Source organism: Capricornis sumatraensis, chromosome 11 (genome assembly GCF_032405125.1).
Source record: "Capricornis sumatraensis isolate serow.1 chromosome 11, serow.2, whole genome shotgun sequence".
Taxonomy (NCBI): Eukaryota; Metazoa; Chordata; class Mammalia; order Artiodactyla; family Bovidae; genus Capricornis; species Capricornis sumatraensis.
In genome coordinates, this window is record NC_091079.1 from 52,862,719 (window position 1) to 53,366,487 (window position 503,769).

Below are 503,769 nucleotides of genomic sequence, written 5' to 3' on the forward strand. Positions count from 1 at the left end.
GTTTTCTGATTAAAATGGGAGTGCTAGTAATTATGGGACTAAAAACAGGATTGAGGCGGTGGGTTCAAAATATTTCACACATGCTTCTGTAATATATGAGCTTTGTTTGATGAGCATACAGTACTTCTGTAACTATATAAACCAAGAATTTTTAAATTAAAAAAATTTTTTTGGACAAAATGTTGGCCTTCACCATTTCTTTTGAGAGAGCAAATGGAAAGTATGCAGGGTGCAGGTTCTCTTTGTAGCTACTATTTGTCCCTTTCAAAATTTCTCTGAAGTACGCCTTCCCGGGTATCTCATTTTTCCAACTTCTTCTCTCCAGACTCCTCCAAATGTTGTGCTTGTCAGAAGTATCCTTTCTGAGTTTTTTTTGTTTTGTTTTGTTTTTTTACTGTACAATGTACAAAGCTGAATGTTAACACTCTCATCTCTCCTCAATGGATAAAAACCAAGTCTGTAAAACTTTAAAGGAGACATAAAGGAGAAGTAGTTCTGAAAATAGAACGGTGACTTGATTACATTATTTTTTTTCTGATTGCCTGTGTCTAGTTACTTGTGACTTTAATTTACATCTAATTTCCTGTTTTGACTATTACATCATATTTACACAGAGGCTTTAGAAAGTATGGAAAACACCACTCAATGTGTACCATCAATTAAGATGAATCTCCAATACTTATTTTCCCCTCTATGAAATGAATTTGAATTTTCCTGCCTAAAGAAAAGATCCTGAAAAGAATACTGGTCTTTTCCTTTGGGCTAAACTTTTTTCTTCATGTTACATGTGCACACTTCATACCGTGAAAAAATAATTCATTTTCACAAATGCTCCTTCCTGTATCAGACCTGTCAGCCTGACCCGGCTCTTCGTGAGTGTGTGGGAACAAGCGGAAATGTTTGTCCATAAATGCATACTAGGTTCCCATCCATGCTCTTGCTGATGGTTATATTCCAAGAAGCCAGATATAAAAAGTAGCAATGGGGTGGGATGAATTAGGATATTGAGATTGACATATATACACAATTGATTGATATTATATGTAAAATAGATAACTAATGAGAAACTACTGTATAGCAGAGGGAACTCTACTCAGTGCTCTGCAGTGACTAAAATGGGAAGGAAATCCGAAAAAGAAGATCCCCATGTACGTATAGCTGACTCACTTTGCTGTATAGCAGAAAACTAAACATCATTGTAAAGCGATTATGTTGTTGTTTAGTTGCTAAGTCCAGTCACACTCTTTTCAACCCCATGGACTCGGCCAGACTCCTCCGCCCGTGGAATTTTCCAGGCAAGAATACTAGAGTAGGTTGACATTTCCTTCTCCAGGAGATCTTCCCCACCCAGAGATCAAACCCACATCTCCTGCATTGGCAGGTTGCGTCTTTACCACTGAGTCACCAGGGAAGCCCAAAGCAATTATACCCCAACAAAAATTTTTAAAAAGCATCATTGTCATAATAGACTGAAACTGTAGGATCTCATAAACAAACTGCTAATAAACGTTCGTAAACAGTTTGTTTCATTCTGCATTTCTCTCCATGAATTTTTTTAAAAGCACGCACACACACACACACACAGTACTGTGTTAAAGTAAGTGAGCATTTTGTCCCTTGCCAGGAAGAAGCTAAGATGCTACGACGTAATGAGTTTTATTAACGCTCATAATGTCTGCAAAGCAGCCCAGCCTAAGTATCGTATCCCTTTTTAGTCTCTCCCCAAAGACCTACTTACAGGAGCACGCGCGTCGGTGCCTAATTGATCTGCAAAATGCCGGCTGCTGCAACCTCTTCCAGGCACTCGGGTGGTTCCTGTACCATCTCTACCGCCTGCTACGAACCTACGGAGACAGGCTCAGCGCTGTACTGGAATCAGCCAAACCAGACCCGTTCTCCCAGCGTACAGAGAGCTCATCTGTCTCGAATTGGGATATCCTGCCCCCCGCCCCAACACACACACACACACACACACACACACACACTAGATTAGAATAGCTGTGAGGTTCTCTGGCTGGGACACAAAAACACCTTAAGTCATTCTGATTATGTGATGGGGAAAAAAAGAACTGAAAGCAAAAATGCAATGAAACAAAACTTCGAAAACTAAGAAATTGGCTTATTTTTTCGGTAATTCCGGTGCTTAAGAAAAAGCGGAATTAAGAGACATTTCGGGGATTCAGGTCTGGGGTTGGGGCCGCTGTTGGCTCTCTAGTAAGTGATTCTCAGTTAGAACGTTTAATTGTGAAGTCTGGGTTTCTTTTTTGGTACAGATGTGGCTCCATCCTTAGCTTATCAATCGTGACGGCTAATCCCTTCACGTGTAGTGAATACAGTTTCCAAGAAGCCACTGGAACTAGAATCAGAGGTTGTCAGGGTGGGAGTTCTCAGCCCAAGTCGCTGGCAGCTTCTGGGATCCGATTAAAAATGCAAATAATCAGGCTCCACCCAAGATTTGCTGAAACTTGAACTCTGGGGAGTGGTCTCAGCCACCCATGGTTTAACAAACCCTCCCACGAGAGTCTGAGGCAGGCTCAAGTTTGAGAAGCCCTGGATTCCCTGTCTGTTTCCCAAACTGTGTGTGCCCTGTGCTTAATCATTCAGCCCTGTCTGACTCTTTGCCACCTCATGGACTGTGGCCCATCAGGCTCCTCTGTCCATCGGATTTTTCAGGCAAGAATACTGGAGTGGGTTGCCATTCCCTCCTCCAGGGGATCTTCCCGACCCAGGGATTGAACCCGCATCTCCTGTGTCTCCTGCGTGGCAGGTGAATTCTTTACCCACTGAGCCATCAAGGAAGCCCTTCCCAAACTATCCTGGTTTAAAAAAAAAAATCACCCAGGGCCTTGATTAAACTAAAGATTTCTGGAACCTTCCCTGCAGGTTCATCCAGGGGAGATTCATTCTGCTCTGGGGTCTGAGCATCTGTTGTAATCAGCAGATGGGGTTTATTTTTTCTCCTGCAGCAAGTCTGGGAGCACTGGGTTGAGCTTAGTCTCTAAGTTACCTTCCAGGACTGGTTTTTCCTGTGTTGCTTGAGTGGAACAGTATTTTGAAATAAGGACAGAGAACAGAAGTGAGATTGCAGTGGAAAGGGTAAGGATTAGAACCTGAACTGGAGATGGAGGAAGCTAAAGAGAGTATATATATATGCCATCAGTAAGGAAACCCTTGGAGAAGGCAATGGCAACCCACTCCAGTACTGTTGCCTGGAAAATCCCACGGACGGAGGAGCCTAGTGGGCTGCAGTCCATGGGGTCGCTAACAGTCGGACACGACTGAGCAACTTCATTTTCACTTTTCACTTTCATGCATTGGAGAAGGAAATGGCAACCCACTCCAGTGTTCTTGCCTGGAGAATCCCAGGGACAGAGGAGCCTAGTGGGCTGCTGTCTATGGGGTCGCGCAGAGTCAGACACGACTGAAGTGACTTAGCAGAAGGAAAACCATACCAGGAGAGCATGTCCACCTGGGCAAATGGCCTCAGGTGAGGCGGTAAAGCAAACATGGAAATCAGACATTGGTTAGACTTTGGCTAGGAAGTGAAATGTCTTCCAGGCAAGGAGACAAGGGAAGTAGTGTGTAATTGACCACTTCCTCAGTAGGATTTTCTTAAATCAGGATCCATAATTTGGAGGACTGGGGGCAAGCAGCCTTGTGCATTTAGTTGTATATTCGCTCTGTGTGTCTACATTAGACTGTTTTCCACGTGGACGCTGGGAACCATGCCAGTGAGCATGGAGCAGGTTGGGGGAAACAACCCTGGGAATTCTCTGGTGGTTCAATGGTTATGACTTGTCCATCCTTGAACAGGGAACTAAGATCCCACAATCCACATAACAGGGTCAAAAAAAAAAAAAAAATCAGCCCAGGAAGACCCCAGTCCTCTGCTGACAATTATACCCCTCAGTTTCTTTCAGTAACTTTTTAGTCTTAAATATGCAAGAATTAAGTCTTTTCTATCTCAAGAATTCTGCTCCTTCATAGATTAGCTAAGGGCACAGACAGGACCTAGGGCCAATGCCCAAGTAGAAGAGTGCATATATTTTAGGCTGTCTAAGAGAACCCTTAGGGCTGTCTTGTTTGTTTAAATTGGATAGGGAACCAGGTTAGAGGGTATGAAGATAAATAATAAATGAGTGACAGCTCAAGACCACAATTAGGCCAAGGTTAATAAGCCTCAATCCCAGTGAGTAAAGAATCTCTCTTTGGAAGGAGTCACTACATAAATGTGTCTCACTGATGCACTTATTGGTATTTCTTTCATTAAAAAAAAAGATTATTTTCTAGAGGAGAGGGAAGGATGGAGGGACAAATTAGTGACATTGGATTAATGGACAAAAACAACTACATATAAAATAGATAAGCATCAAGGATACACTGTATAGCACAGGAAATTATACCCATTATCTTGTAGTAACCTTGGAAGACATCACTGACTCAATGGACATGAGTCTGAGCAAACTCCAGGAGATAGTGAAGGACAAGGAAGCCTGGCGTGCTGCAGTCCACGGGACTGCAGAGTCGGACATGACTTAGCAATTGAACAACAACAATTAAATATAATTTCTAAAATAAAAATACAAGCATTTTAGAAAATTCCTTGGCAGTCCAGTGGTTGCGACTTGGTACTCTCACTGCCAGAGCCCAGGTTCAACCCCTGGTCAGGTAACTATATATATGCATAAACATTTTAATGGTGCTTGTCAAAAAGCTTTTACTGATTAGGTTGTATAATTCAAAAAATTGGAAATCACTAAGTTCATTGGAAGGAATGATGCTGAAGCTGAAGCACCAATATTCTGGCTACTTCATTGGAAGTCGCCAAGAGCCAACTCATTGGAAAAGACCCTGATGCAGGGAAAGATTGAGGGCAGGAAAAGAAGGGGGCGACAGAGAATGAGATGGTTGGATGGCATTATTGACTCAGTGGACATGAGTTTGAGCAAACTCTGGGAGATAATGAAGGACAGAGAAGACTGGCATGAAGCAGTACCTGAGATCACAAAGAGTCAGACATGGCTGAGCTACTGAACAACAACAGACCCTGGTTTATAGACTTGGAAGTTAGTTAATTCAGGAGGGCTTTGCCCCTTAGATGCACTGCCTGCCTAAATCACATGTTCAGTGGGTACTTTTTCTATACTTTCTGTAATAGGCACAGGAGGTGTTAAAACATCCAGCTTAAAATTTTCCAGGCTAAAATTATCTGATCTTTCTTTACATCATAGAATCATGAAGCTAAATTCTCCCACTGGCTGTAGCAGATCCAGAATGTTTTCCATGAGAAAAATGCAGCTTTGGCCCCACTGGCTCTCTCTGCATCCTCTCAGGAGAGGGAGTGATCTTCCCTCCAGGACTGGGTCTGCATCGCCATGAAATGAGAAGCTGTGAGTTCCTTCAACTGCTTGAATGACCTTAAACCCAATGGCTCTGATGCTGATCACACCCACTCATGAGGTCTGCTCTCCTGGCACTTGTTAGGGACCCAAACTCCAACTCAATGCCCCTAACAAATAGCCAGAGGCTGGTTCAGAGAAATAGGATCCATTTAGAGAATTTTCCGAAATATTCGGAGACTCCCAGTTCTGATCTGACTGTCTGACATTTTCTTCATTGCCAGAGCTTCTGAAAATAGCGAATGGAGACCATAACCTTTTGGGCCTCGTGCTGGTGATCTTGGGCTTCCCAGGTGGTTCAGTGGCAAAGAATCTGCCTGCCAATGCAAGAGATGCAGGAGACATGGGTTTGATCCCTGGGTCAGAAAGAGTCTTTGGAGTAGGAAATGGCAGCCCACTCAAGTATTCTTGCCTGAAAAATTCCAGGGACAGAGAAGCCTGGCGGGCTACAGTCCATGGGGTCACAGAATCCAACACAACTGAGCATACATACACTAATACTAGCGTTTTTGCTGTCAACCGATGTAAAGGGATGTTCTGAGAAGGAGCTCTAAAAATCTAATTATTTCATTTTTATGCAAATATCCTTGGGGATGCCAGAGGAAGGACATTCAGGTGAAGGTCAGAGCAGCATATGCAGGCTTGGGGAGGGGCTGTCTGGATGCTTAAGGAATAATAGCCAGAAGTCAGGGTGACCCAGGGTGAGAGTGGGAGAAACTGGGAGGCATAAGGTCAGAGCACATGGGGCAGGTTTTGTAAAAATAGCAAAACAAAGAACAAGTTATATACAGACACCCGGGAAAGTTGTAAGAATTGGTGCTATGCTGGAAAGTCATTAAAAAGTCTTTTTAGTGCTTTCCTTTTGTGGTCATCGCTGAAGCACTAGTGGCTAAAGTGAGTTTGAATCCCTTCATTGCTTCTGAGAAACCAAGAACGTTAAACAGGCATTTTAAAGAAGATTGCCTTTCCATCCTTCCAAAGAGCTGAGACAGGCATAATGTTTGACCCACACCCAATGGGAAGGAGATGAAGTTCAGGTTGGGCAAAGGCTCTACAGAGGGCCCCAAATTGGCAGAGTAGTCCAGGGTCACAGAAATAAATCATCTGCACAGAACAAGTGCTGCAGGAAATGCTACAGGCACAGCTGTCCATGGATGGGGGGGAGTGCTTTCACGCAGCAGGTGGTTAGCATCACTCCACTACACCTGGGCAAAGACCTCCAAAAGCTCCTTGAACATAAAGCCACATCAAGCCAAGAAAAGTAGATGGCACCGCCAAGGAAGAAACAATTGAAAAGATGCAGGAATAGAGTAATCTTATACACAACTCTCTCACAGATGCTTTTGAACTGTGGTATTGGAGAAGATTCTTCAGAGTCCCTTGGACTGCAAGGAGATCCAACCAGTCCATTCTAAAGGAAATCAGTCCTGAATATTCATTGGAAGGATTGATGCTGAAGCTGAAACTCCAATACTTTGGCCACCTGATGGAATGAACTGACTCATTTGAAAAGACTCTGATGCTAGGAAAGATTGAAGGCAGGAGAAGGGGATGACAGAGAATGAGATGGTTGGATGGCATCACCGACTCGATGGACTTGAGTTTGAGCAAGCTCTGGGAGTTGGTGATGGACGGGGGGCCTGGCGTGCTGCGGTCCATGGGGTCACAAAGAGTCCGACACAACTGAGTGACTGAACTGATACACAACTGTCATTGAAAACTGTTAAAACAGGGACTTCCCTGGTGGTCCAGTGGTTAAGACTCCATGCTTTCAATGGAACCCTACTCAATGTTACGTGGCAGCCTGGATGGGAGGGGAATTTGGGGAAGAAGAGATACATGTATGTGTGTGGCTGAGTCCCTTCTATGTTCACCTAAAACTTACAACATTGTTATTCGGCTGTACCTCAATACAAAAAGTTAAAACCAATAACAAGAAAACTCTGCATGCTTCCACTACAGGGGGCATAGGTTCAATCTCTGCTCAGGGAACAAAGATCCCACATGCTGCACACACACAAAAAAAGCAGGAGGGTGTCCTGAAACAGGTTTTGAACTGTTTCCTACGGTTCCAAAGCAATCCTTCCTGATGAACCTGCTCCATGAGACAGCGTGATGAGAAATGCATGTGTATATTGAACAGAAAAAAGAGTAGAGGAAAGAGCTATAGATCAGTCATCCATGAAGCAATGGGAGTGAATCTGAAGTCATTAAACATACTATGCAATAGCTTGAAGCTGTCAAGGGATTTGTGAGTTCACTCTTAACTGAAAAGTGGCTTGTTAAGTGAGTTTCCCATCGATGTAACAAGAGGGAGTCACTAGTGATCTTTTGGAAAAATAAAAGAAAATGTAAAAGAAATCTGAGTCCCACTATGATCTTTCCTCAGTGCTCTTTTCCTAAATGTATTCATTTTCCAGCTTGTTGCTATGTCAACCAGAAGAAAGAAATCATAAGCTCACCTGCAACAATTTGCTTTTTGTGGTTATGAAGTCATCCAAATGATCTACTATATTATGGGATTATTAAAAATTATATTTTTTGTAATCTGTGTAATTTCTTTTTCTTTCTTTCTTTTTTTCTTTGATCATGCTGCAGAGATTATGAGATCTTAGTTTCCTGACCAGGAATTGAACCCAGCTCCAGCAGTGGAGGCTGAGAGTCCTAACCATTGGACTGCCAGGGAATTCCCTGTAATTATATTTCTTAATCCAAAGACAAAAAAATCAGTTTAGGGATTTTCACTGAACTGAATATATAATATAATGGAGCATCATTCTTCTAGAAAAACTAGAGCCCAGTAGGATATGCACGGTGATGGTTTCACTGTTCTAGATTCTGAAGAAACTGAAAAGAAAAAAAAAAAAGCAAGCCTGTAGGTTTTTTCTGATCTCTTGGGGCCCTAAAGCTTTAGGATGGAGTCACTTAAATTTAAAACAGCCTTGTTCATGTCACTAACCATAACTGTCACCAGCACCACCTCTGGATATTCACAAAGACCTTGCCTGATGAAACTCTGGACCTCCTTCTCAAAGTAATCTTGTTAAGGATATAAAGTACAGAATATTACCCCACAAAACCAATGATATTAAAGAAAACACTATTCAAGTACAGTCTGTGGACAGAATCAGGGGATCCATGAAGTTGGGTAGGACAATAAATACATTTTTGGTTTCACCAATCTCTAATTGAAATTTATCACTCTCTCAAATGACAAGTGTAGGAAAAGACAGTAGTATAATCATCCCCACAGACTGTTACTAAGGGAAACCACAGTTTTTAAAAATATCATATTGTCATTATTGTATTCATCTTGACATGTAATTTATATATAAATTATATATAACTAAGTAGATGTGTGCATAATACCTTGAAATTTCTGCAATTAGATCTGCTGCTAAATCTTGTTAAGAATTAAATAGAAGGACTTTTCTGGTGGTTCAGTGGCTAAGACTCTGCACTCCCTATGCAAGGGACCCAGGACTGATCCCTGGTCTGGGAACTAGATCCCACATATCACAGCTAAGTCTCAGTGTGGCCACATAAATAATTATAAAAAAAATTTTTTTTAATGGGTGGATCTTAAACTTTAAAAATAATTACATAGAAATGACAATGACTATTTCTTAAAAAATAAATATATTTAGGTAATCCTACCAGTTAACAATTTAGAGGATAAGTTCTTTAACATAGATGTAGGTTTTATAACATTTATCATATGAAATGCAAGATATTTTAAAAGCTAGTATTCATGCATCTAGCTGTGTTATTTTAGAATGTAACTGAAAGTTACAATTTTTAAAAAATCAATGAAAGATTCTTTTTCTTCTGAGGCTGTCACGAAACGTCACTTAACTTCCCACATGGGTGATGTGATTGCAGGCTCTAAGCTTCAAATCCACTTTTAGTGGAATTATGTAGCATTTCTCAATAATCCACATAAATTTATAAATCAAATGGGGAAAAACTGCAATGAGAGAACTTTAAAACTTCTAAAAAGTATCAATTAGGCAAATAGTTGTTGTGTTTTTTTTTTTTGGTAAAGTGCTTTTGATTTCGAATTGCTTTCTCTTCTCTCTGAGAAGTAAAGGAGGAATATAGACTAAAGATAAAGTTACATCTGTAACTTACTTGAAAGTAAATTGTGTTAATAAACCAATCAGAACAGATCAGCGGGTTATTCCTTGGAACTGCTCAAAAATGGTTTCCTTTCAATCGGAGGAGAAATTGTCTCATTAGATAAAGGTATCATGTAGAGAATGAGATGCAATCAGAAAGAGAAATGTCCTGTAAGAGACTTAAGCAGTCACCTTCAGGATTCTGATAACAAAGACGCTACCCTAGGTAAATCAGAGCATTGTCTCAAGTGAAAACACTAGTAAGGAAAATGAATGATTTGCTCTAAAGATGCTCAGCTCTCATAGATTCTTCTTTAAAAAAGAACAGAGAATTTCATTGCTTAAGTAGTGAGCTTTTTTTTTTTTAAGTTTAAAGGAAAATATAAAAGCAAACTGGCTCATAGCATTAGGAGAAAGTATATTTTCTTCTCTTAACCAGCTCCAAGCCTGGGTGGTGCTCTGTTAATAGAAGATATTACGAAGAGGTGGCAAGAATACACAGAAGAACTATACAAAAATAATCTTCATGATCCGGATAACCATGATGCTGTGATCACTAACCAAGAGCCAGACATCCTGGAAGGTAAAGTCAAGTGGGCCTTAGGAAGCATCACTACAAACAAAGCTAGTGGAGGTGATGGAATTCCAGTGGAGCTATTTCAGATCTTACAAGATGATGCTGTGAAAGTGCTGCATTCAGTATGCCAGCAAATCTGGAAAACTCAGCAGTGGCCACAGGACTGGAAAAGGTCAGTTTTTATTCCAATCCCAAAGAAAGGAAATGCCAAAGAATGCTCAAACTACCACACAATTGTAATCATCTCACACGCTAGTAAAGTAATGGCCCAAATTCTCCAAACCAGGCTTCAATAGTATGTGAACCCAGAACTTTCAGATGTTCAAGCTGGATTTAGAAAAGGCAGAGGAACCAGAGATCAAATTGCCAACAACTGTTGGATCATCAAAAAAGCAAGAGAGTTCCAGAAAAACATCTACACACCTGCTTTATTTAGTGCACCAAAGCCTTTGACTGTGTGGATCACAACAAATTGTGGAAAATTCTTCAAGAGATGGGAATACCAGAATACCTGATCTGCCTCCTGAGAAATCTGTATGCGGGTCAAGAAGCAACAGTTAGAACTGGACATGGAACAACAGACTGGTTCCAAATCGAGAAAGGAGTATGTCAAGTCTGTATATTATCACCCTGCTTATTTAACTTATATGCAGAGTACATCGTTTGGAATGCTGGGCTGGATGAAGCACAAGCTGGAATCAAGATTGCCAGGAGAAATAGCAATAATCTTAGATATGCAGATGACACCACCCTTATGGCAGAAAGCGAAGAAGAACTAAAGAGCCTCTTAAAAAAATAAAAATAAAGAGCTTCTTGATGAAAGTGAAAGAGGAGAGTGAAAAAGTTGGCTTAAAACTCAACATTCAGAAAACTAAGATCATGGCATCTGGTCCCATCACTTCATGGCATATAGGTGGGGGTTAAACAATGGAAACAGTGAGAGACTTTGTTTTTGGGGGCTCCAAAATCACTGCAGATGGTGACTGCAGCCATGAAATTAAAGGACACTTACTCCTTGGAAGAAAAGCTATGACCAACCTAGACAGCATATTAAAAAGCAGAGATATTCCTTTGCCAACAAAGGTCGATCTAGTCAAAGCTATGGTTTTTCCAGTGGTCATGTATGGATGTGAGAGTTGGACTATAAAGAAAGCTGAGCACCAAAGAATTGATGCTTTTGAACTGTGGTGTTGGAGAAAACTCTTGAGAGTCCCTTGAACTGCAAGGAGATCCAACCAGTCCATCCTAAAGGAAATCAGCCCTGGACTGATGCTGAAGCTGAAGTTCCAATGTTTTGGCCACCTGATGCAAAGAACTGACCCATTGCAAAAGACCCTGATGCTGGGAAAGATTGAAGGTGGGAGGAGAAGGGGACAACAGAGATTGAGATGGTTGGAAGGCATCACCAACTCAATGGACGTGAGTTTGAATAAGCTCTGGGAGTTGGTGATGGACAGGGAAGCTTGGCGTGCTGCAGTCCATGGGGTCACAAAGAGTTGGACACAACTGAGCGACTGAACTGAACCGAATAACTTGAGGAAACAGTGTGTAGTACTTCACCCCAAAATCACTGTGATAATTACCTTCCTGATGTAATTAAGACCATTTACCATCCTTCATTTGGGTAAAAATTATCCTTCATTAGATTTATGTTTTCAGATGTTGGAATACTAAGTTAGACAGTTGTCTTACTAATAAGCCACTTTGGGTATTACCTGTGCCTACCTTACTCAGACCAGTGGTTCAGAAAAAATGGCTAATGGGGGAGGTGTTTGTGGGTGTTTGATAATATCGGTGGTAAGATCAAGGATCCAGGACAGTTCAGGACAGGACAGTTCTGGAAGATGCAATTAAAATGTCACTTTCATAAAAAACAAAGTGAAAAAGTCTTCCTAACAAGAACTTCTGAACACTGAAGTTCAGCTTCCCTATGCTCTGGGAGATGACTATGTTGGTTTCCCAGGACGCAGTAACAAAGTCCTACAAAGCGGCAGGCCTAAAGCAAAAGAAATGCATTCTCTCACAAATCTAGGGGCTAAAAGTTTCAAATCAAGGGGCTTGCACTCTTTCAGAAGCATCTAGGGGGGAATCCCAGTCTCTCCTAGCATCTCATGGCTCCAGACATCACTCTAGTCTTTGCCTCTTCTTCATCTGACCTTCTTTGCCTTCTCCTGTCTCTTAGAAGATACTTGCCACTGGATTTAGACCTCACCTGGATAGTCCAGGATGATCTCATTATGAGATCCTTAGCTTATTTACATGTGCAAAGACCCGTTTTCCAAATAAGGTCACAGTCACAGGTTCTGGAAGTTAGAACAGGGCAGATCTTTTGTGGGGTCTTCCCATAACCCACTATAACTACTGAGTCAACATTTACTCCTTTGGATGATAATAGCTTATCCTCTCAAGAAAGTGATGACAAATCACAGCAAAAAAACAAAGGCATCAGGGAGACATGAGGGCAAATGTCTCATGTACACACTGACTTTGAGATTCTGGATAGATCTCTCTTGGGTATCTGTTAGAAAGCCAGCTTCTACAGGGTAACAATAATTGGAGCAAGCCACGATAACTATAAGTTAATATATTTCTTTCCTTTCTCTTTTCCTTCCAGTTGACTTTTATTTACTGAAATTTTTATTTTTAGTTGGAGGATACTTGCTTCACCATGTTGTGTTGGTTTCTGCAGAAGAACAACATGAATCAGCCACAAGTATACATATATCTCCTCCCTCTTACCAAATGTTAATTTAAATGAAGAATCTTTGATAAAATCTCTTTCTTCGGCTTATCCTTTGTAGCACCTTTTTAGACTCCTGTCCTTTTGTGAGTCTCTGCCCAAAGTACCTAAATGCCCACCACTCTCTGAGCACTGGGTTGCATTTCAACTGATCATCAGGTTCTCGTGCTGAATAGACATAATATTTGATCAGTTTCACTCTCTAAATCCAACCCTATAACTGCCACTCAGCCTCTGAACATGCTGCCTTCCATCACTTCAAACCTTCTGATTGTGTCTCTGTTCAGTAATGGTTCCATTCGCCCACAACCTTGTGTTCATTAAGCCAAAGTGACAGCTGCTTAGCCAGGCGATGTCCGTATTCAAAGTTCAAGCTTAAGTCAATACTATTTGCATGTGTGCTCAAGTCACTCAGTTGTGCTTGACTCTGTGACCCCATGGACTGTAGCTCACCAGGCTCCTCTGGCCATGGGATTCTCCAGGCAAGAATACTGGAGTGGGTTGCCATTTCCTTCTCCAGGGAATCTTCTTGACCCAGGGATGGAACCCGGGTCTCCCTCATTGCAGGCAGATGCTTTACCTTCTGAACCACCAGGGAAGCCCCAACAGTGATACATAAGTAAAAGTGCATTTAAAATTGCAAAAAAATTATTTGGGGCTCTAATTTTATAGATAGTAAATAATTCCTTATGAATGTGATATTTTGACGGATCATAAGATTTTTCTGGCTCACTTTTCTGTAAGTAAAGGCTGATTTCAAAATGTAGACTCTTTCATTTTCAATTGGTGTAACTGAAAGTCACTCTTCGCATATGCAAAATCACAAGCAATTTTTTATAATTTTTCTTTTTAGAAGGACTTTTCTTCTGATGTGATGCTGAAATATCACATGGAAAGTGTTCATTCCCATCAAATGACAATCTTTGAATTTAATTTCTATGTCTAAGCCTGAAGACATTGGCTTTGCACTGATATAGCAATTTTCAAAAGCAGACACCCTAAATTCACTGAAGAATTCAGGGAACCCCTGATATGCTTTACTGTAACGTCCATGTGTATGATTTTGTTTTGTAATAATTTACTAACGAAGTTTGCAGGCCAGTGAGGTGCCGCAGGAATGGGCTCTGCAGACAGTACCGGACACCCCCTTCCTCCAGCTTCTGCTGTTGACGCCACAGTCACAGCCACTAATCAGGGCTGAAGGCCACGCCATTGTGACCCTCGCCTCCAGGGTCTGCCCCTCATCCCCAGGCTGGCCCCACCTTGGCGCATGCGCACTGGCTGCCAGCCCAACCGCTCAGGGACCCGCTCTTGCCCGCTGGCGGGAGTCCCCACCCAGCTGCTGGGTTTATCGCCCCGGTTGCACCATCAGCCTCTAACAAAACACAAGTTCCAAGATAAAATTACTGAGAATTTCAAGACTGTAACAGCCTCAAAGCATTAAACCAAGCTCGAGTGCCCTTCTGAGAGGGGGGCGCGAGGTCTCACCATGACCATGAAATGTCTTGGTTGCATCCATGATATCAGCAGGACAATGTGATGCTTGCACGCAGCCTTCACTCTAGAAACGCGTTTTAATATAAGGTGGATTTCAGACGAAACCAAGGGAACTGGGTACTTGTGTCCTTAAAGGTGATGGGATTATACCATTGTTGGGCTGTGTGCTCTTGGGTAAGTGGTTCAACCTCTCTGGGCCTCCGTTTCTTCATTTGTAAAAGCATATAGCATCCTACCATTGTACCTGTTGGCTCAGACGGTAAAAGAATCTGCCTGCAATGCAAGAGACCCAGGTTTGATGTGGGAAAGATCACCTGGAGTAGGAAATGGCAACCCACTCCAGCATTCTTGGCTGGAGCATTCCCTGGACAGAGGAACCTGGCAGGCTACAGTCCAAGGGGTGGCAAAGAATCGGATAAGACTGAATTACACTTCAAAAGCATTGTACCAGTGTTAATTTCCTGGCTTTTCTCATTGTGCCTTGGTTAGTTAAGAGATGAACATTAGGGAAAGCTACCTGCATGGTTGATGGGAATTATCAACATTATTTTTGCAGCTTTTCTGGAAATAGAAAATTATCTCAGCAGTTTATGATGTGGAAGGCAAGGAGCCCCTCTCACCCCGTGGTAGAATCAGAATGCACAGGCCCTGACAGGGCCTGACTTCTACTCAAGATTTGATTGTGAACTAGTTGTATTCTGTCCTGAACACATTGCTTAACTTTTTCTTTTTTTTTTTTATTGGAGTGTAGTTGATTAACAGTGCTGTGATACTTTCAGGTATACAGACACTTCTTAACTTCTAATCCCTTACCTTCCTGGGTAAGGAATGTAGAATGTGGTATTGAATTAGATTCTTTTTTTAAGTTTTGCCCCTCTGTCCATGGAATTCTCTAGGCAAGAATACTGGGATGGGTAGCCATTCCCTTCTCCCGGGGATCTTCCCAACCCAGGGATCGAATTGGGTCTCCTATATTGCAGGCAGATTCTTTGCTGTCTAAGCAACCAGGGAAGCCCACTGAATTAGATTATTTAATTTTTTTTTTTCTTTTTAATTTCAACCCCAAGGCATGTTGAACCTTAGTTCCCAATCAGGGATAGAATCCATGTCCCCTTCATTGGAAGGCAGTGTTAACCACTAGACCAGCGGGAAAGTCCCTTGAATTTGATTCTTAATATCCTTTTTAGTGTAAGAGCGGAGAAGGCAATGGCAACCCACTCCAGTACTCCTGCCTGGAAAATCCCATGAACAGAGGAGCCCCTTAGGCTACAGTCCCTGGGGTCGCTGCGAGTCAGACACGACTGAGTGGCTTCGTTTTCACTTTTCACTTTCATGCATTAGAGAAGGAAATGGCAACCCACTCCAGTGTTCTTGCATGGAGAATCCCAAGGACGGCGGAGCCTGGTGGGCTGCCGTCTATGGGGTCGCACAGAGTCGGACACAATTGAAGAGACACAGCAGCAGCAGCAGCAGTGTAAGAACAATTGAAGGGCCTCTTAGGTCTCATTTACCTCTTTAGTTCTTCCTTATCTTGATTTTTTTTTTTTTTTAATTCATGCTTCCAAGCCTTCCTCATGGGAGGAGGCAACCTGCTCCAGTATTCTTGCCTGAAAAATTCCATGGACAGAGAAGCTGATGGGCTATATAGTTCATTGGGTCGCAAAGAGTTGGAGACGACTGAGTGACTGAGCATACACAATAAGCTTCCCTAGTTATGTTTTCCTTTTATTTTTGTTCCACTCGGTATATCTGGAGAGCATTTAAAGTTAGCACTTAGGGAGTTCCCTGGTGGTCCAGTGGCTAAGACTCGAGCTCCCAGTGCAAGGGGGCCTCAGGTTCAATCCCTGGTTGGGGAACTAGATCCCACGTGCTTCAACTAAGAGTTTGTGTGCCGAAACTGAAGATCCTGTGTGCCGCAACTAAGACCTGATACAGCCAAATAAATAAAATGAGATAAATAAACTTAGTACTTAAAAATATCCAGGAGTACATTTACAGAAGCAAAGCAAACTTTACTGTAGGAGGAAGCGCATTTCCAGCATATCCTGTTGAAAGGTGATTGTCACCCAGCCATTTCAGCTCAGTTCCTATCCCTCATCCTTGGTGACACACTGAAGGCCCCTGGGAATCTTTTAAAGCTACTAGTGCTCCAGTGCGAACTCCAGGAGGTTCCGATTTAATAGATTTGTGTGTGACTAGACCAGATTCCACTTTTTATATTTGGTGCATTTGTCATTTCAAAACCATGGCATCATTGACATTATCATCAATCCTATTGAAGCATAATTCAGTCTCTTCAAAAAACACAAAATGCTCATGTCGTATGACCCCCTATAGTGCCAATTTTATTTGGTATGATGTGCACATTATTGCATGATTCAAGAACATGCAATAATGTATACAATGCACCAACTGAAAATTGGTGTCCTTAGCGATACTTTTGTTCATATAATATGTGCATAAACACATTTGAGATTATAAACTACAGTGTGACAGGAAGCTAAATTTTTTTGTTACAGCTTTAAGTTGATAAATATTTTTTTCATATGCCATGCAATTCATCCATTTAAGATATACAATTCAGTGGTTTTTAGTATATTGGCTGAGTTGTCAGGGACATAAAACTTAACCCTTGTTATACAAGACAGTAGATGTGAAAGACCCAATAATTTCCACTTGATCATGGTAAGATTTTTAGCTTTTTTTTTTTTCTTTTGCTGTATTATTCTATAAAGCCTGCTTAAAGGAAAGAAGCTAATCACTGGTGATAAACTCATCTTTAATGAAAAGAAGTGTCATTAAGGAGGAAAAAAAAAATGCTAGTTTTCTCTCAGTACTCATTCATCCTCCCTGAAAGGACAGAGAACACTCCAAACTGTGATGATTAGATCCAAAATTTATATGCTCTGCTTTATATACTCTTTGATTAATCCATAACAACCAATTACCATTGCTTACCTTTATTATTAGATTTTCCCAGCACCATTACACTCCTGACTAATGAAAATGCTAAGTCTATTAAGAGCACGCACAGTATCATTCTAGCTAATGCCAAATGGTTAATTGTCTTCAAAATTTGAAGGCATGGTCTTACGATATGTGATTAGACTATATATGAGTCTATATAATGTACTTAGAAGAACACTGAACACAAAGTATGTGTTCAGTGAGGAGACCATCTAGAAACCAAGACACTTTTGAGAGTGAAAGGGGCTGTGCAATTTAATTAGCTCTGATTATTATATATTGTTTATCTATTTTGCATAATTCAAATGGTAATACAAACAAATGGCTGTTCTTCATAATATTAATTTATATTTAAATTTGGAAAGAAATAGCACATAGACTTTTTAAGATTTCCCATTAAAATGAAGGTGTGTATATATGTGTGTTCAGTCACTCAGTTGTGTCTGAGTCTTTGCAACCCAATGAACTGCAGCCCACCAGGCTCCTCTGTCCATGGAATTTCCCAGGTAAGAATACTGGAGTGGGTTGCCATTTCCTCCTCCAGGGGATTTTCCCCACCTAGGGATCAAACCCGAGTCTCCTGCATTCACAGGCAGATTCTCTACCACTGAGCCACCTAGGAAGCCAGAATGAAGGTACATATAGATAAGCAAAACAAACTGGCCTCTTTGGCTGCCGCTTTTGAAACACACTGTTCCCCACATCGAGTCCACATTGGTCACAGTACACATTAGTTATCAAACAGCCAATGGATATATGTGTAGGAGCCTCATCAGTTCACCTTGAGCCAAACGTGCAGATCACTTGGTCTGCAGATGCCAGGCTCTCACACATTTGGATTTCTGGGGCAATTAATCTGTCACTTTTCGACATGTGATCAATTTTCTAATAATTGAACTTTGAGAGAAATGGGTAGACAATGGCTCTTTGTACTCGAGCTGTAAGGAAGCAAAAAGCAAATGAATTTTCCAGGTCATGGGAGCTTCCACCATCAGCACTTCTAGTCATTTTAGGTCGAAATCATACCAGATGTGTGAGACTCTTAATAATGGTTTCCAAGACAGCCCAGGTCCTTCTTTTAGGAAATCTCATTTCATGACCAGAAAACATACAGCTACTAGTCAGCCCAGTGCTTTGTACGTTCAGGGAAGAAAGAACATGAATGCTGTGTTTACTCTCCATGCCAAGAATAAGCATCAGCCAGAATCACCTCCTTATGTATCCTTGACCTGGCTGCCTCTGTATAGTCAGGGAAGGAGCCTCTGGAGTTAACATCTCACAAGTTCCTTCTCTATGATTTTCTAACCTAGAAGTTATGTCCTTTTTACCTGCCGTGACTCCTAATAGAAGCTGTTCATCTTCACAGCACGTGTCCAAGAAACCCCAGAGTGAGGCACCCATCTTGGCTGGCCACTTATAATTTCACCCTTCTTCCTCACACTCAAGAAAGCATATGAGAGGGACTTCCCTGGCAGTCCAGTGGCTAATAATTCACCTTCCAATGCCAGGGACGTGGTTTGATCCCTATTCAGGGAACTAGGATCGCATGTGCCAAGGGACAACTGAGCCCATGAGCTGCAAGTAGAGAGCCTGCACATCACAACTAGAGAAAGCCAGTGTACCACAGTGAAGATCCAGCACAGCCCCCCCGCCAAAAAAACATACTGGAAACCAAAAGAGTAAGAGTATTTAGCACTTCCCTGGTAGCTCAGAAACGCTGGGCTGGATGAAGCATAAGCTGGAATCAAGATTGCTGGGAGAAATATCAATAACCTCAGATATGCAAATGATACCACCTTTATGGCAGAAAGTGAAGAAGAACTAAAGAGTCTCTTGATCAAAGTGAAAGAGGAGATTCAAAAAGCTGGCTTAAAACTGAACATTCAGAAAACTAAGATCATGGCATCCGGTCCCATCACTTCATGGCAATTAGATGGGAAAATAGTGGAAACTGGCAGACTTTATTTTTTGGGGCTCCAAAATCACTGCAGATGGTGACTGCAGCCATGAAATTAAAAGATGCTTACTCCTTGGAAGAAAAATTATGACCAACCTAGACAGCATATTAAAAACCAGAGACATTCCTTTGCCAACAAAGGTCGATCTAGTCAAAGCTATGGTTTTTCCAGTAGTCATGTATGGATGTGAGAGTTGGACTATAAAGAAAGCTGAGCACCAAAGAATTTATGCTTTTGAACTGTAGTGTTGGAGAAGACTCTTGAGAGTCCCTTGGATTGCAAGGAGATCCAACCAGTCCATCCTAAAGGAGATCAGTTCTGAGAGTTCACTGGAAGGACTGATGTTGAAGCTAAAACTCCAATAGTTTGGCAAGAACTGACTCATAGAAAAAGACCCTGATGCTGGGAAAGATTGAAGGTGGGAGGAGAAGGGGATGACAGAGGATGAGATGGCTGGATGGCATCACCGACTCAATAGACATGAGTTTGAGTAAACTCTGGGAGTTGGTGATGGACATGGAGGCCTGGTGTGCTGCAGTTTATGGGGTCACAAAGAGTTGAAAACGACTGAGCGACTGAACTGAACTGAACTGGTAGCTCAGATGGTAAAGAATCTGCCTGCAATCCGGGAGACCCAGGTTCTATTCTTAGGTCAGGAAGATACCCTGGAGAAGGGAATGGCTACCCACTCCAGTATTCTTGCCTTGAGAATCCCCATGGACAGAGGAGCCTGGGGGGTTACAATCCATGGGATCTCAAAGAGGGACTAAAGCTTTCACTCTTCTTTTTTCTTTCAAGAGAGATATTATCATATAGATAATCTCAAATCTCTGATTTTCTTTTTAGGCTCAACAACTTGGGTATATTTGCAAACTCTGATAAGTTGTTGAAGAAAGACAAATATTTGTGAATTACCTTACAACTTATTATGACCCATTAGTGTGTGTGCTCTCTTTTTGCCTTGATGGGTCTGCAGTGAGGCCACTTTTCTCCTTTCTTTCTAAAATAGTCATTCATTATTTATTGATTCATTTGTTGTTCTTTCCACAAGCATTTAGTGAATATTTACTGTGCTACATGTCAGGCTTCCCAGGTTGCGCTAGTGGTAAAGAATCTGCCTGCCAATGCAAGCGATGTAAGAGACATGGGTTTGATCCCTCGGTCAGGAAGATACCCTGGAGGAGGGCACAGCAACCCACTCCAGTGTGCTTGCCTGGAGAAACTCATGGACGGAGGAGCCTGGTGGGCTACAACAGTCCGTGGAGTTGCAAAGAGTTGGACACGACTGAAGCGACTTAGCACCCATACTGAGGAACATGATGTATAAGACCAAAAATCCTCTGCTGCCAATGAGCTCATATCTAACAAGAGAAATTAGATATGTCAGCAAAAGAAATGAAAGTATGAACACACAGACTTGGGTACCGTATCTGAAGATGGACAGATGGCTGACAGCTGAGGATAACTGCTAGGCAGAGATACATATGAGACATCCAAAGGGTCTCTGACTCCCCTGCAGTAGAAAGGTGGTCAGGGAAGCTGAGTGTAGGTGAAATGGACCACTCTGCCAGCCAGACAAGGGCAGGAAGGCCTTCTAGGCAGCACCACAGCCGTGCTCTGTAACCAGCACACGGGCCTGGAGCTGCAGTGTCAGAAAATTGACTTACACCTCAGTGTAGTCTGAAGAGGTAAGAAAGTTTTGATAAATCTGGTGGGATAAGGGTTATAAATTGGATTTTTTTTTTTTTTTAAGAGTGAAGCCAGGAGACTGTGATAATCTAGAGGAGTGGGATGGGCTGGGAGGTGGGAGGGAGATTCAAGAGGAAAAGGACATATATATACCTGTGGCTGATTCATGTTAATGTGTGGCAGAATCCAACACAATACTATAAAGCAATTATCCTTCAATTAAAAATAAAAAAAATTTTTTTAAAGAAGAAAAAAAAGGAATAATAAAGGTATCTGAAGAGATGTGGGAAAAAAAGAGTGAAGCCAAGAGAAAATAGAGACCTGGGAGGATTATGAGGGAAAGTGGAAGGGTGTTAGAGATTAGACGTCCCCCTACCCTGAGCCCTCTCTGTCTCATTCCCTGTTCACTTATATACTTTTTCTCCCAGCCCCCTCAGCTGCTGGAAGCAGCCAGCTTAATTAAATCTTACTAGTTTTGATCTATGGAGAAGGCAATGGCACCCAACTCCAGTATTTTCTTGCCTGGAAAATCCCATGGACGGAGGAGCCTGGTGGGCTGCAGTCCACGGGGTCTCTAAGAGTTGGACACGACTGAGCGACTTCACTTTCACTTTTCACTTCCATACAATGGCGAAGGAAATGGCAACCCACTCCAGTGTTCTTGCCTGGAGAATCCCAGGGACTGAGGAGCCTGGTAGGAGGCTGTCTATGGGGTCCCACAGAGTCGGACACAACTGAAGCGACTTAGCAGCAGCAGTTTTGATCTAAAACCATGGTGATTATTGAATTCCCTAAAATTTCAGGGTTGCAGAAGTGCTTCCTTTGCCTGTATGTGAATGTTCTGACTAGCATTGTTCATGATACCCAAAAACCTAACTCGTGGTATATTTATACCATGGAATATTCTCCATCATAAAAAGGAAAAAACCACTGATACTTGCAATAATATGGATGAACCTCAAAAACATTTACTCAGGAAATGAAATCAGATACCTATTGTATGATATATGCATCTACCTATTTTTTTTTTGTATCTACCTATTTTTATGGAATTTCTAAAAAAAGGAAAATCTATAGAGAAAGAAAGCATATTAGTGATCATCTGTGTCTGAAAGTAAGAGTGAGGATTGATTCCAGATGAGTAAGTGGGGACTTTTGGGGTGATGGGAATATTCTAAAACTGAATTATGGGATTAGGTGCACAAATCTAAATTTATTAGAAATAATTTAACTATGCACTTACCTACTTACTACAGGTAAATTTTATAGTAGGTAATAAATTATACCTCATTTTAAAAATGTACTACCCACTTCCCTGTTCTTTTTTTTCTTTTTTTTTTCCCTGTTCTTTTAAGAAAATATATTGAGCATTATTAAACTCTTTTCTTCAGAGTCATCGCATAAATATATTGTTATCGGTATAGTGGAATGGTTAGGTGCTAAACTGTGTGATCCCTAGCAAGTTACAAAATCTCCAAAGCCCTCAGATTCTTCATGTATAAAATGAGAACAGGGAGTTTCCTGATGGTCCAGTGGCTAAGACTCCAAGTTCCCAGTGCAGGGGGCCTGAGTTTGGTCCCTAGTAAGGGTACTAGATTCCACATGCTGAAACTAAGACCTGGCACAGCCAAATAAATTAATTAATTTAAAAAAAATGAGGAATCACTTCACATCAGTTTGAATGGCTATCACCAAAAGGTGCACAAATAAGAAAGGCTGGTGAGGATGTAGAAAAAAGGGAACCGTGATACACTGTTGGTGGGAACATAAATTGGTGCCAATAGTATGGAGGTTTCTCAAAAACCTAAAAATAGAACTACCATATGATCCAGAAATTCCACTCCTGGGCATATATCTGAAAAAAATAAGAACACTAATTCCAAAAGAAACAGGCACCCCATCGTTCACACCAGCATTATTTACAATTGCCAAGATATGGAAGCAACCTAAGAGGCTATCAACAAATGAATGAATAAAGAAAATGTGATATTTATATACAATGGTAACTACTCAGCCATAAAAAAGAAGGAAATTTTGCCAGTTACAGCAATATGGATGGATTTGGAGGGCAGTATGCTAAGTGAAATAAGTGAGACAGAGAAAGGTAACTACTGACATGACTTACACGTGGAATCTAAAAAATACAACAATATAACATAAAAGGAGCAGACTCACCTATGCAGAGAACAAAGTAGGGATTACCAGTGGGGAGGGGAGAGTATTACAGGGCTGGGGAAGTGGATGGTACCCACTACTGGGCATCAAGAAACGTTACAAGGATACATTACACAACACTGGGAATATAGCCAATCATTTGTAATAACTATAAATGGACTGTAACCTTTAAAAATTGTCTAAAAATGTAAACATAAAAAATTAACATTAAAAAGTTTAAAATAATCACCATATAATTTTATTTTTTGATTATCAATTCAAAACAGACTTAAATTAGGTTGAATCTAAATGGGAACCATTTCAATAAAACTTGGAAATTAGGAAAGCTCTCCACAAGGCAAGAGACCAGAATATGAAAGAAAGACTTGTATTTAATGTTACAACCCAGCCATTTTCTCCTACATAAGAGCTTTCAACATAGTGGACTCATGACTTCTTGGCTACACCAGCCCAACCAACTTACCTGCACAGAGAATTGCTTAGGGAGAAAAATAAAATGGAGGCTACAGAGCTAATTATTGTTTATTCTTATGCTATAAAACCAGCTCAAGTTTGGGCCAGTGAGATACAAGAAGTTTGCTAAGAAAACTCCCACAGAAATTCAGCCAACCGTTTAGTCAGTAGTATTGATTTGTGGTGCCATCTACATAATAGTGTCGTGGTTAAGAACATGGGTTTGGGAAGCAGGCAGAACAGGGTAAGATCCTGGCCCTGCCTTGTTCACTCTGCAGCCGTCATGAGCAAATGACTTCCCTTTGTTTCCTCACCTATAAAATGGGACAACTGCAGTGGCTATCTTGTGATGACATAGGAGTTTGCAGTGCTTAGAAAGCGGCTCAGTTAGTGTTATGCTGAGCTAAGTATAATAGGTAAATAGTGAACAAGATAGACATGGCCCCAGCCTAGAAGAAACCTATGCCCTCACAGCATGGAACTAAGATCCTACATGCTGAGTGGCAGGGCCAAGAACACAGTAAAATAACACACACACATGCACGCAAAACAAAAAATCCATGTGATTGTGAAAAGGAGGGCAGAGTTGGTGTTGATAGGCAGAGAAGGGAGAGATTTGTGGTGTAGAGGGAGGGTTTAGAGTTGTTGATGGTGAGGAGGTTAATGATAAAAATGGTGATAATTTTATTGTCTTTGTTGTTGTTTGAGATAGGGAGACTAGAAAATGTTTTAAGTGAAGAAGGAGGGAGAAGCCCCTGATTCCGAGGAGGGATGAGTACACAGAGAATTCTAACCCAAAGCATGAGACTCACTCTGATAGAACAAAGGGCAAATATTCCCTTTTCCTTGAGGGCAGGAGGACTGATGAGAACAGAGTGTAATTTAAGCGCGGAATGGGCAAGAACGAGAAGGTCTTTTCTTCTTTTTTTCTTGCAGTTTTATATTCTATTTTATTTAATGTTACTTTTTGAGAATATTGCAATTTTTTCATCATGATAATTTTGATGACTGAAGGATAGTCTGTAGCATGAATATATCATAGTCTTGTAAAGACTGCAGTATAGTTGATTTACAATGTTCTTAGTTTCAAGTGTACAGAAAACAGATTCACTTATACATATATATATTAATATATACATATCCTTTTTCATATTCTTTCCCATTATAGGCTATCTCAAGATATTGAGTAGAGTTCCCTGTGCTATACAGTAGGTCCTCGTTGTTGAACTAGTTTATATATAGCAGTGAAAGTGAAAAAGTTAATTGATCAGTCATGTCTGACTCTTTGCAACCCCATGGACTATAGCCCACCACGCAACTCTGTCCATGGAATTCTCCAAGTAAGAATACTGGAATGGGTTGCCATTCCCTCCTCCTGGGGAATCTTCCCCACTCAGGGATTGAACCTGGGTCTCCTGTACTACAGGCAGATTCTTTACCGTCTGAGCCACCAGGGAAGCCCAATGTATCAGTTCAGTTCAGTTCAGTTCAGTTGCTCAGTCGTGTCCGACTCTGCGACTCCATGAATCGCAGCATGCCAGGCCTCCCTGTCCATCACCAACTCCCGGAGTTCACTCAGACTCATGGCCATCAAGTCAGTGATGCCATCCAGCCATCTCATCCTGGGTCGTCCCCTTCTCCTCCTCCCAATCCCTCCCAGCATCAGAGTCTTTTCCAATGAGTCAACTCTTTGCATGAGGTGGCCAAAGTACTGGAGTTTCAGCTTTAGCATCATTCTTTCCAAGGAAATCCCAGGGTTGATCTCCTTCAGAATGGACTGGCTGAATCTCCTTGCAGTCCAAGGGACTCTCAAGAGTCTTCTCCAACACCACAGTTCAAAAGCATCAATTCTTTGGCGCTCAGCCTTCTTCACAGTCCAACTCTCACATCCATACATGACCACAGGAAAAACCATAGCCTTGACTAGACGGACCTTGGTCAGCAAAGTAATGTGTCTGCTTTTGAATATGCTATCTAGGTTGGTCATAACTTTTCTTCCAAGGAGTAAGCGTCTTTTAATTTCATGGCTGCAGTCACCATCTGCAGTGATTTTGGAGCCCCCAAAAATAAAGCCTGACACTGTTTCCACTGCTTCCCCATCTATTTCTACAGGCAGATTCTTTACCATCTGAGCCACCAGGGAAGCCCAATGTATAGTAGCCTGTATATGTTAATCAAAAACTCCAAATTGATGCCCCCCACAACTCCACCCCTCAAGGCACTCTCTTCTGATGGCTCTATTTTCTCTGTGAAATTGTAGATCAGGCAAAATTGCTGATGGCATTAGAAAGATCAGAAGGCTCTTCAGAAGCTTGCAGGTTTGAAATAATCCTTGTGATGCATGGGAAAGCAAGCTCCCCAGGACTGGGAAGAGGTGGCCAGGCAGAGCTGAAGGTTCACGAGAGGCTGGACACAGCAAACTCAGTATTCAAGAACTTTCTCTCCATTAGTCCAGGGAGAAGTTGTAGAAGGCAGAATTGGAAGGACACAGTGTTTGGGTTTTTCCTGGTGAATGTGACAACAGGACAAAGGGGAAAGTGATCTGGCAGCAGAGTGGTTAGAGTGTTTAGAGGAGATTCAAACCAGATCAGGGAAAAGCAAAAACAGAAGTAGAGAGATTGAAAGTGACTGGGGGAGGGTCTAGAGACTCTGGTATTTTACTTTCTGATTTCCGAGGGTAAAGTTCACAACCTATCAGCAAGAACTCTCTGAAATTGGATCCAGAGGGTGGTAGGCCCCTGAGATAAAGAGTTATTTGAAATGGAGGGAATTTGCTCTTAAATCAGCATATATTAAATGTCAGGCATTATGCTATGAATTGTACACATGGCCATAGGAAGGAAGGTATTTGGCCTTCAAAATAAACCTAAAAGGGATTATTACTCCCATTAAACAAAAATTGTGCTCGGGAAGGCTATTTGCCCATAAGCTACATAGTTTGTCAAAGATTCCCTTGGATTCAAACTCTGTTCTTACCCTCACCCTCAAATCTTAGCATTATTCCCAAACTGCTCCAGAAGTCATTTGTTAGAAATAATTCAACTCCTTCACATATGTTTTAAACTAGCTTTAAAAAAATTATCTAAACATTCAAGCTCTACAAATGGGTATGTGTAAAGAAAAGTAAATCTCCACCACTCTAAGTTTCTTAAATTATCCTTCTAGAAATTTCCCTGAACATAGGCATATGTGTGTTGTGTATACATATATTTACATAAGATGTGCCAGATACAGTTCTTCACCCTCTTTTTCAAATGTAGCAATATTTTTTGGTAATATTTGCTATAGCACACCTTTTCCCTTTCAGGCAAGCCTAATATTCCTGAAAAAGTGAGTGTTAGTTGCTCAGTCGCGACCTACTCTTTGCGATGCTGTGAACTGTAGTCAGCCAGGCTCCTCTGTCCAGGGAATTCTCTTGCAACAATACTGGAGTGGGTAACCATTCCCTTCTCCAGAGGATCTTCCTGACCCAGGGATCAAATCTGGGTCTCCCACATTGCAGGCAGATTCTTTTCACCGTCCGAGCCACCAGGGAAGCCCAATATTCCTAAGGAACCATAAATTATTTAACCCTACAACAGATTTTAGGTTACCTCCCATATTTTTCAATTACAAGTGAAGTAGCAATGATAACTTCCTATATATGCTTTTCTCCATCTGGAATTGAATTTGGAAGTAAGAATGCTAACTACCTCAACATTATTATTAATATTGCCATTATTTTTGAACTTGACAATGCCACATGACATGTGGGATCTTAGTTTCCCAACCAGGGATAGAACCTACAGCCCCTGCATTAGAAGCCTGGAGACTTAAACCACCGACTGCCCGGGAAGTACCTCTTCAACATTATTTAACGACTAAATTGTAGTCTACCTCAGTGATTTGAAATGCCCCCTTTTCTCCTATACTGTTCTAAATTCTGAAATGAATTTTGCTCTATTTCTGTATGCCCTGTTCTCTTTGCTTGATGTACATATTCACGCATCATTACTACATAAGCTGTTACACCTTGTGGTTTTATAAAACATTTTGATATCTGTTATGTCTAGGACTCCCTCATTCCTTTATTCATTTTCAAAATTTCCCCAGGGAAATTCCATTTCATTGAATAGATGGACTAATTTAGAGATAGGTCTCATTCACATCTTACCAAGACGGTAAGAACTAGAGGGACTCAAGGAATCAGAGATTTGAGAGAGCGAGAGGGGTGGGGCGCAGGAAAAAGAGGGAACATTCAGATGTTAATTAGCTCAATGAGCCCACACAGATGCTAGAGGTCCTGAAAGAAAGGAGAGGGAAGAGTTTCAAGAGAGAAAGAGGAAGACAGGAAAGAAGATCTCTGTCCCTGAGATCTGGCTTCTGTTCTCCCCGTTCCCCTGTCTGGGTCTTGACAAAGACATTGGAATTCTGGTTCCTAAACACAATGGACTTTCAGGGCCCTGGGCTAGTCCCCAACAGGTACAATAGCAGTGTTTTCGTTGATACCCTCATTAAGTTGTAAGATCAGAACCAGTTTGAATGACTGCAAACCTCAGCTCCTTTTTGAGTTTAGTTCATCTCCCCAGGCCAAAAGAGTCCATCTGGTCTGCAGGTGGGTGATGTCTAGATCACACATGAGAATCTCTGCCTTGGCCTTCAAGCATCCTCCACTCCTTCACATGTTCTCCCTCTTCCTAACATCCTCTCCACATTGTCATTCTTCCTTTTCCATTTGAGTTTCAGAATGGTACAATGAAGTATTGGGGGGAAGGAGGTGTGTGGGGGACAGGCTGAGGGGGACCCAGAGGGAAGAAAAGATTCCCCGAGAATCACCAAGTTGCCATACTACATAACCTCCCTGAGTAAATAGCTCTCTACACTTTGTAAGGTCCACAGTACAGAGGTTCACGGCACGCAATGTCTGGAAGCAGAGGTCTCAGTACCTGATGGATGATCAACTACTGAATGGTTTGTTGCTTCTAAATCAAAACTGTGGTAGCCATTAATGACAGCCGTAAGTTACCCTAAGGAATTCATTTCTGCAGAACTTGGCAAAGACAAAGTTTGCTATAAATAAGTATAGTTTCATCGACATTTGGTCTAGGGCAAGTAAATTACCCAATGAGGTGATTTATACATTCATTCAACTTAACTCTCTGATAGGAAGCTGAGCAGCAGTGCTCTGATCATTGGGTCTGATTTATGTCAAGAAAGTGTACAAAAGAAAATGGAGGTTCTCTATCTCACTCTTGCTCTCTCCTGATCTCCTGTTACTATATAACAGGCATCCTTTTCCTTTAATTACCTTCTTCATGGCTTGAGAGCTTTGATGACTTGATTAAGCCTTGCAGTGCAGTTCCAGTCCCTACCCAGCTGATTAATTAGCCCAAACCTTATTAACTTCCTAATTCTGATCAATAAGGCACTGATGCTAAACTGTGCAAGGGCAAACTAAGGAGGCAATTTTATTGCAAGACACAGAGTCCCTATTGGTTTTTTTAATCATCTTTTTTGTTTAATCTTACTTTTTAATGCCAACCAGGTTGGAATATGGTAATTCAATAATAGTCCTATGCAGACTACCCACTTTCCAATCACAACCACTTTGCTTGCTGCACCAGCACTATTTGATGGCACGACTGGGGGGACTTTGCTTAAAAATGCAGGATATTGGATAAGAGTTGCTTACAGCCAGAGAAAGAATAGGATGATAACAATGCTGCAGTCATTTCTTCTCTGCGGGAAAATGACGAAATATGTAGCAAATCTTCCAATATCCTACACCAACACTATTGAATAGAAATATTTTGAATTTTCTAGAAGGCATATTGAAAAAATTAAAAATTAACTAGTGAAATGAACTTCCCTCCCCTGCTACTGCCCCTGTTAACCACTATTCTATTGTTTCTTTGAGTTCAGCTTATTACATTACACGTATAAGTAAGATCATACAACATTTGTCTTTTTCTGTCTGATTTATTTCACTTAACATAATGTGTCCTCAAGGTCTATCCGTGCTGTTACAAATGGCACAATTTCCTTCTTATTATGGCCAAATGATATCCCATTGTATGTATGGATATATGGTTGGTTGATTGGTTGGTTTAGTCGCTAAGTTGTGTCTGGCCCTTGTGACCCCATAGACTGTCGCCTGCCAGACTCCTCTGTCTTTCTGATTCTCCAGGCAAGAATACTGGAGTGGGTTGCCATTTCCTTCTCCAGGGGATCTTACCAACCCAGAGATCGAACCCGGGTCTCCTGAATTGCAGGCAGATTCTTTAGCAACTGAGTTACAAGGGAAGCCCGTATGTGTATATATATCACATTTTTAAAACCCATTGATTCATTGGTGGGAGATATAGGTCAAAGGGGACAAGCTTCCAGTTATAAGATGAATAAATTCAGGGGTTCTAAAATGTACAGCATGATGACAAGGGAACTGATCCTGGGAACCCCACTCTGAGGACCACTGTGGAACTTGAACGGATTTCAATCCTTCTCCCTCAGGATATAGAGGTCTGTGCAGATGTGACACCCCCTGCCACCAAGACAGGCTTGTGACTTTGCATCAGTTCTATTTCCCTCAGTCACTTTTAGAGCCCGGTCTATCTTCAACCTTCCAATTGTCCCCCAAATCCCATGAAATTCGGAAGTTTAAAGAAAAGACTAGGGACTTCCCTGGTAATCCAGTGCTAAAGAATCCACCTTCCAATCTGATCCCTGGTCAGGGAACTAAGATCCCACATGCCACTGGGCAACTAAGCCTGCATGCCACAACTGGAGAAGACTTTCAACCACAATGAAGACCCAGCATAGCTGAAAAATTTTTAAAGGAACTAATAAAGAGTAAAATACATTTTACTTTGAACTTTGAAATCATTTCAGCTCTTTGCATGAGCTGATACGTTGAACTACTTAGCTTGATGGTGGTCTTTCTCCACTTCGAAGGGCAGGGCTACAAACTACTGAAGCCTCTGAGAAAGGCGTCACTCACTCCCCTGCTCTGATCCCTCCTCTACCATCTCAGGTGACTGTTTCCTCTTTCCCCCACACCCTGCCTCACCTTCCCCTCCCCCCCATCCCCCACCCCCTCACAGCAGTTTTCTCAGGGTTATTTGAGATGCTGTATCTCAGGGCTTGAAGTCCTAAAACTTTCCACTGCATAAAACAACTGTCAGGACTTGCTTCGTAGTCCAGTGGCTGAGACTCCACACTCCCAACGCAGGGGGCCAAGGTTTCATCCCTGGTCAGGGAACTAAGATCCTACATCCAACAACTAAGTCTTCACATGGGTCAACTAAAGATTCTGCATGCTGCAATTAAGACTCAGTGAAATCAAATAAATAAATATAAATATGTACAAAGACATAACTCTCAATTTTTAAGTTGTGACTATTTTTTAAGTCAACAGGCCCTTCCTTCCTATTCTGAAGATTGAAAAAAAGAAGATATATTAAAAACATAATCTTTCTGGGATTTCCCTGGCAGTCCAGTGGTTAAGACTTCACCTTCCAGTTCAGGGGATGTGGGTTCAAATCCTGATCAGGGAGCTAAGATTCCATATACATTGTGGCCAAAAAAAGCAAAACATGAAACAGAAGCACTATTGTAACAAATTCAATAAAGACTTTTAAAATGGTCCACATCAAAAAAACAACACAAAAACCCCATAATCCTTCCACTTTGAAAAAGCAACAGAAAAGTTCTTCATAAAATACCGGTGATGCTGAGATAGGTCATTAGGGTTTATCAACAGCTATGCATTGCTCTCTCCCAGGTGCAAAGTACTAGGCACAACTGCTTCAGGTGAAGATGACCATCCTTAGAATAACTCAGAAATACGATCGGCCCACCAGCTCCCACCCTCCTTCCAAATATTCTCCCCACCTTGCAGCCTGATAGTCACCTCAGGACCTTTGTCAATAAGGCCAGAGGTGCAATCAAAAGTGCCACTCCGGAGTCATGCTTTAAAACTCTTCACTGGCCTTCACAGCTTACAAACCCTTGTCTAATTCTTTTTTTACATTTAATTTATTTTTAAATGCTTATTTTTTATTTATTTGGTTGCACCCAGCTCTTTGTTGCAGTATGTGGGATCTAGTTCCCTGACCAGGGATCAAAGCCCTGTCCCCTGTATTGGGAGCTCAGAGTCTTAGCCACTGGACCACTAGGGAAGACCCTCCCCTGCTTAATTCCTGTTTTTTATGTCTTTCCCATTCCCAACCATCTATTTTTGGAACTGCTTATACTTTTAGACTTGATCAAGGCAATCCCAAACTCTGTCATTAGCAAATGTGTGACCTTAGGCAGGTTTCAAAACTCTCAGCACCTTGGTTGTTAACAGCTTTAAAATGAGAGTCAGCATCTTTCTGGGTGGCACCCAAGCAAATGGAGATGAACATTCCCAGAGGTGTTGAAAATTCTCCCTCTCATGGACATGTCCCACAGCCGTCTTCACACTGGAGTGTAACCACCCCTGCAGTACACAAAGACTTTTCAGACATCCTGTGACCTTGGATGGTCTTAAAGGAATTAAGTTCCACATCCTTTATTTACTCCCATCGTTACGGAGCTTCCCAATAGCCTGACAAAGGAAAATGCCACTCTTAACTCAAACCAAACTAAATTCTGATCATTGCTCCAGGAAATAAAGCCTTCCTAGGGCCACAGAAAGGGAGCCTTTTTAATGACTATTCCAGTCACCTATCTTGCATTTCCTTATATTTTCCTATCTAGTCACACCTCTATTAAAAGAGAAGCATATCCTTAGGGCATCCCTGGTAGTTCAGACAGTAAAGAATCTGCCTGCAACACGGGAGACCCTGGTTTGATTCTTGGGTCAAGAAGATCCCCTGTAGAAGGGATAGGCTACCCACTCCGGTATTCTTCCCTGCAGAATTCTATGCACAGAGGAGCCTGGCAGGCTGCAGTCCATGGGATCACAGAGTCAGTGAGAGACTTTCACTTCACTTCATAGCCTTAGAAATATGGTGTTTTGGTCTGCTTTGGGTAAATTTGATTTTAAATCTAGGTAGACTAAACGGTGGGATAAAGACAATTTTTGTTTGACTTTGCTTCTTCCAGATTATTTGTCACAGAATGCTTCACTCCTGATAGACAGTCCAAGAGAGTAAGGAAAGGAAGCATTAAAAGGGATGTTAAATGCTAAAACAGACCTCCGATCATTTAAATACAAGCAATTCTTAGTGCCTATGTGCTCAGTTGCTCAGTCATGTCCTACTCTTTGTGACCCCATGGACTGTAGCCTGCCAGGCTCCTCTGTCCATGGAATTTTCCAGGCATGAATACTGGAGTGGGTTTCCTTCTCCAGGAGATCTTCCCCGCCCAGGGGTCGAATCGGCGTCTCCTGCAGACAGGTTCTTTACCGCTGAGCCAACAGGGAAGCCCTCTTAGATACTGTGCTGCTGCTGCTGCTGCTAAGTCGCTTCAGTCGTGTCTGACTCTGCGCGACCCTAGTTCTCCAGAAACTGACAAGATAAGTACATCCAGACTTACGGTAAAAAATGAAAACCCTAACTACTACACAGTTACGTGCAGCATGATCCAATACGTTTTTTAATGACTCCACAAAATAAAAGGATATGTTGCCAACAGGGTCTCTATATGCACGTAATGCATTGACAAATTTCTTGAGAAAACACACTAACCTGTTAAGGAGGAGGGAGCTGGTAACGAAGTAAGAAGGACAAAGGAGACTACTGCTTTACCTGTATTGAGTAATTCTCAGTGAGAATGTATGCAAGAATTATTTGTGTAAATAAAGCAATATTTAGAACAGAAAAATAAATACAAGCAATTCTTTTTCAGTTATTCTCCATACTCAGTCCTGGACTCAACACTGTGGGAACACATTTAGATATCAAATTTAAAATGTGAACATCCTAGAGAAGGAAATGGCAACCCACTCGTGTTTTCTTGCCTGAAAAATTCCATGGACAGAGGAACCTGGTAGGTTGCAGTCCATGGGGTCGGAGTCGGACACAACGGAAGTGACTGAGCAAAGCACTTCAAGAAACATATATTGGGCTTGGTCAATGTGGATATGAAATACTAGGGATATAAAACAAAACACTGTCATACCTCGGGAAAAAAAAGATGTGAACAGAATACCCATGGTTTTCCAAGATTAATTTATGGAAAGCGTTAGTCTCCTAGTCCTCAGTCATACCTGACTCTTTGTGACCCTATGGACCATCGCCTGCCAGGCTCCTTTGTCCATGGGATTCTGCAGGCAAGAATACTGGAGTGTGTTGTCATGCCTTCCTCCAGGGAATCTTCCCAACTCAGGGATCGAACCCAAGACTCCTGCATCTCCTGCACGGCAGGCAGATTCTTTACCCACTGAGTCACCTGGGATTTCAAAACAGCAAATCTCCATAAATTGGGTAATAAGCTTGGCAGGGCTGTGAGGGAAAGGGTACCCTCTTACATTGCTGAGGGGAGTGTAAACTGGCACAGCCCTCTTTGGACCACAATTTGGCAATATCTGTCAGTGTTATACATATTTAACGACATCTGGCATGCATCCAGCTGTCTTTGCACACAAGCAAACGGAGGATGGGCAAGACTATTCACTTGTCTTTTGCTGCCTTAATTACGTTAGCAAACACCGGAAAAAAACAGTCCATTGCTTGGAGATAAAAGAAATAAACTATGGCATATCCATGCAATGGAGTACTATGTAGTTCCAAAAAAGAATGAGAAAGCTCCGTGTTCTGATTGGAAAAGGTTTTGAAGACATGTTGATAAATAAGAAAATTTCACATAGAAGAAAAGGCAGAAGAAGTAAGACATACATCTGTATTTTAAAAAGAAACTCTGGAAAGACATCTCAGAAGCTGGTAAAAATGGTTGCTCATGAGAAGAGAAGATACTTCATCATATATACTCACCATATATGTACTTTGTTTTATTTTTAAGTTATGTGAATGTCTTACCTAGTCAAAAAATTTAAAAATTAAAAGGACTCTGCAGGGGGATGCCTGTGTGGAGTTGCAGCTCTAACTTGAGCAGATTACTCTTCTCTCTGTGTTTCAGTTTCCTCATCTGTACAAGGGGTTGAGATGATAACAAAAGCCACCATAAAGTATTTAGAACTGGGCCTGGCACATCAAATTTTTTGAAGGCAAAATTTTAGTCAGGGTGTTTCAAGTTTTAGAAATAAAATATAATCCTATTTTCAGAAAGGACTTGATATCCACCATACAATGAGTGAAAAAAAATACTACTGTATTTGAACTAGTAGTGTTCTAAGTATTTAGAAAATACTGAATTCACACTAAAAGCCTGTGTGATAGGAATTGTTATCTCAGAAGTTTGTTGCCCCAAATCATACAATTAGTTACATCTGTTTCTAACATCCAGACTCTTAATTACTACACCGCATGCCTGTCAGAAAAGAAGAGGTAGGTTCTTCAACTTGTAAAAGCAAGTAAAATTTCAAATACAACAGCTTAAAAATCTCCAAGCCTAATTACCATATTGGGCAGCATTGTAAGGCTAATACTCTGCTTACAAAGCAATTATGACTGAATGGGGGTGGGGTGGGGTGGGAAGTAGAAAACGTGGGCTTTGCTTTTCATGTAGTGAGTACTGTCTTTAAAACAGCAGAGCAACTGTCAACAGCAAGGAAAAAACTGACATGGAAAATAACAGAAAAACTATTAAATAACTTAAAGAGAATCTCAGCCAGAAAAATACTCTCAAACTCCAAATGAACTCCTAGTAGGAAATGTAAAATGAAAATGTTATACTGTTCCTGCTTTGATAATCAGGTACCCTCAAGTCGAAGATAGAAAATTCCAGTTCTTCTGTTTTAAAATTTGCAGCTACAAGAACTCACAAGAATGGTATTAACAGTTTCACTTACAGGATGCTTTTAGCGAAAAGGCATTGTCCTCTTTTCTTCAACTACTCTGCATGAAGTGTGATCTGAAATTAAAGATTTCACAATGAGAGCTTCCTGAAGACTGAGCTCTTGCTTAGACTATGTTCATGTTCCTCTTGATTGCTCTACGTGGCCTAGTCAAATAAACCAAAAAAATCTCATGTGACAATATCTGAAATTAAGGCAGTGATTTTTTTATCCGAAGGATATGCAGCCCTCATCCTATCCAGTTGCTCGGGCTTTCACCTCCTTTGGTCTGGCACAGAAATTAAGTTCATTTTACAGCTCATCACACTCAGCATATGCTCCAACAAATGGATTCCTGTGTCCAGAGACCAGTAAAATCCCTGTCTCCCTTGGGGATTCTGCTATAGCACTTGTTCGAGGACATTAATGGATATCCTAACCAGTCCATGGTTTCTAAAGCAATGACAACTCAAGGTCATACTCTCAAAATGAGACATGTTCAATATAATGGCTACAAAACGATTGTATGTGAGTAGCACACACAAGACATTCTTGGTGATGTCAATCATACATATTGGTTCTTTTTCCAATATGGAATTTAATGGGAATTCTTATTTTAAGAAGCATTTTAAAAATCAACAAATCAATCTCTCGTAAGAAGCCTTTTGCATAAGAACCCAATGTTTGCTCAGAGGCATTGCAGGGAAACGTAACTAGAAATGTGTACCAGCTGATTGATGAAAAAATGGCCAAGAAGATAAGCTCTCTCAAAACTTATGCCCTAAGCTCCCCAAAAGGTTCCATTATGATCTCCATCAAATTACTTCAAATGGAAGTTCAGCAACTCTGTCTTTTAGGCAAAATATTTTTAATAACCTGGAGTTTATTGTTCCATAAACTAAACTGCTCAGTAAGACAGAAGAATGGATGTATTTCAGTACAGGAGTTGTGATTTTAAAATGGAAAATGTTTAGAATAAAGGGACACTTCCCAAGGCAAATGGGAAAGAAAAATACAACTTGGAATTTGAAACAGTGAGCCAAAAAATCTGCATGGCAAATCATATAACATATTACAAAATCAAAACACCACACTCATCTCGTGGAAAGGCAGGCCAGCCAGTGGATTAAGGCAATGCTGAGTATGAAAGATACACTAACAGAAATAGACCAAAAGTAAAAAGACATTTTCATTTGACTGAACTGGAAGGAAGTAGATTTTATCCTATTTATAGGTTGAGCTAATAGGTATGAATAGAATTTTTTTACCCAGTTTATGGACACACTTCTAATCAACTTTATTATTATTGTCTAGATTTCACTCAATGTCCATATTGTATATTATAAAACCATAAAAGGGCACCCAAGTGTGGATTTTTCATGTACAATTTTCAATTACTACAAATCAAACCAGCATGGGATTCAAAATTAAAAATAGTTACAAATACAGGACTGTCCTTGTGGTCCAGTGGCTAAGAGTCAGTGCTTCCAACTCAGGAGGCCTGGGTTCAATTCCTGGTCAGGGAACTCGGTCCCACATGCCGCAACTAAGACCTGACACAACCAAATAAATTAAGGAAAAAAAGTAACAAACATGTAAAAGTGAGCTTATCAAAACAGCATTGCTCAGTCCAGTTGAACTGTCTTAGATTTCTGGGTGTCCAAGCTCTCCCATCCTCTGCAGAAACAACAGCAGCCACCAGTACATTGTCTGGCATCTCAGACCCCCTCACTATCCCCTCCCTTGGTGGATGGAGGTTCCTAGTAAAATTCAGAACAGGGTTATCTGAACAGAAAGGGACAAAAACTGTATATAGAGAGAGACACACACACACATAATTTGGGAAATACCAAAACGGCAAAAATTATTATCAGACTCACTGTTTTCTCCATCTCTCTTTAAGAGTGTAATAAAAGACAAAAAAAAAAAAAAAAGGAAAGGAGAGAATAGAAAAAAGTAGATCTATCAGGTAAATGCTAATAAAAAGAAAGTAGATATAATAAATATTATCAGACAAATTAGAACAATCAAGGCTTAAAGTACTAAAAGGGCCAAGAGGAATATTCTATATTCATAAAAGGTATGATCCACCAAGAATAAATAGCAGCCAGGCAACTGTACGTACCTAGTAACATATATTTAAAATAAGTAAAGTAAAACCTGACAGCAAGACAAAGTTGTTGACAAACCCACAACCAACAGAATGGGAGATTTTAACACAGAACTAAGAAATCAACAGATCAAATGCATACAAAAAATATGCATGCAGATGATTAAGTAACACAATCCAATTAACAGACTTGAATTCGTAAAGAAGCATTTTTTTACCCAACAAAAGATTACACATCCTTTTCAGACACTCATGGCATATTTTGCAACTATTAGCCATGTATTAATTAGGCAAGTAAAAATTTAAATGAATTCCTCAAATTAGAAGTTTATATAGGCCACAGTCATTGACTATAATATACTGAAATTTGAAATTAGAAGTCAACCAAAAAGAGCACCCCTTCCAGAAAACTTTTTTAGTATGTCTTGGGAGGTCTGAGATTTCTGTGAAGTTTTCCTCTGCCCCACGCCTTGTTTCCTCCCAGGTTTTGTTTGTTTGTTTGTTTACTATTTTCTTATTTTGAACTCTGGCACACTGAAGGCTTTGTTCAGGGCGCTGGATAACTTCCTGTGCTGAGAAGTCACTGCTGCCAAAGCCCCCATTTCTGTGGGACACTGAACTATGAGGCACGTGGGATGAGACAGTTCCTGAGTTGAGAGGGGGGCGAAAACTCTGAGCACACCCACGTGTCCAGGAGCCAGTGGCTGAAACGAGTCGCAGCGACCTCACCCTAAGAAGAGGCGAATGCTCGGACCACACAGCCCAGTGGAACCAGAACCAACCCGGAGATTCCAGCATCCACGGAAGTGGACAGAGATGCCATCAGATCGCTGCCGGCGGTCCCCGTAAGATGCTGGAAACTCAGGCCTCTAACAAGATGGAACCCGGGAAAGAAAGAAAGAAAACCGGAGCCTTACACACGGCCCGGCCCACAACGCCCTTTTGACGATGTCCTGGCCTAGAGCCCCAAACACCCCAGGAGGACCCTCATTCATCCTGTGCAGACTTCTCCCAGGGTCGGCCCTGCACCGGGATGAGCCTGGAGTCCCTGCGGTGCTCACATTTCTTATTGTTCTTCCTTTCCTGAATTACAATTACATCATTCGATCAATCATAGCATAAGGAACGTTCCTTCTAGATCTGCTTGGAATTGTCCTGGTTATCTCACTCGAACTGTACACTATGGTTAAAAAAGAAAAAAAGAAACCGGTCGCCTCATCTCAGTGTGCAAGTAGAGAGCCCCGAGTTAGACCTTTCCTCAAAGGGAGGGTCTCTAGCTGCCGCCTGGGTGGCTCCCCAAAGTTAGGAGAGAGCCGGCCCAGCCTGCAGGGTTAGGGCGGTGAGCGGAGTTGGGGGCGGGCCGGGGTGGAGCCTGGATGCGGGTGTAGGAGCTCGGATGCTCCGGGCTGCGCGTGGAGCAGGGAGAGGATCCGCGCTCCGCCTCGCCTCCCGGGTTCTCCCTGCAGGATGCGCGCTGACCCCAGCCTCGTTTGCTCGCCCGCCCCCTCTCTGGCCCCTGGCGGGCGGCTGGGCTTCCCACTCACCGGGGCTTGGGGGCTCCGGCAGTCGCGGGTGGAGGGGAGGGGGAAGGAAGTCCGGTGCGGGGTTGGGGAGGGAGAGGAGAAAGGAAGAAGGGGGAGACTGAGGCTCCCCATGACCAGAGGCTCAGTTGAGGGCCACCTGTCGTCAAGGCCATTGTCACGACCCCCCGCCGCCCGCCGCCACGCCCAAACAGGGGATGGGGAGGGGCCTGTCACCTGGGACGGACATCCATCCATAAACTGGGTCTGGAGCCCCGCCTGTCCCTGTTCCCTTCCGGAACTCCCAGCCTCACTCTAGATGCCTGGTCTCTTGGCCACGTCCGTCCTCCCTGATAGGGAGACCTCTGGTAGTCCAGGTGAAACCAGGGCCACGCTTTACCCAGGAGGGCTCGGAATAATAATTATTGGTGGAGGAGAAGGGGGAAGGGAGGGGCAGCTAGAGAGAAAAATTAGGAAAGTATTAACAATAGCTGCTGTTGCACGCTCCATCGCTGCAGCACACTTGTGCCCACCTGAACCTTACCATTTTCTTGCCTGTGTTTGGTCCATTTGTTCCTCTCTAGGAACTGATTCGAATGTAAAACAATCCGGCATGTAGGCAAATACCTACACTGATGCTCAGCGCAGCTATTTTTAATATTGAGAAATTAGAAGCTACTTAAACGATCAACATTGATTCTAAATCATGGCTCACCCTTTCAGTGGGATTTAATGTGCCCGTTTAAAGTCATTTTTACGGACGGATACTTTTGGTAAACAGTGTTCATTATACAGTAAGTGGAGAAGGCGCAGTTTACAAAACAGTTTCTGTTGAATAACGACATACAGACAAAACCTGGATGGATGGAGACTGGAAATCGGTTACCTGTAGGTGGCTGGATGCAGAGTATCAGTTTCCTCCAAAGATAAGAGAAAACAATTACTTCAAAAATCTGGATTCTGCTCTTCAGATTCTCTCCTGGTCTTCCTCGCTCGAGGTTGTGGAGTTCTAAGATATGGTGGCGGCTAGGGCGGCTGCAGAACATCTCCAGCGCTCCTTCACAGCCCTTTCCAGCCCCTGCCACCGGCAGGGAACTTAGGGTTCCAAAATATGCCCCTGGAAGGACCCCGGGAGGGGTGGAGCCGGCTGGCCAGGGGTCCTGGTGCCTCCCCTCCCTTCTTGCCCCTGGCCCCTTTCCTCCCAGTTTGCTGAATTTGGGACGCGATGGGAAATGACAAGGCCAACGAAACGTCCTCCAATTTGTTGTTTCGGTAGAGCCCGAGAACAAATTTTCCCCCATTCCCTTGGAGCTCTCCACCTTATTGATCTCTGGTGTTTCCACACCCAGAAATCACCCCGAGGTGATCATTTGCACCATTTGCTGGTGCGAGGGACCACTGCAGGCAGGAAAGAAGGGTCTCTGAGATCCAGAGCAACTCCCACCCAAGTCCAGAAAACCAGGGAGAGGTGGAACCCGGGGTAGCTACTGGCTCCCTGGAGACCCAGCCAGGAGACGGTGTCCTGGCCATCTGTCCTCAGGTCCCTGGGAACAGTGATGTGTTCCTCAGAATCTACCACGTGCCCCAACCCCCCCAAATAAATAGTTAGCCTCTTTCCACTGGAGGCTGCTACCTGTTTCTTGAGTTTTCAAATTCTTACCAGCTTTGCACAGCAATTTGGCCTCTTCAAAAGGGCCCAGAAAAGAAGGGCTGACAATAGCAAACATTAAGGGAGACTGCACCTTCCTTGCATGTTTGTTTATCTTATCCATGATAAAAAATAGTTGAACCGCTTCATTTAACAGACAAGGAAACTGAAGCCCAGTGGACTGACAAGCCAGTCCTGGGGGTCAGGATAGCTTCAGCACATAAAGACAGCCCTGAAAGAATTTAAATAAAGCCTGCTAGGAGGGCTTCCGGGCTAATCCCCCCTGCCTAGTTACTAACTTCTGGAAAATGGTAGTTTCTATCCATCTGTAAGCTCTGTACAGATGCTTACCTGCTATACAGAGTTTGGGCTCTTTTTTGGCTTCACATTAACACTGTGAGCTTTGCCCAATGTCATGCAGTAGGTTTATAGAAAGAATGTCAAACATCCTTTGAAAAAAGCTCAATTAAAAAAAAGGAAAAAAGCTCCATTTTATTGAACCCCCCTACACTCCGTTGTATCACAGGCCACCAGCTCTGTCACTGGACATTTATGTTATCATGTTTTTCATTGTCAAAAACAGTGCCGCAAAGAACATGCTGGTTCATAAATCTTTGCATTTCTAACTCTCTACAGAATGGATTCCTAGAATTACATACATTTTTTAAAAGGCTTGAGACTTCCCTGGTGGTCCAGTGGTTAAAACTCTGCACTCCCAATGTAGGCGGTGCAAGTTTGATTCCTGGTCAGGGAATTAAAATCTCACATCCTTCAAGGTGTGGACAATTAAAATAAAAAAACTCTCAGTGCCCAGTGCCTAACTGTCTTCTAAGAATGGTGCCAGCTTATACACTGTATATATATAGCAGAATGAATGTGTCTTGGCTCTGATCACTGGCAAACATCTGAATTTGCTGTGAGTGTATAAAAGTGACAAGGTGTAGAAGCAGCCTGCTGGTGGCCATATGAGATCTTGCAGAAGCATCCCAGGATAGTGTAACTTCTTCAAGCTTACCTTGAACACATCCCATGTTCCCACCAGGACTCCCACCCTACACCCAAACCCCTCCCCTCCTTCATAGATTTCACCTGGCAGATCTGGGCTCTCACCTCTCCACCTTCCATCACAGGGTGAAAGTTCATCATGACTTTTCCCTCCTTGTGTTCACACCTGCTGTGCTTTCCCACTTGTTTTTTGGTTCTGTGTACTTGTCCTCCCCTCTCCATTCGGTCACGTATCCTGGGTGGCTGCTCTCACTCTTTGGTTCCACGTGCACGGGTTAAGTCAGTTCAGTCTTTGCAACCCTATGGACGGTAGCCCACCAGGCTCCTCTGTCCATGGGATTCACCAGGCAAGAATACTGGATTAGGTTGCCATACCCTCCTCCAGGGGATCTTCCCCACCCAGGAATCAAACCTGTGCATTTTAACATCTCCTGCATTGGCAGGCAGATTCTTTACCACTAGCACCACCTGGAAAGCCACAGTAATGACAATAAAGGGATGGCCAGATCTCACCTTTCCTGTGCTCATTCATTCATTCAATAAATATCAAACCACCCTGTCATAAATATAGGGTACTATGTTTATCGGAAACACAGAAGAAAATATCAGTGATGCTTATCTCTAGCATTTATTGAACACATACTAACTGCCTTAGACATTAAGGATAAGATTCAGTTCAGTTCAGTCGCTCAGTCGTGTCCGACTCTGCGACCTCATGAGCCGCAGCACGCCAAGCCTCCTTGTCCATCACCAACTCCTGGAGTTTACCCAAACTCAAGTCCATCCAGTCGGTGATGCCATCCAACCATCTCACCTTCTGTTGTTCCCTTCTCCTCCTGCCTTCAATCTTTCCCAGCATCAGGGTCTTTTCCAATGAGTTAATTCTTCGCATCAGCTGGCCAAAGTATTGGAGCTTCAGCATCAGTCCTTCCAATGAATACTCAGGACTGATCTCCTTTAGGATTGACAGGTTGGATCTCCTTGCAGTCCCAGGGACTCTCAAGAGTCTTCTCCAACACCACAGTTCAAAAGCATCAATTCTCTGGCACTCAGCTTTCTTTATAGTCCAACTCTCACATCCATATATGACTACTAGAAAGGATAAGATTAGGTACATGATTTTACTTAATCCTTATATAACTCAATCAGGTAAGTGCTATTATTTCCTGTATTTCACAGATAGTCTACAGAAACTAAAGGTCACATAACTGGTTAAATGGTGGCATTTAGATCCAAATCTAGGTGGTCAGCACTCAAAGCTAGATTCAAGAAGGGTGGAGAGTGCTCCAGGCAGAAGGCAGACAATCAGTGAAGGCCCTGAGGCAGAATGTAATCTGACTTGTTAAAGAGACTTTCAGAAAGCTAGTGGCTGAAACAGAGTCCTAAGGGAGATTGTTTCAAAATGAGGCTGAAGACTTTATAGGTTAAGGTTAAAATTTTTGGACTATAATCTTGGAAGCTATTAAAAGGCCTCGAGTAAAGAAGTGATTTGTATTTTGAAAAGATGCCTCTGGCTAGGAAGGAAGGGATCTGGAGGGGTAGAAATAGATGTTAGCGCTATTGTGTCTGTTGGGGTGGAGATGATGGGCCTCAGGCTTCTGAGATGAAATGTATGAACTGGAGGTGAGGTGTGACTGCCAGGTAGGAACCTGGATAGGAGGTAGTGGGGCCATTCCTAAGGTAGGGATCTGGTGGGCTGTCAGACTTGTAGGAAAGATCTTTAGTTTAGTTGGACACTTCACAAAATCAGTTGCCTCCGGGGCACATGGCACACAGTAGCAGGAAGTCAGGTCAAAATGTAGGATGGAGATGGCGATTTAAGAATCTGCATGCCAGTGCAGGGGCCACCAGAGATAAGGGTTCAATCTCTGGGTCGAGAAGGTCCCCTGGAAGAGGAAATGGCAACCCACTCCAGTATTCTTGGGTGGGAAATCCCAGAGACAGAGGAGCCTAGCAAGCTACAGTCCATGGGGTCACAAGAGTTGGACACAACTTACCAATTAAACAACTGCTGGGAGTTCGGGACAGTGCAGAGACAGTGTGCGGTAGGAAGAGAAGGCAGGTCTCAGAGGAAACAGGAGTGTCCAGGATCAGGAGAGGGACCTGGGTTTCACATGCAGACTCACATCCAATGGAGGTTAGAATAGCCCTGGGGGTCAGGCTTGTAAATTGGGAATGGAAGTAACTTTACCCCTCTCTTGGCTCCCCCGATTTGTGGGCTGACTGGCCATCCACCTCTTGTCCCTGTTTAGTTTCAGCAGAACACAATTCTGAAGTGACTTTAAGGGCTCTCTTTGTCGTTTCTTTCAAATTTTTACATTTATGTCTCACGTAACAAAAGAAAAGGGAGGAGGGCAGAATTGAATGAAAGGACACTTACATGTCATTGTATCCCCTTTCATTACTCCTATTTCTCTCCGTGTGCACAGAATAGCCGTGCAACTGAACGTTTAAAAGCATCTCTCAGGGACTTCCCTGGTGGTCCAGTGGTTAAGACTTCACCTTCTAACGTAGAGGGTGCAGGTTTGGTCTCTGGTCAGGGAGCTAAGGCCCCACATGCCTCAGGTCCAGAAAGAAAACCAAAAACGTAAAACAGAAGCAATGTTGTAACAAATTCAATAAAGACTTTAAAAAAGATCCACATCAAGAAAAATCTTTAAAAAAAATTCATCGAACTGCACTAATAGAAACAGTAAATCCAGTTATGGGTCCTGATCTTCCAAAACACCAGTGTGCGAAGTCCCAGCTCTTTCCCAAGATCCCTCAAAGATGAGTCTCATTGGGGCAGTACTTTTTCTCCAAAAAAACTGTCGCCAACCATCAGTCCCTGCTGGGCAAGACACACAGGTGCTGAGATATCTAAATTCAGTGCTGAGTATTTATTTCATGAAGGAAGGACTGGAAGAAGGAAAGGAACGTGAGAAAGAGGGACAGTCTTGCCATAAAAGAGCTCACAGTTGGGTGGTGAAGATCTTTCAATGACTGAAGGATATTTGGTTAAGGGTGGTGATGTACTTATTTCCTACAAACATGGTTGAAAATGGATCTTTATGAGCTTTGATCACATAGGTGTACAAATATGAAATGTTTGATATGAAGCGAATAACATAGACTATAAGGGCAGGGGGTTTGTGTTTGAAATGAAAACACACAGTTATCCTGTACACTATCAAAATAGAGTGCACTGCATGATAGAAATTCAAGGCAATTTCAGCATGTCTGGTTTTTAGCAGGCTTATCAACCAATTAATAAGGGAATGAACGTTATTTCACGGGAATGCTGATGGCATCATTAGCTATAAATAAATAAGCTAGCCATTAATAGATAAGCTAATATGTATAATACCTAAATGAATAGACTTTTCCTCCATTGTTTCATGGCCTGAAAAGAGCGCAGCTTTTCATTAGAGGAATCATTTTAAAATGTAGAAACTGATACTGCTGCAGCTCAGCGCTCTCTGCCCATTGATAATGGCCTCTGGATAAGCAGTGGGGGTGGGAGACCGATGTCCATTTACTTTTGCCAAGATTGTTATTGAATGAAACCTTTAATGGGGACATTTATGAGCCCACTCAGCTAAGAGCTCAGGGCAGCCTTAGAATAGTCTTTCCCTCCACCTTGACGGCTCTTAGAGAATCAATATAGGTAATATGTCAGTCGGTGGTCAGCTGTCCCGTAAATAGGTAGAGCTGAAATGGAAACTGACAGGTAGCCACTTAAAGAGAGGGTCTGGGTAAACACTCCAAAAGTGAAGCTCCTCTCGGTAGTAGGGGAGTGTCCAGCCCCCTATCAGAGTCAAGCCTGTGATCAGATAGGCAGAGATTAGGAACAAAGGCTTAGCTAGCAAGAAAAAAGCCACTTAGAGCTTAGGAAAGGCCTTCTATCAGGGTAGTCCTTTTAGAGCCCCAGAACTCGTGTTGGGTTGTCTATTTGTAGTAGCTATACTTGGTCTCATTAAAAAAAAAAAAAAAAAAATTGTGGTAAAATATACAGAACAAAATTTCCCATTGTAAACTTGTTTTGTTTTGTTTTGCTTTTTTGGCCAGGCCACTCATTCTGTGAGATGTTAGTTCCCCAGCCAGGGATGGAAACTGCCCTCTGCAGTGGAATTGCAAAGTCCTAACCACTGGACTGCCAGGTAATTTCCCATCATAACCATTTTTAACTGTACAGTTCAGGGACATTAAGTACATTCACACTGTTTTACAGCCCTTACCACCATCCACTTCTAAAGCACTTCATCTGGCAAAACTGAAACTCTGTACCCATGACTCATTCATTCTGTTTTCCTTATCACCCCCAAACCACGATTCTACTTTCAGCTTGTTTTATTCAGCATCATGTCCTCAAGATTCATCCACGTTGTAGCAAGTAGGAATTTTTTCCTTTTTAAGGTGGAATCTTGTTCCATTAGATATTAGATATACAGACCAACTTTGTTTATCTATGCATCTGTTCACAGACACAGGTTGCTTCCACCTTTTGGCTACTGTGTGGTCTCACTTGTGACCCAAATTCACACAGTCATCTTCTTTGCTGAAGTGAAGTGAAAGTCGCTCAGTTGCATCTGACTCTTTGCAACCCCATGGACTGTACAGTCCATGGAATTCTCCAGGCCAGAATATGGAAGTGGGTAGCCATTCCCTTCTCCAGGGTATCTGCCCAACCCAGGGAGCAAACCCAGGTCTCCCACATTGCAGGCAGATTCTTTACCAGCTGAGCCACCAGGGAAGCCCAAGAATACTGGAGTGGATAGCCTATCCCTTCTCCATCGGATCTTCTGAACCCAGGAGTTGAACTGGGGTCTCCTGCGTTGCAGGAGGACTCTACCAGCTGAGCTACCAGGTAGGCCCATCTTCTTTCCTAAACACCAATTTAAAAGCCAAAACAGGGCACTTCTCTGGTGATCCAGTGGTTAAGACTCCCTGCTATCTATGCATGGGGCATGGGTTTGCTCCCTGGTCAAGGAACTAAGAACCTTGTAGTATGGACAAAATGTTAAAAAGAAACAAAAAAACTCAGAAAACCTTCCTGGAATTCGTATAAAAAATAATGCTTAGTTTGGAGTACCCCAAGCCTCCTCTCCCTCCAGCCTGAGGGTACATAGGCAAGAGGGTGATTCTTATCTTCAGGCAGGTTTGAGAGACTTGGACTTCCACTTGATAGGAACCCCTTTGCTACTGATCAGCCCCTTTTATTTGGGAGTTAGAACGCTGCAAACTCAATAAATGGATGGCTGGTTGTATTAATATTTCTTTCAAAATATGAATTCTCAGTCTTGCAGTCTGTCATCTATTATGAGAAACTTAGAGGTCAGGCACTATCTCAGATTGAATTAAGTAAACAGCTGTAACCACAAACCTGCTCTCATCTGACATTTGAAATCAGTTCGGAAACCTGGACTGATAGACCAATTGATGGATGACAGATGGGTTGTAGGATTAGGTGTCCCAGAGAAAACTTCTCATTTTGCATTTAAGTGTGCCTATAATTAAGATAATTCACATGTAGACTTCCAATTTTTAATGTCTCTTGATATTGTGTATTTGCTATTTGTAATGTGCTGCAGTCCATGGAGTCACAAAGAGTCAGACATGATTTAGCAAGTGAACAACAACATAGATTAAACACACCCAGTTCTTCCTTTTTATTTCCTCTCCTGAGCTCAAATCCTGCCACTCCTTGAAAACAGCAATGGCATACACATTCCCGGGTAACTAACTAGTGGAGGACTTTTCAATTTGTAAGTGGACCAAAGTTGCCAAATTTGGCAATTTATAAGTTGACAAAGTTCCTGACTAGCCCTGTACAAGGTTCTCTCTGGAAATGCCCCTGGGCATTTGTGAGTCATCAGACTCAGGACCCCCAGGGTGCCCAGACCCGTGAACAGCCTAAGGGGCCTATATTCCAGCACTAGCCTTTCCAGGTCCTTCAGTCTTCCCTTTTGGCAAATGGGGATTCCAAAAGACTGGAATCCTAAATCATGCCTGCTCTGCAGACTACCCAGCCCAGGGCTTCTAGTCACCACTGAAGATTTCAGGCCCTCCAATTATAGGAATGGGCTTTCCCACTGGTGCTGTGGTAAAGAACTGGGAGGATCCCCTGGGAAGGAAATGGCAACCCACTCCAGGATTCTTGCATGGGTAACCCCATGGATGGAGGAGCCTGGTGGCTTAACGTTCTCAGAACTGCAAATAGTCAAACACGACTAAACCCACACACACACAGTTACAGGAATAGACTGCCCTGGGCTTGCCCCCAGGGGGCTTTGGGACTGAAGAGATTTGATGTTTAAGGGAAACAGAGCAGCTTCCTTCTAAGGAAGAACCTTGGAAGACACCCTGCCCATTTTTAGTGGATAATGTAATACATAGCTTGCTGTTGTTTAGTTGCTAAGTCGTGTCCAACTCTTTTGCAGCTCCATGGGCTATAGCCCTCCAGGCTCCTCCGTTCATGGGATTTCCCAGGCAAGGGTACAGGAGTGGGTTGCCATTTCCTTCTCCAGGGATCTTTCTGACCCAGCAACTGAACCTGCATCTCCTTCCTTGCAGACGGATTCTTTACCAGTAAGCCACCTGGGCTCCCCTAGTGGAAGAGAATTTTTAATGGAAGGAGTTTGCAAATCAAATGGAAGAGAATTTGGCTCCAGCATCTTTAAATCAGGTAACTAGGGAGAAGGGAATTCACCAGCATGGCTCGGCTTCCCTTCCCTGGTTCAGGCCTTCACAGTCCTGTGGCCAAATGGAGGTTGAGAAAATCTTTCCAAAAGAAAACAGAAGAAAAATCCTTCTGTCATGAAAAACAAGCTGTCTTCTGTCTCAGTCATCTTGCTTCGTCAAATTGGTTAAGAGTGGGGGAAAAAATCACATATTTGGCCATAAAATCGTACCTGGTATTTTTACTAGCATTTAAATAACAATCGATAGATGTCAAATAAAACACACCGTGGAAGCAGATGGAAAAACACTGGTGTTTTAAAACAGTTTGTAAAATCGAGAATGGAATTCCAGTCCCTTTGGTATATTGTCAGCAAACAGATTTCAACACAAACCGCGGTGCTGTGCTTAGTTGCTCAGTTGTGTCTGACTCTTGCAAACCCATAGACTGTAGCCTGCCAGGCTCCCGTCTATGGGATTCTCCAGGCAAGAATACTGGAATGGGTTGCCATTCCCTTCTCCATTCAATGAAATTAGTATGCTATAAATAAATCCAGAACAAAGTACACAAATTGATGGATAGAATTTACATAATGTTATAACAATTTATCCCACATTTTGAGATAATGAAAAAGATGAAAAAGAATGATGGTGAAAGAATACTTTATCCTGAGATAATCTTCTTTCTCCATAGACATTCTTCACTCTAGTTGTAATTAGAGCTAAATATCATTTCAAAACATTATAATTCAAGGAGTTCCCTGGCAGTCCAGTGTTTAAAACTCTGCATTTCTACTGCAGGGGGCCGAGGTGTGAACCCTGATCAGGGAACTAAGATCTCACATGCTGAGTGGCATGGCCACACACATACACACAAATTATAATTATTTTTTGTTAAAGTTACTTTGAGCCCACAAAGCAATAAAGTTTAAATTCTTTTCAGCAACAAAAGGAAGCATCATGTACTTTATATTTCCTGAATATAGAACTTCTTTTAAAAATGGAGAAGACTATTTGTTTCTGAGATTCCCATACTTTATGCACAGATTATCAATGAGGAAGAAGTTTATTTCTATTTTATACTATTATAACGCTTTTTCTTTTAAAATAAATTTGGCCATTCCATTTTGATACACATTTGATGTACGGCTGTGAGAGTTGGACTATACTATGAAGAAAGCTGAGCAACGAAGAATTGGTGCTTTTGAACTGTGGTGTTGGAGAAGACTCTTGAGAGTCCCTTGGACTGCAAGGAGATCCAGCCAGTCCATCCTAAAGGAAATCATTCCTGAATATTCATTGGAAGGACTGATGCTGAAACTCCAATACTTTGGCCACCTGATGAAGCACTGACTTATTGGCAAAGACCCTGATGCTGGGAGAGAATGAAGATGGGAGGAGAAGGGGATGACAGAGGATGAGATGGTTGGATGGCATCACTGACTCGATGGACATGAGTTTGAGTAAGCTTCAGGAGTTGGTGATGGACAGGGAAGCCTAGTGTGCTGAAGTCCATGGGGTTGCAAAGAGTTGGACACAACTGAGTGACTGAACTGAACTGATTTTGATACAGTCAATCAACAAAAAAGAGCAGTGATATATTTGAGTTACATGTTTCTATGGAAAGAATTCAATATATGAATTTCTTCTGCTTAGTTTTGGATATAGTCCATAAAGTAGCAGCATAAGGCATTCTGAAAATACATAGAACTACTGGGTCTTAGTTGCTGTATGTAGGATCTAGTTCCCCAACCAGGGTTCTCACCCAGGCCCCCTGCATTGGGAGTGCCTGGAGTCTTAGCCACTAGACCACTAGGAAAGTCCCAGTATTTGTGATTTTATCTCTATAATACTGTGAATGGTAGTTTCTTGAGACCCCAATCTGCCTTGTCCTCCGTGGGTACAAACCAAGCTATGACTTTACGGCCGTAACCCTGTGAGCCTACCTACTGCAGGCCCCATAGAGGCCCAAACATCTGTCCACTTTGATAGCACTGTGCATTGCAGCCACCAACTTCTCAAGTCCTAGAAGAGCACCCCGAGGGCCCATTAAGAGCTCCATCAATATCACGGATACCACTTTGAGCCTTGTTGTTTTCCCGGGTTCACATGTCCCTTTTTATACATTTTTTCCTTTAATAAATTAACAGATATTTATCATCAAATATAGACTCAGATAGGAAAAGGAATATAAGCACAGAGATTATCTCATAAGAAGGTCTCTGAATTCCATCAATCAGGTTTATAGCTGTAGAGAGGGTTCCATGTTTCCAGCAGTAAAATGACAACTGTGTCCTATGGGTTTCCATTATTCTCAGGAAGAGCACCATTTTGCCTGCCATCTGCATTCTAATTGTTCCTCTTAATGAACCACTTTGTGATTTTACCAAGTCACTGAGCTACTCAGTTTTACCCATTGCTATGTTGCAGGGACTGTGAAGATAATCACATAAAGCAATGGTTTCTGAACTTTGATATGATAATTGTGTGCCACCTTCAGAATTTCTGATTTAGTAGATACTCAGCAGGGATACAGAATTTGCTTTTCTAACAAATTTCCAGGCAATTCTGATGCAGCTGGTCCATGAACCACTGAAAGAAAGTATATTTATCTATAATAGAATTTGAATAGTTGTCTCCCTTTTGCTTTCATTGACAGGTTAAGAAAAAAGAAATAGCTTTAATAAGTATTACACAGAAGGCAAGTTGTTTCATTTTACTTAATTCTCACAACACCCTACAACATAATTATTACCTTATTTTATGGATAAGCCTGTTAAACCTTAAAGATTAAGTGGCCTGCCCAGGATTATACAGTGGGGACATGGTGCACAAATATAAGTTTGGCCAGCTCCAAAATATAGCCTATGCTTTGTGTTCCAACAATGTTTGGCCAACACAATTATGTAGGCTGAAAGGTTTAATACTTTCTATAGAGTGGTTTCCAGTGTTCTTGCCTGGAGAATCCCAGGGACGGCAGAGCCTGGTGGGCTGCCGTCTATGGGGTGGCACAGAGTCGGACACGACTGAAGTGACTTGGCAGCAGGATGGAGTGGTTTGTCTTCTACTTTTAATTCTTGGTCCATTAAAAAAAATTCTTATTTCTCTAAGCTAATCTAAATTGTCTTTAGAAATCTGAGATGTACTTTTAAACACAAGACAGCTTAAGGTAATTACTAACAGGGAGATGTTATGAATTTACTGTATTTTCCAAACCAAAAAGTGATACAGGTAATGTGATCAATATGACCAAAACTTTGTAGAAAAAAGCTTGGATTAATTTAAAAAGGTCCAAAGCATTCCAGTTAGTGTAGGCAGGCATGATCTGTATACTAACGTATTACTTGACATGCATGCATTTTGGAATTAGTGCTAGAAAAGAGGAATTTTTTTTTTAAACCTTTCTCTGCTACTCTTCCAGTTCAAAGAACAGAGTAGTTAATTTGAATTATTCAACTAGTGAAAATATTGGCATCACACCCTGATGTCTTGCTTTACTACTTGGTTTTAAAATAATGTTCAAATCCATACGGACCGAGAAATATATTTTGAACTAGCAGGCAAAGAAAGGCTGCCTAATTACAGGTCTGAGCCCCCTGATCTTTTCAAATGATCATTGTTCTGACTTAATTAACACGAACTAAAACAGTCCTGAAACAACAGGGCACACTCCCATTAGGATAAATTACTCAGTCCTACTCACCGCAGCCAAGCGTTCCCCAGAGAAAAATCTGTCACTGCTTTTTCCACGTGCACTACATCTCTTTTCAAAGGATTCTGCTGCAGCTGGGAGCCCCCTCTGAAGGGACATCTGCTCTGTATTGAAATCTCTTAAGTTTGAAGGAGATGAGGACCATGAATAAAGCGTGGAGGAAAACCCATGGTCGATAGAGCCATGACCTAGTGGCTTAGCAGCATGCTTGCCTACAATACAGTTTTATTCTGGTCTCCCATTTTCCACTGAGTATTTAAAACTTTGCTGTTGCTGGCCCCAAAAGAGGGAAGAATGGGCGTAGTCAATAGAAAAATACTATTTCCTTAGCAAGGTTCATAAGCTGAGCATCACTAGTTCATTAAAAGCCTGGCTTTTGGAGTCAGGCCAACCTAGTTTTGCCCCTTAAGAGGCAAATGCTGGACCACTTCCTTCTTCCTTCAGCCTTGATTTCCTTATCCGTCCGGTGGTAAACTCAGCACTGCCATGTCATAGGATTCATGATCTATAGATGTTGGCCATTTTGACCCATGTGAGTCAATAAATAAAATAAAAGATTATTCTCAGGACTTCCCTGGTGGTCCAGTGGTTAAGAATCCATCTTGCAATGCAGGAGACACAGGTTTGATTCCCTGGTCAGGGAAGTAAAAGCCCACATGCCACAGAGCAACTCAGCCTGCACACAACTGAGACCTGACACAGCCAAGTAAACAAATAACTATTTAAAAAGAAAGCAAGAAAAGATCATTCTCCACAAGCTTGCGTTCGTCTTGTGACAATGTCTGCAAAAGCGCTATAGTTGTCTCTTCATCAGGAATGAAATCACATTTAAACCTAGGGCAATATAAATACACTTATTTATTTATTAGCCTATTGCAATTTTTAGCCATTCTTCACTTGGTAATAACATTTCTCTTGAAAGTCGCTTGGATAGCAAGATCAAACCAGTCAATCCTAAAAGAAATCAACCCTAAATATTCACAGGAAGGACTGATGCTGAAGCTCCAATACTTTGGCCACCTGATGCAAAGAGCAGACTCATTGGAAAAGACTGTGATGCTGGGAAAGATTGAGGGTGGGAGGAGAAGGGGGTGACAGAGGATGAGATGGTTGGATGCCATCTCCGACTCAATGGACATGAGTTTGAGCAGACTGCGGGAGATAGTGAAGGACAGGGAAGCCTGGTGTGCTGCAGTCCATGGGGTTGCAGAGTGGGACGTGACTTAGCAACTGAACAGCAACAATAACTTTTCTTCCCCAATTGTTAAAGGTCACAGATGGTGAATGAGTACCTTCTGTGTCCTCCAAGAAATTCTGTTTGGTGCTAAACAAACTATTAACAGGCATTTGTCAGTTGACAAGGTAGAGGCAGAAACTAAGGGTTTAAAGAATGAATTCAGGGGACTTTCCTGCTGGTTCAGTGGTTAAGAATCCACCTTCCAATGCAGGGGACATGAGTTCCATACTTGGTGGAGGAACATACCACGGGGCAACTAAGTCCAAGAGCTGCAATGAAGACTCAGTGCAGCCAAAAAAGGAGTTGAAATAAAATGGGACCTTAGTTCATGTCTGAACACTTAGTTACGATACTAATGAAGCTCCGGCTTGAATGGATTTTTAAAGAATTTATTCTGTTAAGAAATATAACAGGGGATGGCCACAGATATATTACAATCAGGAGCGAGGCAAATAGTAAACAAAAATCCTCCTTTTTTTTTTTCCAATTAAGAAATCAAAGACTCTGCTTCCTAGTCCCTGAAATGAAACAGTCCCTTTCAGGGCTGATGTGTTTCCAGACCTTTAAGCACTGTAAACCATCTGCCTTTCACTCCTTCTAGGTGAATGCACCCAAACTCCATTCTTGTGAGAAACTGTGATAAATCATTCCTGCAAAAGCTGTTAAAACTACAGACTTAATAAATCTGGTAAATTCTACTGCTCGGTCAGTTCCATTATTCTGTTCCTCATCTCAATATAACTACCACTGGTTTGTGAGATATACCCATGAACACAAGAAACATCAAGACACATCTAGAGGCCTTGTCTTCAGACTCTCGGAGGGCTAGCAGTCTTCATGAGACTTCATGTGGGAGTGGAAGGCTTCTTGATCCGAGAAGGTTTTTCCACAGGGGTTACAGGGAGAGCCGTCATCCTCCCTGTGCGAGCGCCGGACATGGCTGTCGTGAGCAGCGTGCGATGCAAAAGATTTACCACAGTACTTGCATTTGAAGGGCTTCTCCCCCGAGTGCTGCCTGATATGCGTGCGGAGTATACTGGAGGCAGTGAATTTCTGCAGAGGACAGAAAGCAGAGGAAAAAATAAAACGCCATCCATCAATGAAACAAAAGAGTTAATTTCATTGTGACTGATCCTTGGTGTTGTTTAGCTGCAAAGTTGTGTCCGACTCTTTTGTGACCCCATGGACTGTAGCCCACCAGCCTTTTCTGTCCCTGGGATTCTCCAGGCAAGAATACTAGAATGGGCTGCCATTTCCTCTTCCAGGGGATCTTCATGACCCAGGGATTGAACCCATATTTCCTACACTGGCAGGCGGATCCTTTACCCCTGAGCCACCTTAGAAGCCCCCACTGGTCCTGATATTGCCGTTTAGTTCTCCAGTCAACAAATCCTAGGCTTTAATGCTATAGGGCATTCTTGGTCACCAGGAGTAGCCTTAGTAAAAAAAGGACATGATGGACATGCCACTGGTTACAACAGTGGCCCTTCAATGGCTAAGATCACCTGGGTGTCTAGTCAAATATGCAGGTTGACCTGATGAGTAAACTCTTTTGGGTAAGAAGTCAGCTGCATTTAAGCAGATGGTACTGAGATCACCCTCCAGGATGATTTGCATTGTGGAAGGAATTGCTAACACTGGCCACTGTCTTTGCATACATGGGTACCTTATCGGTTTCTTCTTTTTTTTTTTTAGCTAAACTTTTAGAGTAATAGTGATTCATGTGCAGTTAGAAGAAACAATAGAGATTCTGGGTACCCTTTACCCAGTTTCTCCAATGGTTGTATCTTACAACTATAGGACAATATCACAATCAGGATGTTGACATTGAAAGAGTCAAGAAAATTAGAGACACCAAGGGAATATTTCATGCAAAGTTGGGCACAATAAAGGACAGAAATGGTATAGATCTAGCAGAAGCAGAAGATATTAAGAAGAGGTGGCAGGAATACACAGAAGAACTAAACAAAAAAGATCTTCATGACCCAGATAATCACGATGGTGTGATCACTCATCTAGAGCCAGACATCCAGGAATGCAAAGTCAAGGGGGCCTTAGAAAGCATCGCTACAAACAAAGCTAGTGGAGGTGATAGAATTCCAGTTAGTTATTTCATATCCTAAAAGATGATGCTGTGAAAGTGCTGCACACAATATACCAGCAAATTTGGAAAACTCAGCAGTGGCCACAGGACTGGAAAAGGTCAGTTTTCATTCCAATCCCCAAGAAAGGAAATGCCAAATAATGCTCAAACTACTGCACAATTGCACTCATCTCACACGCTAGGAAAGTAATGCTCAAAATTCTCCAAGCCAGACTTCAGCAATACGTGAACCGTGAACTTCCAGATGTTCAAGCTGGTTTTAGAAAAGGCAGAGGAACCAGAGATCAAATTGCCAACATCCATTGGATCATCAAAAAAGCAAGAGAGTTCCAGAAAAACATCTATTTCTGCTTTATTTTATGCCAAAGCCTTTGACTATGTGGATCACAAGAAACTGTGGAAAATTCTGAGAGAGATGGGAATATCAGACCACCTGACCTGCCTCTTGAGAAATCTGTATGTGGGTCAAGAAGCAACAGTTAGAACCAGACATGGAACAACAGACTGGTTCCAAATTGGGAAAGGAGTATATCAAGGCTGTATATTGTCACCCTGCTTATACAACTTCTATACAGAGTACATCATGTGAAATGCTGGGCTCGATGAAGCACAAGCTGGAATCAAGATTGCCAGGAGAAAATATCAATAACCTCATATATGCAGAGGATGCCACCCTTATGGCAGAAAGTGAAGAGGAACTAAAGAGCCTCTTGATCAAAGTGAAAGAGGAGAGTGAAAAAGCTGGCTTAAAACTCAACATTCAGAAAACTAAGATCATGGCATCTGGTCCCATCACTTTATGGCAAACAGATGGGGAAACAATGGAAACAGTGAGAGACTTTATTTTGGGGGCCTCCAAGATCACTGCAGATGGTGACTGCAGCCATGAAATTAAAAGACCCTTGCTCCTTGGAAGAAAAGTTATGACCAACCTAGACAGCATATTAAAAAGCAGAGATATTACTTTGCCAACAAAGGTCCATCTAGTCAAAGCTGTGGTTTTTCCAGTTGTCTTGTATGGATGTGAGAGTTGGACTATACTATAAAGAAAGCTGAGCACCGAAGAATTGATGCTTTTGAACTGTGGTATTGGAGAAGACTCTTGAGAGTCCCTTGGACTGCAAGGAGATCCAGCCATTCCACCCTAAAGTTAAATCATTCCTGAATATTCATTGGAAGGACTGATGCTGAAGCTGAAACTCCAATACTTTGGCCACCTGATGCGAAGCAGTGACTCATTGGCAAAGACCCTGATGCTGGGAAAGATTGAAGGTGGGAGGAGAAGGGGACGACAGAGGATGAGATGGTTGGATGGCATCACCGACTCAATGGACATGAGTTTGAGTAAGTTGCAGGAGTTCGTGATGGACAGGGAAGCATGGCATGCTGCAGTCCACGAGGTTGCAAAGGGTCACACGTGACTGAGCGACTGGACTGAACTGAACAGAACATTTCCATCACAAGGACCCTCATGTCACCCTGTGACAGGCACACATAGTTCCCTCCCACGCCTACTTTTAAGCCATTGCAATCACTAATCTGTTCTCCATTTCTGTAATTTTATTATTTTGAGAATGTTTGTACATGGAAGCATACAATATGTAACCTTTGGGGACTGGCAGTTCCCCGCAGAATTTTTTTTTGCAGACTCACACAAGTTCTTTCATGTACAACAGCTCATCCTTTGTTTTAAAAAATTATTTATTTATTCTGGCTGTGCTGTTCTTTGTTGCTGCGAGGCCCTTTTGTGGCACGTAGGCTCACTAGTTGCGGCTTTTCAGCTATATAGCACAGGCTCAACGTTTCGGGCACACAGGCTTAGTTGCTCCGCAACATATGGGATCTTCCTCGATCAGGGATCGTTCCCGTGTCTCCTACCCTGGCAGGTGGATTCTTTCCCACTGGACCACCAGAGAAGTCCCAGCTCGCCCATTTTGATTGCTGAGAAGAACTCCATGGTGTGGATGTTCCAGTCTGTTTAATCACCTACCCGTGGAACGGTATCTGAGTTATTTCCAGTTTGAGGTTTCTATGACTAAAGCTGCTGTTAATATTTGTGTACAGGTTTTAGCATGAACACATAAACTTTCATTGCTCTGGGATAAATGCCCAGGAGAGCAATTGCTGGGCTGAATGGTTGTTACAAGTTTAGCTCTTAAACTGCCAAACAGCTTTCCAGAGTAGTTCTACTATTTTAGGTTCACAAGTGCTTTGCTGTTTTTACATGGCCATTTCTTTTCTTTCCCTTACTTACACCCTTTCCCCTAATTCATTTCAATACTCTGCTCTGACCTTTGTCACTTTCAAGTATGTATTAGAGATGTAATGACGCCAATCTGGGAGTCTGCTGACAGTGATACAAAACACCAGGTTAAACCAGTGACCCTGGAGTTTCAGGCCTGGGTCCATGTGGGGCTGCACCACTGCTCACTAAGGAGCACAAGGTGTACGTGCCTAGGACACCCAGATGAGGACAGCCTCCACCTCAGGTGACAGGAGTCTAACTAGAAGTCAGAACCTCAGGGCTTCCCTATGGCTCAGTGGTAAAGAGTTCTGTCTGCCAAATGCAGGAGACGTAGGTTTGATTGCTGGTCTGGGAAGATGCCACATGCCTAGGAGTAACTAAGCCTGTGCGCCACACTACTGAGCCTGTTCCCTAGAGCCTGGAAGTTGCAATTATTGAGCCCATGGGCTGCAACTACTGAAGCTTGTGAGCCCTAGAGCCTGTGCCCTGCAACAAGAGAAGCCACTGCAAGGAGAAGCCTGTGAACTTCTAGAGAGTAGGCCCTGCTTGCCACAACTAGAGAAAAGCCTGTGCAGCCACGAAGACCCAGCAGAGCCAAAACCAACTACCTAACTAGCTAAAAAAAAAAATCAGAACACCAAACAGCTCATTTATGACCCAAGTGCATTGAGACACCCCTCTGGGCATCTCTCATTCCCAGATTAGCCAGCAATTCAAGGTGAGGATCAGAATTAGAACGCCAGGAAGAGGTGGGATATTTTGAGCCTGCTCTGGAAATCTGGCAGATCATTGATCTCTCAGGATAGAGTCCCCGTCCAGACAAATTCAGAGCCACCCTCCTTAGGTCTGTGCTAGCTGCACACTGTCTAGTTATGTCTTAGCCCCAATTTGCTACACTGATTATTTCCATTCTATTGACACAGTTTCTTTGGTGGTGTCTGTTTCCCTAAGCCAGGTAGTTTTATTCCTCTTTTGGAAGTTTAAAAGTCACCCTAATAGAGACTATATTTCATGGCTACATTATTTTTTAAAAATAAATGGCTTGATGATAGAAATAGCAGATTCCAGCGTATCCAATAAGATTTTCTAAAATGATGGAAATGTTATATCCGTGCCAGTGTGGTGGTTGCCAGCCATCAATGGTGGGACTGTTGAGCACCTGAAATGTGGCCAGTGCCACCATGTTACTAAATTTTCAATTTTATTTCATTTTTAGTAAATTAAATAGCCACATATGGCTAATGGATAACATTGGACAGCCCAGATGTACCTTATCAAAATAGGACATGAGATGTTTTGGTATAGTATTTTTAAAGCTAACCCAGCAACTTTTGTTCCCAACCCCAGCAACCCCTAACCACGATATATTTGTCTCTTCATTTTTATAAATTAATATTCTGTTTAACAAGATTAGATGCTACTTCAGCAAAAGTGCTCTGGAAACCAAGATGAGCAAAACTTAAGAGTGTGTATCTTAAAAAAAAAAAAGGCAGTCTGTACTTCATGTCTGTTTATCATTGGAATATTATAAATTTAGGGTCCATTTCATAACAAATGCCTTAAGTGCCAATTTGGCGATAGTAGGTTGTATCTGATCATTGTAAGCAAACATGAATATAATCTGGGGTGGAAACTAATGATGAATTAATTTACCAGGGACTCATTATAAGCCAGGGTTTATTCTGTAAGTTCTTATCCATGGACACCCAAACAGGGCTCAAGGCAGATTCCTTAAAAGAAGATTCCACTGAGACTTCCCCGGCAGTTTAGTGGTTAAGACTCTGCCCTTCCACTGCAGGAACATGAGATTGATCCCTGGTCGGCAAACTAAGATCCCACATGCTGTGTGCGGTGCACTGCGTGGGGTGGGGCAAAAAAAAAGGAAGGTTCCATTTACCTTAGTACAATACACACAGTGGTAGGGTCTGTCTCCAGAGTGGACTCTCATGTGTTTGTTTAGACTGGAAGATTGAGAGAAACACTTCCCGCATGTAGAACACTAGGACAGAAAAGAGAAATAGAGCTGAATCCACATTTTCCCCCTAAGGAGTTAACTTCACCGTTATGTTGATCTCGGGCGGTGGTGACTGGGGGAGGACTGCTGTATTCATTCTGTGCTCATCTGTGGGCAGAGGATCGAGCAGCCGCAGGCTGAGGGTCTAGCTGAGACAGGTGAGGGCATCACAGGACTCTGGGGAAGAATCCGACACCACATTCTGGTCCACAGCCTACTCAGCGCTGTGGCTCCAAGCCTTTCCTCGAAAGTCTTTGGACGTTAGCTGCCTAGATATATGACCCTGGTGGGTAACAGAGGCCTGACTCTGTCCTGCTCTGTCAACAGGTAGCTGTGTGACCAGAACAAATCAGTTAAACTCGGAGTCTTTGCTCAGTTTTCCTCATGGGTAAAATACTTGCCCTGCCTTTCTCACAAGGCTGGGAGGAAATTGCAAGCCCTCAGCAATGAATTCACCAAGTATTTAAGAGAACCTCTCAACACTCTGCTAGAGACAAGGGGTAAAAACCTCATGGGAGTGGGGACAGATATGTAGATCCAAGTGGCAATACAGGTGGCAGATGACGCAAAACATGCACCTACAAAGAAAAGGGCAATGGGGGGGTGGTCAGTGAGAGCAAGCAGTACAGCCACCTGCTGCAGGAACGGCAGGCATGACCTGCTGCAGGAACGGCAGGCATGACCTGCTGCAGGAACGGCAGGCATGAACTGCTGCAGGAATGACAGGCATGCATCATTTCTCTGTGTCCTGGACTCTGATGACTCCTGTCTGATCTCAGGAATTCTGAACCAGGTAAAAGAAACTGTGTTTCTGGACTCTCTTCCACAGGTGTCCTTATGGGCACACATGGTAGCCTGGCTATTTTTATTATTTTTATTTACTTAACTTATTTATTTTAACAATTTATATTGGAGTAGAGTTGCTTTGCACTGTTTTGTTAGTTTCTGCTGTACAGCAATATGAATCAGTCACACGTGTCTATGTGCACACATATATATATATACATCCTCTTGTTTGGATTTCTTTCCCATTTAGGTCACCCCAGAGCACTGAGTTCCCTGTGCTACACAATAGGTTTTCATGAGTATCTATTTTATACATAGTAGTGTATAATGTCAATCCCAATCTCCCAGTCCACCCCCCCTTCCCCCTTTGGTATGCATGTCTGCTTTGCAAAAATAGGTTTATTTGAACCATTTTTCTAGATTCCACACATAAGCGATATTATGTCTGTTTTTCTCTTTCCGACTTACTTCACTCTATTCGACAGTCTCTAGGTCTATCCACGTCTCTGCAAATGAACCTAGGTATTTTTAGATGGTGGGATTTCGGGGTGGATTTTAAAAATCTTCTCTAATTTTTCTTTACTACTTGAAGTTTGAATAAGGAGCATGTATTGACATTGAAAATGAAGGTCACTCAGTCATGTCCAAATCTGTGACCCCGTGAACTACACAGTCCAAGGAATTCTCCAAGACTATAGTACCAGAGTGGGTAGCCTTTCTCTTCTCCAGGAGATCTTCCCAACCCAGGGACGGAACCCAGATCTCCTGCATTGCAGGTGGATTCTTTACCAGCTGAGCCACAAGGGAAGCCCATATTGTCATTACTAAAGCAAAAATAGTCAGATGTTGAAGTTAACATTGCAAAAAGAACAGATCAGTTTTAAATGAAAGGGAAGCGATTAGAACATGAACCTGTTCTTGGAAATTAAAAATAACCAATGAAAATGCACAGAATGAAATGCTGTATTCAATAGGCTCAGTTGACTGCTAAAGACTGAAGCATGACATAAAAATGAAGGCTGAGAACTCTCAGAGAATGCTGATGAAAAAGAATTAAGGTTTAATAAGTACAGAGAAGTGGATTCAACCTAACATTTGGCTAAAGGAAGAGAACAAAAATGGAAGATAGATAATGGCCAAGGAAAGTACGAGAGGGCCTTCCCTGGTGGTACAGTGGTGAGGACTCCAAGCTTCCACAGCAGGGGTAGAGGTTCAGTCCCTATTTGGGGAACTAAGATTCTGCAGGCTGAAAAAGAAAGCCCGAAAGTGCAGGAGAACTCCTCTGAGCTTAGGATCTGTGCCTTCAGATAGAAAGAATACTTTGTCTCTTACTGACTACAAAGCAGGCAGGGGTGAAAAAAAAGGAAGGAAAGAAGAAAGAAATATTTAATACATTCTGTCAAAATTTCAGACATAAATTGACAAACCACAAGACAAATACAAACTAGCCAAGAAAATATATCTTATTTTATTTTTTAGATTACTGTTGATCTTAATCACTGAACCACCAGGGGAGGTCTCAGAAAATATATTTTAAAATGTAAACCTCATAAATAACAAAGATGCAAAGCCAAGCAAGATACCATTTTCCATCTAAAAAAATGTGAACATAAGAAGGATAATATTATTGTGGGAGACCTGGGGTTACTGAGTACATACACTGCAAACCCAGCTGGTTGGACTGTCTGGGAAGGTGTGTGGTACCTTAAATCAAGTGCCTTAAAATTGTACCTTTGACTCAATCTTTCTACTTCTAGGACCGTACCCCAAAGAAATAATCAGAAATGAAAAACAGAGTGATTTATATATAATATTGTTCACTGCAGCCATACTGGGGGGAAATGCACAAAACAATGGATTTGTTAAGTATATAACATCAGTATGACCCCAAGTGTATTAAAAATATATACACATATAGAAAAAAATTATACGTAAAATAACTTAAGGCCATAGCATATCTAGTGGTCTCAAGTCCCTATTGATTTACATGTAGAATACTGGACAGTATAACTTTTTACTCTGCCAATCTATAGCTGAGAATAAAGAAGGCTGAGCACCAAAGAACTGATGCTTTTGAATTGTGGTGCTGGAGAAGACTCTTGAGAGTTCCTTGGACTGCAAGGAGATCAAACCAGTCAATCCTAATGGAAATCAACCCTGAATATTCACTGGACGGACTGATGCTAAAGGTGAAGCTCCAATACTTTGGCCACCTGATGCAAAAAGCAGACTCATTGGAAAAGACCCTGATGCTGATGCCAGGAAAGATTGAGGGCAGCAGGAGGAGAAGGGGGCAACAGAGGATGAGATGGTTGGATGCTATCATTGACTCAATGGACATGAGTTTGAGCAAACTCTGGGAGATAGCGGAGGACAGGGAAGCCTGGTGTGCCGCAGTCTATGGGGTTGCAAAGAGTTGGCCATGACTGAGCAACCGAACAACAAAAGGTGAGAAATGATTTCACTGTCTTAATAATTTAAAATATTCTTAGATTTACAAAAACAATTTGAGATAATTGTAAAAATACTCAGATTTTACAGTTGTATATAACACAGTGATTGTGATATTTCCAGGAGCTTTGCTGTGAACAGAAGGGGAGAGACAAGAGCCGTTTTATTTCTTCAAATGAAGAAAAGTGGGGCTGGCTGACAGCACTGAAGTCTAATTTGAATCTGTCGGTCTGTACCCAAGCCGCATCCTCTTTACCCTAATTAAGACCAGTGGTAGTCAGCACTGTCTTGCACCAAGTCTGGCAGAGCCACCACATATCCAGAATGGTAGACAATGGCTCCCCAATGCACGGTTTCTTTCTTCCTTACAAAGTCCCTGACATGGCACAAAAGCCATCCAGCCTTTCGACCATGCCCGTAACTATCAATATGCCTGTACATTGGACCTAGAGATTATCATACTAAGCAAAGAAAGTCAGAAGCGGAAGACAAATGTCATATGATATCACTACTATGTGGAATCTAAAATATGACACAAATGAAGTTATCTACAAAACAGAAACAGGCTCACAGACACCGAGGTCCTTACGGTTGCCAACGGAGAAGAGGGTGGGGGAGGGAAGGACTGGGAGTTTGGGAATAGCAGATGCAACCTAGTATATATAGGATGGATGGACAACACAGTCCTACTGTATGGGAAGGGGAACTATATTTAATATCCTATGATAAACCATAATGGAAAATGATATGAAAACAAATGTATATATGCATATAACTGAGTCACTGCTGTATAGCAGAAATTAATACAACATTGTAAATCAACTATGCTTCAATAAAACATTAAAAAAAAATGCTTGAACACATTATGGAACAAGGTGTAGTTACATAAAACCACAGGCCAAGGTCTTTCCCAGCTGGGATGTCTCAACCCTCCCCCCAACCCCCAATCAACCCCACCTCCAAATAAACCAGACACTTCCACAGTCCTAGGTTCTGCTCACGGCCACCTGTCTATGAGGCCTTTCATGGTCCACATGTAGAAAGACACCACCTTCTGCCCCTGTCTGCCATGCATCCGCCAGCTTCAACACTCAGGCATCGTATCTTGGTCCATGGACCATCACATTCAGTCCATGTCTGCCCTTTCACAGTACTGTCACTTCCTTCAGAGACCCGGTCCCATCCTCCCGTTCCAGTAATTTGCGCCCAGGAGGCCCTCAGGGTGCACCCAGGGGTTTGGGGAATAAGCATGAAAGCAGAGTGCTGGAGAGAGATGGGTCGCTGCCCTAAGTCTTACCTTGTGAGGCCGATGCTTCTCATGAACGTGAAGGATGTGGATCCGGAGCCGGTCTCTCTTCTCAAAGGATCGTTTGCATAAAGAACAGGGAAATTTCCTGTCACCCTTGTCCACACAAGGCGTGTACTTCAGATGCTTGTCCCTGTAGTATTTGTAGGTGAACACCTTGCCACATCTTTCACACCTGTACCCTTCCGCAGACTCTGTCAAACACAGGGGGAAAGGTGGCTTGGTCAGCTACCTTCCCTCATTCTTACTTTCATCAGGACGGTCTGTTACAACCTTTTATTACAAAGTTTTAAACAAATACCAAAGTCAAAATAATAGAATAAACACTCTTGGGCCCAAACACCAGGCTTTGACAGTGACTGACTCACATCACCTCCCCCAGTGGATTACTTTTAATACCGATTTCTCATTTGTTTCATAAACACCTTAGCCCACAATCTTTAATGGATAATGACTTTCTTGGGGGGGGCAGGGCGGCATGTGGGATCTTAGTTCCCCAACCAGGGATCGAACTCGTGTCCCCTGCTGTGGAAGTGCAGTCTTAACCACTGGACTGCCAGGCAAGTCCCTGATAACAACTTTTTGAAAAGCATAACCATAAAGCCACTGTCATACCTAATTGTCAAACCCTTATTCCTTAATAGATAGAAACACATATATATTTGTTTATAATACACATGCATGCACTTATGTTTGTTTATTTTTCAGTCAGTTGGTTCAGTTTAGGATTCAAAGTCTACATGTTGTCCACAGTTACTACGTCTCTTCAATGTCTTAATCTATAGGTTCCTTTTCCTTTTTGTTCCTGAAATATATTTATTGAAGACGCCCTTCCTCCAGCCCTATTTATGAGCAGGTCTGTCCTATAGTTACTTCCTAACTGGCCTGTGTTACAAGGTTCATGTACCAAACAGCTGTTGTATTTGTGCTTTTCAGAACAGACTGAGCTACAAGTTCAAGCAGTTCACCCTTTGGGGGCCTTGATGGGCACCCAGAGCTTCTTCCCAGGCTTCATTAAGTGCTGCTCCACTGGATCCCACGTACAAAGACTTAGGTACCCTTTTAGCTAACAATTCATTTCTCTGAGCTTTTGGGGAAGATTCCAGAACTAAAACATGGGATTATTATGATGACTAATTTAACCCTAACACTGAGTTCAAACCAACAAGTGGCACTATCACTGAGTGACAGACAAGACTGAGAAAGGTAAATCCGTTTTCATCAGAGGAGGAGAGAGGTGGGGGAGAGGTTAGAGAAGGTGCAGCCAAAGCTAGCAAAGGAGATGGCAGGCTCAGGGGTGTCTATGTGTTGGGGTGAGAAAGGGAAGGACCCGGGCCACCTACAAAAGCGTTCCTGCTGAGGACACTTTGGATTCCAGAGGATCAAGTGGTTTTGACTATGAATGCATCAATGAAACCTCATTGCCTCTGCCCCAGGGAGGCAGAGAGTAGCCAGGACTGAGTATATGCAAGCCTGTAGGTGGAAATTTTTTAGTTAGCTTGGGGACAGCAGGAAAGCTATCCACTGGGGGCTTTGTTAGTCAACAACCGCATCCTGGGCACATTTAACAGGTGGCTAAGGAAAGAAATCATCTTATTTATTAAGTAAGTAAGCAGGAAGGCAGCCACCAGCCCCAGGACGATCCATTGCTCAAGTCTCGTCTATCGCTTTCATTGAGGTGCTAATACTCTCAGAACCTCCCCGCTGGGACGGTTTTTGCTCGAAGCTAGAATTTTCATTGGTTAGAAATACCTGGCCTTCCAGCTTCCGGGGTGGGAAGGGGGTTGTCTAGAAGACAGGGTCAGCGGGTCTTTACAAATTAAAGCCCGAAGGCACACAAAATTCAGAATAGGGGCACAATAGTCAATTTGCATAAGAACCACCACTTAGGCAGAAATGACACAGCACCCTTACTAATTAGGCTTCAGCCGCCTACGTTTTCGGCTCAGGTTCTTGGAAATTTTATCTTAACCTAATTTTGTCCTGTTTCCTTTCCTTCCTCCTCCCTCCCATCTCAATTTTTTTTAGCCAAATGGTTTCCTAAAACTGAAAATGATGCTTTCTGCCCCACCTAGACAACTCTTTAGATAGAGTTTGGTAGTGATTAAGAACTATCTACACATTCCCCACCCCCCACCCCCCCGCCCAAAACACACACTCTGCGGGTTTGCAAACTCTAGATAACCCGCCCACATAGGGCCCTTCCCTCCCACTCAAGACCTTAAAGGGGAAGCTCCTACCAAGTCTCAAGAAAAGGCTTGGATAAAACGCAAAAACAAAAACTTTTTTTTGAGAGGACAGAAGAATGTTGACTTTTCTTACCTTTTAATTCTATTCTCAACCATTCTTATTAACAGAAAACCATGAATTTATCCAGATATAATTTGGTTCCGAAGTGTAATACAGGGGCTTCCCTGGTGGTCCAGTGGCTAGGACTCTGTGCTTCCAATGCCAGGGACTTGAGTTCGGTCCCTAGGTGAAGGCACTAGATCCCAAGTTCTGCTAAAGAACCTGCATGCCCCAACTATGATCCAGTGAAGCCAAATAAATATTTTAAAAAAGAAAGAAATGTAGTACAGATGGGGTACTACACCAGGTACTACACCTGCTGGGGTTTCTCCCCACCCTACTGACCATTGTAAGCCCTTATCCCTGTTGCTTATGATTTACTTAAAAATTATTCTACTGTTGGGCATTTGTTTGTGACTTTTCACAAATAGGAATGATGCTGTATTAAAACTCCCTGTGGACAAAGCTTTTCCTAATGGAGTATTTCCTAAAGATAAATTTCCAGAAGAGTATTAGTGATATATCAAAGGTGATGAACATTTTAATAGCTCTGATACATAGTGCTGAATAACTTTTCAAAAGGATAATGATTCTATTTTGTGAGTTGTCAAGCATGTATCTTTCTCAAATCCATTTGGCACTTCTATTTCAGCAGTGCTTGGTATCTCTTGGGAAGTGACTAAAAAGGCTTGGTTTGGTGCCAACTATGGGGCAACTATGAAGTCCAGACCCCAGAGAATTCTGCCATCTCACCCCTCACCCTCATCCCCACACCATCCATAAGCTGGGGTACCGAGGAGATAGTTCAACAGCCCCTCATTATTTGACCCCTAGAAAGAGACTGTTCATTGTTCACCTCTTAATCCCTGGTGAACACATTCTTGCCCTTGGCTTCACTATTCCCCAAGCCTGGATTGTCTTGCCTCTCTCTGCCTAAACTGTGGTGAGCGTGCATGCATGCTTAATCGTGTCTCTCTGCTAGCCCAAGGACTGTAGCCCTCCAGGATCCTCTCTCCCTGCAATTTTCCAGGCAGGAATACTAGAGTGGGTTGCCATTTCCTACTCCAGGGGATCTTCCTGACCTGGGGATGGAACTTGAGTCTCCTGCATTGGCAGGAAGATTCTTTACCACTGTGCCACCTGGGAAGCCCAAAACTTATCCCTTATTTCACCACATCCCTAAGCAGTTTTCCCCAGTCTAGTCTACTCTTCCACCTTCCTTCAAAACACGTGGGAATTCAGAGCAGGAGCTATTAAGGTGTTTACAGTTGTCTCCTGCCCTGAAGGGTCTCAGTCTAGTAGGGGGACACGCATGCAGACCATCACTGCAGTGTGATGAATGCAATTCACATGCTCTTTTACCTGCTACTTACGACATCTATCCTAACAGAACAGGATGGTCTTCTACCTGGTAACACATACTAATTTGCATCTGTCTGGTCCCACGTATGAGATGACTGGTTCCCAGGCTTTTGTGGTTATAAAAATCAACCGCCCAGAGAGCTTTTTCAAAATGCAAATCCCCAGCGAGTGGGTTTGTGGTCCTCCAGCTCCCTGTTACTGAAATCTGGTCCAGGGAACAGCAGCAGCAGCATCCCCTAGTAGCTTGATAGAAATGCAAAATCTCCCAGCCTGGAATGAGAATCTGCATCTTACGAAAGGGCCCCACATGTTAACACAACACTAAAACTGGAGAGCAAGAGTCTAGCTCCATTATCCTCTAAGTGGACTGAGACCCAGTAAGAAAAACATTTTCTACTTGAGACCCGGTTCACACACATCCAGGTGAAACAAAAGCCTCACCAAACAATGCTTAAGTGAGAGTCGTATCAATATTTTCTGTTCTATTTTATTCTTATTCTTTTTTCTTCTTTAATGCTGATCTCTACCACCAAATTGATTTCCCACCCTATTAACATATTGCAAGTCACCATTTGAAAAGCAGTGCTCTGCGTATGGCTGAGACCCTTTGCTGTCCACCTGAGACTATCACAACATTGTTCATCGGCCATGCTGTTGCTGTTAAGTCACTGAGTTGTGTCCAGCTCTTTTCAACCCCATGGACTGTGAAGGGGACTCTTCAGGCAAGAATACTGGAGCAGGTTGCCATTTCCTTCTCTTGGGAATCTTCCCGACTCAGGGATTGAACCTGTGTCTCCTGCACTGCAGGCAGATTCTTTACCACGGAGCTACCAGGGAAGATCTAATCGATCATACTCCAATACAAAATAAAAAGCTTAATTAAAAAAAATTTAATGAAAAAACAGTGACTTCCTGAGTTGCGTGAGCCTCTGCAGAGATGAATCAGAAGCTGGCTCATCTAAGGCAGAGGCTGCATCCATTTATCTCAGTTTTATTTTATTCTCTGGGAGCGGGTGAAACGGTAGAAGAAAAGGTATCCTGGTGACCAGCAGTAGCATCAGCAGCTTTGGGAAGAGGAGGGCATCGTCCTTCAGCTGAGCAAGACTCATGTGGCTAGAGATGCCCTTGAGTTCGGGGTTCTACATTAGAGCTTGGAGGCAGAAGTTCCACAAGCAAGTGGAGAAGCTACAGGAAGGTGCTGGTCTGAGCAAAGAGCCCAGTCCTTCAACTAAGAGGAGCTCACTGGGTGAGGGACAGGTGCGCACTCACCTTCAGAGGACCCAGACGCCTGCTTCCCCTGCTTGAGGAGGCTCACGGGAATGTCCAGAAATTTCTCATAGCAATCTCCGTACCACACGAGGAGCTCCTGGTTCTGGTAGATCTCCTTGCAGCTCTCGTAGAAGATCTGCCCTTGACATTGTACTGCCACCAGGTTCTGCTCCGACGGGAAACGGGCACAGTTGACATAGGACATCCAGTTCCCTGCACCTCCTTTTCCATCAATAAAGTGGCTCAACTGACCATCTTCAAAGATCTAAATGGAATCAAACAAACTTTAGAAATGTACCTTTTATTTTTCTTTTGGTTTGACATAGAAAATAAATTTACTTATTAAAAATGTACAATTCAAATCTCACACTTGATCTCTTTGAATATATTTATTTATCAATATTATTAAGCCTAAATGGATTTATTAGCTGAAAGATATCTGTCTAGGTGGTGTGACATTTTTAAAAGGTTTCTACTTTTATCACATCATTTTTCTAATGGGGATTTTTAAAAACAGCTACTCTTAACTATGTATGAAGCATGATGGTCGGATTGCAGTTTGTCAGACTGTATCAGATTATCCTCCCTTGCCCTGAATTTTGAGGAATATACTTTAAGGAAAATTATCTGAAATCCAGACTTGATTCCCAAGTTTCTAGGGTGAACATATATTAATTTCATAAACAGAAGCAAAGGGAACAGGAGGTTACATTTAATTCTATCAGTTCAAGACAACCAATTCGTTTGTTAGTTTATCTCAAATGAGTTTTCGTGTGTATTGATGGAGATATAATTTAATTCTTTCTCTCCAGTGGGTAATTCTGCAGTCTTTGATGCTTTGGTGTTACAAACAGATCCTGGGAAGTCTGGATTTCAGATAATTTCCCTAAAGTATATTCCTCAAAATTCAGGGCAAGGGAGGATAATCTGATAGTCTGACAAACTGCAATCCTACCATCATGCCTCATACAGAGTTAAGAGTAGCTGTTTTTAAAAATCCCCATGAGACAAATGATGTCAAAAATTTTAAATCTGGTCTTTGTCCTTTTGGACATATTCTTAGCATCACGCGGTAATATTTAAAGTATTTGTTTTGTCTGTAAATATAACCCAGGGTATTGGCTCTTTGTATTCTGGGGCTAATCTTCAGATGAAATGCCTTAAGGCACTGAAAAGATACACAGACTCCATGTGGAGGTGCTATCCCTAGCAGCTCTGCAGTTGCCTTTTTTTCTCTTTATGTTGCAAAACAGACAGCACAAGACAGCTGATTACTGGGAGAGGGTGTCCTCTCCCAGAGGGCCGGAGGCCAGGCTTTATCCCCAGTGACCCTCCTCCCCACTTTCTGACAATCCATCAGAAACAAATTTACCTCCCACATCAGGGAATTGTCTCCGTGTGTCTTGACTTCGCTGGTGTTGACCACTTTACCCTGAAAGGGCCCAAACCTGACTCCTTTGGCCACAAGACTACTGCAGAACACCCCAAAATGTGCGACTTCACCAAACTTCGTCTGCTGGAGGCAGAGACCTAGCGGGAGATCCAGGGTAGGAAGGAAAGCCAGTGAAGAAACCTACTGTTTTTGCTGCTGTTAAAAAAAAAAAAATCCAAGCCAGGAGCCCTGCCCACCTTCTGGTAGCTGAAGGGAGTCGTTATCCAGAGTCTGAGGAAGAGAATCAGCCCCTAGAAAAAGACAGGATTAAATTCTTATTTTTTAGATAAAAGGTATTATAAAAGCCGTCTTCCTCCTCATTCTCTAGAGCTTACCATTTGACCCTTAGAGGCTTCCGGCTCCTTTTACATATGCAGTGTCTCATTTTAGACTCAAAAGGACCCTAGTTGGTTAGGTGGTAATTAACCCCCGTTAGCAAATTCAAGGAGAAGGAAATGGCAACCCACTCCAGTGTTCTTGCCTGGAGAATCCCAGGGACGGGGGAGCCTGGTGAGCTGCCCTCTCTGGGGTCGCACAGAGTCGGACACGACTGAAGCTACTTAGCTTAGCAGCAGCAAATTCAAGGAACTTGAGAATCAGAGGTAATGCTGATTTTGACTAAGGTCAGATGACTGGAGGGAGACTCTCAGAGTGAATGGCAGCTGGCTCTCACTGAGACGCCTTGGGCATCCCGGTAGAACTTGAGCCCACTAGATCAGCCCACACACAGCATAAGCCATTTCTCTTAAGACAACCTTGTTGTTTAATCGTTAAGTCGTGTCTGACTCTGTGACCCTATGGACTGCAGCCCGCCAGGCTCCTCCGTCCATGGGATTCTCCAGGCAAGAACACTGGAGTGGGTTGTCATTGCCTTTTCCAGGGATTCTTCCCCATTCAGGGATGGAACCGCGTCTCCTGCATTGGCACCGGGGAAGCAAAACAAAATTACGAGTCATGCGGGTAGGGTTTCGGAGGTGAGCCTGGCCTCCCCACCTCTATCTTCTGATGGAAGCACACACCTTCCCCTTCAGCACTCCCACTGCCTGGGATCCACCTGGAAGCGCCCGTTCTGCCTCCTGCTCCCACCTCTCTTCCAGTTGCCCCCGGCTCCCGCGTCTTGGGGCCCACCTTTACCGGCGCTGTCGGTGGGGATCAGGAGGCCCGAGATCGCGTGGTGCAGGCGGGCTGAGTGCTGCGGGCTGGGGATGACCCCGTACAGAACCAAGTGCAGGTCTTCCTGGGTGAAGTGGTAGCGGCGAGAAGCCTTCCCCTCTCGGTTCACGAGTTTGGCGCCATCCTCAGAGGGCTCGCTAGGGGACCCCGATAACAGCTGCGAGGGCTTCGGCCTCTCAGGTAACAACGAAGCATCCACGGGGGGCGGCGGAACGAAAATCTCAGGTCCCCAACACTGGCCACTGTCGCTCCGGCCGGCGGTGTGTGCCAAGTCCTCGCTGGCGGCGCCGGTAAACTCGCGACTGCTGTTTTGGAAGTGTGGCACCTCCCTGGGGAGGTGGGGAACAGGGTACCAGGTCGGCAGCTTGCTGTACCAGGGCAGGTCGCACAGCGGCTCCCTCGGCAGGGCCAGGCCCGGGCTCAGCAAGGGAGGCGCGGTCCGGAAGCCGAAGGGGGGCAGAGCCGGGGAGGCTCCCAAGGCTTCCAGAGGCCGGAAAGGTTGGAAGCCCTCCTCCGCCGCGGTCAGGGTGTTCCCGTAGTGGCCGTAGGGCGGGAAAGGCGTGTAGTAGGCGGCCAGGTGTTGGGGGCTGCCCTGGAGCCAGTCGGCCGGGTAGCATCCCTTGTCCTGGGGTCCGGCCTCCCCCGGCGGCCGCAGGGCCATCCCCGGGCCACGACGCTCGGCGGGTCTACAGAAAAGTAAGGGCGGCCGGGTGAGGGGCGCGGGGCGCTGCAAGCCGGATCCTGCGCGCCCAGCCTCCCCTGCCCGAGTCCAAAGAAACTGGATAAACTTCCCACTTCGATTCCTCAAGACCAACCCGGCAAACGAAACAAAAACAGCAATTAAAAATACCGCCCCCCTCCCAAACGAAATAAAAACGAAAATCTGCCGGGATTCTGTCCGACACCGAGTTCCGGGTAACTGTCGCCTTCGCGCTCCCTCTACAGACACCTGGACCTGGCAGCGCTCCTTTCCAACACCCACGCTCGACGCCCGCCCCAAACCCGGCTCCGGCAAAATCCGCTTCAAGTTCCCTCCTCCGCTCTCTTCTCTGTCCTCCACACCCTCTTTTCCAGGGTGGGTCGGAGCTGCAGGACCTCCCCTCTCACCGGGGCGGGGGCCGAGTGCTAGGCCGCGCCTGGGGGCAGGCGGCAGCTCCGGGCGCTCCTGGGTCTCTAGCAGAAAGGGCAAGGCCGAAAGCCCGATCGGATCGCGTGGGAGTCGCGCTCCCCTAGCCCGGCTGCAGGTCCCGGGAGGCCGCTCCTCTGCGAGGCCCGGGTCTGACCCCAAGGACCCCGGCGGTCCCCGCTGCGAAGAGGAGGAGGTGGAGAAAGTGAGTGCCACTTTCGGCTCCCCTCTCAACTCCGGAGCCAGAACGGGCTCCCTACGTGCGCCGAGTCCCGCCACATTCCCCAGGTCCCTCGGGAAACTCGCCACCTCGCCTGGGGACTTAGGGATCCCGGGGTGGCCTCTCGGGAGCAGGCGACGACGAGCCCCAGGTCAGGTGGGAGAGAACTGGCTCACGCCCCAGCGCCGCTGCCGCCCCCACCCGAAATGGACAGCGTTTCAATGGACAGAAGTTCACCAAGCCTGGAGGCTGGAGCCCCTTCAGGGCAGGCGGGTCTCGAGGGCATGATCAATGAGCCCGTAAGGAAACCAAGCGGGGTCGTGACTCAGAAATTAAAGAACACGGGGTCAGGAGAAGAGGTCAGCCACGACGAAGGCATCTACGCGTCCCCTTCTGAGACTCCCCAAAGGCGCTCGGCTCACCCCGAGGACCTGCGACTTGGGGTTGAAAGCCGCTTAAGCGAGTTAAAAAAACAAAACAAAACAACAACTCAGAGAGGGCAAAACGACCCCTCAGAACGAACTGCGCCAGAGACTACTGCCTTCCCGACCATCCCGGCAGGCGACAGCCCCGGGCCACAGCTGCACGCGGGGCTCCGCACCCACCTTGGAGAGCGCGCAGCCCGGCGAGAGGGCGCCCCGGGTCCACGGAAGGGCGGCGCGGGTTCAGGATCCGAAGGCTTCGGGCGGGCCCGCAGGGCTGAGTCGGGCTTAAGAGGGCGGCGGGCGGGCGGGGCAGCGGGACCCGGAGAGCGCTAGGGTGGGGAAGGGACGCGGTCCACGCGGGTCCCCGGGGCGCGGCTCCTCCCCGCCCACCGCGACCATTGGCCGGCGCTGGGCGCGCCCCGCTCCCAGGGGGTCGCGCGCTTAACTCTTCGCTTCTCCAAACCTCCCCTAGACCCCGGCGGAGAGCTCTCGCGGCCCGCTTTCTGGGGCGGGCACCGGTGCAGCTCCTGGCTGACAGTTGTTCAGTCGCTTAGTCGTGTCCGACTCTGCGACTCCATGGACTGCACGCCAGGCTTCCTTGTCCATCACTATCTCCTGGAGTTTGCTCAAACTCAAGTCCATTGAGTAGGTTATACCATCCAACCATCTATTCCTCTGTTGCCTCCTTCTCCTGCCCTCAATCTTTCTCAGCATCAGGGCCTTTTCCAATAAGTCGGCTCTTCACATCAGGTGGAAATATTGGAGTTTCAGCTTCAGCATCAGTCCTTCCAGTGACTGTTCAGGGTTGATTTCCTTTAGGATTGACTGATTTGATCTCCCTGCAATCCAAGGGACCCTAAAAAGTCTTCTCCTAGGAGCAATAACCGTGGGCAAGTGTGGCCGGGGTCCCCAGACAGGCCCCTCTGCGCTCACATCCACCTGCACCCGCGCCCTTACAGGCTGGGACTCGAGTCCCGGGGTCTCGCCCATGCCTCTCCGCTTCCAGTTTCCATGAGCCGAGCCTGGCCGAAAGCGGCGTCCAACCCCTAGGACCCGATGGACATTTGTCCCTGACACCTCGTGGGGAGCAGGTATCACCCCCTCAGAGCTCAGATCCGGGTGGGCTCGGCGCCCGTGCCGCTCCCAAGGCTTGGGGGACGGGGGAGATTGTTGAACCCTCTAGGGGGCTTTTTACTTCTCCAGCATCTTTCACTGTCGGAGAACCGGCCCGCGCGCCGCCCGGCGGTCTCTACCCCCGGGGAAGGCACGCCACCTCCGACGCGCGGGGCTTTTCAGACCCAAACCCGGCGCTCAAAGGCCGCATTTTTATTCTTCTCGCCGGCTATTGAGGGAAAGAAAGGAACACTTAGACCCATTGACATTCACACGAGGAAGCATCTAGGGTGGGGGAAACCTTGGTCAGTCCCGGTGACCTTGGGTCAGGTTCCTCTCTGCCCCAGCCGCGGCTTCCTCTTGCCAAAATGGAGCGAACCTCTGAGCGCAGCGGTGCGGGCTGGAAGGAGAGACGCAGACCCTGATGCCCGGCTTGGCCTCGACTGTGTCACTAAACCTGGAGGGAAGGAAAGGAAGCGGCATCCATCCGGCCGAGAGGCCACCAGAGGTCCTAAAGTCGGTGGAGAGAGAGGAGGCCTGCGGCGGAGCAGGGCTTCCTCCGTGACCCACCCCACTTACCAGAGCAGCCGCGATGCGGCTGGCGCCCTCTCCTCGAGCCCCGGGGACCTGACCTTGTAGACTTCACTGCCCGCGAGGCAGTGCGGGGGGCGGGGGGCGGGGGGATGGGGAGGAAGGCTAGCTCAGGGCCCCGGGTCTTCCAGGGCGCGGGCGGCGCGCGCCCGGCTGCTTCTCCAAGCCGCCTGCCACGCCCACATGCGGGGCCAGGTCACCTCGCCAGCGCGACGCGGTTGGTGTCGGCCGCGCAGCCCTGGGTCCAGACCCGTTTCCCAGTCGCCAGGATGATCGGAGAGGCGGGCGGCGTGTGGTTTTCTCAACAGGGCTTGGGGTGACAAGGAGCCCAGGATTTCCTTCTGCTCCTGGTTCTAGACTCTCTGCCTCACCTGGGTTCTTAAGATCTTGGCTGATAGGTCAAAGATATCCGTCGGATCTTGTCCGAGGAGCCTCTGGGGAGGATATTGTACTTGGAAATGCAGAATAAATTCTGCCGTCTTCCTTCCGGAGGCAAGCACATCCCAGGACCCCCACGACCTCCCTCATTTACTGTGTCTTCCTTCCTCCCAGACCTCACCCGAGGATTTAAAGACTGATGAGCCTGTATTTGGGTGGTCCCTGAGTGTTAGGTCCTCAAGGGACCATTGTTTAGTGCAGTTGCTCACTGGTAGCTTTAATTTAACCTTCTCAAGGTGAACCCTACCTTGTAAGTGAACCTTATAAGTCTTGTCCTGCAAAGATTCTAGATTTTAAAATATTTTTAGATGTATTTTAAATTATAAGCTTGCCTGTTTACATAGTTTAGAGATATTGATAAAAGTGAAAATTCCCACCCACCCCTCATCCCTACTCTGCAGAGGTGAAACTGACCAACGGTTTGGTTTATTCTCTACCTCCATTATTTTTTTAAAAAACACCAAACTTTTATTTGTGTTTATATATGGAGAATTAAAAAAAAAAAAACCTGGGCTTAACTTTTCTCATTAACCATTAGTTTTGTTACTAACAGTATATTTGTGTTGTTAGTCCCTAAATCATGTCTGACTCTTTTGCAACCTCATAGAATAGCCGGCTAGGCTCCTCTGTCCTTGGGATTTCCCAGGCAAGGATACTGGAGCGAGTTGTCATTTCTTCCTCCAGGGGATCTTCCTGACCCACGGATCAAATCAAGTCTCCTACATTAGCAGGCAAATTCTTTATCACTGAGCCCCCAGAGAACCTTATAATAGTTGCATGGTGCAGAAATTAATTTTATGAGTGTACCCTTAATTTTTAAGTATCCTCTTACAAAGGTACTTAAGTTGTGACCAGTTTTTCGAGCTGTTACTTCCGGGAACATTGTTATAGAGATACGTATTTGTGCTACTGTGCTTGCAGAATAAATACTCAGGTGCTAAATCCCTGGATCAACAGGTATCAACAGTGAACATTTTTATAGGTACATGAAGCCATTACCAATTAATGCCTCCATCAACAATGGGTGTGAGTGCCCTGTGTCTCCACACCCTCACCTAACACTGAATATGGCCAGTCCATTAAAACAGGGGTCCCCGACCTCTGGGATCTAATGCCTGATGATCTGAGGTGGACCTGATGTAATAATAACAGAAATAAAGTGCACAATAAATGTAATGTGTTTCATTACATTTCCTGAACCATTTCCCCCCACTCCCAGTGGAAAGATTGTCTTTCAGAGAACTGGTCCGTGGTGCCAAAAAGGTTGGGGACCACTGTGTTTAAAGCTATTATCTCTCACATGAAAAGTGTATCTTATTCTAATTTGCTTTTTAGTCATTTACCCAACAGAATCCCTGAACACCTTGCTGTCGATGTGCTGGTCACAGAGAATACAGTTGTGAGCAAACCAGCTCTGTCCAGCCCTGGTCCCTAAAGCGGTCTTATGAGAATGATACATTTTTGTGTGAATACTTGATGAATGTGTAACTATGAGCTGCGATCCAGTGAGAGCAAAGAAGAAAGAATAAAGAAGAAATGTAAGGGAAGAGAAGCATGTCCTGACTTGGGCTGAGAGGACAGGGTTGGTTCCCCTGCTCCAGAAAGTGTGAAAGATCTGAAATTAACTAAGTGATGAGAGCAAGTGATCATCACTTGTGATTCCAGATCAGTGGGATACTTGGTGCCAAGGCTCTGACACCTGGAAGGCATGTGACTCATAATAGTTCATGCTAATCCTGAGAGTTTAAGGCAAGAATTCAAGTTGGCTGCTGCCTCCTCCTTGGAATTCCTCTTATCTGTTAGAGCTTTTCCCTGCCCACAGTGGGGCAGTTGGTCTTCCAGCATCTCTTTTGTTCATAATGACAGCAAGTATTCCTTCTAGGGGGATCCTTTTTATGTAAAGGCATAGAGAACATCTGGGGCTATCTAGGTGTTTAATTTGAAAAATCACTAGCTTGATTAGAGTCTAACTCTGTTTTTCTTCTCTAACCTTCTCCAACGCTATACATCTATCCCACTCTAGCCATGAAGTATTAATTCTCTGACTTCTGGCTTAAGGCTGTTCATTAAAAAATGAGGATGATGTGACAAGAGCGTCTTTCTATTGATCTACTCCAGATTGTTGCCTGGAGGCAATTTTTAAAATCCTCACTGAATTTGTTTAAAAAAAAATTTGAATTGCTATCCAGTCAGTCTTCACTCAAAATAAACCAAGTATTGCCTTCAGTAAGGACTGTACCATGTTTTGTGCTTTCTTTAGTCCCTGTTCTGTTTGACCGACCCCAGGAATACATAGACTGATTTCAAGGTCCTTTCAATCAACTCTTCCTATTCAGCCGTGTGCATCTGAAGGAACTGTTAATACATATGCTAGATGACAGAGTGCCTGAAGAACTATGGACAGAGATTCAGGACATTGTACAGGAGACAGGGATCAAGACCATCCTCAAGAAAAAGAAATGCAAAACAGCAAAATGGCTGTCTGAGGAAGCCTTACAAATAGCTATGAAAATAAGAGAAACGACAAGCAAAGGAGACAAGGAAAGATATGCCCATTTGAATGTACAGTTCCAAAGAATATCAAGGAGAGATAAGAAAGACTTCCTCAGTGATCAGTGCAAAGAAATAGAGGGAAAAAATAGAATGGGAATGACTAGAGATCTCTTCAAGAAAATTAGAGATACCAAGGGAACATTTCATGCTAAGATGTGCACAATAAAGGACAGAAATGGTATGGACCTTACAGAAGCAGAAGATATTAAGAAGAGGTGGCAAGAATAAACAGAAGAATTATACAAAAAATATCTTCATGACCCAGATAATCACAGTGGTATGATCACTCACCTAGAGCCAGACATCCTGGAATGTGAAGTCAAGTGGGCCTTAGGAAGCATCACTACGAACAAAGCTAGTGGAGGTGATGGCATTCCAGTTGAGCTATTTCAAATCCTGAAAGATGATGCTGTGAAAGTGTTGCACTCAATATGCCAGCAAATTTGGAAAACTCAGCAGTGACCACAGGACTGGAAAAGGTCAGTTTTCATTCCAATCCCTAAGAAAGGCAATGCCAAAGAATGCTCAAACTACCGCACAATTGCACGCATCTCACACACTAGTAAAGTAATGCCCCAAATTCTCCAAACCAGGCTTGGAACCCAGAACTTCCAGATGTTCAAGCTGAATTTAGAAAAAGGCAGAGGAACCAGAGATCAAATTGCCAAAATCAGTTGGATCATCAAAAAAGCAAGAGAGTTCCAGAAAAAAATATCTATTTCTGCTGTATTGACTATGCCAAAGCCTTTGAATGTGTGGATCACAACCATCTGTGGAAAATTCTGAAAGAGATGGGAATACCAGTCTACCTGACCTGCCTCTTGAGAAACCTATATGCAGGTCAGGAAGCAAGAGTTAGAATTGCACATGGAACCACAGACTGGTTCCAAATAGGAAATGGAGTACATCAAGGCTGTATATTGTCACCCTGCTTATTTAACTTATATGCAAAGTACAACATGAAAAATGCCTTGCTGGCTAAAGCACAAGCTGGAATCAAGATTGCTGGGAGAACTATCAATAACCTCAGATGTGCAGATGACACCACCCTTATAGCAGAAAGTGAAGAAGAAATAAAGAGCCTCTTGATGAAAGTGAAAGAGGAAAGTGAAAAAGCTAGCTTAAAACTCAGCATTCAGAAAACTAAGATCATGGCATCTGGTCCCATTACTTTATGGCAAATAGATGGGGAAACAGTTGAAAGTGACAGACTTTATTTTTGGGGGGCTCCAAAATCACTGCAGATGGTGACTGCAGCCATGAAATTAAAAGACACGTACTCCTTGGAAGAAAAGTAATGACCAACCTAGACAACGTATTAAAAAGCAGAGACATTACATTGTCAACAAAGGTCCATCTAGTCAAAGCTATGGTTTTTCCAGTAGTCTTGTATGGATGTGAGAGTTGGACTATAAAGAAAGCTGAGCGACAAAGAACTGATGCTTTTGAACTATGGTGTTGGAGAAGACTCTTGATTCCCTTGGACTGCAAGGAGACCCATCCAGTCCACCCTAAAGGAGATCAATCCTGAATATTCATTGGAAGGACTGATGCTGAAGCTGAAACTCCAATACTTTGGCCAGCTGATGAGAAGAACTGACTCACTGGAAAAGACCCTGATGCTGAGAAAGATTGAAAGCCAGAGGAGAAGGGGACAACAGAGGATAAGATGGTTGGATGGCATCACCGACTCAATGGACAAGAGTTTGAGTAAACTCCAGGAGTTGATGATGGGCAGGTAGGCCTGGCGTGCTATAGTCCATGGTGTCGCAAAGAGTTGGACATGACTAAGTGACTGAACTGACTGACTGAGATGATGGAAGTCAAGGACACTGGGATCATGGCTTCCTTGTACCAGCTTAAATTCTGGAGTTCTTCATATTAGTCATAAAAGACTGACCACTGAATATGAAATTAAAGATTTAATTGCATTTGCTGCCTCCTCCCGCTTTCCCCCTTTGTTTTTTTCTTTTTTTAAATTTTGACCACATCCCAAGGCGTGTTGGATTTTAGTTCCCTGATCAGGAATGAAATCCATGTCCCCTGCCTTGGAAGGCAGAGTCTTAACCACTGGATCACCAGGGAATTCGAATTGCTCTTTTGTTTTAAGTTGCTTCAAGGATGGATCATTTTGGTCCTATTGGGAACTCCTCAAAGAGGTCACTTGGTAAACTGTGTCACTTTTGTAAGATATGCACAAGAATTTAGATTGCACCGAGAATATATTGGTACCTAAGAAACAGGTTTTGAGCCTGCTGGAGCTGTGGGTTTGGACCCATCAAGACAACCCCATGCAAATTGATAATGATCTGCCAAAAGTTTTGCTTGTGCACAGCCCCATGCTGTCTCTGATCACAGACCTAACAACTGCAGCCCTGAAGACTGAAGCACTGGAGATTTTTTTTTCCCCTCATAAACCAATTCTCAGGGACATAAAGCTGGGTTGAAAGGATAACAGACTTCATAGGGTCTTTAGATGATTAGCCAAGGCAAATTTCATCTACTGAGGGACATTGGCAGGACAAGACTTAAAACTTGCCAGTCCTTTGGACCTGGTGGGCTTCTGTTCATTGTCTGTTCTTTGCCCTTTACTCCCTTTTAGTTAATGACACCTTGTAAAATGGGAAAAGCTGTTTAGATCAAGAGTATCATTTCACCAAGAGTTTTTAGATCTAATCAGAAAATGAAAATTTCAGTGGGTGATACCTAATTTTCCTGATAGAGTTAGGAACATCAATGACATTGGCGCTCAGACCTACTGTGTGACTTGTCTTTCTTTTTTTGGGGCTAGGAACCTCAGGTGGAGAGACGCAGGGTGAGTCATTAGGTCCCCAAATTCAGGGTCCGGGTACATAGTCGGGAGTTGCAGCTAAATCTCCATAGGGCTTCCAAATTGTGGAAGGCTTCCCCCTCAAATAAAGCAACTTGTGAGAATGCCCCACATGTAACCCTAAAATAGCTTCTCATTAGGGGAAATAATGGAGAAGGTGATGGCATCCCACTCCAGTACTCTTGCCTGGAAAATCCCATGGACAGAGGAGCCTGGTAGGCTGCTGTCCAAGGGGTCGCGAAGAGTCGGACATGACTGAAGCGACTTAGCAGCAGCAGCAGCAGCGGCAGGCAGTCTAATTGGAGAAGGTGATGGCACCCCACTCCAGTACTCTTGCCTGGAGAATCCCAGGGACAGGGGAGCCTGGTGGGCTGACATCTACGGGGTCGCAAAGAGTCGGACACGACGGAAGCGACTTAGCAGCAGCAGCAGCAGCGGCAGGCAGTCTAATTGGAGAAGGAAATGGCAACCCACTCCAGTGTCCTTGCCTGGAGAATCCCAGGAATGGGGGAGCCTGGTGGGCTGCCGTCTATGGGGTTGCACAGAGTCGGACACGACTGAAGTGACAGCAGCAGCAGCAATAGGGGAAATAAGTGTACTTTTTTTTTTTTTTTGTATTTTGGATTCAGAAGTTTGTAGGATGGGATATCAGAAGTGGAATGACTTTAATTAATTGATTTCTCAAGGCCATGGTTAATATAAGTGAGGTTCTGACTGAAGAAAGAAGTGATACTCAAAACACAAAACTTTGCACAGTTGTAAGCAAGTAACTGATAGGGTTGTTCTGACTCAGTCTTGTACGACTAATGAGGGTTGGGATTCACTATCACAGTAGTCAAAGCTATAAGTCAAAAAAGTGATAGTCATACATGCTTTATATATATATACATAAACTTGAGGCCATTTAAAAAATATTTGTGTATTTCTGGCTGTGCTGGGTCTTCATTCCTTTCAGTGGGCTTTCTCGAGTTTCAGCGAGCTGGGTCTCCTCTCTAGATGCGATGCTGGGGCTTCTCATTGCATTGGCTGCTTTTGTTGTGGATCACAGGCTCTAGGTGCTTGGGCTCAGTAGTTGCAGCTCGTGGGCTCTAGAGCACAAGCTCAGTAGTTGTGGCTCACAAGCTTAGTTGCTCCGGGGCATGTGGAATCTTCTTGGACCAGGGATTGAACTCGAGTCCCCTGCACTGGCAGGAGGATTCTTATTCACTGCACCACCAGGGAAGTCCATAAATGCTTTTAATATTTAAATAGAAGAGAAAATAAACAAAATGAGAATTCAAGATAAGAATCTAGAAAAAGAACAACTAAATACCCTTAATGAAATCTGGAAGAAGGAATTCATAAAAAATAAAAACCAACTTCACAGGTTGAAAGACTAAAAATAATTGAATTGATGTATACATCCGAGAACTGCTTCTTTGAAAAGATCATTAGAATAGACAAGTATATAAGGAACCCGCAGTTAAAGCCATTTCTCTGGTTTTCATTAGTTTTAGAGTTAGTTTGGTTATAATATGTGACAATTTGTTACATATACAACAGGTTTCTCCGTTGTACAAAATGCTTACCTTCAAAGTGCAGGATTTCTCCTGCTGTATTACAGCCACAAAAGGGAGCCAGCTTTGTTTAAAATTCTGTATCAGTCTGGGACGCATCGGAAGAGAAAAATCGAACAGTAATTTGAATAGGGAAAGCTTAATATAAAGAATTATTATCAACACCAAGGGAGTGGAGTGATCCTCCACTAGGGATTTGCTGGGAAGAAGTTGAGAGAACTCTGAAGAATGTAGGAATAGTAAATACAATCTACAACAGCAGATATAATTTTATTTCATACTGGATCTAATACGGCTTCTCAGGTCGTGATAGTGGTAAAGAACCCGCCAGCCGGCAGTAGTGCGCCTCGCCGCCATGGTCCCCGGTTCCGTGCAGTCAGCCGCCGGTGGTGGCGGCGACTTCCCTCAGGAAGTCCGGTCTCCGCCTCCTCCTCCTCCTCTTACTCCGCCTGTTCGGCTGCGGCGGAGGCGGCGGTGCGGCCGCGGTTGTCCCTGCCTCTCCGCCGCCTCCACCTCGGCCTATCCCCGGGCTGGCGGTGCTGGCGGGGAGGGGGACGGTAGTTGTAGACGCTGCCCCTGCCTCAGAGAAGATACCACGTTGAGTGAGCAAAGACTGAACATTTTACAGATACCTTTTGTAAAAGCCTTATAAGAACTAGTGCCATAATTTGAATCATAATGGATTTCACATTATGAGCTCCTCGTTGTTGCACAGTCTCGCTATTTGGAGAAAGTTCATGCTAAAAAACGGAAGCAATTAATGAGTGAATATGATCAGATTTCTCCACCAAGGTCTCAATCTGATAAGCAGAATCCCTCGTCAAGCTAATGAAGCATTCAAAGACATTTGACTCTTTTCAAGATGAACTTGAAGATTATATCAAAGTGCAGAAGGCCAGAAGCTTAGAGCCAAAGACTTGTTTCAGGAAGATGAGAGGATTATTTGGAAACCTATGGGTACAAAGAGAAGGCGATGGCACCCCCCTCCAGTACTCTTGCCTGGAAAATCCCATGGATGGAGGAGCCTGGTGGGCTGCAGTCCATGGGGGCGCTAAGAGTCGGACACGACTGAGCGACTTCCCTTTCACTTTTCACTTTCATGCATTGGAGAAGGAAATGGCAACCCACTCCAGTGTTCTTGCCTGGAGAATCCCAGGGACGGAGGAGCCTGGTGGGCTGCCCTCTATGGGGTCGCACAGAGTCAGACACGACTGAAGTGGCTTAGCAGTATGGGTACAAAGAAGAGGTCGACTCTAGACCCAGGTGTAGAATGTTTGAGCAAAGACTCCCATGTGGAACCGTCCAAACCTACCCAAGATCATGCAGTATTTCACTGAGTGGATAAGCAGTTAACTCAGGGGCTACCAGCTCATGACAGCAGGCTGGGACTAGACTCCCTGAGCTACTCTCAGTTCACCAGGGACTGTTTCTCAGGAAAACCTGTACCCCCGAACCTTAGTCAGCACGAGTCTAACCTGGCGTGCTGCGACTCATGGGGTCGCAAAGAGTCGGACACGACTGAGCAACTGAACTGAACTGAACTGACTCCTCAGAAAATAGTAGCAGTGCCCATCAGGCTAGTTATAAACACGTACATCAGAAGAGGAAAAGGCACACAGAGGAATGCAGAGAAAAGCCAGGGGAGGAGCGGCCCAAGCATAACGGGGAAAAAGCTTGTGAGGAAATAGATTTAGACAAATACAAGAGCATCCAAACAAGCAAAACGGAGGCAGAAACAGTCAGAGTCAGTACGGAAAAGCTTAAGCACCGGAAGGAGGAAAAAAGCCGAGATGTAGCCTCTAAGAAAGAGCAACGTAAGCGCAGAAAAGAGAAAAAGGAACAAGGCCAAGAAAGGACAGAGAAGGAAATGCTTTGGGACCAGTCTATCCTTGGATTTTGAAGCTCTTGCATTGGTTCCCCCAGGGTTAAACTAATAGTTGAGAAGCTTGGTTTTACAGTGTTCATATTCAAATCCCTCTTCTCGCATGAGCAGGTACAAAGGCTAAGAGAACAGGAAACAGGGTACGCTTGCCATCCAACATGGAAATATTTTTCCTCATTTTCTAAAATCATTACTACACTTTTCTTATCCATAATGTAATTTCCCTTAACAGGAGTGGCTCTGCTTTTATTCATCCGGTTGCTGTGATGGTGGAAGTATTTTTTCCCTTGGGAGGTCATTTATATTTGAGTAGGATTAATAGGCTTAACAGAATCTATTTCTTGATTGAGTTTTAGTTTGGGGTGGGTATTTTTATAATCATTAGTTTTCTCTGTGAAGCAATTTAGATAGATATTTTTCGTGTTAGATCTAACTTGCAGTATATTTTCTAGATTGAAAAGTGGAAAATGACATACATTATAATAAGCTTAAGTTACAGTTTTTAAAAAGTCGATACAAAATCAGTTTATATTCTGGAAATGTTTATAATATAATAAAGTTCTAATTTCTTAAAAAAAAAAGAAAGAAAAAAAAAAAAAGAACCCGCCAGCCAATGCAGGAGGCATGAGATGTGGGTTCCATCCCTGGGTCTGGAAGACTCCCTGGTGGAGGAAATGGCACACACTCCAGTGTTCTTGCCTGGAGAATCCCATGGACAGAGGAGCCTGGCGGGCTAATAGGATCTAATAAACACCCCTCACTCCATGAACTGAGATGCAGACCTTGTTGGAAAAGGCTTAGCCATTGCTACTGAAAGGAAGACATGTTGCTGTGGTTCACGCCTTGGAGGTCGCTGGACACCTGCCCTCTGGAGCTGATTGTAAATCCGCCCCATAGCGTGCTGGGGAAGGTTGTTCACAGAGATGTCTCATTGCAGGCACTCTGCTACAAGACCACCCGAGGGAGTTGCTAGGAGGAGCTGCCGGCTACCGAGGGTTGCTGGCTGCTGTGTAGGGATAGGTGGGCACTGGGGAAGCCAAACAACTGGTCCGCCCAGATGGCCTCAGAATTAGAAAATGAAGCTGTTTCTTTGGGCAATGCCTCTCCAGCGCCCTCTGCTGACAAAACTTCAGTGCCTGCGGCAACTTATTTAAAGGGCTCAGATTCCTTTTCATTAAAGCACTCAAGTAGGGTGAGTTTTGGGGCTGAGAGGAAATTACGGGGGAAAAAAGTAGAATACAGACGTTTAATGGGCTATAAATTCAATGTTTAAAAACCATTCATTTATCTTATTATTTATTTGCTTGCTGTTCTGGGTCTTCATTGCTGCTTGGGTTTTTCCCTAGCTGTGGCGGGCAGCGGTTACTCTCTAGTTGCAGAACTCTGGCTGCTCCTTGCGGGGGCTTCTCTTGTTGCTGAACACCGGCGCTAGAGCTTCAGTAGCTGCCACTCCCCGGGTCTAGAGCACAGCCTCAGCAGTGCACGGGCTTAGTTTCCCCGTGGCTTGTGGAATCGTCCTGGACCAGGGATTAAACCCGAGTCTCCTGCATTGGCAGGTGGATTCTCCACCACTGAGTCACCAGGGAAGCCCTGTTTTGTTTTTACTTTTTATCTTATTTATTTTTTAATTTTTAAAATATTTATTTATTTGGCTGCACGTAGTTGAGACACCTGGGATCTTTGATCTTCATTGCAGCATGTGGGATCTAGTTCCCTGACCAGGGACCAAACCAGGCCACCTGCATTGGGATCACAGAGTCCCAGCCACTGGGCCACCAGGGAAGTCCCTTAGTTTTCTTTTTAAATTGCACACGTGGGGAAGAACTAGTCATGACAAGAGCAAGGAAGTTGCTGAGAGGTAGCTCTGCTTGCCAGCGAGCAGTTTGGGGTTAGACTGTCACTGGTTGGACTGGAGAGCCCGAGAGCGAGGCTCTCTGTGTCTGTCCTCCTCCAAGCCTGCATATCTGCTGGAGGAGGTGGAAGGAGGGCCTTCTAGCTTAGCAGGATATTCACATGTCTCTACAAACTTGGTCCCAGAGGGGTTTCCTTCTGGTTGGGAGGCTGGTAGCTCTTGATTCCTTCCCCAGGATGTACCTTCTTCAACTCCGTAAGTCTCCGTAAGTCCTTTAAAGTCTCTGTAACCACCTTGAAACATTAAATGCCACCGCTTCCATGAAATTTCTAATGGAAATTAATTACTCTGATTTCCTCTAACTTTAAAAATTTGCTTCCTTTGAGGAGCACTATGCCTTTGAACCCTACTTTAATTGCTGTTTATAGACTATAAGCGGCTTCCCTGGTGGGCTCAGACAGTAAAGAATCCTGCAATGCGAGGGATCTGAGTTGGATCCCTGGGTCGGGAAGATCCCCTGAAGGAGGGCATGGCAACCCACTCCAGTATTCTTGCCTGGAGAATCCCCGTGGACAGAGGAGCCTGGCAACGGTGCACGTGGTCGCAAACAGACACGACTGAGCGACTAAGCACAGCACAGACCACAGAGACTATGAGCAGGGCTTCCCAGGTGGTAAACAATCTGTCTGCCAGTGCAGGAGACTCGGGTTCAATCCCTGATCCAGGAAGACCCCCTTGAGAAGGGAATGGTAGCTGGCTCCAGTATTCTTGCCTGGGAAATCCCATAGACAGAAGAGCCTGGTGGGCTATAGTCCGTGGGGTCACAAAGAGTTGGCCACGACTTAGTGATTCAACAGCAGACTGTGAGCACATTCATTTTGGTGTCTACCTGCTAAGTGACTTGGTAAATACTTCTGTGACTCAATGAAGGAATGAGTTACACTGGTTCCTGTCATGTCTTCCCTTTCATCATCCTCTGCACCGCCCCCTTGCCCTTTCTTCCTTCCACCTCTCAGCCAGAAAGGCTCCTGCTCTATCCTGGCTACTGGCTGTAGCCAAGCTGCCCAGCTAGACAGAAATGCCACTTTCACTGTTATGCCCACAGAGTTCCGTTTTCTTAAGCCGTGTCCCCAGCTGCCTGGGATGGAGCGACACACATAGCTGTCAGAAGCAGAAACAGAAGAAAGGGCTTTAAGTCACTGACTTGCACAGAATGCCACACTGGATGCCCAGTAACGTGCAGATGCACACACCTGTGAGGGGCGCAGACACAACTCTACAGAACTCGCAGTGCACGGGGGGCCTGTCCACGCGAGGAGCAGCTCCCTGGGGCCAGGCCACATGGCAGAGTGCTTTGTGACAGAGTGACAGGCTACAAGCTGGCAAACCTGGGTGGATGTTTAGACTCCCATCACTCACCAGTTGTGAGTCTTGGGGGCTTCTGGAAGAATCAAGGGAGCCAGTGAAGGAGGATAAACAGAGGCTGACTCTCTGTTCAGCACAGCAGATTGTAACAATAGAACCGAGCATGATAGGGGGTCTCTAGGCTGTCAGCTGGGAGGTCTGGGCTTGTCCCATCTCCGGGCCCCCATCCCACATTGGTAGATCCTGTTACACTGTGTGTGTGTTGTTTAGTCGCTAAGTTGTATCTGACTCTTTGTGACCCCATGGACTGTAGCCCACCAGGCTTCTCTGTCCGTGGGACTCTCCAGGCAAGAATACTGGAGCCGGTTGCCATTTCCTCCTCCAGTGGATCTTCCCGACCCAGGGATTGAATTCGCATCTCTTGCATTGGCAGGAAGATTTTTTTTTTTGTTTTTAAACCACTGAGGCACCAGGGAAGCCTGTTACACTGCATACACTTTGTAAATATACATGCTCGAAGTGAAATGAGTAATCTGTGGGGCAATTTGGAGAAGGATGAAATCAGAGAAAATGCTTACTTTTTCATTAGTATCCTTTTCTGTTTCTGTGTTTTGTTTTTAAATTCTTCTTGAGTTGTTCAGACAAGAGAGAGCCCAAGAGAGCTTCCCTCTCCTGGAGAAATGAGTGGCAAGAGGATGTCAGTCTGAGGGTGGAGGCAGGGGTGTCTCTTTGGAAAAAGCAAATAAATAGTTCAGATCAGGACGGGAAAAAATGGCCCGATTCTGGGAATGAAAATAAGGGATTGGGAATTCCCTGGCGGTCCAGTGGTTGGGACTGTGCCCTTTCACTGCTGAGAGGGGATTGAAGCGCTAACGCTGATAAAAATCTGTGATCTGTAGACATGCTCCCAGAGGTCATAAATGACTGCAGTATCTCCTCCCTCTTCTGGGTGCCACGTCAGACAGTTGGCTTAGGGTTTGGGGCCCCCCAGTGGGGAAGCTTTGTTCTTTCTCTGCACAAGGCTTGTGTGTGTGCTTTTCTGAGTATAAGCAGTTCATCGCCACTACAAAGTATTTACAAAGGATGGAAACGAGTTGAAGGAAAAAAGTAACATAATCTTACCTGCTCTTTTAAAATATCTATCACTTTAGAAGAAATAGAAAAGTTTCGTAGCAACATTGGTAGTGAAAGAACCAGAGAATACCTCCATTCCAGCTTATTCTTTTTCTGTGTGAATAACTCCAGACATCCCTTGTAAACTAGTTTCCTTATTCAGCTTATTCCTTATTCAGTTCACATCCAAGCTGGTAGCACTCCATTTTATCCCAGATATTGTCATGGCAGCTTCTCGTTATTTTAGGATCAAAATTTCAGACTTTCACTATTTGAAGATATAACCAAGATGCTTGTTTGCCATTTTCTTCATTTAGCCCTCTTTTCATCTGATATGTGAAACATAATATAGCTGTTTTATGCATCTGAAAAAAACTTTACTACTATCCAAATAACTGATTAGCACCGATTCACAAATGAATGGCTTCCCAGGTAGCTCCAAGGTAAAGCATCTGCCTGCTGATGGAGGAGACGCAGGAGATGTGGGTTCAATCCCTGGTCAGGAGGCAGCCCACTCCAGTATTCTTGCCTGGAGAATCCCATGGACAGAGGAGCTTGGCAGGCTACAGTCCATGAGGTTGCAAAGAGTCAGACAGGCCACTGAGCACGCACACTACCTTAAATTGGTTAAGGTATTCTTGTACTCTTTATAGTAGAATAAATGATAGTATGTGCTTTCCAAAAATAAAATTTGGCAATATGTATTGGGAACCTTTTCATTCCATTTGGAGATGCTTTCCTAAGGCAAATAATCTGAAATACAGAAATCCATAAGCACACAACTATTTTTGTGCTATTTATGTTATCGAAAATTTGGAAATTACTTAAGTCAATGGGATATTACATGGGATATTAACATTAGTAAACTCAGTTTTCACTAATAAAAGAACAAGCTTAATCAAAATAAGAAAAAAAAGTAGACTGCAGAAGTTTAATGAACTATAAACTCAGTTTTGTTTTTAAATTGCATATGTGAATTAGAGGTAAATACGTCCAAAAAAGTGATGACTCAAAGTCTATTAGAAGTAACACCCCCTTACCTTTTAAGTTATTATCCCCCCCTTTTTTTTCCTGGGCCTTGTGGCTGTGGGATCCTACCTCCCCGACCAGGGATAGAACCCAAGGCCCTAGGTGGTGAAAGCATGGAGTTCTAACTACTCACCACCAGAGAATTCCCATAACACCCCACACTTTTAATTCCTCTTCTTTTACAAACATTTTACTATAGATATTTGGAGAGAACAGAATACCTAGCAGGAAGAAAAAAAATCATCCCTTTTCTCTCTCTGCAGAGAAACTACTGTTCTTATTCAGGGCTATTTCATATTTATGTATTTAAATTAAATCTCATTGGTTTCTAGCTATTTGAAAACTTTTTTTGCATCTGTTTCTTCTTGTGGATAAAATTTAGATAATTTTAGCAAAAATTTAAAAATCCCATTAAAATATGAATTGAAATTAAGCCTGTAAATTAGCTGTGAAAATCCAGCATTCTTGGGTTCATCTACTTACATCTTCTTTTTTGTTACTCTTTTATAGATTTTCTATGCAATTATCCTTAGGAACTTTATAATTTAATAAAACTGATATTGTGAATGGGAATGTTATTTGCAATTATTCACCTTACTTATTTGTCGTGTTGATGATAGTGATCATTTTGAGCTGTTATGAATTCTCATCTGTTTCTGTTGGTTCTGTGGGATTTTCTCAAATGATCTGCATGATGGTAAAGTCATCCCTCCTTTTCATGAACTGTGCAGTCCCACGGTCCTCACTTCTGATCTATCACTTGGTGAAACTGCATCAGAGGTTTTGGGCTGACCAATCATGCCCCGATGATTCAGGCAACACCCCCGTTTGTGCTAAGTGATCCTGCTCTTTAACCATCACTCTTAGAGAGCTGATCTAAGGTAGTTCCATCATATTGAATATTTTTCTTCCTGGGACAAGGAATTCAGAATCTGGGACACTGCAGCTCAAGCACCATAATTGCAGCTCTAGAGAGAAAGTCATTGGCTTCTTGTTAGGGTAGCCCCAGTAGCACTGGCTTCTTCTCCTCGGCTTCTTTTTGCTTGTTTTGTTTTGTTGGTAGAAGGAAAGTTGTTTAAAAAAGTTTCCTTTTATTGCAGTATAGTTGCTTTACCATGTTGTGTAAGTTTCAGGCGTACAGCAAAGTGTCTGTTATACATATACATGTATCCACTCTTTTTTAGATTCTTTTCTCATATAGGTCATTACAGAGTATTGGGAGAATTCCCTGTGTTATGCAGTAGTCCTTATTATCTATTATCTCCTCAACGTCTATATCCTTTTATGAAAACTCTTTGCTCTTTCTCTTCCCTGTGTGTGTCTCTCTTATGTTAAGCTGGAATCAATTCCAACAGGTTGCCACCAGAAGAAGCTCTAATGTTAAAGTCACCTGAAATGTCGTGGGTTTTCATGTAGTGTAAACATCTCACTTTCAGTATTCCTTTCCCGCAGAGCCCAGAATTCTGAGGCACTGTTCCAGCCCCATCACTGAGAACGTGCACAGCCCCAGGCTCCACACTGCTCTCTTCTCAGCGTAGCCCCCACCCTATGTTCAACCAGAGCCCCACCTGCCCAGATACTTTGCCTTGCCCAAACTTCAGTTTGTCCCAGTGCCCGTCCAGGGCAGGGTAAATTTCCTCCAGTGGTCTTTGATCTTTTAAATGTCCATTTGACTCAGGCAAGGATCTACAGGCTTTATCCACAGGTGACACATGTAGGGCTGAAACCATTCAACATCCTCACGCTTACGGTAATTCTGTTACCCTTTACACTATGGTCCTTTTTCTTTTTTAATTGGAGTGTAAGTGCTTTACAATGCTGTGTTAGTCTCTGGAGCAGAACAACATGGATCAGCTATATGTACGCACATGCCTCCCTCCCACTCCCCCAGCCCATCCCTCTAGGTCATCAGGGAGCACTGAGCTGAGCTCCCTGTGTTATACAGCTGCTTCTCACTTGCTTTTTATTTCATGCGATACTGTTTACGTCAGTGTCACTCTCCCAGTTCGTCCTATTCTCTCCTCCTCCCCTTCCCTGTGTCCGCGAGTCTGCCCTCGACATTTGCATCCCACTCCTGTCCTGCAAATAGGCTCTTCAGAGCAACTAAGCCCGTATACCACACCATCTTTCTGGATTCCATATAGATGCATTATATACGATATTTGTTTTTCTCTTTCTGACTTACTTCACTCTGTATGAGAGACTCTGGGTGCATCCACATCACTACAGATGACCCAATTTCGTTCCTTTTTGTGGCTGAGTAATATTCCATTGTATGTATGCACCACATCTTCTTTATCCACTCATCTGTCAGTGGACATCTAGGTTGCTTCCATGTCCTGGCTGTTGTAAATAGTGCTGCAATGAACATTGGGAAACATGTGTCTTTAAAACAAAAAGTGTATATGTATTTACTTGGCTGTGTGGGGTCTTAGTCGTGGCCCATGAGCTCCAGAGCACATGGGCTCAGTAGTTGCAGTGTCTGGGCTTAACTGCTCCATGGCACGTGGGATCTTAATTCTCTAACCAGGAATCAAACCCACATCCCCTGCATTGCAAGGATTCTTAAACACTGGACCACCAGGGAAGTCCCTGTCTTTTTGAATTATGTTTTTCTCAGGGTATATACCCAGTAGTCGGAGAAGGCAATGGCACCCCCCTCCAGTACTCTTGCCTGGAAAATCCCATGGACGGAGGGAGCCTGGTGGGCTGCAGTCCATGGGGGCGCTAAGAGTCGGACACAACCGAGCGACTTCAATTTCACTTTTCACTTTCATGCATTGGAGAAGGAAATGGCAACCCACTCCAGTGTTCTTGCCTGGAGAATCCCAGGGACAGGGGAGCCTGGTGGGCTTCCATCTATGGGGTCGCACAGAGTCGGACACGACTGAAGCAACTTAGCAGCAGCAGCGGCATGCCCAGTAGTGGGATTACTGGGTCATATGGTAGATTCATTTTTCGTTTTTTAAGGAACCTTCATACTGCTCTCTGTACTGCATTCCCACCAACAGCACAAGAGCATTCCCTTTCCTCCACATCATCTCCAGCATGTATTATTCGTAGATTTTTTGGTGTTGGCCATTCTGACCTGTGTGAGGTGATACCACATTAATTTTTATTGAACCATCATTGATTTTGGGCTTCCCAGGTGACTCAGTGGTAAAAAAATTCACCTCCCAGCACTAGAGAAACAAGAAACGTGGGTTCAGTCCTTGAATGGGGAAGATCCCCTGGAGTAGGAAATGGCAACCTGCTCCAGTATTCTTGCTTGAGAAATTCCATGGACAGAGGAGCCTGGAGGGGCAAGTATACTGAGCACAGCATGTAGTTGATTTACAATGTTGTGTTAGTTTCAAGTGTATAGCAAAATGACGCATATATATATATATATATATATATATATGTATGTATATTCTTTTCAGATCCTTTTCCATCTAGATTATCATGAGATATTGAGTAGAGTCCCCTGTGCTATACAGTAGGTCCTGTTGGTTATGCTCTGCTCCTTGAAAGACTGCTTCCATGAACTCCAAACTCAACAAGGGTCCTGAGTTTCTAAGTTCTCTCCTCTAAGGCGTTCTATTCTCTCCAGCCACGTCAGTAATTTCATCTAAGCCCTAGCAGATCCCCTACACCTGTGCATAACTGTTTTCACCATTAAACTCTTAGCTTACATGAAGAATTCAGCGAATTTCTACTTCCACATAAAGAAAACTGGAAAGGGTATTGCTCTCACTGTAATGACAAGAAAAGGCTAGTTAATTATTAATACAAACTCATAACTTGCCGTGAATCCCTCAGAGAGTTGAGGTGGCAGGGCAGCCAAGTAGCCTGAAATCTAGTGACGATGGGTCTCCTACCTGGGGAGCACAGGAGGAAGAAACACCAAGATGTGAGCTGAACTTTTTTTTAGGAATTTCCATATTTTAATTTTTTAACTTTATGTTCAGCTAGAGCATAGTTGCTTTACAATGTTGTGGTAGTCTCTGCTATACAATTAAGTGAATCAGCTATATGTGTACATATAGCCCCTCCTCTCTCATGGACCTACCTCCTAACCCCCCCATCCCACTCCTCTAAGTCGAGAAGATCCCCTGGAGAAGGGCTGGCGACCCACTCCAGTATTTTTTGCCTGGAGAATCCCATGGACAGAGGAGCCTGGTGGACTATAGTTCGTGGGGTTGAAAACAGTTGGACACGACTGAGTGACTAACATTTAAGGTCATCACAGAGCATCCAGCTGTGCTATACAGCAGCTTCTCACTAGCTAGCTGTTTTACACATAGTAGTGTATATATGTGAACTCTACTCTCTCAATTCATCCCACCTTCTCTGAGCTAAACTTTTGAACAAATTGCTGTAGGCTGGTGTAAAAGAATAAGGCTCTTGGGAACCAAGGCTAAAGGCAGGCTTCAGCTTCACCCCACTTGAAGGCTCTTCTCCAAGGATCTCTGCTGGGCTCTCTGAGAAAGCTTTACTTGGGGTGCAGATCTGGAAGAAAGAAGCAGATGGTGCTATAGAAAAGATGCGACACCCTGCCTGCATCTTCTCCCTGGCAGACAAACACAGAAGGGAGGAGGGCAGCAAATGCTTTTGCCCCCATGGCAGAGGCCAAGACCCACCAGGGCTGGGGGAAGGGTCAGAGGAAAACCTTTGTGTCCTGCGATGGAGTCAAGAAACAGTCCCAGGGTCAAGTCAATAGAAGTTTCCAACTGCTGGGGGAAGGGCAGGAATCTCTTCCCCAGGAGACCTGCTTAAAAATTAAGGCAAAGTTCAGCTGTGATTGAGGGAAAGATCACTGAGAACAGCTTGTCTTCAAGTCCCAGGGCCACAGGGCTTTGCCTAAGACTGAGCTGGCAAACGCCATGTATCAGGAATAATCCATCTACCATGGAAAGAGGGTAAGAGGGTGGGCAGGGACCCCCTCTGCAGTTGGTGCAGGGAAACAAGGCCCGATGTAACCCGAGGGTGCAGGCCCTAACCACAGACAGAGCCACACCCAAACCCAGCTCCATACCCGATGAGACTGCTTCAAACTCTGACATAAGTGGCCTGACAGAAGAGTTATGTCCACTTCTCATATACAAGTGGGTCTTCCCTGATGGCTCAGGTGGTAAAGAAATGCCTGCAATGTGGGAGACCTGGGTTAGATCCCTGGGTCGGGAAGATACCCTGGAGAAGGAAATGGCAACCCACTCCAGTATTCTTGCTTGGAGAATCCCATGGACAGAGGAGCCTTGTGGGCTACAGTCCATGGGGTCACAAAGAGTCAGACACAATTGAGCAATTAAATCACACACTGGTATAAATACAGATATCCCTTAATTTTTGCTTTAGGGCACCTTGCTTCACCGCCAGGTACTAAGTATCTGTTTTTGCTAACTGAAATAAAAATGAGCAGTATTTTTGCTTTTACGAAAAAATGTTAAGGTGACAATAGTATGCAGTGTCTGTTTTGCTCTTATAGAGGCAAGACACCCCTCCCCGCCCAGCAATGAGAGTGGCGCCACCAAGCGCCTACCCCTGGAATTGCATTCAGCTTTTTGGCATCTGGCCACCAGAGCTTGGAACTGTGTCTGCAAGCATGTGTGTTATGTCTGGATTTATTTTGTGCATCCCTTAGCAAGATGTGTCCTGTGGGGTCAGGCCACTCAAGATGGCTGTTCTCTTGCTCTCTGTCTATTGGTTGCCCAAACAGGGCCTGTGCCACCCACACCCTACTCACAGGACTGACCTTTCTGTTGCTTACCCCCGGAAATCAGCTGGTGATTGTTTTTATCAAAGGAGCCGTGAGGGCCTGTGCCCCTCTACTGGTTTCCCTGGTAACTAATGAATACATCTGACATCAATTCCCTAAAACTGGTAATCCCTTCTCCTCCCCGCCCCGGAAGTGAAGAAAGCCCCCGTGTCCTGCCTGCAGTCAGCTGCCCATGCTTGGTGGTGTTCCCGGCCCTTGCTTCAGACAGGTAAGCTCCCCTATCTGTTAAACCACTGAGGTCTCTATCACTGGCTCTGGGCTCTTTCTTTGGTCTTTTCTAAAAAGTCTTTAATTATTTGGCTGTGATGGATCTTAGTTTTGGACATGCAGGATCTTGGGTCTTAGTAGTGGCACGTGGGATCTAGTCCTCTGACCAGGGATTGAACCCAGGTCCCTTACATTGGGAGCAGGGAATCCCAGCCACTGGACAACCAGGGAAGTCCTTCAATATTGTTTTTGATTTACCATCTTGACTGGAGTTCTGTTTTAAAGTTTCTGCTTCAACACTTGAGGACTAGGGAAGTGCCCTCAGGATGTCCAGGAAACCAGCGGGCCCACATGAGTGGGACTTCGGCCAGGGCTCCATTGCTTACCTGGCCTCCTGGGCCCCCACTCCAACAGCGGTTCAGGACAATGCTTCTTTTCCTGTGGCAGTGTCAACTCAGACTTGTGTCCATGATCCTCCAAGTGTTTGTTTCTTCCCCTTCCCCAGCATACAGTTACCCAAAGGAATGATTGTAGCTCCCTTAGAGGAAGGCTGGGGAATGCTTAGATGCTGTAGATACCTGTCATGGTACGGCAGGGTTCTTACTCCTAAGGACCAGGCCACCTCTTCAGTCAATGGGTTTTAATTTGAAAATCATCTCAGGCCTGAGAGCTGAACAAGGAACTGAGACTTCTTAAGGAGAAGGCTGCCTTCAGCGTACTGCTCTCCTTTCTGTCCTGTTTGTTCGTCTTGTCCCCTTAATTATTATTACTTATAATAATAAATCACACCAACATGAATAGTGCTGATAACAAATGATAGATCAAATCCTTCTTTTCTTTTCAATGACAGATGTTAAGTCGAGAGCTCTTAGTAGAGAAGGGTGGGCCACCTCTATAAGCTCAGAGGTTTTGTAGGCTTCAAAATCAGCAGCAACCATCTATTAATAGATTGACATTCCCCAACCTTTTTGGCACCAGGGACTGGTTTCATGGAAAACAATGTTTTCACAGACATTGAGCGGGGGATGGTTTCAGGATGATTTGTGCATGTTACATTTATTGTGCAGTTTATTTCTAATCTAATGCTACCTCTGACCTGATAGGAGGTACTAGTGCAAGGCCCAGAGGTGGGGGACCCATAATCTTGATGTCTCTACCCAGGATTCACCCACTTCAGTATTCTTGCCTGGAGAATCCCATGGGCAGAAGACTCTGGTGGGCTACAGTTCACAGGGTTGCAAAGAGTTGGACACAACTGAAGCAACCTAGCATGCATGCACCCACATTTCAGGGGCCCAGGTTTTCCCTATCAGGACCCTGCCTTTTGCATAACAAACCTGCCTCCCTTGAGCATTCTAAAACTGTATTGAGGAGTGCTTCAGCCTGCTGCTCAGCAGTGTCTGCTCTTCCACTGCAGGAGAGTCTTGGGTGCTGGCTCTGCTCTGTTGTCTTATTTATGTGGGTGCATGCTCGGTTGCTTCAGTCGTGTCCAACTCTTTGTGACTCTACGGACCATAGCCCGCCAGGCTCGTCTGTCTGTGGGATTTTCCAGGCAAGAACACTGGAGTGGGTTGCCATGCCCTCCTCTAGGGGATCTTCCTGACCCAGGGATCAAACCAATGTTTTTAATGTCTCCTGCATTGGCAGTCAGGTTCTTTACCACTAGCACCACCTGGGAAGCCCATTATTTAGTGTTAATTGTCCCTTAATGGTCCTCACCAGCATTATCCCTCTCAGTTCAGTTCAGTCACTCAGTCGTGTCCAACTCTGCGGTCCCATGGACTGTAGCATGCCAGGCCTCCCTGTCCATCACCAGCTCCCAGAGTTTATTCAAACTCATGTCTATTCAGTCGGTAAGGCCATCCAACCATCTCATCCTCTGTTGTCCCCTTCTCCTCCCACTTTTCATCTTTCCCAGCATCAAGGACTTTTCAGATGAATCAGTTCTTCCCATCAGGTGGCCAAAGTATTGGAGTTTCAACTTTAGTATCCCTCTGCCTTGCAGCAGTTCAACTAGGCAGTAACCAGCCTTCTCCACAGTGGCATCCTTTTGCCCCCCAATTTTTTTCTCTCAATTATTGAGAGAGAGCTATTGCCATTTCAGACTAACTATAGATTTAAAAATTATTTATTTATTTGACCGCACTGGGTCTTAGTCGTGGCATGTGGGGTCTAGTTCCCTGACCAGGGATTGAACCTGGGCCCCCTGCATTGGGAGCGTGGAGTCTGGACCCCCAGGGAAATCCACCCCCAGATCTTCTGAATGCCTTGCTTTGCCCCATCTCCCGTAGCCTTCCCCTCCACTGGTGTACTTTCTGGGGTTCCCACCAGTCAAATCTTCAGGATTTGAGCCACCACCTTATACCAAGGACTGTCTGTCACACTGGCTGACCACAATGAAATCTCTTCAGCTGGCCTTAAGTGAGCCTGTCCCAAGTCCCGTTCTTACTGCCTACTTCCTTAAAAAAAAAAAAATTATTTGGCTGTGCCAAGTCTTAGTTGTGGCATGCGGGATCTAGTTTTCTGACCAGGGATTGAACCTGGGCCCCCTGCACTGGAAGCTGAGAGTCACAGCCCCTGGATCCCACTGCCTACTTTCTTAGATCACTTAATGTTAGTCTGCACCATCCAAGAAGCAGTCATCGAGATGGCATTAGAAGTGCAAGCGATTTATTAGGTGCAGTACTTATGAGGGAAAGTAAGGAGGAATCCAGGACAAATCAGAGGAAGGAAGATCCCTTAGGGTGCAGCATGCATCTAAGAAAGCTTGGCAAGTCTGCTTAGAGTCTTTGAGGCAAGGCTGTTCATGGGAGCAGTTCCATCTCCTGAGAGCGCCTCTGCCTGCTATTCCTGCTGCACCCAGTCATGAGCTCGGGGCTGCCGGTGGGAAGCATGTTGTAGCTGGGCACTGGGTTGACCACATTCCCCCTGCACAGTACATCTCGGGGTGTGCGTTCATGGCTGCTGTAGTGTCTTTCATTTCCAGGCTTTTCTTGAAACTGTGGTTGAATCTCTTATCTTGTGTTTTAGACAAAGGCACTGAAAGATGTTTGGAAGCTCAGTGTACATGGGGCGGATCATCAGTTGTGGGCTTCACTGTAATGTGACGTGGGTTTTGTCATGAGCAACCAGAATGTTCTTCTCTGTGCGTCCTGCATTTGCAGCTGCTCAGGTTCCCTTGGGAAGACATTTAGGCAACCAGGCAGGAAAGTATGTCTGGGTAGCTAATCTCATGAAGAGGGATCAACATTCAGACTGTAGAATTCATCTTGGTCAGTATGGTACCATCTCCTGGGCTTCCCTGGTGGCTCAGATGGTAAAGAATATGCCTGCAATGCTCAGTCCCTGGGTTGGGAAGATCCCTTGGAGGAGGCAATGGCTACCCACTGTAGTATTCTAGCCTGGAGAATCTCACGGACAGAGGAGCCTGGTGGACTATCAGTCCATGGAGTGGCAAGGAGTCAGACACAGCTGAGCTATTTTCACCATCCCCTGATCGCTGTTAAACTTTTCTGGAGAATACACTTCTATTCTGCTGCCCAGGAGGAAGGTTGCTTGCTTGGAGCCGCTCGGCCAGCTTCTTATCTAGGCTTCTCATGCCCACATCCAGAGGCACCTGCTCTTTGAGAAATTCCAGGGTGAAACTTTTGTTTGCTTCTTGCCATTTCTCTCTCACTTCTGGCTCAGCGTTCAGCTTTGTCAGCTCTACAGAGTAAGTGACCACTCTTCGATCTGCTTTCAACTGCCAAACTTTGTTGGTTTCTATTCCCATGACCTTTGTCCTTGTGGGTTTATGGTTTTGTAAAAACGACTTTACTGTTTTAGTGGGATGTGGGAGGGACCTGGATTGAAGTCATGGGTCCAGTCCTCCATTTTTTTTTCTTTCCACGATACACAGCATGCAAGATCGTAGTTCTCCAATCAGGGATGGAACCCTTGCCCCCTGCAGTATAACCAATGGACCATCAGGGAACTCACAATCCTTTTTTTTTTTTAATTATTTTTTAATAATTGGTGTCTTCAAGTAGCCTATTAGCTGGGTTCCATAGAGATGCTTCTCCACAGAGTAGTCAGTCTTTAAAAACACAAATTAGATCATATTACTTTCTTGCTGAAAACTCTTTGCTGAAGGTTTCTCATTACACAGAATAAAACCTAAGTTGCTTGCCTTTGGGGCTGGCCTATATGACCTCATGTGATCTGGCCCTGGCTGCTTCTTGGCCCTCATCTCCTACATCTCACCCCGTCGGTTATCTTCTCCAGTCACACTGGCTTTCTTGCTGTCTTCCAGACAAAATGTTCTTAATGTTAGTTTGACTTCCCAGGTGGTGCAGAAGTAAAGAATCTGCCTGCAATGCAGGAGACTCATGTTTGATCTCTGGGTTGGGAAGAACCCCTGGAAAAGGGTATGACAACCCACTCCAGTATTCTTGCCTGGGAAATCCCATGGACAGAGGAGCCTGGCAGGCTACAGTCCATGGGGGTCCCAAAGAGTCAGACATGACTGAGTATGCATGCGCACGTTAGATTATGTAACATTAGTTTGTGTTCTATTACATTTGCTATGTACTGACTTTTTTTGACAGAATATTAATTTTTATAAATTTAAATAATTTTTGTATTTTGTCCTTAAGAATGACTTCACTTTTCCAACAATGTAAACATGTACTTTTCTAGTTTTATGTTTCATTATGTTTACACCCTGGTTCCATGTTAATATTGTGAGGAAGGGGTTTAACTTGGTATTTTCTCCAAATGTGGCCAACTGTCTCAACACCAATTTTTTTTTGGAACAGATTCCTACTGATTAGAAATGGCATCTCTATCGTATACTTACCGACATACAGTGACCTGTCTCTGGGCTCTATAATCTTCTGAGTCATTTAGCCAGTTCAGTGTAAGTACTCTGCAATACTCACTTCTGGCTCAGCGTTCAGCTTTGTCAGGTCTAAAGCTGTTTCTTTTAAAATCATTTTACTCATTTACTTACCCACTTTTGGTTGTGCCAGGTCTTTGCTGCTGTGCAGGCCCTTCTCCAGTTGTGGCGAGTGGTGGAGGGGAGGGTGGCTGCTCTCTAGCTGCGGCGCGAGGCTTCTCCTTACATTGGCTTCTCCGGTTTCGGGGCGCGGGCCTCAGTAGCTGCGGTGGAGGCGAGGGTGGCTGCTCTCTAGCTGTGGCGCGAGGCTTCTCCTTACACTGGCTTCTCCGGTTTCGGGGCGCGGGCCTCAGTAGCTGCGGTGGAGGGGAGGGCTTCTCCTTACACTGGCTTCTCCGGTTGCGGGGCGCGGGCCTCAGTAGCTGTGGTTCGTGGGCTCAGCAGTTGCAGCTCCGACTCTAGAGCACCGGCTCCGTCGCTGTGGTGCACTGGCTTCGTTGCTTCTCAGCATGTGGGATCTTCCTGGACAAGGGATCGAACCCGTATCTCCTGCATTGGTAGGCAGATTCTTTACCACTGAGCCACCAGGGAAGCCCCTCACCAGTGTTTTAAAATGTTTCTGGAAGTTTTTCTAACATTTCCATTATTGTCCATCTTATCTTTCGAATGTACACTACTTTTCTGATGTGCACTCGAATTGTAATGATGTAGGGGCAGGAATATATATATATATATATATATATATTTTATCCTGGGCTTTCCTTTTCTTGCCTGGAAAATCCCATGGATGGAGGAGCCTGGTGGGCTGCAGTCCATGGGGTCGCAGAGTCGGACATGACTGAGCGCCTTCACTCCCTTTTCTAGGTTCACGGCATGCCTCCCTCGTTCAGGTCTTTTGCACCTTTCAGTAGAACTTTAGTTTTCTTCATAAAGGTCTTTCACGGTTTATGTTAGGCGGGATATAATCCTATTTTATAATGTTTGTTATTGTAAATGGGGGTTTAAGAAACTAGTTATTACTGTGAGTGGAAGTTAGTGATTTTTGTATGTTCCAGACATCTGACTGAAATTTTTCACTCGTTCTAAGAGCTAGTGCTCAGCCGCTCAGTCATGTCCAACTCTTAATGGGCCCATGGACTGTAGACGTGGCACCTCTGTCCATGGAATTTTCCAGGCAAGAATGCTGGAGTGGCCTTTAATTCCCTACTCCAGGGGATCTTCTGGACCCAGGGGTCGAACCTGCATCTTCTGCAAGTCTCCTGTGCATGGCAGGATTCTTTACCATTAATGCCACCTGGGTACCCCTAGAGTGGGTAGGTAGATTTATTTTGGCTTTCCCGTAGACGGTTAGAAGGCAATGGCAATTCACTCCAGTACCCTTGCCTGGAAAATCCCATGGATGGAGGAGCCTGGTAGGCTGCAGTCCAAGGGGTTACGAAGAGTTGGACATGACTGAGCAACTTCACTTTCACTTTTCACTTTCATGCATTGGAGAAGGAAATGGCAACCCACTCCAGTGTTCTTGCCTGGAGAATCCGAGACGGGGGAACCTGGTGGGCTGCCGTCTATGGGGTTGCACAGAGTCGGACACGACTGAAGTGACTTAGCAGCAGTGGCATAGATGATTAAATGTGCTGAAAATGTTTTTCCTCTTCTATTCCACCAGTGATACCCATTTCTTTTAAATATTTATTTTATTTGACTTTACTGGGTCTTAGTTGTTGTGGCACACAGGATATTCGATTTTGTCATGCCATGCAAGATCTTTAATTAAGGCATGTGGAATCTAGTTCCCTGCCAGGGATCAAACCTGGGCCTTCTGCATTGGGAGCTCAGAGTCTTAGCCACTGGACCACCAGGGAAGTCCTGAAAACCTAATTTCTTAGCACAAGTAGTGGGCTACTTATTTTGTTCTGATATCTTTTAATATTTCAACATGAAGTCACAGTGGGATTGTATCAAATAACTTTAAACAACTTTAGGACATTCACTTTGCTGAGAAGCTTTACTTTTCCTTGAGATTTTCTCATGTATGGGGGCTGAAATTTATCCTGTGCAAATCTATCCAACAGTGTTATTAAGTTAATCATGTTTTTTTAATTCTTCTTTTACTTTGCTAATATGGTGACTAGCATAGATTTTTCTCATCATTCATTTCAGTTTTGGTATATTTTAAAAAATACTATTTCAGATTTACTATTTCGATCTGGGTTTTAAGTATTGTACTTGCATTGCTTATTGACTACTAATAAGCCAATCTATTAAAACCATCATGATTATTCTAATGTGTAAAGTATAACCTTAATAAACCAGTAAGAAGCCCGCATTATTCTCATAAATGTTTTTTGAGAAACGGGAATGAGAGGTGATAGCATCATTTAGGATTCATTTAGATTCCACCTCTATTTGCCATTAAGTTGTCAGATAATCTTAAGCAAGACACACCCCTCTTGGCTTCAGACTGAAAATCTAGAAAATGGGACACTGAAAAAATAAATGTTAACATGCTGAGAACAGTGCCAACTACTGTATAAGTCTAAATTATTAAATGGCAAGTCAGGTAATTTTATATTTAACTGCAATTGTGAATGAGGATACAATATAAACTCAAGAAAATCTTCAAAGCCATGTAAAACCCGAAGGCATTAAAATTTATTAAATGATGCAATAACAACAGAATTCTTTATTTACAATAGCATTATTTAACATCAAATAAGCAAATAGCATCAGCAAAGCAATATTAACTTGCATAAATGTATTTAAAATTTCTCTTGAATATATCTACCTTTTGCATAAACTGCTCACACTAGAAATACAAACATCAATGCAGGTGAACAAAGTGATGTTTGGAGTCAACTCCATTTTGAAAATAAATCACAACCTGAAACACTGTAAGCTTTCTCCTGAAGAACCATAGTTAATATATTGCTTAATTTTACCCTTGTATAATCTTTTCATATACACACATCTCAGATGCAACTTCATGAGGAACTGTACAAATAAAACCACAAATGGCATAAGAAAAAAAAAGACAGTTAAATGTTTGAAGAAATGTATCATCATCACCATTCAACAACATAAAGTTTAAGTGATGATGCACTTATTCAAAAAATTGTACACAGTTCACTATACAAATATAATACATCGGACAGCTATGTAGGAATATACAAGACTTAAAAACAGATCTAAGGCATTATGCTAGATTTTAGCATTTTGAGGTTCTTGCACATAGCTTTTACCTGTAGTAAGAAACTTAAAAGGTTTCGTTTTAGTCTATAAAGAAACACCAGGGAGAAAATTCTAATTAAAATTGAAGCCACTACAGTAATTTCCTTTTGTGCAGAGAATGCTTTGCTCGGAGGCAGCATACTACCATACAAATACTAGAAAATTTTAAATTCACACCAACAATTAATGGCTTAAGTTGCATTTCAAAATTGATTGTGTATCTTTGGGTTCTGCAAGGGGATCTGTGCCACCCATTTCATGTGTTAAGCCCATAGGAACTCCGTTTTTAAACACAGATTAAAAACTGCATTATATAAACTGCAAAAACATTGCTTTCAATGGTTACAGGCCATGAGAGATACACGTGGGAGGGGGCATCTTCATCTTTTGAGTCCAACGAATTCATTGCAGGAAAACAGCTCACTTCACTTTTTCAACTTACCACGTTACATGAACACGTAGATGAGCTTCACAACCAAGTTAATGTATGTATACTTTTCACATTATGTGTTTTTCACATTTAGTAATATAAGTAAAACACTGATTATTTGTTCTATTAAATGAAAACCGAGGACTCGGTCTAACAAGTTTATTGTGTACACCATGAGAAATACTGATCATGGAGGGACTGATTTGGCCTTTGCTTCTATCATGATCAATGTGATCAGAGGATTCCTTCACTGACTTTTCTTAATTAGATGTAAAAAACCCATGACCTGATCTAAGCCGTAAGAGAACGGATCACCTCTCTTCCTTCAAAATGGCAATGATTATGAGTTATTCCCAATGACCAGAATGGCAGGTTTGCAGATCAGATCTGTCTGAACTGGAGAACACAGTGGGCAGAGAGTTAAGCAAGAGAAGGTACACAGGGGTTTCTGGACAGTGTCCAGTGGAAAGGGACTCCAACTCAGACAAGCAACTCCAGCTTACACTCCATTTTCTCTTCTGTGCTGTGTGACGTTCAAGGCATTCTAATTCACGTTTCTAAACGTCAACTGGAAACTGGTCACATGACACCAACTGGGACGTAAGCCTCGGGGTGCCACTGAGGGTGCTGAGCTCTGGTCGAGGTCTGCCCGAGTTGTTTCTCCACCACAGTTGGGCGACCCAATGGTTTGGTTGAGAAAAGCAGAGCCTTTTGAGGGGGGGACTGTGAATTGGTGGCCCCCAAGAAGTGCTGTTCCTGGGCCACCTTTCTGTAGTGAGACCCCCTAAGTGGAAAAGAAAGTAGCGAAATGCAGATTTCCCAGGACATTTCTTTAGCACGGAGCCACGCTTTCAGACTGTCTACTTAACCATTTATCTTTGAGCTCTATCTCTTTCTATACTTCTGTAATCTGTCCATAGAGAGAGACACGTATAAGTAGGGGTAGTTTGTCTATTTTTCACCCTTCCACAAAAAAACAAGCAAATTTCAAGGAAAAAAGACTTCTCTGTTCCTAAAAGGCCTGGCTAATGAGATATAAAATGCTTTGCTTTTTAGACATCAAAAAGACATCATTCTGAAATTTAGGTAAGAAAGTAGGTATCTTAGGAGTTGGGGAGAAATAGCTCAAAAAGGTCACCAGTTTCTTGGTATTACAGTTGTCTGAAACTGATGCCAATTAAGAAAAGATTATTCCCCTACCAGAGTGGGCAAGAAAAACAACCAGAAAAGTGGCGGGCTTAGTAACACGTAGTCTTCCTAAGGTTAAGAATATAAACATATAAAAATCAAGAACTGGTTTCTACAGCGGCTGCATATCAGATAGATTAGATAAATGACTTATGAGCAGAATCACAAGATTTAGAAAATAAAAAGTCTTAAGTCTACAAATCAGGTCTAATCGAGGCCTTGAGAGCCTTTACAAAACACTTTCAGGAGACACTGCTATGAAGATATCTAATTGTAACACTGAAGTACCTCATTTTGGATTCGATTCCACAATATGTATACCTCACAAAAAATTACACAATTAAAACACTTAAGTCCTCAACTTAAATTATTGCTTGTTTACATATAAATTGGATTTTATGTACCTTACAAAACTTCGGCTTATTAAGTCAGCACTGCTAAAAAAAAAACAAAATAAAAGACACATGGCGGAGGTGAACTCTGTCCTGATGCCTGCGGTCAATTTTAAGCACACTGTGGTTTTCTCCTGTGTGGAGGGCCAGTGTCGCGGGGAACAGAATGAACACACTTCCCGGGCAGGTGTCCAAAGTCTGATGGGTTTCGAGTACTAACTTTGTTCCTCTCCTTCCAGTAAATGCATTTTTTTCTGGAATTTCAGAGTTAGCGGCTGGTAAGTGGCTGGCAAAACATGGAAGGAAATAATAAAGGGCTTACCTGGTTTCTGTTGCTTTTATTAAAACAAAAAAAAAAAGTGGGGAGAATGGGGAAGGCAGAGGGGGAAGGGAAGGATCAGATGGAAGAAGAGGCGCTGATTCAAGCTTCTGATGGATCTAAAGCCAATTGAATTTGGAAATCAATTTCTTTTTGATTCATGATTTGGGCGAACTAGTTTGGTTTGAATCAAATAAATTGAAAAAAAAAAGAGGAAGAAGGACTTGTTACTGTTAACAGCCCTTCCACAGGCTCTTTTTCATCTGTTCAGGAACTGGAAATGATTTCCAACACTGTCTTGAGAACTTTCTACAAAGATACAACTACGATGTCTTGGTCTTCACCTCTTGGGCATGTCTGTACATACGGCATGGTCCATGGTGTCTGTCCTGCTTATCCCAGAGGCAGGCTTAGCTTAAAACATCTTTAGTTTGATTTTTTTTTAAAATCTTTTCTTTCCCCCAGATGAAATCTTAATCGTTTGGACTGGTTAGCCAGGGAAAACAAAGCAAGAAACCAGTGTCTGGAGCCAGACAGGAAGAGAACAAGAGCATGGGTTGTTTTCCTTAAATACATACATTTAGATACATTCAATCTGACAAGGGTGTGAAGTCTGCCTGTCAACATTTACTCTGCAGGAGAGATCTAAGTTGCACTAAGGTGAATGCAGTGAACAGACTGACAACTGTCCGGACGCGAGCTGCAGGCCACCTGTCAACATGACAGGCGGCTCCTCCAGGAGGAGGAGCCGAGGGACTCGGCCCGTCAGCCCATCTTGCTCGGGCAGGGCTGGATGGCAGGTCGGTTGGGTCGAAACGAAGAGACGCAACTCTCCAGATTGGTAAGTGTCTTGAGCAAGTGAGCCCAGTCAGCTGAAGAAAGAAGCAACCAGCTACCTTCAGTGTCAGCAGTATTTCTGCAGGAAAATAAAGAGAAAGTTGTGATGCCTCAGAATTTTTGGTAAAACCATCATGAGGCCCAGCATGAAAACATCAGACTACTCGGCCATTTTAAATAACGCCAATCACAAAGGTTACATTCACTTTTGTTTGTTTGTTTTGTAGGAAATTCAACATCAATTCTACATTTTCTCACTTAAGAGAGAACTTGAAAATAGTTATCTATGGCTAGGGACAACGTTTTCTACCATAAGAGGCCCCCTCACCTGTGCCAAACTGTTCAGAGTCCTTCCTCTTGTTAACAGGCCTGTCACCAGGCTCCCAACTCAGGTGGGTTCTCAGTACTAACTGTTCTACTGTTTCAAGATCTAGTTGGACACAGTAATATCACTCTTCTTAGAAAAAGTGTTTAAGGTGATAAAGAAATAATGTAGATCAGATTTTAAGACTGTTGCTTAAATAAAAAGAAATCTAGAACACTTAGAATAAACAGGCTTAATGCAGGGAGAGTGGGGTCTTAGCCACTGAACCACCAGGGAAGGTCCACCCCTAGATCTTCTGAATGCCCTGCACCATCTGACCTGCAGTAGGCTTCCCCTTAGAATAAACTTAGATTAATTAAGGAAGAAAGAACAATCAGAAGCTAGTTCCTCTTCATCCTTCTGAAAATCAAACATTACAATTCACAAACAAAAAAATCAAAGTTTGTGCTAACATGATAAATTCTTTGGTATTTCATTTTTTGCTTTGCTATAATCATTCCATTCTGGGGCAAAATGAGTGTTTTGCCACCATCAGCTCAATTAAAATGAGCTTAAATAAAAAATTACACAAACATCACTGTATATCCAATAAAATTAGATTTTTTTTTCTTCTTTTTTTGGTTGCATTGCACAGCATGTGGCTCCTGCATTGGAAGGGCAGGGTCTTAGCCACTGGACCACTGGGGAAGTCCATATTACACAATTCTCCTCAGTCTACTGGCTGACAACATGCCTGTGCCAATTCTAGTCTATGGAATATTCACAGCCACGGGTTTATTTCTCTGTTGTTTCTTACCCGTGATGCATCTCCCTCCTGCTTAATCATGTCCATTCCAGGCAGCTGGCTAGGGAAAAGGCCACCTCCCCTCAGAGCAGGGTCATTCACCTGAGTGCGACAGGACAGGATGTGGCTTTATCTGGAGAGACATACATACGCCTACGGGGGAGCAGCCACCCACCAAGCTTCTGCTTTGTTTCTAGGAGCAGAATTACCAGGACTGAAGGCCACTTCCCTTATCTAGTCTCCCACATGCAAGTTCTGGAGGGAGTGTGGAGGAACGTGAAAATGTGCTGTGCTCAGACTCTCATTTGTGTCCGACTCTCTGCGACCTCATGGACTGTAGCCTGACAGGCTCCTCTGTCCATGGGATTCTCCAGGCAAGAATACTAGAGTGGGTTACCATTTTCTTCTCTAGAGGATTTTCTCAACCCAAGGATCAAACCCACATCTCTCAGGTGTCCTGAACGGGCAGGTGGGTTCTTTACCACTAGCATCACCTGAGAAGCCCCTATAAATACACAGGCTACCTTCACAATTAATTTTTATTTGCATTCTATATAGAAATTCAACAGAGATAATCATATTAGAAACATTCTTGTCTTTCAGTTCAGTTCAGTCACTCAGTCTTGCCCGACTCTTTGCGACACCATGGACTGCAGCAAGCCAGGCTTCCCTGTCCATCACCAACTCCGGGAGCTTGCTGAAACTCATGTTCATTGTGTCGGTGATGCCATCCAACCATCTCATCCTCTGTTGTCCACTTCTCCTCCTGTCTTCAATCTTTCCCAGCATTAGGGTTTTTCCAGTGAGTCGGTTCTTTGCATCAGGTGGCCAAAGTATTGGAGTTTCAGCTTCAGCATCAGTCCTTCCAATGAATATTCAGGACTGATTTCCTTTAGGATGGAGTGGCTGGATCTCCCTGCAGTCCAAGGCACTCTCTCAAGTCTTCTCCAACACCACAGTTTAAAACCATCAATTCTTCAACACTCAGCTTTCTTTACAGTCCAACTCTCACATCCATACATGACTACTGGAAAAACCACAGCTTTGACTAGATGGACCTTTGTTGGTAAAGTAATATCTCTGCTTTTTAATATGCAGTCTAGGTTGGTCATAGTTTTTCTTCCAAGGAGTAAGCGTCTTCATGGCTGCAGTCACCATCTGCAATGATTTTGCAGCCCCCCAGAATAAAGTCTGTCACTGTTTCCACTGTTTCCCCATCTATTTGCCATGAAATGATGGGACTGGATCCCGTGATCTTAGTTTTTTGAATGTTGAGTCTTAAGCCAACTTTTCACTCTCCTCTCACTTTCATCAAGAGGCTCTTTAGTTCTTTGCTTTCTGCTATAGGTTAGTGTCATCTGAGAATCTGAGGTTATTGATATTTCTCCTAGTCAATCCTGATTCCAGCTTGTGTTTCATTCAGCCTGGCATTTCAAATGATGTACTCTTCATTTAAGTTAAATAAGCAAGGTGACAATATACAGCCTTGACGTACTCCTTTTCTGATTTTTCTAACTGTTGCCTCTTGACCTGCATATAGATTTCTCTGAAGGCAGGTCAGGTGGTCTGGTATTCCCATCTCTTTCAGAATTTTCCAGTTTGTTGTGATCCACACAGTCAAAGGCTTTGGCATAGTCAGCACAGCAGAAGTAGACATTTTTCTGGAATTCGCCTGCTTTTTTGATGATTCAAAGGATGTTGGCAATTTGATCTCTGGTTCCTCTGCCTTTTCTAAATCCAGCTAGAACATCTGGAAGTTCACGGTTCATATACTGTTGAAGCCTGGCTTGGAGAATTTTGAGCATTACTTAACTAGCGTGTGAGATGAGTGCAATTGTGTGGTAGTTTGAACATCCTTTGGCATTGCCTTTCTTTGGGATTGGAATGAAAACTGACCTTTTCCAGTCCTGCAGCCACTGCTGAGTTTTCCAAATTGGCTGGCATATTGAGTGTAGCACTTTCACAGCATCATCTTTTAGGATTTGAAGTAGCTCAACTGGAATTCCATCACCTCCACTAGCTTTGTTTGTAGTGACGCTTCCTAAGGCCCACTTGACTTCACATTCCAGGATGTCTGGCTCTAGGTGAGCGATCACAGCATTGTGGTTATCTGTGTCATGAAGATCTTTTTTGTTTAGTTCTTCTGTGTATTCTTGCCACTTCTTAGTATCTTCTGCTTCTGTTAGGTCCATACCATTTCTGTCCTTTATTGTGTCCACCTTTGCATGAAATGTTCCCTTGGTATCTCTAATTTTCTTGAAGAGATCTCTAGTCTTTCCCATTCTATTATTTTCTTCTATTTTTTTGCATTGATTGCTGAAGAAGGCTTTCTCATCTCTCCTTGCTATTCTCTGGAACTCTGCATTCAAATATTATATTTTTCCTTTTTTCCACTGCCTTTAGCTTTTCTTCTTTTCTCAGCTATTTGTAAGGCCTTGTCAGACAATCATTTTGCCTTTTTGCATTTCTTTTTCTTCGAGATGGTCTTGAATACTGCCTCCTGTACAATGTTCCTCTGTCCATAGTTCTTCAGGCACTGCCTATCAGATCTAATCCCTTGAATCCATTTGTCACTTCCACTGTATAATCGCAAGGGATTTGATTTAGGTCATAGCTGAATGGTCTAGTGGTTTTCCCTACTTTCTCAATTTAAGTCTGAATTTGGCAATAAGGAGTTCATGACCTGAGCCACAGTCAGCTCCCGGTTTTGTTTTTGCTGACTGTATAAAGCTACTCCATCTTTTGCTGCCAAGCATATAATCAATCTGATTTCAGTGTTGGCCATCTGGTGATGTCCATGTGTCGAGTCTTCTCTTGTGTTGTTGGAAAAGGGTGTTTGCTATGACCAGTGCGTTCTCTTGGCAAAACTCTGTTAGCCTTTGATCTGCTGCGCTTTGTACTCCAAGGCCAAATCTGCCTGTTATTCCAGGTAGCTCCTGACTTCCTACTACTGTATTCCTGTCTCCTATAAGGAAGAGGACATTGTTTTTGGGTGTTAGTTCTAGAAGGTCTTGTAGGTCTTCACAGAACCGTTCAGCTTCTTTAGCATTACTAGTCAGGGAATAGACTTGGAATACTGTGATACTGGTTAGACTTGGAAATGAACAGAGATCAATCATTCTGTTGTTTTTGAGACTGTATCCAAGTACTGCATTTTGGACTCTTTTGTTGACTGTGACGGCTACTCCATTTCTTACAAACAAGAGCAATATTGTCTAGGAACCTGGAATGTTAGGTCCATCCATGAATCAAGGCAAATCATAAGTGGTTAAACAGGAGATGGCAAGAGTGAACATCGACATTTTAGTAATCAGTGAACTAAAATGGACTGGAATAGGTGAATTTAACTCAGATGACCGTTATATCTTATGTCTTTACATGTTTACTTTTCTGAGTGCAAATTAGACCAATGATCCTTTCCCACACACTGTCCTTCTTTGGCCATGCTGCGCGACTTGTGGAATCTTAGTTCCCTAACCAGGGACTGAACCTGCACCCTCAGCAGTGAAAGCAATGTCCTAACCACTGGATTGCCAGGGAGCTCCCTTCACCTGGTTTTATGTTTAGGAGAAAAAAACATCAGTTCTTGAAAATCCCCAAATATAATTATTTAAGAAAGTGCATTTCATCACTCCATTTTTTGACGCTCATTTTTTGATACTGCAAAATCCTTCAAATAAGATAAAAATTTAGAAGACAAGAAAGTTAAGAAATATTTTAAAAGATCTTTGAGCTGTCAGGGATCCTTTTGTATTTCATCATCAAGTATTTCTGTTAATTGCACTAACACTAGTGATGCTAAGGTGAAAAAACACTCTTCAAAATAAATGTGGGAGTTGATGGCAGATGTTAAGCACATGGAAAGACTCATTCAATTGCAGAAACAGTCAAAAAGTTGCAATCAGGAAACTGAGGGTGGTTTCTCCTTGAGGTGCTCACCTGCTCGGGACCCATGGAGGACAGCCCTGACGTAGGCACGGAGGTCACTGAGGTCATGCTGATCTGTCCAGTCATCTGGTTCATGTTGCTCATCCCGCCTGTGTTGGTTGCCATGGATACATTGATGTTCATGTTGTTGTTGTACATGCTGGTGTTTGCCTGCTGTGCGAAGTGTGGAGGGGACTGTTGCGAGAACATGCTAGAAACACAGTGAAAAATTAAAATGTTAGAGCCCTTGGGCAAACAGGGAGGCAGGATGAATAAACCTAGGCTGAGAGGACCCGGGGAGTGGGGCATAGGGTGATGGCCAGGAGATGGTGAGATCAGAGACAGCAGGGGAAGGGCTCAGCCAAGCTGCAGGGGTCACTGCGTTCTGGCCTGTCCCCATCATCACCTTTTTGGGGTGGTGGACAAAGTCTGCAGGGACACTTTGCACTCTCATGTCTGCACCAGACAAGGATTCTGTTTGCTTTTATTACCTGCACCGATGGGGGGTGGGCTTCCCAGGTGGCGTTAGTGATAAAGAACGTGCCTGCGATGCGGGTTCAGTCCCTGGGTTGGGAAGATCCCCTGGAGGACAGCATGGCAGCCCACTCCAGTATTCTTGCCTGGAGAATCCCATGGACAGAGGAGCCTGCTGTGCTATAGTGTTGCAAAGAGCTGGACATGAATGAAGCAACTGAATATGTACACATGGTAAGAAGGTGGCTTCCAGGCCACTGCCTTCCACACCACTTGCTCTCATACATTGGGGGTGCTACCTTCTTGCGGTGGGGGTGGGGCGGGGTTCCTTTTACTCCCAAGGCAAAAATATTAAGCTAGGGTTTGGTAAATTCTGCTAACTTCTGCCCTAGGAAAGGCAGATTGGCTTATTACTCAGAGGTTTACTTGGTATTGTTTGCTTGAACAAAGAAGAACTATCCAGAAGAGAGACAGGTGGGCTATAGAAAGACTGCCTGGTGATTGTTTCAAAAAGACACAGCCATGTGGCATACCTGTTTGCACCCATGCTCCCCTGCGCCCACCCGTTCATGTCCGAGGAGGCCTGGTAGGCTGGGTTTGCCTGGGACTGCTGCAGCATGGGGCTCTGGGTGTGCGCCAGCCGGGGTGATATCAGAGGGCTCTGGGGTGCGGCGGCTCCAGTGAAGCCAGGGTCAGGCTGCTGACTTATTCCTTAAAAGACAGAATAGAAATCCCATGGAGACTGTTAGTTTTATCATAGGGGCAGGGGACAAAAGAGAACATTCAAATCAACTATACAAAGAAAATTACTTTCATGAGGGAGGTTCAAGAGGGAGGGGACATATGTACATCTATCGCTAACTCATGTTGAGGTATGGCAGAAATCAAAACAATGTTGCAAAGCACTTATCCTTCAAATAAAAACAAATTTCTTAAAAAAAGAAAATTACTTTCAAATACCCTATCCTGTGCTGGTAAGTTATACACATTTAAAAAAGATTCCAAGTTGGGATAAAATGCATTAAGAAAAAGTCTCCATACCTTGGTTCTCTATGGTAATTAGAGGTGTGCCCAGGAGACATATTAACCATTGAGACTAAAGATAAAGAAAATACCATTCTTGCCCCATATCCCTTGCAAATCAAGAATGGGTCAAATGTATGTATTTCTCTTTGACTGGAAACAGTCTTCCAATGTTTATGTGTCACTACAATTGGATTAAACTGGGTTAAAGTTTGGCTTTCTATAAAAAGTCAACACACTTGAATATTTTTTTATTAAGTTATTGTATGATGAGATAGCTATGTTTTTAAAAATAAGTGACCATGAGAATTCCCTGGCAGTCCAGTGGCTAGGAGTCTCCACTTTTACTGTCAAGGGCCTGGGTTCAATCCCCAGTGAGGGAACTGGGATTCTACAAGTCACATGGTATGGCTAAAAAATACAAAATTTAAAAAAGTAAGTGCATTCATGATTAGCTTGTGGTGTATTCATAAAGGATACTTTTATAGATTATAGATTAAGATTACTTGTACACTATATAAAATTACTTGTACACTATACAAGTATCTGGGATACTTTTGCACTATATAAGATTAACAAGAAAAAGAAAAACAAACTCCATGTAAGCTGCTTGTTCAGTTTAGAGGCAAATGGTGTTTACATTAAAAGGAAAGAAAGAACTTCAAGCAGACTTTCTTAAATCATCAAAAAAAGAAAGAGAGGAAGAGTTGGGAAACAAAGGAGGCAGCTTTTTAGAAAATTTCAGGGATGACATTAAGGTAATCCCATTTTTGCCTAGAAGATCTGTAAAACATGCATATTTAATGACTACTTTAATAAGCTATGAAAGAAAAACTTAAGATCACACAGGAAAAAAGCTGCACGTTATCCTTCTGTGTCTTTAAAGAAATAGGAGATGTGAGGTTCAAGCACCACAAAGACTGGGTAGTTGTTTTTAGAGAACTCTGGTAGGAGATGGGGAGAGTCACTTCGAATGTGAACCTTGATGTAAGCACTTAACTTTTATCAATAATTCAATTATTAACTGAGTATGACATGCACACAAATATTAATGTTTATGACACAGCATGCTTGTTTCTTAAGACTGACATTAAACAATAAATCAATACAAGGAAAATGAAGAGCTAGTCCACTGTGGTTTCTGTAAGGCACTTATGAAGAATTATCAATTCATTAAAGATTTGGTGTAATATTGAAAGTGGAAGTGTTAGTCGCTTAGTTGTATCCAACTCTCTGTGACCCCATGGACTGTAGCCTGCCAGGCTCCTCTGTCCATGTGATTTCCCAGGCAAGAATACTGGAGTATCCTTTCTCCAGGGGATCTTCCCTATCCTGGCATCAAACCTGGGTCCTCCTGTATTGCAGGCAGATTCTTTGTCATCTGAGCAACCAGGGAAGCCTTTATTTTTATAAAGTCATAGAAGTTCTGTAACACTTAAAGGATATACGTCTTTCAACATTTTGTATCTATCAGTTTGTCTAAGCAGACTCAGAGCTTTTCAAGGACAAGTATATGCACACGCACCTGTGTTTACAGACATGGACGTAAACACAGACATGCGTACATGCTTATGCACACGACTGGCACTCTAGGCATGCCCACCTAGTCTGGTTATTCTTAAAGTAAGACCTGTGCTCGGAGACAGGGTAGTGGCTGAGCTGAGAGATGGGAAGACACTGCACTGGACCCGGGGACTCCTGATGAGCCCCAGCTACCCTTGCGGGTTTCCTAGCATCCCCTGGTTAGCCAGGTTCATCTGGGATCCACACAAAGAGCTGTGACCCCGGACGGTGAGGGGACCCTGGGAAGAAAGGACTGGTGAAAGGTGGTGGGGGTCTAGGTCCCATACCGTAGTTTGGAGGGAATGGAAACTGCTGCGCATTTGCCTGAGGGAGCCGGGGGTTGCTCATGGTTGCTGGCACGCCACTGGGAGCCACCACGCTGGGCGTCATGTTCAGCCCCTGCCCTCGCATCATCAGGGTTCGCTGCTGAACCTGCTGCTGCTGATGATGCATCTGTCTTTGCCGAAGATGTTGGTTCAGGATTTCCCTCTGTCTCTGGGCCAGCATCTGGGCGTTAATAGGTGCCTGGAATGGGGGCGGGCAATACACGGAGGAAGATGTGGGGGTGGGCACAGATCAAAAAAGAAACCGCATGTTAGAAACAGGATAACAGAGGGTACAGGCTCATGCAACATTATTTGGAAAATAAAGAGAGAACATTTTAGAGCTGAACAACTGGGTGGAGAATGTGAGCCCTGAGTTCTGTACACACAGTGAGGATTCGGAACCCTCGCAATGACTGATGTGGGTCAGTTCAGTGTGACTATCAATAAACTGGAGACTCACTGTGAGAGGACACCATTAATTGCAGGACCCCAAGATAACATCAGCCCTGTCTGTAAGAAGACTCTGTACAGAAACCTTGAAGATGGCAGTTTAGAGGCTCATTAAGGGACATTCAAGTCTAAAGGGACACCAAGTCACTTTGCCGAAAGGTGGCTTTCAAGCACTTGAGAAAAGGGTGAATGGAGGCAGAAAGAAAGGGAGTTGCGTAAGGAGAGGAGGGTGACAGAGGCCAGGATGGAGGGTGGATGGGAAGGATGGATGAGGGAAGGGGTACTGTGTTTGCTGTCAGTGAGGGGGACAGGCTGGTTATGGATCTTGGCTGTACACAGCTGACTTCATTATTCATGGATTCGGTACTGGAGGCTGGCCTACCCGCTAACATGTACTTGTCACCCCAGAACTAATACTCACAGCACCATCGTCATTTATGGATACGTGTGGAACAGCAAAAAATGTGAGAAGCCCAACATGCACATTCCTACCCACGGCTGAAACGAGGTGACATCAGTTCTCGTTTCAGCTCTCACACTGCAGACAAGTGTCCTTCTTGTGGACTCCTTAGCTCCATGTTTTTCACACTGCTGTGCTTTTCATCAGTGACTCTGCTGTTTAAAATGGTTCCTGAGACTAGTGCTGAAGGGCTATCTAGTGTCCTAAACAAGTCCAGGAGGCTGATGTGCCTTGTGGGGGAAACTGTAAGTTAGATGAGCTTCATTCAGGCGTGAGTTATGGCTTTGAGTTTGATGTTAATGAATCAACAATATATACTACAAAAGGCGTCCTCAAACAGAAACACACATGGACTGACTGATGAAAATGTGACAAGAGGCTCAAAGAAACCGAACACTTTATTTCTCCTAGAAGCAACGGTTCACTATTTGCCAATTCAGTGTTGGTAGTAACTTTGCTTGCTTGCTTAGTCAGTCCAACTCTTTGTGACCCTGTGGATTGTATCCCAGGTTCCTCTGTCCATGTGATTCTCCAGGCAAGAATACTGGAGTATCTTGCCATTTCCTCCTCCAGGGGATCTTCCTGACTCAGGGACTGAACCCGCATCCCCTGTGGTCTCCTGCATTGCAGGCAGGTTCTTTACATACTCAGCCATCAGGGAAACCCAGTACTGAACACACAGTGTGAATAATGGTAGCTGACCGTATGGGCAATAAAAATGGCAGTGATGGGGAGGGAATCACAAAGGCCACAGACGAGACCAATAAGCAAATGGCATGACCTCCATCGTGTGGCTCTAGATCTATGTACGGCCTTCTAAGTTACTTTACGTAGGATATCAAGGAGGAAGACATGATGAGACAGGTTAAGTGGATACAGTGAAAGCTGACAGCTTGTCTGCCCCTTACCTGTGTGGGTACTCCAGGCCTCAGAGTCAAGTTCACATTTGAAACATTGCTGATTTGATTCATAAGTGGCTGGCGATTCTAAATGCATATACATGGGAATCAGTACACTTTTAAACAGAATATATTTTACTTCAAATTCCCACCTCAAGAAACCTTCCCCAGCCCCCAAACCCAACATCCACATGCTGCTGGATATTGAAACCACATGGTGTGTAGCTGGATACCCTTGTAAAGCTAGTTATCAAGTGATGCTTCCCATTGCTTGTAGCTGAGAAGTTATTTTGGACAGTTTGGAAAGTACACTGTTTGCAAGGGAGAAAAAGAGTAGAATGATCAGAAGAGGAGGCCAAGAGGAAGACTAAGGAAAAAAGCAGAGGGAAAAAAATGAGGGGAGATTTTTAAAGTCCACAATACTATTATTTACTGTATGACAGAAATCTGTCCAGGCTTGTTTCAGTGAGAACATACTTTCTGGAGCAAAAGAGCTACTCTTTAACGTACCACTCCTCTCCACCAGTCTGCTAAAAGCTATGATTCTGACCACAATATAGGACTCATGGCAGGGGCTCCTGGTGTCCTGGGTACTCACTTGGGGCCAGAAACTCTGCTGGGTCCTGTCAACCCATACATAGAGCCCTAGACTGTTAACAGCCCCATTTTATAGATGTAAACACTGAGGCTTGGAGAACTCAAGGTTAGCCCATCAGTAAATCACCAAGCTAGGAAATCAGAGGAGAGCTGCTCTGGCTGGAGTGGAGTCAGCAGAGGAGCAAGAAAGAAGGGAAGGAAGAAAGCAGAAATCAGCAGGAAAGCTGTACGATCATGGCAACATCTTCACTGTCTTAGGACAGAATGAGACTTAAGCCCCCAAAAGGACCCCCCATTCTTGTGCCATCTCACATCCACCTTCACTATGTCCCCCCACCCCGACTTTCTGGGTAGTAGCCAGGAACACACCTGCTGTGCTTGGAGGCGATGCTGCAGTTGAAGCCTCAGCTGGTTGGGCTGGCTCTGCACAAGGCCCGTGGGCCTGAGGCCAGGCCGGGGCTGCATGCGGAGGGTGGCGTAACTGGGCCGCTGTCCCATGGTGTGGAAGCTTGGATCCTGCATGGGCGTGTAGCTGCCCTGGGCCACCTGCGCCTGAGACGCATACTGCTGTGGGAACACGGGGGTCTTCTGCTCTAGCATGAGGCTGGAATCCTGACTGGAGAACTGCTCCGGGTCCACACCTTGGCTCTGAAGAGAAAGCCCCCAGGTGACCAACACATAAATAAAACCAGCAGAAACCGCAGAGTGAACATAAGACCTTCCTCTCACTGCCCTGTCTCTGAAGCTTCTGCTGTTGTACTTATGGCACAAAGGTACTTCTACCCTGCCTCCACTTGTCTTCGTAGAAAACGCCTCTTTGTTCAAAAGATCCAGTTACTTGAGGCAGGAAGCAGGGTTCAGGCCTGACTCCCAGTAACCCTTCTTCCCAGGGAAGGGGGAAGTGGTCGTAAGTATAGAAAGCCTCCTACTCACACCACCAATCTGACTAAGCTGAACCTGAAAATGCACATGTCCCCCAGGTGTGTTCAGTGTTCTGACTGCTTATTCACTTCAAGTAGACAACTGCCTTGAAACCTGGCTGGGGTCAGCAGTGTCGGGGTGCCCACCACTATTATTCCCATTTTGCAGATAGTTAAACTGAGACTTGGAGATGTGCGGAAAACCAGTCGAGTCTGTGATTTAAGACCTGAGCTGCTCACCAATGTGACACACTGCCTGTATCTGACTGTTCTCTGTGGTCATCAGAATTCCCTACATGGTCCACATTCGGCCACCATCTTCTTCCCTTTTTTTTGGCTGTGTTGGGTCTTTGTTGTAGTGCAGGGGCTTCTCTAGGTGTGGCACAAAGGGTTAGATGCCCTGTGGCTGTGAGATCTTAGGTTCCTGACCTGGGATCAAACCCACGTCCCCCTGCATTGGAAGGTGGATTCTTAACTGCTGGACCCCCAGGGAAGTCCCACCATCTTATTTCCAACTAGATGTATCTAATGTGTTTGTCCTTCTTGACTTCTTAGAGCTACTCCATCTATCTGGCTCAGAATGGAGTGGGTACAGAAAAATCCAGAATTTCCCAGGGGCGACACCTTCAGCCCAGGTGGCCCTAAAATGACTGCAAATCCGGAGGGTGCACTTGGCTCATTCTTTCTTCCTTCTGCTATGAACCTCCCAACATAGAGGAGGGAAGGACCCAACTGCAAAATCATCTCTCAGGTATGCTTTAACCACAGTAACATCCTTGGTTTTCCTTAAGCTAGTCTATCCACGTGAGAGCTGGCCTGGGGCCACCCAGAATCCTGCCCTCTTAGATCAAGTTTAACCGTGAGAACTGGGCCCATCCTCTTGTGCATAATAGTTTAAAAAATGTGGAGCCCACTCATGGGAACCATTCACTGTTGATTATTGCTCTAAGTATATCCACGAAACTATCTCAGATCTTGAAGTACTCGCCCATCTTTAAAAGAGAAAAAGTTTAAGTAATTTCCATTTTTAAAGAAAACACACAACTCTGATGACTACAAATAAAGCCCATTTGTGTTCTACATTTCCCCAACTTTACCTAGTAATCATTATTTCTATAATTCAGGTAATATGCATTGTAAGGATGGATTTGATGAGACAACATAGAAACACAAATTAAAAAAAAAAGAAGACTGGAGATATTAAATGATGAAATGATACCAGTTTTGACAAAAACAATGCTTGAGTCATGCAGCAACCCCAAGAATCACATCTTTAAATGTCACTTAGACAAAACTCAGGGATAACAATGCTGAATGCTAAATTCTCACCAGCACTAAAGGCAAAGCAAACCAGCCACACAGGAAATATTTCAACTCCATTTTCCTCTCTTGATTTATTCAGGTTATGTCATGCAACCTCAAGTCATCTCTTTCCATTCTGCTGTTCTCAGTATGAATTGACAAGTCTTAACTCCCACTTCTGTCTGCTGAATGTGGGGATTATGACAAGACTAGTTTTAATGCTTCAGAGAAAGTCTCCCATGACTCGGCACCACCCTTCTCACAGACCCTCACAACACCTCATACGTCCAGGAAGCAGATCAAACCCTGGAAGGTGCTTCTTAGCAGTAAGAAATAAAGATGATTCATGATGAGAAAAGAAGACAACGGCAGGGAGCCTGTGATCTTTCTACGGGAAAACAGGATGCCTGCTTCACATCAATTGGGCTGCATAGCCAGACTGAGAAAAGTCCTCCAAGTTATTTCATGAGACTCTGTTAGGTTATTGTATTGTTGCTATAAAGTACTCTTAAATGACTTTATGTCACCAACTAAATCAACTATACAGGCTTCCCTGGTGGCTCAGACGATAAAGAATCTGCCTGTAATGCGGGAGATCTGGGTTCGATCCCTGGGTTGGGAAGATCCCCTGGAGAAGGGAACGGGGGCATGGGGAGTGGGGGAAGCAATATAAGCCCATGAAGATCGGCTAACTTCACCTTTAAAGTGACTTCTGCTAACTTATATGCAACTTGTTTTAGCACAAGTAGCTTCCTATCACTAGCTCACAGATATAAGATGAAGGATACTGGTTTTGAGATGGAAGGTTCTAGATCTGAGACAGCAGTGGTCTGTTCCTGGCCTCTCTGCTCCTTGTGTGTTCCTCTCTGCCATAGTCAAGTGAACTGGACTTGAGTTTATGCCTTTTGGCCCAATAAATTCAAATTACAGGTAAAATTAATTCTTGGTCATTTCCATTCTGGGGCAAAAGTTGATTTGGGAGTAACAAGGAGAGGGGTGACAGGAGACAGGGCTCCTGGTTATGAGGGAAGGGCACGTTCTAAAAAGCTGACTGCCATTTATGTGCAAGCAGGAGAGAACAGACATCTGTGTGTCCCTGTGAGCTTGGCCTCCACCAGCCTTGCGGTGCACCCACCTGGCTGACGAGCTCGGGTATCCCCAGGGCTCTGTCGATCTCCTCCAGGCCATCAAAGTTTCTCAAGGCCAGGTACAGCTGGTCCAGGAGGGCGCCTTCATCACTCGGAGACTCTGCTGCAGGATGTGGACACAGCAAGTCGTCAGGAGAGCTGCCGAATGGCTGCCTGTAAAGAGACAAACTTCGTCTCATGCCCACAGAACAGTGAGTTGATTAGAGAACATTTTTTTCCCTCCTTAATAACAAAAGTAGTAAAATACAGTACCAGTCAGACACAAACAACAACCCCCACATAACAGATACGTGTTATTTAGTGCCTAACAGAGATAGCTGCGATTCATGGGGTCACAAAGAGTCGGACACGACTGAGCGACTAAACTGAACTGAACTGAACAGAGTTAGGGGGCTTCCCTGGTGGCTCAGTGGTTAAGAATCCACCCGGCAATGCAGGAGGAGATGTGGGTTTGATCCCTAGGTGGGGGAGATCCCCTGGAGAGGAAATGGCAATCCACTCCAGTTTTCTCTTGCTTGGAGAATCCCTAGGGACATAACTCAGCAGGAGCCTGGTGAGTTAAAGCCCATGGGGTTGCAAGAGAGTCAGATACAACTGAGTGACTAAACAACAACAACAACAACAACAGAGACAGGTGAGACACACATTAAGGCACTGGATGTTATGATCGTTGTTTTTATTGCTCCTGCTCTAAAACTGGCAAAGCTGAGGCTTGGAGGGCTGGTCAGACTCTGTGGTGGAGAACAGACAGGCAACACTACAAAGTGGGGATTCACCACCGGCCGGGGTGACCACTGTGTTCCCACGAATCCACGATGACGCTTCAAGCGTATGTACTCATATATTTGCCTTGCCCTGAAGCAGTCCAAGGAGTTTCTGGGATTTTAGCAGGAAAGACTAACTGATTACATAGTTTCATTTCTCACAAGGCTTGAATGACCCATCTGAGGGACACAGTGAGCATGAAAGCTCCATTAATTTTTTTGAACTCAGCTGCCATTAGACTGCACTTGGCTGGACTAATAGGATATTTCTCCGTCATGCATAAGTGGGATTTGTAAACATTTATGAAAACCCTCAAGAAGTGTGGCTGTCAGGCTACCAACTTAGTCACAAAAAGTCGACCATGAACTTGCAGATTACGTCTGTTGTATATTTTAGGCGATAAAACTGTAACACTACAGTCCAAATTCAACGGTATAATAAAGTCCTGTGATTTAAATTAACTGACAACCTTGGGGAGTTAAAAAGAGTTTCTGAGTTACTCAAATATTGAAAGGGGAAATGATCCTCTAATTTGTCCTCTTAGAGATACTAAGATGGTACTGATGTTTTGTAGAGAATGAAGTTTACAAGTAAGCACCCTTATTCTTAGGGCTTCCCTGGTAGCTCAGCTGGTAAAGAATCTGCCTGCAAGGCAGGAGACCCCAGTTTGATTCCTGGGTAGGGAAGATCCCCTGGAGAAGGAATAGGCTACCCACTCCAGTATTCATGGCCTTCCCTGGTGGCTCAGATGGTAAAGATTCCACTTGCAATATGGAAGACCTGGGTTCGATCCCTGGGTTGGGAAGATCCCCTCGAGGAAGGAATGGCTACCACTCCAGTATTCTTGCTTTGAGAATCCCCATGGACAGGGGAGCCTGGCGGGCTACAGTCCATTGGGTTGCAGAGTGGGAAACGACTGAATGACTAAGCACAGCACCCTCATTCTTAAGTGATGATAGATTCACATAGGGATGACACGCCATGTTTTCTAAAGCTAGTTCTGTGCCATTTTGGCCTAGAATCCTGAAATGCTGAGGATTTACGCCAATAGTTAGTTTCAAACAGTTCTAACCCAGTGCACTTAGAAATGATCTTCCCTCTTCATTAGCCCCAGTCATTTGTGAAGAAAATCACCCAGTAAGTGTGCCCTTCACGAAACTGTGTGCTTGTAGTCCTTGGCTCTCCGAGCTCACGTCCCATGACCTGAGAGGTTCCATAAGAGGCCTTGCAGCCAGGGCCTCACTTCTCAGGAAGACGTCAAGCACCTGAATAGACTGGGCCCTTCCTGCTTCCACATGCTCCCAGAACTAACTTTCTAAACACAACTGTGGTCAGATTACACTTAGGGAGTAGGAGGAAGGAGCAGATCAGAACAGTGGCGACAAGGAGGAGAAAAACCACAGCGCTGCATGTCACGGAAGCAAAGAGCAGAGGAAATTCCCCAGAGAGGAATGACCAACATTCAGATGTGGTACATTTCATGAAAAAAGAGCTCAAGTCAGCCAAGGGTGGATGCTATTTACCACCTTCTCTTAGGCCTGAGACCCATTCCCCAAAGATGCTCGTTAATATTTTCTTTCTCGAGCTTTAATTCATAATTTTCAACTTCTGTTTCTTCACAAGCTTTAAATCCCCACACAGCCAGAGCCCCCACCTCAGGTCTCTACTATGAAATCGAGTCCCTCTTAAGTGGAGTGAGGCTGCAGGAGCTCTGTGGGAAGGCAGGTGCCCTTTATGCATCTGCCGGCGTCAGCTGGAAGAGGAGACCCTGTCCGGTACTACGGGAGACAACTCCACCCCAGGGAGGGCACATCCCGATGCTTCCAGAGGAAAAAAGAAAAAAAAAAACCTACTGCAAACATTTATTGGCATCTAAGTGATTTCCTACATAATAAAATAACCTATTTTTTGGTTTCATGATTTCCTTTTCTTTTTCTAATTAAGAAAGTTAAGCTAATGCATGACCTAGATTCCTACTTTGGTCAAAGCCCTCTTTAACTTGAGCTGGGGCCTTGGGGATACTGTCCTGCTCAGTCTCTCTCTGATTCTCCTGATACGATGTTGCTAGGTTCCTTTTCCCATTACTGAGCTGACTCACAAAATCCCAGGCCCTGGGACAGGGTGCTGGTGGTGGTGGACACACACACTTCAGTAAAGCCTAACCTGTCCCAGTGTGGAGTAGAGCCCATGGCTCCCCTGTGGGTCCCCGCTGCCCTGGGCAACCGGCCTTTTCCCGGAAGATGCTGTACACCCACCATAATGCCAAGGCTTCCCATTCTATGTTTCCCACCCTCTTCTCCATCTGTGATCCTTCCCCTCCAGGCTCAGCGTGTCTCCTCCAGTCACCCCTGGCCATGCCCACTCTGCTCTCGACTCCAGGACCACTCACGGTGCTCTGTTGACTTGATGCCAGCATTTACTTACAAACCTCAACTGTGCCTGGTGAGCATCTTTAGTCTCTTTGTTGGCTTGGTATCCAAACTGTGTAAGTTCAGCAAGTTCTCAGTTGGTGAAAATAAAAGGTTCTTGATCTAGCCAGGTTATCATACCTTATGCTCAGAAAAATACATTTTTATGTTCATAAAAATATATTGCATTGTGGCTTGGTATCATAAATTTGGGCATACCATGAGTTACAACACTTCTTTGAGAAACATCATAATATGTTTGGCTTATAGAAAAAATAGTGATCTGGACTTTCAATTTCACCTTTATAAATGACTGCCAATATGATGGAGAAAATTTTTTCTTACATTTTGGGCAATTATAAATATAGTTACAATCTCGATGGTGGCTGACAAATATAGTATTAAGACAAGGATGAAATTCAGAGGAATAAACGGAAGAACACACAGAAGCCCCAGGTTGGCAAAGTAGTAAGGAATTAGCTGGCAGAAGACAGGTCCATCATCAATAAAAATCTTTCTTTTTTTTTAAAAAAAAACTTATGTTCTATTTGAGTATAGCCTATTAATGATGTTTTGATAGTTTCAGGTGGACAGCAAAGAGACTCAGCCATACATATTTATCTCCCTCAACCCCCTCTCCCATCTAGGGTGCCAAATAACATTGAGCAGAGTTCCCTGTATAGGTACTTGTTGGTTATCCATTTTAAATATATACATGTCCATCCCAAACTCCCTAACTATCCTCCACGCCCCAACAACCATAAGTTTGTTCTCTAAGTCTGTGAGTTACAACACTTTCTGTTTTGTAAATAAATTCATTTGTATCATGTCTTTTTAGATTCTACATACATGGGATGTCATATGATAAAAAACCTTATTTCTTGAAATCTATACTTTTATTTATTTATAGACTACCAGGACATTAAAGATGGTGATAAGGGGAAAAAGACAAATTCTGAGCTATTGTTTGAGAAATTGGAACATTATCATCACTTTTTACTTGTATTTTCAAAATTTTGCAAAAAAGTAGCAGCTACTATATGATGAGAAATTAATAGTCAACCACGAAAACTTTACTCTTAGACACATTACAAACAAAAGAACACCAAATTAACTCAGAAATTCTGAACTTAATGTGAAATAAAGTCTTTCATGAAAGGCAGCTACTGTTCACTTTTACATACATCCAACAGAAATTATAAAAAAATCATCTACACATTTGGGGCTATATTTTAAACATCTTTTACCTGCCAGATGAATAAAAGGAAAAAAAAACCACAATGAAATGACAGCCAATGGAAATAAAATTATAAATAAATGAGGGTGTGAATATGTTAGAAATTTAAGGGGTAAACTACTCTCTTTTTGTGTATATATAAACTAATGCTGGGTTCATGAAACATTAAAAAATCTATTCCTAAAAAGGTAGGCAGTAAAAATATAAAATATTAACGGTGATATTAATGCTTACAAGGGGGATTAAAAAAAAAACTGCTTTTCTTTTATTTAAAAAGAAGAGATGTGGTTGGAACCCTTGTTGTCCATCATCTCTGGATTTCTATGACAATAAGACTACCATAAATTTGGTCATAAATTTCTTCTAACTGAATTATTTAAAATAAAAGGAGTAAAGTGGCTAGAAAAGCTGAAATAACTTTAAAAATGGTAAAAATGTTCTGTTCTGTCCACAGAGTTCTTATACAAAGAAAACTGACAGTAACACCAACAATATGAGAACAGGGTCAGAGCAGAGTCACAGAAATGCCCCCAGCACACCAAACAGCTGACTCTGTAATTGGCTTCAGCATGTACTCTGGATTTCTCCTCTTTTGCTTTTTAGTTGTTGCTGTTGTTTGGCCTCCCTGCATGGCTTGTGGGATCTTAGTTCCCTGTTCAGGGATTGATCCCATGCCCCCCTGCCATGGAAACGCAGAGTCCTAACCACTTGCCTGCCAGGAAGTCCCCATTTTTGTTTTAACAGAACCCTCCTCGACTTGGGCAACAGTGAAAATCCTAACTTTGGGCCTAGTTTTCCCCTAGAAACTAATCTTAGATATTTCATCCAAAACCAGTTCTCAGGGGTTGGGTTTACTTTTACTATGTGCAAGTTTCCATGGACATGGGTATGTTTTTAACAAACCAAATAAACATATTTAGAAAATGCACATACTCACTGATACCATGAAATCAGACTTAAAGAGCTGGAAGGACCCTCAGAAAGTACCGCCTCTAAGGATGACTACAGTGGTTATTTATTTATTTATTTATTTATTTTTTGGTTTTAATTTTAAAATCTTTAATTCTTACATGTGTTCCCAAACATGAAACCCCCTCCCACCTCCTTCCCCATAACATCTCTGTGGGTCATCCCCATGCACCAGCCCCAAGCATGCTGTATCCTGCGTCAGACATAGACTGGCGATTCAATTCTTACATGATAGTATACATGATAGAATGCCATTCTCCCAAATCATCCCACCCTCTCCCTCTCCCTCTGAGTCCAAAAGTCCGTTATACACTGCTGTGTCTTTTTTCCTGTCTTGCATACAGGGTCGTCATTGCCATCTTTCTAAATTCCATATATATGTGTTAGTATACTGTATTGGTGTTTTTCTTTCTGGCTTACTTCACTCTGTATAATCGGCTCCAGTTTCATCCATCTTATCAGAACTGATTCAAATGAATTCTTTTTAACGGCTGAGTAATACTCCATTGTGTACATGTACCACAGCTTTCTTATCCATTCATCTGCTGATGGACATCTAGGTTGTTTCCATGTCCTGGCTATTATAAACAGTGCTGCGATGAACATTGGGGTACATGTGTCTCTTTCAATTCTGGTTTCCTCGGTGTGTATGCCCAGCAGTGGGATTGCTGGGTCATAAGGTAGGTCTATTTGCAATTTTTTAAGGAATCTCCACACTGTTCTCCATAGTGGCTGTACTAGTTTGCATTCCCACCAACAGTGTAGGAGGGTTCCCTTTTCTCCACACCCTCTCCAGCATTTATTGCTTGCAGATTTTTGGATCGCAGCCATTCTGACTGGTGTGAAGTGGTACCTCATTGTGGTTTTGATTTGCATTTCTCTGATAATGAGTGATGTTGAGCATCTTTTCATGTGTTTGTTAGCCATCCGTATGTCTTCTTTGGAGAAATGTCTATTTAGTTCTTTGGCCCATTTTTTGATTGGGTCGTTTATTTTTCTGGAATTGAGCTGCATAAGTTGCTTGTATATTTTTCAGATTAGTTGTTTGTCAGTTGCTTCATTTGCTATTATTTTCTCCCATTCAGAAGGCTGTCTTTTCACCTTGCTTATATTTTCCTTTGTTGTGCAGAAGCTTTTAATTTTAATTAGATCCCATTTGTTTATTTTTGCTTTTATTTCCAGAATTCTGGGAGGTGGATCATAGAGGATCCTGCTGTGATTTATGTCTGAGAGTGTTTTGCCTATATTCTCCTCTAGGAGTTTTATAGTTTCTGGTCTTACATTTAGATCTTTAATCCATTTTGAGTTTATTTTTGTGTGCGGTGTTAGAAAGTGATCTAGTTTCATTCTTTTACAAGTGGTTGACCAGTTTTCCCAGCACCACTTGTTAAAGAGATTGTCTTTACTCCATTGTATATTCTTGCCTCCTTTGTCAAAGATAAGGTGTCCATATGTGTGTGGATTTATCTCTGGGCTTTCTATTTTGTTCCATTGATCTATATGTCTGTCTTTGTGCCAGTACCATACTGTTTTAATGACTGTGGCTTTGTAGTAGAGCCTGAAGTCAGGCAAGTTGATTCCTCCAGTTCCATTCTTCTTTCTCAAGATTGCTTTGGCTATTCGAGGTTTTTTGTATTTCCATACAAATCTTGAAATTATTTGTTCTAGTTCTGTGAAAAATATGGCTGGTAGCTTGATAGGGATTGCGTTGAATTTGTAAATTGCTTTGGGTAGTATACTCATTTTCACTATATTGATTCTTCCAACCCATGAACATGGTATATTTCTCCATTTATTAGTGTCCTCTTTGATTTCTTTCATCAGTGTTTTATAGTTTTCTATATATAGGTCTTTAGTTTCTTTGGGTAGATATATTCCTAAGTATTTTATTCTTTTTGTTGCAATGGTGAATGGAATTGTTTCCTTAATTTCTTTTTCTACTTTCTCATTATTAGTGTATAGGAATGCAAGGGATTTCTGTGTGTTGATTTTATATCCTGCAACTTTACTATATTCATTGATGAGCTCTAGTAATTTTCTGGTGGAGTCTTTAGGGTTTTCCATGTAGAGGATCATGTTATTTATATGATGCTCTATTCCCAAGCAAACCCAGTGATGCAGGCCACACATCGCCCTTGGTACCCAGTCCAGTAAGAGCCACTCTGACTGTGGTTCTTCTGATGTTCTCCCCTGCGAAGTATAGTGGAGGACCAGCGGTGCTAGCATCATTTGGGGCTTGTCAGAGACGTAGAATCCTGGACTTCACTCAGAACTGCTGTCCAATGAGACCCCGGAAGTGGTGCACAGGCACCGGGGGTCTGAATACACTAGTTTCTCCTACTAAGTGAATGGAATATAGCTGGTGAGCACCTTCTCTTATCTCCCTAAACAGCTGTTAAGCAGTTGCCCTGGTCTTTTCTTTCAGTGAAATAACTAGTTCCCAGCTTTTTCTCACCCAGCCTATTGCTAAGCTCATATTCATCTTATGCTATTTTTATTTTTTAAACTTCACTGAGTGCCCTGAATCCTGCATCATTCTCTTAAGATACAGAACAAAAACAGTCTCCACAACACAATTCTGAGCTAGGCAAAAGCATTTCATCCCAGGGTAGGGGTCATTTTAAAACCTGTTTGTTTTTTTAAAAACAAGAACCTCTGGAAATATTCTGCCCTTATGAAATTTCAGAAACTCTGCTTTTATTATTAGTGAATTTGATAAAAGTACTTTATAATTTTAGATTTGAACAACCTCCAAAGGACAAAATAGTTCAGTCTGCAGCAAGGTCCTCGCTAGCCTCCAACCTGAACTCTTTACATGCAAGCCTCAAAACCAAATTCCTCCAGTTTGTTTCCTAATGTTTACTTCCCAGAACACACTGCCTGCATCCTTTATGTGCCCATGCTGACTCCTGCTTAGTATGCGAATTATCTCCCTGCCTTGGGGCTCTGTGCCCACCCAACTGGGTGAGCAGCACAATCACACAGGCCTCAGGGTCACCTGCGAGACACTTGCTTCCAGTGCTTTGCTAACCCTGAGATTAGCATATAACACAACTGTGATGTCTTTCCAGGGAATAATGGAACAACCACCTTCGAACTAAAACTTGAGCAACACCTAAGCCCCCAGGGACAGGTGGATTTTATCCTGAAGAGTCGGGGCTTGCTGCACCACGGCCACAAGAGCGAGCTGATTGTGTGTGTGTGTGTGGGGGGGGCGGGTGTGGTGGTGGTGGTGCTGGGCTGCTCTGAGCAGACCTGTGAGTGGAAACCCTCATCCCTTCAGAGACCAATGTAAATTCTCTCCTAAGAAAAAGTATCCTCAGTTTTAACCTCAGATGTTTCATTGACCAAGAGTAACTAGAACTCCCATAACTAGAAAGTAACTAGAAAAACTGGGGAATGGGCCACCAGAAGCAAGAGTCAGTCACTGATTTACAACTGCAAAGAATCCAGATACTGGAACTCCCAAATCAAGAAATGTCGAAACAAAGGATGAATGTCATGTTTAAAGACATAAAGGTAGAATCAAAAATAAGCAAACCATAAGAGACCATGAAAAATAATAAGGCAAACAGAACTTCTGGAATGAAGAGTGTAATTGGATCAAATATAGCTAAAGAGATAATTAATGAAATATACATATGAATAAATTATCCTCAGTGTAGTACAGAGAGACAAGCAGATGGAAAATGGAAGATGGATAAAGAAATAAGGAGGGTATGAGTTCTAAAAAAATCTAACGTAGAAAGTTAACGTGTCTTGCCAGAATCCCAGAAAGAAAGAATAAAGAAAATGGAGGTGTGGCAGTATAGAAAGATAATGGCTAAAATTTCTAGAACTGATCAAACACATGTACTGACAGATTTAAAAAAACAAGCACAAGATATACCAAACACCAAGTAGTATAAATAAATCAATTCACACCTAGACACACTACAGTAAAACTACCGTATAGCAGTTACAGAAATATTTCAAAAGCAATTAGAAAAGATTGCCTACACAGAAACAAAAATGATTAGACTAACAATCAGAATCAAAAAACTCAATCAAACTTGATCATATATACCACTTTCTTTTTCAAAAAACTTCAACAGCTTAAAGAAAAAAGGCCAAATGCTTCAGAGTCTAGAATTTATGACCCTCTACAAATCTGTTCCATTATTAATCTACTCTTCCAGTCAAATCTTCTGATACTGTTTTTTTAATGTGGTAACGTATATGAAACATAAACTAGACTATTCTGTTACCCTAAACACATTGTGTTGCTTCTGTAACCTCTAGGCCTCTGATTATACTGCTTTTGCCAGATGAACTGGCTTCCGGCCATCTCTGCCTACTGAAATGATACCTTTGTTTTACATTTTTTAAAATCTCTTGGTCACACTGCGTGGCATGTGGGATCTTAGTTCCCTGACCAGGGATTGGACTTGTGCCCTCTGCATTGGAAGTATGGAGTCTTAACCACTGGACCCCCAGGGAAGTCCCAACGATACCACTTCTCATCAACTCTGAAGCTTTCCCCATCACCCCAATTGAATGATCACCCCATTTACAGTACATGCTAGCTCATATTAGTTATTAGTCTACATATTTTATTTTCCAACTAAACTGCAGCATCTCTGAAGGCATATCCTCAGTCAAACTGATTTTTGGATTCCACTCCTTCTCTTACCTCCTGCACTCCCAGACCAGTAAGTGATATAGTTTGAATACATGAAAATGTGTCAGGCACCAAGTGTTTAAAAGGATAAGATTGACTTCTGGCCTAGGGCGGAGATAACTCCTGGAACTCATGAACTCTGCTCTCTGGGACCTCCTGAGTGCTCACCTGTTCTGGCTGGCAAACGGTGCCTGGTCTATTGGCAGAATGCTCTCAGGCCAGGGGGCGGTCTGATTTGGAGGTGCTTGTTGTTGGCTATACTGAGGGCCCCCCATGTTCATCTCCAGTTCAGATGGCCCTGAAAAGGGAGAAGAAAACAACCCCTGAATCTTACAACTTGTAATTAGCGAAATGTCTGTTTTGGAATAGAAAGAGAAATACCTGGCTGATAGAAAAGACAGAAATAATAATAATTAGGTAGAAATAATAAGACAGAATTTTTGTTCTGAAATGGAACAAAAGGGCAATAAACAGCAAGGCTAATCACCCACTTTGAGACTCTAGATGAGCAGTTCCAAACCCCTTGTACTCAGGAATTTTTACGCTAAGTCACTTCAGTTGTGTCCGACTCTGTGCAACCCCATGGACTGTAGCCTGCCAGGCTCCTCTGTCCATGGGATTCTCCAGGCAAGAATACTGGAGTGGGTTGCCACGGCCTTCTCCAAGGAGTTTTTATACTCTTATTAATGTACAGGCTTTTGTGTAAGTGGGATGTATCTTACTGCTATTTACTGTATTGAAAATTAAAACTGGAAAATAGAAAAAAATGATTCTTAATTCATTTAAAAATCATCATAATAAATCTACTATGTTATAAACAAAACTTTTCTTCCAGTAGTATTGAGACATAATTGACATACAGCATTATGTGAATTTAAGGTGTACAGCACCATGATCTGACTTACATACATCATGAAATAATTATCACATTAAATTTAGTGAACATCCATCATCTCAAGTAGATACAAATGAAAAAAAAGAAAAAAAATTCTTTTCCTTGTGATGAGAACTCTCAAGAGGATTTACTCTAACAACTTTCATATATGACATACAGCAGTGTTAGTTATATTGATCATGTTATACATCACATCCCTAGAACTTATCTTACAATGGAAGTTTGTGCCTTTAAACCAGCTTGCCTTTCTCTGCTCTCCCCTACCTCTGGTAACCACAAATCTGACCTATTTTTCTATGAGTTGTTCATTTGCAACACAGATAAGATTTTTTTTTTTAAGCCAACTTTATTATGTATCCATGAGAGAATAATAATATCTTTATATTATTATGAGAATAGTTTTGGTCTTGCAGATTCCCTAAAAGGGCATCAAGGTCCCGGACATAATTTTGCGAAGTGCTGGTCTTAGTAAGACAGGAGTAGAAAGAGGGCTCAGACAACTCAGACATGCTCTTTCTTAGAAACTCTTTGTAGAGGTTTAAAGCTAATGCATGATATGAGCTCTTTAATGATTTTATTATCACTGTCTATGGACTTGTCTTCCATTACTATAGGTTTTCTGTTGAGTTCACAGCTTTTATGAGTTTATTAAAAATCAGAGCAATTCAGCTACACAATGAAGCTCATAGAGCCATTTTTCAAGCTCAAAAGCTATATGTCATTCACGAAGAAGGATGAGGATAAATGAAATTTCTGGACAGAAAGGATTTACTATGATGATTTTTAAATGAATGAATTAAGTATTTTAGAAATTTCCCAGTGTATTTCTGCATGGAAATCTGGCCATTTTTAGTATTTTTCATGCAAGTCTCAAATTACGTGAATTTACCCTTGGGAATCATGCATTATTAATTGGAAGTACACTCTCCACAGAAAGGCAACATGAATGTCACCTCAGAAACAATAAGCTAAAATGTGCTGAGCAATTAAACAACTAGAAGAGAAAACCGATGCCAGGGTGGGATGACCATTCTGCATTATTATGTCAAAACCATCCTGGCATCTTTCTGGTAATGACTTAGCGCTTACTCATCCTGCACTGGGCTTCCCCAGTTGCTCAGTGGTAAATCTGCCTGCCAGTAATGCAGGAGACGCAGGTTCCATCCCTGGGTCAGGAACATCCCCTGGAGGAGGGAGTGGCACCCACTCCAGTAGGCTTGCCTGGGAAATCCCATGAATGAGGAGTCTGGCTGGCTACAGTCCATGGGGTGGCAAAGAGTTGGACACAACTTAGTGACTAAATAATAACAACATTCTGCACTATCTAAGTATATGAAAAAGTACATAAACATGACCTTATCTGAATTATGGCAACGGGCAAGTGGAAGGTTAGTATGTCAATATTAAGAAACAAGAATGAGCTACATTAAGTTTAAAAAAAATCGTTTACTGAGATATAATTGACATACTATATACTTAGCTCACTTATAGTGTATGATTCAGTGTCTATTAGTGTAGTTGCAGAGCTGTACAACCATCCCAATGATCAATTTTAGGACGTTTTCATCCTCCCACCCCCAAAAAACCTCATGATGTAATTAGGAGTTACTCTCCATTCTCCCCACAAAGCCCCAGCCCTAGGAACCCACTAATCTTCTTTATCTACAGATTTGCTTGTTTTGGACATTTCATATAAATAGTATCAAACAATGTGTCTGATCATTGATTTTAATAACATGTGAACTGTATCCAACAGAATTCTAGTGATCCTTATATTTTCTGAGTTGCTCTATAAGACCTTGCTCTTTCAGTGAAGACCTGGGAGAGTCTTGTTTAACAGTCTAGGGTGAAATGTGCTGTGCTTAGTCGTGTCTGACTCTTTGTGACCCCATGGATTATAGCCCGCCAGGCTCCTCTGTCTGTGGGATTTTCCAGGCAAGAATACTGGAGTGGACAGCCATTTCCTTCTCCAGGGAATCTTCCTGACCCAGGGATTGAACTCGCGTATCTTACATCTCCTGCCTTGGCAGTGGATTCTTTACCACTGTGCCCCACCTAGTCTAGGGTGGTGCCCAAAAATCTGCATTTTTAGGTCCTGATGACCATGCAGAGTTAGGGACACTGCTGTACCGTTGAAATGCTTTTTTAAAATATCATCTGTATGATATTTCTAGTGTTACAGTGTAATCCACTCCCTGCAAAAGTTGAAATCGGATAGTTTCAAACAAAAACGAAACATCATAAAGGTAGTGAGTTATCTTATCTTACTGGAAAACCTGTAATTCTATGGGCCTGTGCAGAGATCTTCAGCAAAGTCCCACATATGATAGCCTGACATGGGGCAGTGGGGAGCAGTGGCGGGGGGTATTCTCTAAACCGCAAATGACAAGCCTGACAGAACTTAAGGAGCTGTTCCTCTCTCCTTCTAAGAATACATCAAATTGAAGAGCAGAGTACAGGAACCACCTTACCCATATTCATGACCTGAGGTTGAAGCATCTGTCTTTGGCCAGGCTGGCTGTTGGGTCTCATGGGGATGCTGGCTGTTGGGTTCCGAATCATACCTCCTTGGATCGGCCGGCTCATGGCATTGCTGGTAGCAGCACAGGTGACCCTCACGGCAGGACTCTGGGGCGCCCACTCCCCAGACGGCATGGTGGGCCGGGCAGCATTGCTGCCAAGCATGCCTACAGGCGCAGCAGAGAAGACAGAGGTGTGGTGACTGGAAACATAGTCAACACGCAGGAACACGAGACGCTGTTATTCTACACGAGACAGACAGTTGTTCTTAATACACAGTTAACCCAACAGCTCACGCCCTCGCCGGGCCAGATGCGAGCCTTGGGTAAGAAACACAAGCCGGCAATTACTATGAAGTTTTTCACAACACAGACTTGCCACTCTTTACAGTTCGGAAAAGCTGTTAAAGTTGTTCCCATATGTACTTAGAGACAGGTGCTGTGGCGTGTGGATAACCCCAACTTCCTTCCTCAGGAAGTGAATCACATTAGCTGATATACACGTCATTGCTTTACTTTCCAAAAGGGAGGTGAGGCCAAGAGAAACAAGGTAAAAACTGATAATCAATCTTCTAATTCTAAACCCAAATCACAGAGAATATCCCGTGAAGCCTTGGCCAGACTTTAAATCACAAATCCCTTTCTGAGCATTACAATTTGTTAAGCTTCAAAGCTGATTGAGACAGCCTTGGGAGCCGGGAGAATGAGAGCATCTTTCCCCTCTGGTTCTTTGTGGTCACGCCAAGGAAGCGCCGGCCGCCTCGGCGTGCCTGGACCACCTTGTTTCTGGTGATGCAGATCTAGAGTGGGTAGGGACAGATTTGTAAAAATCCTCTTACGCTTGAGATAGTAACAGCTGCGCGACCACACACACCAGCGAGAGGAGCGCACACTGCCGGCAGATCACGTGCTTGCTCTCTCTGGCCCCAGGATGCTGGCGATGGCCAGACACGGGCTAAAACTTGGTATCCTAAAGGGGAAGAACCCCAAGTGAGGACCCTTCATTCTGAAGTGTTTAATAAAGGATGTGCAACAGTTCTGCTTTCAAAGATGTGACTTGCATTGACTTTAATTATGATAAATAACTGAAAACAGGGTATATTTCCGAAATGGGGAGAGCATGTATTGTGGGTGGTTTTTCACTGGTGAAATGAGAATGTACCTCATCAGGACAGTGAAGAGTTAAGTGTAATTAGACTGAACAAGTTAGGACAATATTATATTAGTACATATTTTAAAAACCATTTGAAGACTAGACTTGAATGATATAAAGATATAGGAGAAAAGATATTTTCTTTTTCAAAAAATCTATTATCTAATCAATATAACAAGAATATATAAAGTCTAGAAAGCAGAAGGGAAAATAATCCATAATTTGAAATATTAATGTAATTATAACCAGGGTAGTCTCTTTCTTTTCTTTTCTTTTTTTTTTTTTAAAGCAAAGCACAGATATTGCTTGATCTTCATAGTCTGGATGCCAGTCATCCCCAGGCTGCCTAGATTTGAATATAGGTATGTCCCCAAATTCTTAATGTTTCTCCAAGAACCCAGACGTTGCATTTCACTGATAAGGAGCCACTTTTAATAAACTATTGGCTCCTTTTCTCTGATAGAATTTCATGTCAGTCAACATTTTATGTATAAAATCAATACTTTATCTTAAAAATAATATAAGATTAATATGGCATTGTTTCTGCAAATAAATAAATTAGTGATGTAGTCAGTGTCTGGCACATTTAGTAGGCACCCAGTAAATATTTGTTGAACGAATAAACTATTTTAACACAATATAGCTCACATTTCCCATGTGAACTGCTTACCAACAACAGAAAGTTAAAAGAAAAAAAAAATCCATCTTTTTTCTTTCAACTGAACTCTTATTTTCACTTATCTGAATGGAAATCTGATTACAGGGATGACACACTAAGCTAAAAAAATGCCAAGAATTAAAACCTATGAATATAAGTTCTTCTTATAACATGTTTCTTTCAATGCCTTTGTCTGCAGTTATAAATGGTGAGCAGGACTTCATTAGAACGCTCAGCATCCTAAGGGTGCAAGATACCCAGAGGGTACAGAACACGGTGGTTATAGCCATCAGTGCTGCTGCAACGATTCCTAGCCTGAACCGGAAGGAGGTTTGGGAATATGGCAGCTGCTATGGGGATGACTACCACTTAGGAATATGCATGGGAAACTTGGCAGACACCTTAAGCCACAGCAGGTCAAGGGTCAAACTAGATCACAGGCAACCTTATACATTTTAAAAAATGGAGTTCTTGGATCAGCTACTATTAGGTTAAGCACACTACCACTTAAAATTCATTTTCTTAATTACTATTTTTCAGAATGAGAACTGCTATTGTTACAAGTATAAAAAGGTTGGTGGAATTTTATACTTACATTCTGAAATTCATGAAACACAAATCATCAATTAATAGGAAGTTTTGGGGTTATCCTGGGTTGGAAAGATCTAGAGAAGGGAATAGCTACCCTCTCCAGCATTCTTGTCTGGAGAATTCCATGGACAGAGGAGCCTGGAAGGCTATAGACCATGGGGTCACAAATCGGACACGACTGAGCGATTAACACTAACACACTTTTGGGGTTATCAGCAGATTATCACAATATTCTCCATAAACCACTACAAGGTCTAAAATAGTAACTGGAACAGTAGTGAAATAAGCCTTTACTGTAGGATTAGCGAGCAACTAGAACCCTTGTGAAAACAATGATCACAGCATAAAAAGGTCAGCCTACCGGGAGGCTTTCCAATTCTTCACATACCATGCTCATAGTGAAAATCTGCAGAATTTTCTTACATTCAAATGTGTTTCTAGCATAAAAAATTTCACACGAAAAATTCTATTACTTGGATGTGGAGGAATACATCATTAAGTTGAATAACCCACCGATAAAAAGTTAACAGCGCATTTGAGCCCTTACCTGTGCTACTGTTCCCTAAATTTCCTTGGTTTCCTATCATCCCTTGATTACCCATCATTCCTGGCTGAGGTATCACTGAGTAGGGACTACTGTTTCTGATTGGTGGGAAAGGTCCAGCACCCGTTGGGCTTTGCAATGTGATGTCAAGTGGGAAATTCTGGTTTGGCAATAACCTGCCCAGTTGCCCTGGTCGTGGGTTATTAAAAGCTAAGGAGAAAACAAATGAAAATTGAAGGTTAATAGAGGATAATGGAAAATAGTAACAGAAGCAGTGTTCAGGGGAAATGTCGTTTGTAAAATCACAAAGGTATGCATGTCTGGGACCAGCTGCTTATTAGGTAAAGACAAATTCACAGGCAAAAAAAAACATGGGGCGTCCAAACACAGACTTGCAATCTAATCAACACGTCTCTAATTTACTTCTTGACAACCTCACAGAGCAATAAAGCAAAGGAAAAAAAAATAGGAGAACATGTCTATTATTTACTGTATATTTTTCTCCCCAATATCAACTTCTAATATTCAATTGTATTTGCTAAGTAAACTACAAATATGTTTTTCATACATTATTTGAATTTAGAAATACTGTTTTGTCACAGCTGTGAAGCCATAAATATCTCCAAATGCACCAAACTTGGACACATGTGGTTTGGACTGAGACTGTCATATTTTAACTGGATTTTCCTAGGAAGAGAATTAGGCTAAAAATGTCTATTCTCATTGAAAGTTAGAAGTCTTTAAGTGTGAACTCTGGTACCAAAAGTCAGTATTAAAGCTCTCAGGCCCTGTCAGGTCCTGTTAAATCTTCTAAAGGCCTGTTAATTCTTCTAAATACATATTCTTTGAATTCCAGATTTATTTATATTTGAAATGGGTTCTATGATTAGTTTATAAGAGTTTATTGTGTAGTAAGCGCTACATCAATGCACTATACTACCAGACAGACAGTTATTTGGTGTTTTTACAAGAACAAAGATATTGTGGATTACAATTCATAGAGCAAATTTACAAAATAATATCAAGCAGTTTATTTTCTCTGAATGATATAAACACAGCATGAAACAGAACATTTAAAACATACTAACATCCTTAACAATCAGTAAGAGAAATAAAATATTTAGAAGAATTATCATTTGGAATGAAAATAATGGATATGCTTAATCTGACTTTCTCAGGTTTAGCTACCTGGATGCTATTCAATAGTCTGAACAACACCAGGAGGTACAGAAAGGGGAGAACTTTCAGTAACTCCTCTGGGTCTTAAGCATAAGCTCGGTAGAGCATTTGTTATTCACGTCTCAACTCTCTGACTTTGTGATCTCTCATGGGCCATAAGCAACATTCCATTCCCAAACAAACTGGCAGGTCTGACACATAAGCAGCATAAACTCTATTTTGTTTTACCCTTTTCAGAAAGATCAGGAATCACTTTAAGAAAAGGTCTGTTAATCAAAGATATGTTGTAATTTGGTTGATGGTTGCCATTTCTGATTTGAGAACAGATGCTAAGCTTTGTGGAGAAGGCAATGGCAACCCACTCCAGTTCTCTTGCCTGGAAAATCCCATGGACGGAGGAGTCTGGTAGGCTGCAGTCCATGAGGCTGCGAAGAGTCAGACACGACTGAGCGACTTCACTTTCACTTTTCACTTTCATGCATTGGAAAAGGAAATGGGAACCCACTCCAGTGTTCTTGCCTGGAGAATCCCAGGGACGGGGGAGCCTGGTAGGCTCCCGTCTATGGGGTCGCACAGAGTCGGACACGACTGAAGCGACTTAGCAGCAGCTAAGCTTTGGGTCAAACTGTATCAGAAGAGGGAAAAATCATTATGTTCATCATCTGAGCACTAAAGAAGTTCTCTATCTTTCTACAAGATATATCCCTCGTTCAGGAAAGATATTTTCTTCTCCTAAAAGCTACTGGATAACTTTAGGGAACTACGAAGTTTGTAAACCAAGTAAGTGTTCACACACTTCACTAAGTAAAGAAAGACTTCATCTTAAACCTACAAAAACATAAAATAAAAGGGAATTCCCTGGTGGCCTGGTGTTTAGGAAAAGGGGCTTTCACTGCTATGGCCCAGATTCATCCTCTGGTTGGGGAACTGAGATCCTGCAAGCTGTGAAGGATGAAAAAAAAAAAAAGCAATACAAACTGTATCTTATAAAATAGTCTAAGGTCTTCTAGCTTTATATCACACTAATTAAACTCAAGATGCATTTGGAAACCATTTCTGTGATAAATTTCCATGTAAAACTGATATTTATATGAGGATTCCAAAGAGATAGGACAAGATGTTTTTAATGTGTATAGCCCTTTCATGTATAAAGATTTACAATTCTGGTTAAGAAATTTTTACTACTGAGTGTATTATTCCTAAAAAGTCAGCATAACTTTCTAAGTTTTTATCTTTTAAGTGTTTAGTCTTGTATTAAGACACATAAAATCTATTTTAAACTCCATTTCTGAAGACAGTAACTGAAATGAAGAGAACTTTTATCCAAAGAAACTTTTCCAACATCCAAAGAACTTTTATCTACGCAGATCAGTCTCACTGTGTTAACTCAACCACAAGTGCCTGCAGAAAGGCCACGTTGACTAGAATCCACTGACTACTGTTTTGAAGGGGCGGGACAGTAGATGGTGCTATTTGACCATAGAAACTGTGAAGTGACTAAGCTGTTTGCATCAGATTTCAGTAATCCGTTTCTGATGGTGATTACATGGGAATTTCTTGGCATAACCGTCAACACCCCATACTCACTGCTCTGTGGGATTCGCATCGCTGTTTTCTGGCCTCCGACAGGTGTCACGGGACTGCTTTCAGCCGTGAGTTGCATGAGGTCATTGATGATGGCTTGCTTGTCAACTGATCCAGCAGGGGCGCCTGGCCTCGTGTCCGGGAAAAGCTGCGGTAATTGACTATTCTGCAAATCATCCAAAATCTCCTCCAAGTTGTCCAGCTCACTGCCAGGCTGCAGTTAACAAACAGAAGAGTTTATCCAGTCCTACACTAAGAGTGGGCACCGCAGGCCCATGTGCAATTACAGCCCTGATGGATACAAGGAACCAGAGCCAAATGAGATGCGGACACATGCGAACCTCAGGCCTCACTGTTTATTGATCATCTTTAACAACAACAAAAAATTAAATTGACAAAGGACAAATAATTTAATCTCCTGCTCCTTAATTTCCTCCTTGGTAAAAAGAGATGACTGAATTAGAAAGAAAGCTCTCTTCCAGCACTGGGATTCATTGGCGATTTATAAATTCCCCTTTATTTTATGCTAATAATTCAATTAATCATGAGTATGAGTATTTCTAATTAACCATGGGTGTACTAGGATTTATAGTCTAGGCTCAGGTTTAGTTGTTAACTCGCTTGAAGAAATAACAACAACAAAAAACGGGTGGAAAATATGATCCAAGTTTACACGAAATCAGTATTTAGTAAATGGTCATTTCCCTTTAGAACTTTGTTTTTCTTTTCTTTTTCTTTTTTTTTTTAAGACCAAGAGGTAAAATGCACAATGAGCTTGAAGCAGCCCTGAACCGCTCAGCCCCGTCTTTTCCATTTGAGTGGTGTTATTTTTTTTACTGCTTACACTTTCAGTTTCAAATGACACTGGTTTTCTCAGTCCTCATCAGCTTAGGGGACAAATGCAGGGAGACAGGAGGTCATTTCCAATCACTGCATCTATTAATTTGACTTTACAGAAGCTGTAAACATGTTTCTTACGGCTTTTCCCTTTACTGAAATACCTTCCTTTCAATTATCAACATTAAAATAATACAGTATGCAGCACCACTATTTCATAGCTAGCGCTTTTCTTCCCGAGACCTCAACTGAATTTATGTTCTTTCAAGTAGAACCTATCTGGGTGCCAAGTATTTAAAATCAGATGGTGCCAACCATGCAAGAAAATGGCTAAGTTAAACCCCAAGATTATTTCCTAGTGAAGAGAGTGGTAAGAATGATTTTCCTGATGTGTAGGTGGAAAAACACAAGTTAGGTAACTTCCCCAAAGTCACTGATGGACTTTCAATCCTCGACCATGACTAACCCTTTTGTCTACACTAGCAATTCAAATGATATAATTTACTTAAAGTGGAATGGCTTATAGTTTTATTCTACACACAAGAAGCTGGACTAAGTGTTCTGCAATTTATGGCAAATGTAATATCTACTAGGAAGTCTTTTTACTGGACACAATTTCTCAAGTAAGAAAGGATACAATGAAGTGATATTTTATTGGACTCTTTCAGTCAACTAGCTTAGCAAGAACTTGGCGATCCATTTTCCAGGAAATTCCTAATGTACTGTTAGAGCAATTATAAGACCATTTTCTAGTTAGTTTGGCCATGTGTTTCTTACAAAAGAGGCAGGGATCAAATATGGGAGAGCTACATCTTAGGTCAGGGTTAGATTCTAAAGTTAGAATGCTATAGTATGGGCAGACACAGACAAAGTGATCCTCAGAACTGCTCAGGAAGGAAACATATTTTATGTCCCCCACCCATGGCAGCACGGCCAGTGAGTGAAAGCACACCACTGCCTCTCTGGCTTTACTCCGAACTGATGAAGTCCCTGAGGGAACTACTCTGCGCTGGAAAAGCCTGCAGCTACATTTTCACACCATCGGCGCTTCAAGGGAACCAAAACCAAACCAAACCAAAACAGAGTCAAGTCTGTTGAACGGTGGGCAAAACTGCTCACACAACTTAACCATTTAATAGATACCTATTCTTTTTTTTTTCCTGAATCTGTATAGACAATTTTGTGAAAGTTAAATATATGTGTAAAGTGACTCTGTTGGAAAGCCATCTTTATCATGTTTTGCTGAACACGTAAGGTACAAACAGGAGTACAGTATCAACACCTAACGCCCTCTGAGGACAGTGTCTGGAACACAGCAATGGACACTCAGCCAACATGGTTCCTTCAGCCACTTAAACCTGTAATTAAAAAAACTTCCCAGAATTAACTCAATTTCTAGCAAAATTCCCATAATTTCTCAGAAAAAAAGTTTTATAAAAACTGACAAATATCCTTATAGTTGGGTCTTGAAAATAGCTATGGACGTAAGAAAGAGGTTCTAATAAACTGAAGTTTATTAGCGAGTTTCCCTTCTACAGTCGGATTTGTGTGGAGTATTTTAAAATTGTGTGTGGAACAGTGAGAGGGTGGGTCATTAGAAGTAATAAGTAATTTCTTGAGAAAGCTTTGCAGATGCCTTGAATGAGAACCACTCAATACAGATTTACACAAATGATGATAAAAATACTATATTAATTTCCTCAATGAATGCCCTTATATTTGCTCCCAATCCCAGATGTGTGTAAAAGAAAGCTTTTACAGTACAGGTTGATAGTCTGGATCTAGACTCCTACATTTCTTTTTTACCTTTACTCTTTTCTCTCAAATAAAATGACACTTGAAACCATCTTGAATAGAAAAATAACCATCATAGTTTCAAAGAGTTCTAATGACAGGACTTGTGGTTTTTCATCGTGATTTATTCTAATGAGTTCAAAATAAGGCTAAAATTAATCTCTTTCTCTACATACACACACACACATTAAAATACATTTGGATGGTTTCAACCAAGTTTTTGGTTCTTTATTTCAAATCATCTGCTAATTTTCATTCAGCTCACCATTAGAAAAATGCATTATGAAAATTTCCCCACTAGAGTTAATACTGCTTTGCTTGTGTTTATTTCTTGTCTGTTTTTGGAGTACACATTTAAATTAATCTGTTTTAAATTTACTTCAAGAAATTATCTTCTTCAAGGAGAGTATCTACATGCCTTTGGCTGCCTAGCAATAAACTTTGACAACTACAGGCATTTTCTTCTGCAGTCACGGAAGTTCTAGAAGGGGTAGATTTGATCATGCTAAGTTTCTGATCAAACATTTCTTCCCTCAAGTTTTTGTTAGCTTTAATTCTCATCAGAAGTTCTTCTAGCTCCTTTCTTAGGCATGATTTCTTCACAAGACAAAAAGATTAATGCCTTCCTTTAAAACGCTTTGCCAAGATACTTCAAAGTTTTGCTTAGGCATCTCTTCGAACGCTCAAATTAGCCACATCAATTTGAAGAGCTAGTTTAAACTATTTCAGGCAGAAAATGAGTCAGAAAGATTTTTGTAAAAGTTCTACAAAATGAAATTGGACTTGATTTCTATAATTTTTCATTTTCCTGGTTTTATGAATTTTTCATGTGTCAAATCAACTTGTTCCCTGAAGGAAATATAAAGAACATATGTATTTTAATGATGTGTATTCTAATAAACTGCAAAACACTGTTTCAAAAAAAATTTTTTAAACTAGTAATTTTACGTTTGCCTGACAGAAAATTGCTTTTAAAAATGGTAACACAGTTCTACCAAGTTTGGAGGGAAATTTTCAGGCCACTACCAGTTTAAAATACGGTTTGCTCTTCTAATAGAGCCAAATAGCAAGGAGAAATTCTCTACGGACTATTTCTAAACCCTCATCATAAGTCACCCAGTAGCATTAAGAAAGCCTAAGAGTACCATTTAGTTAGTATTCTTTACACATGCTCCCTTGTGTAAATAAGTATATAACTTAAGTCAGTGAACATATTGGAAATTTTTCTGTCATTGTTTCCTGTTGGTTATGAAACACGGTAGAAACAAACGTTGTTTAAATACTCTACCCAGTGAAGAATGCTATTTTCAGTGTAACAGCGCCATTGAAGTACTTCCTGCCCTTAATAAGTTAGTGATAGGTTAAACACACACTCGATAATAGTTCTTTTCTGAGTCAAAATAACAAGAAAGTTAACTGTGCAGTTCAGGCTCGCTAGCAGTTTATCTTACTAAATAAAAATGTGTTGTGTTCCCTTGAAATGAAAGAAAAGTCTTAGAGAAATGTGCCTAGAAATCAACAGGAGATAGAATCAATCTATGTGGGAAAAGTGAAGGAGGGAGAGGAGTGAAAGAATCCTTGTTTTTTTTTTTTTTCCCTTAAAGTAAGTCATTCTAACTTTGATCTAAATTTAGGTAATGCATACTTCCTGTGGTAACCTTTCTTTTCAAGCTGCAATGTTTTTGATGTTAAAATTGCTCTGAAGCAGTATTTTTGGAGTGGAGTTTTAAATGGGAATGGATAGAAGGTAAAACCATGAACTGGGTTTCATTAAGAAAACAATACTGTATGTCTGTGTGTATGCCTGTATGTGTCCATTCAAAATGACAGATTTGTGCAGATAATACTCTGTGCTTTAAGTTCTCAAAATGAGACAGTTTTGATTTTAAAAATGTTCTTATAAATACCAATTAGAAACTGCAAGTGACTCAAGGACTTAAAAAAACCCTCCTTTGTTAGCTTCTTGTATGAAGCTAATGTAATCATATAGCTAAATATAAAAATGCCAAACAGCGCCCCCCCTTTCCAGACCCTTTACATCCCTAGGGCCTCAGTCTAGGGATAGAAATAAATTCTGTTCCTGGAGGGAGGGACCAACCACTTAGCCACTCAGCCAAGGTGGACCTCGTGAGTCACCATCTTGCCCTCTAGCGTGTGTCAAGAAACCTGAGTGACAGTATCTGTGCCTGCCACTCTGAACTGCCACTAGCCCTGTGTATTCTAATCTAGTAAACCTCAGAAGATTAAAACGTCTGCAGCTGTCAGTGTGGTTTTACACGACACTGTATTCAAGATACGGTTATTAGGTTTCTGCTGAGTCCCCATGTAATGATCTCACAGCATCACAGAGTAGCCGTTGTTGAGAACTCCGCACCAACAGCTAAGTTTAAGGATTCATCACCAAAGGGGTTTACACGACGACGCTGTTTCCCTCCTGAAGGGCACAAAGCCCTCACAGAATGGTAGTAGTGGAAGATGGACAGAAAACTCCGTGCTCCGGACGCAGGAGGAGCCCGGCTGTCAGAGGATGTGTGGCCTCAGTCCCGCGCCAGGGCCCATCAGGCATCTCCACCCTAGCGCCGCCCCCAGGCTCACCTCCACCTAGGAGGTCCCTGGGTGGTCAGGGGTGCTAACTGCTCCTCTTCCCATGCACACCTGAAACAGCGACACCTAAAATATCCACTTAAGTCAGTGAACCATTTTAATAAGTAAAGAGGTTTGGGCAGCTTCTTCACTTCAAACCCACCATGACTGAAGGCAGTGCTCCTGACATCGTTAACGCAGCCAGTTGCTGATTCCCCAGAAAGCCCCTTATACCCAGCCATTATTGCCAGTAATGACTCATTTTTTTAACATAAACAAAAATATTAGACTGTCAGCATTTTCTCTGTGATGTCACTACCTCAGCGTGTCATCAAGGATGAATTAGAATATTATTTTAGCTATCCTGGGTTTTTTTTTTCAGGGAATTCGTTTCTCACGTAAGAACAACAGAGAGTAGCACCTATTATTTCAGTTTTGCACTTATGTTTGATATTTGGTGGCTCAATTATAAGACCCAGGCCAATTCTACTTCTCCTCTCCTCTTTATTTCCCCTTAAATAAGTTTTTACTGACGGCCTAAGAAAGTCTTCAGCATCAAGCATAAGTCCTGGCCGAGAATAAAGATAGTAGAATGATTTTCATTAAGTTTGAAAACCAGACAGATTCTGATCTTAAAAAGAGAGAAAAGTAAGTAAGAAATCATTTACTTAAGTCTACTCTGACAAAACCCACTTTTGAGGAAGTGACTGTTTCCAAGTGAGGTGTCTTCTGATACCAGGGGTTGGTAAACCCTAGCTCCCCTGTGCGCAAAAAGCTACTCGTTTCTGTATGGCCCATGAGCTAAGAAGGGATTGACAGCTATTCACAATTGAAAAAAATTTCAAAAGAAGAATATCTTGTGACACATGAAAATTGTGTAAAATTCAAGCATCAGTGCCTGTAGATAAAGTTCGACTGAAACACAGCACGGTCAGTTGTTCCCCTAGCATCTAGGATTGCTTTTGTAGCCCTCCAGTGGCAGAGCTGAACAGCTGTGATACAGAGTGTGTGGCCAGAAATATTACCATTTGGCCCTTCACAAAATAAAAGTCAGCATCTGCTCTATTCTCTGCCAGCAAAGGTCCATATAGTCAAAGCTATGGGTTTTCCAGTAGTCACGTATGGATGTCAGAGGTGGACCACAGAGAGGAACCACCAAAGAACTGATGCTTTTGAATTATGGTGCTGGAGAAGACTCTTGAAGAGTCTCTTGGACTGCAAGGAGATCAAACCAGTCAATCCTAAGGGAAATCAACCCCAAATATTCACTGGAAGGACTGATGCTGAAGCTAAAGCTCCAAGACTTTGGCTACCCGATGCAAACAGCTGACTCACTGGAGAGACTCAGATGCTGGGAAAGATTAAGGGCAGGAGGAGAAGGGGGCAGAAGAGGATGAGATGGTTGGATGGCATCATGACTCAATGGACATAAGTTTGAGCAAACTCTGGGAGATAGTGAAGGACAGGGAAGCCTGGCGTGCTGCAGTCTGTGGGGTCTCAAAGCACTGGACACGACTTTTAGTGACTGAACGACGACTCCATTCTTTGTTAGGTAAGAGTGCTTGGAACTCACGACCTCAGTGAGAATTATTACCTCTGTCTCAAAGCAAGAACCACCAAGGAGAAGGCTTATTTTCATCCAGTCCCCTGAGGCCTCAGCAGGCCCCTTGTGGAGAAATCCTTGATGGTTGTGAATTAGTACCCTCGGGAGAACACTCGACAAACCTTACCTGGTCACTGGGCTCGAAGCTCATCTCCTCCTTCTCAGTTTTCATAGCTATTAATTTCGTGTTGCTGGCAGGGTCCGTCTTACTGTCCAGTCGCTCAAGTTTGGGGGTGATTTCTGGTAAACCGATATCTTTAGTATCGTCCTTATCGAGCAGATAGCGAAGTAGTGCATTCTCTTTCTTCTTGGGGCTCACTGGCTCCTGCTTGATGGTTGCCTCGGACCCAGGAGCTGTGCTGCTGGCCTCCTGGCTCAGCTCCTTGCCCGTGGCTTCCGCTGTCAGCTTTGCCAAGTCCACAGGGGAGCTGCTGTCCTGCAGGAGTCTGTGCAAAATCTTATGCTTCTCCTTGAGCGAAGTCCCATGTGTTGACCCGGGGCCGGGCAAGCTGCCTGTGGAGTCCTTGTTGGTGTCTGACAGAGAGCTGGGCAGCGGCGAGGGCTCTATCTGGTCGGATTTGGTGGTCAGAAGCTGCAGGAGTTTGGTCTGCCCCTTGTTGTCGAGGAGTCGGCTCTGCCCGTCAGGTCTCTCATTGCTCCCAGCAGCAGGCAGGCCAGCCTCACTGGGATCCTTCGGCTCCCCAGGGTGGCAGCTGCTCTCTGCTGGCCCGGTTGGCCCTTCTGGGGGCTCCCCGTAAAGTCCAAAACAGTCTTTGGAGTCTAAGCTCCCCATCTTGCTGAGCTGGGGGGGATTCATATTCACTGGGGAGTTTTGCAGATTGCCCATTTTGAGGTCCGGGGAGGCCAACGACGACCCTAGCGAGACCCCGTGCCCCTCGCTGAGGGCCTGCAGCGCGTTGAGGGAACTGTTGGTGTAGCTATGGCTATTTCCTGTGCTGCTGCAAACTCCCACAGGGGAATGCAAGCTTCCTGCGGGGGAGAACTGACTGGGAGGGATTCGAGGGCTTCCGGCCACCCCGGGGCTCATGCGATGCCTTGGCGAGAGCATGGAGCTGGGCTGTCCTGGATTCAGGCCCGGGCTGCTTTGAGAGGGGCTGTTCATTTTGAGTGCATAGTTACTACCCTGAGGAGTGGTTGCTTGCATGCTCGACACGTGGTTCATTCCCCCGGAACCACCGAACCTGCCCATGGGCATGCCCATCTGTTCTTTTGGGCCGTTCATGGGGAAGTTTATATTGCTACTGAGGGTCATATCCTGACCAGGGTTCCCACTGCACATGGCCGGGTGGGCAGGACTGCTAGAGCTAATTGGATTCAGTGGCTTCCCCATCGCTTGTCCAGTCAGATCCGGATTCATTACACATACATTCTGCTCTCTGTAAGATGAGGAAAGACATATAAGATAAAAGGGAAGATACTGAGCAAGTTGTTATTAATTTTCAAAGATGAGATTGCTTCATTTCTTTAAAAGAACGGACGACATGGAAGGAAAAGAAAGATAATACTTTGATGAAACCATCTGCAATTACGGGCAAGACTGAACATGCAGCATTTAGGACCAAGAGGGATGTTTTCTAGTCCATTCATTAAGATGTCTGTGGTTTTACAGAGGGAGTTTGTGTTTAAATTTGACTACTACCATATTGACATTGTATTTGCTAGACAAGACATTAGCAGGGTTCCAATTACATACTATACCTTGCTCATTAACTGGTATGTTATCATGAATAACTGAGAGCTTGTACTGTCTGAAAGAAATGACCCAAGCAAGCATAGCTGTCTTCAATTATTTGCCAGAGATTACAATTCGTAACAAGAGACCCATCTGTGAGCCTGGAGCTTGATGTGGGCTACTTGGCTCAAGATGAATAGTAAACCTTAAGAGGGAAAAAAAACCCCGCCCCAACTATTCGAAACTCTCCAAGTTTTCGAGCCAACAAAGTTACCCAAAGTGTTGGGAATTCGGTTACCTGTCTAACAGGTTCCCTGCCTGGGTTCCCCTAGAAGGCCAAGTGAGCACCTCTCAGATCATATGCGAGGAGCTGCAGATCATTTACTCTCACAGGCCACCCCACTCCACTCCTGCACTCAGGGCAGCTTTCTAAGCTGGACGATTGTCCAAGCCGTCTGAGCTTTAATTTACAGCTTGGCAGTCACTTGTGAGTTACCAAATGCGTTCACAAATCCAAACAAAACAGGTTTCACAAATTGTCAAACATCAGCTTTCGGTTGGGGGGGGGCAATCTGGCCCATCTGTAATCACTTTCAGATTGTTTCAGTTCGAGGTCGGATTTATTAAGAGTTGGCAAACAGGGCTGCTTGATTTTAATTTCTAAATAACAAAGTACATAATTGAGAAGTGTAATAAAAGGGAACTCTAGAGCAACTTTATATATCTGCTGATAGTACCTCATAAAGTTTTATACAGCACACACATAAATATTTACATAACTTGAAATCCAATCATTTCCCTAAATTTGTGCTCTAAAACAAGATGGTTTATGATATTTACTTTAAAAATCAACATTCAATTTTCCTCACTTATTTTTTGGGGAAATGTTTACTACCTTTCAATTCAAAGTCTAATGCAAAAGGTTAATTTAAAACTGAGAATAACAATCTAAAATACTCTTTTCTAAGTATATGTATATTTGAAAGTTTCAAATCTGAACACATGGGAGCAGAAGTCATTCTGTATTCCTGCCCTGGGAAGTGATCTGTTTTCCTCCTCTGATGTGACAGGCAGTCATTTCAAAATTAGTGTGAATTTGTGTCCTTCTAGTTAGGTTTTAAAATGCACTAGTATTGGGAATTCCCTAGTGGTCCAGTCGTTAGGACTCCCAGGTTTTCACTGGTGAGGGCCTAGGTTCGATCCCTGGTCAGGGAACTAAGATCCCACAAGCTGCATGGCTTGGCCAAGAAAATTAAAAAAAAAAAAAAAGTATTAGTCTTAAGGCTAAAGTTCAAAGTGTAGCCTTAATTTGAATTTCAGTATCCGAAGTCGTCTTTTAGCCAACAGTTTACTTATTTTTCTCTGGTTATTTTTTTTTTTTGATGTGAACTGTTTTAAAAGTCTTTATTGGATTTGCTACAACATTACTTCTGTTTTGGTTTTTCAGCCATGAGGCATGTGGGATCTTAGTTTCCTAAACAGGGACTGAATGAACCCTACCCCTTGCACTGGAAGTCTTAAACCACTGGACTGCCAGGGAAGTCCCAATAACAAATCAATTTATATTTACATCACTGGGGTTGGTCAACAGAAATGTCTACCCAAGCTGACAAGCTCTGGGATAAAATTTGCTTTGGGAACTTGGCTTCCTGAGCTGGGCAGGGGAGATCGTGTGTCAGAACGAGGCTTACCTGTGCAGCACATGCAAAGATATCACAAGCTGAGGTTCGTTAGTAGTCTGAGATCGGATGAGCTTGCTCTTCGTTTGGGCGGCCACGAGGGTGCCGTCAGACAAGGAGAAGCGGTAGATCTGACTGAATGCCAACCCCTGTCTCAGCACTGCAGGCGAGCAAGGAAGCAGAATGCATGGTTAGAAACGAAACTGGGGGCGGGGGTGGGGCCAGACATAACAACAGTAATCAACTTGGTTAAGTTTAATATTTTCCTCCCAGCAGGTTGAAGAGAGTTGTAAGTAATACTTTATGACAGAACATTATCCATGATCCATTTTTAAATGCATATTTATTTTTCTCTCAAGATGCCAATAATTTCAGTATACTGGGTTTTCTTCCCCCCAAATGAAGTTTTGATCCCCCAACCATGTTCTTTTAAAAATCTTCAGGATCATGGTAAGATAGAGTATAAACAATTTATTAGCTCAAAATAAGTTTTGCAACGATTTGTCTGAAACGTTAGGAAGTAATATGGTGTTATAAACAGGATTACCTCTAAAGGGTACAATGTGCCTTTAATTTCTCTTTAAACTAATACAATAGTAAATATTATATAAAATGTATGACACTGAATATATCCTCTGAATATTCATCTTGAAGTTACAAACTATTTAATCTATTATATCCTAGTACCATTCCCCAATTTTGTTTCTCAGTGTGTAAGACATATTATTTCTGTGGTCAGGACAACAGGAAGTAAAACATAAACAACCAGAGGGATCTTTTCAGAGAAAAAAGAAGGCTAAATAGAAAACGGAAATAATAAAAGCACAACTCTGAGTGACACGGAATTGGTTCAACATCTGGATAATGACATCAGTTATTTCCATTTTCAGGACTACAGCAGAAAACATAACACTAGGCTAAAATAATTTCTCTAGAAATTTCAGATTCATCTTTAAAACAACTGCATTTTAAAGCTGTGAAATACTGCATATTAAAAAAAAGAACATTTGATTCGGCCACATGGTTTAGTTACCTTACCTCCTAAGCCATTTTAAGATGACTGCCATTTTTTACCACATAATCCTCAGCACAAATTTTGTGGTGGACTAGTCAGTCCCAAAGTGACCAGGTACATTCATCATTCCACAAAATTACCGAAAGACACACACACACACACACGCAGGTACTGACATACAATGAGGATTCAGACTTTTTGGTAAAATTTCACTTTGACCAATTTCCCTGGTAAACCGGCCCCCCTGCTCCCCCACACAGTTCCAGGTAGGGACACAGTATTTAGGTATCACTTTCTGCTACCAACTGTTGCATGATTCCTCTGAAGTGGCAGTACTGGAAACAAATTACTGTACATATGTGCATCTGGGTTTCCATGTTCAGTATGCCAGCCAACGGCAGCAGGAATACCATTTTTATAATAGGACTCGTATTTCCAGTGGCTTATAATTTCAGAATTTTATCCGACCTTGGCAGTGATCCTTGGAGATTTTCCATTACCGTCTGTCTACATCAAGAACTTCCACCAAGTAGATTTGTGTCAGCAAGCCCCTGAATGCATTCAGGAAGCTCCTCCATGTAAACAAAGTCTTCCGGTAGATTTTTATTCAATACTAATGATTACCTGCAATCCGACTTATTTCATACACTTGGATGAAATGTATTTTATACATGGTAGAGTTTCCTTTCAGTGGGTCCCCTCTGTTTAAACCTAGCACTGTGCCTAGTACGTATTTGTAAACCCTTGTGTAAGGAATCAGGAAGCCATAGGATTAAACATGGGGCATTGCTACTCAGAGCCCAAGGACACTGAACAAGGTTGCTGGGGGATTTCTTATTCTTTGTTACTGTTCTTTTTATTTTAAACCAGATCTAGTGAAATGGCAGGTAAGTTATTTATTTCTGTCAAATGTGGCATCTTTATTCCCTCTTTTTCTTTCCCACTTAAAAAATGCTGGAAGACACAAATGGTTGGATTCAGTGCTTATTTCTAAGAAATGTGGATGAAGAAGAGAAAAAGGATAAACAGGATGAAAAAAAAATAAAGGTTATTTACCATGACTTGTATTTTTTCATAAGCAATCTTAAAAGCATAAACTTTTTAACATACAAACACTATTGATAAATGCCAGAGTTTCAAACTGTGGTGCTGGAGAAGACTCTCAGGAGTCCCTTGGACTGCAAGGAGAGTCAACCAGTCGATCCTAAAGGAAATCAGTCCTGAATATTCACTGGAAGGACTGATGCTGAAGCTGAAGCTCCAAAAGTTTTTGGCCACCTGATGCATAGAGCCGACTCATTCGAAAAGACCCTGATGCTGGGAAAGATTGAGGGCAGGAGGAGAAAGCGGGGACAGAGGATGAGATGGCTGGATGGCATCACTGACTCAACAGACAAGAGTTTGAGCCAACTCCAGGAGATAGTGTAGGACAGGGAAGGCTAGTATACTGTTGTTCGTGAGGTCTCAAAGAGTCGGATACGACTTAGCAACTGAACAGCAACAACAGAGTCATGGATGCACCTTAAATGGAAGATGACAAACTAAAATTGCATTGTCAATACTGAGTTATAAACTTTTCTGCAAATGTGGAGACAATTTGCCAAACCCAGTTACAAAGCACAGGGCCCTGTACCTCAAAGGCAGCGTGGCTCTGATGGAATCCATGCTGGTAACCAAGTGCCCCAACCAGGACATGCGGGGCCCACGAGAGAAGGGTCAGAAGACTGGAAGTGAAAAGTATCTCCCTCCACGATGGAGTCCTTAATAAGCACTAGAGAAAGGATTTCTTTTTCTTTGTTCTCACCAACTTAGCAAAAGACCAGAATGCACCTGAGAAAAACTGATGCTGCAGAACAGCAGTGGATGCAGTGAGCGCAGTGAGGCGGAGCGATGGCCAGGATGACCCTCAGGTCCCTCCAGGGCTCACACTTCTAATCGAAGGCTCCCGGGTCCGTGTCACCTGCGTCAGCTCCCCACTGACAGCATGGGAGGCAAACACCCACGTCCCTGGGTGGACCGTGGGGATTGAGCGGCCCACAGGAAGGGGGCCAATGCCAGGCAGAGGCCTGGTGCTCAGAGAGGGCTGCTATCATTACTGAAAGACGACTCTGACATTGTGGGCTTAGCTCCAGGTGTCCTATTAACCAACTGTACGACCCCAGACAAGTCATTTCATCTCTTTCTAGAAGTGATGTCTCTTTCTAGACTTCATCTGGAAGGTGGTGATGGTGGTGGCGGGCCTCAGGATCCCATTGTCACCTCTACCAGGAATTCACCTGTTCTTGCAAATTTCCTTTCATTCTTATTTTCACAGTATCCTTATGATTCAGGTGTTTTTTTTTTTTTTTTTTTGCTATTAGAGGGGACCTGAGAGCACCGTCTTACATGTCTAGAAGCCGGAGCATTGAAGAAAATGATCTCGTTCCCTTTCATCTGCCTTTGTGAGAGGTTATCATCTTCAATTTGACTTCCCTCATCACGCTCTTAGCCCTACAGTTCCTCCTATTCCATTTCCCTTCAGATGGCGACGGTCCTGGGCAAGAGTCACCAGATTTAAGCCCCCAGAGTGGGTTCAGGAATCACTGTTGCAGAGAGAGTGCTCATCAGAAGGGGTAAGTCAGCAAGATGGACTTCAAGAAGGGTGTCACTGAGAGACCGTTACCTTCATGGTGATGCCTCTTTGCGTAAGACACAGACTCCCCCTCGTGCTGTGTGTGGAACTTCTGGATGCACCTCCTCACCAGGTCCTCCCAGCCTGGCTTCATGGCTGCCCGCATGGTGCTAGTGTCCAGGGACGTGATCTTGCCTAGTAAACAACAGTGAGCATTTGACCTACACACTGATCCATTTTTTAGAGAAATAGTTAAATCTTAAAGGGATAAAAATTGATTTCTTTAGGAATAGGTAGCATAAGTGCGTGGAGCAGGAGGGTAGAAGGTGAGAAGTGTCCCCCCCACCCCACCTCCAGCTTCTGCCCCAGCAGCAGCTGCTATGCTCAGCTTCTTCATCAGCTTCTAGACCCATTCCTTGCGTTGACAAACATGTAAGTATTCTAGAATGATTTCTTTGCCCTTCTCTGCTGAGAAAATTTACCTTGGAGATCTTGGCGAGTAGTGAAACTTTCTGATGAGGGAAGAGCCGGTCTCTCCTTCATGGGAACTCTTCTAGCCACACAAATCAAGCAGGACTGCAAATCTTCAATCACATACATTGATGGTTATCATAGGAGCCTTTTGCAGTGTTTCAAACAAAATCAAATGCACTTATGACAGCACAACCTTGTAGGTCAGTAAGGGAGAGAGCAACGAGACACTATGTACCTCTGGTCCTCACCTGGAGTGGGAAGCAGCTGGGGGAGGTTGAGATATGGGGAGCTGAGGATAAACTGCTGAAGACACATGACATGTGATGAAAGCGCATCTGCCATACTATAGTTGACCATCCAAAAGCATCTCCCCAGTGGTGGAAATGAATGGAACCCTTTCTTATTAACTGGCTGATATTAACAACCAGCTAAATTCTTAATAAAGCCTACGAATGATGACAACCGAAACCATCAAGGGTTTTCTCTTTGAGTTTTAGGTTCATTAAGATACAGGAAAACTAGATATACCTTCTCCTGAACCATGTTGAAGCTCCTACAATGGCAACATGCAATTTAAAGCAAAGTATATAAACAGAGTCTAGACTCAGATTCAGAGAACAAATCCTAGAAAATGCAGTGTGTCTCAAGTTTAGTTTCTTGGCCATGGCTAGGATCTCACACAAATGATGCTAAGCATTTATTCCTTACCCTACTTCAACTGTTTTGTGTTTCTGTGTTCACTTCTGGAGATCAGGGAGGATGTGTTTTATCTTGTAACATGCAGAGCACACTGCAAGCCCTTTCAATTTCAAAAGTGCTGGATAAAGGTTGATTAAAAAGAAGTCTCTTCATATCTTATGTCACTGATTTTAAATTTGGGAAAGAATGTCTTTAAACATATCCATTAATAGTGGGTATCACAAACATAAATGTAATCCTCATCTTCAACATAATAAAAGCTAAATTTTTGAGCACTTACTATGAGATAGACATCTTTCTAGCTGCTTTATAGGTTACTGATTCATTTAATCCTTTTAACAACTATATGAGGCAGGCCCTAGCATTATCTCCACTTAACAGAGGAGAAGCCAAAGCATGGAGTTTCAGTAACTTACCCAACATCACATGAAATTTTGGGGAAGCAAGGATTTGAACATGAATGCACCATGGCTCAGAAACCCTACTGTTATGCTATACTACGTAAACATTCAGAATCAGATTTTAAATGGACAAACATGTTGACATATACAGCACAAAACCATAAATTAGCTCAGCTATAGAATATGGCTTTAGAATATTACAGATGAATTAGCAGCACTTACTCTGTTGCATACAGGAGAATAAAATAGCTTGACATTCCATCTCTACGTAAAAATTTAATTTTGAAAACTATGTATCATCTGTGACAGCTCAATTACTTCCTTTCCAATAAAATTTAAATTAAAAATTACTTACATATTTTTTGAAAAGAGGATTAAATATCTATGCCAAGCATGGTACAGGCATGCTCATTTAATCCTTATTACACTGAGATACTGGAACTGTTGATTTCACTGGTTAAGAGAATACGTGGGTGTTCAGAGAGGTTGAGAAGCTTGCCCATAGTCAGCGCTGATACGCAGCTGATGTAGGAGCTGGCCTGTCTGATTATAAAGCCTGCAAAGTTTCTGACTGATGGGCCTCGGCTCTTTCCCTTCTGCTACACACACAGGAGACCGTATTCAGCACTGTCCCATATCATAGACAGCGACAGTCTCAGAGGTGTAGAGCAATCTCCTCAGAAGGCATAGGGCTGGACACTGTATCAGTATCTCTTTAAAGGGAAGCACCTAAGAGCTTACAGTTTGGAACTGTTCTCCCAGTCCCGCTCCTATCTCCATCCTCTCTTATTCTGGATGCAGCATCCATAGACAAACCACATAAAATTCATTAATCCCTTGGAAGTATACAAAAGATGTTCTTTGTACCATGGGTGTTTTCCAAGGTGTGGCTTGGACCTTGCTGCAGATGTTCAGAGATGCCTAGGATCCCTGAGAGGTTCAATACTAGTGGAACTGCTCTGGCAGGGTAGCTACTAGCCACACGGTGGGTATTTAAATGAAGACTTAATGAAATAGACAATTTGGTCCCCAGTTGCATTACTGACATTTCAGATTCTCAACAACTACCTGTGGCTAGCAGTGGCTGTGCTGGACGTTGAAGATACAGAACACTGCCATTGTCACAGCAAATTCTATTGGATAGTGCTGTTTTAAAGACTTGATAATTAAACTGATCACAAGAATCATTAAGTAGGTGAAAAGAATGAAGGAACTGCCTCTAAATTTTCCTTTGTGTGGCCTCTAGTTTCAGATTATTAAGTGTGAAAGTAGCAGCACAGGAATACATGACACTAACGTATCTTAGAAGTGGCCCCTACCTTCTCCTTCTTCTTTGATGGACTTTGGTTGAGAGACAGCAAAGCACTGCATAGTTTCATATTTCTGATGTGCTTCCTGGTTGTCATGACCTTCCTCTTCTGATTCAGGTAAAGGTTTTACCAGCATCCGACAATTGAAAGTATGGCTGTTCCGCCTGGGAGGTTCGCCAGACCAAGCTCCCCCGTTCACTGAGCAAAAGGCAGAAGCAACCCAACAGGGTAAAGAAACTAGTGTCAGACTGGCTTCTGCCAAGTTATCAAAACGGTGTAGGAAACATGCAGTGATTTTACTTTCATATAGTGTTTACACTTTTCTAAGTAACTTCAAAATCTATAGGGGGAGGAATGACTGGGTGAATTCTTGGGAAACTTCGTGGGAATCTCAAATGTCTTTCACACTGGTTACTCTTCACCCGGACTCTTTCCCTTCAAGCTCAGGCCCTGATTTCTCACCAGCCCCCTCTTACCCATCCAACTGGATCTTTCATGTTGCTGAGCACAAGATCTGTCCCCGTCACTATCCACACCTGGTCCCACATGGACATCTCTGTACCTGCTACCTCATCTAAAAGGTCAGGACTTCTCCATGTCCCCTACCTACATGACTCCTGCCCCAAGGCTTGAGGCCCTCTAGTTATGTAACCAGCAACTCTAGGCATCCCACACTGCTGCTTTTTACTGACCCCTCTTCCCTAAAACTTCACCAAAATTTGAAGTGTATAATCTGAGATTGGGCTGTATTTTTTTTTCTTCATGTATATTTCTTCATTAAGACTGAAATAATCTTGAGAATATACTGCTAATGTCATTTATTCCTTTTCAATGAAATACTACTATACTATGTCTTCTATTTTCTTATCAATACTTAGGAATCTAATACCAATATATTAAACATATATATTAATGCAAGAAAAAGGTGATGTAAGAGAAGACATTTTTTTTTTGAGATGCATTAGAGAAACCAAAAAGAAAAATAAAAAAGGGCCAGTCATAAGATAAGCAAAGCACTTTCAAAAGTCACTAGCTAGAAAACATTTGAAAGACCAGTTAGATCCCACAATGCTAACCCCACAGACACTGGGCTGCAGAGGCGGAAAGAAAGAAACAAATCCTAGAGAGAAAAAGGAAATATCAAGTTAACTGCAAGAAACTGTTTTACTGAAGGAACCACAGCTAGCTTTATATAGACATCTGAAAAGTTTATTTTACCATCAATATTCTTAAAAGCTTATTTACATAAAGGAGACTACATAGAGTAATCAAAGAAAAAAGACCTCTTATTAACTCAGGTTAATAAGTAATTTGAAAGTATAAAAAAATACAATATAACGTAAGGCAGAGAGCTCTTTAGACAAGTGAATAAATAATAATAGTGAATTAACAAGTACAGGTCCTTTGAGGAAGTCATAAAATTACTGAAGAGATTTGAAAATACTAGTTATTTGAAATAAGAAATCCCATTTTCTTGTTCATTTACTAGAGAATATAATAAAAGGATCTCACATTTTGTATTACTGTTGCAGTCACTTTAAACAAAGGGTTATCCTATTAAAAGAAAAGCTAGCCATAATGGAATGTGAAAGGACCTTTTCCTATTTACTGTGGTGACAATGAAACCAGCTAGTATAAACAGTTTTAAGAAAAGGAACAAAAATTTTTGCTAACTCAGGACTTGACTTTATTCTCCACTAAAATATGTACTTCTTTTTAGCCATGAAGATGTTCTTAGCATCATCAGCTTAAGTGAGAATATTAAAAAAGAGCACTTAGTGAGTGGGAACAGTTATGCTCCCCAAGCAGCCATTGAGGTGGGCCCATGCAGTGAATCACCCACTTTAAAATATGGCCCTTTATAATCATGGACACTTTTGGTCAAGATGAGGAGGGCAGGAAGGGGCAGCAGTGGGTGGGGAAGGAGGCAGCAGACCGCCATGCCACCTGCAGAGCCACTGAAGAGTCTGTGAAGCCAAAGAGCCCATTTCGGGCTCCCAGGCTAAGAGCATCCGAACCGCGACACACCACTTGTTCCTTCACATTTTATTTTTAGAACGTCGTATACACCCACATCATACTCTTCACAAGCCGGGACTCAAAATAAACTCAATCTCAAGCTTCTCGTGACCTTCTACTTCTTAAGTGGTCATGGAGAAAAAGGACAAAACAGAGTTGGCTGGCACTGGATAGGGTGGGAGGCAATTGGGCACTGTCTTGAAAAAAAAAAAAAACCACCAAACAAACCCCATGAAAATAGTTGCCATATGACTGCTTTCAATCTGAAGCCCTTTCACTTACTTTAAATATAGGGTCAAGACGATCATTCATAGACCAATATCTACAGATGGCCTTTTCTCCATGACTTCTAAGCTTAAAACATTTAACACAAGCATCTCTTAAAACACTCCCCAGCTACTGTTATCCCCGACTGACATGAAAGACTTCTGTTTCACCTCCCGCTGGCCAAGATGATGTGTGTGGGGGTGGGGTGGCGTGGGGTGGCAAGCAGAGACCCAGACGACATTCATTTACCTATGGACTTTGGCAGCAGGTTTTTGACGAATTCAGTGTGGTCCCCAACGTGCAGAACGCTATAGACGCTTTTGTTCATCAGCTCTTCCTGGTTATACCTTAGGTACTGTGTCACATTCTCTGAAACAAACACAACGTTGCCTTCCAGGTTCACTACAAAGAAGAACCCATCAAGGGCCTATGGGAAGAGGCACAAACTGTGTTAGAAAGACTGCAGTGGAAGGTCACGTGCAACTGTTACGAAGGGAACGGTCCTTTTAAGGGAAACATGATTCACTCATGGAGAAGAAAAGAGATCACTCTCCCACCTCTCCTCGCATTCAGAAACAACGAACACATTTTTCTTGGTGAGATGGTTCCACCTTAGAAAGCAGGACAGAGCCTACATCAGGGTTTCTTGTCATAAACTAAATGACAAACACTCATCCTGTTACTTCATCAGGAGATAATTACTGCCACGTTAAGAGTATGAAGGCATTTATCTGTATTTTCCAAATGAGACGGATGTACTCCGCAAGGCGGAGAACAACTCGTATGCTACTGATCCAGTTCAGAGCGATTACTTTTCCTTGGTATAGTTCCTCATGGAATACAATGCGAGGGAGAAGGCACTGATAATTTCCCACAGTTTAAGGATAAATGCCAAAGAAAAAAAAATCAGAAAATTTTGCTAAGCTGCCAAGTCTTAAATGAAAAGAGCTGAAAATGATCTCAGGCCTTTTCAAGCAACGTCAGTCCTTTACTGTCTGGTGTCAGTGGGGGAAGGTGCTGGGAAGTGTGTGTCTGATGTGGCAAACCCGCCTTCCTGGGGACCTCAGGCTGAGACTACACAGGGCCTTGAGGTTCAGGTTTCCAACCCCAAGGGAAAGAAAGTAACCGATTGTGCCTGGCTGTATTTCTTTATTCTCTAGGTTGTTAAGATGCAGGTTCCTAAATCACCCAGAGAGCAGGAGCATTTTTCCTGTGACGGGTGCATGGTTCACTTTGCTTTCATCCCGAAACAGATTAGGGAAGGAGATGAAGGGCTGAGGATCATTTCAGGAAATAACAGTAGATATCGACACATTTACTGAGCCTTAAACACACTGTGACTTTTTATTTTTACTTATTCATTTTTTTGGCCGTGCTGTGCAGCTTGTGGGATTTCAGTTCCCTGACCAAGGATCGAACCCGGGGCCCTCGGCAGTGAGCGCGCAGCGTCCTAACCATTGGATTGTGAGGGAATTTCCTACTGTGTCATTTTAACATTTACAATTCTGGAAGGAATGTTTTCCCTTTGCCAATTTACAGAAGAAGGAAAAATTGAGACTCAAAGAGGGTAAGTGATTTGCCGAAGCTCTTGCAACCAGAGCTGGGGTGCAAATCTGGGTGGACTGCCTCCAAAGCTTGTGCTTTGATTCCCAGGTGGCACAGAGTTCTCCCCAGTGTTGACCCAGAGCGCCTTCTTGTCACGGTTGCCTGGACAATGCAAAGTCTGGGTGCTCAGTGAGTTTCTCTTAGTTCTGCCTCCTTTCCCTTTTTGATCCTTATTTGCCAGAGCTGTTTTAGAGATCAGGGAGTGATTAGGACTGGATGAGTCTTGATAGTGACCAGGCATTCCTTGGATCAGGGCCAAGGGGTCCACCCAGTTCATGCCAGTTTCTTCAGGCTGTGTATTTACTGGTTTTTCACATGGATGTTTCATGGACACACCAATATAACAATGTGCATGACTGGGGCATAGTGTTTTACTTTTTCCTCTAGTTTGCTTTTTCCTTAAGTTATTATTTAACAGGCTCCTATGCTGTGAGCTTTCTTTGAAATAGTTCATCTTTAATTCTATTTTCATGACAAAACTACACACTCTCTCAAATTAGAACTGACCACAAGGCACCAATGAAAAGCTCTTAAAATATATACACATATGTGTGTATGTATATGTGTATATATACATATATGTATGTATATATACACATATATGTATGTATGTACACATACACACATACATGTATGTATATATACATATATGTATGTATATATATGTATACACACACATACACACACACCATTTTAAGTTCTTCTTAAATGTTCATTGTGGTGTTCCCACTGGTGTAAACCATGTGCAAGCCAAAGCAAGACTGTGTAAATAGCTTTCCATGATAGGTTGGCATCAACTGTTGGAAACCTTATGTGAGTGTGTGCTCATGTGTATATGGGTATGTGGGAAGGGAGGTCAGGAAGTTAGTCAGTTGATTAGTTATGTACTAAGTGTTCTTTTAAACTCACAGCTTTAAATATACCTTCAACAGGGATTGTCATGATAGTATTACCTACGGGTCACTTTTGGAAGTGCATGTGGCTTCCTACTGCTTTATACAATGGTAAAGATATAGTGGAAAGATGAAATTCTTTCACCTTATAAAACTATTTGTTTTCTTAAAGCTCACTATGATATGTTCTCATGAAAAAAACCTGACATTTAGTTTTGTTGCCTAGCAACTACTATGCTATGATGTAAGCATGAGTGTGCATCTATGCCTAGAATGGCTCAATGAGAGCAAGTTTTCTCTGTTTAAATTGTTACACGTTAACAGGAAAAAGATGCAAATGCAAACCTTAAGTCTCTAGATTCAAAGCATTACCTCTCACATGTTTAGCACTGAAGTCCTGCTACACAGGTGTTTGCTCAATGCACTGAATTCTCAGAAGACTATTTTGCAACAGTGAAAATGTGGATTTGATCTTATGAGATAAGATCCGTTGACATCTAGCAATCTGATTTCTGCAATTAATGAGCTTGCTCTCAAAGAGCTTGAGTCATAGCCTTGTGGTTACTGCCAGCATCTCTTTTCAGAAGCCTTGAAAATCTTCCCAAAAGTTTCCACCCTACTTTAAGTCACCCCAATGTAAGTAATAAACACAGGTATATGGGATTTTCTTAACTGCAATATTTAAAATTCCCCATCATTTCCAAATGAGTTTTGTTTCCAGTTCTTTCATCGAATTCTAAGAGTCCACCTAGTTAAGGGTTTTCTCAGCTGCTTCTAAGAACCAAGTAGGAAGCAGCACTCTCTGGCCTTCCAGCGCCTTGTCAGCTCTGGAAAATCAGGTTAAGTGTGTTTTCACTTTTTCTCTAAAAATTGTCATCACGTGTTTTCAAGCCGGTGATGAAAGGGAAACAAGCAGGGCCCAACATAGGGTCCTTTAAAGTCTTTTGGTCAGTAGGGGAGCCCCAAGGGTTGAATTTTGTCATCTCTAAAAATAAAGACTGGGTCAGACAATCTTTACATTTTCTTCTGTGTCTCCCTAGCCCCATTATACAGTAGATTTTCACAGAATTAGACTTTCTAAAAATAAAAATCATCTTACGCGCCAACTGGTTATCTTTGCTTTAAAAATCCTAATTTCTTCTATATGTGCGACGGCTGCCAGTGAAGCAATTCTACAATAGCAATGCTGCAGACCTTCTGGCCATGTGATAATTTTCAATCTCATCATATCATCAGCAGAGTAAATTATCCTGAGAACTGACATAATTTATGTCTCAGGGCTTCTCTGCTTCTTGTTATATATTCACTGACATTTTTTCCCCCTCATCTTACCATAGCCTACCTCCTGAATTTTAATTTTGGAATAGGTATAGCAAAGAATCTGATGCTTAACACTGTACTGGTTAATAAAATAAGAAAGGGGGACTTAACAAATTCTAGATAGTAGTCTGATCATGAAAACTCCTAAAGTTAATAAAGAAATGGCAGTTAATTAAGAAGAAGGAGATATATGTATACTCACAGCTGATTCACACTGTTGTACACCAGAAACTAATACAACATTGTAAAACAATTACATATGATACTCCAATTAAAAAAAAGTTGGACCCCCCCAAAAAGAATGGTGGTTAAGATCACCCATTGCAGTGATGCTTATCTTAAAATTTCTGAATATTACTTCAATTTTTGTCTTTATGAAATCAACAATCTAGATTTATGTAGCATAAATAAAAAGTATAAACCTCCATTTGGTCCTCAAATTTTAGCCTGTATACATAATTATCTGTACTTGTACAGGTGAATATCTAAGAATTCTGGCAACATTTCAAAACACAATATATCATAGAATTTAACAGGATGTGTGAACGTGAGTGCTTGTGAAATGAATGCTCAACTAGCACTTAAAGTTGGTCAAATTTATATTCTAATCTGGTTAATTTAATTCTACATTATCCATCTGAAAGGTATGTAAGCTGGAACCAGGAGTAAATTTTAGATACATATTAGTAAGCTCAGGAGGTCAGCAGTACTTCCATTTTAAGAGTCAAAAGTAAATGTGGATTAGCCTTAAATTATATTCACTTAAAAATGAATTTTTTTTTTTAAACTTTTTATTTCAGATTGGAGTTTAGCTAATTAACAATGCTGTGATAGTTTCAGGTGGACAGCCAAGGGACTGAGCCACACATATACATGTATCCATTCTCTCCCTCAAGCTCCCCTCCCTTCCAGGCTGTCACATAACATTGGGTAGAGTTCCCTGCGCTATATATAGTAGGACCTTCTTGGTGGTCCATTTTAAACACAGCAGCATTCACTGAAAGATTAAACGGAATACTGGGAAGATCAACAGCAGGGTGAAATACCTCCAGCATCATCGGCCCCAGTGCATCCTTGTCAATGACCCCCTGCCCGGTAGACGATACGTCTGACTTCTGCACTTCATCGATGTTGGCAGCTGCTGCTTTCTCTGCAACAAACACGAGTGTGAATTAACTGGTGTGCTATTTCAAGGACAGAGTGACACAAGAACATTTTTATTGTTATGACTTCAAAAAAAAATCTTCAGCAGGATCAGATCAGACTGTAAAAGAGTTAGAGAACATCCCCGCTGCCATGGCACGGGAGAAACTGCTGGAAGCGGGAGCCAGAACATTAACTTTTCACCTCCAAGACCTGTGGCTCAGAGCCCCTTTCAGGCTGCTGATAAAATGAGTTTAGAGGTTTCATGCCAGTCCCCAACAAGCTTTTTTTTTTTAAAAGACTGCAAAACTGTTATATATTGCAGCACAATTTGGGCTTTCTGCAGACTCCCTAAGCAGGGATGACTGACCGGGAGTCTGTAGTTCAGGCTTCGGGAGAGAAGTCAGAGATGCGTCTGAAGGAATAAAGAGTCCTGACCACTGTTGCTGCTTCCACGGGACACTCCTGTGGCTTTTGGACTGTCCCACCTCTCGTCACCTTCACATTTAGAATAACCAAAAAGACTGGCCCCTGCCTGGAGGAAGGTGATTAACAACATGAGGCAGAGAGCGAGACACCCTATCAGGCACTCGGAGAATTTCGATGGCAGCCCTTTCATCTAGTTCAGAGATGCCTGGTCTCGGCTCCTGGACTCAAATGGGCGAAGCAACTTCCCACCAGGCCTGGGAAGACATTCCGTCATGGAAAAGGCTCGTGGAGGAAACAGATGCACAGTCATCAATGTTTATGCAAATAGGTTATTTCGAGAACACCAAGAAAAGTTTAAAGCATAACAAGATAAATTGCAACAATTTGTTAGAAAACAACACAACACGATGTACCAATTATTTGTCCTGGAATAAATTATAGCCTTTTTACACTGCATGTTATCACTGTAATTAAATGCAAGTTAAGAAAACTGTGAGGATGAGATGGTTGGATGGCATCATCGACTCAACGGACATGACTTTGAGCAGACTCTGGGAGATAGTGAAGGAGGATAGTGAAGGACAGGGAAGCCTGGTGTGCTGCAGTTCATGGGGTCACAAAGAGTCAGACACGACTGAGACTGAACCACAGAGAAAACCGTAAATCAATTCAGTACTCAGAATCAACTTGATTTCATGAACTTAGCAGACTCTGCTTCTTTTTTTTTTTGGTAACAGAAGATTTTACACAGTATTTGTGAAAACCTGTAAAGCTTAATTTGTACCTGGGAGCTTACAGAAAATAATTAGGAATTATGCAGGCCCTCCAAATCTTGATGGAAATTGTCCACATGCATACGTATCAGTGGAAAAGGGAAGAGGGCCTGTGTAGTTCAAGTCTCAGCTCAGCCACTTAGTACAAGTCAGAGCATGTCACTTCAACTTTTGGAGGCCTTAGTTCCTGCCTTCTTGCTTCATGGGCTGTGACAGGAGTAAATGGGATATGTAAAACACACTTTAAAAACCAGCAAGTAAGGACCTTCCCTAGCATTCCAGTGTTTAAGACTCTGAGCCTTCCATTCAGGGGGTATGGGTTCAATCCCTGGCTGGGGAATTAAGATCCCACGTGTTGTGCAGCACAGCTAAAAACAAGGAAAAACAAAACAAAATCCATAAAGTAACTTACAAATTTAACTTACTACTAGCATATCTGTCTTTATTAGCTCTTCCTGACTGAGTTCCAAAGGCAGAGGTCAGAAGCAGGGAGTATGTGTTTTCTCAGTGACTCTGCGACATTCCTGATTCACCTGCTTAGATCTGAATAATTGTGACTGGCTATAAATAGAGCTGTGGCTTGTCCAGTAGCCTTTATAACTCAGCATGTGAGGATGTGCTAGTCCTCACTTCATCTTTCCTTGCTGCCCTCCCCAGCTCTCGACTGTAGGTCCCTCGCCCTAGCTGCTGGCTGGATCTCAGCCCAGCTCTTCATGTCATTCTCATGTGGGGCAGGTGGGATCTCAGGCACTCCTCTTCCCCCCTCCCCATTTTTCCGAGAAATTTTTTCATTGCCAAATAACTCCCAAATAAATACATATTGGGACCTACTCCCCCCACCCCCAGTTCACTCTTTGAAGCTGTATATTTCTCTTCAGTTTCTGCTCCCTTCCCCACGTCAGTCCAGAGACAGGACAGGCACCGTCAGTGGCTGCCTCATCTACTTTTCCTCTAATTTAACAGCCCTGCCCTGTGAGGTCTCTGCAGGTTTAGGCCTAAAGGATCCCTGAGTTTCATGACTACTGAATCGCAAAAGTCATGTAATAGATATTATAAATGTCCCTGCATTCCCTTTTATTTACTTTTTGTTTTCAGTGTGGTGGCATTCAGGGTGTAGGAGTGTTAAAACTGCAGACTGAGTAATCCTCAGCCTCATTTTAGGGCAAAATAATACAAAATGACAAAGTTTCTGATAATCCATTTCCAAGTCCTTTGGTAAAAAAAACCTGAAGGACAGTTGATATGCAGTATTTAATCAGTTTCTGGTGTGCAATAAAGTGATTCAACATTTTTATACATCACAGTCCACTTCAAGTTGTTATAAAACATTGCCAATAATCCTTGAATTATATGTTACCTCCATGTATCTTATTTCCCAAGTCTTTCAGAGACAATCAATATATTCTGTGAGATATTTATATTTTGAGGATCTGATCATCATGCTGAAGACCCCAAAGTTTCCTCAATCCATTCAATATTTTGTGGAATTAAAAAATTCAAACTTGGAAAAACTCAATCATGCAGGTTCCTAAACAGTGACAGACTTTCAGACTGGGGTATTCCAAAAGTTCTAGCAATGTGTTCTGGTGCTGAATTTTTGATGCTTATCAGAAAATACAGAGCATGAGATTATCATTTTCTTTCATTTTTAGGAATCTACAGGTTGTAATTTAGGTTAAGGGCCTAAAATTTAATGTAAGAGATGATTCAGAGGGGGCAAAACATTTTTTTTGGCTCTACTGGAAAGCCTGGATAAAAATAATTACCATCCTGAAAAACTGCAATGATCAACCATGTCATTTTCCCCCTCTTTCTAACATTCAACTGATAAATTTTTGAAAGGAAAAAAGCAGCAGCTAACAGGCACTCACAGAGAATGCAGGGCTGGTATAAGGAAACTGGCCAGGAATACTGTCCATGCGTCTTGGTGTTCTGCTATGCGTTCCAGTCATGCTTGTGGTACAGGTGGAGTGAAGGATCCTTGTGGGATGAGAGGATATATCTTGCTGGGGGCACGGGGTAGGGGCCGTCTACTGAGTCAAATGAGAACTTAGGGCTGTACAGTGAGGAACTAACTTTAAATTCAAAGAAGAGGTGTTTTTTTTTTTAAAGGCTGGGCAGAGCTGAAAATACTTCATATCCCCTGTAGTTGTGTTTTCTGTGGGACACGTGAGTGCATGGCAAAAGCAACGGTTGTGTGGCATCTGTTCCTGGGGAAATCTCAGCCTAGCCTCTGAAACCACTGTTGAGGAATAATGGCCAACAATTTGTCTAAGCTGGAATTTTAGGAATCCCGGACTCAGAATGAAAACAACAAAAATTTTCCCAAGATCAATCTGAAATAATATTAGTGTGCTGGCAAAGAAAATTCCAAATGAGGCCACTGAGTATCTGCAAGAGAACTTTTAAAATGTTCAATGTTCACACAATGCTATTCATATATTTACTCAGAGAATGGGAACTGTTCACTACTCATAGGATAAATAAATAAGAAAAAAGGGTAAAGAATTTAGGGACCTTTATGCCTGTCCTCACTGAAGATCTATACATATTTATTTATATTTATTTTTTGTTAACTTGTCATCTATTCAATTCTGCATTGGATTTGTGCTTTGGCTACTTCTCAATATTAAAATCTCAATAGGATGAAGTGATAGAAAATACATAGAAATATGGCTTTACCAAGGTAATCTGAATCTAAATTAAACTGGCCATGAATTTATATTATTTGGGTACTGTACAAAGTTCATTTGGGCTTTACAGTCAAATAGGAGGAAGAAAAAAACTCCTTTGAGATATCTTGTCATGTTACCCGGACATACATTGGTATTTTGTGGGAGCATTTCAAGAATGAGTATGCTATTTTTATGTCCCAGATATAAATAAGCTTAAATCCTTAGATATATTTATACTTCTGTAAGAACAGCCATTACTATACTAAAACATACTATTTAATATTTTTAAATTAGGCAGTTTTCTCAGTGGTCACAAATTATTTTTACTTTTCTATATTTCGCATCAATTAACCATAAAAATATAGTTACAAAAATATCCTTCAGTAAACTCCACAGTTTACTGAAAGATCATCCCAGATCTTTTCAAATGATCAAAACCTTATAAAATCTCATTATTACAGGCGGAACTCTTACGCTGAAAAAAGGGATGATAAACCTGAATTTTCAGAGCCTACAAAAAGCTTTCTCCTCCGTGCCCTGCTTTCCAGTTCTTTTGTACTTTGACTATTAAGGTTGTTCTTTTTAGGTAAAGAATATGACCTGAAAGAGTGACAATGAAAACAGTAAGTCTGTCCTTTCCTTCCTCACCCCTCTAAAGACAAAAATGCCATGAAATCGCTCTACGTCTTTGTAATAGCCCAGCGTTACAAATGCAAAGCTCTGATTAAAGAGACTGTCCAAGGATGCGGCCGTCATCTTTCTGCTACTGACCCTCCCTCTTGGGTGGCTGCTCTAAGAGCAAGCCCATCCTTCCTCCATTCACCGGCACTCTAGAAATCCAATACCAATTAATTAGATTTCCAGTTTCAAAGCAAAGAACAAACCCCATCTCTTTAGGGACTGTGTTAAGATGAGTCATACCACAAACTGGGAGAAAATCATTAATATGATATTCCATATGCTTTTCTTCATAAGTAATTATTACTTGCACTTTCTCTCAGAACAAAAGGAAAGGTGAGTAGGGAAGCATTTAATCTCTAGATATTTAAGTGATTTACAAATACAAAGTAAAATTTAAATTTCCTGGTGAGAACAGAAACACACAGTAACTGTGATTCTAGCAAAAAAAATTATATATCCTTGGAAAAAAAAGCATATATAGCTGCATATATAGCTATTTTTAAAGTATGAAGTGATGTGTGTATGTTTCTTAAAGACCTTTACATATTCTTAGGGAACATCATTCATTGATTTTTGGTAACCTAGTGAATCTTATAATATTAGAAGGTCTCATCTACTTGTTAATTAGGCAACTGAACTGAGAACATGCACTCCCAGGGCCTTTCTGAAAAATATGGCCAGAACAGATTCCTGCCTCTCACAGGGACGGCAGCATGGCCCAGGGGACAGCCACATAATTGCTCTAATTCCAGCAGCAGCAGCGGCGACAACCAACGATGACTTAGAAACCTAAGTGCTATTTAATGTCTGCCCATTAGAGGGACATGGTGATATGGTTATTATTTAAGAGGTTTATGCTTTTGCTTTTTCTCTCTCAAAAAAAATCATCTGAATATGGGACTTCCCTGGTGGTCCAGTGGTTAAGACTCCATGATTCCAATGCAGGGTATGTGGGTTCTATCCCTGGTCAGGGAACTAAGATTCCACACGTCATAAAGACATAAAAAATAAAAAAAAAAAATCATCTGAAGAAGCCATGGAAAACTTGCGGAAATTATCTTTAAAAACTGGAACAGAAACAAGTATCAGTGACTCACTCTGAAAAATATATAACCTGAAAACTAACCCATGGTTTATTTTTACATCTAGAGAATATTTGAACATTGCCCATGTTTGGATGCCCTGACATATAACAAGTAAGAGTTGAAAAGTTGTTCCCAAGTTTGGTCAAGTATGAGGAGAGCTGCTTTTACGGAAGTGGTATTATTTAAGGTATTAGCACCTTCAACTAAAAGGGAACCTGATACTTTATGCAGGTTTTATAATTAATTCCACTGCTCCAAAATGAGTGCAATCGCTCACCCAGATACCTATCAATTTTTCAACAGACTGACGTCAAAGACGAGTCTAGTTACCTCCACAACAAATTTTAACACTCGCGTAGGAATACATCCACAATTTCCACCTTTTCCTGCATTGAGGATTTCAGGTGAAGTGACAGTCCAAGCCAGCAGTGCTGGGACCCACGCTGAGAGTGAGCAGAGAAGTCATTGAGACGATGACAGGCAGTTTCTGGCCAAGCACTACAGATAAAATATTACAGGGAAAGTGATGTAGCATCTCAAAGGTTCTAGAAGGTAAAACCAGAGAATTATGCATCTGCACCCAACTAAAATTAGAAAAGCTGCCATCTGGCTCCGTGAAGCCAGCAGCACATTCTTATTCATTAGGAAGCATTCTGCTAACATAAAAACACAAGGCCCTTCCTGTGCTCTCCAAATGTGTTTATCTTTTCAACATTAATGCACTATATATTATCGGGCTGCTGAAATCTCCTGCCGTGCATATTAAAAACGCACAGCTGCACTTTCTTTGGGAGTGGGAGGAGCTTCGGCTCCAAGTCACCTCCCCCTCTTCCTGACTCGGGAGCTTGGTTCACTGCATCATGGTTTCCCCTGGGCACGAAGAAACGGTAAAGTGAACCATCTGAAGGCTACCTCCCCCAGCCTCCGGCAAAGCCCCCCGGCTCTCTCGCTTCAAGAGAAAGCAATAAGCTTGGTTTCATTGCCATCAATGGGAAGGTGTGACTGCTGACACGGTACCAACCATTGTGCCATGAGTTTGAAATATGCACGTCCTACTTTGAAAACGAATGTACCACACGGATCAGGAAGAGAAAATGGTAGCCAGAAAAGATTCTGCGTATAACTGGCTAGAAAACACTTTTGCTTACAAGAACTATCACTGAATCTGCTATCACCAATGTACCATTTTATTTAGCACCCTACTTCAATATTACCTATCAATATTGAATGTACTGATAGGTAAAATTGACAGTGGATAACCTTTCGTAGTACACCATGCATGTATATAACTATTTGTCCAGAATCTTTCTTTTACATAATCTATATATGTCTATGAGGAAGGACCTAAAATTTAAAGACAGATCCTGGAAGGCAAAGAACAACAACAACAAAATCAGACACAAAATCAACCACATCGACAGAGAAAAGAAAATTGTTTAACTCTGTGGCAACATGGCTTCAGGAGCACTGCAGGTAGATCAACTCAAAGGCAACAAGCACACGTCATTAAACCCAGGCTGTCAGGATTCATTCATTCTCCACTGTGAGAACGTCGGTCTCTGCCTGCATCTTCTCCAGCAATGGAGTATTAAGAGCTGAGGGCAAAATAAAATCTGAGAACTGCTTGGTTCCAGTTAAGTCTAATTTATAGGGTGCCAACAGCTAAGGCTTTAGGAGTTATCTGAATAAGGAACGGAAGAATCAGAATTTGCTTAGAAGGCTGAAAGGTGAGAATAAGATTACACAAAGGGAAAAAAAATATCAGTAGGTATGAAAGAAGTGAGAAGTCAGGTGAAGTCTGAATTCAGCACTCATTCAGGATATTTAACAGCAGTCTCTCAAAGGACAAAACTATTAAAAGAAAAAGTTTTACTTTTCTCAAACGCATATGTTAACTCAAGCAATGCCAATAAAATGATACCACAGGAGCATGCAAAGCTTCTCATAAATGGGTTAAAATATGGAAATTACATGAAAAGTTGTTTCTAAAATCCTTAAGAGGACTTTAGCCTCAGCAGTAGAAATATTCTATCATTATTCTGTTAACTAGCACAGCATAATTCATCTAACTGTCCTACCTTGAATGCGTGTGTCCTCAGTCACTTCAGTCATGTCCAACTCTTTGCAATTCCATGGACTGTTCTCCAGGCAAGAATACTGGACAGGGTTGCCATGCTCTTCTCCAGGGGATCTTCCCAACCCAGGGATCGAACCTATGTCTCTTACGTCTCCTTGTATTGCAGGCAGGTTCTTTTCCCACTAAGCCACCTGGGAAGCCCCAGTCCTACCTTACACCCTAGCAGTATTTATTGTCTCTCTCCCTAGTGGCATGATCCTGTTTGAAGGTTTCAGATACTTTCTGACTCTTCCATCAGCACCAGATGCCCTTCCACCTGTTCTCTTGGAAGACCAATCATTGTTTCAGAAGCTCACAACAATCAAGCTAACCCCTTCCTCTGCTCCTGCAAGGCCTGGTGCCTAACCAGCCCCTGACCCTGGGGCTGTGAGATGACAGATCTGTTCCCACAGCTGTCCCTTTAGCAGCATTGCTGGCTGCTTGACAACAGGAGAAGTCTTTTTACTCTCTGGCTGGCACACAGTGGGTGCTCAATCATGTGTTAACATTGAACAGTTTTACCGCTGGAACTAAAATTCAGGATATGGAGAATCTAAAACTCACAAGTACCTCTTTAGAAAGAGCTGTTCTGAAGGGCTTCACTGCGTACTTAACATAGTGGGGGGTCCAAGGTTCTGATTTTTGTAGTCCAAGTATGAAGTAGAAATAGGATGAGACAGAAGTGAGACTGTTGGTGTTAAGGGCATCAGGACTATCCTGGTGGAGAATGGGGCAGCATTAGGTGGGGTGCTGTATATTTCTTTCCAGACTTCGGGGATTTTATTAACAAAAACAATAATATAGCACCTTCTCACTGACCAAAGCACCATCTCTTTCCACACTTTAGAGATGAAGAAAAATAAAAGACCAACTTTATTCATCTATCTAGGTAATCTATCATTTAGGAAGTTGCAAATTGCTCCATAAAAAAAGGGTAGCTTAGGTATCATGGGAGTTTTTAATCTGACTTGGGGATTTTCCTAGCCATGCTTAGCTCTTAAGAAATTATGAGTCAAGCCAGGTTGATGTCTACAAACCACACGTTTGCTGGGGACCCAGGATGGAAGAGAGCTTCATCAGATTCCTTGGGCTTCCTACACGGTGGGCTGGGAGAAGCCCTGGCCTCCAAGGAGAAGTTCCCTGTCTGAGTTACACAAGTCATCTGGAAGGTGAGGCTGGGCAGAGGAGGGCTGACATCCCTGGAGAGGCTGGCAAGGATCTTGTCTTATTTAACTTTGGATACTCAATGACTAACATGAAACTTACCACCTCAATGGTGTCCAATAAAAGCACAGGGTAGAAGGGGAGGGGGTGGAGGGGGAGAGGCTAGGAAACAAAGAAGGATTGGTCTCTTGAGGTCCGCTTACCCTTCTCACCAATTCCACCAAAAGTTCCCACTTCGTTCAGGGTTCACAGGGCTCCGATCGCAAGACTCCCTTTCCCTTAGCAGTGGATGTTCAGAGGAATGCCTCTTGTGAGACTGAACACCCGCCTAGGACTCGACCTTCCTTTTCCCTGGGGCCATTCTTCCATGCCCACCCCTGTGCTCCCACTCGCCTGCCACTGACATGCCTCCTGCTCTGATTCACTTTAGGTTCCGCCTGTCAGACCAGCTAGCCTGCCCTCTCCTCACGATTCTCTCCCCTCTGGATATTTTTTCCTTCCAGTTTTTCTCTGCAGACACAGGACCTGATGCCTGTCTCCTGAAGAGACTGGTACAGTGAGTTGTGCAGACCTGCCTCTCCTTTGCCCACTGAGACCCCAACAATCTCACAGGGAGGCACCCACTTCAGCGGGGGTCTGTCCTGCCTGCCACCCCTGGAACCCCGGGCGCTCACTTGTGCCTTAGCTTGAGTAGTCATGGCGGAACCTTTCGAGCAGGCTTTTTAAAAAGCAAGTGTTCCCAATTTCAAGCACCTAATGCAGGAAGCTGATAATAGAACATAGAATCATCCAATTTGGAATCCTGAAACATTAAATTATGTTAAATCATATCACCCTAGTAGAGAAAGCACAGCATTGATAACAATTTGGGAACCTTGCATAAATACATGGAGCAGCATGCCTCTGGTTAATCACAGAAGGCAGGCCCGAGAAGGGCATACTAGCAAGGGGTTGAGGCAACTGGATTTCAAAGTGACTGTAAGGTGAGGGCAGTGTCCCTGGTGAGAGGTCTCCATGGTCAGGGACCAGAGCTAGGGCCAGGGCCCCCAGCATCTACTCCCTGGGTCACAGGGCACATACAGGGCCCATTGTCAGAGATGGGCTCCAGAAAATCACACTGTCTGCAACCACCAAAAATCTCCTGTGGATGAAAAATCTCTAAAAACTGAAGTTTCATTTAGATCAGTTCAGCAGATTAATGACTAAGACATAATCAAATCCCAGGTAATTCCCATGTGAATGTTTAGGGAGGAGAAGAAACAACTATTAAGACAACAGATCTAGTCAAGTCTATTTTAGGCACTTCAAACAATTACTACAAGCAAAGTGAATCATTTCTGGTGACAGTGAAGCCATCATTCTTGGTTGTTTCTTGTTAGTCCACAAAAATAGAACTTTTGTGATTTTTTTTTTAATCACAAAAATGATACAGCAAGTATCATTTTTATATCATACAGAAACAGAAGTTTAATCTATTCAAATGTTGAAATAGCGTTTTGATTTGAACTCATATTTTTACATGCCAAAATGTTGGTACCCCTTGCCCCCGCAACTATTCTGCAAGAGGTCCTGGACTTTATGAACCTGGGCTCTGGGGAGAGAGCACAGTGATTCGTGCTGACCATGCAGAGCGACAGACAGAGTTGTTATGAATGGTTCGTCTCCTGAATGAAAAACTGTCACCTTAGGATGGCATCTGAACCGTCCAGACCAAATGTGAAGTAAAGCCAGGTAAAAGAAAGGCTGTGACTTGTCTTGAAGGCCAAATATATGCCATTACAGAATAACCAATACAATATTGTAAAGTAATTAACCTCCAATTAAAATAAATAAACATATTAAAAAAAAAATTTTACAGCAAAGTTTGCCCACACAACAAAAAGAAAGTGGACTTGAATTTGCAGATTCCAACACACGTATGCAAAACTTTGATTGTGGAGAACAATCACTGTACCCTCAGTAAGAGATTGAAAGTAAAAGTGCTAGTTGCTAAGTCGTGTCTAACTCTTTGCGATCCCATGGACTGTAGCCCTCCAGGCCCCTCTGTCCATGGGATTCTGCAGGCGAGAATACTAGAGTGGGTTGCCATTCCCTTCTCCAGGGGATCTTCTGAACCCAGGGATTGAACCCAGGTATCTTGCACTGCAGGCAGACTCTTAACCATCTGAGCTACCAGAGAAGCCCAGTAAGAGATTAGGTGGAAAGAAAAGGACTGGGATGAATTTGGGAAGTAAGCAGACCTTCCTAATTTTCTAAAATAGGAGGTTTCCTTATTATCACTGTATCCTAAGTTCAAAAGACATCCTAGAAAACCAATATTTGCTGTTTCATAATGACAATAGCAAAAGATTTCAATTTGTCTTTAAAGTGACCCTTTAAATGCTGTGTGGCTTAAAATCTCTCCAATTTAAGCAGGGGCGGCACTGAGTTGTCAACCAGCCTTCCACAACTATTTACAGCAGCAGGCAATTAAAGAGAAGACAGGGGTCAGCTTCACATAGAAACTCATAGGCCTCACCAGGCAGCCGGTGCACAGTGAGGGGCTTAGAAACTGTGGTACCTGCACGTCTGAAAGCCCAGCAAAAGTATGGACAAGAGGTGACCACAGTTTGCACGATGAGGTTAAAGTGAAATGAACAAAGGTTGACATTTACAGAGATTTCTAAATTTGGTATCCTGACTACCTTTCCCACAGTGAAATTCTCTCCTTTCTTTGTATATGGTCTTATGATTCTCCAGTAAATTTTGTATGCTACAGAAAAAAGTTTTGTGATGCTGCTGGTAACTGAGGAATTCTCTTGGATATTATATGTTATGTCCTCTCAAATACAAAGACTATTTAAAGCAGTCAAATCTACTTGCAAGACATTTTAAAGGCATCTGAAGTCTGACAGGGATTCCTTGGCAGTCCAATGGTTAAGACTTGGCACTTTCACTGCAGGGGGGCCCAGGTTCAATCCTCGGTTGGGGAACTAAGACCCTGCAAGCCACATGTGACGTGGTGCCCCACCCCCTCACCCCCCCCCCAAAGTCTGACAATTTCTTTGGAAGGAATGATGCTAAAGCTGAAGCTCCAGTACTTTGGCCACCTCATGCGAACAGTTGACTCATTGGAAAAGACTCTGATGTTGGGAGGGATTGGGGGCAGGAGGAGAAGGGGACGACAGAGGATGAGATGGCTGGATGGCATCACGGACTTGATGGACGTTGAGTCTGAGTGAACTCCGGGAGACAGTGATGGACAGGGAGGCCTGGTGTGCTGCGATTCATGGGGTCGCAAAGAGTCGGACACGACTGAGCGACTGAACTGAACTGAACTGAACAAAGTTTATGGAAAAGTTTGAGCTACAACTGAAAGATATACACACAGCGAGTGCCATGGCTATTCCCATGGGGAGTCCATGATCGTCTGTGCAGGCCATGGCATATATAAAAGTTAACTAATTATAAATATGAAGAAGACATAACAGGAATTAACTTACTCCCTATCAAATTTACTGGTTTAAATTAGCTTCAAATTAATTTTTGTTTTACATGTATTAGCTGTGAGAAAGAACTTTTCCTTACCACTCTACAACCCTTCAAATGATGAAATAAAACCTTCATTAGATGTACTCTTCCTATTTTCACTTTTAATTACCCTGCTTACACTTTCACATGCTGCATGATTTAGTATGATACTGTCATCAAGACTTCAGTGAAGTTTTACCCAATGGCATTTGGAAATAGGTTTTACTGTCAACACAGATGAGCAGTTTGAATTCCAGAAACCTGGTTTCGGAAATCTTGCCTGCCAGGTGACAGCTAACAGTGAGGCCGACAGAGTGGCTGATAATGACACACGTGACAACTGGGCAGGCCCAGTGTTGAGAGCTGCAGCAAGAGCAGACCCAGCCTTGCTTCTGGAGACTGAGAGCCTGGACCAGAAGGTGAGCTGTTCTCATGCCAACTGTAATTCACCTGCCTCTGAACTAGCAGAGGCAATATACTGTCTTTGATGTGCATTTAAAAAAAAATTTTTTTAAACAGCATCAATGGACAGTGGGTTTCCTAGAGACTCGAATGGTGGCAGTTATTAGGGCTGTATTGCCAAGGAAAATATTTGGCTGCATGTGGGGTTTCCTGAGAACAAGTTAGTACATGACCTCAATCTTTTTCCCAGCTTATCATAATGCTGTGAGGCGGTGCTGATTCAGCAAAGCAATCCATAATCGCTTGCAAAACGCCCCTGCCTCCCAGGGATGTTATGAAGCTTAATAAGATAATGTATGTGAAGCATTCTAAGCGCCACAGAAGAAAGGCGCTAAGTAATAATATTATTCTGCATTTATAATTACAAGCAGTCTTACAAAAGCAGGAATCCAATAAACCTGTTTACACATTACAAATAAAGATGTTAAATAACAAAATATAAAGGACTGTATAACAAAGAAAAATGTGAAACAGGCATGTCTAAGAAAGGGAACGGACAGACTTTATCAGGCTAAGTCAAGTGAAAAGGAACAGGAATAGACAAGTTTGTACTAAAAGAAAATTACACCCCTTTGTGATAAAATAGAAATTGAATCAGAAACTTACAAGAAGGTATTTTATTGAAGTTATCTTGAGACATGGCTTGTTAATGAATTAAATTTAGTATCATTTCTATAGCTTTTCTACCAATAAATTTAAATTAAAAAAAATCAATGTCAGTATTAAGAGTAATAAAATATCTTCAGTTATCTATGGTAACACCAAAACATAAATTTTCACTCTCACTGGGAGAAAACATGAGTACTCTACCAAATGTAAATTTCCTTCCTTTTCAAATATTAAAATAAGACGCCTTCTCCACCCCTCCCCCACCCCAACAGCATTAGTCTCTAAGAATGAAAACATTTGTTTTCTGTCTTTCTGGACCAGCCCAAGCAAGGGAACATGACACATGAAAATCCACTTTGAGGCCTTCTTGATCCCGGATCCCAGTTGTCATTTACTCCAAGTAATCTTCCTGGAATCTCAGGGGAGCCAATTTTTGTTTTTACACTCTGTTCCTCCAAAACACAGCCGTAATATCACTTACTATTCCATATGGAAATCATCTGACTTGATGTGAATCGCCTCATAATTCTCCTGAAGCTGTGGAGTCCTTGAGCCGGGGGCTGTATTTTACATTTTTGTATCCCCATCACTTTGCACAGTCCATGCTAACCCAGTGGAGGCACTCAGTGAGAGTTTACCTGATTCACGCTCTGGAGAAAGCAATGCAAGAAGAGCTCAGGTGGTCTGGGCAGGTTTGAGGGGTCAGCTCCAAGCACACAGATGGTATAAGGCATTTCGGTTTTTAATTTTTCTTTGTAATTTTCTTTTCAAGAAAGCGGTATTTCATGTTTTTAAGGGAAACATACACATGGTATTAGATGGTGAGGATGCAAAGGTAAAGAAGACAAGTGTTGTGCTGCTATGCATGCTGGAGGCACTGCCATGTAGCAGAGTGCTGAGATGGGGCGAGCAGACTGTCTTTCTAAAGTGTTGTGGACTTAGGCAACAAAAGAAAACTGAAATTTATAAATCTGTCACTATGAGGAGGTTTTCTTATTTACTTAGCTAGAAGACTAAGCTTATTTGGAGAGTAAAGTATAGGATACAGCATTGATCCAGATGCTGAATGAAGAGAAACTAATTATCGAAGATGTTACTAAGAATGCCTTCATCACAGACTGAGCATGGCAAGAGCTGATATACTTAACTCAAAATAAACATTCATCAACATACCAGAACAATGCGCACACCTCAGGATGCTAACAGGGCCTAATTAGTTCTCTGAAGTGTAGCAACCCAAAAGAATTTTGGAAAATAAAAATATGAACATTAATGATCTTTTATATTATCCTCCCAGGATAAACCCAATTGCCAAGGAAATTACACTTACAGGTCTCAAAAATACAAGCTGAGAGCATACGCCACAGGAATAAAAATAAAGCTTTCAAAATTTCCAAGTAAACCTAATGGATGAACTTGAGAGAAAAACCTACAATCACCTGATTACAAAGTGAAGTCCATCTATAAGATGGGTTATGTATCGGTCCTTTTTAAGAAAAGCACGGGTCACTGAATTAGAAGTGTAGCTAAAACACACGAATGTCTGGATCTTTCCTCTTACTTACCCTAATATGAAAACCAGGAGCTCAATTTGAAAACCTCAATTCCCAAAGAGGAGGATTCAGTATAGTACATGGAAAGAACCAAAGGGGCTCCTCAGATCAGTAAATGAAAGAGAAGCAATGTTAAAGAAATTAGCATAATCAACTTACGTATATAGTATTGTGACTCCGCACGAGAATATCTAATATCAGGTCTTTATAGATTCTGACATTGGATTCATGATCTTTCAGGATCATGATGATCACCTCCCCCTTCCCTACCCTGAGGGTCAATTAAAAGAAAATTAACTGCTCATAATTTGTAATTTTTAAAAATATGAAAACAGCTTCATTGTGTCCTGTAGGCAACAAATAGGCAGTGAGTGTAATCTTACAGTTCTAAGTAAGTACAGTATTGAGAGCAGCTTCCCAGGTGGCTCTCTTGTGGTTTCCCACGTGGCTCAACAGGTAAAGAATCCGCCTGTAATATGGGAGACCTGGGTTTGATCCCGGGGGCTGGGAAGATCCCTTGGAGAAGAAAATGGCAACCCATTCCAGTATTTTTGCTAGGGAGATCTCATAAACAGAGGAGCCTGGCAGGCTACAGTCCATGGGGTTGCAAAGAGTTGGGACATGACTTAGAGACTAAATAACAACTGTATTGAGAAGATGCTTATTGAAGATAAAACTGTTATGGCTTTGAAGCCACTAAGTAGAGACTAAAACTGCAGCTGTCTACATGTTTAGCTGGGTAATGTCAATCTATCAATAATACTTCAGTACACACCTCTGCAAGCGCACATGGGGCTTCATCCCCATTTCTTAGCACCTCCATTTAGAATATTTCCTCTGAAATACTGACGAGCCATACTTCAATTCTTCGTGTAACTTAAGATTCACTATGTATCTATGAGGTCTCTGTCGCGTTAAATAGAATTTAAGAGAAGGGAAAGAAGAGAGAAGAACAGATACAAGTGGAATGGTATGGAAGTTCGGGGGACCCACAAGTACCTACTGTGAGATTGAAAGAGATAAATTTAGGGTTTTTCTAAAGATAAGATGAAATTGGGAAGAGAGACAAAGCTTGAAATAGAGCTTCATGTATATTTCAGAGAACATCTGGAGCACAATTTATTATGAGTTTTAAAGACTTTCTGAAAGTTTGTGACTTTTCCTTTGCTATTTTCACTTTATCTGTTTCGCTAGCTAAATAATTCCAGAACTGAACATTTGCTTCAAAGACAGGAATTGCACATAAAGACCTGAATTTTGTGCTGCAGTAGATCAAGGGAGAAGGAAAAAAAAAAAAAAATCCCAGGAGAAATAAAGAGAGTGGTTCAAAGAAGACAATGGAATGGGAAGCAGGTGAAAAGAAGGGAAGAAAGATAACCTTGGCCAGAGCCTCTGGTTTATGCTGCCAGCGTGAGCTCCTGGCTTTCAGGCTTACACACCCTCATGTCACTCTCCCCATCATCATGGTTTTGCCCTTCTGGAACTTGCTCCTCTCACATAGTCTTGGCATGTGGAAGCCTGGAAGGGGAGGGGTCTGGGAGACCCTACCAGGGCAAAAAGGAAGGAAGGGGCAACCCTGCTCCAGGCCTCTGGAAATCTAGGATCCTCCCAGGAAATACATGCATGTGTTGACTGACCTGACACTTAGCACCCTTCAGTTTGTAAAAAACACTGGGCTTACCAGGTGGCACAGTAGTAAAGACTCTGCCTGCCAATGCAGGAGACAAAGGAGACATGGTTTTGACCCCCTGGAATAGGAAATGGCAACCCACTCCAATATTCTTGCCTGGAAAATGCCATGGACTCCTCAGAGGAGCCTGGCGGGCTACAGTCCCTGGGGTCGCAAAGAGTGGGACATGACTGAGCAACCAAGTGTGTGCGCGTGTGCGCGCGCGCACACACACACACACACACACACACACACACACACACACACACACAGAGTGGTTCCCACCTTTTGGGGTAAGAGGGGGTCATTTTTCTTAAATCAACAGTAATGTCCATGGAGTCTCACTGGACGATTATCTATACTTGAAATGATATAACAGAAAGAAAAGGTTACGATAAATTTAGTAATACTTCTAGAAGAAACTGCATCCCATTTATCACTACAACATCCCTATAAACCTCATCTACGGAAACACGGCTCTCTGTATTAAGAACTATCCTAGGTTATAATTGGCTTTATGGAACTGGTCCATGAGTCTCTTCACCAAAACTGTATTGTTTTGATGGAAAAATATCCTCCATTCCAAGCAATTAACTTACAAATAAACCTTGGGTAGGGAGGAAGGTTTTTAAAGTTGAAAATTCTCTGTCTTTCCTAAGAAACCATGGCAAGAAGGAAAAAAAAAAGGACTCATTCAATCACAAGGTAAATACGTTCATATAATAAAAGACAAACGTTATTTCTTTCACTTCTGACAATTTTGGTTCTCTAACAATATTCCAAATAAAATGTACTGTATGTTATTTTTTTCTCTAGTCTGACATAAAGGATCTATAAATCGAAGATAGTCTAGCTAAAGGAAAAGAGTTCTTAAGAGAAGGTGAACTTGATCTTGGGGGTGGCAGAGAACACTCATGTCTAGTCCAGTAGGGTTTGGTTTTCTGTTTTCCCTTTTCTCCTTCTATCACTGTAATAAGAATATAAAAACTTTGAATCTGACAAAATGGTGGAATGCATATACCTGTCTGATGTATACAGTCTTAAATAAAAAGGATCATCAGTCTACTGAGAAGTACTTCAGGTCTCAAGAAATAGAAGCTACAGATTTCCCCAGACAACTCAGGAATTCTGCCCTGTCCTCCACCTGGTTCTAATGGGAGTGAAAAGTATCTGTTATGAACTTAGGTGAAGAAGCACCACGCTGAATGCTGATGTTATTCATTTCACTTTTCTTCCAAAAGATAAGATGTCTTATTTCCAAGACTTGACAGGCCCAAAAGGAACCTAACTCTATTACAAGTGATCATAGTTCTAACATTCTTAACAGCAGGATGCAAGTCCATTTTAATGAACACTTTTTGTCTTCTGGGTATAATTTTCTGTGTGATCATGTTTGAAATGGGGGTTTCTTTTGCTCAAAATGACAGGAATGAGAAATATAAGGCAAAAGTATCCTTTTAAACAGCTCTGGATATCTAAAATGCTGTCTAAATATCAGGAATCTAATAAAACCCATTTTCCAGGGGAAAGTTGGCACTGCACATTCTTCCTTTTAAGAACCCAAGTTAAAACACCTCTATGTAGTCTTGTATACAGCGAGGTTCCCAGATGAAACGCAGCCTTCATAGCCAGTTCTTTCATGTTACTTCCGGTCAGTAATGAGGTGAGTATGGGGGTGGTCTCAGTGACTGTCAGTAAAATCTGTTTTGTTCCCAATATACTCCCTGAAATGGGAGCGGATAGCTGAACAGGTCAAAAGTGCTGTTTCTCTAGAGATTTTTTCTTGTTTACTTGCTGAGTTGTGTCCAACTCTTTTGTGACCCCGTGGACTGTAGCCCACCAGGCTCCTCTGTCCAAGGCCTTCTCCATGCAAGAATACTGGAGTGGATTGCCATGCCCTCCCTCGAGGGGATCTTCCCAACCCAGGGATTGAACCTGCATCTCCTGCGGTTCCTGCATTGGAGGCAGATCTCTAGAGGTTACACTGTACAAACAAGATAAACAGAGAAAACAAAGAACATTCTCTCTGACACAATAATTCCTTGTCTGCTCACATCAGGGTACAAAATGAATGCTTAAAAAAAAAAAAGTTTGATATCCAATTTTCTGGCTAAATACCAAGAAGTCTTTTTTGGCCTAGACAGCAATTTTCTATTTTCTTGGGATCTTTCATCAACTTTTTTTTTTTTCCTGACAAGAAAAGCAGAGCTGCCCTGAATGTGTATATCGTCTTCTGAAATAGGAATCTACAAAAAATATTCTTCCTAGGAGTTAAGCCCCAGTGTCTCAGTATATCTTAAGTTCAACGGATAACATGCATACCCAATTCTCTCATAACAACTCTTTCCAAACAGCAGAAGAAAGCGAGTAAACAGTGGGGCAACAAGTCTATTCTATTTGGCTCCACTGGGGATACTGCGTGTGAAGCTCGGTAGAGATCTGGATTTCAGTTCGAGTCAAATACTTTGCATTTAAACCCTAGGTTCCCCTTCTATAAAATGGAGTTAATGATAAACCTACCCTACAGGGTGCTGCATGGATGAACTGGGATGATAATGTGAGTAAACGACTGCCTAGCACAGTGAGCACCCCACATGACATGTGTAAGCTCTCATTTTCACTATGGACACTGACCCTTTTGCTTTTGACCTAGTAGAGATTATAAACTTTGCTAGTATCCAGAGAAAGATCTGTTTTGTAGGGCCTGAAGCTGATACAATTAGAGGGAAGGGACTCTCTTTAAGAATACAAAATTAGGGGACTTCCTTGGTGGCTCAGAGGATAGGAATTGGCCTGCCAATGGAGGAGACATGGGTTTGATCCCTGGTCTGAGAAGATTCCACATGGCATGGAGCAACTAAGCCCGTGCGCCACAACTACTGAAGTCCGCACGCCCTAGAGCCTAGAATCACAACAAGAGAAGTGACTGGAGTGAGAAGCCTGTGTACCACAACCAAGGGTAGCCCCCGAAAACCTGCACAGCAATGAAGACCCAGCACAGCCAAAAATAAAATAAAGTCAAAGAATACAAAATTAAGTATGATTCTCATTCTTTATAGAGAATGAGAAGAGAAACAGCACATGCTAGAGCTCTGCAAAAAATTCAGACTTCTTTGGACATCTCTTTAGGTGTTTATCTGAAGTACTTAGGAAAAAGCTCTTCCTTAAGCAAACGCAGTTTCCCCATCGAGAACGTCACCTCACGGGGATCAGGGCAGGAAGAGGCTCTGAACCTTAAGCTTCATTAGCTTAGTGGTAATTTTGCCTTTGAAAGTAAACAGTGTAAATTCACAACATATTTCCTATATATAAAATTTAAAATGTATTAATTTTGTTGCTTTGTGCAGTATGCGGGATCCTAGCTCTTGGACCAGGGATTGAACCTGTGCTGCCTTTAGTGGAAACATAGAGTCTTAATCACTGGACCACCGGCGAAATTCCAATATTTCCTACAATTTTTATGTCATTCATCTGCCTCTTGGAAAAATGTGAATTCTCTGAATACAGAGCAATAGTATTCAGAAGGTTTTCATGCCTATGCAAAATTCTTTGCAGGGGTCAACAACACTTTAGCATCTTTTTCTTTGCATCCTTTTACATTACATCCTTCTATATTACAATATAGAAGTAAGTTATTTATCAGTAATTAAAGAAGCCTGGTTAGAAACACACAATGTTCAAAACATATAGGAACCTGGACTGGAGGCACTTACAACCTAGAATGGCTGTTTGTTGTTACAGTTCCTCAGTTTACAATGTCTCATAGCCCTTGACTGCAGTCCCCATAAGATTTAAGATATTTAACAAAATCACATCTAATCCCCAATCATCAAAATTTCTTCTGTGAATAATTCATGATAAAACTGCCCTGAAAGATCCAGCAGCATCTATTATAAATCTTCATTTTGGCTTTGAGAGTGTTGCTTTTGGAGTTTCTCTGTAGATCAATATTTCCTCTCATAATAAACAAAGGCAAAGTTGAAGACCTGACCACCATCCTCAGAGGGAGGTATGGGACACAGTATGTATGGATATATTTATACAACATGCTTTTAACATTGCTAAGAAAAAAATAGAGTAGCTTTTTATTATTTCCTGCATGACAGATGTCAATATACTCTTGGAGTTCAAAAGAAGTTTTATTTCTTACCTTCTCTGTTTATCCCAGTCTCTCTTATATCTATATTCACCTATCTATCACAGCGCTCACTGACTTCCTATAATCATTTTTTCTTTTTTTTGATAATCACTTCTTCTTTTGCTTAGAGCCAAATGCCAGCATTATCATGTAACAAATGTAGGTACCGCTCTCACTCTAGGCTGAATTCCCAAATCAGGGAGAAGGAGTACATTTGCTGAGGACAAGGTACTCTAAAAAGGCCGGGATGATTTCTTACTCTGAACGAGTCCCTAGATGGCAGGAACAGTGTCGTGCTTCTCTTTCTACCTCTGATGACTTGCACAGCATGCGGCATGTAGAAGGCATCCAGATATAATTCTTGAGTTAGTAAGAGTTCATCAGGTTTAAATACAACTGTGGCATGGTCCCCGGTCATCTCCAGACTACACCACTGGAATTTATTTCATGTGATGCTATTTCAAACAGTCACAGTAGTTTAATGATGAAGAGCCTGACTTGCCTTCTTTTCTTCTCTCTACTAGTCTACTCATACTTTCTTGAAGCATATGAAGAAAATCTGAATTTCTTGTTGCTTTCACATATTCTCTAAACCCTAGTTTTTGTCAATTATTAATATAAACACTTATTAAATATCCTTACTTGCAAGAATATAAAAATGAACAAGCTAAGAATTCCCTGGTGGTCCAGTGGTTAGGCCTTGGTGCTTTCGCTGTTGAGGACCTGGGTTTGATCTTTGGTTGGAGAACTAAGATCCCACAAGCTGTGCTACCAGGCCAAAAAAAAAGAAAAAAAAAAGACTTCCCCCACCCTCACCAAAACAATAACAAAAACTTCAACAAGCTCTGGTTCTTCCATCAAAAAGTTTACATGGTCATAGGGACTTTTTTTTAAGTTTCAATGATTGTATTACATGCCAAAATGAAATAAATATTTGCAGGAAATCAGTATTGGTAGCAATGGGGATGGAATCATGGAAGACAGAGAGACAGAGATGAGTTAAAGAGAAAGATAAATGAGTTGCTCTAATAAATTTATTAGAATAAAAATGGGGAAACTGAGGGGTAGAGGTGTCACAGGCCATGGTGAGGACCTGACAGAGACGACGGGCTGCATGTGGTGAACAGGGAGAGGGAAAGGCCAATAGGACCAGGACCCAGGCGTCTAGCCTAGGGTGAGCACAAAACAGGTGATGAGGACATGCCCCGAGACCGAGCACAGATCAGACACACCATTCTTAGAAGGAGGCACCGGGGAAAAGCAGTTGTTTGAAATCTGGGGCGCCCAGGGGTGATGCCTGGCAGGAAGCTGAAAATCTGGATGGGGGGGGACTGAATGGCAAACTGTGGGGAGTGGGGACTGGCCAAGGCCCTCATTGGGCATCTGTGCAATGACAGGTGTGGCAAGGCCCAAGAAGGACAGCTGACAGGATGTAGCAGAGACGCGAGGCTGAAGAATGGAAGTAGGTAAAACTGATGAAGGAAGGGGTTTAGTTGGGAACAGAAAGAAGGCCAAGGGTTAGATGAGGAAGAAAAGCCAGGGAATGAGCATGAATAGAGTACAGACCCAAGCAGAAGTGTTTTCAGGACAGCTGGTCAACAGTGAGACAGCTACTGAGGAGCACACTTAAAAGTAAAAATTTTATGTTATGTATGAAAGTGTTAGTTGCTCAGTCGTGTCTGACTGTTTGCAACCTCATGGACTGTAGCCATCAGGCTCTTCTGTCCATGGGATTTCTCAGGGAGGAATACTGGAGCAGGTTGTCATTTCCTTCTCTAGGGGATCTTCCTGATTCAGGGATCAAACCCACATCTCTTGCATCTTCTGCATTGGAAGGAAGGCAGATTCTTTACCACTGTGCCACCTGAGAAGCCATTAATTATCAGGGAAATGTGGTTCAAAATCACAGTGAGATGTTACCTCACACCCCGTAGCATGGCCACTATCAAGAAACCAGAAAACAGCAACTCTTGGTGAGGATGTGGAGAAATTGGAATGCTTCTTCACTGTTGGGATGATTATAAAGTGGTGCAGACACTATGGAAAAGACTATTAGGGGTCCTCAGAAAATTAAAAACAGAAATACTGTAGGACACAGTAACCCCACTGCTGGATATATGTTCAAAAGTATCAAGAATAAGGTCTTGAAGAGTTAGTTGCATACCCATGTTCACAGCAGCATTATTCACAATGGCCAAGATGTGGAAGGAAACAATGTTCACTGATGGATGAATGGGTAAAAAAATGTGGTAAATACACACAGTGGAGTATAATTTGGCCTTTTCAAAGAAGATCTTATCATATGCTACAGCATGGATGAACCTTGAGGGTATTATGCTAGGTTCCACAAGTCAATCACAAAGAGACCATGATTCCACTTATATGCGGTATCTAACCAAAGTTAGAGAAACAGAAAGTGGAAGGTGGTTGCCAGAAGTTGCAGGGAGGGGAAATGGTGAGCAGATCAATGGGAAAAGCATTTCCATCACGCAAGATGAAAAATGTCTAGGTCTGTTGTACAACAGTGTGCATACAATTTAAAATACAATAATGTACACCTGAACTGTTAAGAGGGTAAAATTATAATGTATATATAGTTTTTGCCACAGTTAAAAACTCACCAAACCAGAAAATAAGTCTTCTTGGGAGGACCAATTAAAATAGTTGCCTGTAGAATAATTTATTACCGGATAATTCATCTCAGTCTGAAAACTAGCTGAACCTGCAGTACACAAAGACAGTCACATCTCCCTCTTTCTTGTTCTACCAGTACAACAGGCTGGGAAAACAAACCAAAACCAAAACACAAAAAAACCTCAAAAAATCTTTAAAGCCTAAACCAACCAGAGAATGACAACAATAAAAAGAACAGCCAAACAGTGGCATTTATGCTATTTTTAATCTATTCCTATATATTTTTTATATCCCTATATTAAAATCATTTTTAATTTAACTTGTATGCAGAGTACATCATGAAAAATGCCAGGCTGGATGAAGCACAAGCTGGAATCAAGACTGCTGAGAGAAATATCAATAACCTCAGATATGCAGATGATACCATCTTCATAGCAGAAAGCAAAGAACTAAAGAGCCTCTTGATGAAAGTGAAAGAGGAGAGTGAAAAAGCTGGCTTTAAACTCAACATTCAGAAAACAAAGATCATGGCATCCGGTTCCATCACTTCATGGCAAAAAAACGGAGAAACAATGAAAACAGTGAGAGACTATTTTCTTGGGCTTCAAAATCATTGCAGATGGTGACTGCAGCCATGAAACGACACTTGCTCCTTTGAAGAAAAGCTATGACCAACCCAGACAGCATATTAAAAAGCAGAGACATTATTTTGGCAACAAAGGTTGGTCTAGTCAAAGCTATGGTTTTTCCAGTGGTCATGCATGGATGTGAGAGTTGGACATAAAGAAAGCTGAGCGCCGAAGAACTGATGCTTTTGAACTGTGGTGTTGGAGAAGGCTCTTGAGAGTCCCTTGGATTGCAAGGAGATCCAACCAGTTGATCCTAAAGGAAATCAGTCCTGAATATTCACTGGAAGGACTGATGCTGAAGCTGAAACTCCAATACTTTGGCCACCTGATGCAAAGAAAAGACTCTGATGCTAGGAAAGATCAAAGGCCAGAGGAGAAGGGGATAACAGAGGATGAGATGGTTGGATGGCATCACTCGATGGATATGAGTTTGAGCAAGCTCCAGGAGTTGGTGATGGACAGGGAAGCTTGGTGTGGTGCAGTCCCCGTGGGATCGCTAAGAGTCGGACACGACTGAGCAACTGAACTGAAAATCACTAAACATAAATTCAATTGGGGAAGAAAAAGAAAGGCCCACATGAAGCCTCATCGGAATAAGATGAGATAGAACAAGAGACAATATGAGATTCAAATCTATACTGGCTGGGAATTAAGAAGTTCTTCGTAAGACATGGGCCCTGAAGAATGAAAACAGTAGGATTCTAATGGGAGTAGACACAAACAGGGAAGAGGAGGCAGTCCAGAAAGGGAGGAGAGTCTGAATGATACAAATGCAAAAAAAACAACAACAAAAAACCAACAAAAAAACCCCACCACGGATGTGCTAGCACAGTCAGCACTCTAGGGTAGGCATCTCAGGGAGGACTCATTGATGACAGGGAAGGCAGGAATGTGGCACTGGACAAGAGCAGTCAGACGTGGGTACTGGTCAAGGGGCCACTGGTGTCCTCTCGCTCCTCCTTGCTGTGCCTATCAAGGTGGGCAGGGGGCAACTGGCTGACAAGGAAGAGGGGGAGGAGCGTTCCAGGCAGGAGGCAGAGGCCACGGAACACGTGCATGGGCGGAGCCAGCACACGTCTTCTAGAAGGGGATGCAGGTTCAGGCGGTTGTGGGATAGAGCACAGAAGCGTACAGCCTGGTGCGGACAGGTCACGGGGTGGGGACGGGGGGATGGGACCTGGGTGTGGTGGTAAGGGCCTTCCTTTGGACTCTGTCATAGTCTCCTGGCAGCTGTTAAAGTCGCGACAGAAGGATCAAGCTGGAGTCCCTTCAGGGGGGTGGGGGTTCAGCGAGTATCTTTAGCTGATTCTCGAAAGGCTGGGTACCAGGGCTAGGGATGATGCTGGCTGTGGTACCAGGGCTAGGGACGATGGTGTGCTGATGCACTTCCTATGGGCCAGTCAGGGGAGGGCTGACATGGGCGGGGTCAGGGGCTGATGCTCAGCCCAAGGGTCCTTACCTATGTGCCCACAGCTTCTGAATGACGCTGTGCCTTTAGGCCATCAAGGGCAATACGATAAGAAACTATAAAATTTTATATTTAAAAATGTCTCGGACTTCCCTGGTGGCTCAGCGGTGAAGAATCCAATGCAGGGGACTTTGATCCTATGCAATGCAATGACTTTGATCCTATCCAAACCCAATGCAGTGGGTTTGATCCCCGGTCCAGGAAGATCCCTCATGCTGTCGGGCAACTAAGCCCGTTGCCACAAGTACTGGGCCAGCACTCTAAAACCTGTGCTGCACAACCAGAGAAACCAGAGCAATGAGAAGCCCGTGCTCCGCAACTAGAGGAGCCCTGCTTCCTGCAACGACAGAATGGCCACATGCAGCAACAAAGACCCAGTACAGCTGTCAACAAATTCTAAAAAAAAAAAGTCTCCACCTTTGTGTCCGAACTTGCACATCTGAGTTTCTGATTGCATTTACTATCGTGCTCTGTCAGCCAGGCTCTCTGCTGGTGTTTGTGGGTCTCTCTTGCTGCCTTTCTATCTGTTGGTTTCTGCCTGTCACTTCCTCCTGGCTCCTTCTAGGTCCCCTCCACAACTTATAAAAATATATGAAAGAGGGACTTCCCTGGCAGTCCAGTGGCTAAACCTCTCCACTCCCAATGCAGGGAGCCTGGGTTCAATCCCTGGTCAGGGAACTGGATCCCACATGCTGCAACTAAGACTCGATGCAGTCAAATAAAATAAATTAAAATAAATAAACAATAAAGATAAAATTACTTAAAAAAAAAAGAAAGGCCTTTTTAAAAATATTGTTTCTTGTTACACATGAATGAGACATTTTATAGTTCTCATGTTTTCACTTAATTTTTATTCTTGTTGTTTTATTAATTATGAGCTTTCTACACCCCACACACTGGAATCAGCAGCATTAAAAAAAAAAAAAGGGACTTCCTTGAGAGTCCAGTGGTTAAGACTTTGCTTTCCAATGCAGGGGGTGCGAGTTCGATCACTGGTCAGGGAACTAGAGTCTACATGCCTCAAGACCAAAAAACCAAAACATAAAGCAGAAGCAATCTTGTAACAAATTTAACAAAAACTTTAAAAATATGTTTAACCACGTTAAAAAAAAAAGCTCTTCCTAGAACAGGGTATCTCTAGTGTCTGAAGACCACGGTAGGTGACATCGACAGAATTCTACTGGAGTTGGTTAGGAATTTCTCATTTTATGTTACTTTCTCCAAATTACAAAATTGCTTCTGGTCCTGTGCTAACTGTTCCGTTTGGCCCTGACCTGCCCTTTTCAGCCTCAAATCCAATCAAATGCTTTAATCCATCTTTCTGTAGGCAAACAGTCCAACACTGGACACACCCGGTGCCACAGAGGGCTCCGAGCATGTCTCTGCTCTGCTCCCTGTTGGAAAGCTGCTCTCCTTTCCTCGATTCCCACTCTCTCGTCTATTAGATCTTACACTTACAGAGAGGCCCATGTCTACTTTGCTGTCCTCCTCGAAGCCTCCACCCATGTCAGTGCACACAACTAGCTCCTGCTGTCCCTTTGTGGCCCACAGTGGCTTGTGTACAAGCTGATTCCCCTCCAAACGAGTGAAAGATCCAAGGAAAAGAACCAAGTACTTATCGACTGTGGGATTCCCCACTAATGATAAACATTATATCCTGCATATAGTACTTACTCAGTAAAAATTTTATGGAATAGATGTTTGTTCTGGAATGAAATCAACATACACAGGATAGTGTCAGAATTTCTCTTCCTAACAGTGCAAGGTGAGCAAGAAAACAAGAGATGCCTGTCTTCTATTAGTGTGTGGAAGCCAGTTTAAGTCTTGAAATGAGAGCTCATGTCATAAATTGTTAAAATCCTAAAGCATTAGGGCACACTGAATTATTTAAATCCTTTTCATCTGAAAGCTGTTAAATATAAAAAAAACTTCCATATACTTAGGGGGGAGAAAAAAAAAAAAACCCAAACCAAGGAGCTCCTATGAGGAATGAAAGCAAGAATTTCAGTCAGCTCACTAATTTTAAGGATTTCACTCATAGTATGAGCCATTAATCTACATGAAATTCTGAAAGTGAATTATATGCAGATCAGTGGAAAAATCCCTGGAGGAGGAAATGGCAACTCACTCCAGTATTTGCCCAGAGAATCCCAGGGATGGAGGAGTCTGGCGGGCTACAGTCCACAGGGTCGAAAAAGTCAGACACGACTGAAGCGACTTAGCACGCATGCACAGTGGAAAAATATTTTATCTTCATTAAGAAACTGTAATATCAAGGATATATTGTTAATCCTAGGGGTATTCTCAAACAAGGAAATAAAATTCCTTCATTTCTGGATGCATGGAGACCTGTAACAGTTTCAAGTCTTCAAGAGTAAGTTGGGGCTGGATTTGTTCCTGTGTTGAAGTAAATAAGGAGGAAATGAACACTGCTAAGACTCTTGCCCTCTTTAATTCTCCTTAAAGCAAGATGCTTGAAACTGCCACTCAGCTAACAGGGATCTGGGGCGGGATGGGGGGGAGCCCACATGCTGCAGCAGGGGCAACAGAGCCTGGGAAGGGGTGCAGACAGGGACATAGCAAGCACTAGATTTTGTTTTGCTTTTTTTCGGCCAGGTTGCAGAGCTTGTGGGATCTTAACAAGGCATGGAACCTGGGCCCTGGCAGTGAGAGCACCGAATCGTCACCACTAGACCACCAGGGAATCCCCAAATATCATATCTCTGAGCTTTGTCTCTGAATAGATAGCTTCAAAAGGTCTGTTTAAAATATCTGTGTTAAAACAAAAAGCACCAACACTGTCAGTAATAGTATGAAGGCTTAAATCTGTAATAGAGAAAACATCCCAAAACAACTTGTGTCCTTATCAATACCGAGTCCTTAGCAAGAAAGCCAAGATTCATTTGGATGAGGATGCCAAGTCCAGTCCTGGAATTCTCTAGGCCAGAATACTGAGTGGGCAGCCTTTTCCTTTTCCAGGTAACTACTCCAGTAGTTACTACTGTTGAGGAAGTCTCTCTATCTGCCAAGCACGAGATTAGATCCTTTATAAACACACTGAACAGACTTCATAAGACTGATGTACAGTGGACGTTATCATCCCTTTTTTACAGATCAGGAAGTAAAGGCCCAGGGATGTTAGGGAATTTAGACACAGTCCTACAGTAGTAAAGAGGGAGACTGGGTTCATCTGATTTTAAATACACCTCAAGCTCTTAATGAGCTTATTATATTGATGAACTTATTCTGCCAGCTGGATTTGGTGCTTGCCCTGCACTATTACACAGTCTACTCTTTTGGCTCACTTTTATGTCTGGCTAGCTGGCTTTGGCCATTTAATCATTAGCAGCATTTTTAGAAAAAATAGGATATTAAAAAAATGACAATTGAAATTTAAACTATATATAGTATATAAGGGGCCACCATTTTTTTTAAAACTTAGAAGATACATGTTTTTTAAGTCTAGGTCTCATATTCATTCTCTAACTGATCAAAGATTAGCACCATCATCAATCCTTGCCACGACACTGATTTCAGCAGGATGGTATATATGAGGGCACGCCCGAGAGATGCAGAGTTCACTCACCTATCTTTCCAGGGCAACGGATGACTCTACTGTCACCCTAGGGTTTCATCACAGGGAACATAAGCAATGCCTGGGAGCACCACCCCAAAGTCTGATTCACCGATATCCCAGCCCTGGAAGGGATCTTATATCAGAGCTCTTCTGCTTACTCTGCCTGGTGACAGCTATTAGTTCACACCTAGGTGTCAGCTCTGAATAATTTAATTTCCATCACAAGGTCTTCATGTATTTAACATGGGGAAAAAGAAGACTGAAAGGAAAAATATAACCTCAATAGGCTCTACATTTTACTTTTACATGCTAGAATTAGGCTGTTTCCATTACTATTTCCTTGAATTTTTATATAATCAGCTTATGAATTTGACTCACCCACATTTAGAATACAACCTGCACACCCCTACACCCACCAGAGGTACACTGGGAAATGCTTAAAAACCAGCTCCTTGTGGGGAAAATAGTAAGTATCAAAATGTTTATTATGAATTTTACTAGTAAAAGGATGTGGAGTATATAATTTACAAGTGATAATAAAATATATGACACCCTCTGTTGCAAATTCCATAGAGCCAAATGATTCTAACAGAATGTTTGTTGACTTTTGCCAAACTCTTGTCTTTATAGCTATCTTATGATTACAACTGATGAATGGATAGAGTTCTGACACAAATGTTGCTTGAAATTTTCACTTAGGTTAATAAGACAAAAGTAAAATCATGAAAATACATGGGTAAGATACACAGAAATCCAATTGTTTGTCAGTTTGTGACTCTTCTGATGAGTTGGACAATATTTTTATGTATATTTAATGTTAAATATTGGATGTTAATTAGAGATTTGCAGTGACTACCACTGTCTAGTATTATATTTGTTTCTATCATGTGTCTTATCACATAAGACAAGGGCCTCTAGAGAAGAGGTAATAGTAAAATGCAGTACAATAATTAGGAAATGAGGAGTTTTAATCTTCCTTACCTTTTTTTAAAATATGTAATTTAATTGTTAAGTCTAAACAATTTTCAATAATGGTTGTGCTTATTAACTGATAAAATTCTTAAAAATTTAACAACTGGCTCTTGATGGTTGACACCAGTTGACTTCAGCACACCACTGCCCCTCACCCTCTCTTAAAATACTCATTTTTTTATGCTATGCTCAATTGTAGGGGAAATTTACATGTATGAAGCAATCCATAATCCCAATGCTCTGACTACAATCAAAATTAAATCATTAGAATAATCACAGTGAGAAACCAGAATGATCTTTTAACATGTTGTTTGATTCAACAAGGAATTTGCCCCCCAAACTGAGCCTGTACAAATGCAAGTTTCTGAAATATACTTTTTCATTTTTATTGCTATCTACATTCAGAAAAACAATAAAAGGATAAAACAAGTTTCTCCATTGACAGATAAATGTATCGCAACCTATATTCAAATATATGCACTAAAATGGCTTTAAATAAAAGGACAAATGTCTCCAAATAATACAATTCAATTTAGATTATTATTTTAGAAAAATAAGAAAAAGTGTGGCTTTGTTGGAGTAATAGAGGAGATATTACCTTAAAAGCCCTTTCCTGATGGCTCAGACTGCAATGTAGAATCTGCCTGCAATGCAGGACACCCAGGTTTGATCCCTGGCTCAGGAAGATTCCCTGGAGGAGGGAACGGCTACCCACTTCAGTATTCTTGCCTGGAGAATTCCATGGACAGAGGAGCCCAGCAGGCTAGAATCCATGAGGTCACAAAGAGTTGGACTCAACTGAGTGATGTTCACTTCACTTAAAGAGGGCAGTGGAAATGTATCAATTATTTGAACTCCCCTCCTGTTTTGGTCACTTTATACTTCAATTCTACTTTTTTAAGAGTACATGAGCCACCGAGTATTTTCCATAGGAAAATTTAAATTTAAATTTCTAGCTAAGGAGTGTGAAATTGGACCCAGTCATCCAAAATTAAATCACTTGTATTTTTCTGTGAAACAGAAGCAGTTATTAGTCTTCCCAGTTGGAAAAGAAGATAACTTACTACTTATGACTATTCTTTGTAGGTTATGGATGCCACAGATTTTCACCATTGGTATGCCACATAGGAAGAAATATCTCGCTTCAGTATTCAAAAGCAGGGGTCATGGTTCAAGTGCAGACTCTGGGTGTGCTTGGTCTGCTGCTACGAGGTCCACAGCTGCACGATGCCTTGTAGAGCATCTACCAAACCTGGGGCTCAGAAAGTGCTTCAGACAAGGGAGGATAACTTATTTAGGTAGCTGGTAACCTCCCTTCCAAATCCCCATCCTTTGGGCCATTCAAAATCATCTTTCATTCTCTGCCTTTATTCCCAAGCCTATGGAATGGGGAGGAGCAGCTGATGGCTGAGCAGACTTGAGTGAAAGACCCCACCCGGCCGGGCCGAGCTGCCTAAGCTTTGGACCGGGGTGGGTTCCTTTTATGGGAGCCCATCTTCCAGACTGTGTAGCCTTGAGTATGGGTCTCATGCAACCCGGCTTAACCCCTCAGAACAGCGAGGGTTTTATTCACGCTACCACCTGTGACAGGAATACAAATGAAGTCTGGATGATGCGGAAAAGATGACGGTTGGATTCTATTCACATTGACTGGTAGCTGGGCGGGTGGAAGTGCACAGAGAGAAGGAAGGGTTCCATTCTGTCCTTCGTGCTGCTTTTGAACATTCGCTGGTTGCCAGCTCCTGAGAAAAATCAAGGTGGGGGCACAGAGCCACACAGAGTGTCCACCTCTGGTCAGCGGAGGCTATGCTGAGTCCTCTGGCCCCAGAAAAATGTGACTTTCTTCAAATGACCCTGTAGGGGAGAGTAGGCACAACCATGTCCCCACCTCTTTCCCCCTCCTTCCATCTAAAAACGAAGAGCTCACTGTATGAGATCTGAGCATAGATGAAGGAAAAAAGGGGTTTCCCAGGTGAAGCTAGTGGTAAAGAACCTGCCTGCTAATGCAGAAGACGTAAGAGATGTGGGTTCAACCCCTGGGTTGGGAAGATTCTCTGGAGAAAGAAATGGCTACCCACTCCAGTATTCATGCCTAAAGAATCCCATGGACAGAGAAGCCTGATGGGCTACAGTCCAGGGTCGTAAAGAGTTGGACACAGCTGAGCGACTTGGCACGCAGCACACACGAAGGAAAAAAGATGCCTTTCTTCTGAATGTGAGAAAGATGTCTCCTGAATATGCACTAAATACTGTGACAAGTACTTGCTGGGAATGTTTACATAGCTCCTTATTTCTTCAACAACCGTGCAACCTAGAGGCTGTGATTCCTGAATTCTGTATGAGGAAACCAAGTCATAGGGAGCGAAAATAATTTGCTCAGGTTCAAAAAGTTTGTAAGAAACAGAACCAGGATTCATGCCTAGCTTCCACCTGGTTTGATTCTAAGGTTCCTGCTCTTTCTAAAAAACAATTTATTAAACTAGTAATAGTCTTAAAATATCAGACTGGTCGAGAAGTGAGAAGTATGCTTGGACTTTTCGTTAGGGTTTTAACTTCTGCTTTTTCTTTTCAAAACACGTTACTTTTCAAATTAATGGGAACATTATTATAAGAGGGAGACGTGACAGGGCGTTTATTGTTGCTGCTTCTTGGGTGGTTGTGGTATGTGGCCTCATGATTACACCCACAGTGAAAGTATGGCAGAGTCCCAGCGTGACACATCTTAACGTGTTTTATGGTTTGAAGGGGGGAATACCAAGGTTTTGCAAAACTGTAAAACCTTGTGCAAGACCTTGATAGTAAAACACATACATATGTAACTGTTTTAAAGTGTGGAAGTTTTACCTAAAAATCTGATGTTCGCAAAAATGAACCATTCAAAATCTCCAGAAACACAAAGCAAGAAGCTTAGTGATTTCGCCACTGCGATGATATCAGCACCTAGAAATGTGGCAACTTCAGAGCACTGCAACCTTGAACCGGTTATTTCTTCTAGAAAATTTTGGGACTATGATTTCATCCATTTGCTGGTACCAAATTGAGATGAAACTGAGTTGTTGATAACTAGTGAATCTTAAAAGAAAAAGAAGAGGAAAGAGATTAAGGCAACTAAGGCAGGCATTGAATAGACTCTCTGTGAAAGCTGAACATTATGAAGATATAATTTTGATGAGAAACCAGGAAATATTCATTTTTAGAGTGGGCTGGTTTCAGAATCTGTCTTGTAGATGCTGTGTGTGTGTGTTTCAGTTCTTAGAAGACAGAACTATATTTGTAAAATTATATCTATAATTTATATATATATAACTTAGCTCAATATTATCTATATGAAAATGGAAAATGTTATGATGAAAATATGCAAACAGGATTTTATGATGGAGGGCAGCAGGCAAAGCTGCAAGCTCACGTATAGAAACAAGACATTATTTTTCTAAAATCTGCCTCTTTTAAATGTTATATAAAAAGCAGATAAAAAACACAACCCAATATGAACTCTAAGAGGATGCATTCAAAAACAGATGACAGGAGGTAACAGTCTGCCCTAAAGGAAAGCAGTGTATGAACACTTCATGAGCATATATTGGCCCTGGGTGCTAAGATGCTGTTCGTACTTGCCTAATACAATTTTTTTTGGCACTACAAAGTCCGATGTGATTTTTAAAATACTATCTTCTTGAATTTTTTTCTACAGGCAAAAATATCAAAGGAAAGAGGCAGAAAATGAGCTTAGGGGAAAAAAAGAAGAAAGACAAGAAAAGCACAGGAAGAAAGCTGTCATGTTTTGTGTTTCAGCTCCACAAAAGAGTTCTGTCTCGAGGTTGAGCCTTTCAAATCTCTTGTCATTCGGGATATGAAACTCTAATTTAGTGGCGTGGCCAGCTGAGGCTCAGACTTAAACATGCTGACGAGCTGAAACAAGAGGTGGCTCACTTTCTTACTTCTGGTTTCCATCCTTGCCTGGCTCCTCACTTGCAAATTCTGACAGTCACTCGCTCTGTGAGCTATGAAAATACCAAGGTGGCGTGGGATCAGTGGGCACCTAATTGAGTTTTACTAGATGAAAAGTTCCATCACCCTGCCTCACCTTGGCCCCCTCCATCTTTACGGGATTGTTGAATTTTATACAGAGCCTATTTATAAACCACTGCAAGTGATACCTGCATTTATCTTGCACTGTGACATCATCTTCTCATCAATAATTTAAGCCTGAAATGGATTAAAGGAACTCTGAAGGGATTTCTCACACATGGAGAAACAGAAAGCAACTCAACTCTCCAAAGGATTTATTTGGTGCTCTTACCTTGTTCTTTAATCTGACGAATTTGCTTCACAGTTTCTTTTAAGATTGCACATTTGTCAGGTTTGAAGTTAAAGTTGTCTATGTCGTTAAAATTAGCAAAAATCAGCTCTGCAAGTTCTTCGATATATTTATTTTCCTGTTCACGGTTACGTTTCTCGGTGCTCCTTTTGGGGCTATTATGAAAGAGATAAGAATGTTAACTACATCCTAATACAGAGAGCAAACAAAAGTTACATGTGGAAACATGGAGGTACTTTGGGGGAAAAAATCCTGAATTTCCCCCAAATGTTGCATTTTTCTTTGTTTTTAAATCAACCTTGTCCCAATTAGTAATTACAAATTCACTTATGCAATCATTTGGTCAATGTGTTTAATGTCTTCCACTCGACTGTATGTTTCATAACGACAAGGATGATCTGCCCAGCATTGTGCTTAAAGCGACACTTGGTACAACAGGCATCTAATTTATTATTAAATAAATAAGAGTTTTAGAAATGGAAAGGAGCTCATGCTTATAAAAATTTAAGATTAAGAAAGGGAAATTAAACTAGTTATAACAGGAATAAATAAACTTCACGGCAAAATAATGAAAATAAATCTTCATCATTTCATACACTTCTTTAGGATGTTAATAATTAAACCCAACGGTCTTTTAAGATAATGTTAAAAAACCACAGTGCAGCTAGAAACAAAAGTGAAACTAACCCAGGGTCTCTGTTAACTGTTCAGCTGAATGGCATGCAAAAAGTAAACAAACAGTCCAAATTCAACTTGAGTTTTAAAACATTAATGGAAAGGAGGGAAAAATAAAAACTGGCAAGATCTTCTCATCTGAATTTGATGAAAGAGCAAACTTAGAAGTTCCCTTTGATAATTGCAGGGTGTCATTTTTTTTTCTCAAATACAGCACAGAGTCCACTGGATGACATTCAAACAATATAATAAATAAGAAAAGTACACTATTCAGAGTACAAGCTTGCTATGTTCTTAATATATAATTATTTGTATGTAATACCAATTTATAAAACTTTGTAATTTGTAATAGACAGTCATATGCTTGCATTTACATATTAGCATTATTTTCATGAACTAATAAACCTAAGACAGAACACAGTTTCTCTATTTTATAGTGACTGCATGATTCATCCAAGATCACTCAGTGACCAGAACTGGGTTTTGCAAAGTCTCATTTTCACTCCTGGCTTCTACTTTCTTAAGTCTGGAGAAAGGAAGGCAATGGCTGCCACGCACTAAAGAGCCGAATTCCAATTCTGGATCCTTCTACCCCTTCCACCTCCCTCTATTACCCCAGACCCCGAAGATACCAACTAAATGACACACGTGTGAGAAGGGGGAGCGGGGGTGGGGGTGGGAGCCGTGCACACCCCCAGAGCCAGCAGAACACTGGAAGAGAAGAGGCTCTATTTACCACCCGCCTCCGTGGCCAGGACTATGGGCTGTAAAGGCAGTTTGACAGACAGGCTGAGGCTGGCTAGGGAGGACCACGGAATCCAGAGGGTGCACATACGAGCGGGGGTCTGGGGCTGTAGTGTGGTCAGTGGCCATTCAATCTGGCAACTAGATGGGGAAAAGGCTTTCTGCTCTTTCTCCTGCTCCCAGCGCTCTTCCCTAGTATTCCTCACCCAGTCTTTCTATTGGCCACTGAAATACAAGTGGCTGTTTAAATGTTAAAAGCATTTACATGATTTAAATCATCAAAAGAGTGATGTCTCTCTTCTACCTCTGTTCCCTAGTCCTCGTTCCCCCCAACAGGTAACAATTCTTGTGTCTCCTAATTACCCTAAAACGATACGGATTCTTATTTTCTTTTTCTATAGAAATGGTAGGACACCATACACATTTTCTGAACCTTGCTTTTCCTCTGTAACAATATTCTTAAGAAACTGCTAAGTATCAACCCACAAAGAGTGTCCTCACTCTTTTTCAGAGCTATATTGTGTGTGGATGTGTCACAGCTGTTTACATAGCTTCCTACAAATGTTTAGGGTTTCCTACTCTTTCGTGTTTATGAACTGCGCTGCAGTGAGCAACCTCATACATAAGTCATTTTGCATGTGTCAACATATATCATTGGAAAATTCCTAGAAATGGAACTGCTAATTCAGAGAGGATATGCATTTATAATTTTAACAGATACTGCTGTATTACCCCATATAGAGGTCATAAAAACCCATACTCCCACCCATAATATATAACATGAAACTTGTTTTAAAAAATATTTGTTTTATTCACTGAAGAGCCTCAGTCTTTGTAATCAACTCAAAAGCAACAGGATTTAACATTTCATTTCTTGCTCTTAGAAGGAAAGTAAGAGAAAAGGAAGAAAAAATAAAAGCGGATACTTCTTAGCAGCAAACCTTTTTACTATGGGATCTCTTGTCTTTTTGACATTCTAAAAGCAAAAAGGAGTAAAAATGTGAATTCAAGATTATGTAGAATAAACAGGTTTTAAGAGTCAGAGTACAGAGAGAACCTAGAGGAAGTATGGAGCCTGCCTCTACTTGTAAGAATAAAATCTGCAACTGATCAGCATATCTAAAATACAAGTTAAATAATATGCATCCAAAGGCTTGACAGTTAAGGAGAAAAACCAAAGAGAGCATGTGAATCAAGTGTGAAACAGATACGATAAAACTTCAAATCCGAGGATCAGGTGTGCGTGGTGAGAGTCTCACCTGGGTCCGAGCTGGTCAGGACATTCCTTGCGCTTCCGCGTCTCTGCCCTGGATGGGTCAGGGGTGTTTTCTCCCATCCCACTCATCTTGAACACATATCAGCAACTGAAACAGAAAACAGAGAGAGCAAATGAGCAGAGTCGATGGTCAATTCCTAATGAGAAGACTTTTTTTTTTTAGTAACCTGCTTAAGTTAAACAAATGTCAAGGTGAACAGTTAGAAAACAAACAAGCCTACCTCAGTGGGCCCACTGTTGCAACAGGAGCTGTATGTCAACAGCACCTGAACTACGATCTGCTATCCCGGTGTTTCTGCTGCCAGCCTCCAGTTTCAGGAGGAATGGTGCCCCACGTGAGAACTACAGGTGCTGTCAGGGGCTCCTCCCAGTCTCTGTTTGGGGTTGGCCAACGTTACATCTGTACTGCAATCACTCACTCGTGACAAACAGCCCCGGGAAGAGGCAGTGCCTCGCCACAAAGCTGTGCTTCCAAATCTGACCAGGTTGCTCTGACACCCCTGTCCTGGCGAGCAATGTCCCTCAAACAGGATCTCCCCCGCCCCACACCAGGCCCTCCTCTCCCAGTGGCTCCCCCCCTTAGTAGTGACTTCTTCTCACATCCTGCCACTCAGACTCTATCTCCTTCCCTGATTCTAGCTGCTATCACCGAAGGTCTTAAGATGCACTCAAAAGATTAGGAACATTATTGACCTTAGTGGGGGAGGCCACTTATTGGCCCATTTGCTGAATTCCTTTCCCTAAGAAAAGAAGAAAATGAGAAGGAAATGACAACCCACTCCAGTGTTCTTGCCTGGAGAATCCCAGGGACGGGGGAGCCTGGTGGGGTGCCGTCTATGGGGTCGCACAGAGTCGGACACGACTGAAGTGACTTAGCAGCAGTAGCAGCAAGAAAATAAAAGGATATACAGTAAGAGAATCAGTGTGTTCACATGGGTCATCACGAACACCATCAAAATAACATTTATATCTGCAAATAACAAAAGCGACAGAGATTTACGTTTCTAAAGAACTGTGCAAAAGGACTGGCAAAGATTTTGAGGAAATGGAAGATGGTTGTTACTCAAGGTGTTTAATAACTGCTCAGCAGAGAAAAAACCGCAGCCCCAAAAGTTTAAGTCACCATTTAGCAATCTCTCCTTGGGTTCCAATTTTATGCCACTTCCTTCTGCCTTTTGTCCCCTAGGCTTTGAAAACCACTTTCGCCCTCCTTCACTTCCTGCAGTGGCTTCTCAGCCTATCTAGCCTGGAAAAATCAGAGGGAAGGGCGAGTTGGGAGGTCAGAGGCTTAAAGACGATGCTGGAAGAGTGACAGGTCCATTGAGAGCAAGGACAAGGAGGCAGGTGGGCTAGGAGGGCCAGGCAGGCCCGAGGGTGAGAGCACCGTCACACACCCATCAACTGCCCGGCTGTGCCCAGGCTAGGATCTGGGTGCTCCAGCCAGCACTCTCATGTCTTCTGGCCTCAACTCTGATCCAAGAGGGGAGGGGAATTTTATATATATGTGTATATATATATATATATATATATATATATATATATATATTTTGAGGAATCACATGTAAGGAGAACCAACAGACACTGGATCAGTTGAGGGAGGTGGCACCAATTATATTCTATTCCACAGGCTGCATCAGGAGGGGACAATTCTGGAAGCTAGTATGGGAGTTTCCTGTTGCTGGGAGTGACATAACTAAGTGTCAAGGCCCCGTGGTGCACTCACAGGTTTGGGCTGATAAGTATAATCTGTATTTAGTTACTGTTCATTTAGCATTTATCCTGCACCAAGCAATTGCCAGATATAATTTAATCAGCAAAAACAGACTATGAGAAGCTGGAGAGCAGAGGCAGGAACTATACCCAAGTTTCACCATGTTAGTTATGGGACCTTAAGAAGTTATTTCTCGTGCCTCGATTACCTTTTCTGTAAAATGGGGATAATCATTATCATCCATAGCACAAGGCCATGGAGTGGCCCAGAAAAGGGTGGAAGTGGGGCTGATACACAGGTTTACATCCTACTCTTCACTACAAAGCTATGGTAAGGGAGTGCCTCATCAAAATAGCCGTTCTTTCTCGAATCACGGGTCACAGGCCAGGTGCGAGAAGCAGCAAGATCTGGACTGCCTGGCTCCCATGCTCCAGTCCCTACCCCTGCCCTAAATATCATTCATTCATTCCTTCAAAGACTGCCTGCCCGCTGCTGTGACTCAGGCTTGGCGTGTGAGGGACATGAGGAGGGATGTGTCTCTCGAGAAGAAGATGGGGGAGAGGAGAGAAATTTATGTAGGAGATTTATATAGGAAAAGCTCCACTAAAGAGAAGCAGGTGTCCTTTGTACTGTGGGACACTCTGCTGGTGGGGAGGAAGCAGGGTCTGAGCTGGGCTGTGAGCAGGCGTGGCAGTTGCTAAGGCATCGCAGGAGGTATAAAAGATGGGGGGCTTCCCTCGTAGTCCAGTGGTTAAGAATCCACCTTGCAATGCAGGGGACACCAGTTCGATCCCTGATCTGAGAAGATCCCACATCTGTGGGGCAACTAGACCCATGTGCCACAACTATCGAGCCTGCACTCCAGAGCCCGGGAACTACAACCAGTGGGTCCACCAGCAGCAAATACTGAAGCCTACCTGTCCGAGAGCTGGTGCTCTGTAGCAAGAGAAGCCGCCTCAACGAGAAGCCTGCACGCTGCAGCTAGAGAAAGCCCATCCACAGCAACAAAGACCAAGCACAGCCCCAAATAAAAATAAATAAATCAATATTTAAAAGGACAGATGGGGGAGCAAAAACACCAGAACCCAGCTCTGATGACACCTTCCAAACATTCTCTTTCAGTATTTCTCCTAGAACCACAATTCCCATGGCTTCACTCACGAGCATGTAAAAAAAAACAACCCCAAACCATTATGCATCCAATCTGAGTGAGCTCTCAACAAGCGACCCAGGGGATTTCCACTCTGGAAATAGCTTTCTATCAATCAAAAAACATTTTTATCATCAAAATAGAATCCCCAATCTGTAACAAAATACCCCATATAGAAGGTATATGTGATAAGTTTGTTGATAAAATGGCCACCACCCCCCAAAAGTATTTAATAGTAATACTATCGGAATGATCAGAAAGATTCTCAACATTTAGCTAAATTAAGAGACTGATTTACTTAAAAGTTGTATATACTCAGTTTGGGGATTTAACATTAGCGTCAGCATCATCTACTTTTACTTTTCCCCAAACATATGTTAAATAATTGTAACTCTGCATGAAGGGGCAGCACTGATGCATTTCAACAAAGCACTGGACAGAAGGAGGTGTGAAGCCAGGAGCACAGGGTTCTGGTCTAAGTACAATAAAACCATTTGAGCCGAGTTGTAAAGAACCTGCCTGCCAATGCAGGAGACATAAGAGACTCGAGTTCTCCCTGGGCTGGGAAGATCACCTGGAGGAGGGCATGTCAACCCACTCCAGCATTCTTCCTGGAGAATCCCATGGACAGAGGAGCTTAGCGGGCTACAGTCCTTGGGGTTGCAAAGAGTCGAACATGACTGAAAGGACCTGGAGTGCACGCATGTTTATTTCACTTGAGCCACCAGGGCTTCCCTGGTAGCTCAGACGGTAAAGTGTCTGCCTGCAGTGTGGGAGACCTCAGTTTGATCCCTGGGTCAGGAAGATCCCCTGGAGAAGGAAATGGCAACCCACTCCAGTACTCTTGCATGGAAAATTCCATAGATGGAGGAGCCTGGGAGGCTGCAGTCCATGGGACTGCAAAGAGTTGGACACGACTGAGCAACTTCACTGGTTCACTGGTACCTACCCAAGGCTGGCTCACAAACCACTCTATTTGTAGCTTTAAAACGTCACTCATTTTCTCTTTAAGTTATTTAAATGCCAACTTTCCCTTTTTATTATTATGTGATGGCACCTTAACCCAGCTCCCCTGGAGGCTCAGATGGTGAAGAATCCACCTGCCAATGCAGGAGATGGTTCGATCCCTGGGTCAGGAAGATCACCTGGAGAGGGGAACGACCACCCACTCTAGTGTTCTTGCCTGGGAAATCCACGGAAAGAGGCCTGGTGGGCTACAGACCTTGGGGTCGCAAACAGCCAGACACAACTTAGCAACTAAACAACTTCAGCACATTTCTTCAAAACCTAAAGATTTCAGCTTTTCAAATTTCTTGTTTTTCTGTGTCTGCCCCATATGTGGTCTTTTTCGAGCAACTTCCCTGGGCTATGTGTCCAGGACACATTGCCTGCCAACCTTTAAACCACCAGAGGGAAGGAAAAGGACAGGGGTGTGTGTAGTCACTGGCCAAGTTGGGGACAGGCGGATGCACTCTGCCAGCTACAATTATCAGGCTGAGATGCCCCGACTGAATCACTCCTCATCTACAGGGAAAAAACTCTCAGATAGGAAAAAAAGGAAAGAGTGAATTGAGTACTGGAGCAGGGGGAGGAGGAGGGTGGGGAAGGTGGTGACAGGAGCGGACGGCTCCTGCTTGCCTCTCTCCTGCCTGCCACAGGGCCAGAAGCGGCCGGAACCCCACAGCAGACGCGCGGATTTACACCCTGCTCCTCAGCCGGTGAAACTACCAATGACAGGACCCTCACCACAGAGAAGAACCAAAGGGTTCTAACCTTTCTAACTGATGTTCTGAACCGCCCTGTCAAGCCTCAGCTGGCAGCAAGTGGTAGTACTTCATGACAGAACACAGGTGTGCAAGTGTGTGTGCACACGTGCCTAGGTGAGTTATTTTTGTTGCCACCCAAATAACATAAAAACCAAAGATAGACAGTATGGCTTCGAGTATGCATGCGTGCGTGCTCAGTCGCTTCAGTCATATCTCACTCTACGGGACCCTTTGGACCGTAGCTTGCCATGGGAGTCTCCAGGCAAGAACACTGGAGTGGGTTGCCATGCCCTCCCCTCCAGGGGATCTTCCTGACCCTCATCTCTCATGTCTCCTGCACTGGTAGGAGGGTTCTTTACCACTAGTGCCTGGGAAGCCCTCCAGTCTGCATGCACACATAGAAAAATCACTGAAGATGAAACAAACTGCCAGGCACAAATTGGGAAATAGGGACTGACATATACACAATACTATATGTAAAGCAGGTAATGGATAAGAACCTACTATATAGCACACGGAACTATACTCAATACTCTGTAATGACCTAAATGGGAAAAGAATCTAAAAAAGAGTGGCTATATGTATATGCATAACTGATTCACTTTGCTGGGCATCTGAAACTTAACACTGTTCAAATCAACTATACTACAATGAAAATTTATTAGAAAATAAATTGTATATACAGATGAGTTTTAATGAAATTTTATAGATCAAAGTTAAATATTAATTTCCAACAAAGGGAAGGAGATGGAGAATACAGAAGGGCAGCACTGAAGCTTTAGACATTTTATTTTGTGAGCAGGTTTAAACAGTTTCTTAAACGGTCTACATGTTTTCAACATTCACATGAAATTAATGTTCTTGAGCATTTTTTTCTGGATTCTGAAATGTTCAGTATAAATCATAAAAACTGAAAATGTCACAAGTAAACTCCTGGCTCATATCTGATAGGAAATTACAGTCATTGAGAATAAGCCAGTTTCTACCAAACGCTGGGGGTGGGGGGAGCATGTGTGAAAGGACGAGACAGGAAAAGAAGTTTCAGTTTGTCCATTCTTGCTATCTAGAGCAAAACAATAGCCCTGCTGTTACTGATAGCACATCTTCCCTTACATCCTCTGATGTCAGCCTGTACAAACTAGACAGTAGAGCAAAGAACCAATGTTTGATTTTCTTAAAGTAACAACAGTTTGGGCAGGGGTGTGTGAGTAAACAATGTCAGTTTAATGCTTTGCATAATATGATGAAAGCAAAATAATATGTTAACCCTCAACATAGCTTAAAACAAAAAAAGCACTCTTCTTGCATGAAATTCATCAATGAAATTTATAAGGTAACAAAGCAGGTGTGAACATCTCATGCCGTTAAAACCAGTCAATCATCCAGAATTCATGTAAATGGTAATGTGTATTTTATCTTTTATCGGTACTGGCCATCTTCCAAACAGGGCCTGTAAAACTGTCAGATTTATTACATGCTGAACAAATTCAGTTAAAAAATAAATAAGGATAATACTACTGCTGAAATCCAAACATAATAAGTGATCAAACATCAGATCTCTATTGCCATTTTCAAGAAATAGTTATAAAACATTAGCCTGCTATGAAATTCCTACTTGGAGATGAAATTTATAATGAAAGGACACACAGCGCTGTTGAAACAACTTTTCTTATCAACACCTTACGTGGGGAGGAGCTGGCTGATAAATCACCCAGCTCTTGCTACGAGACCAGAAAGGCTGCTATGCCTCCCAAGGCCTTCTGGCTCTTCTAAAACGCTCTCTACAAGATGCAGGTGACATTGTTGTGTCACCTGTGGTCTGATTCTTCATAAACTTAGTAAGACAAAGAAACACTCAAGTAATACTAAAAGTGTACACACTTCTGTTCGCTTCAACACTTTTCCATTTCTATCCTATTGAATTCATCATGAGACGATAATCTTGGAGGGCCCTCCACAGCTCAGAAGTCCATGTCAAAAGTTAGATGTATACACTGTTTCTCTATCACAAGTAAAAAACATTTGTTCATTCTAAACTGTAAACAATTTTTCCCTCAGAGTATACTGTGTTCCAGGAGGGTCTTGGGTTTTATAAAAGCGAATTTTCAGGGTCTGACTCTGAAGAAGTTTAAAGAAACAGAGCATCTAATGTTGAAATATACATAATGTGCCTTAAGGATGTAGAGGCTTGAGAAAGGTAGAAAATCAAGTGGGCTAATCATTAGACGTCAGTTAGATGATACAGCAGTGAAGGCAGGGGAAGGGGAAGAAATCACTTTCTAAACAGTGTCAACTAAACAAAATTACCCAAAGCAAACAATATTTTGGCAAGACCCCAACTCTTGGCAGGAGTTAACAAATTTTCCATGCAGTACATACATAGGTTGTATGAAAGGATATATTGTTGGTTCATTCAAACAAGCAGACAAAGAAGCAACACACATACAAACACAACAGAAGCAGGACTATGAAGACTTACTGAAGGCAGGGATGAAAGGACAGAGAAGACGACCAGACTTTCCCTTCCCATCGGCAGAACAAGTAATGCATTAACACAGTGACAGACGATGCTATTCAACACTTCAAAACTAAATTTTAGTTAGTAAAATGGTCTATGATTTTCCCCAAAGTGTTACTTTTTACTTGATCTTAAGAATAGTTTTAACTTCATCTTTACCCGACAGTATTTTGTTTCTTGCTTTTCATACAATAAAGTTTTAGTTTACCCCATACATTACAGTGTGTATTTACAGAATGAGACTCACAAAAGTGCACGTTAATTCATGGAGTGACAGCAGTCAGGTTGCTGAGTTTTAGGAAACTCCCTTCATATAAATCCAGAAGAAAGGGCATCTGATAGGAAACAAACTCTCAGTTTAACTTCACTACCTTTCAGCAACTTACTCTACACTTGCCTTTTTTAAAGTTAACTGCAATAAGCCAAACACATACTATTATTATTACGAGATGACTTTTCAAAGATAAACAGTCTCCAGTTGGACACAGGAGTCAAAAAAATACCACAGGCTACCACTACAGCTCTTCTCCAAGTAAAATGGCTTCACCACCTACCTTTTCTCATGCTGTTTCTTACTCCACGGGAACAGTAATAACTGTGTATAAACAAATGTTCAAGCTACAAGTCCCTTCCTTCTCAGTGTGCTGCACTCTTACATTTACTTCTGTATAATGGCCTTAGAGTGGTATATTAGACAGTAACTAGAAGACATATTCCATTTTCTGACTGAAAGCCAATAATCCTCATGAATTTTTTAGCTGAGAGACACTTCAAGATGCCATTGGGAAGACGGTGAGAAACACATTAGGCTGCAAATGTGCGGCAGCAGCTTTTTAACACAGGCTACAATAATCAAGTAAGTGGCTAAATTCGTATTTGCTGGTTACACAAATATTTTGCTGTGACATTTCCATCATTTCCATCTCTCCAAAAGAGGGGGAAAATATCCTCTCTGAAAGTCTTTTCCTAGCAAAGTTCAGTGCAGAATGTGTCAGGATGAGAGAGCTTTCTAAGGTGCGTGTGTGTGGGGAGGGAGGGAGATCTCATTTGACGATAGTGGCATAGGACAGTTTCCACTTTCTCAGTTCTCACAGGCTAAGGTCCTTAATTGCTGGTAGCGCAGATGGTAAAGAATTTGCTTGCAACGCAGGAGACCCGGATTCAGTCCCTGGGTTGGGAAGATCCCCTGAAATAGCAACCCACTCCAGTATTACTGCTGAAGAATTCCATGGACAGTCCATGGGGTTGCAAAGAGCCAGACACAACTGTGCGACTAACACACACAAGGTCCTTAATGCTGCTCCTATACCCAACTATGTCAGCCGGTGCTAATACAGACAGCCAGGAATAGCAAGACCGGGTTTTAACAAGACCTCGGATGAGGAAACACCCAGGGAATAGCTTCATTCCTTGCATAATGTAAGCACTTTAAGCACCGTGTACTCAGTCCATATTTAATACTTGGAAAACCAGTTCTCACCAAAGGCTTGGTATTCTGGAAAGAAGTCATCAGACTAAGAACCACAATGTAATACTTGTGTTTTGAGTTTCATAACTTGTCCAGATTAAAATTCAATTCTCTTTCTTTATTCTGAAACCCATTTTAGACTTCGAGATTAAAAAAAAAAAAACCTTCCTAATTTATGAGAAAAACTTACTGAAATGGTTAAGAGCAAGACAGCCTCTACTCACATAAAAAGTATTTATTATTCAGTTGTAAAACATTTTTAAATAAATGACAATATTCTCCCACAGTGTAATATGTTGATTGCTTTATTATTATTTGGGGGAGGGGGCTAACATTTATTGAGTACTTAAAAGAATTAAGCACTTTTCTTACTTAAAAACCCATTTTGTTCTTTCTGTATGTGCAAGTACACACACACACAGAGACTAATCTCTTACGGATTATCTAACCTCGCTGACCTGTTTCCATAAGTAATTTGTGCAAGTTACACAGATAATAAAGGACAGGTCAGGAGTCAGACTCGGGTGTAATTATAACAGCTATCATTTACTGAATACGTATCACCTTGGCAGGTATTCTCTAAACACTTTATACATAGGTAACACCTTTAGTTCCTGTAACTATGATTATCACCATTTTACAGATGAGGAAACTGAGGTATAAACAAGCTACAGTAAGCTTGTCAAGGCCATATCATTAGAAGTTTCTTAAGAGTTCATTTGTGAATCCAAACAGCTTCGCAGTTCTTAATCACTACAACATAAGCACCAAGGCTCCTATCCTTTAATACTTTCACTGAAGAGAGAGACAGACTTATGTAAACTATAAAAAGCAGTATATTTTAATTCAATTTGATAAATGCTAAAAATGTAATTTAAAAGTACCCTTTTTTTGGCTAAAAATATAGCAGTATCATTGCAAAATGCAAAATACTGTAAAAATGTGTAGATTCTTTCTTCTGTTCGTTCAATAAATAATTAATGCAGCAGGCACTGTTGTAGGCATGGAGATAGAGCCTGGAACAAAACAGGCAAGAGCCCTTGTCCTGTTAAAGCTCACATTCTAGGGTAGAAAAGAAATCTCGCATCGGCTCATAAGCAATTATACCCTGAAGAAAAATGAAGTATTAGTTATTAGTGAATTTATTATGAAGTACTGAAATAATAAACCCAGCTAGGAATTTTCTCTGGCATACCAGGAATTCTCAGTTTCATTCAAGATAGAAAAGGCCTTCTTTTCCTACAGAATCAGCAGTGTTAATTGGTTAATTTTAAAAGGCACTTATCAAGAGCAATTAGAGAAAATGATACCTACTACTTAAATCATTTCATATCAACTTTAAACATAATACATTTGAGTATCAGTCTCCACTGGGGTTTCATATTGTCTTTCTTGTGTAAATCAGACCTATCATTAAGGCATTGTCTACTACTTTCAATTTCTGTTTATTTAAAATATAATTAGAACTCATAGACACTTCGAGTTCTTATAAGTGCTCATGAGGTATACCTTTCATTATTTTTGCCAGCCTTTTACAAATGCAGATACATACTTGGGAGCAATTTTGATCCATCTGACTGAGTCTTTTCAAAGTATTTTAGTTTTTATAGAAACATATGTATCTTTTCACACAAACACTTAATCAGTTACATAATATTTATGTGCTTACAATAACAAGGACAACTAGCATAAACCAGTCTGGACTAGAAGTTGGCCTTTTAGTAGGCATGCAATGTTGCTGCAGTGCAGAAGTGTGGGGTGTTCTGTTTTGCCCACCAGCCTGGGGTATTTAGAGCCTAGCATTCTTGGGATTTACAGAGGGAAACACAGATCACATGGTCCTTTCAGCCTATCAGTCCCAACGGAGCTTGATTATGAAAATCAGAATTTATGCAACACTAACCTGAAGGCAGAGGTCATGAAATCATTCAGTAAGTTTCACTGAATTTGTATTACAGTCCATGGATGGTTCTAGGTATTGGAGGATACCAGCAGTGAAAAAAAGAGACCAAGTATTTCTCCATAAGAGAAACAGTGAAACAAATAAACATTTACCATATGAAGTGGTGAACAGAGCGATTTTAAAAAACTAAGGGTTAGGATACAGTATACTGTAGGTGGGGTTGAGGAGCACCATTTTACCTCGGTGGTCAGGAAAGTTCTCTCTCAATAGGGTGACACCTTCCTAACAGAACTCTAAGATCCAGAATGCTGCTGCTGCTGCTAAGTCACATCAGTCGTGTCCGACTCTGTTCGACCCCATAGACGGAAGGCCACCAGGCTCCTGTGTCCCTGGGATTCTCCAGGCAAGAAACTGGAATGGGTTGCCATTTCCTTCTCCAATGCACGAAAGTGAAAAGTGAAAGTGAAGTCGCTCAGTCATGTCCAACTCTTAGCGACCCCGTGGACTGTAGCCTACGAGGCTCCTCCATCCATGGGATTTCCCAGGCAAGAGTACTGGAGTGGGGTGCCATAGAATTTCTTTATTATGTAACTGTTAAAACAAAATTCAGGTAAAGCTGTACAATGCAGAGGCTAAGAGTATATCCTCTGGTGTCAACTCAGGTTTGGACTCCCTGGAACAGCACATATTAGTTGTGTTAATTACACTAATTAAACCCCACTGGACCTAAGTTTCACTTCTAAGACTGTAGGAATAATAATACTTTTATAAGCTTGTGCCATGGACTGTAAAGAACATGTTGAACAATGATTGGCACCTAGTAAGGGCTTATTTGGGCTTTCCAGGTGGTGCTAGCAGTAAAGAAACCTCTTGTCAATGCAGATGTAAGAGACGTGGGTTCAATCCCTGGGTTGGGAAGATCCCCTGGAGGAGGGCATGGCAACTCACTCCAGGATTCTTGGCCTGGAGAATTCCATGGACAGAGGAGCCTGGCAGGCTACAGTCCATGGAGTTGCAGAGAATCAGACATGACTGAGCAACTGAGCATGTACAAGGGCTTATTTAATAGATACATTATTTTATGTTGAATTTAATAGCATGTAAATCACTGTGGACGATGACTGCAGCCATGAAATTAACAGATGGTTGCTCCTTGGAAGAAAAGACCAACTTAGGCAGCATATTAAAAAGCAGAGACATTACTTTGCTAACAAAGGTCTGTCTAGTCAAAGCTACGGTTTTTCCAGTAGTCATGTATTGATGGGAGAGTTGGACCATAAAGAAGGCTGAACTCCAAAGAATTGATGCTTTTGAACTGTGGTGTTGGAGAAGACTCTTGAGAGTCCCTTGGACTGCAAGGAGATCAAACCAGTCAATTCTAAAGAAAATCAGTCCTGAATATACATTAGAAGGACTGATGCTGAAGCTGAAATTTCAATACTTTGGTCACCTGATGCGAAGAGCTGATTCAATGGAAAATACCTTGATGCTGGGAAAGATTGACAGTAGGAGGAGAAGGAGATGACAGAGAATGAGATGGTTGGATGGCATCACTGACTTGATGGATATGAGTTTGAGCAGGCTCTGGGAGTTGGTGATGGACAGGGAGGCCTGGCATGCTGCAGTCCAAGGGGGTCACACAAAGTCAGTAAGACTTAGTAATGGAACTGAACTGAAATGCTTATGAAACAATCTAAGTTGATGGTGAACTACAGTTAGAGAGAAAAACTAATTTATAGAAAAAAATTAGAGGAAATTTCACCAAAATATTAGCAGCTAAGTTGTTTAAAGAAGAACTATGGGTAAAATTTAATTTCTGTATTTTTCCAAATTTTTTTTCATTACATCAGATTTTGATGAGTTTACCAAAAGGAAAAAAGAGGGAGGAGGAAGACCCGGCTGTGTCACTGGAAAAAAAACAACAAGCAAAACAGATTCTTTTAAATGACCAGCTCTCCAGAATGCAAATCATAAACATACAAACTGTTTACATGCTATTTTTTAAGGAAAACTGGGCATAAAATGAGGTCAAGCTACTCTATGGTAAGAGGTATGAAAAATGCCTAAAGTGAATGAAATAAGAAATGGGACCTAATTTTACCATTAAGTATTAGCAATGAAATTTAAAGTATAAATTCTTTCCTTTTACCAAAGGATATTCCCTAATAGTATTCTGTAATTACTGAAACTCAATTACAACCAAATTGTTATATTTTCCAAATTCACCCCAAGTTCTTCTAAATGAGAAAGACGGAGGCTTTTGGTCCTTTTGGACTCATTACTATCTGTTAGTCTTAACTTTTGGAACAATCTCATGTTTTCTCTCTCCCATGGATTCAAGTCTTTTAAAGCAAGAACAATGTCCAAGATGTCCAACAATGTCCACCAGAGCCTTCCAGCAAAGGTTACTCAAATCGCTCTTCCTCCTCAGAAAATCTCCTCTTTCAAGTTCAGCTGGAAAGCCATCCTCTTTATGTGGGCCTCATAGATTTCACTAGGAAGAAGTAAAGGTTCCCTTCTACTGAATGTTTCCTGGCCCATTACTGTGCTCAGTTGCATCTGATTCTGCGACCCCATGGACTGTAGCACGCAGGGTTCCTCTGTCCATGGGATTTTCCAGGCAGGAATACTGGAGTGGGTTGCCATTTCATCCTCCAGGGGATCTCCCTGACCTAGGGATTGAATCTGCATCCCCTGAGTCTCCTGCATTGGCAGGCAGGTTCTCTACCACTGAGCCACCTGGGATCCTCCTCCGTGGTCCACAGGACATACAACTAGGATAATGCTTCTTTCTCCTGCATCATTAGTTGCTTGCTTACCAGTGAGGGTCCAGGCCACTGTCCTGGCACCCACACACTGCTGCCTCTTGCTCCAGGTTCTGGGTGCCAGAGAGGTAACACACTCGCTACTTTTCTCATTCATGCTCATTTCACGCCAAGCTGTCCTATGAGTTCTTTATCTCCAGTCAAACGGGAACACGAAGCAAAGGCAAGACATGTCCCGGGGATGAAGTATAGAACCCAAACAAAATGTCTGCGGTTACAGAAGAAAAAAGTACGCAGTTATATAGCTCCTTTGGGCAGTTTAAATTATGTTTCCCGTATAAGAAGTCTTTTTCTGGAATACTCTTTTTTATATTCTTTCTCTAACCTCTGCCACAAAAGTGGAAAGTGAGCAAGGAGGAAAAACTTGGTTTGGTGGGAGGACCGCTGATTCATTTTTTCACCATACAAATTCCAACAAACTTTCTCTTGGTCAGATCGTTACAATAACTCCAAACAGTATTCACTACAAGGCAAGGCTGCCATCAAAAACAGAAGGCAGCCCTGGGTCAACAGCACCCCCTCCCCCAACCCAATTTGGTCTTAGAAAAATAAGCCAAATTAAGCATTTTTATTTGCAAATAACACATACCTTCAGAAGGGCTTACTGAGAATTACTAGACTTTAGAAAGTTATATAAGCCAAAACACTTCCTTTAACCATTTTCTTCTCTCCCACACATTGGTAATCATCAAAACTAACCACACTTTAGGGGCTTCTCTGGTGGCTCAGACCATACAGAATTTGCTTGCAGTGCAGGAGACTGGGGTTCGATCCCTGGATTGGGAAGAACCCTGGAGAAGGGAATGGCTACCCATTCCAGTATTCTTGACTGGAGAATCATGGACAGGGGAGCCTGGCAGGCTACAGTCCATGGAGTCTCAAAGAGCTGGACACGACTGAGTGGCTTTCATTTTTCAACCACACTTTAGCTTATGAGAGATTTGCACTTCAGTTTAAGTTTCAAACTTGGGACTCACAGCTTTCAGTGGAAGTAATCACGTCATTAGTATCGTGACATACAGGGGAACCCAATTCTCTGACCTCAGGATCAGAATGGGTGGGGTGGGGTGGGGGCAGGGTGGTTGGAGAACTTTCTAGATGTGACAGATTGAGAGCAGCACTGTTCTGGAAAGTAATCAGTGGACAGCTTTCTCCTCTTTCCAGCTCCAGACACAGAATTACTGCATTTTGGGAAACTAAAAATATTTAACTGGACTCAAGAATGGAGCTTCTAATTACCCTTTTGGTAGTTAATACCAACTTAAACCCAAATGAGTTGACAGGGTGTTACAAATAATAATTTAATGGATTATGTAAGGGTGGTCTAGAATAGGCATTGAAATGATTAAAACAAACTCCTCCTGTTGTAGAATGTGTCATTCTATATTTTTATATATACATAAAATTTTGTTTATTTATTTTTGGCTGTGTTGGGTCTTTGTTCCTGTGCAGGGTGGGGTGTTTGCTAGTTGTGGGGTAAGGGCTTCTCATTTCAGTGGCTTCCTTGTTGTGGAGAACAGGCTCTAGGGCTTCTGGGCTCTAGGGCACAGCTCAGTAGGTGGGGTATATGGGCTTAGCTGCTCTGCGGCATGAAGGATATCTTCCCAGATCAGGGTACGAACCCGAGTCTCCTGCACTGGCAGGCAGATTCTTTACTACTGAGCCACCAGGGAAGCCCTTGGTTCTGCACTATTTATTTCAATTAGTCCTAAAAACGTGTTTGCACTGAGAGAGTAAAATGTCATTGTTTTTGTAAAACCTACACCTATGGATAAAGATCTGTAAGGCCACTGTACCTTATTTAACCATAACTGGCAAGTAATCAGCATGAAATGAAAACTTGAAGAAAATTAAGATAATTGCTTGACGTATCAGAGACATATAACTGCATAATATTCCTTTTTCCTAGTATTGGGGCAAAAAGAGAAAGAATTCATTAAGCTGAAACTCAAACTCTGGTTTCAGTTAAGCCAGATGATGCTGAGAAAACTAAGCTTTTGGAGAAATTATAACACATTATTTATGTAAGTCCACAACACAGGCATATGATTTCTTTAGCTTAGTGTTTTAAGGCAGTATTTCAATATCAAGAGTCACAACTATTAGGGCAAAAACACATCTGGGCCCTGGACAATTTAATTTTATATAAGATTAAGTTTCTAATTAATATGGGTCTCTTTTTGGTATTAAACATATAACCTAAATTAAAGGGTTTTAATTTAAAAATCTACTTGCATTTCTTTCCTTCTGATGTTCAACTGTGCTGATAATTATTAAGTAGCTCCTTGAGGGCAAATTCCTGGGCTCTCTGGACACTGTAATGTCATCCCTGAGTAAAAAACAGAACTTAGCCTCATGAAGTCAAAGATTTAGGAAGAAGAGACCAGAAGGCAGTAAACTAACGGCTGAGTTAGGTTTTGGAGAAGGAGTATTACATTTCTAAGGGAAGCTGGGATAGTGGGAGGGTGTCTGAGGACCAGAGATGCTGGGGGACTGCAAGGCCATGTGATTTGACAGTTGGGGGTGGGGGTCTGGGTCTCTCCAACAAGTCTGAACCTCGAGGCCTGCTGAGCGTCACCAACCACCGCCATCAACGTCAGGGGGGCAAGTTTTTCACCCCATCGGTGACCTGAAATCTGACTAACTCAAGAGCAACAGTCTGAGAAAGAAGGAAAGAGAGAGAGAAGGCAGAATCCATTTTATTCATTGAACCCATTTCCTCACCACATAGTGAGCGTCTACTTTGGAGTGTCAGGATACAGAAAACCTTAGAGGCTAGAATGAGTCGTAGTTCCTGTCGCCTTCCTTGACCACAGGCACAGTGGAAAGTTCTGAGCTCGAGGTGGTTGAGTCCACCCTCTGGTCAGTGAGACACACGACAGGTTTGGAAGGGTAGGGAGGAGGAGCAGAAGACCAGCTAAGAGGACACTGCAAGGCTACATACTGTACAATGGCACTTACAGGGAACATCCAGAATAAGCAAGTCCACAGCAACAGAAAGCAGATCAGTGGCTGCCAGGGGCGGAGGGGGACGCCAGAGGGGGATGGCAGAGCGGGGCTGACTGCCAATCAGAACAGAGTTTCTCTTCATGTGGATGAGAATGTTCTGAAACTACTGCAAGAGTGGTCATGGCTGCCCACCTGGGGAATAAACTAATAATCACGGAACCAGACACTTACAAAGGGTGAACTTTACGTTATGTGAATTCCATCTCAATAAAGCAGTTATTAAAAACAAACAACCAGAAAACAACAATAACAAGTTCTGTAAGTGACGGGGCCTGACTGATGACTTGTGGAATAGATAAACAGATGGTTTGCAAGGATTCAGGAAACAAAATGGTGACTATTAACGAGCAAGAGTGACTTCTCTAATAATTCATCACAAATGGAATTGTCCTCCTTCCTTCTGCTAAAGAGATTCAAGTAAGATTTCTTAAAGTTTTATTATTTTTCTCAATAAAAGTAATACATGCTCATCGTAGAAAATTTAGAATATAAAATACTAAAGAATAAATTGCATGTATTCCTACCACACAGAGAATTACCACTAAATTTAAAAAGTTGGGAATTTGGGGATTGACATGTACACACTGCTGTATTTAAAACAGATAACCAACAAGGACCTACTGTATATCACAGGAAATCTGCTTAACACCCTGTAATAACCTAAATGGGAGAAAACTTTGAAAAAGAATAGATATATGTATATAACTGGCTCACTTTGCTGTATACCTGAAACTAATACAACACTGTTAACCAACTATATTCCAATATAAGATAACATCTTAAAAAATAAAATGGGCATGTATGTCTGTGTGTGTGTATCACAAACTGCATGTATACTTTTATAGATGCTTTTATCATTTCTAAGATTTTTCTGTGGTATTAGTTTTTATAAACATGATTTTTAATGGCTCTATGATATTCTAGCATATAAAGAAACCATAATATATTTAACTATTTTCTATAATCATTTAATTTGCTTCCATTTTTTACCACTATAAACAACACTGATGAATATCTTTTATGTAAGCACTAATCCACATCATGTGATTAATAATAATCAATAGTCTCAATACACCAGGACCTCAGAAATGTAATTACTGGATCAAAGGGTGTGTGTGACCTTATTTACAGCGATTATATGCACTGTCAAATTATTTTCCAAAAAGGCTGCCTTAATTTATAATCCCCTCAGCAGGATATCTGAGATCTCATTTAACCAGAATTCACAATAACGAATATTATGATTTTCACAAATGTTTTGCAAGTTTGAAGACTACAGCATGACCTATTTTCTAATGTAAACTGGTTACCAACAATTTAGTATCTTTCAGATGTTCATGACCATTTCACGTTTACTTGGATGGAAGAATGTTAAGCCAGGGATCTGGCACGGACACTGCATACTCAGCCTGGCAAAGCATCTGATTTACTGCTTGTGCAAGGATGGAAGCAGAAGTGGCTCATAATGAACCCCCTGAGGAACTTTTAAAAGCATGGCTTTCCAGGCTCCACCCCAGACCAATTGGAACTCTCTGCAGAAGGACCCCAGATGGTCAGCGGAAGCCTGCCCAACCGTGACTAGGAAGGGCAGCACTGAGAACTACTGGGCTTCCCAGGGGGTGCTAGTGGTAAAGAACCCGCCTGCCAGTGCAGGAGATAAAAGAGATGTGGGTTCGATCCCTGGTTGGGAAGATTCCCTATGGTGGGCACGGCAACCCACTCGTCGTCTTGCCTGGAGAATCCCATGGACAGAGGAGCCTGGAGGCTACAGTCCATGGGGTCACACAGAGTCAGACATGACTGAAACGACTTAGCACACACACAAGGGCTGGGAGGTAACAGCAAGTCAGTCAAGGCTGGTGGAGTAACATTCCTGGTGTTAATTAACTGATTATTACAAACAAAAAGAAGTCTCCAGTCTAGTTTGTTTTTAATCAATGATTGGGGGAAAAAAATAACTTATCAGAGAGGATGATGACATAGAGGATACTTGAACAATTAAGAGTACTTTTCTGAAAATCTTAACATTAGCAAATTAAAAAGGTCTGAACTTGAGCAAACTCCGGGATACAATGAAGGACAGAGAAGCCTGGCTGGCAGGCTGCAGTCCATGGGATCACAAAGAGTCGAATACGACTGAGCAACAGAACAACAATAATAAATCTTTGTATTATTAAAACAATTTGAACACCTACAAAAATACAATTAGGAAAGGAAAGGAAAATCCCTCACAATCTATTTTAACATGTTCAGTATTTGAATTGGAGCAGAGGAGAAACTTCTCTCACATATGTTCACCACTATTTTTCTTTTTCTGTCTTCCAAACACAGTCCATAAGAGTTCTGCTACATCTTGCATCTCCTCCTGTGCTTCTCAAGTCCCTACACTCTGGTAACCAATTCCCTTACATCCCTAACCCAGGAACAGGACTATTCTGGGGGCCCTCTCTTCAGGCCCCCACGCACGGTCCATTCCAGCAGCAGCTGCTGGTCCTCTTATAACACAGGTTCTGGGAATAGGATGGGGGTAGGGGTTGCCCTCTGCTTTCCTGAGAGCAGGCACCAGGCCTGTGCTCAACAGTAAGGGTGACCTTGAATAAAAATCTCTGCTTCTTGGAAACCCATGCCTTAAAACACCCCCAATCTATGTTCCAGCCTGAGACTGACCAACAGGCCACCTAATCCTTCACCTTCACTGAACATGTTGGTGTTCGACTAGTTCTTCTTCTCTAGTCCACACCTGGTCCCCACCCTGAGTAACCTCAAAGACCCTCCTGCCTCAACTCTAGCAGTGGCCACTGCCTCCTGTGACCACACCCAGAACCTCGTTCTCAACCAGCACTGGTACACCTTGAAAGCCACTTCTGGTTCACAGCTTTTGAGCGTGCAGAATTGCCTTCTGCCTTCCTCCTCCATAGCAGTCTTCATGGATCTTGTTTTCTGCCTTCCTCCTCCACAGCAGTCCTCCTGAGTTGAGGCCCTTGCCTCTCTGCTCATCGCATTGCCCTCCACAACTCCCTGGATTCCCCACCATCAGGCTCCTATTCATGTCTCTTCTCACAGAGTTACTTTTGCAAAACATAACTTCAAGTTTCCTCCCTTACTCCCACCCTCGTAAGTGGGAATATCATACAGCTAAAGGTGGCGAGGAATTCCCTGGTGGCTCAGACGATAAACAGTCTGCCCACAATACAGGAGACCTGGGTTTGATCCCTGGGTTGGGAAGATACCCTGGAGAAGAGAATGGCAACTCACTCCAGTATTCTTGCCTGGAGAATTCCACGGACAGAGGAGTCTGGTGAGCTACCACCCATGGGGTCACAAAAGAGTCAGACACGACTGAGTGACTCACACACACACAAGGTTGGAGAGGCCCCTCAGACCACTCAAGGTCTCTAAACTTGCCTTACACCCAGAGTCCTGCCCAGCGATCCTTTCCTTTGTTCTCGAGTCAGCTCCTTCTCTTAACCCAACAGGTAAACAGCTTTTCAACAGGTATTTCCAGCTTTTATCACTTTGGCTCATGGCTGATTCACCTGATTATTATTATTATTATTATATCAATCTGAATATCAATTTCCTTTTGTTGCTGTTCCAGATGCTAGGTTGTATCAGACTCTTTGCAACCCCCACAGACTTTAGTCTGCCAGGCTCCTCTGTCCATGGGATTTTCCAGGCAAGAATACTGGAGTGAGTAGCCGTTTCCTCCTCCAAGGGATCGTCCCGACTCAGGGATCGAACCTGTGTCTTGTACACTGCAGGTGGATTCCTTACCCTTGAGCCACGAGAGAATTCCTCCCTTCCTTTTACTCACATAGAAATCCATCGCTCTCTTCAATGTCTCTCCTGGCCGTTCCTGGCTTCTTGGAGGCTGTGTGACCCCATCATCTTGTAAACAACCCCATTTCCGATTTCCCTCCCCATCTTCTCTGAATCTTTGCTACTAAAGTTCTCTTCAGCCAATGTCTACCCTTTTTTTTTTTTTTTTTTTGCCTGTGTTCACCTCTAACTGCACTCAGGTCCATTCCCCTCCTTAAGTCTCAATTCTTCTTCAGCAACCATACAATCTCACAACCTTCCTTCACATAGGGACCTGTCCCAAGCCTATAGGCCTGTGCTCCCTTACCCCCAAAGAATTCAGAATTCAGATAGATAGATACATTTTAATTTTAGAAAGAGAAAACACAGCATATGCCGTATTTCATAACATCCCCACAGGGCCCTGTGTGCACGTTCTGTAATCAAATTCAATATTATTTCTGCAGTGAAATGTATGAATATTCACACTAAGTGGGACAAATGAAGATTATAAGTCATTCCATATCCATTCAGGTCAGGTTTTACCATCAAAGGAGTTCTAAAAACCTTTCCTGTTTCAGAGTTTGTTTAATTTTGACATTCAAGTAAGGGAATACAGGCCTGAGGTTTATTCCTATTCACTTCCACTCACTTCATGATCCAAAACAATTACCACCCCCACCCCCCGCTCCACCTCCACTGAAAATACCCTCCTTGTTCTTCATGATATTTGAAGGTTGAGTCTAGAGAAAGGGTGGCACCTGTGTTGTGTGACTTGGCCTTTCTGCTGTGTTTGTCACTGTGATCATGTCCACTCAGTGATCCCTTCACAAATCTCTTTCTCCCGAGCCTTCCGTGACATCGTCCTCTACGTAGGTCCTCCCCTTAAACTGCATAATTCCTATTCCACCTCCTTTATGGGATCCTCCGCTTTGGAGATATCCAGTTATCCAGGTCTCCCTCTCCTCAGTTAGCTACTTTTAAAAAATTATTTTTAACAGTGAGGTATAATCAGAAACAGTATGGACCTAACAGAAGCAGAAGATATTAAGAAAAGGTGGCAAGAATACACAGAACTACTATATAAAAAAAGATCTTAATGACCCAGTTAACCACAATGGTGTGATCACTCACCTAGAGCCAGACATCCTGGAGGGCAAAGTCAAGTGGCCCTTAGGAATCATCACTGCGAACAACGTGAGTGGAGGTAATGGAATTCCAGATGAGCTATTTCAAATCCTAAAATATGAAGCTGTGAAAGTGCTGCACTCAGTATGCAGCAAATCTGGAAAACTCAGCATGGCCACAGGACTGGAAAAGGTCAGTTTTCATTCCAATCCCAAAGAAAGGCAATGCCAAAGAGTGAATGTTCAAACTACTGCACAACTGCACTCATCTCACAGGCTAGCAAAGTAATGCTCAAAATTCTCCAAGCTAGGCTTCAACAGCACGTGAACCGAGAATTTCTGGATGTTCAAGCTGGACTGAGAAAAGACAGAGGAACCAGAGATCAAATTGCCAACATCCACTGGATCATCGAAAAAGCAAGGGAATTCCAGAAAAACATCTACTTCTGCTTCATTCACTACACCAAAGCCTTTGACTGTGTGAATCACAACAAACTGGAAAATTCAAGAGATGGGAATACCTGACCACCTTAGCTGCCTCCTGAGAAATGTGTATGCAGGTCAAGAAGCAACAGTTAGCAATGGAAATGGAACAATGGACTGGTTCAAAATTGGGAAAGGACTATGTCAAGGCTGTATATTGTCACCCAGCTTATTTAACTTATATGCAGAGTACATCATGAGAAATGCCAGGCTGGATGAATCACAAGCTGGAATCAAGACTGCCCAGAGAAATATCAATAACCTCACACACCCAGATGACACAAACTTGTGGCAGACAGCAAAAAGGAACTAAAGAGCCTCTTGAGGAAAGTGAAAGAGGAGAGTGAAAAAGCTGGCTTAAAACTCAACATTCAAAAAACTAAGATCATGGCATCCAGTCCCATCACTTCATGGCAAATAGATGGGGAAACAATGGAAACAGTGACAGACTTTGTTTTTTGGGCTGCAAAATCACTGCAGATGGTGACTGCAGCCATGAAATTAAAAGATGCTTGCTCCTTGGAAGAAAAGCTATAATAAACCTAGACAGTAAATTAAAAAACAGAGACATTACTTTGCTGACAAAGATCCATCTGGTCAAAGCTATGGTTTTTCCAGTAGTCACGTATGGATGTGAGAGCTGGACTATAAAGAAAGCTGAGCACCGAAGAATTGATGCTTTTGAACTGTAGTGTTGGAGAAGACTCTTGAGAGTCCCTTGGACTGCAAGGAGGTCAAACTAGTCAATCCTAAAGGAAATCAGTCCTGAATATTCATTAGAAGGACTGATGCTGAAGCTGAAGCTCCAATACTTTGGCCACCTGATGTGAAGAACTGACTCATTTGAAAAGACCTTGATGTTGGGAAAGATTGAAAGCAGGAGGAGAAGGGGACGACCAAGGATGAGATGGTTGGATGGCATCACTAATTTGATGCACATGAGTTTGAGCAAGCTTCGCGAGTTGGTGATAGACAGGGAAGCCTGGCATGCTGTAGTTCTCGGGGTCACAAAGAGTCGGACATGACTAAGTGACTGAATTGACTGACTGATAATTCAGGAGCCAGAAAATTCACTCTTTAAACACATACATTTCAGTGGTTTTAAGCTAATCACAGGACTGTGCAATCATCACCCTATCTAACTCTACAACATTTCATCAACCCAAGAGGAAACTCCATGCTCCTTATGCAGTTATTCCTCATTCCCTCCTCTCTCCCACCCTGGCAACTAGCAGCAGTCTCTGACTTTATGTCTAATAGGGACATGTAATATAAATGGAAACATAAAATACATTTACTTGTCACTTCTTTCAATCAGCATCGTGCTTTTAAGGTTCAGCAATACTGTAGTATGTATGAGTACTTTCTTTTTATGGCCAAATATTACAATGTATAAAGGTTATACCACATTTTATTTATCTACTCATCACTTAGGACATTTAGGCCATTACTATTTTTTGGCTTATCAGGAATAATGCTGCTGTGGATATCTGTATACCAGTGTACACAGATGTTTCAGTTCTTCTGGATATATATACCTAGGAATGGAATTGGGTGAGTATACAGTACTTTTACATTTAATTTTTTGATGAACTGCCAGACTGCTTTCCAAAGCAGCAATGTCTGAGGGTTCCAATTTCTCCATTACCTTAATCAACACTTATTTTAACTTTTTTTAAAATTATAGTCATCTTACTGAGTATGAAATGGTATCTCACTGTTGGTTTGACCTGCATTTCCCTAGTATCTATGTTGAACATCTTTTCAAGTGGTTTTTGGCCACTGCATTATCTTCTCTGGAGAATGTCTACTCAAATCTTTGTCTATAGTAAATTAGACTCTTGCAGTGACTCTCAGCACCGCTCTGGAGTTACAAACAGCTTTGAGAATCTGACCAAAGTCAAAAAATAAAACTACATAGATAACAAAATGAGGCATACCATTTTCCTAAGAAGTTACTAACCCACTATAAGATCATTTATGGACCTTCCAGATTACTCATCTTCACTTTGTATCAGATGTTCTCAAACTTCATGCATATTTGAAGATCACCTGGGGAGCTTTTAAAAAATATCACATTACCACACAACCCAGCAACTCCATGTCTAGGCATGTAATAGAAAAAACAAAAAGCAGGGACTTAAACAGGTATCAGTTCAGTTACTCAATCGTGTCCGACTCTGCGACCCCATGGACTACAGCACGCCAGGCCTCCCTGTCCATCACCAACTCCTGGAGTCTACACAAACTCATGTCCATTGAGTTGGTGATGCCATCCAGCCATCTCACCCTCTGTCATTCTCTTCTCCTCCCGCTTTCAATCTTTCCCAGCATCAGGGTCTTTTCAAATGAGTCAGTTCTTCACATCAGGTGGCCAAACTACTGGAGCTTCAGCTTCAGCATCAGTCCTTCCAATGAATATTCAGGACTGATTTCCTTTAGGATGGACTGGTTGGATCTCCTTGCAGTCCAAGGGACTCTCAGGAGTCTCCTCCAACACCACAGTTCAAAGCATCAATTCTTCGGTGCTCAGTTTTCTTTATAGTCCAACTCTCACATCCATACATGCTGCTGCTGCTAAGTCGCTTCAGTCGTGCCCGACTCTGTGCGACCCCATAGACGGTAGCCCACCAGGCTCCCCCGTCCCTGGGATTCTCCAGGCAAGATGACCACTGGAAAAACCACAGCTTTGACTAGACAGATCTTTGTTGGCAAAGTAATGTTTCTGATTTTGAATATGCTGTCTAGGTTGGTCATAACTTTTCTTCCAAGGAGCAAGCATCTTTTAATTTCATGGCTGCAATCACCACCTGCAGTGATTTTGGAGCTCCCCAGAATAAAGTCAGCCACTGTTTCCACTGTTTCCCCATCTATCTGCCATGAAGTGATGGGACCAGATGCCATGATCTTAGTTTTCCGAATATTGAGTTTTAAGGCAACTTTTTCACTCTCCTCTTTCACTTTCATCAAGAGGCTCTTTAGTTCTTCACTTTCTGCCATAAGGGTGGTGTCATCTGCACATCTGATGTTATTCACATATTTCCCGCCAATCTTGATTCCAGCTTGTGCTTCTTCCAGCCCAGCGTTTCTCATGAAGTACTCTGCATAGAAGTTAAATAAGCAGGGTGACAATATACAGCCTTGACGTACTCCTTTCTCTATTTGGAACCAGTCTGTTGTTCCATATCCAGTTCTAACCGTTGCTTCCTGACCTGCATACAGATTTCTCAACAGGCAGGTCAGGTGGTCTGGTATTCCCACCTCTTTCAGAATTTTCCACAGTTTATTGTGATCCACACAGTCAAAGGCTTTGGCATAGTCAATAAAGGAGAAGTATATGTTTTTCTGGAACTCTCTTGCTTTCTTGATGATCTAGTAGATGTTGGCAATTTGATCTCTGGTTCCTCTGCCTTTTCTAGCTCCACCTTGAACATCTGGAAGTTCATGGTTCACGTACTGTTGAAGCCTGGCTTGCAGAATTTTGAGCATTACTTTACTAGCCTTATCCACAATAGCCAAGGAGTGGAAGCATTCGTTCACACATGAATGAACCAAATGCGTGTATACGTACAACAGAGTACTATTCAGCCGTAAAAAGGGAGGAAATACTGATACATGCTACAACAATGTGTGAACTGTGAAAACATGATGCTGAGTTAAAGAAGTCAGATACAGAAGACCACATATTATGATTCTACTCGTATAAGGAACCCAGAATAGCTACTTTTATAGAAACAGAAAGTAGAACGGTGGTTACCTGGACCATGTGGGAGGAAGGGTGAGTACTTATTGTTGAACAGGATGAAAGTTTCTGTTTAGGATGATGAAAAAGTCCTGCACAGTAGTGACAGGTGCACAGGAATGTGAAGGGCTGGTCAGTGCCACTTAACTGTATTTAAAATGGTAAACTTTAGTTATGTCTATTTTCCTGTAATTAAAAAAAGAAAACTATGTTTGTATATACACAAAAACACATACATACACAACCAGGACAACACCAGTATTTTGTTTAAAAGCTCTCCAATCAATGTAAATGTTCAAACAGGGTTAAAAACTTGCTGCTTCCTACTTTCCTTTATGGTATCACCTACTCCCAAGGATTCCCAAATCTTTCTTTCCAGCCTTCACCTCTCAAAGCTTCTACCTCATACCTAGCTCAGATGACCCTCTCCCTAAGATTAAATTCCCTTCCATCTTCTAATGCTGTTTAGTTGTTAAGTCATGTCCAACTCTTTTGCAATGGAGTGTAGTTCTTCAGGCCTATCGTCTCATAGACTATATATAAAACTCTACCATTAACCACATATATCTTAATTATTTATGTCTTTTGCCTTAGCAATTTTTAAGCTTCTGAGAGGTAGAAACTAAGTAGGTTTCATCTTCTTATAACAGATTCATATGCCTGACACACAAATTAATCTTCACAGAATAAACTGCTTTATACACTGCTACAGAGTTTGAAGCTATTTCATCAAAATAGGGAACATCATTTACTATCCTATATTCGTATTATTTTATTTGATCTTCATAAAAGCCCCATGAAGTCATTATTATTATGATGCCCTGAAGTACAGAAAAATCAAACGTGTCCAAAGTCAAACACCGCCAACAGGTAGTAGAAGGAACTCCAGAGCCTGCCCTCTGCCTCTGCCACCCGTCTCCTCCCGTGACCTAGCAGAGACACGGGTCTTTTTATCTGAGTATGAGTCACCTTCTCAAGTAGGTATTTCCTGCCAGGGTTTTTCTGTTAATTTTTTAAGCTATAATCTTAACAGTCTTGTAGCTTTTCAAAATTAAGAGAACTTTAGCATTTTACCACACAGTCTTCATAACCAGTATGGCGACTACCCACAAAGACAAAGGTAGACACTTACAATGAGACTGAACAAACAAAAAACAACTGTGTGATGTTCTAAACAGGGAAAACTAAGATGATGGTCACTTAGGTGATAACAGTCAGAGGATTTCAGCTGACTGCCAGTTTAATATGAATCAACCAAATGACTGGAAGCTAAAAATAACAAATTTACATTTAAATTGCAAGAACAAAAGCAAAATCAGAAACCATCAATTTGGACAGAAAACTGCAGTGCTGTGTTGCTCCAGAACATAGAGATAATAGACGCTGGAGAATTTAGTCAATGAACAGACACTAACCAAGGACTTATTTAAATAAGCAGGGATATGCATGGGTGTGTGTGTGTGTGTCTGTTTGTGTGTGTACACATGGATATAAGTGTATGGCATCCAGTCCCATCACTTCATGGCAGATGGATGGGGAAACAGTGGAAACAGTGGCTGACTTTATTTTTCTGAGCTCCAAAATCACTGCAGATGGTGATTGTAGCCATGAAATTAAAAGACGCCTACTCCTTGGAAGGAAAGTTATGATCAACCTAGACAGCACATTAAAAAGCAGAGACATCACTTTGTCAACAAAAGTCCATCTAGTCAAGGCTATGGTTTTTCCAGTGGTCACATATGCATGTGAAAGTTGGACTATAAAGAAAGCTGAGCAACAAAGAATTGATGCTTCTGAACTGTGGTACTGGAGAAGACTCTTGAGAGTCCCTTGGACTGCAAGGAGATCCAACCAGTCCATCCTAAAGGAGATCAGTCCTGGGTGTTCATTGGAAGGACTGATGTTGAAGCTGAAATTCCAATACTTTGGCCACCTGATGTGAACAGCTGACTCTTTGAAAAGAGTCCTAATGCTGGGACAGATTGAAGACAGGAGGAGAAGGGGACGACGGAGGATAAGATGGTTGGATGGCATCACTGACACAATGGACATGGGTTTGGGTGAACTCCGGGAGTTGGTGATGGACAGGGAGGCCTGGCATGTTGCGGTTCATGGGGTCACAAAGAGTCGGACATAACTGAGCGACTGAAGTGAACTGAACACGTGCATAAACTACTTGGGGAGGTGAAACATACAAAGGTAGGAAAACACACTAAGTGTATTGAAGGGCTATTCACAGAGAAAAGAGATCTTAGATTTGGTACTTAAGTGGTGGATACTACATTATTTTATTTAATTCTGGTACTGTTCCCTGCTTTACAGAGGAAAAAAACAGATTCAAAGTTGTTAAGTTACTTGTCCAAAGTCTCAGAGTTTGTAAGTTATGCCACTAGGCATCAAACCAAGTTCTGATTAATAAATCCTATTCGATGATGGCACAAGAAAACAGTCTAGTTAAAACATTAGAAAAAAATGAACATATCATCCTTGAAGTTTCTTGGAGTGTGACGTCCATTGCTGGGGACCTTTGGGAGGGGAGGGGCAGACAGCTGACACCAGCATTGCCGGGTGAGATCGACATTCCCACATGTACGTAACTGCTGACCTTTCAGTGTGAACACAGGAACCAAAAGCCATGACCTTACAATGCTCTGATACGAACATAGCAGATTTTTCATTCTCTCCTCGACGCATTACCAAGGAAGCATGTGCTTTCCCTTCCCTGAATGTCCTTTTGAGTTTTCACATCACTGTTTGTTTATCTGTGTGTCATTTCCAGTCCACAGCCTGGTCCCACAACCTCCAGGTTCCGACTGTGACCAACAGGGAATATAGTGCATTACTTATCTGAAGCACAAAATTATACTGAACTCGGGTGGCTTAGACGTTGAGGACAGTGTCAGGCACCCAGAAGCTCAATTGTGCCCCCACTCATCTCCATACCAGTGAAACATCTGTTCTTCGTGTCTGGCAATAACTGGATTGACTGCTATTCCTTTGGAACATTTGGCTCATAGTAACCCTTGTACAAGAAACAACTTCCCACTTATATCTGTTCCTTTGTCTTTCCCCCTTCTTAATCCTAGGTGCCCTAGTAACACGTATAAGTAAGTACCTTAGAAAATTATGCTCCAGAGTCTAATTTCAACTGTCGTGAGGTTCCCTGGCTGTTGAAATAATCTGGAGGTGACAGGAGATCAGACGAGGGAGGCCAGAAGCAGCCTCAGGAACGAGCCATTATAGAAATTCTACGTCAGTCCCGACAGAGGTAGCTGTATATAACTCAACAGTAGTTATCTCTGCTCAACATGTATCTTGGACTTATTATCTAAATGAAAGCTTAAATTCACAAACCACCGAGTAGAAAAGTCAGGGGAATTAAACCAGCCTTCTAATTTTAATGTGAAGAACATAAAAACACACGAAGTCCCACAGATCTTCTCGGTCAAGTCACACAGTAGCAGACTCCAGTGTACTCTGTTCTGAATCCAGTCATCCAGGCCAACAGCCCTTCCTAAGGACCCTCCGTGGGTGGCACTAGGAAGCTGTCATCTGCTGCTCACACTGATGACCCCACAGCAATGCCAGGAGACATGGCTCCCCTGGCACTTACCTAGGTACCTGGTTTACACTCAGGCTGCCCCGCGGACTACCAGAGCGACTCGTGAGCAAAGTCCTGTGCTGATATGGATAGTGGTGATGGGCTGAGGCCAACAGAGTCTCAGAGTCTGTGGGATGTGGGCAGAGGGAGAAGTTGAAAGGACACACAGGAAGAAACCAGAGGATGAAAATGGGACAAGGAGCAGTGGATGAGCCAGCGAGGAAGCAGAGGAAAGATGGGCATTGACCGTGACGAGGCTGATGAGCTGGTGAAGCAGACGGAGCTGATGCAGACAGGGCACACCTTGGTCACCACAGTCAACACACACACATTGGTTCTCCACCTCCTCTCCCAGGAAATCACAGCACGTGCTCTCCTAGGCCAGATTCCAACTGGTAGGCTATCAAGCAGACATGGAAGTTCTCAATGGGGGTGAATTTGTGGCTCACAAGCTGTAATTCTATCTCTTCTCAACCAAGGCAGACACCCTATGGACAACGCCAGAACTACATCCCCTCACTGGGCTCCGAAGTCAGAGAAAACCTGGCTTGGCTCTTGCTTTCAACATTTACTGGCTCTGCAACCTTGGGAAAGGTACTTAACCTTTCTGAGCTTCAGTTTCAATGTCTGTAAAATTCCAAAATAATACTCACTTCATCAGTTTGTATGAAAATTAAATGACATCAAGGATAAAAGTATGCAGTTTGATACACAAGCTCCACTCAGGCATGAGTGGCCAACAGTTCAAGGTTAGGGGGGAAAAAAAAATCAAAGTGTTTGTTTCTCAGTTGTGTCTGACTCTTTGCCACCTCATGGACTGTAGCCCGTCAGGCACCTCTGCCCATGAGATTCTCCAGGCAAGAATATTGGAGTGGGTTGCCATTTCCTTCTCCAGGGGATCTTCCTGACCCAGGGACTGAACTTGGGTATCCTGCATTGCAGGCAGACTCTTCACCGTCTGAGTCACCAGGGGAGCCCAGTTCAAGGTTCATCAATCAATAATACATATATTAGGTAAAGTGTCTCTAAAAAGAAATTTACTCAAAATAAGACTATATACTGATAAAAGAGCTAAATGTTGTGATCAGAGGCCTGCAGGAACCTAATTGCGTATTTCTCCTAGCAGCAATGGCTTGGTATTTGTTAATTCAGTGTCTGCCCTGACTTCATAGAACGTTAACGCCTGCAAAAAACAAGGATCAAATATATTAAAGTATTAAAGATAGCACACAGGAGCAGGTGAGAGCTTTGGGGCAGGGAGCTAGAATGGTAGGGCCAGGTAGGTCATGAAAGGGCCTTTAATGTCCTCCCAAGGGATGTGGACTTCATATCACTTCTGATCTGGTTATTGATAAGAAAACTATGGGCTTGGGAAAGGTCTCAGCTGTCTGCTTCTTGGTGTAGCTCTAAGGTCTGGCACAGATGTCTCAGTTATGAGGAAGACTGCTACCCAATGCCTTGCACACTGCTGTCTTCCTGGTTCAGAGCAGCACCAACAACAGAAAATACTGGGAGCTGCTGACCACCTAGTAGCCACTGTGAAAGTCAAAGGAACAGGTGAAATAAAATTTCTTAATGTATTTTAACACATTATATTCAATATGTAATCAATATCCTAAACATATAATCTTTTCAACATGGAATTAGTATTTTAAAAATTATTAAGGAGCTATTTTATGTTTTTTTTTTTTTAAATTATTATTTATTTACTTGGCTGCTGGGTCTTAGATGTAGCATGTGAACTCTCAGCTGTAGCATGCGGGATCTAGTTCCCAAACCAACGCCCCCTGCAACAGGAACATGGAGTCTTAGCCACTCGATCAGGGAAGCCAAACATTTTTTTTGTGGGGGGTGGGGGGGTGTTACTCTGCCTTCAAAGTGTGAGTGTATTTTGCACTCAATTAAAATAAGCCACATTTCAAATGGTCAAAAGCTGCTTGTGGCTAGTGGCTCTTAACGCTGGGCAGTGAAGGCGCAGGGTACCTTATATACCTCCCAGTGCCTGGTGATCAATCTTCCCCTCTCTTTAAGAATCAGGTCACCTTTACTTTCTCTGCTAAGTGTCCCCTGAGTCCTCTCCCCACCTGAGGGACAGTCAGTTACTCTTCTCCTGTAACAGTGAATCCCCTGACAAAATTTTATAATAAACAGTTGTTGAATCAACAGGAGGATTTAAGTACAAGAATGAAAATGGCCATTTTGCACTTCAGAAATGAAGACAAAATAGAAATGACAACACTATATCCTTATTTAACTTTCCCACTCTTTAGCAAAAATCCAGTTTCAAAAATTTTGTGAGGTAAAACTTCCCACCACAAACACTGAGGAGAAAGAGTGACACAGGAACCAGCAGGCTTGTTGACTACTAAAGCCTGAAGAAGGATAAGGGATCCCTGTCTGGAACACTATGTAGACATGAACTCTCTAGGGAATCTGCCTGGGTGTGAAGCAACTGACAAGTCTTAGGTCACTGGCTTATATTGCAGGGGTGTTCCCAATGTCTGAGCACAAGAATCTCAATCTGGACTCTCTGCGGTTTTTATACCTGAATGCTCCGTCATAGCAACGCCGTGAGTAACAGACCTTGAAAACAGCAAGGTCTCCGTTCGCCAAGAAAAAGCAGCAGCTAAGGAAGAAAATATGTACCACACGTCTTTCAGATCCTACAGCTTCAGAGCTTCCCCCCACCCCATGAGACTGATGCTAATTCGAAGTCCACTTCTTATGCCAATCTCTGCTACCCTCTAATAACACTCTCCCCCACCTCTCACCTTCCTCTAAAGCAGATTTCTGAATCAGCTGTGAGTTATTTTTCATGAGCATGTTTCTTTTCAGTGCAGACCGAACCCCATTTAAACGAAGCTTTAAGAGGGACCCTGGAAAATTTGCTAACAAAGTTTTTTCACTTCATGAATTTTATATCCCTTTGGCTCCCAAAGAATTAAACTGCATCTCAAATATAGCCTAGTGCCTTAATCCTGCCTAATGGTCCCAAACTTCGACTTTCTCAAAAAACAAAAGTACTCCTAAGAACATGTTTCACTGAGTTTTACAACACTGAGTACTAAGCTCACCTTTAATTCCGTCCTTTCTTCCTCTATCTTTCCTACAAATTAAAAATCTCTCCAAGAAGCAAACCCCCTTAGCCTGACAAGATCGGACCTGATTATAATATTTGTGGTTAACTATTGTGGTTGAAATTCTGAGGTGCAGCAGGATCTGTAAGCGAGTCATCTGGCTTGTTTAGACACTACCCTGACGTCAAAACGTGTGTCTTTTAACTCTCAGAGGAAGACGGGGTCTCTTCTTCACTCCCCAACCTCCAAAAGTTAAGATATTTTTAGATAACACAGTAGATTACTCCTTTCATGAATGTACCTTAAAACTGTAAACGACTGACACTTGATGCCCCAGGAGAAAAACAACACGATCTGAAACCAAAACTATTCTAGTTTCAAGAGAACGTAAATAAAATGACTCTTTTGGGGTGATGATACAAAGGAAATATAAATGGGCACAGATGGAGGCCAGTTAAAACTATCATTTAAAGCTGCTCTGGGAGAAGTCACTGACTTTTACTCTCTGATTGGCCAAACAAGTTTTACAAAAACTCCTCTTAATGATTTATAATTCCTGTAAGGTGTAAGATAATTACACAGTGACAGCTGTGAGTTATCTTTTCAGTACAGATCAAACCCCATTTAAATGAAGCTTTAAGTATTTAATTTGCCTTTGTTTCCCATAGTGTTTCACAGAATGCCTTGTAATAATAATAAGTGCTCAATAAAAACACCTTGAACTATTCCAAAATCCTTAGCTCACTTCAAAGACTTTAGATAAGGCAGCAAAATAAAATTAAAAGCAAAAACAAACAAAGCCCAAATCATCTGGCTATAAAAAGTTCATTATTCAAAAATTTTAAATATATGATACTAGAGACTCTGGGGCTAAAACCATTATGTAATTGTCTTATATCCTACTTATAAGAATGCTTGGAGAGTCCTACAATTAAAAAATAAACAAATCCCAGAATGATTAAAACCATAGGTAATTTAATTGTTTATTTTAACCAAGTTGTCTTTTTATGTAGGCAGACTAAACTAAGGTGCCAATATCTTTTAAAAGAAAATCCCAAATTAGTAAGATTAATAGTCTATTAAACTACACTGTGCTGAAATATAGTTTGTAGATATTTTAAGGAAGAGAATCTTCTATACTTAATATCATTAAAATTTATGTTTGAGCTGCCCTCTCCATCATTTCTTGAAGATAATAAAAGGATGAATTCTTTGTAAACCGTCCATGCAGTACATAATGGCCAACTAGAGTTCTTATTTCCATCAACGTCAATTTCAAAAGGGAGACGTATACAATGTAATAATATATGTGGTCTGAAACATACCCACACCCAAAGATGTGTATATCTGGTCTAGAAATTAAATAGAAAACATATTAGGGAATTCATACTGTAAGAGTTAACCCTTTTCAGATAAAGCTTATGATTATCTTTCACCAATTTCAGATTTCTAAGTGCTACACTTCCAAGGTTAAGAGAAAGGGTACAGACTGCTAAGAGAATTAATAGCATTAGCATGAGCAAGAGTGGGCAAGCTTGGTCCAAAGATTAACTGAATGCTTTCAGCTTTCTGCATATAGTAGCAGAAGGATGTAATAAATCAGAGAAAGTTAGGTACTGTATACAAAATAAATCATTCATTTGAGGCCTCAACCCTCCCCCTCCAAATTATTACCTAACCAAAATTTAGATGTTTTCAAATTCACTGCAAAGCTCTTTTTTTAGGATAAAAAAATTACAAAAGGATATTGGGGAAAAAAATGAACTGAGATACACACAGCAAGCTTATATCTATTCCTTAATGAGTAAAATTTACCTTTGATTCTTCTTTGGAAATTTAAACAATGCTTACCAGTTCATTTCCTGAAACAAGCAAGAGACTGTATCTGGCCACTGTAAAGAAACTGCGAGAAACCTTTAATTGCTAAATAAACACAAAAGAAACCACAAAAGAGTCAATCTGCATCGCGTTTGTATCTATTTGATCCTGAGAAGGCTGTCACTGCCTGGTTGTCATGCTCAGTTCTCCCTCGACAACACACACATCCAATCCACAGGCACACAGAATTCCAAGAACACTGCCAAATGTTCAGTCAGAGCACTTGTGAAACACACCTTGTAATTGTCCACAGCCTCGGTCGTTCAAACCAGAGCTCGGCAGCTTGTCCTGATCTTCACCAGTGAGGTAAATAAAAATGCCATGCATCACTCTTCCAAATGAAAAAAAGTAAAACAACCTCACAATTAGCAATTAATTTATTGCCCCAGAGACAAATCTTTTCTGTTAACCCAAACCAACATTATGCCTTGATGTAAACCTGAGCACATGCTGAGCACCCTGCCGCTTACCTTCTCCATCACTTGCTTCTAACGATAGCTGACAAACTAGCCTCACAAATCCTTTTTTAGCTGCTGATCAGACAGATCCCCCTTTGACAATCCAGCATGGTGGAACACTCGAAAATTCTTCCTGCTTCTATTCTATTGCTTGCTCGAAAAACCAGTTTCCTTTTCATTGAGATAATAGCCTTTTCTGTGGTCACATGACTCTGAAGCTACATTAGCAGAGCTTTATGATAATAGACTGAATAAGCCTCTACCCCCTCCTGTTATTAAGGGGATGTGTCTCTCTCACACACACACGTGCAAAATGCACACATGCACTCACATACATGTGTCTCAAATTATTTATTCTTCTTGGAATGATCAAAATACATTTAAAATATCTACCGTAACATGAAAATACTAAAAATTTCTAGGTCTGCTGCTAAAAATAACTGCTTGATGCAAACACTCTGATGCATGGTCTTTGGCACAGCAGGGAGCAGCACGCTGGCCACGAACGCTCCAGTGTATGAAGTGGGACAGAGGAGACCTGTCTGCTCCTGTTCTCTAGAACTTCTGACCCAGTAATATAAAGTTGACACATCTGGCCTCAAGAACACTGGGGGAGACATGATACCTGCCCAAACACTGGCATTTAACTAGTTTCATGTATTAGCAAAACATATGTAAGCGCACGTTTTCAACATCAAAATGTATCATTATTGGAAATGTACCCTACGTAATCTTCAGGTTATTCCACGGAGAAAAATATCACCATGGCCAAAACAATCTTTAAAACATTAAAAAAAAAAAAATCAAAAGGTCTTCTGAATCTGGCCAATTTGTTTGATTTCTGATAAACGATCAACTTTTGAAACACACGTGTGGAAGCACTACGTCAGTGCCTGACACACGGTAGTTGTTCCACACTTTTTTTTTTTTTAGTGTCCTTGGTAACAGATTGAAGTGCTAGGCAAAGAGACAGTGGCAGATGACATTATCTGCTCTCTTTGTTTTCATTAAAAAAAAAAAATCTCTTAAATCTATCAGACAAGCAATTTGGGAAAGGAGTTTAAGTGTAAGAATATGCTGAGAAGTGGAAAGCAGAGAGGAAGATGAGCCAAGGAGTGGCCCCAGAAGAAAGTCACGCCACTGGGAGGGCGCTGCTGCTCCTAGACTGAAATAAGATAGACAGTCCCACTAAAGCAATGGAGGAAGCTCCATTTGACATATTTGGGCTTTATTTCTTGCCTTGGTTTTCTCATCTCAAAACCGGAAAACACAGCAGGTATTTTCCTTTTTTAACTTTTCACTGTGCTAAAATACACACAACATTAAAAGCTACCACTTTTGAATGCACAGCTTGGTAAAGCTAAGCCTATGCACATGGTTGTGCAATAGTGCTCCCGACCTTTTTCATCTTGCAAAACTGAAACTGCACCCATTAAACAACAACTCCCATTTCCCCTTCCCTCCAGGCTCTGGCACACACTATCTACTTTCTGTTTCTGTGAAATTTAACTACTTTAGACCCCTTGTTTAAGTGGAATCAGAAGTATTTGGGTGTGTGTGTGTGTGTGTGTGTGTGTGTGTGTGTGTGTAGATATGTTAAAAAAGAATTGTTTCAGTACCTGGAGATCAAGACAGTTTTCACCTCACCAAATCATTTTACACAAACTGCATTATCCCTAAGTAAACCAAGTCAAAATTATACTCTTTAATATAGGAAAAAACAAAAGTTGTTATAGATACAACTAGACAGAAGGAATTATTACCACATAAAAGTTATCTATACAAAAAACTCTAATTTCTAAGAACCTCAAAATTTTGATAATTCTAATTCTGAAACTTTTTAGTTTTAATTTAATTAACCACTCAACACATAAATAACTCGAGCAGGCTGGAGTGGGTGTTGACTAACTCTCTTCTAGTCACTGGAAGGGACCGGGGTCACTCTGCTGGAACACAGTCCTAACATCTCACCAAGCCTCTGGTGACTACACAGTGGTAAGTGAGCACAGCTTCCATGAGGACTCCAGCAGAGAAATTGAGACATCAAGAAAATATATTTAAAACACTCAAACGCTCACACCTGGTGATACTTCATCAAAAAAGCCAAAGCACAAAGAACTTTTACAAGTTATAATGATTTTAACAGCCACCTAAATATTTTCATCGGGCACTTAAAATCTAAAATCAATAATCAGCCAGGGCATCATAGGAAATTAATGTTATTATAGGAAACTAACCATAGCAGATATGAGAGAATACTTTTTTTAAAGGAACAGCATAAAAACTATAGGGGGTAACTTTGTGAAATCCATCCACCTATTTGTCCTTTTTCTGCTCACAACATCATCAAAGTTTTGGTTATCTTGAGCTAACGTGAGGTCACAAGCACTCTTTACCACCGTGTGGTCCTTTATCAGCTACAATGAAGTTTTCACAAATTATTTCTCAGCCAGTCATGGGCAGCCGGAAAATCTGCTGAGAATTCACTGACCAAAACCATCACGGGAAGAAAATGTCTCTTGCCAAAACTTCCAAGTAAAATGTCTTAGTCCAGATTCTGCGCTTACGCTTCAAGACATACCACAGCTAGCAAAGCTGTCCCTCTCACGTCTTCTGCTGGCAAGCACAAGTGGGTGAAGCTGTCTAGCCCCCTCCTGAGGGCAGGCTGGTGGCTGTAGCAGACTCCAGTTCATCAATTTTAACCCTTTTTCTTCACGAGGGCTTAAGTGTTGACAAGGGCATTAGGCTGGATGGTTTGTAAAGCTGTTTCTAGCTTTAAGGTTTCCTGATGGTGGTATTTATATAATTGTGATTAATTTCTTAAACCAAAAGTCTGATGAGAAGTCAAACAAGAATTCAATAGAGTAATAAGGTGAAATTTACACTTGGTGCAATAAACAGATGTTAAGAATAAAGTCAAGCATTCTTACCTACGAAAGCCTGGGTTGGGAAGAACCCCTGGAGGAGGAAATGGCAACCCACTCCAGTATTCCTCCCTGGAGAATCCCATGGACAAAGGAGGCTGGTGGGGTGGGGTCGCAAAGAGTCAGACACGCCTGAGCGACTGACACACACACACCAGTGAAAGCACCTGTGGAACTGACGCTCCCATCTAGATACACGGCACGGTCATCACCCAGCAGAGCTCTCCTGAGCCCACCCCCTCACCCCAACAACTGTGACTCTTCTGCTACCACAGACTGGTTTAGCTTTTTCTAGAACTTCAAACAAAGGGAATCAGACAATAAGTACTTTTCATGATTCTTTAGCATCACATTTTGTGTTATTGCAGGGCTTCCCTGGTGGCTAAGAGGTTAAAGCGTCTACCCGCAATGTGGGAGACCAGGGTTTGATCCCTGGGTCGGGAAGATCCCCTGGAGAAGGAAATGGCAACCCACTCCAGCACTCTTGCCTGGAGAATCCCATGGACAGAGGAGCCTGGTAGGCTACAGTCCACAGGGTCGCAAAGAGTCAGACACGACTGAGCGACTTCACTTTTGTGTTGTTGCATATAATAATCATTTGTTCTTTTTCAGTGCTCAGGGTAATTCCACTGTGTGACTATATGGCAGTTCATCTACTTTCCTTTGATGGGCATTTGGACTGTTTCAAGTGGGTAGCTTGCAGTAAACAGAATTCTAAAAATGGTTCTGCAAGACTGTCCCACATCCTAAGGTACACATCCTTCATAATCCCAAGCATCGTCAATATGGTAGATTTTCATGCTAATAATTAGGTTATGTCACATGGCACTGCTGACTTTAAGGTAGGGAGATTATTGAGGTGGTGGTGGTGGTGTTCAGTCGCTAAATCCTGTCCAACTCTTTTCAATCCCATGGGCTGTAGCCCGCCAGGCTCCTCTGTCCATGGGATTTCCCAGGCAAGAATATTGGAGTGGGTTGCCATTTCCTTCTCCAGGGGATATTCCCGACCCAGGGATCGAACCCAGGTCTTCTGCAGTGGCAGGCAGATTCTTTACTACTGAGCCACCAAGGAAGTCCAGGGAAGATTAGTCCAGGGAGGCCTAATCATAATGCATTTTCTCCATGAAGCAGGCGCAGAAGTTAGAAGTCTCAAGTCCGAGAAAGATTCTATAAACCTTAGATGACATTAAGATGGAAGAAATCCAACGTCAAGAAAGATGGATGACCTCTAGGCACAGAGAGTGGCATTCAGCTAACACCTAGCAAGGACACAGGATCTCAGTCCCATTGATCCAAGACCCTGAATTCTGCTAACAACAAGAATGAGCTGAAAGTGGATTTTCCCCCGAGAGCTTTCAGATGAGAACTCACTCTTGCTGACACCTTTGTTTTAGCCTGGTGATGCTCTGAGCAGAGAATCACATCGACGCCGTGCTCAATTTCAGATCTATAGGATGGTGAGCTAATAATTGGGAGTTATTTGTGGTAATCTGTTACTCAGAAAAAGAAATCTAATGAGAGGAAGGGGTGACTATATACAAGTTGCTATCAGTACACATGTGCAAGTCTTTTCATAGACATGAGTTTTCATTTCGGGTGGGTAAATACCTATGATGGAATTAGGGGCTCGTGGATAAGTGTAAGAAACTGTCAATGTGTTTTCTAAGGTAGCTTTACACTCCCATGAGCCACGCATAAGAGATCTGGGTGTCCCACAGCCATACCAACATTTGACATTGTCAGTCTTTTAAATCTTAGCTGAAATTCTACATGTGCTAGCAGCCTTCCCTACACATGGGTGTGCTCCTTGTTCATTTCCTTCTCTGTAGAGGCTTTACAACATTTACAGCTAATGACACCACACAAAGCCCTGTTTTGTGTACCCTGTCAGTGTCTCTTAGGGATTAGCTTTCTCTGCACTGGAGCATAAACACTGAAGGGTAGAGATCATGCCTTTATTTCTTTAAATCCTCACCATCATCTATCCTAGCGCTGCCTCTACAGATTAAATGGTCAAATTTAAGTACTGACATTTCTTTTTCCTTAAAAAGGTAATTATATAGCAATATGAAAAAATGCTTTTGAATAGGCCACTTTATAGGGAGGAGAGAGTATGGCCTTGGAACTACATTTTAGTTGGACTCCATTGCTAGACACACAACCTTCAGCAAGTTACTTCATCTCTCTGAGTCTTAGGTTTCCTATCTGTAAATGGGGAAAGTTGGGGGGCCTACACTGCGTTGTTCTTGTCAAGAGTCTATAAATTATATGGAAAGCAACTAGCCCAGAGTCAGACACGACTGAGCAACTGAACTCAACTAGCCCAGAGCCTGGCACAGGACGACATCAATTGATGGCAGCTATTATTAGCCCTTAGTTTGATATGATGTTCAGCAAAAAGAGAAACAATCTTTCTTTTATAACTTTATACTAAGACCAGAAGAGAATACATAAAATGTAAGAGTTGGATTAGGTGGATGATAGCATAGGGGATTTTAATTTCAATTTTTAAACCCTTAGTGGTGGCTCAGAGGTTAAAGCGTCTGCCTGCAATGCAGGAGACCTGGGTTCGATCCCTGGGTCGGGAAGATCCCTTGGAGAAGGAAATGGCAACCCACTCCAGTATTCTTGCCTGGAGAATCCCATGGACGGAGGAGCCTGGTGGGCTACAGTCCATAGGGTCGCAAAGAGTCGGACACGACTGAGCGACTTCACTTTCACTTTCAAAGTTTCCATAATTTTAAAACACAGTAAATTGTTGATAACTTCTAAAACTGGGTTAAGGATACATGGGGGTGGGGGTTATAAATACTATTTTAAATTTCCATTATACAAACCTCAAAAACTAGAATTCACTGTACCAAAAAAAAAGGGTAAATATTTAATTGACAAAAATTTCCTGATGCCACCAAGACATTTTATTAATTCAAATGATTAAAAATGAGATAAACCCTGAAGGTGTCACAGTTAACAAGCTGCAGGGTGAATAAACTTTAGGTCATTTATGATATTAATTTGTTAGCCCATTAGCATTGTAATTATATATTAAACCAAAATATCAGGTTTTGAAAACCTGATAAAGTGTCATGGAATAGGTAATCTCTGTTAAATACATTTTTTTTCTTTGTTAAATACATTTTTAATGCAATAAGGCATCAGTTGCATACCTAGTATAAGTCAATAAAGTGAAAAGTAATAACACCCACTTGAACTAGCTGTTTTTATGAGGCACCTGTGTGCATAGAATTATGTCACTGGCTCCCCGGGCCTTCTTCCTCAAGAGGGGAGCCAGGGATAGCGAGAAGGCCTCTCTGAGAAGATGCTGCCTGTGGCTGTCAGCCCACTAACATTAACTAGAGATTTCACTCTTCTGATATGCAGGGTAGTACGTTTTCGAGAAGGCCCAACTGTGCTAAGCTAGCTAGCAGTGAATGCTATTTTGCTGGGTTATTTCCAATAAAAGGCTTATGCAAACAGCAGTGCATAAATGTCTATGATACGACTGCAGGAAATTATACCCACACAAAAGACAGCTGAGGAGAAGGACTAGAGAGTACAATCACTTCTAAATACGACTCTGCCAAGTTGCCACTTCATGGAATGAAATAATATACAAATAGCACACTGCATTTCCAGCTCAGCATCTGTGCTTCATCCAAGGACTTTAGAGGCTTTGACTACTGAATCTGATTCTTCCCAATTAGTTCACATGTAAACCATTCCAAAGAGTCGCCCTTAAGAGGTGCATTTATTCTCTGAAGTCACTGAGTACCCCTGGGTTACAAATGAAATTCCTAGGTGATCTGCTAACCAGAATGAATGAGAAACCCAGCCGTCTATCAGGATTTATAACTTTTATTCCTCAGGATTCTAAAAATGCCAAAGGCTCAGGGAGCAGATTAAAGACCACAAGAATTTGACTCACTGATTAATCCAGCCCTCTGAGATTGGCATTATTCCCTAGAAGGCTCTGATGGGATAAACGACCATTTAGAATTATAAAATTGTGGGGCTTAAAAACAAAACAAAAAACGCGAGGGCCATCTCATGTTGGGACTCTAGAATTCTTCCACCTCAAATTCCCAACCTTGGATAACTTCTCAGTCTCTGGTTAGATCTTTTCAATTCATAACCTTAGAACCATTTACACTGTAAGGAGAAAATTTCCCCAGCTGTTCTTAAGAGTTCAAAAAGCAACCAAAGGCCAAGACTAGACCATACTGTTTCTTTAAAAGGTTAGATGGGAATGAGATTCCAGGGACAAAATGGAAGAACTACATCCTTTGACGGTGATGGCTAATGGCCATAAACACACCTTCTTGTCATCTTAAAACCCTGGTAGATTAGCCAGGCTTGCTCTTCTCACTCTACTGTTTTCTGCCTCCTCTACGTACTAACTTCTCCCACATAGAGTCAAAAGAGAGTGACAGCCACATACACAACAAGGACCAGAAGAGCCTGGCTTGCTCTTCTCACTGGATCATAAAGGAATGCTACGCAGGTAACTGATAGTAAGGATTTTTGTTTTTTTCTTGACAGTCTGCTTTAACTAAGATCTGACTGAAAGTTTTCACTGGTTCACAAATTTGGCCATATAAATACAGAAGAGAAAAAAAAAGTCTCTCTTGGTGGAGGTGCTATATTCTGAGGCAAATAGTGAATTATTCATCTATTCTACATTTCCACGGGCATGAGAGGGACTTGTCACAAGTGGGGAGCATGTGCTGCGTGTATGGAAGACCACGCCTCGCACAGCACAGCACAGTGCTGTATCTCTGCACCACAGCCAGTTCTGGTTCAGCTTCAAGGGTCCCCTGTTAAATGGTTTTTAAACGAGGTGGATGATTTCTTCCTTCTCCCCCTCACCCCTGCTTTTTCTTTTCCTGCTTTCTCCTTAGTCGCTCCTTCCTTTCATAATACTAAGATTACTTGCCCTGGTGAGCAAGAGGGTATGTCATAGTAGCCAATCTAAGAGAAGAGGGGAAATATCACTAGAGGCAAAAAAAAGTCATCTTTCCTTAAAGCCTCACAGGCTGTAGCAATAATTTATAACAAAAGAAAAACACGTTTGACACCTGCCCTGATGTCTTTCACTTCTTTCTCGTTCTTGTTTCTTTTGTAGCTGTGGATAGATTCATTTCATTCAACAAGTACTTATTCAGAACAGTGCCACGTAAGGCACCAAGTCAGGCAGTGGGGACACAAAAATGGACAGGACAAAAAAACCCCTGTCCTCTAGAGGCCCGTCATCAATGAGGGCAAAGAGAGAAGTAAGCAAAATGTATATGATGAGAAATGCCTTCTCAAAATGGGCTGTTAAAAGACAAAGAGAGTCAATGCCCAACTCTGAATGGGGAGGGCCAGGGAAAGCTTTAGAGGAGAGCAGGACAAGCAGGACTCTACCTAGTGTGTGAGGAAGGGGAGAAAAAGGTATGACAGCAGGGGAGCGTGACATCACATTTCTTACTGGAGAGCCAATGAAATCTGCATGATCACAGCCGAAAGGTATTAATGCCTAAAAGAAGGTGGTGGGAAAAGAGGCTGCAGAGGTGGGCATGGATCAGGCTAGGATGAGCCCTGTCTGCAGAGCTGAGGAGGCTGAAATCCATCCTGTGGGGAATGAGGAACCCATGAAAGGTTCTGAGCAGTTGAAGAGATGATTGTTTTTCTAAAAGAGAAAGATTTCCATAGGGAGGAACTTCAAGAAATGATACTACGTGGGGAAGAATAGTCAGAAAATTGTAGCAATAAATCAGTGAGGAATGATGAGAGTATACATAAAGATACCTACACTTATGTCTAATAACACAGCCTACAAATAAACCCTCATACATGGTAGAATGGTTTCTGACAGAGGTGCCCAGAGTCAATGGGGCCTTCATATTTCAACAAATGGTTCTGGGAAAACTGGATATCCACATGCAAAAAATAATGATGGTGCACTCTACTTTGAAAAGTGGAAGTCGCTCAGCTGTGTCTGACTCTTTGCGACCCCATGTACTACATAGTCCATGGAAATCTCTAGGCCAGAATACTGGAGTGGGCTGCCTTTCCCTTCTCCAGGGGATCCTCCCAACCCAGAGATTGAACCGAGGTCTCCTGCATTGCAGGCGGATTCTTTACCAACTGAGCTATCAGGGAAGCCATGTTTACCTTACATATACAAAAATTAACTCAAAGTAGATCAAAGACCTAAACATAACAGCTAAAACTATAAAATTTTTACAAGAAAACAGAGGGGGGAAAGTTTCATGATGCTGGATTTGGTAATGATTTCTTAGATATGACATCAAAAGCGTACAAAACAAGAGGAAAAAATAGGTAAGTTGGCCTTGCTTTTGAGCATCAAAGGATACTATCAATAGAATGAAAAGGCAACCTATGGAATAGGGGAAAACATTTGCAAATCATATTTATTTGATAAGGGACTGATATCCAGTATTAAGAGCTCCTATAATACAACCAAAAACCCAAACAATTTGATATAAAAAAATAGCAAAAGAAATTAAAAAGACACTTCTCCAGAGATATACAAAGAGCCAAAAAGCACATGAAAAGATGCTCCAACACCACTGGTCATTATGGAAATACAAACTAAAACTACAAGGAGATACCACTTTCAGTTCAGTTCAGTCGCTCAGCCATGTCCGACTCTTTGCAACCCCATGAATCGCAGCACACCAGGCCTCCCTGTCCATCACCAACTCCCGGAGTTCACTCAGATTCACGTCCATCGAGTCAGTGATGCCATCCAGCCATCTCATCCTCTGTCATCCCCTTCTCCTCCTGCCCCCAATCCCTCCCAGCATCAAAGTCTTTTTCAATGAGCCAACTCTTCGCATGAGGTGGCCAAAGTACTGGAGTTTCAGCTTGAGCATCATTCCTTCCAAAGAAATCCCAGGGCTGATCTCCTTCAGAATGGACTGGTTGGATCTCCTTGCAGTCCAAGGGACTCTCAAGAGTCTTCTCCAACACCACAGTTCAAAAGCATCAATTCTTACACCCATTTAAATGGTCATTATCAAAAAAAACCTATGAAATACATATTTGCAAGGAGAAATAATGGAGAAAATGGAACCCATGTGCATTGCTGGTGGCAGGTAAACTGGAAAATGGTATGTGATTTGTCCAAAAACACTAAGCACAGAATTACCATGTAACTCAGCAATTCCACTTCTGGGTAAGAGCCCGAAAGAATTGAAAGCAGAGACTTGAACAAATATTTGTACTTCTATGTTCTTAACAACATTATTCACAATAGCCAAAAGGTGGAAGTAACCCAAATGTTTACTGACAGATGAATGGATAAATAAAATGTGGGGTGTGTATGTATATACATACATACAAACAATGGAGTATTTTTCAGCTATAAAAAGGAAATTTTGACCTATGCTACAAGATGGCTGAGTCCTGAAGACATCCTAAGTGCAATAACTAAGTCACAGAAAAGATCAGAACCTCTTATAAGAACTTTCTAAACCAGTTGAATTCATAGAGGCAGAAAGTACAAGGGTAGTTGCCAGGAAATGGGGACGGGGTGGGGTAAGGAATGGGGAGTTAGTGTTCAGTAGGTAGAGTTTCAATTGTGGAAGATGAAAAAGTTCTGAAGATGGATATTGGTGATGGTTGTATGATAATGTGCACGTACTTAACGCCACAGACATGGACACTTAAACATGGGTACAATGGTAACTTTAGTATGGATATCTGACCAGAATTTTCCTAAAATTCTAATATAGTCATATTTTAGTTAGGCAAGGTCAAAAGTGTCCTCCTATTCAAAATTTTGCTTATCCCTACATTGTTATTACTGCCTCAATGAAAGAGTGTTCTTTGTCAACTGCCAAATCATCGTCACCTTTAGGCCTGGTGAAGCCACCTGCTGTGTGCCCAAGGCTTCAAGTGATTTGTGTTAGTTTGTTAGTAGTATGTTAAGTAAAATTACCCCCAAACTTAGGAGTACTTTCTGCCAAACCTACAAAACGGAAGATAAAACCGCATGTCAACTAAGCAAGAGAAGCTCAACGAGAAGGTCAGAGAACAATTTATTCATCATCTCAGAAGCGAGAGAACACAGAACAGGTTGGGTGTCTAAGATCTTCCTTAAGCAGGCCATGAACAGCAGACACAGGTAACTCTCAATCATCCAAGCTAACAGAGGATTCCTAATTTATTTCTATTTTCCTGTGGAATAGGGTAACTGATACACGCTAACTGAAAGGCAAAAACACTGGGACACGAAATAAGATGGAGTCTCTCAAGGCTGGACCTTGGTACGGAATCTGTGAGGTGTAGCAAATATACATGTGTGCTCTAGTCGCCCTTCTCCCCTGGCTCGGCAGACACTGCTAATGAATCATTTCTGAGCCTGAGTGCATGCCTCTCCCTTCTGACCCAGCACCCCCAGGCAGTTGCCATTATCGATAGGAATCGGCACCAGAGAAGAAGCTGTGCTTGCCATCCCAGTACCAGGGTATTCGTGCTTAATGATCCCCAAGTGTGCAGGCATCGGGCCAGCCAGGTGTTTTTGTATGTGGCGTCCCACTGGTTCCTCCAAATACCATATGAGAGTGGCTTCATCTTCCCCTTTCAGAGATGAAAAAACTGAGGCTCGGCGAGGTTAAATAACTTATTCAGGGTTACACAATTGAAACATTGCAAAACACCAGTTATTAATATTTAGTAGGTACAAATTATATGCCAGCCACTCTGACATGTATTATCTCTTTAATCCTTTCTATAGCCCTGTAACATAGGTATTAATTTATCCCTATTTTACAACTAAGGAAAATGAGGCTTAGAGAGAGGTTTGGTAACTTAGTATCAGTCAGATTAGTAAGAACAAAATTTTAACCTCAGACCAGATGAATCCCACATCCCGTTTTTTCTCTCTTATGCTTCTGGCAATAAAACTTTATGCTTAAGTTACACTATTCCAAGGCATTATTAGGGGTACAGAGACAACCACTCAATAAGTTTACAGTATAAAAAAGGAGAAAGCTACTATGCAAATCACTATAACTGCCATTCATCTATTCCTCCACTAATCATTGAGGTCCTTACTATCTGCAGGCACTGTGGATACAGTGGTGAAAGTGATAAAAATCCTTGTCCTCCTGATCTTAACAGTCTAGAAAGGGCCAATAAACATGATAAATGAGTAAAAAGATGCCACATGTGACCTAGCGCTAAGTGCTAAGGAGGAAAAAGAATGGAGAGGGGTGAGAAAAGCAGGGAAATTGAGGGCATTTCAGCTAGGGCAGCAAGGACCCTCCTGCTACATCTTTAGACACGTAGCATGTACCATCGCTGGGACAGCCACCACCAGCCCCTCACCTTTCCAAATAGCCATAGCGTCTCTGGCCCTCCTGAGAGCCGTGGATACATGTTTGCCAAAAAGTTCGTTTGTGTTTTTCTGTAAGATATTCAGGAAAACCCAAATGAACTTTTTGGCCAACCCCAATACTGTCTCACCATTTTTCTTCAAGCCTGGTACCATTCAGCTTCTGTCAGAAACTGGATTTTGTACTTTTTCCAAAACTTGGCTTTACTGACACTGCACGAACATGCTTCCGACCTCACCTCCCTGATCTGTGCTGAGTCTACGTCTCTCTGCCACCAAGCCAAACAAGCAAGCAAACAAAAATACCCAAAAAACCCTATGGCTCTTTTGGATTGAATAACAATCCTGGTTTTGGTTCTGGCTATAAAGGCACTCCACTGATAATGCAGTTCCTGTGATCATATCAGCAAAACTGGGACCCAACGGATACTTCCAGCCTCAGGACCTCACTCAGCTCCAGTGCAGCTTTCAGCCCACCATTGACCTCTCTCCCAGATGCGAGGACCCCGCACCTCTCGGAGCAAACTCCTCTTCCTCTGTCAGCTGCTTTTCAGTCTCTGTCACGCAGTAAGTTTTCTGTAACTACCCCTTCTCTGTCTTCAAGCCCAATCAGTTTCCAACATCTACGTTTACAGTTTCTCTTGATCACATCTCCTTCTTTCCAATTCCTCCCCAAGAGTCAGAACTTTCTCATCTCTAAAGCAGGCTTCCCCCGGAATATCTCCAGGTACTCTCCCTTTCTCTACTTACCCTAGGATCAGCATCAAATTCTGGTGCTACAGTCCCTTCATGGTGAACTTGAAGGCAGAAAGCACCGTATACTAAGATCCTCAATTCACTGAGGACTGGTGCGGTGATGATAACCTTCTATCACAGTTCCTAACATGCAGTAGGAACTCAAAAATAAAAATGTCAGTTTTCTTTCCTTTTCTCTTATTTCTTATTCTCTGTGAAATCAAATAAGGATCTGGCATTCGGAGGCTGGTGGAATCTACCTGGTTTTCCAGGTTTTCTGCGCAAATATTCCTCCAGCTCTGTGTTCTCAGTTCTGGTCAAGCTGGAGTACCCAGTGCTCTTAGACCTGACAATCATTCGTGCATCTTGTCCCTTTCTGTTGAGAGTGAAGTGTTCCTTGCCATTCTCTGCCTATGTAAATCTTACCGATCCTCCAAAGGTTATTATCAATGGCCACCTCCTCCTGAAGTCACCCCTAAGCCCTTCATACAAGAGACCCTTCGCTATCTCTGTCCCAAGAAATCACCAACTACTCTGACAGCACCCTTCCAGTCAATCAAGAAACATGTATTGATCTTTTGGTATGTGCCAGGCAATGTATCAGAAACTGAGGACACAAACGTAAAACACTACCATATTAATGTTTATGTACTTAATTTACCCTAACTAAGTATATTATAAACTTGAAAGAGGCCCAGCACTATGATTATAAGTTCTTTGAGGTCAGAGTCTGTGTATTACTCATCTCTGTATTCTCTACAGCACTTATTATGATACATTGGTACATAATATAAGCTTAAATTGTTAAATTTGATAGCAACCATAACAGTTTTGCAGTACTTCAAAAAAAAAACCAAACCATTTTATTCCAGAGACAAATAAGGTGTTTATAGCGAAAAATTAAGTATTACTAAAACACGAGAGAAATTATTATTATTCATAAAATTTTAGATGAAGAAATAAGTACTGCATAGCATTAGGTGCATAATAGTTTACTACGATTTAAATACAAAGTTAGGATTAGAACGCTGTCTCAGACTATGCTCAAACTTCAAAGTCTACAGAATATGTCAAAGAAACAAATAAATAAGGATAAGGTAAACTCAGTAGAACCCTCAATCCTGTACTTTTATCGCATGCTTCTGTACTTTGTGTTGAGTAGAGACCTGCCATGTAAAAGTCTTATGACTGGGATAAACTATGCCACATGTAAATGAGAAATTAAAATGCCAGAATAAAGAACAAATTCACCACATTGTGTCCCTGATTCAGGTGTCAAACTCAAGACTTATTAGTCAGAGGGATGAGCCAAATATAACGTGTGAGGAAAATCTGACAGAAGACATGTACTCTAAGTCGTCTCTTCATATTCAACACCTCTCCCAAGAAAGAATGAGAACCACAGCCCTCTAATATCTAAATCAAAAGCAAATAGAAGTCAATGAATACACACTCAGAGAGTGGAAATAAATCTGAACATTTCAAAAATATTTCTTGGCCCTAATACTTCCAAGTAGGTAGAGTTTAATGAGGATTAAGGGCCTATTTACGCTTGGTGCTGAGGTAGATGCCGTATCTAATCATTTGCTTTAAACAGAATAATGAGGGAAAAAATTAATAGTTTAAATGTTCAACTTGAGAGTTAACTATCACAAGCACCATTATATCACCAACTACGAAAATGAATGAAAAGTACATTAACACCTGTCTCCCACTTTTAAGACACAAAAGGCTATCAATTTGTTTCCATAAAAACATAACCAATATCACTTACTTTGATAGAAAAACTTATTCCTTAGATGCTCCTGGCTAAAAAATGATTAACAACTACAAACATTTACAAAGAGCCTAACAAAAGTGAAACAAATCACTGTAATTATTGAAACATGAACTGGTGACTAGACATTCTACTGGGAAAAGCCATACTATCTGAGTTCATGTAATAGATAATGATAAAAATAAAACAGTATGTTACATAAAAGGTGAACTTCAAAGCTAATCCCATTGCTTGCTGACATGACAATATGCTGTAACAGAAAAGATGAAGAAATGATAAAAATCATGGGAAATGATCTCATTTTAGAGTAAAAAGGTTAGGATATGGCAAATAGTGAATATGGTGATGAAACACTGCAGTCCAATTTGAGTCTTAATTTAGTAAAACATATAAAGTTAAATTAAAAAAAAATTCCGTACACATAGCAGATACTAAGAAGCAATTATAGCAAAAAGAAATTAGCCAGCACTTAAATATCAAAGCTTCAAATAAAGTGACTTTAAGAACAGCTAGACTTTATTAAGTGCTTAGTAAGTGCTAAGCCTGGTGCTAAGCCCTTTACCCACATTATCTCATTTAATAACAACCCTAAGAATGAGACCTTTATCTTTTCCCCATTTTAAACTTTAAGTGTCAGAGCTTGGATTCACACCCAGAATCTGACTTGGTTCTTTACCTATGACAGTAATATATATTGTATTAACATATGGTTCTTTAACCATACAGTAATATATATTAATTTTCATATAAATTTAATGATCAAACACATACACAGGATAATTAACACGCCCAGTCCTCTTGTAATATGGGTGTACTCATATGCATTGCTCTAATCTATGCATGTTAAAAGTACTTCTATATGGAGCAGAGGAGGGAAGCAAAGTACTGACAATTGGGTCTTGACATGGAAAAAAGAAACCAGGGTCACTCTTTTTGCAGTTCCTTGAATCACAGCCCTGATAGGGGCATGGCTGGGATGTCGCGGAAGAGTGCTACATCCTGCCAGGCAAACCATGGTTTCTCCATGCACCGAACACGAAACTTTAATAGGCTTATACCAGCCTGGGGGGAGAGGAAGGACAGGAAGTCAGTGGATACAAGCACAATCTAGCTAAGACAGTGGGTAGCAAAGGTGGTAAAAGGGAAAGCCTGAGAAGGCTCCCTAAATTTCTGCCTCGATCTAAAAGAAACTATTTCTCTTTCATCTTTAAGAAAACGAAGCAGTGAGCAAGCAGAGAATGCATTCTTATATATATGGTACCGTCATTTTTAGAAAAAAGCCATATTTATGCCTCTTATTTTTTAAATCACAAGGTAGGCCTATAGTTTCTGCCACTAATTTTAGCATTTTCCTTCAGTTCTTAAAAAAAAAAAGGTCAGTCAGATTCTTATTTGACTCAATTACACATGTGTCTACCAAGGATTAGCTAAAGGTTTGAAAAATTTTAATAGTTTATTAAAAATAATATAAAGATACACCTACATATCTACATAGAAGTCAAACTGAACAACCCTAACAACTGAATCAAAATTTATTTGGTGACATTTTTAAATGGAATAAGGCAAAGGCAAAGTATACATCCCTCTGGCTCAAGATAAAATATGTTCCTAAAATGCATATAAAATACTTTTCACCTATCAAACACGACTTTCGTATTAAATCATATGATTTAATATGCTTCCATGAGAAAGAAAAACCACACTGATGGGGTGAGCTAAAAATCTGTAGAAATCTGACCATGCCTAAGCCTGTATTCCAACATGGCCTGAAAGCCATCAAGCTGAGTTCCATCAGTTTAAGTTGATTACTAGGAAAAGTCAAAAACAATCAACAATGATCAGAAGAACATGGCAGGAAAACAACAGGTGCTGACTCCTCTCCATTTTAATCAACAAACTCACATAGCAGAGCCACCCAGACATAAATCATACTTCTCTCTTCCCTCAACAGAGCCCATTAATTAGGATTAGGATTGCATAATCAAGATGTACAAATTATATTTTAAAATGCATCATAAGAAAATTTGAGAGAAAATTAAAAATATTTCATGGAGGTATCATATTTATCAGAAGCTAATTCTTTATCTTTCAGATAATTTTAAGTATGAGTAGAGCTGCAACACTTACTAAAGGGTTTTCTTAGGTTCAACTAAATATTCATACTCAGAATCATCAAAGCAACATCTGGCCCCAGTCTCCTGAGAAGGAGGTTACAGGACAGAACAGGGCTTGCCCAGCCAGGGAGATTTAGACTGGGGGTTGGTTGGGGTTGGTTAAACTCACGTCTACACGGGAGGGGTGTATGAGCTGTTCTTTTAGATGCTTCCTGCTCCATAGAAACCAGCATCTCTTTTAACAAGTTCACAGGCAAAGCTTCCAAAGTCCCGGTGAGGGAGATACTCCCAGGGAAATATCAGAGCTAGGGCTCCCCCATCTGGTATTGATATTTCATTTTTCCTCCTATCCAAGATGCATTTAACTAATCAGAGTTCATTTTTAGTGAATATAATGTTACCTAGATTCATAGCTGATGTAGTCCTATCAGACTGCCAAAGGAACAGATACAGCACTAACAAAAAGTTAAAAATGCCACCCCTGTACTTCCTTGGTGGTCCAGTGGTTAAGAATCTGCCTGCCAATGGAGGGGACAAAGGTTCAATCCCTGGTCCGGGAAGATTCCTCATGCTGCGGAGCAACTAGGCCTGTGTGCCACAACCACTGAGCCCGTGTACCACAACCCCTGAGCCCGTGCACTCTAGAGCAAGAGAAGCTACTGCTGGGAGAGGCCTGCATACTGCAACCAGAGAGGAGTTCCCACTCACAGCAACTAAAGAAAAGGCCGCGCAGCAGGAAAGACTCAGCAAAGCCAAAAGTAAATAATGAAGTTGGATATTTTTTTAAAATGCCAACCTGAAGTATCTCAACTATATCAATAACTATTAATCAATATAAAAAACATAACCCAATAGAAAAGTGGGCAAAATATATCACAGGCAGTTCAAAAGAACCAAAATGACCAACGTATAATCTCAATAGTAATCAGAGAATATATATTACAAGTAAAATGGAATACCATTCCACACCCTTAACACTGTCAAAAATTTAATCTTAAGTCACATATCCTACAAATTATTACTACCCTCCTAGTAATACCCCAGAGAAATTCTCACATTTATACAAGTGGACATTCACAAAAATATTTGCTGCTGGAATACTTACAGTGGTAAAACACTGGAAACAACCTAACTGTTCATCAAGAGGAAAATGGACAGTTCGTGACATGTCATATAATGGAATACAGCCCATTGAACTGACCAGCAAATACATGGACACGATCTCAAAGCAACATAATGTTATAGGGAAAAAGCAAGTTGCAAAACAAAATGGGCCGTCTGGTATGCTTAATCAAGTTAAAAAAATTTCATATTGGAGCGTCGGTGATTAACAATCAGGTACATAGCAAAGTGGTTTCAGGTACATAGCAAAGTGATTCACTTATACATATACATGTATCTTTCTTTCCCCTCTGCCTTGGAGCTGGCAGGATCTTAGTTCCCCGAGCAACTGAATTTGGGCCCTCGGGAGTGAGAGCACAGAGTCCTAACCACTGGAACACCAGGGAGGTCTTTCTCATCAAGCTTAAAATATACAAAATGACATCAAATATTATAAAACAATTAAATACACAAAGAGTAAAAGTAAAAACAAAAATAAAAAGCATAGGTACAATAAAGAACAAATTCTGAGTGGAGTTATCTCTGAGAAAAGAAAGAGAATGCTGTAAATAACCCAAAGAGTTCAAAACAAGTGTTTCTCACCTGGTAAAGAGGAATAAACTTTCAAAGTCTAGATTTTATCTTTGCAGTTTTCAATCAGAACGCACTATACAGATACGGGTTCTTTTTAAGATTATCATTCTACTTGTAATTCTGTTTCTTGAACTGAATTTCTCTCTTTCAAACATCTACCAATTGACTTTTGGATGTCAGGACTTCGGTCCAATTGGAACGCGGCATCCACTGTTTTAAACCAAGACTTTGCCTCTCTTCCTTTGTTCTCTCCATTTCCCCCCTAAATTCACCCTAGGCACCAGGAACAAAGCAATCAGCACACAATGTCACTTTGGTAATCTCACTTATCAGATCCCGAGATGTCAATCTCTGACGGCAGCCACTGCCTGGAGAATGCAAGGAAAAGGCTTTTAACCCAGCATTTAAAGGTCTCAAAGCGGGCCTTCTCCTCCTGCCCTATACAAAGGGCTCTCTGGCTTTGCTTGCTTCCTCTTCGTTCAAGCTGTGTGTCTTGCTGAGACTGCTACATGTTCATCATCTCTTTTCTAGCATCTAATCTTAGTTATCTTTCAAGACTGGTCACAAGTTTTATCTCCCCACCCCCCTTAAGCACCACCCCCCCCACCCCCCCAATCAGTGGGTCCTAATTTGGATTTATTCATCCATTCAAATACTGACTGGATGTCCGCATGTGGCAGGAGACATATCCCTGGGGGCACTGGTGTGTTGCCTACGTATACTACAATGAATTAAACCCCCTTAGTCTTTTTGTTAATGTCTGTACATCAATCTTGACTATGCTATAAGCTTCTTAAAGGAATGAATTCATTTTTCCCCACACAGGAGCTAACATAGTACTCTGCAGTGGTCAGAGTTCAATAAAGATTCTCTGGTTATATTAATTTTGAAATGAAAGGTTATATGATCTAATTTTTTGACCAAAAACAACTAATACTTATCATTGAAGTTTTGAATAATGACAACATTTTCTTGAGAAGTATATTTCTACCCAACAAGATTAATGGACTTGGAGTCAGAAGGTCTTGTTTTAACTTAGGCTCCACTATATTACCTCTGGCCATAATTCTCTCTCTCTCTCTCTCTCTCATTAGTCTCCATAAAATGAAAATATTCACACCTGTCTGAAGTGTTATGAAGAATGAGTAAATTAGGAAAAGACATGTCATTATGTAAGGAAGAGTCTAGGCTTCCCAGGTGGTGCTAGTGGTAAAGAACTCACCTGCCAATGCAGGAGACACAGGAGACACGGGTTCAATCCCCAGGGTTGGGAAGATCCCCTGGAGGAGGGCATGGCAACCCACTCCACTATTCTTGCCCGGCGAATCCTATGGACAGAGGAGTTTGGCGGGCCACAGTCCAAAGAGTCGCAAGAAGTCGGACAGGACTGAGCACACACAGTTGATTCACAATATCGTATTAGTTTTGGGTGTGCAACATAGTGATTCAATATTTTCATAGCTTGTACTTCATTTAAAGTTATTATAAAATAATAGCTAGATTCCTTATGCTGTATTAATAAATGCTTGTTGCTTATTTATTTTCTACACAGTCATTTGTATTTCTTAATCCCATACCCCTATCTTGCCCCTCCCCACTTTTCTCGTCATACTGGTAACCTGTGGTTTGCTCTCTGTATGAGATGGCTTCTGATTTGCTATCTTCACTTGCTTCTTTTACTTTTTAGCTCGAAATGACAGCATGCACACACGCAAGAAAGAGTCTAATGTTTATCATTTAGTTCAATAACTATCAGGCTGTTCTTAACAGATGCCAACATCCTCACCTCCCACAAGAAGTGTTTATAAAGATTCACTCCCTCTCTGCCAGGTGAGAGAGATGATATCTTTGACCAACATATGAAAGAAAAGAGGACCGACAAAAACAGCCAATTAAGATATTTTGATTATACGCTAAGTAATCATCTCAAGGTCATAAAAGTATTCTCTATTTAAAATGTCTTTATCATTCTATTTATTATATAAAGTTAAGTACAACAGTAAATATTTATTACTCTTGTAAAGGACCAATGTAAATGCTGCTTGGAAAAGAACAGAGAATGAGAAAATTGCTCTTTAGAATGAACATGATCTCAATAAACTTTCTACTTCCTTTTACATAAAATCATTTTCTATTTGACTTACTGTGTGAAGTAGGAAACACAGAAATCCATTAATGACTGACTGGTTTGCCTACCTGGTTCCTCAAAGAATTATTAAGCTCTGCTATACACCCTTGCTGCTCCTGCTTGGTAGAGTTGCCCAGACGAGAAGCAGCATTCAAGGAAGTCAGTTTCTACAGTTTGGAGTCTGCTCTTGTGACCTTCATTTGGAGCCTATTCTTGGAACCACCATCTCTCTGTCCTGACTGTCCTACGATTCAAGGCTCCCCTCCCCACTTTGGCAGTGCCCCAGACCCACTACATCTCTATTTTAGCTGCACTAACCCCTGAAAGCTAATTTCTGGCAGACCATTTAGCCTATAGCATATCCTCTAAATTTACTGACACTCAGGGTAGCGACTTCTACATGATATGGCAGCAAACAGAAATTTGCACATTCAGTTTGTTGGCAAAATCTTACATGAGTCATAGCTTGACGATTTCTTCCTAGGTCACGTTTCTATACCACAACGCAAAACCTAGGTAACTACTACATAATATTCAAGATTATGGGCGCTGGTGCCAGACCAGTTCAAGTAGTAGCTGCACTAGACGTGCTGCCTCAGAAAAATATTATTTCACACCTCCATGCCTCAGGTTTTTCTTCCATGAAAGGATAACCACCACCATTACTGCATGACCACCATCACCACCACCTCTTCCTAAGGGCTGTGGCATGAAATGAGTTAGTAAAACAGTATAGCACCTGATATATATTCTAAACAAATTCTGTACTTTATTTTCCTTTTATTTTTTCAAAACTTTATTTCTTTTTAATTGAAGGATAATTACTATATTGTGTTGTTTATGCCATACATCAACATGGATCAGCCCTGGGTATACCAATATTCCCTCCCTCTTGAAATTCTCTAAGAGGAAGTAACACCAGTTACTGGAGGAATAAGCTGTAAGTATACTTTTAATAATTTAACAGTAAGTTGAGCAAGTATCTTTCTGGTTGAGTAGATTATTTTAAGCTTAAAAAAAAACAGTTAAGTATGATATTAGCTGTCTACTCAGTTCATCTGTTAGGACAAATACTTATAATTTCATTCCTAACAGGTTGAATGTTTTTTACAGGAAAAAGTGTTCACTAGGAAGAAATGTGCAAAGTAGGGAAGAGTAAGGAAAGAAGGGAAACACTCATATTTCTACTCTCTGAAGATACTATTCAACAAAAATTAACAATTTTTAACAACATGTAATTTTAAAAAATCAGTTGTATAAAAATGAATACTACCATTCATTTTTGCCTAACAGCATCACAAAGTATTTTTCATTATTCCAGCTTTTGGCAATACAATTTTAATAGTGCCATATTTCAAATTGAGTTCATATATTTCAAAGCAAACATAGGTAGACTTTTCTTATGATAACTGTAACCAATATACAAAACATATATATTTACATTCTGTCAATCTAAATTCATCCTCAAAAAAAAGCAAACCTCATAGATATGCCTATGCTGAAACTTTAATTTCCAATCTAACAGCTTGTGGTTCCTTCAGTTCAGTTCAGTTGCTCAGTCGTGTCCGACTCTACAACCCCACGGACTGCAGCACAGTCCAGGCTTCCCTGTCCATCACAGGGTGGCTTAGGTTATACATAGAACATATGTTACATATAACACATATTCACCAAAACCTCAACTACAAATTTTACCAGATTCAACACATACCACTTTGTTTGATTAACAGCAACCAGTGAAAATGTTTCCTTCACAAAACAATCAGGGAAGCACCATGGTTTGATAAACATGAGCCACTGAACTGTGAAGGTGAGAATCAGGATTCGTGTCCCAGCGCAGCCCAAAAGTAACTATGCAAGAGCCAGAAAATTATTTACTGACTATAGGCCTTAACTTAAAAGGAATTATATAATTTCCAGGGCCCCTTTCAGCTCTAAAAGAAAGATGCTAAGAAATAAAGATGGTTACAGTACCAGCACCTACATGCAAATTACTACCACAGGACGGATGATTCTCACTGACAGAAATCATATCCCAGCATCTAGAATTATGTTCAGAGCTATCTCAGATAGCCTGCACTTCCATGCTATGTAAATTTTCTTTAAAATTAAAAAAATAAAATAACAAATTCTACTTTAGACTTTCCTGCCATCTTTCCTGACCTCTTTTCCCATATAACAACTAAAAATTAAATATTTACATTTGCTTTTGTCAAAGAAACTCTGGCTTCTGTGCACACACAAAAAAACTTATTTTGAAACCTGCTTAGCCAACAGAGTGTCAATACTGTCAGTTCAAATAAATACGCTTGTGTGGTTGATAAAGAAGAACGCTGTATGAAATTATGCTTGAATTCATTTATTTGGAACACATACCCATGAGCAATTAGATAAAAGACAACAATGATGAATTACCTACTCCATATTTATTTACAATGGAGTATCTGCTTTGTAGGAGTTTTCAAAGCAGATTAAATAAGCAACTAAAAATCTATGAATGCACTTTAGAATGCTGATTTTGTTAAAATTGTGTTTATTTGTAATATGTAGTAAGAGGGAAGATACATGTTGAAAAATATATTTTGGCCCATTAAAGAAAGCAACCCAGGCATACACTTTTTTTAAATTTTTTAAACATTTCCTTGAAGCAAGGAGGAACCCTCTCTTTGCTGTCTTTCAAATACACATTCACTCCTGGTCCTAATGATAAACAAGACGCAGTACAGTAAATGACAGGTGTGCACTGTCTCTTTCTTGAGTTAATAGAAAATAATACACTCAAAGAAATGGGGCAAAGTCAGCACCAGAGTACTGTCAAGGAGACTGAGCTTATTAATATTAATTTTTTACATGTTTCATCTGACTAAACGTACCTGTAATTGGTACCCTGGTTGTAAATTTAAACTGTTACGCTTATGTAATAAGCAGTCGTTATGCGCCTTCTTTTGTGTTCTCTAATGGGAAAACTGAGACGCCCTTTCCCCTTTTTAAATTAAATGCTTGAGTAAAGTATGATTTTTAGGAGAACAAATACTCAACTTCTTACATTGTAAATTACTAAAAGCTGCTCTCCCTGGACTTGCCTATGTAAGAAACTACAGTGATTAAATGCTTTCCAGAGCTTACATGTTAGTGCTTTCAACTTCAAAAACAAACCAGGATCATGTCAGCTCTCTGTTCTGCCAAGCTCCAAAAAAAAGAGTGAGCAATGCACAGTGGGACCGGGTCTGGGCACTCTGAGAGGGGCAGAAACGTCACAGAGACCCAGAATGACTGTAGACTGTCTGCTTCTGAACCCATGTGTCCACAAACATGGCTTCTATACATTAAACCGGCAGAACTGACCCTCGTTACTGAGTCACTGCCTCACCAAGGAAGTTCCCAGCTAAAGCCCTTTACTCTCCGCAGAAGAGATCTCAGACAGATTCTACAAACTGAATAAGGAGATTGGAAAAATGTAGGGATTCTGCACCCAGGCATAACTACTTAAGAAATAAAGTACATGTATTTTAGAGTCAACTGATTTCCAACTTAGAGAAATTTATTTGTAAAAATAAAGAGTTGTGAAGACACATTTTTTTGGGTCTTCATGTATTTCAGAATGTGTTCAAACTTGGTACACTCTGCAGTGTCTCTGAAACTTCAAGCTTTTTCACTTCTCTTCTCCCATCTTTAAATTGGCTGTAAACTTTCATCACCCATATCCTGCTGCAGGTACAGACATGGCTAAAATGCATTCAGCCCAGAAGGAGGGCTGTTTACAGAAATTAAGCCACATTCAGTCAAAGCAAAGTGCATGCTTCAACACGAAGAGCCTACCCCCTCCTCCAAAACATCCTCAGTAGTGTCTGTCTGACTTATCGGCACATCTCCTCTACTCTTCCCTAAGTCTTCTTTGTCATTTTTGTTTCTATTACCCTGAGCTTTTCCTTTCATAACAGGGAGGGAGGTAGGAGGGGGGTTCCAGAGGGAGGTGGGGGGGTTCCGGAGGGAGAGGACATATGTACACCTGTGGCTGATTGATGTTGATATATGGCAGAAACCAACACAATACTGTAACGTAATTATCTTCCAATTACAAAAAAAAAAAAAAAGGCTAGAGAAACTTTCTTCTGACCATAGATTTAATAGCACAGTCTCTTAACCTCCAGGTCTAAAAGCAGAGAATCCCTTTGCTCCACCTCCTAACATCTGTCACAAGAGTCAGATTACAAATCAACTCAAATGAGGGGATCAAGGAGAGTGGAAGTGAAGAGGGAACACAGGAAAAGGAGCAACTTGCTTACTGGTTAGGTCACTGGTAGAAACCATAACATAGTTTCAATTCTTTGACAGTCATATCATGGAAAGTAGCATTAAATTGAATGTTTAATGTTTGAAAAAAAGAGAATAGTCTAGTTTCCTAAATAGAAATCCTCTTTAAAGATGTAAAATGGTAATCCTTTTACTGTTCAATCTATGGAGATTTGTTAAACACATATGAAAAAATGAAGAAAACTGCTCTTTCATTCCCAGTTTTTTAAAAGTCACTTGTAATGGCCATCAGAATTATTAACAGAGAAATAAATTAATTACAAACCAACTTATTCATTGTATGTAGCTACTTATGCATTTTATTAGAAAAATAACTTAATCTCTGATGTTTTCTATTTTTAAAACTGACCTGTGTACTGCTTTTAATACTTCTTGATTCTAAGTCTTCTGAGATTACTGAAGTAGACAAAGAGATTAATCAGTACCTATTTATGGGTTGCCAAAATATACTTTTAATTCTTTAAATGCTACGAAAAGCCTAAGACAGTTGGCAAACATCGCAGAAATATGAGTCTAAATGGTTTTAACTTATAACTTTATGCCGAACAAACGTATTTCAAGGAAACATTAGACTAAAGCAACAATAAAAACTTGTAAAATGCTGAATATTTTAGGTACTACACGGTTCTCTAATACATACAAACACCCAAAAGGCAATTTAGATCCAACTTTAACCCATTAAAACACTGATGTTCCCAGAGTATGGAGTGTAACCTGATCGTGACTGCTGTGAAGGGGGAGGGCTGACTATACGCTAAATCTTGCCATCTGTAGGTGCTTGGCTTCACACAATTCCAGTTTTTGGTGTTTTTTTTAAAAAATAGGTTCAAAAGTTTACAGCATATTTTTCTATTTACCACTAGTCACAAAATTTTTTTATGTTATGTCAGCCTTAATTCTCTGAGCAATTTGGGTATATCCAGTTATAAATTTACACAACAAGAGCTCTATCCCCAAATCCATTCACATTCATATTATGAACAGTCTTTAAAGGTAAAGCAAATAATACTTATTTATATATTTAGGAAAAAGATTGTTGTCGTTCAGTTACGAAGTTGTGTCTGACTCTTTGCGACCCCATGGACTGTGTACACCAGTCTTCTCTGTCCTTCACTGTCTCTTGGAGTATGCTCAAACTTGTCCATTGAGTCAATGATACCATCCAACCATCTCATCCTGTCATCCCTTTCTCCTTCTGCCCTCAATCTTTCCCAGCATCAGGGTCTTTTCCATAGAGGACTAAACCTCCCCCCAAATAAATCTCCCAAAGACACTACTTCTAGAATGTAACAATTATTCTAACTCTAAGACTCCTATATGAAAATACAGATGGCTTGCAACTCAACAATTCACAAAGATGGTGAACTGAAGAGAATTCATACTCAGGATCTAAATTTTGTTATTACTAAGTGAGCTCTACTTATATTCAAGATGCTCACTAATTTCCACTCATTTCACCTCTAATGTTCACAAGAGAAACACTGATGCTCTGTCTTCCACGACTGGGACTCAGGACTGTAGAGCTGTCACAGTGAGTTAGACCAAACAGATCTACACTACAATTAAACACATTAAAATATCTGCATATAAGGAGCCCACACATGGCTAATAAAAAGGCCCTTTCACCAAACCAGTAGGTTGATCTGTAGTTCTGATGATTTTAAATTAGCAACCACTTCAAAATTCAAAAAAAGGCCAAATATGCCACTTTCTAAAATTCTCTCACTTTGGGTCTATTTCTCTCCATTACAGTTATCAAATTTCACTTGCCAAACTCTATCCTTAATTAATCACAAGAAATTCCCAGTAAATTGAAATCATCACTATAAATTCAGTAGGAGTAATACGAAAACATCACGGGGTAAAATATAGTCTTTAAAAAGAAATGGGAGAGCAACAACATACAGCTGCAGTTTACCATCTAAAAGAATTGTAGACCTTAAAATATGATATAAAATCATGCAAATTTGACTTCTATTTTCAATATATAAGGAGAATTTAATATTTTTTAAAAAACCCTGAGTCCTATTTTTAAACTGAATAATTTGGCAGTACATATGATCAACTCCTATCTAAACTGTTTTACTAGGAATCTGATATATTAAAATGAGTTAAATCAATGTAGTATTACTCTAATCTTAAAAACAAAAAATCCGAGCTGACTGAAGAGGAACAAGTTTAGTGAAGAAAATATGAAAGAAATTTTGAATTAATGTTTCTAATTAGCAAAGGCTTTCACACAGACTTCAAAGCAAATTTCCCTTTCCCAATTAATTAGAACACCAACACAAAGAATTAGACTCTAATTGACAATTTTTGCGGAGAACTAACGTGACCAAACAGCAGAATACATGTTCTCTAATTTTTAAAAACTTGTGACAAAAATCCTATTTAGATTAATAGATAGATAGATGGTGGTTCTTATACTTAAATAAGAATACCTTTGAAAATCATCAAGGCTGTGTAGCTGACAGTGTGGCTAAAATATTCTGGCCAAAACATAAGCTCACTCTGCTCAAAGTAACATTAAACTTTGCAAAGAGCTTTTTGTCAAGTTAAATATAATGTAAAATCCTGACTCAAAAGACTTTTGAAAAAAAAAAAAAAACAACCTAGAATTGTTCCTCTATTAATGATTGCCTAATTATTACAGACATATTTCAATGTTGGCCATTAACTTAGATAGGAGAATTCTACAATACACGCAGAGAATTCCAACTGCTTCCTCCAAGATAAAAAGAGGCACGATACTAATGTGAAATGGATATGCCTAAATTAAATGGAAAGAGAGAAAAATTAAGAAAGAAATCTGGGACAGGACCCATAACAGCACTGCAATTAAAAAGATAAGGAAAGGAAATTCTCAGGAAACACCAATAAATCCTCCAGCCTTTAAGATGAGGGACTTGCTCGTAAGGGGAAAAAGATAAACATTAAAGAATAGCAAATTGAGGGGATTTTAGAAACAAATTCAAAAATACTGCAGCAAAGCTTTCTGAGTGCCAAATTTTAAATGTAGGTACCCTTACAATTTTCAAAAGTTGAAAGTTCTGACATGCAGACCTTTTAAAAATACAGACATCAATAGATACATAGTATTTTAAATTTTCTGATAATTTTTCATTCTGTATCATGACATTTTTCCTAATGTTTTTCTGTGTCATTTTACAAGTAAAATAATTTTAGAATCAATAACAAAATGATAAAGTATAAATATACTAAAGCGAAAATACCTTGCGTTACAATAATTTCTAAGATTCTTTCCAGGCAGACCTTACAGAGTTTCTCCAACTCCACACTTATTCCCCAATCCCAACCATGGGAAATTCCCTATAAATTCTCATTTCCTTGTTTTCCTTAAAAGACTTTTGTTTTTTTTTTCCCCTGATTAGTCCAGCAATCATAGAAAAACAAAATGAAGACAAAAGGGCCAAAATGGTTTGCAGAATATTTTTGCAATAAAGTGTAACTGACAGAAGTCACCTAAGAGACGAAACACTATATCCTGATCTGTAATTTCATGTATCTTCCTAATTAGAGCATGCTTTCCCTGGTGGCTCAGACAGTAAAGCGTCTGCCTACCATGCGGGAGGACCTGGGTTCAATCCCTGGGTCGGGAAGATCTCCAGGAGAAGGAAATGGCAACCCACTCAAGTACTCTTGCCTGGAAAATCCCATGGATGGAGAAGCCTGTTAGGCTACAGTCCATGGGGTTGCAGAGTTGGACACGACTGAGCAACTTCACTTTCACTTTCTTTCATTTTCTATCACTCTACACTTTTGCTCTGCATCATCATCATCATCTCTTGCCCTTTTTTTTTTTTTCTGGTCCCAAGTAATAATCTTTCCTTTTCAAAACACGAAAAGTTAAATAAGACATTGTTTAAGGATTCGTCTTTGAAGATGTCCAAGATGTTAAAACTTTTCAGTTAAATGAAACTGACCCTGAAAGTATTTTAAACAAGTCCAAATCTCTGCGTGTTAAAATAAATTCTTTCTAAACTATATTATATTGTTTCATATCCTTGTTAAAGAGTGTTCTTTTGTAATACATTAATAGTAGTTTTGAAGGTTAGAGAGTTAAGATATTTTACTCCTATACTAAATGTTCTACAAATGCTAATTTTAGGTCGCATCTTAAGTTATTAATATTTTACATGCATTTGTTAATCAGCAGGATTCTTACTGTCATTTCTTTTTTATGAATATATCATGCTTTATCCATTCTCCTGTTGCTACACCTTTAAGGGTTTTTTCTCCAGTTTTATGCTATCTTCTCATTGTTCATTTCTTGATGTATTTTATATGCCTGTTTCTACCAGCTGGTCTTCTGTTTTCTAGATAAATTAAGGGTGACTTTACTCCCATATTCATACTTTTAATAATAACTTTACTCAGACATTCACATATTATACAATTCAAATGGTATTAATTTGTACAATTCAGTGGTTTTCAATACATTCATAGAATTGTATAATCAACACCACCATCACTTTTAGTACATTTTTATCACTCTGCAAAGAAACCTCATTAGCAACCTCTCTATATTTCTCCAACCACAGCCCAGTCCCTGGCAACCACTAACCTTTCTATCTCTACCAATTTGCCTATTCTACAATATGTGGCCTATTATTACTGGCTTCTTCCACTAAACATAATGTCTTCAAGGCTAATCCATTCTGTAGCATGTATCAGTACTTCTTTTTATTGCTAAATAATAGTCTATAGTGTGAATACACCACATTTTATTTATCTTGCTGATAGACATTTGGATTGTTTTCACTTTATGATAATTATGAATAAGGTTGTTATGAGCATTCTCATGTTCATGTTTTTATAAATACAGAAAATCTACTAATCAGTTTTTGCTAATAGCAGAATGGAGACAGATCACAGGGACCCTGGGTATCCAAAGAAGACAAAGTCAGGTCATCTGTAGAACCTGAAATGAGTCCTCTACCCATGAGCCTTCAATTACCACCTTCCAACATGGGTTTGATCCCTAGGTCAGGAAGATCCCCTGGTGAAGGAAATGGCAACCCACTCCAGTATTCCTGCCTGGGAAATCCCACAGACAGAGGAGCCTGGTGGGCTGCGGTCGATGGGGTTGCGAAAGAGTTGGACACGACTTAGCAACTAAACAACAACACACAGCAACCAAACTGCTTTACTACTGCTCAGCTCTGCATTATATAAGCCATCGGCTCTGCCACCAACTCTGTGCTCCCTTCATCATCTCACCTGGATTACTTCAATGGCTTAAAGGTGGCTCAGCCTCCAGTGCTGTCCTCCAGTCCAAGTGCGCCAGACCAGGGTATTTGTTCCAGAATACAAATTTCCTCATTTCATTTTCCTGCATCAAACCCTTCAGTAGCTCCCCAAGGTACTTAAGATGAAAGTAAAAATGTCTTCCTAAGGAACAGACTCTCAGATGATCCGGCCTCAACAACCTCTACGATCCTGACCTCTGGCTATGTCTGTGGCATCTCTAAGAAATTATTCCGGTTAATTACCCTCTCTCCCCACTGGACCTTTATACAGGCTGCCCTCTGCCTGGAACTGCCTCCATGTCCCCATGGGTGCTTCCCTCAGTCACAGAACTGTTTATACACCACCTTCTTACAGCTATCATTTCTGTGATAATATAAACTCTGAATGAGAAAAATTTGTGATTTTTCTCATAGTTAGTGGTGTGGTGGTTTAGTTACTAAGTTGTATCTGATTCTTGAGGCTTCCTGGACTACAGCCCGCCAGACTCCTCTGCCATGGGATTTCCCAGGCCAAGAATACTGGAGTGGGTTGCCACGTCCTTCTCTAGGGGATCTTCCCACCCCAGGGACCGAACCTGGGTCTCCTGTACTGCAGGTGGATGCTTTACTGGCTGAGCCACCAGGAAGCCCCTGTAGTTAGTGCATCTAGCCCAGTGAATGGCACAGAGTGGATTCTCTACACATATCTGTGGTTGTGACGAGAGATTGCGACTTACAGGCATATTCAATGATTCTGACGAGTAGGTAGGACTTTTTGAGGCTTGGGCTTGAAAAAAAGATGAATCAAAAAACCCCACAAAACAACAACCTTAATCTTGACCTAGTCTCTCTCCAGTTGAAGCAAGTAACCCTCCACCATCAGGTCATAGGACACTATCAGGAAAGAAACATGCTCTTTAAAGGGGAACGCTGGCTGCTAAAGTGATGAAGGCCAGAGCTGCTGAGGGCCTTCTCTGCCATCACATAAGGTCCTAATTGAAAAAAGAAACCAACACAGAACGAAAGTGGAGACAAAGGAAAGAGAGAAGTTTCTGGATGACATCATGTAAATCTCCCATCCAGATGTGCCCACAGCTGGTTGTGGCCTTGGACTTCCCAGATATGTGAGAAAATGAACCCCAGTATGGCTCATACTAGTTTGAGTGTCTTTTGGATGGCCCAAAGATTCCAGGGCTACCCAGGAACCATCTACCTGTGCTAGCCTCTAATTAGGCAGCAAAATAAATGACTATACTTATTTTTCATTGCTGGTGCCATTTTGCACTATATAAACTAAACATTAGTATAGTTGAAAGCCTAGGCAAAGAATATGCCCTCTGCTTAGGGATACCCTAGTGGAAGGCAAGATTTCTAGTAACAGAGCTGGACTCCGACTGCTTCCTTTGGTGCGTGAAACAAAGCGAGAAGTTCCCAGAGCCGGGCAGAAGCCTAAGCCCCCTGGAAACTGGGACACCTGAAGCTTTCAGGATGATAAAAGCCGGCACCAGAATTAGACCATCTGAGAGCGGACCATGATTCAGTAGGAATCCAGGTTACTTACTTTAAAGTCCCGGACACTTTTTTTAACTGACACAAAACTACAGGTAAATCAAAATTCATTTGTTTTCCAGGGAATCAACTTGATGGAATTAAAGGATCAGGTTTGGTTATGTAGAATTCTTCCTCATTTCATGTAAGATATAGAAATACTGAATTTTACACGCAGTCCACCGACTACTTCCTATGGATGAATTAAGAAGGGCAGAGCCAGTTCAGCAGGTGTTCATGAACCCAAATTGGGTGTACACCTGAGCTACATTTTTTTTCTTAAAAGATAGGGTGAAATATGGAAGTTAAGACTTACCTGGGTCCTCAGTGACTCATATGGACTACAGGAGAAAGAAATAAAAAAACTGGACTTGGGTGCAGGCACCTGCCTATACACCCTTGGAGCTTTTCCTGACCAAGATTCAGTTCTTCCTCGCAGGAATTCATCCTATCCTTTACCACCAGGCCCTTTTCTCTAAAGAGCGGCTTTGCCTCACACCGTTGGTGACTTCGCACTGCATGTGAAATATCAAGGGTGAAGGCCAGTGTGGGCTGAGTAGGAGCAATGTCACACCAGGTATAGCTATCTGCTGGGGGTGCGGGGGTGAGGATGAGGGGCACATGTTATCAGTCAACCCAACTGTGGATGCTCCTAAGAAAAGGCTCAGGAAGCATTGTGAGTATATTCGGAACCCCAGGTGTGAAGATGCTTCTGCAGTGACTAAAATCCCTCTGCTATTCAGGAAGCAGAAGTGGTTAGTAATACAGAAAACATGATGTGCCGTAGATGAGGGGAAAAGGTAGGGAAACGGCAAGTGGTGGGAGAATATTCCCAGAAAAGACTCTGAACTAGAAAATTCATCGCCCCGCTGAATTTTCTCGGGTAGTAGCGACCAACGGAACAATACTGAACAGAATTAGAGGCCTCCCAGCAAAGGGAGATGATCCCCAGAGTCCTGATGATACCACACAGCAGGTGTATTCATAGCTACTCAAGGTGTCTGTTTAGAAAAAGCATCGAGCTTCAGAATTCCAGGTTTTCACGTCTGCAAAATGGCAAGTATATAACAAAACCACCATCAGCCTGCTCCTGAGATGATATATCTGGTTCATTGTTTATTATTCAAAGACCTCCTAAAATGCATGACCATAATGTCGTATTTTAGTAAATATAACAATCTAAAGATAATTTTCTCTTCCTCTGTGATTTAAGACCTTGTACTCCTTAGGACTACCATTCTGAATACTGGATACCAATACAAAACAATGGAACTCCATAAGGAGTAGGAGGTAACAAGCATGGAAGGTCTCTGGGCCCCCACAAATTCTTAAGTGTGTAAATGCATGTGTTATTTTCTAACTTCTTTTTAGGAGACTCAAGACCAATGTACAGTAAAAATATTATTATTAATTTTAGCATCTCAGCACGGGGCTCATGTTAATCTCAGTTCAGGATACCCAACTAGATGTATACAGATTGATTATAAAGGTTAAGAAAGATATCAAGCACACATCTACTAATACAAAAGCACTTATCTAAAAAGGGGGCTGGATGGGCAAGAGAACTCTCCACTGGACTGCATGTATACTACCAAGTAATTCCTATGAAATTAGGCAGGTCACTGGATTTGTTTTTTCCCCAACTGTAAAATCTCCCTTGCATAAATAACAAGATTCTCTCCAAATCAGGGATGACAGTGTCAGCTGGCTAGTGCTGAGTCTGGTATCATGTTGATCCAAGTGACAGGATCCACTTCTGATGAACTGTGCCATTCAAAGTGAACACAGGTCCCATTTTTCTAAAATGCTAATATGCTCACTTTGTGTGTATACACCGTGTGAGTTCACTTCATATTGGATTTTCATTTTCACCCCAGAAAGACCTACTAGCACGGCAAGGCAATGAGAAAAGAAGTGGGGAAAGGCAGAGTTCACCCTCCAGCTTGCAGGCTCAACTCCACATTGCTCCTCCTCTGGTGAACACTTGTTGTGCCCCAATGTGAACTGTTAGCTTACTAATCGAGATTGTCCATGAAACTGAGAAAAGACTTCCAGAAATGTTCCAGGCAAGAGACAGAAAACGAGTGGGGATTTACACTGCGCCAGATATTAGAATCATTGCTTCAGCGATGTGCTACTTACTGTATGGCTTTCCCAGCAGTGCAATGGTGGAGAATCCACTTGCCAGTGCAGGAGATGCAAGAGATGTAGGTTCGATCCCTAGGGTAGGAAATGGTAACTCACTCCAGTATTCTGGAGAATCCCATGAACAGAGGAGCCTGGCGGGCTACTGTCCATAGAGTCACAAAGAGTCGGACACAGAGAAGGCATGCAGCGTCACTTACCCTGTACATTTCATTTCCTCCAAGCCCAAAGCATTTGTAACGCCCAAATGATGTGCATTTTAAATGGTTATTTGTGGTTTTTGTCTTTTTAAGATTAACTGCAGGGTCACAATGGACTTCTCTTTGTAATCTAACAGATTCTGATGTATTGAGTCCAGGAAAAAGAAACAGCATAACCAAAATCTCACAGCCACTGGCTGGGACCACTCTGATGAACTGCATAGTGGCTCCTACGCAAGTCTGTTTTAGACCTGCCTTTTCTAATGTGAGACACACAGATCTGAGGACTGGGGCTTAACTTTTTATTTGCTATGTCACTGCTAGAGCAATCAGTTAAAAAAAAAAAAAGAAGTACTAAATTCTTTATGTAATCTACCTGGCAAATATTTTAAATTAAAGACAACACTGCTAGAACAGCAGTTTTGAATATGCCATAGCACAATACTTGTTTCATTTGGTGATATTTTGAGCAATTTTTCTCCCTCTTTCTCACAAGTTTACTCTCACAAATTTAGAAACATAAATGTTCACAAAGTACTCCTCTGGAATAAATGAGTGACAGAGAGCTCCTCCTTTTAAAAAAATCACTCTCTCATCTCCTTAGTAGATGCCTACCAACAATGACAACAACTCTTGACAAAAGCAACGTACGCTGGAAATGAGATAAGAAGATGAAATATTCAAATGATTACCTGTTGGAGTCTAAAGGTAACGTGCTTAATCACCGCTTTTTATTCCTCAGAACCTCTAGGATTCCGTGCTCCCAACTAACAATTTGTGCAAAGCTCTAGCTGGGAACAAATTTTAAGAATAAATGCCCTTCTCTTTCTTTCATTTTTTTCTTCTCCCCCTAGGAGGGGGCTTCACAAGGTGTAAGTGAGAGGAAGTGAGGAAGTAATCACAATGAAAACATTTAAGAAAAGACATTTTAGTAAAAATACTCAGTGATTTTCAAGAGGGAGAAATCCTAGAAAATTGACTTTTTAGGTGCTAACCCATCATTTCTTAAAAGGTTTCTAGCTCTCATCATATTTATTTCTTCTTACAAGGCTAGAAAGGAAAAAATATAAAGGGGAGGAACCTCAACTCTCTGGCCCACTCTCGCCTATCTCTACTTTGTTACTCAATGCCTTGTCAGATCATCTGTGGTTACCTTGTGAGTTTCATTTCTTAAGTGATTCTATGTATGTATGGATGTGTGTGTGTGTGTGCACGCGCGTGCACTATTAAAGATGATTTCAACTGATTATTGGCCTCCTACTCAGGAAAGAAGGCTTGCCTCTTTCCCTGTGGCAGTATAAGTTAAGACTTTTAAGGCTTAAAATAGATAGGAAACATCAGGAGGGAAAAAAGGAGAGAAAGGGTAGAGTCTATGGTTTGGACAATAGGTAGAGCTCAACTGGGAACTGCTGTTGAGATGCTGATTTGAAATTTTCAGAAATGTAACTCAACCTAGACTAGGAACAGGAATCAGAGAAATGAGGACTAGAAGCCGACCATGAGGAGAGGGAAGAAAAGGAGAACGAGCAAAGCTAATTTTTGAAAAGCAATGTTCTAAGCTCAGTATAACAAAACCACACAGTAGAAAAAGAAGAGATGTCTTAGGGACGTAGGCAGATGGAATTTGAACAGGAAGAATAGATTAGACTCAAGTTGATATTAACAATAAAGAGCCCCCCCTGAAAAGATACATGCACTCCGATGTTCACTGCAGCACTGTCTACAACAGCCAAGACATGGAAGCAACCTAGATGTCCATCAACAGAGGAATGGATAAAGAAGATGTGGTGCATACATACAATGAAATATTGCTCAGCCATTAATAAGAATGAAATAATGCCATTTGCAGCAACATGGATGTACCTCAGTCAGTTCAGTTCAGTCACTCAGTCGTGTCCAACTCTTTGCAACCCCATAAACCACAGCAAGCTAGGCCTCACTATCCATCACCAACTCCAGGAGTCCACCCAAACCCATGTCCATTGAGTTGGCGATGCCATCCAACTATCTCATCTTCTGTTATCCCCTTCTCCTCCTGCCCTCAATCTTTCCCAGCATCAGGGTCTTTTCAAATGAGTCAGCACTTCTCATCAGGTGGCTAAAGTATTGGAGTTTCAGCTTCAACATCAGTCCTTCCAGTGAACACCCAGGACTGATTTCCTTTAGGATGGACTGGTTGGATCTCCTTGCAGCCCAAGGGACTCTCAAGAGTCTTCTCCAACACCATACTTCAAAAGCATCAATTCTTTGGTGCTCAGCTTTCTTTATAGTACAAATCTCAAATCCATACATGACCAATGGAAAAACCATAGCCTTGACTAGATGGACCTTTGTTGGCAAAGTAATGTCTCTGCTTTTGAATATACTATCTAGGTTGGTCATAACTCTCCTTCCAAGGAGTAAGCGTCGTTTAATTTCATGGCTGCAATCATCATCTGCAGTGATTTTGGAGCCCCCCAAAATAAAGTCTGACACTGTTTCCCCATCTATTTGCCATGAAGTGATGGGACCGGATGCCATGATCTTCGTTTTCTGAATGTTGAGCTTTAAGCCAACTTTTTCACTCTCCTCTTTCACTTTCATCAAGAGGCTGTTTAGTTCTTCACTTTCTGCCATAAGTGTGGTGTCATCTGCATATCTGAGGTTATTGCTATTCCTCCCAGCAATCTTGATTCTACCTTGTGCTTCCTCCAGCCCAGCATTTCTCATGATGTATTCTGCATATAAGTTAAATAATCAGGGTGACAATATACAGCCTTGACGTACTCCTTTTCCTATTTGGAACCAGTCTGTTGTTCCATGTCCATAACTGTTGCTTCCTGACCTGCACACAGGTTTCTCAAGAGGCAGGTCAGGTGGTCTGGTATTCCCATCTCCTTCAGGATTTTCCACAGTTTATTGTGATCCACACAGTCAAAGGCCTTGGCATAGTCAATAAAGCAGAAATAAATGTTTTTCTGAAACCTGCTTTTTCGATGATCCAGCAGATGTTGGCAATTTGATCTCTGGTTCCTCTGCCTTTTCTAAACCCAGCTTGAACATCTGGAAGTTCATGGTTCACATATTGCTGAAGCCTGGCTTGGAGAATTTTGAGCATTACTTTGCTAGCATGTGAGATGAGTGCAACTGTGCAATAGTTTGAGAATTCTTTGGTATTACCTTTCTTTGGGATTGGAATGAAAACTGACCTTTTCCAGTCCTGTGGCCACTGCTGAGTCTTCCAAATTACCTAGAGAGTATCATACTGAATGAAGTAAGTCAGACAAGGATAAGGAGAAATATATGACATCCCTTATACGTGAAATCTAAAAAGAAATTATATAAATGAACTTACTTACAAAACAGAAAGAGACTCACAGACTCAGACAACAAACTTATGGTTGCCAGGGGGAAGGGACAGTTAGGGACTTTGCAATGGTCATGTCCTCACTGCTCTATTTCAAATGGATAACCAACAAAGATCTATTATATAGCACATGGAACTATGCTCAATGTTATGTGCCAGCCTGGATGGGAAGGGGGTTTGGGGGAGAATGGATACCTGTATATGTATGGCTGAGTCCCTTCACTGTTCACCAGTAACTACCACAACACTGTTAACTGGCTATTCCCCAATACAAAATGTTTTTGATGTTAAAAAAAAATTAATAAAAATTTAAAGAGAGAGAAAAAAAAAAAAGTGTCCTCAAGGTAGGCTTTACTTCAATAACCCTGCATCTTTTTTCTGTGTCCAAGGTACCTGCAACTGACTACTCTTAAAAAGTATATAATATCCTTATATTAAAGCAGTAACCATTAACCATTTCTTAAAACCTCTTCAACATGAGGTATTATACTTCAATTAGAGAATCTATCAGATATAATATATTAACCTCTAGTAGGTAAATTAAAGCCTAAGAATTTACTCAGAACTTTGTATAAACCCACATGGTACGGCTTCTTCCTGATCAACAAGAGCAGGAAAATTGATAATCTAGTTGGACTGGGTGTGGAGTGCAGTAGTCACCATTAAGAGCCTGCACTCTCAGGACACTTCCAGCTCAGATGTAACTAGCAGTTGTTTTTCTGTCTTTGTGGCAATTGAGTCCCATCCACAAAAGACACCCTATGTTTCTCTTTCATTTCTAGCTACTCTCATTGTAATGGTCTAGAAAACCCAGCAGTGTAGTAGATGTCACAGCAAGATAGCCACAGGTCAAGAGTGTGCAGAGCGACGCCAGAGGGCCCAGTGTCCCTCACCTTCCCACCCCGTGCACCTGTTACAATACCTTATTCTGTATGTGTGGTTACATTGTTTTCTAATCCCATTTATGTAACTTAACATTTGTTCTCCATTTGTCTTCTTACATAAAAGATGTGGGTGGGACAAAGGCCATATATTTTGCTTCTGAAACCTAAAGTGTTCTTATTTTACTCTGGGCACAATAACTGCTCCAAAATGAAAACAGACTAATTTGGAAAACACCGCCACTTGGCCAGCGAATGAAAAACAAATCAGAGGTTCACCTGATCAAGAAGCTCCATTTGCATCACTAAAGGAGGCGACACGATCCGCGAAAGAGGACAGAGCTGAGGAATATACAGTCCCAGCTTCATATTCTAGAGCAACCTGCCCTCTTCTATGACACTGATTAAACTCCGTGAGTCTCAGAAATTTCCAAGATAAAATGTGGATAATCCAAGCTGAGGGGAGTACAAATTTGATGGAATAATGTATACCTTAAGGACTAGCAGAATGTAGGTATGTAAGGAAATTTTCCTTCTTAAAACTCCTTTATATTCTGATTTATAAAAATATTTCTACACTTTATGTTTCAAAGATGTGGTCAAGCCATTATTGGAGGGTATATAAAACAAAAAATGTTAAGAGACAACAAACAACCATGAGTTACAATAGAGATAAGGACTCAGAAAGAAATCTGAGAGGTAGATTTCACCAGTGCTTTAAGAAATAGTACGAATTATTAAAACATTAAAGCCTATGTCACAGTATTAATTAAATTATTTGGTATTTGCTTAAAAAACAGCTTTGCAAGAAAAAGGAAACTCAGCTGTGAATAAAGTCAGTCTGAGGTGGTAGGTAATTAAAACCTCTTTTGTATTTATGATGAATACTCTGAATTACATCACGACAACTCATAAGCACCTAAAGATATTCTGCACTGATCCTACAGAGCAGCTGTGTGAAAATATTGGAGGAAATCTGAGAAGAAGGGGAGCCTAACTATTAAGCATTTTGTAAAATGTAAATGCCACGTCTGTTCATTTAAATCATGTTTATTTAAAATATAATATAGTCGACATGAACAAGAAACTGTACTTCAATATAAATTAAGCTTTCTGTCAAGTAATTGAAAGAACTCTCTAGTCACTCTTAGAAATATAACTTTTTCTAAATAACAACTGAAATTTGGTTTTGAATGGAACATTTTCTGCTCTTTGTGTGAAAAGGTCCTAGGATTTCTTAGTATGGGAAGTCTAGGAAATGCCTTTTTAAGATTCTTTTAGAAAACCTATTTTTAAAGAGAGGAACTGAAAAAGAAAGTGAGGTAGCCCTTTTTCCATCCATCAGATGAAACAACCCATGTTAATAAAACATCTAAATCTAAATCCCATTGAATGAATTATCTGTGTAACCTCATTTGAAGCCAAAGAAGAGCTTAACATAATTTCTGTGACCTGCATTTCCCTTTATTAATTAATGTCAGATAATAATTTGAGATACAGTATATAATTTAGCAACTCCATGGGCTCACAGAGCCTAACTGGGAGAAGGGGACAGCCAATAAAATGCTAAGCCTTGTCACATTTTCCCCCAAACTTAGAAGGTTAGCTTGAAACTTTATTTTGAAATTATTATCTTTTGTGTGTGTGTGAATGGTCTGTTTATTTGTTCTCTATTTTTTAAGAGAACAAACTTTCATAGGCAAAACACTACCAACTTCAGACTGGAGCCCCAGTTCTGCATCTAGCTAGCTAGCTAGTCTAGGCACACATCACTGGATAGGTCGCTGGGCTTCCCAGCGCCTTCTCCCCCCATCTCTAGAGAGAGACTGTAGCAGCAGCTGTTTCCTAGGCTTCGCTTCGGGGCTGTGTGGACTATTACAGAAAGACCTTAGAAAACACTACCCGGCACATGATGAGAACAATATGCACGCGAGGAATCATAAACGATCTTTCACTTCCAAGAACTTGCTATTACATTTGCACTAGGATTTAAAGAGGATTTGTGTTGACAATACCTGGTTCCACATTTATGTCTCTGTGCTGAAATCACATTGCAGAATGGCCTATAACTGTGACATCTCATCAAATATAAGTAAACTATACATTTAATTACACAGATGACTTAACACTTAAGTCTTCATTTGTGTTCATGGCCTACGTTCTACCTGTTTGGGGTCACCTCATAATTATCAATCTTTGGTAATATGAGTTACTGAGTGAGTGAAAGTCACTCAGTCGTCTTAGATTCTTTGCGACCCCATGGACTGTAGCCTGCCAGGATCCTCTGTCCAAGGAATTCTCCAGGTAAGAATACTGGAGTGGGTTGCCATTCCCTTCTCCAGAGGATCTTCCTGACCCAGGGATCAAATCCAGATCTCCCGAATTATAGGCAGATTCTTTACCATCTGAGCCACCAGGGACATCTTGGTAATATAGTAATGTTCTTTTTAAATAAAATGAATTTATCTATCTAGTGACACACTGACAGAAAAGTTACATGCACATATACGGGCAGCAGTAATGTTAAAAATGTTCTGTGAACAAAACAACGAAAAAAACAAAACAAAATACTAACATGTTGCTCTATATAATGAAAAAAGTTCTAATGAAGTAGGATGCTTCCAACTCAATTTCCTTCACATTCTTGATCCACATCTTTCGAGTGCTTCTGATGAAATTCATTTTGTAGTATCTGACAGGATCAGTTAATCAAGTTTCCTTTTCTGAGATAAGAATCATTTTCCTCAACTAATACAGAAGGTGGCATAAAATGTCTCTGCAATTGTTACAAGATTCAATTAAAAGCAGGTGAGTTGAAAGACACCAAGTTCTGTTTCACTACATACATTAAGGCCTATTTGAAAGCTTTGAAAATCAAAAGTGGTTCAGTCTCAAATTCAATCAAAGAGAATTTAGACATGATCAGAACATACTTCAATTCCTGACACAAAGAATTATTCAGAGTTGAAACTCATACAAAACACGTAAAGGTCAAGAACCATATCTTGCCAAAAATAATAGTAACTGTTTGTTTTTCCTTTTCTCTCTACCCCTCAAGGTAACCTACATTTATCTCTACTTCAAAACACTGTGAACACTTTAACTCATGAAACCTCATTGTAGCATATAAACAAATGATCAGGTATGCTATTTTCATAATCAGCCCTTGAAATTCAGTATGAAACAGGACCCTTTAATCAGCCGAGACCTCAGTAAAAGTAATGACAAAAACACTGGAGAAGTACCATAATAAGCCAAAGGTATCAAATTTGTGGAAATAAATACATAAGAATAAACAAATGCCTCTAGGGTCAAGGATGATCAATTAGGTAAGCGTATAGCTCCTGGTGTGGCACCCGCTGGACCCCTTAGGGCCAGAGGAGAGCCACCAGGTAAGAATGTCCGTGGGGACTGTGGCCAGTGCTGCAGACAGCATTTGGCTCTGGCATTGAACAGTTTTGATGACAGTCACTGTGGTGTCAAAGAAGAAAGTTTTGTCTTTTTCCTTCCTTTTAGAAATAAGGAAGAAAAAAATTAAAAGATGGGAAATAGATAAAGTGAGCACACATTATGGTTTAGAGCAATATGGACTGGAATTTAGGATATGTTAAAATCACAATATATTTAATATAGTTAAAAGATAGCAGTATGTTACAAAGACTAAGATTTAATATTTTCTCTTTAATGAAAAAGTTTGAGACGGATCTTGACTTATATATCATGTATCAGTCAACAAGTTCAAAGAAGTAATAACTTACCTCTTGGACAATAAAGATTTTATGAAACGTTGGGAATATTCTGAAGGAGTAACAACAATAAACATCTAACTTCTACATTAGGGGACAATTTTAATGTTCCAAAGCATCTAGTGTCAAAAATAAAATCAAGATTCCACTGGGTTCATGCACAAAATCTACTATTGTATATAAGTAAAACTCATAAAACCAACTTAATTTGTCTAACAGATGTTTAATTCAAGTCAAAGGAAATTTCCATTTCCATTTCCTTCAAATATAATAGTATCAGTAACCACCATACAGTTTTCAAACTTTATTTTATAACCTAGCAAATAGTTTATTTTCTGAACTGTAATAAAACTGCCATATAAAAGGAAGAATTAGAAATCTAGATCAAACAGCCTTTTTAGTGACAAAGAACTCAAAGAAACTGCAAGGTAAACTGTTTCCTCCAGTCTTATTTTCTCTATTCTAACTTAAGGCACCAATTCAATAATTACAACACAGTTGTTTCTTCAAAGGTATTCTTTCACAGTTTAGGTTAAAAAGTCAAAGTCTTGGTATTCATACAAGCACGGTAAAGTCTTTTACAAGCTCACCCATTCATCTGTCTGATGAAATTTACTCCAGCTTATCACACCCATGCTTTTTGGTCCTTTGCTCTTCTCAAGGAGGTACAACAAAACTGGGCTCCAATGCCGTAATATTGACAGCTAACAGACTACCCATCCTTCAAGGTGAAGACCACAAAATTTCAAATGTCTATCTAACTGGCACCAAAAAGGCTAAAACTGTGGTTTAAAGAAAGCAAAGGCCTCAAATTATCAATTCTAAATCAATTCAGTATTTTTGAATACTTCCAAAAGCAATAAAGGCAAATAAGTCTACAGACTATGGTACAACAAGCTCTCAACCTTGCCTGGAGACAAAATAAGAGATCCTCTAAAACTGGACTACATACATCTATAGTATATGGTTAAAAAGCCATTATTAAATGCTACATATTTCTTCCTTCCCCTTGGCTCTTTTTGGATGGGAAGGCAGAACTTTAGCTGTGACTAGAACAAAAAAATATATATCCACTGACTGAAGAAACCAATGATTCATTCATGAAGTAGCACACAAGGCTTTGAGAAACCTAACATGCAAAATTGGGTTAAAGTCACAAGTTTCAAAATTCACTGTTAATGTTTCAGGTTATGTCCAGTTTTTCTGAGTCTCAAGCTAGCAATGGAAGTCTCAACAGAAACCTCTATATCCCAACAGCAAAGAAACACAGAAAAAAAGAAAGGGAGGGAGGGATGGAGGGAAGGAGGATGGAAGGCAAGTGCTACGTAATCATTATGGATATGGATAATTTTATAAATAAATGTTTAATTTATCCCTTACATTTAGATGCTATGAACAGTGGAAAACAACATGCATGATTTGTGCTTCAAAAATAAACTATGAGGTGTTTAATGGAAGCAGCCTGATTTTATTTGCTATTTTTTCTTTAAGGAAATTTTGGCAAGATCAGTTGACTCAAATTCAACACCTGTCCAGAAAATAACATACATCTGTCACTTCTTCCAAAATGAAAGTGAACGGCATAGCTAAAATTCCTTGTGTGTGTGTGTGTGTGTGTGTGTTCAGTTGCTAAGTTATGTCTGACTCTTCGTGACCCCATGGACTGTAGTCCACCAGGCTCCTCTATCCACAGAATTTTCCAGGCAAGAATACTGGAGTGGGTTGCCATTTCCTTCTCCAGGGGATCTTCCCAACCCAGGGACCGAACCCGTCTCTTGTGTCTCCTGCATGAGCAGGCAGATTCTTTACCCTAGAAACTGACCCACATTAAATGCCATGCACTTGTTACTACAGTGGCACAAATGTGCAATTCTGTTTATCGCAGACTTTCTCCCTAAAGCTAACAACTCTATTCTTCAGGTTAAGTAGAACATACAACTTTGAACTGAAATCTAAAGGCCAGTAACAAAAAATGGCAAGAGAATATAAGTTTTATTAATATAAACAATCTGCAACCACTTCTGCCCACTCTCAGGCATACATACACCTATACTATAGATCTCTACTTCTTTCTCAGAAGATTCTAGCTCCAGTGCTACTTCTTCTAAGACATGCTAACTCAAAAGATCAACACAAGGTATGGACTGGCAATACTTTTGCATTAGCCATCTAATCCCACAAGGCTGAGAGTAGCTTTTAAGAGGAACCTGAAGTGTCATGCTATGCATGCTAAGTTGCTTCAGTTGTATCTGACTCTTTGTGATCCTATGGACTGTCGCCCACCAGGCTCCTCTGCCCATTAGATGCTCCAGGCAAGAATACTGGAGTGGGTGGTCATGCCCTTCTCCAGGGCACCTTCCGGACCAAGGGATCAATACACTTCCTGCAATGGCAAGCAGGTTCTTTACCACTAGCACCATCTGGGAAGCCCTAGACTGGCCGTACTTTTAATTTTAATTATTTTCAAAGAATACCAGTAATGCCAATAGAAGTCACACTTAGAGTTTATCAATTAAAAAAACACAGTGCTCTCCCAGTGAATTCTCTCTACACTGAAATTCAACTTACAGCCCAAGAAACATCCTGATGAATTTTATAAAAAGTCATGTTTTTAAATTTCTGCAACTCTAAATTTTGCTATTCTAGCATTTGAATGAACCATAAAAACCAGATTCTGCCCTATTTCTGGTAAGTCTTTCAACAATGCACTGAGCTGACATCACTTTGCTTGTCTGGACCCCTGCTCTACACGCAGACAGCCTGGACTCTCCGACTGTCTCAACTTCACCTACCTCCCAGAATGTGCACCTTCCGAGGAGCACACTTTGCAAGCACTGCTGCCCCCGTGTAAACAGGACATTTGTTTATGAGGGACAGCTTTTGCTGTTGTTGCTATTGCCTTGATCTCTACCATAGATTAAGACTTTCAGCAGAAGCAGACATATAATTCAGAAATCAAGGCTCAGTTTTCTTCTTTAAGAGAAAGATCAGAAAGCCAACTCAATGGGGAAAGAACCTGCAAGGAAATATGGAGTTAAATATTCAGCAGTACTCCTTTTCCAGTTTAACACATTGGGGTAGGTATTCTTTATATTTCCCATAGCACTTAGCATAGACTAACAGGAAATAAATAATTAATATTCTGAAAGAGAAGAGAGTGAGAAGTAAGGAGGGATGGCCTGAAGGTGAAGGGAGGGAGGGAAGAGAGAAAGGAAAGTTAATGGTGCTGAACGAATGTAGTTTCATGGGGAAAAACTAAACCAAGCTGTTTACATGAATGTATGCATAAAAAGGGAAGAAAATGTAAGAGGAAAAATGCTTTAAAAACTGGCATGTCACACAAATAGTTTCCAACTGTGGCTTTGTGTCAATAACACCCACTGGAAGATAATTTCAACTGACCAGTAAGCCTGTTTTTTCCTGGGTCCATTCTACATACAAGGAGCAGAGGGTTCTACCCAGGGGACTGGGGGTGGGCTCAGGATTCCAGTTTGAATAGCTAAATGGCCAAGGGCATTTTATCAACTGTCAAAATATTTATTTTTCCAAATCACAGTGCCTATACTGCTGACATCTGAAGGAAATACCACCAAAACAGCAATACAATTAAATGCTGGCAGATTTTTGCCTAAAGCATTTAAATATTAATATACTACATTTCTGTTTAGAATAATACTGATTTTCTCAGATATGCAGTCAAATCAAGCTGCCTGTCTTCATGGGAATTTACACACCTCTCAGATAAATCTGACACCTAATAACAAATCTTTTCATGCCTATGAACAAAGAAGGAATTCAAAATCCAAGAAATACTCATTTCAAATGTATTTTCAACTAGTGGGGACATAATTTCTTTTATGTCTTGATACACTTAATATACTGTTTAGTGTTTAGCACTGAATATACAACATACCACAAGAGGTATATCATGCTTTACTGTACTTTGGAGAACTCTCTCTCCATGTTGGTACTGAAGAGTTGAGATCTAACCTAGCATGCATGAACAACCTTCAGCCACCCATCCCATTCTGTTCCCACCCCAGATATCTCTATAGTAGAGAAAATAAACTTATAAATAAATACACAATATATATGACTCCACAGTGAGTTCAGGTTTCCATAGCAAAGGGAATATTACACTTCAAGGCCACATTGTCAAAATAGATTTATCTAACGTTCCTGTTTTGACTATCAATTCTGAGAAATTTTTATTGGCCCACCTTAAAAATGCTTAAAATGTGAGATTACAATGGCAACACTCATGAAGCTATAGATTAGGAAGCACAGTCCAGGCAACTAAAAAAATTTTTAAATTCAAATTACAGAATTCTCTTCCACTATTCAAACCTGGAATTTGCATTTACACTCAGAGACAGAATCCTTTAGGAAAATGTGAAGAAGTATACTTAATCATGTTTTCAAATCAAAATTTTAATGTACATTCATGTGCAGTATCTTATAGGGCGTCTCTGGTGGCTCAGTGGTAAGGGAAGCTGCCAGCCAGTGCAGGAAACGCGGGTTCTATCCCTACATTGGGAAGATCCCCTGGAGGAGGGCATGGCAATCCACTCCAGTATTTCTTTCCTGGAGAATCCCATGGACAGAGGATCCTGGCGGGCTACAGTCCATGGGGTCACAAAAGAGTCAGACAGGACAGAGTGACTAAACAACAACAGTATATTATATATTTGAGACTCAAAATATTTCTGTATTATATATCCTACTCAACCTTGAAAATAAACTAAATAAGGAAAGCTGAAGTTCTTTTCTGGAAAGATAAAGTTCTGATTTATCTCAAAGTTATGTCATTTCATTTCTTAAATAATTAAAATAAGTCTCCATAGAGACATAAATTATGACACCATCCAAGATAAGGGTTCTAAGTAATTCTATAGTCACAATATTTCACACAACCTGTTCTCTGTAAAAGTGATTTATCCAACAAATCACAGATGCCACTCACAACACAGTATTTATAATACTGCAAGGAATAAAGAATTCTGATTCATAGGATACCATATTTTTTTTAACAACAACAACAACAAAATGAATCCAAATGGCTTTTTCCCATGCACCTGCCCCCGAAAAGTGAGTACGAAATTAAAAGTGCCGGAGTGGGACTTTAAATTGTTTAGGGCATCATTAAATTTCAAATAAGTCGTCATGTTATACAGTTTGAAATAAAGGTTAAAAGACCTACTAATGAAATATAAGCAAAATATTCCATAATATTTTATTTTAAAATTAATTTTAGGTCCTCAAATATGAATACTATGTTCCTATATTACATTTACTGCCACAAATATGCTTGTATTTAAGGCTACTTAGGCAGAAAAATGGACCTCAGGGGTTAAGATCAAAGTCTTTGGAGTGGCAAACTGCCACTTACTTGATATGACCTTGAAAAAGTCACTTAACCTCTCTCAGCTTCAATTTCCTTATCTGTTATTCTGAAGATAATGAAAAGCACTTACATAATGCCTGGCACACAGTGAGGGAGCTATAAGTAATAACTGCTGTTATTTAGTATTATCAAAGGAATTCTTAGATATAAATAAGAAATGGCTGTGTAATTCCCAAAATTTAACTTTAAAAAAAAAAAAAAAAAAAAGGCCTAGAGGTTAGACTTAGTCCTTTCTATAAATGAAAAACCATGATGGCAGAAGGAGAGACCAGTATTTAAAGAGGGTCAAACAGATCAAAAAACAATGCATACAAAAAATGAAAGGTGACAAACCAATAGTAGTGACTAACATCCTGGGACACTTAAGGAATAACTGCCAACCACACAAGGTAGCAGCTGTGTCAACTTATGCATATAGCTACCTTCAATAATGAATTCAAATATCAACACAGAGAGCAGAAAAATGGCCCCAAATTTCCCTCAGTCTACAAAGAGAGCACAACTTAAGTAAATTACATTTTGTATGCACTGACAGGTAGTGGGGAAATTGTAACTTGTTTGGTTTTCAGAGATTAAAACTAGACAGCTGAGGTCAAATAAACTTTGTTCTCCATAAAGGTATCATAAAACATTTCCATCATAGTAGCATGATGGAGTAAGGAGGCGAGAAGCTCCCACACTTGCGTCAGATTTATACATCACTTAATCCTAAGAATCTACTAGGCTGCTGACAAAATACAGAATTGGAAGCATTATCCTCTGACTTCTACCCTGATTAATCATACTTGATTAACACAGATAATTTCTCTGAGCATTTAAGAGCTCTGTACTTAAAAAGTATGTGATAGAAATTAATTTCATATTTAGAGAAAAGTATGAATAACTATTTCTAGTTTGTATTTACAGATGCAGAGCTCAATGACTCTGAATATAAATCAATTCTTAATATCTATTACCCAATAATTACTGTAACAAACATTTATTCAGTCTTTCCTATTCAATGAGCACTATTCTAAGATACAGATACTGTTTTTAACAAAAGTGGCCCCAATGTTCATGGAATTTATATTCTAGTAGGAGAGACTAAAAATAAAACTATATCACATGATCATAAACATTATGATAAAAATAAATCAGAGTTGTGTGATAAGAAGGAGTGATTGAGAAGCTATTTCAGACTGGTTGGACCAGAAGAGCCTGCTTGTTAAATCTACCTGTATAAGACTGAAATTTGCTGCCAAAATCTATAGCAACCATTCTTTTATTTACATATAAAAAATAAATATACACATTTTGCCAGGCTACGAAATTATAATTCACCTCATCCAATGGGTAAATGTAAACTCTTCCCAAATACACACAACAAACACTGATAAACAGCTATGGTCCTTTTACCTTCAAATATTTCTAAAACGTGGATACTGAATCTTCATAACAAAACAAATGTAGACAAATGTACTACATTTTAAAATTCACATTCATTTTATTTATATACTATATTGCTCAATTGTAAATAACTTTAAATGTTTGATTATACTTAAAAATCAGAATATACCAACAGGAAAGCTTTCTTTTAACTCACCTGTGACTGTACACAGTGCAGAAGATCTATAAATGTGTAGTCAAATCCAAGAGAAATCTGCAATAAAAAGAAATGAACAAATATGAACAAAAAATGCAGAATCCTGTCAGACTCATTAGATTCGGTATTTTTTAAAACCAATGTAGGTAATACTCATTAATAACATCTCTCTACTCAGTAACTCACTGACACCATGTAAATCAAGAAGCAGACTCGCTGTACAACTTTTATTTGTCCACACTAGTATAAGACAAGGCCACATTTCAGTATCTCCCAATTCAGCGAATTATGAGGTGTCTACCCATCAAGTTTTGAGTTCTCGACATAAAACATATTACATTTTCTGGTAGCTGCTTGTCTAATCACTAGCACTTCACTGAATAAAAGCAGAGGAGGCCCGAGCTACCCATTTTTACATGGCACTCCTAAAGACCACTCCACAGTAACACGGTGCAGAAGAGATGTTTGCCAAATGAATGAATGAATGATTTAATGAAATGATTAATTAAGCTCGCATACTGATCTTACGTTGCTGTGATTTACAGTTTACCTCTATGGAAAAGAATGGCTTGAAATTACTGAAATAAAAATCTGTCGTAACTGCTTAAACAAAGACATTCAAAAATGAATAACTTTAAAAAGTCTAGAGTATAATGATGCAATAGGGAATTCCCTGGAGGGTCAGTGGTTAGAACTTGGCTCTCACTGGCAAGGGCCCTAGGTTTGATTTCCTGGTCGGGAACTAAGATCTTGCATGCCGCACGGCAGAGCCAAAACAAATTTTTAAATAACCATAAAAATGATGCTATCTACGGCAATCTGCAGAAGTAAGAGTGGTTAAGAAAGTAAGAACTGAACATTTTCAATAATGAGGGCAACAGCTCCCCAAGTTTCTTCTGGGCCTGTACCTTTGAGAAGAACTTAGCAATGAAGGACCACACACTTCCTCTGACCCACACAAGGGTCACTTACACTGCACCTAAGAAGTTTCCTTCAAGATGCACAGCCCAGAATATGAACACGGCAAATATGTGCCTATGAGATTTTCTGTGTATGAACGTTTACCACTCTTGTGTACATTACAGATCTAAGAAAAACTGCACAACTGCTACTGCAGGACTGCTAGTAGTATGTTTTCATTTTAGCTATTATGGGCTACTGGATTTAATCAGCTTCAAGGAATGTTTTTACAAACTGAGCTACTGTACTTTTTCCCTTCAGGTGACACCAATCTGTAATAATTCATACTCTGAATCATTATCAGGCTTGAGTATTAACTTTCTTCTGAGCCCTTTATTCTTTAGAATAAATAGAACCTAACAGTAAAAAAAAAAAAAAAGAAAGAAAAAACCCTAATGTTAATTTAATACTCAAACTGCCATTGTTCTAGGGCACTAGAAACATCTGATTTCATAACCTGAGAGGTCTAAAGGGGAAAGAAATGGGGGAAAATGCACTTTCATTTTTACCAGGACCTGCTCAGGCTGGAGCCCATCATATATAAAGAAATGCAGCTAGGGAATCAGGCAGAGATGATTCATGAAAAACAAAAGGAAGTCTATATGCAAATAAGAAGTTATCATAGTAAATAAAACGAACAAATTCTCAAGTGGTAGTCCATGAGCAGTGTGCAATAAACTGTTACATAATAGGGGTCATCAATTCTATACAGTGCTCCTGGGGTAAATACACTCATTATGCTGACCTACTTAAGCCCATTCTAATTCTATACCAACAACTAATTTGCTCAAGGACATCACACTATGCAACAGTCAAGAGTTAGAACTTGTGATATGAGTAGAAATGATGACATTAAACAATTACGGCAAAAAAACCCCAAAAAACCAATTACGGCTTGATCTATACCATTCACAAAGGCTTTTCTGAATGTGCTAATATAAGGAGGAAAAAGTGCTAATGAATCCAAGCTAAACAAAAATACATAAAAACATGAAGGCAGACGATGCATAAAAACATGAAGACATTATGATACCTCGGTGTGACACCTTAAACCAGAAGAACAAATAAAATACTTATAAACATAGAATTACAAAATGTTTTCTAAGTCACCGTCTCTGTGTCTGTGTGCATGCTTGGTTGTGTCTGACTTTTTGTGAGCCCACCAGGCTCCTCTGCCCATGGAAATAATAGCTATTTAAAGTGACAGTTCGAGCAATGACAAGCCTATAGGAAACCGACATCTTCCTACTCTTCTTGAGCCCTGACAGTTTTTAGGAAGCTCCTTCAGGAGTTTCAAGGGAGGAGGAGCAGAAGACTACCCTGAGCCTGGCAGAGTGACAGAGAGGAACCCTGCAGGAAATGACAGAGGGATACACATGTCCTCTCTCTCACAACCACTACTACTTCCACTGTATAAACCAAAAAGGTAAGCCTCCTCTCCATAGAAAAAAAAAAGCTGCCTGGAGCAGATAAAAGAACCTGGGGCTAAGATCATCGAATAGGTGAGGTTTCAAAACCTGGCTCTCTCACGTGAATACTGCTGCTGTTAATATTTCCATCACAAGCCAGCTGCTTAGGCGTGACCTCAAAAATGTTACTGTGGACTCAACTATCAAATGAGGATAATGTCCTCTCTGCACCACCCTGAAAGTATTAAATGAGATAATTACACAAAGCACTTGGTACATGGCAGGCATTACACATAATTATGATTCTGCCAAGTGTGATTTAGCAGAATAAATGCTGCTAGCTGTAAATGACAAGCCTAGCCTAGCCCAAGTAAAACTGATCTTTCCTGAGACGTCTTAATAGCTTTCTCTGCCCATAATCGCCCAGACACATGCATACACATGGAGTCTGATGGGATTTTTTTTCCCCCTTGGCCATGCTGTGTAGCATGCAGGATCTTCAATCCTTGACCAGGGATTGAACCAGTGCCCCTGCAGTAGAAGTGCAGTCTTAACACCTGCACCACCAGGAAAATCCCCTGCTGAGACATTTTTTGAATGAGGACTGGCTTTAAAACTTTAAGCAGAAAGATAATATTAATACCTGATTTCAAATCTTACAATAAAGTTATAATAATCAAAGAGGTAGGGACTGAACAGAGTCCAAAACAGGCTCACACATTTATATCAATCCATATTCAATAAAGGTGACATGTTAATTCAGTGAAGAAATGGGCAGTCTTTCCAAAAACATAATACCAAAAACTGATTATACATATGAGAGGGAGGAAGAACCTCAACCTTTACCTTGCACTCTGGGAAAAATCAACTCAAAATGGATAGCATCATAGATCTAGAAATAAGAGCTACAAAGCTTGTAAAAGAAAGCAGTTGGAGAAACTTACTGTGGATTAGGCAAAAATATTTTAGGTATGATACTTTAAAGGTATAAAAGAAAAAAAAACTGTTTAAAGACCATAAAAGAAAAACACAAAACTGAATTCCTTTATAATTAAAACTTCTGGGCTTCCCTGGTGGCTTAGTGGTAAAGAATTCACCTGCCAATGCATGAGACACAGGTTCGATCCTTGATCTATGAAGATCCCACATGCTGCAGGGCAACTGAGCCTGTGCAACACAACCGCTGAGCTTGCGCTGGAGAGCCCAGGAGCCACAACTACTGAGCCCACGTGCCACAGCTATGGAAGTCTGCGCGCCCCAGAGCCTGTGCTCTGCAATGAGAGAGGAGAAGCCCACACTGCAAGAAAGAGTAGCTCCCACTCGCTGCAACTAGAGAAAGCCACTCTCAGCAGTGAAGAGCCCAGCCAAATAAACAAATAAATAAAAACTTGAAAAATAATAATGTTAAACCTCCTCTTTTTCAAAAGAAATAATTTAACAAATGAAAACCCAAGCTACAGACTGGAAGAAAATACTGGCAAAATAATTATCTGAAAACACCTATGTATTTAGAATATATAAAGAGCTAAATACATAATAAAGGATGTACATAGAATAAATAAAGGAATCTCACAATAATAAAACAGTTCAATTTTTTTAAATGAGAAAAATATGTGAAGACATTATATATATATGTCACAGGGAATGTACATCAAAAAATATTGGGTATCATTAACCATTAGGAAAATGGAAATCAAAATCAAAACAAAATACAAAAGCCCATCCAGTAAAATACCCAAAGCATTGCCAAGGATATGGAGAAACTAGAACTTTCCCATTTTATCCGTTGCTGGTGGGAAAGTGCAATAGTACAGTCATTTTGGAAAACAGTTTGGAAGTTTCTCATCATCTAACCTAACGATTTAACATCAAGGTGTGTTTTCATTCATCTCAGGGACAGAGGACCATACAGAGAGTTGTACATGAATGTTCTTATCAATTATGCTGAAAAAAATTCAAAAGTTTCAGTTGGAGAATGAATCTTTTTCAGAATATGGTACATTCATACAATGAAATACCACTCGACAATAAAAAGGAATGGATAGCTAACATATGCCACAGCATGAATGAGTCTCAAAAACATTTTGCTGAAGAAAGAAGCCAGACACAAAGACAACAGACTACACGATTTCACTTACTTGAAATTCCTAGAAAAAGTAAAACTACAGGGACAGAAAACAGACCTGTGGTATCCTGGGTTAGGGAATGCAAGTGGGGACTGACTGGAAGTGGCAGCCCACCCCAGTATTCTTGCCTGGAGAATTCCATGGACAGAGGAGCCTGGGGGGCTTCAGTCCACGGGGCCACAAGAGTCAGACACAACTGAGTGACCAAACCAACAACCAACAGTAGCAAATGGTGGTGTGAGCATTTGCCAAGGAGAGCGTCAACTAACACAATTACTTTGAGACAAAAGGAAAAGAAAAAGAAATCGGGACTGAGCTAACATCACTTAAAAAAGATTGTTGGCAGCATTAAAGGAATAGGTTGATGATTTTCTAAAAGGCAGGGGAGGGTTAGAGGAGATGCACGTGATATTTTATTTGCTTGTTTAAAAAAAAAAAAAAAAGGAACAGAGCCAGAGGAAGGAAAATAAGCCAGAAACAAAATGAAGTCATGTGTGTAATAGTGGCTAAGACAGCACCTTCTAACTTAGTAGTGTAAGGGAACGGCCATATCTTGCTGTTTGGGTTTAATATCACCACAAGTAACAACTATCATTGAGAGCTCTGGGCAAAGGGCTTGAAATGTGTTACTTAATTTAATCTTCCTAACAATCCTATGAGGCAGGTACTGCCACTATCATCACTCCCTTGTAGATTCAGAAACTTAACTGAGATGAAGCCCAAGGCCACAAAGCTGATATGGCAGCAAAGCCTGGATTTGAACCCAGAGTCTGACTGCTGAGTCTATTCTGCTCTTACCCCCTAGGCTATTATGAAAATTTTGATAATGTTATCATTGTTGGCAATTTGATTTGAAAAAGGTGGCCCAAAATGTGATCGGCCTTAAAACAGCCACCTTGAGTTTTTGATATGGTACCAACAAGAGTAGTGTGTTCCTCACACCACCCAGGCTGACATTGTTAATAAATCGGGACATTATTTCTTTCCTGACTCAAATGTAGCCTCATAATTTTCTCAAGATTGCCACCAATTAAAGGAAGTCATCAGGACTTCCCTGGTGATCCAGTAGTTGAAGACTCTGGGCTGCCAATGCAGGGGGGCAGCAGTTTGATCCCCGGTTGGGGAACTAAGATCTCACATACTGTGAGGCACAGCCAAAAAGCAAAATAGAGAAAAGAAAAAGAGAAAGTCATCAACACCAGTGTCAGTATGCAAACAATATACTTTCTAATCGTAACAAAACCAACTTGATTTTTGATGGACAACAGAGTACATGGAACCAGCCACTGGAAAGATGACTAACAAAAAGGGAGCCACCATACTTCATGCTCCAATGTAGGTCTTCTTTGTGATTTAGCCAGCACCAGCTCAGTCAACAAGCCAGCCAGACACAGCGATAGGAACAAAGAGGACACATGGGGAAAGGAAGAGAAAGCTAGGGGCACTGATCAGATTACTTGAGATTTTTCAACAGTTTAAGCCACTAATTTTTCCACTTGTTGCTGAGAAGCACAAAAACTGAACAACTGGACAGAAAACACCTTTACCTCGGCATGTTTCAACTCATGTAACATCAAGAGGAAAGTCTTACTTTCAAGATTTACCTATGAGAACTACTTCAGATTACTGAATAGGACACTGTATTTATATATATATATATATATATATATAAAACATATTTTAGATAAAATATCCTTAAAAGCCTTAATAATGTAAAGAAAGTGTACTACATATACAAGGTAAAATTCTTTCCCAAATATTAAGTTAATGGTGCTAAAAATAACATCTAATCTACAGAAGAATAATTTATAAGTTAACTGATGAATATACTTCAGACAATATACTTCTATATATACTTTATAGACAAGCTCATGTTTTCTTTCTTTGTTTAAAGAGTTCAATGATTCCTAACCCATGAAACTCTTTATACATGGCATCTAAAACAATAAAACAAACCAGTGAATATAACAAAAAAGACACAGAGATATAGTGAACAAACTGGTGGTTACCAAGGGGGAGGGAAAGTGGGTAAGGGCAAGATAGGGGTAAGGGAGCTGGGCATACATCCGAAGAAAAATATGGTTTGAAAGGATACATGAACATCAGTGTTCACCACAGAACTGTTTACAACAGTCAAGACAGGGAAGCAACCTAAATGTCCATCAACAGAGGCATGAATAAAGAAGCTGTGCACAATGGAATATTACTCAGCCATAAAAAGGAATGAAACTGTCCCATTTGCAGAGGCACAGACAGACCCAAAGGCTGCCATACAGAGTGAAGTAAGTCAGAAAGAGAAAAACATATGTTTAATCTCTCTTTTATGTGGAATCTAGAAAAATGATAAATGGACTTATTTGCAAAGCAGAAATAGAGATAAAAGATGTGAAGAACAAATATATGGATTCCAAGTGGGAAGGAGGGGATGGGATGAACTGGCAGACTGGGACTAACATATATACACTTCTATATATAAAATGAATGACTAATGAGAACATACTGTAGAGCACAAGAAACTCTATTCAATGCTCTGTGACAACCTAAAAGGGAAGGAAATCCAAAAAAGAGGGGGTGTATGTATAACTGATTCACTTTGCTGTACAGCAGGAATATTACACTGTAAAGCAACTATACTCCAATAAAAGTTAATAAAAAATAAAAATAAGAAAGTAAAATGCTTTTCCATGAAAAGAAAAAGACAGGGGTAAGGGACTAAGCTGTACAAGCTACTATGCAGAAAATAAATAAAGATATACTGTACAACATAGGGAACACAACCAAAACTTTCCGATAATCACGCGTGCTCGGTCACTCGGTGGTGTCCGACTCTTTGTGATCCCCAGGCACTGTAGACAGCCAGGCTCCTCTGTCCCTGGATTTTTCAGGCAGGAATTCTGGTTTATGTCGCCATTTCCTCCCCCAGGGGATCTTCCCAACCCAGGGATCAAACCCACATCTCCTGTGTCTCCTGCACTGGCAGGCAGATTCCTTACCACTGTGCCACTTGGGAAGCACCATGATAACTACAAGAGGAGTATAGTCTTTAAATACTGTGAATCACTATGCTGTAACACGAAACTTAAATAAAACTGTAAATCACCTATACTTCAATTTTAAGTGAAGAAATTTATGACTTCATAACTTCTCATCCATCAGTTCAGTCGCTCAATCGTGTCCGACTCTTTGCCACCCCATGAATCACAGCACGCCAGGCCTCCCTGTCCATCACCAACTCCCGGAGTTCACTCAGACTCACGTCCATCGAGTCGGTAATGCCATCCAGCCATCTCATCCTCTGTCGTCCCCTTCTCCTCCTGCCGCCAATCCCTCCCAGCATCAGAGTCTTTTCCAATGGGTCAACTCTTCGCATGAGGTGGCCAAAGTACTGGAGTTTCAGCTTTAGCATCATTCCTTCCAAACAACACCCAGAGCTGATCTCCTTTAGAATGGACGGGTTGGATCTCCTTGCAGTCCCTGGGACTCTCAAGAGTCTTCTCCAACACAGTTCAAAAGCATCAATTCTTCAGTGCTCAGCTTTCTTCACAGTCCAACTCTCACATCCATACTAAGTATTAAAAACTTGTAAGCTACAATTAAAATAGTTATATAGAAAGGGATATATCGTCTATTTTAAAACTCCTAAGCTATAGGTTACAGCCTGTGGGGTCGCAAAGGGTCAGACATGACTGAGCATACACACGCACCCAAGCTACAGGTAGGTACACACATACAACTGATATGTGTGATATGATGAAAAATAAAATACCCATCAAATTCGCATACCTCATATGACCATTCCTTTCAAGTCTGTCTCTCATTCACCATGACCAGAGTTAACATAGTAATGCAACTATCACAAAACACTAACTCTACAAAGAGCAGTATTCTCACATAGAGACAGATCTAGAAGAAAAATTAACTCACATGTGGTTGAATGCACATGCCTCCAATTTGAGAGATGACTAAAGATACTAAATTTAGAGTCACTAACTTGAAAACATCATTTAAATCCACTGATAACAGTTTAAAGAACAACGAGCTGGGAGTCTGGAATAAAGCCCTAAGGAAATCCTTCTTTTAAAAATTATGTAGGAAAGGAACTAACCAAGGAGAATGAGATGAAATTACCTAAGAGACAGGAGGGAGACTAGCACAGAATCTGAAGAGGGACTTCCCGGAAAGAGAGGCTGCACAAGAGCTGCACAGTGTCTACCTGAGTTAGAGCAGAAATTGCTCATGACTTTCCTAAGAAGAGTTTCATCAGAATGATACAGACATAAAGCAGACTGGAGAAAAGTTAAAGTGTTGACAAGTGATAGGAAAAAAGGATTTGGACACAACATATGCAAATGATCACTATCATGACTAGCTTATATTAAAATCTGGCTCAAGGGGTAAAGAATCTGCCTGCCAATGCAGGAGAAACAGGAGATGCGCATTTGAGCCCTGGGTTGGGAAGATCCCCATTCCAGTTATCTTGCCTGGAAAATTCCATGAACAGAGGAGCCTGGCAGGCTACCATCCATGGAGTTGCAAAGAGTCAGACATGACAGACACACACATCCCGCCTAGACTGTGAGCTTCTTGAGGGCAAAGGTAAGGTTTCCTCCGTCTTTGATTAAGAAGACAACCTGTGGTTGGACAGGTGACCTTTTAAACATTGCTCCTGCAGAAATCCTAGGGCTTTAATTAGGGTGCTCAGCCAAAAACACACAATAACAGTCTTGAAGAGAATTAGAGGGGAGAAAAGAAATAGCAATGTATTGGGCAGAAATTAATTTTTTTTAAACATAAAAGAAAGGTTCAGAGATGACTCCCACTAAGACGAGAACATGCAAACCTGTCAACCAACCAGTCTCCCCAAAATAAAAGGCCCCCAAAAACTATGAGTAAAATTTTAACTGTTTTCCTCCCAAGAGGGTTGGATCATTTTGGCCTGAATGTTCCCTTTCATCCTCACTGAAATGGGAATAGGTACTGAAGCCTACAGTATATGCCAGAAAAGGTGAGGATTACTACAGATTATAAATTTAATTTTTACAATAAATCAGTGTGAGAAGACACATCTACCATCCTTAATGCAATAAAATATAAATCCTGTTATAAATATTAACAAAGGAGGAACAAAATCCACTCAGGGAGAGGGAATAAGACTATAAACTCCTCTCAGAAACTCACCTTCTCCTTGGATGTTCACCCTAACTGCAATGACCACTCTGTTACAAAATGAGCCTAGAAGCTTCTTCTCATAACCCTGAGCACAACCCACACAAATGTGCACAATAATTACCTTAGGACTGTGGGGTAACAAAAGGAAGTGAATCAGAAGTAACATTAAAACTATGCCATCTGAAGAAAAATACCTCTACGATTTGTTTACAAAGGGTGGGGTGGTCTTTAATCTCCCAATACCCAGTAGTGTCCTCAAATACCATGACACAGCTTGGGCTCAGTCATTTCAGTTGTGTCCGGTTCTTTGCGACCCTATGGACTGTGGCCCACCAGGGTCCTCTGTCCATGGGATTTTCCAGGCAAGAATACTGGAGTGAGTTGCTATGCCCTCCTCCAGGGGATCTTCCCAACCCAGGGACTGAACCCATGTCTTCTGCATTGCAGGCAGATTCTTTACTGCTGAGCTACTGGGGAAGCCCCCATATCACAGGGACCAGCATAAAGTTTCTGTCCACCAAAGTCCCTTCTGAGTTTGTTTCCTCTCTAATCTAGACAGCATATTGAAAAGCAGAGATATTACTTTGCCAACAAAGGTCCATCTAGTCAAGGCTATGGTTTTTCCAGTGGTCATGTATGAAAGTGAGAGTTGGACTGTGAAGAAAGCTGAGCACCGAAGAATTGATGCTTTTGAACTGTGGTGTTGGAGAAGACTCTTGAGAGTCCCTTGGACTTCAAGGAGATCCAACCCATCCATTCTAAAGGAGATCAGCTCTGGGTGTTGTTTGGAAGGAATGATGCTAAAGCTGAAACTCCAGTACTTTGGCCACCTCATGTGAAGAGTTGACTCATTGGAAAAGACTCTGATGCTGGGAGGGATTGGGGGCAGGAGGAGAAGGGGACGACCGAGGATGAGATGGCTGGATGGCATCACCGACTCGATGGACGTGAGTCTGAGTGAACTCCGGGAGATGGTGATGGACAGGGAGGCCTGGCATGCTGTGATTCATGGGTTCGCAAAGAGTCGGACACAACTGAGCGACTGAACTGAACTGAATGACCAGCTTCTTCCCCAGATGACTGTCACTGTCAATTCTCACCCAATTCTCACCCCCTCCAGGGAGGCTGCTGCTTTCAACAGTATATGGCCACATTAAGATAATCATCGGTTCAATATAAAAAAGGGAACATTCTTAAAAAAAAATAAAAACAGTATGAAGGAGGGTAAGAGAGTGTCTTCTTTAAAAGGAAGGTGTTATATAATACCCATTTTATAACCAAGAAGAGGTGACACAATTTGTCTAAACTCAAATAATGTGCATAGAGCTGATATTAAACCTGAGTCCGCCTGGCTCAAGGCCCTGTGACTCGGCAGCTTGATCTACTGAAGATAAAAAAAACAAGCAAGCACCCAAACAACAGCATTTTAATTTTCAAGTTGAGAACAGCTCACAGTGTATATGTGTTCACAGGCCTAATTTTTTATCACAGATAAGTTCTTTTTCCCTTGAAGTACAATTACAATTTTATGTGATATAATTAAGTGTAGCAGAATTTTACAGAGTTCTAGAAAGAATATGGCATTCCAAATTTGAGACTACTAGGAGAAAAGCACTGCAACTCAGTTTATCCTTGGAGTACAAGTTACTACCTAGCCCAACTGTCATTGTCTCTCTGTATGATTTCAGAGTCAATCCATGGATCCAACAGCCAGGAAGAAGAAATGTATCAAAAAAAGACACTGAGTCAGAAATTTGATTTATTGTGAGGACCAATACAGAGTTTCCCATTTTGTTAAAAAAGAGGCAATTTTCCGTTCTACTCTGTGTCTGGGTTTCAACAAATACTTTGAGTCACAGTGGAAAAAATCAGACCCTCTGGTGATGGTATCATTTCGCATCAAAATTTAGGTATGGAAGAAAGCTGGAAATATCTATTGGAACTACACCATTTTATGATGCAAAACTGAGGCTCAAAGAGATTAAGTACCTCTCCCGACACTGATAGTACTCCCTCTGACTAAAGGAGTTTCTGTGAACCCAGAAACAAATATTATCCTAAAAACACTGGCCTTGCCCTCATGTTTGAACTGTCTGCTTCGGAAATCATCATCAAATATGTGTTGGCCTTCCCACCAAAGAAGAGTATTACATATCCAAAAAGATATGAGAGAGGCTTGTATATTAAATTAGTTGTAAATCTAGAATTTACAGGTAAAATATCGAATAACACAAGATACAAACACAACTTGAAAGATCTGGAGATGAGCAGTCTAACATGCTGGCCAAGCAATGAGAGCCGCCTTGTGTTAAATATCAGGTGTCAGCCACTCTGATACAAACTTTACACGCATTATTTTTGATGTTTTCCGTAAATGGGCATCTATCAATTCCATTCTGTAGGTGAGGAAGGTGAAAATCAGGGAAGGTAAGTGATCCTCACCAAAGCAAGAGGAAGACCTGCTGGTGGCATCTGGGTCTCTCCGAGCTCAAGATCACCACCACACCCACACCTCCTGCCCCTCCACCCCACTTCCACCCTGATTCCTTTGTTCTTTCAGTCTAGTTCCACTCCTCTGCACTCCATGGTCCACCCAGCTCATTCTTCCCACAAAAAAAGGTCTGACATCAAGAAGATGCTTTGTAACAACCAGCAACCACAAAAAACTGCCCCAAGCATCAATTCACCCAGTGAATTCACCCAATACAATCCAATGAATTGCCCTAAAAATGTTTCGCTAACAGGATTATTCAATAAAGGCTTGTTGTGCTTATGTAAGCAGAGAATGGAAGAAACACTATGATGTTGTAGCATAAAAGCTGGAGTGAAGGAAAAAATACTTAAAGGCTAGGACAAAATGAGGATTTTATCTGACATAAGGAATCTCATTTTAAAAAGAAAATAAAACAATTCTAAAAGCTAAGGAGGGAGACAGGAAAACAATCTATTGGTGCTGAATTTTCACTCAAACTAGGCGCCCCACAGACTCAGAATGTATGTAAATGTCCATGAAACTTTTTGAAATCATACTTTCATTCTGATGAAAATCTAAGTTATTTAACAAAGGGATCTGCTAATTCATATGGATGACCATTATACAGCTGATAGCCTACTGCCGTTAAATTTCAGTACTTGCTTTTGTGCTTACAACTGGAATTAGAGACTAGTATTATTTTAATGTCTTTGATATCAAGCCTTAATGGACAAAGTTTTCTATAAGTTCAAGAAAAAAAAAATAAGGAAGAGGGGATATGAAATACTGTCACACAGCCAATAACAGCACATGCTAGACTCAAAGGTACCAGACCTCAACAGGTTGTAAACAGCAAGACTGTCACAGCCACACAATACTGCATGGCTACCAATAATTTAAAGCTTATTGATTTGGTAGTTTTATATTTAGTTAGCAAATCTGACTTTGTTTTATAGGTCCTAATGAAACTAAAATCTTTCTGCATTGAAAAGGAATCTAAATGACATATACTAAAATGGGTGCTTTTTGTAAGGGCCATGACACCAGTTAATTTCCCCTATTACTTACATAATAAATATGGACATAAAATGTGATTAAAAAAATCATCTGTGTATGACTTTTATTTTTAAAAAATTCTGACAAATCAAAATAAGGCTCTAGCAGTGGTTCCCAAAATGTGTCTCTATGTAGCTTAAGAACAAAGTTTTGAGGATTCTCCTTCATTATTAGATTATGAGCTTATTATTTTTGTGAAACTAAGTTTTCCCTTTATTTTCTTAAAAGGTGGTAGTAGATGGTTATTTTTTTTCATGTAATGACTTGAAAAAATCCAAAATTTGCCAATCTTATGTCAATTGCCTAGATTTTTAAATAGCATATGAAATTTTAAAATTGTATATGAAACCATAATCTCTAGGTACCACACTGGCCTACCTGTTATGAAATTTTACACACACACACACACACACACACAGGAATTTCTATCTGGTACCACAGGGAAAAATCATTTTGAACATGAACTTGCATTCAAGAAGTTCTTGTTTCTACCCAAAGATACTTAACAGTTTTCTATTTGTCTCTCTCTGGTCTGGGGCTAAGAGCGCACAGGTAGTTAAGCCACAACTACAACGTAAAGACAGGAAGAGATGACTTATCATGCCCAAGTGCACAGAAGTAGACATTTTGCCGAACATCCTAGGATAAACCACAGCCTAATAAGGTTAATAATGATGATGACAAATGGTACATAAAGAACAGAACTATGGAAAACTAATGGTAGCAATAAACTCTTTGATATTCCTCTCATTGAGAAATGAAGTTTAACCACCTACCCCTGAAACGACAGCTGCCTTAGGGATTGGCTGGACCAAAAAGACTGTGGCAGAAGTGATATTCTGGGACTTTGGAGCCTTAGAGCTCCAGCCTGGAACACTGGAACCTTCTATCTCACAGTCCTGAGCTGCTACACAAACTGGACTACTGTTAAGACACTGTACTGTGAGGAAGCCAAACCTTGGCATGAGAGAGGCCATGTCAAAAAGAGAATGAAATGCCTAGCCAGCCCCACACTGTTTGAGCCTCTAGTTCTTGATCTTCCCAGCAGAGACTCCACACCTGGGGGAGCAGCAACAAGCCATCCGGCCCACGCCACGTCCAAATTCCTAAGCCACACAAGGATGAGATGATGATAACAAGCTGTTGCTTTAAGCAACAGATACCCAGAATAAAACTAACCCCCTTTCATAAATACTAATAAAGACTTTAAAGCAAAAATGAAATGTCTTAGGCAGACTAGCTGGAAACTAGAATGGCATCAGACACAAAGAAGATTCCAATGCATAAAGATAAATGTAAATCCATTCATGCAATTATCCAGAAAATATGTATAATACCAAGATATACCCTGTAAACAGGGATATACACAAGCTCTTTGAGAGGGTTTAAATGGGGAAAAAAAAGAAAAGACCTGCCTTCAAGGAACTTCAACGCACTATGTATCACGGTGTCTTCTTGCATACTTTCTGATGTTTTTCACAAAAATAACACAATCAACGATTCAGAGCAAATCAAAATGCAGATCAATCTCATAAAGTGACCTAGGGTTTGAGTTCTTCTGTGAGAAGGAAGTCAAGAGTGAATCAAAATCCAACAAAAGGTCATTTGTAGTTTGTAGTAAGGAAACATGCCTCAGTTAACTGTAGCATACTCTAGGTTCTCATTTTAGGCTAGAAATTCAAGGCATGCGTAACTAATCCTTTTTAATTTTTCTTCATAAAGTATCAGGTTAAAGAACCTTTTAAAGATTAAATTACAAATAGGCCGAGTAGACCTTGGCTACTTTACTACAGTCAAGGTTTGGGGAACCAGAATGAGCAAAAGCAAGTAAGGTCAGAAGTAAGCTGCTGTTTTAACAAGATTTATTTCTGTCTAGGTGTGCGGCTACTGTTTAAACAAACACACTTATTATTCCAGTGACTAAAATAATTTTAACTGCTTCTTTTATTAAAGCATAGACAGTTTAACCTTTCATAATATTATTCTCAGGATTCTAAAATTATTCACACTTTTTCTATTTGTAGTATTTCTCTATTCAAATTTCACAGGGAGCCGAAATGAATGCAAATAGAGAAAATTCTTCTCCCAGGTATTTTTAAATGCAGGATAATGTTTGATCTCACACTGTAAAAGAAGAAAATGGTAAATAAGTGTGTACATGGCCTCTTGGACAAAAAACCATGTGTAGTACGTCTTAAAACTCATCAGCACCGAGCACAAGGCCTCCGTACAAAGTACTTGGCAAATGTGTGCTGACTGATAACACATTTATTTCTCACTTATTTTTTAAGTGGGGCCAATAAAAATAAGCACTGCTATTTTCTGTCTTAGTAAGTACTTGAGGCAAAGAAAAAAAAAATAACGCTTTCATGCAGTGGTCACACAGAAACACGTATCTTTCCATTTTTTTCTTCCTAAGGTATGGTAGTGGGTATATTAACAAATTCTACATGTCAAAATAGTAAAGGGAAGTAACAATAAAACAGTAACCTAAATTATAAATGGCCCTGCGTTTATCTTTTCTCTCATAATTCTGATTTTAGCACATTACATGGTAATTTGTCAGAATTCCTTTTTTAAAACATGACACAGAAGAATAAAAATTCTCATGGCTAAAGGGTAATCATTAATATTTTATCCAAAGTATACTATAAAAGTCAAAACAGAGTACTGAACAAGAATATAATTAGGACCTTCAAAATGATACTACTAATATTCCATTATAAAAGTAACAGTATCTAAGAGGAAACAGCAGGAGTCACTTTTTTAACAGGTCACTCTCCCCTCTTCTGGGCTTCCCTTGTGGCTCAGCTGGTAAAGAATCTGCCTGCAACGTGGGAGAAATGGGCCTGGGTTCAATCCCTGGGTTGAGGATCCCCTGAAGGGAAAGGCTACCCACTCCAGTATTCTGGCCTGGAGAATTTCATGTTCTACAGTCCATGGGGGTCGCAAAGAGTTGGACAGGATGGAGCAACTTTCACTTTCTTCCCTCTTCTAGACGGGCCTGAATGTCAGCATAGTATGGGTGAGGCAGAAGACCTGGCCGGCTTCCAGGGGGGCCCCTAATGAAGGTCAAGGCCAATCACTAACCAGCCCAAGGCCTCAATTTCCTCAATGATGAGAAAAGACTGGCATGATTATCTCCAAAGTAGATTTTTAACACAGTCTACCAACGTCAGATAAAAAGTCATTCATCTAAACAGGGTTTTAAGACATTCCCAACTTCCACTTGCTTCATTAAGGCACAATTATTTTCTGAATCTGACAGATAATCTACAGATTGACTCCTTTTCTGTTATTTTGTCTTTACAACAATTCTGGGAGGTAGACTGAGTAAGTATGACAGAATGCCAGTAAGTCAGAACGGAGGAAAAATCTCAGCCAAACAAGACTAGAAATCACATCTACTGATTCCTGACTCAGTGCTCAAATTTCCAGAAAAGCCCCTTTAAAGTCCACAAGAACTACCAACTAAACTATATGCCAGTATAAAAAGGAAGAAAATATGGCGTTACTTCTAAATGGCTAGACTGCTTCTTTAAGTCACAATGTCACGTGTCTTAAATTCCCTTAAGATAACAATTTTAGGCCGTTATGTTTCAGAATTAATTTTCAAGATTCCTGGAATAAGAAAATTCCAGTAGCTTAAACACATAATAAAAGTATTACCATATATTAAAGTTTCCTAAACTGATGTATGAAGAAAAGTGAAAGCCTGTTGGCAAAGTTGTGTCGGACTCTTTGCAACCCCATGGACTGCAGTCTGCCAGGCTCATCTGTCCATGGGATTCTCCAGGCAAGAATACTGGAGTGGGCTGCCATTTCCTTTTCCAGGGGATCTTCCTGACCCAGTGATCATACCCAGATCTCCTGCTTGGTGGGCATATTCTGTACCACTGAGCCACAAGGGAAGCCTAACTGATGTAAATTCCTTGACAAAAAGGAGCCCAGGGACTTCCCTAGTGGCCCAGTGGCTAAGAATCTGCCTTGAGGTGCAGGGGAGATGGGTTCAGTCCCTGGTTGGGGAACTAAGATCCTACATGCATGAATGCCACAACTAAGACAACTAAGACCCAGCACAGCCAGATTAAATAAATAAATATTTAAAAAGGGGGGGGGCATGGTAAAACCAGTGTTGGAATACAGTATTTGTAAACTGAACAACACACATAAGCTTTTTAGTTTAATGTGGCATTTTCCACAGTTGTTGATCAATACACATTTTTGGAATTAAAAAAAAATTAACTGACATTCTAACGCACTTCGGTTCCAATGAACCCCTCTTGGAAAATACTTCTATTATTTTTTAAAAATATATTCATCTGCTAAATAAAACACACAGTTTGTCCTTACTTTGTGAGGATATATATTTTCATATTTTCTGGAAAAAAAAATGAAGTATCTTACAACTTGTACTTTTAATACGACTGTTTATTTTTTCCTAAAAAGTTGCTCACCTAATATTGTATTTAGAATCAACAGCAACTCAGGATAGAGAACTATGGCAAATCTTCTCATAATCTTAAAATATACTCTCAGTGACACAAATGACCTCATAGTAACAGGTTTCTTCCACTTGTCACACTAAATCAAATACCCAGAACTGATGCTTAAAGATTCTGAGAGAGGATCTCAATTCAGATTGAGAGTGTATTAACAAACATACGTAATTGGGAGAAAATGTTCATCAGAGAAATAACATTTGAATCAGTCTTAAACTACTATAGGGATCTGGGTCCAAAACAGGGAGGAAACATTTACAGGTAAAGATAAAACAAATTACCTTATCACTGATAAGCCCCAGTTAACAGCAGCATGGAAGTAACCATAAGTGTGATTCTTTGCCCTATTTATAAAATATGGAGTTGATCAAAAAGTTTCTTTGGGTTTTTTTATAACATCGAATAGAAAAATCTGAACGAACTTTTTGCCCATCCCAATAGTAAACTCTGAGACAAAGGCTAATTAGATCATCCAAATTTATCTTGTGCTCATGATTTTGTAAAACTTGATGAATTTAAGTCCCAAAGGAATTAGCCAGTTCTAACCCTTCCTCCAGACAACTCTGAGTTCCCTAATACAAAATTAACCAAACACACTTCCTTTGTACTTTCAACTAATAACGTTTAGCACGTCCAAAAATACTTTCAAATGCTTTTGAAAATGTAAGGCAGCTTAGAAACTTGAGCTGTTTTTAGTAATGGTATTTTAAAAGTGGTATAACTTACCACTCCAAGCAAAGAGGTATGACTTGTGTAATAGCGGTACGGAACACTGAAAAGAGCTATTTTGAGAAAACAAGAGATTGGGGTCCTAGTCTCGAACCTCACCCTTCCTCTCATGTATACAAAACTTAATGCTCATGTAACACAAAAATCAGATTTTGGCTTAAAAATGAACAAAATAGCAGGATAAGTTATGTATTTGTCTTTAAAGGTAGATTTAAAAAAATTTTTTTTAGAAACAGAATCAGTCTGTGATGTTGTCTAGAACATTTTAGATATTTCAGTTCTTTCTAATCCTTAAATGTTTACACATGTTTCCCCATCCCCACCACCTTATATCTATTTTACATTTTAGGAAGTCATTCTGTTAACCAGGTCATAAACAGCTTTCAGATAGAGAGTAAATTTCAAAAGCTACTTCCTTGTCCATAAATACATGAACAAGTCATATTTTAAAATAAAGCACAGAATATCACAAAAAGACTCACAAGAAGGTATCACAGTATAGTATGTTCACAAACCTATAGTTACCCTATTTTCAGTTATACAGTAAATAAAGAAGCATTCCTTTGTGCAAATGAAGAGAGACTTCAAGTGCTCGATTAAGGAGTACTACACATCTAAAATCACTTGAGAAATAATAACAAACAACATTTTTCTGAAGGTCACTTCAAAAAGATGAAAGTACCCAAACTCCATGGCATCAAAAGCCACAGTGAGAGAAATAACTGAAGAAACCTGTGCTCTGCAGATTGATAGACTGGAACCAAAACCTAGACACACGTTCATCTCAAGTAAAAACACTGGCAAGTGAGGGTCTTGAAATGTTCTTCCAATATGGAAGCCAGTGGCATTTATTTCCTAAATGTAAAATATAATTTGTAAAAAGTAAGTCTAGTGGAAATGACCAGCATTTAAGCAGTGTGAAACTATTCTTCATCATTTGTTTGGCTTCTTTTTTTAGACTGCATTGCATAAATTATAACTGTATTGCTATAGGTGGGAAGAAGACCACTGTCTCCCTGGCTACCTTCTAACTTTGAGGGTGTAGCCATCTCCCAAGGATGTGGGTCTCCTCGGGTAGATGACAGAGGTGCAGCTTTGGTCTGTAATCAGTGTTCTCCAGAGGACATTTCCTTCAAGTCCTTTTATCTGAAAGCAGCACAGAACTGATAAACCCTGTGAAACCCTGAGGACTGATGCTACTCACTCACAGACACTGGAGCCACTTTTCATTCATTTCAAAGCCCTCAGTCTCCAACAAGTTCAGTACAATAGTGGTGGGTAAAGAAGTTGTGCAGAGTTAATGAAGACAACGCACTGTGTCTCACAGATCACTTCTTGATTATGCATCTTTTAGAAAATGGGTAAACTAGAGCGTAGCCCCGTTGGCTGTGACTAGAGAGTATTGGAACAGCAACAAACGCCAAACACTGCCAACAACAGTAAACAAATAGAGCTGTCCTTAAAAAAAGAAAACGGGTAAGACATTTACTGCTGGCTAAAGGACAGATGATCCAGCTGTTGATAATACAAAGGTCCTTCCATCTGGGACATCTTTCCTCTTATATTTTGGCTATTTCTCTGGGCACTCAACACCTCGAAGGAAAAGAAAGGATTGAGAAAATGAGGTAAAATTCCACTCTGTGAATTTCATCCCCAGTAAAAAGCACTTAAAAAACAAAACAAATATTAATAGAATAACCTCTTAGAGACCGAAAAGAAAATACACTAAAACCCTAAAAGTGGGTGTGTGAGGATGGCGCCATTTCTGGGTAAATTCTTTACAGTCCACACCTTCTGAATGAAACCATACTGAAACCAGAACAGTGAGAGGAAAGTCGAAAAAGTAAGTTAAACCTAATTTCACATATTTTCACTACCTTGAGTTTATTTTCTAGAAGACAAAGGGGAAGTTGCCTATCCAGCTTGACAGTGTCAACAAACACAAAAATATGTCATAATTATTCCCTTCCTCATTGTCTATGTAAAGGAATAAAGGAAACGAAAGCCATGAGTTCACACTCACAAACCAAAACCACAAGAAAAACAATCTAAAACCAGACCATAGGAGGCAAGAGAAAGGCAAAGGTTCTCTAGCCCAGAAGTTTGATTTTGCAACACTAATAGGGTAAAGCCACATTCCTGCCACAAGCCTCGTGCTCTCAAAACAGGCCACACAGCTGGCAGTCATGAAAGCTTTCCAGACCGGAACTAAGATAGTAAGAAAACTCAGTGGGTCTCGGGGCTGAACTGCATCCCAAACTGATTCTGATGAAAGCACTGCCCTGCTGAGGTGTAATCGATGACAGCCAGAAACTTGATTCAATAGATGATTATAACTTTCACAGAAAAATCCTGAAGAAACACTGCTTTGAATGAGGACCCCTTTAGTTCATAATGATCTGTCCAAAGTATTGAAAACACACTTTCTAGAGAGCGTCACCCACGTGATGTACACCACAAGAAGAATGCTTCCGAAAGCATCCAGAGGTAAACTATGTCTGCGTGAATATTAAGAGTCCCACTTCCTCTGGAAGTCAAAGCACCATGAGGCTGAAAAGAAAGACTGATTCGATTTGGAGCCTGAACTTGGTTTACAAGTGCCCATGGGGTTGTTTAACGAGCTGTTTTAAAGGGACCACGTTTTCACCAAGCCCAGGGAGAGTTCCCTATGAAACTACTGTGACCGACTCCAAGAAGCAAGACCCTCCTGCACAAATCTCGAACGCTTCAACTCAACTGCCAGAGAACACTCTCAAGCAGCACTCTGGTTCTGTTTTCAAAACCCTCAAGAAATTACTCATCCAAATGAGATTTAAGGAGATACCTAAAGAGCTGGCTGTGCTACATCCATTTTCTTCCTCCCAGAGGAAGTCGTCTTACTAAGACATTCTTCACCAAACAGGAAGTAAAAATAGCATTCTTTCCTATGAGGCTTGACATTTTCTATTGTTGTATCAGGAACTTGATTTTTAAAGCTAGAATGTATTTTATAAATTTGATTCTTAAATGTTTTCCTCTAAGTTTAAAAAATTAAAGGTTTGAAAAGTGCATAAAATGAGCAAGTGACTAAATCTATTCACAAACTGCCAGTAAACTATTTTATCACATCACCTAAATATAATCCTCACTGGATAAGGGAATGGCAAACCACTCCAGTATTCTTGCTGTGAGAACCTCACAAACAGTATGAAAAGGCAAAAAGATATGACACTGGAAGATGAGCCTCCCAGGTCGGAAGGTGTCCAATATGCTGCCAGGGAAGAACAGAGGGCAATAAATAGCTCCAGAAAGAATGGACTCAACATTCAAAAAACTAAGATCATGGAATCCGGTCCCATCATTTCAAACCAAATAGAAGGGGAAAAATTGGAAGCAGTGACAGATTTTATTTTCTTGGGCTCCAAAATCACTGTGGGCAGACTACAGCCATGAAATTCTGTCAAATACACACTAAAAGAAGATCTTCAAAAAATAAAAATAAAAAGATGCTTGCTCCTTGGAAGGAAAGCTATGCCAAACCTAGACAGAGTATTAAAAAGCAAAGACATCACTTTGCCAACAAGGATCCATACAGTCAAAGCTATGGTTTTTCCAGTAGTCATGTATGGATGTGAGAGCTGGACCATAAAGAAGGCTGCATGCTAAATCATCCGACTCTGTACAACCCTATGGATTGCAGCCTGCCAAGTGCCTCTGTCCATGGGATTCTTCAGGCAAGACTACCAGAGGGGGTTGCCATGCCTTCCTCCAGGAGATCTTCCTGACCCAGGTGTTGAACCCGCGTCTTTTACATCTCCTGAACTGGCAGGCAGGTTCTCTACCCCATGCCACTTGGGAAACCCAAAGAAGGCTGAGCACTGAAGAACTGATGCTTCCAAACTGTGGTGCTGGAGAGTCCTTTGGACTGCAAGGAGATCCAACCAGTCCAGCCTAAAGGAAATCAACTCTGAATCATCATTGAAAGGACTGATCCTGAAGCTCCAATACTTTGGCCACCTGATGTGAAGAGCCGACTCACTGGAAAAGACTCCGATGCTGGGAAAGACTGAAGGAAAAGAGAGCAGCAGAGGATGAGGTGGTTACTGATTGATGGCATTACTGATCCAATTGACATGGGTCTGAGCAAACTCCAGGATACAGTGAAGGACGGGGAAGGGTGGCGTGCTGCAGTAAATGCGGTCACAGAGAGTCGGACATGACTTAGCGAATGAACAGCAACAACAAAATATAATCCTAAGAAAATTATCACATTGCTCATTAAATCTAGGTACACTGATACCCGTTCAGTTCTTACTGAGATCTGCTTCTTTCAACAAAGCCATTATGCCTCTAGGTCTTAGTCAAGACTATGAATATGAGTTGATTCCAATTATAAAGATTCACTGATATTAAGGCAAACGATAGTGAACATAAAATAAATGGCATAGACAAATGTTACAAGCTTCCTTTTCACTTAGAAAGCAGGATTCATTCCAAGTACAAAAAAACTGGATTTCAATAAGCATGATATCAACTGTGCTAAGCCAATACAGTATTGTAAAGTAAAGTAAAAATAAAAATTAAAAAAATAAAAAAACCAATACAGTATTGTAAAGTAAAGTAAAAATAAAATTTAAAAAAAAAAAAACAAAAAACAAAAAACTGGATTTCAATAAGCATGATATCAACTGTGCTAAGCCACTTCTTCCCGATCCAGGGATCCAACCAGTGTCTCTTATATCTCCTGCATTGGCAAGAGAGTTCTTTACCACTAGAACCACCTGGGAAGGCCATGACATCAATTATTATATGATAATAAGCAATACTGTAAGAGCAATATGAGTATTTACTAGTACTATTCAAAATGTTTATAGTTACAGGCAGTATTTGAATTTAAGTAGTTTTTCCTCTAGTATCTTCTTCACCAAGAGGTATTAAAACATTGTAAATGCATGTAAGGCTTGGAAACCAAAGCGTTGTAATTCAAATATTGACTTTTACCATAAGTATGATTCTGAATATGTTAACCTCTCTCTTAGTTTCTTCATCTGCAAAATGGGAAAAATAAAGACCAGCAGCAGTCCCCAATCTTTTTGGCGCCACGGACCAGTTTCACAGAAGATGACTTTTCCATGGATGGGGGGTGGGGTAAGGGGGTGGTGTTTGATGGGGTATGATCTGGGGATGATTCAAGCACATAACATTTACTGTGCACTTTATTTCTATTATTATTACATCAGCTCCACCGCAGATCATCAGACGTTAGACCCCAGAGGTTGGGGACCCCTGATGTAGATCATGTTGAGTTTTTAAGAGTATAAACAAGAAAACATCTGTAAAGCACATATGGAAGGGTTTGGCGAATAGCAGGCACCTAATACAATAATTACTATAATTATTATTGAAGTTGCAGAAATTGATCAACTAATTTCTAGTAACAGCCGCAAAAGTGAAATGTTCGTGACCATCAGAAATATTTCCAAGAATTTGTTTTAAAGACGTTTTTAGACTTGAACTTCTAGGTGCCACAAAGTCCAGCTGGCATCTGACATTAGTCTGCATGGTAAGACTTTTCTATTAGGTACTTTCTTGATGTTAGTGAGAAAGAAGCAGGCGTTCCATCTCTACTTGAAACATTAGGACTGCCAACTACTGAGTCAGATTTAACTAATTCATAAACTACTCAGACCATGACCATGCTAAACACTTTGGGAGGCTGTGCTGAAATTCTTCAGCAGCTAGTCAGCGAGTATGGTATGTAAGATTGTGTAGTGGAAACTTGGCACACACATCAATGATCAACATAATTCCTGCCCTCAAAGAGTTTACCATCTAAAAGAAATTAAAAAAAGAGTAATTAAAGAAAAATGCAAGAGAGTATATTAATTCTTAGTATAAGAGTAGGCTAAAGATGGTTATGGAGAATGATTGGTGGACAACCGATGTTAATTAGAAAAGTTTGAGTCAGTCAGCTTTTATCAGCTTTAAAAACAAGAGAGAAAATAATGGATGACTAATAGATGAAAGGCAGCTATAAATATAAATTACAATTTGGACACTGAATATAGCCAACAGTACGAAAGCACATCAAAGTAGGATACAACATCAGTAATTACCACAGTGAAAAGCAAAATCATCTGGAGAAGGAAAAGAATAAAAATCAGCAAACTGAGAAAGTTACTCTCAGGGCTGGTAATAGCCTGCTGCTGTTGCTGCTGCTGCTAAGGCACTGCAGTCGTGTCCAACTCTGTGAGACCCCATAGATGGCAGCCCACCAGGCTCCCCCATCCCTGGGATTCTCCAGGCAAGAACACTGGAGTGGACTGCCATTTCTTTCTCCAAGGCATGAAAGTGAAAAGTGAAAGTGAAGTCGCTCAGTCATGTCCGACTCTGTGCGACCCCATGGACTGCAGCCTACCAGGCTCATCTGTCCATGGGATTTTCCAGGGAAGAGTACTGGAGTGGGGTGCCATTGCTTTCTCCAGGTAATAGCCTAAACTGGAAATTTAATAAAATTTTAATAGTATTTGCTATATTGATTCCTTTGCTAATTACTCAATCTAGGGGGAGAAAAATCATTGCCGAGGGATATTCAATTTATTACCAGGACCAAGTTTCTATAAACCAATGGATAAATCAAACTGCTGATTATATGGTTATAATGTCTAACTCAACTGTGCCTACCAAACTATCTTTAGATTTTCTGTCATTTGGTGTGACTTTCAAATTTTCTAAGAAAAGATCAAATAAGTAAAACTAATCCTCCCAAGGACAAAATTTTAAAGAATAATGTGTAAAGTGTTAGCTGCTCCATAGTGTCCAATGCTTTGTGACCCTGTGGACTGTAGCCCACCAGGCTCTTCTTACCCTGAGATTCTCCAGACAAGAATTCTGGAGTGGGTTGCCATGCCCTCCTCCAGGGGATCTTCCTGACCCAGGGATCGAACCCAGGTCACCTGCATAGCAGGCAGAAACAGAATATGTACACACAACTCTTCAAATATTACACAGCAAGTTAACAGTATTCCCAGAGCAATTTTGGTCTTCAGTGGAACAAACATGCTTCCACGGGCAATTCAAGGCCCCACTCCCCAGGGTTAGACCCTCACTACCCCCAAGACTGGCCCTATGTTGTTTAGTTCCTAAGCTGTGTCTGACTCTTTGGCAATGACCTGGACTGTAGACCACCAGGCTCTTCTGTCCATGGGATTTCCCAGGCAAGACTACTGGAGTGGGTTACCACTTCCTTCTCCAGGGGATCCACCCAGATTAGGGATTGAACCCATGTCTCCCACATTGGCAGGAGGATTCTTTACGGCTGAGTTCCCAGGGAAGAAGCCCAACTGGCCCTATACACCACCCTACATATGGATGTGAGAGTTGGACTGTGAAGAAAGCTGAGCGCCAAAGAATTGATGCTTTCGAACTGTGGTGTTGGAGAAGACTCTTGAGAGTCCCTTGGACTGCATGAGATCCAACCAGTCCATTCTGAAGGAGATCAGCCCTGGGATTTCTTTGGAGGGAATGATGCTAAAGCTGAAACTCCAGTACTTTGGCCACCTCATGCGAAGAGTTGACTCATTGGAAAAGACTCTGATGCTGGGAGGGATTGGGAGCAGGAGGAGAAGAGGATGACCTGGCTGGATGGCATCACTGACTCGATGGACGTGAGTCTGAGTGAACTCCGGGAGTTGGTGATGGACAGGGAGGCCTGGCGTGCTGCAATTCATGGGGTCGCAGAGAGTCAGACACAACTGAGCTGAACTGAACTGAATGAACTCTACAACTTTTTTCTTCTCCCTCTCCAAATCTGTCTTAATAAAGCATTCCAGTTTCCAAAACTGACATACATGTGCCTGAGATCCACATTCTTAGACAAAATATACCAAGTAAGCTCGTGATGATTCCACCTTAAAATTCTCTATCTTCTCCATCTTATATTGATAAGTGTATCACCTTATATTGATAAGATATATTCTACCTAACTCTAAAAGGATATGCTGAGTTTTATTGTGCTGATTAGTTTTCAAAATCTAGTGCAAAATTTCCATTTCCTTATTTTCTCTGAACTGGTCAAAGACCAGGTGCCAGAGGGTAAAAGAAGTCATATTAATATTATCCTTACCCTCACAGGATGCACTCAGTAGATAAACAATCTCTAAAACAAAATCAATACCCTTTCTCACTCATTCCAAGAAGAGCATGCTATCCGAGGAACCTGCTCCGTAGAGATGCTAGAACAGGTCTTTTGTTTACAAACTTGGCCTCATAACTGGAGCAGCTCTTTCAGATGATATCTTTTCATTCTCCCTTTAATGAAGCTATTATTCACACTGTTCTTCTTAGATTTTCCTTTTTAAGATCATATGATAAACCAATGTTCATTTTGGAAAACAGAAAAGTAGAAAAGAGAGGGAAATAACATTCACAACCACCCCACACCGTTGAGGTACCTTTTGTTAATAGTTTAGCTAATATTCTCATTTAGTTTCTTTCTTTCTGGTGTTTTTCTATCCATATCTTTAAATATGATTAAATATAATGCTCTACAACAACTCTCTGCTCTGCTGTTTTCCCTTACCATAACTGGTGCTATCGTAAGAATATAGTATCATTTACTTTGCTTCCCTGTTCAGCAGCACTGCTTCCATTGTTTCACTGCTTAGAAACTGTATGATGGAAGTCTTGCACATACATCTTCATCTGGATGCACAAGTACTTCCTTGAAACAGAGTATTAAGAATGGCATTCCTACGTCTAAAGACAGGATCAACCGTAAGGCTTCTGAAATATGAAGCCAAAATAATAACTGGAAAATTCAAGTTTATACCACAAACCAAAGTAATTATCAGAAAATTCAAATTTATACCACAAACCAGCAGTTCATGAAAACACTCTTTAATCACAACCTAATTAACAAAGGGCAGGCTCTCACTCATTCATTCATTCCTTTTACTAATTTGATACACAGAAAGTGGCATCCCACTGCAATTTTCGTCCGTATTTTTTATTTTAAAACATAGTCTATTCTTCACAGAGGCTAAAGTGAGGCTTGGCTTCCTCCCAGGACTTTTGACATGGGTGGCCATGAACTTGGTCTGGTCTTTCTGGCCAAAGGTTGGTCACCTCTGCCTCATCACCTCATAAATGGAGGCCACTACCACCAACCTTCTAAGCAGTAAAGACTGCTGTCCCTGGACACACCTACCCTCCTAGTGGCAGAAAGCTCAGATGGAGCCACCAGAAAACCAGGCTGGACTAGTCCCTACCCCTCCATAACTAGCAAGACAAGCCAAGAACACTGGTGAAGGTTTCACAGGTTTCCTCAGAACCGCCAACTGTTCTGAATAATACTTTTCTCACTCCTCCTGGCACCTATGATCCAGTTCACCGCAGTACTATTTCTGAGCTGCCCAGTACTTAGAACACAAACTGCAAGTCTGTGTATATTATGTACGTAAGGTACTCATGTTCTTTCTCTTCGTAATTAAGAGAAAGACACACATCAGTCTCTGTAAATATGTAGATGAAGTATACATGCTCTTATCTTTATTATCTAAGTTTTCCCACATACATGTGAAAGGATAAAGGCATTTCACTGCTATTCGTCCTAAGTAGTGAGGGCAATAAAATGAACACAAACAGGGGCTTCTCTGCTGGTCCAGTGGCTAAGAATCAGCCTCCCAGAGCAGGGGACACAGGCTCAATCCCTGGTCAGGGAAGACCCCACGTGCTGTGGAGCAACTAAGCCCATGAGCCACAACTCCTGGGCCTGTGCTGCAGAGCCCACGCGCTGCAGCTGCCGAGCCCACGCACCCGGAGCCGCACTTTAAGAGAACGCCCCACGACGCAGAAGCCTGTGTAGCGCAACCAGAGAGCAGCCGCCGCTCGCCGCAAGGAGAGAAGGCCCAGGCAGCAATGGAGACCCGGTGCAGCCGAATAAACAACAAACACATCGTTTTAAAAGTTAATACAAATAAAGTGATGGAAAACCGACCCCTCCACTCTTCACATACAGAGAAGTGGGGAGGGGAAGGTTCAAGTGTTGTGATTCTAGAATGATACAGGGAACTCAAAGTAACTTGGAGGGCATGGCTTTTATAAAATTATCTGTAACACGGAAGGTTCAGATGAGGAAAACTGATAGCAAGTTTTCCATTTCTTATATTGCTTACATTTGGTGAATCATCAAGACTGTTGGCCACAGCCTCAGTGATCTGATATTGACGGTTTTAAGCCCAAATGCAGAGTAAACACACTGGTAGCTCAAAGCTATCTCCCAACAATCAGGCTCTTCCAGGTGCACCAAGGTGGACTAGAAGAGGTGACAAAATATTTAGTTCTCAATGGTTTTCAACTTTAAAATAAATTTATTGGTGGTAGCCCATAAACTCAACAGTGACTTACAAGTCAGAAATGGCCTTAAAAAAGAGAGAGAGAGAGAGAGAGAGAGAGAGAGAGAGAGAGAGAGAGAGAGAGAGAGAGAGAGAGAGAGAGAGAGAGAAGGCCTCAGCTACCTTCCTGGGGTTCTAATAAATAACTCATTCACTGGGTTTCTTTAGAGACGGCACTCTTGTATGGGACAATCAGTAACTAGTCCTGTCCTGAGAACTCTTTACCAGCAACTAATCCACATCATTGCCTGTGCTTAAGTTTTCCTTGCTTAATTTCAAACTTTTGGACGCCTATTACAAGACTACAGATTTTCCTGAAGTTTGCTCAAGGATATTAATTCATTCTGCTTTGTGTCATCTGTTTCCACACAAGCACATGTAAACAATCTTCAAATGAACAACAATCTTGCTGTCTATTCATTTATATTTTGAATGCTATCCTTGAGATAAATTGAGTAAAGTGTGCCTAGTAAAAGAAGATTCAACAGAAAGCAAGAGTCCTGTATGTCTCCTCTCTTCATAACATAAACCAACCTTCCCCTGAGGTCCTTAAAAGATCCATTCAAATATTGTCCAAAGCTTAAGTACCAAACTGCCTGAAATGATTGTATTTCAAAGATATTTACTCTAAATATTCTTCAACCCATTCTCTGTATTTAAATAGAAAAAAGGCATCAATGACAACACTAAGTTAATTCAGTTAAAAGCCAACCAGTTAAACAAAAGCAGCAGTACAATCTGACAATATGATTGTTCACCACTAACCAAAACCCTCTAGCTAAAACAAGCCTACTATAGACAGAAATTTACCCGAATCTCCAAAGTCACTGTTAATCTTACTACAGAGAGCAATCATCCAGTAGATAATATGATTAAATACGGATGTAGTAAAAGAGTCTAAAGAACAAAATGAAGATAGACAGACAGATAGGTAAGTTTTTAAAGCTGTATTACGTACCAAAGGCTTCCAACAATCCCTGGTGCTTTGGGAGACAGCATTTTAATGAACCAACTTCATGCACGCCATAGGCTCAACCCACATTTCCTGATTTCTATGACAGAGATTGTCATTAACCTACCAAGATCACCAGGAATGCAGTAACAGTGTGGCCACACTTAAATAAACCTTTCATCTACTTGAGCAAAACAAAAACACTGTAAAACTGGAATGGCAGGTCGTACAACTTAGCACTATTATACATTGGTTTCAGATGAGACCGACTGACTAATCAGCATACCTGAGACTTATACAGGAAAGGCAAACACGTGTAACTTGCACAAAGTTGGAAAAATAAGAACTAATCAATTCAAGTAGTTTTTCATCAGAATAACTTACTGTAAGATTATGTAAGCCATCCACTGAATAAAAGCCTAGATAAACTCCTACAGATGAAAGTCTAGATAAAGTCCTACAGATGATATGTAATTTCTATATTTTGATGCCAAAAAAAAACCAACCTAGATTTTCGAGTTATAAAGGTCTTTAACTGGGACTTTCCCAGTGGCCGAGTGGTTAAGTTTCTGTGCTCTCAAAGTAGGGGGGACAGGTTCAATCCCTGGTGGGGAACTAAGATCCTGCATGCCGAAGGGTGTGGCCAACAGAAAATAAATAAAAGGTGCTTTTTAAAAAGGGCTTTTACTGAATTCTATCAGACAATTAGTAAGTCTGTGACATTTACGGATACAAGCTTTCTTGTCCCCACCAAGTGTTCTTTTGTAGACATGGTTTGTAAACTTGATTTCTTCACAAGTTCTTTACCATATTGAACTCCTTTAAAATTTCCCTTAAATAAAACTCTAAATGAAACAAGTGGTTTCTAGAAAATTTCAGTTCAGTTCAGTAGCTCAGTCATGTCTGAATCTTTGCGACCCCATGGACTGCAGCACTCCAGGCCTCCCTGTCCATCACCAGCTCCCAGAGTCTACTCAAACTCATGTCCATTGAGTCGGTGATGCCACCCAACCATCTCATCCTCTGTCGTCTCTTGTCCTCCCACCTTCAATCTTTCCCAGCATCAGGGTCTTTTCAAATGAGTCAGTTCTTTGCATCAGGTGGCCAAAGTATTGGAGTTTCAGCTTCAGCATCAGTCCTTCCAATCAATATTCAGGACTGATTTCCTTTAGGATGGACTGGTTGAATCTCCTTGCAGTCCAAGGGACTCTCAAGAGTCTTCTCCAACACCACAGTTCAAAAGCATCAATTCTTCGGCACTCAGCTTTCTTTATAAGTCCAAGTCTCGCATCCATACACTTGTCTTTATTATAGAGAAAACTGATCAATGATTTAAAAAGTAATCAAGGCTTGCTTACAGAGATAGAAATTAGGGGAAGAATTAGTTGATCAGCAATATTCAAGAACATATACACAACCATTAATCTTTAAATATGAGTTAAGAATATATATTTCACACTAAATACATTTTCATTCTAAACATAACTTTTAATTTTCATTTCCCTGATGTCAAACTCTATATCCTACTAGATTAAATTAAAATTTAAAAGGAAAAAAGATTAATAAGACTAACAATGTTGAATGTGAAGCAAACAGAACCCCATATTTTGCTGATGGGAATGAAAACTTACACAAGTATATGAAAAACTGATTGCCAGTTACTACTAAAGCTCAGTTTATAATTTACCCAGGATTTCAATCTTAGGTATATACCTAAGAGAAGAGAGCATAAAACATGCATAAAACTAAAAATATGTGAGAGAATGTTCACAACAGCTTTATTCTTAAAAGCCAAAAAGTGGAAATGACCCAGATGGCCATCAATAAGACAAATACAAAAATGTTAATATATTCACATAATGGAACACTATATAGCAACGAAAAGGAAGAAATAAACACTACACTACAACATGGATGAAACTCACAGACATAATTCTGGGCAAAAGAAGGCTGGTACCAGAGAGTACATTCTATTTTTATAAAGTTCAAGACCAGGAAAAACTGATCAAGGAGGAATTAAGATCTGTGGGGATTGAGAACAGAACAGTGGTTATCTTTTTAAGGATATTGATGACAGCGTGCACACAGAGTCTCCTGGGGTGCTAGAAATGTTCTCTATATTGATCTGGGTAGTATTCACAAAGGTGTATATGTATTCACATATATTCAAACTCAGCTGAGTCATATTCTGTCTTACTACTTACTGGCTTCTTGACCTTTATAAGTTATTTAACCCCTTTACACCTAACTGACTCACAAGGAGTCAGACACAACCGAGCAACTAAACTGAACTGAAACCTAACTTTTTCCTTCATAGGATGGGGATACCTTTGATACAGGGTTGATCTTTAGATTATAAAGTATTCAAAAAATGGTAACTACTATTATTACCTGTTTTTTTATTTGCATCAACAGAGGATCATGGTGAAAGGACTTTTGGAAACCAATAGTGAAAAGAAACAACCTACAGTCATGGGAAAAAACAGACACAACTTTTCAAAATCTGGACAGATCTGATGATACAATATAAAAGCAAAACCAATACTCAACAAAAATTCATGCACAGTCACAAGAAAAGAAGAAACTATGTATATGGAATCCTAAAAGGTATGAATGTGTACAATATACTTAGGGAAGATTTCCAGTTGAAGTGTTAGATAAAATAAACGCAATTCTAACACCTAAGACTTGGTTACCTTCAGTTACTTGGAAAAGGCAATACAACGCAAATGAAAACAATTAATGATTTCTTATTAATTTTAGTAATTTTCTCTCCCAAATAAAAACTTTCAATTAGCTAATTTGTTTTGAAGCCTCTCATACTCCCATTTACTCGACAACAGTCAGCACAGGAAATAGTTCTAACACTAAGGATGGATTTATTTAATCCCAAATTGCTCATAACAGCATAGTTCTTAATTAATAAAAAGCAAACTTCATGTTTAAATTACAACTTTAGCAAAGGTATCATATTAATATATTATTTCCTAGATTTTTTTCCTGATAAAAATGGCCCAAATTACTCCTTATAAAAACTACAGCATAAAGCTTTCTTACAAAAACAAAACAAAATAGAATCCTAACTTGACCAATTCAATGCCTGAATGCTAAATTTAAAAACTTAAAATAACCTAACCTAATACAGTTCAGCACATAAGTAACTGCAAAAGGTCATTACAATTTTCAAAACATTTACTACAGCTTACATGAGTCTTTGAATTTATTCTGATTCAAAATTCTAGCCTGCTCACATGTAAAATGCTATTAAAAATGTTAAACTAATTTGAAAAACTACTATAACTGTATGAATTATATAGAGATGTTTTGCTTTTTACAGTTCTTTTCAGTTCACTAACAAAATTTATAGCTAAAAGTAACTGAGATAATCTTGCTTTAAGCTAATATGTCTGAAATTACTGCTATGTATTAATTTGTGTCAACTTTTAAAAAGTCTAACATTTTGATGTTATTTTCATATCTACATTTTTTTCCCCTGGCATTAAACTGCATACTAGCAGAGAAACCAAAGTAAAAAATCGGGCTTTATCCATGTTCATTTTAAACTAAGCTTTCATTTTCATTTAAGCTTTATCTTTTTACATTTAAATTTTCTAAAACAAACCTCATCTTCCATAAGGCAGCAATCAAATGTATTGTTTAACAAAATCATTAAGATGTTATAGTCCCAGCAAAGGCAGTAAGAAAAAATTGCATTTTCATGCACAGAAACAAGTTACAGTTCTAAACAATAAACCATGACTTACATCATGACATGAATAGAGATGCTGAAAGGTTAGAATGAAAAATCCCCTTGAGGTCAACAGGAGTTACTTTTATATTCATGTTACACGAATTCCTTTATTAGGGTTTGAAAAAACACCGCTTATGAAAAGCAGTCACTATGTGATAATGGATGCCATTTTAAGACTTGCAAATCAACTCTTTTACTAAAGACACAGGTATACAGTACACAGTAACTGGAATTCAAAGAGGTTGGGGATGAAGCCAACAAACTGCATGTAGCTACAACTGAACCAAGTAAATAGCCCCCAAATTTTCACATCTCTAGGAATTATTTTAAAAAGCTAGTCAATTTTTTTTTGGTTGAAAACACAACTACACTTGCATCTGAGCAAAGAATATGTGTGCTGAGCTTAAGCCTATTATGAAGTTAAATGGCTAGGTTTGTAAGCGGGTTTAAAACTATACTCAATTATTAAAAGAAAACCACCTACACTAAAATCTGTTTCACAATACCATGACACACTACAATATGATTTAGTCTATTTCAAGAATGCTAGTCAGACTAAAACTTTTCCCCAGCGTATTCCTAGTTCTAGATAGAAAGATGAGTCTTTTTTTCTGTGGAAGTTGATAGAAAATTCTACCAAAATCCCCTTTGACTGTTTTAGTCATAAGTTTTGTTGTTGATACTACTGTTTTCTGAGGAAGGTGATAAGTACTTAAAAAAAAAATGTGTTTTAAGGTATATGACAAGATATTTTACTATTTGAATAGATTTTAACAGCAAATGTAAATGCTTCAATCAAACTAATTTTTTTTTTTTTTTCCATTTTAAAAAACTCACAAGTGATTGGTGCTTGCTTTGGTGTTCTGAGTACTCTAAGTCTATTTAATCTTTAAAGTTCAAATTCCAGGAGTTCATAGTTCAGAGAAACACATGCTTTACAAAACCTGGGAAATGGCTGCTTAATACAGAGAGGAATACAAAGCACTGAAATCATCGCATATTGGAGACAAGAAATACATTATTTTTCTCCAGACAGGACAGTGCCTATATTTAGTCATTACCTCGAGTCATCAAAGCAGGCCTGAAAGGTAAATATTATTACCTTTATTTTACAAAGAAATGGATAAAACTGAGTCTAAATAACTTGCCTAAGGTCTCACTGCTAGTGACAAAGCAAGGATTCAAACCTATGATTCCACATTCTCAATTCCATCCTCTTTCCACTCTATCTCTATCCACTGTGATAGTTGGTAGACACATTTATCAAAGAGAGCTGGCAGGACCGGTCTTCCCCAGTTGTTTACAAGGCATGTTCAAAGACTGGGCCTGCTTGTTAGCTGATGTCAGTGTATGAACGAAAAGACTCAAAAGGAAATGGAACAAAGTGAAGAATCGTCACAAGCGTGCCCTGTTACATCAGCGCCTAACCCAGGGCGCATCCATCCCAGATCCCCCAGCTCTGTACTGCTATTGGGCACAAGGGTCTCCGGAAGCCTCGGGGAGCAGGAGTGAGGCAGTGAACTCGGCTCTGTCCTCAGGCACAGCAATCCTTTCCCTGATAACCTGCTCAGGTGGGCTCTCTGTCATACACTGCCAGGCAATGTGACTGTCCACTCGCAGCAATAATGTCAGTGCGTTTCTGAAGGGTCTGCAGTTCACGGTGTGCCAAGGCACAGAGGTTTGAGAACCATGGGCCTGAGTACGTCTGTGGACTCTGACAGTGAGTGATGTCTGCCCATGTCAGTTGGGAGGTTCCGAGAGCTACCAGCCTCCCATCAGCTTGCTCAGCCCAGCCATCTCACAACTCCATGCCTCTTTTCTGACCAAACTGGCACGTCTATTTTCTAAGCGTGGGCATGACTGGTCAGTTGTCCTGTCATGGAACAAATGCTCTGTACATAAATACGCTTACCGCTTGTGAATTTCACTTCCTCCTCTTCACATTTCCTCTGCTTTGTGTCAATCTTCTTTATGTCTCTGTTGCTACTACCCTCCTTAGCTCTTCCTAATTCCACCATTCAACAAACTGCAATAACTAGCTCCTCTCGCTATAAAGTCCCTTCTATACTACTGCCTAACTGATCTTTAAGAGCATTTTCATGGAGGGAGATGGACTGGGAGTTTGAGATTAGCAGATCCAAGTTATTACATACAGAACAGAGAAGCAACGAGGTGTTACATTGCACAGGGAACTATATTCAATATCTTGTGATACTGATAAACCATAATGGAAAAGAATATGAAAAAGAATATATGTAAAAAAAAAAAAACGGCTTTCATCATGTCAAACTCTTTCAATAGATCTCCACTGTGAATTAGACGTATTCTTAACACCTCCACCTAACTTTTAATGCCTAATCTGTATCCTCCCTAATTATTTATCCAACCTAAACACTTTGATGCTGGGAGGGATTGGGGGCAGGAGGAGAAGGGGACGACAGAGGATGAGATGGCTGGATGGCATCACTGACTCGATGGGCATGAGTCTGAGTGAACTCCGGGAGTTGGTGATGGACAGGGCGGCCTAGCATGCTGCGATTCATGGGGTCGCAAAGAGTCAGACACGACTGAGCGACTGAACTGAACTGAACTGAACTGAATTTCCTACTTCAGATAGACACCAAAGAACCAAACTGGCCTCTATAATTAAACAATCGGATCAAGCCTGCTTCCTACCCACACGTTCGTGTGCTTAACCTCTGAAGGTGTCAAACCACGTCATTCCCACATTAGAAACCTGCAACAGTTCCCTACTGCTGATGGAAATTCAAACCTTTCAGTAAGACACAGAAAACTCCCCACGATCTGGCCCTAAAGCATCTCTGCCATCATCTTCCTACAACTAACGTGCATCCTGTTCTCCAATGACACTGGGCTCTTGGTCTCTCCTGGCAGGGATCTCCCTGGCCTGGCCTGTATCCATCTGTGTCATGATACTCAACATGGATCCAGACCCCTGTCATCTCTACCTGGTAACAGCCTCTCCATCTTTCAAAGTTCTGCTCCTGCTCGTGATCCTTGGATCTCACATCTGAAAACTGGATCTCTTTATACTGCTTATGAGGCTCTGTCTTAAATTTCAGTTATAATGGTCCACATGCTCTATCTTCTCTTTCAGAGCAGAAAGCTTTCCGGGACAGGGGGCTCTGGCTTGATCTTTACAACAATCCTAATACCTTATAGCACAGGACCTTTCTTGAAATACTTGTTATAATAAGTACTGATAAACACAGTGTACATGGGTCCCTGGTGAAAGGCATCAAATATTCTACCTGGTAGATGTGGTGAGAAATAAAATAAAGCAAAATGACAATAAATAAATAAATTATCAAAAAGTCTTAAAATTATCAGAAAGTCAAAACCTGTAAAAATGCAGACTGCTGCCAGCACTATGGCACTGGAGCCATCAGCTATCTCTGCCCACATAAATAATGGTCATTTCCTCAGTTGCCTTGAACATGGTCCCCTCATTCCTGTCTCCATGAACTCTGCACACACACACCCCTCCCCGTACTCCTGATCCCTTCCTTCAACGTCCACGACCAGCTTTTTCAGGACTGACGTAACACACTCACAGTCGTGCCACAATGTCTGTTCCCTGGAGAGCAGGGCTGAGCTCAGTACTCTCAACCATTCCAAGAGCCGGCTACTACCAGGAAGCGTCTGTCAATGAAAGCATCGCACAGCTGAACAGACTGTATACCAAATCTGGAAGGTCTGCTGTTGTTTTAATTATGGTAAAATACACGTAACATAAAATTTACCATCTTAACCATTTTTATGTGTACAGTTCAGTAGTGAGAAGGGCATTCACACTATTGCACAACCAGTCTCCAGAATTCTTTACATCATGCAAAACTGAAACTCTGTAGTCACAAAACAAAAACGCCCAGTTTCCATTCCTCACTATCCCACTCCTGGTGATGAGCATTCCACTTTCCGTCTCTATGAACTTACCCTAGGTGCCTTATGGGAGTGGAGTCACGCCCTATCTGCCTTACTGTGACTCGCTTATGTCACTCAACACACTGCTGAGAACAGTTTCATCTAACTTGTAGCATTTGCTTCCTTTTTAAGGCTGAATAATATTCCACTGCAGCTAAAGATCATAGTTTATTTATCCACTCATCTCTCAATAGACACCGAGTTGCTTCCACCTTTTGGGTATTACAAGTCATGTTGCTATGAATATAGGTGCACAACTTAAGGTTGATTTTATGAAAACTTGGGAGTCCCCCTGAGGGGCTGTGTGAAAAGAAGAAAACAGTACCTCCAAAGGGAAAAAAAAGTCACCTTACATAGCAGCTGAAACTTAGAGACAACAGGTTCCCCTTAAAAACACCGATGGAGACAGGTCTGTGTGTATGATGATGCCACAAACCAGGAGCTGCTCACAAACTAGGGCTTGTTTGTGTGTACTCAGTTGTGTTAGACCTGTTGCGACCTCATGGACTGCAGCCCGCCAGGCTCCTCTGTCCATGGAATTTTCCAGGCAAGAATATTGGAGTGGTTTGCCATTTCCTACTCCAGGGGATCTTCCTGACCCAGGGATTGAACCCTCATCTCTTGCATCTCCTGCATTGGCAGGTGGATTCTTTACCACTGTGCTGCTAACATAAACTCATTACAATTTTTTAATATATGGTATGGACCAAATATTGACATCTTTAAGAGCAATCCTATGTGCATGTGTACACACACACATACATATGCACGCACGTGCCCTCAGCCTTGCTGAGAAGAATCACTAATCACAAACAAGTCCCCACTATTGCTCATCTGCAGGGGGTTAGCAAAGTTGTCCTTGAGAAATCAAGCTCCTCTAAACACTGGCATTGGTCAGGCAACAGTACAGTCTCTCTGCTTTTTTCCTTATTCCCAGCTTCCACTGTAAACTTGGACACTACTCTCACTCTTAGCCCCAGATCTCAAAAATAAGAGGGTAGACTTCATTCTAGATCCAGGAAAGTTTCTACCCAAGGGCTGCTCCTGAAGCCAAATGAGGGCCACTCACAGTCAGATGCAATCATACTGCCTGCCTCCCAAGAGCTAGCTGAGTGAGACAGTGAGAACTCCAGCTAGCATGCCCCTTCCAGGGCTCCCTGTCTAGTCAGCAAGAGCACAGAAGGGTCTGACAAGGGAAAGAATTCCACTCAACTTTCCAGAAAGATCTTTCTGGACAGGAACAGGCGATACTGGTTAAGGGCAAGTGGTGGGGCAGACACTGGAGGCAGACCGCTGAGACCCACACACAAGCTGGGGTCTGACTCCTGTGTGCCATCTGCAATCAGAGGTGACTGTCATGTCTACTTCAACCCAGGGGTGCTATCAGGTTTTAAGTAAACTGAGTTAGTATTACTGAACAAGGCCTGTCCCGTGTAATCACTATCCCAGTGTTTGTAAAATAAACAGTGTAAGTTCTATGAAAAAGATCAGTACTACAAAGAAACAATTTAGTCCACGTTTCCTTGGTGGCTCAGTGGTAAAGAATCAGTCTGCCAATGCAGGAGATGCAGGTTTGATCCCTGGGTCCAGAAGATCCCCCGAAGCAGGAAATGGAAACCCACTCCAGTATTCTTGCCTGGGAAAGTTCATGGACGTAGGAGCCTTGTGGAGTCCATGGGGTCGCAAAAGAGTCAGACACAACTTGGAGACTACAGCAACAACTATGAAGTCCAGGTATCTCAATCAATTGTTCAATGTGTACATTTCCTGGTACATACCTGCTAACCACAAATCAAAGTCTCCAACACTAAAAAGTCAGTAAAACTGATTGCAATGAAGCACACACAGGGGGAAAAGTGTCATAACTGATTTATTACTAATGAATATTATTTAAGACAAGAACATAGATATTACTCATGAATGTTTCTATTTAGCATTTATAATATTACTTGTGAGTTTCATACTTGTTTTGTCATTTTTAAAAATTTATTTATTTTTAATTGAAGGATAGTTGCTTTAGAATGTTGTGTTGGTTTCTGCCATACATCAATATGAATCAGCCATAGGTATTACGGTCTTTTAATTAGCAAATTCTAACCTCTGGTAAGACAGAAGCCTGGGGAGTAAGCTACAAGATTTTCCACAACCCTGGCAGACACATAAAGAGAACAAAAAGAAAGACCTTAGGCCAAATTTTCCCATATTCAAATGCATTCCATTTAATATCAGTCAATACCATGTTGTCTCCTCTATGCATTTTGTACAAATATTACATTTCAAGTATTCAACAAGTTTTAATTCCATACAGATCTCTTTTTCTATGACAGTGACTTTCAAGGTACAACTGATAAAATCTCCCAGGATTCTTTTCTCTCAAAAAAAGGAAAAAGTAAAGATTTTTTTGGAATGATGCTAAGATTTGAGGTATTCTTTTTTAAAGTTTGTTGTTATCTTAACCACTACAGAACTCAGCAATACACCTGATGCTTCTCATGAAGCAATATCATACACAGAAGCAGTTATTCAACTAGCCAACTGTTTCTAAATGATTTGTCTGTTTTGACAAACTAATGACAGTTAAGTCCCTTGTAATTCTAAAATTCAAAATATCTGAATTTTTAAAAAATTAACCACACTAATACAGTCATTTTCTTCAAGATAGTGAAAATTAATGTAATAGAAAGCAAAACAAACAGAAAACCCTCAGACAGTCCCTTAGGGCTTGTAGAAAAATCGGAGCTTCTCAGCATCTTTACAAGTCTGTTCTGAATATCTAGTTTTCAGAAAACACAAAATAACTTTACGTTATTTCTCTTAAAGTTTAAAACCTGCAAATACTGCTTTATGTTCTTCACAATGTTTATACGAAATCAAATAAAACTACTTCTGTATTAAGACAGTTTTAGCTTAACACTGCATTCTCATTAATTTGAAGGAAACCTAAATAAATTAGCTTCTTTCTCTGATTCTACACCTGTAAATACATTTTTATTTAATTATCCTAACAATAATCACCGACTCAATGGACATGGGTTTGAGTGAACTCCAGGAGTTGGTGATGGACAGGGAGGCCTGGCGTGCTGCGATTCATGGGGTCGCAAAGAGTCGGACACGACTGAGCGACTGAACTGAACTGAACACTAATCTAACACGATTGCTAGATTTTCACATGCTGAATTATGGCCAACCTGATAACATTCTGGAATACATTAAATACTGCCAGGGTGCCAGAACACACACATAGTAATAGTAATACATTGTTATTTCATTGTATTTGTTCTTTCGTAATGGTAGATTTTTCTGTATCCTACAAATTAACATACTTTTCTCTCTTTGCAATTATTTACACACACACACAACCTACACAGTTTAAAATCTCTTCTGGAATACTGTTTGGCTAAGCGGCCAAAATTACAGAAGGTAGATTCCAAATATGCTTTAAAACACATACAAAATAGAAGTAATGTCACTAGATAAAGTACATAAAGATAGTATTTCAGAAATAACAGCCTATAAGCCATTAACCATTAACTTATTCTATTTCATTATAGGCACTGAGCAGAAAAGATAAATATTTAATATCCTCATATGGTCAATAAATTTGAATTATTTCAGCAGTCACTGCAAATACATTAGCAAATGCCTCTAGTTATAATCCCATAGGTTAGTAAACAATTTTCAAGGGACAAAGTGACTAGGTGAACTAAAGTTTATTCAATGCCTCAGATCAAATGTTCCTTTAAGATTTACATTTTTATCAATGAAATCAGTGCAGTCTCTACTTCTGCCCTTTCTGTTCTTTATCATTCTGCCACACATAATGGCAGATGTGCCAGGATGTCACAAATAACTAAAATAATGGATGAATATTTCTATACAATTACCATCTCAAAAATAGTCCCCAAAGTCAAAGAATCAGTGATGATTTACATTGGCATGTTAAAATGGGTGATGAATGTAAAATGCAGATGACAAAAGAGCCCTATCTCCTCTTTCATTAAGAATCCGAGTCTTGGGAATCCCCTGGCAGTCTAGTGGTTAGGACTTGGAGCTTTCACTGTTGGGGCCTGGGTTCAATCCGTGGTCAGGGAACTAAGATCCCGCAAGCCACAAGGCTGGACCAAAAAAAAAAAAAAAAACCCAAACAGAATCTGAGTTTATTTGAAGCTTTCATTCTAATTCAGAGTTAGGAAAAAGTGAAAGGAGATATTCAACATGAGTTCCACAAGAGAAAACAATTTTCCTTAAAAAATGTGTTTCCGGGAGCTTCCCTGGTGGCTCAGTGGTGAGTAATCCACCTGCCAGTGCAGGAGACATGGGTTCAATCCCTGATCCAGAAAGATCCCTCATGCCTCGCAGCAACTAAGTCTGTGTGCCACAACCACTGAGCCTGTATGCCCAGAGCCTGTTCTCCATAAGGAGAAGCCACCTCAATGAGGAGGTGGCTCTCTGCAGCTAGAGAAAAGCCCATGAAGCAACGAAGACACCGCACAGCCAAACACTGAATCAATTAATTAATTAAATAAATTATTTTTAAAAAGTGTTTCCAAAACCCATTTTAGGGTTGACTGTTTGGAACTTGGGACACTCTGCTATGAAGTATTATAAATGGTTATGAGTTTCTCTCATAGCAACAAAAGCCTTTTTAATCCACATATTTTATTTGTATAGCATTAGCGTACCTTTACAACTCTGGTGGGGAAGGTTTAAGAGTGGCAGATCACCAGGTGGAGGACAGGAAGTTTTGAATTTGACGGGGAATACCCACGGGCAAGAACAGAGGGTACAGCCGGGCTAACCCGTGGACAACCAACCAGTAGTCTGGGCCAGCCTGCTGCCTCTTCCAACTCTCCTCACTGTGTTACCTCTGCCCCGAATTTCACTCCTCCTTTAGCGGGCTACGAAACAGACACAGCCTCTCTCTGTCTTCCTTAACTACAAACCCTCCAGATCACTTAAGGACTTCTCCTAATGGCAACAACAGCAGGAGTGTTAAATGGGCCCTCTTCTGTCTCGATCGGGGTTGAGTTCTTTCCTGGAGGCAAATGAGGCTTCATTCCAGGAACTGGGACCAGCCAGGAGAGGAGGAAAGATGACGGCTGCTCTCTGGAGCAGGGCAGGGCTAAAAGTGAGCCAGAGGAGAGAAAAGTTTCCAACACTGGGCACGGAACAGGGGAGGGAGGCACCCAAACTGTAAAAAGTCTTGCAAAGTCAATCCAGATTACATAAATCAAGGGCAACTTATTAACAAAACTTCAGCTATCCCAAAGACAAAACTGAGTTCTAAATAGTAGGATAAAAAATAAACACTTAACTCTTTCAAAAAGGCAGTTCTTTTACTTCATGTAAAATGTATCCCAAGTGGAGTTAACACTAACATGCTCTTTTCAACTGCTGACGCCAAAGAGGCAGTTTTGTAGTAAATTACAGTGGCCAAGATCATCTACGAGTAATTTACCGTCCAAGTTCTCCAATCACACCTGGAAACAGTTAAGCCTGTCATGCCATGTATGTTCAAAGTTAGAAAGCGGGGCCTGTGGATTAACCACATCTGAAAAGTTAAATTATCATTTCATATAACTCCAAAGGCTCACAAATAATACAATATGGTTACTCCCCAGGGGTAAAAAGGCAGTGTGTGACATCTGGGGATATAGGGATAAATAATCACTCCAAATCACACAGTTTTCTCAAAGAATTTGTAAATGTGCCATGCATGCTTCATAGATTTTTTTTCTCTGCTCAGAAGTTGTCTTCAAATTCTGAAATGTGACTTTTCAGCCAGATAAAATTTCAAAGCATTTTTTAAGAAGGATTCTTGGACCAACAGCACGTGCTCCCAAACACTAATATGTCCCTTCTCTCTACGGGGGCAGCCGGGGGCTGCAGAAACCACTCAGCACAAAAACAATTAACAGCAGCAATCTGATGGCAACTAAACCTTGACTTATATAAATACATATAATGCTTGGACCCATTCCAAGTACCCTGTAAAATCCTGTTAAGATGATGAATCGTTCATAATTTAGATTTGTTTTAGCTCTAAACTTCTAAATGCAGCATAAGCATTAAATCCCTCTCACAGAGTCCATGATAAATGCCAACTTACTCTGCATGGTATTTTCTGCTACTGTTCTCCAAAAATCATATATATATATATATATTTAATTGATATTCGCCTGCGGGGGTTCCCTGGTGGTCTAGTGGTTAGGATTTGGTGCTTTCACTGCCATGGCCAGGGGTTCAATCCCTGGTGGGGGAACTGAGATCCCATAAGCTGCACTCCCTGGCCAAAATTTAAAAAAAGAAAATTCACCCAGACTCAAAACAGATCTTCTCCAACACTCTCAAAAAAATTTAGACGGGAAAAAAAAAATTCCAGTGATTTGCCTAAGGTCAAACAGTGCCGAAGGATGGAGTAAAAAGTGACTTTGGGTTCAAACAGTCAGCAGGCAGCAGTAGAGTCGAGGTTGAGGACTCTTTAATCAGCCTGTCCCCACACCAAACTGTAGGCCCCACCCTACCCCCACCACTCCTGTCCAAATACAAACAACTGCAGTGCTTACTGTCTAGTCGTGAAATGACATTTCCTTCTAAGAGTGCTACCTTTACTATAGGCAATGAGCACCCATGCTACTGTTTAAAGAGAAACAACGAGCCTATCTGTTTCTTGTGACACTCTGAAACATAAAAAAAATCGACGGATGGAATCCTCACACTGTAAATGTTTAAGGATAAAATGTTTCAAATGGATAACCAACAAGGACCTACTGTGTAGCACAGGAAACTCTGCTCAATGTTCATTAGCAGCCTGGATGGGAGGGGAATTCAAGGGAAATTGGATGCATGTATTATAGCTGAGACACTTCACTGTTCACCTGAAACTACTACAATTGTTACTCAGCTATACCCCCAAAACAAAATGGTTTTGGTGTTAAAAAAAAATTAAAATTAAAAAGAAGAAATAATCAACTTATCTGTGTTTATCAGCAGAATGTATGGGGTTTCTTGTAGCATTCTGAAACATAAGAAATCTAGTGATGGAATCCTCCTCACTGAGCATTTAGTAATAAAACGTTTACCACTCTATTACTAAGGACCAACAAGGACCTACTGCATAGCACCAGGAACTCTGCTTAATGTTCTGTTGCAGTCTGGATGGGAGGGGAGTTTAGGGGAGAATGGATGCATATATATATATATGGCTGAGTCGCTATGCTGTCTACCTGAAACTATTACAACATTGTTAATCAGCTATGCTCATAAAAAATGAAAAATTATAAAATGTTCAATAAGGAATAGAACATTTTCACACGAATCTCCTTCTCCAAAGCTGCAAAGATCCTGCTTTTCTGGCCCTTGCTATGGCCACGCCACTGCACCTGCCACTCTGACCTGTTCAATGACTTTTTAATAACTGTTTACAGCCACTGGGCGTAAATATCAAAGTGCTTGCTAAACAGTAATTACTTCTCCTTTTCGTAACATCCCTTTTTACAGAGATAAAGAAACAGCCTCAGATCAAGGCCTGTGTCTGCACTGAGGGCAGTATTTTTCTATTGCTAAAACTTAAGATGCTGATTATTATGGAAATGATGATCAATCTGAACACGAGATGCCTGCCTTTTTCCTTTAAAAAGACAAACACTGATATAAGAAATTATTTCTCTTGCAAAATACAGAACTTTGCTTATCATATATATCTATACCCAGAAGTGTCCCTAAACAGGACGCATCAAGCAGGCAGCTTGCCCAGAGCCCAGATCATACTAAGTCACAACATGTCCAGAAAACGACTGGGCTGGCGAGTCCATCTCTACACTCAAGCTGTTGGGTTGAACAGAAACTTAACTTTTATAAATGGCAGGAGATTAATGCTTAATATAATTCCTATGTACATCTGTTCACTGTATTCCCAAATCTTTTATCATGATGGAGTGTCATATATTTAATTTGCTGACAGGCCAGTAGACACACTGAACTTCCCTGGTGGCTCAGACAGTAAAGAATCTGCCAGTAATGCAGGAGACCCAGGTTCAATCCTGGGTAGGGAAGATCCTCTGGAGAAGAGAATGGCAACCCACTCTAGTATTCTTGCCTGGAGAATCCCATGGACAGACGAGCCTGGCGGGCTACAGTCCACAGGGTCGCAAAGAGTCGGACATGACTGAGCAACTAACACTAGTGGACAGGTTAATTATGATTTTTCAACTACAAAAGCATGATTTTTGTCTTTACCAATACCACCCATGTAAAATATATTGGCAGAGTCACATCAAGTTGGCTTAAACAGTTTTCTTTAAAGTGAATAAAATTAATCTCCCCTTCTTAATCATCTTCATTCTGTGGATTAAGGTACAAAGATATTGGGATTCACTTTGTACACTTATAAATTCATGCTGAATCATGTACAGTAATTTCTATCCGAAAATTTAAAGTATCATCATGGGTTGTTTAAATCTTTTATTTAATAGAAATAACCAAAAGAGGGTGTGGGGGGGTCAATTGAGCCCTGATACCACCCCAGAAATCAATCAACGTCATCACTCTTGTGAGATGCCTTAGGACTCACTTCCAGCAGAGCTCTATGATGCTATACAGACAGCACTTATTAGAAAGATGGTACCTGTCACCCCAGGAGCCTGCTGTACACTTGCAGTGACATCTCTAGAAAGGCTCATTTTACAACCCTTCTATACCATTAACTCTAGGTACTGGAATAGTTAAACTTCTTAGGAAGAGAGTATAAGGAGTTTCACTGAAGGCAACTATAAACAATGACAATCATTTCATCCTTTTCAATCAGTATCTGCTGAGTGTCCATACCAATCGCTGAAGCAGTGAAAAAGAAAGCAGAGTCAGAAAACAGTTTCTACCTACTAGGAGCTTATAATCCAGGAGGAGATATTAAGCAAGTACCCAAATGGCGATAATACACAGTGAGTTAAGCACCCTAGAAAGAACAAAGAAAAGGGTTCTGCAGGTCACCAAAGCTCGTCAAGAAAGTATGAGATTACCGTTGACAAGCTTCCTTTTAGCAGGCAGAGATGAGGAAAAGGGTATTCACTGAAGGGTTAACAGCTGAACAAAAACTCAAGCACACAAAACAGAGATAAAACCCTCAGGCCAGATACCAGTGTGGGTAAAGCAGAGTAGGGGAGATCAAGGAAGGAATATTTGGGGGCGCTGTTCTGGAAGACCTAGAAAGCTAAGGAGTTTGGACCTACTTGAGAAGGCTGTGGCTTCAGGTAACCTGAATCTAAAGAGTGGTCTGATCGCCACTGAGTTAGCGAGTGGTTAAACTGCTTCTACGTGGAAGATGAACTGGGTTCAGCTGAGAAGGCAGGGAGGTTATTAACAACCGTTGGGTACAAAGCACTGAGGTCTGAGTGCAGGTGGTGAGAGTGGAACAAGGGGTCCTCACATTATACACGCTGCTGACACTGTGAAAGCAGGATGCAAAGAGGCTGGAAGTTAAGAGTCAAAATGACTGGGATTTTGAGCCTGGATGAGTAGCAGTACCAATTAATAGAAAACAGGAAATCTGGAGGAAGAACTGGTTTGGGTTGAGGGAAGTCAGGAGTTTCCCTTTGGTATGAGCTGCACTGAAGGTGTAAGCAAGATACTCAGGGAGAAATGCCAAGCAAGCAGTCAGAGGTTAGAAGAATGGTGAAGTTCAGGTTGTAAATTTGGGAGCCATCTAAATAAAGACAATGGCAAAAGCCTGGATTGGATGAGATCACCAACAAAAAGAGACACTGACTTGGAAGAGAAGGAAAATTTTTTGAAAATTCCTACCTGAGGGGGATGGAGGGAGGGGAAGGGGAAAGACAAGCTAGCGGTGGACACAGTATTGGCCAGAGACAGGGAAGGTCCATCAACTCCTGAATTCCAAATCCAAGCTCAGCTCAGTTCAGCAGGTGTTGACAGGGCCTGACTAGGCAACCGTTAGATGAGAGGTAAAACAATAAACAGTGAACGCCCTACTTTGAAAATGTGATGTCAAGAAAATTAAGCCAAGAAACTGCTGCAAAAAGAACTCAGGAGGACATATTTATAGTTACAGACACAGCAGAGACTTTCAATAATCACTGAAGAAAACTATGAGCAACTTTATGCCAATAGTTGGAAACAACAAAGAATGGATAACATTCTAGCAAATTATGCATTATCGAAGGTGGCTCAAGAATAAATTAAGAAATAAATTATTTACAAAACAGAAACAGATTCACAGATAGAAAACAAGCTTATAGTTACTGAAGGGGAAGGCAGGAGGAAGGAATAAATTAGGACTTTGGGATTAACAAATACACACTACTGTATATAAAATGGGGCTTCCCAGGGGCCCAGTGGTAAAGAAGCTGCCTGCAATGCAGGAGATGCAGGTTCGATCCCTGGGTAGGGAAGATCCCTTGGAGGAGGAGATGGCAACTCACTTCAGTATTCTTGCCTGGAAAATCTTATGGACAGAGGAGCCTGGTGGGCCCCAGTCCACAGGGTCACAAAGAGTCAGACACAACTGAGCAAACACACGTGTATAAAACAGGTAAGTAACAAGAACATACTGTATAACACAGGGAACTGTACTCGATGTCTTGCAATAACCAAGAATGGGAAAGAATCTGAAAAAGGATATATATAAATATATGTGTATATGTGTGTATATAACTCAGTCACTTTGCTGTATAACTGAAACTAACACATCATAAATCAACTACAATTTTTTAAAAAAATTTAAAGCCCATAGCAACCATTAAAAATTAATTTTTACCTGAGATCCCTAAAAACATATGATCATATCACTAAATGCAATCTAGGAAAGGAAAAAAAAAAAGCTATTGGCAGACAAGGGGGCAGAGAAGGCCTTCCGGAAAGGCTACCCAGAAGCCCACTCTGGGTGGTCTCGTCGGGCTAACTCTACTCCCCAAGTTTTAACAGAAACGTGATTGCGTATGCAGTCAGGCCAGCATCCCATCAAATGCTGAGTTCCATTTGACACTAAAGAAGAGCTTCATGTCATTTTCCAAGTAGAAAAAGCAGATCCTAATTATCTCAAATTTTCTTTAATTTTCTATTTTGTATATATCATCTGTGAATCTGATTTTCATTATTTTTTCAATCTATACTCCACCTCATAGTACTAATTTCCACAAGTTTACTCTCCAGTATAGAAGAGAGCTCTTTATTATCCTAAACCCGACTCACAAAATTTCTAGAAACACTCTTACTCCACCCTCCATTCTGACATGATGGTATTTCAGGAATTTACCCAAGATTGTATTTTTGTTGTTTAGTCACTCAGTTGTTCCCGACTCTTTGTGACCCCGTAGACTGTAGCCCGCTAGGTTCCTCTGTCCATGGGATTTTCTAGGCAAGAATACTGCAGTGGGTTGCCATTTCCTTCTCCCAGACTGTATTTTAATAAACTCAATTATACCTTCCTCCTCAGTATTATGCTTTAAGGAACAAGTATTTGCAGTATACTGCTATAAGTCCAGATACTTCAATATTTTTAATTAACAGAACAACACAGAGCATTTATCTAGGGTGTGTACAAAGCATGGTTTTGCACAATGGCAAGAAGCATGCAAGGTGTTCCCACACTTGTCCAAAGAATGCCAAGCACATCACTGATACACTGTTGAGGTTCTCAGCACAGTATCTAGAAAGAATCATCTACAACAGCTTACACTCTTATCCTGGTTAGAGCTAAACTCAGGACTCCTCATTTAATAAATGTAATTCATCTGATTTTTCTTTAAACAGACCTTGAAAAACTGTCCCACACTCAGTTTATTCCATTTCTTCTCACTCATCATCTGAAATTACATTTTCCCCTGTGCTATTTCATTACCCCAAAAAACTTGAAACTGTACACACACCCCTTTACACCATTTATATAAAAATATGAAATGAGATTACCCCCAGTGCCACCAATTCCTCAGAAACTCATTAAAAAATCTGAAAAAAAAAAAAAAAATTCCTCCAGAGAAGTGACAGTTGATAACCAACATCTACTTCCTGTTTCTAAGCCAATGTGACTATGGGAATAAGCATTTCTTCTCCATCTTATAGGAAAACACACACACAAATGTATTCCTTTTGGATTAGAACCTTGAAAGGCTTTAGAAAATTTACATAAATTATTTTCACTCTCTTTCTCACAAAGTACTCCAATAATCCCCTGAAATAACTCCAGTCTGCCAATCAGGCAGGCTTTTCTATGGTAAAACCAGACTCGATATTTTTGTTCCAAATCCCAGAATATTAAAATACACTGAGACTAGCAGACACATGCTTTCCTGATACACTTCTTCAAATTTTCTTATAAGGGGACATATACTAACAGTCTATCTTTACATTAACATAACTGGAATAAAGGGTAACAGCTTACACATTCCAGCCAACAGCTCCATTACTCTACTCATTTGTTCTCTCCAAATTAAGCCAAGAATATTCTAGTTTTTCAACAGTTATATTTCTGATTTTAAACTAAATTTTAGATAAAGATTCCATGTATACATGTCCCTATTTTTTCATCCCTGAGTACATAATTTACACATGACTATCAGCCAGTTCCAAGAATTACTAATGAATCTTTACCTGGGTTTTTTGACTGGAGAGGATTTGTCTGAGTTCATTTTTAATGTTTACAAATAACTTTTTGATTTGAATTTGGCCCACTTAATTTCTAATTTACATCTTGCACATTACACTTTCTTAACTGAGCAATGTTTGATTTTTGTTTTTTAAAAAAAGCTATCTTCTATAATCAGGGTTGCTAATTTTTCAAAAGGTCATGAGAAATTTCTGCTCTTGCATGTGATCCAATTAATTTTTATATTTCATACTTTTCCAAGATACTCAAAATAGATTTTAAAATAAGCACTAGTATTCAATAATGTTTCTATATCCTTTTAATTAACTTAATAAATACTTACTAAGAATCTACTATAGTCCAGGCAAAGTACCTGGTGTTTAGAGTGCAGTGACAATTCATTTAATCATGAGTAAGTACTATTCTTTTTTTTCTTTAATGGGGAAGGTGAAGCTCAGAGTGCAGGGAAAAAAATTGCCCAATATCCCAAAGTTTACATGTGGCAAGAGTCAGAATCGGAACTCTTTCAAAAGTTCTTTCTGACTTTGAGATGGATGCTCTTCCTAGCCTACACATTGATATAAAGTTAAATGACACACAGTCCCTATGTCCAAGGAGGCCACAGGCAAGAACAAAACAATTCCAACATAATATGTGAGTCCTATCAATTTTCCTAACAAAATTTTGCATCAGAAGTTTTTCTGAATTTATTTAGAGGTTTTTCCTATCTAGATTTACTAAATTAAATTGTGTGCAGCTAGACAAGTTATTGACTGCCTACTACCCTGAAGGCACTATGTACTGTGTTAAGTGTTCAGGATGGAAGGAGAGAAGTTAAGAAATACCTTTTACATCATGAACCAATACACACAATGAATGCGTGTGTGTGAGTGTCAGTCACTCAGTCATGTCCGACTCTGCGACCCCATGAACTGTAGCCCACCAGGCTCCTCTGTCCAAGGGATTATCCAGGCAAGAGTACTGGAGTACTTGCCATTTCCTTCTCCAGAATACACACAATAACTGAAACCAAAGTTTCAGTACTTACCATTACTACACGTGATATACAATCATCTATCACACTTTTCTTAATGCGGGTCCTGGCCTACTAAATAAATTTTAGAATCCATTTACAGGTCACACTCCCCAATCTGCAAAACACTGTCCTATATAATAGGCTGACCAAACCAAATCTCCACTTTTGCTTCTGACTCAATCTGGCCATTCTTTATAAATAAAGTATTTACAACAGATAATACCCATTAAGACTTATTTTGCTACTATGCCTAGCAGTATTATAACAGATCATTCAAACCACCCTATGCTTTAATATGTTCTCATATTTAATGATCCACTACTTTTAAGAACATCAAACTTTTTCTACTTTGAAAATATTTGTTTGTTAGGTCCAAACTATTATATTTTACTTTACAAATACTTTTTAATAAATTAACTACAGCAATCTGGTTTAATGTTATCACAGTGATAGTCTATTACCATCAAAGGAAACATACTTGGAAAAACCAACCAACTTGGGTGTTTAAAAGGATCTAAACCATCCTTAAACAGTTTAGATAAACCAAATTCTTAAATTTTAGTCCAGTAAATTTTTTTTAGCATAATGAATGGGAAACAATTTAGAAATAAAAACGATGTTACACATTTAAAAAACTCTCTAGGTTTAGAGGCTTTAGTGATTTGACCAAAGTCATAAATGTCCTTAATTACAGAACTTGCACTAGCTCTCAACTGCTGCTCTATCAGTGGGATCTCTTTCCACTATGCTACACATTGTCCACATCTTACAAAAAAAAAAAAAATCACTATCAACAGCAGCTAACCTTGATATCTGCTTTGTCTAAAATTCTAAGGCAATTATGCTCTGACTTGCACCACTGAAGTATACTTGATTATGCAACCTTGCACACTATCCCCTAATTGATTCCTCTGTATACATCTTAACTCTTCAGTAAGACCTTTTGCTATGTCTTATAAATAAACTAACCCTTATAAACTATTAAAATGGTAAATGTAATTTAACCACAGGACTACTTTAAAGTCAGTTTCATTTTTAATCTCCTTAATTGCATGCAACGCCTGCCAAGACCTTAGCTCTGGATTCTATCATGTTCTGCAACCATTGGAAAGAAAACCATTTCTCCTCTAAAAAAAGGAATCACTCTCTTTATTTGCACAGTCTACCCTCTCCAAGGGCATGACAAAGTTTTCAATTATAATTACAAAGCATCACAAATTATATGAAAACATATGTCATTTTCATTTTTTCTCAGACTGTAAGGGTGCTGTATTTATAAAAATGATGTAAACAGTTATTTTTAAATAGCATCACTATATAACTGTACGATATTTATAAATGCCAAATCATAAATCTGATTGAATTTTACAAGCATTTATTTTCGTGTTTTGTTGATATGGCTTTAGTTTAAGCTATTCTCAGAAGCTAGAAAGAACAAAATTCACTTCCAATTATAAATCAATTAGAAAGACGCCCATGCCTTCTTACAGATTTTCCCAACGGCAGCTGGGACAGAAACTCAGAGGTGACCTGTGCGTTCTTCCCCTCCGCAGGCAGTAACAAACATATTCCCCAAAAGACATATGTTTTGTAAACATAATATGCAGTCTTAGCCCAGGATAGCTGTATCCTATGACTACTACACAGTCATCTGAAATACATGAAAAAATGCAAAGAAAAAAAATTTTTTTTTTAATGTGACATAATCCTAAATACAACAGTTCTGGGAATAGGGACACTTGACTTGCATCTTTGATGAAATTTAAAACTGTATGTTTCTAAACTTCAGTAACAAAAGTTTGACAACAGATCAACCAGAAAAATACTGCAATCTCTTCCATGGATATTATTAAAAGTTTAATATTAATAATAATTAAAACAAGCCCCTACTTAATGCTAAAGGCCTCTATGAAAAATGCATTTGCCTAACAGCTATCTTAAAAAAAAAACAGAACTTTACTCACATGAGAGTTAAACAAGACATTTATCCTTGTAGAGCGGATTTTGAAAAAGTTGATGGTTTATTATTCTCCAAGATTTGAACAGCTCCAATATAATGAATTTATTTTGAGAAAGATGAGGCTGACGAAAGCCTGTTGTAATTAAAGGTGTTCTGGCACTGTTGTTGGTCCTCAAACGTTTGCTCTGTCAGCTGTCTAAATCCACACTGACACCACAGTAATTAGCGCACTGTCTATAATGTTTTAAATGCAAATTCGACAAAATTAAGCTGTTATGTATTGGGAAATGAATACTGATCAAGCCATCAAATATACTTCTGTTACTGTAAGATGTCAACCATATGTATGGCATGTGTCCAGATCAGCCACGCTCAGTATGAAGAACATGCAAGAGTATTCAAAACCAGAAGGGAGACTATGCTGACCTAAGCTAATAAAAACATGCAAATATCCACATAAAGGAGAACAGATTCTGATGCTTAAACAGAAGAATCAAAGTTAAGAGGCTTCAAGCCTGCCTGTCTCACAAATACTTTCTAAGACAGATACTTGTTCTTTTTTTTATTTTGGAGTATAGTTGATTTTCAATGTTGTGTTAGTTTCAGGTGTAGAGTGAAGTGATCACTTTTACATATATCCACTCTTTTTTAGTGTTAGTCGGACTGTAGCCCACCAGGCTCCTCTGTCCATGGAATTCTCCAGGCCAAGAATACTGGAGTGGGTAGCCATGCCTTTCTCCAGGGGATCTTCCTGGCCCAGGAATTGAACCTGGGTCTCCTGCAATGCAGGCAGATTCTTTGCCCTCTGAGCCACCAGGGAAGCGCAATCACAAGCTAGAATCAAGACTGTCAGGAGAAATATCAATAGCCTCAGAAATGCAGATGACACCACTCTGATTTGCCACCTGATATGAAGAGCTGAGGAAATGGCAACTCACTCCAGTGTTCTTGCCTGGAGAATCCCAGGGACGGGGGAGCCTGGTGGGCTTCCGTCTATGGGGTCGCACAGAGTCAGACACGACTGAAGTGATTTAGCAGCACGAAGAGCTAACTGACTGGAAAAGACCCTGATGCTAGGAAAGACTGATAGCAGGAGGAAAGGGGGCAGCGACAGAGGATGAGATAATTGGATGGCATCACCGACTCAATGGACATGAGTTTGAGCAAACTCCAAGAGATCGTGAAGGACAAAGGACCCTGGCATGCTAAAGTCCATGGGGTGGGCTGGGGTGGCAAAGAGTTGGACATGACTTAGCGACTGAACAAGTCAGCTCTTTTGAGTCTTTTCCATATAGGACATTACAGAGTACTGAGTAGAGTTCTCTGAGATATCTGTTCTTTATTTTGACATTTATCAAGCCTCTACTTTGTGTCAGACACCATTGGGCATTGTGGACAGGTGGATGGATAAAATGAAGAACTAGCCAACTACCCTCTTGAAACTTTCATTTGATATAAGATGCAAACGGTTCTCTGTCACCTACTAACTCTGAAATCCTGACTGAAGCACGAGGCTGAAAAGGTTTCTAAGGCCATGACCCAAAATTCAACAGAAAAGTTTGGAGTTGAGTCAGCAGCCAAACCTGGTATGGACATCAGGTACAGGAAAAGATGGTGGGAACTTAAATTTGCAGTTTCCATCATAAGGATTTTCTTTTCATCCTTCTGTCCTACATGTATACCACACAAACGTTAATCTAATGACACATGAAATTTCTCAAACTGAGCTCCCTCTTTTGTGATTCTGACTGAGACTGAGTGGCTCTCTCTACTTGGGTAGAAGCAGAGGAATACTGTATTTAGACAAAACTATTTCTACACAGGAGCTAAATGTTTTCATATTTCTCTGACTAAACATACAATTAACAAGGATAATTTTTACCTGCGTTCTCAGAATTTAGAAAGACTATGGGAGAGAATGATTTTATAGTCCTTGTCTCTCTTTTTAAAAGTTGACCTCTTATTTTCTCTCAATAAATGTTCCTGTAGTGAGCACAAACAAAAACATTTAACTCACCATTCTTACAGCAAGAGGGAGAGAACACACAGCCCTAGGAGCTGTCCTAAGAATCATGGATTACAAAAAATTCTATTATAGAAACTATTGTTCCAATGATTTAAAATGTGAAAAGGGGAAGAATAAAGGCTAGAGAGTTCTGTACACTATGTATTTCAATATGGAAGCATGTTTAATAACTATAAACAAATAATTTTGTTCCCCCAAGCAAGTAAGTCATACTGTACTGCTGTAAAGTCAAAGTCTCAAAAAACAAACTGATTTCCTTGTTAGCTGACTGATACACAAATTGATATAAAAACCAATAGTACAGAAGTAATAATTTCTCCTTGCTGCTAAGTCACTTCAGTCGTGTCCAACTCTGTGCAACCCCACAGACGTCAGCCCACCAGGCTCCCCAGTCCCTGGGATTCTCCAGGCAAGAACAGTGGAGTGGGTTGCCATTTCCTTCTGGAATGCATGAAAGTGAAAAGTGAAAGTGAAGTTGCTCCGTTGTGTCTGACTCTTAGCGACCCCATGGACCGCAGCCTACCAGGCTCCTCCATCCATGGGATTTTCCAAGCAAGAGTACTGGAGTGGGGTGCCATTGCCTTCTCCAATAATTTCTCCTTACTTTTCTATAATACTTTGCAGTTTTTGAGGTTAGTGTTACATTCATTACTCCACTTAACATCAAATAGTTGATGGTACGATTAAAATGGCTAGCTGTTTTCACAAAACAGGGAACATCATTAAGTCTAGATTAAATTCATCTTTTCTTTGCCCTCTCGATACATTTTGCTGTCCTATGGTTTCTTTTAGAGTTATTATACATGTTTTTCCCCCAATACTGTTCTTTTTTCCCCTACCACCCAAACAGAAGGTAGTTTAATAAATCATTGCTCAATGAGTTTCCCGTGTCTGGACTATGCTTCTCCCACATTATTTTGGCCATCAAATTCTATCGTTCAGAATTTATTTTACATGTCCCTTCTGCCAGAGTCCAAGATCAGTGTACAGAAAACAACTGTGTTTCATACACCAGCACAGAACAATCTGAAAAGAAAATTAAGAAACAATTTTCCATTTATAATAGCATTTGAAATAAAATACTGAGGGATAAATTAAACAAAACAGGTGAAAGACTTGTACAATGAAAACTACAAAGCACTCCTCAAAGAAATTAAAGACTTAAATATATATTTTTTTTCATGATCTTTGCTTTTCAATTTATTTATTGAAGGATAATTGCTTTACAGAATTTTGTTGTTTTCTGTCAAACCTCAACATGAATCAGCCATGGGTATACATATATCCCCTCCCTTTTGAACCTCCCTCCCATCTCCCTCCCCATCCCACCCCTCTAGGTTGATACAGAGCCCCTGTTTGAGTTTCCTGAGCCATACAGCAAATTCCTGTTGGCTATCTATTTTACATATGGTAATGTAAGTTTCCATGTTACTCTTTCCATACATCTCACCCTCTCCTCCCCTCTCCCCATGTCCATAAGTCGATTCTCTAGGTAAAGACCTAAATAGATGGAAAAACATCCTATGTTCATGGACTGGAAGATTAATATGGTTAAAATGGCAATATTAGCCTAACTACTGTAACGATTTGATTTCCAATAGCTGTTTTTTGCCACTGGAAAACCAACCTTCAACATATCTGAAATCCCAAGGGGCTCCAAAGAGCCAAAACAATATTGGAAAAAGAAGAACAAAGTTAAAGGACTCACACTTCCCAATTTCAAAAGAAAGAACAGTCTATTCAACAATTATCAATAGTGCTGGGACAAAAGGCAATTGGATATCCACATGCAAAACAATGAAACTGAACACCTATTTCACACCATATACAAAGATTAACTAAAATGAATCAACAACCTAAATATAAGAACTGAAACCATGGGACTTTCCTGGTGGTCCAGTGATAAGACTCCCAATGCAGGGGGCCCACGTCCAATCCCTGGTCAGGGAGCTAGATCCCACATGCCACAACTAAGATCTGATGCAGCCCAATAAATAAATAAATATATTTGTTATAAAAGGAACTAAACCATGAAACTCTTAGAAGAAAATATAGCAGTAAATCTTTGTGGCCTTGGATTTGGCACCAAAAATAAAAGCAAAAATAGATAAAATGGACTTTATCAAAATTCAAAATGCTTGTGCATCAAAGAATTTAACCAAGAAAATGAAAAGACTACAGAACTGGAGAAAAATATTTGCAAATCATATAGTTGATAAGGGTCTAGAATCTAAAATAAAGAATTTTATAATTCAACAACCAAAAGACAAACAACCCTATTAAAAAACCAGTTAGGACTTCCCTGGCAGTCCAGTGGTTAAGACTCCACTGTAGGGACATGGTTCAATCCCTGGCCAGGAAACTAAGATCCCACATGCCATGTGACCTTGCAAAAGAAAAACAGCAAAGGACTTGAACAGATATTTCTTCAAAGAAGCTATACAAGAGGCCAACAAGCATATGAAAAGATGTTCAATATCACTGGTTATTAGTAAAATTCAAATCAAAACCAAATTAAGGTATCACTTCATACCCACCAAGATGGCTACAATCATAAAAACAGATACCATGTCAGTGAGGATGAAGGAAAACAGGAAGCTAGCTGCATTGCTACTAGGAATATAAAATGATGCAGCCACTGTGGAAAACAGTGGGCAGTTCCTCAGAGTTAACACAGAGTTACCACGGGACCCATCAATCCCACTTCCAGGTATGTATCCCAAAGAAGTAAAAACAGGTACTCAAACAAATACACATACACACATGTTCATAGCAGCACTATTCAAAATAGACAAAAGGCAGAAACAGCCCAAATGCCTACTGATGGAAGAATGGGTAAGCAAATTATAGTATACTCAGATGACAAAATATTATTCAGCTGTGAAAAAGATTAACTACTAATGCATACTACAGCATGGAAGAAGCTTGAAAATATTGTGCTAAGTAAAAGAGACCAGACATAAAAGGTCACATATTGTCTGATTCCTTTTATAATGAAATGTCCAGGCGAAGTAAATTCACAGAGACAGAACAAAGACAGGTGTTTGCAGGGGCTGCCAAGACAGGGAAATGGGAGCAGCTTTTAATGGCTACAGAGTTTCCTTCTGGGCTAACAAAAATCTTTTGGAACTAAACAGAAATAGTTTCCTTCTAATCAACATTGTGCATATCATTCTATATTTTATTTGCATTTAAAATACATATACCCTGCCCTAAAACTTTATTTTCTGTGTGAATCATTTTATCTTGTCTTATTCTGTAGTCCTTTTCTCTCTCCGTTCCATCTCTGTTATGCTTCTTTCTTTTCCTAGACTAAACTTTATTTTGCTGAAACAAATTTTGCTATAATCTATTAGGAAAGAAAAGTAGACATAAAAACTCTTAAGACACACGTGTTCAAGTTATCCCTTTGCTGCTGTTGTTGTTGCTGAGTTGCCGGTTATGTCTGACTTTTTTGCAACCCCAAGATCTATAGTCTGCCAGGCTCCTCGGTCCATGGAATTTCCCAGACAAGAATACTGGAGTGGGTTGCCATTTCCTTCTCCAGGGGATCTTCCCAATCCAAGGATTGAACTCACGTGTCTTGCACTGGGAGGTGATTCTTTACCACCAAGCCACCAGCGAAGCCCAAAGTTAACCCTACTCTGCATTAACTATAACAAATACAGTTAAATTATTTTTTATTAGGAGTGTATCAATATTCTACGCTACATAAAATCTACCAGATGTAATCAAGCAAAATTTTCAGTACATTTTAAATGCCTCTAAAGTTGAATTAGTGTCAATGGATAAATCACAAAGCCTAGAGTAAAACAGTAATGATAGTAAGGGAAATAAGTTGTCACTTTTAGCCATATGTTTACTTTTTAGACAAGTTAGTTATTAGCTAAATGTATCAGAATGTAGCATGTATTTTTCCAGTATATTTTAATGAAAATTCACAATTTATACCTGCATATCACCTTTCAAGTTATTAAAGTCAAGACAAAACAACACATAAATGCTGCCCTACAAGTCTTAACTATGAATTTAACTAGCAATACAAACAGCACCCTTATATTTAAAGGGTTGTTAATTATAGTACATGAGACTTTAAAAAGAGGTCAATGGAAGATTTTATGTTCATGGTTATTTCAACCCACCAAGAGATTTTCTTGTAACAAACCTGTTTAAAAGCCACAGTTAACACAAAACCATTTATTTCTACATAATCAGAGGGTTGAAATATCTCTATTATTTAAAATGTTATTTTAAAAATACTGATTCTAATATGGTCTTTGCCCAAACACATCACTTAAATAAGAAAAACTTTTTTCAAAGGCCAAATTAAAAAAAAAAAACTTCATAAAATGAAATTAAAAGTCTATGCCCAAAGCCACCCATGCTAATAACTGCATTGTTAAACGGAAGTATGTTGATCCGCATCTATTATCAATTCTTAACATTAGCTTCTTCCTAACAAAACTATGTCTCTACAGAGCATGCATTTACAATGAAAAGTGGGAAAATTTAATTACGTTTCTGAAATTCTAATTCATTTAGATGTGTATACATAAATTCTAGCACTTTAATGAGGAAAAATGAGGACTTTTTGACATATCACCTATCACGGATGCAAAATGTTTCTAAATGTCTACCATTCACCAAAGGAATGCGGACACTTGTAAGCAGTTTAATCATTTTTCTAAATGGACTACATATTTTAAGTCTATTCAGTGGCAGTTTTAACAGTGAAGTAGGGGTTAACTGTAATCAGAAACCAAGCCCTCCTTAAGAAGGATCAAGAGGAAATGGTAACTTTTGGAAAATCCCAAATATTTTAAACACAGGAACATATCCAGTTTTGACAAGCTATATGACCATGGCATGAATGCTTCCATCTTCAGTAGCTGTTAAAACAAGCAGTCCTTTCCAACTTTGACAGAGAACAGAATTAATTTCCCCTATACAGCTGCATTGTTTCAAAGTCTGTTAAACCTAAGTGTGACAGGATTGACTTTTTAGGGGAGAAGAGATATTTACTGTATTGTCCTAAAGGACCTAATTTAAAAATAAATAAGGAAAGGTGTGTGTGTGTGTGTGTGTGTGTGTGTGTGTGTGTGTACGCGCGCGCATGTGCACGCGCACGTGTGTGTGTGTGTGTTGGGGGAGATGAAGGGAGGAAGGGCAAAGTTAAAGAAAAGAAGGAAAACAACAGGATAATCAAAACCATACGCAGACATTAATGCACACAAACATATTTAGATGTCTTTTTAAAAGCTTTTTTTTCATATGGTATTAAGATCAATGCTCGGAACAATGTATCAAAGAAAAATTGATAAATGAAAAAACAAAACACATTCTGAATAGACAGCCAACAGGAATTTGCTGTATGGCTCAGGAAACTCAAACAGGGGCTCTGTATCAATCTAGAGGGGTGGGATGGGGGCAGGAGACGGGAGGGAGGTTCAGAAGGGAGAGGATATATGTATACCTATGGCTGGTTCATGTTGAGGTTGACAGAAAACAACAAAATTCTGTAAAGCGACTATCCTTCAATTAAAAAAAAAAAGAATGCCACACAGGCAAAGAGGACGTAAGCATGAAAGAGTTTAAAGATGAAGAAAATATCGTGGGGGAGGGTAGAACACACGTCAAACGGAAGCTTTAGGACAGGAGGGGGCAACTTGTTCCTATAAAAATGTCAGATAGTAAATATTTTAGGGTTCATGGACCACAAGGGCTCTGTCAACCCTGTCACTGTCCTGCAAAATGATGCTCTGAAAAATACTCCAAGAAATACTCAACTCTGCCATTGTAGTGCAAAGCAGCTGTAGATAACCTTGTAAACAAATGAGGCTACATGTTTTCCAATAAAACTTTACTTACAAAAAGACCAAAAAAAAAAAAAAAAACAAACCACACATCCTGGTAGGAAATATTTACATATCAGCACATCTGATAAAACTTCTGACCAGAATATGGAAAAGAACTCTCAAAACTATTAAAAAAAATTTTTTTTAATAAGCAAAAGATTTAAATAGGCTCTTCACCAAAGAATACATGCACATAATACATAAACTCATGATATTTATCTATGAGAAAAGAAAAGTTATGTTTATATGATCTGCAGGCAAAAGTTTACAGCAGTCTTATTCATAACTGCCAGAACCTTGAAACAACCCACATGTCTTTTAAGTGAGTGGATAAATAAACTGTTACACAACATACTACAGAATATTATCAACAATAAAAAGGAATGAACTGATACCACAACAGCCAGACCCACAAAGCTATGAGACTTCATTTCTATGACATTCTAGAAGAAGTGAAAACTACAGCAACAGATCAGGGTTTGTGAGGTGCTAAGTGTGATGGCTAAAGTTGCCTAAAAAGAACAAATTTGGGGTGGGGTGGGGTGGAATAGAACTGTTCTATATATAGTAGTTATGTGACATGTCAAGTCACATCAGTCATGTATGACTCTTTGCAACTCTATGGACTGTAGCCCACCAGGCTCCTCTGTCCATGGGGATTTTCCAGGCAAGAATACTGCAGTGGGTTGCCATGCCCTTCTCCAGGGGATTTTCCCAACTCAAGGATCAAACCTGTGTCTCTTATGTCTCCTGCATTGGCAGGCAGGTTCTTTACCACTAGCACCACCTGGGAAGCCCCTACGTGGCTATATCTGTCTATATATATTTGTCAAAACACACAGAATTGGGTATTTTTAAATGGATTATTCTGCATGTAATATATAAAATTTTTAAATGTTCAATATGATGTCAAGAAAATGCTGGCCATTATGAGGAGTGTACTGGAAAAAAAGGTACTCTTTACCTTACTATAAAACTTTTTTCCATCACTTGAATACTATATGCAATACTGCTGGATCTAACAATGGCAAAACATAAATAGAGAAGACTTAAAGAATGGTACAAAAATGGTAAAGGGAAAGGATGTTGTTGTGTGAAACGCACTGCAGATGTAACTCAAGTCTCTATTACCAGGAAAAATACAGATGGACAGAACATTACCTCAGTTGCCAATCTCAGATCACTGGGGAAAAGTTATCACTTAAAGCTTTCAAGTTTTACGCTTAAGACTGAGAGCAAACTTAACTCATCTCTCAAATACAGTATACAGAGTGGGAAGGGGAGGGGAGAGAAGAAACAGTATAAGCAAAAAAACATGAAATACATGGGGAAAATGTTTAATCAACTCTAATTTGAAGATAACAGCAATTCTGACTTTAAAAGGAAAATTGTAATTTTTTGGAGAGAAAATGCAGTGAATTGGAAACAGCAAAACAGAGAGTCAAAGGGACCTTGGAGAACTAAAGCAGATGGTATATACTAAAGTCCATAAATGCTGAAGTGTAAAAATGCTAATTGAGTTGTCCTCTCTCGAGCTGTAAACAAGGAACATGGGAACTTTCGAGTCCATGTGCTAATCCCATAGATGATTACTGTCACGGGGCCATAAATGAAAGAGCTAAGGCTTCAAACCTATTTGTCTGACAGCACAGCTTAAACTCTGTTGACCACTCTACTATTCACTACCCCACCACACTTAAAGAACAGTTTCATACCAAAAAAACAGAAGGAGCAAGGCAATATTCTACCTTCTAACAGAAGATTCTATAAAATAAACAGCTTTGTTTTGGAGTCCGTGCCTATCGGCGCAGGAATTCTGAGGTAGGGATAACCCCTTCTGTTTGCGTGCTCGGATGTGGTCACCAGTGTTTGATGCCAATCTGGAGTTTCAGTACAAGAGCTGAATGATGTGATTCTTTACCACAGACCTTTCTAGTTTTTTTCCATTTTAAGGTATCTCATTTGAGGCAAACAGTTATCCAATAGGGAAAGAGAACAACTGATACAGAAAAATATGTTCACTTCAATCCAATGAACCTTTATGGATTGGATATAACATGCTGGATTGTACCATCAGTCTGTATCACAGATGACTTTACAAAACAGTTGCTTCCTCAGTTGCTGTGACCCCATGGACTATAGCCCGCCAGGCTCCTCTGTCCATGGGATTCTCCAGGCAAGAACACTGGAGTGGGTAGCCATGCCCTTCTCCAAGGTATCTTCCTGACCCAGGGATCGATCCTGGGTCTCCTGCATTGCAGGCAGATTTTTTTACCATCTGAGTCACCACGGAAGCCGTATAAAACAGACAACACTGTAAATAATAAGTCCAAAGAATAAAGTCCTGTTCTAGTTGGAAACAAGGAATCTCTACAGAAACTCAATCATATTTGCTCCTTTCTCTGAATATCTGTATCGTTTCTAAATCATCTAATTCAGAACCAAATTATATAGCACACTGTTCTTTTTTAGCCCACAAAGTATTCTTTCACAGGAACCCCCTCATCTATGGACTTTTAGAACGTTAACAATTAAATCCCGTATCTTCCATGGTGCCCATCCATTTTCAATTAGACATTAAAAAAAAATTTTACTGACATACAGCTGATTTACAATGTGTGTTAATTTCTGCTGTGCAGCAAAGTGACTCAGTTATACATATATTCTCTTTCATATTTTTTCCAATATGGTCGGACATAAATGTTTTAAAATGACTTTCAAACATCCAGCACTACAGATTCCAATGTTATTTCTGCCTCCAGAAACCCCTATTGGTGGCAGAGCAGTTCTCTAAATTTTCTTTCGCAATGTAAAAGAAGACAAACAAAGGGGAAAATTAGTAAATCTGGCCATAAAAAAAAAAAAAACATACAGAAAGATATTAATTAGCCAACAAAATCATTTTCGGTGAAAGATCCCTTAACCATCACCATCCATTTTGGTAAAAGATGGAGGGTGAGGTACAGTGAAGGGGAGGAATGAAATGAACAAACACTGATCTGAATCAATGCAAGTCTGCACCTCGGAGGTGAATGGGGGGAGCTTTAAATAACAGCTCCCCAAACCTGAGTCAGGGGCCTTCCTATCAGCACCGTCATTCTCTACACTGCCTTCCCTCAAAAAGCCACAGGCTCCATTCCAGGTCTCCACGCGCAATCTGCGCAGCTCCCTCAAACCCCATGAGAGCCCTCCTGCCACCACAGTGCTTGTGTGATGCATTTAAGGGAAAAAAGTGGTATCTGAAAAGTGAGGGATGTGGAGAGAGGACAGAGGCTAGTGAAAGTACGCTGTTCTAAAGCAGTGAAGGGATGCAGGGAACACTTAGGGACTGGGGTTACAGAGCGTCTGCACCAGGAGTCACACAGCACCTAACACAAATTATGAATCTAAGAAATAACAACGTTAAGGATATTCAGTCTTTCCATGTGAACTACCTCTAATATGACCTTAGTCACAACTGACTATTCAGAAAGGGCTCAAGACTGAAATATTTAGTCCAATACTCAAGGGCTCTGGTGAGGGAAGGAAAAAAAACAACAAAAACTGTGTTTTAATTCTCAATTGCAAGGCTTTTTCCCTAAGCACTTGATTCAGAATTATATTTCCATTACCTGCATGAGTACATGTCTGTAAATAAGATTCGGAAAACAAGAAACACCACTCTATGAAATTAAGCAGCCATTTTTTTTAAGTTACTTGGGGGGCTTCCCTGGGGGTCTAGTGGCTAAGACTCTGCGTTCCCAATGCAGGGGGCCTGGGTTTGATCCCTGGTCAGGGAACAAGATCCCACATGCCACAGCTAAGACAAATAAATTAGCTTTTTCTTTGTTGTTGTTGTTTTTTTTCTTTAAGTTACTTGGAAGGATAGCTTGGGAAAACTTACTGCTGCTGCTGCTGTTGCTAAGTCACTTCAGTCGTGTCTGACTCTGTGTGACCCCACAGATGGCAGCCCATCAGGCTCCCCAGTCCCTGGGATTCTCCAGGCAAGAATATTGGGGTGGGTTGCCATTTTCTTCTCCAATGCATTAAAGTAAAAAGCGAAAGTGAACTCACTCAGTCCTTAGCGACCCCATGGACTGCAGCCTACCAGGCTCCTCCATCCATGGGATTTGCCAGGCAAGAGTACTGGAGTGGGTTGCCATTGCCTTCTCCACCTTAATATGCTTAAGATTCATAAATGCAAAAGACAGATGTAGGATATTAGTGGTCAGTATACTCTAATTCCATGGTCTTCTCAGGTGGCACTAGTGATAGAGAACCCGCCTATGAATGCAAGAGACTTAACAAGAGTCGTGGGCTCGATCCCTGGGTCAGGAAGAATCCCCTGGAGAAGGGCATGGCAACCCACTTCAGTATTCTTGCCTGGAGAATCCCATGGACAGATGAGCCTGGCGGGTCACAAAGTCCATAGGGTCACAAAGAGTTGGACCTGACTGAAGTGACTTAGCATACACACATACTCTAAATCTATACACAACATCCTGTAACTGACATGGCAAAGCAGAAATCTTCTATAGTTCTTTAAAAGGAAAAGAAAACCCAACTATGTTTCACTGTATGCAAGACCTTCAAAACACCAGACCAACTCCTTGGGTCACAAGGGAAGATTCTTTTTGAGAAAGAAATGCAAGTTACTGGTAGCCTGGATTCTTCCCTTTAACCACTGCTATTCCTTTAATACAAACTCCTAAAACCATCCTCTTCTCCCTCTTCTGCAACACTGATCTTGATTCAGCTTCTGCGTTTCTTTAAAAGACACTGAATACTGTTTTGAAATGAAATAAATGCAAAATAACAGCATTTGTGAAATTAATATGAAAACTTTTATACCAATGTCTGTAGCTCTGTGGGAATAATGGTAGTAAGCGCTACTATTTTTTCTCTTTTTTTCCTCAGGAGGTGGACTACATTTCCAGATACACTCAAAAGACTACCAACAGAGTAATAGTTACACCAATAATATATATAAATAGCACTGCTGGGAGCAGAACACAGATTTTGGAGTTACTGCACAGAGGGGCCAATAATCACAGTACTCCAGCTTTTAGTAAAAAACTAGTTCACAGGTACAGACAGTTTCAATTTAAATGTTTGATAATGTTTCCAAGTATTAAGTAGTACCATTTAAACTTAAAATTCTTTCTGTAAAATAATCACATATCTAAAATGTTAAGGATGTTTTGAAACTTATTTTTACAAAGGAGCTAAGTGAAAAACTATTATACAGACCTTGCTAAAATAAAAATAACAGAGGTAACAATAAAACATTTGACTTCAAGAAGATACTATTCCCCACCACCACCAAATTCACACATATAAGACTATATTCTCAACTCTAAATGACATTCGATCAACATTTCTAGTTCTAAAAACCTGACTTTATGAATTCTGTGTGTGGTTTTGTGTATGTGTGTGTGGCCTCATTATGTGCAAAATACTGTTAAATAGAAGCAGATGCTGTTGAAATGAACTCAATATAGATTCAGAAGTAGAAGACACAGGCCTCTGCTCTCAGGAAGATACCAAAGGAAGATCAGGAAGTGAGATAAATAATAAAAGAATTTACTGATGTTCTAAGAACTGTGCAAGGTATGGTAGCTTATATACCAAATGGAAGGTATAGAGAACAGCAGCAACAATTTCATCAAAATGTGAAATAAAAGTGTGCTGGCTTAGTCCAGAAAGTTAAGTCACTACTGACTGAAGAAGTCTGGCTGAGTACAACACGTGCGTTCGTGACAAGGAGGCTAAAACATACACAGGACTGGAACTTCACCCTGGCCTGGTGGCAACTCTAAAACACTGAAAAGTTCAGGGAGGAATTCGAGATAGAGGTTTAAGAAGCATGATCACCAAAGGATGTGAGGGGCAGATCAAAGACCAAAAAAGGTAAATGGTACATAATCAAATAAGGTAAATAAATACAGCCATTATGTAGCTTTTCAAGTCAAAAGAATATCTATTACTGAGGCTAAAATGACTGGTTATCTGTATCAAGGAAATTTATCAATTCTTCACTTTATTCTTCGTGTAAGACAGCTTAAGTACAGTTCTGATGTTTTTTAAAACCTTCTACTGTATTTCTAAACTGTCACATAACTAACAGTATTTATGTAAAAATCTAATTAAGAAAAATTAGGATAGTTGTTGTTATTGGCCCAAAGCCTTTCTCAAAAGGAAATAAATGCTGCTTTACAGTTTTGTTGATTCTGTTAGGCTGTAAGGGTGCCATGTGAACACCAGAAGAAATCAGTTTTTGATTGGTCAATATAACTAACCCCTCCAAAAACTGATGATTCACTTTATTATTCCTCATGGGTAAGTCTAGTTTGGAAATGTACCTGGTTTGTTTATATTAGGTAAATATGCCATTTAAAAATAAAATTAACATCTCTGACATAATAACTACTTGACTAAAATAGTTCAGTCACTCATTCGTGTCCAACTCGTTGCAACCCCATGGACTGCAGCACGCCAGGCCTCCCTGTCTATCACCAACTCCCAGAGCTTGCTCAAACTTGTGTCCATCAAGTCGGTGATGCCATCCAACCATCTCATCCTCTGTTGTCCCCTTCTCCTGCCTTCAATCTTTCCCAGCATCAGGGTCTTTTCAAATGAGTCAGCTCCTCGCATCAGGAGGTCAAAGTATTGGAGTTTCAGCTTCAGCATCAGTCCTTCCAATGAATATTCAGGACAGATCTCCTTTAGGATGGACTGGTTGGATCTCCTTGCAGTCCAAGGGACTCTGAACAATCTTCTCCAACACCACTTCAAAAGCATCAATTCTTTGGTGCTCAGCTTTCTTTATGGTCCAACTCTCACATCCATACATAACTAGTGGAAAAATCATGGCTTTCACTAGAAAAACCTTTGTTGGCAAAGTGATATCCCTGCTTTTTAATATGCTGTCTAGGTTGGTCATAGCTTTTCTTTCAAGGAACAAGTGTATTTTAATTTCATGGCTGCAGTCACCATCTGCAGTGATTTTGGAGCCCCCCAAAATAAAGTCTGTCATTGTTTCCCCATCTATTTGCCATGAAGTGATGGGACTCAATGCCATGATCTTAGTTTTCTGAATGTTGAGTTTTAAGTTTAAACTTAAAAGCAGAAAGTTTAAGCCAACTTTTCACTCTCCTCTTTCACTCTCATCAAGAGGTTCTTTAGTTCTTCACTTTCTGCCATAAGGGTGGTGTCATCTGCATATCTGAGGTTATTGATATTTCTTCTGGCAATCTTGATTCCAGCTTGTGCTTCTTCCAGCCCAACGATTCTCATGATGTACTCTGCATATAAGGTAAGTAAGCAGGGTGACAATATATAGCCTTGACGTGCTCCTTTCCCAATCTGGAACCAGTCTGTAGTTCCATGTCCAGTTCTAACTGTTGCTTCTTGACCTGCATACAGAACTAGACTAAACATACATAGAACTACATAACTAAAATAGTAAATGTTCCAAAAATAGTAAATGTTCCAAAAAAAAACTACAGTCCTAAATTTTAAAAAAAAGAGGTTTATAATGTTCTTCCTACTTTCTATTTCTGTCCCACTAACTACATTACCCATTTGCTAGTTTCTTTATATTTATCAGTGTACCTAATAAATCAGTAATAATATCAGTAATATTTTAAATGCTTTGTAATTTTTTAAATTTTATTTTATTTGGCTGCACTAGGTTTTAGTTGTGGCATGTGGGATCTAGTTCCTTGACCAGGGATTGAACCCAGGGCCCCTGCACTGGCTTAGCCACTGGACCACCAGGGAAGTTCCATAATTTTTTATGTATTATCAAAATGCACAGATTTCACTTAAAATTCATACTCATTTGACACACTGATTCATTCTGAAATATTCCACATAAATTCAATTTTTTGTAACTCATATAGTTTAAACATACTTTGGAAGATGTTCATTTAAGGAAGCCAGTAGTACACCTAGTTCTTTTGTTAAACTAAGATGCACAGATGTAGAGTGAGTATCAGCCCTGATTAATGTGCTATAGTTTGCTCTTTGTAGATGGTGGTTTTAAAAAGTGGCTGATAAGCATGGTTTGAAAGTACTTCCATCATAAGAGATCAGAGAAGTACTGTAAGTTGGAAATTCAGTTTTCTAATTAGTGAATACATGATGCTGAGTAGCACAAACCTAATTAATCCACAGCAAGTTACACTGCTTGTTCCCTAGCAGGATAAGGTAATAAGACCCAGCAGAAGGCACACAATCTTCAAAACCATCCTTCAGCTTGAATCTTGCTTCTGCCAATGATTCGTTTAAGATACAGCCAAACATTCCTAATAACGAACACACGTGTAGTGGGGACGGACAGGGCTGCTATTACTAACCTCCTAAGAATACCATGAGTCTCAACGAGACAACTTGAGTAGGATTCTGCCCCTTCCCTGCTGGCCTGAGGGGTACAACAAGAAGCTACCAAGTGTGAAAGGCAGAGCAGTGCCTCATCCAGTGCTTCCTTTTTTCCAGGTTATAAGGTGAATACTATAAAACACACAAAATAAAAAAGTGAGAGCTAGGAAAAGAAAGCAGAAAAAGGAAGAATATTACTTTGGAAAATTTTAGGCTTTCTTTCATGGAATTTTCTAGGAATTATTTTCCACGTCTGAGGAAATTATACTTTAAACAATGAACAACTATAAAATTAAAACTTACTGAAGTTCTGTAAGTGCATATCCTACTTCAAAAGACCCTTGTATATACACATAAACACACACAAATACACACACACGCCATGCATGTCTGTTTATATCCTTTCTACAGCAGACTTCTGGCAGCTAAAAGACTTGGGCAGTAGGAGAATCAGCCACTGGGTCTTACAGAATCCCTGCTCTTACGAACACCTTCATTTAACTATGACCATGCTTCTCAGCCACCACTGCTTCACCTGGACATATCCTAAGAGAGTAACTTTCATGGGAAAAGATCAACTCTTCTGGAGCAAAACAAAACAAAACAAAACAAAACTGAATTTGTGTTATAACGTAATGGACTTGAGGTGAACATATCTGCTTCCTCCACTTGCGTTGCTTATTCTTTGTTTCTAAGAAATAATACTCGAAAGAGGCGAGAAAAAGAAAAAAATGAGAAAGACAAAGATGGGGGAGATACCTTAAAGGAACAGAAGCTACAATTAGAAGCTCATGATAAAAAGAAAATGCAAGATATCAGTAAAAAAAAAAATTTTTTTTGAAGTTTATCAAGACTGGTGTCAGGATCAGCTTTTTAAAATTCTAGTCAAGTGATTTAAAATTAAATAAAAATCTCACATAACCTTTATTAATGTTCTGGATGATAATGACCCATGTGCACTGAAATGAAGTTACCTTAAAAATAAAAGGGAAGCACAATGTCTAATATATTTAACACTACTAAATTGTACATTTGATAACTGTCAAGATGGTAAATTTTACATCTTTTTTACCACAATAATATAAATAAATAAAGGTAAAGATTCCATAAACCAATTTAGGATTTTTATACACTTAAAACAGTGCCACCATATCTGCAGCAGCATGGATGGACTTAAGAGATTATCATACTAAGTGAAGTAAGTCAGACAGGGAAAGACAAATATATGATATGATTTACATGTGAATCTAATATATGATAAAAAATAAACTTATTTACAAAACAGAAGCAGATCTACAGTCATAGAAAACAACCTTATGGCTATCACTGGGGAAAGGAGAGGAAGAGATAAATTAGGAGTTTGGGATTACCAAATACAAGCTACTGCATATAAAACAAATAAACAACAAAGTCCTATTGCACAGTCCTGGGAACTATATTCAGTATCTTGCAATAACCTGTAATGAAAAAGAACATATATATATATATATATACACACACACACACACACACACACACACGCACACGTGTGTATTTGTACATATGTGTGTACATACGTGTGTGTATTATATATATATATAAAAAACTGAATCACTTTGCTCTACACCAGAAACTAACATTTTAAATCAACTATACTTCAATTTAAAGAAAAAAATTAGAAGCATCAAATGGTTCGTTCTTGTTTAAAATATATAACTTGATTGTGTGAAAACACACAAATCAGAAATTCCTCTTATAAAGATACTAAAAAAGATGTTAAGGGATTTATAGAAATTCCTGATGTTCTGATAAAAAGATATTTTAATTTTATCATCATGGCTATCAGCACAACTTCGGCTCTATGAGTACTAATCTGTGCAGCCGGATTTTTTAATGTATTTTTGAAACCACATAAACACAAATATACTACACTTGGGGAAATACATCAGTCCCAAGAGGACATAAAAACTACTGCAGCTTTTAAAATACATTCACTTCATTGGTTTCCTCAAAACCCTGAAAAGGAAATTCCCTATCACTTTGGGCCAACATCAGAGGACGTCTTCAGAGTGCTATTCTAAAAACTGTAAGTTTTTTTGAGGTCATTATTAGACAATATGATAGATTCCTCTAACATTAAATTATCAAGTTAAAACTTATTATGTTAAAAAACAATAAATTTTCACAAATGTAAATTGTATATCCATATATTATTTTGTGGCATTTAGGAAAAAACAGCATTGGGTTAAAAATTATCTTAACTATTTTATGTTATGCAATCCCTGCAGGCCAAAGAAAAGTGGAAAAATTAGTGAACTAGATTACTGAGTTATTGGAGAAGGAAAATAAAACAAGGAGAGGGGGAAAAAAGGCAAATTGAGGGGTACATTCATTCTGAAACCCTACAGACCAAAAAAAAAAATTCCACACAGAATTTAAAACAGCATTTCTGGAAACCAAATTCTGTTCTAACACTCTGTAAGAGCTCAAAGGTCATCCACCCATACAAAAACCACTACTTGTTTTCTCAGTTACTGGAAAAGGAACGGGAATACTATGTTTAATACAGATATTTGAATTTAATATTTTAGCATGTGTTCTGAGGTATTAAAGATTTAGTTAGGAGCTATGCAGAGCTAAACAATGAGCAGAAATTCACAAGGAGAACCAACTGCCTGCTCCCACCAAAATCCTACTCTTTTTAAAAAATGACACATATACTTTATTTAAATCATTTTATGATTTAGCCTGTACCACCTTTGTGTCCTGGGAAGGGAGGAGAACAAAACTCTTCTTACTGGCATGATCTCCATCATTTAAACAAAGCATCCAAAACTTGTATTTTGGATGACCCAAAGCTTGTATTTCATGAACTGTACTAATATTAACAAATGTGTACACAAGTGTGAATAGTTTGCTGAACTTTAACAAACACATAAATGTACACTGATAGTGAAATTAACATATACATTTTCATCAGTCCAGAAAGTTCCCTCATGACCCTTTATAGTTAATTCCTCACTCCCCCTCCAGTCAATCCTATGTCTGACTGCCATCACTATACATTAGTTTTTCCTTTTCTAAATATATAATGGAAACATACAGTACTCATCTATCTTCTTTTAATCAGCATAAGGTTTGTGAGCTCCTCCAACGAGGTGGTTATGTTTATCACTAGTCTGAATAGTATTCCATTGTATGAATACTACGATTTACTCAACCATTTATCCTGCTGGTGGATGGACATTTGGGCTTTCCCCAGTTTGGAGCTGTTATGAATAAAACCACTAAGAACACGCATGTCAAAATCTTTTTGTGGACACATGTTTACATTCCTCCTAGGGAAATGGTGAGTAATACGGTAAGTACACGCTAAATAAACTCCACAAGAAACTTTCTAAGAAACTGCCAATCTGTTTCCCAAAGTGGCAGTACAGCCTACACCACCACAAGCAATGAGATCAGAGTTGCTTCCAGCCCTCCCCTATGCTTGGTGCTGTCAGGTTGTTTTAATTGAGTTAGGCTATTTCACTGTGGTTTCTATTTGCATTTCCCTGATGGTTTATGATATCGAGCATTCTTCTATGTGCTTATTGGCCATTTGCATATCTATTTTTTGTGAAGTATCTGTCTAAATCTTTCGAACGTTTTAAAAATTTGGTTTCTTATTGTTAAGTTACAACTGGAGTTTTTCACATATTCTAGATACAAGTCTTCTGGATCGTGAATATTTTCTTCCAGTCTGTGGCTTGCCTTTTCATTTTCTTAACAGTTTCTTTAGAAGAGCAGATGGCTCTGATTCTGATGAAGTCCAATTTATCAATTTTTTTTCTTTTGTAGTTAGTGCTTTCTCTGTTCTAAGTAACACTTGCCTATCCCAAAGTTGGTTATGATTTTGTCCTGTTTTCCTCTAACACTTTTAGAGTTTCAACTATTATGTTTAGTACTAAGAGCTGTTTTAAATTAAATTTTATGCATATTATGAGGGAAAAGTCAATAGGACAAAGTTCAGTTTTTCCCCATACCAATATTCATTGTTTTAATATCATTTGTTGATCAGAAAGCAACTGACCCTATATGTATGGGTCTATCTGCAAGTTCTATTCTGTTTCATTAATTTATATGTCTGTCCTTATGCCACTACCATGCTAACTTGAATCTTGAAGCTTTATAATAAAATTTGAAATCAGATAGTGTAAAACCTTCAAAGCTGTTCTTCACTTTCAAAAACAAGTTCTAGCTATCCTAGGGTCTTCAGGTTTCCACATGAATTTTAGCACCAGCTTGTCAATTTATATAATTTTTCACTCACTGCTGAGTGGAAAAAAAAAGTAGCTTGACAAACAATATTAAAAACATAATCCTTCAACCAAATCTATAAGTAAAGGTACATAAAAGAAACTCAAAGCATACATAATACATGAAAGAATTCTCTCTAAAGGGTGATTACAAGAGACTTTATCCTTTTTGCAGTTCTGTATTTTCCAAAATTGCATATTTTAAGGAAAAAGTTAAAGATAATTAAGGAACATAAGCCCATCAGTAAATTAAGTAGGGGGAAAAAGAATTGATGCTCAGTCATCCTATTTATTTGCCCTTAATCTCACATATTATTTGTAAAAGCAAAAAAAAAAGGTATGAAAAGATAAACGGGAGAACTTTCACTTTTTATATACTTCTCCAATGTTTGTATTATTACAACAACCATATTTTTTATATTTAAGAAAAGTTAAAATATTCATCAATAAAGATAAAATATATGTATCTGTTAGTTGAACTAAAGCAATGATGAAAAGATTATCCTAGAGGACGACTACCCAATTTGATGTCATTTAAATTTTCAGGTTAAAAAAAAGCATTTGTTATACGTATAACTGAATCACTCTGCTGTACACCTGAAATTAACACGACATTGTTAATCAACTATGCTTCAGTATAAATTTTTTTTTTAATGTTTTAAAGAAGAAAAGAAAAGCCTCTGCTTGGCTAGGAATTTGCCTCTGGCCTCAGGTGAGATAGCTGCTTCAGAAAATCTGAAATGAATTAATCAAATCTCTTCTGGGACGAGAAGCAACCAGAATACACTATTTCAGTAACCCCACTAGGATAGCTAGAAATGAATGCTGAAGGCAAAAATAATAAGATTTAGGAACTAAAGGGCAGTGATTTGATGTACGAGATACTAATATTAAACATAAACAACATCACAGGTGATTGTGCCATAGCTACTGGTACTCAGCCCACATTATTGATTCAGACTTAGGGACTGATCAGCAGGTCAAGGTGAACCACTAACAGCGGTGAAACTGCAGTTTCACAAATTCTAATACACAAGCAAGAAAGAAGGACAAGAATAGATTTAAATCTTTGAATTGTTAGCTGCTGTTGCTGCTAAGTCACTTCAGTCGTGTCCGACTCTGTGAGACCCCATAGACAGCATCCCACCAGGCTCCCCCGTCCCTGGGATTCTCCAGGTAAGAACACTGGAATGGGTTGCCATTTCCTTCTCCAATGCATGAAAGTGAAAAGTGAAAGTGAAGTCGCTCAGACGTATCTGACTCTTAGCGAACCCATGGACTGCAACCCACTAGGCTCCTCCATTCATGGGATTTTCCAGGCAAGAGTACTGGAGTGGGCTGCCATTGTGAAACAAACAGGAATGTAGTATTATTTTAAAGGTCTATGGATAGACGTATTTCATACTAAGCTTCTATAAAAAACAGGCCAATGAAATTCAGTTTTCATAGACACAGATAAAATCTACTCGCCTTAGCCCAAGATAGCCATGTTACAGATATACACAGCACTTATTTAATACTATTTCCTGACAAATGTTACTAAGGTATATCTTTCATCTTCACTTAAGGAACTTGAGGGTCCAGCCTGGGAAAGAGCTGCCTGAAAAAAGTCAATCTCAGAGTCACTGATGATGCAAGAGCTTAGCTGGCCTGCTCTTGACCCCTGAGCATCACCCAAGCCTCAGCTAACATCGATGGCACGTCGCCATCAATCTAAATTTTGAAAAATATATATTGATTTTCGACAAATGATGATAATGGGTTTTTCTGTAGTAAATGTGCTTATACAATGTTTTCTTCTACACACCAAGATGATGATCAACACAAAGAATAAAAAAGTGCTTTATATATTTTTAAAGACCTACTGGTCAAGCTCCCAAGTGAGTCAAAATTCATACCAAAATATAACAAAAATATTAAGGAAACACCTTGTATAATTCCTACATTGTGAATAACAACTGATTACATGGAAAAAAATTTTGATATATATTTTTTTAAAAGAAAAGCTTACTTCCCACATACCAGAAACTCCCCTACAATTTTAACACATTTCTTTGAAATAATTTTAAAAAGAATAGTCTCAGGTAGTTAATTTAGACACAAATAAGTAAAAATTCATTATTTAGTGTGTTACATTTATTAGTAATAGCCAACATATCCATTTTTCTAAGCCAATTAGGCTGAACAACTTTTGGGGAAAAAAACCCTTTACCACATATTTTCAAATAAAACTATCTTTTGTTCTGTTGCCTGACGTACTGAAATTTTTAGTCTAAAATTCCAGGGACTAAATTGAAAAGAATGTTTCCCATTTCCATAGTACGGCAAGTAGAAATATGTAAGTTAGTTCATGGGCAGAATCATTAACTTAGATAAAAAGTAAAAACACATTAATTGAACACCCAAAATGTGACAGTTCTTGTACAAAATCTAAGATGAGACAGCTGCTACCACTGGAGCTTATAAATCTAAATTAAATGGGCAAAAAGGTAAAGAATTTTAATTTTTCTTATTTTCCAAGGAAATAAGTCTGATAGTCAGTGCTCCAATCTTTAAACTGACAATGATAAGTCTGAGTCTCATTTCATAGGCTGATATTGGCCTAATTATCAGAGCCAAAATCACAGTTGGGGTTTGGGTAGGAAGCAAAAATTTTGACCCAACTTAGAACCACAAGAGAGCTAGTGAAATGAATTCCCACTGGTTCTCTATTTCCTGGAAGATGTGGGTCAGTAACACTGCCTGTTAAGATATTGCTTATTGCCGGTTATCAACAGTCTTGAAACTACAAACTGATTCTAAATAATTATTTGGCAGTAATTAAATACGTAGACTTTCAAATAGTTTCTTAAAATATTATTTTAAATATATTATACATCGTCTGTCAAAAATTTGACAGAGAATTTTACCTCTAAGTTGAGGGAAATAGAACCTCAAGTTAAAATGAGAAAGGACAACAGCATTTTGAATTTAGGCTCACATGGTGTTGCATTTCAGCTAAAATAAGGAGGAATTCTCATAATAATTATCTTCTAAAAAACTTCTTAAAAAGAAATTTACTTCGGAAAAGCCTTCTTATGATGTCATTCCACGCAACACCACTATAATGTAGCAGACTGATGCATCACTGGTGCAAAATTGGTGAAGTAGTATGCAAAATGAAATGAGGGGAGTGTGGGAAAGGTCCATGTTTTATAGGGAGATGGTTCAAGACTTTCAGCAGAATCTCAGAGGGATCTGGCAACATAAAAAATGTCACTGATTTCTTACATAATCCTGAGGTGTTTATCATTACTTCAAAAATGACAAAATCGAGACTCAAGGAATTTAAAAAGCTTTCTCAAGGTCAACTATTAGTAGCGTAAAAGCAAATGAGAATGCAAGTTATTTTAGTTTCAAAGTCCCAGCTCTTTACCTGCTATGCTAAAAAATGACAAGATGAAGAAACCCTTATTCAATCCCCTTTGCAAACAGCAACCTGATGATGCTGACCATAATAACGACGACAACGGTGAACATCTGTACAGCCCTAACTATGTACCAGGCACTGTTGCTAGGGCCTCATTTAGTCCCCACAGTAACAGAAGCAGACGACAGGCACATTATGATGACTCCCCACACAGCTCCTAGGTGGCAGAGCTGTTTTTCAAAACCAGGCAATTCTGGCTCCTTGGACTTTGCCCTTAACCACTAGCTGTGTGACACTCACCTCATGAGGACTTGCAATTAAAGGATAAGGGTAGAAAATATAAGAAGGTTGTCCTAAATAAATTTCTTTTTAAGAAGTATTTTATTTTTCAAATTTTGTTTGTTCACATCAGGTCTTACCTGTGGCATGTGACCAGGGATGGAACCCAGGATGCCTGCAATGAGATTGTGAGTCACAGCCACTGGACCACCAGGGAAGTCCTTTGGGTATTTCAGAAGATAATTATTATATGGTAATTCCTCCTTTCCAGTGCCAAAGAATATTCAAACTGTTGAACAACTGCACTCATTTCACATGCTAGTAAGGTTATGCTCAAAATCCTTCAAGCTAGGCTTCAACAGCATTTGAACTGAGAACTTCCAGATGTACAAGCTGGGTTTAGAAAAGGCAGAGGAACCAGAGATCGAATTGCCAACATTCGCTGGATCATAGAGAAAGCACAGGAATTCCAGAAAAACATTTAATTCTGCTTCGTTGACTACCCAAAAGTCTTTGATTGTGTTGATCACAGCAAACTGGAAAATTCTTTAAGAGGTGGGAATACCAGACAACCTTACCTGCCTCCTGAGAAACCTTTATGCAGGTCAAGAAGCAATAGTTAGAACTGGACATGGAAAAACTGACTGGTTCAGGATTGGGAAAGGAGTACAACAAGGCTGTATACTGTCACCCTGTTTATTTAACATATATGCAGAGTACATCATGTGAAATGTTGGGCTGGATGAATCACAAGCTGGAACCAAGATTGCTGGAAGAAATATCAACAACCTCAGGTATGCAGATGATACCACTCTAATGGCAGAAAGTGAAGAGGAACTAAAGAGCCTCTTGATGAGGATGAAAGAGGAGAGTGAAAAAACTGACTTAAAACTCAACACTCAAAACACTAAGATCATGGCATCCAGTGCCATGACTCCCTGGCCAACAGAAGGGGAAAAAGTGGCAGCAGTAACAGATTTTATTTTCCTGGGCTCCAAAATCACTGTGGACGATGGCTGCAGCCATGATATTAAAAGACGCTTGCTCCTTGGAAGGAAAGGACAAACCTAGACAGCATACTGAAAAGCAAAGACATCACTTGGACAACAAAGATCCGTATAGTCAAAGCTATGGTTTTTCCAGTAGTCATCTATGGATATGAGAGTTGGATCATAAAGGAGGCTGAGAACTGAAGAATTTATGCTTTCGAATTGTAGTGCTAAAGAAGACTCTTGAGATGGTTGGACAGCATCACCAACTCAGTGGACATGAGTTTGAGCAAGCTCCAGGAGATTGTGAAGGACATAGACGCCTGGCATGTTCCAGTCCATGGGGTTGCGAAGAGTCAGATACCACTTAGTGACTGAACAACAATAATTCTGCCTTATTTAAGCTAAAATGCAATACCATGTAAGCCTAAGTTAAATCAAAAATAGTTTTAAGAACAATCCTCTGTTTCCTAAAGATCTGCATAAACTCAAGAAATCTAGAAAATCTCCAATCTAGAAAATCTATCATCTTTCACTATAATATTTAATGAGCATAGGAGAAATCTTTTGTTTTAGAAATGTTTACTCAACAGGTATAGCCTAATACCCAGGACAGGAAAATCAAAGTTGTCAAAAAATCTCTAAAAAAAGATTTGTCAAGCAGTTTCATTCAACTTTTCTAAATCCCCAGCAGAAGTACCCCTTTTCCATGAATGTGTCTGGACAAAAGCATTATTGCTTAATGGAGTCATCAGACTGCCTGTCCTCTACATTTAGCAGTTCACGTTTTCACTTTTATCTCTTTCCGCCACAGTTTACTGTATTGCAGGCAGTCGCTGAGGAAAATGAACCCCAAGGAAAAAAGTCTTCATGCCAACCAAAACTTTAGTTACATATTAAAATTAGCAACAAAACAGAGTAATTTGTCTTTATCCTCTACATAATACTCTGAGCAACTTGACTTTTGATTATATCAGTTATTTCCTTGTGGTGATTTAGCTATTATTAATAGCTTGCAAATTAAAACTCAAAGAAAGATGACCAGCTGATGGTTACAGGCTGAAATTCTGTTTTCCCACATTACATTTCCCATCAGTTCAGTTCAGTCGCTCAGTCGCGTCTGACTCTTTGTGACCCCATGAATTGCAGCACGCCAGGCCTCCCTGTCCATCACCAACTCCTGGAGTTCACTCAGACTCAACGTCCATCGAGTCAGTGATGCCATCCAGCCATCTCATCCTCGGTCGTCCCCTTCTTCTCCTGCCCCCAATCCCTCCCAGCATCAGAGTCTTTTCCAATGAGTCAACTCTTCACGTGAAGTGGCCAAAGTACTGGAGCTTCAGCTTTAGCATCATTCCTTCCAAAGAAATCTCAGGGCTGATCTCCTTCAGAATGGACTGGTTGGATCTCCTTGCAGTCCAAGGGACTCTCAAGAGTCTTTTCCAAATCCACAGTTCAAAAGCATCAGTACTTCAGCACTCAGCCTTCTTCACAGTTCAACTCTCACATCCATACATGACCACAGGAAAAACCATAGCCTTGACTAGACAGACCTTAGTCAGCAAAGTAATGTCTCTGCTTTTGAATATACTATCTAGGTTGGTCATAACTTTTCTTCCAAGGAGTTAAGCGTCTTTTAATTTCATGGCTGCAGTCACCATCTGCAGTGATTTTGGAGCCAAAAAAAAAATAAAGTCTGACACTGTTTCTACTGTTTCCCCATCTACATTTCCCATAGAAGGATATAAAAATGTCAATAATTATGAAGTTTATATATAACTCACCAAGGTTCAAAACAAGGCAACAGGATTAGTTTTAAGTGTTTTGAATATGCAAACATGAACACTCAACATACAGTTTTATCTTCTACAAACAAGATAGGAAATGAGTGTCAGGAAGTTTCTTTATGTGGTGGTGGGGGGTGGGGGTAGTATCGGAAATGCCATAAGCCAATGGCAGCCTAAATAACTTATTAATGTAAAAGTTTTGAAATTATCTTTTATTTCCAGTTTCTTTAGTAGAGTCATACAAATTACTTACCACCTACCTATACACTTCACATAACTTCTTAAAGAGATGCTACTAGGTTTTACTAAGAATCAGTTTTAAGCCAACTGTAATTTTGTCTGTCCCTCAAGACAAATTCTAATTCATTCTCTGCTCTCCTCCTCTTCAACTCCTCCCAAGCCTCCCCGCCCCCACACACATACTTTAAATTCTAAATGACACTAAACACAAGTAAGACTTATTTTCACAAGAATTCCATTTTGTAAAAAAATTCCATTTTCAAACTAATTTTTTTCATTCATTCAACAAATTTATTAGCATCTAAAATATACCAGGTGCTGGGCCAAAAATACAAGATGTCTGGCCTCTAGAGCTTAATTCAGTGTTTTTCGTTTTGGCCAGTGGTATGTGGGATCTTGATTCCCCAACCGGAGATCAAACTTGTGCTCCCTGCAGTGGAAGCCGGGAATCTTAACCAACAGACTGCCAGGGAAGTCCCAAGTAGGATTATTAATCTAATGTCTACCTTCCCTGGACTGCATATCTGCTACTGGCGTCCCTTCAGTAGCAAGAGGTTCACTCTGTGAGCCTAATAGCAACACTCTACAATTGCTCCACCAGGAAGCAAAATGTTTAAAAGACTGAACAGCCCAAGATTTTGTTCCATCAGTCAGCACCGTTTAATTCACATATTAACACATGAAATCCTGTTCTTTATAAAACTGCTTCATAGGATAAAGTGATATGCTCTGGGATTTGCTTCAAAATGGTGGGGGTGGGGGGGGAAGGTAACAGAAGTGTTGGTTCACAGGAGATCATTATATATGATTATTCTGTCCACTTCTGCACAGCTTTAAACTTTTCCCTGGGCCTCCCAAGTAGTGTAATGGTAAAGAAACCTCCTGTCAATGCAGAAGATGTAAAGAGAAGCGGGTTCGATCCCTGGGTTGGGAAGATCCCCTGGAGGAGGAAATGGTAAACCACCCCAATATGCTTGCCTGGAGACTCCCACGGACAGTCTGGAAGGCTACAGTCCATGGGGTCGCAAAGAGTAGGACACAACTGAGCAACTGAGCAACTGAGCACGCACACATACAAAGTTTTCCATAGTAATTTTTTTAATGTAAAAGACCGTTACTCAATATCAAAAAAAAATTACCTTCAGGAATTTCAGGAAGCTGCACAGAAAGACAGCACACGAACGACAGAGGTATTTCGATGTACTTGATTTAACCCACCATGAGATCCTGCATTGTAATCCTAATTATATAAATAACAAGTTTTACGGTTTCAAACTGTTCATGTGTTAAACTGAAGGTAGCACTGCTAGTCTCTCTCACTGAAAACATCCTAGGAGGCTGCGCTGATGGAGGACCCTACTAAGGTACCAAGTTAAAGCTACAGAGAAACTAACACTAATCAGGGAAGTGTATTTTGTATTTTCCAGCCTCACAGGTGATGGAATGGAGTTGTTATTGCAACAGTATACAGTTACCAAATGTAAAATAATATTTCTTATGCCACTCAAGCTTATAGAGGTAATAGCAGAAATGCAAAACTGAAGCTGAGTAATGAAGTCTATAGGAGAGGGATCAAAGCTAGATGATTTCTTAAATATAACACACTGTACTTGACATTTCTCAACCTCTGAAGCTCTTGCTTAGAGTCAACAGCTGGTCCAAATACCATACAGTTTTAAGATCTCGTGGCTATATTTAAACGTGACCATAACCACAACAAATAATATTTGTAATGGCATTTTACAGGCTATAAAGCATTTAATCTCTATTTTCTCATTTACTCTTCACAAAATCCTGTGAATTAGGTGAGTTACATGGGGATGTTTTTGAAAACTAAGCATCTGCCTACGCTTCCAACTCATGCGGTCAGGACTCAGAACTCATGTCCAAACATCTAAATCCAAATTTCTTTCATTTTCCATTATCCCAAGCTGCTGAAGGAGCTCATAATTTCATTAAGACACAAAACCTAAATACATGCCAAAAAATTAAAACATGAGATAAGGTATCAAATGTGTGGTCTGGCCAGTAAGTACTGATGAAAGATCAGGAAGAAAGAATACCACCAATGGATCAAGATACTGGAAAAGGGGTCTTAGAGTCAGTGTCATGTAAGGTATGAGGAAGCCCACCAGACAGGAGTGGAGGGTGGCTTTCTATCTACGTACTTTCACAAACAAAAAACTTTGAAGTTTGCAAGTGGACTCAAATAAGTCCTCAAATAAGTTCCTCAAATAAGTTAACTGGCTAGAATAAAGAGTTGTAAAAGTGTACCGTGAGGCTTACATCTAAAATATATATTTTGCACAGCAAAGGGAACCATTAACAAAATGACAAGGCAACCGACAGAATGGGAGAAGGTTTTACAAATCATACATCTGATAAGGGATTAATATCTAAAAATATATAATGAACTCACAACTCAACAAAAGAGCAATCTCATTTAAAAATGGGCAGAGGAACCAAACAGGCATTTTCCAAAGGAGACATACAAACAACCAAAAGGTACATGAAAAGGTACTCAACGTCACTGATCATCAGGGAAATGCAAATTAAAACCATAATAAGATGTTACTTCACACCTGTTCGAATGGCTATCATCAAAAATACAAGAGATAAGAAGCACTGGTATGGATGCAGAGAAAATCAGAACCAACCCCTGTGTACTGCTGATGAGAATGTAAATTGGTGTAGCCAATGGGAAACAGTAGAGTCTCCTCAAAAAATTAAAAACAGAACTACCATATGATCTAGCAATTCCACTTCTGGGTATGTATCTGAAGGAAACGAAATCTCAAAGAGATATCTGTATTCTCATGTACACTGCAGCATTTTGTACAACAATCAGACATGCAAACAACCTAAGGACCCACTGACAAGTAAACAAAATTTTCAGATTTTATTTTGACAAGTAGGTAGATAGATCCAAATAATATTATTCGGCCATAAAAAAGGAAACCTTGCCATTTGCAACAACATGGTTGGATCCTGAGGGCATTATACTAAGTGTAATAACTCAGATAAAGAAAAATATTGTACGATCCCAGTTACATGCAGAATTTTTTAAAAAATCAACTCAAGAGAAATAGAGAACAGATGGTGTGGGGGGGAGAAATGCCTCGGTACAGGGAAATGGTTGAAGGTTAATAAAAGAAACAAATCTCTAGCTATAAGATAAATTCTGGGGGTGTTATGTCTAGATGGTGAGTATAGTTAACATTGCTGAGAGTAAATCTTAAAAGCTGTCATCACAAGAAAAAAAAATTGTATGTATGGTAACGGATGTTAACTAAACTAATTGTAGTGGTCACTTTGCAATACAGGCACGTATCAAATCATGTTGTACATCTTAAATTAATACAATGGTAAATGTCAATCTCAATAAAACTGGAAAAAATGTTTAAATTTCTTTTTTTTTTTTTAATTTCAACAAAGAAGGAACAAAGAAGTCTTGGTCATGATGCGACATAAGTCATGGAAGACCAGGGAATACAAATACCCCATGTTGGGAAGGCTTGAGTGTTTGCTGCTCCAAGCCCACCAACTGTATCTAGGACATGCATGCAGCTATTAGATATTGTTGCTCAGGAATTTCAGAATATGAAACAGGGAAGGAAGTCAGCACATAACTATTCTGAATGAAAATTACAGTTTATTTGTAAAAGCAAGTCTCAGCCAAGTCAAAGCATGCATGCATTTCTTTCTCAACATACCAAGATAGCAAACTGGCACACACCAATTGGTAAATTACAAAATGGTTCAGAATCACACGCTCCAGAAGGGTTAATACAACTAATTCAAAAAAAGCATTTTGTCCCCCAGAGATGCATTTCCTCACCCTGATTCACTGTAGGATCAGCTGTGTTAATAATGGTGCTTTGTGATTCTGTATCTCTTTCCCTGCTAAAAGCTCAAGTGTGAGTTGGTATGGCACATCACAGACTACACAGATGGTACTCCACAGTTTCCACAGCTCTCACTGAATAGCTCATTTGACTTACTAATAAATGTTCCTACTTCAAGATTAAAAACAAATATGAAAAATTAAGAAAAATGGGAGAAAGACAGTAAATTTTCATATCCAATTCAGCGGCATCTAGCTGAAAAGGCAAACTCTTGATGGAGCGTCCAGAGCATAAGACAGTTCCTCCAGATGCTAGTGCACACATGCGTCTCTTCCACGAAAGTCCCGTCAAGCCACCAGGCCACTGGGAAAAGAAGAGGGCTAAGCAGTAAATGAGGTTATGCTAATTTCTATGTGAACACACAACAATCAGACCTAAAAGGAAAAATTCTCAGCGAGAAGGAGCTAGACCTGGAATTACACAGTCCTTCTGTTTTAGTCCATTAACCTGTAATTACTACTGAAGGCAGACCCATGGCCAGAAGCTTGACTAGAAGTGAAGTAACATATATCAGTAACAGGGTTACTGAGATTTATAAAGCATGTTTAAATTGGACTCCTTAAACCAAACACTTTTAAATGGAGAGGAAGACTATAATAATTCTAGAAATTTCCTTGATGCTGTTCACAAATGCCCTGCTCACATCCAACTAATAAGAGAAGGTGTTTGTTCCTTTGAACTTAATGCACAGAGCTTCTAAATGTTCCTCATTGGTATCTCTATCTCATCTCCCCCTGCAGATCTGGAAATTTCCCGTTAGGGAATTTAGCTATTAATAAAGTTTCCCCTCACCTCTGCATAAATCACTGTACTCCATTTGTGTAGTAAATGTGGGTGAACACAACTGAATACAGGCATCCAGCATTATGATCTGTGAAATGTCAACTGATCTATGGAACAGGCCAGATCTTGAAAAATCCAGAGTGAGCTTATCCCTATGAAAAACAGAATCGCTACTGATGATCAGATTTAACTAAATGAAGACCACTGAGGTAGAGAACAGCTAAAGAGACTTGCTTTCCTTGGTAATTAAAGTGGTTTTGTAACGTCTAGTTACAGGATTATATTCAAGCGCCAGGAAAAACAAATACTTGATTTAGGGAATTATGTTCAACCACTCTTAACAAGAACACCTTTCTTTTTTTTCCTGATAAAATCACTGTATTTGAAACTACAGTCTGAACTGGTCAAAAATAACATTCAAGTCTTACATAGCAGTATTCTAAAAAAAAAAAAGGGGGGGGCGGTTTCAAATTATAATCAAAACCAGTCAGATGATTCCAATATTGAGGTATTTTTATATATATATATAGATATAGATATAGATATTCATGAGAAATCTACATTATCTCTTTGCAGAGGATACCACAGTCCACTTCTAACACCAATACTTAGATATATCAAGCAAGCATTCAATCGTCCATGTTTATGAAATGTGACTCTTATGTGTCACATATTTCTGATATTTTCAACATGATAATTAAAATGTTCTACCACCTTTGGGTAGTTTTAAAAATACTGCCCTGAATTTCTCCAAAACATAAGTAAATTTAACTCTCTGGATATAAATCACTCTCCTCTCAATTTCCTGCATAAAACAGTAACTACCAGCTTGGAACCACATGGATTTAACAAGGACAAGAAAGTGGGCAGACCACCATTCAACCAATCTTTGTCCTCGCTTCCCACCGCTACCCGTTGAGAACCACTGAATTAGACCTACTAGGGGCTAAGATGCTCTGTGATTACAATAATCATTCTGTAATCAGAGTAGCAGCACATTTACGCTAAACAGTTGCTAATTACGAAACAGTTTATGATGACTGAAAAACAGAAAGTGCCATGATTGTCTGCATTTCTGGAACACGCGTTAACTGACAAAGAGAGATGGTTTAAAAAAACAGGATCACAAATAATTTTGAATACCTAGGTGCTTCTAGTCTTCAGGATGAACTTCCTAAATAATTTCCTGAATCATCCTCAATTTGCATCTAAAATAATCTACTCTGAACCACAATCCCAAATAACTAGTAAGATCCATCAAACACCAGTTAGGGTCAAATACTGATCACTGAAGGGGACTGAGAGTAATCATAACAACAGCAGTGGACATTTAAGGAAACTGGGGCACAAGGTCATGGCTGTTCAAGTGATGCAGGCAGACCGCAATCCAGGCAGCGTGGCTCTTAAGTGCTACTCCCAGCTGACCTCACAGAATGAAATAAATAAGGAAGGAAGTAAACCTCCTGTGTTCAAGGGCCTCCAGAATTCTTGTATTAACAGCTTCCAACAGAACATTCCACACATTTTTAGTCAATTCTCTAAGTAAGATTTTACAACCTTTCTTCCAAAATCTTCAGAGATTTTACTTTTATTTTATCCTTAAAATGGAAAGGCCTTTTTCAAAAGACAAGCCTGCAGCTGGTGGTACACAAAATGTCATTAGTTACTTCAGCGTGTGGTTTTCTCATCTTCCTGCTTCTGAGAAACTTCTTAATATGTAAGACTGTGCTCGAATAGTACACAGAGATGGACGTGGGAGGGTCCTGCTTGGTCCCCAACCCCCTACTTATTCTCAGGTTACCAAGATTCTCGGCGAGAAGGGGTCTCAGGGCCTAGACCATAGGACTTTCTGTGGTCCTGTCATCTGACTCCCCACCTTATCTATCAGGGTCACCTTAACAGTCTCTTTAAAAACAGACAACCTCCCCAACCCCATACTTTTGTAAATCGCGATGAGACCTTGGGATTTCCATCTTGACAAGCAAGGCAGACTACCTGTGCACTCTGATATTGGGACCAGCAACTCAGACTAAAACCACATCATCCATGCTTCCAGCATAGGAAAAGCAGAGCCTTTCAACAAAAAAAAAACGCTGCCTTCATCTATAACACGATCTGCTGAGGCAGCACCATTCTCGTGCTTTTGGAGAGAAGTGTGTTAATTATTATCCATAACACGAGCAGCTTCCAGGCCCAACTCCCTAGAAATGCTTCTGGTAAAGCAAACGGTCCAAAAATATACATCGTTATCATTTAGTCAAAATTTCTACACAGTAAATACATGAATAGCAAAGAAAGTAACAGAAAGAGGCCATATTTTTTCCCCTCTATTTGGTAAAAATAAATAAATAAAAAGAATTCTAGAATTTAAAAAAAAAACTGAGAAAGATTAACAAATACCCCCACCATCCTTCTTAGTGATAAACAGAGAACCCTTTACCAGATTTCTTTAAAGTCATCTAATTCATTTCACCTTCATTAATAATTAAACCTTGAGCCTCACCACTCTTTGAGGCAAACAAATATAGCCCTTGTTCAACAAAAGCAGAAATTGGGACTCAGACATATTACATCACTTGCTCAAGGTGACAGGTCCAGTCGTAGGTAATATACACTTCATTATTATTAAATATATCTTTAAATCATACAGATTTCCTCTGCTCTAAATAAAATCTATAAATTTTTATCAGAAAGTTCTTCTAAACATCTAACCAAAATCTCATCAGATATAGTTTAGGACCCATACCTTCTGTGGGATTAAAGAACTATCTGGAGAAGGAAATGGCAACCCACTCCAGTGTTCTTGCCGGGGAAGTCCCATGGGCAAAGGAGCCTGGTGGGTTATAGTCCATGGGGTCGCAAAGAGTCGAACACGACTGAAGCGACTTAGCTGCAGCTGCTGCTGCTCATTATATCTCATATTGAGTCATTTCATGTATCTCAGGAACAATAAACCCTCCTTCCACTCTTCTCTTCTTTTAAAGGAAAGGACAGCAACATTTCAACTTAGCCTCTGACAGACAATGGTTCCCACAGATGACCACACCTCTCATCCCATATGCTCTTCTTCTCATTCAACTTGTAACTTTCCTCCCAAGGTGAGCTGGGATCTGGGGAGGCTTGTGACTAAAGCCTAAGATGTGACTTCTGAAGTTAAGTCATAAAATGAGATACAGATTCCTTGGAACTCACTCTTTGAACCCCAGAGGCCATGCTGTTAGGAAGCTCAAGCAGAAGCAAAGAGGCTGTAATTAGGTATTCTAGCCTATAACTTAGCTGAGGTCCCAGCCAACAGCCTCTGTCCAGCAACAGGTCTGCAAGTGAGCAAGTCTTCGGCTGCTTCCAGCACTGAGCCATTGACTGACTCAGCCTTGGACCTGAGTCGTCCGTGCTGAGACACAGGATATCATGGAGTGGATAAGCTGTGTCCATCATGCCTTTTCCCAACGTGGTAACATTCATGAGCAGAACGCCACCAAGTTTGAGATGGTATATTAAGCGGCAACGATAAATAAAACTCTCTAATTCAGAACACAAGCAAGAAATGAAAAAGAGGCAAAGGATAAAAAAGCTTCTTTCTGAAGGTTCAAAATAAATATTCCCCAGTTCTGTGCTCTAAAGATTACTTGCTTAACTGATCTTAGCGAAAGTTCATGTAAAATAAAAGGAATTAGGAACACACTATGTTACTTTCTATCTTCATCCTAAGCATATCTCTCTTTAGAATGATGTGCCTTTTCTCCTCTCTGATGAAATCTCCATCAGCCCTTGATGCTCAAATCAAACCGCAGAGCAGCTATGAAGCCTTTCCTTGCCTCACAAAATGAACTGTTTGCTTCTTATAAAATGTCTGTCCAGCCCTTCTAAGACAATTTTCTATTCTAATGCATATATTATACTGTAATTACTTATCCACTTGTCTCTTTCCTTCCCTAAACTGTGAGACCTTCGAGGATGGAGCCTATTTCCTTTTTAATCTCTGGGTCCCTAACTCCCAACCCGTGCGGCAGGTAAAGTGCCAAAAAAAGGGAGAAAATGGACTTTTCTTTAAATTTTAATTTCTTAACATAAACATATACACATATACTCAAAAAGTAACATCCAGACAACAGAAAAAAAGGCAAGTCTAGTTTGTTGAGCTAGAGCTGGTAGCAAGGGGTCCATGGTTTACAGTGACTGAGTACAGAGACAGACAGATCAGTATCCTAAAAGATCCCATGGACACTCAGGGGAATTTTAGCACATTTCAAATCAGTTTAGTAAACAGGGAAATATTACGCATTTTAAAAGCATTTTCTCGTAAACAACTAATGTCAAAATTTGAGGTGCTCAAAGGAATAAAAACCAGAAGCAGAAAAAATAGATACATGAGACCTCATTTTCTGAAAGTTTTGTATAGCCACTATTTTACAGTAATATGACTTTATTATTAATTTTGCCCCCGCCTCTGTCCCCTCAGTCCTTAATGTCCCTGCTGTTTGGTTACATTTTAGAACTCTAAAGTACTTTCCTGCCAGTTGACCCAAACTGTTACCATATTACAAATCCACTGAAAAACACGCCACAATACTGTCTGTTCAACCCTCTCCAACAGGCCAACATTTTTTGTTTTTAATTTAGTTTATTTTAATAAGCTCTTCAAGCACCTTCTGCAAGCTTGAGCAAAGATATTCATTCATGAACATATTTCTTTTAAACCACGCTAATGAATTATTTATCTTTTTTATTAATTGAAGTGTAGTTGATTTATAATGTTTCAAGGGCCAACATTCTTTTCTTAAGCAGTACCATACCAGGTAGCACTAGTGGTAAAGAATCCACCCGCCAATGTAGGGGACACAAGGGATGCAACTTCAATCCCTGGGTCGCGAAAATCCCCTGGAATAGGAAATGGCAACCCACTCCAGTATTCTTGCCTGGGAAATTCCATGGACAGAGGAGCCTGGCAGGCTACAGTCCATGGGGCCACAAAGAGCTGGACATGACTGAGAAACTGAACACAGCACGGCACTCACAAAATGGCAAAAATGAGGATATCACCTAGTATAAGACATTTCAGAAAAGTCTTGCAAAAAAAAAAATCCAAAAATCAGTCATTTAAATTCTAGTCCCCTTAAAATTGCCTGAATCTGTTAAATACAAAGGCCTATATCCAGTCCTACTTTTCTTCCCACTTGGCATCTCTTATGTGTCTCCTAAACTGCCATACTTCAAAACCCGAGGAAATTGTCATCTCTACGATGTTACTCCAAAGAAGTGCTTGGTATACAAGCTTTCTATTTAATAACCAAGTGTGCTATAAAACTAATGTCTCAATCTCAACCCCCTCCTGTGCCTGAAACAGAAATCTACAACTTCCTAGGAGGAAAAAAGTCCTCAAATTCTCTGGCGGTAAGTGTTCTCGTAGGCAGGCATCCCCTGTGCCTGCTCCCCTCACAGCATCAGTTGTATGAATCTCCCTATGACGTGTCTGTAGAAAGTATGGCTAGGTTCAAACCTACAGAGACTTCAAAAGGGGTGTGCTGAGAAAACATCCCAAGATGTCAATATTTTAAGCAGGAAGTTCTTAGTATTTATGTGCTTCTTCAGCTCTATCAAATCTATTAATATATTTAACAACTTAATTTCTTAGCCCTACTTGAAAAACTGAAGTCTGAACAATGAAAAGATTGGTTGCACAACAATATGAAGGCACTTAACCTTACTGAACTGTACACCAAAAAAATGGTAAGATGGTAAATTTTACACATATTTCCCCACAATTAAAAAGTTTAATTTAAAAGAATAACCGCTAAAAAAAAAAAAAAAAAAAAAACCAGCATCTAAAAAACCCACAAAACCAACAAACAAAAACTAGGGGAACTGTTGAGTATTAACAGAGATTACTGAACCAAATTTCCAAATCAGGAAAGGAGTACGTCAAGGCTGTATATTGTCACCCTGCTTATTTAACCTATATGCAGAGTACATCATGAGAAATGGAGGGCTGGATGAAGCACAAGCTGGGATCAAGATTCCTGGGAGTAATATCAATAACCTCAGATATGCAGATGATGCCACCCTTATGGCAGAAAGTGAAAAAGAACTAAAGAGCCTCTTGATGAAAGTGCAAGAGTGAAAAAGTTGGCTTAAAGCTCAACATTCAGAAAACTAAGATCATGGCATTCGGTCCCATCACTTCATGACAAACAGACAGGCAAAACAATGTAAACAGTGTCAGATTTTATTTTGGGGGGGCTCCAAAATCACTGCAGATGGTGACTGCAGCCATGAAATCAAGAGACGCTTGCCTCCTGAAGAAAAGCTATGACCAACCTAGACAGCATATTAAAAAGCCAAGACAATACTTTGCCAACAAAGGTCTGTCTAGTCAAAGCTATGGTGTTTCCAGTAGTCATGTATGGATGTGAGAGTTGGACTATAAAGAAAGCTGAGCGCTGAAGAATTGATGCTTTTGAATTGTGGATTTGGAAAAGACTCTTGAGAGTCCCTTGGACTGCAAGGAGATACAACTAGTCAATCCTACAGGAAATCAGTCCTGAATATTCATTGGAAGGACTGATGCTGAAGCTGAAACTTCAATACTTTGTCCACCTGATGTGAAGGATCGACTCACTGGAAAAGACCCAAAAGACTGAAGGCGGGAGAAGGGGACACAGGGGATAAGATGGTTGGATGGCATCACCGACGCGATGGACATGAGTTTGAGTAGGCTCCGGGACTTGGTGATGGACAGGGAAGCCTGGCGTGCTGGAGTCCATGGGGTCGCGAAGAGTTGGACACAGCTGAGCGACTCAACTGAACCAAATATAAAGGGGGAGCTTCATTAGATCCTGGTTTGAAACCCAAAGCTGTAACAGATAATTTAGAGAAAACTGGGATAATTGAAATAGTTGATCCTTGATGATATGAGTTTTCTTAGGCTTTAGAAAAGGTTTTGTTAGGTTTAATGGTTGTTATTTTGTGTGATTATCTAAGGTAATGTCTTTATTTTATGGCAACATGCTTTCTGGATAAAGGGTCATCTATAACTTACTTCCAAATAGTTCATGCAATACACACACATTCACACACACAGACAAAGTGGAGAAAGAGGGAAAGGAAAAGTATTACACAACACTGATATGGCTGTTACTTAGCCACTTGTTGTACCACATTATGGAAGCATCATAGGAGCTAAGGAAAAAAGAGACATGTGACCCTGCACACGTCCCGAAGCATCGCCTTTCGTTTTCACTGAGGTTGGAGACTGTTTCTACCCCTTAATATATTGTTGGTTGCTGACAGAATCTGAATAGATGACAGATAGATAGCCTTCTGACTTATTCTGCAAGTAAAATAATCTCACAAAGCAAAACAATTACTGTTGAAGTAGAGGTTTGGGAAGAAAGTTGAGAACATTTTTATAGGTATTGTCACAAGTATATATAAATGTGTGGTCTGTAGGGGTTTCGCTCTTTGAATAGTTGTAGAATTTTATTATTTATCTACTGAGACATCAGCCCTTCAAGTGATGCTTTCATTCTCTTATCACTCCTTCCATGGAAGTGTTTAAGTAACAGCCCTATACTTTGTGTTTTGTTTTGGTTTATCACCTTTCCAGAACTACCAAATTCCCCCGAAGTTTTCTTTACCTTTGTTCTCCTCTTTCCACTATAAACTGAGATTATTAATCTCTCTTCTCATCATAGCATCAAAATACTCTGCAGGGGAAAACTCAGTAAGTCTGATATGGAAAATGTTCAGTTTTACTGAGGCAACAAAACCAAAACTTTGTCTTTCTTGTTTCTGACTTGAAGTGGACTTCCTTCTTTTTCTACAGAATTTTCTATATAAAATCTATAATCAATGTAATAAGCAACTGACTAATAACCTTTGAATATTGTTGGACTTCGTCTGTCTTTTTGCTCTGATTGCACACTCTGCTATGAATTAAGGTCAATCATATAAACTCCCAACAAATTGAGTTTTATATCAAAAGAAATGCTTCCTCAGGAAATCTCTGGCAGTCAGTGGTTAGGACTCTGTGCTTTCAATGCCAAGAACAGGGGTTCAATCCCTGGTTGGGGAATTCAATCCTGCAAGCCACACAGCCAAAAACAAGAGCTTGCATGGTCAACGTGTTCAGAGGAGGCCAGAAAGAACAGACCAACAGGTACAAAGGTTCATACGAAGAGTAGAAATATGGGGACACAGCTTTGTGGGACAGTGTCTGGGAATGTCATTCTATGGTGATTGGGAACTTATACAAGGATCAGTCTATTAATGACTTACAGCACAAAAGGTGAATGTATTAAATCAGCCCAAAATATAGTTTAAAAATGAATGATTTTAAGCTGTTTTGTATTCTATGTGAAAGGGGCAAAATGAATGAAAAAAAAAATACATGTATGTGTATATGTATACACACACACACACAGACTCTGTTCTTACTATGTCTCCCAATTGTAGCAAACCAGTAACAAAACAGGTACCATTCCCTGTTGTACCTCTTTCATTCAGACAGCAAGCCAGTGTACATGATCATTTAAGCATATTTACAGAACACAACTAGAGAAGGAAATGGCAACCCACTCCAGTATTCTTGCCTGGAGAATCCCAGGGACAGAGAAGCCTGGTGGGCTGCCATCTATGGGGTCGCACAGAGTCGGACACAACTGAAGTGACTTAGCAGCAGCAGCAGCGTAGAACACAACAGACAAATTTTAATGCCAGATTTGTCAAACCATTTTATTTGATGGTTTCTCTCCTTGATATTAAACGAGTTTGATATCTATCAAAATGTCTAATTTGCTTTACTAACATGTTATGGCCCTTCACTTATTTATCTAAACTTTCACCAAAAAGTGTGTATTAAGGAGTCTGGTTCCACTTAAAGGAACAAGTATTATAAGTTGACTACTCAGTTTGATCAAGCTGATAAACTAAACAGTCCATCCTTGAAAAATCTCTCAAGCTCCAAGGGCATGGACTTGTTACTCTGGAATTCCTCAATGCAGAAAGCATTAGTGGCTCAGTTGTCTGTGCAACTCCATGGACTGCAGCCTGCCAGGCTCCTCTGTCCATGGGATTCCCCAGGCAAGAATACTGAAGTGGGTTGCCATTCCCTTCTCCAAGGGATCTTCCTGACCCAGGGATCAAACCCGGGTCTCCTGCATTGCAGCCAGATTCTTCACTATCCAGGCCACCAGGCTTTCATTAATTTACAGATTTCAGGCAAGACTACTCTTTTGCATTGGTATTTTCCACCTGCATGGTTCTAACCCTTTTTAGCCTCAATTAAATGAGTAATTCCTCCGAAGGCCACCTCCAGCTTCCTTCCAAATGCCTTTCCTTTTCTTTTTTTCCGTTACATACTCAATCCCTTTCTCCAAGTAGATAAACATCTGTGGACCACTGAGGCAGGCCCAGAAAGCCTGGGGTGAGGCTACTAGAGACACCTGACCTTCACTGGGAAATTCCCCTTCTGGGGAAGGGGATGAAGAGGGCCTCCATGACCAGGAAACCCCCTCTGTTCCTCTGGTGCGAAGGCCCTGGCTTCCTCTCTCTGAGCACCAGGCCAGGTGAAGACAGGAGCTCAGCCTATGAAAATCACAAGCCCCAGAAGGCCTTCCCTCGCCCCACCTGGTCTTTGCCTGCTCCTGGGTGCAGTGGTCCCTTCACTCCTCACCTGTAAAGGGGAAGAAAGTCTCCCAAGTGCTCCGTGTGGTAACCCAGAGTATGAGGGGAGAAGGGCTACAGGACCGAGGGGTGCCTGGAAGGAGCTGGCCATCGGCACTGCTGTCCAGGTCCAGGAGTAAGGATGCAGCTCATTATTATTATTATATATTATTATGTAAATAATCTTTGTATAACTTCACTAGGTTTTACTTATTCTTGTTGTTGGTGTTTAACAGATAAACAGTCGTGTCTGACTCTTGTGCGATGCCATGGACTATAGCCTGCCAGGCTCCGCTGTCCATGGGATTTCCCAGGCAAGAATACTTGAGGAGGTTGCCATTTCCTTCTCCAGGGGATCTTCCCAACCCAGGGATCGAACCCATGTATTCTGCATTGCTAAGCAGATTCTTTACTACTGAGCCACCTGGGAAGCTCTGACTTTACTTATTATTTGTTTATTTAAGAAAAGACTTTGTTGGTGCTAGAATACAATAAAATGACACTTAATGGAAAATATTTCTATATCACACTTTTATAGAAAAATCTTAAGGAATCAAGATAATCATACATGTTACTTGAAAAGCAACAAGAGCACTATACATTGAATCTCAGAAAAGAATTACAGAAATTGAAAATACGACACACTACCAGAAACTCCAGAGAGGCAGGCATTCCTAAGACTCTAGGAATCTGACGAAATTTTCACCAATCTTCAATCATCTTTAATATTTCCAAGTGAAAGTGTTAGTCGCTCAGCTGTGTCCAACTCTGTGCAACCCTATGTACACCAGCCTGCCAGGCTCCTCTGTCCATGGAATTCTCCAGGCAAGAATGCTGGAGTGGGTTGCCATGCCTCCTCCAGGAGATCTGCCCGACCCAGGGATCAAACCCCTTGTCTCCTGTGTCTCCTGCACTGGTAAGTGAATTGTTTACTGTCTGAACCACCAGAGAAGCCCCTTAGTATTTCCAGCTTATAACCAGTACCAATTGTACTGGACCACCAAAGGCAAGGGAAATCATTTCCTGTTTGATTCCTGGACTGATTTTGTAGGTGGGAACAGTCTGCTAGAAAAGCCCATCCTCATTTAGATCGGGGCTTCCGGGGGCAAGGGGCTTCCCTGGTGGCTCAAACGGTAAAGAATTCACCTGTAACGTGGGAGACCAAGGTTCGATCCCTAGGTCGGGCAGATCCCCTGGGGAAGGGAATGATACCCCACTCCAGTATTCTTGCCTGGAGAATTCCATGGACAGAGAACCCTGATGGGCTGCAATCCACGGGGGTCACAAAGTAGCCCATGGGGCCACAAAGAGTAGGGTACAACTGAGCGACTAACACTTTCTCTTTTTCCCCCCACTCCCAGGGGCAAAGGTCAGCCAGAAGCAATGGGAACTCCCAGGACCCCATCACACTCTGCAAGTTAAGCCTTGGGAGATGTGGGATCACATTTCCTGAGGGTCCACTAAATGAGTAACAGAAAATACCACACGTTACATGTTCATCTCTGACAACAGGGCTTCAGAATGGCAGCTGGAACACTGAAAGCAGCGCCTGCTGATCCCTACATGTGCACAGGTGAAGAGTTCCCTGAAAGCTCTCCTGGCTCCCTGAAAACAATTGAGCAGACAGAAGAATTCCACAAATAGCAGAGCACAAGTCAGATGACTGAATATATTATCAGCCTCCTTCAGGGACTACAGTATTGCAACACCGAGTCACCCGTGCTACATGGGTTGCAAAAAATCTGCCAAACATGCATCACACAAACCACCAGCTAAGAGCTTAACGTGCTACGATTAAATATATGTTACAGAAATACCAGCGTTTTATCCGTCCGAAACTTCTATCCCCTAAAAGGTTCTCTCCATCTCTTTTCTGCCTCTCCCCTACAATCAAGTTTTCTCAAGTATATTTTCTGAGCTTCTAATTGTGAGAAACAATATGGGACCTAAGTGTGCCTTTACAAAATACATCCCCACCCCTGTCCCTTTCCCTCGTAGGGAATGACTGATCCGTGCTTTCCACAAGGACTGGATGGCACACATCCACGTGAGGCTGCAAGGAGGTGTAGCTGGCCAGCTCACTCGTCAGGGAGGCAGGGCTAAGGGGCAGCGCTGGCCTGGGTTCAAATTCCTCTCCAGCACTTGGGCTGTGTGACCTCTAGCTGGTCATTTGACAGCTTTGTGCCTCCACTTCCTGAACTGTGAAAGCAGAGTGACAAGAGTGCCTCCCTCACTGCATTCCAGTGAGAGCCAGATAAGAGTAGTAAAAGGCACCAGGTTTTAAGTGAGCACTCAGTTAAAGATTACCTGTTTTTTACTTCATCCATTTCCATTCGTATTTTTTGAAAATTAAAAGACAAGAAAGAATCCTGCAATTTAGGACCTGTTAAATACCGGGCTGATGACTAAAAAGTCTGGAGACTCTCTGTAGGTCTTAAGGTAAGTATCTGGCCAGGTGTAGGCCTGCCTGGAGGCAAGGGTTTGGGAGAGCTACAGGCCTACAGAATTTGCAGGACTGGGTCTATTCAAACCTATTCATCCTTTTTACAAACTAAACCACCAGACTGGGAGACTTACAAAACCCTGCAAACACTGCTTTATCAGATCCTTAATAGGAAGATGTTCTTGGACTCACCATCCCCTCTGAAATTTATAGTGCTTCCCCACTTGTTGGTCAAGGTTCATTTTTCCCCAAAGTTTTGCTCAGAGGCACAGTGATTTACTCCCCTTCAAACTTCATCTCCTGGAAAGTGAGGGTAACTTCTACTTCACAGGATGTGGGCAAGAATGAAATAAGGCAGCATGCCTCAGAGAGCCCCTAGCAGGTTGATGGCACTCAGTGAGAGATGCTATTATCACTTCTGTTGCTGCTCTGCCAAAACAGATGTTTTGGCCAAGAGCAAGAGTGAGTTACGTCTAGAAAAACTGACTACTGCAGCAGAATACCTGTGAAGGGCTGTCCAAGGGAGATTTTCCACCCTTTAGAAAACTACAGTGGTAAGACCCAGGGTATGTTACTCTTCAAAGCAGCGACAAGACACAAACAATCCACAGAAATCAGAGGTCACTGCCTGGCCTGTCACCTTTACCCAACTACACATCGTCACACTGACCACACACAATGATTTCAGGAGAAATAAAGTTAGTTATAAATATTCATACCTTTATTAAAGGAAATCTATTTCTTCATAAGCCATCAGTCAAGGGGACATTTAACAATCTTTTTACTATAAACATTATAATCCTATTTTCAAGGGGGAAAAAAACCCAAACCCAAATTAAACCACAATTATCTGACTCTGTTACATAATTAAAATTACACATTAAAATGGAGAAGGAAATGGCAATCCACTCCACCATTCTTGCCTGGAAAATCCCATGGACAGAGGAGCCTGGTGGGCTACAGTCCATGCGGTCACAAAGAGTCGGACACGACTTAGCAACTAAACCACCAAACCACACATTAAAAAAAGAGCAGATCTTTAGTTTGAAAGCAAATCGAACATCAGAGTGGACATGTCCCTCCACAGCCCCTCCCCCACAAAAAATAAAAAAAATCATCACCCACTGTGTGTTCCCCCTTTAATCAGAGGATTCTGGCAGTAAACTACCAAAGCTGGGACACTCGAAACTCATCAAATAACATGAGTAAATGAACGAAACAATGGTTAAATGAGGCAGGAATGCAATAACAAGATCTAAAAAGCCCAAAATGAGAGTTAAGTTGGCCATGGGGAACTCCATCGGGAACTCTTAATAGTTCATAATTGACTGCCTAAAAAACATAAATTCTGCCAGAATTAACAGGCTAACTTCAACGCTTCATGTGCATCTGTCAACTGACACCCAAAGTAAAAATTTTTTTTCTTTCAGAACCTTTAACTATTAATAACTATTTAATTATTGCTAATAAGGTCTACCTATAAGCAGCTCCCCTCTTTCTTCCTTAAAACTGTCTATGTCCAAAAGCAAGTAAGTCAAATACTTCCGTAGTTTCCCGGCTTATTTGATACATCTCTAGAAGTTTACAAATAGGGAACCAACTGAAAACTGTCCTAGAGTCGATGTTTCCACAATTGCATTACGTCATCACAGCCACTGGAAGCCAGAAATATGGTCACTGATGAACATTTCATAGGATAAGTACATAAAATCTTTGCTGTAAGAGCCAAGAGTATTATAATCTATCTGCAGACCATGTAGTTATTTAATTTCAGATACCCTCATAGCACAATCTTTAAGATTTCCACTCTTCTCCCTAATCACCCTTGCCTCAGTTTTATAACAGCAAGGAAAACTACACAAGTTTCTAAAGTATCCACAAAAGTCACATTCTCACTTCTGTTTAGAAACTACTATCTAGAATCCATAAAGTATGTATTGTCTTTATACTGTCTGAATTGAGGGCCTGTGACACTAAATCCATATTGCACGGCTTTTCTAGACATTACTTTTAATAGACTTTAAAAAGTAATATGACATAATATTCTTTCTACAGTTAGGAATTCATAAACCCTTCTGCAAGCCTGTAAAAACAAAAAAGGAAATAAACACATATGCTAAAATTGTTTTTGTTGAGAAAACAAGGCGTTTAGAGGTAAAATTAGCTCGACATGTGAAAGTGTATTAAAAAACTGAGTAAGGGGTTTGTTCTGTTTTTTCTTAAATGGTTTTCATTATTAGTTTGTAAACAGTCTGATTATTTCATTGCAGGAAAGATCCTGATTCACTGCTCATTTTATGATTTACTGTAATAAAAGATCAACACCTTAAAGCAACTGACTTATACTCTCCCTCCTATTCTCTTAATTTAAAACTGATATAGCATGCAATAACATAAATGACCAAAACTATAAACACAAAATACTGAAAAATGAGTAATGACTTCAAAAGTGGTTTTGCTATAAAAATAGCAAAGCACTAATCATGCATTTAAATATAATATCAATCATGACAAATGGCCAAAATATCAAATAAAGATACACTGTGCATTTCAGAAAACTAACCTTCTAGAAAAACTGTTTAAAGAGCACCCTTTTGAAATCCAATACAACACATTTTTTTCTAAAAAATCCAAGCTGTCAATTTAATGGGTCACCTTTTCAACCGGGTGTGATATGAAACAGCTAAGGTACTGAATCCTTAAATATAAGGTATATAATTAAAGAACTGCTCATTGATCCTTGTTTCTAAGGTGTGCAAAGCTTTAATAAGATATAACTAGAGGGAGGTTCAAGACAGAGGGGACATATGTACATCTATGGCTGATTATGTTGATGTATGGCAGAAACCAACACAATGTTGTAAAGCAATTATCTGCCAATTAAAAATAAATTTACAAAAAAGATATATCTAAAGATAAAGCCAACCAAGGAGCACTGCCCCTTTACGGCCTCACACTGCAGCCCAAGTTCCCCTCTGATCCTGACATTTTAGGTTGCTCATAAAACACTCCTCTAACACGGAGTGAAAGTCATGTAAATGATATGTAACCAATGAAGGATTAAAATCAGAGCTAATCTATCTAACAAATATTAAATTAGTAATTGGTGAGCTCTTTTTCTATCCTCTGCTTCAGTATCCTAACATCTACAACTCCTCTGTTAAGACTGAAATTCCCAGGAGGAGGAAGGCTCAGCTCCAGTCTTCGAGCACACAATGGAATCACAGCTGACGACGCACATCTTTTTCTAGATGTCTCCATATGCTTGAGAGGATTTTTTTTTTCCCCTAGCCAGGCATTAGGGGACTTGCTACTCACTGCCACTAAGAATCTAAAAACAGTCTCAAGGATTATTGTGGAGAAGGAGTAAAATAATGTGTTGCTCCTGAGCATACAAAAGGCACACGTCAGAGTGGCCTTCGGGAACTAAATTAACTAATGACGGGGCGGTTTTGCATGCTGTCAAATTCTGAACGTTGTTTAATTTATAATTCTCCCTACTTCTGGCGGCTAAATGTTTTATTTTATAGTCACAGTTTTTACTACTGTATCACTAAAACAACACCTCAAGGGCTACAACAAAATGCGATTAATTTTTGTCTTCATGAACACTTACAATTATACTGGATTGGAAATTCACATTATGAATCTGAAAACGGTCTATTACACAGAGCACATTGACGAAGTGTGGTAAACACTGTTCCCTAAAAAACCCTAAATCCCCTAAAAAGGCCCTTAAATCTTTCTTAGTAACACCAAATTATTAAAAGCCTGAGAAAGCAGTATACATAAGTAATCATGCACATAAATGCCTCAAAAAGAAAAAAAAGTCCCAAGATTAAATTCATGGGATACTTATCACAAAATGAATAGATGCATTCTCAAGTTAACATTACTCATCTTTTGAACTCCCAAAGATTCTACAAATTCCAGTTGGGAAAAGGAGTCTTGCTGCTGTCAGTGTGCACTAACCTCCCCAACAAAGAGTAGCACAAGCGTCTTGCGCGCGCGCGCACACACACACACACACACACACACACACACACACACACACACACACACACAAAGCATAGCAGCAGCAGCTGCTGTCTTTTTAAAAGACTGCTATTCCTGCAGAGCAACCTATGATCTTTACAAAGAACCAAAGACCTACCCTCCCATTCTGAAAAGTTAAAGAGTTGTGTAAGTCACTAGACTGCACCCAACAGTGTAAAACAACCAAAGATGTCTCCTAACCTTGCCAACACCAAAAAAGTACCCACACACTAAACCATTCACTAGTGTTTAAGCAAACTAATTTATTTTTAAGAATCTTTTGTGTGGGAGTAATCTGGCAAACTACATTTATTCACTTTTTTTCTGTAGACAAATATTCTTTGACTGGCTTGCTTCTTAAATATCAACGCTTTAGGTTGCAAACAGTGATGCTTTGGTTCTTAACTTCATGTTGTTTACTCAAGAGAAAAAAAAATGCATACCATAAACTACAACTTTTTTTTTAATGTCATCCCAACGCCGAACTTCCAAGTGCACTTTGGAAACTGGCGCTCTAATTAATCAAGGAACCAGTGAAGCCATTACAAACAATGATGCTTAACACTCCCAATAATCAATTGACGCCAAGCTTTCCCGATGCCCTCGTTTTCAGAGCAGCCTTTCAAATTTCATTGTCTCCACACTGGAGTAGCTATGTGAAACTGAGACAGAGGTAAACAGATAACTCCTAGGATCCTTAGCACGTAAACCGAGCGCTGAGGTTCGGAACGCGATCACTACAATATATGCCATTTTAGAAACGGGCCTCGGACAGTTACTGCCACATCCTAAGTGCCTTTAGACTTCGTTGTGTCTAAGAGAAATGTCTCTGGTGGTACCAAAGCAATACAGTATCTCGTGCAAGCTGCGTGCCTCCCCCGGTCGGAGCTCCTGTAAGTGACACTACCCCACAGATCTAGAAGTGGGTGACCAAGGATGTACAGGAGTGGATAGCTCTTGGCGTCTCCATGACTCCCCCGCCCCGCCTGCAACTCCGCTCCAACTGGTCCGGAAGAAGCCCCGCCCCCTTCCTTCCTCCGGTCCCCGCGATTGGCTTACCGACACCCGGCAGGTCAATTCCCCGCCTTCGACTGGCTCACTGCCCCATCAGTCACACGCAGCGAGATTCGGGTCGGTGGGAGGGGAAGGCAGTGGAGGAGGTGGAGTGGGAGTGGGATTAGAGGACGAGGTGACGGAGGAGGATGTTCAGGCTCGGTCCCCGGTTTAGGAAAGTTTCCCCTACGAGTGACAGACCCCGACGGCGTTAGGCCCGGTCCCGCTCCGAGCCGGTGCAGGACGCTCGGGTCCCAGATTCCCGCCCCTCGGTCCCGCAGGCCCCGGAAACCACTAGGGGGAGGGGGAAGAGGGAGGGACCAGCTTACCAGGGACCGACCCACCCCCGATCTCGGAAGAGGCGCCTCCGGGACTCCCCGGAGGGGCGGGGGGCAGGGAGCACCGGCGCGCCGCGACGACCCCCCGGCCCCCTCCCCCAGCAGCCCCCAGAGGCCCGAGAGAGCAGTGTCCCCGGGCCCGGGGCGTGACCGTCGCGAGCCGGCTGGGAGGGCCCCTCCCGCTTCCCGCCGGGGGCCCTGAGGGCCTGTCCCTTCAGGGGCGGGGAGATGGGGGAGCGAAGAGGGGGCGCTGGCGAGCCAACCCGGAACCTCCCGGCCCGCCTCCCGCCCCCAGCCCCGGCCCCTGCGCGCCTCCTGCACACACGCCCGCACCCAGAAAGTTAAGTCAGGGGCGAGCCCGGCTCGGCGCCGCCGCGCTCCGGCCCCCCGGCTCCCCGCCCCCACCGCGGCCCGGCCTGCTCGGCCCGAGCGCGCCGCCCGCCCCGCCCGCCGTAGCTCCTTCCCGTCCGCGCGCGGCGCCCCTCGCCCCCAGCCCCCGGCGCTGACACGGGCCGGGCCCGGCCGCCGGGCCGCGGATCCCCTCTCCTCCCGACGTCTCACCCCGCCGGCCGCCCCTGACAAGGCGTTTCACCTTCACACACCCCGGAGCACTTCCCGAGTCCTGCCACCCCTCGCCCGGCTCCCACCCTGCGCTGCAGTCGCTCCGCGTTTCCATGAAAGAATGCACCTTCTCGGGCTTCACCTTCCCGTCTCTCTGCCTCGCGCCCCTCGAGGGCGCAGGAGACGCGCTCCCCGCCGACCCGCACCGGGCAGGGGCGGCGGGCGCCGGAGCTCCCCCGGCGGGGGCCGCACCCACGCCCCCGGCCTCCGCCGCGCCTCGGCTCTCACCTCTTGGCCGGCGCCGCGGGCTGCAGCCTCCGCCCGCCTCGCGCTCCGGGACTCGTCTCCCGAGCTCTCGCAAAGCGCTGGAGCGCCTCCTTTCTCTCCCAGGGACTCCGCGTCTCCCCGCCGCTTCCCGCCCTCCCCACCCCTCCCCACCCCCCCCAAGTCCTAACTCCCCAGCTTCACGGCGCCTCTCCGGGGTTGCAACTCCCGTTTTCCGCGCACCGGGGCAGCGGTTCCCCGCACACAAAACGGCGGCGCGCGGCTCTGCCCGGCTCGGCGCAGGAAGGACGATCGCGGCCGGGGGGTGGGGACGCGGCGCCCCCCGCCCGTCCGCCGCCCGCCGCCCGCCTCCAGCCCGCCCTCGCGGCCCCCAGGGAAGGAGCGGTTACCGGCTCGGGTCGGTCACGCCGTCAGGTGCCGGCTGCCGTCGGCGCTGACCTTCGCCGCCGAAGCCGTGGCTGAGGCTGCGGCCGCCATGTTCCCGTGTTAATAACTGCTGCCTGGTTGTTTATTTCAATGGAGATCCTCCCCCAACTCCCTCCTCCGCCTCCTCCACCTCCTCCTCCTCCTCCTCCGCGTCTCCGCACTTGCCTAGAGACACAGACCGCGCGAGCTCGCGATCAGGGGAGGGGGCTCGGGAGTCAGGCAGTCCCTCCCTCCACCTCCCGGGCCGTGGCCGCAGCAGAGTCCTGTCACTGGGGAAAGGACGGGGCGGAAACTTGCGTCCCGCGCCCCCGAGGAGGGGGCAAAGGTGGACGGAGGGTTGTCCCGGGAGCCGACCCTGGCCGCGGACTCTGCAGCATCTCCGTCGGCGGAGTCCTCTTAAGAAGACGACCCGGGGAGAGGTGAAGAGTGAGGAGAGAAAGGAGAGGGGACAAAATGGGTGAAGGTGGTAGCAGGGAGGGTGACCTATGGGTGACTGGAAGCGAGGGGAGAGTAAACAGATGACTCCATGGGAGGGCAAAGGGCAAGTGCCAAAAAAGAAAGCGAGCGTATGGGACTGGCTGGGGCTGCAGAGTGGAGGCAGTGGGATCTTGAGGTTGCAGACGGCCAGGCAGATGCCCCCGCACGAAGATGGGGAGAACGCAGTGCCAGATTCGCCCCGGGAGGAGCCACCCGTCGGCACTCCGCCGGCGCCCCCTCGAGCAGCAGCCGGCACCCCTAGGGCGCACCTCGCACGCCCGCGTCTGCTGCTGCGCCCTGGAGGCGCCCGTTGTCCATCAGCTCTCCCCTGGCTCCTGAGAGAATTGGCTGCTTCTTGGCGGTCGCCTCTGAAGAGGGGATGGAGGGGCGCGACCGTGCGAGAGCTTAAAAGGGTGCCACCCAGCAATTGCATGATAAAGCAAAAGTGCACACAGTGTAAATAGCCTGACCTGGTTGAGCATTCTCGTCACGACCTGAGTCACAAAAGTTTTTTTATTGAAAAGTCCACTTTCTAGACAGAAAGTGATGTTGGGGGGACGCGGGAGAGTTGCACTGAAGACTCAGAGAGAACCCTTGTAAAACTCACTCGGATCAGCTTTCTGCCTTGGAAAAGCAAGTTCTTCCCAACCTAGATACACTTAGTCAGAAAAAAAAAAACATTTGTTGAACAGGTTTCCTTATTTTTAGTCTTAAAATGAGAAAGGTCGCTTGCCATGGACAATAACAGTGTTTATTGAACACATACTTATGTGTTCAGTCACTGGACCAAGTGATTTCTAGATTTCGATTCTCAAACCTTACAAAGTAATACCATTTTTATCCTTCACACAAAAAATGAAGTTGAAAGAAGTTTGAAGAAGTTGTAGGGTCATAGAGCCAGGAAGTTGGAGAGGATTTGAGCCTGGTTCTATCCAAATCCAGAGCCCACACTTTTAATGGTGACTTCAACCTCATCAACCTCAAACTTGTGGGAGTAACACAAATTTTCTTTGGAGAAATAAAAATATGTATGTATGTATGTATGTGTGTGTGTGTGTTTGACTATGGTAGAAAATGTTTCCAAGCGCTGGAGAGTATGAGTGGGTGTATAGTGGAATAGTAATTCCACTTTTTTTATATACTATAATGTTTGAAATGTTTGCAGTCACCATGTATTAATTTCATAAATTTTATAGATTATTTTAATTACATAGCATAACAGAATTAGATTTCTTGAAATCCCAAAGTTCTCAAAAAACGGGAGGAAATGGAAAGGGTTTTTTTTAAGACCTGTGTTCTTCCACAAATGCTTGTCCAGTGTATTCGTACAATGAGGTAGTAATTGCCTGAGGTCTGTCACATTGCTGGCCTCCAATTTCCTTTCTTGTCCTCACCCCCAACTCTGAGTTGTGATAAAGGAAAGATTCTCCTTCTGGCTTTCTAGCTCTCCTTTTTTCTGGCAGAGGTCCAGAATTCATCATCCTCTGGAGCAGATTTCACACTTTCAAAAACCACCCATGATATCTGTACAAATAAATGATTCCCCATTGTATTTCCATATTACTCAATAAAACTTACTCAAGATGCCTAACTGTTTCTACAAAAATAAAACAAACAAAAAAACCTGACAGCATAATGAGTTCCATCTCCAGCTGCTAATCAGTTGCTTCCAACCTTGGAATCCTATAACTTCTACTGTCTAGTACAGCCTCTGGGCTCCCTCAACACTTCACGCCATAGTTATAACAATATTCTGTCTTGTACTGCAGTTGTTTATATATTTGTCTTTCACTAGATCATAAGCTCTTTGGGGACCCATATCTTGTTTTTACATGCTACAGCTCCTAACTTATTTAATATTAACTGTTTATGTGAATCTATAAAATGTAAATGACATTATCTGATCAATCTTCATGTTCATTTCCCCAACTCACCCTCCAATACCTTGCTCTTAAAACATATTTATGAAAAATGTTTTCAGTATTTTCGAAGAACTTAGATTTTTGCAAGACCTCAGAATAATTGTTTAGTAAAACCAGCCATAATTATTGGTGAATTATTGTGTGATAAGGTAAGATGAAAAGGAAGAAAAGTAAATAAATTGACTTAGTTATTCAGTCAAAGAAAAAAATGAAAGCAAAGATATAGGAACTGGATATATTACCAACAGAGAACAACCCAATAAGGAAAAAAATGGTGCAAATCAGAAAGGGGAAGGAAATTATTGAAATTTAGTAGAAGCAGAAACAACACACCATGGATAGTGAGGCAAGTAGACACAGCAAAAAGAAATGTCAGCCAAATCACAAATGCAGCTTAATAAAGAAAAATGATAATTTATATAGTTAACAATACACCTAAGAAAATCAGAACAATGTGAATACTATAGAACAAGAAATTCTATATTGTCTGCCTTCTCTTCCTCATTCAACTTCAAATTACTTCCTTCATAGATAAGCTATATAAAAATTGGAAGATTCATTGTGATTTTTGTATTATTACTACTAGCATGCTTCATGATATAATGAGAGGTAATATGAGTGCCGAAGTATTGATGCTTTTGAACTGTGGTGTTGGAGAAGACTCTTGAGAGTCCCTTGGACTGCAAGGAGATCCAACCACCAGTCCATCCTAAAGGAGATCAGGCCTGAGTGTTCATTGGAAGGACTGATGCTGAAGCTGAAACTCCAATACTTTGGCCACCTCATGTGAAGAGCTGACTCACTGGAAAAGACCCTGATGCTGGGAGGGATTGGGGGCAGGAGGAGAAGGGGACGACAGAGGATGAGATGGCTGGATGGCATCACCGACTCAATGGACATGAGTTTGCGTGAACTCCGGGAGCTGGTGATGGACAGGGAGGCCTGGCGTGCTGCGATTCATGGCGTCACAGAGAGTCAGACATGACTGAGCGACTAAACTGAACTGAACTGAATATGGTGTGGTACGCTATATTACAGATGATGGTTGGATGGCATCACTGACTCAACGGACATGAGTTTGAGTAAACTCCGGGAGCTGGTGATGGACAGGGGGGCCTGGTGTGCTGCAGTCCATGGGGTCACAAAGAGTTGGACACAATTGAGTGACTGAACTGAACTGAATATAATGTGGTGAGAAGATCTATTAAAGATAGGAAAACGTATGAACTGGGCTTTGCTTCTTACCATGTGAATAAATATATCAGTTTCCTCATCTGTATGATTATTGGAAGACTCAAACAAAATGGCATAAATAAATGTGCTCTGTTAACTCTCAAGTTCTTTACACAAATAGTATTATTATGTTGACTAGATCTGTGCATAGCACAGTTATCCCAGTGTTCAAATTATAAGAGCAAAAAATGTATCATTATATTTAAGATGTAATCACTGAAGGAGGGAATCAGTTAAAACTGACTGACATTTGATTATTGAAAAAATCAATTGTTTGGCTAGATATTTCATTCTTATTGTATGTGCTCTCCAAATCCCTTAAATATTATAGGTATCATAAATGTGTCTGATACAGGTCAAGTGTACTACATATATTTTTATTTCTCATCAAAGTAGACATTATGTGTATTATTATTCTCATTTTACGTATGAAAATAATGAGCTTCCGGGAAATTAATTTATGCAAGATCATAGAGCTGTCTTTGCAGCATGGCTAAGAGAGTGCACTGAAATTCTTTTCTCCATCACTGAAAATCTCCACTACTCTAAGCAGCAGATTATCTTCATCCTTATTTCCTCAGTACCTATAACATTATTAAAACATAATGCATGCTCAATAAATGACTCTGAAATGAATGAATCAAAAATGCGGGGTTCCCATCAAACCACACTATACACAACAAGACTAAAATCACCACTACTATTTCTTTCCCACTTGAAAACACTTAATCTTTAATCACCTACAGAATACAATTCAAATTCTTTATCTGATATTCAAGACCATCTTGAATAAATATGACCCCAACTGCTTTTTCTAGCAATGACAGCAACAAAAATTTTAATACACCCTCACTCATTCCACAGTGTTCTGGAAACAGGCTGACATGAGTTTCGATCTTGGCTCTTACTAACTGTGTAAACTTAGGCAAGTTATTTAGAATCTGAAAATCCTATCCTGTGAAATAAGGTAAGAAAATGAAAAAGGAGGAAGTAAAATCATCTTTATTCATGTGACTGTGTACATAAAAAATTCAAAAGAACCTATAACTATTAAAGTAAAAGTAAAATCACAGGATACAGGGTCATTAGTCAGAAATATTATAAATTATATTTCTATATATTAGGAAGAAACAATTAGAAAATGACATTTTTCAAAATATCATTTACAAAACATAAAAAGCATCAAATACTTAGGAAAATATTTAACCAAATATAACCAAGATCTCTACACTGAAAACTAAAAACAATGCTGACAGAAATTTACAAAGCCCTAGATAGAAGGAGAGATGTGTAGACTTGATAGTGTTAAGATGTCAGCTCTGCCCAAATTGACCTTTAGATTCATTACAATTCCAATCAAGATTCTAGCACATCTTTTTAGAAAAATTGAGATGCTAATTCTAAAATTTATATAGATAGATATTATCTAGAACAGCCGAGATGAACTCAAAAACAGGTTGGATAATTTAAACTACTGATTTCAATAATCACTGGAGAGCTACAATAAAGCCAGTAAGAGACTTTATTTTCTTGGGCTCCAAAATCACTGCAAATGGTGATTGCAAGCATGAAATTAAAAGATGCTCCTTGGAAGAAAAGTTATGACCAACCTAGAGAGCATATTGAAAAGCAGAGACACTACATTGCCAACAAAGGTCTGTCTAGTCAAAACTATGGTTTTTCCAGTAGTCATGTATGGATGTGAGAGCTGGACTATAAAGAAAGCTGAGTGCTGAAGAACTGATGCTTTTGAACTGTGATGTTGAAGAAGACTCTTGAGAGTCCCTTGGACTGCAAGGAGATCCAACCAGTCAATCCTACAGGAAATCAGTCCTGAATGTTCACTGGAAGGACTGATGTGGAAGCTGAAACTCCAATACTTTGGCTACCTGATGCAAAGAACTGTCTCATTGGAAAAGACCATGATTCTGGGAAAGATTGAAGGCAGGAGGAGAAGGGGACAGCAGAGGATGAGATGGCTGTATGGCATCACTGATTCAATGGACGTGAGTTTGAGTAAACTCCAGAGCTGGTGATGGACAGGGAAGCCTGGCGTGCTGCAGTCCATGGGTTCACAAAGAGTCGGACATGATTGAGCAACTGAACTGAATATTGGTGTAATAATAGACAAACAAATCAATGGAACGGAATAGAGAATCCAGAAATAGACCCCCAAATTTACAGTCAGTTGATTTTTTACAAAGTTGTCAAATTCAACAAAGAAACAGTCTTGTCAATAAATAAGACTGGAACAACTAGACAGCAGTTTGGAGAAAATGAATATTGACTCCCTCCTCATGTCGTTATACACAAGAATGAATTAGATTGATCATAGACTTAGATGTAAAAGCTAAAACTATAAACCTGCTAGAAAAAAAAGGGGGGTTAATAAGTATCTTTAAAACTTTGGGGTAGACAAAGATTTTTTTTTTTTAACAGAACTTCAACGACACTAATCAGAAAAGAAAAATAAATGATAAATTGGACTTCATTAAAATGATAAACTTCTCATCGAAATATACCACAGAGGAAGTGCATAAGTAGTACATGGATGGGGAGAATATATCTGCAACACACAAATCTGGCAAAGTACCTGCACCCAGAATAAGCAAAAAACACGTCTAAATTAATTTTTTATAAAAAATCCAATTACAAGATGGAAAAAAGACTTATAAAGACACTTTACAAAAGTATGTGAATGGTTGATAAACATAAGAAAAGATACTTCAAGTCATTAGTCATCAGCGAACTAAGGCAAATTAAAACCATGGGAAATAAGACTTAGCCTCTAGAATAGCTAAAATTATAAAAGCTGACAGTCCCTGGTATTGGCAAGAATATGGAGCAATTGGAAGTCATTTATTGCTGGCAGGACTACACAACATTTTGGAAAACAAGGTGGTACTTCCTCTTATACTAACTATATGACCCAGCAGTTCTACTCCTAAGTATTTACGGAAGAATATATTGATCTGAATGATGATTACATTTTGACAATGGTTTGTCAAACTTCACTGAGTAGTATACTTTGGATTTATGTATTTTGCTATCTGTAAATTATACCAGAACAGATTACTATTGACATTTTTTAATGCAATAAAAGAGAAGTTCCTCAATATAATTAATTGCATATACAAAAAGTCTATAACAAATGTCGTACTCAATGGTGAAACATTTAGAGCTTCTCCTAGAGAGTGAGATAGAGAATTGGAAATAGAATGCCCAGTATTATCATTTGTATTCAGTATTGTACAGGAGATTCTAGTCAATGTGGTAAGGAAAGAAAAATGATGTAACTATCACTAAAGGAAGAAATAAAAGTTCCCCAGGTGGCTCAGTAGTAAAGAACCCACCCACCAGGAGACACAAGAGACGCCGCTTCTGCCGCTGGGTTGGGAAAATCTCCTGAAGAAGGAAATGGCAACCCACTCCAGTATTCTTGCCTAGAAAACCCCATGGCAAGAGGAGCCTGGTGGGCTACAGTTCAGGGGGTCGCAAAAAGTTAGACACAACTGAGCACACATAACGAAGAAATAAAACTGTCATTGTTTGCAGATGGCATGAATGTTTATGTAGAAAATCCAAAAGAATCAATGAACTGCTAGAATTAAGTTTTAGAAGATCTCTGGAACAGAAGGTCAATTTACAAAATACAATTGCTTTTTAAAAAAATATTTTAGAGCAGTTTTATGTTCACAGTAAAATTGATTGGCAGGTATAGAGATTTCCCATAAACTCCCCTCCCCCACACATACATTGCTCCCCAATTATGAACATCCCCCACCGGAGTGGTATGTTTGTTACAATACAATTGCATTTTCATATATTTTAGAAACAGAAAATGAAAACTTGAAATGTAAACTGAGAAGCTGTTTTGCAGTATCCATTAGAGCTGAGTATTTCTGCTTTATGATCCAGTAATTCCACTCCTAAGTATATTTCCAGTAGAATTCAATGACAGATGAATGAATAAACTACAGTATTTTTGCACAATGGAATACTATATGAAAGTGAAAATGAATGAATGAATGATAAAAAAGAAAATAATACAGTACAATATGAGAATCACAGCACACTTGTGTACTCTAATAAGTAAGAACTGGTCAGGTGTTGATCTCATCTCACTTAACACAAAAGTTCATGTGGGTGGGTTGACAGGGAGTCTTAGAACAGGATGTAGGTTCTAGATCATAATCTAAACCCATAAACAGTGTTATTTAAACACTTGGTTATTTGGTTGGTTGGTGACATCTTTTTATTTAGCAACCCACTTTAGTATTCTTGCCTGAAAAATCCCATGGACAGAGGAGCCCGGTAGTCTGCAGTCCACAAGGTCCCAAAGAGTCAGACAAGACTGAGTGACTAAGCCTGCAAGGATATAACCTAAAAATTGCCATTTTAACCTTTTTTAAGTGTACAATTCAGTGGCATTAAGTACATGCACTCTGTTTTCAACCACTACCCATCTCCAGAATGTTCTCATGAAAATATTCTGGACATGGTATTAAGGACTCAGTTTCCAACTCAAGGAATTTCTAAGATCCCATGTATCAGGGAGCTAAAGCACACTCAGACGGAAAAAAAGCTTCCTTCAGTTAAAATGCAAGATTTTTTTTATAAAATCCTGGGTGTGAAGGGGAATGTCTGTGTTCAGTGTTAGCTAGGACAGAAAAATAGCTTCGTCAAAAAGAATGCATGTGAATAACAACTCTTCCTTAGAACCGTCTTCTTGCTTCTTTTGAAACAGGCTTCTGTAAACGTGGACCACTTGACAAATAGTGCTACTCACCACAGAGCTCTCATTCTAGCAATATTTCTTGGGCTTTAAAATATAACACTCTGTTTTTATTCAAAATATTTACAGGGTCAATCAATGTTATATTTTAATTAGTCTATTATTTATTAATGTCAGCTTTTTACATCCTTGATGAAATGCCTATGCTTTTGGTTTATTTGTTTTTTTTAGCTTTTATCCAAGATGATTATGAAGTTTCAGACACAAAACTACCTGAAAGATTGCAATTATTCTCTTGCCCCATCCTCAAACTCTAATTTCCTAGATCTTCACTGAGCAGTAGGCATGTGGATATTTGTTGTTCTTTATAGCTGTCACACCTGTTAGGAATATTATTTTGTGTGTATTCAGTATTTAATAAAAACAACTTTTAAACATTCCTTCTGTGTTATATATTTTACTTAAGCATATTCTTTTGTTACAAAATGAAAAAAGCTAATACTTAGATCTCTTATTTCTTTTGGACTAAGTTTTAAAATAAACTACTAATACAGGATACTTTCTAATACACTCAATCCCTGGCTTACATATGGCCAGGGCCAACCAACCACCAAGACTGGCAAGATGTTTACTTGACTGAAGTTCCCTTCTCATTTTGCCTCTCCCTAGAGTTTTTCCCACTCATATTTCCTCTTCTCCCTCTCTATTTTAAGCCTCGCATACAGCTTTTACTTTCTCCTCATTAACAGTGGTTTCATCCACAATACCACCACTTCCTTGTATATGAACCCTATGCCTCTCAAGAATTTAGTCGTTTGTTTCAACCTCTACTGCCGTCCTAAGATAAAATACCAAGCACGGGTGAGTTTGAATATTCTTCTGCAGTGTAACCACTAACCCCAAGACTCACCATTCTAATGTAGACACGCTTAACAGAGTGCCTTTCCAAATACAGCAGATTAAGTTCTAGTTTTCCACAAAAACACATACGATGGTTATGTTCTATTACTACGACTGTGCTATTTTCAATGTCATAGGTTTTAGGAGGGCAGCTCTGAGAATCTAAACCCCTTGCAAAACCTTGTTTCCATAGAAAAATATGTTCTGCCTCATAATCGATCAATGAACAAGTAAACTTTTCAAATAAATCCATGAGGATTCCCTGTACTTTTCATCTGAGACTTCAAAGCCTTTCACAAAAACATCATTTTTCTTCTAAAAAAAAAAACAAAAAATGCCATTTTGCCATAGCTAATGGTTATTAAAGGACTTGTTATGTTCACAACTAGGAAGTGTATATTAACAACCTTTGGACATGGAGTGCCAGAGATAATGCACAAATTATTACCAGGGGTATTGGAGATGCTTCTTTCCATTTATTAATTCACTACAAATTTATTGAGTTCCTGTTCTGTGCAAAGCGTTATTCTCAGTACTGGAGACCAAGTAACAAACAAGACAGGCAACAGCCCTATCTTAATGGAATTTACAAATCAAGTGGCTCATGCTTGGCACTTGGTGAATATTTGTTGAATGAATGATTTAATGTGCCTAAAGAAAACCATTCGCATAGAATAAATATCTATGTTTGGGGCAGCAGAGTGCAGAATATAAATTAGACAGGGGAATGTGCTCCAATGGGGCTTCCCGGTGCTTCAGTAAAGAATGTGCCTACAGTGCAGGAGATACAGGGGACGTGGGTTCGCTCCCTGGGCCAGGAAGATCCCCTGGAGTAGGAAATGGCAGCCCACTCCAGTATTCTTGCCTGGAGAATTCCATGGACAGAGGGAGCCTGGCGGACTACAGTCCATGGGGTCACAAAGAGTCAAACACAACTGAAGCGATTTAGCACACAGGCATCCTGTGTACAGCTGAAAGCGCACCGACTCCCTAAAAGAGGATCCAAAACCCTTGGGTGATGTTCACTCTTCGTGATATTCTTGTAACTTTATGATGCAAAATTAACAATATTTAAATATTATGATTTAAAGTTAATACACACTAGGGGCTACAATACTGACACTTGCATACCTAAAGCCTGTGCTCTGAAACTAAAGAAGCCACTGCAATGAAAAGCCCACACACCACAACGAAGAATAACCCCTGTTCACCACAACTAGAGAAAGTCCATGTGCAGCAGCAGACACCCACCACAGGCAAAAAACAAAATGAATGAATAAATAAATAAATCTTAAAGTTAATACATTTTATGTTATATGATAAGGAGATGGGGAAAGAAAACAAAAGTAGACAGGTAGATACACATATACATACAGACACAAACATACTTATACACACAAGCATATTCACAGCAAAAGAAAAGCAAGAAATACTTATAACAGTTACATCCTCATTTCTGTAACTGGTTACATGGTCATAGCTGGTATTGATAACTGTATTCTTCCACTACCCATTACATATTCCTTTCAACCTCACCAAGCAACTTGGCTGGTTTTGGTTCTTTTCTCTCTCTCTCTCTCTCTCTCTTTTTAAACTGAGATAGAGTTGATATGCAATATTATGTTTCAGGAATATGATCTGTCTGTGTATAGTGACACACAATTTTTCAAGGTTATATTCCATCCCTGGTCATTATGAAACATTGGCTATATTCCCAGTGCTCTACAGTATATTCTTGTAGCTTATTTATTTTATACATAGTAGTTTGTACATCTTCATCACCTTCCCTATCTTGGCCCTCCCCACTTTCCTCTCCCCACTGGTAACCACTAGTTTGTTCTAAACCTATGGGACACTTCACGAATTTGCGTGTCATCCTTGTGTAGGGCACATGTTAGTCTGCTCTGTCTCATTCCAATTTTAGTATTTGTACTGCTGAAGCAGCACTGTTTGTGGTTTTTTACCCAGGAGAGTGACCCAGACCTTCATTCACGAAGCAGCTGGGCCGTTGATAGAGCTGCCTGAATTAGACTGTTGTAGTTTTCCATTGACTTTAACCCAGGTTATGTTACTAAGAGAAGCCCTAACAGGTCTCCTGAATTCTAGCCACACCCTTGCTTACCTCCATTGCTTGTAGCGGTTCAATTTCCCCTTGGCAATCAGGATCAATTACTCCAGCCATCTGGTAACCTTCTTTTTTGCCTGTTAACTCAGAGGCTTGAGAAGCCCAAAGTGGTCAGGTAACAGTCTTCACTTCCAGTTCTTGGAATCACTGCTGTGTCCCTGGTGGATGCATTCCTCCCTTTGAAACTAAGACCTCTAGACCAGCAGTACTTAACGGTCACAGGGGTAGGAAGCAAAAATTTTGCCAGTGGGTCACTAGAGGTAGTAGTGTGGTGTTCCCCTGCCATTTCCATTCCTTGATTCTTAGACCTATTCCCATGAATTCTGGCTCTGATGGAAAAATAGCACCATATACTGGTCACCAAGGTAGAGCATACACCACCTCTTGGAAAACCTGGCCTCAGTCCTATAAAGTAGTGACCCTGAGCTGTTCTTGTATTTAACTTTGTCTTCAAAGGAACTTTCCACTATTCTATCAAGCTAACTGTTTCAGGATGGGTGAAGAATAGAAATCTATGAGGGGAGACCACTAACACACTTCATTTGCCATAAAGTGAGTTCCTCGTTCAGAAGCAATGCCATGTAAAACCACGATGGTGGATAGGATAGCCCATCCTGTGGCTACCAGTTCACTTCTTTCCCCAGAGATTCTTGTCATTGCCCAATGGGCTCATGAACAATGTAGTCATGGTGACAACGTGGACTTCCATTAATCAAGGCCAACCTGGCTATGGCTACCAGAGAGTGTGCAGTCAGCCATCCGTGGAGACTAACACCGAGTCCCCAGTATGGAACCATTCCCAGGGGGAGCAGTCAGTTATCTGGTTGGCAGGTTGCTTACACTGGATCACTTTTATCATGGGAGGGCCAGTGTTAGGTATATTTGTTGTTGTTGTTGTTTGTTTATTTTTGGCTATGCTGCATGACTTGTGACATCTTAGTTCCCCAACCAGGAATCGAACCTGAACCCCCAGCAGTGAAAGCACCAAATCCTAACCACTGGACTGCCAGGGATTCCTTCTTTGCAATATTTTGCTTAAAAAAAAAAAGTATATATATATATTCATAGCAATGAAACAGCAGCTATGACAGTCTAACTCAACTTTCTTTCATGACCAAAAATCTTCTCTATTAACAATACAGTAGTCATAATAACCAAAAATGAAGAAGTCTTATTCATAAATTGCTATTGGCCTGCAATGTAGGAGACCTGGGTTCAATCCCTGGATTGGGAAGATCCTCTGGAGAAGGAAATGGCAATCCACTCCAGTATTCTTGCCTGGAGAATTCCATGGACTGAGGAGCCTGGCAGGCTGCAATCCATGGGGTCATAGAGTCAGACATGACTGAGCGATTAACACGGATAAACATACTATCAGCAATGAGGTACATCTGTAGTACTAAACTGAGTGCTATATTCAGTATGCTTTCCATCATACTGTTGTCATTGCCAAGCTGAGAAATTTTGGATCCCCACAGGAATAATTTCAAGATTTCTTATAGTATGGTGGAATTTTGTAGGATTTTATAAAGAACAAGATAATCAGATTCTTTACTGAGTAAATTCTTCCAGTGTGTTTGGCTTGATTTCACTGTTGGCTTTTCTTTGATCTTTACTAGGTTTTTCATGCTAAATTTTAAATAGGGACATTTTTGCAATTCTTTAAGAAGTTTTATTTCCAGTGTGCTCCCTCCTAAAATTGTTTTTCAAGTGAAACAAAAGATATATTTTATATAGCATATTTTCAATAAATAATAGATTTTCTGGTAATGGCATATATTTTCCAGTCTCATTCTATTATACACATTACTCTGCTTTTATTTCTCTTCCCTTTAATATATCATTAACTTGTATTCTTAAATATTCTTAAGTATACTTGAACTCTATTTTGGAATGATTGTGGTTTCTTCATGAGACATTCTTGAGTTTTTTTGCTGTTTTTCCTTTCCTACAAATTGTTTCTGTTCTACTCTTGGTCTGTCCCATTGGTCCTTTATCATATATTTTTATTGCTTATTTACTTTTAATGTAACTCTATTAACTATCATTTCCTTTAATTCTGAATGATTTTAATAAAAATCTATCAATATGAGTTTTTCTCTTTCTCTTTTACACCAATGTTTGTGTGCATGCATGCTCAGTTGTGTCTGACTCTTTATGACCCTATGGACTACAGCCCGCCAGGCTCCTCTGTCCATGGGATTTCCCAGCAAGAATACTGAAGTAGGTCGCCATTTCCTCCTCCAGGGGATCTTCCCAAACCAGGGATCAAACTCGCATCTCCTGCTTTGGCAGGTGGATTCTTTGCCACTGAGCCACTTGAACTAGTCTTTGTCATTTCAAAGTCCCCTCAAATTTGATCTCAACTTTAAACAACCTTCCATTTTCTATTGATAGAACTGTGGTGTTAGTCTACACACATAACTTACATAGTGTTTCACTTGTAACTTCCAATTAAACAAGAATTATTACAGTTTTTTAACTTGTTTTGATATAATACATGCATACACATCTCTATCATACCACAGATGGCACTCCCTCATATTTACTAGAGCACTTTTTTTCTACTAGTAGATAATAAGCCCCCTGAAAACAAGGAGCATATGTCAACCTCTAGTGTCTGGCACAGTGTAGGTTTTTAATGAATGAAGAATAAATGAATGAATGAAAACCATTAGTTGTATAATTTCAGGGGTCTCTTCCAAAAAAACACTTCCCCTGTCAGCCAAATGGACTTATTTTAAAACGAAAATATTCTTAGAAATCACACTCCTTTTAACCTATTCATCCAAGGCAGAAGCTGTCGATCCTGGTTGAGGAAGAGAACCATGTGCTCATCCCAATAAAAATAAATTAGGAGCTCTTACGTGATTCTAAGGGCTTCCCTGGTGGCTCAGATGGTAAAGAATCCTCCTGCAGTGCGGGAGACCTGGGTTCGATCCCTGGGTTGGGAAGATCCCCTGGAGGAGGGCAACCCCCTCCAGTATTCTTGCCTGGAGAATCCCCAGGGACAGAGGATCCTGGGGGGCTACAATCCATAATGTCGCAAAGAGTGGGACATGACTGAGTGAGCACAGCACAGCACAGGTGATTCTAAAGTGCAGGCAAGGTTGAGAACTGCTAGGCTAAGACAGAAATAATAACTGATGGCAGGTTCTATGCAGATGACACCACCCTTATGGCAGAAAGTGAAGAGGAACTAAAAAGCCTGTTGATGAAAGTGAAAGAGGAGAGTGAAAAAGTTGGCTTAAAACTCAACATTCAGAAAACAAAGATCATGGCATCCGGTCCCATCACTTCATGGGAAATAGATGGGGAAACAGTGGAAACAGTGTCAGACTTTATTTTTGGGGGCTCCAAAATCACTGCAGATGGTGATTGCAGCCATGAAATGAAAAGACGCTTACTCCTTGGAAGAAAAGTTATGACCAACCTAGATAGCATATTCAAAAGCAGAGACATTACTTTGCCAATTAAGGTCCATCTAGTCAAGGCTATGGTTTTTCCTGTGGTCATGTATGGATGTGAGAGTTGGACTGTGAAGAAGGCTGAGCGCCGAAGAATTGATGCTTTTGAACTGTGGGGTTGGAGAAGACTCTTGAGAGTCTCTTAGACTGCAAGGAGATCCAACCAGTCCATTCTGAAGGAGATCAGCCCTGGGATTTCTTTGAAAGGAATGATGCTAAAGCTGAAACTCCAGTACTTTGGCCACCTCATGCGAAGAGTTGACTCATTGGAAAAGACTCTGATGCTGGGAGGGATTGGGGGCAGGAGGAGAAGGGGACGACAGAGGATGAGATGGCTGGATGGCATCACTGACTCGATGGACGTGAGTCTGAGTGAACTCCGGGAGTTGGTGATGGACAGGGAGGCCTGGCCTACTGCAATTCATGGGGTCGCAAAGAGTCGGACACGACTGAGTGACTGAACTGAACTGAACTGAACTGAAGGTACAAGGAAAGAAGAAAATTAGGATCCTAATGACTTGAGGAGAGAAGTTCTTTGTTGGAGGCAGGGCTTGAGGGACAAGGAGTTTGCAATAAGCCCAATTCATCCTCCAAGAGGCTGGAGTTGGCTGGAGAGAGACAGAGGTATTTTTAAAAGTATCTATCGTCTTGAAAAATTAAGAGGAAGAGATTATAAGTCCTTTTTAAAGAGGCAAACTTTGAAGAGGAAGGAATTTAAAATTTAAATTTAAAAGTGAAGTCAGAGATTCCAACAATTGCTAATAAAAGGGCCCTTTGAGTTTCTTAGGCTTTTTACAAAACTACTCCCCAGCCTCACAAATACTGCAGGCAGACTGCTTATACAGATGAAGAGTCTAAAGAATAAATGTTGACATAGCAGAACTTGAGAGAAGAAAAACTGTTTTAAAGAATTAGTAGTCCCCAATTTGTGTCTATACTATAATTACAACAACATAGAAACTATATGTGAATATGTTTTATTTTTATTACTTATTTATCTGTTTACTTAGGCTGCACCACGTGGTTTGCAGGCTCTTATTTCACCTTCCAGGGATTGAACCCATGCCCTCAGTGAGAGCACTGAGTCCTAACCATTAGACAACCAGAACTCCCAACTATGGGTGACTATGGGTTGAACAAGAAAAGAAGAGTGATGATGTGAGACAACTGGCATGTTGAGGCGTATTGAACTTGAAGCCTGAAGTTCTAGTCCCTACTTTGCTGCTAATCTGCTGTGTGTAGTTAGGCAGGTGTACTCACTTCTCTGGGGCTCAATTTCCTGACCTGAAAATTGAAAGCCGCAACTAAATCAGTGCTTCTTGCAAGGTTTCTCTAAAAAGAGTAAATAAATGCAGCCCCAAGATCAATAAGGGGGAACCCGAAGCACCCTCTGTAAGTCCAATTTTTTTTTGAAGTCTCCTATGCCTTAAAAGTCCACATCCCAGTATGTGAATTGCATCTCAGTTAAACAGTTTTCTTTCCCCCCAAAGTTCATGTACTTTATATTTTTTAGTCTTTGTGTTTTTTTTTTCTTTTAAATGCAGCTGAGCTTGTATTTTATACTCTGGTATTTTTCACAAAGTATTATATCTTTCACAATGTATATATGTCATTAAAATGTTGTTCCTTTTCTTTTCATAGCTTTCCAGTATTCCATCATATGACCATATTATAATGCATTCTGTCTCCTAATTTGGGATATTCATGTTACAGTACAGTGTGTTTCTGCCACCAACCTGCCTTAATTCCAGTCTGCTTGGATCTGTGAAGAGCCTGAGATTTCTTTATAGTTTCTAATTGAATCCTCTGAAGTGCAGAGCTTGGAAAATGAAACATTTTTTTTTTCTTATTGCTGCCATGTGTGAAGTGGTCTCTTGGTGACGTAAGTTGTAATTCATTCTTTCTTGAGATCTCACTGCTAAAAGTGGGGAAGAAACTAACGCTTTCTGAATCTTGACTGTTTTTGCAAAGGTTATTACAGGTTATCCACCCAGTGAGGTAATGAATATCCCACTTCATATAATAATAAGCTGAGACTCAAACGATTGAGCTGGCTGACTAATGATGTGCAGTACCTGCGATTAAATTGGATCTGATCTCCCCCAGATCTGTTCCAGGCCATCCTGTTCACCACACTCTGGACTCATAGCAGTAAGAGAGGGAGCGTAGCTACCCCTGCACTTCCCTCAGTTGGCTCTTTTTTTCTTTTTTAATTGAAGTGTATTTGATTGTCAATATTATATTTGTTTCAGGTGTACAACACAGTGATTTAATATTTTTATAGATTATATTCCATTTAAAGTTGGGCTTCCCTGGTGTCTCAGATGGTAAAGAATCTGTCTGCAATGCAGGAGACCTGGGTTCAATCCCTGAGTTGGGAAGATCCCCTGGAGAAGGGAATGGCTACCCATTCCAGTATTCTTGCCTGGGAAATCCCATGACGGAGGAGCCTGGTGGGTTACAGTCCATGGTGCTGCAGAGAGTCGGACATGACTGAGTGACAAACAGTAAACAGTAACATCAGTTCAGTTCAGTAGCTCAGTTGTGTCTGACTCTTTGTGACCACATGGACTGCAGCATGCCAGGCCTTCCTGTCCATTACAAACTCCTGGAACTTGCTCAAACTCATGTCCATAGTGATATAATATTTTTATAGACTATATTCAATTTAAAGTTATTAAAAAAATAATGGCTATATTCTTTGTACTGTACGGTCTGTCCTTATTGTTAATTTTTTTTTATTCATAGGAAGTTTTACCTGTTAATCCCCTCCCCCTATCTTGCCTCAACCTCCTTTCTTTTCCTCATCTGGTAACCACTAGCTTTTTCTCTAGTCTGTGAGTCTCTTTCTGTTTTGTTATATACATTTGTCTGTTTTATTTTTAAGATTAAGTGTTAACATAGAGCACTTGTCTTTTCCATCTACCTTATTTCACTGAGTTTAATACCATTCTAGGTAAACTGCTTTTTTGTATCTGTTAGCAATAAAGGACAGAAATGGTATGGACCTAACAGAAGCAGAAGATAGTAAGAAGAGGTGGCAAGATACACAGAACTATCCAAAAAAGATCTTCATGACCCAGATAATCATGATGGTGTGATCACTCACCTAAAGCCAGACATCCTGTAATGCGAAGTCAAGTGGGCCTTAGGAAGCATCACTATGAACAAAGCTAGTGGAGGTAATGGAATTCCAGTTGAGCTATTTCAAATCCTAAAAGATGATGTTGTGAAAGTGCTGCACTGGATAGCAAATCTGGAAAACTCAGCAGTGGCCACAGGACTGGAAAAGGTTAGTTTTCATTCCAATCCCAAAGAAAGGCAATGCCAAAATATATTCAAACTACCACACAATTGCACTTATATCACATATTAGTAAATTAATGCTCAAAATTCTCCAAGCCAGGCTTCAACAGTATGTGAACCGTGAACTTCCAGGTGTTCTAAATCCAGGTGCTGGATTTAGAAAAGGCAGAGGAACCAGAGATCAAATTGCCAACATCTGTTGGATCATCAAAAAAGAGAGTTCAAGAAAAACATCTATTTCTGCTTTATTGACTATGCCAAAGCCTTTGACTGTGTGGATCACAATAAACTGTGGAAAATTCTTAAAGAGATGGGAATACTAGACCACCTGACCTACCTCTTGAGAAATCTGTATGCAATTCAAGAAGCAACAGTTAGAACTGGTCATGGAACAACAGACTGGTTCCAAATCAGGAAAGGAGTACATCAAGGCTGTATTTTGACATCCTGCTTGTTTAACTTATACGCAGAGTACATCCTGAGAAACACTGGGCTGGAGGAAGCACAAGCTGGAATCAAGATTGCCGGGAGAAATATCAATAATCTCAGATATGCAGGAGACATCCTTACGGCAGAAAAAGAGGAAGAACTAAAGAGCCTCTTGATGAAAGTGAAAGAGGAGAGTGAAAAAGTTGGCTTAAAGCTCAACATTCAGAAAACGAAGATCATGGCATCTGGTCCCATCACTTCATGGCAAATAGATGGGGAAACAGTGGAAACAGTGACAGACTTTATTTTGGGGGGCTCCAATATCACTGTGGATGGTGACTACAGCCATGAAATTAAAAGATGCTTGCTCCTTGGAAGAAAAGCTATGACCAACCTAGACAGCATATTAAAAAGCAGAGACATTACTTTGCCAACAAAGGCCCATCTAGTCAAGGCTATAGTTTTTCCAATAGTCATGTATGGATGTGAGAGTTTGACTATAAAGAAAGCTGAGCACTGAAAAATTGATGCTTTTGAACTGTGGTGTTGGAGAAGGCTTTTGAGAGTCGCTTGGAGTGCAAGGAGTCCATCCTAAAGGAAATCAGTCTTGAATGTTCATTGGAAGGACTAATGCTGAAGCTGAAACTCCAATACGTTGGCCACCTGATGCGAAGAGCTGACTCATTTGAAAAGACCCTGATGCTGGGAAAGATTGAAGGTGGGAGGAGAAGGGGACAACATATGGTGAGATGGTTGGATGGCATTGCCAACTCGATGGACGTGAGTTTGAGTAAACTCCGGGAGTTGATGATGGACAGAGAGGCCTGGCGTGCTTTAGTCCATGGAGTCGCAAAGTGTCGGACGCAACTGAGCAACTGAACTGAACTGAACAGCTTATCCATTTGCCAATCTCTTTTCTTGGCAGTGCCATAGTTCCTCCTACAATTAGAATCTCATTTTTGGGGACTTCCCCTGTGTTCCAGTGGCTAAGACTCCACACTCCTAGTGCAGTGGAGCTGGGTTTGATCCCTGATCAGGCAACTAGATCCCACATGCCTCAGCTGAGAGTTCTCATGCCACAGCTAAAGATCCCACACACCAAAACTAAGACCCAGTACAGTCAAATAAATAAATAAATAATTTTTTAAACTCATTTTTTGATGAGGGTTCTTTGTCATGCAGCAGGTAGTTTTTTTCCCCCAAAGGATAAATAAACGAAGGATTATTTTACAGCATAGAGAAGGGGTCAGTAAACTTTTTCTGTAAAAGGGCAAATAGTGACTATTCTAGACTTTGTGGAACATAAGATCTCATATATATGAGGTCATAAATGTCAGTTCCAACAACTCAATTCTGCCTTTTCAGTGGAAGAGCAGTTACCCATTCATTGTATGTAATAATGGATGTGTCTGTGTTCTAATAAAACTTTATTTAGGGGCACTAAAATCTGAATTTTATATAGTGTTCAGTTCCCTCAAAATTATTATTCTTTTGACATTTTTTTCATCCACTTAAAAATATACAAATCCATCCTTGCAGTAAGGATTATTATTGTTGTTTTTTAGTCAATCAGTCATGTCCAACTATTTTGCTACTCCATGGACTACAGCCCGCCAGGCTCATCTGTCCATGGGATTTTCCATGGCAAGAATACTGGAGAGGGGATTTCCAGACCCAGAGAAGGAACCTGTATCCCATGCATTGGCAGGCAGATTTTTTACCACTGAGGCCCCTGGGAAGCCCAAACTATAATCAATCAATTTCTCCTAATACCTGTTATTGTCCTTCACCCAAATTCAATCCTCCCTTTCCTCCTTGTCCAGCCTCAACTTCAAGGTCAGTCCTAACACTGTCTTCCTTTCATAGGCCCTCAGGGTCTGGTTTTCAGCAAAGTATGGTGTCTGTTTTGTTTGTTTGTTTTTGCCGCACTGCAAGGTATGTGGATCTTAGCTCCCTAACTGGGAATTGAACCCTGGCCCCTGCAGTGAAAGCGCCAAGTCCTAACCACTGGAGCACCAGGAAATTCCCAACTGAGTGGTGTCTTGAAGTCAGCCAGGAAACAACAATGAGGTTGCATGAGGAGGGGCAGTGGTGGGGGCAGCGGGGGGGCGCGGGGGGGAGGGGGTGGGGGGGGAGGGGGCGGTGTGTAGGAAATATGAAGAGTTAAACCCCATACCTTCCCCCAAGGTTGCACAGCCCCTGAGAGCAATCCCTCTACCAGAGCCAAGCTCTGGTGTGGTGATGCCTTCAGGGGATTTGTGTGTCACTCTAGCCTAGAGCATTTCTCCAAGGGCTGTTTGCTCTCCTGCTTAAATCTGGGTCCACAACATCTCTGCTCTTCCAAGCATCAGGCGCAGTCAGCAGAGGGGATAAAAATGGAGCTGAATTTCCAAAATTTTCTGGGCCACTGTCTCCGCTTCTCTCAGCTCTTGCAGGTGTGTTTTTCATGGAGTAAATCTATACTAGACTAGACTACTCGCACAGTCGTGTCTGACTCTGCAACCCCGTGGACTGTAGCCCCCCAGGCTCCTCCATCCATGGGATTCTCCAGGCAAGAGTACTGGAATGGGTTACCATTTCCTTCTCCAGGGGATCTTCCCGACTCAGGGATCAAACCGAGGTCTCCCTCATTGCAGGCAGACACTTTAACCTCTGAGCCAGCAGAGAGTAAATCTAGGCAGAGATAAAAATTAGATACCAAGTACACAGCAAAAGCTCTTCTTTTTCTGTAGTTGGATGATTTGGGCTTTCTGAGCTGAGAAAAGAGATGACGTAATACTTCCTACCATGAAATAACAGGTTTGGGAAATAGACAAATAATTCTGTCCCACTTCAACTAATAAGCTGAACTAAGGTGCTGTTAAAAAAGTACCAAACGTATGTCAGAGCAAGCATAAGGTATAAATCATACGACACAATTTTGATGCCCAACAAAATCATTCAGACTAAATGAAAACTCATCTCAGAAAAAAAATTAATGGCTTTTAAACAGAACTGGAAGATTAATAAAGAAGGAGAAAGTGTTACACTTTATTAAATTTGATTTTTATAAGCATTCATATAGTTACATGAAATCGTACTGGATACATCAATTCAAATCGACTGTTATGGGTACTGGTAAATAAATTAAGAACTAAACGACCACTAAAAGAACTAAAAGAGGGTTTCTCTGGTGGTTCAGTGGTTAAGAATTTGCCTTGCAATGCAAGGGACACGGGTTTGACCCCTGGTCTGGGAAGACCCCACATGCCATGGTGCCACTGAGCCCCTGTGCTGCCACAACTACTGAAGCCCTCGATCCCTACAGCCCATGCTCTGCAACAAGAGAAGCCACAGGGATGAGGAGCCCACTCACAGCAACGAGAGAAAGCTCAGGCACAGCAACGGAGACTCAGCACAGCCAAAAATAATAAATAAATATTTTTTAAAAAATAAATAAAACCAGCAGATAATATGGTCTTGCTTCAAGTTAATGATATGCACTGTGAACTCTTCAATATCTGGCATGCTAAAAACTGGAACGCTTCAGTGTGCAGCTCTTTTATCTATCCAGTTATCATTATTTGATATGGGTTTCTGAAGGGCAGAGTCCATGACTGTGCATTTATTTGTCTTTTCATTTCTTGGGCCTAGTCCTATGTCTAGCATGTCATAAGATGCCTAAATACAGTTGGAATAAATGACAAATGAAAACGGTCACAAGGATAAGACATTGCAAAGTTCTGAATTAGTCATTTAACCATTAAAGAAAGCCAGAATTACATTCAGTGTGTCTCATATTCTAATTATCTGACTGTTGCTAATCTGATATCATGTCAAATGGTAAGTTCACAATTAAATGTGATATTCTTCTTTCCCCACACAGCTGAAAATTAATTTATTGACATGTCATTAGATGGCAGATCCAGTGTTAATATTTTTATAGATGTTTTTGAAACTAATAATAAATACCTTCAGTTTTCAGTGGAAAAATCAAGAGCATTTCATTAAAACAGAGAAACTGGTGAAGCTAGAAATAGAATAAAAATTAACCTGAGACATATGATTTTTACTTTAAAAAAGAAAATTAAGATACTATCAAATATAGAATCATATCTGAGTGTAAGTAGTGAAGTATTCACACATGAATACTTTACTCAAATTGAATATATAAAGTTCCATACCTTCTTTTTTATCCATTAACCTTACATCTCTGTTTAAAAGCAGTTAATTTTTTTGCAGATTAATTTTCTTTTAGTATGAATACTTTCATTGGTTAGCAAAATACTGTCACATCAGCTATACATTCTAGTACTAAAAGCCAAAAAAGTAGCTCAACAATCTGTTTCTTGAATGTTTGGAAAAAATTCTTGCAAACTCTCCTAGTGTTCTAAGATGAATAGTTATTTCCCACAATTTGGACAAACAGGTACGCTTTCTCCCCACCCCAGGCCACTGTTCTTTTTCCCTTCAACTTACTGTGGCTAACTTTTTATTCCAAAAGTTGCCTGGAGAAGGAAGATGCCACAAGGGCAGCCACGTGACCACAAATTTAATGACATGCGTATGAAACTCCAACATCAATCAAACCAGTCTCTGTATAGGATGTCAAACCTAGCCGGGGACAGTCAGATGTTCTGTCTTCTCCAGCTTGCTGAGTCACATATAGAAAACTGTCACAAGGGAATTTCCTGGCGTGCATGTGGTGTGGGCAAAAAAAGTCACAAATATCTTTCACAAGAGCCAGTTTACCTAAATCTGCCCGTACTAAGGATTTTTTTAGTGAAAATGGAGAAAGTCTAAGATCTTCAATGTTTTATTTATTTATTTTGGCCAAGCAGCATGTGGGATCTTCGATCCCTGATCAGAAGTCAAACCCACTTCCTCTGCATTGGAAGCATGAAGCCTTAACCACTGGACCATCAGGGAAATCCTGAAGAGCTTTAATATTTTAAATAAAATATACTTTCATATGTGATTAAAATAACATAAAAATATGGGTAAAATAGCAATAAAACTAACATAGTTGTCACTTAAGATTAATAAAAATGTGGTATTTTTTTCCCCTTAAAGAATATGATATCTTTCCCCTCAAAGTTTTCTTAAGAATCCCTTTGCTGGAGTTCAAGGTTTTTAAGTGCTAGCCACCCATTCTCCTTACTTGGTCCTGCAATAAACCTTTTCTGCTCCAAAAAACAAATACCGCCCCCCCCCCCAAATAAATACCTTTGCTGCAGTAATCTGTGGTGACCTAAATGAGAGGGACATCTAAAAAAGAGTGGATATATATGCATACATATAACTGATTCACTTTGCTGTACAGTGGAAACTAAAACAACATTGTAAAGCAACTATACTCCAATAAAAATTAATTTACAAAAAAGCAATGTTTGCTGTTGTACATATAAAACTTCTTTAACGAAAACACTATGTGTCTCAAAATCTTTAATTTCCAGCTGTTCTACTGTCTGTGATGGAAGACAGGAACTTGGCTGAGATGTTTGCCTGAAGCAAGGCCTCATAGCGACTATTCTGCAGGGCAAGTCACTCAGCAAGCAGCATGCCCTCTACGAGGCATCTATCACGTGTCACGTCAAAATAATTTGCTTTAAAAAAATTAAGTCTAGAATAAAGATATCACTAGGGGACTTCCTTGGTGGCCCAGTGGTTAAGAACCCACCTTCCAATGCAGGGGATGTGTGTTCAGTCCCTGTTTGGGGAAGTAAGATCCCGCATGCTGGGGTAGGGGGAGAATAAGTAAGCCCTAGCACCGGTATGAAGACCCAGCGCAGCCAAATTAAAGGAAAAAAAATATATATGTGTTACTATATTTCATTAACTTACTATGGGAAATTAAAATATATGTTATACATGATTTTCAGTCTAAAGTAAGAAGAATAAGGGCTTCTATTTGGTTAATGTCAGTATTCAATCGTTTTGGATTCTCTGCATTTCAAAACCTTAACAATTTCAAAATTCCAATTTGCTATTTTACTGTCTTATGCCAAAGCACGTTCAGCTGGGTTAGCTAAGTACAAAATACATTTGTTCATCTTAAGGAATTACAAATGCACGATTTTAAGATGTTTTATTGTAATACTAAAGCTCAGTTTTCCCGTTTGTATTTGAAGCTGGATTAAAATTATGCATCTGGCAACTAGGATATGGGGGAACATGACATCCCATTGGTGACAAGCCTTTCAATTAGGCAGAATTACTTCAATATGCCCCTGTAAGAAAACAAAAGGGCTATAAATATGTTACAATTTTACTTAAATTATGCATCTTTCTTTCTACTCCTTTACCTTCCTCTCCTTCATCTTTCCTTTCTTTCTTTCTTATTTTTTTTTAAAATTTACTATTTATTTTTGGCCGTGTTGGATCTTCAGTTCAGTTCAGTCGCTCAGTCGTGTCCAGCTCTCTGTGACCTCATGAACTGTAGCACACCAGGCCTCCCTGTCCATCACCAACTCCCAGAGCCTACCCAAACTAGTGTCCATTGAGTTGGTGATGCCATCCAGTCATCTCATCCTCTGTTGCCCCTTCTCCTCCTGCCCTCAATCTTTCCCAGCATCAGGGTCTTTTCAAATGAGTCAGGTCTTTGCATCAGGTGGCCAAAATATTGGAGTTTCAGCTTCAACATCAGTCCTTCCAATGAACACCCAGGACTGATCTGCTTTAGGATGGACTGGTTGGATCTCCTTGCAGTCCAAGACTCTCAAGAATCTTTTCCAACACCACAGTTCAAAAGCATCAATTCTTTGGTGCTCAGCTTTCTTTATAGTCCAACTCTCACATCCATACATGACTATTGGAAAAACCATAGCCTTGACTAGACAGACCTTTGTTGACAAAGTAATGTCTCTGCTTTTTAATATGCTGTCTAGGTTGGTCATAACTTTCCTTCCAAGGAGTAAGCGTCTTTTAATTTCATGGCTGCAATCACCATCTGCAGTGATTTTGGAGCCCCCCAAAATAGTCAACCACTGTTTTCCCATCTATTTGCCATGAAGTGATGGGACCAGATGCCATGATCTTAGTTTTCTGAATGTTAAGCTTTAAGCCAACTTTTTCACTCTCCTCTTTCACTTTCATCAAGAGGCTCTTTAGTTCTTCTTCTCTTTCTGCCATAAAGGTGGTGTCATCTGCATCGCTGCACTTTTCTCTAGTTGCAGAGAGTAGGGGCCACGCCCTAGTTGCAGTACTCGGGCCTCTCTTTGTGGTGACCTCTCTTGCTGTGGAGCACGGGCTATATGGCAGACAGACTGCAGTGGTTACAGCACGTAGTCTCAGGGCTCCAGAGCACAGGCTCAACAGTCGTGGCACACGGGCTTAGTTGCTCCTTGGCTTGTGGGATCTTCCCGGATCAGGGCTCAAACCCATGTCTTCTGCATTGGCAGGTAGATTCTTTACCACTGAACCACCAGGGAAGTACATCTTTCTTCCTTATTTTTAAACTATGCTTCTTTCAAGACTGAAGTCACTTAATATACATATGGGGCAATTTCTCCCAGAATTGTGATCACAAACTCATCCTTAAGAATCTTGTTTGACATTTCATTCTCTTAATATAGAGGGAAAGACTTACATTTATTAAATGTGAATAATGGGAAATATGAAATAAGTATAATTAATCTTAAGTGGCAAGTATAAAAAATAATAAATGTAAGGTTTTAAATTTTAATCATCAACTTGAAGAATAAAAAGTTTAAGACTGATATCATAAAGATATCAGCAGAAGATGGTTTGTAATCTCAAAACAATGTATGATTGTAGGACATTAAAAGTTTCTTGAGTTAAAACTTCTTTGATTTTGCATTTAAAAAAATAATGAAGTGAAGTTGCTCAGTCATGTCTGGCTTTTGGCAACCCCATGAACTGTAGCCTACCAGGCTTCTCCGTCCATGGGATTTTCCAGGCAAGAGTACTGGAGTGGGTTGCCATTTCCTTCTCCGGAGTATCTTCCCAACCTAGGGGTCAAACCCATGTCTCCCGCATTGTAGGCAGATACTTTTACTGACTGGGCCACCAGGGAAGTCTTTAAAAAAAGACTTATTTAAAAAAGTAAAATACCGCCAAAAAAGTGAGGTAAAAAGGAAAACCTCTTACTCCCTTGAGAATAATGGCATAAAATCACGGTCACTTGATAATTACTTTCATGATTACCTTTACTTTCATGATAGAACTATTTTTTAAAAAATTATTTAATTTATTTATTTGGCTGTGCCCAGTCTTAGTTGCAGTACACAGAATCTTTAGTTTCAGCATGTGGGATATAATTCCCTGACCAGGGATTGAACCTGGGCCCCCTGCACTGGACTATCAGGGAAGTCCATTATTTCGTTTTTGTTTTTTTACAACTTTATTAAGTGATGGGCTTCCCTGGTGGCTTAGTCAGTAAAGAATCTACCTGCAATGAGGGATACCTGTGTGATTTTCCTGGATTAGGAAGATCCCCCGGAGGAGAGCATTGCAACCGACTCCAGTATTCTTGCTTGGAGAATCCCCATGGATAGAGGAGTTGGACATGACTGAGCAACTAAACGCAGCATATTAAGGGATATTGACATACAAGAAAACACATTATGATTGATGTGTACAGTTAGATAAGCTGTGACACGTGTATTTCCTTGAAACTACCACTTTGATAAAGCCTGAACAGATCCTTCACCTCCTCAAGTTTCTTTGTGCCCCTTGACGATTTCTTCTTCTGCTTTCTACCCAACCAACCACCCTCTTTTCTCGGAGCAACCACTGATGTGCTTGCTATCATGGTAGGTCAGTAGGCATCCACCAGTAATTTTTTCCAGGACACCAGCAGGTTTGCCCTTATATAAAATATATAGTATGATCAGCCCCACCCCATCCTATGTCCACGGATCCTGCATCCTTGGATACGAGTGCTGACTGTACTTTTAATAATCTATAACTGACCTAAAAATACTTTCCGCTCATTTTAAAAAAGGATTTTTTTTCCTAACTGGAAGAAAACGTAATAATGCCAGAATGAGGCAGATGATACACAGGTCATTAGAAAGCACTCTGAACTGAGTAATGATTTTGCAGATTATTTTTCATATTCCACAGTCTAATGCTAATTGGATTAAAGAGTCGAGAATCCAGGAAATGAAGTAAAAGAGATGTGTTGATTTTAATAAATAGGATGTTTTTTTTTCCCGTCTCATCTATCAGCTTATTTCTAATTAATAAATAGATTTTCAAAAGTTGGCCCAAAATGGAGATCTCCACTGACAAATGTTCAAATAAACTGTATGTTTCTTAAGAAAAAAAAAAAGTCGCTATATGTTGGAGTTCTACATCAATAATAAAATAAAGTGAACTGTGGATGTAACATTAAAACACAACCTATACTCTTTCTTATGAAAATATAAATTTATTCTAACATATTATGACAACATGTCAAAATTATATTTGCATATAAGCTTGGCTGAGGATGCTGGAACTATAGCAGTTGAATTATGGTGGTTTGTAGACTTCTGTGTATACTTTGTATTTTGTTTTTAATTAAATAAATATGTTGGTAATTAATATGTGTAATTTATTTCTACCTCTTTCTAGTTTACATTACTCAGCTGTACTTGAAGATATGCTTCTTCATTTTGAGTGTTTCTGTAAGATATGGTATCTCAAGTAAACTTAATACTTCATTTTTTAAACAACACATTTTTCATTCTCTTGACATCACCAAATGAAAATGCTGTACATTGGAACATAAAACAAAAAGAGACCTAAATTAGTTGGAATTATAATATATGTAGCATTAATGCTACATATTGATTACCACAAGAGTGTTACTTTTTACCACTGCAACTCTTTAGCTATTTCTATAAGCAGCAGAAGTACAGTATTTGTGAAAAGTGGTTGGACTAAAATGCTTTCATGTGGTGAATGCCTATTCAACACTCTCGTAAAGCAAATTAATTAGCTTTTCATACAAATGGAGTATTAGTTATTTCAGCTATGTGTATTTCAATTCCTGAAAATTCTTAGATAATTTTAATATCCATAAATCTTTGTAGACAACATAGCCTAATGTATATTTTATGCATTGACTTGTATATGAATTTTAATTAAAATATGTTCCAAATAGCCTATTAGTTCCAACCACTGTTTGCATAGTTTTGAAAGATATAGCAGTGACCAAGCTGATTTGCTAAAATGTTTTTATTTATATACTTCTGATTTAAAAGATATAGAGGCCTCCACAAATGTATTCACATTTCAACACATTTCTGAACACTCTGAATAGAGCACCAGACTTGAAATAAAGCTGCAGTCAGAGGAAACAATCAGTGGCCAATGGGAGTGCCCTGTATGGGAGCGGGCATAGGCAGGCAGAACGTAAACCTGGCCCAGGGGTCGATAAGCAGGAGTGTGGATGGGTAGGTGGATAAAGTCCTGTGTGGGTGCTGCGTTTACCCTACTTGCTAGTGTGTGCTCAGTCGCCCAGTTGTATCTGACTCTGTGATCTCAGGCACTGTATCCTGCCAGGCTCCTCTGTCTATGGGCTCTTCCAGGCAAGAATACTGCAGTGGGCTGCCTTTCCCTTCTCCAGGGGATCTTCCCGACCCAGGGATTGAACCCAAGTCTCCTGCAGCTCCTGCATTGGCAGTGGAGTCTTACCACTGAGCCACTTGGCCTTCCCAATTTGCTAATACTGATAATTGAATGAATGCAGCAAGTCCAAATGTATCACTAGTTTCAAATTTGGTAACAATTTTCCCGATAGTTGAGAACAAGATAGATAGTTCTGATTTACAACACAGTGTTTTGTTTTTGGCCACACTAGGTGTCATGAGGGATCTTACTTCCCTGACCAAGGGATCAAACTAGTCCTTGATTCTTAACAACTGGATTGCCAGGGAAGGGCCAGTATTGATTTACAAATGAAATATTTCTGTGACTCTGACACAATGGGAAATACAGGAATTTTTTTTTTTTAAGCAGATATGATGTAGCTCCTTTTTTTTTTTTTTTTAAGATATGATGAATTTCTCTACAGGATTTTAGAAGACAAGTCCTTCATTCCAGACTGGCACTAGGCCAAGTAAAGTTCAGACTTCTGAACTCAGAAAATCCTGGGATTCACTCACAAAACTGAAAGAAATGTTGGACTCTCAAAAATTAAAATTATAATGTAAAGATTTTTGATGATAATTTCAGATGTATTTGTATCTCCTGTAATGAGTTTAGAAATCTAAACTAAATATTCTAAATATTCTTCAAACTAATAGGTATCTATGATTCTACATATCTTTTTTTCCCTTCTGAAATTAAATTCTATGTTTTGGGTAAAGTTTCAGATTTTTAACAAAAACAGTTTCATCAATTTCTTTAAGAGATTTACTTGTTCCTTGGGAATCCTGTTGTTTACCTATTGATTACAAGCTACAATTCCACTAAGTAAACTGAGAAAGCCTGTCACAAACTGCTTTCAGCAATAGCTATATTTTTGTGTATCTGTCTTTTGAAAGAGCTGGAGAGGGTATCTATATTTTACTTAGTAATATCTCAATTTCCATAATAAGTCAGTAAATTGAATTTATAGTTTATTTTGTCTTTCCTCCCATCAAATTACATAGGTAAGAAATACTGTGGTTTTATAACATAATTCTATTTCCAAAGAGAAAGAACATGCAAGTCTATAAAATAATAATCAATAGCATTTTGTCAAGATATATTGAGCACCTACAGGGCACTGTAGGGGTGGTAGAAACATATTTTGTCTCATGCCCTTGCTTCAAGAAGAGTGTACTTTAAAGAGAGAGAAAGAGATGAGTAGATTTTAGGTACTAAATGTTTGGTTAAAACAAATAAAGACTGTGTTTTCTGATCTATATATTAAAAAAGCTTTTGTTGTCGTTGTTGTTTAGTCATTAAGTCGTGTCTGACTCTTTGGGGATGCAACGGATTGTAGCCTGGCTGGCTTCTCTGTCCATGTGATTTCCCAGGCAAGAATACTGGAGTGGGGTTGCCATTTCCTTCTCCAGGGGATCTTCCTGACCCAAGGATCAAACCTGTGTCTCCGCATCTCCCGCATCACAGGGGATTCTTCACTACTGAGCCAGCTTTTGTAGATCCATATAGGTCAAGAGCGCTTTTGATTTAGACATTTTCAAAATAAGAATGTTAAAAACAAGTTACAAGCCTCGAGATCTTAGAATGTGAATCATGATGGGTGGTGTATCCAATGTGGACAAGTAGGTAGAGGCCAGATCTCAAAGGGTCTACATTCTTTAAGCAATGAACAGCTATTTAAAGACGTCAGAACAGGAAGCAATTTTCCAGACATGATGTTAAGAATTTGAATTTAGGAATGGTAATTGGAATAAAAAGAGTCTGAGATCTTAAGGGAGCATAATTGTCAAAATGTGTAATGTGACTGGTGATATTAATAAAAGGTTTCCAGGTTTGAAGCTTGGATGATGAGATGGATGGAATTGCCACCCCTCATAAAGAAGGCTGAGTGCTAAAGAAGTGATGCTTTTGAACTGTGGTTCTAAAGAAGACTCTTGAAAGTCTCTTGGACAGCAAGGAGATCAAATCAGTCAACCCTAAAGGATATCAACCCTGAATATTCATTGGCAGAACTGATGCTGAAGATGAAGCCCCAATACTTTGGCCACCTGGTATGAAGAGCCAACTCATTGGAAAAGACCCTGACTCTGAGAAAGATTGAGAGCAGGAGGAGAAGGAGGGCAACAGAGGATGAGATGTTTGGATGTCATCATCAACTCAATAGACATGAGTTTGAGCAAACTCCTGGAGATGGTGAAGGACAGGGAAGTCTGGCATGCTGCAGTCCACGGGGTTGCAAATAGTCAGACATGAGTTAGTCCTGACATGATCCACCTGACTGGTAGGATCTTAGTTCCCTGACCAGGGGTAAAACCCAGGCTCTTGGCAGTGAAGGCATACAGTCCTAACCACAGGATCCTCAGGGGATTCCTTCATTTTTGGATATACAGAGTGTGAAGCAATTGAGGGGGAACTTTTAAGACAAAAGGTCCCCTAGGCAGTCTGGTCCTTTGGAACTTCAGGGAATAAATCTTTGCCAGGATTAAAGATTTCAGATTCATTAAATAAATGAGGCTCATTAGCATATATGTTGTCATTAAAATCATGGGAGTGGATGAAATTACACAAGGTACTCAATAAATGTTTATGGGCTTGATGAATAAATGAATAAGAGAGGGGAGATGAAAAGAGAGAACACTAAGAGGGAAAGAGTTCCAAGGTAATAAGGAAGTGCCAGGATCACCTGTACCTACTCCATAAACTTCCCTAGAATTGTCTTGGGTCATAGAAATACTGTATATAGTTAAACAGTATAAAGAAGACTACCAGAAGAAGTAAAATGTGTACACAGTACATTAAGTTTTATTTGATAAATGCATAATTGATTAACTGGGGATACCTAAACTAGCTATTTCAAGACTGGTGCATTTTAGCAGATTATAAATTCACATTGTTCTGCAGCTCATGAATCCACATTATTGATGAAATGTGTTACTCCTTCAATTTGTTCTCAGAGAAAAGAAAAAACATAACATGAGAATTGAGAAGCACTGTTAACTGGTGGTTAAGAGCACAAGTTCTAGAGTAGCGTCTTTCTGTTCATCCTTGGCCTACTAAGGACTCTATTAAGACATCTTTTGGAGTTCTCTGGCCTTCCGGTGGTTAGGACTTGGTGCTCTCGCTGAAGTGGCCCAGGTTCAGTCCCTGGGCGGGGAACTAAGATCCCCCAGACATATGGACAGAGGAGCTTGGTGGGCTACAGTCCATGGGGTCACAAAGAGTCAGACACTTAATGACTGAACAACAACAACAGCAAAACGTTTATTGAGCCCTTGTAGTGTGTGAATGGCAGACAAAGGTGAGTAACTCACATCCTTGAAACTACCAAGCAAACAAGAGAGAATTGTTGTTTAGTTGCTCAGCCGTGTCTGATTCTTTGGGCCCCATGGGCTGTAACCCACCAGACTCCTCTGCCCATGGGATTATCCTGGCAAGAATACTGGAGCGGGTTGCCATTTCCTTCTCCAGGGGATCTTCCCAACCAAGGGATGGAACCCCATGTTTCCTGCATTGGCAGGCAGGTTTACTGCTGAGCCACCTGGGAAGAGCCAAGGGAGAGAGGCATATACAGAAGTAACCCTAATACAAGGCAGAGCCAGGTGGAACAGACAACACAGATATGATCAGAGTGCCTCGGGGCGTGGAGGAGGTGACAACATAGTTGACTTGAAAGAATTGGGAGGGGTGTTTTTGGAGGAGGTGGCCTTTGAGAAAGACCATATAGGATTCTGAAGCCATCTGTTTTAGGGTTGGGAGGAACATTGTAGGGTTTGATAAAAACCCTTTAACTTGGTTCGAAGGGCCCTCACAGGGGTGTTGTCTGGCCCCTATTTTCTCACCAGAGCCCTGTCTGAACATGGTGCTGTATTCTCTCTGGTCCAGCCATGCTGGCCTCTCAGTTCCTGCTAGCGTCTCTTCAGCTCTATGGTTTCCACAGAGGCTCTTTTCTCTGCCTGGAATACTGTTTCCACAGCCTGTTCACCTAGTAACCCCTAATCATCCTTCAGACCCCAGCTCATGTGCCACCTGAGGGAAAGCCTTCCCTCATCTTCATGGTGAGGTCAAACCTTTCAACACAGGCTCCATCCCATTCATTCATATGTTCAGTTGATCAGTGTCTGTCTGTCCCAGTGGATCAAAATCTCCATGAGAGCACTGGCTGTGTGTGTTTTTCCACCTTATATTATCTGCGTGTAGCACAAGTGTCCAATACAGGTGCTAATAACTAGCTGTTGAATGAGTAAATGAAACCAAGAAAAAGACAGAGAAGGGAAAAAGCACAAGATGTTCAAAAATTGGTAAAAAAACCTGGTTTTATAACAAGAGGAAAAGGGGCAGGGCACGACTTTTGAAAGAATGACATAGCCCAAGGACACAACAAAAAATGATAAGAGTCAAATGGGACCAAGATGGCAGACAAGACTAGACTTTGATTCTCAATCAGCCAGTGAAATGACACACGGAGAGGTGCCATGACAGTTCCAAGACACTGTAAAAAGACCAAGGAGTGGGCGGTGGCCCAAATCCTGGAAATCTCAGCTCCTTTCCAAAAATAGTTGGAATAATCCTCCTGCTCATTAGCATATGAAATTACCCAGCCTATAAAAACCAACCACCCCATATTTCGGGGCTGCTGCACTTGCCCGGTGTGGCAGCCCACACTCTGTCTGTGCAGTGTGCTTCTCTCTGAATCTGGATAAATCCACTTCTTACCTATCACTTTGTCTCTCACTGAATCCTTTCTGTGATGAGATATCAAGAACCTGAGCTTCATTAGGTCCTAAAACCAGGTACTGTGGTTTTGGCTGGGTTTGAGTCCCAGCCACATGGGGTCAAGTACCAATCTGTGGTAAACAGTTTCAGCTTGACAGAAGTGTGTGTTTAGTCGCTCAGTCAGGTCTGACTCTTTGTGACCCTGTGAACTGCGGTCCACCAAGCTCTTCTGTCTGTGAAATTTTTCAGGCAAGAATACGGAGTGGGTTGCCATTTCCTCCTCCAGGGGATCTTCACAACCCAGGGATGGAACCAGAGTCTCCTGGGTCTCCTGCATCACAGGTGAATTCCTTACCCATTGAACCATCAGGGAAGTGAATCATACTCAAATTTATGCTCTGAGACCATGATGATGAATAAGTTGTACACGGTTTCTTCTTTTTTGGGTGGGGGGCGGGTGGAATCAAATAATGTCTCTTTCCCCAACAGATAAAAAATAATATACTGTGGATAGATTTCTCTGTTTAAAAATTTTCACTGGTACATGTTTCTTAAACAGAGTGTTTTTTCCTTCCTGCTAATAAGCAGCAAACAGCAAAATAAATAAACATGTAACAAATAATATTAGAAGAAAAAAGTTAATCATGTTTAAATTGACAGCATGATCATTATGGGCATGTGCTGAGAGACATTGTGTTGTACACACATTTAACAGTTATATTTTTCATGAGTAAAGTTGTTCCAAATTGATATGATTACCGTTCTACTACAAAGATAAAGAAAGGGTTAGCCAGAATCAAACATTCATAGAAAAAATGTAAGTTCATTAAATGACCCAGATAACATGAAATAGTATACTTTTGCAACAGTTTAGATAAAATATCTGGGTGATTAGATGAATTTTTCATTTTCCACCTAACTGTGTTAGAGGTACATGCTCTTTCAGTACCCTGATGTCACCATGGTAGCTTTACATTGTATTGATACATACACACACACACACACTTTGCTTTTGCTACATATGAGTTATCTAAACGCCTTTTAAGATTTGTTGTTGTTGTTGTTCTTTTTTTTTTTATTTATTTTAATTGGAGGCTAACTACTTTACAATATTGTGGTGGTTTTTGCCATACATTCACATGAATCAGCCATGGGAATACATGCGTCCCCCATTCCAAAACCCCCTCCCACCTCCCTCCCCATCCCATCCCTCAGGGTCATTCCAGTGCATGAGCCAGGAGCACCCTGTCTCATGCATCAAACCTGGCCTAGTGATCTATTTCACATATGATAATATACATGTTTCGATGCTCTTCTCTCAAATCATCCCACCCTCGCCTTCTCCCAGAGTCCAAAAGTCTGTCCTTTACTTCTGTGTCTCTTTTGCTCTCTTGCCTATAGGGTCATCATTACCATCTTTCTAAATTCCGTATACATGCTTTAATATACCGTATTGGTGTTTTTCTTTCTGACTTACTTCACTCTGTATAATAGGCTCCAGTTTCATCCACCTCATTAGAACTGATTCAAATGTATTCTTTTTAATGGATGAGTAATACTCCATTGTGTATATGTACCACAGCTTTCTTATCCATTCGTTTGCCAGTGGACATCTAGGTTGCTTCTGTGTCCTGGCTATCGTAAACAGTGCTGCAATGAACATTGGGGTACATGTGTCTCTTTCAATTCTGGTTTCCTCAGTGTTTATGCCCAGCAGTGGGATTGCTGGGTCGTATGGCAGTTCTATTTCCAGTTTTTTAAGAAATCTCCACACCGTTCTCTATAGTGTAAAAGTCTTTTAAGATTTACAAATCACAGTTATAGGAATTCCCTGATGTACCAGTAGTTCAGACTCTGTGCTTTCTTTGCCAAAGGCCTGGGTTCAATCCCTGGTTGGGGAACTAAGATCCTACAAGTTGTGTGATGTGGTCAAATAGAACATTTTAAAAAATAATAAAATAAAAATCACAATTACTACTGCAATGTTCTGTTTAGAGAATTTCACTGCATTTTTGGACTGTTACCAGAGTTTCAAGTTTTCCCAACTATTTTTTAATTCAAGATTTTTTGTTAAGATTAATTTGTAATTAAACCTCTCATTTGTTCCAGGATTTTTTTTCCCATTGTATTTTCCTAAAGAATTAGCTTTATTCTTTTTATTCCTTTCTTTTATTTAATCATTAAATTATTTTATTTGTAAAATCAAGCTTTTATTTGTAAAAACAATACATTATACTGACCTCACCAAAGCTAGACATATGTAGAGCATTTACTTAATTGAACCTTTCTGGCTTGTCTTGTTCTATATTTAAGCCTCCATTATGCAATGCTATTTACTTGATTTATTGAATTTGGCTTACATGTTTTATAAATTGTGACTGTTGGGAAAATTTTAAAGAGATTGACTTGGCCTGATTGGGGAGTTTTATACTGAGGACTCATTGCCATTGAAGTTACATTTGTTTAAAAAAATATCCATTTTAATAAGGACCTTGATCTGGAAGTAAATAACACAGGCTTCCAGAAGCTAGGACAAAGGATTTATTCCAGTTTTTAATTTTTTTCCAGCATTAGAATTTGTTTAAAATCTTCACTCAAGACTAAGTGTATGTGATACCAAACACCAGGGTTAGGGGTTAGAAATCCAGTCACTGAGATGTTTCAGAATATCTGAATAGAGGGTATTGTGCAGGCCCTAAATTTAAGTGGTTTTTTACATTGCCCTCTTTCTATTCAGAAATTTGGGCTCCTGCCTAAGTCCTTTTCTAAGGGCTTATACTCCTTTTCTAAGGCTACCTTTATATAAAATAGGTAGCGTAATAGTTACCTCATTAACAAAGTTTAACAAGCTTTACTCGTTAAATAATTTAATATCCTTTAATATCCTCTGATGAAAGGCACTAATTCAATATAAAATACTGCTTTTGCTTTCACCTGTGGTTTGAATTCCTAATTAGATGTGGATTGCTATACCTAGTAGTATACGGGATGCTGTTATGTGCCAAGCACTATCCTAAGTGCTAGGGACTCAAAAGTAAGTTAAATACAGTCCCTGCCCTTTAGGAGTTCACAGATACATGATGAAATAATGGTGGCATGTGCAAGGTGTTGTGGTGACTTTCAAGAAGGCCAGTGTAAAGGAGGATCAGGGAAAACTGCAGAGAGGAGGTCACTCTTGAACTGACCCTTGTAAGAAGTTTGGATCTATGGCAGCAGACTGATGTGGAAGGCATTCTGGGAGAGGAAACATCACAAATGGAGATGCGATGCCTCAGTCATTCATCAAACACTTACTGAGCAAGTTCTACATGTTGTGAATGGAAGAGAATGCTCTGCATCAAGAAGAGCACAGTCTAGTGGGATGGAAGACCCAATAAGCAGACGATGTCAATACAGCACTGTAAGTATATTAATAGAGGGACACACAGGGTGACGTGGAGCTTGGAGGAAGGGGTGCAATCCAGATTCCTCATCCAGCCTCACTGAAGCCATCACTCTACTTGGAGACTCCTGCTGCCCTTCTCCATGGTAGTTTCCTCCATCCAGCCTGAGTTGACTTCATCCATTGTGAAACTGTGTTTGGTTTTCAGCATTAACATTCAGAGTACCTGCCCTATGCTGTGTTACTCCCCAGCCCTGACTCCATCTATCCCAGTTGCTACTGGGGTCTAATATTTTGTGCTCAGGAACTTAAAATTAAGACAAGGTGTCAAGAGAGCAATCTTGTCCAAGACTCAGTGGCCTAGAAGAGCCACTGAAAGGCTGACTGGTCGTGGGGCTCCTTGCTGCCTCTAAGCAAGCCACATTATCTCATCTAGAAACTTACTAGAAATGCAGCACTCTGACCCCTTCTCAGACCCTCCAATTTTAATGAGATCCCCAGGTGATTGAACCATTTAAGCTATTCTAAATGGATGGAAATTTATTCCTAGGACTGAAGAGAATATTTATCAACATTCTTAGGTTATCTGAGTCATTACTTGGATGTACACATAAATCCCTCAAGCAACATGTCTGAAACCTTATTTTCACTTTTGTTCTAAATTCAGTTAGCGATGAAAACAAATAGTCATCATTCTTGTATATTAACCTTTCATAAAGTTTTTTAAGTGCTTAGTTTCCTTAGATCATAGTTAATTTGAAAATGCCTTCCTTTGCATAAATAGAGAAATTTCTTGGGTTAGGAAATTTTTAACTTAGTAAGCACATGCCTAATTGTGAAATGTAAGGTCAAATTTTTCCTCTAAGTAATATTTATTTTCTTGTAATATTGCTTTGTCAACAACTATTGACTTCCAATTTGCATAAAGCATCCTAGACTGTTGCTGGCCTGACATACCAAGGCTTTTTCATTTCCCCTGAAGTCTTTGATAACCACTGTTACTAGTCACTTCTGCTGGAGAATGGTTCCTTCTTGCCCAGTGATAGGGAATGACTTGTCTTATACCTCTTCTGAGTCACCTCTATGTCTAGTGTAGTGCTACCAAGAAGATAATCAGAGATAGGATTCAATGACCCACATTTTATTATCTTAGAGTCCCCCCCCCAATAAAAACCTTGAAAATTCTTTTTACTATCAAAAATATGACTTCCCCAATATCTCAGCAGGTAAAGAATCCACCTGCCTTGCAGGAGACACAGGAGACTCAAGTTGAATCCCTGGGTCAGGAAGATCCCTGGAGTAAGAAATGGCAAACCACTGCAGTATTCTTGCCTTAAAAATCCCATGGACAGGGTCACAGAGAGTCAGACATGACTGAATGACTAAGCAGCAGAAACACAATAGTAAATGCAAAATCTGTAGGCTTTTCACAAAGACATAAGAATATATTATAATAGTAGGCACAATACATTGTTTTCTTTACTCTGTACCTTAAAGGGATCACTATCTTTAGACAGCAGTGATTTTCTGCATACTTGTATACATTTCTGTAATTTCACAAGAACCTGAACACTCTGCCTCAGGCAAACCACTCTGTTCATAGCTCCTTGGATCTGTCCTACGCATGCCCACTCTGTACCTTTGGTTTACAGTTCCTCCTGCCTGGAGGGCTTTGTCTTTCTCCTCTCTGTTTGTGTATATGTATGTGCTTCTTTCAGGGCTCAGTTCAAGTCTAAACACCTCCAAGAAATCCCTGTTCAGTTCACCGAATCCTTGGTAATTCATCCCTCTTCTGTTTTCCCTACCTTTCTACTAGTTCAGCCCTTAGTCCTGGCTATTATCATTTTGTGAAACTATTATCTCCTCAGGGCATCCTCTGTGTGGTGGAAAAGATGATGAACTTAATCTACCTTTAGGGTCCTGGAAGCTTTTCATTTCCCACCAAAGAGTTTTTCTTTCATGGACAAGATTAAATTTCTTAAAATTAAAGATTTTGAATTATTTAACATAAACTTCAGAGAGCCAGGTTAATTAAAGCAAAGTTTTCATCATATTAGTCTCATATTCAAAAGTTTTCCTTAGCTTTTCATTACCAAAATCTCCAAAGGCCAAAGGTAGGCCTGGCACTGAAGCTCATTGCATTTGATCAAAGATAGTTTCTGGGGACTTCCCTGGTGGTCCAGTGGTTAAAGCTCTGTGTTTCCAACAAAGAGGGTATGAATTTGATCCCTGGTCAGGGAAACTAAGATTCCCACATGCTCTGTGGCCAAAAGAGAAAATAAATAATCTTCGAGATAACGTTTTTCTAAAAAAGGTAATTTCTGGTGTCACCATTCACTAATTCAGCATTCACAAACTCCTGCTCCAGTTGATAATCGTTTCCTGCTTTCTAAATGTAAAATGGAGATATATTGCCTTTGCTTATCCCTTTGTCAATAATGCTTTCCCTGTAACCCTCTGCTATGCAAATCCTCATTGTTTTAAGATTCAGCTCAAGCCTTGGTCTCCTGGAAGTCTATCCCCATAAGACCTTTTTGTGCTGCTTATTCGGGACTTCAACAGTGGTTCAGTGGTAAAGAATCTGCCTGCAATGCAGGAAACATGGGTTCCATCATGGGTCATGAAGATCCCCTGGAGAAGGGAATGGCAACCCAGTCTAGTATTCTCTGCAACTGAGCATGCATGCACCCATGTCCTACTTATTCAGTGTCCTGTATAACAAGACTGTAAATTTCCTGGAGACAGAATCTACCTTACATTCCTTTTCTAGACTTGGAGCCACTTGAGTACAGGATTCTGGTCATCTGTGAATTTCCAACACTTAATGCAATTCCTGGTAAACAGTAGGTACTTAAAATAAATGTTTTAAATGAATGAATGAATGAACTTCTCTAAAGGGATACAATGGGCTTCCTTGGTGGCTCAAATGGTAAAGAATCTGCCTGCAATGCCGGAGACCTGGGTTCAATCTCTGGGTCAGGAAGATCCCCTGAAGGAGGGCATGGTTACCCACTCCAGTATTCTTGCCTAGAGAATCCCCACGGACAGAGGAGCCTGGTGGGCTATATATATATATATATATATATAGGCCATGGGGTCCCAAAAAGTTGGACACAGCTGAGTGACTAGGCAGAGCAGAGGGACAGGGATACAAGGTTCAATACATGTTCTTCTTTCAGTAGCCTTACATTGAAAGCAGGAGGAAATGCTACAAAAGTGTATCCTACAGTCTGAGACTCGGGGAGAGGGGTCTTTGTTGTCAGGTAGCCACCCTGGCTCCAGGGAATCTTTATGCTCTGGGTCATTTTTAGCACCACCATAGGGTGTTGAGCAATTGTTCCAATTTGAGATCCTTGGGGGAAGAGAAGGTAGCTCTGCTGTTCTGCTTTTCTCCCTGGCATAGAGCCTGGCAGAGTATTAATACTGTAGTGCATGCTTCATAAATATTTGAATTAAGGGTAAATATTGAATTATTAGCAAACGGTCAAGCAAGTTGCTCTGGAGTGAGCATGTGGTCCTGCATTTCTGCCCAAGTCCCATCTTGAGATACGTGGTACCATATTTTTATCTCTAAAAAATAATATACATCTTGACCTTGGTGGTGGACACACCAACCTTAATGTGGGAAAATGGCATGGAACTAAGTATACAGACACACACACACACACACACACACACACACACACACACACACACACACATACACAGCAATTTTCTTTCTTGGACATTTATCCCAGATAAATGAGAACCTACATTCACACAAAAATCTGTCTACAACTGTTTATAGGAATTTTATTTCTAATATTCCCCCAAGAGGAAACACTCCAAATGTCCTTCAGTGGGTGTATAATTCAATAAATCATTGAATCGCTATATCTCTGAACCATGGAATATCACTCAGTAAGAAAGAAGGAGCAAACTGTTGACACACAACAACTTGGATGGATTTCAAAGGAACTATGCTCAGTGAAAAAATCCGTCTCAAAAGTTCACTTACTATAGGATTCCACTTATATAACATTCTTGAAATGACAAAATTATAGAGATGGAGAATAGATTAGTGGTTACCAGGGGTTAGAGAGTGGAGTAGGTGGGGATGGGCTGGGGCTATGCACGAGGCATCTTTGTGATGAAACTCTGCCATGTCTCAACTGGTGGTGTTCACAGAAATCTACAGATGTGATAAAATTGCCTGGAACTAAGTACACAGACACACACACACAAACAAGTGCGTGTAAAACTAAATAAGATTGCTGGAGTGCATCAGTGTTAATTTCCTAGTTGTGACAATGTTGTGCAATTGCGTAAGAAGTCACCACGGAATGAAACTGGGCAATGGGTGTGTGGACTCTCTCTGTGTAATTTCTTACAACTCTGTGAGAATTTACAATTCTCTTGAAATAAAATAGTCTTTAAGAAAAAAAAAACATAGCAATTTCTCTGGACCTGGGGCTGTTTTCAGAATTAATAAGACAAAATATACAGTGCAGATCTTTGAAAAGCCTTCTTTATGTGTGTAGATCATTAATACTATTTTTAATTCTGAAAAGGTACCTCAGCATTAGGTTTTATAATTCAAAATTACACCGAACTGATGTACCTAACCCTGATTCTACCTTTTCCATTTGGAGTTTAAAGTTTTATTAATCTCTTTCCATTATTAGTGTCCACTTGTTTTGCTAACAACTTCAGTAAATGTTTCTACTACTTAAACGATTTTGTGTGAGACGGTGAATGCTGTATTATGTATGGGTGCTCTCTATAAATACTGTTTAAAATTAGATGGCAAAGACTTTTAATTCACATCCTGCCAACTGTTTTACCACATTTTTTTCCCTTGCCTGTTTGCCTGCTATGTTATCCTCTATAATGAGTGAGTTACAGTAATTGTAGCTGGAAAAATCATCATGCAAGGGGGAAAAAAAAGCTCAAAACCTGCCTTATTTTTAAATCAGTAAAGCTTCTGTCATTTTTTGGCTGAGTTACAGCTTCACAGCAAAGTCAAAGAACCAGTAGAGTAAATGCCACGTGGGGAAAGGCTCCGTTGAAGCATAAATTAACTGTATTTCATTTTCCCTTAATAAAGAATTTCAGTTTTTCCACAGTTAACTGTATAATCAATTTGCTCCCCTGCTGGTTTGCTAACTTGCTCTTGGCTTTACTTCAATAATATTGAGCCCAGCCTGGAATGAGAGAAGGAGGAGGAACTGATTTCCCTGAGAATATGCCTCAGTGATAGAACATAGATTTTTCCTTCTGGAATTCTGCTGGGGCTTTTACCCTTAAAGAGTCTGAATGTATTGCCCCCAAGCACCATACCCCTCTGGTCACCCGACTCTCTATTAGAATATCTGGTATATTCATAGAGCTTCTTTAATCACCCTTTGGTAATAGGATGATATTACAGTTTTAAATCCTTTTCCGTTTTCTGCCACCGTGGGCTTTCTAAGTCCCTAATTGCCCCTGTAAGACTTTTTGTGTTTTATTAAAAAAAAAAAAAATCATTTAACCATGCAAGAACTGAGAGTTCTAAGTAAGAAAGTATTTCAAGTTAAGTTGCTTCCATGAGTAATGAAACGTAACTTTATATCAACTGCTGCTGTACGATCAGCACTTGAATTGTAAAATTATCCTACTGGAAGGGCTGAGAGAGCACAGAAAAAATACATTCTATCCTAACTGCTGATTTGCTACTTCCTGCCCTTCCCATGCCTAGAAATTATACCCTATACTATGGGTTTGTTCACTAACTCACTTGTAATTCCACATTTTTTCCCTCAGCTCTCTGGATTACAAGACACAAGTTAAACATACAAGATAAACAAATATTATCTTTAGTCACAGAATCACCAGACAAAAAGCTCTTTAGAGCACGTCATCTCCACCCTCCGCAAGGCTATGTCTGCTCCTCATTCCTAAAGCAGATCTTCAATCTGAGGACAGTACACTGGGTAGAACTGGGGAAAGATACACAGCAACATCAAACCATCGACCTCTCCTCTATCAGTTTAAAGTTTTATTTGTCTCCAAATATCTTTACAGTCACATTGGAGAGCTGTGGAAGAGTATAGCATTACAAAGCCTTCCTAGTACTCTTGGTTGAGAAAAGCACAAAGAACCTCTCAGTTCTCAACTTGGATTATGTCCTTTGTTACCTTCATTATAGATTTTACTGTATAGCGTTGAACTATATTTCTCATGGTTCTGATTCCTGGCTCATCATTACATAATAGCTTGGGATGAGGTTTTGCTTTTGTCCTCCTCCCCAAATCTATTTTAAAACTCAATGATTTTTTTTTTCCTCTTCTGATTTTCCTCAGACAGTCCCCAGGAAATATTCTAATTGAACTAGTTTTCTCTATTTCACTCAGTTTTTCCATCTGACGAAAGGGTCAATTTAGTGTGACTTTTTTTCCTGAAAGAAATAGTTATTTTTCTGCAAGTTATGTGAGAATGAGTAAAAAGAAGTTAAAGGATAAGAAAATATGACATTTAATATGAACTTTGCCTCTCTGGAATGTCTAAGGTTTGATATACACCCTAAACTATGCCTAAAAGGCAAGAAAGCATTCATTACAGTTCTGTCATAGGAACATAAATCTGAGGCTGCTGAGCCATGCTAGGCTTCCTGAAATTTTTTCAGTGAACTGACCAAATCAAAATTTGAGTTTAATTGGCTTGAAATCAGGGCAAAAGTTGAAATTCAAACATACTAGAGTCATGACAATTCATCTTTGTTTTATGGAATCCACTGGAAAATTAATATGAAGATAATTATGATTACATTTCTCTTTGGCAATCTTTGAGAATTTATTTTTAAGTAAAACTGTAATTGAGAATGACATGTTTTCTTGAAGAGAGCAACTTAACACATTGTCACTGAAGCAGGATGTTCTGGTGAAAGCTGCCCCTTGCCATGTCTCCTCAACATCTAGGTATGGTCAGTCTCGTCAAGGCTCCGAACTGCTGAACTGGGCCAAAAAGTACTTTGAAGACAGTTGTTTGACTGCTTTGGGACAAGCCATGACAAGTCTAGGCAATAATTTGAAGGAAACTTCCAAAACAATTATGTTCCAAGCTCCCAATTTAGAAAGTGGTAGGAATAGTGTCCAGTCAAATAATGGTGGCCACACCCACTGTGCCCAGTCAGATAACTGTCCAAGAGCTTCATGGTGTGACTCACTTCAAATCCACAGAAAAGATGGTCTGCAAATGTTTTCTTTGAGACTGAAGTGTTTTTATCTTCTAATCCCTTCTCAAGAGTGAATCTAAATTCCCACTTTCCTTTTTTTTTTTTAGCATTTGCTGAGACTTTCACCATTACTTTGGCCTTTGGTCTATGAATTCAGTATTATTGATCCTTAATCACCTTTCATATTCTTATTCTCATCTAATTTCTTGGTAAAGAGACTCTGCATGGGCTTATTTGTTGTCTCTGATAGGTATTTTTCTTTAAGTTTATAGAGGTTATAGCACAAAGTGATAAAATGGAGGCTAACACTCTGCCTTTTTCTTTCTTCTGGCCCTTAAGAAAATGAGAGGGCTAAAGGAATCCTTTATGAAAGCAAAAGAAAGCTTTATTGGTCTTTGTAGGGCAGGCAATAATATCTTGATGATGTGAACATCTTGATGTGAGAAAGCCAGTAGTCTAAAAGGAATGTCTTGAAGGGAAGAAATTCCTCTCTCTTTAGCATGACCATGAGGAACACACACACACACGCACACACACACACACATCACAACAGAAGTTCAGAGTGAACAAAGTGAAGGCAAAATTGAAAGAAGTAAGAAGGCTAAAGTTAAAATTCAGTGTATAATATCCTAGTTTTTTTTTTTTTTTTGTCCTGTGATCAGAAGCATTCACTGTAACAATTGGACAAGACAGAAATCAGAATACTAGCTAAGAAAGAAATTCCAAGAAAATGTATAAGGAATTTTTGAAATGAGAGACAAACTATCTCTTTCTCTTTTTCCTTCAGGATTAAACTCACCCAGTCTGTTTCTCTCTCACACACACACGTATGCACACATAGCTGATACAACTTAGAAAAAAAAAGTTTCTTGTTTCCACCTGTACAAGCTTTTGAGAGTGTACAGAAAGCGATGTTCTTAATTGCTGTGGTGACACAATAAAGAAAATTTATCAGACAATGTTACCTGGCATTTTTAAGTTAAAAATGGATTTCTCAAATGAGTCAGCTTACAAATGAAGAGCAAACTGAAAATTTATCAGTGCTATGGCCTTTATCAAAAATCTCACCTCTGCCCAAATAATTGTTAGGGGAAACGATGAAACCGAAGCATCTGCTCCCCGTTTATTCATTTACTAATTATTTAGCAAATATTTGTTACACAACTCCTAAAACATTGGGTAGTGTGAGGGAGTGTATCAGTTAGGGTCTCAAGAGTAAACAGATGGCACATTCAAATTAGGATCAACCAAGGGGAGTTTATTTATAGAAGGGATTCATTGCAAAGGTTTGGCTAAAGAGAGACTGTGCAGGAACCCAAGGCCAGTATCAATACCAGTGTCACTACCCCTGGGTTCTGAAGGGAGCAGGAGAGGAAAGAGCCAGAGATAGAGTTGTGAGGAGCAGAGGACTCACAGGAAAGAGGCCCAGAGACCCAACATCCTGCTGTCACTGGCCCACCAGCCTCTGATCTCCACCAGGGGCTCCCCACCCACTGAAGCTGGAGGGCTCAGCTCTTGTGGACAGAACCCATCCATACCTGCCAGCCCCTGCAAGGCAGCACAGAAGAGAAAAACGAGATCCAGAAGGGAAGATTCAGACAAGTAAGAAAGGTCCCATCCTCAGAGAGTTTACTTTCCTTTTAGAAAGTGGGTGTGTTCACATGTGACAGGAAAAGCCTTGAGAGCTATTAAGCAAGGACAAACAAAGGGTGAATGTCCCATCTGGGGCAGCAGGGCAACAGAAACACCGTGAGCCTATATGCTCTGAATGGCTGGTATGCTTCTTCAGTTCAGTTTAGCTCAGTCTGTTGCTCTTTGCGACGCCATGAATCGCAGCACGCCAGGCCTCCCTGTCCATCACCAACTCCTGGAGTTCACTCAGACTCACGTCCGTCGAGTCATTGATGCCATCCAGCCATCTCATCCTCTGTCGTCCCCTTCTCCTCCTGCCCCCAATCCCTCCCAGCATCAGAGTCTTTTCCAATGAGTCAACTCTTCGCATGACGTGGCCAAAGTACTGGAGTTTCAGCTTGAGCATCATTCCTTCCAAAGAAATCCCAGGGCTTATCTCCTTCAGAATGGACCGGTTGGATCTCCTTGCAGTCCAAGGGACTCTCAAGAGTCTTCTCCAACACCACAGTTCAAAGCATCAAATCTTCGGCCCTCAGCTTTCTTCACAGTCCAACTCTTGCATCCATACATGACCGCAGGAAAAACCATAGCCTTGACTAGATGGACTTTTGTTGGAAAAGTAATGTCTCTGCTTTTCAGTATGCTATCTAGGTTGGTAATAACTTTTTGTTTTATATATATAACTTTTTCAGATTCCTCCCTGTTGTAGGTTATTACAAGGTATTGAATATAGTTTCCTGTGCTATACAGTAGGATTATTGTTTACTATTTTATATAGCGTGCATCTGTTAATCCAAAACTCCTAATTTATCCCTCCCACCTCCTGTATAAAGAATTCTTACAACTCAAAAATGAAAAGACAAAGAACTCTATTTAAAAATGGGAAAAGGCAGAATAAGGGAAATAAAAGCAAAAGGAAACAATGGGGATCTACTTAAACTCAAAACCTTTTGCACAGCAAAGAAAACAATAAACAAAACAACTACAATCCACATATTGGGAGAAAATATTTGCAAATGATGTGACCGATAAGGGATTAATCTCCAAAATTTACTAACAGCTTATGATGCTTAATAGCATTAAAACAGACAACCCACTCATAAAATGGGCAGAAGACCTGAACAGACTTTTCTCCAAAGAAGACATACAGATGTCCAATAGGCACATGAAAAGATGTTCAACATTTCTAGTTATTAGAGAAATGCAAATCAAAACTACAATAAGATACCACCTCATATCAGTCAGAATGGCCATCATCAAAAAATCCACAAACAACAAATGCTGGAGAGGGTGTTAAGAGAAAGGAACCCTCTTACACTGTTGATGGGAGTGGAAATTGGTGTAGTCTCTATGGAGAACAGTATGGAAGTTCCTTAAAAATACTAAATGTAAAGCTACCATATGACCCTGCAATCACATTCCTGGGGATATATCTGGAGAAAAACATGGTCCAATAGGACACATGCACCCAAATGTTGATTGCAGCACTGTATTTATTTAGTTTGTTTTATGTTTATTGCAGTTAATTGCAGTTTCAATAAACACTATGCTTATTGCAGTTTACAATAGCCAAGCCACAGAAGCAACTTAAATGTCCATCCACAGAGAAATGAAGAAAGATGTGATACATATAGCCAACAGTATATTCAGTTCAGTTCAGTTCAGTTCAGTTGCTCAGTCGTGTCTGACTCTTTGCAACCCCATGAATCGCAGCACGCCAGGCCCTCCCTGTCCATCACCAACTCCCAGAGTTCACTCAAACTCATGTCCATCAAGTCGGTGATGCCATCCAGCCATCTCATCCTCTGTCATCCCCTTCTCCTCCTGCCCCCAATCCCTCCCAGCATCAGAGTCTTTTCCAATGAGTCAACTCTTCGCATGAGATGGCCATGAGATGAGTTTCAGCTTCCGCATCAGTCCTTCCAAAGAAATCCCAGGGCTGATCTCCTTTAGAATGGACGGGTTGGATCTCCTTGCAGTCCAAGGGACTCTCAAGAGTCTTCTTCAACACCACAGTTCAAAACCATCAATTCTTCGGCACTCAGCCTTCTTCACAGTGCAACTCTCACATCCATACATGACTACTGGAAAAACCATAGCCTTGATGAGACGGACCTTTGTTTGCAAAGTAATGTCTCTGCTTTTCAAAAAGAATGAAACAATGCCATCATGGATGGACCTAGAGAATGTCATACTGAGTGGTAAGTCAGATAGAGAAGGAAAAATATTTTATAACATCCCTTATATGTGGAATCTAAAAAGAAATTATACAAATGAACTTAATTATAAAACAGAAAGACACTCACAGACTTAGTAAACAAACTTAGGTTACTAGGGGAAGGGATAGTTAGGGACTTTGAGAAGGTCATGTACACATTGTTATATTTAAAATGGATAACCAACAAAGACCTATTGTATAGCACATGGAACTCTGCTTAATGTTATGTGGCAGCCTGGGTGGGAGAGGGACTTGGGGGAGAATGCATGTGTGTGTGTGAAAGTCCCTCAGTTGTGTCCAACTCTTTGCGACCCCATGGACTGTAGCCTGCCAAGCTCCTCTGTCCTTGGAATTCTCCAGGCAAGAATACTGGAGTGGGTAGCCATTCCCTTCTCCAGGGGATCTTCCCAACCCAGGGATCAAACCCAGGTCTCCTGCACTGCAGGCAGATTCTTTACCATTCACCTGAAACTACCACAACATTGTTAATCAGCTATACTCCAATATAAAATAAAAAGTCTAAAGTCTGGGTAAAAAATATTTCTAAAGTCTTAAAAAATGTATTTAAAAAAAAAAGGCAAAGGACTTAAACAGATTTTTCCCCAAAGAAGATATATAAATAGCCAATTAGCACATGACAAGGGACTCAACCTCACTAATCATTCAGGAAATGCAAATCAAATCACAGTGAGATACCATAGCTATAAAAAAAAAAAAAAAAGAGAAAAATCGCAAGTGTTGGTGAGGATGTGGAGAAATCAGTACCCTCATAAATGGCTGGCAGGAATGTAAAATGGTGCTGCCACTATGGAAAACAGTATGCTAGTTTCTCAAAAAGTTAAACAAGAATTCTTCTATGACCCAATAATTTCATTTCTAGATGTATACACAAGAAAAGTGAAGAGGCATCCACACAAAAGCTGGTACATGGGTGTTCATAGCTGCATTATTAGTGATAACTGAAAGGTATAAATAACACAAATATTCATCAGCTGATGAATGGCTAGACAGCTGTGGTATAACCATGCAATGGAATATCATTCACCCATGAAAAGTAATGAATTACTGATTCATGCTACAACAGAGATGAACCTTGAAAATATTATGCTCAGTAAGAGAAACCATATACCAAAAGTAAAATATTACATGATTCCATTTATATGAAATGTCCAGAATAGGCAAATCCATAGTAAACTAGGTTGCTAGGGCATAGGGGAAAGAGAGGTCCTTTAGGGGAGATGAAAATGTTCTAGAACCATACAGAGTTGTACAACACTAAATATACTAAAAACCACTCAATCGTACACTTTAGAATGGTGAATTGTATATTATGTGAATTAAATCTCAATTCAAAAACTGCAAAAAAATCTGTAACAGATCAAAATCACAATGTGTCCTGGTTTGAACTATTAATTATACTATAATTCTATCTCATACAGCAATTATTAGGGATTAATTGGAAAAAGTAAAGATGACAGCAATTGCAAGGGGCTGAGAGCTGAAAGATTGAAAAAAGATATTTTTTCAAGACCCAGTTCTCTAAGAGATAGACAGTTAACGTTATAGGAAGAAAGCTTTGGTCCTGTGTTTTCAATCTGATATTACTCAGGAGAAAGGCCAGACTGAAATTCCAAAGATTCTCTTGAAGAGTCAAGGTTAATACTCCTTAGTACAGAAGTTCCCCTACCTGGCAAATTTTAACTTAGAACTTTCAAAAAAAGGAGCAAAACTAGAGGCCTACATGTCACTCACTCAGTTGTGTCTGGCTCTTTGCGACCCCATGGACTATAGCCCTCCAGGCTCCTCTGTGCATAGAATTCTCCAGGCAGAAATACTGGAGTGAGGAGCCACTCACTTCTTCAGGGAATCTTCCTGACCCAGGGATCAAACTGGCATTGAAGGCAGATTCTTTATCCACAAGGGAAGTGTATAGGAGGCCTACAGGCCTAACATTAACTCAGCAGAGACAGGAGCTTAAGGACTGCAGGTCATGGCCCAAGTGCTGCTGCTGAAATTTTGTTCGGGATCTCACTAGCACCCTAGTGTCCATGGCACATTGCCATGAGCCCAAATCCAGCATCAGTGGCAGATAGAGAGCTAGGAAAATCCTAGAGCTGCTAAAGGGATCCCTTAGGCTCTTGGTGACTCATCAAGTAAAGGAGTTGTCTCCTTCTCTGCATGTGTGGTGGAGATGAAACAAACTCATTTTGCACAAAGATGACTGATATGATGTATATTAGCCTGGCTCTAAAGCTCAAAAATGAACTCACACTTCTTAAGAGAAATGTATTTGAGATCTACAAATTTATAAACCTACACTGTTTGAAAGTAGAAAGGTATGCTGAAGTTATGCCCTGCCTTTGTTTTCTTTTTGTTTTTTTCAGTTCAGTTCAGTTGCTCAGTTGTGTCCAACTCTTTGCGACCCCATGGACTGTAGCACACCAGGCTTCCCTATTCATCACCAACTCCTGGAGCTTGCTCAAGCTCATATCCATTGAGTTGACGAAGCCATCCAACCATGTCATCCTCTGTGGTTCCCTTCTCCTCCTGCCTTCAATCTTTCCCAGCATCAGGGTCTTTTCCAATGAGTCAGTTCCTCACATCAGGTGGCCAAAGTACTGGAGTCTCAACTTCAGTATCAGTCCTTCTAGTGGATACTCAGGACTGATTTCCTTTAGGATTGACTGGTTTGATTATGGCTGTGCTAGGTCTTCGGTCCTGTACACAGGCTTTCTCTAGTTGAGACAAGCGAAGGCTACTCTCCAGCCGCAGTGTGAGAGCTTCTCATGGTGGTGGCTTCCCTAGCTGTGGAGCATGGGTTCTAGAGCACAGACTCAACAGTTAGTTTTGAGACTTAGTTGCTCCACGGCACGTGGAATCTTCCCAGACCAGGGACTGAAGCCATGTCTCCTGCATTGGCAGGTGGCCTCTTTACCACTGAGCCACCAGGGAAGCCCCTGCCTTTGTTTTAAATCAGGTGTTGGGGGAGATGTTTCCTTATTAGATAAAATCCCCTGAACTGTCAACGAGGCCCTTCAGATGAGCATCAACCCTGCCTCAATTTGCCACACCATCTTCTTGTCCTTCCTTTTATTTCTTTCTCCCTTCCTTTTATTGAAGATTTTCTCTAGACTTAATACAAAGTACACATAAAAGCAAACGCTGGATATTTTCCCTCAGAGACTTCATCATCAAGTTAAAAAGACAAATAGAAATACTTAAAAAATGCTAGATAATCTTATGCTTTAAACAACCTATAAGTATGTTATACAGTAATAAATGATCAAATTTAAAATGAGCAATACAGGAATATACACTATGCATTTAGGAGGAAGATCACCATGGGATGAAAAAGACTGAGAATAGTTCATGTTTCATTTAAGGGAACTCTCATTTTGAAGAACTGAAGGACTTTATACTGACAAGTGAAATATGTTGCCTATTGACTAGGATTTGAAAATAGTTTTGTTTTACATAATTGTAATCAGATTTGATGTGTACTGTAAAATTCTAATACAATCTCCCTTCCTAGCTCCAAATTGGATAGCCTCTTAACATTTGTGGTAACAGGATTTGACCTATAATACATTGTGTTTATATAATACCCTATATTTAGCATCAAATGGAAAAGTTTTCCAATAATGAGGTTTTGGAACACAGTCAATTTTTAGGCATCAAGTCACGCTCATGACAGCTCAGCAGCTCTAAACTGTTCTTGAGAAGAAAGTGAGTGACAGGATGTAAAACTAGCAATCGTGGAGAGAACGAAGCTATTCCCTTCCTCAGAACTTGACTCTAAACTTTCCTGTTTGACCTTTCTCTGGGGAAACTGTCCTTCATCCTCCCACCCTCTCACTCCTAAAGACCTTTCATTTTATCTCAGAGGTGGTACTAGACCATCAGCTAAATTACCTTAGAACATTGGCAGGCTCCAATTTTTAGTTTGACAATCACCTCACTTAACCATATATATATACATTTTTTTTCTTTCTGAAAAATCTTCCCAATCCATAACACAACAAAACAAACTGACCGAAAACACCACCCTCACTGCCAATTGCAAACAAAAATTCCCCAAATAACAATAACAACAAAAGTCCCCCACTGACCTCACTTTGCAAAGATTTTGGGGACCTGACTTCGTAAACCCTCCATATTGAGAACGTTCTGGCACAGAGAGGAGAAATTTGCCTGTTTTAGGTGTGGATTTTAGGAACAGAATTTTCCATACCGGATTAGATCATTTTTCCATCAAGCCCAATATCCGGCTTAGCTGACATGAAGTTAATGATGGTGAAATGCTTTGAAAATATACATACCACATAAGCAATACATACATACCATATAAGCAATAATGAGCCTGCATACTAGTAACTGTTATGGCCCCACGTCCTGGTTCATGAAAGATTTTTTGAAAAGAACCTTAAATGAGTAGAAGAGACAAAGTATTTAAAAGATTAACTTCTTGCTTCTTTCTACATTTCACATGTCTTGAGCAAATAAATCATTTTAAAGAACTGAAAGTGTTAAGAATTAAGGGTGTTTCCAGAACAAGCTAAGAATGTGTTTGGTGATATTTACAATGTGGACGTGTTTCTTGGGTCTGACTGAAGAATCAAGTTAAGCAGGTTACGTGTAGCCATAGGGCTCACTACTTAAAAGTGACTCTTTTTGTTTTCTTCTTTCCTTTTGGGCAGAGAACAGGAGGAACAGAAAATTTACCAACTAGTATTTCTTCAGTTGTTTAGCTTTAAATTTGCCTAGAGAGGGGGAGCCATTTTCGTTTAGATCTGTTTACTTGGTATTTTTTCAGGTTAGTTTAATTTGTACTTGAACTATGAGAATAACATTAAACTAGCGAATAGTACTTGCTTTTTTACTTTAAGTGTTGTTTATTGAACAGCTTTTAAAAATTAACAATGACGGAAGAATGTATGGGATTCATCAGTGAATTATGGTAGCTTTGCTCTCTACAAAGACTGAGGGGAAAAAAAATCACACTACAGAGTCCTTCAATCTTTGTGTTACTTTTTAAAAGGGATCTCAAATTTTCCATTTCAAATGTTTCCAGATAACTATTTTTTGGGCTCCAAAATCACTGCAGATGGTGATTGCAGCCATGAAATTAAAAGACGCTTACTCCTTGGAAGAAAAGTTATGACCAACCTAGACAGCATATTCAAAAGCAGAGACATTACTTTGCCGACTAAGGTCCGTCTAGTCAAGGCTATGGTTTTTCCTGTGGTCATGTATGGATGTGAGAGTTGGACTGTGAAGAAGGCTGAGCGCCGAAGAATTGATGCTTTTGAACTGTGGGGTTGGAGAAGACTCTTGAGAGTCCCTTGGACTGCAAGGAGATCCAACCAGTCCATTCTGAAGGAGATCAGCCCTCGGATTTCTTTGGAAGGAATGATGCTAAAGCTGAAACTCCAGTACTTTGGCCACCTCATGCGAAGAGTTGACTCATTGGAAAAGACTCTGATGCTGGGAGGGATTGGGGGCAGGAGGAGAGGGGGACGACCGAGGATGAGATGGCTGGATGGCATCGCGGACTCTATGGGCGTGAGTCTGGGTGGACTCCGGGAGATGGTGATGGACAGGGAGGCCTGGCATGCTGTGATTCATGGGGTCGCAAAGAGTCGGACACGACTGAGCGACTGAACTGAACTTACTATTTCGTCTTTATTTAATTTGGAACTGTTTATATCCCAAAAACATTTAGCTTCTTAAAAAATTTCAGAATAATTAAGATATTGATGCTTAGGAACTTTTATTTTTATTGGGATGTCATTTGAAATTCTATCTAGGTTTTATCTAAGTTTTCTAATCATTACTGAATAGCAGAGTTTATAAAATACAGAAGAAAAGGTGCCAAAATAACACTTTTTTTGTGTGCAGTTTCTATCTCAAATAGCCCAAAGAACTTTGCATGCAGGAGACCCTGGTTCGATTCCTGGGTCAGGAAGATCCTCTGGAGAAGGGATAGGCTACCCACTCCAGTATTCCAGGGCTTCCCTGGTGGCTCAGATGGTAAAGAATCCACCTATAATGCGGGAGACCTAGGTTTGATCCCTGAGTTGGGAAGATCCTCTGGACAAGGGAACGGCTACGCACTCTAGTATTCTGGTGTGGAGAATTCCATGGACTGTATAGTCCATGGTGTTGCAAAGAGTTGGACATGATTGAGCAACTTTCGCTTTTCATGCAAATATTTTTTCTATTTTATAGATGAAGAAATTTAAGGACAAGAATAACCATCAGAGCCTTGTGTAGTGAAAAATGCTCTGAGCTGGAAACAGACTGTTTCTAGATTTGAATGTATCATCAGAGGTTTGACCTTTAACCTCCCTGGGCCTGTCTCGCCACTTATAAAATTAGAGATTTGGACTAAATCTACTGAGAATCCTAACATTCTGCATGTCTAACCTTGGATGAATTTTGCAACAGCAAGAAAATCAATGAGAACAAAATTTAACTTGCCACCTCCAGCGAAGAAAGGGGACAATGAGAAGGTATAAATGCACTGGAATAGGGACATCCTTGGTGGTCGAGCGGTTAGGACTCCACACTTTCTCTGCTGAGGGCTGGGTTCAATCCCTGGTCAGAGAACTAAGATCCCACCAAAAAGAAAAAAAAACAAGTTGGGAGGGGGCACTGGGATGTGTTGGCCTTGAGAGGAGGTATTACTAGGATCGGACTCTCAATGCACTCGCCAAGCACTGGGCATCGTTAAGAACAGCATCCAAAGTTCAGAGCTTGTGTGCATTGGTGCAGGCAGGCAAAGATGGGGATATGTGCAAAATAAAAAGTTCTAGGGGAATTCCCTGGTGTTATAGTGGTTACAACTAAGTACTTTCACTGTCATGGACCCAAGTTAGATCCCTGATTGGGGAACTAAGTCACACAAGCATCAGGGCCAAAAGAAAAAAGCTCTAGTAAATTCAGTGAGGAAAAACCAGTCAGGCCCATTGTTGCCACTCATGCATACCTAGTAGTCCTTAGATTCCCAGAGCTTTGTCAACCTACTTTTAATCTGCTTTTCCAAAACCAGCCTACCATACCAGTAGGTTCACAGCTTCAACTGAATGTACCCAACACCAAACACTAAATTAAACTCTTTTAGTTTCCAAATTAACTTCATCGCCTAATCACACAACTAAAGTGCTTTTCTGTTGTCAAAGCAATGCATGTTTTACCGAAGAACATTAGAAAAAGTTTTTAAAAACTATAAGCAAAATGAGAATAGTCAATAAGCCCACCAACCAGAGAATGAATGACACACGTTATTATGTTTCCATCCAACTTCTCTTCTGTGGGCATATCTACAATTTTTGTTTTGAAAACTGGAATCGTGCTGTGTAATGACTTTAAGCCCCCTCTTTTTAATAATAAGGGTAGATGGCAAGCACTTTCACATCACAAATGCTCTTACATAGTAAGATGGTATTTAATTCTGATGCCAAACATCTGGATGAAACGTTAAAATAAAAATCAGTCAATTATCTGGATATTTTCAAATATCCAGATGTTTGGCACCAGGTCATCAAAACATTAAAATCTTTGACCAAAATTTGCAGCTTTTGCACAGATGTCTGGCATTATGTAGGCAAACTCTCTCTGAACGGACTGGCCCCTTTGGCAGCAGAGAAGCAGAGCATTTATTACATGCTTTAGTCCAAAGTGTTTCAAAGTGTAGCTCATGGGTAACTTTTTCATTTTTTTCATAATGATTCAGCAGCACAAAGAATATGTATATATTTTAGGAATCTTCAATCCATTATGAAAAAAATCTGCTATCGATATTTTTAGTTATTTCTCATCCTATTTGACTGACCTTGAGAGCTTAGCATAAAGTTGTCATTTCACCCAAGTCCTGGTCTTGAGGATTTGTATCCTAATTAGGGATTTGTTTTGTCTTTTCTTGCTGTAATGAAACCAGTTCTTTCTGGCTGATAATTTTATTAACAGATTGCTCTGCATATTTAAAAGCCATGTTATAATACTCCAATATCTCTGACAACGGTCTGACTTAAAATACATGAAGATTGCCTTAAAAGATATTTTTATGATTTTCTAATTATCTTTTTCCTTGGGTCCTAGTTTTTCCTTTAGTTCTGTATTAGTGTCTGTTTTTTCATTTGTGTGCCTTTTTTTTTAAAATTCCTGAAGGTATTGTTTGTATAAGGTCAGTGAAATTCAATGTCATTCACAATCATGTCACACCAAATTTTATGTACTTGAATACATATAGAAATCTTTGAAATTACCATCCTTAATATATTTTTTCTGTCTTTCATCTTTCATCCTATCTGGTTTTCTTTTCATTCGTTTTGCTTTGATTATGACTATTACATGTCTATTGGTGTAAAAATATTTCTTACTTCTGTTGCTGAAACAGAAAAAAAAAAAAGAAAGAATCTATCCAAGATATGCCAAAGAGAGCAATGTAGCTGGATAACATGATGCGTGAGTCAGTGAATAAGAAGAACTAAGTTCACTTCATGCCTCTCACCTACGCAGCACTGTTCGTTCCTATGTTCTCTTCCTGCTCTGTCACCAACTTGCTTGATTGCCACAGGCAGGACATTAGCTGGGCCTTTGCCTCAGGTTCTTCATCCTTCAGCCATAAAAAATTAGACATTGCCACCAGGTATGTCTTGTGAAATTGTAAAGATTCTTTGACATCATAAATATTAAACGTTACTATTGAGTAGCTTGATTTATCTGAATAATTTACATGGAAAAACCAGACAGATATAAATTTTTTATTTAAAAAAATTATATATATGAACCACCCCACCCCACATTTGAGGGCTAAATCTTTGTTTCTTTTTTTTTTTTTAAATTTTTATTTATTTGAGGACTTCCCAGGAAGCTGAGTGGTAAAGAATCAGCCTGCAATGCAGGAGAGGCAAGAGACACAGTTTCGATCCCTGGGTAGGGAAGATCCCCTGGAGGAGGGAATGGCAACCCAGTCCCATACCCATGCCTGGGAAATTATCTATTTATTTGTGGCTGCACTTGAGTCTTGGTTGCTGTATGCGGGCTTTCTCTAGCTGTGGTGAGCTGTGGCTACTTTTCCTTGTGGTGCTTGGGCTTCTCATTGCAGTGGCTTTTCTTGTGGAGCATGGGATCTACGGCAAGCGGGCTTCAGTAGTTGCAGCACCTGGGCACAGTAGTTGTGGCTCAAAGGCTCTAAAGTACCAGCTCAGTAGTTGTGGCGCCTGGGCTTGGTTGTCCAGTGGTATGTGAGATCTTCCCTGACATGGATCAAACCTGTTTTCCCTACACTGGCAGGTGAATTCTTAACCACTGGGCCACCAGGGGTATCCTAAGCCTTTGTTTCCTGCAAAGCATTGCAAACTCATTTTTAGTCTTAGCATCTAAGTGCATAATTTGCTGTTATGAATATGTGCTTCAGATTTATTGAGTGGTGTTCTTGCCCAATGGCAAATTATCTATGATTTGATATTTGGGGCACTTTTCTGGGGTCTGAACAGGTCTAAGTAGAGCAATCATTAAAGAGGTGATAAGCCACTGCTGCACTGAGATGATATCTTCACACGATTGCTATGTTTTATATGACAGCAAATCTTTAGATGAAAATGAGAAATTATAACTGCTTAGCTAGATATTTGGAAATCTTTACATAGTTGTATTCTTTCATCCAAAGTACTAGACTGCTGGGCTGTAAAAACAGTAACCTCAGACTTTTGACTCTGTGTTCCTCAGACGTGAATTTCTTCATGGCCATATGGATTGTATATATAAATAATAAACAGAAAGATAGACATGTGGACATTCATGCAAAAACTGTTGAAAGAAATGGCAGAATCATTTTAATCATTCATTTGGCAACTGATAGCTGAATTCATCCACTAATTGGTTGCTTTAAGGTTAAGTGGTTGTTTGACAAACTGAAGTCTTCCGCTTTAGTATTGGTGTAGGTATATTGTGGTGCACAATATGTGGCTGAATTTCAGTGACTATTTCCTGGTATCCATCAGTGACGAGAGAAGTCAGATTTCTCTGTATCTCTCGCTTCCCCCATCCAATTCGTTAGTAAGCCCTACAGCACCACTTTCAAACTACATTCTGAATCAAACTACCTCTCACTATTTCTGCAACTTCCATCTTGGCCCAGATTACTGTCAGCACTTGCCTGGTCTATCATAATTGCCTCTGAACTGGTCTTTGTCCTTTCAATCTTTTCTCCTGTAGGCTCTCTTTGCCCCCCAGATGCCAGATTGATCTTTCAAAAATGTAACCTGGATCATGTTATTTTCTGCTCCAAAGCCACCAAAAGCTTCCCCCAATATTCAAAATACAAGCTGAACTCTAAGATCCAACATGATCTCCATCGTGCTTCTCTGTCTTCCTCTCCCTCGCCACCACACAAGCCTTCTCATGGCTCCTCATGTGCATGAAGTCAGCTCGCGTCTCAGGGCTATTGTAACACTACCTCCTCTGCCTGGAAGCTTCTTGCCTCATAGACTCATACATCTCAGGTCCCTTCAATGTTACCTCCTCAGAGAAACCTTCCCAGACTGTGTTTTCTAAGCGAGGTTGCCTACCCCTTGTTATTCTCTACACCCTTGACCCATTTTATTTTGCTTCATGGTACTTGCACTATCTAAATTTATATTAGATATACTTTTTTTGGCAAGACCTTATAAAGCTCTATTGAAAGACGTTGAAGACAATGCAAATAATTGGAGAAATCTAATTCCTCCATTCCTGGATATTCCTGAATAATGACATTCAGTATCATAAAGGTGTAAATTCTACTCTAAATGAATGTATACATTTGAAGTAATTCCAACCAAAATTCCAAATATCTTTTTTTTTAATTTTACAAAGCGATATATAATTAACCTATAAGAATAAAAACAATGTGTACTTATTTCAGAGTAGAGTAATGGAACAGAACAGAACCAGAAATTGACCTATGTATACTTAGGGCTTTAAAAATATGATAAAGGTGATTTTTTATACAATTTTGTAAGATTAATCCCCTTTTACAGTTATTACAAAATATTCATTTTGTTCCCTGTGCTGTACAATGCAATGCCTTGTAGCTTATTTTATGTTGTTCAGCTGCTAAGTTATGTTCAACTCTTTGTGACCCCATGGATTGTAGCTTGTCAGGCTTCTCTGTCCTCCACTATCTTCTGGAGTTTGCTCGAATTAATGTCCACTGAGTCAATGATGCTATCTAACCATCTCATCCTCTGCTTCAGTTCATTCAGTTCAGTTCAGTTCAGTCGCTCAGTCGTGTCCGACTCTTTGTGACCCCATGAATCGCAGCACGCCAGGCCTCCCTGTTCATCACCAACTCCCAGAGTTCACTCAGATTCACGTCCATTGAGTCAGTGATGCCATCCAGCCATCTCATCCTCTCTCATCCCCTTCTCCTGCCCCCAATCCTTCCTAGCATCAGAGTCTTTTCTAATGAGTCAACTCTTCATATGAGGTGGCCAAAGTACTGGAGTTTCAGCTTGAGCATCATTCCTTCCAAAGAAATCCCAGGGCTAATCTTCTTCGGAATGGACTGGTTGGATCTCCTTACAGTCCAAGGGACTCTCAAGAGTCTTCTCCAACACCACAGTTCAAAAGCATCAATTCTTCGGCACTCAGCCTTCTTCACAGTCCAACTCTCACATCCATACATGACCACTGGAAAAACCATAGCCTTGACTAGATGGACCTTTGTTGGCAAAGTAATGTCTCTGCTTTTCAATATGCTGTCTAGGTTGGCCATAACTTTTCTTCCGAGGAGCAAGCATCTTTTAATTTCATGGCTGCAATCACCATCTGCAGTGATTTTGGAGCCCCCAAAAATAAAGTCTGCCACTGTTTCCACTGTTTCCCCATCTATTTCCCATGAAGTGATGGGACCAGATGCCATGATCTTCGTTTTCTGAATGTTGAGCTTTAAGCCAACTTTTTCACTTTTTTACTCATCCTCTGCTTATTTTATACCAAACAGTTTATACTTCCCACTTCTTAACCCCTGTCACTCCTCCTTCACCAGATATACTTCTGTTTATGAATTGTTCTTTCTCTCAGTGAACAGTAAATAATCTTCACAGAAGAAGGAATTGTGTTCATTTTTTACATTGATGTTTCCCAGCACCTAAATTGGTCTGGCTCATAGTATATGCTCAGGAAATATCTTTTCACTGAAGAAATGACTCAGGGACTGAAAAAAATGACTAATAAAGGATGTTTGTTCTCTAGTTCTATATCATTCTATTGTACATCTCTGGGCTTATAAAATTATCATAGAAAGAATTCTTGGAGGAAAAATTATTAGCAAGTAATATCTCATGGCATGTATGCGTGCTGTCACTTCCATTGTGTCTGACTCTGTAACTCCATGGACTGTAGCCTACCAGTCTCCTCTATGGGATTCTCCAGGCAAGAATACTGGAGTGGGTTACCATTTCCTCCTCCAGAGGATCTTCTCAACCCAGGGATCGAACCCAAGTATCTTACATCTCCTGCATTGGCAGGTGAGTTCTTTACCACTAGCGCCACCTGGGAAATCCAACATCTCCTGGACAACCCGCTTAAAGAAATGTAGATAGTTTAGGAGACAGTTGGGTTAGAGCATCACCTGTTGATCAATTACCTTTGCTTGCTCAGCTGCAGGGGTCGCTTCTGCCAGGCAACCCAGACATGGGTCCTGGTGGCTTCCAGCCTGCCTAGCAGGGTGTGTGCCAGTCTCATATACCAGTAGTGAAATGGGACCCTCACTCTCTGTGTTACTAGGGTCCATCTTCTTTTCTATGTTGGCTCACTTCACCAATCGTTGAATACACTGATTCAGTAGTCATTTCTCATCCTCTTAAAACTATTCTCTTCCATATTATTGAAGGATAAAGAGGACAAAAGTTGACCCCGAAGGCCTAGTTACCTAAGCAGAAACTTCTCTTCTATGAATACTTGTGATTAGTCCCATAACTAGTATATGCTGAATTCTTTCCAGGTGTCAAATTATGTGGTAAGCACTAAGAAAAAGCAAAAACATAATTGCCCTTTCATTTGATCACAATTTTTTAGAGCTTTCACAGGTATTCTCATTTATCTCATTCATAGTCCCTGCTCTCAAGAAGTTTGTAATCTACTTACGGACTTAAAAAAAAAAAAAGCAAAATAATTAGAAACTAACATGAAAGTACATGAAACCTAAATTTCTTGGTTGGGCTATATATCATAGGAATTGGGGGTTGGGTAGACTTAGACTAGACTTTTTAGAGAAGGTTCCAGAGAGAAGGTTAGGGTTGATCCAAACCTTTGGCTGACTTCTCCACTAGACCATTGCTTATATTAATACAAGACATATTTTATGTTCCCAAAGATCTTATAATATAGTGGGAAAGTTATAAAGGTAACATTAAAACAAAGCTTAGTTAGGTAATATGAGAGTGATAAAAGCAGAATAGAACAGTATAGGAGAGGAAAAAGAGTTTCTAATCAGTCTATCAAGGAATGCTTCATAGAGAAGGGCCCACTAGGACCTAGCGTTCAGGTTGAGAAACAATACTGCAGTCACAGTAAATTTATTCAACTGGTCATGATTCAGCATCGATTTGGTCAATGTTACCAAAGCATTTTTAATATGTAGCTACAGTATAAATAACTTCCCAGAGGTAAAGGCATCTTTTAAGTTCACAATGAGCAGTATTATTAATGTAGTCTATGTGTGCTTAGTTGCTCAGTTGTGTCCAAGTCTTTGTGACCCCATGGACTGTAGCTCGACAGGCTCCTCTGTCCATGGGATTTCCCAGGCAAGAATACTGGAGTGGGTTGCCATTTCCTTCCCCAGGGGATCTTCTCTACCCAGAAATTAAATCTGCGTCTCCTGCTACTCCTGAATTGGCAGGTGGATTCTTTACCACTGAGCCATCTGGGAATCCCAATGTACTCTATATTAGGCGGCTATTCTAGAATAGGATTTAAACCTACATGCCATAAAGCAAAAAGGATGAATCGCATCCAAAATGGAGGAAATAAGTATGCAAAACCTAATCAAATTTCTTGGTTAGCCAAGAAGTTTTTCTCTACTTCCCAAATACTAGTAAGTACAAGACTTAAAGAGAGAAAGGAAGAAATTGAAGTTGCTCAGTCCTGTCTGACTCTTTGTGACCCCATGGATTGCAATCTATCAGGCTCCTCTGTTCATGGGATTTTCTAGGCAAGAATACTGGAGTGGGTTGCCATTTCCTTCTCCAGGGGATCCTCTTGACCCAGGGATGGAACCTGGGTATCCCACATTGCAGGTAGACGCTTTACCATCTGAGCCACCAGGGAAACCACATGACTTAATGCCATAGGAAAAAATTAGAACGTGAGATTGCTCTGTAAATTAAGACACAATTGATCGAAGGAGATGTATCAGATAATGAGCTCTGTACACAAAGAATCAGTAATCTTCTTTTTCAAAAAAAGGTATAATCAATCCCATTTTGAGATGACAAAATCAAGGTTCGGGAAGGTCAAATACCCAAACGTTCATAGCTGCTAAATGTCATCACTACTGGGATTTGGAGTCTGGTCTGTTTGGCTCCATTACTATACTGTGAGTTGCCATAAAGAAGACAAATGAGTGGAGTGGCGGAGAAGAGATAAATCAGAAGATTGAGATTAACAGATACACTACTATATATAAAATAGATAAACAAGAATGACCTATATAGCACAGGAAACAGTATTCAATATCTTCTAATAATCTATAATGGAAAAGAATCTGAAAAAGAATATATATATATATATGACTCATAGATAAATATGAATCACTTTGCTGTACACCTGAAACTAACACAACATTGTAAATTAACTATACTTCAATTTTAAAAAATGATGCTAAAAAGCAATAAAGTCTACAGGAATTCCCCAGCCATCTGGTGGTTAGGACTCTGTGCTTTCACTGCTGAGTGATCATATTCAATCCCTGGCCGGGGAACTAAGATCCCACGTACTGCACAGGCAGGCAAAATAAAATTTTAAACAATAATAGTAAAGTCTATTTTGTCTGGAAAGAAAAACAAAGCAATTGCGAAAGCAGGCTAAGTAGGAGCAAGAAGTCAGCCTGTGCAATCCACACAGTTAAGTGATGCTCTTGAGTAATAATCTATTAGGTGAGTAAACAGATGCTATCCACTGTCAATCCAGGGTGCATCACTTGCACCAAATCCTGCTGTCAACAGCACTTCCGTTGTTCTCAGTAAGAAATTATATTGACTTTTCAGTTTCTATATTCACACTGATTTTTACATGAAATTTGCACATTAGCAGTGGAAGCACTTTGAATCAATTCCAAACAAAGCACAAAACCAAGGTCTATGTCTGAGTCAAAAGAGATTTGGAAGACAGGTGAGTTGACATCTGTCTGGAGAGTTTGCAGGATTTGCCTGGCAACAGAGGCCAGGAGCAGACTTTAGCCTAAGGAAGCAAGTGTCCCAGCTCTCCTGAGTTGTGCCTCCATTTAATTTTGCTTGAATTTTGAGATCTAATCTGCCCATATGTAAATATGTCATAGCTAAAGCCCATTTTAAAGCCGAAATCTAAATAGCGTTGACATCAGCCACCAATTTCCAGGATTTGGGAGGCGTTCTCATCCATGAATGCTATTAACTGAACGTTGGTTATTGCTTAGAATGCAAACAAAAATATAACATTTCATGGTTATTGTCCTTGACATATTTCAGAAAAGAAGTGGCAACAGATGTGACAATTCAGAGAAACTCTAACAGAGAACACTACCACTGCCCCCAGTTTCTCTCGTATCTTCAAATAGCAAAGCTGAGTTTTATTTCTCATATCACTTCTTTGTTGGTGTTTGGTCATAGGACTGGGGTAAGTTCGGTAGATTCAGTATTAGGGGAGCAGGAGAAACAAGACTCATGAACTTGTTCTGGAGGGAAAACTGGGGACACAAAATTGGCAGACAGGATGGAATGAAGCACTGAAATGCTCTTGGTTCTTGATGTTGGTACCCATCTAGTCTACCTGAGCAGAAGTCATTGTATCAAGGGTTACTTATAGGAGCGACACGGACAGACCTCGAGATTATCATCCTGAATGAAGTAAGTCAAAGACTTACTTATGTTACCGCTTGCATGTGGAATCTAAAAAAAGGTACAAATGAACTTATTTACAAAACAGAAGTAGAGTCACAGACACAGAAAACAAATTTATGGTTACCAGGGAGGGAAGTGGGAAAAGGGATAAATTGGTAGATTAGGATTGATATATACATATTATTATATATTATATGTGAGTGTGCAAGCTAAGTCACTTCAGCTGTGTCTGACTCTTTGCAAGCCTATGGACTATAGCCTGCTAAGCTCCTCTGTCCATTGGATTCTCCAGTAAGAATATTAGAGTGGGTTGTCATGCCCTCCTCCAGGGGATCTTCAAAACCCAGGGACTGAACCCACATCTCTTATGTTTCTTACGTTGGCAGGCAGATTCTTTACCACTAGCGCTACCTGGGAAGTCCCATTATATATTGTATGAATAACTAAGAAAACCTACTCTATAGCACAGGGAACTCTACTCAATATTCTGTAGTGGCCTATATGGAAAAAGAATTTTTAAAAAAGAGTTGATATACATATATACGTTATTCTGATTTACTTTTCAGTACACTTGAAACTAATACAATGCTGTAAATCAACTATGCTTCAATAAAAAAAAATTTTTTTTAAGATTTACTTATATAAACCTAGATAGATTTATCATGAGCTTCCCAGGTGGCTCTGATGGTAAAGAACTCACCTTCCAACGCAGGAGGCATAAGAGACGCAAGTTCGATCCCTGGGTCAGGAAGATCCACTGGAGGAGGGCATAGCAACCCACTCCAGTATTCTTGCCTGGAGAATCCCATGGACAGACAAACCTGGCAGACTACAGTCCATAGGCTCGCAAAGAGTCAGACACAGCTGAAGAGACTTGGCACACAGGCACACATAGACTCATCATAGAAGAGTTTTCAAAATCTTAGTAGTGTTGTAATATTCTTTCTATCTGGTCTTGGACCTCTCCTGCCAGTTCTAAAAATCAGAATAAATGCCTTAGGGCCTTAAGATATACATTTTTTTTTTTTTTTTTTTACTATTTTCTCTCACTTTTATTTCAACTCAAAATCACAAAAGAAGACAGAAAAACCTCATTTGAACACTATGGGAATATAAGAGTGGGTGCTTGAGAAACACAAACACCTTTATCTATGGATTATACTCCTAGGAAGTTTATCATAAGTGGAAATAAAGTGTATCAAATATAATTTTCTCATAGAAACAGTGCTGGAACAGAAGGGCAAAGTTCCTGACCTAGGGCCTTATGCCAACTTTTACCAAATGCAGGACTTAATAAACTATAAATGATATATTTTATGTTTCATAGCATAAAGCTTTCTAAAGCAAACATAAATCAATTAAGTAGCGCTACAAGTAGTCAATAAACATAAAATCCATTTAATATGATGCAGTCTCTTTGACCGTGTTTTCCTGCCAAATATTATACTGACGCAAAACAGCTTTGAGTGCATTTATTATTTATATGGATTTCAGGAAGATTTTCTTGAGGACATTTTGATAAGCACGTTAAAGGAAAGTTTGGGCCAGTGATTCGATGCCATTTTGGAAAAGAGAAAATTAACTCAATTTTCCACGGTTCCCTCATTTCCTTACAGTCAATTTTCCTATCATAAAACCTAGGGATTAGAACTAATCACGGCCTGCTAGTGTGCTTGGGGTTGGGAATCTTTTCCTCAAAGGGGGAGTGAAGCATATGTTCAAGTGAGAAACTGCCTGTTTAAGTGTCGGGAGTTACAACCTGAGTGTAGTTGGCAGAGGACTGTAAGTGTGAATTGCTATGCGTACAGATCACCACCAGGATTGCTTGAGGGACTTTTCACCCCCTCCAATTTATTACTGAGCGGCAAGAAACATTAACTGGGAAACTTCAGTGCTTATAAAACTAGTTACTTAATTCAGGGCAAAAATCAAGCAGATCCTAAGAAAGGCTGAGCATTCTTGACTAGACCTTAAAAACCATCCCAAAATGTTATTTTGACTACATTTATACAATAATAAATCACCAGTTATCTTTTATGAAGCCAATCAATGTCAAGGGAAAAATAGATCTCTGATAATAATTCTCGAAATCTTGCAATAAAATCCTGAATTTTCTGTTAAGTTAGTCTGTGTAACAGGACACAAAGAACAGTACAATTTGTTCTAATTCATTTTAGGAGGGGGGAAGGGCGGCAAATCATTCACTTAATCTTGTATTACCTCAAAATTGGTTTGGGAAAAGTCACAAATTAGCTCTGTCATTTCTGACAACATGATTTTTATCAGCTTGGTTAAACAGTGCAGGGTGAGGGTGGGCGGTGGGGGGGTAGATTTTATTTCAAATCTTGGGGAAAAGACCTTTGCATCAACATGATTCAACTATCGTTAGCAGATATCCACATTCAGAATAACTCTTCTATGGCTGTGTTTACTCTCCGCAGAACTGGCCCTTTGTCAGTTCCATTTATCTTAAAAGGCCTAGTTATTCTTTTCCTTCGTGTACAACCAACTCCACTAAAGCTGTTTTTATCTCGGCTTGTTTTCTAATCTGGTGGAACCGACGCAGCAAGATGGTCAAGTATGATTTCCCCTTGAAATGGAAACTGCTGTTTACCTAGCCTGTTGCAAAGCAACAATCTTGTTTTCTAAAATCACCTAAAACATACTAGAAAGCCAGAAGATCGCAAACCAACCTTTCTGGGATAAAGGTGTTGATATCATCATTTGGGAGACAGAAAAAGTGATGTCTTCAGGTTTGGAAAGTGGAAGAGGGCCACCAGGCCATTCGGCTCTTCTCTATGTCTAAAATTCAAAAAAAGAAGCAGCAGCAGCCAAGTAGGGACTGGTGATTGGTTTCTCCTCTTTAGCAGATCCAGTTTTCTCCAGACTATTTCTAGTTTGCCTTCATAACAGGGAGTGAATTCCTTTGAAACAAGAAGGCATTTCTTTTAAGAATACCTTTCTGCTCACCTCCTGTTTTCTGATCCCCTAAACCCATCCACTGTTTGACTTGACAAGTAAGGGAATAAACACAGGAAAGTTGGGTAGAAGCTGCAGATTGGAGGGTGGAGGGGGAAGAGTGTTGAAAGAAGGAAAACCAGTATGTATATAGAGCTTGAAACCCTGGAGTGGAAGGACCACTGTGGCCGCCAAGAGCTAAGCCATGAGATAAAGCCAGCCTTTCAACGGGACAGGTCTCGGCCCAATTCAAAACCTGTTTAAAAGTCAACACACTTTGAACAGGAGATAAGTCCTTTAAGCAAAATGGTGAAACTCTTAAGAGGCACTTGTAAGACATAAACTGAGAAAATGTCTCTTGGGTGAGTCCATGGGGTGGGGGGAGGGGAGTCATTATCCTTACCGAAGGCGCTTCGCAGTGATTATAAAATAACACCATCCTCCATTTACTGAGTTCAGTCTTATGCCAGTGCTTTACACATCTTACCTCACTTGCAAAGTAGCTGTGTTAATTATTGTCGTTGCCAGGCTTCCCTGGTGGTCCAGTGGCTAAGAATCTGCCTTGCAGTGCAGTGTGATAGTGATTCGATCCCTGGTCCAGGAAGATACCACATGCTGTGGGGCAACTAAGCCGTTACACCATAGCTACTGAGCCCATGTGCCCTAGAGCCCCCGCTCCACAACAGGAGAAGCCCCCCCAGTGAGAGGCCTGCGGCGCCATAGCTGGAGAGTAGCCCCTGCTCTCCACCCAAAGAAAGCCCGAGCAGCAGTGAAGACCCAGCAGAGCAAAAGATAAATACTTTTTAAAAAGTATTGTCATTATCTCCTCCTGTGGCTACCTCCAGATGCTGCCTTAGTGACAAGGCTGGGATCTGAACACATACAAAGTGGTTTCACTCAAAAGGCGTAGTCCATGTAACTGCTTTGCAAGTGGTCATGTTCTGTATTTTGTATCTTTAAAGCTTTCCTAGTCTGCAAAGTCTGGCCCAAATTCAAAACAGTTCTCTGGGACTTCCCTGGTCATGCTTTCACTGTAAGAGGCATGGGTTTGACCCCTGGTTAGGGAACTAAGATCTCCTCTTGTCCTGTATGGTGCAGCTAAGATAATAAATAAATACATTTTTTTAAAAAAGAAGAAGAACAAAACAGGGCTCTGTTCTGCAAAGTGGCACGAGCCTGGGTTTAGTTGTCACTTGTTGTCTGCCTTCTTTACCCCAGCTGGAACCCTAGTGGTTTTAGTTTGAAAATGATGATGATAGTAGCTATTTAAAAACTGGTTTGAGGAACCAATGAGGTAACGTATGTAAAATACTGCCCAGCACATAGTAGGCAAATCTTGTGCCTAATAAATATTTCTTTATCCTTTTTCTTTGTGAAAGTGAAAACAAAGTCACTCTGTTGTGTCCCGACTCTCTGCAACCCCATGGACTGTAGCCTACCACGCTCCTCCGTCCATGGGATTTTCCAGGAAGAGTCCTGGAGTGGGTTGCCATTTCCCTCTTCAGGGGATCTTCCCGACCCAGGGACTGAACCCGGGTCTCCCACATTGTAGGCAGAGGTTTTACCGACTAAACCACTCAAAAACTATTAACTGCGTTTTCTATCTTGGCTAATACCATTCCACATCTGTTCAGTCATCTAAACTGTCAGCTTTGGAAGGATCACTCATGGATCCGTTAAAAAAAGCATTTGTTAAGGACTTACGTTATGCCCAGTAGTGTTCTAGGTGAGACAGGAGGGAAGGGGACAGAGCACAACCTTTGAAAGGATGACATAGCCATTGAGGCTGTGACACAAACAGGCTGGAACTGGTTAGACCCAAGATGGTGGAGGATTCAACTCCTGGTACACCTTAAGCCTCATTACATACTCATCGTAATATATTAGCATACACTACATGACAGACACACTCACAGGGACAGTTCCCGGGTGGACCATGACAAGCCAAAAAAGTTGGTGGGGGGCCAATTCCTGGAAATCCCTGCCCATTCCCCAAAATAATTGAAAAAACTCCTCCCACTCACTAGCCTATGATATTACTCAACCCTTAAAAAACTAGCCTCCTCTTAGGTCAGGGCCTCTCTCACTTTCCAAGGTGACCCGCATGCCCTGGGGCATTTCTGAGATGGCTCACATTCTGCCTGCGGAATGTGTGTGCCTGTGTGCTCAGCCTCTCCTTTGGACTGCAGCCTACCATCTTTGTCCATAGAACTTTTCAGGCAAGAATACTGGGGTGTGTGTGTGTGTGTATTCTCAATTGTGTCTGACTCTTTGCGACCCCATGGACTGCCAGGCTCTTCTGCTCATGGAATTTTCCAGGTAATAATACTGGAATGGGTTGTCATGTCCTACTCCAGGGGATCTTCACCACCCAGGAACTGAACTTGTGCCTTTTGCGTCTTCTGCATTGGTGGGCAGATTCCTTACCACGGTGCCACATGGGAAAGCCTAAGAATACTGGAATGGGTTGCCAAGCCCTTCTCCAGGGGATCTTCCTGACCCAGGGATTGAACCGGCATGTCCTGAGTCTCTTGCATTGCAGGCAGATTCTTTACCTAATAAGCTATCAGGGAACCCCCGTTGAACGTGTATCTGTCTAAATAAACTTGCCTTCACTTTACTATAGCTCTTGAATTCTGTCCAGCACAAAGCCAAGGATCCTCACTCGGCGGCCCATCCTAAGGACTCACCCTAGTCCTGGGACATGACATGACCATCCTCTCCCCATTTACCTGAACATAGGGGATCAGTGGAAGGCAATGGCAGCCCACTCCAGTACTCTTGCCTGGAAAATCCCATGGATGGAGGAGCCTGGTAGGCTGCAGTCCATGGGGTCACTAAGAGTCGGACACGACTGAGCGACTTCACTTTCACTTCTCCCTTTCATGCATTGGAGAAGGAAATGGCAACCCACTCCAGTGTTCTTGCCTGGAGAATCCCAGGGACGGGGGAGCCTGGTGGGCTGCCATCTATGGGGTCGCACAGAGTCGAACACGACTGAAGTGACTTAGCAAGAGCAGCAGGGGATCAGGAAGTGAACAAAACAGATGAAGATTATGTTTATCTACTCTTGTCTATGTCCCCAACTTCCCATCCATACAGTCACCAATGTCCTATCCACTGTGCATCAGTATGTTAGAAAGTGAGAGTCTGTGTATATAGAACATTTGAAATCTACCTCATTCTCCTTTTCTACTGCCCTCTCCAAAATACCGAAATTCATTCTCCTCCATCTGTCTTAGACCAGTGGGCCTCAATCTTCAGCAGACATCAGAATCACCTGGAGGGGTTGTTCACACCCAGAGTCCTGAGACCCATTCCCAAGTACCCAGGTGATGGTGATGCTGCTGCTCCAGGGACTTTGGAACCACTGACCTGGGCTAGCACCTAGCTCTAATCTCTCCACCAGTCACATCACCATCTTCTAACCCAGAGGTCAGCAAATTCTGGCCCCACAGCTTGTTTTAGTAAATAAAGATTTACTGGGACACAGCACATTGTCTATGACTGCTTTTGTGCTACCAGGCAGATATAACTATTTGTGACAAAGATGCTGGTCTTATGACATATGGCCTTTTACAGAAAAAATCTGCTGACCTCAACCTCACCATGCTTCAAAAATGGTCTTTTCAAAAATAACACCCATATTTAAAATAGATAGCCAACACGTACTGTATAGCACATGCATCTCTACCCAGTGTTATGTGGCAGCCTGGATGGGAGGGGATTTGGAGGGAAAATGGATGTATGTACATGTATGTCTGTGTCCATTCACTGTTCAACTGAAACTATTCTATCACAACTTTGTTAATCAGCTATACCCCAATACAAAAATAAAAAGTAAATAAAGAAATAAGGCCCATCCTGTCAACTCTTGATTTAAAATTATCAATAGCATTCAAGCTGTCCTAGGATACAGCAAGTTGTCCAACCCTGGCTGGCCAGTCTCTTTCTGCCCTATCCTGTAATTTCACCATCCTTTTTTTTTTTGGCTGCACTGAGTCTTTGTTGCTGTGTTCAGGCTTTTCTCTAGCTGCAGCAAGCAGGGGCTGCTCTCTAGCTGTGGTGCTTGGGCTTCTCACTGCGGTGGCTTCTCTTGTGAAGTGAGCACTTCAGTAGTTGTGGCTCATGGGCTTAGTTGCTCCATGGAAAGTGGGATCTTCCTGGAACAGGGATCAAACCATGTCCCCTGCATCAGCAGGCAGATTCTTAACCACTGGACCAGCAGGGAAGTCCCTGGATGTCTTAATTTTTTCTGATCACATCAAGATCCTCTCCCAATTTCCTTGCCATTCCACAATTGGTCCATCTCTCTACAATACCATCTTCCTCTTAGCATGAGCAGCTCTACCATGTGTGAGTTTAATGTCTGAGAATTCAACAATTCGCTCTACAAAGAGACAGGGGAGAAAGACAGTCTGCCCACCCCTTCTGCTTCATGGGTTTGTGTTTCTGAATGAAAGTGAGATGGCATGCTTGAATCTACTGCTTCCTCAGTCTGCTCAGACCCACTGTGATTTTCATATGTTCATGTGAGTATCTCACCACAGAGGGTGTAATCCCAGTGTTTCAAGATAAGTGTGTTTCACACAACAGAGCCAATAAACACAAGCCAACTCTTCATCTGGTGCTCAAAGAAGAAGAAACAATCTGTTTCTAAACTGGAGGAAAATCTGGCTATGTTGGGTTTATTAGACCCCCAGATCTCTAGATACTCTATATGCAGACGCTGTAATTTACGGGTGATTTAAGGGTTCATTTTACTTTTTTTTCTTAATGTGGACCATTTTGAAAGTTTTCATTGAACTTGATAAAATAATTGCTTCTGTTTTATGATTTGGTTTTTTGGTTACAAAGCATGTGGGATCTTAGTTCCTCGACCAAGGATCAAACCCACACCCTCCGCAATGGAAGGTGAAGTCTTAACCTCTGGACCACCAGTGAAGTCCTAAGCATTCACTTTAAATATCAGCATTAGAACTCGAGCCCTAAATAAGGATCTGACTCATTCTTTAAGCCTTTAGTACAAAAGTCCTTTCTTCTCATTTCCTGTGTCCTGGAGTCAGTTTTCCCCTGTGCTCTCATAAATACTGTCAGTTCCCTAAATAGTTTGTTTTGTTAATTGCTTTTATTTTTCATTATTTTATTATTTTGTGTTTGGATACTCTGCATGGCATGTGGAATCTTAGTTCCTCCATCAAGGATGGCATACATGGCCCCTGCTGTGGAAGCCTGGAATCTTAACCACTGGACCGCCGGGGAATTCCCTCCTAGTAATTTGTATGTTACCTGTATTATAACATTGAACTGTAATTATTTATTTAATTTTAAGAATCTCCATTAGGCAATGAGCCATTCAATGATAAAGACATATTTTATTGATCCAGCGACTGTGTCTTTCCCAGTAAGAATAAACCTAGCCTAAGTATAAGCATTTAATAAGAGTTTACTGATGAAATGGATAAAGCCCCAACTCCCACTTTAGACCTCTATCTTCTCTCTGAAATGATCTATGAACTCTGACTGAACTTTCCATTAATGCCTATGGTTTAACATTTCAATGCATTTAATTCTTCCAGTACTCATTTTCTTTTTTCAACGAGATTTAAGCTTGTTCAAGGGCAGAATCCATATGCTTACTCTATTCTGACAAGAAAATAATATTTACTAGTGGATTGATTGCTAAATTGAGTGTGATGTGTTAAGAACAGGGAGAAATTAATCAAATCGGTTTTGCCTTAGTTACAGATTTATGCCTGCTTATCCAAAGTTATAAAGGCACTGCTATCGAGTGAATGTTGCTATGCTTCCCAAATTCATACAGTGAAGCCTAATCTCCAATATAATGGTATTTGGAGGTGCAGCCTCTGGGAAGTGATTAGGTCATGCAGGGAGAGTCCTCATGAATGGAATTAGTGCCCTTGTGAAAGAGACACCAGAAAGCTCCGTCATATGAAGACACAAAGAGTACATGGCCATCTAAGAATCAGGGAATGACCCAGACTAGACACCAAATCTGCCATGATCTTGGCCTTCCCAGTTTTCAGAACTTAAGACATAAACTTCTATTGTTTTATAAGCCACCTGATCTATGGTTATTAGCAGTCTGAAAAGATTAAGACAAGCCCTAAGTATGGCCCCATGTTGAATAATGGATCAATTCTCCTTATTTCAAGCGTTCGTGTTAACAAATGAGCTATGCCAACCTTGATATCATTGTCTGAAGTTGCCTCATCTCTGTTCTTTGCCTGAAATGTTTTGTCTTGCTGGTTGGTTTCTTTCTTACCAGCTCTGCCCTGTGCACCTCCCTACCCCTTCATCGAATGCTCTTTCTTTCATGATCCAGTTTATTTTTTTCTATTAAGATTTTTTTAAATTGGGACTTTCCTGGTGGTCCAGTGCTTAAGAATCCACCTGCCAACATGGGAGACACGAGTTCAATCCCTGGTCCAGGAAAATTCCACATGTCACGGGGCAACTAAGCCCATGCATCACAACTACTGAGCCCATGCTCTGCAACAAGAGAAGCTGTTGGGGATTAGAAACCCACAAACTGCAACCAAGAGTAGGCTCTACTCACCGCAACTAGAGAAAGCCTACATGCAGCATGGAAGACCCAGCACAGCCAAAAATAAATACATATATAAATAAAATTAAAAAAAAAAATTTTTTTTTCATTTGTAAAGAATGTAAATTTAAAGTTCCAAATATGCATTTGTCCAGTGAATAGCAAGGTATTACTCTAAAAATGGAAATGTGTGTGTGCTCAGTTGTGTCCAACTCTTTGTGTCCCTTTGGACTGTAGCCCACCAGGCTCTTCTGCCCATGGAATTTCCCAGGCAAGAATACTGGAGTGGGTCACCATTTTCTCCTCGAGAGGATCTTCCTGATCCAGGGATCAAAGCTGTATCTTCTGGGTCTTCGGTATTATGGGCAGATTCTTTACCACTGAGCCATCGGGGAAGCCCCAGAGAGAACAGCTAAGCTGATTTGACCCGGTATTCAATTGCTCTATCTGTGGTAAAAAACATTAAGGAGGAAGTAACAGACGATTAGTTACTTAAAAGGTAACCAAACTTGAGAAAGTCTAGTTTGCAAGGTATTATTCTGGAGCATTCAAAAGGCATTTGGGTCTCGTTTACAGGAGACCCAATTTCAGGAATTTTCTGAAGACTTCAATTTCTTAGAATTCTAAGCAATATTTCTTTTAAAAACAATTATTGCGTATCACACCTGTGTGAAACTTTACTCATAACTGTAAGAAACTTTAGAAAATATTTTATTTTCCTTCCTCCTACGTTTCTGAAAGTGAGATAGAAAGTTTAACCAATAAAATTGTGCTAGGAAGTTTGAGACTAAGAAAAAGAAAGGTCTCTATCCTGATGCATATCCAGTGAGATGAATGGGAATGTTGATGGGTGGATGTGTATTTGTTCCTTAGTTTTGGGCCTGAACACTGCCGGCCAGGTTCATTTAGAGACACCAGGGAACCCAGACATTTGTCTAAATGCCAAGGAAGAATCGAGGGGAAGGGACTGAAGCACTGAAGTAGGAAATACGGGTTTCTCCCTGTGTCTCTCTTTCCCTTTCACTTGTTTTGTGTAGTTTTTTTTTTTTTTCGGGAGGGGGGCCTTAATCCCACTACATTTCCTTTTTCTCTTTCACCTATAAAGTCACCAAAATTTGGAACCTAAACTGAGAATTTAAAAAATTACTAGCTATAATAATTTTAAAAAAACACTATATTTTCTGATACAGTCTTTTCTTTATTCTTCTAATATTTTCTTGCTCACCTTGATTTTAAAGAAAAATTATTCCAACCTTCTTTGTTTACTATTTTTAAATGGTCTGAATGAATCGATAGCTTGAAAATACATTTTTCCTTGACCCAGAAACCTTACTTCCTAGAATTTGTACTAAGGAAATAATTAAATGGGTGTGTAAGAACAGTTGTGTAAGGCTATTTCTGTCCACCATATTGAAAAATTTGTACACAACCTATATGTCTAATAATAATGCTGGTGGAATAAACTGCCTGCAACACAGGACACCCCAGTTTGATTCCTGGGTGGGGAAGACCCCCTGGAGAAGGGAAAGGCTACCCACTCCAGTATTCTTCGGCTTCCCTGGTGGCTCAGAGGGTAAAGAATCCACCTGCATTGTGGGAGACCTGGGTTCAATCGCTGGGTCGGGAAGATCCCCTGGAGGAGGGCATGGCAACCCATGCAAGTATTCTTGCCTGGAGAATCCCATGGACAGAGGAGCCTGGGAAGCTGCAGTCCATGGGGTCGCAAAGAGTAGGACATGACTGAGTGACCGAGCACTCACACTCACTCATACAGTGAAAGGTTACACAGCTTTTGAAATTAAAACACTTATTTCCATAGGATCTATTTCTGCTATATAGTTAAGTGAGCAAAGCAGTTTACCAAAATGATGTGTGTCATGGTCTCTATTTTACATAAATATAGGTACATACACATAGAGAAAAAAGCCACTGGAAGAAAACAGAAATTCAATATATTATATGATTGTTATCTCTGGTGATATGATTGTGAAGCGATTTTTCTTTTTTATTCACCTGCAATTTCTAATTTTTCTATAACTAGAAAAACTGTTACTTCTATAATGAAAATAGTTAACTATAACCAACAAAATTAGGTGCTTATTATAGGTGATAGTCAGCTAAGTTATGTAGAAAATGGCATCCATTTTTGTCCTCATTAATTTTATGAGCCTGTTCTAACTCCTTTTCTAACTAACTTTTCCCTTTGTTTCTTCTCGATTAAAGAGAGTCTCATGTACTAGGGAAACCACTGGTGAGTCACTTGTTGAGGCCTTGGAGGCTCAAATGTGCCTTACAGTAAAAAGCAGATAAAATGAAAAATTCATGGCCCTAGGGATCTGTTCTCTGATAGAAATGTTCCTTAGACAACTAGGATTTTCTCTTTGATTTTAATGGTTTTTGGCTTCAAGATGGCTGAGGAGGATAGACTTCCAAAGGATTTAGTGTCACACACCTTCCCACCTGGACATGCAATGGCTGGGAGAGTGGGCGTTGTTGACGCGCTATGCACAAAAGCAAAGTCCCTGGAAACTGAGACAGTCTCCCAGCACCTCTAACGAGATCCCTTGGACCTATTTTTTTTTCCATACAGACACCACCTGGGCTTGAATCATCTGATAATCCTGTATTTGGCATTTTACCATATTTCCAAAGGGCACGGCCAGGATTCCTGTCTTTTGCTTTTTATCAATGGCAATGCCAAGATCTGGCTTCGACAGAGAAGCCATCACTCCATGAGACACAAGCCCTTTCCATATCTTCTAGTGTTAAGACCCTGAGCCTGAGGTTAAAGCTACCCAGAAAAGGATCAGGGCTTGACCACTGCAAGTGCTATTTTTAGCTCCTGTATTTGGTTCAAGTAATCTGAGGGGATACTCTTCCTCCCTGTACATTGGTTTCCAGTGGGCAACATGAACATTGTGATATTGTAGGCAGTAGAGTTGGGACATTGCCATGGACAGAGGAGCCTGGTGGGCTACGGTCCATGGGGTCCCAAAAGAGCTGGATACGACTCAGCGACTAAACAAAACAAGTCAGGGGAGTTGCTTAAAGGCCAAGGAAAGAATGCCACAAACATAGTATTCTCAGCACAGTGAACAATGATGGGGGGTGGGGGTGGGGCACCAAAATTCTTTTCTAGATTTTATCTCTGACTTGGTGTGTGTCCCTGAGCACTTAAGCTATTTCTGTAGCTTCAGCTTTCTCATGCATAGACAGGTAATAATACTCTGTTCTCTCTCCTTTCATTAGATGGGCACTGTGAGGATAAAATAGCAAGTTAATGAGATTTAAAATAGGAAGAAAATGTTTCTGAAGCCTTTAATGTACTCTGAGATTTTCAGGTCCTGATTAAATAGAAGTTATTGTTTCAAGAAAAGTCTGTACAGTTCCTATCCAGTCCATGTTATTTCCTTGAGTGCTGTAGTTATCGGACTATTTCTTTTCTCTTTCTTCACAAATATGGAGGAAAAACAACAGAGGTCAGGTAAGAAAAATAAGTACACGAAACCTACAAATGCTTGGGCAGTCACGTTAAGTCCTGGACGCATATTCTGATTGGAACTAGCATGAAAACTCCCCTTTGGTAGATTTGCAACAGTGCATTTAATAAGGTGACTAAAACGTCCACCCTGGCCAGGACTTTTCTCACGTGGAGACAGAATGCAATTTTATCTTGGGAAAGCACTGAGACACACTACTTGAACACATACAATACTGAGGACATTTCCTGGAAAATCATTGGCCTTTGCCTGGGACAACAGTTGCATCACAGAGAAACGTTTGTGGTTCAGGTTTGTAAGCAACGCAGGACACGAGGTCAATGGTCAACTTCTGCTTAGGTGCCAGATCAAAAATACTAGGCATTTTCCTATTTGTACTTTAGAAAAACTTTGTCCAAGTTTTGCAGGATTCCTTTCCTACCTTCCTAATAAGAAGGGCTTCCCAGATGTCTCTGACAGTAAAGAATCCGTCTGCCAAGGCAGGAGATGCAGGTTCAATCCCTGGGTCAGGAAGATCCCCTGGAGAAAATGGCAAACCATTCCAGTATTCTTGTCTGGAGAATCCCATGGACAGAGGAACCTTCTTCATAAGACAATCAGTCAAAACAATAAACTACCTTCTGAAAAAAATAAACATTTTACTAATTCAGACTTTTAATGTCTTACTCTCTTACTCTCTCCTTTTCTGTTACCAAACTACATCTGAAAAGGAGAGAAATGGCCAAACAAATGTGCCTCTGTTTTCTACGGAGTTTTATGTGACACATATTTAGCTTAGAGCATGGACTCTGAGGAAAAATGCTCTTTTTTCTAAATATTATAAAACCATGTTCATTCTGGAAGGGCAAACAAGACTCGTGACAATGATTACCTGCTAGGAGGAGGGGAAATAGGAGGGAGACTTCCCCTTTTCATATGTTATGCCGTTTGCACAAATGTTAATTATTCCTTTCCAAATTAAAATACTACTTAAAAGAAAAGTTAACCTGTGGGGGAAGAAATTGGCAGTGAAGAATGAGGAGGTGGAGATTTTTTTATTCTGATATTTTTGTATTTTTGAAATGCGCATAAATAAATAATAAATAAATGTAATTTCAGGAGACTTCCCTGGTGGTCCAATGGTTAAGACTCTGTGCTTCAATGCAGGGGGTGTGGATTTGATCACTGGTTGGGGAACTAAATATACCACAGGCCATATGGTACAGCCAAAAAATAAAAATAATAAATGCATATTCATAATTTAAAAGAACAAACAACAGGAAAATAAAAGAAAAAAACCTCTGTATTTCTTACTCCTTGAAGAAGAATATATGAACCTCTTACTACTTCCTTACCACTTGGAGTTTTTTCCCTTGTGCCAGAGTTGCTATTGCACACTTGTGGGATGAAGGGAAAGGCCAGAGTCCATTCAAAAGTCCATTCTAAAGTCCAGGCCAAACGGTGATTTCCTGGGACAAGTTTCTCTGTTCAGATATAATAGGGCTATGCATTCTCTGTGAAAAAGTTACAGACAGATCACCCCAGTCAGCAGATCACCCTGCACTGAAACTGTGTAAAACCACTTTAACACTTACTTCAGATATTATTACATGTGTCAAAGTATTTGAAAGATCAACCAAATAAACTGTTCCTAGGAAATGTTTCCAATAGAATACTTCTTGAGTCATGTTGCTTCTCTTAGGTCACAGGGAATTGAATTAAGTTACTGAAATATAAACTCAAGAGTGAAAACCTACATTCTTAGCTAAACTCATTTATAGACGCCTCTAGCTATGATATGGGCTTCCCTGGTGGCTCAGCTGGAAAAGAATCCACCTGCAATTCGGGAGACCTGGGTTTGATCCCTGGGTTGAGACAATCCCCTGCAGAAGGGAAAGGCTACCCACTCCAGTGTTCTGGCCTGCAGTATGTCATGGACTGAATATTCCATGGGGTTGCAAAAGAGTCAGACACGACTGAGTGACTTTCACTAGCTAGCTAGCTACGATGCTATTTCTCAATCTTCTTTTAGGCATATAGAAAAACTAAAGTAGGTTTCTGCTTTACATGGCAGAGAATGTGTGGATTTTATAAAAATGGTGAGATTCCAAATTTGACAGTATGTATCTATGTAACGGGGGCTTCCCTAGAGGCTCAGATGGTGAAGAATCTGTCTGTAAAGCAGGAGACCTGGGTTCAATCCATTCATCCAGTAATCAGTCATTTCTTACTCTACATGAGCTGTGCATGAGATACTGTGAAGATATAGAAATAGTAAGACCCCGTTGGACAAGGGGAGGCTGATAGGAAACTCAGAGATCTTGGGCTGGGGTGACAAGGAAGGCGAAAGTGTTGTAAGCACCGGTGTACTCTAGAGTCAGGAGGGAAAATAACACCTCTCCTGGAGGACTGCTGTGCAACAGAAAAAGAGCAGCGTGTATAAGGCATTTAACCCAAACCTGACACATTCATAAAGGATTACCAGGTAATTAGCTGCTGTAAAGAAGGTAGCAGAGTTATAGAATATTTGTGGAGCATCTCAGAAGAGTATGTAACTCAGTCTGAAAGTGTGAGACAGAGAAAGAGAGAAAAAAAACAGGGGAGAGAAAATACTAAGAAGATGTACTTTATTATTTTTCTGTGGCTGCCTTGGGTCTTTGATGCTGTGTGAGGAATTTTCTGGAGATGTGAGAAGGGGCTACTCTCTAATTGTGGTGTGTGGGCTTCCTGTTGCAGAGAACAGGCTTTAGGAACAGGGGATCAGTAGTTGTGGCTTGAGGGCTCTAGAGCACAGGCTCAGTAGTTGTGGCACACGGGCTTAGTTGCTGCATGGCATGTGCGATCCTCCTGGACTACGGATCGAACTGGTGTCCCCTGCATTACAAGGTGGAGTCTTAACCATTGGACCACCAGGGAAGTGCCAAGAAGATGTAATTTTAAAAGCTAGTTGCAGGACATCCCTGGTTCGATCCCTGGTCGGAAGCTAAGATCTCATATACTTCACAGCCAAAAACCCCAAAATGTAAAACAGAAGCAATATTATAAAAAAATCAATAAAGACTTTAAAGACGGTCCACATTAAAAAAAATCTTATAGTTTCTAAAACTGCATTAAATTCATAAACAGTAAGTTGATGATCTTAAATCAAAGGAAGACTGAATTTTGTCATGAGCTGGAGTTAAAGCAGCGACTCACCACTTACTACACTAGGTGAAAGGAACCAGGGCTTCCCACTTTTGTGCCCTAGTGTACATTTTAGACAGGATAATTCTTTGTTGTGGGGACTGTGCTTTATATCTTTATATTGTAAAATGTTTAGCAGCCTCCCTCAATTCTACCCACAAGATACCAGCTCAGCTTCCTGGTTGTGACAACAAAAATGAATCCAGTCATTGCCAAATATTGCCTGGGGGTCAAAATTGCCCCCAAGATAATTTCATTGTTTACTTATAAAGTTTTGTAAGCTATGAAGCTGCAAATGGAAAATTATGACTGATAGAGAACCAACTTAAATATTTTCCTATATTGATTGCTACTAAATGTATTGTGATGATAACTATCAAATGAACATGTCTAGAGATGGGTTTATTAAAAAATTTCCATTTGCCAGTCACGACAGGGTCTGAGACAGAATCCAGAAAAATGGCCCAGATTTGATGTGGGCACCACTTACTCAGGGAAGTGAGAGCCATTCTACTTCCTCAATACCTCTATTAACTTAAGCTGTCTTGGCAGAAACTATAAAGTAGGGGGTTTTAGTCATCACGGCCACCAGCCTCAGCATTGTTGACTCTTGTTCCCTAACATCCCTCCCTGGCATATGGACGCAGTTTTGGAGTGGTGATCCCTGTCTTTTATCCTCTTCCCTGAACTTGCTGGGAAACTGCAAAAAGCAAAGGTGACCCGGAGGCTCCTGGGAGATTTTTTTGTTTTAGCTACTGGTATAATTCCACCTTAATTTTTAATTTCATATTGGAGTACAGTTAATAAACAAAGTTGTGATAGCTTCAGGCGGACGGCAGAGTGCCTCAGCAATACATACCCATATATCCATTCTCCCCAAACTCCCCTCCTGTGCAGACTGCCACTTAACACTAATCAGAGTTCCCTGTGCAATACAGTAGGGCCTTGTTGATTACCCATTTTAAATATAGCAGTGTGAACATGTCCATCCCAAACTCCCTACACGCCCCTTCCCTTCTTGCCACCAAAAGTTCATTTGTCTAAGTTCTCACAGTACTTCTGATGGCTCAAACAAATTTAAGTAATAAATCATGATTAACTGGAACTTAACTGTTTAACAAAAACCCAAAGTATTTATTTTTATCATTTTTTAAAAAAAGAATAAAGGTCATCAATAAAGAGGCATATTTATGTTTGGAAAAAAAAATTTTTTTTAATGAAACTTTCAGTATAAGAGCCAGGTATAAGATAATGAGTTGAGAACATCCTTAATCACTATTTATTAATGAGCAGATTGATTTATCTGCCACTACATAAAGGATCAAAGTATTCTTTCTCTTTAGATGACTTATACCATTTTAATTTCCAAAATGGTATTGAGAATTTTGCTTGCAAACCATATATGCAATGCTGCTGCTGCTAAGTTGCTTCAGTCGTGTCCGATTCTGTGAGACCCCATAGACAGCAGCCCACCAGGCTCCACCATCCCTGGGATTCTCCAGGCAAGAACACTGGAGTGGGTTGCCATTTGCATATATATGGAGGAATGGCCCTCTCTTTTATTATAAGCCCCATACTGTACAGCAGGGAAGGCAATAGCACCCCACTCCAGTACTCTTGCCTGGAAAATCCCATGGATGGAGGAGCCTGGTGGGTTGCAGTCCATGCAGTCGCTAAGAGTCGGATACGACTGAGCGACTTCACTTTCACTTTTCACTTTCATGCACTGGAGAAGGAAATGGCAACCCACTCCAGTGTTCTTACCTGGAGAATCCCAGGGACGGGGGAGCCTGGTGGGCTGCTGTCTATGGGGTTGCACAGAGTCGGACACGACTGAAGCGACTTAGCAGCAGTAGCAGCATACTATACATGTTATTTACAAATTGTATTTTTTACTTAACAACATAATGTGGAAGGCATCCCTAGTGGTCCAGTGGTTAAGAATCTGCCTATCAGTGCAGGGGACATAGGTTCAGTCCCTGGTTCAGGAAGATCCCACATCCCTTGGGGCAACTAAGCCTGTGCACAAATACTGAAGCTTGTGCTCTAGAGCCTGCGTTCCACTAGAGAAGCCCCCACAGTGGAAATCCCCTGCACTGCAACTAGAGAGTAGCCCCCTCTTGTCACGAATTGAGAAAGTCTGCACATAGCAACGAAGACCTAGAGAAGTATAAATTAACTAGTTTTTAAAAAACAATGGAATGTGGAGACAATCTACATCTGTTCGTGGTGCTGTAACTCAGTCTTTTAAACAGGTGCATAGAATTCGACTGCATGAACACAGCATGACTGATTTCACTAGCTCCTTATTTACAGACCTGTGGGCTATTTCCAGTATTTTGTTACTAATAGTATTGTAATGAATATACATACATATAGTCTTTTTGATTCTTAACAGAAATTCCTAGAAATAAATTGCTGGGTCAAAGTATGTTTGCATTTAAACTTTTTTTTTTTAACATTAACAGATTATCTCCCATAGAGCTAGTCCAATTTATATTCTCACACTGTTTGAGAGTGATTCCTTCCCCGTTTCTCTGATGGGTTAAAAAAATATCTCAGTGATTTAAAATTTGCTTTTCTTTAACCCCAGGTGAAGATGGGTGTATTTTTCTATGTTTAAGCAACAGGTATGTCTTTCTCTGTGAACAACTTTTTCACATCTTGAAGGATAGGTTTCTTCTTCTGCCCTTCTCATCCTTTATTCCTTCCTCACTTATTTCTCTGTCTTTCCTTTCTAGGAACTCTTAAAAATTAGCTTTTTTAAAAAATCATATTCTCTTCAAATATTTTTTTCTAAGTTTGCTTTTCCTTTTCAACTTTGCTCACGATAATTCTTCACATCAGTAAGCGACATCGCTCAGTCGTGTCCAACTCTTTGCACTGTCCATGGACTGGCCTACCACGCTCCTCCGTCCATGGGGTTTTCCAAGCAAGAGTACTGGAGTGGGTTGCCATTTTCTTCTCTAGAGGATCTTCCTGACCCAGGGATTGAAGCTGGGTCTTCCACATTGTAGGCAGATGCTTTACTGTCTGAGCTAATTTATGTAGCCAAATGTATTCCTTTTTTTCTCTATGGCATTTGGTGAATTTTGAGAACCACCCTTACTTTGAGATCAAATGGAAAAAAATTATTCCATGTTTTCTTCTAGTACTGTCTTAATTTTCATCTTTAAATCTTTGAGCTAGCTGGATTTTGGTTTTGAATAAGAGCGAGGTAGGAATTCTAGCTTTATTTTTTTCCCCATGTGGTGAGCCAAGTGTCTCAACACCATTTATTGTCCTTCCAAATGGAACTAGAACCTTTATCTTACACTAGACATTCATATTTAGGATTATCTCAGAAGTCTTAATTCTTTTCCATTTATTTCTATCTTTTTACCAACTATTTATAACACATTTTAATATACTCTTTTTATATATTAATATTTTATTTTATGTATTTATCAATATCCCCTTTTAACTAGATTTTCTATATATTCCTTAAGATACAGAAAAAAAAAGTACTGATGTTATGATACAACTATTCTTATAGTGGGAAAAATTTGACACATATTATTTTGAGTATCCCAACTTAAATCATTGAATGTTCAGGTAGTTTTTTATCTTTCAGACTCTGAACATGATTTAACTCTTAACATTCAGTGTATCTTTGTTTATCATCTCATGTGTCACCTCCAGAGCTTGACACAAACGTCAGCTTTCTGATCACAATGGGAGACCAACGGTGACGGGGATCCCAATAATGAGTATAAGGGGACAGAGGCCAATCTGTCACCACGGGAGATGCAGTGACGAAACTTCGGTGGAAAGTGGTCCTGAGAGAGGCCCAATCCTCTAAGCGTGTCAATTATGGGAACCACAGGAACAAAATTGTCAGGTAATGCAGAGTTGTTTGATTGTATCAGAAGAAAAATAACAAACCTGACCAACTGGATCCTATATCCAAGTCAAACTCAACAGACCAAGGAGTACCAGGCCCTCAGGCAAGTACTGGACTTGAGTTCATTACATGATCCAAGGCATTCTTAACAAAAGGAAAAGCTAGTTACATTTAAGTAAGGCTGCTATAAAACCACAAATGTATGTCATGAATTTTTGTCCTCTTCCCAAAAGAGCCCTACTCAGTCAGGAATGCTGCCCACTGTTCCCACGAGTTTTGAGAGGCCTCTGTGGATCAGGATACTGTGTAGAATCTGCTGAAAGTCTATGTGGATGACTGGAAATTCTGGAGCAAGTCCATGCCTCCTGAAACCATTCCCTATGAACATATGAATCTATGAACCATATGAACATATGAGAGAGTTCCAGACTTGCTACGAGGCTCATAAGTTGCTCATGACAAGCAGGGGACATGCCAGGGTCCATTTCTGAGTGTGCTAGCATCAAACAGACTCCAGATCTACCACTTACTAGCCATGTTATGATGAAGTGAAGTGAAGTGAAGTCGCTCAGTTCTGTCCAACTCTTTGTAACTGTAATGATGAGTAGTTACTTAATTTTTGTAGGCCCCATTTTCCTTTTTTTGGAAACAGGTTTTACAAAATCCAGTTATATCTCCTAGGGTTGTTGTGAGGATTAAATGAACAAGGACAATCATGTACTTAAACTTGACCTGGCACATGTTAATAGTAACTCCTTAATAAATGTTTAGGGTTGTTATTGCTATTATCATTAGTACCGCAACCATTTTGTTTAAAGAGCAGGATTCCATAGGACGCAAGCAGAACACAACTATTTCTCTCCCTTACTGCCTGTTCAGACCCATTCCATAGGGTAGCCTTCCTCTGCCCCTTGGGTGAAATTTACTGTAAGCTCTAGGATGCCATTGTCACCCTCAAGTACTATAACGTTATCTGTTATACCTGCATAGTCACAGAATAGTCATATTTCAGTTTCATGAATAAAGCTGTTTGGATGTGAAGGGTGAAGTTTAACTTCAGTTGAATTGCTATCCCTTTCTAGACCAGAGCCAATGGCTAGTTTGGTTTCTCCCAGTGAAGTACTGAGACATAATGAGTAGACACAGAACTGGTTAATAGATAGCTGTGTTCAGTATTACCGCACATCCCAGAAATTTATTCCAGCTTTATGGATCCTGAACAACAGTGTGGGTTTCCCTGAACAACAGTGAGGGTTTCCCTGAACAACAGTGAGGGTGAAGATTTCTCCTTTACATTTCTCTCATATTAAAGGGAAGTGTGGTTCACTGGCAATTTCGATGGTTCTGTTAAATGATCTCTAATAATAATGTATTAAGGGCTTCCCTAGTGGCTCAGTAGTAGAGATTCTGCCTTCCAATGCAGGAAAGACAGGTTCTATCACTGATCTAGGAAGATTCCACATGCCACAGAACAACCAAGTCTGTAAGCCACAACTATAGAGCCTGTGCTCTAGAGCCAGGGAGCCTCAACTACAGAAGCCCGCGTGGCCTAGAGCCCATGCTCTGCAAAAAGAGAAGCCACCGCAATGGGAAGCCGGTGTACCACAGCTAAGAGTAGCCCCTGCTGGCTGTAACCACAACTAAGAGTAGCCCCTGCTGGCTGTAACTACAACTAAGAGTAGCCCCTACTGGCTGTAACTGCAGAAAAGCCAACACAGCAGCAAAGACCCAGTACAGCCATAAAATAAATACATAAATAAAATTTTAAATGTATTGATTTCATAAAAGTTTAAAAAAAAAAAAAGGAAGGTTGCCTCGGATCAGGATTTACAAACCCTTCAGTTTGGCCTGATGAGCAGGAACTTGGAAAGAGCAGGTTTGTTTACAAAGAAGAGACATATAGATTCTGTCAGTGAGTTAGTTATAGCACGAACAGATCAAGCACTTTACGGTGGAGCCCCAGGGTAAAGAACAAGGGACACTCGTCATCAGATGATTATATTCCTTTGTCCTGAGCACATCCCACCCAGTGTGGCTGACTCTCCTCTTGGCTTTCTGTGTCTTCATAATCAGTTGATGTAACTAATATAACTTGAGCATGCTTCTGTGTTTGGCATTCAAAAAAATTAATACAGTCTTATTATTCTCCAGTAACAGTGATCTAATCTTTCTCATTTCTGATAGCTATGCCTTTTGGTTCTGTTTCTTGCCTAAAGGCATTAGCCAGAAATCCCAGAATTTTAGTAAATAATATTGATAATAGCAAGAATTCTTTTTTTTCTTAAGAATTTTTTTAATTAATTTTTTTTCCTTTAGAATACTATATTGGTTTTGCCATACATCAACATGAGTCCGCCACGGGTGTACATAAGTTCCCACTCCTAAACCCCCCTCCCACCTCCCTCCCCATACCATCCTTCTGGGTTATCCCAGTGCACCAGCCCCAAGCATCCTGTATCCTTCATCGAACCTAGACTGGCGATTCATTTCTTTTATGATATTATACATGTTTCAATGCCATTCTCCCAAAGCATCCCACCATCTCCCTCTCCCACAAAGTCAAAAAGTCTGTTCTGTACATCTGCATCTCTTTTGCTGTCTCGCATACAGGGTTATCATTACCATCTTTCTAAATTTCATATATATGTGTTAGTATACTGTATTGGTGTTTTTCTTTCTGGCTTACTTCACTCTGTATAATCAGGTCCAGTTTCATCCACCTTATTAGAATTGATTCAATGTATTCTTTTTGATGGCTGAGTAATACTCCATTGTGTATATGTACCACTGCTTTCTTATCCACTCATCTGCTGATGGACCTCTAGGTTGCCTCCATGTCCTGGCTTGATAGTAGCAAGAATTCTTTTCTTGATATAAATGTAATGCCTCTGAAGCATTTTTGGTATGCTCTGTCCTTTTGAGTCTCTGATAAAAGTTAACTAGGAAAATGCACAGATCTATAAAAAATGTTTTAACAGTTTTAGGAAGTGCAAGGACCATGGACTATATGGAGAGTTTTGTGAGTTTCATTAAGTATGAAGTTGGCTATGGGTTACAAATTTTTTTTACAATATTAGTATTCTTTTTTTTTAACTTTTTTTTGGGGGGGCAATTTCATGAGGCTTGTGGGATCTTAGCTCTCTAAACAAAAATTGAACATGGGCCAACACAGATTGGTCCAGGTTCGAATCTGGGAAAAAAGATTCCTAAACACTGGACCACCAGGAATTCCCAATAAAGATTCTTTATAGTGCTAATTTAGAAATAAGAAAAAACATGAATTTTATCAATTGTCTTTTATCATCAATCAATATATTCATATATTCTTTAGTTTTGCATTGCTGAATTATATTAATATGCTTACCAATATCAAACCATCCTTGCATTTCCAGGATAAATTTTAGTAGGATTTGATATATGATATTTTTAATAGGCTGTCAGATTTAATGTACATTAGTAATCATTATATTAATGATTAGGTATTTGCATTTCTAAAAGGATTACAGTGCATGTTAGAAATATTTTCAAATAAAGAGACTTGTAAGATAAATTATTTGTTGGTTAAACCTCAGTAGGCATGAAAATGCTATCAATAAAAGCATCTCCTTTGTAAGCATTCTGGTAAGTGTTAAAGAATACAGAAGTTCAGAAAACTAGAGAGCTAAAAAGAACAGCAGACCAAACCCACTCATTTTACACTTTAGGAAGGCAGTTGACCAGAGAGGTTGTTAAGTTGATCAGAGAGGTTGTTAAGTTAAGGCAGCTGATCAGAGAAGTTGACCTGTGCAAGATCACACAGCCTAACAGTGGCAGCATTGATTGTACAAATAAGTTGTAATAAGAAAGTTGTTGAGGCTGAAAGAGAAAATTATCTGAAAATTTTATCTTATTTCCAGCGAAACATAAATTCTAAGGGAGAGTGAAAAGATTGACTAAGATTTGTTTCTGAAACAGTGAAGATTTCACAAAGAAATGATATAAGCATTTTAATAAATTAAAGACATGACTGTCATCTTTAAGGGATTCAAAATATTATGGTGCTGGATATACCCTTATCTTTCAGCTCCAACTCTCTCACTTTCTCTGTGTGTATACTTGGACAGGTCTCCCAAACACACACTAGGGAAGCCTTCCTGCCAAAAATGGGCTAAGTACATTACCAACAGGGATAAAAGAATCATAGAACAAATGAAAGAGACTTTGAGGACAGATATTTCAGAAAGTCTCTAACTTTTAGAACTATCTGGAACTATACCAACACATATGAAGGGCCCAGGCAAAGCAGGGGCTTCTCTTGCTTGCTGTGTATGCAAGTTCAGGTAGATTGTCTTTTAAGGTCTCAAACAGGGTCCTATGAAACCTGATCAGCTTTATGCTGAAGCTATTCACCCAACACTTCCCTTCCTGTCACCTCATCAGCAGAGTCAGCAGGAGCCTTGCAGAGCTGCCCAACACATGGTGCCCAGGCAGTGCTTGACTTCACGTGTGGCCAAGGGCTGACTTTTGAGGACTGCAACAATAGGACTGCAACATCTGATTTGTTTGGATAAGCCAGTGAGAAACTCAGCCAAACTGATTGTTTGGTGTCACATAGCAGAACAATCAGGAGATGACTGATTTTCTCTTTTTTTTTTCTCCCAGCCACTGTGTTGACACGACCTCAGATTCTAATCTAATGGTACATTTTATTGAAGGCTTTCTATAAACAGCACATTTAAAATTTTTTTTCAGCCTTTAAGAGGCTGTTATATTTACTATTTATTTGAATCTCCGAACACCCTACAGTGGATAGAACAGTTAATATTATCCTAATTTAATAAAATATAGATTTGGTTAATTCACTCCAAGTCTCATAGTTTTTTGTTTGTTTGTTTTTTATTTTCTTTCTTTTTCCCTTTTTTTTTTTGTTTATTCATATCTTTTCAGTGGTGGAGCTAGACCTGACTTTAACTGTCTGTCTCTCCCGCTATGCCACACTGTCCCTGGTTCATTAGCATTTCTTTTCTAAAAATGTATACTTTCTGGAGAGAAAGTTGTACTTGTTAGAGTTTTGCAGTTTCTTTCTTTCTTTCTTTTTTGGCCGGACTACACGGCTTTTGGGATCTTAGTTCCTGACCAGGAATCGAACCTGAACCCTTTGGCAGTGAAAGCACTGAATCCTAACCACTGGAACACCAGTGAGTTCCCAGGGTTTTACAGTTTTAAATACTTCCAAATATTTGGAATGCTTACAGAAGCATTCAGTAAATAGATGCTATGTAGGTTGTAAATACATTTCGTTGAGGAAATTTACTTACGTAATATTTGGAGGAACACTGAAGAGAATGGAAATCTATTTTTAAAATAATTTAACGGATATAAGGAGTGTCTTTGTGGGGCTTCCCTGGTGGCTCAGATGGTAAAAAATCTGCCTGCAATGCAGGAGACTCAGGCTTGATCTCTGGGTCAGGAAGATCCCATGGAGAAGGGCATGGCAACCCACCCCAGTATTTTTGCCAGAAGAATCCCATGGATAGCGGATCCTGGAGGGCTATAGTTCATGAGGTCACAAAGAGTTGGACACTACTGAGCGACTAACACACACACGGAGTGTCTTTGTAGAAATATTAATATGATAAAACAAAACCTAATTGCTCAGAATTTAGGACATTTAAAAGAGTTTTTTCATTGTGGGAATTTTAAAATATACACAGAAGAAGAGCAAAGGGTATAATGAACCCATCTTCCCACTTCAGTCATTATCAACATATGGCCAATAAGTTTATCACCATCTTCTATGTCCCCTACATCCCTTCCTTGGATTATTTTAAGTAAATCTCAGATATTATATCATTTCATCCATGATATTTCACTATGTATGTCTCAAAGGTAAGCAGTTTTGGTGGTTTTTTTGGCCATATCCCAAGGCATGTGGGAACTTAGCTCCCTGAACAGGGATCAAACCTGTGTCCCTCTTGCACTGGAAGGCAGAATCCTAACCACTGGACTGCTGGGGAAGTCCCAGTAGCTTTTTTCTTTAATCACAATATTAGTGCACATTTTTGGAGAAGCCAATGACACCCCACTCTAGTACACTTGCCTGGAAAATCCCATGGACGGAGGAGCCTGGTAGGCTGCAGTCCATGGGATCGCTGAGAGTGGACACGACTGAGCGACTTCACTTTCACTTTTCACTGTCATGCATTGGAGAAGGAAATGACAACCCACTCCAGTGTTCTTGCCTGGAGAATCCCAAGCATGGGGGAGCCTGGTGGGCTGCCATCTATGGGGTTGTATAGAGTCGGACACGACTGAAGTGACTTAGCAGCAGCAGCAGCAGTGCACATTTTAAAAGTGAACAGTAATTCCTTAATATCATCTAGTATCCAGTTTGTGCTCAAATTTTTCTGATTCAATGTCCTTTATGGTTGGTTTGTTCAAATCAGGATTCAAACAAGATTCATACATCAAATTTGCCTAGTATATCTTTAAATCTTTAATCTAAGTTCTGTCAAGAAAAATATTGAAATAACTGCCCCTGGAAGAATTCTCTGGCATTTGAGGAAGTAATTTCATTTATACATACAATACTTGATTTATTCTAAGGCAGGGTTAATTATGGGCTTTCCAAGTGGCTCAGTGGTAAAGAATCTGCCTGCCAATGCAGGAGACTCAGGAGATGCGGGTTCAATTCCTGTGTCGGGAAGATTCCCTGGAGAAGGGAATGGCAACTGACTCCAGTATTCTTGCCAGGGAAAACCCATGCACAGAGGAGCCTGACAGGCTGCCGTCCATGGGGCCACAAAGAGTCAGACATGACTGAGCATTCACACATACACACAGGGTTAATTGTAAGATGCATTATTATTTTATGCAGCACCAAGAAATTAAAAATGCTGACAAATGTCATTGTCAGATGCCACCAATTGTAAATATATTCCGATTTCAGAGAGATAAAAATGGGGAAAATATGTCTTAAAATCAGTAAAATATGGCAGTTGCAACACAGAAAGCTCACATGCTATTTTCAGATTCAAATGGGATGTGGGAAAGGCATATGGGATGTGGAAAAAGTCCCCTAGATGGGAATGATTCATTTCTATTTCAGAGCAGATGAGGAATGAAGAGTGACACCATCCCTTGTTTCATGGCTAATTCTTGTGAACTCCTTTCTCCTCTGTGTGCTTTGACTTCAAGTTTGACATAGAACTTGAACTCCTTAGAGTGTTTATACCATATTTAATGTACTCAGGACTTTAACTTGTTACACAAATTACAGTCTCTGAGAAATGCTTACTCTTTTGATTACTCTGACTTTAGGATGTTAGGTGAGGCTTCCAAGGTGGTGCTAGGGGTAAAGAATCCATCTGCCAGTGCAGGAGACACAGGACACATGAGTTCAATCCCTGGGTTGGGAAGATCCTCTGGAGAAGGAAATGGCAGAACCTGGAGAATCCCATGGGCAGAGGAACCTGGCAGGCTACAATTGATGGGTCTGCAAACAATCAGACATGACTGAGTAACCAAGTACAAAAAGTTAGGTGAGCCCATTTTGAAAAATACATATTCATAATATCAAAGCCTTTGACTGTGTGGATGACAATAAACCATGGAAAATTCTGAAAGAGATGGGAATACCATACCATCTGACCTGCCTCTTGAAAAATCTGTATGCAGGTCAGGAAGCAATAGTTAGAATTGGACATGGAACAACAGACTGGTTCCAAATAGGAAAAGGAGTGCGTCAAGTCTGTATATGGTCACCCTGCTTATTTAACTTGGACCATAAAGCTGAGTGCCGAAGAACTGATGGTTTTGAACTGTGGTGTTGGAGAAGACTCTTGAGAGTCCCTTGGACTGAAAGGAGATCCAACCAGTCTATCCTAAAGGAAATCAGTCCTGAGTGTTCATTGGAAGGACTGATGTTGAAGCTGAAAATCCAATACTTTGGCCACTTGATGCAAAGAGCTGACTCATTTGAAAAGACCCTGATATTGGCAAAGATTGAAGGCAGGAGGAGAAGGGGGCAACAGAGGATGAGGTGGTTGAATGGCATCACCAACTCAATGGACATGAATTTGGGTAAACTCTGGGAGTTGGTGATGGATAGGGAGGCCTGGTGTGCTGCAGTCCATGGAGTTGCAAAGAGTCAGACATGATTGAGCGACTGAACTGAGCTGAATGCCACATAATGTTCTAGAAAAACATCTACTTCTGCTTCATCGACTACACTAAAGCCTATGATTGTGCAGATCAAAACAGCTTGTGGAAAATCCTTAAAAAGATGGGAGTACCAGACCACCTTACCTGTCTCCTGAAAAACCTGCATGCAGGTCAAGATGCAATAGTTAGAACAGGACATGAAACAATGGACTGGTTCCAAATTGAGAAAGGAATACCACAAAGCTGTATATGGTCACCCTGTTTATTTAACTTCTATGCAGAGTGCATTATGCGAAATGCTGAGCTAGATGAATCACAAGCTGGAATCAAGATTGTAGGGAGAAATATCAACAACCTCAGATATACAGATATACCACTTTAATGGTAGATAGTGAAAAGGAACTAAAGAGCCTCTTGATGAGGGTGAAAGAAGAGAATGAAAAAGCTGCCTTGAAACTCAATATTATAAAAACTAAGATCGTGGCATCTGGTCCTGGTCAAATGTCACTCTGGCCTTCAAAATGCTGTGCAGGGTGTAATTGCAGAGATCGTTTCTTCTTGGTTTGTGCCATCCTAGATGTATACTTAATAGGCAATAATATTCTTTACATCAGCTGGGTGACACAAGGAGGAAAACTGGCCAAACTGGCCTCAAACATGGTAGTTTTGGGTTTTACATCTTAGTGATATTGACATCACAGATTAGTTCCCGATAAGATGAGTGTCCACTTCAAAGACTTTGGGCTTCAACCTGTTCCCTTCTTGTTAACGGAAGCCTTTTGATAAGGAAAGGTTAGGAGGGTAGAAGGGGTATAATTGTAGCACAGGTCCCAGTATCGATGAAAACATGCTCTAAACTTTTTTGCCTCAGGTCACTGACAGTTTCTGAAAGGCAGAAGACTTTGATTTCTCCCTAGAGAGATTCCAACTCGGGGCTGAAGAATTTTGCTTCTAGCTATCTGTGCTTATGAGAAGAATCTGAGTTGTTTATTTACCAGATCTGTAGTTGCCTAAAGGCAGTGTACTCCTAAAGGCTCTCAGAAACCTGCGATACAGAAGTTTTTTAAAAAGTAGAAATGTACTACCCAGTTCTTTGTGGTATATGTGCCCTCTGAGATACGAAATAGACTTGTTCTAGAATTAGCTTTCTAAGGATCCAGGAAGTTCTAACATGGAAAATGTAAAATCAGGGTTTCAGGTAAAGCTGCAGTTTACATTTGCTCTCCTGTTTCTGCCTTGATTTTTTTAAAAATTTTAATTAGCGTACATTGTTGGATATAACTGAGTGACTAAACAAGAACAACAAATAGTTGATTTACAATGTTAGTTTCTGCTATACAGCAAAATGAATCTGTTATACATATACATATACTCACTCTTTTTTAGATTCTTTTGCCATGCAGGTCATCACAAAGTATTGAGTTCCCTGTGCTATACTGTAGGTCCTTTTTAGTTATCTTGCCTTGATTAGTGAAAGGAATAAAATCTTTCAACTTTGTCATAAGGGTTTGACTTAGCAGATTATTGATCAGCTTCCCCTATCCACAATTTAATATTCAATGATAGTGCATTTGAAATGTATTTGGAATGCTGCTACAAACTTATCTATTTTTCATAAGTTACAAGAAAGACTTAACTGTAGTTTGCTATTTTCACTAGCCTGGTATCCTGAGAATTTACTCTAGCTACTGTGAGGTTGAACCTTGCTTCACAACAATTCTCACAACAAAAAGTGAGAATTGTTGGTTAAGGGGAAAGAAAAGTAATGCATATAAAGTTCCAAGAAAACATGAAACTTAGGAACATTAGCAATTTGAATCTATTTCCAGACACTCTGAAAATAAAGAAATGTAAAAAGGGAGAATTACTTATTCAGAAACAGAAAAGAGTATAGTAGTGGATATACTTGAAACTAAGACAAAATTGTAAATCAAGTGAACTTCAATATAAAATAAAACTTAAAAAAAAGTAGTGGATATATTTTCTTAGTTAAGTCAACAATAAATGCTCTTCTTTGTCATAGTAGTAAAATAAATTTCTGACTTACGTTGTTAATTAAAAAAAAAATTCAAATCCCATGTGTCTTTTTTTTCCTCTTCCAGTGTTTGTAATGTCAGTCATCATTTCAACACAGTCTTAAAGAACTGTTTGAGGAACAACTAATTAAGTTTATATCCTCTGTTTGTTTCAAATTCTAAATTTTCATAGATCTGTAATCCTAGAAGGGAACTTCTTTTTCAGTAGATGTTTTATTGAAGTATTATTTTTACAGAAAGGTTCAGCCAAATAATTTTTTGTAAAGTGAACACACCCACATGACCACCACTCAGATCAAGAAATAGATTATAACCAACACCGAAGGAAGCCTCCAGGCACCCCGGATTGGTCATTCCTCACTCCAAAGCTAACTACTATTCTGACTCCTTTCATCATAGTTTTACCTGTTTCCAATCTTTGTAAAACTGGTTAGAAGTATCATTTTGAATCTGATTTTCATTCAAATTAATGTTTGTGAAAATCAATCATAGTATTGCAGGCTGTCCATCCTCATTATTGTATGTGTGTGTGCTGTGTGCTGTGCTCAGTTGTATCCAACTCTGTGCAACCTTATGGACTGTAGCCCACCAGGCTCCTGTGCCCATGGGATTCTCCAGGCAAGAATAATGGAGTGGGTTGCCATGCCCTCCTCCAGGGGATCTTCCCGACCCAGGGATTGAACCTATGTCTCTTACATCTCCTGCATTGCAGGCAATTCTTTACTCAGTGAGCCACCTGGGAAGCCCCATTGTTGTATAGTGTTCCATTATATAAAAATATCATAATATACATATTCATAATATGTCTATCAAATATTGATGAACATTTGAATTGTTTTGAGTTTTGAGCTATTATGGAGAGTCCTGATAAGAATATTTTGTTTTTTATTTTTGGGACTTGTATGTGTAAGCTTCCCTTGGTTATATAGTGAAAAATGGAGGATTTAAGTCCAACTTTAGTAGATATTGTCAAACAGGTTTTCAAAGTTGTAATACACATTTACACTTTTACCAGCAGGGTATGAAAGTTCAATTTGCTTCACATTCTTCACAACATTTTGTACTGTTAGTCTTGTTCATTTTAGCCATTTTGGTGGGCATGCAATGGTTTTAAATTTGCACTTTGCTGATGATTAATAAAACAAGCACCTTGTCACAGGTTTATTGATTGGGTATCCTTTTTATGGAATACCAATTTTAATCTTTTGCCCATTGTTCTATCAAGTAGGCTGCTTTCTTCTATCGACTAGTAGGAATGTGTCACATATATTGGGTTGGCCAGTAAGTTAAATGGCAGCCCACTCCAGTATTCTTGCCTGGAAAATCCCATGGACGGCGGGGCCTGGTAGGTTACTGTCCATGGGGTCGCAAAGAGTCGGACACGACTAAGCGACTTCACTTCACAGTAAGTTCATTCAGGTTTTTCCATTTGTTTATTCAAGTTTTTCCTTAGGCTGTAACAGAAAAACCTAAATGAACTTTTTGGCCAGCCCAATAGATACAATTTTGGGGCTGAATATTTGTACAACAAATATCTTTTCCCACTTGCCTGTTTTCCTTTTCACTGTTTTAATGATACTGATAAACATACATTTTTACTTTAATATAGTTCAATTTTCAGATCTTCATCTTTATGATTTGTACTTTATGGTTTGTCCTAATTTAGAAAATTGTTACCTATCTCAAACTCATGAAAATACTCTCATCTGTCTTCTTTCTAGGAGTATTATTGTTTCATGTTTGGAGAAAATTCTCTAATGTTAATCTTGTCTGAGGTGAAGGTTAAGATTCAATTTTCACTTTTTTTTTCTTATATGGATATCAATTAACTCAGCATTATTTGAAAAGACCACTTCTTTCCTGATGATACCACACTCATTCTGTGTCTAACTCTCTGTTCAGTTCCAATGGTCTATTTGTCTATTTTTATAAGAATGGCACACTAATCAATTATTACATTTTGTAACTTTATTAACTTTGTTCTTCTTCATAACTATCTTTGCTATTCTTGGCCTTTTGAATTTCCAAATAAATTTTAGAATCAGGTAGTAAATTTGCCTAAAAACCTGTTCGGGCTTAAATTGGATTTACATTTGATATTTTAGATCAATTTGGGAAGAACTACATCTTTACAACAGTGTCTTTCAGTCCACAAATGTAGCATGTTCATTCTATGTATTTAGATTTTATTTATTTTTCTTTCAATATAGTTCTTTGATTTTTCTATGAAGGTGTTTTTAATTTCATCAGATTATTCCCAGATAGCATGATTTTTAAAATGCTAAGTGATATTTTTTATATTGCTATATAATGAACACATAACATTATACTCAGTCAGTTCAGTCGCTCAGTCATGTCCAACTCTTTGCAACTCCATGGATGCAGCATGCCAGGCTTCCCTATCCATCACCAACTCCTGGACCTTTCTCAGACTCATGTCCATCAAGTTGGTGATGCCATCCAATCATCTCATCTTCTGTCGTCCCCTTCAACTCCTGCCTTCAATCTTTCAAAGCATCAGGGTCTTTTCCAATGAGTCAGTTTTTCACATCAGGTGACCAAAGTTTGGAGTTTTAGCTCCAGCCTCAGTCTTCCAATGAATATTCAGGACTGATTTCCTTTAAGATAGACTGGTTGGATCTCCTTGCAGTCCAAGGGACTCTGAAGAGTCTTCTCCAACACCACAGTTCAAAAGCATCAATGCTTTCATACTCAGGTTTCTTTATAGTCCAACTCTCACATCCATACATGACTACTGGAAAAACCATGGCTTTGACTAGACAGACCTTTGTCAGCAAAGTGATGTCTCTGCTTTTTAATATGCTGTCTAGGTTCATAGCTTTTCTTTCAAGGAGCAAGTGTCTTTTAATTTCATGGCTGCAGTCACCATCTGCAGTGATTTTGGAGCCCAAGAAAGTAAAGTCTTGCACTATTTCCACTGTTTGCCCATCTATTTGCCATGAAGTGATGGGACCAGATGCCATGATCTTAGTTTTCTGAATGTTGAGTTTTAACCCAAACTTTTCACTCTCCTTTTTCACTTTCATCAAGAGGTTCTTCAGTTCCTTTTCACTTTCTGCCATAAGGGCGGTGTCATCTGTGTATCTGAGGTTATTGATATTTCTCCCGGCAATCTTGATTCCAGCTTGTGCTTCATCCAGCCCAGCGTTTCTCATGATGTACTCTGCATATAAGTTAAATAAGCAGGGTGACAATATACAGACTTGATGTACTCCTTTCCTAATTTGGAACCAGTCTGTTGTTTCATGTCCAGTTCTAACTGTTGCTTCTTGACCTGCATACAGATTTCTCAGGAGACAGGTCAGGTGGTCTGGTATTCCCATCTCTTTCAGAATTTTTCACAGATTGTTGTGATCTACACAGTCAAAGGCTTTGGTGTAATCAATAAAGCAGAAGTAGATGTTTTTCTGTAATTCCCTCTCTTTATCTATGATCCAATAGATGTTGGCAATTTGATTTCTAGATCCTCTGCCTTTTCTAAACCCAACTTGAACATCCGGAAGTTCACGGTTCATGTACTGTTGAAGCCGCCCTTGGAGAATTGTGAGCATTACTTTGCTAGTGTGTGAGATGAGTTCAAATGTGCGGTAGTTTGAACATTCTTTGGCATTGCCCTTCTTTGGGATTCAGATGAAAACTGACCTTTCCCAGTTCTGTGGTGACTGCTGAGTTTTCCAAATTTGCTGGGATATTGAGTGCAGCACTTTCACAGCATCATCTTTTAAGATTTGAAATAGTTCAGTTGGAATTCCATTGCCTCCACTAGACCCACTTGACTTCGCATTCCAGGATGTCTGGTTCTAGGTGGGTGATCACACCATTGTGGTTATCTGGGTCATGAATATTTTCATGACCCAGATGACATATACTAATTTTCAATTAATGTGATGATTTGATATTTGTGTACATTGCAAAATGATCACCACACTGAGTACAGTTAACATGTATCACCATGCATATTAATAGTTACAAAATTTTTTTTCTTTTGATGAAAATTTTAAACTATGCAATGCAGTATTATCAACTATAATCACCACATTGTACATCCTTATGATTTATTCATTTTATAACTGGAATTTTATACATTTTGATCCCCTTCACTTATTTTTTTCACCCTCCCCCCACCACACCTCAGGCAAAACCACACCTTTTCTATATCCATGAGCTCATTTTTTTCAATGCCACACAGAAATGTGATCACATGGTATTTATCTTTTTCTGTGTGACTTATTTCATTTAGTATAATGCCCTCGAGGTCCATCCATATTGTCACAAATGGCAAGATTTCTCTCTTTCTTATGGCCAAATACTGTTCTCTTGTATGTATGTGGATCATTCTCTTTCCTTTTCTTGGTGTGCTGCACGGCATGTGGGATCTTAGTTCCCTGACCAGGGATCCCACCCTCCTGCAGTGGAAGTTTGGAGTCTTAACCACTGGACCACCGGGAAGTCCCAACATTTTCTTTACTTATTCATCCATCGATGGACATTTAGATTGTTTCGATGTCTTGGCTATTGTAAATAATGCTGTGAGAGCCATGGGGGGAATGCATATATCTTTCTGAGTTAGTGTCTTCATTTTTCTTGAATAAATACTCAGAAGTAGAATTGCGGCATCATCTGCTAGCTCTGGTTGTACCTTTCTGAGGAATCTCCATACTGTTTTCCACACTGGCTGCACCAGTTTACATTCCACTAACAGTGCACAAGTATTTCCTTTTCTCCACATCCTTGCCAACGCTTGTAATTTCTAAGTGATTTATTTTTAATCATTTTCATTATATATAAATAACACTGATATTTTATATTGATTTTGTGAATATAGTGATCTTGCTACATCCAGAGCAGATTCTCTCATATTTTCTCCATATGTAATCACATCATCAGTGAATAATGACAGTTTTATTTCTTCCTTTGTCATTCTTATAACTTTTTTTTTACTTATTGCATTGATACTGTAGTTCAGTGTTATTAAAAATAGTGATGATGAGCATCCATATTTTGTTCTTGATTTCAGTGGTGAATACTTTTAGTATTTCACCATCAAGTGTAATCTTTATTGCATGTTTTTATAGATTCCTTTTGTCAAATTAGGAACATATTCATCTATTTCTAGTTTTCTAGGTTTTATTTATTTATTTTGGATGAATGGGCCTACAAGGAAACTTTTAATCTAGCTCCTTTATTCTGGTTCTTATGTGTTTAGTTGCTCAGTCGTGTCTGACTCTTTGCAACTGCATGGACTGTAGCCCACCAGGCTCCTCTGTCCATGGAATTCTCCAGGCAAGAATACTGGAGTGGGTTGCCATCCCCTCGTCCAGGGTATCATCCCAACCCAGGGATCAAACCCAGGTCTGCCACTGCAGGCAGATTCTTTACCATCTTAGCCACCAGGGAAGCCTGTATTCTTAGTCTGGAGTATATCCAAACTGCTCTGTTGTTTAGATTTAATATTAACTGAAAGTGTTAGTCACTTAGCAGTGTCTAACTCTTTGTGACCTCATGGACTGTAGCCCACCAGGCTCCCCTGATCATGGAATTCTCCAGGCAAGAATACTGGAGTGGGTAAACCTTTCTTTCTCCAGGGGCTCTTCCTGACCCTGGAATTGAGCATAGGTCCCCTGCATTGAAGGCAGATTCTTCACCCCTGGCACTTCAATGATTAGGACTCCAGGCCTTCACTGCCAAGGACCGGGAGTATGATCCCTGGTCAGGAAAACTAAGATCCCACAAGCCTCTCAGCACAGCAAAAGATACAAAACAAAACAAAAATCCCACAACCTTACATTTTAATAATTCATTCTTATTTATTTGGCTGCACCCAGTTTTAGTTGTGGCACAAGGGATATTCAGCTGCAGCATAAGAACTCTTAGTTATGACGTGCAGGATCTAATTCCCTGATCAGGGGTCAAACCCAGGACCCTTGCATTGAGAGCTTAAGTCTTAGCCACTGGACCACCAGGGAAGTCTGTAATAATCAATTCTTATGGGCAGTAGTCATGGGTTTTCCCAGTAGTCATGTATGGATGTGAGTTAGACCATAAAGAAGGCTGAGCACTGAAGAATTCTCATAATTCTCCCGCTGTGTTGTTGGAGAAGATTCTTGAGAGTCCCTTGGACTGCAAGGAGATCAAACCAGTCAACCCTAAAGGAAATTAACCCTGAATATCTACTCGAAGGACTGATGTTGAAGCTGAAGCTTTAATACTTTGGCCGCCTGATGTGAAGAGCTGACTCACTGGATAAGAACTTGATGTTGGGAAAGATAGAAGGCAGGAGGAGAGGTGATTCACAGAGGATGAGGTGGTTGGATAGCATCACATATTCAATGTACTTGAGTTTGAGCAAGCTTCAGGAGATGGTAAAGGACAGGAAAGTCTGGTGTGCTGCACTAAATGGGGTCACAAAGAACTGGACATGACTGAGCAACGGAACAACAGCAGTGGGCAATCTGATATGTTTTACAGTCGCCAATCAGTTTACTGTGAAATGGGGATGATAATCGTATTTACTTCAACTTGTTTTGGGGAGATGAAATAAGTATATGTAAACTGTTTAAAAAGTGCCTGATAGACAGTGAGAATTTTATAAACATTAGCTACTATTACCTTTTCTTCTCCCCCCTTTTTGCATATGAAGAAAACAAAGTTGACAAAGAGCGAGTGACAACAGGCTTGGTGCTGAAAACCAGCTATCTTCTTTCTTCGGCCATGCCACCTGGCTTGCAGGATCCTAGTTCCCTGACCAAGAATTGAACTTGGGCCCCAGCAATGAAAGTGCCAAGCCCTAACCAATAGACCATCAGGGAATTCCCAGAAAACTAGCTATCTTGACTCATATCTCCTGGCTCTTTCCCTTACATCATTTTCCTTCAGGAGCAGATTCAGCAGCCTTTTAATAGTTCTACATTAGTTAAGTCTCTTTATCATATTCTGTGTAGTTGCTAAGTCATGTCCGATTTAATGACCCTGTGGACTGCAGCCTGCCAGGCTCCCCTGTTCATGGGATTCTCTAGGCAAGAGAAGGTTTTCAAAAATTATAAAATAATGTTTCCAAACTGTACTGACTGAAAAGGTTCTTCTACTTAGATAATTCTAAGTAGTCAGCTTACTTAGTATATGTGATTCCTATGTCTCAAAATAGCAGAAGCATTTGAGGAAGAATTTTTCTTATCAAGTTCTTTCTCGTAGACTCTTCTTACAAGTTAAGACTACCACATCCCTCATGGTTGCCATGCAAAGAATCTTGTCTTCAATCAGCTCATTAAGGTACCTTTGTAAAGATAGTGTTTTTTTAAAGGCACTTTGCCAGCTCCCTCAAACATAACTTTGCAAATGGACAGCAAGAAAAACATAGCAAATCACTTCCATATGGCTCAAGGCAATGAAAAAATTTTTTGATTAATGACACATTCAGTACAACAAAATAACTTCCAAGTCTGCTAGAGACAGTAACTTATCTGCTACATTGATTTTCTGTGTGATTTTTTTTCATTGTTTTGACTCTGTAAAAATACTTCCAAAATCCCAATTGGTTCATTTTTAAACAACAACCTCTCTTAAGATGATCACCTGTTCATATTTGTCAGCCCTATCAAGCAAATAGCTGGTCTTAACCTTATTTTAGAACCAGCTGCTTTAAACATATGCTTCAATATTCAAGGGATTTTTTTTTACAGACTCATCAGTTGATAAAATCATTAACATGTCATCTGCATATGCAAGTACTAGTTTGAGCATTTAAAACTACTCTGCTTCCTTCCACACCTGTGTAAATTGTGAACCAAGCAAGTTAGTTTACATCAAAAATTCTCATCAAAGGGTCTTTAATTAATACATAAAGGACCAAATGGGTACTCTACCCTTAATGTTTTCATTATCTGGATCTCTCCATTCCTCCCAGACAAACTAACCACGTCATTTTCACACTCTCAACAAACTGAAAAGGTATTACGTAAGCCTTAAACATGTTCTCTCCCATAAAGAGCTTTTTTTTGTCCTCTCTCTTTTTCAAAGAAAATAGGGTAAAAATTCAACTGTCTTTTATTCTGTATGTTTTACAGTTTCTCTTGGTATAATGAAACCATCTGCCACCTCTGTCCCTAACGCCTGGAATGAATCAAATCATCTTCCTTGCAAACATTGTTAATCTCACAGTAATCCTTCCTAATCACTTTGTAATCAGCACTCCAAGGGGCTGAAGGTCCTTGACTCTTAATCATGATATTTTAATCATCATTCTTGTGAGACAGCAGTTAGTAATCCCTGAATCTTGGGCTTATTTCTTCCCAACTTCCTAATTATTCCCTAGAACAAAGAACAGAAGCTCTCTAGATAAGACAAACCAGATCTCTCTGGCTAGAACTGGTTGGGAGTATACGACAGTCTCCGGGTGGGGTTTCTGATGACTGACTATTATTTTCAGTTTTGGACACTGGAGACACTCCTTATTTTTGTTTTCATTCCCAATTTTCCTTTGTTTTCTTTTATTTCCTTATTCTTTTCTTCAGTCTTTTTCCTTTATTGCACTTTTTACCTTACCAAAATTTTACGTAACGATTTTTCCATTTGGCATCCTTAAAAGGCTTTGGTCTCTGGATGTATAATTAATTCTTACTTTTATTCTTTCTCAAGCTGAGAAAATTTCCCTCTATTTCTAGTTTGCTGGGACCTTTTATCATGAATCAGTATTGGATTTGATCAAATGCTTTTTATGCATCTATTGATATGACCATGATTTTTCTCCTTTGGACTTTTGATGAAATGGATTACATTAATTGATTTTTGTCTCTCTATGTTCTTTGGGTGCAATAGTCTTACTCCTTTATATAACTTTAAAATTTCTTTCTTTTTCTTTCCAATATTTTTTTCCTGAAAGGGAAGGAAGAAACTCATGACATATTTTAGAGACTTGCTGTTTTATTAAATAATTGAATATTCCTTTTTCTTCATAACTTTTTCTCCATCACCAGTTTAAGATTGTGTTACTTTCTCATCTCACGTGTCTTTCATGGCCATGTTTATGTAGCACTTACCATAAAATCTATTTCTATTCTTAAAATTCATTCAGTTAATTTACTTTAAAAATATTATGCAGGACTACTATTTGTCAGGCACAAAGCAGAAACTCATTCACCATTTGGTGTGAGGCCCCATGTTAGCTAAATACCTCTTGCCTAGAATCGAAATTTAAAGATCTTTGAAGAACCCAATTTAAAAACTGGCCTTTTCCTTTGGTTACTTAAATAATAAAAATGATCACTAGAGAGCTGGGTATATCTTTTATGATTTCCTCATCCCAAGTCTCATCCTGTAGCATATTTCTCAAGTTTCCAAGTATAGATTGGTAACTAAGTGTGTCCTGATTGCATTTGATGAGAATGGGGCTGGAGAGTTGAGGCAGAGAGGACCTGAAATGTCTTCTTTCTCAGTCTATATTAGGAAAGTAGTCACTTCATAACTGATGCCTTTGCTCTCTGTTTCTCTCCACTCTCATCAGTGATTTCCCTCAAACATAGCACTGATTTTCCTTTTTGACAATCCAGTGGTTTTTAGTATGTCTACAGAGTTGTGCACAATCAATTTTAGAACATGCTTATCATGCCCCAAAGAAACTCCTGTCTCTTAAATATCATGTCCCAGTACTTCCATCTCACCATCCAGTACTATGCAAACACAAGTCTCTTTCTATTTCTATAGATTTCCCTATTCTGGACGTTTCACATAATGGAATCATATACTATGTGGTCTTTGTGCCGGGCTTCTTTCCCTTAGCGTCTGGTTCTCAAGGACCATCTATGTCGTAGGATGTACGGATACCACATTTTGTCTGTTCACCAGTTGGACCCTTGGATTGTTTCTACCTTTGGACTATTAGGAATATTGCTGTGTGTACATTCATTTACAGGTTTTCATGTGAGCATGTTTTCATTTCTCTTGGGTATAAACTTAGGGATGGAATTGGTGGGTCATAATATAACCCTATGTTTAACTCTTTAAGGAACTGCCACACTGTTTTCCAAAATTAATGCATTATTGTACATTCCCACCAGTGGACTTCGGGGGTTCCAATTCCTGCACATTCTCACCAACACTTGTTACTGTCTTTCTATCATAGCTAAACTAGTAGGTATGAAGCAGGGTCCCTTACTATTTTGATTTGCATTCCCTTATGACTATGACTTTGCTGGAGCAGCTGTGAAGAGATAACCCACATCCAAGGTAAGAGAAACCCAAGTAAGACAGTAGGTGTTGCAAGAGGGCATCAGAGGGCAGACACACTGAAACCATACTCACAGAAAACTAGCCAATCTGATCACACAGACCACAGCCTTGTCTAACTCTATGAAACTAAGCCATGCTGTGTGGGGCCACCCAAGATAGATGGGTCATGGTGGAGAGGTCTTACAAAATGTGGTCCACTGGAGAAGGGAATGGCAAACCACTTCAGTATTCTTGCCTTGAGAACCCCATAAACAGTATGAAAAGGCAAAATGATAGGATACTGAAAGGGGAACTCCCCAGGTCGGTAGGTTCCCAATATGCTACTGGGGATCAGTGGAGAAATAACTCCAAAAAGAATGAAGGGATGAAGCCAAAGCAAAAACAATACCCAGTTGTGGATGTGACTGGTGTTAGAAGCAAGGTCCAGTGCTGTAAAGAGCAATATTGCATAGGAACCTGGAATGTCAGGTCCATGAATCAAGGCAAATTGGAAGTGGTCAAATAGGAGATGGCAAGAGTGAACGCTGACATTCTAGGAATCAGTGAACTAAAATGGACTGGAATGGGTGAATTTAACTCAGATGACCATTATATCTACTACTGTGGGCAGGAATCCCTTAGAAGAAATGGAGTAACCATCATGGTCAACAAAAGAGTCTGAAATGCAGTACTTGGATGCAGTCTCAAAAATGACAGAATGATCTCTGCTTGTTTCCAAGGCAAACCATTCAATATCATGGTAATCCAAGCCTATGCCCCAACCAGTAACACTGAAGAAGCTGAAGTTGAACGGTTCTATAAAGACCTACAAGACCTTTTAGAACTAATACTCAAAAAAGATGTCCTTTTCATTATAGGGGACTGGAATGCAAAAGTAGGAAGTCAAGAAACACCTGGAGTAACAGGCAAATTTGGCCTTGGTATATGGAATGAAGCAGGGAAAAGGCTAATAGAGTTTTGCCAAGAGAACGCATTGGTCATAGCAAACACTCTCTTCCAACAACACAAGAGAAGACTCTACACATGGACATCACCAGATGGTCAACACCAAAATCAGATTGATTATATTTTTTGCAGTCAAAGATGGAGAAGCTCTATACAGTCAGAAAAAAACAAGACTGGGAGCTGACTGTGGCTCAGATCATGAACTCCTTATTTCCAAATTCAGACTTAAATTGAAGAAAGTGGGGAAAACCACTGGACCATTTAGGTACCATTTGATTTAGGTATGACCTAAATCAAATCCCTTATGATTATACAGTAGAAGTGAGAAATAGATTTAAGGGACTAGATCTGATAGACAGAGTGCCTGATGAACTATGGACACAGGTTTGTGACATTGTACAGGAGACAGGGATCAAGATCATCCCCATGGAAAAGAAATGCAAAAAAGCAAAATGGCTGTCAGGGGAGGCCTTACAAATAGCTGTGAAAGAAGAGAAGCGAAAAGCAAAGGAGAAAATGAAAGTTATAGGCATATGAATACAGAGTTCCAAAGAATAGCAAGGAGAGATAAGAAAGCCTTCCTCAGTGATCAATGCAAAGAAATAGAGGAAAACAACAGAATGGGAAAGACTAGAGATCTCTTCAAGAAAATTAGAGATACCAAGGGACCATTTCATGCAAAGATGGGCTTGATAATGGACAGAAATGGTATGGACCTAACAGAAGCAGAAGATATTAAGAAGAGGTGGCAAGAATACACAGAACTGTACAAAAAAGAGCTTTACGAACAAGATAATCACAATGGTGTGATCACTCACCTAGAGCCAGACATCCTGGAATGTGAAGTCAAGTGAGCCTTAGAAAGCATCAGTACAAAGCTAGTGGAGGTGATGGAATTCTAGTTGAGCTATTTAAAATCCTGAAAGATGATGCTATTAAAGTGCTGCACTGAATATGCCAGCAAATCTGGAAAACTCAGAAGTGGCCACAGGACTGGAAAAGGTCAGTTTTCATTCCAATCCCAAAGAAAGGCAATGCCAAAGAATGCTCAAACTACTGCACAGTTGCACTCATCTCACACGCTAGTAAAGTAATGCTCAAAATTCTCCAAGCCAGGCTTCAGCAATATGTGAACTATGAACTTCTTGATGTTCAAGCTGGTTTTAGAAAAGGCGGAGGAACCAGAGATCAAATTGCCAACACCTGTTGGATCATCAAAAAAGCAAGAGAGTTCCAGAAAAACATCTATTTCTGCTTTATTGACTATGCCAAAGCCTTTGATTGTGTGGATCAAAATAAACTGTGGAAAATTCATAAAGAGATGGGAATACCAGACCACCTGACCTGCCTCTTGAGAAACCTATATGCAGGTCAGGAAGCAACAGTTAGAACTGGACATGGAACAGACTGGTTCCAAGGGAAAAGGAGTATGTCAAGGCTGTATATTGTCACCCTGCTTATTTAACTTATATGCAGAGTACATCATGAGAAACTCTGGGCTGGAAGAAGCACAAGCTGGAATCAAGATTGCTGGGAGAAATATCAATAACCTCAGATATGCAGATGATACCACCCTTATAGCAGAAAGTGAAGAGGAACTAAAAAGCCACTTGATGAAAGTGAGAGAGGAGAGTGAAAAAGTTGGCTTAAAGCTCAACATTCAGAAAACTAAGACCATGGCATCTGGTCCCATCACTTCATGGGAAACAGTGGAAACAGTATCAGACTTTATTTTGGGGGGGGCTCCAAAATCACTGCAGATGGTGATTGCAGTCATGAAATTAAAAGATGTTTACTCCTTGGAAGGAAAGTTATGACCAACCTAGATAGCATATTCAAAAGCAGAGATATTACTTTGCAAAAAGTCTGTCTAGTCAAGGCTATGGTTTTTCCAGTGGTCATGTATGGATGTGAGAGTTGGACTGTGAAGAAAGCTGAGTGCTGAAGAATTGATGCTTTTGAACTGTGGTGTTGGAGAAGACTCTTGAGAGTCCCTTGGACTGCAAGGAGGTCCAACCAGTCCATCTTAAAGGAGATCAGTCCTGTGTGTTCCTTGGAAGGACTGATGCTGAAGCTGAAACTCCAATACTTTGGCCACTTCACGCAAAGAGTTGACTCATTGGAAAAGACCCTGATGTTGGGGGGGATTGGGGGCAGGAGGAGAAGGGGATGACAGAGGATGAGATGGTTGGATGGCATCACCGACTCAATGGACATGAGTTTGAGTGAACTCCGGGAGTTGGTGATGGACAGGGAGGCCTGGCATGCTGCAATTCATGGGGTCGCAGGGTCGGACACGACTGAGCAACTGAACTGAACTGATGCCTAATGATGCTGAGTATCTTTTCATGTGCTTATTGGCAATTTGTATATTCTCCTTGGAGATATATCGATTCATATCCTTTGCCCATTTTTTAATTGAATTTTTTTTTCTATCAAAAATTTTTCCTTTCTTATGATGTCTTTCCTTGGTTTTAGTAACATGGTAATTGTGGTCTCATAGAACAAGCTGGGAAGTGGTCTCTCACACTTGCATTTTTGGAAGAATTCATGAAGAACTGGTATTAACTCTTCTGTAAATATTTGGTAGAAATCACCCCGCGAAGTCAACACTGATTTTTTTTTTTACCTTTCTGTCAAAAACTCTTTAATGGTTACCAATTATTAATGAATTTGATGCAACATCCCATATTGCACCCTCTATAATGTCACAGTATGCATTCCCAGTCTTATGTTCTACTATTCCCAACTAGCATCCCGCTGGTTACACCAATAGGTAACTTGACCACAGGCTGTCCTGCCTCTTGCCTTGACTTTTCTTCTCTTGTACTTGTGTGTCTTACTAGTCAGATGGCCATTCCCCCTAAGGCATCTCAAATCCAGGACTCTCCAGGCAGTTAAGACTGTGCACTTCCGCTGCAGGGGATGTGTGTTTGATCCTGGTCAGAGAACTAAGATCCCTCAGGCCAAAAAAGGCGTGCCAAATCCATTTATAACTTGAAACCTTTTCTTGACTCTCCTGTTGAATTAGTTTTGCTTTTTTTGGAATATTTGTACCAACTTCCTCTAATAGCCATTTAAATAAAAACAAAAAGCTCTCTTGATCTTCACAGTACAGGACTTTAAGTCTTCATAATAGATTTCCATACAGAAAAAGCCGCCATAATGGGAAAGCCCAATTCCAGTTAAATTGGGACCTGTTAGTTACTCTGGTAGTGACAATTAACTATCAAATGCTTATATGGAACGCACTGTGAACAGTATTTCTCTGTGAGCTCTTTTTCCAATGTTCAAATAATTAAAAAGAATTTTTGCTTGAGGAACTGATTATGAATGACTTCTCTGTGTTTCGCCATATTTCTGAGGAAAATTTGTCTTAAAAAAAATTGATTCAGTACTGGGAGAGGTTCTGCATGCCTTTTTGCTGACTTTCCAAGTCTCAAAATAATGATCTTCACAGTAGGGAATACCAAAGAAGCTAATGGCAGAGTTACAATGCTAATCATTTTCTAAAGACTATTTCTTCTTCCAATAGATAAAATAAAGTTTTTCAGTATTTTAAAGCTGCTATATAATTTTTTTGTTAAGAAACTGTATGGCTTTAGTAAATGTTGTATATATATATATATATATAAAACATTACTTTTCAAGTACATATGAAGATTGTATTTTCTTAATATAGTTTAAAAATGTTTATGAGGGGAAAAAAGGCTAAAAACCTTCTCCTGTTTTGCCATGTTTTGAGGGGATTACTACATGAGTGAATTAAAATTTATGACAAAGTGAATGCTATACTAACATTGCTAATGTATATGTTTGCTAAATTTCATTAAGATAAAATTTTATTTTAGTGATGCATGAATTAAGAAGGAAACTCTTTTAAATAACATAATCAACAAACATCTCACAGATCTATACTATTATGTAAATATTGTGACTAGAGCCATATTTTTAGCTGACTTCAACAATATTGCCAGTTTTATCTCAGCATTAGCTGTGGAGGTATGTTGGTATTGCCTCTATTATTACTATCAATCAAAAAATAATAATAGCTACATCCATTTATTGTTTCTTACTGTATCCTAGGGGCTTCCCAGATGGTGCTAGTGGTAAAGAATACACCTGCCAATGCAGGAGACTTAAGAGATGCTGGGTTGATCCCCAGGATGTAGGCACTTTTATTACCACCTAACTCACAATAAACCAAGGAATGTATTTAGATCAACTTGGATTAGATTCAGTTGTGAGTAACAGAAACCTAAGATAATGATGTCTTAAACAAGCAAGAATTTCATTCCTCTCACATTAACATCGAGAGGTAGGCAGCCTAGTGAAAGTGAAAGTGAAGTCGCTCAGTCGTGTCTGACTCTTTGCAACCCCATGGACTGTAGCCTACCTGGCTCCTCTGTTCATGGGATTTTCCAGGCAAGAATACTGGAGTGGGTTGCCATTTCCTTCTCTGGGAGATCATCCCGGCACTGTAGGCAATCTAGGGCTGGTTCCAAAGTTCTGCTCCACAAAGTCCTTAGGGATCCAAACTCTTTCTCTCCCTAAGTGGCCACTAGCTGCCATGCCAACAGAAAGGAAAGGAATGAAGAAAAAGGGGGTGAAAGAAATGTACCAGCTTCCTTAGGAATGTTTCTACAACATGATATTTCATTTAGAGCTCATTGGCCAGAATCTAGTCATATAGGTGGGTGGCCATGTGCCCAATTAAGAGCTGGGGAATCTAAAACACAGAGAAAGGAAGGTAAGATTTTGGGGGACAATTAGATTCCTTCTCTGTGACAATATTATTAATTCTATTTTATAGATAAGGATTTTGCTGACAGTCCAGTGCTTAAGAATCAACCTGGCAATGCAGCAGATGTGGGTTCAATCCCTGGTCCAGGAAGATCCCACGTGCCATGGACCATCTAAGCCTGCAAGCCACAACTGCTGAGTCAGAACACCTAAAACCTGCACTCCACAATAAGAGAAGTCACCACAGTGAGAAGTCTGAGCATTGCAAAGAAGAGTAGTCTCCACTCACCACAACTAGAGAAAGCCTGTGCATAGCAACAAGTGCAGCCAAAAATAAATGAATAAATATTTTATAGATAAGAAATTTGAGCCTTAGAACTACTAAGTAAGTGGTCCACAATTCATCTGGTTAATACATGTTTCAGGGAAGATTTATAACTAGGTTTATCTACCTGAAAGTTCTGTGCTATTGAAGCAGAAGCGAAAGGAATGGAGTAACAGTAATTACTTTTAGGAGCCTAGTAACATTGCCTTAAATGGTGTCTCAGATAGTTATTGCCATGTAACAAACCATGCCAAACTTAAACAATAAGCACTTGTTTAGCTATAGGTTGATTGAGCAGTTTTGCTCATCTAAGACAGTCTTGGCTGATCTCTACCTAGAGATTGGCAGACAGCTGATATAGAATTGCCTTGTCTGTGATAACTTGACGTTGCTCCACACAGCTCTCACTCTTCAACAGGCTAGTGTTGGCTTGATCTCATAACATGGCAGCAATGCAAGAACAGAAGCAACTGAAGCTTCCTGAGGCACTGGTTCGTGATGGGCTGAATGTCATTTCTACTGCATTCTATTAACAAAGTAAACAACAAGACCAGCCCAGATTCTCGAGGTGAAGAAATAGTCTCCATCTCTTGATGAACTGCAAGTCACATTGGAAAGAGCATGGATGCAGGAAACCACTTACAAACACAATCTTTTCTTCTGTTACCCTGAACCTGGAGTAAGTCTAGGAAGCGATACAGAGAGAAAGAGTCTTTTATTAAAGATTGCCTCATTGTCCTGTGAAATTGTAATTAGTCCTGAAGTGCATTTTTCTCTAAAACAGAATGTCTGTGTTAAATCTTAATTAAAGGTGTGTGGATATCTTCAGGTTCTTGAGAGAGAGAATGAAAAGACTTAGCTTTGCTTTCTGGATTGGACCAGTTTGTTTATTTATTCGCTTAACAAAAAAGCACTGAGTCCCTACCATGTACTTAAGAACCTTGCTAGGTGCTGAGATACGATGATTAACAAATCCAGAAATGGGGCCCACTTTCCTGGGGTTTACCACTGGGGTTGGGGAGATGAGACATTAATTAATTTCACAAATGAATACATTATGACAAAAATGCAAAGAGTGACATGAAGCAAAGATATATGACAGCAGGGGACTTTCTAAAACAAGCTGATCTGGTCTGGGGCATCCCTGAAGTCTTTCTTGAAGAAGATATGTTCACATTGAGGTGTGAAGGCTAAGATGGAATTACTGGTCAGAATGGCCATCATCAAAAAATCTACAAACAATAAATGCTGGAGAGGGTGCAGAGAAAATGGAACCCTCTTGCACTGTTGGTGAGAATGTAAATTGATACAGCCACTTTAGAGAATAATATGGAGATTCATTTAAAAACTAAGAATAAAACTACCATATGGCCCAACAATCCTGCTGCTGGGCGTATACCCTGAGGAAACCATAACTGAAAAATATACATGTACCCCAATGTTCACTGCAGCACTATTTACAATAGCTAGGACATGGAAGCAACCTAGATGTCCACTGACAGATGAGTGGATAAAGAAGTTGTGGTACATATATGTACAACAGGCTATTACTCAGCCATAAAAAGGAATGCATTTGAGTCAGTTCTAATGAGGTAGAAGAACCTAGAGCCTATTACATAGAGTGAAGTAAGTCAGAAAGAGAAATACAAATATATATTAATGCATTTATATGGAATCTAGAAAGATGGTACTGATGAAACTATTTGCAGGGCAGCAATGGAGATGCAGACAGAGAACAGACTTATGGGCACAGTGGGAGAAGGGGAGGGTGGGATGAATTGAGAGGATAGTATGGAAACATATACATTCAGTTCAGTTCAGTTCAATCGCTCAGTCGTATCCTACTCTTTGTGACCCCATGAATCACAGCACACCAGGCCTCCCTGTCCATCACCAACTCCCGGAGTTCACTCAGATTCACGTCCGTTGAGTCAGTGATGCCATCCAGCCATCTCATCCTCTGTCGTCCCCTTCTCCTCCTGCCCCCAATCCCTCCCAGCATCAGAGTCTTTTCCAATGAGTCAACTCTTCACATGAGGTGGCCAAAGTACTGGAGTTTCAGCTTTAGCATCATTCCTTCCAAAGAAATCCCAGGGCTGATCTCCTTCAGAAGGGACTGGTTGGATCTCCTTGCAGTCCAAGAGACTCTCAAGAGTCTTCTCCAACACCACAGTTCAAAAGCATCAATTCTTTGGCACTCAGCCTTCTTCACAGTTCAACTCTCACATCCATACATGACTACTGGAAAAACCATAGCCTTGACTAGACGGACCTTAGTTGGCAAAGTAATGTCTCTGCTTTTGAATATGCTATCTAGGTTGGTCATAACTTTTCTTTCAAGGAGTAGATAGCCAGTATCTAATTTACTGTATAACACAGGGTGTTCAAACCCAGTGCTCTGTGACAACCTACAGGGGTGGGATGGAGTGGGAGGTGGGAGGGAGGTTCAAGAGGGAGGGGACATATATATACCTATGGCTGATTAATGTTGATGTATGACAGAAACCTATACAATATCATAAAACAATTATCTCCCAATTTAAAATAAATAAAAAATTTTTAAAAGCTTGTGGTGAAAGAAGACAGGGTTTCAGGCATTTTAAAGGTCCTAAAGTGGCAGTGAGTCCCACACTTATGAAGGACTGAAATAAAGACATTAGGGCTGAAATACAGAGTGGGAGGAAGCAGATTACAAAAGATGGAAGGGTTAATGCCTGTTAGATTATGTTGGGACTTAGGTGATTGTGAGAAACTATGTCTTAAATCAGACACAGAAAGATAAATATCATATGATACTGCTCATATGTGGAATCTAAATAAAGGGTACAAATGAATTTATTTACAAAACAGAATTTGAGTCAAAGATGTAGAAAACAAACTTATACTTACCAGAAGATAAGCAGGGGAGAGATAAATTGGGAGACTGGGATTGACATATATATACTACTATATATAAAATAGATGATTAGTAAGGACCTTCAGTACCGCACAGGGAACTTTACTCAATATTCTGTAACAGCCTATACCAGAAAAGAATCTAAAAAAAGAGTGGATATATGTATATGTATAACGGATTCACTTTGCTGAACACCTGAAACTAACACAACATTGTAAATCAACTATACTCCAATAAAAAATTTTTTAAAAGAGCCTTTGTTTTTACCTTCAGAACAAAAAGGAGTCATAGAGAATGACTTTGTTCTTTGCTGCTAAAGAATTTCATACCAGTAGTTATTGGAAAGTTTAAGTATCAAGCCAAAAGAGGAGCTTTGCCCTGATATGGTTCTGATTGAGTGAATTTTATTTGTGAAGTGTGTGTGTGTGTGTGTGTGTGTGTGTTTGACAGAAGCATAGAGACTGAGACACAGAAGGAGAGACACAGAGGGCTGGGTGTGGTGGCTCATTGCTACATCTGAGGGGTTGTCTGGGCTGATTTTCGTTCAACAGTTATTTGACTGACATTTGACACTGCTGCCTCTTTAGAATAAGGTCTTTCATAATTCCCTCCCATTTCCCTGCATGATTTCTGTCCATCACTGGGTAAAGCAGAATTATTCCTAATGGATTTTTGATTTGTTCTTTGGGCCCCCATTTTTAGTAAGCACACAAAAAACTATTCATTCACATTGCTACCTTATACTAAACGTTCTTTGTTAAGTTAAAGTCTACAGGCTGGGTAGCATAAATAGCAAAGAAAAAAATTCATTGTACGCCAGTTCTAAGAATCTGGCACCAAATGGTCCTCTAAGGTTTGTTTAAACAAGAAATGTATTAAAAGCGAGACATTTTTCACAGAGATGAGGGTCTTGACCGCAGAAACTTCCTCTCTGAGCCCTGGTCTGGGGCCTTCCCAGGTGGCGCTAATGGTAAAGAATCTGCTTGCCAATGCAGGAGACCTGGGTTTGATCCCTGGGTGGTGTCTATCTCCTAA

At 40.8% G+C, this 503,769-nt stretch overlaps 2 protein-coding genes, 1 non-coding gene and 1 pseudogene across 3 annotated transcripts; 1 reads left to right on the forward strand and 3 right to left on the reverse strand.

The window, feature by feature from the left end:
- Positions 1-54,144: 54,144 nt before the first annotated feature.
- PRDM14 (PR/SET domain 14) lies at positions 54,145-72,411 on the reverse strand. Its single transcript, XM_068984111.1, has 7 exons — positions 71,712-72,411; positions 70,775-70,828; positions 70,518-70,675; positions 69,146-69,410; positions 64,217-64,419; positions 59,566-59,667; positions 54,145-54,372 (listed from the first exon to the last, which is right to left on the reverse strand). The coding sequence occupies exons 1-7, from the start codon at positions 72,409-72,411 to the stop codon at positions 54,145-54,147; spliced, it is 1,710 nt and encodes a 569-aa protein (XP_068840212.1).
- An 11,019-nt stretch (positions 72,412-83,430) lies between these two features.
- LOC138088809 (lysine-rich coiled-coil protein 1-like) lies at positions 83,431-84,502 on the forward strand (annotated as a pseudogene).
- A 14,808-nt stretch (positions 84,503-99,310) lies between these two features.
- NCOA2 (nuclear receptor coactivator 2) lies at positions 99,311-388,984 on the reverse strand. Its single transcript, XM_068983427.1, has 24 exons — positions 388,901-388,984; positions 285,187-285,243; positions 201,525-201,629; positions 198,829-199,001; positions 164,288-164,391; positions 159,673-159,850; positions 157,147-157,335; positions 154,736-154,837; positions 154,305-154,448; positions 150,640-150,787; positions 147,383-148,652; positions 140,442-140,652; positions 137,679-137,885; positions 134,682-134,897; positions 131,484-131,613; positions 121,264-121,429; positions 118,276-118,554; positions 117,319-117,396; positions 115,462-115,699; positions 113,122-113,299; positions 112,127-112,325; positions 108,200-108,289; positions 100,799-101,040; positions 99,311-99,590 (listed from the first exon to the last, which is right to left on the reverse strand). Exons 3-24 carry the CDS (start codon positions 201,608-201,610, stop codon positions 99,311-99,313), a joined length of 4,908 nt encoding a protein of 1,635 aa, XP_068839528.1. The 5' UTR covers positions 201,611-201,629; positions 285,187-285,243; positions 388,901-388,984.
- An 11,061-nt stretch (positions 388,985-400,045) lies between these two features.
- Positions 400,046-400,151, reverse strand: LOC138088843 (U6 spliceosomal RNA). The gene has a single exon (XR_011145751.1). It is a non-coding gene; the product is annotated as a U6 spliceosomal RNA (small nuclear RNA).
- Between the last annotated feature and the right edge of the window lie 103,618 nt (positions 400,152-503,769).

What these genes read in the sequence shown, in the direction of transcription:
- PRDM14 (XM_068984111.1), bottom strand. Translation starts at nt 72,411, where the DNA reads ATGGCCCTGCGGCCGCCGGGGGAGGCCGGACCCCAGGACAAGGGATGC. An exon ending in CTCCCTTCAGCTACCAGAAG is followed by an intron (nt 70,676 to 70,774) that starts GTGGGCAGGGCT and finishes ATCTCCCGCTAG; the next exon opens with GTCTCTGCCTCCAGCAGACG. An exon ending in ACTGTGTGTATTGTACTAAG is followed by an intron (nt 54,373 to 59,565) that starts GTAAATGGAACC and finishes TGTCCTCTGCAG; the next exon opens with AAATTCACTGCCTCCAGTAT.
- NCOA2 (XM_068983427.1), bottom strand. Translation starts at nt 201,610, where the DNA reads ATGAGTGGGATGGGAGAAAACACCCCTGACCCATCCAGGGCAGAGACG. An exon ending in CCTGCTGCCAAAGTCCATAG is followed by an intron (nt 157,336 to 159,672) that starts GTAAATGAATGT and finishes CCTTTTGCTCAG; the next exon opens with TGAACGGGGGAGCTTGGTCT. An exon ending in CCGTTTGCCAGCCAGAACAG is followed by an intron (nt 121,430 to 131,483) that starts GTGAGCACTCAG and finishes GTCTCTTTACAG; the next exon opens with GCAGCCATTCGGCAGCTCTC.